The following is a 576,716-nucleotide window of genomic DNA, read 5'->3' as shown; positions in this document are numbered from 1 at the left end:
AGGGCCAGGCTGCACAAGCCGGGCGGAAGACGGAAGTGGCTGCACGGAGGCAGCCCCGGGGGAACGCAAGGGGCTGCGCGCTGTGACTGTGGGTGCACAGGGCAGAACAACCTGGGCCCTCCATAAAACAGCAAGGTTGATGTGCTCTCGGGGGAAGGGTGCACACCCCCATCTCTGAAAACCCGCGGAAAGTTTTCGGGGGAAGAGAGGCGGGGCTCAGGCACAGCCGCCATATCCTCCGCGCTGAGCACTCAGGCGGGGGCGCGGGCGAAACCTGCATCCGCACCGAAGGGCTTAGCAGCCTCAAAGGCCAGACTGAGACTGGCCTGCAGCCCGGGGCAGATAGGATCCTTCCATCCTGGTCCCTCAGAGAACTTGCTCCACAAAGACAAACAAGGAGCTGGGTTTTGGCTCGGAGCAGGGACAGGGCTATCCCTCGGTCTTTCCCGAGCGCACCTGCGGAGCGCCGACCAGGGCGGAGCGCCGACCAGGGCGGAGCGCGCAGCCGCACAGAGCAGCGGAGCTACCGGCGGCCGCGCAGGTAGAGCGAGAGTGGCCCCCCGCCTTTCGGGCAGGAACACAGCCCCTGACCGAGGTGCTGGGAGGGGGCACGACCCGCCCTCCTACCCGGCCAGTCTGCAACATCTGACTGCGGCATCCGGAGGGGCAGCGACCCGCCCGCACACAGCAGAGAGCTGCACCTGACCCAGTGTTAGGAGGAGGCGCGATCTGCTTGCCGACAGGTGCTGGGAGCAGCACAGAAGAGGGCGCCAACGGAGGGCCTCTGAAAACAGCAAGCTGAGCTTCCAAAACAGGACGAAGACAGAAAGACTTCACAGTAAAAGCACACAGACTCCAGGAGAACACCGACAAATCCCCCCCCCCTCTTTTTTTAAATCTGTTTTTACCTGTTCTATTTTCTATTACTCTCTTAATCTTTACTTCTTAATTCATTTCTATTTCTCTTGGGTTTTGATGTCCTGCTATTGATTAGACACAGGTTTCAAATACATCTATTCATCTCCCCCCCCCCTTTTTTTGTAAAGGTTTCAAAAGGACGTCTCAACCTGATTAATACTCTGCTTCAACTCACTCTTCTATTATTCATTATACACTGTTTTCAAACCCTCTTTCTCCCTTCTTTTAAACTTCTTTCTCTCTCTCTCTCTCTTATTTTTTTTCTTTCTTTCCTAAGTTGTATTCCTAAATAGGCATCAGATAGATAAAATCCTTAAGGACCAAAATAAACAACTGATACTCCATAAACCACAGTGCCAAAGAGGTATGAGCAAGATGAAGAAGCAGAAAAACCTTTCCCAATTAAAAGAACAAGAGAAATCCCCTGAAAGAAAGATCAACGAAATAGACATCGATAGCCTACTAGATCAAGATTTCAAAAAAGGAGTGATCGAATTGCTGAAGGAATTAAAAGAGATAGTGTTTAGAGATATAAAATATGTCAAAAATGAAATTGAAGCTATAAAGAAGAGCCAAGTAGAATGGGTAAACTCATTGACAGAGATGACGAATGATCTAATAGCTGTGCAAAGCCGACTAGATAATGCAGAGGAACGAATTAGTGATCTAGAAGACAGGGCAATAGAAAGCACCCATTCAGAAGAACTACAAGAGAAGCAAATAAAAAATAATGAAAATAGCATAAGGGACCTATGGGATAATATAAAGCGTCCCAATCTTCGCATAATAGGGGTCCCAGAAGGAGAAGAAAGATCAAAGGGGATTGAAAAGGTTTTTGAAGAAATCATGACTGAAAACTTCCCAAACTTAAAGAAGGAATCAGATATCCAAGTACAGGAAGCTCAGAGGGTCCCAAACAGGAAGAAGCCAAATAGACCCACACCAAGACATATAATCAAGATGGCCAGAGTCAAGGATAAAGAAATGATTCTAAAGGCAGCAAGAGAAAAGCAAAGAGTAAGTTACAAGGGAACCCCCATAAGGCTCTCAGCTGATTTCTCTACACAAACACTACAGGCCAGAAGGGAGTGGCAAGATATATTCAAAGCCCTGAATGAAAAAAAGATGCAGCCTAGGATCCTTTATCCAGCAAGGCTATCCTTGAGGATAGAAGGAGAAATAAAGAGTTTCACAGACAAAAAAAAGGCTGCAGGAGTTTAGCAACACTAAACCCATGCTAGAAGAAATATTGAAAGGGCTATTCTAAATAGAAAAGCAGCAGGATGCTACAGAAATGAGAAACGCACAACTGGAAAGGTGATAACTCATGAATTACAAATAAAGTAAACATGAAATTATAGAAGAAGACATACAAATCACTGAGAGTGGGAGAGGGAGGCAGGGAAATACAGAATATTTTTTTCTTTCTTTTTAAAATTTTTTTAACAGTAGGATGGGTTTGAGATCATGTTACTATCAGTTTAATAAAAACAGTTATAGTAATGGGTTGACAGATTTACAAAAAAGGGTAACCACAAGCCAAAAATTTACAAAGGAGTCACAAAAAGTAAATAAAATCCATGATAATACAAAGGAAAATTACCAAACCACAAAAGGAAGAAGAAAGGAACAAAGAGGATATACCAATTCAACTGCAAAGATAAGTTCAAAATGGCAATAAACACACATCTATCATTAATTACTGTAAGTGTTAATGGACTAAATGCTCCAGTCAAAAGACACAGAGTGGCAGACTGGATAATAAAGCAAGAACCTTCAATATGCTGCATACAAGAGACCCACTTTAGGGAGAAGGACACATATAGATTGAGAGTGAAAGGATGGAAAAGGATATTCCATGCAAATGGAAAAGCCAAAAAAGCAGGTGTTGCAGTACTGATTTCAGACAAAACAGACTTTAAAACAAAGGCCATAAAGAAAGATAAAGAAGGACATTTTATAATGATTCAAGGAGTGATACAAGATGAGGATATTACACTCGTTAATATATATGCACCCAATATAGGAGCACCTAAGTACATACAAGAATTACTAACAGAGATAAAGGGGGATATTGATGGGAATACAATCATAGTTGGAGATTTTAACACTGCATTAACATCACTAGACAGATCTTCCAGACAGAAAATAAACAAGGCAACAGAGAAATTAAATACTACAATAGAAAAACTAGATTTGGTGGATATTTTCAGAGCATTACACCCCCCAAAAATAGGATATACATTCTTTTCAAGTGCACATGGAACATTTTCCAGGATCGATCATGTACTTGGGCACAAAAGAAACCTCAACAATTTTAAGAAGATAGAAATTATCTCAAGCATCTTTACTGACCACAATGCCATGAAACTGGAAATCAACAACAGAGAAACAAAGGAGAAAAAAAGGAAAGCATGGAGATTAAGCAATATGTTATTGAAAAAACAATGGATCAATGAGGAAATCAAAGCTGAAATTAAAAAATACCTTGAGACAAATGATAATGAAAGCACAACCACTCAAAACCTATGGGACACAGCAAAGGCAGTGCTAAGAGGGAAGTTTATAGCGATACAGGCCTTCCTCAAAAAAGAAGAACAATCTCAAATAAACAATTTAACCCACCACCTGAATGAATTAGAAAAAGAAGAACAAAAAGCCCCAGAAAGCAGCAGAAGGAAGGAAATAATAAAGATCAGAGAGGAATTAAATACAATAGAGATTAACAAGACCATAGAAAAAAATCAACCAAACCAAAAGCTGGTTTTTTGAAAAAGTAAATAAAATCGACAAACCTCTGGCCAAACTCACAAAGAAGAAAAAAGAGAGAGCACAAATTAGCAAAATAAGAAAGGAAAATGGAGAAATTACAACAAACAAAATAGAAATACAGAATATCATACGAGAATATTATGAAAAACTATATGGAACCAAACTGGATAACCTAGAGGAGATGGACAAGTTTCTGGAAACATACTGTCCACCAAAACTGAATCAAGAAGAATCTGAACACTTGAACAATCCGATCACTAGAAAGGAAATAGAAATAGCAATTAAAAACCTCCCTACAAATAAAAGTCCAGGACCGGACGGCTTCACCGGGGAATTCTACCAAACATACAAAGAAGAACTCATACCAGTCCTTCTCAAACTCTTCCAGACGATTGAAAAGGAGGGAATACTCCCAAACTCATTCTATGAAGCCACCATCACCCTGATACCAAAACCAGGCAAAGACACTACAAAAAAAGAGAATTATAGGCCAGTATCACTGATGAACATAGACGCCAAAATCCTCACCAAAATTTTAGCAAATAGAATCCAACAACACATAAAAAAGATTATACATCATGACCAAGTGGGGTTCATCCCAGGGACACAAGGCTGGTTCAACATACGCAAATCAATCAATGTAATACATCATATCAACAAGAGAAAGGACAAAAACCACATGATCATCTCAATCGATGCAGAAAAAGCATTTGATAAAATTCAACACCCATTTATGATAAAAACTCTCGCCAAAGTGGGTATAGAGGGAACATATCTCAACATAATAAAAGCTATATATGACAAACCTACAGCCAGCATAGTACTCAACGGTGAAAAACTCAAAAGCTTCCCACTAAAATCTGGGACAAGACAAGGATGCCCACTATCACCACTCCTATTCAACACAGTCCTGGAAGTCCTAGCCACAGCAGTCAGGCAAGAGAAAGAAATAAAAGGGATCCAAATTGGAAAAGAAGAGGTAAAAGTGTCACTATATGCTGATGACATGTTACTATATATAGAAAACCCTAAAAGGTCCACACAAAAGCTACTAGAGCTGATTGAAGAATTCAGCAAGGTAGCAGGTTACAAAATTAACGTTCAAAAATCAGTTGCATTTCTTTACACTAACGATAAATCAACAGAAGAAGAAAGTAAAGAAACAATCCCCTTTAAAACAGCACCCAAAGTAATAAAATATCTGGGAATAAATCTAACCAAGGAGGTGAAAGAATTATACACAGAAAACTATAAACCATTGATGAAGGAAATTAAAGAAGACTTTAAAAAGTGGAAAGATATTCCATGCTCTTGGATTGGAAGAATCAATATTGTTAAAATGGTCACACTGCCCAAGGCAATCTACAGATTTAATGCAATCCCTATCCAATACCCAGGACATATTTCACAGAACTAGAACAAATCATAATAAAATTCATATGGAACCATCAAAGACCTAGAATTGCCAAAGCATTACTGAAGAGAAAGAAAGAGGCTGGAGGAATAACTCTCCCAGACTTCAGACAATACTATAGAGCTACAGTCATCAAGACAGCATGGTATTGGTACCAAAACAGACATATAGACCGATGGAACAGAATAGAGAGCCCAGAAATGAACCCACAAACTTTTGGCCAACTCATCTTTGACAAAGGAGGCAAGAATATACATTGGAATAAAGACAGTCTCTTCAGCAAATGGTGTTGGGAAAACTGGACAGCAGCATGTAAAACAATGAAGCTAGAACACTCCCTTACACCATATACAAAAATCAACTCAAAATGGATTAAAGACTTAAACATAAGACAAGATACAATAAACCTCCTAGAGGAAAACATAGGCAAAACATTATCTGACATACATTTCAAAAATTTTCTCCTAGAAGAAATAAAAGCAAGAATAAACAAATGGGACCTAATAAAACTTACAAGCTTCTGCACAGCAAAGGAAACCAGAAGTAAAACAAGAAGAAAACCTACGGAATGGGAGAACATTTTTGCAAGTGAAACCGACAAAGGCTTGATCTCCAGAATATATAAGCAGCTCATACGACTCAATAAGAAAAAAATAAACAACCCAATCCAAAAATGGGCAGAAGACCTAAACAAGCAATTCTCCAAGGAAGACATACAAATGATCAAAAAGCACATGAAAAAATGCTCAATATCACTAATTATCAGAGAAATGCAAATCAAAACTACAATGAGGTATCACCTCACACCAGTCAGAATGGCCGTCATTCCAAAATCCACAAATGACAAATGCTGGAGAGGCTGTGGAGAAAGGGGGACCCTCCTACACTGCTGGTGGGAATGCAGTTTGGTGCAGCCACTATGGAAAACACTGTGGAGATTCCTCAAAAGACTAGGAATAGACTTACCATATGACCCAGGAATCCCACTCCTGGGCTTGTATCCAGAAGGAAATCTACTTCAGGATGACACCTGCACCCCAATGTTCATAGCAGCACTATTTGCAATAGCCAAAACATGGAAACAGCCTAAATGTCCATCAACAGGTGACTGGATAAAGAAGTGGTGGTATATTTATACAATGGAATACTACTCAGCCATAAAAACCGACAACATAATGCCATTTGCAGCAACATGGATGCTCCTGGAGAATGTCATTCTAAGTGAAGTAAGCCAGAAAGAGAAAGAAAAATACCATATGAGATCGCTCATATGTGGAATCTAAAAAACAAAAACAAAAAGAAAAACAAACAAACAAACAAAAACAAAGCGTAAATAAAGGACAGAAATAGACTCACAGACAGAGAATACAGACTTGTGGTTACCGGGGGGGGGGGTGGAGGGTGGGAAGGGATAGACTGGGATTTCAAAATTGTAGAATAGACTACACTGTATAGCACAGGGAAATATACACAAAATGTTATGATAACTCACAGAGAAAAAAATGTGACAATGAGTGTGTATATGTCCACGAATAACTGAAAAATTGTGCTGAACACTGGAATTTGACACAACATTGTAAAGTGATTATAAATCAATAAAAAATATTAAAAAAAAAAAAAGAAAGCTCCTCTTTTCTTGTACCTGAGGTTATGCACTCTCTGTAAGTTGGTGGTTTCCAGATTTTGAGCGTTCATAGAGCAATAAAATTAGAAAAAAGTGGGCACTGACTTAAGGTTGTGGACTTTATATTTTGCCAAGTAAAGAAAGACCCTAAAAACCTCCAACAGTTATTAGCATTTTAAATCATTTCAAAATGCTTAACATCACTAATTATCAGAGAAATGCAAATCAAAACTACAGTGAGATATCACCTCACACCAGTCAGAATGGCCATCATTCAAATGTCCACAAATGATGAATGCTGGAGAGGGTGTGGAGAAAAGGGAACCCTTCTACACAGTTGGTGGGAATGTAGTTTGGTGCAGTCACTATGGAAAACAGTATGGAGATTCCTTAAAAAGCTAAAGATAGATTTAGCATATGATCCAGCAATCCCACTCCTGGGCATATATCTGGAAGGAACTCTAATTCAAAAAGATACATGCACTCTAATGTTCATAATAGCACTATTTACAATAGCCAAGACATGGAAGGAACCTAAATGTCCATTGACAGATGACTGGATAAAAGGAGTGTGGTATATTTATATAATAGAATACTACTAAGCCATTAAAAAACAATAAAATAATGCCATTTGCAGCAACATGGTTGGATCTAGAGATTGTCATTCTAAGTGAAGTAAGCCAGAAAGAGAAAGAAAAGTACCATATATCAGTAATATGTGGAATCTAAAAAAGTAATACAAATGAATTTATTTACAAAGCAGAAACAGACTCACAGACATAGAAAAAAACTTATGGTTACCTGAGGGGAAGGGGGGAGGTGGAGGGATAAATTGGCAGTTTGGGATTTGCAGATGCTAACTACTATATATAAAACAGATAAACAGCAAGGTCTTACTGTACAGCATAGGGAACTATATGCAATACTTTGTAATGACCTATAATAAAAAAGGATACGAAAAGGAATATATATATATATAACTGAATTACTATGCTCTACACTGGAAACTAACACAGCATTGTAAATTGGCCATACTTCAATAAAAAATTTCAAAACATCATTTCATGGAAGAAAATATATTGCCACTCCAAAGGAATACACAGGACATACTCTCAGACTGCAGGAGAGTCCTTTAAATGGGGTACCTTTGGCCTTATGAATCAGCTATATTGTCCTTCTTTAATTCCTCTCACTGTATGCGAGCTCTTGACAATTTCATTGCGGTTAATGGGTTGGTATTCATCAGCTGATTTGTGTTTGGGACCTGTAGCTATAGCTTAACAGGAACATTAGGCCATAGAAGGTTAGGGCAAGTCATCTAGTGACAGGATGAGAAAACAGTATTATTTGAGCATTCATTCATTCATTCACTGAACAGATATTTGGTTAGCAGCACTGTGTGGTTCTTATATATCAAACAAGTTTTCAAGATTACTGATTAATTTTAGTTAGTTAATTGCAGAATTGGGTAAACAAAAAAATCAGTAATCTTTCTTCTTATACCCTTTTGCCCTTTCAAATTGGACAGATTGTGGGAGATTAAATGCAATTATTAAAACATGTAGAAGCAAGACTTTAAACTGAATTTTTCAAGGAAGGCGTCATGGTCAAATTAAACCTCCAGGAAAAAAGAAGAGTTAACCTAGCTACTGCTATTCAAATTTTTAAAAAAATTGTATTTGTCGGTGTACTAAAATGTAAAAGCTTGAATCATTTTCATTAAATTAAATCTTTAATTTAAAATTTCTTTCAATTTTTTTCTTGATAGACATTACTTTTATAAATGTACAAATATGGAAAATCTTTTATTTCAAGGAAGACTGCCTAGATAGCTATGTTTTTGTTCAGAACAATTTCCCCCCTCATTCTTCAAGGCATTGTATCATTTATGTGGGTGTCTGGAAAATTCCTAATTCTTTAAGATCTGATCATGACCAAATTTCATTCAGGTGCTGCTTCTCTTCAAATAAAAAAGTTCGAATAAAACCTTTATCTTGGTTTGACAGAGAGAAAAAGCAAAGGGAGAGATGTCCCAATTCTCTCAGTTTCCATTAACTTGAAGCAGAAGCTTTGCCTGTGGAAAAGAAGATATTCTAATGGCTAGGAGACTGGGGAGATTAAGTGGCTTTCACACTGCCATGTAGGATGTCATTCACTGAATATCTAGAGAACCTGATTTCCAGATCCACACAGAGTGCTCGCTCCCCTCTGTGCAGCTGTACTGCTGCTGGTTTGCTCTGGGACCCTTCCTAACGTCACAGATAACTTACAGTTCAGGTGATTTGCCTTTAATGGAGTTGCAAAATCTGTGAACTTCATTCCTCCGTGTTCCATTTCCATTGCCTGTAGCTTATATATAATGTCATTAATGTGTTTCTGGGTCATTTCCCCCTTCTTAGATGCATTTATAGGATTTACATGAACTTACGTTTGGCTCTAAATTACAAAAAATTTAGTAAATACAGAAAGGAACACAAATACAAATTAAAATTATCCGTAATTACATTTCCCAAAGAACCACTGTTAGCATTTTGGCATATAGCCTTCCCTCCACCCCCTCCCCACCCCCCTGTCCCTGAAAAATAGAAAGAAAAAAAAATGCTATTTAGAATAGCAGTGAGTACAGAAGCTTCTCCATTCTATAGGAGTAGCAGAATTCATCTCAGGTGAAGGTTTTTTGTTGTTGCTGTTTTAAAATCTAGGCCAGCGATAGTTCAGGAATAATTCTGATTCAGGACATTAGAATCCAAATCAGCCCCATATTTCTAAAAAACACACATTTCAAACTTGATATATACATCAACAAGTTGGTATTAGTCCACAAACAACTTGCAAGAAGTAAAAATTAGCACTCCAGACAAGGGACAAAAAGGAAGAAACAGTAATTTATTCAAATTGAATATTGTGTCTATTTAGACACAACATTTGACAGCAGCTACCTGTTTATTGTCATGACCATCCAGGCTATAACAATGTTATCGCTTTTTGGCTTTGCACGTTGATAGACAGTGTTTTTCACTGTGATCAGGAACTGAGGGAGGAAAAGGGAGAGATTTCGTGAGCTATGACACAGTTAAGATTGTACATTGTGATGTCTCTTTGGTTTGTTGTGTTTTGTCAAAGATGTGTCTGGTATCCATTGTTTTTATTATTTCCAGCTGTCCTAATTATTTCTCTCATTCGATTTTAATTCAGCTTTCAAAGAGGAGCTGGCTTGCCAGGTGGTTATTATTTTTTCTAAACTTTTTCAGCTCTAATTAAAAAAGATGTCCAACGAAAGTCATTATTTCAGCATTTACTTGTAACATGTTTATGACCCCATTGAAGAGGGGAGTCACGTGTTCCTAATGCTGATTTCTATTGTTGGCCCTACCACCCAAGCCCAAGAAGAGAATACATAGTATAACCTTTCAGAATGTGTATTTGTGTATTTTTTCTTAAAAGACAAAGTACTGTGTTCCTAACTGGAAATAAAATGTTGAAGTAAGACAAATGTTACATATGAATACTCTTGAAAAAATAATCCTAACATTCACTGCTTGCTAATACTTTTAGTTTCCATGAGCTAGGTTTCCTTTGGGTTACATTTTAATAACCAACATATTAAAGTTAGTTTAAAAAACAGGAATAAAAGACTGGATCTAGAGGCAAAGGGGAATATGAGGTTAAGTTCAGCTCCATGGGCTTTGATGGGTCAGTTATTTATTTATCTGTGGGAAGTGAAACAAATAAATGACTATTCTTCATTCTTCAGTAATGGGAAAACTAGAATCCACTTGGCAATTTTCCTTTGGAAAATTTTGCTCCATCAACCTTCTCCCCAAAGTCACTTCAATAGCAGAAGGGACCTGGGTGACCTCAGTCCCATTTGGAGCCAAGTTCCTCACCCCTTGCCCTGTGTCCTCGAGGCCTCTTCACCCACTGCCCTTCATCAACTTCCTTCAGCCACCCTGTCTTGATTGAGGTCATGTCACCTTTTACTCTTCCTTCAAGGGATTTCCCAAGCCGTTTGCTCAATGGTGGGTGGTACCCTGTTGCTCCTTTGAAAGTCAGCTTGTGGCCTCCTTTGAAAGTCAGCTTGTGGCCTCTCTGTGTTCGCAGACATTTCACAATACAGTCCACAGCCCGGGCTACCCCCGAGAGGGCAGAGTCTGCAGGTCTCATCTGCACCACTTCTGATAACCTCTTTAGAGGCACCTAAAATCTATGCTGAGTGCATGAAAGAGCTGATCACATTCCTTAATACTCTGCACCTGCCTTTCTTAATGCACATGTAGTAAAATCACTTAGCAAGAGGAGGGCGTGTGAAGGTGGAGGCCTGAGCCTTGGTGTTCTCTGTAAATGGGGCTCCAATCAATGGGGCGGATGTGAAGGCTCAGTTTGTGAAAGCTCCAGTTACAAAGCAGCTGTCAATAAATATGAGTTCCCTGTCCTTCCTCCTCCAGGTAGATATTCCAACCCTGAATCATTTCTCTTGGGTAGGCTGGTAGCAAGTATGAGTAAAGTCTTTATGTACGACTGTTGTACACAGCACCCTGCTCCATAAGGTCCCTGCTAGACGTGTCACTGGAAATGGAAGTCATGATTAAAAAGTAACTCACAGAAGGAACGGTTTTCTAGGAATGCTTTGGCTTTGATGGCCATTTTATCTGCTTTAAAAAGAACCTAAGGCTACAATTGTAGACAGGATCTTTTCCCTTTCTTTGAGGAATAGGAGCATCGTTTTTGAAAGAAGCAGCACAAAGCATAAAAACTCTCCTGGACCCAGAGCTCTAAGATATATTTTAGAACTGGCCTAGATCTAGCTTTCAGGATATGCCCCCTGACTTGCAGAGAGTGCCGCCTTTGTCCCTTCTCTTCATGCACGAAACCATCCAGACCCAGCACAGCCACATGCACCCACGGACACCCATAATTCCCTCCAGTCGTAGCCTGTTGCAGGCTCCTCCCTGCAGGATCCATGGCCAAAGCCTACCACTTGGCCTATTCCCTTTGCTCCATTGTGACCAAGAATGGCTCCATCCTTACCCAGAACCTGTTGTTGACCCCAGGACTGGGACTCCTGGCTGCCCTCCCTCAGTGAGCACCTAGTTAGTGGTTGGGGAGAAGATCAGAGGTGGGTGGGTTCCTGTTGTTTTTCATTTACAGGACTTGGATCCTCTCTATACAAGAATACAGAATAGCCAAGCACCCTGAAAGCCCTGTCATTCTACCTTCCCCACTCTCATCATTTGAAAGTGAGAGCTTCATTACCAGAACCTCCGGGTTCCTGGCACTGCATTCCGGAGTGATTCTTAGAGACTGTTTCTACAGCACAGCCTAGATAGAAATGGCTGTCTAATCCTGAATTTACATAAAAAGATAATTCTGTACTCCATCGGGATTACAAAAAGAATTTTTTTAAAGTGTACTTAAAGCTATTTTAGGCATCTCTATGTGCTAATGGTACAATAGCCTTTGTGAAGAACAGTGAAGTGTAATTATTTGATAATCACCTGGAGCAGCTCTCCCCACTGTGCCTACTTAACTCCTGCTCATCTTCAGGTCTCAGCTGTAATGTCCCCTCCTCAGAGAGGCCTTCCCCAACCCCCTGGGCTGGGTTACTTCCCTTTGCAGCACTTATTTTAATTGATATTAAAGACTTACTTGTGTCAAAGCAGCAGCAAAGAGGCTCCAGAATCATATGGCTCACATTTGAATCTTGGCTCTGTCTCTTACTCACTTTGTGACTTTGGGGGATTTATTTAACTTTTCTGTGTCTCCGTCTTTGTGCATTTGGGCAGCTATAGCAAAATCCCACAGACTAGGTGGGATTATAACGAGCCAATATTTATTCCTTGTAGTTCTGGAGGCTGGAAGTGTTAAGAGCAGGATGTCAGCATTGAGGGGTGGGGTGGTCTGGTGGAGGGGCTCTTCCAGCCCACCTCTTGCTTTGACTTTGCATAGTGGAAGCAGCCAGGGAGCTCTTTGGGGCCTCTTTTATAAAGGCACTAATCCCATTCACGAGGGACCCATGACCTAATCATTTCTCACTGGCCTCACCTCCTAACACCATCACATTGGGGAGTTAGGATTTCAGAATATATATTTGGGGGTGGGGACACAAATACTCAGTCCATATAGGCAGTGTTTTGTCTTGTCATTTCACTATGTAATGGTGATTCCTATTATGTGCCATATAAGACCATGCTCCCCAGCCTGGCTCAAACCATAGACAAATAGACAAATAAAGGATGATGAGTTTATATTAAAAAAAAAGTATGTTTACCATTGGGTATCAATTTCCTTTTTAAGAATTTGGCAGTATGAATATATGACGGCCTGCATTCTCACTGGACACTTTCTTTCTTCTTTCTACTTATACTAGTGAGCAATATTTTAATTTTTACCATACTCTTCTCCTCATATTTCTTTGTCTTGTTTGCCAGTTTTACTTCCCACACCTTTAGAAATGGACTTTATTATTAGCTGTTACCTTCTTTAGTTACTTTTCCAGGTCTTTCCAAAATTTTTACTTGTTTTTAATGGAATCGTATCTGCTTTTCTTTTTCCACTTCTTGAGTCTTCTGTCACTCCTCCTGGTCAGAGCTCTTGAGCCCAGTATACCATCTGCCTCCTTCTCCTCTTTAGCCATCTTAAATCTTCCATAGACTCACAGCCTCAGCATGGTAAGAGTTGAATGGGACCTTAGGGAACAAAGGCCAGCTCCACTGTTTTGCAGTTGAGAAAACTGAACCTCAGAAAGGGACGTAATTTGTCCAATGGTGGAGCTGGTTAGTGGAAGGGCTGGGACCAGACCTCTGACTCTTAATCGAGCTCTCCTGTGATAGGCCACACCCCCACCTCTTTGCATAGACATTACTCAACTCTTTCATTTTCTTTAACACACTGTAAACTCTCTTTTACTAGAGAACGTGAACATTTCCTTTAAGAAATCTAAGACTAGCTAGTTTTCTGCTTTCTCTTCTTTTCCCTTACTTAAGGAACATATTTAGGTTGCTCTTTGGGTCTGAACTGGGTTTGTAGACCTGAATTGTTTGGTGAAGTCAGGCTAATATTCGGCTAAAATATAACCAAAGCATATTGCGCAATGCTCTGCTGAGTTAGTTAGCAAATCCCCAGACTAGACAGAAACAATGAGATCTAACATTTGGCCTTTCTGAAATGAATTTTGGATAGTCTTTGCCTGGGTCATTCTCTCAAGGACTGCTTAGATAATTATATGGAAAAAAAAGGTACATTGTTACTGATTTTACATAGAACATGATTAAAAATCTGAAGCATCTTCGTATATTGTAGCAGGTCAGTTCACAAATGGAGTAAGTTTGCAAATAGAATTAACTAACTGAAATGGGTAAGAAATATTTATAACCTTTGCATTGAGCATGCTATGGTATATAAACCTAGGCTGGCTGCCTTTTAGAAAAGTTATATAAAAATATGGATGAGCAAAGTCATTCATCCTCCCCCAAGGCCACATAGTGGTCAATTCAGAAGGAACAGACCATCTTCAACTTACTTAAACAAAGTACCACAAAGACATTACATTTATTAATCAACTGAAAATAATCACTAATAAATGTCATTAAAAAACACTAATGAATGAAACACCAGGATGTAAAGAAAAAGAGAACTTTAAAACATAAAAGAGAACTTCAAAGCATAAAATGTGGTACAAGTCATAGATTGCTAAATTTATGTTGTAGCCATTTTTCAAACTCATCTAAATGTCACAGCATAAACACTACGTCACAGCAGAAACTCACCTTTCCCCATGCAAAATCTGGCATCATCTAAGACCCCTTTATTAAGGCCCCAGCTATTAGAGACATTTGCCAATATTATCGGTGTGTTCTGAAAGGTTAATTAAACACTTTTGGCCCTTAGATTGCAGCACTACAGTTCTGCTACAGCAGAGTGAGATGGGGAAACTGAAGTCTGATGTCCCATGCTTGACGCCGAGGAGCAAAATTCCAAACTCTCTTATAATCCGATTGACACATACAATATTTATCACAGATCAGTGGGAGTTCATTATTTCATCAATAGTTTGAAAGATTGGAAGATTATTTAAAGTTGAACAACTGCTTTACAGTAATGGAATTCTATATCAGATGTCAAGCAACCCAGTGGACCCTTCTCTTTTTATAACCCCAGTTAGTGCAGTAAACAAGATGCCAGAATTATGTGATGAATGAGATGGAAAGAGCCTGCCCTTTTCACGGCTTCCAATAGTGGTTTAGCTAGTTGCTTGAGACTTTACAGCAAACATAAAAAAGCTACCTTTGTCAGATTCCTTCTTCTTATTTGTCCGGAATTTATAGCTACGGGAAAAGAAAATTAAGGCAGCTAATACGGGGTGGCTCTGTTGCTTTCTTCAGAGTAATTTTAAAATTTTCTCCATACTACCTGAATAATTTGCACTCAGTAGCAGCAAATGTTGCCTCCTGCAAGTATAACTGAAGTGGTGCTGTGTAGAAATGCAGTGATGCTCTGGTACCTGCAGGACCTCTCAGAAAGCAGGGGTGGTAGTCAAAATATCTAACAACCAGTAGGATACTGGTTCTGGCCAATCAAATTGGACTTGGCTGAGATGCTTTACCTGTTGAAGTCCTATTGGAAGTGTCCTCTGTTGAGATATCTTGGGGTTAGTGGGGGGACTATCCATGACTAATGGCTTGGCGTCCTCTCTGGGTCCACTAAATCTGTGAAGATGCTCAGATGATTCAGAATCTGGGGATGACTCCAGCATTGCATATCCACTCCTGGAAATTTTTGTGTTATGGGTTAAAAAAGCAGGGACAGCATGGCATGTTGGCAAGAGCTCTGGATTAAATGACCGAAAGATTCTATTTTTATGTCCCAACTCTGCTACTTACATGACCATGGATAATACACATGATCTCCCACTTAACTATAGAATGAAGGTACTGGACTAAAATTCCTCTCTGTTCCATGGTTCATTTCAACTTAACACTCATGCCTGCTCATATATCATTAATAAAACCTTTCAGCTTTCTGAAATGTGAAAGTGCACAGTCTCCTTTAGTGGAAATTTAAGATTGTTATGCAAGTCACCCCAGATGTAACTTGCCCCTACCATCATGAGATCCCTATTTTTGGTTGTTGAGTACTGTTAAGTAAAAAATGTTGTCGGGTTAGGTATTTAGTGTTCTCTTATGTCTTAAACAGTCCCCGATATCATGCCACATGAAATTGACAGAGTTTCTTAAATGCAAAACTTGGCTTGTCTGGGGTTCAGACTATATCTCTAAAAGAGAAATGCCACATGGGCAGAAAGTTTTGAAGCCAGCCTGCTGGAGTTGATTATCTCCTTTATGTGCTGCTGGTCTCATCTGCAGATTGTGAAAAAGGAATAAGTAGAAGAATTTTGTCATATTTCATGTGTCTCTTAAAAACTTGTAGCTCCGTGTTTATCCATTATTATAAGGAGGGGTATACAGAGACTTCTATTACTGCCTCTGGTCCAGCTGCCATGCTGGCCACCAACAGTCACCTACTGTGCCCACTCCTGCCACTACACTTTACTGAGAGTTAAACATTCCCATTTCCTAAAAATCGTGGCAAGCAAGCAGCATTGTCCCTGCCCTTTTCACATGTGGGCAGGTAGACAAGGATTGCTTGCCGAGTCCAAATCTTTGTGTGGGGTAAATTACTCCTTACGCTGATCATAAAATAAGCATCTGATATTTCCTGCAAATGCTCTATTTCTTCATACAGAATCAACCTGCCAAAAATATTATGTTTACAATCTAAATATTTGAATCATAAGCCAAAAGAATGGGCGAGTCTGTCTTCCTCCATATTTTGCACAGTTATGTGTCCAATAAACGTTAATTATTGTAATAATAAATAATCAAAAAAGAACACGTTGAGGGGGAGAGTGTGAGGAGTCAGAAATGGTAAATTGAATTAGTTATGAGAATTATTTAAAGGAAAAAAATGAAAAAAATGCCTCGTAACTGTGCACTCTGCTGCAGACATCTTCCTGGTTTTAGAGCCCACTTCATTCTGAGAGGTGTGGGAGTGGTGAAGACCGACTGAAGGGTGTAGGCTGGAACCACAGTCAGGGAGTGGGAAGCTTCCTAAAGGTCGAATGGAGCAGATTCAAATCCCAGAGCACTGTCACTGGAATCAGGAAGACTTGGGTTTGGATCCAGGTTCTAACAGTTCTAAGTGACCTCTCTCCAAGCCCAGTTCTTCATATGTAAAATGATTTAAAAAGGCTCTGTGAAGGCTTTTATGATTGTTAAATGCAGTTGTGCACAGAAAGTACTTGGCATGATTCTTAAGCATAGTAAGTACTCAAAAAATGTAGCCATGACGGTAATAATCACTGGAATCCCCCTCCTTTAATTGACAGCTGTGCTGGGCCTGCCCTGCTGCCCTGGGCAAGCCTTCTGGCATGCCTTCGCTCCTGCAGAGAGATGCTTGCTTCATTCCTGGACCGTATGTCTCTTTTTTCTGAGACAGCCTCAGTTTCAAATATTCTGACCCATTGTCTCCAAAATCAATAAAATAACTGAGAAATCCCAGTATTTGATAAATAGTAACCGAATGACTCAGGGCAAGTAATATAATAACAACATATGTGTCACAAAAATTGAGTCATAGGCTGCAGGAACTCAGGGATTAACGAGGACACATGTGCACGCTAGCCCACATTCAACGCAATTACGTGTATATATCTGCTGGTGTTTTAGTTGTAAAGTTGGAGAATATTGCATTTATAAAATCCTTCTAAATTTGGGGCAATGCAAAGGTGATGGGCTGCAGTGGGAGTGGGAGACAGTGAATCTTCCCAGGTGCTACTGAAAGTACTTAGTAATTTAAAACAATTTCAAAATTGTTCCAGAGGGTCAGAAAAAATTTTTTTAATTCTATTTTATTTTTAATGGAGGTACTGGGGATTGAACCCAGGACCTTGTGCATGCTAAGCATGTGCTCTACCACTGAACTATACCCCAACCCCTCTTAAATTCTATTTTATTTCAACATTAAAATAAATGTGAAGCAATGGCCACAATTTGCCTGGAGAAGACATTTTATAAGAAATCATAAAATCAGACCAAATTTAATCTCAGCAACTGTATCTAGAGTTTTGATTTGAAAATTATGGTTAACATATTGATAATCAAAATTCTGAAGCAGAAGACTCTGTCTACACTGAAGACGTACAAAGGAAGATGGAATATATTTATTCCTGAAGTGATGGTCACAAAGCATGTGTAACTCATGTTCAATAGAATGATAATGGAGTTGCCTTCTCAAGCCAGTGATTAATTGCAACAAGCCTTAGAAAGCTACTTAAAAAGCTGTGCTTTGTTTATAGTGTTTATTTCTTTGATTTAAAAATTGTTCTAATTGCAAAACTCTCCCCGGGCATGTGTTCAAATTGTTCAGATCCTTTATATGGAAAGCAACCTAGAATAGCAACTACATAGTACAAAGAGCAAATAGTTACCTTAGTACCAACCCACTGCACAGAACCAACTAGAAAAAAAAAAGAAGATGCCAACCTTGAGGATCTCCTTCTTGGCTTTGTGTTCATACATGGTGATAAATGTAAGGTATCCTCAGAACTTTGTATTATGGCACCCCTCTGGGGGTTGAGACAGAACTTTCCCTACTAATAATTGAGACTAACTATCTTCAGAAGTAATGGAAGGGACTGGCTGGTCTACACATATACAGTTATGATTTGGAAACCTACAAGGACAGCCAAAGTGGTTTGAGTGGGGTCTCAGAGTTGGACAGTGGAATCTGTTAGCTTAACCCAAATTGACTACATTTCATCATCTGAAGCACTAATGTGTTAGTGGGAGCGTGGTGAGCCAAGAAGACGCAAAGAGGGAGAGGACCTGGGCTGCAACGTGAGCATTTGGGGCTGCTTTGTCCCATCAGATGCTGACTGCTTGGAGAACCAATAGGTAATATCTGCCCACTAGTTCCCCTTGCTCTGATTTCGTGTTTGTCAAGCATTTATGATGATAAAAAGTTTCCAATTTAAGTTTTCAATCAGGGAGAATCTGCACTGACCAATGTTTGGAGTGTCTGATCATCCTGGCAGTTAGAGTTCTCCATGTAAATTAATTGCCTGCCTGGGTAAAGGGGAGAATGAAATGACTTACTTGTGCCAAGAAGAAGCAGAGTGAAAAACAGGCTTCAGAGGGCTTTGGAATCTCAGGCTCATTCTGTCACTGACCCATAACATACTCCCATCAGCTTCTAGAAGCTTGACAGATGCATGGATAGATCTTGCATCTTCCGGCTTCTTGGTGTGCACTTACGTGAGTGTGTGAGTGCATGTACGTGTGCATGCTGAGAGAAGATTCCCCTGTCCCCTCTCCCCAGCAGTTTTTCCTCCTCTCTTCAGGTCTTCACAGGCAGGTCCAGTTCCCATGGCTGGAATACAGAAATACGTATTTATACGGGTGTATAAAAGTGAGTTACTGAGTGGAGGGTGTGGGTCACAGTGTCCAAAGCATGCTTCAGACACAGATCACTGTGTTTATACCTTAATCTAATTCCCAGAAGACCTCCCATCTTCCTGGGGGATTGATTGCAGATCCTAGTTATATTCTTTTCACACATTTATTTATTGATGAGGAGAAATTTATTTTCTTACTGGAAAATAAATAGGCTAACTCCCCAAACCAAAGGCTTCATGACTACTGCCATTTAAAATTCCAGTTCTACAGATTTTGGAGAGTTATTGAACTATAGTTTTTCCAGTTAAAAGGGACCTTGTAGGTCTTCTATGCCAAATGAGAACAAAAAGAAATACATTTTATACTGCAACCCAGTTTACACACATGTATACACAAACACAGATGGACAGACACACATACACATAACTGAAATAAAAGTTTCAACATTTTGCTTACTGCCTGGAGTGTGTACTGATATTTTCTATTCTATTACAATATTACTGGTCACTAACACAGTAAATTGATTTTACAATTGATAATGTATGTGTGTGCATGTGCATGCGTGTGTGTGTGTGTCTGTCTATGACTTGCTGAGTTCAAGGAGCTCAACTCTTATCTTCTGCTTAAGTCTCATCTCCAAGTCCCCCTCTTCTCCCAATTGTAGGAGCAGTGACCTGATAGGAGTTATCCAATTTACCTGTAACTGAACTGGGGTGTTACGGTGACTCATACAGGAAGGACACTAAGGAAGGCTGGTGTGGGCACAGAGAAATAGAGTAAGTGCCTGAGGGTGGAAACAAGGCTGGTAGGTAGGAATGGAGCCTCAGGCAGGGCTAGGAACAATGTTTTAAGCATCCTTAGAGGTCTTTGATGCTGCCAGTTTTCTCTGTGTCTTTGAGCTCTAGTTCCCTCACCCTGGGCACAGCAAGACTCTCTAAGGGAAACTAATGCTACAGGCTGAAATGTCATGGCTGAAACCATGGTGTGTACTTACCCCCAGGATCACATTCTTTCTAATTGAATAATTATAATAGAAATATCACTTCCACATATAAATGATATCATATGAAAAAAATATTATTAATAAAAGTAAGGAAAGAAAAAAAAACCAAAACAAAATCCAAAACCAAACAAAAAAATGATAATAAAAAATAACAAAACCCCCCCACGATTTCTTGGGTAATAATGATGTGCCAGTATGTTATCCACATTATGTTATTTAATTTTTGCACAAATTCTATGAATTAGGCAGTATTTCCTCCATTTTAAAAATGAAAAAGGGCAATGTGTGAAGATTAAACTATTAAATGGCAGAGGCAGGATTTGAACTTCAGTCTGTATGCGCCAATGTGTCTGCTCAACCACGATACCATTGTCTTCAGGAACCGGCCAGATGACCTTCAGAGCTGATGGAGTGCTATCCCTGGGAAGTTGTGTCTTCCCTTGTTTCAGAACTTCCTGTGTTTCTGGAGCACTGCTTCTGAAACTGATTTGTATATCCTGTTATTCCAGAGACATACAGAGAAATCAGACTAAAGATAGTAACCTTTCTTTCAAAGACTATTTTTTGAAGATAATAGGGGAAGTATAACATTTTCTAAATTGAAAGCACCAATATTTCTATTTGCATGCCACCAAAAAAGACTGGGTACAAGCTAAAGTGTATAGGGGGCAGAAATCCATGCATTATATGTATGTTTGCACTTCTATTTTCAGAAGGTATTATTTAAGAAAAATCTCTAGTAAATCAAAGTGTAAACAAAACCTAGCTTTTATACTGAAAATGCAAAATGGGAAATAAAAACGTAATTGTGAAAGGCAGACATACTTTTATTTACTTAGTACCATATTATGATCACTGTGATTTAGGCCATGGGCTTTACTTAAATCAAAAACCTTGGGAATATAAGTGTAAGTCCAATTGTTTAATTTGCTAATTATGCTTCCCCTTGATAGAATGAGGCTTATCATTTTTGTGGGTGGTATTTTATTATGTTACTTTATTAATATGAGAAGAAGAGGCTGTAAAAATGGTGCAATATTCCTACTTCATACACAGATATTTTAAGCCTGAAGTTAGTAATTATGAATAAAATTAAAATCCATTGCATTTTAGTTCTAGGAAATAATATACAAACTTAATTATATCTTCTAGGTAGCAGTTGTTTATTCTATTCCAGACTATTCCTCATTACAAAAATGAAATACTTGACAAAACAGTAAATTTGAAAAAGAAAAATAGCCGTAGAATTATAGACCTTTAGAGCTGGGAAAGAGTATCTTAGTGGTAACCTAGTTTTTGTTGTTGTTTTATGAACAGGGAAACGGAGGCCGAGGGAGCTGAGGTAATTCTTGCAGCTCACACAGCGAGGCGGTGGAAAGCCCCGGCCACAAGAGCCAGCGTGTCCTTATGTCCAGGCTGGTGAGTGCCTCAAGGAGCTGTTATTCACCCAAACAATTAGCTTGGGCAGATTCTGGACCATAAAGCAAAAAGGGGCTTTGATAATAGAAATCAAGAGGCCAAAGAGCAAAATCGCAAGTCCTTCCTAATAGAACCACACAAAAATATTTTCTCCAGTGTTTCATATTCCATGTCCTGAGGCACTATGTAAATACAATATATTTAGGGAACCAAGAGGAGTTTCCTATGCAACACATCACGAGAATACCTGTTAATCCCATGAGTTCATGGTGCAAGGATCACTGGCCTCAGGATAGCTTGGCCATAAGCGCCATTAAGCACCCCAACTCTTTGTAGTTGTGCACACCAGCCTGGAGTGAAAACAAGGTTCTCTCCAAGTTGATGACCTTTGCGTGAATAAACAGAATCTCTTGACAGTGAGCTCCAACACATGATTTTCTAGACATGTGAGCCACTTGTTTTTGAAATAGAGTGACATGCTGAAAGCCTCAGGGAAAAGTAGCACTTAAAACACAAAAACACAGCCATTCCTATTGAGCAATCCATCCCTAGTCGTGTACCAGAGCTGGAACCATATGTGCTAATAGCCTACAAAGTGCACGTGGGGTTATGATGGATGAGATCCTGACTACAAGTACCTCTGAAAGAAATTAAAGATGAAAATACCAAGCCAATCGTATCCTCCCAAGAAACCCAAACCTTAAGCCTCCATTGACTTTTCTCTCTTCCATAAATACCTCGGAATAATAGCTACCCTTTATTGAATAGTCCACATTGTGTACCAGGCATCGTGCTAAGGGCAGTGTGTTAAGTGACCCTGTGAGAGAGTCTTTACCCCCTTTTTACAGATGAGGCTTGGAGAGGTTAAATAACTTTCTACAGTGTTATAGAGCTGACATATAAACCCTGTTAAAAAATAGGATCATCCTCTTAATGACAAAACAAATAAAATGTAGCAGTTTTGCAATTATTATTGCCTTTTAGACATAATCAACTTTAAAACCGAGTTAGTAACTGTTTTCCCTGACATTAGATCACCAGCCTAGTCTGTAGTTAAGGAATTGATGGGCCCTGGAAACCGGATATTAATCCCAGACCTCTTTCTGAGTTGAAAAATACTGAGACTCAGGCAGCAACTTCTATTTAGCCATTTGGATGAATGTACTGTTATTTTATAATAAAACATTTATGTGCTTTTTTATGTCAGAAATGTGCTTAATTATTTGGTAGTTTTCTGACTACTGGATGACATAGTAGCTCTTCAGCTGGTTAAGACTGATTATCTCCAGTTTATAGCTCTAGAGCTTAATTAATTTGCACATTCCATACGGAATTTGGAGAAGAAAATTCTTAAAAGTTAATGGGCTTGTTTTATATTTAGTCAATATATCTTTAGTACAACGCCGGGCAACAACATTTCATGTTATATAGCTTAGTGCAATAATAATAGTAAAAGAGAGGTTGCTGATGGCTATAACTAAGGTTTACATTCTAGCTCAAAGCTTTTTCTTTCTGTTTCTTTATAATGAGCCTGATCTTCCCAGATGGAAGGATTTTGGAGGCACAGACAAAGGTGGAGGTGGGAGGTAAAGATACTGGTAAAGTAGGTGATTAGAGTCTGACTGAGAAGTTTGGCTTTTGTGTTAGTCCTGAGTTCACATTCTTGCTTTGCCACTTTTCAAGTTTTGCCACTTGAACAACTTGAACCATCTGTGCCAAAGTTTCCACATCCATGAAAATGGGGATCACAATTTCTACTTTATCAGGTTGTTGCAAAGACTGAATGTGCTCAGCTTGGCCTAAAGCAAGAGCTCAGTAAGTGGTAGCTACTGTTGGAGGAGGTGCTTATGTAAAAGATTTGGAAACTGCTTCTCAAAAGTGAGGGTCTGCCCTGGCTTGCTCCAGCATCTGGAAGGTGGAAGCGCCTGGCCAAGTCCATGTTGTTCTCAGGCTTTCCCCTGCCTCACTGCCCATGGAGCTCATTGTTTGGGCTACATTTACCGTGGACACAAGGAAATACCATGTGGTTTGTAAAGCCCACGATTCCGGCACAGGTCTTTTCATTTTCACATCAACTTGTATTATATTGCGCACACAGTGGTAGTGTGGTAAATCTGTATTGATTTTGTTTAACTGTAACACAAGGCAGAGCTTCTCTTCTTGGCTTTGCTTTGGGGGTGGTAACAGGCAGGTGAGTCTGCGTGGTGGAGAGTATGGGGCACATGGAAAGGGAAAAAGGAATGAGACTTCCCAAGAGCAAGGCTGCAAAATAAGATTTTCCTATAAACCTAATGCTGTTGTGAAAGAAAAAAGTAAACCCAGTAAACCTCTTATTAACTCAACCGACATGAATTTGAAACTTGTGGAAATTTGATGTAAGTGGAGCTATATTATACTTCGGTAACATTTAGCCTCTTCAACAGAACCAAGCATTTTTGAAGCAATTATTTTCATATTAAAGCTAGGCTAATTGCACCTCCTTTTTATTCATTTCTCTCTGCTTGGCAACACTCAACTTAGCTAATTTGAATTAGTGGATGCAAGATTTTAGAATCATCTAAAGCTAGATTTCTTTAAAATCCTAAAAATTTTATGCTCACGTAACTTACAGTTTCTCTGTCAAAGGTGAAAAGAGCCTAATATATATATTTTTTAAACACAATGATGTGTGAAAACAAAGCTACAGATACCTACAGGGGAAAGCCAACTGATGGCCAGTGGATTTTTCAAGTTTTTGTAAAGATTACTTCAGGTGACAAGCTTTATCGGAAATGTGTTTTTTTCTGATTAACAGTAGTGATAGGCTTGTAGATAAACTGTAATTCAGATGCTTGTTCATACTTTAACGAAACCTCTCTATATGTTGTGACTGAGAATAGATTTCCTCACTATGCTGTAATGAACACTTCCTGTTTTAGGTCAAATTGTAACTAACTTGAAATGATCTTTTAGAAAAATTTGGGTTCTTCTAGTGCCAGAGGAAAGAAATGAATAATTAAACACACAGATATAGAAGGAACTGGGAAAAAAAGGAAAAGAGAGCAAATAAAGAAGAACTCAATGGTTCTGTTTTTGAAGTATAAGAAAATGACGTTTTAGATTTGAATGTGGTTTTGACTTTGTTCAATCAAGGAGTTCACTTACTGTACTTACAGTGTAATCATTAGTTTTGGTTTGATCTCATTGCCACACGCATGGCTGAGGGTTTTCAGGAAGAAATCACAGGGATTTCCAGGAAAGGTGACCTCACTACAGAAGCAAGGAGGCTGAGCAAGACTTCAGGGCTGGGACACTAAGTTCATGGCATAAATTCCTGTAGATATCCTCAGTACTGTGTAAACAGGGCCAGACTTGCAGCAGAATGGAAGCAACGATCTAAGGCAAATGGGAGTTTGTGGTTGAATCCTGTTCATTGCAACTTTGGGCAAATCATTTTACCTCTCAAGGCCTCAATTCCCTTTTGACACAACGTGGCAGCTGGACTTAACGGATGTCTAAGTTTTCCCCCTCAATGCTATGTTCTGGGTGATAGGCCAATAGTGACCTCAACTCTATTATGCAAGATATACTTAGGGTCCTGCACCATGGCCTGCTGGGGGAGCCCCTTTTGCTATTCAGAAGGGAGGCTATGGTGGGAAAATCGTATAACAATGGGGAAAGCTGCAGATCGGACTTCATCCCTCTTCAGTAAATTGGAGGATTTTTCTTTTATCTGCTTGCATACTTGTATTAGCTAAAAAATAAAATTTATTATTATTATTAATAATAAAAATAGTCAACATCTCTTGAGTGGTCACTATGAGCTGAGAGATGCTATGGATTTTACATGCTCTGTCTTATTGAATTCTCACAATAATTCTTTAAAGGAGATGCTTTAAAGGAATGCTTTCCCCATTTTTATAGACAGATAAAGTTGGAGGCCTAGAAAAAGAGCAATCAAAAAGTTCTCTGGACCAATAATGGCAGAACTTGGGTTCAAACCCAGTTTAGTTGCAGACTGTGGGCTGGTAACTATTTTTTTATGCTACTTTTTAAAGTCTCATGATCCAACAGGATGCAAGTTAACTAAATTGTAGGTACAGATCACCTGATGCAATTCCATTCCTTGGCCAATAAGATTATATATGCAACAAGAAAAATGCCTTTGTTAAGTGAAAAAAAAAAGCAATGGAAAATTACATCTTGGCTACAGCAGGTTCTATGGAAAAATAATGCACGTGTACAGACAAATGGAAGTATTAACTCACTGGATGGCAGGGTTGTGGTTGATGACCTTTTTCTCTTCCTCTTGGTATCCCATTAATATTGCCCATGTAATAAGACAAAAAATAAATAATAATTAAGAAAAATCAAAGAAATGGAGTTTCTGATCATTGTATTCCTTGTTAAGAATTGGATTTCCATCAGACCACATTCTTGTTGAGGAAGAGCAGGGAAGTTCAAGTTACCTGTAACAGACGCCATGGTGCTTCACATCAGAGAGGAGCTAATTCATGTTTCTCAACAGCCCCTGTGCACCATGCTTTGTATGTATAAGAAAAGGGAATGCAGTATTTGGATTACTTTGCCTCGGTTCCTCCTTGTGTAAGCAATATGGATATTTCTGACTGTCCTTTTGATTCTAGTTGAAGCTGCTTGCCACAGGCATCTCTTAGTAGATTGCTTTGTGATTTATGCAGGTCTAAAGGAGACCAAGGATCATTTATCTTCAAACCAGGAAAGAGATGAAAGCAGCTCGGGAGTAAAATTTCCTGTGGAGTTAGATGAGAGCATCAAAGGGAATGAATGTCATTGTTTCATGAAAAACTAGGAAACGTGAGTCAGTTTCAAATGTCACAAATATTTTTCTGAGATTTCACGGTTTTGAAAATTCTCCACTAAAGGATAGGAACAACTGAAGAAGTGAATAAGCATGATTCAGAACCTGTACCGCAAAACACGGCCTTTTCCAGAAGGTTAAAGTGGAAATAAAGGATAAGGTGGGGGAAAATTGTAAGCTGACTTAAGCCATTTGTAATTATTTTTTCCCAGGATTAAGTCTATTTTTTCTGCCCTTGCTTAAATATTTGAGTACTATTCTTAATTTAAAAGGAAAAAAAAAATCCTCAAAAGGGATGCTTCTGTAGCCTGGGTATCCTTTATTCTTTCACATTCCTCATCCTCCATGGCTTTGTGTTCATTGACAGCCTCTGTACAAATGATACCCCTCCAACTGTTCCACACTCTCTGCTCATCTGTACCATGGTCTGTGTTTGGTATGTTGTAGTAGTCCTACTCCCTTTAAATATGTTCCACAGATTCAGAGATATTTAAAACACTATGATGCTTGAAGAAAAAAAAATTGTTATGATCAGGCCATTTGTCACTGTGCATAGGAATATAAGATTCCCACCAGACAGAAAAGATATTATGGGTTTCTCTCTGGCTACTGTACATGCCATAAGTAAAACAATGATGCATGAAGTTGAACTGACTGCCAAAAATAGATCAGAAAGAAAAATTTCTCCCATGACAATTGGCTGTGATCCTAGGGATTTTCCCTTTTACTCTGAAAGCTCAAAGAGCAATATTTCTTCTTTTTTCTCTCTCTTTCTCTTCCTTCTTTTCTTCCTTCCCAATTTCTTTCTCTCCTTCCTTGCCTTTCTCCTTCCCTCCTTTCTTCTTTCTCTCTCTTTTCTTCCCTTCCTTCCTTCCTTTGAACACACTGTGACCTTTGCTTTGAAATCCTCAGCAAACTATATAGCAAAACCGAAGTGTGGACCTCATCAGCTTAGTCTGAATCAAGGGCCACTTGCTTTGGCCTCCCAGTGTTTTTCTCATTCCCAGTTCTCAGACCTCCATTCCTGACTCAAGAGAGCCTGGCAGCCTTGGGGTGATACCCTTTTTTAAAGCAGTATTATTAAATAATCGAGGAGAGAAAGGAATCCCTCCAAATGAATATGCCCTAGCCAGAAGTATCATTGCTGCACAACCAGAGGGTCACAGCCAAACTTGGACATCAAGGACATTGAGAAAATACCACAACTACCACCGCTGTCATAACTGAAACCTCCGAACCCAAAATTCTAACACTCCTCGGAGCACAGATACAGGAGACCTAAACTGTGCTGTCTTTACAACTGTCATTTGTAGATATGTGGAGAGTCTAGAAGTTGACCCCATCTGGAATTGTTTAAACTACAGTAGTAATGTAGGAGTTTGGGGACAGTATGGTATGTGGGCCCTGGCAACCAACAGAATAGGGCTAGAATATTAATTTTGATATTCACTGCATGTTAACTTTAAGTAAGTTACTCAGCTTTTTTTTTTTTTTTTGTCTCAGATTCCTCATCTGTAAAATCCCTCATCCCTGCTCTGAAGCCCTAGAAGAGTTATGATTTGTATTATCTCATTGGCTCTCTTTCCCTGCCAGTTACCTTTCTTTGCATTTATGCCTTGTCTTCCTCCTAAGAAAAGATTAAGGAATTAGAATTTGGGGGTAAAATGTGAGGCTAAAATGTAAAGAACGAAGGGAATTTAGCAAAGGAACGAGGGAAGGTTTCCATTCATTGTATAGGCTCCGTATGCAACATGTATTCTGGATTCTGGCTTATTGGAAAATACATGCATGGAAAACATGATAGCCTCATACACATGTTTGAACGAGTGATTTAAGATAACCAGTTGACATGTAAAAGTTACTTGTAATTAATGAAATGAATTTTCAAGTCTTCAGATCATTCAAAGGAATCTATCACAGATTTGGGTACTTGAGACTCCAGTCCAGATACATCTGTAAAAGTTCTTTCTGTTTAACCATGAATTATTCAGCAACTGATAATTTAACAGTGGGCTCCCCAGAGAAGACTAGCTCTTGTTTTGGCACTGGCTACAAGGTAGGCTACGTATGCCTGGCACCTGACTCTGCTTTGCAGTTGTCTGCTGGATGCAACTGGTTTATGAACTGAAAGGGATCTTTAAATTTGGGACTCTCTAAAATTGTTGCTGCTAGTTGCGAAGGAATGACAGGAACTGGATTTACTCCACTGCCTGAAACAACTGAAAAGACAGATCAGATGTATGAAAAAGATTTCAGACCAGAGGTAAGGAAGGGCAGTGAACCCTGAGAGGTGGGAAGCGGACGAGGTGTGTGGGCCCTGTGAATCTCTCCCCTTGCTACCTGCAGAGTTTCCAGGCCATGAGAGGGGAGAGGGAAGCTAGACAGAGCCTAGTGGTCTTCTTGAGCTGAGAGATAGAACTGGGAGTCTGGGGAGGCCAAGGCCACTGGAATTTGCAGGGTGGGTCTCTGGAGGGGAGAGAGTTGAACAAAGAGAAGACTCTGGAGCTCTGCTAAGGGTGCCCCTTAAGCAGTCAGCTAAGTGCTGATATGGGCATGTGATTGAGAAAGCTGTCTTCAGGCTGGGGAAGAGCCATCTTCATGGAGCAAGAAAAACAGCCCTCAAGGATCATCACACAGGAGGCTGGGAACTGTTTCTGTTCCTACCAGATAGACTGGAAAACCCCATAATTCATGGTAGAGTACCCAGAGGAATTTGCTTCAGTGATGGGGGAGCAGATGGGCCCGAAGCTGCAAAGTGCAGTTAAGTGTAGACACTTGTGTTCTTATGGTTTACGTGTCTTTAAAAGGGAGGTGAAATACCTATGTGTTGTTGGGCTTATAACGTCTGCCAAAGTGAAATATCTGACAAAATAGCCAAGACTGGGAAGGAAGAAATGGAAGTGTACTGTTGCCAGGTCCTTCGATTAGAGATGAAGTGATGCAGAATCACCCCAAGTCAGATGTGGTCCATGCTACAGCACCAGTTTAGTCGGAGTACAAATCTGGGAGACCTTTGAGCTGGGCCCCAGTGTGGATGGAGGATTTTAAAAGGCCATCATTAAGGAAGAAAGGCCTCCAGGGTGAGGGGAAAACATGAAAACATTAACGGAAGGAGAATAAAGGGCTTGTATTGTTAATGGCAACTAGACTTGTTTAGTTGAAATATGGGAATGTTCAGGTGAGCAGGAGCCACAAGGCTAGCAGGGTTAGTGGCAGCCAGACCGTGGAGGGCCTCCTCTGGTTTTGTGCTCTCTTCTGTCAGCGAGCAATGGCTGCAGCAGTTTGAGTCGTGGAGCGACATGATCAGAGCTCTATTTAAGAGATGTACCAGTTGGTTAGCAGTGTATACAATGAATTAGGGGAGAGAGAGACTGAAAGCAGGGAAGTCAGTTAGGAGGCTGTGGTGAGTCAACACGAGCTAATGTAACTAGGAGAGGGGTAGGAGTGATGGAGATGAAGGCAGAGGTACCAATGAAGTAGCAGAGAGAGGACTGATATGTTTGAAAAGGCATGAAGGCAGAAAGAGGGAAAGATGTCTGCTAGTTTGTATCTTGACATGGAAGATGGTGGTACCTTGAGCAGAAAAGGAACATAGGCTGACACACGGGTTCTGGATTTATAGTTCTCAACTTGGGGTGTCAGGGATGTGTGGTGTTTCTGGTAGGCAGAGAACTAAGAGTGCAGATTAGGAGCTGGGGAGGAGGTCCCGGTTAGAGAGAGATTTAGGAATCACATGTTTTAGGTGAGTGTTGAAACTGTGGAATTAGGTGAGAACACCAGGGAGACAGTTGTGAGAAAAGAGAGGTCAGAGGAAAGAACTTCGGGTGAAGCTTTCATTTAGCCAGCAAGAAGGAAAATAGAAGCCAGCAGAGGAAGTGGTTTTTGTATAACACCTTGGAGAGATTTTTTCACTGTCTCTCTGGAAGGAAACTTAATAAATCCTTGGAGAAATGATTTCTTTAAATGGTATACCTCGCTTATATGCATGCATGTGTGCATTTGCCAAAAAGATTATTTCTCAGGATGCAAATGTCAAAAGTGGAGAGATTGGGAGAGGCCTTGTGCTTAACTTGTAGTAACAAAGACAGCACTGAATGATTCTTCAGAAATGCAAGAAACAACCAAGGGTAGAGGAGACCACTGTGATGGCAACAGAGACTTCCTACAAGATCTGCGTGTAGCTGACAGGCAGAGTTAACCATGGAACGTCAAGTGCTTAAATTCAGTTGGAGGACACACATTTTTTTTTTTTTTAACCATTCCAAAACTAACTCCCTTTTTTCCCAGCAGGGTTAACTTTGGAATACCTATAATTGTTCAAATGGTACATTTTTTGGTACTGTTTATCTGGATTTTTTTATTTTTACCTACACTATTTAATTTGGTTGAATATTGTATCATCCATGTGAGATAGGTGTTATCATTCCTTTTTACGGGTAAAGAAACTGAGGTTTGGATACCTGCCTAAAATCACATGGAGCTTGCAGGTGGCTGGGCTGGGAGTAGAACACAGGTCTCCTGCTAATGAATCTTGGGTCCTTCCCACTACACCTCGCCGGGATCGCTAAGGATGCAGACCTAAGTGCCAGTGAGAGCCCATTGGAATCCCAACTCTCCCACTTATCAACTGTGTCCATTAAGTAACCTCTCTGGGGTTCATTTTTCCATGTGTGTCAAATAGGGATAATGATATCTATTTTGTAAGGCTGTTGTGAGAACTAGATGTTATGTACATTAACAACATAGGCACTTGTTTTAATAACAAAGAACCAATCTGAAGGCTCAGTGATGGTTTTCAGGGCAGGAAGCACTTTTTCCAATGTGTTGCCCCCCCCCCCCCCCGCCCCATGCTGTCTCCCTATTTTCCCCGTGTACCAACCATCAGCACATTGCTGAGTGCATAGTAGGTGCTCTGTAAAAAAATTAAATTCCATTAAGCTTTAATTAGATGCCTGACTCAGGCAGGTTTTGCCAGCCGTGGCTCTTGAGTGTGGAAATTTCAGTGCAGCACAAGGTGGGAGAAGGAGGAGGGAGGAGGAGGAGCTGGCTTTGTTTACATTTGCAGCAGAGGCGACTGCAGAGAGGGAAGCACTTTTATTTCCCTTGTGAACTGGCCGTTCATTTTGCTGTAGCAGCTGCTAATGGAAAATAATAAAACCCATTTTCGTCAGGCAGTATCTGGAACACTTACAGGTCAATTCGGTGCTCAAAACAGATTGTTACAGAGCACATTAGTTCGTCATCAGCATCCACTTTGGTCAGGGGATTTTGCCATTGGAAATTGAATTTATAGGTCATGGTCTGTTATGATTCCTGAAAATCATTGAATCTTTGTAAGTTAGTGGAAGCATATAGACAATTATTATAAATGAACACACACATAATCTTTCGATTTGTTAAAATCACAAAGGTAGCAAATTAAGCTGTGGAAGAGTTGAGTAGCAGGGCAGCTGCAAAAGTATGACTTCACTAGTATTAAACCTATGTTCTGCCTATTAATTGAAGAATTTGGTCCCAGTCCCATAATAAATCCCATCCTATGATACAGTGCCAGGAGGGAGTATCAGCATTATTTTTTTTAAAGCACTGAAGCCAGTGCTTGAGATGAAATTCAAGGTGCATTTGTTCGCTGCTGCTCCCATACTTAAGTATGCTTGTGTTAGGAAGATTGTTTCCAAACGCAGTTAAATGAAGTCAGCTGGAATTTTTAAACATGATACCCCTAGTGGCTGGTCTGGTGGAAAGAACTCTGCCCTGGCATGGGGTGCTAACTTTTCTAACTTTAGGACCTTGGGCAAGCTGCTTAACTTCTCTGGGCCTTAATTTCCTCCCCTGCAACATGAGGATTTTGGATTGGATGTTCTCTAAGAACATTTTCCTGTATATTTAAAAAATTGTTCTTGTTGTTTTCCAATTACATAAAAATATGTGTATATATATTCATGGTGAAGATGAATAAAGAAAATAAATAAAGATAAGCAAAATAAGAGAAAGTCTAACTCATATATAATGCTACAATCCAGAGATATATCCGGTTAACATCTCAATGAATATTCTTCCAGCTTTTGTATGTTCACATGTATATACCTGTGTACAGTTAAATGTATAAACAAAAAATGCAGTCATTCTATAGACACACCATTTTGATACCTACTCTATTTCATTTAACAGTAATGTGAACATCTTTGTCACGATTTTTAAAAATGGAATCCCAATGAATGAATAGGCCATGAATTTCTTTAACCAATCCCCTATGAATAATTTAATATTTTTCAATCACTTGCAGTTTTTCACAGTGTTGTAATGAAAATCTTCATGGCTAAATCTCTGTAAACACTTCCCAATTCTTGTCTTAGGGTCAGTTGTCCAAAACAGAAGTGCAGCCTGAAAGATATGCATGTTTCTGAAGTATATTGCTGAACTCACATAAAGTTTTATATGGTGTGCTTTGTTTTTTGGGAGAATGACTTACAGTTGGACTCAGGCATCCTCTGAGCATGAATACTCCCTTATAATAAGGCAGGTCTGGTTGCACTTACACACATACACCCTTATATGTGGGCCGGTTTGATGTTACACCATTTTGTGATTATTCTAGAAGAACTGCAGTGTACACTTATATAACTATCTTCTTGCTTCCTCCCAGGGAATAATATTGTAGAAAGAAAAGTCTCTGTTTTTCTGAGTTTCCAGAGAATTTCCAACTGATTCTCTAAGACCCTTTCTAGCTTTAATAGTTTTAGAGTATTCAGTTTATCTTATTTTTTGAGCACCTACTATGTGTTCAGTGTTGAGGCCTCTGCCACTAAGAAGCACAATGTTTGGTAAAAAGAGAATTGCACAACAGTGGTTGACATACAGCGTCAGAGGCCAGTTGTGTGGCATCCAGGGCCGTGCTGCCTGCAGGGGAGAAGTCGGGGTGTCCCACAGGGGAGGGGAAAGGGAATCGTGTGAGGCCTCGGAAGGGGCCCTGTCAGCCGGCACTCTCTGATGGCACCGGAGAGGGAACCACCGCAAGGTAGCTTAGTAAATAGGGTTACATTGACTGACTCCTATAATCAGCCCCTAGGAAGACCAAGGATTTTTTCTCTTTTTTTTCCTTCTGTTTTCTTCCCTCTGTGGGTTGGCTTCATTCTCAAAATTCTCAACTTGGTGACTGGAATGAGGACTGCTAGCCACTTGTGCTTACATCTTTGAAGTCTTAAGTCCAGAGGGAAAAAAGGCTCTTTCCCAGCTCTAGTTTGAAAAATCCTAAGAAGCACTCTGATTGATCTGGTTGGGGCAATGAGCGTGCCCGCGAAGCAGCACTGGGCCAAGAGGAGAAATCATGGCAGCCAGCTTGGGTCAAATGTCCACACCTGTGGTCAGAGGGTTGCACTATAACCTTAAGAAGAGGGAAAAATGTGACTTGTGTGTGGAATGTAAAAAAGCTAAACTCACAGAAGCAGAGTAGAATGGTGGTTACCAGGGGCTGGGAGTAGGGGAGACGGGGAAAAATGGAAAATAAACTTTTACGTATAGGAGGAGGAAGTTCTAGAAATCTAATGTACAGCATGGTGGCTATAGTTACTGATACTGTAGTGAATAGTTGAAGGCTGCTAAGAGTAGACTTTAAATGTTCTCACCATAACAGTAATCAAAATGATAGTTATGTGAGGTAAAGGATGTGCTAACCTTATTGTGGAAACATTTTGCTGTATATACATATATCAAATCATTGTGGACCTTAAACTTATACAATATTGTGTCAATTATATCTCAATGAAGCTTGGCGAAAAAGAAGAGGGAAACCAGTGCTGAGCAGACTAAAACATGAACGCTTGACATAGGCAGGATTTATAGGGACAAAAAGTTTAATAGAGTATGTCAGTAGCAGGTGATCAAAATATATGAACTGAATGAATAAACAAATGAAAGGGCATGCATAGGAGTAAGAGAGAAAGTTCCAGGATTTTACATTAATTATTCATTTCATCTTCATAAAATCAGGTGTATGTTCACATTTTTATGTAAGGAAAGTGAAGAGGTTAAATCAAAATCCTACATTGATAGCTAATATGACTCTAACATAGCTGATATATTCTTTTAAAGCCATGACCCATGTACCCTGTCTTAGAGTTTGGTTAAAAATTAAAAGAAAACAAAACAAGCAAACAGCAACACATTAATGTAAAAAGCAAAGTATAGCTTCACTGTAACTAAATCTCTTCTTGGATTTCTAGAACGCCAAGAAGATGAATCCCCATATTTTTCTGTGATCTCATCCTGCACCAGTTTTGAGTCTCCTTCATTGCAGCGCTCCTGACCTAGTTTGTGGATCACTAGTCTTTCTCTTCTCTGCCCCCATCCAGACTGTGCATTCCAAAGCCCCAAATAACTAGTTTTGAAGAGTAAATCTGTCCTTGGACTTATGGGAAGACAAGCCAGAATCTGTTTTAATGGGTGAGCTGGGGAAAGGCTGTGAAATTTCTGCATTTCTAATTTGGCCACAATGCACTTTTTAGTGGAGCTGTGATTCTGACTTGAATTTCTCTCCAAGATTTGTGTGTGTGTGTTTCCCTCCTCCATTCTATCTAGGGGCAGCAGTGGAATAACATGAGCAAAGACTGATTATCCCAGGCCTTGCCTTCTTGATCTCTGCTATACTAAAACTTATAATCTCTAGCACTTAATAAAATACCAAATGATACATAGTTGTCTGCATTTCTCATTGTTTTCTGTTTTACTTAGGTCAACACAGCATACTCTGTTCCTTCAACCTGGGTACTCTTTACTTGCTTTTCATTTAGCAAATGCCTACTCATCCCTGAAAGCCTGGCTGATGTGTTATCTTCTCTGTGATGCCTTCTCTTAGGATTCACAGAATTCTGTGTATATATCTTTAGTGTTGACTTATCACAGTGTGTTAAAATTGTTCTTTACTCATTTGGCAACTCCAGGAAACTGGGCTTCTCTAGGGTGAGGACCACACCTTATTATCCATGCATCCCCTCCAGTGTCCAACATGGCTTCTGCCACTTTGGGCATGCAAATATGTTTTAAATAAGTGAAAAAGACTTAGTTATTTCTATATGTAGTGGAGGGCTGTGCACCAAATGGGATGCTCAGTAACACTAACCGATTGATTGATCTGAGAGCAGGAGAGATATGCTGTCCATCCTTGACCAGGGGATGACATGATAAAATTCACGTTTCAGAAGTGTGGATGTGGCAGCAAGATCCATTATATGAGACTTTCAGGCCTTGGAATAATTGCCAGTGTTATGACATTCTTTTGTAGCTTTGGGGAAACAAATAGAACTAATGGGAAAAAAACTCTTCTGGGACCTTCTCAGAAGTCACTGGTACTGCTTCAGCAAAACAAGGCTTCAGAAAGGCTCCTAGCATGTTACCTTGCTCCCCCAAGGCTCTGAGAGTATGAAGGAAGGAGCTCTTCTTGAGTTAAGTGCCAAGAATTCTGAACCAAAAGATCCTCTCCTTTGTTTCCTCGTGCTGTGTCTCCTTTCTGCTTCACATGTTTACTTACATCTCCACAACTGAAGGTACTATTGACAATAGGGTCTGATCAACTCTACTGATTTTCCTTAATAGTAAATTTGTTCTTTTACAATTGACTTGCATTTGATGCAATAGTTTCAACCATCCTGTAAGGACTCTTGGGAGTCTCCAGAGCTGGATTGCTATTGCCTGGGTGGTCGCACATAGGTCCTGCCAGCCTGTCTTGCACACTAAAGTTTTGTGCCTTCTCACTTGAAATCACGAAGGCAGAGTTTATAGATGGTGAAACAGAGAACTGAGGTCCAGTGATGTTAAATGATTGCTTAAGGTCATACAGCTCTGGGAGAAGCCCTAGATTTTAAAAACACATTTCCACATAAACTGCCAAAAGGGAGACCAGTTTAAAAATGATCAGGTTAGAATTATTAGAGTCATTTAAAACTTAGGAAGGAGTCTGCATGTCTGTTGCTCAGTAGGTGCTGAATGATACCAACCATTGAAATCACTTGAGAAACTTCTAGGACTTAACTGTTTTTGTCTGACACACAGAAAGGCAACAGAATTAACTTTCTTTTGGGCAGGAATTAAAGTTTGTTCAGTATTAATGGCATTAATTTACACAATTTGGGAGTTAGGCTCTTTGGTGTGTTTTAGCTGGATATTGTTACCTGCAGATGCAGCTTTCTTCAGATTAAAGCATTAGCTTAAGTCATGACCTTACATCCTAATTTAAATATCATTTACCTGAGAAGTTATAAAAGTGGAAACATTCAAGTTGGGTCATCCAGCTTTAACTGGGTATCATTATGTGTTAGATATTTGCTAGGGCGTAAGGATAAATCGAAGACCCAGCCCCTGTCCTCGAGGAGCTTATGATTCAGAGGAAAGGACAGATACTTGAGTCGTCATAGCGGTGACATGAGTATGCACAGGGAGCTAGAGAAATGTGGAGGAGGAAGAATTAGCCCAGCTTGGAGATCTGGGAGATAACGGAGTTGTGTGTAAGAGTTAGACTGAGAGGGTAGGAAGGATGCTGTGTGGACAGGTGTAAACAGATGCTATTTTAATGTGAGTCATCAACCAACTTCACAGCAGAGGTATTTTATCTATTTTGGAGATGTTTTCATTCATTTCTAATTATACATTTCATATGTTCCTAAAAACCAGTTTTCCCATTTCTTCGATATTCTGGTTGCCTTTGCTGTTCCCCTTTTATTTCTTCTATTCATATTAGATGTGCATCAATTTTTGTCAATAGGGAAGACAGGATTACAACCAGGAAAAGAAAAGGTAACTGATTAAAATTTCATGCTAAAAAGGATTTAAGGAGGCAGTTTAGTTCACAGATTCATGTAAATCTAACGCATGGAAATGATGTACACAATCTCCAATGTGGAAAAAAAAACAGAAAACGCTTAGGTTTAGGTTTGCTTCTGGCATTTAATTATTTGTTTTTTGTGGCTTGCCCACTTCGCAAAAGCTCATATTCCATAATAGTTTGACCGTCGCTATTTTAATACTAGCAGCTACAATTTTAGGGAATCCATGGATTTTTGGATTCGAATCTATATGAGACTTAATCAGTTTTAACTCACTGCTGTTTTACCTTTGAACTTATAACTTCTCTGAACTTCAGTTTCTCTCATCATAGAAGGGGAGAAAAATACCTGTCTATTTTGGGATTAAACAAAATAACATTTAATAATGCTAAGTACAGTGCCTGGTACGTGATAGATGCTGAATTTCTTATTTGCTACCCTCATTCCCTGAACAGTATTGCATTGCTTAGGAATCAAATACTGGACCTCCAGAGTGTCCAATGTCATAGTCTGAAGTATGGATCAGGGTGAGAAACTCAATTGCTCTGTTGATCAGTAAGAGCAGAAAGTCTAGGAGTCCAGTTTGCCCTCTCCAATGATTTAGCTCCCTCCTAGTTACATATCCAGACATTTTCTGGGTTTGTCGGTTTCTCAGGGACAATCTGGTTCGGCTCCGCCCTGCTGTGACATGCCTGCTGAGTGGTTGTGGATGTTGGTTAAAGCTGCCATGAACACGTTGAGTGTAAAGCACAGCAGGCATGCGAGGCTCTCAGCTCATCAGGTGGCAGTGGCTGCTGGGGTGGCACTGCCCCTGCAGCAGCTGCAGTACCTTCATGGGGGGAGGGGTGGCTACCACTTCCTCAGTGTCCCTGGCACTTCTTTCCCCAAAGAAAAAGGAACAACCAACTACCAAACTCAGTTTTTCTCCTCACTAAATAAATAATAAATTGTTGCAACATTTTGTTGGGCAAATGAGGGCAAGTGGCCAGAAGTATCCTGCCAGGCGCTGTAGCAGGTCCTTGGCCCCTCATTGTCCGTGGCATTCCAGGGCAGCATACTTCCATTTAGCAGGGCTGGGAATCTGCCTCTCAGAGGAGAACCAGGTTCTGGGACTGTAGGGCTTTTCGGCTGTGTGAGTAGGAAGCACCAGCTCCTCCCCTGGCACGTTCAAGGATGGGGATTCAATAGCAAAACGGTCTGTCAGGATCTTGACTCCATTCTCATCCTGCCAGCCCAGAAGTTACGACCAGAGAAACATCTCACTTGGCAGAACTGGGGCTGGGGTCCGAGCCTGGAGGTTGCAGCTGGTATGATTTGTGATCTTAAGCTGTAACTCAGCAGTGTTACTGGTTAGGGAAGCGTTTTCCCCTCCTCTGGTGCACTTGGTGGAAGTGGCTTACAAGCAAGCCTTCAGGTGGCTGGGATTGATTGCCTTAAGTGCCCAGCAGTGTCTGGTCTCCATGCCTACGTATGGGTGCCCTGCTCTTCTTCTAAGAGGCCAGCTTGCAGGTGACCACAGACAAGGTAACCTCTACCACTCACACGTGCATAAAATACTGACAGACTATTGGTATTACAGTTTTACATTAAAACTAGAATTGCTTGGTTCCATTTTGTTAGCTGTTAAATATAAAATTTATCTTTCCCCTTTAAGCAAAAATATAACTGGGGCTGTAGGAGTTTTCTTGACATCCTGATTTTGTTCCCTGGGACCTTGGTAGCTGCACTGATCTGACACTAATTCATAACACCTTTGATAAAGATATAGCGGCAAGTCCCTATGGACTTCAAGATGGCCTATTCACTCATTCTTTCATTCATAAAGCCTACATTTACCCAAGATCTGCTGATTACTTGGGGCAGATTTATGGGCAAACACTACTTGAGGAATTAATAGTCTGCTTAGAGAGAAAGACAGGTGAACCCACAACTGTGACCCACTTAATACATGCTGCAGCAGAAGCAATTGCAAACTTCTCTTGGAGCATAGAGGTAGGAGTAACTACTGTGGTCCTGACGAACGGGGGAACATTTCTCGATGGATATGCTATTCAACTTAGGTCTTGAAATGTGAAAAAGAATTTCCCTGGTGGAGAGGAGGTGGAAGAACTCTCTGGACAGGTGTCATAATTTGCTTGAAGGCCTGGAGGTGGGAGAAGCCTGACTTGGTTAGGGACTGGCAGCAGGTCACTGGGGCTGGAATCTAGATTTGGGGCTTGGGGGTTGTGAGAAGAAAAGTTGAGTAAAGGCCAGTCTGGGACTGGGGATGTGGGAAAATCCATGGGGTGAAGAGAATGTTCAACAATGAGGGAAGGGGGTGTCCAACTATGGGAGGGAAGTCAGAAGTCTGTTTTTCTAAGACAAAATTTCCTAGAGTATATCCTGTAATGCAGTAGCCTTTGAGATATTCATGGGCTGATTTTCAGATTTGCAGACAAACAAGCATGCAAAACACTGCAAAATACCATACTATGTGTCTGCGTAACACTATATTATAGAAGCTCTGACAAGTCATAGGAAAGAAACCTGTTTAACTTTGTTTAACCTATGTTTTTCCCACTTACTGATCATGGTATGTTGTGTGAGTTATTCCTATTTTAGTAGTTAACATTCCATATTACACACGTAGGAAATGCTATTCTAGGAATGTGAATTTCTAGGAAAGTAGGTCTGGAAGGGAGAGAACACAGTCAGACCTATGCGTGTTAGCCAAGGCCCCCAGAGGCCACTCACTTTCTGTGAAGCTGTGGGCTGGTGATTAATGAGGGTGCTCAAGGTAGATACCCAGGAGAAGTAAGAGATGGTCTTTAGCACCTAGGAGAAATGTTTGGGGCCCAGCCAGAGGGGGAGTGGCTTTAAGGGGGATGCATTGGCCACTAGAATAGAAGACAGTGACATTGGACATTGATATATCAAAGTAAGAATGGACCAACTATTAATAGAAGCCTAGTTGGGAACGCTTTACACAAGACTTCTTATATTCTTACAAAGCACAGATTCTGAAGCATGTCTGACCCTGTGGAGTAGGGGTGGGGCTGCGGGTGATGACCAAAGGGATCTGATCTTTAGGAGCCCAGAGAACCAGGAGAACATAAGCACCATCCTGTCTCATTCTCTCTCTTTTTTTGACAGGCTTCATGTCATTTGTTCTCAGGATGGATTTCTGTCCTTAACACAGCCTATACAGTTCCTCCTATTCTGTTCCCTGCTTTCTCCTTCAGTGCCTGTTCCAAATTCTCACCCTATGCTCCAGAACTCTTTGTCACTCACCAGCATGTCACAGACTCTCTAGTGCTATTAAAAGGGACCACTTATTGAATCCTTACAATATATTAGATCCTGTGCTAAAATTAACATAGTGATTTATCTTTGTTTACAGTAATCCTATAAGGTAGAGTCATTTTGAAGTGTTATTTGAGGATAAATAACACTGGCTTAAACAAATACGAATAATTTCTTCCATATAAAAAGAAGTCCAGAGAAAGGCAGTTGTTGAGTTGGGTCTCAGTGATGCCATTAAAGACTCCAGACTTTCTAGCTTCCCATTCCATCTTCCTCGCCCTTTGGCAATTGTCTTCATGTTTCGGCTTCTCAGTTGCAAAGTGGGCACCACATCTGTAGGCATTATGTGGGCATCTCGCCTTATATAGGGTTGTACAAGCTGCTTTATCTAGAACACAAAGAGTTCCTGGAACTTCTTCAGCTGTTTTCTGTTTTTGTCTCATCGATAAGAAGTGTGGCCCATGATCTTTCCAGCTGGAAGGAGGCTGGGAAATAAGAGGATTTAGCGTTCTAGTCATTATAGTTGAGGAAGGCAAGGATGGAATGGTTGGAATTGGGTGTTGGGATAACCAACCTAGAAGGCCTGCCACGGTAGGCATTGTTGTCCCCAGATTAGATGACAAAGTAGCTCAGGAGGCTAAGTTAACTTGCTTGGGGTCTCACAGCTGGATTCCAAGCTAATGTAATCTGACTCGACAGCCTACGTGAATTCGACTGTTCCACATAGTTCCCTTCTCAAAATTTTAAAGTTCAGTTCAATTCAATCTGTTTGCTGAGCATCTACTTTACTTAAAGCCCTGTGTTGGGACCGCAAATGGACACACAGAAAAACAAACCATTGTTCCTGCTTTCCGGGAATTAATCACCTTGAGGGAGAGAGATGTACACTTACCACCGATTCAACGTAGATCCTTGGGGCACATGTAGTAAGTTGTGGGTGTGCTGGAGAGGGAGAGCAGACTTCTGCCTGGGGAATTCTGAGAAGGCTCCCTGGAGAGGGAGAGATTAGATTTGGGCCATCTACTTTTGATGTTTATTTTAAGAACACTGTGATTTTTGTCTTTTTTTAAAACCTTAGTTAACTTTAATATTATGTCGTAGGTCACCTCAGGTATGGTTTGTGTCTGACGTTAATGCAGAGACATAATCTTTGAAAGTAAATCAACTGACTGTGTTTTCTATTTTTATTTTAGTATCTCCAAAAAACCCCCATAATCTTATATTTTAAACCTAAATGATATCTAGTGTACAAAATTAAAATTCATGAAGTAAAACATTCCAAAACAGTAATAAACACAAGGCAATTTAAAGTAAGCGTAACCTATTATATATTTTCCTAATCAAGTTAAAATGTCAGGTTGCATTCCATAAAAAAAGTTTTTATATTTTAGTTACACAGGAATAAAATGACAGATGAACCATTTTTTACCCTGACACCAAAGGTAATGTAATGTGCTGTTCTTTCAGTGGGAGAAAAATTAATTATTATGAACTTGAATGGAAGTGAAGTGAGAATACTTTTAATTATAGATCTTAGCAAAAATTCAAAAGATAGAAGAGCAAAGGACATGATCAGAATGTTCACAAAAGAGGCAAAACAAATGTCTAAGGGCATGTAAAAAACTGAGCAATAAAGAATGCAAAGGAAAACAAGAAGCCATTAGTCTGTTAAATTAGCAAAGAATTAAAAAGGAGAAATCCTCTGGCAGGACTTTGGTAAGACAAGGATCTCATATGCCTGTTGAGGAACTGTAAAGTGTTACTATCTTTTTTTAAAAATTAAATTTATTTTATTTTATTTTTTAGCAGAGGTACTTGGGATTTAACCCAGGATCTTGTGCACGCTAAGCATAAACTCTACCTCTGAACTATACCCTCCCCTCCAGGCATTATCTTTCCAGGAAGCAGCTGAACAGTATATATCAAGGACCTCAAAATTCTTAGGCTATTTAACCCAGTAATTCCACATCTGGAAATAGAAATTCTCTCAAGGGGATAATTTGAAAGGTAGACAAAGAGGCATGCACAAAGACATTTATTACAGAATTATAATAAAAATGAAAATGCAAATACCCACCAATAGGGGATTGTTTAAACACATAATAGTATACTTACATGATGCAATGATCTAGCCATTAGGAAAAACATTTTGAAAACTTAATGGTTTGGGGAAATTCTGATATAATGTCAAATATATAAATTGTACCATTACAACTGTTAAAAAAATCATAAGTCTGGAAGGAAAGAACTATTAACATTTTGACATTATTGAGTTATGGCATTTGGGAGATTTTGTTTTATATTTGTTCTGTACCTTAATTTTCTACGTGGAGTACGTGTGATGTTTGTGATAGAAAAGAAGAATGGAACAAGCACAGGCCCTGAGGCTGCCAGGTGAGACCAGTACTCAGCTGTCTCTGAGACATCGGCCTTGTTGCTGAGCCTCTTGGATAGATGACAGTCTGGGCTGAAGGGTTCCTGTTCAGAACTTTCTCTTGGGGAGGCAGTGGCTGCTTCAGTTCATCTTGGCCACCTGCCAGCACAGGATTTTTGAGGAAATCTTCACAGGATCAGATACTTGAAAGGCAAGGCAAGACAGCCTATGGCAGCCGTTACTGAGACTCTCCTGTCTCTCCCTGCGGTCAGGGTGCAGGCTGTCTCTGCTCTGGTCTAGCAGTGGAGCAGAGTTGTGGGCAGTATGCTCAGGACACAGATGTGCTGTTAGGCTTCCATGCTGTTCCAGAAGACCACTTTGCAGAGTGTCAGGACCCACCTGGAGGAGGGCATTAGCACCTCTGTGTGACACTTATGCCTTGGACGAGCTGTGGCTCCCACCAGTTGGTGAACTCAGGCCAGCTCTGAGCAGACGGTCCTACCAGCGAGGTCATGACAGGCTGACAGAGCAGGTCTGCTGTGACAGAGCAGCAGGCCTCCTACAGGGGGCACTGACCCCCCCCATGTTACCCACCCTCCCAAGTCCGGCCCCAACAAGGGCCACTGCAAAGTGTCCTTTGAGCCAGTGGAATGAGACAGCTCAGTTCAGAAGCAAAGAAAAGCTTTATTCTTGGATCAGAGAATGGAGAGATGGGACATCCTGCTCCAGACAGGCTGTGGGTGGGGCTGCTTCCTGGGGACCTCCTCAGGGGGAGGGGCGGAGCTCTCGCTGCGGCACAGCTGCGCGCTCACCGCCCAGATAGCGCGCGAGCGCGTCAGCGTCTCTGCCACTGCCCGCCGCCGCCATCTTGACTTTCGGGTGCCCGACGTTTCCACAGAGCCGGGAGCTGAGGTGTAACGTGCAGCTCTACGTGAGGCGGAGTCTCCTGTGGGAGACTTGGGTCCCAAGTGCCAGGTGTGAGGCAGCTACACGTGGCCCTCTGTGAGCAAGTGAAACTAGAAGGAGCACGAAGAAAACAAAGGTCAGATTTTATTACCCAGATTCTGTTTTTACTCTCAGGAACTGTTCATGGGCTGTGCAGTGACAGCCTGTCCAGAGTCTAACTGTGATTCCTCTCCAAACGGCATTAGGAAAGTCTGCTTGATGGGACTGGTTTTCTTCCATCTACTGAGTCTGTCCAGGCAGTTGCAGTAATGGTAGTCTGCAGATACGCCAGGCCTTTTCCCTGTAGTATTTCATTTAACTGAGTCTTTGCGTCTACCCTCTGACGTCGTTATCAGTCTCCTCATCTCTCAGGGGAGGAAACTGACCCAAGTCTCATCCAGTTTCAAGACAGCAGATCCAGGGTTCAGACTCAAGTCCTTCCAACTCCAAAGCGCATCATGCTTGTAACCAGTACACTCGAGTGGTTTTAAATCAAGGTCACTATTTTTACCCAAGCCATCCATACTCCATTTGTTCATAATTTTTCTTTTGTCAGTTTATTTTTTTTCCAATTAAATTTAGCCTCATCCTAAGCAACAGTGGGCATGGACTCACGGGTTTAATGTGCTGTGTGTGTGTGTGCACATGTGTGTGTGCATGCTTCAGATGCACACAATTTAAAGAAAACACACATAATTTAAACAAAGGTTTGTCACTGTACCTTTTAAAACACATGCAACACCAGAAGACATGTACAATTTTGGGAAAGTAAATCATGCTGCTTTCTTTACGACGGACCAAAAGTGCTAATAGGGCACTAATCACTTGCTCTTCACTAGTGGGCTTATCTTCCTGCCTTTGGTAGACTCTGACTGGCACTAACTGCTTCTTGACATATTTATCCCAAGGCACATGGTTGCTCAAAAGAACACCGCCGTCTCCTCTGGTCTTTGGTGCAGAGCCGGGATGTCCAGTGAGCGCTGCACTCAGGCACCTGCAGCCCCGCCTGGCGCTGCCCAGCCTGAGGACCGAGCACGTCAGGCTGGAAAGAGACAATAACAGTGGGTTTGGCTCTTTCATGAGCGGCTCACAGAATTTCTAATACTGTAATATGCAGTGTCAATGTTGGGGAGGAGACTGGGAACCTCCTAGGACCACTTTATTTTACTTTACAGGGTGGGACCTGGCTAGATGGCTGAATGCTGTCATTCATGCACTCAGCCATCAAACATTTATCTGCTAGAAAGCCTCTCAGGGAAAAATGAGTATCATTTCACCTCTGTGCTATAAATGGATGACACTTTCAATATGGTGGTGCTATATGCAGACAGTCTGAAAAGCAATAGATTTGCCTCATACACAGAGCACTGAACTAGCAATCAGCAGGCCCTCATTCTCATCCCAGCTCTGCCAGTTCTGTGACTTCAGGAAAGTTCCATCCTTTCCAGGCCTCTGTTGATTTCTCTGTAACAATACCTTGAGGGTGCAAAAGCAAACAGTCATTTGGGATCTTTCTGCTGAGGTAGTTACTGTGACTCATCTATGTATAAAATAAGGGGGTCAGAGCCATGAATTTTGCACTTTTCCCAGCCCTGGGATGCTATGACTTGAGGGTGGAGGGAAAGGGACAGAGGGTCCTGAGCACATCACCCAGGCTTGTTTGGTTAGCTGAGTAAATAAGATTGATGGCAGCATCCTTTTTTTTTATTAAGCTTGTTTATGGGATACGGATTTGGTAGCTGCACTGAGGCAGAAATAGGAGAAGAATGAAGGAACATCAGGAAAATGGAAGGAAGCTGGCATGGCCAGGAAGGGGAATAGCACCAGGGATGACCACCATATATCTTGGTCATTGGTCCAAGAAAACCCAAAATGCACTGAAAAATAGGGTGGTTAGACTCAATTATTTTAAGACTCGGTATTCAGATGAGATGGCAGTAAGGAGTCATTTGACTTTTGTGTGTGGTCATCCTGTCTGGAGAAATGTAACTTTGTATCATGTTAACCCTGAACAGCCCCCTGATTTAGACAATGATTTTAATAGTTGTTACTATGCTTTTTCTAGTAATGGCTACGTGCAAAATACTGTAGTAGAAAAATTAGTTATCTGAAATTCTCATTACCCTGCCATGGTATGGACAGCATCTTTACTGATGAGAAGATGAGGGTGGGTTCCCACACTGCTAAGGCTGGCTGCTTAATAAATGTCAGGGCCAGGAATGCAGATTTTGGTCTGTTTGACTCCCACACCCAAGCTTGTTATTCATTACTTTTCTCTTCGCTTAGTAATTCTCCTGGGGGTGTTAAGGTTTAAAAACCTGGCTTTCATTGACCTGAGTGCCAGGCCTTGACAGACCATTAAGAGAAGTAGGAAAAAACATGTCACTGAATAAGAAGTTTGAAGTTTATTACATTAGTTATCATCCAAATAGGTTTTGGAAATCACTTATCTAATTAGCCATTATGATTATTAGTCATTTGTTTCTATGGAAACAACTCTATCTTATTACTCAAAATAGACACTCATTTATGTGTTTATTTCTGTAGAGTCTAGACGTCAGCATCACAATTGTGGCAACAGGAGGAAGGATTCCTGTTCTTTCAGTGTGACGTCTGTCAGTTAGACTGAGTCCTATCTTGTTAATACTCATAATAGACCTCCTCGGGCTCATCCTTCATTAATTTCATGGCTGGAGAGCAGTGGCTCTCAAACTTGGCTGTATATTGGAATCACTTGGATGTGACTGTCTGCTCCCAGAATATCAGAATCCCTGAGGGTGAGCCCCAGGTACCAGCATTCTTAAAATTCCCACGTGTCTACAGTGGACATGTAGGTTTGAGTGCCACGGGCTCTTAGTGTAATCGGTTGCAAGTATTTCTAGGCAAATACGCACAAAATTGGCTTTCCGCAGGCACACCAGAACAGGAAACAGTGATTCTCAAACTGGGTTGTACCCTAGAATCACCTGTGGGGTAAGTGGCTTAAAAACCAAAAGGGGCTTGGGCCCCATTCTCACCAGATGTTTTGTTAGATGGCCCCTTGAGGGGCTGTCAAACTTCAGTATTTTCAGAAGCGCTCTCAGTCATGCTAATGTGCAACCAGGTTTTGAACCACTGATTCATACCTACTAATCTTGGAGGAGGCCTAAGGCCCAAGTTTATTATGTTTCCGCTACAGTAATTTCCAGTAAGGCCTGATGCTTTTCATCAGACATCTTCCAGGTTCTGACATTAAGAGTTGAACAGAGAACAGTGCAATTTAAATAAGATTTTCCAGCAGCATAGGGTTGAACATCTTGCCAGCCTGAGTTATTGAAGACTGATGCTAGCAATTATTGAAGAAGTAGCATAGCTGTATCTATGAGGGGTGGGGAGGTCTAGTTTAGTTAATCTATTTGGCCTGTTTCCTACAATTTGAAGTCTTATTTCCCTCACAGAAATGAAGGGTTTAAAACAACAACAACAAATCAATGACTGTATCACATGTCTTGGAACATTAAAAATACTTAAGATGCCTAATAATGTCATACAACCGTACTTGTGTTAGCTATTCACTAGTAAGCATCTATCTGTAATTTGAATTGCTTCCCATTATTTCAGCCCAGTGGTAATTGTTTTTGCTTTTAGTGTGTTTAGCTTGCCTGTTTTTTCCCTTTCCCTCTTCAGATTGTAATAGAGCTGAGTCCACGGTAACCCCTTCATCATAATGAGAGAGAAGTTTTCTAATGACTCAGATTTCTAAATTAAACCTAAAATGTTTACTGCAAAGATGCCAGGCACACATTATGCATCACTGTTGCTATACCATAATATAATTCAGATAGAAATTATCTTTGCAAAGGGCAATCAATTTTTGTCACTACTTTTTTGCTTTCTTGACAATCTGGTCAGTGGGCTGTGGAAAAGTGCTTTTACTTGATTACTTATACTGTTGATGATCATTGTGGTTTTTGGCAGAGCTAAGGCATTATTTCACAGACCTGCACTGCAGTGGGGAATGGGTGTAACTTGAAAATACAGCCAAAGTTCCTGTGGATTTAGCCAACACCAAGGAATGTACAAACTCAAGCACAGTTCTTATGAGACTTCATTTTTTTTATGGTGGTTTGCCACACATGGGGGCAGGATAAACAAACATGGAACCGTGGAGGTCCGAGGTTCCCCTGCACCTCAAGGAATCTTCTGCTATGGAGGCTTCTGGGAACAACCTGTACGTCTCATCTAATGCTCAGGACACACATCCTTCCGCTTGGAACTTTGGATTTGAAAGGAAGGAAACATTTAAAATATATCTATATATCTATATATATGTCTGTATCTATAAATTTCAAAAACCTATGGTGCCACTGTGCTGTCTTCTAAAGGCAGAGAGATCCACCACTGCAGGTTGAATGCTTTATCTGAATCTAATGTTGATAAAGAAATGAAAGGAACAGAGACCTGAAATGTGGCAGATAACTTTTTCAAAGTGATATTATAATAAAGAAGGAAGGGTAGAAGCAGAAAGAGCCATATTAAATGATTGCTTTATCACTTTTTTGCCAACTTCTATTTTTGACTTTTATATTTAAAAACATTTCAAACAAATCAGCTATGCAGTGGTTAAATGCTCTTGGAATAAAATGACTCTGATTAATCCAAAACCACTTCAGTAGGCAACCCAAGGACTAGAACTAGTTTAATTTCTTAAAAAATCAACAAGCGTGTCGGTTACAAAGAAGAACGCCTGTCTTGCTGAAGCTAAACTAAGACCTCTAATTCCTTTTACATAAGTCACTGAGCAGCTGTCAGATATGTGAACAAATTTTGGACACTTGAGAACTGAACTGCGACTTTGAACCAGTGAACTGGAGGTCCTTTGTCCTTAACATCATTCCCCTGAGCCACCTGCGATGGCAGACAACATACTCATCATAGAAAATGGCATCACCCAGTTCTGAGAATCTACCAACATGTATTCAGAATTATCAGTATTTTTTTTAGTTTAAATGGTACTTGCTTCTGATTGCTTTTAGTCTAGATGTCTCCATCCTATTTAGTGACACCACTGTCCACCAAGTCACTAAGAGAAGAAATTGCCATTATCTTTTAGTAAGCCTCACTAATCTACTTCTGTGCCTCTTGAATCCTTCGTCTTGTCTGTTACCATCACCTGACTTCAGGCTTCTCCTTGGATAGCTAAGGAGCCTTTTAGCTCATCCCCCACACATCCATTCTTCACTTTGCTGCCAGATTTTCGTTTTAAACCAGAGATCAAATCTCATTGAAATGTCAAGTTTTTCTATGGCTCCTCAATTATGTTCCAATTACGTTATTCCTCACCCCAGTCATCTCCTAAGACTGCTCTGGCAGCTCTGCCTTCCTGATTTATGCACCTCCCTGACTTATGCACCTGCTCTTCTCAGCTCTAGATTTGCTGGGTTTGCCTTTCCTTCTAATAGCATCTGTAGGATCCTTTCATGTTTACAGCCAGTTTCTCCTGCTGTTTGTTCTGCCCACAATTCCCTTCCTCTTTTTCGTCATCTATCATAGTTCACTCCTCCTGCAAGGCCGTATCAGATATCCCTGTTCAAAAGTCTTTTCTTTCTCAAAAGAGATGGAATACTCCTTCCTTTGTTCCTTTAACACTTAGTGTATCTATTGTCACACTTCTCCCCAGGCCCACTCATTCCACAAATAATTGTACACTTATGTGGTTTTAACATGAATTCCCCAGGGACTGACCTCTTATTTACCCTTCCCAATATTTAGCACCGTGTCTGTCCATGGTAGGTGCTCCATCAATGTTAAATTGAATTAGGATTTTGGAGCACAGCCTTTCTGCATGGTAGTTCATGGGAAGCACTATAGATTGGGTAATGGGAATTCCAGCCCAGTTCCCTATCAGGTCCACCATTGTGCATTACATGGGTTGATCTGTATGCCCCTTGAGTTCCTTGTGAGCTTAAGAATTGGGAATGAACCTCAAAGTGGACAACTGTTTCTCTCCGGTACCCTTTGCTCAGTCTGGCCTCTCATTAACCCCACACCTTCTGTCTCCTCCTCCTGCTGTTCTCACCTTGTTCCCTGCACCTGTACTGCCATAGCCACTCCAAAGGCCAACTCAGATTGCACCTTCTACTGCAGCCTTGCCTGTGCCTTCCGGCCTGGATTTTCTTTTTTGCTGAACCTTTCTAGGGCTTTAGAATCTCTTTTCCACTATTCAGTATTGTATTACAGTTTTGTATTGTTTGCTAGTTATTTGATGTAATAAATATTTTTCTGCTCAATTCAGCTGAAAACTACTTGGGTGCAGCTTAATGGCATTGCCAGCAGAAGCATTCTGGTGTCTCTTCTGGAGGCCCTGGCTCTGCTATACCAGACCTGTCACCATGGGCAAGTTTTAAAAACTGCCTAAACCTCAAATATAAAATGGGTAACATAGTAGTGCCTCTCTTATAGAATATAGAAGAGAAAATATATGTGAAACACTTTGTGTCTGACAAATGTCTCAGTATCTGACAGTTATTACTATTAAGAGAAGTTTTAATCAGAACCTTTTGAAACTGATTTATCTTCTACCCAAAGCCTACATAAGTAATGACTGATACTTTGAGGTCTTTATCACGTTGCTGGATAATTATGATGATTAGTTTGGCAAAAAGTCACACCCTGCATGGTTCTTGGAACCATCATCACACCGTGAGTGCAGAACAGCCAACACAGGCACTGACGTCGTGGTTTGTTCAGTGATGTCTTGTGGCCCAAATGAACCACAAGAGCTTGTGAATTGTCCTAAAACACACAAAATGTGATTCTTTAGACATTAATAAAATGAGTGTATTTTTGGTGCCATCATACCCAGACTATAAGGTCATTGAAATAAATCTGAGGCGTATCTCTTGAAAGATGTCTACTCATTCCTCTGCCAAAAGGAAAAAAAAAAAAAAAAAAAAAAGAACCCTATCTATCTTCTTAACACAATAACATAGGAAGTATTTGTTTTAAGACCATTCCATTGTGCTTTCTTAGTTTCTCGTATCTCATCCCAGAAACCTTGAATTAACATGGCAAAAGTCCACTGTTTTGAGTTTAAGAAAAACAATATGATTCTTCTATGTCTTTCATAGACTTTCTTTGTTGAGCCAGAAGCCCTACTCACTTGGACACAGCTGTACTCTGAACTTACATCACTAGTTAAAATTTCCACTTCTAGGCATTCATTTGGCTTATTTGTTCCAGAAAGTTTTCTAATCCCTGATTAAATGTTTCACTATGCTGTACCCACAGATTCATAAACAAGTCCAGTGGCTGATTTTTCAAGATTCTGACTTAAGGAACCAGGGACCTATTGAAAAAGCTCTATCTTTTTTCCCCATTGGATATGAGGCCTGCCCTATACACAATTTGAGTATAGGTCAAGTTTTGTCTTTAGCCCTAAATTTCCTCGTGTGTTGCTCTTTCCACCTCTAGGGAGCTAAATCTGCAGGGTTTATCTGGTGTCCCATTCTTAATCTTGGTAGCTGTACCCTAATCCCTATTAAGGCATTAATAGTTCAGTATAGGTTGACCATTTGCATCTGAAGATAATATGACTGAAATTTGGAGATATTTTAAGACCCCAAAGAATAAAGTTCTAATGATAGGGTGACTTAGATGAATTAGATTTTATGATAGTAGTGATTTTATCAGAGTTATAGTGTTCAGAATAACAGGCCCTGATCCTTGTTTCCCAAACTGAGTTTGTCTTTTTGGGATCTCTACTTACTATGGGCTTCTGTTGGTATGTTTTCCATGAAGAATGAGCAAGAGTCAACTAGTTGGTCATTGATTTAGAGTTGTTCTTTGATTAAAACACAGGCAGTATGGAAGAAATAAGCCTGCCCATATGAAAATGGTTAAATGCTGATATTCCTCACTGGAAGGTGTTTTGGGGAACTGAGAGTCAGGACAACACAGAAGCATAATGTTGGTGACTATCGTTGTGCTGGTGAGATGCCACCATGACATCTCTGTGCAGAAACATCTCTCTATTTCATAGATGCAGAAACTGACACCCTTTTTCTGGTTACTCTGTGTCTCTCACTTCTCTCTGTTCCTCTGTGAGATTTAGGTTATGGAAAAGATAATTTCCAAGTTTCCCTCCTTCTTACTTTGATCCCTGCTGAATATTGGGACAGTTTCTGTCTAGTTCACCAGAGATGCTTCAGAGGTGAGAGAAGCTTACCCCTAATGGACAAACAGGATGGGGCTGTGTGGGGCAGAGGGTGTGGCTGGAGAACTCTCAGAGCTGCTTGCCATCTAGCTGAGGCCAAACAATCCTGCTCAAGGCAAAGGCCCTGTCTTAGGAAGGGTGGGTCCTGAGAGCTCATTGCTATGACACATAGCCATCCAGATCACTGGTTCCTTGAGTCATGTTACCACTTGCTCTTCCACTTCCAATCTTCTTGTTCTCAGGCACGCCCAACCAATGACTGGGTCAACAGTTGAGCTCTGTGAATCTGGCAGACCTTTCTCAGGGATTAAAGGGCAGTCTGTTCTGTGGCTATTGTGGTGACCGTCATGTTCTCTAGGATGGCCATGCACAGGAAATACATTTCTGCAGTAGAGAGTATCTAGTATTTTACGTTAATTCCAGTGTGTGGTTCCTATGGTTATCAGTAAGATGAGGAAAATGAAAGGCATGACATTTTAATACATGTCATAACATCTTTAAAGGATGAGAAAAGCCTCTAATTGGCTTGCACCTATTTGGAATGATTCCAGAAGTTATGTGTTACTTCTCATAAGACAGTATTACCAAGCCTGGCCAGAGTTATACTCCTGCATTTTTAGAGTACTTGTGAAGTAGAGTGTTTTCTCCATGAGAATGTGAGTTACTTTGGGAGATACTTGGTTACTTCTTAGGAGTCTAATAGCATTGTTCAGTAGAACTTCTTGTGATAATGTAAATGTTGTATAATTAGCCACTAGCCTCATATGGCTATTGAGTGCCTTGAAATTTGGCTAGTGTGACTGGAAACTGGATTTTTAGTTTCTTTAATTGTAATTATATAGTCATGTGTGGCTACTGGCTACCACTCTGGACAAGACAGTCTGGAATATGACTGCCTGGCTTATGGGAGGCAGACTCAGTCATTGAATGTTGAGCTGAATTGAAATTACCATTCTTCAGGAAACTTGCCAAAATGTACATTTGCCATGTGTTATTCAGATTTCTAACATAATTTATTCTCAGTAATTCTAGATTTTCTATTCATACGACATCTCAACCAAAAGCTTACTCTACCTCTGGACCTAAACAGTCATTATTACTAGAGCAGTGTTTCAGGGACCCCAGGACTTAGGGAAAGAAAAGTCTCCACAATGATGCATAACAGTTCTGCTGTTACCATAAATATACTTTATAAATCCTCTCTGCCTTCCACAGTGCTTCCTAGGTTATTTCCTAGTGAAAGTAGGCAATTGGATATTTCATGAAAATTTCCACCTTCTCTCTGATGATGGGGAGGAAAGAGAATAGCATTTGCCATTGGGAGTTGTCTGGGTTTGAATCCTACATCTGTGACTTTGAAAAAAATCCTTTAAATCTTTATAACTTCAATTTTTCTTATTTATCAAATGAGAATGAAAAGAATTCTTTCAGTCCTATGTGTTGTTCAGAGTGGAAGTGTAAGAATCTTTGACTTGAAATGTGTGCAAATCTTCCTGAGCTGTAAAACACTGGACATGCATGTATGGCTATGGCTATTGTTTTTTATTTCAGTGGAAACTGGAGCACTTGTATTAGCCTTCATGATATATTTTTCTATGCCTAAAACTAATCATTCAGCCACTGCCTATGCTAGAGTTATCACTGAAAATATTCAGAATCGTAATGTATTATGTTGTATTCTTCATAATCATGAAGTAGCATTTGTAAAATGCCAGTCTGCATGGTAGAGAGCTGATCTCTGTGCAGCAGATTGGTTAAATGAAGCCAACTTTCCTGTGACAGGAGAAAATTTGAAGAGTTCCCACTCATAGTCAATATTGGCTTGATGAAATACTTGCTTCCTGAGATAGGGAGAAGCCTTGGTTTTGTTTCTACCTACAAGACAGATTCATTATATGACTTGGAAAATTTATTTAATGTGTATATAGACTGTCTAGAAAGGAAATTAAGTTTGTGATAGCAGTTTTTATCTGTCAGCTGATTATGCCTGGGTTTCTTAATCTGCTTTTAAACATGAAGATGAGGGCCATACCTAATTCTTCATTCTTTTTGAAAACCATGCTCCTTGAATCAATTGTTTAGAAGTGTGGTACACTTGTGGTGAGTTGTTAATTTAACTCACACTGCATGCAGATGCATAAGGAAAATGCAGCTTCTTTATTTTTCAATAGCCAATCTGATTTTTCTCTTGAACTTTTAATCTGTTGGGTAATGAAGAATGTATTAGTTATCAATTGCTGCATAACACATTACCATAAAGTGCAGCAGTTTAAAACAACAAACATTTATTATCTCATAATTTCTAGGTCATGAATCTGGGTGTGGCTTTGCTTGGTCCTCTGGCTCAGGGTCTTTCAGAAGGCTACATTCAAGGTTCCATCTAGGGCTAGATCTAGGGTGGCCAGCTGTGTGGGATTGCTCAAGAATGAGTGGTTTCTTGGGTCATGGGACTTTTAGTGCTCACACTGGGAAAGGCTTGGGAAAAGTGGGATGAATTGGTTACTTTAGCTGGGTTTCATCTGAAGTCTAGTCTGAGGGACAATTTTGCCAGCTCCTTCATGTCATGTGGCAAGATTTAGTTCCTTGTGAATTGTTGGACTGAGGACCTCAATTCTTCTCCAGCTATTGACCAGAAACCTCCCTTAGTTCTTTGCAGCATGAACCTCTCCATTGGGCAGCTTGTTTCATCAAAACAAACAAAGGAGAGAGGAAGAGAGGTGAGCAAATTGGAAACCGAAGTCTCTTTCAAATCCAATTTTTGAAGTCACATCCCAGCACTTTTGCTGTGCTATGTTTGTGAGGGGCAAGTCATTAGGTCCAAACTGTACTCAAGCACAGTCGATTGTACAAGGGCATGGATGCCAGGAAGTGGGATCCCTGGGAGACATCTTAGAAGCTGTGTACCCCAAGAAGAAAAAACTAAAATTTAGCCCAATTTGGCAAATGTGGGTAACAGTAACTTTTAGAAAATCATTTAGAATTTCAAATTTTCTTTCCTTCCTCTTTGGAGATGGTTTCTCAGTATAGGGCAAGAAGAAAGTCTACTGACCTCATGGCAGAGGGAAAGAGGCACCTCACACCTCTCTGTACTGCCCTGGCTCATCTGTTCTCTGCAGTGATGTCCTTTTTATGTCTGATGTCTGCATCCCCTGCTACTCAACAGCTGAAGTTGGCAGCTGGTGGACATGTGCTCTGTAATCTCTTGGTTCACTTGGGGCTTGACTGTCCTCTCTGATGATTTGGTGTCACTTCCATTCTTGAGGACAGGCTGTCCTGCCCATCTGACCCTCTAGCCCAGCAGGTCCCCTGTGGTGCCTCACAGTGACCCTCTGATAAGCTCTCCACCCAGTACCCTCAGATATAGCATGCTTCCTTTCTCAAGGCTTGTGGAAACTTCTGGATACTTTGATGCCATATGAGGGCTAAGGGTGTTTCTGGGGAGCTAAACTGAGCCCCCCTTCCTCCTGCCTTCCCCGCACAGTCATGTTGTATGATCAGTATTCCTCTGATGCTGCTATTCTGTGAAAACTTGCTCTGAGTCTAAATGGGAAAGGAAGCAAAAGCACCTCTCTGTTTGACTTTCCTCTCAACCTGTGTAAACCCCATTCTAGGCTCACATCCCAGTGTTGAGGGGCAAGGTGGGCACAGGGCAGGGAGGAGGCCACAATACTCAGTCACATTTGCAGCCTCCTATATCCTGAGTTCTCCCTACCCTAGGCACATGGCAATACCCCTCTGGTCAGCCAGGTCTGGCTCTTACTATGTTAAATGAGGCCAGGGCAGCTTGCAACTTGGAGTGGTTTTCTTTTTTTCTTTTTTCTCTATCCAAAGCTTGGCATTCATGACTGTTGTCTTGATGTGGATTTGTAAACGTCAGATTTATGACTCAAAGATGATCAATGGCCTCTTATTCCTTGCAGCAATAAGCCTTTTGGCTAAGCTGGGATGCCCAACTGCAAAGGAGCATAATTTTAAAGGGAAAAATACATTCAAAATGCCAAAAATACTGTTCTTATTATATGCATTGGTTCTTATAGCTGCAGGTGACTTCCTGGAGTGACCAACAGCCCTGGCTTAGGGGTTTGAGGGCCTCCTCATTCTAAAAATGGGGGAGTTATCTTTAAAAAATGCTTTTCTAGTGGTACTGCTATGAATCCAGTATTTTAGTGCCAAAAAGACAGATTTTGTGGGGGTTAAGTGAGTAACCCCACATATTGAGAGAGCTAAAAAAATGTGTGTGTATGGAGATGGGGGGGGTGTTAAAAAAAGGAACAAGGATAGAAAGTGAAATGTAGTGTTCAGGGAAAATAGCATAAAATATATGTAGTGGGAACAAAATAGTTAATAGTTCTTCTCTTCCCAGCCCTCCCTGTCTTCTGCATCCGGGAGGGAAGTTTGCCATGGAAACACAGGAAGTATCAGATCTGGGCAACAAGGGAAGCTTTTCTCCTACGATGCAAACTGGAAGCCGCTCTCTTCCCACTGAAGTGCCTGGGGCTATACAACACTTCTTTCGGCCGGTGGGGGATGTGGAGACTGAGGTGTCGTTCAAGGCAGCGAGCAGCCAGAAACAGCAGTTTGTAGAACATGCTTAGAGGAAGCAACCTCTGAAAAAGGGAACTGATGAGGAATTTGAATTAAAAGTGAGCTTTGAGTAATTGCAGATAGAGGTGGCATTACATAATTGCCATTAAGTCTTGACACGGAGAGTGTCCGCTTCGACGCAGATGCAGACAGAGAGGGGCTCAGTATCAGGCAGTGGAAGGGCTGGAGCTGAAGGAGGAAGAGCATGGAAGCAGGGCCACGGCAGGGGCACTCCCCTCAGCCACATCTGGCCGAGGGCTATTAAAAATTTCTTAGTGATGAGGGATTGTAAGTTACCCTCAACTGTACGGTGAAATAAATATACAGTAAACTGCAAATAACATTCAGCTTCAGTTATTCACCTGTGAATTGTACTTTTCCCACAAAGGGGTTTGAGTCATTCTCAGTGTATTTTTTAAATTTAATTTTGTTATGGAGTCTGCAGTTAAAGACCCCTCCTGATAATGTTACATCCGTTTGTTTCACTGGGACGAACTAAATAATAAAATTTGGGTACCCAGTGTGGGCCAACCAGGCCAACAGCTCTTCTTACAGAAAGCAGCTAACTGAAGCTGACCCCACCTGGATGTACCATGAGTTGCAAAAGCAAAGGGCAAAGGGAAAGGGAAGAGATGAGAGAGGCTGACTGGGATATAAAATCAGAGGAGGAAATGCAGAAGAGAGTGAGCATGTAAAGGGTGATATGTCTACTACGGGTCTGGAGAGTCTGTAAAGTAATGGAGGGATTCGTGAAAGAGGGACTTGCGTGAGTTGCAGATATTTTTGCTTTTGGCTGAAGAAAGAGGAAGAAAAGTTTGGGATGGCTGTAGTAGTGGGCAGAAGACTGTCTGTTTTATCCTGGCTGCAAAGACTGATGGTGCAAGGCCCCTGGAGAGAGAAACTGCTAGCAAAAGTAGAAGATACTGTTCTCCTGTGTGACCCAAGTGAAATGGTAGATGGGGCATTCCTCCCAGTGATAGACTTGAATGTTTTTCCTCTCAGGCATCCTAAGGATTGTGCTACAATCTCACTAGAAGACAGCCCTTTCCTGGGGGAGAACCTATAACCGAGGTGGTGATGAGGCACTGCCCTCGGGTGACTTCTGAAGGTCATCCACTGAGGGGGCTCTGGATCAGAAGAGGAAGCTGAGGTGGGCATCCATGGTGATGTGTGTGTAAGCACTTGTGTAACACCACTTGAAGACATCTAGTTATAATTAGATAAAAGTTTCTAGGATGCTGCAGGCAAATGTGGGGTCAGGTATCAGTGACACTTTATTTCTACTAATATTCCCCTCTGCACCACATTGTTGTCTCCATTTCAGTAATTAACTTCTAATTACTGTTTCTAAGCCTCAGTTTCTTAAGTATTTACTGTATTAAAACAAGAAGTGTTAAAGCCAGGATTCATACACATTTTTATCTGCTTCCAAAGCTTACTCATGTTGCCACTATGCTGTACAAGCCCCTTTATGCTCTTCTGCCAGTGCAGTCCCAGAAGCAGCTGAAATAACAGAACTTTAAAAGGGCAGGTCATGCGTCAGATATTAGACATTGAAACTTAGGAGCTGATGGCCAGATCAACCAGACAGGTCAACAGAGTCCTGAAAGCAGTGGCTCTAGGTAGAGACCAAAATCACCTCTGGTTATGAGAGGAGGAATTCTTTGTCTAAGCAGAACTCAAATATGGATGAGTTTACTAATGGTTGTTCTTATGATCCAATGTTTAGTCAATTACTCATGTTAAGAGCGGGCATTAATTCACCAATGGTTGTGTTATCTTGGCCAAGTTGCTTAACTTGCCAAAAATCCATTTTCCATCTATAAGATGAAGAACATGAAAGCATCTGTTTTGTAGGATTATTGTGAGAATTCACCACAAATACATACTGTGGCAGATTGTCTTTTACATAGATGGCCACACCAGTATACATATCCCAATCCCACATGCATTTCTTAAATTGTGACTGACATCCTCCCACTGAAACTTGAGATCTGTGTTCTGTTTGAATCTGGGAGACTTGACTTCTCTGATCAATAGATGTGGCAGAAGTGATGCTATGTGACTTCCAAGGCTAGGTCATAAAAAGGATATAGCTTCCATCTGTTCCCTCTCTTAGGATACTTGCCCTTAGAACTCAGCTACCATGCTGTGAGGAAGCCAACTAACTCAAACAGAGAGGTCAATGTGGAGAGCAAACACGGCCCCTAGCAGGCTGCCACCACCAAATACCAGATGTGAGTGAAGATGCTTTCAGATAATTCCAACTCCCAGCCTTTGAGTCTTCCATCCAAAGCTCCAGACATCAGAGCAGAGACCAGCTGCCCTCACTGTGCCCCATCCAAATTCCTGGCCCACAGTATCAGTGAACATGACTCATTACTGTTCTGTGCCACTGAATTTGGGGTTAATTTGTTACGCATCCATAGTAACTGGAACAGATATAAGTAATACAAAAGAAAAATAAGATAGCCAGGGAATTTATGTAACTCATTTCCTGTTCATTAATCTAATATGCACTGCTAGACCAAGTGGACTCAATCAAGAGTCAGTTCTGGAATCTAACAACTTAGTAACCAGATTGTCAGGAAAATACCACCAAAACATAGAGGCATAGTGATACTTTCTATCGACAGATTAAACATGGTCCCTAGTCCCTTTCAGCCTTTGACAGAGGAGCAAACTTCTGTTTACTGGTCTCTAACAAATGTTTTAGCTGAGTGCTCACTGATTTACTTTTAACTAAAGTTCTACTCAGGAATGAGGAAATTCTAATAGGTAGCTCAGGGGTGGCCAACCTTAGCTCTTGTAATAATAATAAAACTTTACACTTATAAATGGTCTTATATTGGGTTTTTACATTCTTAATCTCTAGCAGGGTTTATTAATGCATTTGGATAGGCTTAGCAGAGAGGCAAACTGTCCTTTTCCTCTTACCCAGTCTCAGCTCTTCTACCAGCATCCTTGAAACTGTGGCAGGCTAATGTTGCAGGGCTGTTAGCGTGCAAGTAGGGTAAAATCTTAGAACTTCAGAGTTCTTGGAAGTTATATAATGTCTTTCTATGCCTGCCCAATCCTTCCATAGTATTTATTTCTCTTCCAAGGGTGAGATGGTTGCCATGCATTCACATAGCATCTGGGCAAGTGCCAATTTACCAGGTCCTCTCAAGATTCTATCCCAAGAGGCTATTCCTTAATACAAGTACATAGATGCCAAAAGTGGTCACCAGTTTCTTTGTTTCATCCTCAGTTATACATACTTCTCTGTGGTTTGCATATAGCCTTATCATGTATTTCAGCAGCTATAAGCAGAAGCAAAGACACAGATTATGTGTTATAGGAGGAGAATCCTGAACTTAAGAAACCTGGATCTTGTATAATATGCAGTCAGCATGCTTGACCTTTGCTTCAGAGGGAGAATTTTCTTTGTTATACTGGGCAGTAAGCACACCTGCCTTTTACTTCATGGGGGAAACACTACCTCTATCTTCCAAGGCTGTAAGCAAACCTGATCTTTGCTCTAGAGGGAGATGCATCTATATTTTAAGGCTGTTTGCTATATGAATATCCTTGAGAAGATAGTTCAGAACAAAGGGCAGTCAGTATCTCTGCAAACAAGACGTGTAGAAATATTGAGAGTCTCCCAGTAATAACTCCCAATCTTTAAAGGATCTAAAGAAATTTCAGAACAACTTATAGTTTCACAAGAGATCAAAGATCAGTGACATCTGTATGTGTCAGGGAAAGTAGAGATAAATGTGCACCATGACTTGGATTTGCATTTTTTTTTTTTTTTTTTTTGCTCTGGACTGTACTTCAGGGTGGTCCCCATCACTGGGGTAGCAAAGAAAACCTTAAAAAAATTCAGTTTCCCTTCAGTTCAAGTCTGTCTTTTCATATTGGTTTTGGGGATTGGGTGTCTATCGAGACTAAGCATCATAATTCACAATGACACTGTGAAGTAAACAGAGTGGGTATTTACTCTCTCCAGTTGATGGGAGAGGAAATTATTCCACAGTTGGTAAGAGGGAAGAGAACACTGAGGGACAGGTTGTAGTGGCAAATGCAGAAAGATAGTAAGAAAAGCTGAGTTTCTAAGACTTGCTTAAAAGAATAAAGGGGACTTACTGGGGCTCAGCTGCTTTGGGTTAGAGAGGGTATTAATCACTCACTGCTTTCATATCCATTCTCCACCCTTTCACTGCCCTGCTCTGCTAATTGGCTGCACCTTTATAAAAAAAGAAACTAGACAAACTGCTTATTGGCCCAGGGAGATGTCAAGAAAGACTGTTTTTTGGCCTGTGCTCTTGCCAGAAAACAAAAACAAAACCACCATGACAGGTTAACATCCAAATTATACCATCTGTGTGGTCTAAGAATCTGATACTGAGAAATTTCATATCAATTGAACTCTGGCTAGTGAGTTACCAGGGACCTCTGGAGAAGACAAAGCCACTCTGGAGAACCAGTGTTACAGCCCAGGTTGCAAGGGGCTCCAAAAGATTTTTGACTCAAGATGAGCTCACAATACAAAATTATAAAATAGGCAAAGTAAGAATTCGCCATAAGCAGTAACTTGAGATCATAGAACATTATGATAGAGACAATAAAAATTTTTGCTTCAAATAATTAGGTAAAAAGAATAAATGAATCTAAAAGGAAAGAATAATAGAAAATGAAAAATGTATAGGAAGATTTGAAAAAAAACAAACAGTTGATTTCTGCTGCTGGCCACAATGCAATAGTCTTTTTTGTTAGTGATTACTTTAGAAAAAATATAAAAAACAAGTATCTGACAACCCTGAAAATTTAGCAAAACTAAACAGACTAGGGGAAGGAGTCTACATTTGAAGAGTGACCTGTATGGAAGTAAATTTCCAGTTTTGTTCTCTTTTTAAGCTCCTTATCTTGCACTGAGATGGGGGCCCCAGTTGCAGAGCTATAGCTGCAGCTTAAACTCTAAGATAAACCACATCTTTCTGGCCAGCAGCTCAGAAAGGGGGCACCAGAGCATGGGGATGTCATTGGAGAGAGCTGAAGAGAGGGATTGATGTGTTTGAACTGGAACAAGTTCCAGGCTTATGCTGGACCTGTGCAAGCACGGGGCAGACCCAAAGCAATATGGCGAAGGCTGTGAACGCTGAACCCGATAGTGGAACCACTGCCTAGCGAAGGTGAGACAGACTTGCATTCTAGACCTAAATGAGTTGACTGTTTGCTAAAACAAATTCTCTGGAGGACTTTAGCAGGACCAAAGGTCTTACATACAACTGAAAAAACAACCAAACTCAAAGTGTCCAACATACAATTAAAAATTACACAATATACCACAAATAAACAAAAAAGGCCACCAGGAAAATGTGACCAGTTCTCAAGAGAAAAAGACAATAAACCCCTAAACCTCAAGACGATCCAGAGTTTACAGGTCAAAGACTCTAAATTGACTGCTATGCTCTGTATCAAGATAGAAACACTCAATGAATGGGAAGATAGAAGTTCTACTGAGAGAAATAGGATAACATAAAATAGAACCAAGTAGAAATTATAGAACTGAAGTACAATATCAGAAATGAAAAAAATTCCATGGATGGACTTAGTAGCAGAATAGATGACCAAAGAATCAGTGAATTTAAATATAGATGAATAATAATTATCCCATTTGAACAAGAGTAAAAAAATCATCCAAAAAGTTAATAGAGGCCTAGGGACACTGGAGACAATAGCAACATGTCTAATATTGTTGTCATTTGAATTCCAGAAGGAGAGGAAAAAGAGATTGGTGCAGAAAAAATGTTTGAAGAAATAATGACAGGAGCCTTCCCAGATTTGAGAGACACCAATTTACAGATTTAAGAAGCTCAGCAAAGCCATAACAGGATAAACTCAAATTAAAATGAGCCCAGATGCATCATAATCAACCTCCTGAAAACCAAAAAGAAAAAGAAAAAAAAAATCTTGAAATAACACATTACATAGAGGGGAACAACTTGAGTATCCAAAGATTTCTCTTCTGAGATCTTGGAGGTCACAAGATGGTGGAACTATACATGTTTAAAGTGCTCAAAAAAAGTACTGTCAATCCAGAATTCTGTATTCAGTAAAAATATATCAGGAAGGAAGGAAAACTAAGTTTGTTACCAGCAGATCTGTTCTAAAAGAAACACTAAAGGAAGTTAATTAGGTTGAAGGGAAATAATACTGAAGAGAAACTTGGAACTTCAGAAATGAAAGAAGAACAGTAAAAATAGTAAATAATTGGCTAAGTTTAATAGACTCTTAAGTTCTTTAAATTATGGCAGTTGACAGCAAAAATTATAACTTCAGTGGGTTTTTCATGTCTATAGATGTAAAACATTATGACAGCTATAACATAAAAGGGAGAAGGCAAAGAGACCTATATGGTTATAAGGTTTCTATATTTTACTTGCAGTGATAGAATATTAAATCAAAATGGACTAAATATTAGATACATCATTTTGTTTGTAGAGCAGCCATGAAAAATTATGTAAAGCCCAAACACCAACACAAGTTTAAATGGAATACTGAAAAACATTTAAAAATAACTAAAGAACCTTTGTAGAAATGTAAAATAGTCATTAAAATGGAAACTCAGTACATGGCTTAATCATCTGGTTAAAGGGAGCTAAAAAAAAAAATAAATTGAAAGCTAGATAAAAGAAAATTGCCCAAGATGCACCACAGGAAGATAAAGCGATCGGTTTTATTGATAGAGTCAATAATAATCTTTCAAATGTCTTTTGAAAGATTTTAAATTATATCTAAAGTGAAGTAATTGAATAATGTTCATCAGTTCTGTTTGATTTCATATACACCAATTCACTATTCACATTTTTAAATAAGTTGTAACACATTTGTTAATACCTGTGAGTTTGGACCCCCTGCTTGGAATAGGGTTTTTCTTTTTAAGCATTCACATACACTAGAGGTTTTGGGGTCTGCTCTGAACTATAAAGAAAACTTGGCTATGTTGTTTTCCAAGGTGTCCTCATTCTTACGGGCACAAATAACCGTTGTCACCAATTTGATTCTGTAATTTCTGCATCTACCTGCTGTGAATTGCAAAATTCCTTGGCAACACTTTAAATTCATTCAGCAACTTGAAAGGTCATGAGTCACCAGCCTGAATGTGGAGCCTAGCCAAATCTTGGAAGGATCATAGAAACACCCTCAGCTCTTGCTTTGAGGGAGTGGCCTGGTGGGAAGAGCAGGAGTGCCCCGGAGCAGGACAGCTCCCTGTGGATCTGGGAAGGGAGGCTGTGCTTAAAATGCACTGGAAACAGAATTTGGCAGCCATGGGTACTTGGTAAATTTTAGAGAATAAGAATTAAGGCTGTCCAGTGTTAGTAGGTTCCATGGTAGTCAAACAAGAACAAACCTTGTAATAAGAAACATAACAACTTTATTGTTTACCTAGCCAAGCACTGTCCTTTTTAATCCTCTTAATAACCCTGAATGACAGGCAGTATCATCCACATTTTACTGATGAGGAAACTGAAGTTCAAGGAAAGATGAAGTCAAAATTCTGTGACAGACCTGTCTAGCACCAAGGTCTTACCATTGAGCGGTCTCCTGTGTAATCTTCAGCATCACTGATCTCAATGGACATCTGAATAGATAATACTTATCTATTTAGGTGCTTATAATATACACGCCTATAGGAACCTTTGACTTACATGCATAATGAAAAATGTTCTTGTTTGAGCATGGAGTCCCACAACTGTTTATGTCATAGATCCACTCTGAAGAAACATCTTCTTACTTAAGACCTTCTTACTTAGTGAGGGGGTCTGTGGGCAGCTTTAGGGAATAGGTTAGGTTATATTCATTTCCTTTGTTTGTTAGTTGGGCTTTGTGTGTGGGCCTCTTGTTAGCCTATCCATTGGAGTTCTCTTTATACACACATGTACACAGTATTACTGTCTTAGATTCTCTGAAGTTGAACAAACCAGTAGGTAGCTGAGCTTAATTATCTACTCACTGTAGAGCCCTAGTAAGAACATGCCAATAAATGATCATGAACCTACATCCCTCAGGGAACACCAGGCTCCACTGAGCACAGCAGTTGGTGGATCAGGTCCTGGGATGGCCTTATGTACAAACACAGAACAGGGAGATGCCTAAGTAGTTTGTTTTAGGGGATTCTGAAAGGCCGTCTTTGCAATACCACACATTCCACTGGACAAATATTTACCTAATGAGCCTTATGTGTCAGGTAATGCATCAAGCTCTGGGTACACAAGGATGAAGTCAAAATCCATGACTTCTCAGCGCTCGCCATCCAATCACAAAGGAGGGCTGGAAACAAAATAGTGGATCTGTAAGCATCAGGGTTGTAAACTTCACGAAGTCCCAGATGAGCACATAATTAATACTGTTGTGTGGGAAGGTGGGAGGAGAAAGCCAGGGAAAGCATACTGGAAGATATCTGAGTTGGATTTAATGGTTGAGTTAGAGTTCAACAGGATTACGAGAGCACAGGGCATTGCAGCCAGAGGGAAGTGTGGGGGCAGAGCAGATCCAGTGAACTCTGCTCCTGGCCAGTGAGAGGAGTGTGTAGCTTGAGCTTGGGACGCTTTGGAGAAGGACTTGGGGGGGAAATGTGGAAGACGAGACTGGAACGTTCAGAGGCCACATCACAAGTCACGTGGCTTTTTTCTGTTGGCTCCAGTTAGGGTGGCCATAAAATTTACTGTTCAAACTAGGATACTTTTGAGAGTAAAAGGGAGATGTTACAAATCATTGGAATTTAAAATTTTTAATATTCATTGATCATCAGATTAATTCTATTATGCTTTTTGAAGAGAAAATTCTTTCTCAAAGTATAAAGACATTTATCTTGTATATTAAAGCAAAAATTAAAAATCTCATTATGTGAACCATAAAAATAATATGAGCAAAAATTATTCTTGCTATAGCCACATTATATCTGCTTTTTTACAACTATCTCTAATATTATGTCATTAGTATTTTTCTGAGAATTGATATTTTTCAGTATAATCTTATTTTTAACATTTTAATGAAACAGTAATGTTTAAAGCTCTATTTTACGGTATGTAGATTAGAATGTTTGATAACTCCATTGAACTCTTTTTTTTTTTTAATTGAGAAAATACTCTTCCTGCAGGCTCTGAGAAATGTTCAAAACAAATTATGTTAAATGGAAGATATTCTCAATTCATTTTTTTTTCATATTAAAATTTGTAAACATCTCTGGCTCTTTTCTTTCTCTATTCAGTGTATCTTTCTTCAACAAGTACTTTTATAAGACAGCTCATCAAATAAATTGTCCCTGTTTATGATGTTTTTGAATTTTTGCCAAATATAAATGATACAAATTATAGGCTTTCTCAATTTCATTCCACTCTAGAATAGAATATAATTTATCCAACTAAAAATAGTAGCTTTATTAAATAATGCTGCCTACAAGTAATATGTTTTAAATGACAATTAAGAATTTTCAAACTGAAATTTATATATCCTGTAAGCTCTTGTCATTTAATTTATTCAGTTTTTCCTTTGGGAGGGTAAGTTTCAATGACTTACTCGTTGTAAACTTTGTTTTTAGTAATCAAAATTTATGAAAAGCTTCAAAAACTGAAGTGTTTTGACATTTCATTTGTTGAGCATTTTATTTCCAACTAATTTCAAACAAATAGCAAACAAAATTTAGAGCACTTGTTTATAAAGTTCACCTCCATTATAGGACACTTAGGTTGCCGTGAAATAAAAACTATTCAAAAGATCAAACATTTTTTAACATCCAATTGATTGCAGGTAGCAAAATGAGGAAGTATGTGTTGCCACATGAATATATTTGGTCATTAGTACCTGTGTCATTACAGATTTTTATGCAGTTAAATCATTTTAACTATGTATATACGTATACATATATGTGTAAAATTTGAGAACTATGGCTTTCAAGTACTATTGTATCTTGAGTAGTAGAGTATCATAACTTATTCTGACACACTTATGAATTACATGTGTACCACAACCAGGTCCGAGTTCTGCATAGTTCTAATCTTTTTAATGCTTCTTTAGATCTCTGTTTTTACCGTGATACTAGGTTCCATCAATTTCTAATTGTTTTACCACGACAAAAACAAATAATTGCTTTTAATATTAAAAAATTTAACTGAATTTAGTAATAGCCTTAGCAGAAATGTCAGATGTTTCAGCTATGCCTGAATGAAGTATTTTATAAGTCGACAAAAACAGTTGAACCATTTTTAAATTAATTGATTTTCTATTTGTAGCTGAAGACTGATGCAAAACTTGTACTACTTAACTGAGGCTTTTCTTCTAACGGAGATAGTACATTAACAACTCTCACTTTATTTTTTTATATTTGCACAAGGAAACTTGGAATAAAAAATAAGCAATATTAATTTAGAAAAGCCACGTGGTCTAAATGAAAAGTGACGCTTTACAGTGTGTTATGGAAACTCACCTTCAATGGCTGCATGTATTAAATTACCATGCTTGGGCAAAGTCTTTTGTTAACTTTGGAGGAGTTGCTGATGTGTATTCAGAAGTTTTTTTGTCTTCTGGTTTTCACATGGCCAGTGATATCAGTAGCTCACGCAGTGGATGGTAATTCTCAAGAAATGTTTGGTATGTATTACTTTGTAATCATTAACTTTCTTGATAAATGGAAATTCAGTCTTAACTTTTCATTAAGTTTGAATTTTCTTCTTTTTAGCTCATTGCCATTGAAAAGGTTTATTGCAAAATAAAAATGCATTAACAAGCAATAAAATATAGTTAAAGCTCTAACTATACTGTAAATTGCCAAATGACAAACTTTTGTAGTAAGAATATTCAGACTATTCTCTATGCACTCTTTAGCAGGGTTGCTTATTCTCTATTTTCTGCACATATTTTCACTGACATTTAACTTGTTTTCATGTTTCCCACTTGACTAACTGTCAGCCTGCTGACTTCCTGTAGTTTGAGGGCAGTGCCCTTGGACTGGAAGGAGTTAACTGGCTTTACCCAAGTATATTAAGATGCAGTTTAATTTATGAATGAATTATGAATGAGTAACCCTGTGTGCTGTTCTTAAAAGGGAAATGTAACTTGAGTTGGGTGATAAAGGGATTGGAAAGGAGAGTTGTATTATCTTCAGATTCAGTCAAATAGTCAAATACGACTAAATCTATTCATTGCACATGCTTCTCACAGAGTACCCAAAGAGCCTCTGGAAGTATAGATGCCCATTTAGACACATTATAGCTTATTTTAGTACAAATATTAATGTTATTTTGGCAGAAATCCAAAGCACGTGCTGAACAGGATGGGCCACTAGACAAGAGGCAGAAATAAAAACTATCTTGGGCAAATGAAAACATAGTTTATTCAGTCAGGGAGTACTGCTGCAGGTTTTAAGCAAGGAAATTATATAATTAGATTTGTGCTTTATAGGATAAATTTGGAACTCTGGCAATGAGCAGTACCATTATGGAAGGAAGAACTTATAAAATGCCATCTCAGAGATTTTTGGCAATAATAAACCATTTTCTGCTTTTAAATACTTTAATACAGTAAATTTATTGTGTGGTCAGTGTCACTTAGAGACTAGAGAGTAGGATTCAGCAGAAATGTAACCTGGACAGGAAAGTTTTAACAGGGACTCAAGGAGAGGTGGCTCTAGAGTATGTTGCAGTCCTACAGAAGTTAGAAAAAATGATCTCTGTCAGAAATTGGTAGTTGGTCTCCAATAACCATCATCTCTTTTCTCTGTAGTAGAATTGCTGGTTTTCAGCAGGACACATGTCTTCTCAACCTCTCTTGCAACCTGGTAATGCCATATATCTAAGCTTTGGCTAATACATATCACCTAGAGTGCAGTGGAACTCCCAGAAGCATTCTGAAAGGGAGGGTAAATGCCCCCTCCCATCCTCGTTCTCCTTGTCTGGAACGCAGAGCTGATGGCAGATCTCAGGGAGCCAACCCGAATCATGAGTAGGGGAAGCAGGGTGCTAAGAATGGTGGAGCATCAAAAGAAAAATCATCAGAAGAGAAAGAGTTTGGGTCCCTGCCTCCTGTGGCCATCAAGGTGACCCTGGAAAGCTTCCTTCCAAATCTGTTTCACTTGAGAAAGCAATGAAGTTCTGACTGTGTCATAGATAGTGTTTAAGGCATTATCATTTTGAGTTGTCTGTCACGTCAGCTGAACTTAATTCTAACTGGCATGAGGAGATAATATAATGTTCACTTAAGAAAAGTTTTATATGACTTCATATTTGATCTTTACAAAACTTTTAGGTAAGTAGGGAAGGTGAACCCCCTTTTATCAAAGAAGAAACTGAAGTTCAAATATGATATTTCGCTTAAGGTCACATAGCTAGATGGGGATAGGTCTAATATGTAATTTGAAGACACTCACCTCAAATTCAGTTGCCTCGTTAGATGTGGAGTTGGCACAGCATTGATAAGAAAGACAGGGTTTGTAAGGGGAAGAGGGAGCCATGAAATATTAGTTTTACCCAGGACTAGCATAAAAGAGGGGCAATATATCAGATATATAATAGTTAAAGAGTATCCTCAAAGTAATATAGTTCAATGTCTTATTTACTTAATAAATACTGAATAAAAATGTTGATATTGTCATGGCTTATTTCAGTATTTTGAGATCCTAAAGCAGAACATCATATCATGTCAATGTAGGCAAATGTGTATCTTATAATTTAAATTCTTGAGGGTGATAAACTTTATCATGGACAATTTTAGGTGATCTCTTATTGTTATGTACCTGTTAGAGTAGCAGTCATATTATTATTTTTTTACCTTGAGAGATTAAACATGGGTGAGGGGATATGAATCATCTACTTGGACCAACATCAAACCTCACCTATGCTAATATATGTTAATCTAATGGTTGGAAGATCTAAAACTCCAATACGTTATTGTTTGTAGGAAACTTCAGCTATTTTTTTATAAGCTCCTATAACCTGAAAATATATTCTGGTTTATATTTATAAATCATTAAAAAACGATTTGATTGAATTATGGAGCTAATTCTCTACAACACGAAGGCAATTATTTTCATTGCCAGTAAAATTTATTTTGGATTTGTAATTTCATACTGAAAGCTTTGTTTAGAGGCAAAGTTCTCATGAGCTCTGAAGATAATTATGTTTTTAACGTTCTGGAAGCCAAAGTTTGGAAAGGGACAAGAAGAGATCTAATGCTAATCTTTCTGTATTTTATGGAATATTCCAGGGTTTCTTTAAGGTCCCCTCAACAGGCAGTTTCAAATTGTAACTGTATAAAGTCAGCACTCAATGGCATAGAAAATACTTATTTTTCTTGACTAATCAATCTACTTACTCTTGGGGTGGCAGCTCATGAACTGACGTAGGATTCTGTCAGTGCTTAACCATACCAGCACACCTTGCAAAACCACTGAGAATTGAAAGAAAGAAAGAAGGAAAAATTAAAAAATTCTAATCTGGCAAAGTAACTATTATGCTTATTTTAGTTATGTTTATTATTTTCTTTGTTTATATTTAATAACTATGTTAATAGTTATATGTTGAAACAAAATTTTCAGCATGTTGGAAAGACTGAGTGGGCTGCACCATTGTTTCTCTTCTGGAACATATTGTGCTGAATATGTCCCTTGTGTTTTATAAAACTATTGTATATCCATTCTGTGAGGTAGTTTTGAAAGAGTTAAAAGCTCCCCTAGAGAAGTCCAGAGGCTATAGTTAATTATTAGCAAGGTCTCTTCTTATTAGATGCTTTTTTAAGATTAAGAAAAATCATTCCTCCTATTTTCCTCTGATCAAAAGTCACAAAGATTTGATGCCTCCGAATGCTGATGATGGCCTGTGGGTAAATACAATGCCAGGACTTCCAATTTTATCATGTATTTTTTATGTATACTCAAAGGTTACATTCTGAGCTTCGACGTCTCTTAATATTTGCAACACAGGGGACTGCTAAATCACCTGCATTACCTAATTCTAAGTTTTCCTTCTGTTATAAACAACTCCGAGAACATAATGTTTTGCTGCTATTAGCTGAGGAAGTTACTCCTAGCCCTTTGCTGACATTTCCCAGTGATAGCAATGAATGACAATAATCGGAAATAGGTTATTTTAAAATTTTAGAGCAAAATGTTTAAATGATCCTAAGAGACTAGAACTTGTTTGTGAAGTGGTCTGAGGAAGCTAATTCCGAGAGGAGAAGACCTTGAATTTATAACAGAGATGTGGAATTTTATAGCTGAAACCATTGGACACAGGCAGTAGCTTTATTGAAATGTCACAGACATTCAAGGCTTATTTGCGTTCTGTGGAAATGGTCGAGTTTTTGAGCATCTACTGAGCATCTGGTTCTCTTGGAACAGAGAGTGTGTAGATGCAGGACTGCGGTGATGCTCTCCTCACTCAGTGAGAGCCTTCTCGGGCTGTGTCTGCTTACTTGGCCATGCCAAAAATGCGGCTGAAGTGCCTTGACCCTTGGCCCATGGAGACTCCAGTGGCATGGCTGGGGATAGTCTCAGTGCTCATTGTAAAACCACATGATGGCATCTGGGACCATCTCGGGGGAGGATGGTGCTTTGAGAGTGCTGGCTTACTTAGGAGGAAGGAGAGTCCCACTTTCAGTGTTTCTTTCTATGAAGTTCAGGGGAAGCAGCATTTTCAGTTCTCTGCCTTTTCTTCTCATGGGACCTAATGCCCAGGTGTTTGTTCAGATAGAAAATAAGCAGAAGGAGTTCTAACAGGGGAACTTTTTTGCCTATCTTCTTCATTGCCCCCTTGCCAAAGTAAAGGAAACAGCTGGATAGATAATTGTAGGCTGCTGGAAGACTCAAGGTGATTGCAGTAGTGTGCTGTGGCCCTAACAAAGCAGAAGTGAAAGGGACAGGGAATTGGGTGGTGATATATGAATTGCTTTGAGGGCTCCCCTAAATAGTCCCAGAGAGGTGGAGCTAGTTGGGAGGCTAATCATCTCCACTGAGTTTTGGGGTTTCTCTGACAGATCTTTCAGTCACTCAAGGGGCTAAAGGTTGTGATCTATGTGTGTGATGCTAGGAAAATCTCTAATCCTCAAAAAAACAGTACTTTTCTCTTTTATTTTCATGAACTGGTCACCTTAAACATGCTGATAGAAATGTTTCAGGAAGTCCTGAAGTCAGAGGAGCATTCTCTGCCTGGGTGCTATTGCCTGACTAACCCTGTAAGCCTCTGCTCACTGGCCCTTCTCTGGTCAGCTTTTCCTAACACCCATCTTGTCCTCTGGAGTTAGTTGTGCCCTCCTCTGGGCTCCTGAAGCGCTCACCACATGGAACAGTACCTCTGTTTTTTGTTTATCTCTCTCCTGTTGGATTGTGAGCTGCTTGAGATCAGAGACTTTTGTTTTATTTATCTTTGTATAAATTTATAAATATATGGGAGTGCCTAGCATTGCTTATTAACACGTAATTGGTATAAATAAGTGAATGTTACAGAATAACATTTTGATATAGTTTATAATTTTATTTATAAAGCAAAGGGCTTACCATAGAAATTTTGGAAAATGAGGACAAAAAGAATAAAGTAAAATCACTTATCCTACTATGTAGGGTGACCACTACAAACATTGATATATATCCTGCCAGGCTTTATTCCAGGTTTGTGACTGTAAATTTCAAAAAAAAAAAGGAGAGAAAGAAAAGGAAAACAGCATTATGTAACACACATTCTTACAAGCTGCATAAAATATCATTATATTGTGAATATTTTTTCCATTTCACATATTCTTCTACTACAGTGCTCTTAATGATTATAGAGTTCCTTTGTTTGAGTGTACTGTAACTTACATGACCGTTCTTCTATTTATGGACATTTATGTCATTTCTAATATTCCCCATGGACAGAAAGTACCACAGTGAGTACGTATGTGCATCCCTAGTGACTTCCTTAGGATAAATTCCTGGTAGTGGAATTGCAGATAAATACCCCAAGGTGGAATTACTGGATCATATGATACTTCTATTATTAACTTTTTGAGGTACCTTCATACCTCCATACATGGTTTTCTATAATGGCTGCATTCCCATGAACATTCCCATCAACAGTGCACAAGCATTTCCTTTTCTCCACATCCTTGTCAATTCTTATTATTTCTTGTCTTTTTGGTAATAGCTATGGTTTTGATTTGCATCCCTGATAATTAATAATGTTGAGCATTTTTTCATGAACCTGCTGACCACTGTATGTCTTCTTTGGAAAAATGTCTTTTTAGATCTTCTTCCCATTTGTAAATTGGATTGTTGTTTGGGTTTTTGCCATTGAGTTATATAAGTTCTTTATATATTTTGGATATTAGCCCCTTATCAGATATACAATTTGCAAATATTTTATCTCATTCAGTAAGTTGCCTTTTAGTTTTGTTGATGGTTTCCTTTGCTGTTTGATACAGTCTTATTTATTTTCTTGCTTTTGTTGCTTTTGCTCTTGGTATCAGAATTCAAAAAATCGCTGCCAAGTCCAACATCAGGGAGCTTACTGTTTGTTTTCTTCTAGCTGTTTTATGATTTCAGATCTTACACTAAAGTCTTTTATCCATTTTGAGTTAATTTTTGTGTATAGCGTAAGAGAGTAGTTGAGTTTCATTCTTCTGCATGTGGCTATCCTTTTCCCAACACCATTTATTGACGAGACTGTTCTTTTCTTATTGTATATTATTACCTCCCTTGTTGTGAGTTGTTAACCATATGTGTGTGGGTTTATTTCTAGGGTCTCTATTCTGTTCCATCGATCTATGTGTCTGTTCTATACCAGCACCATACTGTTTTGATTACTATAGCTTTGTAATATAGCTTGAAATCAGGGGGACATAATGTCTCCAGCTTTGTTGTTCTTAAGATTGTTTTGGTTATTTGGGTCTGTGTGTGTGTGTGTGTGTGTGTGTGTGTTTATGTGTGTGATTCCATGTAAATTTTAGAATTAATTGTTCTAGTACTTTGAAAAAATGCCAATGGAGTTTGCTCCAATGCTATATCCTGTAGATCGCTTTAGGTAGTAGGGACAGTTTAATAATATTGATTCTTCCAATCTATGATCATAGAGAATCTTTCTATTTTCCATTTATTTATATCCTCTTCAATTTCTTTCATTAATGTTTTATAGTTTTCAGTACACAGATCTTTCACTCCTTGGTTAAATTTATTCCTAGGTATTTTATTCTTTTTGATGCAATTTTACATGGGATAGTTTTCTTATTTCTCTTTCTGATAGGTTGTTACTAGTTTATAGAAGTGCAACAGATTTTTTTGTGTATTGATGTGTATCCTGCAACTTTACTGAATTCATTTATTCTGTTTCTTGATGGAGTCTTTAGGATTTTCTATACATAATATGTCATCTGTCAATAGTGATAGTTTTACTACTTCCTTCCCAATTTGGATACCATTTATTTATTTATTTATTTATTTATTTATTTATTTATTTATTTATTTATTGTCTGAATTTTCTGGCTAGAACTTACAATACTATGTTGAATAGAAGTTGCAAAAGTGGGCATCCTTGTTCCTAATTTTAGAGGAAAGGCTTCAGCTTTTTGCTGTTGAGTATGATATTAGCAATGAGTTTGTCATATGTGGCCTTTAGTATATTGAGATACATTCTCTCTATCCTACTTTGTTGAGAGTTTATATCATAAATGGATGTTGAATTTTGTCAAAAGCTTTTTCTGCATCTATTGAGATTTTCATGTGATTTATGTCCTACAAATTGTCAGAGTATCATGTTGATCAATTTATGGGTGTTGACCCATCCTTGCGTCCCTGGAATAAGTCTTGCTTGCTTGTGATGTGTGAGTCTTCTCACTGTATTGTTGAATTCAGTTTGCTAATATTTTGTTAAGAATTTTTGCATCTTTGTTCATCAGGGATAGAGGCCTGTAATTTTCTTTTCTTGTAGCATCCTTGTCTGTTTTTGGCATCAGGGTAATGCTGGGAGTATGTGCATTTAAAAGGTATTTGGATTAGATTACAAAGTTGTAATAACATATTCTTACCAGTAGCATATGACAATTTCCATTTCTCTGAATGCTTACTGTTCAATAGATGTTGTTATATACATGTAAAAATTGTCAATTTAGAAGTCTAAAAACAACGTAAAAATCAAGGTGACAAAACATTTTATCACTGAAATCATCCATGATTGCCTAGCATTGCTGGAACCCCTGAGTATATCTGGAGGCAAAAGGGATCAGCTTAAAATCTGTTGATGGTATAACTACTGGAAACAAGGAATAAGATTTTCCTAGATAAGAGCTGACATGGCAAGGGTGGAGAGCTTTAGGGAGGGAAGGAGAAGACAGGGAACACCTCTGGGAAATCTAGAACTTAAATGGGCCATGGTGAATGCCACCTCAGAGCCCAAGGAAGAGATGCTGAGTCAGTTCAGAGAACAGTCTGGACCAGAACTGAGGAACCAAGGAAAAGACATGTTATGCCAAATACTGAGAAGTTGGGAAGAAGACTGGGTATATATGCAAGGATTGTAAATCTGGGAGAGAAGGTTTTAGAAGCCCACACTTAGCCGAAAGTGCAAGTTAGATCAGGGCTCATGAACAGGTGGAATGTTGATGTTGTTCTGGAGACCAAGAAAGAAGAGATGACATTTTCATCAGGCTGGCTTAGGGTTTTTGGCTTTGCCACCAACTGTGTGACCTTGAGTATAGTGCAGAGGCTAAAGGGTCTCAAGTTCTCCTATTAAAAAAAAAAAAAAAAAAAAAAAGAAGGGCTTAACAGTTTGGTAAAAATGATCTCTGAGAGTCTTTCCAGCCCAGGAAATCTCTGCTTGTATTTCAAATGAAAGCATTGATGATGGAGGGGAGGAGGAGGGGACATTGTGCAACCACGGATTTAGCTTATATTTAGATTTATGCTTTGGGGTTATTACTTCTGACAACAAATCATCACCCAGAAGCCCACTAATATGTTGAAATAACTACTCTGTTTTGAAATTCTAAACTGTGACGCCGCTTCAGTTTACTTGAATGAACAGTGGTGACATAATCAGCTGCAGATATTTCTTTCCTACCCAAGACGTCTGTGATGTTCGACTCCTAACAGTAATCCATAAGTGTAGAAGGTTGTGCCGTCAAGCATTTTCATTTCTCTGTAGGCCTTGTCATTAATGAGAACTTTGAGTTGAAAGGGACTGGAAATCTGAGGAAAGTGTGGGACCAAATCCCCAGCAAATGTAAAGCGACAATTGCTTAATTTTAGGAGACACTTTTCCGTGTTTGGCTTTTCCAGCACTGCAAGTTGGAATGTTTGTCACTGGAAAGTCAAAATGCCTGCAAAAACAAATGCCCAGTTTTCAAATATCTGGTCTGTATCATTTATTTTTAATACTAAATGTGACATAGTGTAATGTTCTATCGATTAAATTAAACTGCATGGGTGAGGGAGATAGAATTTCAATCGAATTCTTAGATGAAAAATGAGCTGCTTGTCACAGAGTTTTCCTGGCAATCGTCTAGCATCCTGATAGATATTGGCTGGCTCCACTTAAACAGCTGGAACCTTGCAGCCTTCAAGCTGTATTTATATGAGGGGTACCTCCCACTCAGGAAAAAGTCTTCAGTCTTTAAAGAAGAGGGAAAGAATTTCTTGGCTAGTTGGGAGCTTTAATAATTATTTTTTTCCCCAAATGATTGACATCTTTTTGGAAATTTTACATGCTTGTTTTTGTGTGAAGTCGTTTTGATATGCTGCACAGCTGCAATGTATGTTTAGAAGAGGTACTTTGCACTCAGTTCTTCTACCACCAAGTGCCTAGGAAACAAAGAAGCCTATTTATCTTGCTGTCTGCTGTTTAAATGATGTTAATGTATTTGGGAGCTGGTGTCATCCAAATATGATGCTTTAGGAAGGTGTTAACAAAATTTAAGATTCTAAGAAGACTTTCTGGTGGGATAGCAGCAATTCAAAGGGGAATTATACTTTCTGTTTTAGTGTAATCAATTTTGTTCCTTGTCCCCAAAATGTGGGATAAGAATGTTTTCAACAGACCTAGATTTCTGTACAAAGATGGGTAGGGGTAGGGTGAGAACCTTCTAGTGACTCGTAGCTCAGAAATTCTTCCTTCTTGGAAACTTAGAACAAAATGAATAACTTCCTCTGGATCATGATGACATCTGGGAGGCAGAAACTTTGAGAAAAACAGCATGAGGCCATTATGGGCCCAGCAGTTGTGGTCAACTGATTTAGAATGTCATAACCAATGAAGTCACTGACCTTGTAGCAACACAGCTAGGGTACAGTTTCCAAGAGAATGCCCAGGGCCTACGCCCCATTCTTTGGGGATAGACAGTCAAAGATGAAATGCAGCCTGGAGAATCCAAACTAAGAGCACCTTGGGAAGGGAGCATGGTCGGCAAAGCCAGGTGATGGAGCATGTCTCTGAAAGCAGAGCCCAGCACAGGGGGATGCATGCATGAAATACAGGAGACAATCAGAGGAGGCAAGAGTTTCTTTAGGAGGACAGCAAGGAGGGCCCTGTTAGCTGTGTAAAGCAATGCATGAAATTCAATGACAATGAGACGAAAATAGTTTGAATATACAGAAGTACAACCAGTAAACACCAACAGTTGTGGTGGCAACAACTAGAGCAGTCAACTCTATGTATTGGAGACTGAGCTTAAATAAATTCAGAGGGAGTAAACCATGATAAACTTGGACTCCAAAGAAAGGATGATGCTAACAGAAAAACACAGAATAAATTATGACATAGCTATTTAGAGAATACTACACAGCCATTTGAACGAAGATACAGATGTTTGTTTTCCAATGAATGTCAGACATATCTCAAGTGAAAACATACTGCAGACAGTATACTATAATCAATTTGTGAAAAATACACATGCATGTATGAATCCATGTGTGATTGTATGCATTTATGTGTGTGATACTTCTCTATGCATGCATACTTGTAAGTGATATAGGGAACATTTTTAGCAGTTTCCACAAACCTACTCTAAGAAGCAGATCAGATAAGGTCAAGCTGGTGCTGCCGGAAGGATCAGAAAGAAGAAAATGTAGCGTTTAACTTTGTCTCCTTATGTTGTTTGTATTTTTTAATCATTAGCATGTGATAGTAATAATGGTGATGATGATCATGGCAACAATAATTTACAAACAAAGAGAACAAGAACCTAAGTCGAAGCTTTGTTTCTAGCCTAGTCAAAGGAAGCTAGAAGAACTTAACTGCTTAGTGCCAAGTTGTTCATCCACCTAGGTGCTGCTACTCACTGGAGAGTGCTAGAGAGTAGACTAAATTGTATTTTGAGGATACTTGGAATGATAGTGTTTTCATCTCTCAGTAATTCTTTTTTATTTCCAGTCCTGAGTGGTCCCCCTCAGATACCACAATAAGAAATACTTTGGCAGAGTTGACTCTGCCAACCTGGCTGCATCAGTGCAAGTGTCCAAGTAGGGTGCCCTTGACTCTGGCTGGTGTGTTTCTAGTCACATAGATTTCAGCCACATGGCTGGTGCCTGAACAGGGTCTGTCTCTGGTCTGGCTCTTCACTTGAGTCAGCATTATACAGAGAAAGAGGGTGCTGCCAGCTCAGCAGACCACTGACATGGGATGTGAACACAACAGAACGCTTTGACTGGCCTCTTGCCATTTTGATACAGGAATATCTCATTCAGTACATCAATGGACTTGAGTCTCTCCTTCAAGTGTGAGAGAACATGAACGACTTACGTAGCTTCTTAGGCAGGAAGGAGGGATGCATTTCTTAAAAGCTATTCCTGAATGTCTTCCTCTTGTGATTAGAAGGGAGGAGGCTGGCTGGGGATGGGGGCGGATAACATTCTTCAGCTCCTAGCTGGGCTGCCAGCCCAAAAATCTTTTTTTTTTCCCCCATGCACCATATGGATGCAGGAAAAATATAAAGGATGTGTTCCTTGCCCTTGAGGAATTTATAATTGGGTTGGGGGGCAGCCAAACTGCTGCTGGGTAGCCTTGGATCAGCTGCACCATGAGCTGGTATGGTACAGCTTGCGCTATCCCAGCAGGCCCCAGCTGATCCCCTTTCTGTGTCGAGGCCTGATCCAGGCCTCAGGTCAGTGGGCTGCAGGGGGAGTCACTATCTCATTTCTTTTGTTTTATAGCATTGGTTTTGGCCACTGTTATAGGAATTTCTCAAAATAAAGCTTCTGGTGAACCATCCCTGGTTCAAGTTAGCAAGCCACATCATTACTAAATGGTGGTAGAACATCCTTTTACTTGCCAGAGAAAATACAGAGAGGTATAAACAAATACATGCACACACATATGCATGCATACACTAGCAACTATAAAATTGGTCTCTTTGGTGGTACTAGAAAAAAAACAAAACAAAACTGTGTAAATCACCAGTTTAAGCCCTGTTGTTCTAATTTCAGGATAGAGAAGCAAAGGCATGTGTTCCCTTGACAGTAGACATTTAGTAAATAGGTCATATTTTCTGATTCCTAAACCAGTATTCTTTCCCATGGTAGAATTTGAGAATGCCTGTTAATGTGGGCTAAGTTCATGTTATTTTAGTGTATTTCCAATGAGAAGAGATGAATTTCCAAGTGATATCTTCATTTTTACTCATGTGACTACCTAATGTCAACAGGAGCAGTTGGAAAACAAAAAGTTACTTAATCTGTTTGTGTTTTCATCTCTGTCGGGTATGAGCACAGAGATAAGATGGGCTGAATCAGGGATGGGGAAGGAGAAGGGCCTGGCCCTGGAGATTAGATGACCCCTCAGAACAAGGTAGGGGCTTGGGTGGGACTGTGAGTGGGAGAGAGGCAGATAGCAGATAAGGGGAGGGGGAAGAGGGCGGGTGCTGGTGCCCAAGAGATCTGACAGAGGCAGCAGGGAGCAGGAATCTGTCCTGAAGAGAGCCAGCGAGACTCCAGTTCAAAGGGAGCTATGCCCAAGACAGGGACACAGCCATGGGGAACAAGGCAAGTCCCCAGATCCTGAATTGTCTGCTGACACCAGGGCTTAGTTACTAGAGGTGAGGGACATAGAGTCCTACCTGCATCAATGGCAAGACTGACTTGATGTGGAGTCTAGAATCCAACAGCCTAGGATTCTTTATTTCCTCCAGACCATTAACAGATTCTCTACAAGGCTTGAGTCAGCGGGGGATTCCAGGGAACCAGGCTGGTCAGTGTAGGAGGCAGAGCGGGTAATGCCCTGATTTTGGAAATGGGTGAGTTGACATCCTGACAGTTTAACAGAAAAAAGACTAGAGGAGAACAGGTCCAAGGTCAGCAAGACTTGACTTTGCCACCTGGTTCTCTACAGTAAAATTTCTGTAAAAGAAGTTGTTAATTTGAATGGTTGTTGATCAATGTATAGAAAATAGAACAAACTTCGGAGGTAGGTAAGATCGTCATAAGTGCTATAACAAGGGTGAGTCAGAATGCTTAATTTGGTGGGGGGATTGGTGAAGCCATCTCAAGAAAGAACAAATTCTAAATAGGGACTGAAAGGACTTGTTGCAAGTTGGAAAGTGTTGGGGCACAAGGATAAGAATACAGAAATTTCAATGAGAAGTTTGAGAGGGAGGTATGAAGGTGAGGAGAGCAAATATTAAAAGATCCTTGCAAAAACTTGGTTCTGAAGGGAAAATAAAATGAGGTAGGGAGGTAGTTTGAGGACCAGTGTTTCCCCTGAGGCGTTTGACATAATGGATACTCTGCATCACTCCAGAAAGCTTATATCTTCTGCTGAGTTGGTGGGTAGGTTTGTAACCCCTCCTTGGGGAGTGCTAGCTGGTGGTTTACCCAGTGTTGGGGTAAAAGGGCTATGTTTTCTCAGGCTATTTTCAAATCCTTGAAAGCCCAGAAATTTGGCCTTTGCTACCTTCTGTCTAACATTTTTTTCTTCATCTCTTAAGAATATATTAGCATTTATTAGATATGATAGATGACACTCTGTTTGCTAAGTATGTAGAAAATAAATGTCTTTTTCTCCTTGAATCAGAAAAAATACATGATTGAAATGAAGGATCTAGCAGGGATTTCAAAAAAGGGGTTTATTTTTCATGACCCTGGGGTTTATGAAGTCTGTGTGAATGGTTTGTTGTCATTGCATGCTCTCTGTTAAAGGCGGTGAGTCAGTGAAGGAAATGTGAAGGAGACATAGGTAAAGAAAAATAAGCAAGTGCCTGAAAGTAGATCTCAGCACCTCCTTATCTGGGGAGGTCTTAAACTATATCAGAACATGCAAATATTTGCATTTGGCTTAGCACACTTTCAATGTCTAGCATTTACATACATTCTGTGTTGTATGATATAGCTGGGTGATGGTGAGAGGCTGTTGTTCCCTAGAAAAGCACCTGAGGAAGATCACAGTAAGAGCTGTCCTAGTCATGGAGTCGGTGGTAAAACCCTGCACCTTTTTTTTTTTTTTTAATTTTTCAGAAAATGTCCCCTCAAAGAAGTTAACATTCTCCTCTCTACTGACTCATCTGATGGGAACAATCAGTTCACAAACCAATGTGTGGGCTAACTCACATGGCCCATCCACCAAAAATTGCAAAGAATATCTTTTTCCCCCCATATGTGAACAAGTGATGAGAAGAAGGAAGTCGTCGCCCCTAACCCATGCCCTTTTAAACGTCAGTTGTCCTACGTTCACTGGTGTTGAAGTAACCATAAACATGTTAAATGCGTACTGAAATAGTAGCAAGGTAGAGAATAGGGGCAGAGGGGCTAGGGAGAGGAAAGGAGAGGGGAGACATTTCATTATTTAACATATTTTGCCCAAAAGTCACAGCATCAGTCAAAGCAGATTTTCTATCATAGATGCAATTATTGGATACCTTACATTTGATACCAAATGGAAAAAAAAAAGATTTAGAACACATTTGCACAATGTTGAAATGGTTGATTATTTATTCACATCCACCTATCTGTCCCTTTCCATGAAGACATTTTGGAACCCATTAGAGATTATTTCTCTACATCATAAGCAATTCACTAGGTAAAGACAGTAAGTCTGGGCCAACTTGGAAGGAAAATAATATTTACACAATGCATTTAGTTTATGAAAATACAAATCTTTTTCTTTACAGCTCTTACTAACTATCATTGTCCAACAAGACAAATCCATCAATTGGCTTTAGCCGTAGGTGTCTTGTTTACCAACTGCCTCTTTCTTCTCCCGACTTAAGAGACAGATGTAATTTAAAATGAGGATTAGAAATAACTGTCCTGAAGTACATGTAATTCTGGCTTTGCTTCTGATAAAGGTTATTGTATAATTAGCTGATTCATAACATACTGTATCATATCAGAAAATAGAACCCTTTGGAAACAAGTGACAGATGATGTACAAATAGATAGCCTAGCAATGTAAACATTAGCAGGGGGAATTCATTAAATGTCTGCTAAAAGCATTTGATTTAATTTTGCCTATCTTTTATCAGATTTTTAAAAATGTATAAACCAAATGACAAACAGTAATTATCTTGAAGGTGTATGGCATGATAAACCTGAAAATACATGATGTGTTTTCTTATTTTTTTTACAAAATATTTTTTTAGGGGGCTGGTTTGTTGTATTATAAAAAGCTATGATTTTTTTCACCCATAGTTCATCTCCTGGAAAGTACTATAATTAAGATCTCAAGAACTAAATAGGCTGGCACAATCATCAAATGACAATGAGCCATTCATGGTGTTGGGGCATCAATCTAATAACATAAAAACTATTGGTTTTGAAAATCTTCCTCTGTTTCGATATAATTGCCATTTCCACTTGTATGAAACTGAGGTTAATTTATGATGGGTTTATTTCTAGCCAATCCTGCTAATGTTCCAGGACTTTTTCATATTCTGTATCATTTGATATGTATTGTCATAAAGCTTTTATATTTTTCAAACACTTCAGCAGTTTTATGCATTGAGTTTATTATTAAATGTCATTGTGTCACTTTATGGGATCCTATTTAAAGAAGTTAGTAGCTAGGGAAAGAGATGAGAAATATTTATAATTCGACCCCAACTAAACTCAAGGGCAATATGGGACTTAGTAAAGAGAATTTGTAAATTTCTTAGGTGCTTTTCATAAAAATAAAGCCAAAACACACCCAAACAAAAAAGAAAACCTAAGATGAAAGCAAACCAAAGAAAAATTTTACTTGATAATGACTTATTACCAGATACTGGGTTTTACAAATATGAAATTCTAGACAAGATGTCAAGTTCTGGAACAACTCTTCCTGTATTTCACAGTCATTTAAAGGCTAGCTCAAATGTCCCTTTCTCTACCTGCCAGGCAGAATTAGGGCTATCCATGCCCATAATATCATAACATTGTATTCATAATGTGTTTTCTTGCATAGTCATTTGGCTAGTTTTTAATGTGGTTGACACCCACTCAGCCTGGAATTTGTAGAGAACAAGGACTTTGCTTTACCCACTTTTGTTTTTCCAGCAACTAAGACCTGGTGCATGGAAAGAGCTCAATCATCATTTTTGAAATAACAGTTTTTGCAACTTAGGTCTTATGCAATAATGACACAATTCTTTTTTTTAAACACCTTTATTGTGGTATGATTTCTATACAGTAAACTACACATGTTTCAGATGTACAATTTGATGAATTTTGGTAGGTGTATACGCCAATGATACCACCACCACAATCAAGACAGCTAACATTTCCATCTCTCCCCAAGAGGTGCGAATTTTGAATTCCCAATTTAACCGTTCCCACCTCCTTTCCCCCTGGAGACCATAAGTTTGTTCTCTTTGTCTGTGAGTCTGTTTCTGATTTGTAGATAAGTTCATTTGTGTCCCTTTTTTTTTTTTTTTTTAGATTCCACATATAAGTGATATCATATGGTATTTTTCTTACTCTTTCTGACTTACTTCACTTAGAATGACAATCTCCAAGGATGACACAATTCTTAATAACATAAGAAGGGAAAGGTCTGCTTGGATCATTCCCTCTCAGTAATTGCCCAAGTGGGTTAGTGGCAGGATGGCTGGGTGTCCATAGCAGAAATGGAGTAGAGATTTTCATTAACTTAGTGGGTTATAAACACACAAACCAAGGAATTTGTAAATATGTAATTCGTAAATACCTAATACAGATATGTTAAGTCTTCTCCAGCTGGGTCTTTCTAGGACCAAAGAGATTTGTGTAAAATTATTTTTTCTTACATGGAAACCCTCTGTTTCCCCAGTTGTTTCAGTTACCTGTTTTTGAAGCAGTTGTGGTTGATGTCCTTCCTGCCTGAGAAAAGGCAAGCTGAACTGTCTTTCAGGCTGGGCCTTAGGACAAGCAGTGTAGGCAGTCACTATTGTGGTATACAATCTGAGAAATACTGAAATACTCTTGTCCTAGGATATTCCCTGGAACTGGTCCCTTTGTGTTGACATGCTCTTCTTTGAGGATAGAATTGGAAAGGTTTTGGGTATTTTTTACTGGTCTTCAGAGTTAGTTCCTCTGGCATTTGCTGGGTTCTGGTTTCTGGGTGTGGCCCCTTCTGACAGAGGATTAAATCACTGTTCTGAAAGCACCCACTTGACCTTGGAGCTTGTCTGTTCATCTGATCTTAATTTAAACTTCTGAGAAAGTAGGCCCCTATCACATGTCACCTTGGATGAGCATCCATACTCTAGTTACCTCCAGTGCTGTGTCTTCCTTTTATCTTCCCCTCGGTTTGCCTCACCCTTTAATGCTTGCTGGGCTCCTGCAGACATTTGGGTTTGCACTCTCTGCGTTGTATCTCTGACTTGTAAATCTGTTATTCAGGATAGTCATGCTTTCCATATGATGGTAGCTGCCATTCATAAAATAATATTTAGACTGCAACTGGTCATACTGAAAGTGAGATAATCAACCTTTGTGCTCATAGTTGAACTTAACAGGAAGAGTACCTTCTTTTACTGTTTTTCTTTTGTTTAAGGAACGGTTAAGTTAAAGATGAGGCTACAGTTGGCAACTATATGTGAAGATTATGCTGTTTCCGCACTCTGGTGAAGCCAAAACCGCAGGTAGAAGTAAACAAAACAGGTTGTGAAAAGGTAGAACTTCACATGGTTTTGGGGAGGACATCTGGGGAGATTGTGTCAATGGCACTCTGGGTCTTCTTTTGGTGGCTTTAATTCTTCCAGCCCTGTTCCTGAGCCAGAGAGCATCTTGAATCCATGACTAGCAGCTCCTTTTTACCCCCTTCCCCAACAAAGAAGATACAGAGGAGGATTAGGAGGGGCATATATGCCGGTTTCCTTTTGTTCTTAAAGTCTCATTTCTACCCTAAAAGGAATGCTTTATTTCTGTATGATATATAAATCACTTTCCTCTCTTTTAGAAATGACCTATTTTGAGAAAAAAACTATGGGTCAATAGTCTACTTTTTAGTGAAGTTATAATAATCACTCTTGGTATTTAAGGAGAATAGTTAAAGAAAACAGTTTTCAATGGGCATATGTGTTAAAGAGATGCTTTAGCAATGAAAATGGACAAGATGACTTTACATTTTGAAAAATCACATTATGACCTCATTCTAAAATGCCATCAGTAAATTAAGGTTGAGATGCATTCTATTTATGACTGATTTTCTTACAAAGGACACAAGAGGCTTGAAAGAGATTCAGTTTTTTTGGATTTATTTATTTGCTGTTGAACCAGGGGGCGAGCACAGGGAGAAGAAACAGAGTTCAGGTGTAGTTTGATTATGTCCTTTTCAGTGCCTTGTTCTTACATGTGGCACTTATAAATAATAGGAAGGTAATATTTAGACTGATCATTGGAAAACAGATCAGCATGTCCTTAGGAAATTTTGCTTCTAAGGAAATTTGTAATTTGGCCAAAGAAAAGGTTACTGAACTGCAAGCATCTTGGAGATGAGGAAGTGGCCTCTGTAGTCACCAGCATGGTTTTGATGGGTGAGGGTGATGAATGTTGCCTGGCTTCCAGAAAGTCTGGACAGAAGAGGGCAAATGAATTGGGAGAAGACAGTCTTTCTGTTTTTTTGCCCCTTACAGCTAGTGGAAATTGGGCGTCTGTTGGGGAGCCCACGTGTCATATTTGTGGGCAGTGATGATGGCAGAGAAAATTGGGTGGCATCAGGAGTGGGGATCCTTGGGCCAGGGGAAGTGCTCCAGACAGTAGCAGCTGTGTCTCAGCAGTGTCTTTTGGTAAACCACGGCATTGCCACAAAACAGGTTATGCAATAAAACCTTGAGAATACTCAGCTGTGTCAATATATTTTTCATAGGTAATTTTACAGTTTTAAAATTAAAAATTACTTTTTCTTGTTGCAAGAACAGTTTTTTAGTTCTTTGAATTATAAACGTGAAAGTACAAAAAGAGAAAAAGAAGGCTAAAAACACTCACAACCCCACTTACAAGAGTTAAGAATTCACCCCTGTGAACACTTTGGAGTGGATACTTTCCTGCTCCGATATTGCTTTGTAACATTCCTCATTTAATAATACGTTGTGGACATAATTCCTATGGATCAGTGCTCATCTAAGTTAGATTTAGTGATCTATAGTTCTTTTTTTTTTCCTGCAGAATTTATAGAGTGTGATCAACACTCAGACTTAGACAAGGGTAGGTGGACCTCTAGGCCAGGGCAGAAGGTTGGAATAGATGATCACTGATCTATGAAACGTTACTTGGGAGGTTATTTGAAGGTGGAGATCATAGCTTTATCTAATCAACCCAAAACCCTGAGCAAAAAGGCTAAACAACTCAGTCCAAAAGTGGGATGTTTGTTAATGATTTAATTAAATATTTGTTTTTCTTCTTCAGTGAAGGCACTATTTACACCCAGTGCTATTTGAATCAGTATAAGAATTTTCTGCTGCCTCCAGATGAGGTGAGAAAGGAGGGGTTGTAGGAGAAGGAGAGGTTCTTCCTCTGGGTTTAGCCCTTTACAGTCTGTGCTTTCTCCATCTCATTTGCCTTTTGTTCCTTCTCATATGGACCATGTATCAGCCTCCTGTCACTGAGTTTCTCTGCAAGCCAGTCTATCTTTTGACTAATTTCCTAGTTAATGTAAGGCTCAGATTGTGTCCCTCTCTTGCAGTTTTACACTGGACAGTGTTAGGCTGCTCACATAAGAATATCCCATGTTGTATTGTGACATTCAGGGGTTTCCAGTAGAGACCTGTCTCTACGGGTCTTTCCTAAATTCATTCATTTATTCAGTGTGTTCTTGAGCTGTTCTAAGTACTGGAGACAGATAGTGAGCATGACTTGGTTTTGTTCCTTACCATTTCTCTGAGATCCTCACAGACTCACCCTCTAGGCTTCTGCTCTCTGGGCCATGGCACCTGCCTTTCCCTCTGGCTGTGATGCTCTCTTTTCAAACTTCTTTATTAAAATCCCTTAGAGTTCAATTTAAACTCCACCTCCTCCATGAAGCTGGCTGTGATCCTTCTGGCCAGAAGTTGTCTTTCCTTTTTCAGATCTCCCCTGGATGCCAATGGACAACATCACTTAGTATTATAGTTACTTCTGAATATGTGCTACATCTTCCCTATCAACCTAATCTGTTTAAGAGCAAAGGATATTTCCCATTTATCTTTCTTTTTTTTCTCTTCCTATAGGATAATAAAGCACAAAGATTAAGGGTTTGGGGAAACATGGTCAGATAAGTCTGGACCTAAATCTTGGCTCTACCATCTTGTCAGCTGCATGACCCTAGGCAAGTTACTCACTCACTTCGGTTTCCCTATGTGTAAAATGGGAATAATAGTTGTTCAGAGATTTGCCTGTGAGAACTAAATGAGATAATCTATTTATTGATGAAATAGATAACTGTTCCTGACACAAAAGTAAGTTCTCAGTAAACTTTGCATCATTGTTCCTCAATGTGTATTTGCTAAATAACTGAATTAGCAATTGGTCTCTTAAGTAACTCAGAATCAGTCCCTATTCTGGCTCAAAAGAGTCTTTCTGTATTCATCTCTGTTTATAAAGTATTGTTTAGAAAGTTGAATTATCTAAAAAATCTTGTTTCTTCATTTTTATCTTCTTTAAATAGACTGTCCAACTCCATCCTTTCTCACATGTTCCCCTTGTGTTTGGATATTAATAGTAAAACCAGTGCTAAGTGGTGACTATGAAATGAATATAAACAGACAGCATCTTCACAGAAATTTTAAAAAGATCATCTGATAGCAGTGTTTTTGCCTGCATTTCCCCTGAGAAGAAAACGCAGCCCAAAGAAGGGCAAGGCGCTTCTGAAGCCCCAGAGACAGAATAGCTCAGACAGAAATAGACACAGATCTCCTGGTGCAACCTCCGTGGTTCCACCATGAAGCTGAGCAAAAACACCTTCTTTCGATTTGTTCTCTTTTGAAAAGCAAGAGAGCTATGTTAAACATATTCAACAATTTTCTTCAGTGGGGGTTAAAGTCTAGTTTTGTGTCCGTGAACACAGGAGGAGGCTGTGTGGTTGAAATGATGACAGTGAAAGTTTGTGCCATTAAGTTAATAGAGGTGATAACATGAACAAAACAGGCATGGGGAACTGAGTGTCAGAGTGAGAACAGGTTGGGAGAGGATGTAGTCCAATTCCTCAGTTTAAAATGAGGAGAGGTTAAGGGACCAATGTCACACGCTGATGGCAAAGGGCAGTACTGTGTGGTTGTCAAAGGCACACGATTGGAAGCCAGGCTGCCGGAGCGGGTGAGCCCTGCCACCTACCATCTGGTGCCTGAGTAGTGACTTACCCTCTCTGTGTCTTGGTTTCCTTCCGTGTAGAAAAAGGGGTAATAGTAGTGAGGATGAAATCACTTTATGTGTGCAAAGCTTTTAGAACTTAAGCTGGCCCGTGGTGATTATTCAGTATATATTAGCTGTTGTTAGTGGTAGAAGCGGGAAAAGAATCTGGCACTATTCTTTTCTGAAGGGAGGAGACAGGTTATCATTGGTGCATAGAGAAATGCTTTTGGGGGATTATGTGGAGGTGAGGCGCCAAAGTAGGGTGGAGGATGGGAGAGATGGGCTGGAGGTGGTGATTTAAATGGGTAGAGAACTGTGCACATGGTGTGCTTTTGAAGACTGAGGGAAATGTCTTCCCATAAAAAACTTTCTAGTGTAACAGTCCTGGAAGTCTCACTTTTGAACAACTTCTTTGGGCCAATCATGGCCCTTTCTCTGTAGTTGTCATTTAAAATGACGACATTTGGTGATGGAGTTAAGGATGACCGCAAGTGATTAACATTAGCACAGAGCCTGCATTAGTTTATTCAAGGCCCTCAAAGGCTGAGACCTCTGAGGGAGGTGCTAGGTGCTAGAAGAATACAAAAAGGGAGATGCCAAAGTCAACATCTACCTCCATCCCAATTTTGTTTCCCTGGACTTGCAGAGCTGATAAGGGTGAGGCTAGGGCATGTCAGACCTCCTTTCTTAATGTTTACAGAGACAGCTTAGAGTGGGCTCCCTAGACTCAAGCCCCAGCCACCACCTTGCTGCTGAGAGCATGATGGCGGCTCCTGGAACAGCAGAGATTCTTCGAAGTAGAAGAAACCTCCTAGTGGCTGCAGGGAATGTATAATTGTATGTTTACAGCTTGCTTGCTACCAGTGTGTTATCTGTGAATAAATTCATGTAGCGGCTTTATGGTGCACAAAATGGAATTTAGCTGCCACAAAGGATTAGAAACTGAGAATCTTTTTATTTATTCTTACAGTACATTTTAAAATTGCAAAGTCAATGCATATTCTAAATTAAGACTCGAAAGAAAAGGCTCTTTGGGTGAAATTCTGTATGTCAGACTTGATCAAGAATTGAAATTGTGTAGAACGATTTAGAAACATCTGGTAATGTGTTATTAATAAGCTAACAGAAATAAATCAACAATTTCAACTGAGAAACATTAATTTGCATAAAACACTCAATAGGAAAGAATACATAATATACATTTTCATCATATACAATAATTGTGCAGTCCAAACATTTTAAAACATACCAACTAACCAGGAAATTTATACATTGTTGAAAACTAGATTAAATTTACAAATGATGAGAAAAATCTGATTTTTAAAAAAACATTGTTTATTATGTCTTGCAAATAAATTATAATATTAACTGTGGTACAGAAGCAGATAACAGAAATAAATCAGTTCTAAGTCCTTTTGAAGTGAAACAATTGTTCCCTTTCACTAATAAAGAGAAAATGAACGCATAGTTAATAACGTAGCTCAGACCGCCGTTTAGACTTACACACTGAAGCACAAGCAAAATCTGAGTTTTGAGTTTTTAAAATTAGATGTTTTATAAGGAGTAATGCATATCACTTGGTTTGCATTCTAAAAGCAGTGTTGCACTGCAGGAGTGTAAAGACATAGACGTGCTGTGAAGAGGTCAGCTGACTGGCGCTGGAGTGGGTTGCTCACTCCACAACCTTCTAACTGTATTCCGGTCTGTGGAGCAGCCCAGGAGAGCCAACTCTGCTGATCTCTTTCTAACTCTGCATTCGGTGATGCCACATTGGTAGCTTGTTATTGGCTGTGGTGGAAGGATTTACACCAAAGAAAATGGCACATGCTATGAATCAGGGCTTTTTTTCCCTAAAGAGCCGGTGGTGTAATATTTTTCAAAAAGTACTCTGTATCACTATGCCTCCTTTGTTTCTTCATCTTTAAAAAGGAGGAAAATAATATTTCAACCTTACATGATTTTGATGTGGTTTAAGTGAGATAATTTATATAATTTCTTAATATCTAGCACATGGTTCTCAATAAGTGTTAGTGTGATTATATTTGGGGCCACCAATGTTTAATGTTTCTAGTGGGGAAATCACCTTGGCAAGGCCTTTCTTTTGGTAAATGGGGATAAATCACAACAGTTAAATATTTATTGAATATTTGCTATGTGCCAGGCACAATTCTAGACAAATTTTATATATTATGTCATTATATCCCCACCCCAGCCCAATGAGAGAGGTACTCATTTCATTCCCATTTTACAAATGATGAAACTGAGGTATAGCCAGGAACTTACTCAAAGATGTAAATAGTTCTAAATTTGGGATGTGAACTGCAGTAATTTTCCTCTGGATCCCATGCTCTTAAGCCTACACTCTTGTGCTTCTAGTAAAGTCTTCTAGGACATTAGAAAAATACAGGACCTTAGATCAACCTGGTCCAGTGCCTTGCGTTTACAGATGAGGGCAGCGGAGAGAAAGAGACAAATAGATAGCTTGCCCAAGGTCACCTGCAAGCATTTGTGTTTCCTCATTCCAGTTCAGCCCTCTTTTTGTTCAAAAAGGAGATAGCAAGACATTGCCTACGCTCAAATATAAGTGGAGAAAGTGTGCACACTGGAAGGGAATCAGAAAAACAAAGAAAGTGTACATAAAAAAGTATCTGGTGTTTTGAGGTCTGTTTCATCTGAGGATTAGTCTCCCTTCTCTGGACTAGACATTGAGTATTTTAATAGCTCCAATGAGATGGAATTGTCACTGCATCAAGAGTCAGAAGCTGGTCAAAAGGTTTCGTAGAAACTTTTAACACCATTTTAGTGTAATACTCAAACCTGCGTAGAAAGGAAATGCATTACTTTTCAGTCCTTCTGCTTGAAGAGGGAGAACTTCTCACTGTTCAAGCATCCTCTTCTGCCATCCCTGGTTCCTTCCCAGGCTGGAGCTTCTTGTTTATGTTGGGCCTGAGGGTATATATGTATGTTTGTGTGTTTGTATGTGCATGTGCATGCATGCAGGCACATACATGCATCTACAGTTAACCTCTGAAAGAAGTGCCCAGTCTCCATGTTCCCACAACTGGATGGGTGACCTGGTCTCAGGGCCAAGGAAGCAGAGGTTGTAACTTGATGGCAAAACTTTGGTCACAGTCTAACCTGGAGATGAGTCTTATTAACCCTCACTAGGCAATTGTCCTGGCCCAGGTAGTCTTATTAGATGTTAAGCCAGGGGCAGGCCTGCTCTTCGGTGCCCTAAGGGAAGAGAATGATGCTGGAGGCTTCCTAAAAGAAGGCATATTCATTCTTCCTTGTGCATAATCTGCGGTTATGTTGGCAGAAAAAAATTCAGTATATTTTTAACATAACTTGCTCTGGAAAATGGTGAATTACAAGTATTTTCTATTTTTATAGGTAGGAAAAACATTATGTGGTGATTGAAAATACAGCATGACACCTTGTGTAGAAGTTTGGAGTGGATCAGACTGAGGAGTCTGGAGATACGGTACAGGATCTTGAGTGAATTGAAAATTGTTAAAGAAGAATATTCTAGAGGCAGAGGGTGGGATGGAGTGAATGAAAAGTGTCTTGGGTCTGGGAGAGCAGCTAAGATCACTGTCTTAGTTTCTAGAAGGAGAGCCTGAGACAGGGATTCTTATGTGCATGACTTATTGAGGTGGTGCTCTCAGAGGAAGGGGAAGAAAGCTAAGAAGGATGTTCTTAGCTGGAGCCTAGCTTCACTGGGACCTCTGAGGAGCTGAAAGTAGCAAATTGCACCCCAGAAACGGTTGCCTGTCAAAGCAAGGGGCCAGGCTTTTGTGCTCAGGTAGTCAGTCAATCATTGGCCACTGGTGTGACTTCCAAGGTGAAGCAGCCCCATGCGGCCTAGAGCAGTTCTCTGAGACGGGTGCAGCTGTGCATCTTTGGCAGCCAACAGTCGCTACAGCTGGGGCTGGATACATCAACCTTGTGCAAGGAATATGGGCAGGAAACATATTCTTACACTAGTGTCATGACCCAGGTGTGTGGTATTGGGAATTCATGTCTAATCAAAATCGTGGTGGGGGAAAGGGTTATGAGGCCTCCACCGGAAATCCTACTTAGTGGAACAGACTGTTACATCAGAGCAGAATGCAACATCTGGAATCTACCAGTCTTGACAGGATTCGAGTTACCTGGGTGCTGGCAGTGAGTAGCCTGAGGTCCACGTAGGACTACTGACTCAGGGGTTGCCCACTTCTCTCCTGTGATTCAAGTCCTGGCTGGAAAACTGTCTTGAAGTTTGCTGGCTGCTAAAGGAATCATTATTGTTAAGGATTTGGAAATTCTCTAATGTTTTGTGGGAAGGGAAACTGAGAATAGAATGGGGTTCAGTTTTTCTTTGGGGCTACGATGGTGACCTTGGGGGTATTAATGGTGCTGGTACTGTGAGGGTAGAATGCAAGGGGGAGGGAAGAAGATGGGGTTCCATCTCTGGACTTAAGCTTCATAGTTGTCCTCCTAAACTCAGGCCTAAGTTATTGTCTTGGCTGCATCCAAGTCCTGGCCACTTGGCAACAGCGTGTGAGGTGTGTTTTGAAGTCAGACTTGCCTACAAATACAAACATTACCGTTTACTAGTTACTCAACTTTTCTGAGTCCCCTTATTTGTGTTAAAAAAAAAAGGGAGGAGGACATGAGTTTTTGCTTCATGGCCGGGGGCAAGTTGCTTAAATTTTCTATGCCTCTCTTTCTCTACCACCAAAATGAGGTTGAAAATACTTAACTCCCGGTAACTGTGAGGACTCCAAAAGATAATATATTTAAATTTCACTGCATGTAGTCAGTGCCAATAAATCGTATCATTATGTGAGATATTATTATTATTATTAGATGTTAATTGATTTGTTACTAGTGAAAAATTGAATCTTTTTCTTCTTCTCCTTCCTATAAATCATATACTCTGAATGTGTTCAGATTGTAGTGTAATATCTAAACATAAGGGAAATCTTTAAAAAGGAAAGAGAATTTGGAATGTCACAAAAGAGCAGATACTTAACATAGTTTTCTGCATATGTTATTGACATTCAGTGTGGTAATTCTCATTTGCTCTGCACAGTTGCATTTGTGAAATCAGTTTGGGGGTCCTGAGAGCCCAGGAGGTGAAACAGAGGAAATAAGAGCTCCTTAGTGACCATGTAAGGGGCTGGCAAAATTTGACTTTAAATTGGCCAGGTTAAAATGAGCTTGCATTTTTAATAAATAACAATAAGACAGTCTAGGCGGCTGGGGAGTGGGAATTGCTTTGAATTACATACTATTTGGGGAAAAAAAGATCTGTGATCAGAATAACAAGGTTTTACTGTACATTACATATTGTATGAATTCTGCTGTCTCTTAGAAATACTCTTTGTATCTTCAGTCCTTTATGATTGTCGTGCCATTCTGGGAGCCACTCAGTCCTTTGTGTTATTCTGTTGTCTGTCGTAATGAAATAATTGGGATGACAATTATTTGCTTGTTTGGTTTCAAAAGTTTTCTATGTTCAATTCCTTCTATTGTCTGCCTCATGGTACCACGGTGTGATATATCATGCCTGCCTAGATTCCAGGAACAAATGCTTCTTTTTTTTTTCCTGGAGAAGTGCCCCCTTAAACAAAGTTAAATGGAGATGTATTAAAAGTACTATTGTGAACATTAAAAATAATTGCTACCATCCAGGACTCAAATAGTTTAAACATACCAAGATTGTAGATGAGGTCACAGTTTTCCATGGAGTTTAGCAGTCTAATTTTATACCTCAAATCAAAATAGATAGACTGACAGTGAGAGATACTAGATAGTATTTGAGATTAGACTTGTTAGAAAATTCAAAAAGTATGGCAGCTTGAAACACAACAACACAGGCTGTGCCCAGTGCACCTTAGGGATTCATGTAACATGTGCTGTGGCCATGAAAATAGGGTAACATCGCCTCCCTCTCCTTCTCTAACCCTGCCCAGAGATGTTAGGGGGTAAATTCAGGTTCTAGCAGTGGGGGTTTGGATCAGCACAGGGATGGTGGCCACTGTCACACTGGCCTGGATGACATGCATTGAAAGTGCTCCAGGGCCATTTGGGGGAGGATGGCCAGGTGTGACCCAGACAGTCAGGGTCATGGCTGTATTATGAGGTGTGTTTTGAAGTCAGACTTGCCTACAAATACAAACATTACCGTTTACTAGTTACTCAACTTTTCTGAGTCCCCTTATTTGTGTTAAAAAAAAAAAGAGAGAGAGAGGAGGATATGAGTTTTTGCTTTATGGATTAATTGTGAGACTCAGATGGGATAAAGTAGATAAAGACGCTAAGCCTGGTGCATAATACTGGCTCTGTAGACAGAAAAGTTGCATTTCATGCTTCTTCCAGCCTGAGCTGCATTCCTGTAGGTGTGCCCATCAGCCAGCTTCTGTGCATGTGCTCAAGGTCAGAACATCTGGCTGTGGGTTGCACGGAATGGGACTACCCACTCATTTCCTTGGCTTTACCGGGCTGACCTCTGTTTTGCTCCCTCACCTGACAGAGGGTTGCATGGGCCCAGGTGGAAAAGAGCCATTGACTGTTAGGAATGTCCAGCCGGAGGTGAGAGAAGAGTCCGATCCTGCATTTTTGTATTTGCAACAGTTGCTTAAATCTGTCTTTTTAGAAACATATGTGGTATGTAAACACATGCACATTCTATGCACATCCATGTGTAAAGCTCAGATATTGTCTATAGGAGAACAGAATATCTTGATGAAACTGAATAATTTAGCTAATCACTCAGATGTGTCAGCTGTATGGTGCCACACAGCTGGGTGACCTGAAACCGCTAGCTGTTTGGTGAGTTGCAAGTAAAGGATGTAGATAATAGAATCTCCCTTTTTTCCCTCCAGATTTTTGGCATCACTTAGACATAATCTAAATGATACGGCAACATATGGTAAAATCTCTCACATTGAAAAGCATGCAAGCAGCTAGCTAACACTTTCTACTAAAAAAATTTGCTCATAGGTATTTTGATGAATCTAAAATTCTCACAAAGCACATCGTTTGAAAGAAATATGGGAGCAAAACAAACTGCTGCATTAAAAGCAGGGGTATTGAAAAGTGTCAAGCAAACATTTTTAACCTCATGTTTGTGTGCGGTCTGGTCAAAGTAGAATAGATTTTCTTTTATGGAAGTAGTTTAAAAGTGGGCTAAAAGACAAAGATTTAGTGTTTGCAGGAAATCCTTCAGGTTTGCCTAAGCTTCAAGAATTCCATCTTTGGCATCCAGCTATTCTCATTAAATAAGCATTTTTCAGTTTCTGATGTGTTTGGTTTGAAGGAACCAGTTTAATGTTATGCTGTGAAATTAATTACTGTGGTAAGTCTATGTAAATGTGACTGTAAAACAGAACTCAAGCTGGACAGGAAGGAAAACAGATGAGCAGGAAGCTAAAATAAACACCATGACAACATGTTAGAGGTGGAAGGTTTAAGGAGTATTTAGATCATCAGTATGCTGGTTTCAGTTTCTAGGTGCAAGTCTTTATATGCTTTTCTCCAACTAATGGGATGATTGAAATTATAAAGCCGGAAGAGAATTTCTTGCACTGGATTTTTCATTCCAGGAGCAGGGCTTTAAAGAATTATGGAGTCAGAGAACTGAAAGGGATGGTAGAGAACAGCTATCCAGGGTCACAAGTGTAAATTCTCTGGTGCCCAAGCAGGTAATTCATGAGAGTGAAGCAGAGCAGGGAAGAGGCACAGAGGCAGACATTGGGCAGCCCCAGGCATCACTAGGGAAAGGGGAGAGTACCCTGGCACAGGTAATCAGCTCTAACCTATTGCAGCCATACAGGAAGCTGACCCAGCATTAGGAGGTGCTCCAACTTTTCAGGAAAATCTAGAATTCTAGATTTTTATGTAATATGTCCAAAATGTTTAAGCTTTGACTCATTCAGTGATCAGCCTGTTGGTCTCCAGTTTGCTACTTTTCATCTAGCCTAATCACACATCTTATAGATGTAGAAACCAGGACCAGAGAAGTGAGTGCCTTGCTGAAGATCCAATGGCTCAGAGGCAGCGCTGGAAACCCAGATCATCAGCCACTTCTCCTATATTACTTCCACAGTGAGCACAGTGTTCTACCCATAACAGGTTTCAGCGAGGGCTTGTTACATGAATTCCATGGATTCTTGAAGATTTTAATAATTAAACTCTAGTACACCCCTGACAGTAGTCCTAAGATTGTTACTTACTCAACAAATTTTTGTCATATGTCTTAAATGTTATCTAAATTTTTCTTAGCTTTACTTTATTCAGCTCTTTTTTTCCTTTACCTCTGTCTAATATGTTTTTCTTTGTTGAACAAAGCTCCCACATTCTCTTTACTTCACATACATCATCTGAGTTTCAGTACTTGACTCTTTCTTCTTACAACTCAGTCTCCCAAGGTCTGAAAGTATCTTTAATTGATTTTATCTCTACCATATATTGCTATGCATTCATCAGAGGGAATAGAATATAAATTTGTAAATCTTAACATTATACTAACTGGGACCAGTTAAGAGAATTCATTTTCTGTGAAGGATGCCACTACATATTCCCCTCAGAATATGAGGAGCATGTCCACCTGTCTTTAAGCCTTTGTATCTTGAATTCAGTGCCTGTAAGAGAAGCATCATGTATACGAAGAAGCAGGTGTGCATACTCTGGCTGAGACTTCTTTTTGTGACTTTAAATAATTTTTGGAAAAATTTATTTCCAAAAGCATAAGGTGCAGGGAAAGGAAAATTGCTCTCGTGAGGACACAGGGGTGAAGCACAGTAAGGGTCTATTTCTGTTGGTCTCTTAGCCGCACCCACACTGTAGCACCAGACTAGGACTGCGGTGCTCACACTTTTATTTAGGCTTGATGAGAAACTATGTTGTGATTCTATTACTGTTAGTCTCCTGCATTTGAATGGCACTTTAGTTTCCAAAGGACTTCTCCATGTTACTTTTGTTATTGTATAACAAAAAAACTGAGGCTCAGAGAGATTAAGGAACTTGCTCAGTGCTTCACAGCTAGGTCAAGGAAGAGCTGGACTAGAACTTGATCAACTCCAGTGCTCTTTCTCTGAGTGCTCTCTTAGCTTTAGGGTTGCTCTCACTAGCTTCCATGTCATGATTCCTAGGTAGTGCTGCTATGAAGACAATGGCTATACATGGAAGCAATTAAAAATATTAATAGACGATCTCTAACCCTCAGACACTCAATTATTTGTGCAAGAGGGTTGTTATGGTAGAAAAGGAAGAAACGTTTTCCTGCCTGGGATTTTCTTACTAGCAAATTGACTATTCTGACTTAAATTCATATTGTTACTAATTGGTGTTAGAATTTGTGTTCTGGGCTGTGCATATGCTAAGTAGCGATTTTCCCTACTTGTTTGATTATGGAATAGTGCACACATTTTACCTTACAAAAGAAGGAAACAGCTTGTGCTGCCTCAGGAGGAAATATCTCATCTAGTAATTATGCTTTGAGGCATTGACATAGCTAAATGCTGACCCATGGGCAGCCCATGGAAAGAAACACGGAAAAAGCAGCTTTGTTCAGGGCTTTTTCCTCAACTGGATTTAAAAAACACAAATGTCTTTAGAGCAAAGCACTGAAGGGTGAGAGGCAGCAAACAGGCAGATTATTAAAGCATTCATCATGAAGTTACAGGCGAGCCCAGGAAGGGTGCCAGTCCTGCTGGCAGGGCTGCCTGGCTGAAAATTTCTTGTAAATTATCAAGAGTTCCCAAAAGAAATCTCTAGGCAGGAAAAAGGAAAGGGCAGAGTGACTCCCTTGAAACTCTACTTCAATATTTTCTGAACTGTAGCTTCAGAAACCTATCAAGGAAAGGATCAGTTACATACAGGAGGCTGAGTTTTTGGAACTGGAAGACTGGATGTTTAGGATTATTGCAGTGATGGTGCCCTGAGCATGGACTTGTTTGTCTGTATGAATGAGAATTTCATGTTTTTAAGGTCAGATGCTTTTTCTCATCTGATACAATGAGTATGTCTTTTTGTATTTATGGATTACCTTTTTATTTTCAGTCTGATTAACTTATTATACTGTAGTTCAATTCAATAGAAATGCACTAAATTTTTGCTTCAACCTGAGTAGAGTATTTGGCCACATTGTCTATTTGGCTTTAGCTTTGTCTTGACCATGGCCTTTAAGGCTGAGTAACCAAGTGCCCCACTTCAGTGTTGTTGATGACATCTCTAAACTTGGGATGATCAATGACTGAACAATCGTATGTATTAGTTATCATCATGTATAATCGGCATAAAAAATCAGTAATAGGTACAAAGCATGTCCATCTGGATAACCACATAAAAGTACTTGTAAACATTCTCCATGTAATGTTCTTTATATATTGAAATCTCCATTTAAAAACAAATATATATTTATTGTTGTAAGATAGAATATTTCAATTATTAATCATGAATGTTGATAATTTTATGAACTAAATAATTAAGAACCTTCAAATAAATAGGGCTATGGATTGATGGTTAATGTTAATATTCATAGATAGTAGATTAGCTCCCTGGCTTCAAGGATTTATGTCCTGTTTGAACCAGCATATATTTATAGACAAATAAATAATACAAAAAGCCATAATAATAGAAATTACATTATATCATCGTTACCAGCATTGTAGAACTGTTTGTTTGCATTGGAAAAACTAAACAAAATAAAGCTTTAAGAATGTTATTTGCTTTTTAATTATTTAATTCTATTTAAATGTGAATTTTTTTCAAAAACAGTCCTATTTAGGAAATTCTTCAAAGAGATATCCTTTTTTCTGCCAAACTTTAAGAATCTGACTAGTAGCATTTTTAAAGTCAGGCTTATTAGGGTATGATCTATGTACAGTGAAAGCTACCCTTTGTAGGTACACAATTATATGAGTTTTGACAAATGTAACATAAACATGTAATCGCCATCACAATAAAAATATAGACTATATCTGTATTAGTTTTCCAAGGCTGCCACTACAGAATACCACAGAGTAGGTGACTTAAACAACAGAAATGTGTTTTCTCACAGTTACAGAGGCTGGAAGTCCAAAATCAAGGTGTAGGCAGTTTGGGTTTCTTCTGAGACCTCCTTCCTTACTAGCAAATGGCACCTTCTTGCTGTGTCCTCACACGGTCTTTCCTCTGTGTAGGCATACCCTGGTGACTCCAGTGCCCAAATTTCCTGTTCTTATAAGGACACCAGTCATACTGGATTAGGGCCTGCCCTAGTGTCCTCATTTAACTTAGTCATCTCTTTAAAGGCCCCATCTCCAAATATTTGAAGGGTTAGGGCTTCAACATATTTGCAGGAGACAGTTCAGCTCATAGCAATTTCCATCACCCCCAAATTTCTCTTGTGCCCCTTTCTAGTCAGTCCCCTTCTCTGACCCCAGCCTTTGGCAACATTGATATTTTCCATTCCTATTGTTTTCCTTTTCCAGTATATCATGTAAATGAAATCTACAGAGCTGTCCTGAGAGATACTTGCTTGCCTCATGGAAGTGGTGGCATCATTCTGGTGCAGGGACCTCTCTACTACAGGACCACTCACATAGAAGTGGTGGGTCCAGATCTCAGAATTGTCACCAGCCTCAGAGTTGGCTGGATCACTGACCTGGACACACACACACACACTCCCAGGGGCAGCTGTGTCAACCCTGTGCCCTTCTCCTGGGCTACCCAGTGCAGACCATCCCTCCTAGTGTTGAGCCACCTGAAAGAATGAAGCGTGTTAGCTGATTCTGATCCAGGCAAGAAGAGCCTAATGACCACCCCTTCTCACAGGGGTGCACATTTCCAGCATCCAGAGGGCTGGTAATCCTCCTTGGCTGCCCATTTCCTAGAGGCCAGGGGTGTCATCCTCCTTATACAGGGTCTTTCTTCAGATAGTTTAGGCAATTGATGCAGTTATAACTTTAATAATATTTAATGGCCACTGCCATTTGCAGACCACTCGTAATGTGACGGGTATCAGGCTAAATGCTTTAGGTAAGTTATAGTGAATCCCTGTGATAGAGTAATTCTCATTCAGCTAGGCCTTATTAAAATGTTTTTCTGTAATTTTGTATGTATGTTTCTCCCAGTTTTGGAGATACGTAAATGAAAGTTTAAAAGGCTTAAGGTATTTGCCATAACTTGATCAGAGTCACAGAAATGGATTCCTGACTGCTTGGTTCTCAATTTACTGCTTACTCTATGCCTCCACCCCACCTCTCAAAAGTAGAATCAGGTGAAGTTCCCACCATTAGAATTACATTTTTTCCTGGCCTAAGGCAGGGTTGACATATGGGATTCATTTTGTGTTCCAACTTGAATATATTTGAAATGGTTACCAAAAGCACTATGTTGAGCAGGAATTTGAATGCATATCTGGGCTTAATGGGGAAGACTGTCATAATTGATTACTGATGTCTGCCATGGGTATAGGTTGCGGATAATGGCAGCATTTGTATCTGCCAACCCTGGGTTAAGGTATTGCCACTCCAGGAGTTATGTTTGTTTTTTAAAGAAACATGTTTTAGAGTAATATATCCCCATTAACAACTTGTGGTAAATAAACTTTACCAGCAGCTAGTAATTACTGGAGATAGGTGAGATTTGAAGAAAAACAAGATCTGTGGATCTGATACTTGGGTTGTTCATAGAGGCAGACTCAGCTGGGGAGCTGCAGAAGTGGTGGGTGGGAGTCTAGGCAAGCGAGAAAAATCAGTGCAGAATAAGTACCCTGGACATTTATAGCAGAGGTATGGCTAGTCCCAACAGGCAGAAAGAATTCAGAAATCAGAGGTGGGAAGGCACTGGACTGACCAGCTGTCCCAGTTTATCTGGGATGCTGGACTTTCAATTTTAAAATAGACAGTCCTGGGCAAACTGGGAGGATTGGCTGCCCTAGAAGGCACTAACAAGTTTTGTATATGTTGTAGTTTAAGGTGAATATACCATTGGTCAGTGTATTAATAAGCCATTATTGCAATAATGCTACAAAACTAACAACCCCCAGTTCTTAGTGGCTTACAACCACAAACATTTCTCTTTTGGCTCTGTAGACCTGCTGTGGTTTGGCTGATCAAAGCCGGGCTCAGGTGGGACTCTAGTTTGAGAACTGACAATAAGTATCCTCTGTATGCTTCTTATCTCTTTGAATCTATGGTTTTAGAGCAACTTCTTCTTAAGATAATGGATAAGGCAAGAGGCCAAGACAAATTATGCCAACACACTTAAAACCTTGGCTTGTGTCACATGCTTTAAAGCTCCATTGGCTTAAGCAAGTCATGTGGTCAAACTCAACAGTAATGGAGTGGAGAAATACACTCCACTTTCTGTGATGTCATATTCCTGTTAGGTCATGTGGCAAAGAGCATGGGTGAATATTCCTTCTATAAGGAGGGAGTGAGGAGTAGGAACAATATTTAATCTATGAAATCAGCAAGTAATTTGAATGCCCGGACCCAGACAAATGTATCTGTATTTCTCCAGTGCTGGCTTATTAGATGCCCCATAAATATTTGAGAATGAATACCTTTAAAATAGGATTTTCTACAATAAATTGGTACATGTTCCCATTTTTAAAATGGCATTTGGCTCCTTTACCATTAGATATTAGGAGCCTCCTGAGGGTTGCTGAAGGTCAGATGTCCTAAATGTCTCTTAGGAAATCTTTCCTTTCTCTGACTTACTATTACCACTTGTTGTCTGTGAGGTTTTCTTTCTTTTTTTCCTTTTTTATTCCATCAGTGTTCCTCATCCTCCAGCTAGACAGCAGGCTTCTGGAAGCCTGGAAAAGTTTGAGAGGTGTCGTTAGCCCTTCCCACACCAACTCTAGTGCTCTGCATATTCCAGGGACTGGTGTTAATTGCTTTTGATCTCTCTTGTCCCCTCCAACTCTCTTCCTCAGCACCTCACACACCCCATCCCCTGGTAGTTGGCCCACGGATGATTGGTGTTCCAGAAATATTTCTTGACTTGAAAATGAGGCATGTGATTTTGAAACTTTTTAATGTTTTGGAATTAAATGCAGACATTATTACTTCCATCCTCCCTTCTCCCACTTCTCTGTCCCCATAGTCAGTGTGTATGTGTGTATGGGTGTGTATAGTAGATTTGCTGAAATCTACTGAAATTTGCTGAAATTTTTTTAAATGGAGGTACTGGGGATTAAGCCCAAGACCTTGTGCATGCTAAGCATGTGCTCTACCAGTGAGCTATACCCTCCCTCCAAGATTTGCTGAAATCATTCTAAATGTTTTCTATGATCCTAGCATCACATTTATAATTTTTCAACACTTTTGAATGTTTTTTTTTTTTTTTTTAACTAAGCAATGAAAAGAACAGCTAGATGTGGGGAAAAAAAAATAAAGGAAAAGTTAGGCTCATCGTGCATGATCCTGCATGGAAGCCAAGCCTTTGCTAGCACACAAATGAGTTCAGAAGCTTCTGTTTCCCTTAGCAAACGCTCAGGTGTCCTTTCATACATAGGGTCCAAAGTACCCAGGAAAAAGTCATGGATCACCTCAGGTCAAACCTGGCTTTCAGCTCTGAAGACTTCCAACGAAGAAAGCCTGAGCTCATTGCAAAGCAGAAGCCACAGCTTCCTTTCAAGCTAGGAAATTTATTCAGAGGCTCAAAATGAAGCCCCAGGACTGAACCAGCTGTGCTCCCTACATAGGCACAGGACACCACCGTTTACTCCTCTTTACACAAAGCTGAGGGAGCACAGCTTAGGTGTCTCTCCTTACTTGAAGATAGGCATGTTCCTGAAGCGTTGGCTGTGTCATGAATTTCATCATGTAGAATTGTACTTTTTCACTGACTTCAATAAAACAGTGGTAAAGACTTTCAAAAAAAAAAAAAAAGGCTTCTAAATGCTATACTACCAATGACAGAATGAGAGGCTGAGAGGAAATAGGATGTTAATATCACTTAAAGAGGATTACAAATTATACAGGCTTTCACTGGGTGCTGATCTATACAGTTTTGTGACATATGGCTGACAGGTATTAAAGTCCCGAGATGAAACTGGGGTGTTGAGGGATTTGCTTTCCTTGTATTGAGGTGTTTCAGACTTGTGATTTCTCCCCTTTACTCTGCCCCCAAGTACACTGAAAGAAAATTTGAGTTCTTTTCAGCACTTTTACCTTTTTTGGTCTTCAGACCTTAAGGAATATAACACATTCCTGTCATTAGCAGTAACTCATCATGACTGAATTTTCACTGTGGTGAATGTCTACAAGGGGTTCCTGTGTAATTAGAAAAGAGTAATTTCCCTCCCCTCATCCCACTTCATCACTGCTTGTGACATACATAAATCATTTCCTGTTTGTTTCTACTGTCTGTGTTCTCTGATTAACGTGGTCAGTCACTCTTTATGCCTCAGTTCTCTTCCATTGTAAAGTGGACATAGTGATAATTGCTCTACCAAAAAATGGGGTAGTTCTGTCTCCTGAGCAGCAATTGGAAATGTGTGTGATGCTATTTGGGTTGTTGCAAGGACTGGGTAGTTACTGGTATTAGTGGAAGGGGGCCAAGGATGCTAAATGTCTTGCAGTACACAGGACAGTGCACATAATACCTGGCTGCACCCAAAATGAGAAACATTGCAAACAGATATGTGAGAAGTTTAAAATGACAAGTGAATGCAGAGGATTCAGTACCTTGTGTCACTGTGCCAATATTCCTGAGAGTCCTGAGCTGGTTCATTGAAGAGCTGCTGTGTTGTGATGACGCTGGCTTCAGCTATGCTTTTACCCATCTGCAAGAGGGAAACTCTTCTTCTTTTTTTTTTTTTTTTCCCGGATAACATGCAGTCTTTATTAAAATACTTCGGCAAAAATAAACCCCATCAGCCGAAGAATGAGTAGCATACAGACCATTTTTTTTCTGACCCTGTTACGATTAGAAATCAATAATCGGTGTATAACTCAGTGATTGAAATTATAGGAATATTAGTGTTGTTCATGTTTTTGCAATAAAATTCCCTTGGGTAGCCCATGGACATGTCATGTTTAGGATGTATTGCTGTCACTCAGGCTTACCAAGCCTGGCCTCAATATCTGGTTATGGGGAAGGTGGGGCTTGAGAGGCTGTGTTTCTAAAATATTTTATTTATTTGCTATTGTATTTTATTTATTTATTTGTTTGTTTGTTTGTTTATTTTGGTTTTTAGGGGAGGAGGTAATCAGGTTTATTTATTTTTAGAGGAGGTACTAGGGATCAAACCCAGGACTTTGTGCATGCTGAACATGCACTCTACCACTTAAGCTATACTCTCCCCTGGGAAACTCTTTCTTGCTGCTTGTTGTGAGACCCGTGGTTTCATGTTCTATTCATCTAAACTTATTTAGGAAATAATAGTATGAGTAATCACAATGGCAAAAATAACTACTCTTAAATGAGCACTTAACCATTCTCTAGGTACAGAACTGTAAAATATTCATGCTTTAACTCATTTATTCTTCATGACAAACCCTGGAGCGGAAGATCAGATTATCTAGCACAGAGATGAGGGAACTTTGGCTACCAAACCTTGCAAACTTCATTTTAAATTAAGAACCAGAGCTTCAAGGGGTGGTGAGGGTGGCTCGTTGCTTGGGTAACAAAGTGTGCTTCCTCTCCTCTCTGCTTCCACTAGCCCTTCCTCTACAGGAAGCAAACAACATTAAGCAAATAAACAAGAAAACCAAAGTGTGAATTCTTTCATAAAGACATTCAAGGCTACTGTTTAGTTTGCACATACAGTCTGCATTCCATCTCTGGAGGTCACCAGACATGTGACGCCTCCGTGTGAGTGCTGCTTGCTGGAGCTGTGCAGTGTGGCAGTCCTGGAATCCTCAACGGTGCCACTTGTCTGAAATGTGCAAGGTCTCCAATGACTTCAGCCCCCATGTTGTACCATGGTGGTGCTCTGGGACACTCCAAGCGTTCCTGTGGAAGTTGCTTTTAGCTTAGTCCTGGTCTGGCAGGTGGGGTCAAAATGGCACCTAGAATCTTCATCTGTTAAGGATAACATGCAGCTGTAAACACTCATTTTGAATGTTTTGGATCTACAGATTTGTGAACTGAGAGATCTCAATAAGATGAGAGTTATTTAACATTATGTTTCTCTCTCTAAAAAGAGGAAGAACCACTTTATATAAATATCAACTTTAATTACAAGAATGTATGATGTCATTATGGTATGAGTTTGTTGAAAGCCTAGTAATTGGATTATCATTGTGGGCTGTCATTAAGTAGAATGTCACTCTAGATTACAGGACCAGTTTAACTTGAGTCATAGAGTGTTCTCTGGGTTTGTTTCCCCTGGAGAGTCAGGCTACCCTCCTGTTTGAAGTAATTTTTTTTCGTGGAGTTGCATATGAGGATGTGCCATGTCTGCATTTGTCCATTTTTATTCCAGTGAATAAGAAAAGCTGCTTTTTAATCTGTTTAATTCATTTTCACAGATGAGTGCATTTGCGAAAGTGGAGAGCAGAGACATGAGGTGAAATCGGGAGCCCTGACAAAAGCCATTGGCAAAGGCGTGATTTACAATAAATGAGAATCTTGGAATTCTTTTGCCAAATTATGCAGACCTTTCCAGAAAGAGCAAGTCACAGCAGATCAGATAACCAGCTCATAATTAACAGTGACAAAGAGCAGCATTGCTCCCATCCTACCCCTTCTGCTGGTTTCCTCATGGGTGTCAATGGTGGGAGACACTTCTGGGACTTTGGGAGGTGATAAGTACAACTGGAAAGGAAGGGAGAGAGAGACTGGGTGTAAAGGGAGGAGGGCCGCGTTGTTCAGCCCCATTTGAGGACTTCATTCCTGTTGCCTGGCTGCTTAAGTTCCCTTGGATTTGCCAAAGCCAGAAGGGGCTGCAAAAGTAACTTAGTTGGACCCAAGTGAAATTAAAATGATTTGTTCAGTCATTATAAGAACTTTGGCAATAAAGAGGGACTCAAGGCCTGGCCAACACAAAGAAAAATACTCCGTGGTAAAAGGAAGAAAATCTCTGTAGCATAATTCCTCTGATTTTGCACCTGACAGTTCAAACAATGATACAATTGAGTCCCGAATGACTCCAAGATGTTCACAGATGTACCACACAAATGTGTACTTTGGGGGACTGGGCATAACCTTGATATGTGAGATTGTGGCCAGTTCAGTGTTCCAACCCTGGCCTGGATCTCTGCCTCTGTGTCCTACTGGGTTTCCACCTGGTTGCATTCTGATTCCTTTCATTTCTGGCACAACCCTGTAGTTTTCCAGTCCAGAACCCAATGTGGTCTTTGCAAATCAGAGCATCATATGGATAGAAAAGTAGGTAACATTGAGCCATCTCATTTGTCCTCACAGCATTCGTTTGATGTAGGGAAGGACAGTAATTAAAAATGACATTGTAGTGAACCACAGTGAAGCAGTGAGAAGTCAAAGGCCAAGACCAGGAGATGGTGGTGACTAGGGATGAAAACCCTAGGCTTCTAACAGCCAGTCTTAAGACTCTTGGACTGAATGAAATTGCTAGCGTACAACAGGGAAACAGAAAAGCTATGTTAGTATTTTTTTAAAATAATCAGTAGACCACATTCCAGCTAAAATTAATGGGCAAATAGAACCTATTTCTCTCTTTGTTGCTTTTGTCAAGTCAGATTTTCTTTTTTATATATGCTGCTTGGTCAAAAGCATCTGGAAAAGCGGCTAAGTCGTTTCTCACTGTTTCCCTTCAGTTCTGACAACACAGAATTGGAAACTGAGAATGTGCATGCCACCTCTGAGAGCATTACTGCTCTGGTCCCCAGATCCCTAGAGCTGCCTTATAGCACTGGGCCAGCGCTGTCTGCTCAAGATGAGTGCTCACCTGGGTGCTACCAGGCTCTGTAGCGAAGGGTCTCAGAGCAAATGTCAGCCAACACAGGCCCCATCCTCAAGTGCTCAGTCCAAGTGTTTTATAAAGTTTCCTTGCTGGGGAGCATTTCCTTAAGGAAATATTGCTGGCAGTGCCAGTGCCAGCACTTTAGGATCCTTATATAGCTCATGACTATCACAGTGGCCTTGGATGTCTTCCTCCTAATTGTAATTCATTGTCTCTCCCTAGAAGCTTCTCACATTGGACTTCTTGATGGCAGAACATTGCGATGGAAAGAAACCATCTTTGGGCTTGGAGCTCTGAGACCTGGGTTCTGTTTGATGGATTTGGTATGTTTTTCCATTGTTAGGCTGTTTGTCTGGTAGGATGAGAGATGTCTCCTGATTCTGTTTTGGGAAATTTCATTCTTAGTTCAAAACATTGGTTCTAGCCTCAAGGAACTTCAGTCTAACTTCAATTCTAAAGGAATTTCCTTTCTAAGGAAAAAAGGCATACATCATTATTCTTTAGTTACTTAAGAAATTAGTATTTGCAAAATGACTTTTAGGTAGTCAGTGGAAGGGTTTCTTTTGCCTGCCAAGGTAATCTAATTTCAGTGACTTTTTTTTTCTTAAATGCTGCTGAATTAATCACCTTGCTTTGTCTTTGCGGCACAGCCATTACTAATTGTAGACTTTCAGAGCTAAAGGGACTTGGAGTTCAGTTCTTTTTGTAGATAAGGACATTCAGATCCAGATACATCACTGCATTTGCAGGTGTATAAGACACATCCTTCCCCAAATATATCAAAAACTTACTTGCATCTTATGAGTCATGGTTGCTGACTGAAAGAAGATGTAAATACTGAATTCGTTTTAGAGCAGTTATGTCATCAAAAGAGAAAATACATTATTTTGTTCATATAGTATAATGCATTTTCAGTAGAAAATTGGAAGTTGTGAGTATATAGTAACATGTAATCTGAAAAAGGTAAATTTTAAAGAATAGTTGTGTTCATGCATGCAGTATCGCTTAGCACTTTGAATAAATATGTGAAAAAATTACAGAAAATGCCCCCCTCCCCAGTATTCTTCTGTGAAATTGTACATGCATTCTGCACAAGAGCAAATGTGTTCAATAACGTTTTAAAATCTCACATAACCCAACTGTGCTTTGCAAACACCCGGGGCCCCTTCAGAAAAAATCACTTGTAAACAATTTTCGGAACTGCTAAAAGGATTTCATAGGTTTTTTTCTCCTTTACCAAAGAAAGCCTTGAGAGAGGAGGAGGAGCAGGCAGGGGTGGGGAGTGTCAGCGATAAGAGCTAGAGCTACTGCTGCCAGAACCCCACGCCCAGGGCTGGTTACTGACTCAGTATGGAGGGAAACTGAGAGAGAGATTCAGCTGGTGCTTAAGAAAAAAAAAAAAAAAAAGAGTGCAAATCTGCTCTCAGCAAGTAACAGCCTCCGTCATTTTAACCTGGGCCAAGTGGGTGGGACTGCCCCTCCCCCATCAGCACCCACAGTCCTCTGGCTGCCCTTGACTTTCATTTATTCTGATTTTACCGGCACAAAACAAAGACAAGGCCCAGGGAGGCACAGTAGGAACTGCCCCGGGCTGCACTCTAGACCCCCATCTGAATGGGAAGTGGGCTATTAGTCCCTGAAATTGCTCTCTGGGTTTTCCTTGGTATGTACAGTTCTTTTTTGTACTTACATACTTTTTTCTTTCTTTCTCTCTCTCTTTTTTTAAATACTTTGGTTTTGAATTGGCCAGCAGACCTGTCTGTTTGCTCAGCTTGATCTAAATTGGCTTTTGGCTCAAACTTCAGGTGGTTTTTCAGTTTGACTGCGCTCCTCTCTCTCCAGGAAGGCAAGTTCGCCCCTATTTAGCATTTCTGCTGACAGAGAACCAGCAGGCTTGCTGTTTGAATCTACATCTGAATGTACTATTTGGCCAGAAAAATAAAATAAAATAAAATACAAAATCACTCTTTTAGATTCGTGGAACTTGGTTGCTTTATTTTTGGCCCCAATGCTCCTCTGTCATGTTGTTTTACATTTCTCTGGAATTCACTCTTCTGTGGCATTTTCAGTACATTCTCTATGTGTTGCCAGCTTTTATGAACAAATGGGAGACAGTCTGAGTTCTGAATAGTGTGTTCATCCATCACAGTACAGTGACAGGAGGCATCTATAGTGGTGACACACCACACACAGATACTACCTTTGGAGAATTGTGTTTTGAAAACAAATTGTCCCTTAATTTCCTAAATCAATCAAGCCTCCACACTTAGTACTAAGTGTGTCAGTGATGAACCTATGTATGCTTCTAAAAAAGTAATAATTAATCATTACTGTGCAGGTACAGCATTATGTATTAAGATTGGTAGCTCAGAACTACTCACAGAATATTAAGGATAAAAGCTAGTAACTCTCCTTCCCATAAGACAATTTCAAACAACATTTTTCTTAAAATTTAATTTTCAGATTCTATATTTGATTTCATGTTGATAAACAAATTTGGGTGAACAGAGAGGTTCATAAAAATTGTACTTTACAGAATTGCCAGGGTAATTGTGGCTCTGTATTGATCTAGCTTAGAAGCTGTGAGTGAAACCAGGTGGCATGAGTGGATGGACAAAGACAGTAAAAAGAATTACTGCTGTTAAAGAAAAAACAGGGGTTGACAGTAAAATAGCCAAAACAGATTTTACTCAGGAACTACTGCAGTAGGGGGAAAGAGTTTTCAGTTCTCAGTATAGAACTGGGCTCAATTTCAAATACAGCATGAACAAATGGGGATTTACAGCCAAGGAGCAAGGTGGGGGTCAGTGGATGGAAAATTACTAGGAGAAAGCATGGGATGGGGGAGGGTATCAGTTAAACAGACCCAGCAGGATTCTTGAAGTCAGGCCAGGGTGATTAGATATCACCTGGGGAATGATGGGGGATGAAGAATTTGATCAGATATCAAGGGTGATCAGATTTGGAGGATTCTCTCTTAACTGACTTAGCAGGATTCTTGCTAAAACTGGGTGATAAAGGTCCAAGGAAGATGGACACCAAGGTTGAAGCCCAGAGGGCTCAGAGGAGCCTGATTAAAGTATAGTCAAGGACAGAGTTTTGTCACCACAAAGATGTCTGATTGTGGCTTTAATTGGGATAGGTTAGGTATACTGTGGTTAAAAAAAAAAAAGAACAAAAAACACCAAATTTCTTTCCTGCTGACCTTTGCTTGTGGGCAAGAGAGGAGAAAGTTTGTTTATATGATCACTCATGGAACCTAACTGATATAATCTTCAACATCTTATAACTGCGTTTTCTGGAACAATCCGCCCTCTTTGGTTACCAGAGCAGGTGAAGAGACTAGAGAGCTGTACAAAGGCTTTTCATTGTCTCAGCCACAAGGGACAGTGCCACTTCCTCTCACAGCCCCCTGGCCAGAACCAGTAACATCATCCTGACCAATTTTAGACATGGGGGCTGGGAAGAGTATGTGTATCGGAGGATACTTAATGAGGATTGCTATGTGTCCTGTGTTTACACTTATATGTATATTCATGCATGCCTTCTGTTTCTTTTAGGAACAAGGACAAGAGAAATGTTGCAAATAGGTAATACAAATACAGGGCCATTCTTAAACTGCTGAGATATTTCTTGTAGTTTCAATTCAGCATAATTATTAAAATATATTTAAAACATCAAGCAAAATAATTACATGAAATATCCTTACCCTCGACCCCAAAATTCTCAAATAATGGATATTGAGATCTCCTATTTCCAAGAGTTAGTGTCCTTTGGACTTTATTTCAGAAAACATTTTGAAAGGGGACAACTTAGGAATGTTCTTTTAAGAGTATCCTCTTTGGGGGCAGTGCTATAGGGAGGGATTATGAACTGTGCTACATTAGCCTAGCCATAGTGGTGCTTTTGACCAGATTGATATCCATGCATGGATGTGTATATATGTATGTACACATGTGTATACAGTTGACCCTTGAACAATGGAGAGGTTAGGGGCACTGACCCTCCATGCAATAAAAATCCCCATGTAATTTATTGTCAGCTTTTCACACTCCAGTGCCTGTGTGCCTGCAGATTCAGCCAACCCCGAATCATGTGGTACTGTAACATTTACTGTTGAGAAAAATTCATGTCTGAGTGGTCCACACAGTTCAAACCTGTGTGGTTCAAGGGGCAGCTGTGTATGCATATATATATGATATGTGTATGTGAGTGTGTATATAAAATGGAATGTGTGTGGGTGGGGTTTGCTTCCTGCAGGACGGCCCAGGCCCTGTGACTTCCTATTGCTTACCTCAGTTGATTTTCTAATTTTGTGTTATCTGATGGGACTCCTGGACTTGTTACCCCTGTGAAAAGGGGTGAAGAAAGCCCCTCCGTGGGGCTCTTTCCCTCGCGCTCATTGGAAGTATGTAACAGAAACTGGCTGTCATTGAATAGTTTCTCAGCAAACAATAGGTAGATTTACTAGTTAACTCAGAGAAATGAGTGAATAATTGGACATGCAGTGCGAACTATGCTAACTCTGGCAGTACTGGACATTTAAAAGGTCAAAAAAGCCTCTGTTATGGCAAAAGGAAAATTTCAATTATGTAAATAGGGGGTTTCACTATATTACTTGTGTTAATCTCTTATTCCCAAAGGAGTAAATGGTTTTAGTGTGTGGTGTACAACACAGAGCCATTACGTCCATAAAAGCAGTATGTCGTGGGAGAAATAGAAAAGTCTAATTTAATTTAACACTGATGCATCATGAGGAGTGTCTGGCTTTTCAATATTATGCCTCAGAGCCATGAATGTGGAGCAGATAAAGTTCCCCTGCTGCATGTGAAGCAGTAAGGCCCACCCATAAGGTGAGCCCTCGAGGACCTACAGGGCGGTGTCTGCCTTGCTGTGTGCCTGGAGCCAGACCATTTTTTCTTTAACCAAAACACATGATTGGGAACAGAAAATTTTTGATATCCACATGTCAAGTCAGTTAGAATTAACTAGTCTGCTGAGCAGCTGAACCAAATTTTACAAACTCGAGCTCGTTTGGGGTCCTAGATTCCTTCCCGGCATGCTGATTTTCAAGCTGGTGCCCATTATGCTGCTCATATTAAAATGCTATGAAAGCAAAGCATTTTGTGTTGAGTAGTTGAGCAAACTCTATTATACAGTAATTATACTATCAGTATAGAATCTAATTTTATATGGAGGATGGGGTTTTAACCAAATGAAAGAGGAAAACTAACGAACAGAATTTTTTTCATTATCACTATGGGATGGTAAAATTGCAGAACTATGCTAACTTGGGAGGCTATTTTTAAGCCTCTTTCTACTAAATAAAATTAACTCCAAGTTTGCTGGATTTTAACAAGACTTAGCCACTGTAACAATGAATGTAAATTCCAAGGGGTTGCCTCTATTTGCTGCTTATTAGGCATGCAAAAATATCTGTCAATGACCAATCATAGGCACACTTGCTCCATTATCCATGCTATTTTAAGCATCATTGAAACACTAGGTCTCAGGTTACAAGTGAAGAGGACCTTCCCAGATGTAATTCTTGCTGACAGTGTGTATGTTGGAAGATGAGGGAGGGGGAGGGGAAGACCTAGTTAGCTATAGCATCTGAGATACTCAAGTTACTTATGAGGTAATAGGATTGGTTATATCATTTATGGGATTTAATTAAATACTTACTAAGTGCCTGCCATGTGCAGGGCATCCTGTTAGGGACTGTGGTTGAGTCAGAGTAGGGTCAATACTTAGGGAATATATAATCTGCTGTATGTCCGTTGTGTGTGTTTATTAGTTGCTATGTAAGTATTGGGAATTTAATTAATTACAAAGAAAGGAATTTATCTAGAATGTGGATTATTCAGGCACGTTATTGCTCCTTTTCTTCTGACTATTTTACAGCTCACATCTACCTCCTCAGAGAGAAAGATGAAAAACTAAATGGAAATAAAACACAAAAGCTCATTTGTTGCTTGTTAGCAAACCTGGAAAATTGGATAGTTCAGAGCAAGATAATGTGCAAGTTAAGACTTAGAGACTAAGTGATTTTTGTTTGTTGTTTGATGCTTATTGACAGATGATAATATATGTATTCATTTGTGGTACACACAATGTATTGCAAAAACATTCATATATACAAATAGATGAATATTAAGAATATACTGCATGCATCCTACACACGCTTGAGGGTGTGTGTGCACATAATGTCTATGTTCTGTTACAGCTAAAGCCAGAGGAAAAGCAAATCCAGTAACCAGATTTCAGTGTGAATTTCCACAGTAAAGGGTCATTGTTTGTGTGAGGCTCTCCACTTGGATGCAGGGTCAGTGCTGAGTCTGTGATCCTTCTGTGAAATATGTGGCTTACAAAATATACTTGTAGAAAGCAGAATTTCACTTATTTAAGAAGTATTAATGCATTAATATACATTGGGAACCTTAATTTTAAAAATCTTCATAATAAAACAAAATCAGAAACTGTGTGAACTCATTTGCTACATTGTCCTTCTCTGACACACTTCAAGTAGTGGCAGGTCTTCTCCCAAGAAATATGCCATTTTTACTGTTGTCATTTACTCTGGGTTCTACTTTTCTTTTGCAAACTTACGAAGAGAAACTCTACTTCCAGCAGGAGTTCTGGCTTCCCAGTTGGCCAGAATCTCAGGGGAGGAGGGGCTGCCCCTGGAGAAGGGTCAGGACGGAAAAGGGGGTTTTCTTCATCCTTCCCTTTCCTTTCACATCAAATGGCCACATCCCCTCCTAGGGAACTTGGCAAGTCTTGCAGCCTGGGGCTCTTCCCTTCAAAATTTGATCTTCTTATCTTAATCCAGTAGTTCCCAGTCTTTTGGGGTATGAATGATAGCACTTTTCAACCTGAAAATGTTCATGAACTCCTTCCCAGGTTTTTATCATCCTTTTAAGTCATGATCCTAGAGACCTTCCCCCTCCCTTCACTCAGGAAAGTTATGGGAAATATTCTTACTAGTTTGGGTCACATATCCGTTCATTCCTCAGACGTCAGGTCTAGCCCGCTGGATAGGATCAGCCCTATCTGAACCACATGAAATGGGCCCCTGACAGAAAAGAGCAGTTTTATGACCAGAATAAAGGAGATGAGATGATAAGCTGGCAAAAAAGTAAATGTTTCCCCACACTTACAAAAGTACTTTAAACATTATGTAACAATCTACAAACATATAGCATTGATTTCCTTCTTTTTTTCTAGTATAGATTAAAAATAATGCTTAAAAATCAAGCAGTTATGTTAACAAATGTAGCATACATGTTAGCATTGTGCACTACTTCATCAGTTTTTAATGTGTATAGAGTCAGCTCTCTTACTTTTCTATTTGGTAGCTTAAATGCCCACCTGCTTTTATGAACAGAAATCCCAGGACATCTTTCTTGGACTTCCTGTCAACCCTGATTTGTCCAGAATGTTCCAAAATTGATTCTGTCCAGAGAGTCAATCCGTGATGTCCTTAGGATTCTTTCTTGCTTCTGCTCTTATTACCATATAGTGTTCCTGTGGAAGAGTGGGCCTGCATACCCCAATGACATTTCTCTGTTTTTTGCATTGAATCTGCTTCTTCACACTGGCAGAGCTTCAGTGGGCTGTCTTGGGCTCCAGGACTCCAGCTCACTTGCACAAATACTATTTACCAACACTCAGGCTGGGAGATTCCAACTTCAGCTTAATACTGTGCAGGAGCTGGCTATTTCCCATGGGTTTTTTGGCCAGTAGGATAGATTGCAAGACCACAAGCCCCTGTTTCTGGTAAGTTCTCCCTGGGAATCTTGGGGTCCTACATTGACAGTAAACCTTGGCCGTATCCTGTAGTCCTTGCCCACTGGTGTCTATACCCTTGAGTCTTGGTAGGAACCTGAGTGAGTTTCTCTCAGAAAGACATCTGGGCTCCTTAAGCAAATTGGTTTATCTTCTCAATCCCTAAAGAGGGAAATTTTTTTTCCTTCCCAAGCTTTTGGGAGGAGGAAGTTTTATTCTCAGAGCAAGGGGGTGCTTCTTAACTCTAATTTTTACAAAACAGCCAGGCACCTGTTCCAAAACAACAACAAAGTCTTCCTCAAGGAGACTTTCTCTTTCCAGATGGTATAAGGCTGGCATAATCATTAAAAAATTCTCCCTCCCTGGGCATCCTCGGAACACAAAGGAAAACCTGGATTTCTGCCTCTAGCTTGTCCCTCCTGATGTGTTCCCCATGTTTATGAATCAGTGGCATCTCTTTCTACCCAGATGACCAAGGCAGAGAACTGGAAGTCAGGTTTGGCTCTTTTTTCTTTTTTTAACTTCCCTACTCCATTTGAGCAATTAGCAAGTGTTGTCATTTCTACTTCCTAAATATCAGTTGATTGTATTTCCTTCCATCCCATTCCCATGAACTTTCTTAGTCTCTCCTCTGGACCTCTCCAGCAGGCCCTTCTGACCTGGTGTCCACACTGTAGCCTGGGCTTTCACTAAAATGCAGGTGTGATCATGTGACTCCCCTGCGTACAGCTTACAGGTGGCTTCCCATTGTCTTTAGGTAAGATTCCAGAAACAGTCCAGGATCTTTCTCATCTCTCCAGCTTGTCTCTCACTATTTCCTTTTTCACAATCTTTGTTCTGCCTATGCCAAGTCCTCACACTTATGTGGGGGTCCAGGCTCTCTGACTTCTGGATCTATTGCTTGTGCAGTTCCTACTCTCTGGAAACTTCCCTCCCCACTTCCTCTTTCTTGATGTTGTGTGTATTGGTACCTAAGTTCAGATTGCCAGCATTCCCCTAGCCTGGTTGAGATGCCCCACCTGTATATTCTCTCCCATGTCACCCTATACATCATTGCTCCTTAAATTGCCTTTCCTGTCCACAAGACATCAAGCTTCATGAAGACATCCAGCCATGTCTGCTCATGGACTGTCATGCTCTTAGGCAGTAGAACAGCGCCTGTGCATAATGAGCACCCAATACATATTTATTTAAATAGTAAGTACATTAATACACCTCAGAAGGCAGCAGGGTCCAGGGGAGAGAGTTTTCACTGGGAGTCAGAGGGGGAGAATTTTGCCATGTTTTTTTCACTCTCTGTATGATTTTTATGTAAGATGCTACATGAATTTTCCACTTAGATGAGAGCTCACACCCTGTTGGGAAAGTGTCTGGTCCTTAGTTTGGGGCTCCGGGCAGAGAGCTGTGCTTCTGGAGGCAGCGCTCAGCAGCTCTTTTTGATTAACTCATATTTTCTACCTATGACTCTAACTACTAAGGGAAAATGTGAATGCCATATAGACACCTAAGAATATGAAGAAATATATTTGAAGGCCCCTGAGTGAGATGACTGATTAGGCTAACTCTGAATTTCCAGTACACTTGAATTGAAATAATAGTTTCAGAGGTAAAATTATACAACAGGAATAATGTTGCAAGCTGATAACACCAACTTTCTGACCCAAGGATGGTCTCTTTTCCTTCTGGAAACTGTATTTCCACCAATAACATTCAGAAAGCTGCTTATCTGGGCTGGAGTTCATGTGATTAGGTTAGACACAGGGTATGCTGGCAGTGGCTATTTGTACTGATTTTCTCCTCTTAAGAAATGCATTTAGAAAACGATTCAGTTCCTGTAAAGCAAAATACACATCTATTTTTTTTACACTGCATTTTTAAAATGGCAAATCATAAACTACTGACCTTAAGAGAAATTCAGTAAATCATTAAAATGCTGCTGCTCACAAGCCCAGCTCTGACTAATTCCTCACACTTGGCATTATCAGATACATTAAAACTTCACTCACCCTCACCAACCACCTAAGTATTGCACACCCCAGCAGCCTTCTGCTAACTGTAAGCCTGTGAATCACGGTGATAGGATTTTCTTTCGGCACCAAATGTATTATTTATGTGTTTATTTTCTAGGGTGGAGGGTGTGGAACCCAAATCCCTAGCTTCTCTGCAGCCCATGTGCTGTAAGGTTCCCCTTTGCAGAGAGGGATCCCTGATGGAGAGCAGCCTGTGGGCTTCTCACTCAGGGAAAGTGAGGGTTTCTCCTCAACTTAATTGTACCTGAGAAAATAATAGAAGGATTGACAGAGCCAAGACTGCCACTCTCAGACTGATATCATTTTGGGGTGGATGTGAAGATAAATACTTTAAACAATATTTTACTTTATTTATTTATTTTTTAACTTATTTTTTTTTTAAATGAAGCTATTGGGGATTGAACCCAGGACCTCGTGCATGCTAAGCATGCACTCTACTACTGAGCTATATCCCTCACCTCTATTTTATTTATTTATTTATTTTTGATAGCGGTGATTTTTAAATTTCAGTCACTTGAGTTAGAAAACTAATCATCTCTCATTTTAACGATTCAAATACTGCAGCTGTATTTAAGGTAACAATTAAAAGTCTTCTCAAGTTGTCTCTTCTCCCACTCATATGCTACTGTATAGTTTCCTAATTTTTATCTTGCTGTGATTATATAAGCATATAGCCACATGTATGGGAGCTTTGTTTTCTTTCTATTTAAAAATATTTACACTGGAGGCTCATACTGAACATACTGCACTGTAACTTGCTTTATTTGTTTATTTAATTATTTTCTGTCTATCATTTATTTATTTATTAACTTATGTCGTGGATTTCTCCACTCGTCCTCTCTTCTGAACTCTGTTACAAGATGTCTGCTCTGTGCCATGAATCTGTCACCTGTGGACCCTGGTATGTTCCTGTGTTTACTACTCTAGTTTCATGTGGTCTTGTTTTCTCACTCCAACTAGATTTAAAGACAAAGATGGCTTTATCTTTCAGGGCTTACCACTCAGTAACTGATGGTTTAGAGTTGTTTTTAATCAACTCTTAGGGCTGAATTTCAGTTTAATTTAAACAGACTCCTGTTTGTAGACATATGCTTTGGAGCAATGTGTTTCATGTTCTCTGGCCACTAACCAATTTCCACACCTATGTGCAGAGCTAAATATCTGTGCAACCAAAGTGAAGCAAACAATTATGCAATTACTTAGATAATTCAGGGAAAGAAGGGAGTCTGCCTGAATGATTCAGGTGATCTTGGCTACTGGACCTTGTATAGAGGGAACAAATTCTTTCCTTTGTCGTTTCAAAGCTATGGGGATGAACCCTGTTGGGGATGGGTTGAATTTTGTGAGTGGGCAAGAATGCTTTGTAAAGGCTTCCCAGGTAATTGTGAAAATCACCTTCTCTATTTGAAGATTATTGTTACAGAAAGTGATTATGTAACCTGGCATTGTGCTGGAGGTTGAGAGCAATGATGAGTAAAAATACATAAGGTCTCTGCCCTCACATAGCTTACAGTCTGTTAGTTTCACAGAGTTGCTATAACAAAGCACCACAAATTGGGTGACTTAAAAACAACAGAAATTGAAGTATAGTATAGTTGAGTTACAATATTGGTTTTAGGTGTACAAGATTGTAATTAAATATTTTTATAGATTATACTCCAACAAGGTTATTATAAAATATTGACTGTATCTCCTGTGCTGTACATTACATCACTGTAACTTACTTATTTTATACCTAGTGGTTTGTACCACTTAATCTCCTTCACCTATTTTGCCCCTCCCGCCACCGCACTCCCCTCTGGTAACCACTAGTTCTCTATATCTGTGAGTCTGTTTCTGCTTTATTACATTTGTTCGTCAAAAACCACAGAAATTTATCCTCTCACATTTCTGGAGGTGGGAAGTCCAAAATCAAGGTGTTTTAGGGGCCATGCTCCCTCCAAGGCTCTTAGAGAAGGACACTTCTTTGTCTCTCCTAGTGTCTGGAAGCCTCAGGTGTCCCTTGGCTTATGGTAGCTACAGCCTCTGTCTCTAGCTTCACACGAGTGTCTTCCCTCTGTATCCCTGTCTGCACAGGTGCTCTCTCTGTGTTCTGTGAGCAGATTTCCCTCTTAAAAGGACGCTGGTGATATTGGATTAAGGCCAATTCTGTGACCTCATTTTAACCTAAATCTTAAATCTGCAAAATCCCTGGTCCCAGATAAGATCACATTCACAACTACTGGGGGGGGGGTAGAACTTCAACCCATCTTTTTTGAGGGGACACAGTGCAACCCATATCAGAGTCTAAGGTTTTACTCTAGTGGGGCAGACAGGCATTTACTTGTCATCAGAAAAACAGATACAAAGTAACTTAAGAGTGAAGGACTACATGGGAGAGAGACAGGGTGCTCCAGTATCTCCCACAATGAGGATTAAACTTGGTCTGGATTCTGCAGAAAGTATGCTTGGGCTGAGTAAGTACTAGCTAGGTGCAGAGGGGTGGGCAGAGCAATCAGCACATGCAGAAATACCCTGAGAGAAAGAAGGATGTGAGTACCAAAGACTAGAGGGCCTGGAGTGGAGAAAGCAAAGGACTGAGACCAGGATGATCAGTGCCCCAGAGGCTGGTCATTACCAGACCGTGCGGGGTGTAGAGCTCAACACTGGGCATTTGTATCCTCATCCTGAGAGAATCAGGAAGCTGTTAAAGGGTTTAAGCTGTACTGGAGTTTGGGAAGGCAAGGATGCCATGAGGGTGGCCATGCCTGATTTGCATATCATAACCATCACTCCAGCGGAGTTTGGAGAATAGTTGGGCGCAATGCAGACTGGATGAGGGCACATTCAGTCACACATAGGAAGCTCTGGCAGGTGAGAGGTGATGTAGCTTACACTGGGGAGGTAGAGCTGGAGATTTGTAGAAGAGGGAGAATTTCCAAAAATATTTGGAGGATGGAACAATATAGAAGTTGGGGGTTGGTTGGACATGGGTAGAACCTAGTTAAGGAAGGCGTGGAAGCTCCTGGCCTGGAAAGGCTGGAAATGACTCCACTGAGAGAGGGAACCCTGGGAGATGACCCGATTTGTGGAGGGAAGATTATGAGAGGAGCTTCCTTTGAAGTGACATTAAGACATCCAAGAAGAGACATCAGACAGGCAGTTGGATATACAGATCCCTGTTTGAGGCAGTTAACATTTTGTTCAGTAACTGAAATTTCTTGCAGCCCTGAACAAGTACATTCGGTGGGGGTCTGGTCTCTGCTTCTCATGCCAAAGGGAGGACTCTCGCGCCTCAGGCTTCCAAAACAGGTTTTAAAAACACAAGGCAAATTATTCTCTTCTAGCCGTAATAGCTATACTTTTGGGAGCTACCACTGGACAATATTTGGAGGAGTCCGCTAATTGGTAAAGAGGCCCAGTGAGTGGAATGTTTTAGACACGGTTAACTGACGGGACAGAAATGGCACACAACTCAGCAAATTTTAATTTTTCCATGAAATATATCACTAAAATAACAGGATGAGAAATTAGTGATCTCTAATTACTGTTTTTGTTTGTTTATTTGTTTTGTATCAGAGATAAAGATTAAAATACTTTTGGAAAAGGCAAGTGAAGTACCACTTCTTTTAACCTTACAAGCATCCTCTGGACCTAATATAACTTTACTTCTCTTTCTGCCTCTTGAAAACATCTACTTTCTCTTGCCTATAAAATTTCTCAGCATTTTCCCTCGGCCTGGGAGGCCCTTGTGATTTGAGTATTAAAAATGTTTGCTGCCCTTTTCTTGCTGCTCAAAATTCATCTAGGATCATGGGCCAGTGGCTTCCGTACTCAGCTGTCGTGCTCACCCACTAATTAGCTAGCTCTTCTGGATGAGAGCTTGTTGCTTTTTCTTGGGACTGATGTCACTGTGCTGGGAAGCTCTGCACTGTCTTTTATTCATAGAGCCTCTTTTTTGCACCCCACCTTGCTTTAATTATTCAGACTTTTTCTAAGACTGAAAGAGAAAAGCTGATAGTGTTATCTCTTTCTCTAAAGGCTGGCTCTAATCCTGAGACAATTTCTTTCCAACTGGGAGAAAAGTTACCTTAGCAACTAATTAACTCAATTAACTTTTCCCCTCCTCCTTTATCAATATTCAATTAACATTAAATCGCTTCTTTGCTAAGCTCTGTACTTTTATAACCTTCTGGGCAAATAGCTGAAGTGGACCAAGAATTGCAGAGGAGCTGGATGAGGAAAGGCTCAGAGGGGCCACAGTGTACAGCTGAAGACTCAGAACCTGAAGGCATCTCCTTCATCCCCCCAATCTTCCCTCGGTGTATTTTAAAACCCCTGGATGCAATTTAGATGCAGCAGTTGGGAATGGAGGGGACAGGGACAACACTCTGAAGTGGCCAAGTTTAAATTTCTAGCATTCAGTAGAATGAGGCTCAGGGCAGAAGTAGGTAGATGTAAGGAAAGACAAAGTTATATGTTTTGCATTTTGAGTTTATGGACAGAGATTCATATTACAGTTGTGAAAAGTAGTGGTGGACAAAAAAGTGACACTTACCAAATTAAAAAACTGTTTTTATTATGAAGGTCAAGAAGTAAAAGGTAGATTTTCCCTGAAAGAATCAAAGGATAAGTGAACTGGATACTAGCCTTTCTCCCCCTCCTATTCCTGCAAGCTGGTTTGGAAATCCACCTCCTCCAAATGCAGAAATAAGTAGCTCATTTGGAAGTTCTCAGCGCTACATCTGCCACTGCATTTGCTTCCTTAACCTCATTATTACCTGCCCTAGATATGTTCTCTATCCTGAACATGGCTTTATGCTTCTTATTGACATCATCCTTTCTGGGAATGAATGGGGGTAAGAATAAATGCATTTATTTTGTTCTGTCAAATTAATCATTTAGGCAAAGTGAGTGAATTGATGTATATGAATGCAAAGGCATCTCAGTGACCATTGTTGGGTGCTCACTACCTGGTACTCTAAGTACTTCGATGGTCGCATTAGGAAAACCCTAGGAAGTGGATGCTATTGCCCCTGTTTTACAGTGAGGGGGTTGAGGCTTGCAAATGTATGTACCTTGGTTAACGCCACATACTGAGTCACCAAAGATCTGGGATTGGGATCCATGTCAATTGAATGCCAGAGATATTTACTCGGTTACTAACTATGCTGCCCGCATGAGCAGGGAAAAGAATTGAGTTTCCTACTTAAGCACGTACCTTCAAATGCCAGGTACAGAGACAAGTTATCAAATAAAGCTTATGCCTCCAGAGGTAAAAGTCAAGTGTATAGAAGATCCTACCTAAAATTCCAAGTGGTGAGATTCATCTCTCTGTCCATGGTTTACAACAGCTGCGTACACAGTGCTTGTTTATGCATGGCTAACTGTGGGACTCAGAATTGCTGGATTTAGCAAATAAAGTGACATGGTGGCCATTTAGATTTAAATTTCAAATAAACAATAAAAAATACTTAGTATAAGTATATCCTTTGCAATATTTGGGATATACTTATACTAAAAATTCATTGTTTATCTGAAATTCAAATTTTACTGGATGTCCTGCACTGTATTAGGCAACCCTACAGGGGCTAGGTTCTGTTACTGCAAAGTATGTGCTTATTCTTCACTGTCTTGCCTAACACTGAACCCTACTGCCCTGACTAAGACCAGAAACACACACACACACACACACACACACACACTCACTCACTCACTCACACAGCTGCCAACATGCACATCATGATCCAGAGCAGTGCCCAGGGAGGACATTTCATGTTGGGGTTTCCCCTTGGGCTGGTCTTTCCCAGAAACTTCTCCCTCCCATTTGGAGCTCCCTGGCTCAAGAGCCACACACTGTGAGCCAGGCTTGGTTCTCCTCCTTCTCCCTTATCTATATTTCCTTCCCTGATCCCAAACATGCCAATCACCACCATCACATTCAGCACATGTGATTCTGGAGTCAGAGTTTAGAGCTGGAAAGACTCATGGAAATTGTTTCACAAGTGAGGAAACTGAGGACCTCTAAGACAACAAAAATTGCTTGTTCAAAGTCACACAGCTAGAAAGTCACACAGCTAGAAAGAGGGCCAGGCTGGCACTGGAACTGACCCTCAGCCAGAACTTTTCCTGCTCTGGGTGATTCTGCTTTACCACACTGGGATCAAAAGTCTACCTCTCTGCTTACTTCCACAACTCTCTCATCTTCTCTGATGGTGATAATAATGATCATGAAAATAGTTGATTTCTTCAGTTTTAAGCATTTTACACATAGCATTTTAATCACTAAAATAACCAATAAGGTAGCTATTATTTGTTGCTAAGGTTGATCCACTAGGTTTTCATGCTGCTAACTCTAATTTTTACTCTCCCCAAGAATGCCTCAAGAACAACAGAACCCATCTTAAAGTTGCAGTAATTTTCAGAGAGTTTGGGAAGTACATATTTGTGCTTGTTAAGCCTGACAACTCTTCCCTTTGCTTCTTGTTTCCAAGGAGTGGGTTGATACTGCAACTGCAGAGGCAACCTATGTGACTCTGGTACTGATCCAACATACATAGTCCTCAGAGGCTGCCTAGATTTCACCCCCTTCACACACACAGAGGAATTTCCTTTATCTTACACATTTGGAAGTAGTTGTATTTGATATGATTAATTTGGAAAGAGCTAGAAATTGATTGGACCACATGAGAGTATAATAATTACTACTATTTATTGAGCACTAACTATGGGTTAGACACCGTGTAAACTGTGTTACCGACTGTACCTCTAGTTCTCCAACTGCCGTGGAGACAGGCATTATTATCTCAGTTTCACGTAAGAGAAAACATGAGTCTCTGAGAGGTTGAGGAATTTCCCCAAGCTCACATAGGAAGTGGAAAAGTTGAGTATGGGACTCAGGACACTCCAACTTGAACGTCGATGTGCTTTCTAAATATTATTGTTTATAAAGAAGTTGTGTAGTTGTATGTTTGGGGAAATACTTTATTTCCTCTTGGAGGTTCATAATGCCTACCAGCATATTAAAGGCTGAAAATTCCTGTGACAAAGAAGTCTAATTAACTTTTTTTTTTTTTTTTAGCTCAGAGTTGCATATAGAACATATTTGATCAAAGAGATTGTTTTTTAAGGGTGCATCTATTAACAAGTGGGGGAACCAGTTTGGAATTACTTTACCCATCCCATAGTAGGGGCTATGGCTAAACCTTGGATTATAAAAGACTTAACACAGTGCCATTGGAGGCTCAGTTAATGACCTTAAGAGGAACTATTACAATAAAAAGAAAAGGAAGTGCACGAGGTCCTGGGTTCAGGGTTCAATCCCCAGTACCCACATTAAAAAAAATTAAAAATAAATAAATAAACCTAATTATCACCACCACTCCCGCCCCCCCCCCCCCAAAAAAAAGAGAGAGAGAGAGAGAGACTAGATTTTTTCAAAAGTCCATACAGGGTAGAAATAGAACCAATGCTTAGATGACACAGGGAGATAGATTTTGGTTCTACTTAGGAAATCTTCCTAACAGAACTATCAAAAAAATGGACTAGATCACCCATTATTGGAAGTGAATGACTGTAGGCTCCATGGCTGTTGGTGAAAATAGCACTCTAACATAAGCTGACTGCTTGAATTAGATAACCTTTAAAGGTTTTTGCCAAGTAAGATTCTGTTTTTATTTAAACTGGTTAATCTCATTCAAAATATATCAGTTTAATGATAAGCAGTTGACTTGCCAGTTTATATTTGTCTCTACAAATATAAAAATAGCCAATTGTATAGCAGACAACAAATTATATGCCTGATTTTTAAAACACCAATTTTTTGGCTGTGCGTACTATAGGATATTGATGCAAAAGTCCACATTTTCTTCCAGAGATGCATGTTCTTTTTTAGTGTGTTTCCCTTTACAAGGGACTGATTACTGACTTAATCAGGGACTTGGCATTGTTTTTAAAAGCAAGGCTGGTGGGGAAGGGGAGTGATTTTCTGTGGTGTTGGTGTGTCAAGGTTGGTGATTTTCTTCTGTGCAGATAAAGTAAATTTCTGAGAGGATAAGTCTAGGTTAGCAGGTGAAGTGTCAAACCACTTAGTTACATTACTTAAGCAAACTCACATTAAATATATTTACCGTGTTTAAAATTACTTATGCTTCCCAACAAACTATAGCCCACAGGTCAGATCTAGCTCTTGGCTTATTGTTGAAAAGCTCATGAGAATAGTTTTAATTTTTTTTTACAGTAAAAAAATTGAAGTATAGTTGATTTACAATATTGTGTTAGTGTTAGGTATGTAGCACAGTGATCCAGTATTTTTTTTCAGACTCTTTTCCATTATAGATTATTACAAGATATTGAATATAGTTCCTGTGCTATATAGTAAATCCTTGCTGCTTATCTATTTTATGTATAGTAGTTTGTATCTATTAATCCCATATCCCTAGTTTGTCCATCCTTCCCTCCCACTCCCCTTTGGTAACCATAAGTTTGTTTTCTATGTCTTTGAGTCCTTACATTTTCAAGGGTTATTTAAAAAAACAAAAGACTATGTAAGAGACCATACGTGGCCCAGAAAGTCTAAAATATTTACTGTCTAGCTCTTTATAGAAAAGTTTGCCAATGCCTGTGTAATCAATAGAGACATTTCATATGACAGAGACCTTAGATTCTAGGCAGATAAAAAGTCTTCTAATTACAAATAACCTTAAATATATAATTATATATACTATACTGAAAAAAAAAACTATATTTCCACTTCCAGAAAAAATGGAATAACAGGGACTGGTTTACCTTTTGAACTGAAACAATTGGAAAAAGAAAAAACTCCAAATATATAAATGGGTTTCAAGACAGTGAATTATCAGCTACAAAGAACAGTAATCCCTGAAATGTGGGAAACAAACGAGGTGAGCTCTGTGGTGGCCCTCAGTTTACTGCACAGATAGAATTTCCAGATCTTATTGGAGAGCGAGAGGACCCAAGAGGTGTCTGACAGCCTGTCTGAGTTGAGGAGACAGGCTGGGCACCTGAGAGGCCAAGGTGGCTTCCCTGCATGAGCGAGAACTAGATTGGACAGAACTTTGGAGAGAAGCAGAGTCCCCCTCAAGTACTGATCCACACACGTGTGTGAAGGAATTATGTGAGTCTGAGGGAAAAACCATTCAAAAGAATTAGAAGAAACAATCCTTGGAGGTAGTGTAGGCTGGGCTGGGGTCAGTTTCTATTCCCACCAAACAGAGTAGAAAATCTCGTAATACCTGGGACCCTAGGTGGACTACTCAGAAAGGCTTTGCCTTAAGAGTAGGGCAAAATAGCCCTGGAATACTACTCTAGTCCTACCTCATGGAGTTTAAAGCAAGGTCCGAAAGGATTAAACTTTTAACATGTAACTTACTGGCATCCCAGAACACAGCTCAAAAATACTTGTAGGAAAACAAAAATAACCAATTCTAAAAAGGTAAAATTTATGTTGGGCATTCAGTAAAAAAGATCACCATGTCAATTAAAAAAATGAGAACTTAACAGACATTTCATCAAAGAAGATACAGGGATGGTAACTAACCATGTGAAAGATGTTCCAGTGCATTAGTTATTAGGGAAATTCAAAGTAAAACCACAACAAGGTGCCACCATATACCTATTAGGATGTCTACATTTAAAAGGATTGTGTATACTGTTTTTGTAAGGATATGGAGCAACTGGATCTCACATATATAAAATAGTATAAAATACTGAATATAAAATACTAAACCACTTTTGAAAACTGATGGTTTGTTATAACACAGTATTACCAGGCCTAAATACCTAGGTATTTACCCAAGAGAAATAATAGCTTGTATCTCTACAAAGATTTATGCATAAATTTTCGTAGTAGCTTGATTTGTAATAACTGCAAACTAGAAACAACCCAAGTGCCCATCAGCAGGGTAACGAACAAATCACAATAAACCTGTATGTATGAGTTTGCTAGGGCTACGATAACAGAACACCACAGGCTGGGCGGCTTAAACAACAGAAATGTATTTTCTGACAGTTCTGGAAGCAGAAGTCCAAGAGCAGGTGTTGGCAGGTTTGATTTCTCTCTTTGGCTTACAGATGCCTTCTTGCCTTGTCCTAACATGGTCTTTCCTCTATGTGTCACATCCATCTGTATATCCTAATCTCTTCTTATAAGAGCACCAACCATATTGGCTTAGGAACCAACCTAACAACCCCATTTTAACTTAGGACCTTTAAAGAGGTAGTTATCTCCAAAGGCAGTCATATTCTGAAGTCCTGGAGGTTAGAGCTTCAACATATGATTTGGGGGTGGGGCGGGATGTGGCACAATCAGCCTCTACACTGTGGAATCCTACTCAGCAATGAAAAGAAACAAACTGTTGATACATGGGGCACAGTATGGGTAAATCTCAAAATAATAATGCTAAATGAAGTGAGTCAGACAGGAAAGAGTACATACTGTGTGACTCCACTTATACAAAATTCTAGGAACTGCAAATCTAAAGTGAAGGAGATTATTGGTAGCACTGAATGTGAGGGGATTTGAAGAGGAGTAAGGGAGGACTAGAAGGGGCAGGAGGAAACTTTTGGAGGTGATGGATGGGTTCTTTTTCTTGGTTATGGTGAAGGTTCCATGGTTGTACCTATGTGTCAAAATGTTTCACATTGTACATTTTAAATATGTATAGTTCACTGCATTTCGACTACACCTTAGTTTTTTTTTTTTTTTTTAACAAAAAGCTATGAAGTAGGTTATAGTTCTGTTTACAACCTGTGGCAGGCTTAAATTCACTTTGCTGTTTCACTATTCTAGTAATAATAATAAAGATACCTATTAAAAAATGACCTGTTTGTGTGAACCATCACTGTTTTAGTTTTTAACTGTTGTGAGCACCTGCTCCTTTGTGCTGCACCCCCTGCCTCTTTCCTTCTGGAAGAAGCACATCCATTCTTTAGGTTACTGTTCCTTTCCTCACTCTAATCATGGAGATGCAGGAGGAATACCTGCTCCTCTAGACATGACTGATGGGTGGGCACTTGAGTCTAGTTAGGTCACTCCCTGGGGTTTTTCTTACTAACACTGGGATGAATTAACCCTTTCATAGAGGTAGAAGCTGTAGGATGTGGGGTTTTCAACTGGTGATATCCCTGTTTCCTTACACAGGGAGGGAGTCAGTGTGCAGTGAGAATGACGTCAACAGCAGGAGAAGCAGAAACGAGAGCTACAGAGGATACTGGCATTGTTTGAGGTTCCGGTTCTGGTTCCGTCTGTTCCTGAGAACCAGTGATATCCCTGACCTTTCTATGTTTTTCTTTTTCCCACTTTTCCTTATAGTTTGTGTGCTGATAATTTCCTCATTCATCAAGTTACTTTAAATTAGGCTCCTGACATGACAAATATTGTTAACAGTTTACTATGTATCTAAGAAATATATTTCTAATTTCTCTTTCTTTCAATGCCTGAGATCTTGGCATGACCCCGAATCAATAATTGGTGTAGGTCTTACCAAATCAACACTTTCCTCTAACACTTTTATCAAATACCTGCTAAGCTCATGGCATTTTTTCCATGCTGAAAGGTATTCTTATCAAGAGTGCATTTAAACAGCCACTCACGTTTTGAACAGCTAAGTAATTTTGAGGCTCCCCACTGTAAATAATTTTGTGGCAAAACTCTCAGGTGTACAATGCTGAAAAAAATATAGATGGAGCCCCAAATTGAACTCATTAGAATTATGTGACCATGGGGAAATGAAGGCATTCAGTGATAACTTTCATTTTCTTAGAATCCTCTGGATTCTAAATCAGCTGTGGACCAGAAACTGGCCCCTAGACTTTATCTTTTATGGTAATGTACACCATAATCAAGAGAATGCTTTTTTGGGGTTCCAAGGAATTTTAATTTAATAAAATACTCTGAATTCAGTCATCCATTCTCCCTCTATTGGTGCAAACCAGTAGGAAGTAAAGAAACTAAGCACATATGATAGCTCTTCATTAGTGTTTTTGTTTTATCTTATTTATTTGTTTTTGTTTTTAATTTGCGTTTTGCATTGCACATTGCAGCTGATGGGTTATTTTTCTCAGTAGTTTAAGGAGTAAAGACTGGTCTTCCCTGTCATTGGAGGGCTCTTTTTCTAGAGTGTGGTGGTGCTTCTTAAGAGCTGAATGCCAAGTACCCTCTTACCCCTCGTGTAGACTGAATAGTCGTGTGGAAAATGCCTTAGGAGTGATTAGACTAGGACATAGTAGAGTTCTAGGTAAATAGCAGGTACTTAATGAATCTCTATTAAGTGAGATGTATTCAGAAAATCTGTAACTAATATTCACATATGAAGTTACTTCTAAACTTACTAAGACATTCTTTAAAAATTAATAGCATAATAAAAAGTATATGCTTTGGAAAAGTTTCAAGTTTTTGCTGTTGTTGTTATCTTTTCCTCTTCTGGAGTAACCACAAATTTGTTTCTCTGCCTTTGAATGACAGTGCCTAACCAGAACTCTCCCTAGCTCATCCGTCCCAGAGAAGAGCTGTGTCTTCTATTTGAAAGTGCTATTTTTGTAACATTTTCTCTTTAACCGCTAAGACTCTTTTGTATCATTAAAATACCTCTTGCATCTATCTCTCTCCTCAGTGAGAATCTAGCTAACACCCTTTTTCCCCCCAACTTAACATTTTAAAAATTATACATGTAATACATTTCCCACTGTTAAATGTGAAGAAATGAAGAAAAATAAATAAATAAAAAATCACTACTCATTTTCCTGCCCAACGTATTGTTAGGTTAATAGTACCACTTTTCCTTTTCTTCACCAACTCCTCCTCCTGCTGATTTTCTTTCCCTCCTCTCTCTCTCTCTCTGTCTCTCTCTCACACACACTCGTGTGATGTGTTCCTCATTGTCATCAACTGCAATAGAAATGTACTCTTCATCCTGTATCATGAAAAGTTTCAATGTCAACAAAAACTCACACACAGTATCATTTCTAATGACAGCACAGCACTTGATTGTGCAGTTATACTTCAGTGTGGCTTCAGAAAAACTTAAAATACTAGTGAGATGAGGTATGGTTTTCAGAATGCCAGCTGGTCCTCCTTTCTCAGACTTGGCTATGTCATGTCGTCTCACTGTCTCCATTTCCATCTAGAAGGCAAGACATTCTAAATTTACCTTGAACATTACACAGGGCTGTTGTGTGGGATTAATAAATGCTTGATAAAATAACTTAGGAAGTTAAAGTTGGAAGATTGGCCTGAGACACAATTGTGAAATAGAATGACTTTTGAGACTGAGCTTACTCATCTGTAATATGCGGTAAGTGTCCATATCGTAGGATTGTCATGAGGACAGACATTAGATAGTGAGAGAAAGCACCAGCCACTGAGACTGACATCTAAAAAGAAGCCAGCAAATGTTACTGTCTAGCCTGGGAGCCCTGCCTTCCTGCTCTGAGTTTTTCTTTTCTCTCCTCTTTGCTCTGTCAGTTCTTTTCTCTTTTTCCACCTTTGGTTCCCAGGAACCCTGTGTTCTCTCTTCTTCCTGTTAAAAGCCCAGCTTTCAGATCCTTACTTCCATACCACATATGTCAGTAATGATTAGGTACTTAAAGATCATGTTACCAGGTAGTGGGTAATGTTCTAACTGGAATGTCAGATGTTTGCCATTGGGCAGGGCAAGATAAAAACCCAGTTGGTGGGGATTGATTTACCTTGCTTACCATGAGTGAGTCTACCATAATGGCCAGTAATAACAAGGTTGATATTCATAATATTTAACCAACTGGTTTTTCCTCATCAGCCTGGATGTTGACAGAAAACAACTGGTTTGGCCAGACAGTCTGTACTGGATGTATGTTGATCTTGGTAAATCATATTACAGACCCTTGAGTTCTTTGCTCTGTTACTGGGCCATGTACTTCTATGGTAGCAGCTGTGGGCTGGTGGAAAGAATCTGGGATTTGAAAACATGAGGCTTCTGTTCACATCCTGCCACTGTCATTTCCTAGCTGTGTAATTTTGGCCTTAGTTTTCTCATTTCTGAAGGAGAATCATGTCTACTTCCCAGGGCTGGTTTGTTTTTGATGAGACTCAGAAGAGGCTTTTCTATGGAAATGTTTCATAAGAAGAAAAATTAGCTGTGATTCAGGAGTTCCAGTCTCTGCAATGTGACAAAGATAGCACGAACAATGTACCCAAACTACAGATGAGGGAAGATTCCAGATTTAGTATGAAATGGTATTTCATATTTCAAGTCTTAGTGAGATGTGTATTTCTGGGTGTTTGAGGCGCTTTCTCATCTATGTAATAGGGTTTGTCCGAAATCATTGCTAAGTTTCCTTCTAAACCTTCAAATCTATGCTTTCAGGAGCCAGGGCTTTTTATTAGGCAATTTCTTTGGGGGAGTGTCATCTTTGCCAGGCTGGCCAGACTCATTTTAACTGAGTACAGCTGCTTCAAGGCCAGTCTGAAATGATTCTGGTCTGAATCCAGGAGTGGCCTAGAAAATGAGAGATGCAGACAAAAGGTTTCAGGTTTCTCAATCAGAATTTCCTGCGGCCCTACCAGCTATTGTGTGCTGCTTTCCCAGCTGACTCAACCCTGACCTGTCATGCTGTGCCTGATATTTATATTTCTGGAAATGGTTAGCCACATTACTAGGTAATAAGGTTGCAAATTCCAAGTCTCCCCTGTAATTCAGGTCAGATGTTGTCCTGGGAGTGGGTGGGAAGGCAGAGAGGCCAAAATTGAGGTTGCTGTGCTTGAGGGCAGATGACGAGATCGTGCCTGGCTGGCTGCAATATTCGGTGGCACTTATTTGTACTTTGGGGAAGGGGCTAGTGAGCTCTTAGCTCAAGTTTCCTCGTTTATGATTTAAATTTATGTTGCACTTGAATTTTTTCAATTCTTAGGACCGCATATTTAATAGAATTTGCCTTTTAAAAATAGAATATTAGTATGAGGAGAGAATCGAGAGGTTAAATAATGCAGCCCACTCTGTAGAGATGAGGGGAGACACATGGAGAAAGCATCCTTGACTCGCTCAAGGCCACAGAGCTGCTAAGTGGAAGAGTCAGGTCTAAAGGGCCAAGTTCCTGATTCCAAGTCAGCTGCTTATTTCAGAACCCTCTTCTGTGCTGCTTCCTGTTGGCGTGGTTTGTCCTTGGACATCTCTGATGTTCTCTGTTGGCTTCATCAATCTATTTGTTGTAAATAAGCACTATTGTTCTCAACATATACATCCTGGGACATGATCCACAGACAGGGATCTAAAAGTGCTCAGGGTGTGGCAAAATAAACAAACAAAACACAAAAAACAAATCCTGGGAAGGAGGAGAAGGACAGAGGAATGAAAGGGGCTGTGGTAGTTTGCTGGAGGTGACAGAACTCACGCTGACACAGGTGCAGTTTCAGTGGCTAAGGCAGCACAGCCATGGCTTTTAATTTTAAGTCCTCTCTTGGGGTGCCCAGGGTGGGGAGCTGGCTGTCTCCTCTCCTTTGCTCCTCTCCTAAGGGTACCTGGAGGAGGAGGGTTTGTCAGTTGAAAGACCCCACCAAGACTCCCCTCAGGCCGTTTAGACTCTGCCAGGAGCTGACTTGTGATTGCTGGAGCTGCCTGGTCAGCTTCACGTTCCTGACGTCTGGTAATGGGGAGGAACAAAGGGTAGGAGGCCACGTAGGGAACAGACGAGCCCTTTGGCTGGAAAGTGAAACAGGGCAGGAGCAGTGGCTCCAGCAGGAAGACGCAGAGACACACACTCAGATGACGCATGTCCTGACACATCCCGCACTCTCACTGGTACACTCATGCACACAGCAGTGGGAGGCAGCCAGAGCCCGCAAAGCCGTGCTATCCCAAGCCTAAGTCGCCTTCCCTGGCTCCTCCACGAAGCTGGATAAACTGCCATGCACTCCACTGACGTGGAGGCCCACAACCCTGCTGTAGAAGAGCTCAGAGTCTAGAGAAGGGAGCACTGTGTGGCCTGGCGTGCTTCCCAAGTCTCCCAACGTGGGAATCACCTGTGCCTGTTGCTCAGTGTGCAGTTTCTGCTGTTTCCCAGGTCCCAGGGGGAGTCTGAAGGGGCTTGGGCATCTCCTTGAGCACGCTATCAAAGTGATTCTGAAAAGAGGCATGTTTGGGGAAACACTGATGGGGAGGGTGGAGCCTGGGCTTTGGAATCAGATGAATCTGGGTTTTGAACATTGTTCTATCCTATGTTTGCTTTGTAATCTTGAGCAAGTGTTTTCTGAACTGTAACTGAGAAGTGAAGAGGTATAGTGAAGAGGTCAAGGATATAGCTTCTGGAGGCAGAGTGCCTGGGTTTGAAATCCTGGCTCTGTTCTTATTTGGCCTGTGACATTAGGCAAGCTGTTTAACTTGCTTTCACCTCAGTTTCCAACCTACAAAACAGGAATGATGATTAGAGTACTTTTCTCATTTTTTATGAAGACTGAATTATTACATTAATTTACTTGGAAAGGTATCTGATTCATTGTAAAGACTAGGCATTTATTGTTAATATTAAACAATGGATAATATTCTTTTCCCATTTTTTGTTAAGATTTTTACATATAAGGTGACGTAAATAAATTACCTGTTATGAAGTTGATGCTCAATAAAGAGTATCTTCTTTATCTTTATTATGAGCAGGCTACGTGAGAATGTTTACAAACGTGGTCTATAGGAGACCTCATTATTATATCACAAACTGAGTACATAAGTACTTAAGAGACCCCAGGTAAAGAAAGATGTTAGAAGAGCCTTCCTCAAGCCCAATTTACAGTCATGCCCCAGGTGAGAGAATCAGACACTAGAGCTCTTCTGAGGGGAGAGGAGTACATCCGTTGCCTGAACGTTACTGCGGATGAGTAGTGCTGAGAACAATTTCAGAAGCCTGGATGATTGTTATTGTTGAAATCAACTCAGATCCTGGTGAAAAATCAAATGGATTGTTAAAACCTAGATCATTTAAAAACTGCTAAAATGCATGAGAATTGCTCCGGAAATCCCATCTGTTTCTTATTTACAGAACTCCTCGTTCCTTTGGTCTGGGCACAGCTGACTCACTTTTCATTGTATTCCTATGGCAGAGTGTTCTGTCATTTCCAAAGAAACCAGACAGCAGGTTTTGTGTGCATGAGAAATGTGCATGCTTACCCTTTCTAATTGGTAAGGCTGTCTAAGGATTTGATTACTTGTGATTCATATGGCAAAGAAAAGGTATAAGGTAGCAAATTTACCTTTGTGTGTGTGTGTGTGTGTGTGTGTGTGTGTATAAAGCAGTGACGTCTGGACCATGAACCATCCCCTTTCTTTTACTCACATTTACACCGAGGGACTGCAGTACACAAATGATTCTGGGAGTGTGGGCGAGCACTCTCTAGTCAGACTACTGGCTCTATCCTAATTCCACCACTTAGTAGCCATGTGACCTTGGGCAAATTAATAAATTCCTCTGTGCCTCACTTTTCTCATCTATAAAAAGGTTGAGTAAGAGTACCTGCCAGTGTTATTTAAGATAATTAACACTATCTGTTGTAATAGCTTTCCAAATCTTAGAACAGTGTACGTGTATTTCTTACTCATATCACAGTCTGATGGGAATCACAAGGTTCACCTGGGTCGCTCCCTTCCAAGAAGTGATTGGATCTAGACATCTTCCATTATGGTACTTGCTCATCTTTTAGGGTCATGCCATCTAATACGGCAAGCCCACTACTCAGCCATAAAAAAGAATGGAATAATGCCATTTGCAGCAATGTGGATGGACCTAATGATTATCATATTAAGTGAAGTAAGTCAGATAAAGACAAGTATATATGATATCTTTTATGTGTGGAATCCAAAAAAGTGATACCAGTGAACTTATTACAGAACAGAAACAGACATAAAAAACAAACTTATGGTTACCAAAGAGGAAAGGACAGGGGGCGGATAAATTGGAAGTTTGGAATTAGCAAGCACACCATACTATATATAAAATAAACAACAAGTTCCTACTACATATAGCACAGGGAACTACATTTAATAAGTTGTAATAGCCTATAATAAAAATATGAAAAATAATATATATGTATAACTGAATGACTATGCTGTACACCAGAAACTAACAAAATGTAAATCAACTATACTTCAATAAAAATAAATAAATTAATTAATTAATATAGTAAGCACACTAACCACAGTTGGATATTTAAGTTAATTAAAATAAAATACTAAAATTGAGTTACCCTAGCCACATCTCAAGTGCTCAGGAGACAAATGTGTCTAGTGGTTACCATATTGGACAGCGCTGGTTTAGGGCTTCCTTGGAGTTCTCCACTTTATCACCTCCATTTAGCCCGCAAGAGAGAAGCAAGCCCTCCTAGAATATTGCAGGATAAAAGGAAAAAGTTTCAAGATTCTTCCTTCTCTGTTTCATACTAAGATGAGGGCCTAGTTATTAATAGATCAAAGGATTCTATTTTCTGAATAGAAGACACCACAATTGAGTTCTTTAGGTTTGCATTTTGATATTATACAACATTAAAGAATATGCTTTCTTTCTTTTTCTTGATATATTCTGCACTCAAGCCTATGGCCTTGATGAAAAATCCTATTTTAAATATCAGAAACTGTATATTATCGTGGCTTTTCTCTTTCCTTTCCTTTTATAATGTTCTCCCTGACACTGCATGGGAAGGCAACCTCAGTCAACCTCACGCAGAAGGGAAAAGGACATGAACATTTTTCATACTACTACCTTGTTAACACATCTTTCCTCTTTTCAGTAATCCCTGATTCTTTCACAGGAGTCCCCTCTCTAGCTGTTCTCAAGGGTTAATGTTTTGGGACCAGGATCTAAATATCTGAGTATGGCACAAAGTGCCTGAGACTAAGACTGTGACCTTATAACAACAACAACAAAAAAATTATCTTATTTAACCAATTAATGACAAGGGATCCATCAGACTGGTTTTTGGGCACTGTATACCCAGTTATATGACTATTATTTTATTTGGATTATCTCATTTTTCAGGAAGTTGCATCCTGTCCTCAGGGAGACAATCTTTAATTGTCTTTCCAACATCACTTTCTGCCTTTTCAAAGTCATGACTAGAGAATATATTAGGAATTTTCCATTTAAATCATAATTTTGCCACAACAATAATATAATAATGTTTTATTCATTTTTATACATCATTTGACTCATCTGCCCTCATTGTTTTGTTGTAATTTGAGTGTATGTTTGGCTCATACTGACAGGGAACACTGAGTGAGGAGACGTGCCATTGATATTTTGAGGGTAACCAGCCAGCTAAAGTAGATTTACATTTGGTGGATCCCAACTGCAGAAGAGTTCATGACCTTGTGCTTGGACCTTTTATTCTGAAGTGTAGTGTTGTGTTATCACATGTTTAATTAAATTAACTGAGCACTTGCTACGTGCAGAGAGTTGCACAGTGGAAAGCTGTAAGAAGAAAAAGTCCCTGTCACATTGTCAGTTATTTCCTTCACAGCACTTATTGCGTTACCTAATTATCTTGTTTATTTATTTCATTACACATGGTCTATCTTGCCCACTGGAAATGCAGAGACTGTCTTTTTTTATTGCTGTAAATCTAGCACCTGGCACATTGCCTGGGACATAAAAGGTTCAAAAGATAATTTTTTATCTGATTGAAAAAAAGATGCTTATATTCTCTGGTAAGAGGATACAATCTGGTTCTCCCACTTCTCCATCTTTCAAATCTCCTCTGCCCCATTAAACTTTCCTTTCTCACATCCACCCAGGCTCTTCTCTCCTCTGATATCTCAGTGTTTCCTGCTGGTCCTATTTATTCAATCTGTGATCTCTTTTTTATTCTCACTTAATTTACACTTCTCTTGTTTATCTCCATATTCATACATGCAAAAGCATCTTGTAAAATGTAAAACATTTCTGCAGGTATTATTTGTTATAATGATTGTTGTAAGCTCCTTGAGGTCAGTGAAATGAGAGTATAGTTTCTCTTGTTCAACCTTAGTGACTGTATTATGTCAATGAATAGTTGGATGAGCGATGACTTTGTCCATATTGCTAAAGATAAAGATCAGTTGTGACCTGAGTTTTTCCTCATGTGCTCATGTGTCCTTATGTAAACCCCTGCTATCGATATTGTTTCCCTCTGTTTTATCCTTCCTACTTGGCTTTCAAACTAACGTTCATTGTCTACAGATTGTAAGGCAACTTGCTGTCCAGGGTCAATGATGTACTTGAGATGGAAGTGGGAGTAATTCACTTGCTGAGGGAGACTGCGCTGAAGCCCTCCTGACACTCTGGGGGCCTGATCACTCATAGAGGCCACAGGTTCTGGCTCAGGCCGTGGCCCTATTCGAGTGGCTTTGTCCAGTGTGTGAACTGCTAGGGGCTTTACGGGAAGAGAACGCTCTCTGTGTCTCCAAACCATGCTGTGATTCTCCAACACATTCCCAACTGTCCAAGCATTATGAACCAGGAGAGTCGGATAGAATTTGAGGGCACACTCATTAGTATAGGTACCTGGCTATACACATAGGACACTAGGCCATTTGCCATGCTGGGACAAGGTGCTGGCCCCGAGTGCCATGGAATTGCATCCGATTCGCACAGCAAAGACATTACAGAAGGCCCCTTTACAAGGGAGTGGACTTCGCCAGAGTTTTCCTGCAGTCATAGGCGTGTACTTCCTGAACATTTGGCACCAAGAATTTTGTACCAACTTGTGAAGCACAGTGCCAGGTTCTATTGCCTGGAATCTCCTTAAAGGTTTGCTCAGATGTTGGCAGAACCAACCAAAAGCATGCTTTCTGTTTATTCCTTTGCTTTTTTGTTTTCTTTTTGCAAATGAGAACCAGAGGTGTAAATGTTCCATACCAACAGAGCAAGATTGTATCAAAAGCCACACCTTCTGCCCATGCACACAACTCCCATGCTCATCCATTAGTTTTAATCATGCAGGCTTCCCGGACTTTCTGCACTACCAGGTCTGTCATTGCGAGTCTGCTCTGTGAGTCTGTGTTGCTTCAGGGCACCTTTCCGATGAAAACTGGATAGACTCACTTGGCTGGGTTGTTTAGATATTTGTGGCTTGCATGTTCCAGTATGCGCCTAGCTATTCCAGCTACTGGTTTTTTCCCAGGAAGTGGGAGAAGACTTTATCCATTTGTGTTCTGACAAGAGACATTAGGGCCATAATTTAAGCAGTTTTCCCCGAGTTTGGCAGTAGAGGGTTGCAATCTAACAGAATTCAGTATTGCCTAAGCCAATTCAAATTGGTGCTCCAGCTCACCAGCCCTTTTTAAACTCTCTGCCTGGATAAAACAGACTCTTGTGAAAATCCATGCCTGAATTTGGGCGGTGGCTTCACCTTTCCTGGAGATGGCTTCTAGAGTGCTGTAGACTTTGCTGAATGCTCCAGGTACAATCTCACCACTTAGACTGAGGCACGTCCAGACAAGACTTTTTGACTCACTACGTTGATTTCTGTTGAGAAGCTGCAAGGCTGGACTGATGACCCCAAAATGTGGTTTTGTTTTCTCCTTAATTACCTATCTGGCTTCACAGGAAATGGATGTTTGGTTGCTGAAGACAAAAAAGCTGCTCTCCAGCCTCGTGCCTCATGGCTAGAGCCTTGCTAGGTTAGGCCTTTGTGGAGTGCATTAGAAACACATGCAGGCAGGAGTGAGATAGGAGGTGTGTACCTACCGGTCTCTCAAACACAGGCAGCCCAGTGTGCATCTTTAGTTTGTGGGGCTGGCTTCATGGAGGAGGGACCCCTTGGAGGTGATTTTTGGATCACGTATTGACAAGGCACTCTGGGATCCACTCCAGTGCAACCAGAACCAGCCAGACATTATCTTAATGTCCCCCATAGAGACCCAGCCTTTTTTACCAGGGGTCACATTCTGGGCACATTTAACTCTCAGGTGACCTTCAAAAACCCAGTCCATTTCTTGTTGACTTCTAGCATCCTCTACTTCCTGAAAGGTTTCTTCTTCAGTCCCACTCCTCATTCACATGCTGTTCTCCCTGGCTTCTCTAGTACCTCTCAAGCCTGTCACAATTCTTTCCGGGGCTTTTGAATTTTTTTTCCTAAATCATTTTCCCTAGGTTTCCCAGTCTTTTCTTCTCTGTGACCCATTAGAGAGGAGTCTACCTTCTGCTTGTGCTCTTTCAGAATAGGCTTCTCATGTTTAACACTCTACGTTCCTACTGACTTGGAAAAATTGTGTTGGAACCTTTTCTCTGGCACAGTTCAATCACATTTTGGCTGGAAATGTTTTAAACATTAAAACGATGAAGGATGACTTTATTTGCCAGTCTAGGCAAAAGATCTCTAAAATGGAAAAAAAAAAAAGAAAAGAAAAAAACAAAAAGGTCTTTCTGAAGCTGCTGTATGAAAAAGACTCTTGAATATGTAAAACCTTTTAGAACACAGCAGGGTGGGGTTGTGCTGGGGTAACTGAGCCTCAGGGAAGCCTCTTTTTTGGGCTGCTCCTTTGGAGTGCCTTTTAAAAGGCGTTAATTTTCTCCGCAGGACCTCTCTTCACCCTGAGCTCTTCTGGTGTATAGTCCTTGCCTCTATTTTAGGAGCTAGGGGGCATTTAAAATGTGCCCAGTTGAAAATTGAGATCATGGACTAACGCCAACCTTAAACATATTTTTAAATAGGTTCTTAGTCTCCTACCATCTGACTGCTCTGCTCATTAGCACAGCCTCCTTCTATCCTATAGCAGGTTTTGGTGAACCGAGGATGAGGCTGGACCTCTTCAATCATGAGATGCAAATCTGGCTCCTGCAGTAATGCCTTTTGGCAGTATTTCCACACGTAAGTTGGGGTGTCTTTCATTTTATGCCTGGCTTCACTTTGGAGTCTGTTTAGTGAAGGAGTCTGTTTTGTGGTGACTTGTCACGGCTTTGAGATTTTTCAGAGCAGGCCTCTCCAGAAAGGCTGTCTTCAAAGACAGAGTGGCTTCTTTGGCCCTTGGCTAGGACTGACTGCCAAATCTCACCAGGGTTCACACCCAGTTGTGGGGAGTGCCAGCTCAGTCAGTTTTGCATAGGCAACGCCATCCCTCAAGGTTCTCTCTCTATCACTGAGGTTGTTTGGTTACCCTGTGCAGCTGCGCACCCATCACAGAGGGTTTTCTGAACCAGCTAGCCTATTTGGGACCCAGTTTTAATGATGCTACAGCCTTATGAAGCCTGGAGATATCATTGAACACTTATTTCAGTTAAATTACATTTCAATTTAAACATTGTTGCCTTTTAGGTGCCAGGCGTGTGTTAGATACTGGAGATGGGGAGCAAAGGGGCATGGTCCCTACTCTCATGGAGCTTAGAGCCGAGCTTAACTTTTTCATATTTATAAACTTGGCCCTGACAAATTAGGATGCCGTCATGCAGTGCTCAAACTGCATTTCATCCCATCCAGAATAGTTCAATTGTATTACATGAGTGTTTTAAAACAGGCTCAAGTCTGTCTGCTCTACGATCAGAAATGTAAAATAATTCATGTTATGGATATTGTGGGAAATAGGATTCAACTAATGAATTATAGGAATACTTGCCAATAATCAAATGTAAGAGACTCTTCTCCAACTATTAGAAGCAAAGATGAGGGAAGAAATGAGGTAAGAACTGAATGTAGAGCAGAGAGTATACTGAAAAACTCCAAGTGGTTATTACAAAGTAGGCTGGAAACAAAACAAAAAGCTCCATTCTTTTGGTCTCAGAAACCATTGTTGGCGAGGGCTGTTAAGTAAGCATCCAACTTGTTTCCTCTAGCCTGGCTTCCAGAATGCAGTTATGTTGGAAACTATTCTGCTGATTAAGTTGTTTTTCTTTTTAAACCACTCCCTCTTCTGAGGGAAGAGACGTATTTTATGCACACAAGTCAGTTCTTGTTCATTTTATGTTTTAGCACTGTAGGCCTTTATAAGTCTTTAAAATGACATAATAAATCATCATCTAGGCCCTTGACAAGAGAACCTCTGGTTAGAAGCAAAGGGCAGAAGAGGAAAAGATGATGGAAAAGAATGGAGAAAGGAGAAGTTAGGATGGGAGATGGAAGATGGGGAAATGCCATGTGTGGGTCTGTCCTAGGGGTGGACATTAGGATGGCTTCAGAAACATCACACAGCATTTGGGTAAAGCCCATGATAACCATTGTTTACTTTCCACACAAGCCCATCATCTCTCTGTGCCTGCTCTACATTCAGGAAGATTTCTGTCCCTCCTGACACAGGTACCTGTAATGTCTCCAATGAATACGTTTCTCAAACACTGAGTTTAAATAAGTAACACAACAAAGGAAGACTAAAAATCTATTAAAGTTTGACTGTAATTTGCACTGATGTAGGAAAGGAAGTAAGTATGTCCTGTCATTCCCTCAGAATCCTCCAGGACAGTTTTCTCTAAGAATGATCCGGAGGGTGAGGGCCCCTAATGATTTGCGAGAGACTTATTAAGGAGAAATATCTTGGACTGGTTTCTTTTATCACTAATTTATGTGATGGCTTCTTGATCTTAATGATAATTTTATATTTCATTCATCATCTAACAGGGCATCATTCTTAAAATATATTAAAACGTATAACTTTCTTCCTAGTTACAGAGGTGATGCTTGCTTGTTGTAGGACATTTGAAGAATGCAGAAAAGTCCAGCTAAGAAGTAAAATCACCCATAATTCCAGACATCACCCGCTGTTAGGATTTTGTGTTTATCTTGACAGTCTACGGTTCTTCCCCTCACCCAATTCATTTTGATGATATGTTTATCCGTTGGTTAGTATGTCTGGAGTTTAACTCAACCAGTGAGCTCCAAGTGACTAAGAAAGTTTATAAACTGCTTGCTTAGAAGACTTTAGTGGAATTAACCAATCTTTTCAGGAAACCAAGCATATGTCTAGAATGCTGCAGTCATCATTATTTAGGGAAATCAGTCAGCTTATTCCTTTCTCCCCCAACTTTATTAACATATAAATTGACATACAACCTTGTGTAAGTTTAGGATGTACAATGTGATCATTAACACATTCTTTTCCTCACATAATTCCCATTTAGTTGCTGTTGTTGTTATGGTGAGAACAATTAAAATCTACTATTGTAGCAACTTTCAAGTGTACAATATGGTACTGTTAATGATAGTCACCGTGCTATAAATTAGATCACTGGAACTTATTCCTCTTATATCTGGAAGTTTGTACCCTTTGACCAATGTCTTCTCATTCCCCTAACCCCCAGCCCCTGGCAACCACCTTTCTACTCTTTGCTACTATTAATATGACTTTTTTGATTCCCCATGTAAGTGAGATTATATGTTTTTTTCCTGTCTCATTAAACTTAGTGGAATGTCCTCAAGGTCCATCCATCTTGTCACAAATGGCAGGATTTTCTTATTTATTTATTTATTTGGCTGGATAATACTCCATTGTTTATATACACCACATTTTCTTTATCCATTCATCTGCTAGTGGACACCTAGGTTGTTTCCATATCTTGGCTATCGTGAATAATGTTGCAATGAACATGAGAGTGTATCTATCCCTTTGATATAGTGATTTCATTTCCTTTGGGTATATACCCAGAGTAGAATTTCTAGACCTTATGGTAGTTGTAGTTTTAATTTTTTGAGGAACCTCCATACTGTTTTCCATAGTGGCTGTACCAGTCTACATTCCTACCTACAGTACACAAGGGTTCCCTTTTCTCCAACTCGTTGCCAATACTTGTTATCTCTTGTCTTTTTTGATAATAGCCATTCTAGGAGGTGTGAGGTGATTTTGGTTTGCATTTCCCTGATGATTAAGGATGCTGAGCACCATTTCATGTACCTGTCAGCCATCTGTATATCTTCTTTGGAAAAATGTCTATTCAAATCATTTGCTCATTTTTAAATCAGATTATTTGTTCTTACTTGTTTGCTATTGAGTTGTGTATATAGTTGTATATACAGCCAATATGTTGTTGTATATATATCCTATATTTTGGGTATTAACCCTTTATTAGATAGATAGATAGATATATATATATATATATATATATATAATTTGCAAATGTTTTCTCCAATTCCATAGATTGCCTTTTGATTTTATTGACTATGCAGAAGCTTTTAGTTTCGTGTAGCCCCACTTGTTGATTTTTCCTTTTATTTCTTGTACTTTTGGTGTCATATCCAAAAAAACCATTGCCAAGACCCATGTCAAGGAGCTTTTCTCCTATGTGTTCTATGAATTTTAGAGTTTCAGGTCTTATGTTAAGTCCTAATCCATTTTGAGTTAGTATTTGTGAGTGGTGTAAGATAGGGATTCAGTTTCATTCTTTTCCATGTAGGTATCCAGTTTCCCTTAAACTGTTTATTAAAGAGACTATCCTTTCCCAATTGAGTATTCTTGGCTACCTTGTCAAGTATTAGTTGACCAAATATTATGTATAGGTTTATTTCTGGGCTCTGATTTCTGTTCCAATGGTCTGTGTGTCTGTTTTTATGCCAATATCAAACTCTTTTGATTACTATAGCTTTGTAATATTATAGGCATGCATTGGAGATATTGCAGGTTTGGTTCCAGACCACCACAATATAGCAAATATTGCAATAAAGTGAATCACACAAATTTTTGGTTTTCCAATGCATGTAAAAGTTATGTTTACACTATACTGTAGTCTGTTAAGTGTGCAACAACATTATGTCTAAAAATGTACATTTCTTAATTAAAAATACTTTATTGCTAAAAATGCTAACCATCATGAGCCTTCATTGAGTTGTAATCTTCTTGCAATAGTAACTTGAAAGACCATGGATCACAGATCACCATAAGAAATATAATCATACTGAAAAAGTTTGAAATATTTCAAGAATTACCAAGATGTGATACAGAGACACAAAGTGAGAAAATACTGTTGGAAAAATAATGCTGATAGACTTGCTCCATGTAGGGTTGCCACAAATCTTCAATTTGATAAAAAAAAATACAGTGTCTGTGCAGCACAGTAAAGGACAATATAATGAGGTATGCCTGTAGTTTGAAGTCAGGAAGTGTAAGCTTTGGTCTTTCTCAAGATTGCTTTGGCAGTTTGGGGTCTTTTGTGGTTTCACACAAATTTAGGATTGTTTCTTACAATTCTGTGAAAAATGCCACTATGATTTTGATAGAGATTGTATTAAATCTATAGATGGCTTTGTGTCATATGGACATTTTAACAATCTTATCAACTCTTCCCATCCATGAACATAGGATATCTTTCTATTTGCTTGTGTCTTCTTCAATTTCTCTCATCAGTGACAATTTTTGGTTTATAGATCTTTAACGTCCTTGGTTAAATTTATTACTAAGTATTCTTTTTGATGCTATTAGAAATGTTATCTTTTAAAAAATTAATTTTCAGGTAGTTCATTATTAGTATATAGAAATGTGACTGATTTTTGCATATTGATTTTGTATCCTGAAACATTGAATTTGTTTATTTTAAAAGTTTTTGGGTCGAGTCTTTAGGATTTTCTAAATACAAGATCATGTCATCAGCCAACAGAGACTATTTTACTTTCTCCTATTTGATTTAGATGTCTTTTATTTCTTTTTCTTGCCTAATTTCTCTGGCTAGGACTTCCATTACTATGTTAAATAGCAGTGGTGATAGTGGGTACCCTTGTTTTGTTTCTGATCTTGGAGGAAAAGCATTCAACTTTTCACTGTTGAGTATGATATTAGCTACAGGCTTGTCATATGTGATCTTTATTATGTGAAGGTATGTTCCTTCTATATTCAGTTTGTTAACATAAAAGAATGTTGAATTATGTCAAATGCTTTTTATTCATATATTGAGAGAATTATATGATTTTTATCTTTCATTCTGTTAATGTGGTGTATCACATTTATTGATTTGCATATGTTGAAACATCCTTACATATCGGGGATAAATCTTACTTGATCATGATGTATGATCCTTAACTGTGCTGTTGAATCCAGTTTTCTAGTATTTTGTTGAGGGTTTCTGCATTGTATTCATTGAGGATATTGACCTATAGTTTACTTTTCCTGTAGTTTCCTTACCTGGCTTTGTTATGAGGGTAATGCTGGCTTTGTAAAATGAATTTGGGAGTGATCCCTCTTCCTCAACTTTTGGGAGGAATTTGGAAAGGGTTAGCATTAATTATTTAAATGTTCAGTAGAATTCACCTGTGAAGCCGTTTGGTCCTAGGCTTTCTTTGTTGGAAGATTTTTGATTACTAATTGAATCTCATTACTCATTATTGGTCTATTCAGATTCTCTGTTTCTTTATAATTCAGTCTTAATAAGTTGTATGCTTTTAGAAATTTGTTCATTTCTTCTAGGGTGTCCAATTTGTTGGTGTAAAATTGTTCATAATGGTCTCTTATAATCCTATGTATTTCTGTGGTGTCACTTGTAATGTCTCCTCTTTATTTAAAATTTTTATTTGGGTTTTTTCTTTTGTACTTGGTTAGCCTAGCTAAGGGTTTGTCTATTTTGTGTATAGTTTAAAAAAATAGCTCCTAGTTGATTTTTCTATTGTTTTTCTATTCTCTATTTCATTTATTTTTTCCTTTGATCTTTGTTATCTCCTTTGCTAACTTTGTGCTTGATATATTCTTATTTTGCAAAGTTAGCTTGTTTATTTATGATCTTTCTTTTTCTTTTTAAGATAGGCATTAGTTGCTGTAAACTTCCCTCTTAGAACTGCTTTTGCTGCATCTCATTAGTTTTGCTATGTTGTTTCAATTTTCATTAAACAACAAATTGTTTTAAGATAATTTTTTATTTCACTGTTGATTTCTTCTTTGACCCATTGATTGTTCAGAGTATGTTATTTAATTTCCACACATTTGTAATTTTCCATTTTTCCTCTTATTGTAGATTCTGATTTCATACTGTTGTGGTCAGAAAAAATACTTAATATAATTTTAGTCTTGTTACATTTACGAAGTCTGTTTTATGGCCTATGATATGATCTATCCTGAAGAATGTTCTGTGTGTACTTGAGAAAATATGTATTCTGCTGTGGTTGGACAGAATGATCTGTAATGTCTGTTAGGTGCATTTGATCTAAAGTATACTTCAAGTCCAATGTTTCCTTATTGATTTTTCTGTCTGGATGATCTTTCCATTGATGAAAGTCGTGTGTTGAAGTCCCCTACTATTACTATATTGTTGTCTGTTTCTTTCTTCAGATCTGTTAGTATTTGCTCAGTGTATTTAGGTGCTTTGATGTTGGATGTATATGTATTTATAATTGTTATATCCTCTTGATTAATTGGTCCTTTTATCATTATATAATGACTTCTTGGTCTCTTGTTACGGTTTTTGACTTGAAGTCTATTTTACCTGATATAAATGTAGCTACACACATTTTATTTTCCATTTGCATGGAATTTCTTTTTCTGTTCCTTCACTTTGATCCCTGTGGGTATCTTTAAAGCTGAAGTGAGTCTCTTATAGGCAGCATATAGTTGGGTGTGTGTGTGTGTGTGTGTGTGTGTGTGTGTGTGTGTGTTTAAAACCATTCAGCCACTCTACACATTTTGACTGGAGAATTTAATTATTCTCAGGGTGTGGTAAAACTGATGTGAGTCTCTCATACAGTGTCCTGAAAGGCTGGGGAAGCTGATCACTCTCACTGCTGTCCCTTTCCCACTGAGGGGAACTCTTTCTACCTAGGGAGTTCCCTCCTGGTGCTGAGCAGTGCCAAGCTGGGAGATGGGATGAGAAAGGTGAAATCAAGCTATTCTTTCTTTTTGTGCAGTTATTCTCAGGTTTTTTAAATTAAACTATTTGCTGAGTTTCCTTGGGTAGACTCCTGAGCTCTCACAGAGCTATTTTTGTTCACAGATAGCTGTCTAATTGTTAATAATTGTGGGGAATGAAGGTTGAGTCTTCTACTCTGCCATTTTGGTGATTTCCCAGTCAGCTTAATCTTAATATCACAAATCAAGGACTTTATGCAAGCAGCAAATACTCATCGCCTGGCTTTTAATTTTTTTCCCTAACTCTTCTTTTTTTCTCTAAATTGATACATTTTAATCTCTTGAAGCAGTAGTAATATAAGTAACAGTGAACTTGGAGTCAGAGAATCTGTGATTAAATCCTGGTTAGGTTTCTTAAGAGCTTTATAACATGCAGCCAAATGAGCAAATTTATCCAGGCCACAGATTTCTCATCTGTAAATGGGGAATGATAATGCTCATTTTGAAGGTTGCTGGAGTGGGAAGGGGATGGGAGGGGGAGCAAGTGAGAGGACATATGTGGGTTACATGCAAACTGCAAAGTATTGTACCAATGGAAAGGATTCTTCTTGTTATATCCACCAATGAAAATTGGGACATGTTTTTCTTTGGAGATATTTTACATGAATTGCTCAAAAACATTTGATAAGTTTTCAAATGAAGATTCCCCATGTTGCAACTCTCTCTAGGAAATAGTAGCCGTTTTGTTTGAGAATTTCTCAGACTTTTCTGTACCAATTAGAATAACTCTTTGAAGCCCAACAGGCCGAACTTGCTCAAGGGTCTGAAGGCATTGCCAAGGCAAGTAGTCGAGTATGTTTGTGGTACCAAGAGACTTGTGATTTCTTGTTACTTGATCCTCTTCTTAATTAGCAAGCATTGTTCCTCTATCACAGCCAGCACACACTCCTGCCAGCAAGCTGCTTTTCAGTATGAACATGCCCTGATGATAGGAATGTAAGAGGGAACACTTTTAAACAGCAGCAAAACCTAATCACTCCCAGGCAATGGGGAAACCCATCATGGTCCCTGAGAATGCATCCTGTATCACCCTTGGTAATCTTAAACTAGATATTCCTTAGATTGTACAGGGGCCATAGTTTAGATTTATTATATACAGTTTTATAGATTTTGAAACTGAGACACAAGAGGAGTAAGTGACTTGCCATAGGATACAACAGGTGATAGCTGACTCAAAATGAAGATTGGGTCCCAGGTCTACTATCTAGAAATCATGAAAATGCCTCTTAATCTCCACCACTTTTAAGACACTACATTTCTCTTGTTATCTCATCCTTATTTTCTCTTGTTCTTTAGTATCTGGCATTCTGTATTCTTTCATTGCCACATTGTCTTGTTACTCATTTATGTTTCTTTACTTCTCATTTGCCTTGTGAAATTTAACTATATTTCATCTTCATTGGATTGGGCATTTCAAGCTTCAGTCTCTGTGGTGCTGTTACTTGCACAATGACTCCAGTGAAATTAAGAAAAGGTTTACTCCGTGTGTGTGGTGTGTTGGGGGTGAGTAGCAACATACGATACTTTTATATTTACCTGTCAACATGCACTTAGGAAAGGAAAATAAAACAAAGAACATTGGAAGAGCAAATAATTAATTGTTCACTAATAGAAGGTTGAGTCACTGGCAAAAAGGAAGAGATAGCTCTAGAGAATCAGGGACATAATTAGGTCCAGGGAGGCAAAAAGTCTGATACAGATGGTGGGAACTCCAGGGGAGGGTACATCATGCATCAGGAAGAGATAAGAGAGGGAGGAAGAAGGATATGAAGTAGATTGTCATCCAACAATTGTATGCCAGGATGGTAGGAATGTAAGGGGAAGTACTTCCACAAAGCTCCAAAACCCAACCATTCCCAGGTAAGAGGGGAAAATCCTTAATAAATAGGCACGGTGTTGGAGGGTCTAGAGAACTGGTCCTATATGTAAAGCTGAACTATATTTCTACAGATTCCTGTATCTTTGCTAGATTTATTTCATATGCTTTGGTCTTGTTCCAACAAACTATTCTGTAAGCTCTTTGAGGTCAGGGATCATGTTTTATTTTCTTCCAAAGCCCCTAGCACAGTACTGAGATCATGATAAGAGTTCGTTAAACACTTGCTAACAGATTTAGCAGTTAATATTTGTTAATGGAAAAAGAAACATCAGATATGAAATGAGCACTAGTTATTGCTTAGAGGTTCCAGAGAGACTTTTTGCCACTGGAAACAATGAGAAAATAAGAAATATAGGTCCATAGGCTCTCAGCTACCTTGAGAGAACCAATGTCATATATAGAGAGCAAGCTACCCCTTGTCATCACCCCTTCCTCCAAACATTTGCACAGGGGCAGACAAAATGAGATGGGGCAAGCTGAACTGGCCTGTTGTGTAGAAGGAACACCATCTCCACATAGTCCAATCGAAGCATCAGTTAACAGACTATTTCCCCGTGACTGATTCTTGATATGTTAATTATTAGGGAATCATATTTGCATATCAAAACTGTTAAGGAATCTTAAAATGACCAATTCAAAGATGCCATTCAGTAATTTCTTGTCTCCCCCTGCCCCACTACTCTGCTTTATAAATATTGAGCCATATGTTTCAGAACATAAGCTGTCCTTGTTCAGAATAGCCCAAAATAGCTTGATTCCCCTGCACCTCTCTGGGTGCTAAATGTATTTGCATTTCAAAATGCATGCAGGAAGTGCCTGATTTTACATAGTTTTTTCCCCCTGTCTCTCAGCAACTTTCCTCTTCTCTAATCTAGCTTAGTTCAGTCAACTAACCTGAACTTTCAGTGTAGTTCCATTCATCACTACTACATCTCAGCTGCTCAGTCTTCCTGTCATTTTCTTACCATTTTATGACTAAAAAGGAGACTAATGGAGAACTCTCTTAGCCCTGTGTGGAGCTGGATACAGTTATTTTTTATATACAGGAGGTTTCTAAGCAATGTTTGAAGTGAACAGACCATGATGTCACACTCAGTGTGCCAGAGACCCTCTTCAAATTTGACTTCCCTAAAACAAACATGGAAAGCATCAGCAAGAATGAGGGCTCCTATCTCTGATTTTCTGATTGGCTCAATGAACCAAGGTGTATTGAATGAATACCTCTCCTCCTTCAAAATGGTTTCCTAGGGAAGTGCAGGCTCCAAGGACTAAACTGATTAAGTGGAAAATAAATGACTGTCTAAGGCTCATTGGAAAAGGAGTGCTGCTGAGTTTCTACTCTGCGAGATTATCTGAGATGATGTCATGCCATGGAAAATATGAGGGCATTCTCTGGTTATTAGAGATTTTTTTGTTTGTTGTGTTTGATATCTTATGGGAAAGGATAGGTCGTATGAGTAAAGATATTTCTTCAGAGTAATTGACTTGAAATGGTCACATATTGACCAGTTGAGCTCAGATTGCTTGAGGATGGTGACCTAGTAAAAGTGGAGAGTATATAAGTAAAGTGATCTTTTGATGGAGACCAAAGAAATATCTGCCAGTGTCTAGTCCATCTATTTATTGGCTCCCATGTCATTTCCCACTTCCACACTTCTGGACACTCTGAGAGCCTCCTCTCAGAAACAGTCTGCTCTCTTTCTGCTAGTTCAAGTGCTACCCATCCCTCAATGCCAGCTCAAATCTCTCTTTCTCTAAAACATTCTCCTTCCTTGTCCCTAAATGTTATTTTCCTCCTCTAAACATGGCATTCTTTTCCTTAGAATTCACCTGACACTTGGTTTTTATGACATCAACTTGTTTAACTGATTACCTACGTGTATAGTAACGTACACAAATCTTAAGGATCAGTGTCCATCACCTGGATCAAGATAAGAATGAAAGATTTCCATCCCGTGCTAAAGGTATTGGCTCTATTTTCATGTTATTTATTCTCCAGTATCAACTGTAAAAGCTGCAGGGGCAGAGATCATGTATCTCAGGGTCAGGGCAGAAGACAGATGGCATACTCAAAGAGGCTTGACTGAAATACCTTAACAAAGGGCCTGTCTACAGAAGTTTGGGAGTCAGCAAGAAATTGTGAGGCACCCAGAGACTAGTAACAGTTGGAAATGATTACGAGCTCTAGGTCTGAAGAAGAGAACTTTTACTTGTTGTGAAGGCCTGGTGAGAGCTTGAGCCTCTCAGAAGGGAAATGACATCTGACAGCAACTGTAGCCTAAAGGATCCCAACCACTGTCTGAACCCAAGCCAGGTGGGGAGGGAGCTTGGAGATAAAGACTCTGACTTCTGCTTAGGCAACCCTTTGATCTCTTGCTGGTGCCTTCCACTGGTCAAACCCAACTGTAAACCAGAGGATGAGGGGACCCAGATCATATAGTTGAGCGTAGAGGTCAACCTCCTTGGGAACAAAGCAGGGCAGAGAAACGTGGAGAATGGATTTGGGAGTATAAAGGGCAAACAGGCAATAACCAGAGAAGATAGCCTTATGCTTCTGTGGCCACTCCAACACTTGCCATATTATCTTACTCAAAGGAAATGATCGATCCATTGCTTGTTGCTTGAACTATTAATCAATTTATAGACAGGTAATTGCTTTTATTAAAAATTGTGGGTCAGCAATAGCAATTGCCCAATTCCTTAAAAGGAATGGGAGCTGCCAGCTGTGAATTAGAAGTTCTGTTTGGAATGATCAGGTTTGCGAAGGGAAAAAGGTAAAAGGATGGCTTTTCTCCAGAACTGTGCTGCTGATTCAGGGTTTCAGAGATACCTAACAACTTATATTTTCAATGTAGCCTTTGTGCCACCAGTGTTAGGATCACTCAGGTTCTTCACAAATCATTAAACATTTGTTAATGCAATTGTTGTATTGGCTCTCTTTCTAATGCAATTAAATGAAAAGCTGAAAACACTTTCTATATAACATTTGGTGGGAAAATATGATGACTTTGATCTCTTAGTGTTGTTTAGCTGGTGGTGCCTCAATGTTGTAATAGTGGTGAGTGTGGTCCCTGGCTGACTGTGGGGTTTTGGTGGGAAGGCATTTAACTTCCTTGTGTGTCCACAAAATAAAGACCATGGCATCATTTAATGGGAAATATTTCTTATAGAATTTGTGTTCATCTTCAGAAGAAGTTTTTCACTGGTATTACATAAATGCAAACCTTTTTCTGAGTATATACTTAATCAGTATTTACTAAAGAATATTAAGTGATGCCATTTTGTCCAAAATATGAATTAAACTCCTGGCAAACTTTAAAATGTTTTGGAAGCAGAGAGAAGAGTCTGTTGGAAGCTTCCATTTAGTTTCAAAGGAAAACAGAACAAATGAGAATCCTGGAAAGGTGATGCCACCCAGGAGTCCTGCCAAGCCAAGGTGAAGCTTTTGTGAATCTGGGCTCTCTTACATCTTATTTCCTATTCACTAGTTCCAAGGAACTCTAACTTGTCAGGAGGCTTGTAGATAATGGCTATACTTGGGAGTATCTTGTGCTGATTTTCAGGACGTCTCAACTGAAGCAGCTAGAGAAAGGAGCCAGGCAGCATCTTTACACTTAACCCCATGGAGGGAGAGTTCCTACAGGTTCCTGTGAACACCTGGGTCACACTGGAATGATTTGCTTCACCTGTCACTGCCCTCATGCAGCTTTCATACAGTTCTTCTTGTTTGCAGTTGTGAACTGCAGTTTTACTCAGTTCATGTCATCTTAGCCCTCTTACAAAGATAACTTCATGAGCTGGGGGAGTCCTCTCCCTGCCTTCAGAAGTCTTCCTGTTGTCTCTTTGTCTACTCTGACTTTTGTCTGTTGTCTGGCTTGTTTGCCTCCATCACACAGTCTGCTCCGTGGTGTTCTGAAAGGCTGCTTGGTGCCTTCTTCAGTGGTTCAGCTTTGGCCTTTGCCTTGGACACAGTCCTCCTGTTTGCCATTCTATTCTATACACTTAGAAAACCTTCCACAGCTTGCTTCACCTGGTCCCTCACTAGAAAAGAGTGTAAGACAAGCCTTTGAAAAAACTCACTGTATAAACTGTTTCAGTAGCTTAATTTAGGAGAAAATTTTGAGTTTTACCAACAGAGATTGAGAGTTCTGCTGTGGTAATGGATATGCTGAAGAAGAAATTTTGGATTCTTAGCTTTGAATAGGATTACAGAGAGAGGGAGAGAAGGAAGGAGGGAAGAGGAATGGGAGGTAGAAGAGAGAGGAAGAAGAATACTACCTGTTGGCCAAGCACCAAGGAGAGAATATTATATTCCTTCTAGCTCACAGTGTTTCTGGACTCCACTGTCTGGCTCATCGAAAGTAAACACAATGAAATAATAATCTAAGAAAAACCCAAGGAGGCAAACATCCTTGGAAAGTATCATAATGCATGCAAATAGGTGCTTTAGATGATCTCTGCCATGATCGCTCTGCATTACTTCAAATAAACGATAGAGTTCATGCTGTAGTTGATATGTGGTAGCTGATAATCCCCCCATAATGTGCTCACAGAACTTAGAGACAAAGTCAGGTTAAATTCTCTTTGACGTGTAAAAGAAACATTCAACTTACAGCCACCTCAGGAAGACATGTTTTGTAGTCATTACTAAAGAGAGAAAGTAATTCTGAAATCTTCCAAATGTACAGGATCTTAACAAGAATACGTCCTGAAGAAGAAATGGAGTGTAGCTGAAATCTGTTAACACCCACAGTTGTTTGTAACTTGTTTGGCGTAAGTAATGGTGTATGGGTGATAGGCAGGCTCTAATTTTCTGAGTCCTCCCCACTTTGGATATTGAAATTCAGTGAAATGGTGACTCGAGGAGAAGGGATTTTAAGGTTTGTGGGTAGACACAAATATCCTTGGAATGGAGAAGGGAAATTGATTAGGCTGCTGTGGCTTAGTAACATCCACCTTCTTTGTTATGTTTCTAAAATCATCAGGAAGCCTTCTGATCTGTAATTTAATTTCCTGTGTAGCTCTACCTACCAGAAGGAAGTTGAGACAGTTGGCCTAGCTCCTGGACCAAGCCATGTCTCCAGATCTAAATTAATAAATTGGCATCCTGTTTAGTGTATCAGACTCTGGATTTCCTTTGCATGAATCTGACACCAGACATGATACATCTCTAGACAAGCTTAAAATTGGCCAGTGGGATCTAGGAAAGGACTTTTTGTGTTTGGGGGTTGGGTGGGAGTGGACAGACATATATGTAATTACAGAGGAAGAAAGCTCATGGCATTTTTTGAATTCTCAAGTGGGACCTGACACAGAAGGCTGAAGATCCCCATGACATTATATTGAAGCTGAGACCACACCTGGGCCTGGAATGACCCTTTCCAGAACTGGACACAGGAAAGTCTCTGCCTAAAGCTATCAGTGACACTTTCATCACACCTTTTAGATGAGGTAGATTGTACCCTTCTGGGAGTCCAAAGTGCTTGATTCAATCTTTAAAGGAAGTAAATTATTCCACTTCCCTGGAGCACCTTTTTACAGAATGGTACCCATGAACTCAGTGATTTCCACTAGTGTCTTATGAGCAGTTACATTGAAGCTCTCCCCTGCTTATGTTAACAGCAAGCTGTTTAATTAAAGAAACAAACAAACAAACAAACAAAAAAACCCCAGAACTTGAGAGAAGAGATGGAAAGAGGATAGAGAGAATGGGAAAAGAAAACCCATCTCATCTGGCTGGAGAAAAGCACTCTTTCATTTCACATCTGTTCTGTGTAGTATTATTTTACTCCCTAGCTTTAAGAAATTAATGATGACATAGATATTTCAATTTATGACTATTTCCTTTTTGTTTTTCTTTTACTCATTTTTAAATATAGTTTATTTTTATTGAAGTATTTGATTTACAATGTTGTATTAGTTTCAGGTGTACAGCAAAGTGATTCAATTATACATACATATATTCTTTTTCAGATTCTTTTCCAATATAGGTTATTATAAGATATTGAATATAGTTCCTTGTGCTATACAGTAGGTCCTTGTTGTTTATCTATTTTATATATAATAGTGTATATATGTTAATCCCAAATTCCTAATTTATCCCTTCCCCTCACCCCTTTCCTTTTGGGAGCCAATTTGTTTTCTATGTCTGTGAGTCTATTTCCATTTGTATCATTTATTTTTTAGATTGCACATGTAAGTGATATCATACAATATTTGTCTTTCTCTGACTTACTTAATATGATAATCTCTAGGTCCATCCATGTTGCTACAAATGGCATTATTTCATTCTTTTTTGTGGCTGAGTAATATTCCAGTGTGTGTGTGTGTGTGTGTGTGTGTGTGTGTGTGTGTGTGTGTGTGTGTGTATCACATCTTTATCCAGTCATCAGTCAATGGACATTTAGGTTGCTTCCATGTCTTGGCTGTTGTAAATAATGCTGCTATGAATATTGGGGTGCATGTATCTTCTCAAGTTAGAGTTTTCTCTGGATATATGTCCAGGAATGGGATTACTGGATCATATGGCAACTCTATTTGTAGTTTTTTAAGGAACCTTCGTACTGTTCACCATAGTGGCTGCACCAATTTACATTCCCACCAACAGTGTAGGAGAGTTCCCTTTTCTCCACACCCTCAACTTATGACTTTATTTTCTTAACATCCCAAGACAAGCCTATCTTCTCTCTTTTAGGAAAATCGTCATTCTGTACAAGGTATTTACAGATATTTCCCCATTACTACAGCACAGTGAGGGAATCCTCAAATATAAGTTCTAAGTGCTGATAACAAAAGAACAATGAGCTTCAGAAGAGAAGGAAAAAAGAAGCTTAAAATTCTTGTTTTATGCTTGTGAAAAGCAGTCTTGTTAGAAGGTAGTCAAGAATCATGTTAAATGCCTCATCAACTCTGGGCCCACAAGGACAAACTGTAATTAATAATAAGTTTTTTAGAAACTCAAGACTGACAAACAGAAAAATTATAAAATGGGTTGGTTAAGAAACACTAGTAATTAGTTCAGGCAATTCTAGTGCATTGAGCACATCTTAACTGGGAGGAGGTAGCTCAGCTTACACAGGGTAGCCAGGAATGGAGTTCTAGGATGCAGAGGACAGAGGGGGAGACATATCCAGGCTGAACAGCACAGCTCGGCTACATGTGTGTATGTGCACAGTGATTTGTTTTTTTCAAACACAAACCCAGTCGCTTTTCAGGCTAAAAGACCAACACATTTTACTGGAAAAATATAAAAACGACCAGGCTAGTGACAACGACAACATCCCAGAATGTTTATCCTTCTTTGGAAGCAATTCAAATTCTGAGCATTGATATGGATTTCTGAATGGATACATTTATAAGATAAATGAGTGAAAACATGGCCACCTAAACTAAGTAAATCTGAACCTTGAGTGATTTTTATAATTGAATATTAATCTTTTACTGTGGAAGTTTATGATGTAGCCCTATCAAGTCTAATTCAAGTTTCTTGGAACAGTAAAAAGTACCACAGGGAATGATGAAAGCTGTTGAAATTATGGTCATTTGACTTAAAAAAATTTTTTTTCCCCAAGGGGCCAGGGGTCATTTCCTCCATATTGTTTGTTTCTTTGGGTTCAGATTGCTGCTAGCCTTCTGAGGCAGTGTGAAAGTGAACTGTGGAAGAACAAATCTTTTCAAGTCAAATGCAAACAATTCCACCTTAAAATAGCAGAACTCACCTTAAGGCAGCTTTTGGCAGCCTGCCATCACAGGGCATGAAAGCTGCACTTTAATCAAAAGGATGTACATTCTTTATGCAGGCTGTGGAAAGAACAGCTGGGAAGAGGCTTTATTGATTCTTTTTATTTCCCTCTCCTCTTCACCCCTTCCCCCACCCTTTCTAACAAACACATTTAAAATTTACTGGCAGACAGGTGTTTTTTTTTTTTTTTTTTAATTTTCTGTAACCTGTTGGAATAAAAACTTTTCCCTTCCAAGGGACCCATAGATTGAAAACATCCTAATGGGTCTACCAGCTGCACCCTAATATTGCTTTTACCTTGGGCCCTGGCAATCTTAGCCAAACAAAGATCCCCAGAGAAAAGGGAAAAGTGAAATGCCCTGGGCAGAATGCCCTGCTATTTCACTGGGGGCTGGATAGAGTAGCCCAGTTTCAGTCCAGGATTAAGAGTGCTGAGTACTCTGGTTTTAAGAGATAAAGATACTAAAAATCAGACACAGTTCTACCTCTTAGCGATGGTAGTACTTACAGGGGCTATAAAGGGTGGCTATAATTGCACATAATTTTTACTGCTGAACGAAGAGAGAAGGAACTGAGGGATGCATGAGATTTGGTCATATCAGCAGCACACATCAGCAGTAATCACTAATGCCAGCAATCATCTCTGGAGACAGAGGACCACAGGACAGTATAGACATTATATTTTTGAGTATAAAAATAATCTTCATAGGCTTTGGGGACCAAAAAATATGTGAGGAGCAGCTTATCACTTTAGAAGACCTAATAAATCTCTTTTTTATGTGCAAAAGCAGAGGTACATATTGGGGACCTGAACCTCAAATCCAACTTTCAGACCTGTTTGTTTTGGCCTTAACAGTATCTTTTAACAAGTTTTTGAATTAGTGTTAACATTTGAAATTTAGGAGTACCTATATAGGTACAGGTTTTCAGCTTCTCTTGAAAGATTGTATATCTGGCACATGGAGTGTATAATCCAGATGAAAATAGTTGCTGGATCTAGATAGTAGGTCCATCAGATGAGGCAAGTGCTAGTTAGATGGCCAAGCCTTGCCCTTCTGCTTATGGGGTCTGCCTGCCTAGGTAGGCATTTAAGTGAAAGCCACTGAGGCAAATGAGTTCAATTACCAAGGAGCTACTGAGCATCTTCTACCCATGTGCAGAATCCATTATGGTACTTTCTAGTCAAAAACTTTCCATAGTTCTCCATTGCCAGTGCAATAAGGTCCAGACTCTTCAGCTTGGAATGAAATCTCCTAACCTTTGGTATTGTTCACTTGTTGTGGGTTTTCTTCCCACATACAGTAAAATCCACATACAGTAGAATCGTCTCATGTCACTGGTTTGTTATTTCTCATTAATTCCCTGCACCCTCTCCTCTGAGTTGGTGCTTCTGACCATCCTTGTCCCACCTTCTTCCACTTATTTGGTGGGGAAGTCCCCCTCCTCTGCGGGGTCCAGGTCAAGCCCGGTTCATTTAGGACAGTGCTGCTCAAATTCTCTGTGAGAAAAGGCCAGATTCCTTCTTTTTCTCTTCCTTGCTGCTTTCCTTTCTTTTTAAAATTTCTACACTGTTCACAGACATACAAAGCACAAGTCGTAATTTTTTATTATTAGACTCAGGAGACATGATTTTACTTTGTCAATGGCTATAAGCGATTCTAAATGTTTATTCTCAGTTTCTGCATTTATTTCATATGTAACCAACACCTGTCCTTGGACCACACATTGAATAGCGTTTCTCAGATGCTCTCAGGTAAACTAACCTCCTTGTTACCTGCATTCGCTGTCTACACCTCCACCGCAGAAGACTGTATTAAAACTGTCTACACCTCCACTCAAGCAGACTATATTAGAGCTGTTCCACTCTCTGCCTATTCCATTTTAAACCTCAGGAGGACAAGAGCTCTGTTGAACTCTTCCCACTCATTTTGGCCCTTCTAGACCCATTTGTAAAGGGAAAGGATTCAGTAAATGTTGAATTTTCAGCTCTGCTGCTAGGAGGCAGGGTGAGAGGATTCAAATTATGTAGCCTTCAAGGAGCTCTTGGTAATCCGAAGAGAGGACTAACCTACATAAAGCCACAGTAAATAATACACAATAAATACGTGCTGGAGCTTGTGATACATCTTATGAAAATGGTGTCGATAAGTAGAAAACAGAGTCCTCAGTGGAAGCTCGACCAGTCATAGAAGATTTTAAGCTAGAACTTAAGAGAGACCTCCCTGTTGCAGATGGCAGCCCTAAGTGGAAGCCTCTCTGGGGAAGGTGCTCTGTGCTTCAGTGTGCTCCTTTTCAAAGCGAGGAGTTGGATTAGAGGATCTCCCTGATCTCTGTTATTCTGTGATTCTAAGATGAAAGTGATAGCATTGTGCACCTACTATGTACATAGTTGGTAGGAAATAGTTAGAATGCACACATCCTTTCATCATTTCTCCCTATCTGCCATTAGGTAAAAATATGACTTTGACCTATTTCTTTATAACAAACTTCTAAATAACAAATATGACAATCCAGAGCCTAATTTATCAGCCACTCGTTAATTAATATCCACTCTATTGAAATGTTAAAGGAATTTGACACATCCCTGGGAATTTGTGATCATGGGATTTGACTGGTTCTGCCTTTGGTCATTCCTATATTTCTCTTTATTTTATTGGCAAAAAGAAAGGAGTTATTGTAGCATAGGCTTGAATCCCACTTGTAGGACCTGTAGAGAACCAACCAACCCAGAGTGTCTTTTGTTTTGTCTCTCCTTTGACCTCCTTCCAGGTACCTATGGTGAAATGGCTCAGTTCCCTGAAATGAGGGGAAAGGGAATGGCAGCTGGGTTTGGATACCTCCTTTTCCTCCTTTGGCTATGGCCTAGGAAAATGGACCCACTCTTTCATTCACACAAACCAGTTCATTATATGTTTTGAGGATGTTGGCTAGGGGAATGGTAGGCCAGTCAGTAGGGTAGAAAATTAGAAATGTGTTTTTATTTTCCCCTTCCCTCCCTGCTGAGCTATTGGAACTGGTGTAGAAAGAGGATAGTAAGATTCAACTGCCCCTTTTGGGAGGAGTGAGGATCAGAGGGAAAAATGTCTGCATAGGCATTTGATATCATCATCAAAAGACCATTAGAAGCTCACTGATTAAAAGGCCACTGCAGATTTCAGTGACAACTTAGATACTTAGAAATTTTTGAAGGGGGAGCCAAATGGGCAAATACATTATGTGCTTGTCATTTATGATTGGCATTGGAACTGAATTACATGGTATGAAAGAAAATAAAATTAATTTCTTCACTGTAAATGTGCTTTGTGAAACGCACTATGTAAATTATTTGCATTGTTTTTAATGTATAAAGCTATGTCTTAGACTTGGTGAATATATATTTTTAACTTATGAAGTGTGATTGTAAATCATTTTATAGAAAGAGACTAGCCTCTTTCTCTGGGATATATAAATTCGGGTATATCTGTTAAACAAGGCATACATTTTATTAATGATCCTGTATTGATGACCTACTATATAATAATTACGTGGGCCAATAATGATACTGCAACTGATAGTAAATTTTTGTGATACCATAGTTCACATGTATTTAATAGTACTGATTCATTTTACCTTTATTAATACTGTTATAGTGTCCATTTTACAGATGAGGAAACTAATGCACAGATTAGTCATACCTTAGACTTGATGTAGCAATGAAGTTATACGTTTCAACAAAATTGTGTGAAAGTGCAGAATTATATCCAGGAGAACTTCACTGAAGAAGCTGAGCTGTGAAAATTGAGTAGGAGTTTCCTAGACAAAGGAGGCAGGAAAGTACATTGAAATGATGACACCCTCACTAAAAACATTTCTGGAGACGTTTTCCAAAATATATGTTTAAAAATTGCCTTCAAAGGATGTGACACATCTTTAAATAGTCTCAATTGTGGCAAATCTTTTAATTTGAAGGTGTATCTGAACACTGGAAAATGTGACAAGACATTCAGATTTAAGTTTGGTAAATGAAACCTGTCACTTTGTCAATATCGGCAAATGACTTAAAAAATACTAACTTTGGTGTGTAATTTGTATATAAATAGGCTCCAAAGCTAATTCCAAAAAAGTTTAAAGAATATTTTCAGCTTACCTTACAATTAGAATCCTAAACAATATGAATCTACATATGCAAATGAAAACCAACTTTCTGTTTTCTTTAAATTTTTAAATTTTTCTTCCAGTTTTATTGAGGTATAATTGACATACAGTACTATATTAAGTTTAAGTTGTACAGTATAATAATTTGACTTACATACATTATGAAATGATTACCACAGTGAGTTTAGTGAACATCCATCATCTCTGATACAGATACAAAATAAAAGAAGAAAAAAATTTTTCCTTGTGATAAGAACTCTTAGGATTCACTCTTAACAGTTTGTATATGCAACATTCAGTAGTGTTAATTATGTTAATCATGTTGCACATTACATCCCTAGTATCTATCTTATAACTGAAGTTTTTACCCTTTGAGGGAAGTAGAGGAGGGAAATTAAGAGTTACAAACATCCAATTACAAAATAAGTCAGGGGGTTGAAATATACAGTGTGGGGAATATGGCCAATAATAATGTAATATCTTTGTATGGTGACAGATGGTAACTAGACTTATCATGGTGACTGTGTATAGATACATTGGATCACTGTTGTGCACCAGGAACTGACAGTGTTGTAGGTCAATTATACTTCAAAAAACAAACTCAGTAAAAAAGATCAGATTTGTGGTTACTAGAAGCAGGTCAGGGGAGGGGGAATTACATGAAGGTGGTCAAAAGGTGCAGCTTTATTTCTTAAATAGAATGTATCAGACATATTTGTCCCTTGTGGTTCCAAGAATCTGTGCATATACAGATTCTGTTACTTTGCATTAGCGGTGCTGTGTATTTTGATCTAAGCTGTGAGGTTCCTGTAGATAGTCATCCTCCCTTCTCAGAAACTGGCAGTGTCTTTATAGTAGCGTCTTGGTGAATGCTTATCTAAATGAGTTGAATTAAATAAGTGGATCAATTTCCCATCGATTGATACAATGGCATTGATACAAAAGGGGGCAAAGAGATGATGATTCCTCTTTATAAGCACCCTGCATAGGCAAAGTAGGAACATGCTTATGGGGCTAAATAATTCAGACTCCTGTTCCCATGTTGGTTTTGATTAGTGGGTGGCTCTACTACACCACTAGGTTTCACAAGTTGAACCTGTTCTGGTAAGATTAATTTAAGGAGAAATTGCCTTGAAACAATTCAGAAAAAAAAAATTGCAGCATATAAAGTAAACTGTGATTACACAGAAATGTGAGATTATGTCCAACTCGCTTTTACGGTGTGGGTTAAAAATGTGTTCTCATGTAATCAGTTTTGGTTTAAGGGTTTAAGAGGACATAAATATGACCCAGAGTGGAAATGAGAAGATGGAGCATTTTAAACAATAAGGCACTAAGTGAAATACCATGATACTCAATGACCTTCTTTATCTTGTCCAAATCCCACATACCCTTCAAGGTTTAGCTCTCCTTCTGCCCCCTCCTTCCTGAAATCTGTCCTCACCTCGTGATTGTAATTAACATTTCCCTTCTCTGAATGCCCAGAGCACCTTATCTTACCTTTCCCAAGGTATGTAACACTATACCTTGTTAACACTCATTTTTATGTGTCTCTTCTCCATACATATCACCTTGTATTATGCCCTAGGAGAGCAGAATCTATGTATCTTCATCTTTGTTTCCTCACACGAGTCTGACACTGGACCTTCTTGATACTGGGTTTTCAGTACATGATTGTTGAAAACGAATGACACAGCCATGACAAAGCAATGGGGTAATAAACAACTCCTTCCTAAGTTATGAGAGACAGATTTCTGCTTCATGAATGTGTAGCCATGCAGATCTAGAGATAGAAATGAACGTAGGTTTATTTTTGTTGTGTCTGTTTTTCCTTGGTCAAGGCGTCTAAGCCACCACACTGATTCCTTATGCACAGATGGAACTTTATCATGCATACAAGCCTCTGAAGGAAATAATTTTTGCTTAAACTTTGCCTTAGAAACTTCAAGGGAATTCAGAACAGGATTTCTTTAATGATCTGGCTATATTTTATTACCATTTGCCAAGCCGAAAAATGTTTGGCAGAACTTTTGGCTTCTGAGGTTTTGGATGCCTTCCAGTTAATCTGCCTCAGGATTTTGAAATACAAATAAATGAGTTCCAGTTCAAACTTTTTTTGAATCTAAGCTGCCAGTCCTTTATTTCCCTCCCATGTGAACATTTTGGTACAGAAATACCAACCAAGCAGAAAGAAGATAATCAGTCAACATGTTCAGAGTTATTAATGGCCTTGGTTTAGAAGAACAACGTGAGAATGAATGGTTTAAAACTTCATGTTTCTTAATCATAACTGGCTGTTGGCTCTTGGCATTTATTTTCCAGGATGTTTTCTCTAATTTGTATTTAGGAGAGGAGGACAAGGGTGTTCTTTGCCACTTTGATTCTGCCAGAAGGAAGATTCTGAATGTTCCTTTGTTAACCATTACACACTTACCTTTGTTTTACTTTTCTTGTCTGGGAGCCAAGTACTTTTCAAGTCACTCGACATTTTACTGAGGCATGCTAGTCACCGAATGTAATTATAAAGCAAAGTTTAACACACATTAAAGAGAAGCATGACTGGGAGTTTCAGGTGCCATGTACACCACCTTTAGTTTGGGTGAATGGCATTACTTCGATTATCTCCATAAATTTCAGAGCCAGTCCCTGGTGAGTTCTGAGGGAAACAAAAAAATTCTTTTTTATTAAAGGAAACACACACAGACAGTCCACACGTGTGCACATGCTCAGTAGTGCCACGTGGTCGTGGCATGGGTTCTTGGCTATGACACACCGTCCACATCTGGGGCAGCCTCATAACCTAGCAAGGATCTGGAGGGGAAGGGGCTAGGTAGGGAGGCACAACAACTCTTAATTTAAAGAAATCCCTCTTACTAAGCCTTCTATTAACATTTTTCTTTGATGATTATTATGAATTTTCACTAAAAATATAGCCCCACAATAAAATGTACAGTGTGGTAATGAAGGAAAGTAATATAAACCCCCAAAATTTTCTCCAAAGTTTCAGATTGATTTTTTTTACCTTCACTTTGGTTATGGGAAAGACCAGTACTCCTTAGAGTACAATTCAAAGAAACTAGATTGAAAGAATCTTTCTCATGTTATAAAATTTTGAATTATGTTTTTCTAGCTTAAAAAACATTTTAGTCCATGTAGGAGGTTTTGATAGGAAAATGCATATTTTTAGTGTTTCATATGATCTTTGTACTTCTAAGGTGGCATTGAGCCTGTCTCCTCACCTGTTAAGCTCCCCTGACCTGTAAGCTATCCTCACAGGCTCATGGGAACCAAGCAGCTTAGTCCATCAGCCACACACCCAATCTGGGCGTGGGTGGCTGGGATAGGTAGGCAAGTGACCTGGTGCCTGGAAATGGCCCTGACCTCTGCACTCAGGCAGGTTCTGAAACAGCCACTCAGCTCTGGTTTCAAGGCATTCTTTTTGCTCTTTCGGAATACAGTGGGCCCTGAGACAACTGAAACAAACAGAAAAATTACTTTCAGGGAATTGTCATTCTCTCTTCTGCCTTCCTCCCTCCACCAGGGGCCTCCTTCCATTCCCTGTTCCTGGTTCTCCAGGGCGCTCCCCCATACCACGGTCCTGGGTGAGAGCCTTCTCTCTAGGACACGCGTGACTCTCGCTCTTCTCTCACCACCCTACCCCAGACTCCAGTCCGTTTCTAGTGCAGACTTAGTGATAGATGGTGACATCGTTGGTACGAAAATAGGAATAGCTAGCATGTGACATTCTTTCTATGTGTCACACCCTTTGTTAAGCCTGGTAGCTGATCTGTCTCATTTAATTACTCCCTTATAAGCTACATACAGTTTTTTATTCCAGTTTTATTCCTGAAGTGTAGGAGGCACAGAGAGCAAAACCCACCCAGGTATGACATGCGACCCCTGGATTTGAACTTTGGCCCTAATCCAGGTTTAGTAGCATTACAGTTGAAATCATATAGTGCTCAAGTTTGACACAATTTGAGCATTAAAAAAAAAAAGATTATGAATGCATAAAACTCCACAAGTCTGTAACTACACTCAAAAAAAGGAAAATCTTCCAAAATAAAACTTATTTTCCACCATTGGAGGTGGTTATTTCAACCAGTTTCCTACTCTGATAATTGATAATTAAAAATAAATGCACGTTTTTCCAGAAAAAAACTGTGTTTTAGCGAAACCAAATAGTCCTGATTGACGAAGGAACACTTTTTCTTATAGAAGAATGCCAGCCCTGAATGTGAAAGGAATACTATGGTTGGAAATTCACCATTTTGCAGCCCTTGATGAAATGATAATGCAAGTAAGAATCTTCAATGGATACAGAAAACCACTGATTGAGGGTTTGATGGGGACTGTCATCACCTACTCCTGCAGATTGCTTGCTGATTGACAGGGCTCTGCAGTAGAAGTATCTGGCTGTCACCACCTTGACTCCATGAGTGCACTTCACCTCACTTTTGATGGAATCACTGAGCTTTGTGAAGATCCAGATATGGTGCAAGATGAAGTAGCAGTGTCACCTATGAAGTATTTCTCCCAACAGTGAACTTACTCATGCTTTAGCTATAACTTCTACCTCATAGGGTATACAGAAGCTAGAGGAACAACTTAACCACAAGAAAATAATCAAACAAAGGTGACAAATCTTTCTATAGACAGCTGGCCTGGACTTTTCAACAATAAGTGTCTTGGTATAACAAGAGGGGAGGAGATATTTTAGTTACATAATGAGCGAATGCTATCCATGATCCTTCAAAGGATACTGATTTGAACAAGTCAGCTGTAAAAAAAAAAAAGGTAATTTTGGAACAATTTGGGAATTTTACTATGGTACTAAGGAATTACTAATAATTTTTGTCAGGTATGGTAATAGTGATGTGCTTATATAAGAAATTGTCCTTACTTAGAGATGCATGTGGAAGTATTAGGGAGTGAAATATTGTATGGGCAAATTATGTTAAAATATTTCAGCCCCCAAATTAAAGCAAATATGGTGAGTTCTGGTGGGTTTTACTAGTGTTCTGGGTTCACTACTCTTAGAATTTAAAAAATTTTTATAATTAAAAAATACGAAAATTTTTCAACAGAAAGTATCAGTCTTGAAGGAGAACCCTGGGCTCCAGTCCCAGCTCTCCCATTTAGTTGTTGAAGGGTTTGGTTAAGCCACTGCACTCTGTGCTTCAGTGTCTTCCTCAGCAAAATGACGATAATAACATTATCAGCTTTGTAGGATTGTTATGGGGATAAAATGAGTTAACTCAAGTAAAGTACTTAGAACAATGAATGGCATGTAGTAAGCTCTCAACAAATGTTAGCTGTAATTGCTTCATGTAGGAGGAGTCAGACAGAATTAGGTTTGAATCCTGGCTCTGTCTTTTATTAGCTATGCTGCCCTGGGCTGTTTGCTTAACCTTGCTGAAACTCAGTTTTCATTTTTAAAATGGAGGTATTAGGGTTATGGTAGGATTAATCACATAATTCATACACAGTTGACAGTGCATAGTAACCACTTAATAAATAATAGTTTGACTATTAGTACCATCACATTATTAGTGCTGGACTTTTTCAGAGGCCTCCACTGCCTTACCCCAATGCAATGGCTAATACTGGAATGTTCCGGCACTGTAGCTATACAGGTGGAAAGCTGACAGATTAGCAGGGGGAGTGTGGGGAAGGCCTTTTGGTCTCCACTCACCTTGAGACAAACATTGTGCCACATGGGTGCTGCCCACGAGGTATATGTAGGGACCTTGTATCAGGTAAGGATCTTGGCTTGCACAGGGTTGGGTGGATTATAAAGGGCAGGTGCAGGAGAAGATCTGGGCTTTTACATGGACACAGAATGTGAGGAAGATCCAGAAGAAAGAAAAGAAATGAGTTAACTGGGGAGTCTGGCTCTTGTTTGTTTCTACCTCAACCTCTCCTAGGAGTTTGAAATAGTCCATGAAAATGAATGCACTTTTCACAGCTATCATTTGCCATAGACATTTGCAGCCAACAGACTGATTTCTCTAGGTAGTCTGTGAGGCACTGGCCAGCAATACTGTTTCTTTTTCTGGAACTTTAAAAGCTCAGAGGATTTAGGGACTATAGAGTCTTACAAGGGCATGTCACCACAGAAGACAGTGTTTCTAATACTTGATTCTTATGGTTGTATAGACTTTTGATGATCTCATTAGGGCAATAAATTTACAATTTTCTTTTATACGCTGAACCTCACTATTTTTCCTCTTCCCTCTGAGCAGCTATCTTTTCTTCCTACTTTAGATACCAAAGGAATTACAACCTACCTCTTTCCCCATGGTCAGGAAACATGTGTTCCTAGGAATTCATGTAAGATGGGAAGGCCTGAAAACAGATCGAAGCATGTGTCTAAGCAATGGGAAGTAAACAGTTAAGGGCAAACGAACTTGAAAAAAACTAATCAAATAGATTTTTTTATGGCTCCTGAGACAGAAATGCGTGTCCAAGGTCATCAGTATCTTTGTTTTCATCTCCCTGGGCACATGGCAACACTACAAGTTCTAGGTAAAGCTAAGCAGTGGTGTTCTGGCCAATCAAATGAGAAGCTGAGTAATATGTGCTGTCCTGGGAATGGCCCAAAAAAGCTGCCATGGGTGACTGTCTCTTTCTCTGCCTTTCTCATCAGCTGGCTTGAAAGAGGGGACTTTAAGGGCCAATAGGAGGATGGAACCACAAGTTGAAGGTGCCTGGGTTCATGAATGAGTTTGTTGAGCAGAATACCCCCCATCATCCCACACTGAGCTGTGTCGTGAGCAAGAAATATAATTTTATTAATTGTTTTTATTAAGCTGCTGTAATTTGAGAGTTGTTACAGAAGTTAGGCTACCTTGAATAATACAGTCCTTTGGACTTTCTTTTCAGCAGCTAAGTATGGCAGAGACATTATTTACTTCCTCACACACATATTTGTTGATATTTTTTATTATCAGCAACTTTTAAATTAGGGAAATAGAGAAGGTACATAAAGATACACGTTTTCTTGGCAGTCAGTTCCTTCCTACGTAAACAGTATGGTCAGGGCATTCACTATCTCATTTATTTTGCATGCAGACTCTGCGAAGATCCTGAGAGATAAGGAAACTGAGATTGGGAGAGGTTAAATTATGTGGACAAGATCACACAGCTAGGGTTTGCTTTGGATCCAGGATTGAAACTCACATTTTTTTTAAACCACAGAGTCTTTGTTATTTTCACTATAACGTGCTCTTTTTAAGAAAAGAGCAGTCAAGAAAGGGAGTATACACAGAGGGAGTGTATAATGCTTTCTAGAGAGGTAGCAAAACCTTGAAAAAAGTAACTGGGTGCCAGGTCATACTTCAGAAATTCTATGACAGATCATAAAACAAAAAACCAAAAAGATGAAAAAGAAAAAAATAAAAAAGAAAGAAAGAAAAGAGGATAATCGTGAATCCAGACCCACAAGATTGGGTTCCTAGGATTCTAGGTTCAAAACCTAATCCAAAATGGTTTTAATATGTCTAATATCAGTTATTTAGGTTGTACTTAAATTGTCTAATAGAAAGTCATTCTTTCCCAGAATGTCTGAGGTTATTGTACTCAGATTCCTTTTTACTTCAAGCTAATGGATCTAAACCCTTAAAGATGTGTATATTACTCAGTTTTCCAGACAAACAGAACTAATAGGAGACTGTCTGTCTATCTCAAGAGATACTTCTTTGAAGGATTGTGTGGCTGGCAGGTCTAAAATCTGCAGGGCAAACTGGCAAGCTGGAGTCCTAGGGGAGAGTTGATGTTTCTGCTTGAGTCTAAAGGCAGTTTGGAGGCAGAATTTCCTTTTTCCTGCAGGACCTTGGTCTTTTTCTCTTGAGACCTTTAACTGATTGGAAGAGGCTCACTCACATTATGGAGTGTAATCTGCTTTATTCAAACTCTACTAATTTAAATGTTAATCTTATCTTTAAACAAACAAAAAACCTTCACAGCAACATTCAGACTGATGTTTGACCAAATATCTGGGTGCTGTGGTCTAGCTAAGGTGGCACTGAGAATTGACCATCATAGGGTGCTAATTACAAACAAAATATCCCAATCTAGGTAGACCCTAACAAACTCCTTCTGGCTACTGGATTGGTGGTACTCTTTTTTTTCTCTTAAAAAAATTTTTTTTAAGTTATTTTTTCAATGTTTTTCTTTTTGGAGGGAGGTTAATTAGGTTTGTTTGTTTGTTTGTTTGTTTGTTTGTTTGTTTGTTTATTTATTTATTTATTTATTTATTTATTTATTTATTTATTTATTTTTTCACTGAGCTAAGTGCATGCTGAGCAGGCACTCTACCACTAAGCTATACCTCCTCCGCGGCAGTACTGTTTCTGAATGGGATGACCCCACTGCTATCTGTCTGGTAGAAAGAAAAAGAATGGCTGCATCCTTGAAACCCACAATATGTGTTTAATGAGGCATTGACGCAAAACTCTAAAGTCAAAGAAATTTTGAGCGTCATCCAGCAGGTGAGCAGTAAACATCTTAGGCCGTAGAGCCTTGCCTCTCCCACCTGCACTGAGTATTGCTCCTTACCAGCAGCCCCCCTGCCTCTTTCCTGCCCCCAGACGCTTCTTAGCACCTACTGAACTCAGAGCTGCTGCACTTGTTTTCTGTTTTACTTTTGCTTTTTACTGAAGTGTAGTTGGTTTACAATGTCAGTTTCAGGCTGCTGCACTTGTTCAATGCTTACCTTTCCTCCGTGGGTTTTGGCCTCTCATCTCGTAGTTCAGTTGGAATGTACTTCTTTTTAAAAAATCCAAATATGTCTCATCACGTCATGTCCCATTCTGGTATTCTTTCATTTGCGAGTCTTTTCTGCCATTTGTCACTCCTCTGGTGCTCATATCCCTTGTGGCGGCACTTACATCCCTGTACTACCCACGGATAATTGCTTCCATGGGAAATTGCCACATGTTGGCATGGTTTTCTTCTTGCATTACTGGGAATAAAAAAAAAAAAATACACCACAAGCATATTTTAGAAAAGTTATAATAAAGAATTTAATTAACAGAAAATACCATATAACACATAAATTCATCATGAATTGGCTGTATCTCATATTGAGAGCCAGCCATATCTGAGAAAAACAAAACCCAATAAATCCCCTCCCCTCTGCAAAACAAAAACAAAAACAAAAACAAACAAACAAACCAAAATAAACCTTTCCACTCTCATATCTTCTTTTGTAATTTTATGGTTCAGGAGTCACAGCCCCACAGCTGTCACAAGACTTGCCTGAATGTGTTGATCTAAGATCCCTTTGGTGCCTCTGCATCAGAGTGTCTGCTGCACCCCTTCCTCCATTATATGCATCATATGCATACAGCAGGTCCCCTCTGAGGAAACTGAGGAACTCTGCTTTTTTTTTTTTTTTTTGGTGGTTTGTTTTTAAGATGCCTCCAGCCAGCTACTTAACTTAAGGCTTATGCTAAGATGCTCTACCATTGCGTTACTGATAATCTTTTCTGTAAAATGTCATTGTTGGATACTTATTTGGACTTTTCCGAACATAAGTCAGTCTGTCTTTGCCAGTTCTAGAAGGTAGAGAAGGGACTTTATTTTGCTGATGGCCAAACCATCCTTTTCTCTGTTTTGTTCTCTGGACAGTGAATTATTTCCTATTTCCATCTGTAAAATGATGAACTTTTTCATTCTAAAGTCCAATATTATTTCCACAATGAGTTATAGATTTTTTGAAATTAGGAACTATGTTTCAAATTTGTGGACTATCTTCACAGAGCAGCATTAGGTACTCTCCAAATAGTTGTCTAGTGTTAGAGGCTCAATTCCTGTTTGTCCTGAAAGACTTTCTGCCAGATTAATAATTGGACAGCACCTATGTAAAGTATGTTAAAAAATGTTTTCTTTCAGAATGTTAAAGCACACATATCTGATTGAGGGATAGAATTTATGCAAAAGAGAAAATATCCATGAGAGAGAAAAAAATTTTTTTTTCTTCTAAAACGGGCGAAGTACTGAAGAGTCACTCAAAGGAAATGAATTCCACATACCTGGGACACCATTAGATACTCATTTAAAAAGTCTTTGAATAAAAAGTATGTTTCTGGAAACATATGGTTAACTGGATGACAACTAAAGTGACTGATCACTGGCTCACTGCTTGTTGGCTTCACAGGGCAGTTTTAGGTCAAAATCAGCGCAAAAAATAGGGTAGGGGGAATCCTTTCTAACTAGAACTATAAACATGTCAAGAGGTAAGCTTCAGTCAGAGGAGATATTAATATCCTAATTTTAAGAAAAAGCAACTAGTACTTCAAGACTTTTAAACAGTTGTCCATAATTTCATAACAAGTGAGTACGAAAGGATGCTATTCCCAGCTCTTCTTTTTCCCAGTGCAGTGTTTGTTCTCCTATTCTGGGCTCAGTGGAGAACAGCTCAAGCTCATCCTCACCTCTCCTGAGCACATTACCTGTGGACCAGTGTTTATTAGAGTTTTCAGCAATAATTGAGATGTCTCTACAGAGGATCTGGGGCAGTGGGAACAATGAAAATCACCTCACAGAAGGAAAAGAAAAGCCAATGGAAGAGGAGGAAGAACAAATGGGGAGAAGAGAAAAGACACACAGATGAAACGTCTATTTATCTGGAATGCCTGGAAATGTTTATCTTGGTTAACAGAAAGCTACCCTTCATCTCATTCATGGTCAAAACATTTAAAAAAATACCATGTGATAGTAAAACTGATCATCCTTTATTCTGTATGATGATCAAAGTCTTATTTTAAATTCTGATTGTTATTGTGAATCCTTAAAAAAATCTGGTCCTATTGAGTCTGTAAACAAATTTTACTATATCCACAATGTACCAAGGACAGTTACTTCTGATGCCATCTGTTGTCCTGAACTGTCATGTCCTCCCACCCCGCTGACTCCAATTTATTCAACAGAAAGAAAACATTTCAAAGAAAGAGGAAGCAGGAAATTCCAATGGATCAGTAACAGCTGGAGTGCTAACCTGTCATTGGGGTGGAAAAAATGCTGTTTTTGACACATCTTTTCCTTGTCCTTGACACAAATTAGGTAACTCCCTGACATACTGTCTCTTCATGAAATTGGTGGGGGTGTGATAAATGTCTATGTGTTACATAAAGATATTCATAACAAAGAGTTATGATATGAAAAATGTCCTTTTCTCACGATGGAAAGAATAACTCATGTTCTACATAATTTGTACCTGCATATTTTGTTGTAAATCCTGGTTTGCTCAATAAGCTGAAGTTCATTTCTTCACCGTGAATCTTGATTGCAACACTGATGAATGAAAAGGATCAACTAGGAGTAAATGTACTTTATATGTAATAGTTATGCAGGTCCACCTCAGTAGGTCTGTTTTAAATCGGTCACTTTAAATAAATCAATTGTTTTTTTCCTCCCCAAAATAATTTTGGAATTCTGATACTTAGTGTAAAACTCTAAGGAACTTTATATTCCTGTGTTTCCTCAAGGATATCCCAGACATATGGATAATATTCTTATTTTGATCATTTAAAAATATATATTTGATATTCATTCAAAAATATTTGATTTCTTATTTTGATAACTGGATTATGGTGATATAAGATGTTAACATTAGAAGATAGGTGAAGGGAATGAAAAGTTAAAAAGAAAAAAAAATTATTGAACTCCTACCATGTGCTGAGAATGGTGTGAGGCACTTGGTACACAGTTGTGATTAAGCAAGCAGAATCCATTATTGCCCCCTCTCCTCAGTTTAGAAGTTATCATTTAGTCATACCAAAGCTTTTTTTCCACTGCAATTGTGTCTTATTCTCTTCTAGAAAACCTCAGTTTTCTTACTTACTGAGCCCATATACACTGAGTTAAACACTTTTATTTTAAAAGAGATTTTAAATATTTTATTTATGTATTATTATACTATTTAACTATTTTACTTTGGCAGGGGGTTGGTGGTGGTGGTGAGTAGGTAGTTAGGTTTGTTTCTTTTTAGAGGAGGTCCTAGGGATTGAACCCAAGACCTTGTGTATGTTAAGCATGTACTCTAGCTTTTGAGCTATACCCTCTCCCACCCTGAGTTAAGCACTTATTCCTAAGTGTTTTCCATGTTTCATTGCTTTAGTCTTACAGTACACCTACAGAGTAAATACTATTACCCATGACTTACATATGAGGAAACTGGGGTGAAAATAAACTAAATGAGCTGCCCTATAATACAGTGGCTGAACTGGGACTTTCACTTGGGTTTGCCTAAATCCTCTGGGTGTTGTGGTCTCACCTCACAGTCCTCCACTGATAAGAATCACCTCTGTGCCAAGTCCTTTCGGACCTCAATCCTTTTCCTCGTAGCCGCATTCTTGTAACGTTTGTTTCATACCAGCAAACTGCTCTTCTACTTCTTAACCATGTTTTACATAGCAGAATCACAAACTGGACGTAAGTTTCTTAATCGTGTTTTGGCCAATGCAGAGGGGTTTATGAGAATGGACACAGATCTAACATTAAGGATTAGACAATACCAGTGCTTCCTGATGGAAATCATATGTAGATAACAAAGACTGTGCCAGTGAAGTGTCTACTTTTTTGAAAGTATCTTTACTTTTTTTGAAACTTCCAACATCCCTTGATGACTTTTTCTCAACCTAGGCTTATGTTTCCCGCTACCATTTAAAGTCAGAAAATAAACAAATCCTTGAATAATATTCCTTATCAGATATAAATTTAACTTCTTAACTTTAATATGCAAAGGTCAGACCTATGGCTACCTAGGCTGTCTGGGCTGCAGAGTACCTTGGTTCTTTTCATTTCAACAAAATGGACATCTTAGGATACACGGGGACAGAGAGAAGACAAGGCACTTTATTTCCCGAAGAACACAGAGTTCTAATATTACTCATAGTCTCTCAGTCTCTGTGTGAAGGTGGGCATTCTAAGGCTCCTGGGCCCTGGAGTGGTTTTTGCTCCCTTAGTGACTTGGGCAGTTACCGCCAGAAGAGGTGCCTGTGGTGGGTACAGTCCAGTGTCTGTTCCCAGCAGGACTGTGGGCAGATTTCTTTCTGGACTCAGTATTAAGCAAGGCTGTGGTTCTTCCAGTAGGTAGCTTGCTTCTTTCAAAGATACTGCAAATATTTTCTCCTTTTGCTTGGCCTCTAAGAAGCTTAGTTCCAAGTTTAAGTCTCTACCATGTTGTCCTCTACTTGGTTCAGGCTTCATTTACTTTCCCATCCTTATTTTTCATTAATCTGGATTTCTTTTATTGTTTTAGATGCTTTTATACTTTATGCATCTCTGAAAGCAACTTCAAATCCCTTTGAGAATGAGGCTGAATGTAAATAATCAATACTATTAATACGTAACATTTGAACAGCTTTATTCTTTTCTGTTGAATGAAGTAATCTACTGTGTTTACTTCCCTCCAAATAATTCAATGAAATAATAATTCAATGAAAGGTTTTGTTGTCTGGACAGAGCCAGGGCCCACCATGGTAAAATCTGACTTCAGTGATCCTTGTAAAAATTTTGCAGGTTACTTCTGCATCCGTGGAGCAGAACATATAATTATATTGGACATTTTTATAGTTCTTGATACCTGGTGTCTCATTCTAAAGAACTTAATAAATTCTGACTGCCACCAACAATGAATGAGGTGGCCAGAATTGTTGCATCTTTGCCAGAACTGGGATATATGACTACTTTTTTCTACATTAACAATCCATCCCTTTCATTTCTAAGATTGGTTTCTCAAATTAGGGACCATGAATTTCTGGGTGACTTCATAGATCCTGAAAAGTTGGTTTCAGAAAATGATTTTGCTGGAAAAGAGGCATCAGGTCACTGTTCTGAAATCAGTCTTTAGCTATACAATTTAAATGTAGAGATCCTGATTAAGAAATAAGAATAACATTTAAAGAGGTGAAAATGTATGCTAACAAGAAGGCTAAGGAGGGCTAATCCCTTCCAGTTAGGAGAGAAGAAGGCTGAGGGCTAGCGTATGATAAAACCTTATGAAAGGCATTTCATACTGGTTTATTGGATGGATTAATGAATTTACTGATCAACTAATTTGTTATTAAAGAACAAACTTTTAAAAGTATCTATTTATTTTAGGTAAAAATAGGTAAGACCAGGTGGATCTTGTTTTGTACACACTGCATTAACATTTTTATGTCTGGCTGCTTTCAATGGAAAAGTCAGAGTACCATAATATAGGGCCATAACATTTCAAACCTTTAGGTTTTTAAAGGAAAACTTAATTCGTATGTTCTAAATTTGCACTTAAGTCATTGAAATGTGGCACAGTAAAGACTGCTTGATGTCTAAAGAAACTTCTAGATTTTTCTGTAAATAATCATGTTTGTCAGTTTTTGTCAAGAGTAAAATGAATTAGGAAACCAGAAGGCTTTGCAGAGTGGAATCAAGCTGTTTGAATAGGTTCTACATTTGAAATAGTTAACTCTTTCATTTTAATCAAGATACAACTCTGAAAATAGAAATAGAGGATATTTAAAACATGGAAAGCACAAAGTTAGTGAAAGAGTCCATTTCTGAAGCCAATATTTTCCTTATGTCATCACTTATTAATAAAAACAATGCATCTCCTTATTATTCTTTCTTCTCTATTTTCCCACAGAAAGACTGTACTTATGAAAAGGTTGGTTCAGCTAGCTGAACACATCCTTATTGCCAAAGAGAAGTTGTACCTGGTAGAGGAGACAAACAAGGGTCAGCACATTATGAATAAGTGTATTACGTGCTTGAGCGTTGTACTAGAGCTTCAGAGTGCTACGGGATATGCACAGTGAAAACATTAATTGGCAGAGAACAGATTGTGGGAAGTTTGACGAAAGAGATGTAGGCATTAATTTTAACACCTTAGCTAATAGCTGCACACATGATTTTACTGTTTGCTAGGTGAACCCGGAAGATGAAATAATATGGACTGTGAAGTTTGGGCTTCTCTTGCCTGGAAGAGGCCATGGAATGAAGACATGTGCCTCTGGCACGTGGTAAGAGGGATTAGGACAAGCAGAGTGGGGACAAAGAGGAGATAAGAGAATGGTAAAGGCAGGTAATAAAAGAAGAATATATCTGTGCTTTTGTTCCAAACTTTCTGTCACCAGTAATAAATTGCCCCACCACCCACCTGGAATCCTCTCCAACCCATTCCTTCAAGGTTAAGTTCAAAGCTTGCCTATTCTGTGAAGGCTTCTCTTACCCTCCAGGCAGAATTTTCTCCTCTCTCCTTGGAGGTTTTATTAGCACTGTAGGTTTTAAATGAAGAAGATCAAAAGCATCCAAATCTTGGAATTATGCCAAAAGGATTTTAAAAATTAACATGAGTTTTTTTCAAATATAGTATTATAATAACTGAAGACTCATTTTGCTAGAATTCCCAGCACACAATGGTGGTGATCCTGTGGTCTGCCATAACTGCTTGGTGATGGAGGGGGTGGGGTGGAACCCTCAACATGGCCTTGGCCGTCTTCCAGGTGATGCATGAGTTAGAAAGAGTCTTGGTCGTTCTCAATCACAGTGCTCCTTTGGAATTAAGGTGTCTAAACTCATTAAGCCAGAACAGATTAACTCCTAGGTATGCCATTAAAACATCTTCTACAATGTTCTCGTTCAGCTTTTATTCTGTCATAGCACTTATCACATTGTTTAAAGTGAGGTCCAGAATAGTTACATCTTGTACGTGTTTAAGTTATGCATTTTGACCTGTAAACCAATGAGGAAGGGAGGAGTTGCTGGGAAGAAAGTGAGGAGAGAAAGCAGATGAAAAGACCATGAAAGAGGGAAAGCAAGAAAAAGGTGACAACTCTACTGGAAAAGTGTGTGCCTTTTGAAACGGGGAGTGGGTTTAAGTTGGGAGACATGAATCTCATGCTGCGTTAGCTGATCTCAGTTTCTTAAGCTTTTGTTGGTGGGTATCTCTCTGAGCTGGAGAAGCATCTAGTATTTAAATATTTATTTTTCACATACTATCAGCCTGAATGCAGGACAAGGAACTGCTCCATTAGGGACCTGATCAAAGAATAATCACTGCTAACACTGGAGGAAAACCCAGCCCTTTCTTAAAGGATTTTCAAAAGAAAATTTGCCGAGGATTTGTTTCAGTTTTTGTCTTAAGAGCTGACTCTAGAAAACGACCCCAAGTCAAATGCAGTTCCTCTGGACTCTATTAGATGGTGAGCACTTCAAAGGCAGGGACCAGGACTAGTTACTGGCCATTTTTGTGTTCTGTGCTCCTAGCACATAGAAGTCTTAATTAACACTGGCTGGATTAACAAGATCATCTCTTCTGCAGCTTCAGAACAGCTCTCCTACCCACCCTGCCCTCTCTTAACTTATGATAGATATTGGCCCAAATTACCTTCTATTTGTGCTCTCTGAGTGGGCAATTTGCTTCCTTTAGACTTGTCCAGGGGAAACAGTTAACTCCTTACAACCAGTGTCTTAGAGAAGTGCAGTTGGATATGCTGCTTGCTTTGACCACACCTTCTGCTCCTCTCCTAATTGATTTAGTAAGAATGCCAAGCTGCTCTAGAAAGAAGCGGCGTCCACAGCCTTTTCTTCCAGACAGGCGGGGAGGGCAGGAGTAACAAGGCAGGAGGATGAATTTGGAAGGACGATGGAGCCTCTGCTTATTTTAACCCCTCTTGGATCTCAGCTGAAATGAAGCTGTTGTCTGGGGCATGGAAGGGGTTAACTGGCTTTCTCCTCATCCTCCCTCCCTACTCAAGGTGAGGTGACGGTTGCCTTGGGTGCAGCCTCAGCCTGGGAGAGCTTGTGTGCTCCTGCTTCACTGTTTGGAAGCTGAAAACAGAGCTGGAACAGAGAGAAGCAAATTGTTTCCCGGGTGCATGTTCAGTAGAGCACTGCTTAAGTCACTCCCGGCCTCCCGGAATCGTTTCTGAAACGAGGTGGGGCTGAAGTAATTAGGTAAATAAATGAAATCACAGAAAATCGAGAGGAGAGAAAACTGTTTCTCCTCACTATACAAGTTACTTTCGGACAGCTCATTTACTAAATGCCAGGCAGCCAGCTCCTTTTTAGCCTCCTTCCTCTGTGGTCAGCTCAGCTCCTCAGTGGGGTGTGGGGAACTGGGTATCAGGCTCTCTACAGGGGTGATTCTGGCTCAGCGGTTTGCAGAGCCCAGCCCCCTCCACGGCTTCCCGTCCCCCGCCCACCACCACTGAGACCACCCCTTCAGCCGGGCAACCTATCGGTGGGCGCTGCGACAGGAACTCAGACAACTGCTGACAAACATCCACTCCGGATTTGTCTGGAGCTGCAGTTGTGGGAGGCTCTTTGGCCTAGCAGCATCCATCAGAGATATTTTCAGAAACCAACCTAATACAAAAGATTCCCACTGCAATATTAACAGGCAGCCTCTGTACATCTTGCATTTGAGAACCGTACTTAATACCTAGATGGCAACGGCTCAAGTTGTCAGATCCAGTAAAAGCCAGAGAAAGAGCAGCATAATATTTACAGGCTGAATGGTTTTGAAACAGGAAATGCTTCCGGCATAAAAAGAGATGAAATTTATGCTAACAGTCAAAATCACTTCAAATCTGGGTTATTAAAACCAGTATTGTATTTTTCAAAAGCCACATGAACCCAGGCAACAGACTTTAAGAAGACCAAGTAATTCTAAAGGACATTAGACAAAAAGAGCAATTTAACTGTAAATTAGCAAGATGGTAATGAACAGGGATTGCTCATTTCCTCTCTGTACTTTTTTTTATGGTGGTTGGGGGATAAAAGCTTTCTTACATGAGGGAAAAATAGCAGGCTCAGTGTATGGAAAATTCAAGTGATGGTCATAAATACATATGCCACTCTATTTTAATTGGAAAGCATAATCTTCATAGGAAATGAAGCAAAAGGTTAGGGTTCTTTCAGCTACTAGTTAGATTTTTTAGAAAATTTTCCATAATTCAGTCTTTTATTTTTCTTATTGGGTTTCATGTATCTATAAAAAACCACAACTAAATGAATAGTCTTATACCAGCACCTGCTTCCATGCACATTTATTGTGCAAGGTCAGAAACCCCTAAGTGTAAGAACTCTGTAGGACTGAGTAAGAGGGATGACTCTAGACCCCAACACACTGACAAAGCAGTAAGGAGCATTTTGATTTGGTTTTAAACATGTATTCCATTTGTTCAAATGGACAAGAATCCCCTCCCAATTTGAACATTTCTATAATTTTTTTTTTTTTTTGCCTTGGGAGAATTTTCAGAGGTAAAAATGGAGGAAGGAAGTGGCCAAAAGGAAAAGACAGATGTTTGCCTTCCTTCTGCCTCAGATATAAATATTCTGTGCTGTCTTTTTCTTGGATGTCAGAAGTGAGGATGTACAAGTCTGCCCAGTGCTTGTTCACTTTATGTCACCATTGCAAGATAAAGAAAAGAGACCTGTTATTAAAAAAAAAAAAACACCTCCCCCAACAATCAGACTGAAAATCCAGCAACGACTAGGTATAGTGAAGAATTACACTAAATTATTTACTGCTCAGAATGTCCAAGTATAATTTTCAAAAAGTTAAAACATGACTTTCATACAAATATAGGAAATGAACACATGCCAAGGATATTATCCAACTCATCAATTAATGAGGAAAACAATAAAATAAAAAAGCTGGTTCAAAGAGCATTTGAGGAGCTGGTTGTTTATAAGGTGATGTAATGAAGGAATGTTACGTTAGATTGCTGTGTTAGAAACAAACTGTTAAGCAGCAGCAGTACAAGGAACCTGAACATTTGAGGTTGTTTTTTTCTCTCAGAAAACACTGCTTCTGTACCAGACATAGATCTACAAGATAACATGTAACTTCACAGGACCTGAGCCTTTAATTTATATTTTAAGTTTTCAAGTCAAACAATAGTTGGTTATTTTAGAAAATTAAATGATCCTTGAGCAAACAGGTCTGTTAAACACTGTTTCAGTGTGACTTTGAAACAGTGTGCACTCATCCTCTTGTCCTTGTTTACAAGTTGTGGGTAACTTTTTTTAACAAGTGACATAAGGAATTCTGAATTTACCACCTAATCATCTGTTACAATTTTCTTGACAGCATGGTGCTTGGTAAAAATGAAATTTTAATCAAGTATCTGTCAACCTTTTGTTACTCCCTTGATTCTTTCAATATTGGTAGTTGGTGCCTGTGTACTTTGCCGCTCATAAATTAGGCTCACTGATTGTTTCAGCTCTGAGCAGCCTGCTTGCTGAGCTGGAGGAACCATCAGTGACAGTGAGAACCTATTCTGCTATGGTATGCAACGGTGCTAGGAGATTGTGACGTAAGCTTCCTTCTCCTCCACCTCCCTTCTCCTCCACCTCCCCGCCCCCTGCCGCTTACACACACACACACACACACACACACACACACACACACACACACACACCCCTCACCTAATGGGAGTGATGAGTCTAGACAATTTCATAAGGACAGGGAAAGCGCAAATCCTCCGAGAAGAAGCTAACCTTCCTTTGGGTTTCTTGATTAGCTAAGCAATAGAACTACAGACTCCTTGCACTGGACAGGACCTTAGAGGTTGACTATACCCACTTCCCTGTCAAAGCAGGAGTCCCCAGAACAGCCTTCTCCTGTGATCTTTGTAAATACAAATTCAATCCTGTCACTCTCATGTTAACATCAGTCAGTGGCTCCCCACTGCCCTCAGGATACAGTCCAAATTCCTAACATGACTTACAGTCTGTCCCCTTTTCTCTCTCTCCACCCTCAAACCTCTACACTCTTCTCTTGCACCTTTTCCTTTTAGTATATGAATTTGCTTTAGTTTTTCAGATGTGTCTTGTCCTCATTAACCTCTGTGCACAGGCTGTGTCTTCTCTCTGGGTAATTCATAGTCTGCAGGCTTAATCTGAAGAAGAACTTGTAAATTGCACCCAAAGGTTCTTATTTGCCTCTGAGCATTAATATTCAATACCTTTTTGTCCCTGAGCTGGAACTAGTTGTGAGACAGAAGAATAGAATTGGTAGATCAGGAGATTACAGGATTGACAGAAATGTAGGGCACTGAGATTTTGGCCAGCATCTGATGAAGTTCCTCATCACATCTTTGAGAACAACGTGGAGGGAAGCAGGCGCTGAGTGAGATCTGTAACTGGTAGAATACAGAACTTCAAGGGGGCATGAGTTGTCAGTAGCATGCTTGAGGGAGGGCTTTGTCATTGCCCTTTGCTGGTCATTATTTTCATAAATGTTTTCGAGGTGGACCTCAATGGCAGGCTGATGAAATTATCAAATGGACTCAAGTTGGAAGAAGTTAATATTTTAGGTGAAGATTAGTTGACAAAATGTTCCTGACATATTGCAATGATGGGTTATATCTAACCAGACACATTTTAAGTGGATAATCACAGTGAAACAGTGCAGAGACAGGATAAGGTGGGGATAGGGAAGGAGATTTGGAACAGATGTTTGTTGAGTCTAGTTGAGGGTAGGTTTCACGTGAGTCCCCAGCGGGACATGACTTGCAAAAAATAGTTAAGATTTCTTGGCTGAATTAATGAAAGCATAGTATTTATATCAACGTCAGTTTTAGTGTCATTTTTTCCTCCTGACTTGCTCAACTCAGAGATGGGAATCTCTGTTTGGATTCAGGTATTATATCTCAGGATGCTGGAAAACTGGAGTGTTTTCAGAGGAACGCACATCAGATGGAGAGGAGATGGAGAGCTTTGTGGGAGAATTGGGGGAAGACATCTCCATTATTTAGCTTGGGAACAAGAATGCGAATATAATAATTGTTTTCAACTATGTGGAGGGCTAGTACATGGATGAAGAATTTATTTTATTTTGTATGGCTGTACAGGCAGAGCTAGGACCAATGAGGGAAAGCGGTAGTTAGAGAAAGTGGCTTAATATAGCTCCCTTCTGACAGAGAGAGCATCACAAAACCAAGCTGCCTGGGAAGCTATGACTTCCTCATCACTGAAAATATTCAGAGGCCAGAGAACCAGTGACCCATTGGCAATGTGGAAGGCTTCCAGTATTAGGGAGAAGGTGTTGGGCTATCACACTTTAATATTCTTTCAACTTGTACATAATTACTGTCTTCTTATTAAGGCTTATATTTTACATAGCACACACACTTAAATAAATATGTATAAGGAGCAGCTTTCTCAATAGCTCCTTATATAACTGATGTGGTGTAATGGGAAAAGTCTGTGTTCTGCGAACAAATTGGCATGACACTGTCTGGCTGTATGAGCTTAAGCAAATCATGTAATTTCTCTGAATCCCTATTTTGTAAACGGAAAGGACTGATACTTCTAGCTGAGATAAAGCAATTGCAAACATGAATATAGATTGAAAGTATAAATAATGTTGTGAAATAAGCTAAGAGAAAACAAATGATCAGACAGTGAGGGTCACAGATTCAGATGAAGGCTGGGTCACTGTGAGCTGGGTAAATGACAGCAGTTAGTGCAGTGTTTGCTGTGTGCTAGGTACTGTTCAGTGCTGTTACATTCATTAGCTTATTTTACCCTTGCCAGAACCCCGTGAGGAGACCTAGCCACAGAGGAGGTAAGTGGCTTCCAAGGCCCCAGGGCCACAGCCAAGTCGGGAAGTGCGCCCAGGCGGTCTGGCTGCAGAGTCTGTATGCTTATTTGGTTTACTGCCTGTGAAGGAGGCGTCACAGATGAGCAGTGTTTGACCCACAACGTGGTTGCAGTTGAGGCTAAAATCCATCCTACTGGGAGTTCTGGAGGTGAAATGGCCCTTTAGAACTGTCCCAGATTTCAAGAAGGGGGCTGGCCTTTGTATCCCCACTCAACCCAAGTTTACCCCTGGGGACCAGAAACAGTGGCTGGCTGATAGGCATGTAGTAGAGGGCAGTTTCTAGTGAGGAAAGCAGCTGGGAGAGTAAAACAGCCCATCTTGCCAGCGTCTGGGGCACTGGTGTGTGGGTGACAAGGCATCTGGGCAGAGCACCACAGCGTCCACTACAGCTGGCGTGGACCAGGCGCGATGAGGATGGCGGTGGTGACGATGGTGACTGTTACTCACCAAGGCTTTCTGGTGTGGCAGGCTCTGTTCTATGTATCTTATTCACATTAACTCATTTAATCCTTGTAATACTCCTATAAGGAAGGTTCTTCTGTTTTTCTTTGGAGGTAAAGTCACTGAAGCACAAAAAGATTTAATAGTCAGGGCATGATCATTCAGCCATTAAGTGCCAAAACGAGAATTTTTTTTTAAAGCGCCTAGTCTAGTAAAATTACGTCTAGTACGTAATTTTACGTCTAGTAAAATTCAATCCTTTTGGTGGACATTTATATTAATTTTGACAAATGACAAGTGATATGTAGGTACAGAATAGTTCCATCGCTAGCCCCCTGTAAATTCTTCAGGCCCTTTCTAGTCAGCTATTACTGTTGGCCTCATGTCTAGCAACAACTGATCTGTTTTTGCTCCTATAAACTTGCCTCTATTAGAAATTGTTATTGATTATTCATTTGTAACAAACGCAGTGTTTATGCAATCTGTATCCTCTGCCCCAGAACCATGAGTGATCACCTCCCTTTTCAGCCACTTCTATAACTCCTTTTTTTTTAATGGGATGGGGTGGGTGTGCCTCCTCTGGAACTCTTGACTGTTTTCGGTCATGGAAAACTGTGGAAGCCATGACTTTGGGGACTGTCCTGGGGCTCTGCTGCCTATTTTCTTCCATCAGCCCTTTGAAAACTACAGCTTGGCATCACTGTTGAACATGGGGCTTTTCTGTGAACTATGACATGTCTGAAGCATATTGTGGGAAGCCAGGAAATCTCAGAGCCTCCTCTGTTCTGAGATCCCCACTCTCACCTGCGATCTCTGATGTGGACACAACTGTGGTCCCACAGTTTCAACCCAGAGAGGGGGCAGTGTGCCAGGCCACTCTTCAGGTCCTCACAGCACATGAGCCCTTGGGACTTATGTCTTAAGCAAGTGGTGGGAAGACTGGCCTTTGGACGTCCAGCTCCCTCTTGAAGTCTTCCTGTTCTTATGAATGCTTGTTCTCAGTCCTCCAGGATTTAGCTTTTGATACTCAAGCCAAATCGTCACAATCTCCAAAAGGTTTTTTTTGTTTGTTTGTTTGTTTGGGTATTTTGTTTTGTTTTGTTTTTTGTTTTTTGCCTTAGGTGCTTGCCTGTGCTAGTGTCATGAATCCACTTTGGAAAAAACACTGTTTTCCCAGAGAAGCCCCACTTACCCGCTACAGACCACGGGGGTGGGAGAAGGATTACTGAGAAGGCATATACAAATGTTGTCATTGTCTTGGGTGGGAGAGGATGTGGTAAGGTTAGCATTGGAATTGGGGTGGAGGTGGGAGGCGTCGGGACTGCTGTTGTGCCTTAGAGCTTGACAAACCTTCTGGGATTCTGACAGAGCCTTGCCTCTCCCTGGGACCTCACTTTCTATCATTGCTTACCAATGTCTTTCATTGTGTGGTATGTTCTTAAATATGCCATCCTGTATCAAGAGATTGATCAAGGGTCATTGTTCCCTACACTTCAGGGCACTCATTCTTTTCTCCTACCCTTAACAAATACAAGGACCATATCTGTCTCACTTAGCATATGTCTCCAAATATAGCACAGTGAGTCACGTGGTAGGTGCTCTGGAAATATTTATTATAGGAATGATTGTGGATGATGAGAATGATAAGCTAGCTTTGGCTTTGGGGAAAAAAAGTTATATCCAGGAAAATTAAGGAAGTGATGCTATTATGACTCAAAGGAAGGATGACTTTAGGTTAGGAGAAGGGAAAGGAAGAGGAGAAATAGTTTCTACTTGAGAGGCTCATACTTTGAAACCCAGGATGGCCCGGAGTATTCAATTATGTTTCCTTGGGGCTGAGCAGTTTCTGGGGTCTAATGGCTAGAGCTTTGCCACTGCCTTCCACTTTCAGCCCTTCTGCAATAAGATACAAAGTCCTGGTGAATGTATGGGTCATTGAGCAGAAGCTTTGTGAGCTACCCAGTCCTGGCACCAGCAGCATTCACAATACCATCAAGCTGGAGGTTAGATCAGGGTCTGTAGAATGGCCTTCCTTAAGCCAAGGGCCAGCTTCCCCAAACAAGTCTCCTTTACAGAGGCCACACACCTCAGCCTAAAGTCACCTGGTTTCACTCTACAGACAGAGGCACAGAAGAAGGAAACAATTCCAAACAAGGAGTTTATTTTCCCAAAGTAAAGAGTTTTTTTTTTTAATTTCTCTCACTGACTTTCTCATTATTTTCTACTCTTTTAAAAGTAATAATAATCATAGAGCTGAAATGTCTGCTTGGTCAATTTCAAATCAGTTACATGACATTTTAGGCTACTTTCTACACCAGAGGAATAAAGACAAATTCAGTGCAAATTATTTTAAATTCTGTAGTAGTCTTCTTACATTGTCTCTCTACTTCTTGGTTTTCGAAAACTATGGTAACTTATCGGCTACGGTAACTTATTGGCTACGGTGTCTTAACAATTGTATGTAAGATTTTGTGTTCCCTTAAAAAAAGACATCTTGTGTAATTAAATTTTCAGTCAGTAAATAATAGGGCATGAGCCACTGGTCAGTGCCAGATTGGGCAAACACTGGAAATTCGGCCTAGTTTTTAAATGTTTTATCTACTTGAGATATTTTAAAATGTTCATCTAATTTTTTGATTACATAAGCAAAAATATTTTGCAATGTGCCATTTTTACTTATTTACAACAAAGTTGTCAAAACTAATTTTTCTGTTTCATGGTTATGTGGGGAAAATGTGTTACTCTTTAAGATCACTGGCATTTAAAATGTTAGCTTGTAATTTTACATGTCTAAGAGTTGCCGTAGTTTGGTAAAAACCTTTGTGAATATTAAACATTCAAGAAAGTATGGTTAACAATATGTTTCCTCATTATAATAAAATACAGTTATGAAATTAATGCTATTCTAATTTGGAGCTAAATTTGATAGAAAACACACACTCAAACCTTCTCAAATGTTTGTTGAACTCTAGCTATGAGCAAGGCTGAGCTCTGTAGAGAGGAAGACAATTAACCAGGTCCATATCCTGCTCTCAATTAATGTACAGTTTAGAGGGAAGATAAGGCAGAAAAGTAACTCTAATCAAAAGCAAGGTGGGACTTCGCAAATACCCTAAGGAATTTGGAAAAGGCATGTACCACTTATAGCCAGAGATAAAAGAAGAATCTGGAAGGAGCTGGTGGCCTTCCAGTTATTTCTGGAAGGAAGATATGTGAAGGGAATCTTTCTTGAGAAAACAGTGTGTGAAATATGTTATTTAGAGACTGCTTCTTTCACTTATATTTGGAGTGAAAGACTTCAGGCTTGGCCCAGGGACTTAACCAAAGATAAATCCATTCCAGCCACAAAACCTTGGACATCTTGTCCCATTCTGACCTGAGGGTATTTACGATTGCAGTACCCTCTGTCTGGAGTGCCTTCCCCCAGTATCTGCATGGCTGGTTCCCTCACCTCTGTAAGTCTCAAACCTGTGACTGTCCTACTCAGCATCTTAGCTGTTGCTCTGCTTTGTCTCCTCCGTGCTTATTTCCACATAATATGCTATATTACTCTTACCTATTTTGTCTGCTTCCCCTCACTAAAGCGTATGCTCAGGAAGGCATGGATTTTTTTTAATGTTTCCTACCCCCAAACCCTATAACAGTGCATTGTACATAGTGTGCATTCAGTAGCTATTTGTGGCATGGTTGAGTGGAAGAACAGATATGGAGAAACAAAGTGGTTCCAAACAGTTTCCTTTAGAAAATTATTTTAGATGACAACACAGTACTAAGGTGAGTATGCATGCTCTTTCCTGTGGGAGGCAGCTTTTGTGTGAAGTGAGTCAGCATCTGATGGCTATTGTGATCGCTTGGGTAACCTTGGACAAGTCGCCTGATCCTTTTTTGCCTCAGTTTCCGCATCTGTAAAATAGGACAGTAAAGTCTCTCCCTCATAGGATTATTAAACAAGTTAACATATTTACACGTGTCTGGCATATCGTCATTGTTATGTAAGTGTTTACTATGATTATTTACTTTCCTTTTATAGATTCGAGTTTGGCTTTGCCATACAATCTCTCTCTCAAAAGACTCTGAGGACAGACCAGATACTTTGGGACTTTCCTTCCTCTCTTTCTTTCTTTCTTTCTTTCTTTCTTTCTTTCTTTCTTTGAGTTATACTTAGTTTACAATGTTGTGTCAAATTCTAGTGTAGAGCACAGTTTTTCAGTTATACATGAACATACATATATTCATTGTCACATTCTTTTTCACTGTGAGCTACTACAAGATCTTGTATATATTTCCCTGTGCTATACAGTATAATCTCGTTTATCTATTCTACATATGCCTGTCAGTATCTACAAATTTCAAACTCCCAGTCTGTCCCTTCCCACCCACCCCCTTGGCAACCACAAGTTTGTATTCTATGTCTATGAGTCTGCTTCTGTTTTGTATTTATGTTCTTTTGTCTTTTTCTAGGGCTTTTCTTTGAACACAGTTTCACTGTGACCTTCTGCATGGACTATGCCTGCCTCCTCCCTCAGCCCCTACCCCGTCACTTGTCTTCAGGCCTCCCCCCAACCTTCAGCACCTCACTGTGGTCACCTTTATAGGTGACCTTTTCTTGCGTTAACTTCCCTCCTCTTCCGTTGTGCCCATGCTTCTGGGCATGGAGTATGTACTCGGCCAACCCCTCTGTTCATCATTCTCTTCATTGGCTTTGGTATTTCCCCTGGAGTTTCTATTCTGAGCATAACCTATTCCTTCTGTTTTTCACTGCACCACACAGAACTGTGTTATCTGAATCTCATCATTCTGCAATACCCAGTCATTGCCTTATCCTTTTCTGTCCCTGACTGTGAAATCTGTTCTTTCTCTATCAATCAAATGAACAAAAGGAGAAGCAAAAAGTCTTGCTTAAATGTTTTTAATTGACATTTTATCTACTTACAGTGATAAAGAGAAAATGTCACTCTCTTCTTATTTGATCATCTGCTTTGGCCTCCCTACTTCTATTTTCTCGGTTTAGACTTGAGAACCTGATGAGACCCTGACTGTTTCTTTTAGGCATTGGAGCAAACTGTTCTCCTGAAGCTGAGTTTTGGGAGTACCAGTGTGCCCAGCGGCTCCTGAGCAGCAGTTCAAGCTATGTCTCTTTCCCGTCCCAGATCTCTGAGGTCTGGCAGGACAGGTCCACGGAGAATCACCTTTTGGGTCAGGCCCTCCTGGTACTGGAAACTGGGTGCATTCCTGTGACCTTTCTATTCCTGGAGTCACTGGGGAGATCAAGGTTGCTACCCAGTTTCTGTATTGAGATAGTGCAGAAAAGCTGCCTCCAGGTAAGAAGTGGTCCTTGTTTAAGTGTCAGGGACTCATTTTGGACATTTAACAAAATGGAGAAAAAAATGTTAAACAAACCAATATTATTTTTACATAAAAGACCCTCCTTTTTGCTGTAATACATTCTTGGATTCAGCAGCCAAAAGCAGAAAAGTGAAAAATGAACTATCTTTTTTCCTTATTGACTCTGTGTTCACTCCAGAGCTGACAGTAAGTTAAAAATACTTGGCTGGTGAGAAAGGTGAGAAATGGATGATTCAGTCTCTCCAAATTAAGAATCTGCTGCTGAAATAGAAGACTGGTCAGATCCAGCGTTGAGAGACGTTGTTTTTAGGTTCTTTCCTACTAGGCAAAATTCAAGCAGGGGCTGCATGTATAAAGACACAAAAACCTTTATAAAAGTGACAAAAATGTCAGGGTGACACTTTTATAGAAAAAACTTTAACTCTTTCTTCAAATTAGAAACACCAGGGAGAACACATAGCATAGAAGTTCCTGTGACAAACCTGGACCCTGTTTGCTTAACGCTTTCCTCTCACTGGGAGCCTCGCCTCATTTTAGGTGCCATCAAGGACCTGTTTATGACTCTCGCCTGCTGGCTCTCACACAGTGGCTTATTTTGGGCTCCCAGTCAGTCAAGGTGCTAATTGTGCTTATGAATACCTCCCAGCTATTCTTAACACGTTGTTTCTAACAGTTCTCCTTGGCATTTAAAGATTCATTTTGACCTTTTCCCCCCCAGGGCTGACACTCCAGGCTCCACTGGGTTGAGAGCTCCTCTTTTGATGGCTAACTTCTATCCCCTTGTATTACCATCCTCTTGAACTGTCTTGTTTTGGCCTAAGCCTACTTTCTTTTTGTTGAATTTTATTTTTTGAGTAGTTTCAGAAAAATAGGGAAAAACAAAAATATACTCCAGGAAGTTCCCCAAAGCCCACGGCCCAGTTCCCCCTATTGTTGGAATCTGACATTAGTATGCCATTCTTGAACTAATACTGTTGGTACATTACTTTTAACTAAAGCCCATACTTTATTCAGATTTACTTAGTGTTATCTTAATGTCCTTTTCCCCTTCCAGAATTCCATCCAGGACACCATATTACATTCAGAAGTCATGCCTCCTTAGGCTCCTCTTGACTGTGACAGTTTTTCAAAACTTCCTGGTTTTTGAAGATCTTGAGTTTTGGAAATTCCTAGTCAGATATCTGGTAGAATATCCCTCATTGGGATGTATCTGTTTTCCTCATTCCTTTTCCTTATGAAAGTTCAGCGAAGAAACCCACAGAAGTAAAGCACCGTACTCATGACATCTTATTAAGGGTACATGCTGCCAATGTGGCTTATCACTTATGTTTGCCTTAATAACCCAACTGAGGTAGTGTTTGACAGATTTCTCCACTGTAAAGTTATACATTCCCCTTGCTTTCACACTGTACTCTTTGGAAGGAAGTTACCATGCACAGCCCATACTTAAAGAGTGAGTGAGGAATTATACACAACTTCTTTGAGAATGAAGTACCTTCATAAATTATTTGAAATTCTTCTGGAAGGGAGATTTGTCTGTTCTCCTCCATTCATTTATTCATTCATTATTTAATCTTTTAAAATTTAATATCAGTATGCACTCACGACTATGTTTTATATTTTGGGTTATAATCCAATGCTACTTCATTATGTTGCTCAAATTGGGAACCAACTTTATTTTTAATGAGTCACTTGTTATTCTCCCTCCCTTAACACTCTTGATTATTATAAGCTGAAAAGTATGGTTTAGAGTCTAAACTATATCAGCTCACTTCTGGACAGCTATTTACAAAGTTTTCTTCCAGATCCTTCCCTTCTTTCTTCTTCCAGATCCTTCCCTTCTTTCTTCTTCCACAATCTTAAGACATTTACAAAAATAATTATGCATAAGAACTACTGATGGAAATGCTTCCAGTTTTAGAAAGCTGCCCAAATTCACTGAACAACTGCCCGCCCTCAACTCCACTTTGCCAGTTTAGTTTTCATCATGTCTTGTGGGCAGCATCTTGAGCACTGGCACTCGATATATATGAAATGGTGATCAATACGAGGCACGAAGTATTCTCAGTTGGGAAACTATTAAAGAGAAACAAAAAGTATCAAGGCATAATAAAATTATCTTCTCCTTCATAGCTGGTTAGTCCAGTTTGAACTTTTTAGATAATAGCGGATAAAACATCATGTCGTCTAAAATGAGTCTATTTCCAGAAGTCTTTTGAGGGCAAATGGACATTTTGAGCTCATAAATCAGTTGCTCATTGTAAATTTTTCTTTATTGTATTTTTCAAGTTCATCTTGAGCCGGAAATGCCTGTGTGACTCCATGTGATTGAGATTCTGAATTTTTATTTTCCCACCACATCCAACTAGTTTGTTCCTTTGCTTGAGGAAAGAATGGCTTGTTATTAGTTGACTAAAATGCTCCATCTATTATAATGGTCTTCACATATTCTTCTCTATTGAGTTACCAGACACATGTGCTATTCCAGTTATTAGAATAGAGTTTAGAAAATCTGTACTTATTCCCCAGACAAAATATCCCTTTAAATGTTGTCCCACTGCTTGACTTGAATCCAGAGTTCTTCAGGAACGATTTCCACTTTTGTTCTGTAGCAGTCCCTAGAATGCTTTCTACCAGAGAGGAATTACTTTTATTTCATCCTGGCTGCCCTATAGTGGGTCTCCTCGGTGTCTCTGATACATATTTGCAAAGCCAGACCACTCTTCTGTGACTCCGTGGGAGCTTCCCAGTGTATGACTGCTCTGGCCTAGCCCTTCCAACGTTCAAGGATGGTGTATGACACATTTACCTGCTCCCTAGTCTTGAAGTTCTCTCTCTCTCTCTTTTTTTTTTTTTTAAATTCCATGGCTCATTTCAAAAAGGATTTGAAAGTGACAGGCTTGGTATTTTCTTTGGGGCCCATTTATGCAAATGTTTTAGGACTGCTATCTGATTACCCACTTCTGGGTCTAGCAGTGTGTGATGGAGTACAAGAGCATCCAGCTGACTGTCAGAGACAGCACTAGGAAAGTGGGCCTGGTGGTCGCAGGGGGGCCACAGGCATGCTGCAAGACTCTCAGCAAGGGAGGCTGACAGCTCCCAACAGGGGACGATCTTTATGGGAAAGGTACCTGTGCTTACTCTCTTAGAGCACTGAAGAAGGATTTGAGCTTGGTGTCTGTTCTCAGCTCTAGTTCTGGTTCACCTCCAACAGGTCGTGAAACCCACCACAAGTTACTTAAACTCTCTAGACCCCTGCTGCTTCATTTGTAACTAAGACATTTTTAATTCCAAGGCCCTATGATCCTTTCATGGATTTTGAAAAATGTCTCCAAAGTTGTCTTGTCTGTCAAGTTAACATAGGATTGAATTTTGTAGATTTTAAAAAAAAAAATAAGGTTTAACCATCTTTCTTTTACTGAAAACACAAGCAAGATGAAAGAATAAAATGGATTTCAATACATTCCTTCCACACTGACTTGAGTTCATGGTACTAAGAATACAATAGTGAATAAGATACCGTTCCTGCGCTCAGATGTGCTAAGGTTTAGAAACAAAGCATGTCAGTCCCATCCCCCCTCTTCTCTACATTCCTGCTCTCTCCTGAAGGAAACCCAGGACTGGCATCAAATCCCTGGTTGGCTTTTCCCGAACACTCCAGTATCCCCGGGTTGCAGATGGGTGGGGCTAAGGCTATTTAGGAGCTAATGTGAATTCTGAATTCAGATTTCCTAAAAGTGACAGCCACTAGTCTCAGCATTGACAGGTATTTTGACGATAAATCATTATCCACCCTACTTATTATCTAGTTCCCAAGCTATTAGCATATATAGTGCCTTTTTGCAGATAAGGAAATATATCCCCTTTAGACAAATTGTGTAAATGTGGCTCCTCTGTGGAGCAATTAAGGAAAGACCCCCTTCCTACAGGCTGATTCAGTCCCTGACCAGTGTACCCTGTGCCTTGAGCACATGGCAGGATCTCAGCCCCCTACCCTGCCCCTCAGAGGGTGCCCTGCAGAACCATACACCGCTGCCTACATGCAACCTCTCCAGCGAATCCATAAGAGCCTTCCTCAGAACAATGCTTTTCTCCAGACATTTACCAGGAAAGACATGCTCTCTGGGAGTTGGCTATCCTAACAGCACCAGGCTGTTAAGACAGCGGCTATTTCTTCATGTTTAAAATACGGCACCATATGTGTGAGTTGCCTCAGGGTTTGGGTGACAAGGCATCCTATTTCTGTCAGATTGCTCTGGTTTTCACTACTTTTTTTTCCCCAACAGTGTCCTGAGAAGTCCTTAAGAGTAGCAATATGTCTCCTTTGAAAAATCAAACCACCTCTGCAAGATCAGAGCCCTTGAAATGAAACTACATTGTGGGATGTTTGGAAGCCCAGCTGCCGCTAGCTCTGTGAAAGCCTGGTCTTCCACCATATACATTCTAATTTAATTGGCCAGAAGAGTTCAGGCTGATGTGACCAAGTGATCAGTTCGAGTTATGAGATATTAATAAATGGGAGTAAAGAAGAAAAAGGCATTTGGCAAATTTACTACAGGACGGCAGAGCTGAGAGGTCTTGATTAAACAATTGGATACTTGCTTTTTATTTTTCCCCCCATCCCTTGAATGCTAAGTCATAACAAAACCTACCTGGTTGCTCATGTTTCATTGGAATTCATTTTGCAGTTCCCCCCATGTTTTGATTCAAAAATGCTTTTCTTTCTCTCCAACACAATAAGCCAGAAAATTTGCCTTGTGTGAAATATTTGAGAACCAATGAATGTCTGCTGTCTAGAAAAGTGAAATGTCTCTATGGAATTCTTGCTACTCTTAGACATTGTTAATATATTCTGTGAAAAAAAATACAAATGAAAACATGAGGTTTAACGTTGACATGTAACATAAGTTCCATTTAAACATTAGCCACTCTGTTCTTATTCATTTAGTTAAGTGGGTGATTGGCCAAGGAGGGAATTTTTGCGTGAATTTTTCCTCCCTCTTTTTCAATGGTTATTAGTGGGAGGAAGTCCTTGGGTCATCTAAGGCAAGTAACTGAAACTGCTTGAGACAGACATTCTTCTGGCTCTGGGAAGGTTAGAAATTGGGTGAACTTATCAAGCTTGGCTGGTTTTCCAGCTGACTTGCTGTATCTGAGGTCAGTACGGGTACTCCGAAGCATGTGGCATTCTGCTGTTCATTTACAAAGATCTAGGGGCTTGGTTTTGTTTTTTAAAAGGTTGATTTTGTTTAACAACTTTGGTCAAACTTATAAAATGAGTATGAATTTGCTCCTCAACTCTGGGAGCAGCAAGTGTTATATTCATCTTCAAATAAATCTGGCTCTGTTCCTTTCTCTTCCTGCAAGGTTGTTGAGAATTTAATCTCATCTATTTTTGCCCTGCAACTTCCTTTGGTCATTCAAGGAAACTGAGAGCCTTATGCCTTTCGAAAAATTTGAGGAAGGGAGGGCCTCTGGTTTTACTGCTGAAATGGCTCATTGACAAGCATGTGGATTTGGTGGCACTGTCTACATGTCCAACTTGACCACAGTATCTTTGATCCCTCCTGGGCCACAGGGACCAGCGTTAAGACCTAGACTTCATGTCACCTCATTAGCAGTCCCACATAATGTGGGGCATCAGGTCCACTACAGTAAGAGTCATGTCTTTTAGAAACTTCTGAGCTTTCCCCACCTTAAACAATCCAGCTGTTTATTTTTGGAACCTGAACTTATGAAAATTCTCTTCCTTGGGGTGACATCCAGGTCACAAATCCTTGATCTCCTTTTGAGATGGAGGTAGGAAAAGTATCTCTCATTCTTTCACAATAAACCTACAAACATAGCCAAATTCTTAATCTGTATCCTCTGACATATTTGATTTCTTCTTAATTTTTTTCTTATTCTTGTACTGTTGAGTAAGCTACCAGCATACCTCGTTAAGGGTTATGACACCAAGAAGTAATATTTGATCTCTGATAATTTTGTTGTTTGTTTTCTCTCTCCCTTTTTTCTTTTCCCATGGGGGAAAGTATGAAGTTATTTTTCTCATTGCCATCCTCTTTAAGTCCAAGAGCAAAGTACTTCAGAAGGGCAGGCTTTGTGGTTTGTGTGGAATGTAAATAGCTCAAATGGCCCCACTTCCAAGAAGCCTTCTTTAACCTTAAGACTGAATGAAGTAAGTGCATTCTCCTGTTTTCTACTGTATTCCGAGCAATACTTTGAGCACACTTTAAAAATAAATTTATTGCACACACTCCCATCTCTAGGGAGAGCTCTGATTTCTCCCCTCGTTCATCCCAGGAAGAAAGGTCAAGACTGAGGACTGTATTGGACCAAGGTCCTTTTTAGGGTGGTGGTGGTGTAAATTTCAAAATAAGAGGAGATAGAAGACTCCTCGCTCTGTGTGACCTCTGCTGTATGTTTGGTGTCTTCTCTTTAGAGTCGTTGTCCTATCCTGATTCATTCATTTATTTATTCATTCAACAAACTTTTCTTGAGGGCTTACTATGCATCAGAGATTATCTTGGTTTTAGGAACAGCACAGAGGTAATTCAGCCAATACTCTATCCCCCATAGCTTATATATTAGTAGACTCTCTCTTGGAATTCAGATGGTACAGCGAGAATGCCTTGGGCCTCCCTGACTCTTGGGAGGGGTTCCCTTGCCCTGAGAAAGCTGACTGGGAAGCTGATTGTTTATCAAGAAAAGTAGATGTCGTCCACATTTATGCTTCTATAGCCTACTCAGAAAGCTTATAGCTCAAAAGTTGTCTGTCCCAGCCCATTTTTCTTTTGAGCAGCAAATATAGAGCATCTGCTACATGCATGGGAGTCAGTTTTGAACTTGATAGAATTCCCGAGTCATGAAGACCACATGGACATCTAGCCATATCTCTGTGATTGTATGTCCCCAGGGAACCCAAAGGTCCTGGATCTGCAGGAGAAAGCCGATTGATAACTCTTGATCTGGAATCCCACTATCACCTTCTTTTTAAATCATATTGAGGCAAAACTACCCATAATTACATCATTTCAATCATCTGCTCACTTTGCTGTCTCCCTAACTATATTCTGGTGGGCAGAGACCTTGTTCTCCTTACTCTGGTGTCCTGGGACATCTAGCAAAGTACCTCACTCCAACTTTTGTGGAATGAATGAATGTAGAGATACATGCAGGGGAAAACTATTCTCTTCTGCATTTTAAATGGCTATCAATTTGTTCTTAACTAAATAATAATTTTGAACTTAGGAAAACATGTGGATATGGTGTAAATAGATAAATGTTGAAATATTTCCTTTATTCAAGGTGCTGGACTAGGACCTGTGGATTACAAAGCAGTGAATTGATCTGGACTTGGTGTTTAATGTTTATGGCAAGGCAGATAAGCTACCCACAAATAATGAAATTTAGTTGATTATTCATAAATTTGTTTTTGAGATTTTTTTAAAGCATTACAATAGTGGCCACTTATTTACATGTGGGCATGAGTGAAGTGAGATTTGAGATTTGGAGTTGTTTGGAAAGAGGCACTTATGTCCTTCATGGGTACTAAAAGTCAACCAGATGCAGGGAGTGTACAAAGTTGGATGAGAGTCAAAGGATGGAGACAAAGCCTGTGTCCCATTTTCCTATCTCCTCGGCACCCTGGACATCTGGTATCGTCTGGTGTGTTCAGCTGGGGAGCTGTTACAATGAAACGCAACTCAAAGAGAACTTAAGCTCTTAACTTGTTTTCTGTTATCGTTCCTTCCCTCAACTTGTTCTTAAAAGAATCTATTCTTGTTTCCCTAGGCTTAAAGTTCTTGTTTGCTCTGTTGTTTTCTATACGTTTTCATTCTGATTTGGGTTGCCTAATTCTTATATTTGACCTGTGTTCTGTGTAATGTCCTCTATTATTTTCAAACTGCCTCGATGATAGACGTTCTCTGATTTGTACAATTTCCCATTTATGAAGATACTGCATGTTAGATCATTGCCTTGAGTTTCATCCTTTAGAAACCGTCCCTGGCTAAAGCTATACCAGGTCTGAAAAATCTGGCTACATGTCATTTTAATAAAATATAAACAAACACCTTGGGGATCATAGTCTGAGTGTGAGATTCCAGGATTCAGGAGTTCTTAGAGGACTGCAGCCTTAGAGAGGGGATGAAAAGGGTATTTTGAAGACAGCGTCACTCCCTGCCAGCATGGTAATCAGTGCCAGGACTGGAAACACTAATAGAGCATGCTGTCTTCTTACAGCTGCCTTTTAATTTAGTCAAGATATAGCAGGTGACTTCTACACATTTACAGTTTTTTAACTACAAAACTATAGGGAAGGAGAGAACTCTTGGCTGCCCCAGAAGCTCTGGTAAACATTCAGAAACAGCTGCTCCATTTCTGGAGTTCACTTGGAAGAGACAGAAGAACTGCAAGAAGGACTGTGACCCAAGTTCATTGAGAGATATGACTCTGCACATTTTTCCTGCACAGTTTTGTGCAACAACTTCTCCCTTTTCTTTTTTTTTTTTTCCAGGGTCAGTGTTCAAAGTGACATTTGGGAGATACGCCTTACTTCTGCCTGGCTCTCAGCAGATCTTCAATCTTTTGCCTTTGAGAACGGGTTGAAAAAATATGAGTTAATGACAATCACAGGCCCATAGCAAATGTTGGCAAAATTTTTGCAAACATGGGCCAAATTTTAGTTTTATTATAAAATGTAAAGTCAGAGCTGGCTTTGAGTTTTGCACTAACATGTACAAAACTAATTTGCAGTTCTTCCAGATGGGCTCAGTGTCTATGGCATACGGCCTGCTACTCTAAAATGTACTTGGTATAGAGGATGGTGCTGGGGGAGGGAATAAAATTTGTTCCTATTTCGGGAAATAATGAAGGTTTGGAGATTTATGGCAAGGAGTTGGATTTTTTAAAAATTACCACTGTAACAGCAGCTTTATCTAAATAGATTCAGGGGGGAAATGGCAGCAGAGAACCAATATTTTACTGAATGAGTTACACTAGGCATTGTGCTTGACATATATTGTCTTACTCGATTGTTACGTACTCTGTGAGGTGGGTATCCATTTTCCTTTTAACTGGGAATTCATTTACTTCTAGACTCTAGAAATCATCTCTTTGTCTCTGTTACATATCAGATGTATATGTATGTGTACCTATTAAACAAAAGACACTTGCTGGCACAGAGTCAAAATTATCTTCCTGTGAGAGGCTGACCCAACTTGATTATGTTTTTGGTTCATGCACAGGAGCTGCAGCGTACAATTGAGCACATTGCTTACTGCATGAGTGCCTGCCAGGGAACAAGTGGGGATTTAATCCATCCCCTGTCCCTTCACCAAGCCGCACGTTTTGGTCAAGATTGCGTCTGCTGGAAGGAAAGGGCACCGTATTCTTATTTACGCATCTATGTTTGCAGTGACTCTGCTGATGAAGATCCCTTACAACAAATGAGCAATCCAGGAAAGAAACTTTGAAACTCTGGGTTATTTCCCATCCATCTTGGCATCTTGGGGTGATTGCATCTTCATTTTTCCATTTCTCTATCATCCATCTTGGGACTATCCCCTGGAACTCCGTTTGTCCTGAAGGCTGTTCTCACTCTGGAACTTGACTGGGAAAGTGGCTGGATGGAGAGTACCTGCCTTCCTCTCTCCCTTTCCTCTTCTCCTGGCCTGGAGAGCTGACACTGATGCAGTGCCTGTTGACCCTTTCCTAGGCATTGCTCTTTATAAACTACTTAGTGAATGTTCACGTTACTCTTTTCTTGCATCCTTCCCCCTAAACGGCATGAATGGCCAGGAAGAATATATATATATATATATATATATATATATATATATATATTAATATATATATGAATATTAATAAATGTATGTGTATACACACACACACACACACACATACATATATATATATATATATATATATATATATATAAAAATATATTTATAAATATATATATAAAAAGCTCAGAGTTTCAAACTTTGGAAAATACTTTAAAGAAAAAAGTTGACTAAATTAACTATAGATAAAGGAGTTTTAAAATTACAAAGAGGAAAGGATTATTGTATGTTAATTTAAAATGTTTATTAAACATCTGCCTGATTCTTAGCAGTGTGTTACATGCAGAAACAGAGTACATAAAAATTAAGACATGAACATGGACTTATAATTTAGTTTAAAAAGATGTGAAAACCATCAATGTAATATATCTCATGTATAATCTAAGTGTTGGGAGACAGTGACCCCATAACACCAGATATGTTCTCCAAGCTCTGACTCGTAGGTCCCCTGCCAGCCTGCAGGGTTGGCTGACCTCTGGCCTTCATTTTCCTTATCTGTAAGTGAGACTCAGCTCTCTGAAATGTCTTCCTCCCAGGCTATTGTGTGCCTGGAATGAGATAATGGATGCACAATACTTTAAAACCTATAAGACTCTTTAGACATTTCAGGTTTAATCGTCCTTTAAAAAGATGAGAAGAGTGCTTATAGTTTCTTTCAACAAAATATTTTTTCCTTTTTAAATAACATATATATTTGCTTGAAAAATCTGGTGAGATTAAGGTATAAAGTAAAAGAAACAAAACCCCACAAAAATCAACTATAAATCCCAAGTGATAATCATGATTAATAATTTGATATATGATTTTTTAATCTTTTACAAACTTGCATGAATTTATGACAACTGAGATTTTACTATATACATTTTTAAACCTAGCCTATTACTCAACTTTGTATCAGTTTAAAGGTTTACAAGAAGCACATGAACATCTATCTTTCTGGGCTATCAGCAAATATCAGCTTTAGATACAGTTCAGTCATTTTGCCCAGCAGCACTTTCTAACATGACTTTCATTGGATTTATACACACAGAGTGATCTCTACAGAGTGATTTATATATAAGCTCAGAATATAGTAATTTTCTCCTTATCCATTTTTTTTTTAAGGTTTTTAGCCTAAACATGGATGTTCAGGCTTTCAAACTGTATCCTCTCTTGGGAGTTGAGAAACTCAATCTCAAATTAGACATTCAAATAAGAATATCATAAGTGGAATGATAATATATGGAAACGTTAAAAACCCTGGCTGCTTTTCAGTACTGTTGTCCCCTATTATGTGGTGTATTCCCTCATGCTATGGTATAAATAAAACTTTAAATAAGCTGAGGGAATTCTCAAGTATCCAGACAGTGCAAAGATTTTAGAAAAAATGATTACTTGGGAGTTTTTGTTGTTGTTGTTTTGTTTTGTTTTTAAAGATATGAATGCTTTTCTTAGTACAAGGCACACTAGGAGTTTCAAATCATATATGTTTAAGGAAAAAACTCAATTTCCCACCTTGTCTCTTTTGGGTCATTGGATCTGTATCATTTGCCTCATCTTGCTTGGTTAATCACACCAGCATGCTCATGGTTATATGAATTGTCTCAGGTGACGTGGTGCTTTCTTTCTCTATAATGATCAAATGTAAAATGACAAAACATTCCTTTTGGGCAAAACACTTCTCTCTTTTTAAAGTAGTTCTATCTGGAAATAAAACAAATGAAATGGAAGCAACTGCAATTACAAGTATGGTAAGATAAAATGGTTTTATGCCCCTTCTTCTGTCTAGGTTCTGTCCTCCCCTCCCCACTCTCCATTCCTTTTTCTCTGTAGGTCAAATTTTATCAAGGAAAAAAACCTCACAGGGATATTGAGAGTGTGAGAAAATGTTAGGATGGTTCTGAATCTCTTTATTAATAGCGAGTTGCATAATAAATGCCATAGGGGTTGGTAGGTTTTACTGAGTGTGTTAAATATTAACAGAACTTGTACATTCTAGGATATTGTTGAAGTGCCTGGATACCACTGAGCCAATCACAAAGAAACAGGTTTCCATGGAAGCAGTAGCACAGATTCATTTCATTCTCAATGGAATCCACACAGCAAGACAGATCTGTAAAAATAACCCATGTAAAACTGAAGCAAAATATTTCTGGGTGTTTGTTTTATGCCTTTTGGTGTGTATGTCTGTTTTCCATTAAAAAAATAATCTAAAAATATCTGGGCACTCAGGAGAGCTTCCAAAAAAGCCAAAGCTCTTACCCTTGCCTCACTGTTTGTTGTTTTACTTTTGGGCATGCATACCTGTGTGTTTGAAGGGCTCAACCCCTTCCTTGTTTACATTCTTGAACACAACACTTTAGACCAAATTAAAAAAAAAAAAAAACCAGAATATTCTGAATGTCTGGTGAGCATAAACTATTTTAAAGAACATTTATGTATGAATAGCAAAGAAACAAAATTGATGATTTTTGATTCTCCTAAATGAAGGCCTTTAATAACCCTGTAAATCTATTTTATAGATGAAAACAGAAGCTCAGAGAGGCCAAGTAACCTCTTCAAGGCTGCACAGTTAATAAGTGGCAGAACCTGGTTTGCAGTCCAGATTTACCTAATGGTAGATATTATAATCCCAAATTACTATGCCATGTTTTTACTTTCATGAAGGAGAACATCAACGGTCACTGGAGTCAAAGCATATCATCTATCTCCATTCATACACCCATATATTCGTAGGCATATATACACACACTGAACCCTGCTCTACCCTTTTTCCATTGCTCTCATAACAAGCACTGTATTTTTAGCTCTAACATAGCACTTTTTCTGCGTCAGTGACTGTGTGTTTACCTGTTCCCTCGGGGCTAGGCTCTGAGCCCTGGTAATCATATATGGGTTTGGGTTGATTGGATATATCCTGAGGCTTGGACTCTGCTTGGCACATTGCTGTTTTGTATAAACAGAGTTGATTTAGAATCTACAAGAGTTTGAATGTCAAGCAAAAGATTTTTTTTTTTACATAACCCCTTAACAGAAGCAAAATTTTCTGGGGCCGAGGATGTTGTTTGGATAAATGAAAACTTTTCAGTGCTCTATCCCTGGAACCAAGAAGTGTGTCTGGTACACCTGAATGAATGGCTGAGATAAAGACCTTGATGCTTTATTCTTGAAATTTTAACATGTTAATTTGAAAACAGGCTTATCTAATTAGTATTTATTAAAACAAGTCCTCTAAAACTAAAAATTGTCTAAGCACTTTAAAGTAAGAAAAGTGGATTAAACAATAACTCAGTAGACTTTTAAGACAGTTTTCCTCTATTATTTTTAATTTTTGAACTTGCTTGGCTGTCACACTAAACCATCATGTGTTGGTTAACACTGAGGAATAAAGTGCTTTCAGTGTTTAGATTTTTAAAGATACATTTTATGTATCAAGGCTCTCTGAAAATGACTTTTAATGGGTAATTGTCTAGGTTGCATTATTTACCTCCCTGTCTTAATAAATGGAGTCTGTCGGATGCGACCTAACTTTTTCTTTATGACTCAGCACCATCATTCCATTATTTGTAAACCATGGGGTTGCAGAGTGATATCCTCAGGTGTCAGAGCTTATAAAGGACAATTCCTTTCTGCTTGATTTCTCTTTTGATTTCTCCTCTGTCATCTCTGATCATTTGCACTGGTTTCCTGGGTTCTGCTCCATAAATACAGTCCATTGTATGTCTCATTCCTTGTCTTCTGTTTGCTAAGGCTAATCTGTGGGTTTCATGGGGTACCAGATAAGCAAGTTTAATCAGCTACCATAAGGTGGACCCCTGAATATTTCAATTAGCCCAGGCCTATAGGCTTCAGGGTGACCTCATTTATCTTCCCCTGTAAAGTGCGTGAGCTTGGCCTAAGTATGTTCCTTAACGGAGCTAGAGTCTTTTTTCTGTTGTCATTGTTCAGTTTTCAAGAGGGAAAGTGTATTTGGTTGAGTTTCTATAGAGCTGTCTGCTGAATATGTGAGACTATTATAATTTTCAACAAAGAATATAAACTACTTTGTTATTCTGAAGAGGATACATTTAAAAAACAGCTTCCTTTGGGAATGTTTCTAGGAATAGTGACTTGACATATGTGTGAATACAAGTGTGTATGTATATAGAGAGATACCTGTATATATAGTTTTCTATGAATTTACTTATATTCTATTTTGTTTCTGAAAAGATTTAAAGCAACAGCAGTGTCAATAGGAACGGAAAAATGGGTTAAGTTCGTGGGCCTACATAATAGTTGTCAACACTTACCTTTCACTAGGTTGGCAGACTGGTAATTTGTCATTCTTTTTGGACATAACTACCTTCAAACTGTTCATGGGATTGTGGCAAGATATCCCTTATTTGGTTATAAGTAACCTTGGAGGCTGGTGTGGCTTGATCACAGTTATAATCTTGCAGAAGTTCAGTTTTGTTCTTTAAACTATCTAAGTGAGTTATTTTCAAAGGAGTGTATAAGGGACATTATAGACCACTGCTGTGTGTTTTCAGCTATTAATTTATAAGAAGCATTTGAGATAACCAGAAATAAAGGAGTCAATGAGTATAAAGGGAAATGACTCAGGTGCTCTTTCCAAAAGATACCAACCGATGCAGCTGTTATCTTTCTTACTGGCCTGGTGCTGAGGTTTTGCGAGGAGAAGTCTTGCAGTGTTGATTCAACCAGGACAGTTGCTGTTTTAAAAGGGATTTATAGCCAGGTCTCCTGATCTGACAGAAAGAGTGGATGCCTCTCTGGTGTGATCTGAAGGGCAATAAAAGCTCAGTCTGCCTCATAATCTCTTCCCCAGTGACCTTACTTTCGTGGTTAGAGATAGTTCATTGGGTAAACGTTTTGTCTCCTGAAGGCCCCAATAAACAAGACTATATTTTAACCTGAACACACCATCAGTGCCCTTTCTGCACTCATGAGAAAATTAACAAATTTAAGCAGCTTTCATGAGCCAAGAGCAGAGGGTGAGTGACTGAAATGTAAGATGAGAACATTTAGGATGGAACAGTCTGAAGCAGGAGGTGTTGTCCTAGGAAGACCTGGGACGTAAGGGATGGCTAGGTGTGGCAAATATAAAGCCATTGGACACATGGAGTTGCACTTCTGACTACAGAGGATGACACAAGGGGAGATGAGGGGGTGAGAACTCCTACACAGTTTGCTTCAGGCTGGTTCCACTTTTTGGAGTAACAAAGATAAGCCAGGAGTAAAGAAATGGTATTTTTTACTACTCGATCTTTTCCAATTAGGTTGTACAGTAATTTAAAATTAATAATTTCCTCAGCTTCCGGATAGAACATCCCACCTATTTAGCTAAATTCTTTTGACCTCTGCTTGATGACTCATCTTTGCTCCTAACTGAGACCACATTGGTTTACAACTAAAAGCATTTAAAGAAACTTAACATTGAATGTCTTTTCTTAGTCTTACACCAATCTTGTGCCCCAGTTTTAGATTTTTTTTTTAATCAGTGAGGCCAACCGATCACCTTTCATCCAAGATATAATAACTAAACCCCTGTTCCATTTGCTTATTCATTCATCAAGTATTTATTGGATACTTGCTAGGTGTCAGGTACTGTGTTCAGAATTAGAAATACAAAACCAAATGAAACACGGCCCTGCCCTTCAGTAATTACCTTTAGTGCCAGAGAACTTTCCTTTATACTCAGGGGGCTCCCAGGGCCCTCCATGACTGGGGTCAAGCCATGTGTTATGAAGCTCCTATCTCCTCCACTCTCTTCCCTTCCCCTGAGTATGGAGATTGCTCTGGAACCCTACTTCTTGATTGAACTCAACTTTCATGCTGCAGAAATTTGTTCTTGGAATGTTTTCAGGAGAAAAAATTAAATATACTTGGAAACTCTCCAGAAAGGCTCTGAAATGTCTCCTGTTTGTTATAAGGGTTGTACATTTTCCCTCATTGTCCTCACAGAGAAAGGTTGTGGGATTCAATTCAATAGAAGAAACAGCCATTTTAAGAAGACATTTGCATCCTTGAAATTCTAGCCATTCAGTAATTCTTTGGCAGATTGCTCTGTGCTTTTACATGAGAAACGATTCCTGTGAAGAGAATTTTGACACACAAAAAAAGTTGCTGGAGGTTTTAGACCCCTGCTATATGGTTTAGTCTCCAAGGTTAATAATTTGGAAGAATTTTTAAAAATATACATTAGAGTTGTTGCCTTTTCATTAAGGTAGTCAGTGGGAGTTCCTCTACATTTTGGTGATCTGTGCTTTCCAGTGGGCTTTGTATGGTTAAGAAAATGCAAGAGAAATGCTCAATCCTTGGTTTTTGAGACACAATCTTTCCCTGTAACTCACAAGGAAATTTTTCTTTACTTTGCTCTAGAAGATTTCTTTTTTCTCCCTCCCCCTTCCTTCCTTCCTTCCTTTCTTTCTTTCTTTTTCTTTCTTCCTTCCTTTCTTTCTTTCTTTATCTTTCTTCCTTCCTTCCTTCCTTCCTTCCTTTCTTTCCTTTTCTTTCTCTCTTTCTCTCTTTCTTTCTTTCTTTCTTTCTTTCTTTCTTTCTTTCTTTCTTTCTTTCTTTCTTTTTCTTTCTCTCTCTCTCTCTCTCTCTCATTGTAAAGTAAATCCAATCAACATTACTTGAATGTCTGTGGAAGAGACAGCTAGTTTTCCTTTCTTATTTTTTACCAACTGTATTTGACATAGAACATTGTATAAGTTTAAGTTGTACAGTGTATTTATTTGATTCATTTGTATATTGCAATATGATTGCCATTGTGGCACTATTTAGCACCTCTATCACATTACATTATTATCCTTTCTTTTTAGTGGTTGGGATAGTTAGGTTTTAGTCTCTTAGCAAGTTTGATGATTGTAGTACAATATTGTTTTCTGATTTCTATGGCTTACTTATACTTGTTGCAAGTTTGTACTCTTAAACAACATCAGTTTTATCCCTCACCTCCTATTCTCTGGTAATCACCATTTTACTCTATTTTTATGAGTTTGACTTATATTCAACATATAAGTGAGATCATACAGTATTTGTCTTTCTCTGACTTACCTCACTTAGCATAATGTACTCAAGGTCCATTTATGCTGTTGCAAATGGCAGTATATCCTCCTTTCTCATACTTGAATAATATTCCATTATAATGTTGCAGTAAACATGGGAGTGCATGTATCTCTTTGAAATCCTGTTTTCATTTCCTTTGGTTATATGCCTAGAAGTGAAATTTCTAGATTATGTGGTAGATATATTTTTATTTTTTTGAGGAACCTTTATATTGTTTTCCATAATGATTGGACTAATTTATATTTTCACCAACACAGTACAAGGGTTCCCTTTTCATCACATCCTCACCAGTACCTATTGTCTCTTGTCTTTTCAATAATAGCCATTTCAACAGGTGTGAGGTGGTATCTCATCGTGATTTTGATTTGCACTTCTCTGAGGATTTGTGATGTTGACTGTCTCTTCATATATCTGTTGGACAGTTTAATGTCTTCTTTGGAAAAATATCTATTTAGTTATACCAATTTTTTTTTAATTGAAGAACACTAAATTACGATGAGTTCTACCAATTTTTAAATAAGATTGTTTGGTATTTTGTTAAGTTGTATGGGTTATTTGTCTATTTTGGACATTGACCTCTGATCTGATACATGGTTTGCAAAATTTTTCTCCCATTCTGTAGGTTGTCTTCATTTTGTTAAATGTTTCTTTTGCTGTGCAGAAGCTTTTGAACTTAAAGTAGTTCCATGTGTTGACTTTTGCTTTTGTTTTTTTGCTTTTGGCATCATATCAGAAAAGTCATTGTCAAGACCAGTGTCAAAGAATTTCTTCCCTATGTTTTCTTCTAGAAGTTTTATGGAATCAGGTCTTATGTTTAAGTCTTTGATCAATTTCAAGTAAATTTTTGTGAATGGTGTTACATGGGGGTCCGGTTTCACTGTTCTGTGTATGTATGTTTCTCTGGTTTTCCCAGCACCATTTGTTGAAGAGACTGTCCTTTCCCTGTTCAGTCTTCTTGGCTCCCTTGTCATATTAGTTGACTGCATATGCTAGGATTTAATTCTGAGCTCTCTATTCTCTTCCATTGGTCTATGTGTCTATTTTGGTGCCAGTACCATATTACTGTGGCTTTGTAGTATAGTTTGAAATCTGGAAGCATGATATCTCTAACTTTCTTCTTTTTTCTCACTATTGCTTTGCCCATTTGTTCCACACAAATTTTAGGTTTGTTTCTTCTATTTTTGTGAAGAATGCCTTTGGTATTTTGATGGGGATTGTGTTGAATCTGTAGATGGCTTTGGGTAGTTTGGACATTTTAACAATATTCTTCTGATCTATGAACACAAGGTGTCTTTCCATTTGTTCATGTCTTCTTCAGTTTCTTTCAGCAGTGTCTTGAAGGTTTCTTGCACAGAGAGACATCTAGCTTTTCACCACAGATCACTTCCTCCTTTCAGTGGGATAGAGCTCCTGCCAGGAGCTGGTTGCCCAGCCAGGGATCGAATTTCCTAGAATTTGTGTCTAGGTGGCATCTTCTCATGGTGGAAGGCGAGCGGAAGAGCTGTGTTCAGGCCCAGGTAGTTAAGAAATAGAAGACCTCTTCATGCTTTCTTCTCTTGACTGGAGATGGTCCAGCAAATGCAACAATGGTCATGGAGGATGGAGCCACAAGATGAGAGGAGCCAGTTCCAGAATCACCACCTAGAGGATAGCCAGCTCTCACTGAAGAACAACCATTTATGGGAGTGAGAAATAAACTTTAAGGTGTCAACTACTGAAAGTTGGGAGTCTGTTACTGCAACTAGTACTATTCACTTAATTCTGTCTGCTCGATATAAATCACAGACTTAGGTAATTTAGGTGACACAAAGATGAGTGAGAAATGCATCCAGAAGTTTGAAGGAAAGAATGCAAACCTGGAAATTTGAAATAAGGAGTGCAAACAATTATATGACAAAGCAGATTTGATTTACTTCAAAGTTTAATAAGACTCTTTGAATTGCAAGTGACAGGCATTCAGTTTGAATTTATTAGCAGAATGCTCATATTATTGATTAAAAGATTTAGAAAAATCAAGCAGAGATGTAATTGGTTCCCGGAAGAAACTAGGACCAGGGACTTACAAACTGCTAAGGCTCACTCCTTATAGATCAGTTATGACCAGGGGAGCAGGGTTGTGGAATAAATGGTACCTTCTGTGGATACCACAGAACTAGTTGTGAAGCCAGAGAACAATACTCAGAAGTAAAGAGAGACTTTTATTCTCAGAAGAAAGGAAAAGGTATTTAGTAGACAAAATAATTGGTTTCCTCTACAGGTGGAGTAATTATTTGCAAATTCACCTTCCTTTTTTTTCGGTTTTGTTTAGTATATTTTGCATTGTTAACATTTCCTGTTTTTATGTCTAGCTCCTGAGCTCAAATTAGGTCTTTCCTTTTTGTTCCTCTGCCTTCCCCCATCCTCAGCAATGCCTTGTATATAATAGGAGCTTAACAAATATGTGTGTGTGTATATATATATGTATATGTGTGTGTGTATATGTATTTGTGTGTTTGTGTGTGTGTGTGTGTGTATATATATATATATATATATAGGTTGAGAAAAGGTAATTAGAGCAGTATGGTGGACTCAGAACTCTTTAGGTTGTCTTCAGTGCAGACACTCCTCTCATCACCATCTCTTGCTCCTCTATGTGAAGTTGCAACTCTAGCCAGCCATGGCTTCTGAACATGACTTGCGATTAGCTACCTCTGATATTTCCCTGGTATTCTCCCTGCTCTTGCTTTCTTTGGGAAACTGGTCTTCTCCCAACGAATCCAAATTCCACCATCCATGGCTGATCAGTCCAGGGCAACTACCACCCCTACTGGGAAGCCTTTGCAGCCCACCACATGGCACAGTGGTTTTGCTTTCTCTGAACTCATCACTATGTAACATCTATTGACAAATAAACATGTTTTGTTACATTTTCCTTGTATAGTTTTACACTATTACATTATTAACAGTTAAACTATTTGAATTTTAATTTTCTTCTCCAACTGGATTGTAAACTCTTTGAAGAACAAGAACAATCTATCATGCACTCCATAGTGGCTGATGACATAGCTTGAATGGTAGGGTCCTGTAAGTCTTTGCTGATATATTGAATTAATTCTTGTTTTCAGTTTCAAGACAGTTATCCCATATAAAGGATAGCTAAGAATCACCAAATATTCACACGACTGCGGTGCTTTCTTAAATGAATCTTTTTTCCCTTTCATTTTAAAATTAAACAGATCTGTCAAATGGTTGAGCGGAATGTATCAGAACTCTTTTTTTTTTTTTTTAAGATCCAACCTTAGAGGTACTGAAACCTATTGCACAGAGAGAAACCAGTCAGACTGTTTATCGACTGTGCAGACAAGTAGTTTCTACAGAATTGTAAATGGCAATCATTAATTAGGTTGCTTTTCCTACACTGCCCTATATAGTGGGGGATGGTTCATGTGGCTATCAGAATGTGATACGTCTGAAAAGCACAAGATGTGTGAAAGGAGGTGAGAAAAAGCTGAGCTGCGGAAGATGAAGAGCTACCACAGTTTCTGACAGGATGCAGTTTTTGAAGATCAGAAAATACCTCAACTCTGAATGGGGGGAGGGGGAGGCTTTAAATATTTGAAAACAGTTTCACGTCTCTGTTTCCTTACCCTCAGCTGCACCATATACTATCTGCTTCTAGGACTCTGCCCCATGTCTTGTGCTTTCTGGAATCTCCCTGCTGCTCTCATTGGCTTCTTTTCAATCGTGATTGTCCCCTATTTGCAAATGACATAGAGATTAGAGACTGTTTCTTATTTTGTGGCTCTTTTTCAAAATTAGGAAAAGCCTCTGCCTGCAGTTGAAATAAACACTTTTTGGTTTTAGAGACATATCTCCTCTCCACTTCTCAAAAACTGTTTTCATTAATTGCTAAAAATGTAACATGGAGTTTAATATTTGAGGAATTCATAGAATAATAAAAGGTTAAAAAATAGCTTTAGAATCTGTCTTGCTCAGGTCCCCTATTTTAAAAATTAAAAACAAAATTCATGTAGAAAAAGAGCAAAAAAAATGAGAAAGCAGAGTTCAATAATAACCACAATTTTATAAGTAAAGCATACATCTTAAAATTTGAAATTCAATTTAAAATCAGTACTACAAATCCAACAAATAAAATAGTGCCCTGGACACATGTGTGGTATTGTCCTATGTTTTAGTTTACTTCATTTATTAGTCAAAAAACAAGCAATTGAAATCTCCACAGTTTTAGGGACCCTGAGTTCGGATTCCATGTGGGGTATGGTTTTTAGTGTGTTAATGGACTTACAGGCCCAGATCAAGGGAGGAATGGCCTCACTATCCTCTCTCTGGTTTTCTGTCTTATTAAAAACCAGACTATTTTAACTTGTTTAAAAATATTGTATTTCTCTATTTTCTATTATGAGATATTAAAGTTATTTAATTTTAGGAAATATGCTATACATTTTTATGGAAATTTCCCAGGAAAAGATTAGAAGACTGCTAATTGCATATTGTTGGTGCTCATATGCTGGTAGGTATCACACTTGATTTTTCTTTTCCAGAAATAGCAGTTAACATTTATTGAATTCTTAGCATGAACCTAGTTCTTTGCTTACGTCACCATTTATTCCATTGAGTGAGGTACTGGTTATTATTTCCATTTTACAGATGCTAAAATTGAGGCTTAGGGAGGTTACCCAGCTTATGAGATTTGAAGCCCTATAGTCTGACTCCAAGGTCACCTACTATTATGCTAGGCTGACTTTCTAGACAAAGCACTGTTGGGGTTGGGGAATATCATTCTCATTTCTAACCCAGGAGCACACTGAACAGAGCACAGGTGCTCAAGGGATGCTCTGTCCTCCTCAGTGACCTGGGATGAAAAGAAGAATAGAGTCAGATAGGTCGATGGGTGTCCTTTTTGAGTTGTGACTGTCTTCGGTAATTCTACCCCTGACCACAGTGCCCTGGGAGTCCCCAGGGAAACTCAGAGTCCAGTTATGGTTTCTCTTTGCTACTTAGAACCAGATAAGGTCAAAAGGGTCACTTTCGTAAAGTGCAACTATAGGTTTCCACTTTACAAATCTTTTCCTATTTGCTGCATTTTGCCTCCCTGTCAAATGAATGTATATGATGAGTTCTTGAATTTTTCAAGTTAGTCAAATATTCTGCCCTATTTTCCTGCATAGCCCCCAAAGGTCAATATTTTGCCATTTAAACTGTTATCTTAAAGATAGCCTAAAGGCAGTCCCAGAAGCCAAACAAAAATCTGTGATATACTAGGTTTGGATTTTTGGTTTGGGAAATACATGCTTAGGGTGGAGAAACAGCCTTCACACATTCTTCTCTAAACTGAAATCTTTAGTCTTAGTTATAAGAACACCTATTTCATTGCAGTTTTAGATCCAGAAATCTCTGGTGCTCTGGTCAGTTCCCCTGCAGTTGTGGTGCCTGGCAAGCAGGTTGCAAATCACTGGCATATCTCCCTGGAGAGCGGGCACTTTACTTATAGACAATAAGAACTCACAATAAAGAACAAAGTCTCAATGCTTCCATTCTCTCCCTCATGTTGTTAATAATAAAGCCCAGGGTTTCACTCAAAACAGTGTTTCTAGATCCTGAACTCCTTTATTCAGTAAGCGGACCAGGTTCTTCCTTAGCATCAGTGCCTCCTTTTATAGACTCTTAATCAGGTTATTTCAGGGTAATGAGGATGTCTGTGCCTTTCAGCTGAGGCAGCCAACAACTCTGCTTCCATTCACCCCAGAGAAACAATCTCAGGGGAAAGTTGGGGTGAGATTTGAAGGCAGTGTCAGCCCCACCTGATCTGCAATCCCAGGGCCCAAGGGTGGGATAACGAGTGTGGTAGCCTGGTTCTCCTTTGCTCTTCCCTTCAAGTCCAAGAGCAGGTCTAATAACCATCCCTAACACTTACACATGTTTACTGTGTTCCAAAAACACTTTTCCTCACTCTTAAAAACTGGCTTCATTCAGTCTTTCTAAGTATCATCTGAGGGAGGGACTGTTGCTATCCCAATTCAGAGAGGAGGCAACTGAAGCACAGAGAGGTTCAGTGACTTGCTCAGAACTGGGAAGTGGCAGCGCTGAGATATGATCCGAGTTGGTGTAAGAGAGAGACTTCCTTTGTTCCCTGGGCCCTAGAGAACCATGCTCTGCCTGATCCACTGGGCTGTGTCCCCACCACGCCATTTCAAAGGGAGATGTGAACTGGGCCAGGAAGAAAAAAGACTGAGGGTGTCCCCTTCATGTGACTGTGGCATGAATTCTCATGGTGCACTTCTCATCCCAGATGCTCCAAAAGCACAGGAGGTCCCCTCCTCCTGGCTGCTCCGGGCCAGGCCACAGCCTCCAGCAGAGAACTGAAACCAGTCTTTAAAAATAGAGGACGTGAGCAGAGAGGTGCCTAGTTGCTTTCTGTGCCAAGTGGACACAGTGCCAAGCCCTCCTGGAAGAACTCTCCCATCTCCCTTTCTCCTTGACCCAGCAGGAGAGGGAAGCTGAGTCTTTAGGCAATTTTTCGTTGCCTTTGAACAGTAAGTCCCATTCTAGAGAGATGAGAGCCTTCACACTTATGTTGGGGTGAACTCTGAAAGGTCAGCCTGCCCTTCTTAGAACACAAAGTCTTGCTTTTTACCACATGCAAGGTCCCACTGGCTGTGTGTGCATGTGTGTGTGTGTGCGCATGTGAAAAGCAGCTGAAAGAAGAAGAAAACCCAGGAGCCTCAGTCAGAATTTTAAATAATATTTGGAGTTGGTTTTGTCTCTTGAAATAATACTTGATATGGAATGGTCAATAACAGAATGACTGTCCTGTTCTGAATTCAAGGTCATTTTTTCTTAGCCCCTGGGCAGCTACTTTTACCTACCAGGTGGGACTAAAGAAACGTGCATTTCTCGGAGACTGTACTAAGAGCAGTGTGTGTCTGTCTGTCCACGGGGGAGCCTCCCTTTTGCAAAGTTTACTCCAGCCACTAAAGGATTAGCCACAGGAATTCTGCAGGCCTAGCTGAATGACACCTTCAGTCTTTTGTCTTCCTGGTCCAGTTCACATCTCCCTTTGAAATGGCGTGGTGGGGACACAGCCCAGTGGATCAGGCAGAGCATAGTTCTCTAGGGCCCAGGAAACAAAGAAAGTCTCTCTTTTACACCAACTCGGATCATATCTCAGCGCTGCCACTTCCCAGTTCTGAGCAAGTCACTGAACCTCTCTGTGCTTCAAAGGTGCATCTTACATTGGGAAGTTTTGCTCCCTCAGCTCTAGAAAACTCTAATGCTCTTGATTACCTCCCTGCCTCACTCTGTCAGAGCAGAGGTGACCCTCAGATCCAGGCTCATGGCAAAGCCATACCTCAGAGGATCCCTCTACCATGGCAGTCATGCCCCCAGGGGTCCTGTTGACAGATATATATTTATACATATGTTTGTGTATGTAAATGTGTATTTATGCATATACACTATATATATGCAAATTATATATCTGGGAGACTAGGTTCTATGTTTATGCAAATAGTACCAGGATGGGTGACAGATATTTTCCCTCATAAGTGGGTTGTGAGAAGAAAAACTACTTAATGAAAATCGTAAAAGAAGAACAGAGAATGGTGTTTTCAATTTCCTTGGTGTAAAGTCATTTTCCCCAGATTAAATTGTCTGTCACTACCTTCCTGGCTGGCCCCTCTCAGATTAGATTTCTTGGAGTACTCTTGAATTCATTTCTATATTTTTGATGCTTTATTAAGTGTACATGGCTGACACTTAATTTTACTGCTAGAATTTGGTAAACATTAACAGATCACATGCTTCCACTCCCTCTGTGGCCCTCATCCCACATGACTCCTCCCTGTTCTGCCCACCTTGCTCTTAAGAAAGAGCACTTATTACTTTGCTTTATGGTCGTCCTGAAAATAGACACTGACTCCCGCATAGTGCAGTATACAGAATTTTAATGAGCACAAAGCCAGCAGCTCGGTCCTTGCCCTGATATGAACAGGGTGACGTCAGCCTATCCAGGAAATGCTGAATTGATTTTAAAATTGCTTGGAGGGTGAGTAAATCGGTGGCACTGTGCATTACTATAAGGCTGCCCTACACTCACTCACATCTTCCCGTTTATCTCAACTAAACAAAATTATTAGAAACCACCTGAATAGATACCTTCAAAATATGGGCTGAAGGATCTGGTGATAATGGTTTTTGTCTTAAGCCTCAATTTTATAAGTTTCCATTATCCTAGATTTAAAATTGTCAGACATATTTAGCTTCCAATTTGAGCATTTTCTTTCTAATTCTAGGATTTGGTTCATTTACTAAAACTGGGATTGCTCTTTTGAATCATCTCTTCTGCCCCTCCCTCTTCCCACCTCCCACCTACTTGTTTCTTGAAGTACATTTTGGTGCTTCAGCATAAAGGGCACTAGATAATGTTTTCTTTGTATCCCATTCTGCTATATGAGTGAAAAACCCTGGCATCCAGCTTGTGAAAAACAGGCACTGTGAGCTATTTGTAAGAACAGGCAATATTCAGCAAGACACTGTCTAATGTGAAAGCCAGATAAACTCTTTCCATACTCCAACCAAACAATGAAATCCCCAACCCCGATGCAACACCAAATGCATAACAGCCCCTCCTTCAGCTCTCTAGAATATGGTTAGGTTTTTGAGTTGCTGCTGCTACAACCATTTGCTTTTCTTCTTGCAACCTTCTTTCTAGCTTGCTAGTGTTTAGTGATTAATGAGTTAATTAATTAGCAAAGATTTCTGAACTTCTTTGAAGAATAAACATACTACTTACTGGGAGGCTGTTGTATGTAACATTAGGGAGACCAGTTAATTCTCTAAGCTTCTTACAAATAAAAACCCCAAAACCTTTAAAATTGAACTACAGTGACTGCAGAAGTTTTGTTAACCTTTTTAGTGCCTAACTTTGGTAACTCAAGGTTTTGATTTTTAGCTTTTTACCTGATTCCATGGACACTTTTCTGCTGGAGAAAATTCCCAGTAGATATTCTTTAACAATGATCATTACTATAAGCATTCCTGAGACCACCCTCCTCCCATTCAAGCAAATCTGACTACTTAATAATTTGTTAAGCCCTATGAAGTATACAAGGAAATGTATGCCCTATTATTTGTCCTCAAGGAGCTTACAGTACACATATTTCAGAACAATAATTCATGATATAAAGCACAATTTGATGTGCAAACAAACGGTTTAGAGAAGTCAGTGTCCTGGGAGAATGAAGAAAGATATCCTGTGGGTTGCCGTGGTTCCCAAATGAGCCCAACAGTGAAATTTGAACTTTAAGTTGGTCCTGGAAGAACTCAGCCTTTGTGGAGCTTATTCAAAGTTGAAGGAGTGCTGGCAATAACTGAGGTACTCCTGACACTTGCTTAGGAGTTGGTGCATAGATGGGCCTGACTTGAAGACTGGGTCATCGAGGTTAGAGTAAGTTTGGAAAGAACAGCAGAGTGAAGAACACCTCAAAATACCCGGCTGAGGAAAATTTTGTTAAACTTATAAAGAATAGAATATTTCATAACACCTAGAGTTTTCAAGAAAAGAAATGGTTAAATCCTTTATTTCACCACTTTGAAAATGGTGGGAGAGTAATCTTATTTGTGAAATGACTAACCAACCCTGAGTGCAGAAATTACGCCAGAACAGAACAAAAGGGAAATTAGAACTCAAACTGTGCCTGGTATAGAAGCAGTATTCACTTACTTCTCCTTTTCCAAAAATTATAATGGGGTTAGGGTGGGGGTGGGGAACTGAAATCTGTCAAAATGCCTTCCAAGTAGCAATGCTGATATATGCTGGGTGGATATATGAATAAATAACCATGTGGTTGATGAACACAGTAAAATGAACAAGAGCCATCATGTAAAGCCTAGAAGGAAATTGCCTTTATATCACTCACTTTCTGTTTCATTAAAGATTAACTCATTTTTACCTACATATGATGTGAGGCTGGACAAGGAACCTGATCCTTTTTACTCTACATTTGAAAGACAAACGAAAAGCACAGAGCAAACAAATGAAAGCAAAAACAAAACAAAAGCCTGACACATCCTACGTGTTAACAAACTGAAATAATGTATTGTTGATTGGTTGTCCTTTGGGAGAAAAAGTAGCTAAACAACCTCTTGAAGAGGACATTTAAATGTTTTCCAGGTGGCTTTTATTCTGTCAAAACCCATTATGCTGAATGAGGATACATATTTACAGGCTGCGAATACCCAGCTGATAAGAAACCATATCTGAATTATTTCTAAGTGTCCTGGGAGCCCCGAGGCAGCTGAAAGCATCTCTGCTCAGATGTCATTGTCAATCAACTGCAGCTGTTACCTGAGTTGTCATTTACTCATGATCAGGGACTAGGACTTGAACCTGAATCAAGCTTTAATTTTCTTGCACTTGAAATTCAGCAAAACAGTCAACAACTAAATGTAGTCAAAACTGGTAATATGATGGATTGTCTTTTAAAGGCACTAGATAATACAGCAATATGTTTTGGAATAATTACTTAAGACCCCAAATTGATTTCTAATCATGGTTGTTGTTATTATAATTTGTCTGTTTCTGCAAATATGGGTTTCCCTTCAATGAAGATTTTATTTTTGGTACAATTACTAAAATCCGAGTTTGTATATTGTTGCCATATGTAAACTGTTTAGTAAACTCAGGGTATGGACTAAATCTTAGTGCATTTTCTTAATATTAAATAGCACACATTTTTCATTATGTAGGTTCCTTTTGAAGAACAAAACCCTGAGTTGCCATTAGGAACTGGGGGCACTTAAGCCATGTAACCTCTCTGATTTTCAATTTTTCCATCTGATATATAAAATAAAGTTTTAGCTAAATGATATCTAAAGGCTGTTATATTATTAGTTCTATTATATTTGTGATTCTATGATTTTGATTGGTTTCCATCCAAACTGGCAATGACCTCTGTAAGTTCAAACCTGAAGGGCCGTAGTATGTTTGCCTTAGTACATCAGCCATAGAACTGAGTGGGCTTCAACATGACAAAACCTGTTTATAGACACACTGTATGACTCCTCTTTTCCAGCCATCTGTCCCATTTGTTCTCAAAAGGTGGTCCCTAGACCAACACCATCAGCATCATCTGGGAACTTGCTCCAGTGCACACTCTCAGGCCCTGCCCCAGACCTACTGAATCAGAAACTCCAGAGGTGAAACCCAGCTTTCTAAATTTTAACAAGCCTTCTAAATGTTGCTGATGCTTGTTAAAGTTTGAAGATACTATTCATGAAGTCAAAGTTGCAGGTTCAAACTCTGAAGTGTTAATTCTATACCCAGACCCTAACCCACATTGTTACAAATGTCCTCGATTGTTCGTCAGAGAGATTGGGATACACTGCCTGGCTGGTTCAGCTCTACTGCAACTTGCAGGTCTTGACCAATTTTTGAACAATTAATTTAGATTGAGAGTGTCTGTCAATAGCTTTCAAAGAAATCTATTGCTCTGATCCCCAACTCTATACAAGTAGAATCCTTTCTTTCTTGACTCCTCAGTGACACCTTCTCTTTGATTAGACCTGTTTCCTTACAGTACACTTTACTCATCCTTGTTCCTTCCCACCTCCATGTCTTGGCTTGTTGTTTTTTCCATTGCCTGGAATAAATTCTGGATTTTCTCTCTGCCAATCCAAATCGATCAAAACTTGCAGATAATCACTGTCTCCCAAGAAGCTTTTCCTTAATCTTATCCCATCGCACTTAAAAAAATTCTGTCTCTTGAACACCCTTAAATGTATCACCTGGAACAGCATTCCTCAAGTGGAGTTATACAACCCAATCTCCTGAAGGAGATTTTAAAAAATACAGATTCCTGTGTGCCCCTCCCAGCAACCTCCTGAAACAGAATCTCTGGGGTGAAGAATATGCCTTTAACTAGGTTCTCAAGAGATCTACGTGCAGCTAGACACGGTGTCTAGAAATCACTGACCTAGCTAGAACAAGGTTTGTGACATTTTTCCTGTAAAGGGTCACATGGTAAATATTTTGGGCTGGTGGGTCACACAACCTCTCTTATGGCTACTGAATCAGGCTTTAATCTCAACACGGCTGTTACAGTACAAAAGCAGCCATAGACAATAAACAAATAAGGCATGGCTGTGTTTCATTACAATTTTTTTTTGGTAAAATTATTTATTTTACAAAAATAGGGTCCAGAGGCTGTAGTTTTCGGATCCCTCAGCTAGATTATTGCTTAATTTGATAAAAATGAACTACAATGTCTAGAAGTTTACCCTGACTCAGTAGATGCTTTTGGAATGCATTAATACATCAGGGAACCCAAAGTAGTGCAGTGGGTGAGACATTTTAAATTTGAACTAGATACTTATCACAAAGTAATACTACTAGATGATCTTGACTAAAATCATGCTGACATAGGGAAACTCTTGGAGGTCTGGGGAGAGGGAAAATGGAAAGCACGCAGTATACATCTGAATTCTAATTAAGCCCGCTCATTTCTTGGTTTTCCATCTACAAATTATATACTACCTAATTGACTTCCTGATAAATGGTTGGTTGAGGAGTAATTTGTTTACTGTTTTAGAAATGTTAGATAGATGAGTATTATTGCAGAGCAAGGTTTCTAAGGAAGAACCAAGAATAAGCAGCATTAAAACTGTGTTTTTTGATTCCTGAGCAAAAGCTTTAGTTAAACGTCTCCTGGAAAGTGGCACTTTGCCCCCAACTCAAATGTCACTCTGCTCTCCCATTTTACTCAGGAAAACCTCAAATACATTGTGTGGTTGATATTGAAAGACGTCAGGATCAAAGTGTATTTAAAGTTCCTAAGAGGAAGCAGATGTTCTTTTTAGCTGGGCAAAAGATTCTCAGAGTTTCCAGTGAAATATAAACTTCTTGAAGTCCCCATGGGATCATGCCTTAAAATGTCATGGTTTTGTTTATGCTTCCCATATGCAAAACGATGGTGAAATGTGCTGTTCTGGGAGAGACTGAGGAAAGTTAATGAGCTAGAAACAATAAGGAACTCTATACTTGGCAAAAAAATGGAACGGATGTTATCTTTAAAAAAAAAAAAGCAACTAGGACAAGATTAGAATAGTTATTTCCCTCAATTCTGCTCACGCTCTGTCTCATGCTTTCTCTCTCTCTCTTTAAACATCTATCTCTGAATTACCCTGTTTGGCTGGATTACCAATTAGTTTTCTTTATACTTCCTGCTCTCATGTTTTTTCAAATAGTAAATACGGTTTTTTCTTGTTCCCTATAGATTGTACCTTTTTCACTATAGTTGGTAACCAAGAAATAGTTGCGAAGAAAAGAATAGTTCATGCTTTTAAACTTCAGCTGAAGTCAAAGTGTGACACTAATTCTTTGAAGCATGATCTGAATGCAGACAAGTATAATTTTCAGCCAGAAAAAATGCCCAGAGACTTGTATTTCTTCCTGGTCACAGGGGCATCAAGTAGTTGACCCTATGGTGAAATGCTAAACAAATATAATATTTCATGTATTTTATTTTCTTGTACACTTGAGAGGAGGGTAAGCCAAGGAAGATGAGGGATTCTACAAGGTTCAAGACCAGCCTTAAGTTGAAAAGGGAAGAGAGGAAACAACCAGAATGTTCTTGGTTCTTGAATTCCTGTAGAATGATTAAATGTTAAGACCACAGTCAAGGGTGGTGAACTTATTTTTCCTGTTTACTCTTTCTGGGTAATTCAGTGAAGGATTAATTGGTCAAAATTGAGATACAACTATAATGACTATGGCTGTTTAAGCATACAATCAATGAATTTGTCTTTCCATACTTTGCTGAAGTTTATTAATTAGGACTGATCCTGGTGCCATCATCGGGAACTAAGACAGATATGAATAGATCTAGAAAAGGAGACTACTGCTTTCTCTGGAAAGCAGTAGGGCATTTATCTGAGGGATTGTTCAGGAAGGCTGTCTGGTCTTCATTTTGAAAGGCGGAGGGAGGAAAGTTTATTTAGGATATGCAGAACATCTATTATTTCTAAATAATACAAAGACATCTTAAACTATAAGCAGCTCGCTCTAGGAACCATGTCTTAATCATATTCTCATGTCCAGACATGGCATAGGAAAAAAGTGCCCAGTGAAGGTTCTTTGCATGGACAAATGCCTGCCCATCACTAATTAGGGCATGGAACAGAATAGAAGACTCATCTTTGAAATAGTAGTGGTGGTTACTGACTTATCTTTCCATCTCATGTCAAGGAATTGGATGAATTATCCATCTTGACAAGAAGAGTGTACATTAGAGCTGGAAGGCCCCCTCACTATTCCATTTTTGTAGATGAAAATACAGATTCAAAGAAGAAAATTTGTTCCCTTAACATCATTTTTGTGGTTGTTTTTATAAACGTTTATATGGATATTTTGATTCTATTTTCATTGTTTTTGTTTGATCCCTCCATCCAACAACCCTGTGTTGTACAGTCGTCCCACTATATTCGTGGGCTTCCCAGCTGGTTGAATCTGCGGCTGTGGAAGCTTGTGCTTTGGTATTTTCTTGAGGGACTTAAGCATTGATTCTGGTAACTGCGCGGGTTCTGGAACCATTCCCTTGAGGGTACAGAGGAATGATTGTACTGTTAGGACAATAAATCTACCTTATAGATGAGAAAATTGACATTTAGGGAGATGAAGCAAAACAGCATCCTTGCCTTCTCCCTATTTTCATTCCTTAGATCCACTCAATCACTTAGTCCAGTGGAGAGTAACCCTTAAACAAGACTTGAGTCTTTTCATGTTTGCATACTCCTACTGTTTGCTGTAGACCAAACTGCCTTACATTTTCCTCTTGAACAGTTCATTATATGTTCACTTGCTACTAAGTTTGACCTTTACCCTGACACTGTCTCCAAATATTCTAAAACAAAGATATGATCATATTAATCTTCAGTTTAAAACTTTCAATAAATCCCAGAGTGCATGTCAGCAATGCATGGCAGGAAAAGCTCCTTTAGATCCTCTGCCTATGGAGTTAGCCTCAGCACTTACACACCCTGTGCTTGCTCTCCTCCTGCACCGTGTCTGTAAGCCGTCTTCTGTTTTGCAGTTCTCAGTGGGCCAGCTGGCAATGGGATAACAACTCTTAGCAGGACACAGAACATCTCCTTCAACTTGAAGATGCGTTCATCAGAGTGACTTGAATCTCTATTAGCTAGCATAGTGCCAAGTATTTGGTAGACATTTAGCAAAGTTTTGCTGACTGGGTGGATGATTGAAAGATGGTTTCCTTTACTTCTGTTCAAAGCCAAGGTTGTAGTATCTCTATTTACTGATGGCAAGGGGCATGATTTACTTTCCCCAGAATTCTTGACATATAATGTGATCAAAATGGAAGTTTTATTTAGGGATTTTTTTCTCTAAATCTTTCCTAATATTCTTTAATCAGTTTATACTTTGTAGGTGTTGATTGGCCATCTCTTGTAGAAGATGTATCTGTATCTCTCTCAAATAACTTGACTTTTTAGGGTATTTAGTGAATATACTATTAATATTATTAATTTATTAAATCCAGTATAAGTTATAAAGCTTGCATGAATAAACTGTAGAAAGTCTTTTTTTTGAGTTTGACAAGTGTTGCTTTTCTTTTCAAGTATGAAACATTTTAATATATGTCTATTGTTAGGTTGCAGATGAAGATTCCATTTCACCTGTTATTTGAAGTGTGAAAAGAAAGACACCTTTTTCGTTAGCCTTCCATCTCGTCAGGTTAATAAGGACATTTACCTTTAGCAATGATTACCAAGTTCTCTTTTCTGATGAGCGTTTTAATGGTGTGTTAATATTTTTCCTTTTAGTCTTTTCAGGAAAGAGGCTTATCAGTTTCTTAATTGAACTCCAATATGCTTGAAAAATAGGAGTAATAAACACATGCTAATTAATGCCTGTTTATATCAAACAAAAATCTTTTGAGTTGAACAAATTTTTGGCCCACATACTGCCCATATAATTTGTTCTATTTTTTTTTTTTGATCAAAAGCATGAAAAGTTTGCATCTGCAAATTATAACTGAGGAGTGACTTTTCCTTACTGATCTTATACCTTTGATTTTACTTTACCATTTGTTTGGCATTGATATGCCTTTCATAAGCACTTTTGTTTTCACCTCCAAAACATTGGCCAGTTATGCTTGAATGTTCCTCTTTTGATTGTACTGTTAAAACTAATGGAGGTGAGAGTGGCAAGGAAGAAGGAGGAGGGAGGTACCCTTGGAGGGTTAACTTGGAGGGTGTGACCCAACCAGCTGAGTTGATTGCTTAGGCACTGTTACAGTTGTGCACATCAGCCTGAGCCCTCTTGATTCCTGAGTGATGAGGCTCTAGGACTGGGATGGTGATGTGAATGATAGATGCTAGCAAATCTGGGTGTGGAGCCTACACCTGATGCAGATGGTGTGTTGTATGGTGTAGCCTGGATTGTTATAATAGAATCCAAGGATCAAGAAGTGTGTCTCAGTTGTCTTGATGAGTAACAGCACAAATGCCAACTGCTAGTCCTACTGGTGCCCTGCTGGCTCCTGAGCTAATTCTGACAGAGCAGAGCAAAGAAGTATTTTGTTACAGCCACCTCCCCTGCTCCACCTCCAGCCCAGATTGCGGGCTCAGATTAAGTGCTTTCCGTAATCGAGGTCTGCTGACTTAGCTGTGGCTGAGCTATGACCCTGATCATTTTTGGTGCCTCCTGCACAACCTCTAACCTGCTCACCACCTGCACCAGGCACTGAAGCACAGCCCGCAAGTCACAGCACTTCCTGTTATGCCCTCTTCCACATCATACCCGTCTGGTTGGCCCGGGGTTGTCTATCTGCCCACGTTTGCACTGCTGAATCCTAATTTACTGACTGACTTCAAACTAAGCCCAAACAATATTGTATTCTACAGCATGCCGTTCACCTCAGATATGCACTGGGGGCCTAACGTACACACACCCACAAGGATGGTGGCTGCTGCCAGGGTCTCTCACCGTTGTGCCTTTCAAACAGCCCGATGCCCAAATACTGAGACTTGTCTGTTTGGATCTTCTTATCTGCCCCAGAGCTTGTTGCTGCAATTGAGTCGGTTATGCTGGGCCCTGCTTTATGTAATTAGATGTCTCTGCCAGCTCCTCCTAGCTTCCATCCTCCCATATTCCTAAACATTCATCATGACTCCTGCCCAAGTTCGCCTAAATTCTGGGGCTTCTAAAACCCTACTAGTCTGCTTGGTTTGTCCATTGATTTGTAGGTGACAAATATATGTCAAATAGATTTGTTCCCAGAGGGCAGAAAATAATGTCCTAGAAGTAAAGAAATCTTTGGGAGCCTTAGGCAGGAATGAAGGTTTCAGTAGCCCATGAGCTTTCTAATCTTATTTTTAATGTACAGGCTTTTCCTACCTGTCATAGGCTGGCTGCCATCAAAAGCCTTGTTGTTATTACATGTCAGAGCTTTAAACACTCAAGGTTAGCAGCAGGAGTAGAGTCAGAGTCCAAACTGATAAATTAAGCACAGGCCCCTTGGATGTGAGAAAGAGGCAGAGCGTGAAGAATCATGCGCTGCCTGAAAAGCCCAGGTCTGAATGGGTATAGAGACGGTCTGGGAAGCAATGATGTGTGCCTGTGTGTGATGGGCCCTGTGAGTGACACTCAGCAGGAGGATGCCAAGGCAACTGGGTTGCGGCACTGTGCTGAGGGGAATAAGACCTGAGGTGCGTTCAAGAGATGTCATGACTTAAATTCCTGGCAAAGATGCAAGCACATCACTGTAAGGTAGAAGTGATATGGAAGTTTCAGGAGAAAACTAAAGATCAGAGAATACCTTTGATTACTGGAAGATGCTTTAGTTTGATTTTTTCTTTTCTTTTCCTTTTTTTTTTGCCATCAAATTATTGTATCATGCCAACAGATGGAATTAAGAAAGTGAAGTTGTTTTTTCTAGTTTAGATTTTCTGAAAGTGAATTCTAAGAATTACCTACATCAGTATCTCCTGGGTACTTGTAAAAATGCAGATTTCTGTGCCCCACCTGGGGCCTATTGAACATCAAGAGTGGCATCAATGAATCTGTCCTGATCAACTCTGAAATATGAGGATAGATTTTTTTTTATGGCTAATAAGAACTAGTATTTACTGAATATTCTTACATTCCAGGCATTGTTGAGCAGTTTCTGAGAGTGAGGCTCATTTAATCTTTCCACTGTCCATTGCAGGTGTGCTCTTGGGGTTACCCATTTTACAGGTAAGGAAACTGAGGCCCAGAGAGATGAAACAAGATGACTGGTGTCTGTCACACAGCTGCAAAGCAGCAGAGCTGAGATTGGAGCCCCTGCTCTCAGTGGGGATAGATTTTTGAGGGATATTTAATTTTGTTCCCCAGGGCAAGCTTCTGAGAACCTTGTATGTGTGTGTATATATATATATACACACATACACACACACACACACACACACACATATATATATATAACATGTAGAATGTTATATATATATAACATGTAGAATGGGCCCTGTTTAGAACAAGAAGCCAGTGACAAAGTTTTAAAACATTTTGGAGTGTGGGGAAATGCTTGTACTCTATGAATATACTTCTGGACTTCTGGGATTAGAAGAAGGGCAAGCCGTAAGTCTACTGTGAGGAGGGCATGAGCAAACAGGTAGGCAGGGTGGATGATAGAATAAGAACCACTGGGAGCATCCTGGGGTACCAAAGAGGCTCAGAAGGGCTAAGGAATTGGAGAGACAGCCAAACTGACATTTATCCTTTAGGTTTCTATTGTTAGGGCTTATAAGTGATGACCCCTAAAACAACTTGCCTAGGGTTAAATTTATAACTAACCACTTTGGGATTGTTTGAGGGTTGTATCAAGCTATCTTCCACCAGAAATTATTATCTATGAATATGCTCATTGAAGAATTCAAATTCATTAGCATTTGAGGCTTAGAAAGAGAATAGAACCACATAGGTGGGATCCAGGGTCCTATGAAAACAGGGTTATGGATCCAATGGATGATAGAAAGGAGTTTCATGTGGCTGATGAGTCATTATCTAGATACGCATGGTAGTCGCTAGCTATTAGTGGCAGTTTAAACTTATTGAGATTAAGTAATATTAAAAATTCAGTTTATAAAGTCACACTAGCACATTTGAAGTGCTCAGTAGTCATGTGTGGCTGTCACATGGGATGGTGCGGATACAGAACATTTCCATCATTGCAGACAATTCTATTGGACAGTACTAATCTAGAAGAATTAGCTTTGGTGGGGATGGGAAACAGGGATGTTTTTAATCTACTGAAAGACACTGGCTAGTACAGGGTGAGGGATGTGGGCCAGGGAAACAAAGGTACCTTCAAAAGTCTAATTCTGAGTGTACCAGGTTTGGCTACTTTCAGCCTAGAAAGCTTAGGCATCTCTGTAGAGTCATTCCAGTTTGTATCTGGGCCAATACCCAAGATGAGTTTCTGATGCTGTTTGAATCTACTGAGTATCTGCTTCCTTGTTTGGAAAGGGTTATGTAGAGGGTAAAATGACATAGTAGCCCCCTGAGGAATGTGCCTGTTAATGTAACAGGTTGCTTGCCCTGTTAAGTTACTAATCAGGAACTAAACGGCTTTTCATATTTTGGTTAGGAAAGCTAAGTCCCTCTGGAGTTCCATGTAAATGCTAATCCATCCAAAGAACGCAGACTTGGGAGGGGTAGGAAAGAAGCCAGGTGCTTACTTCATTCAAGCAACCTAGAAAATGCAGGTTCTGAGACTCTGAGTTGGGCTTGTCAGCCAAACCCACCAAAATCCAAGGAAAGAAAGAATCCCAGGGAAGTTGGACCAGCTAGAATTCTCCTCAGTGATCATGAGTATATGGAAGGAAGAGAAGAAGAAATGCAAGGGTGAGCCAGATGTTTTTAGGAAAAATACCTCTTTGTTTTTGTTCAGAGTCTCCTTTCTCACCAGGACTCTGGCACGAGTATGTCTGAAAGGGGCTGGGCAGGGGGAGGGGTGTAGCACTGGAGAGTCAAAGCCAGTCTTTCCCCAGTGTGAACGAAAATACTGCAATGTGAATGAAAATACTGCAACCATATCAGTAGACAAAGAAGGCTGAAACCAAGTCATCAGCGGCTGCTGCCACCCCCCAGTGAGGACAGGCCTGCAGCCCAGCCTCTGCAACCACTCACAATGGTGCACTCTGAGTGGACTCAGAATAAGAAAGGACAGGATACTGGCCCTGGATAGTTAGGTGCTTGTCAAAGGAATGAATTCAGTGAGCCCAAATGTTTGCTTCCTCCCATACATAGAAAAGCACTCAATTCTTTAACTTAAGATGCCTGGTTTTCTTTAGATAACAAGCAATCTTTTATTGTTCCAACTACCTGGTCTTTGTTGTAAAGCTCCTATATATCCTAGCTCCTCCCCTACCTCTTCGGAGCAGTCCCTCAGAGCGACCTGAGAGGCTGTCATCCCGGCTTGAGTCCTCCCACCAAATAAAACATAACTCTTAACTTTTAGGCTGCGCATTTATTTCAGTCAACACCAGATAACTGAGGCCTTTTCTTCCCAGGCCAAGGTTGTCTGACAGTCTTGTTCTGTATGAGTTCTTTCCCAGGAGACTCTTCAGTTCCTGAAGCCATCTCTCCTGGCAGACCCACCCTCCCAGGCAGCCAGACATGGCTAAATATCAGTAAGCAGACAACGCAGCTGGGACTCCCGCTGTGACAAGATTCTTTAGCAGTCTATCATGTGTCTGGAACTGTCAGGGGGTATTATTTAGTTGATTACTCAGAATGAACCTATTGTAATCTCCATTCTACCAAGAACCAAATCAAGGTTCTCAGAAGCCAGATAACTTGCTTGAAGTCCCTAAACTGTACTGGTGGGTAGGGATTTGAACCCAGGTATATTTGATATCAAAGCCCACTTGCATTTTTATTACTAAACTACATTGTCAGTTGGACCTAGTATTTAGTCCTTGAACTTTGAGACCTAACTCTTCCCACTGTAAGATTTTGTCCTTGCAGAAAGGAGGAATTGGGACTGGCAAGATATGATGATTAATTTGCATGTCAAGTTGACTGGGTCATGGGGTACTCAGATATTTTGTTAAACACTATTCTGAGTGTTTCTGCCAGAGTGTTTTTGGATGAGATTAACATTTTAATTAGTAGATTAAAGCAGATTGTTCTCTATAATGTGGTGGGCTTCTTCTCATCAGTTGAAGGTCTGAATAGAACAAAATAAATGGCCTCCCTGAGCAAGAGGAAATTCTCCAGAGGACTGCCTTCAGACTTCATCTATAACATCAGCTCTCTGGGTCTCCAGCCTGCTGGCCCACATTGCAGATTTGGACTTGCCAGCCTCTATAGTCACATGAACCAATTACTTATGATAAATCTCTCTCTATATAAATATGTATAGCCTATCGGTTCTCTATCTCTAAAGAACCTTGACTAATACACAAGGGACAGAGGGAGAGTGAGGCTCTCATTTTGAACAAGATTCAGGAGGCTGGGTCTTGATGGGCACCCCACCTTAGTTTTAGTTACTATAAATACTCCTCAAAAGACTTACAATTAAAATTTTAAACATTTAGAAATTGAAACTTAGAAATTAAAAGCAATGAGAGGAAATAATTTCAACTGGGAACCTGGCATGAATCTCTTTTGCCTAGGTATCTGTCTTTTTCCATATGGGTGATTCAGAATTTTATGAGGCTAACCTAGATTTATACAGATAAAATTTGTAGTGATCCTACAAACCAAAGAATAGTCTTATTTGTGTGCAAGGTATAAAAGTTCAGTAAAAATTCAACAGATGAGAGAGCAGCTGGAGCAGATTTGGCAAAATCATCCAGTGTGTACATGGGTCAACACAATGCCAAGTCTGAACCGGGCCTCTAGTGAGAGCAGCAAGCGAAGCTTTCACAGCCTCTCCTTTCTAGTACAGTCAACCCTTGAACAACACAGGTTTGAACTGTGGGTCCACTTACACGCAGGTGTTTTTCAAGAGTAATAAATTAGGAGTTTGGGATTAGCAGATACAAACTACTGTACTCGAAATAGGTAAACAATAAGGGCCTACTATACAGCACAGGAAACTATAATCAAATGCTTGCAATAACCTACAATGAAAAAGAATATGAAAAAGAACAGGTATATATGTATAACTGAATTTTTTTTTAAAAGTAAATACTCAGTACTACACAGCCCACAGTTGGTTGAATTCCTGGGTACAGAACCATGGACCTGGACCTGCATTTATGGAGGGCTGAGTATAAGTTACACTTGGACTTTTGACTGTGAGGCGGGTTGGCTCCCCTAACTCACACCAGTGTTCACGGGTCGGCTGTGGTTTGCCTCTGCTTGTGGTGTTGTCTGGGATCATCGGAGTGGGTGATTTACATCTTTCTGTCTCTTTGTGGCTGACCCACTCGAAGCAGTGACCTAGCTAAATGAATTTCTTTAATCATCTTCTAGGTTAACCAGTGTGGATTTAAGTCACCTTTATAAAACAACAGCAACAACATAGATGGAAACTATTAAAGATTTTGAAGAGGAATAAAAAAAGAAAGGCTCACTTTAAATACATTATGAAATGAAGAAAAAATTGTAAATTTCCATGTTTGGTGCAATACATTTTTTCCAATAGAAATTTAGTTATAAATGGTATCAAGAATATCAATCTGAGAAGCTTAAATAAGTTTTTGTTAAACCAGAGTGCATTTTCACATGCAATTTAGTGCATACTTTTAGAACATAATCCTTATATTAAATTGAGAAGAGTTTATATAAAGACCTGGATTGTATCTATAACTGAGAGAGATCTTTGATACAAACCTCCTTATTAAGCCCCGCATCCAGTCCATCAGCAAGCCCTGTTGCTTCTTTCCTTAAGTTCACTGACCTGTCTCTGTTTCCACTGCAACCACGTAGTCCAGCTACCGTTATCCTTCCAGTTATGTAATAATCTCCTAACATGTGACTTGGTTTCCATGCTACCCCTCTTCAGTTGCCTGCTTAGTAGCATGAGTGATTGTATAGAAACATGGATTGGATTAAATTCCAATCTTCTTCTCACAGCCCCAGCCTACCAGATCCCTTCTCTGGCCCCTCCCCTCCTTCTTAACTATCCTCCAGCCTTCTTCACTCCTCAGGCCTTTAAACTCTATTTCCTCCACCACAGTGCCTCACACACAATACACATATTCTTGCTCCCTTTCTCTCTGGGTGATGGGCGAGCTCCTTATCTTTCAGATCTTGGCTTAGATGTCACTTCCTTAGAGAAGTCTTCCCTGAGTATTCAATCTAAAAAAGTTTTCCATCTATTCTCTATCACATGCCATGTTTATTTCCTTCATAGCACTCAGCACACTTTGTACTTATTAAATTAAATTGTTTATTCACTTGTCTGTTTGTGCATGTATACTCTTAGTTCCTGATTACAAGACCGTGCTGCCTTGTTTAGTACAATAGTCTTATCTGTGGTTTCGCTTTCTGTGGTTTCAGTTACCCATGATCAACCGAGAATTGAAAATATTCAATGGAAAATTTCAGAAATAAGCAATGCGTAAGTTTTAAATTGTATGCTGTTCTGAATAGCTCTCAAGCCACCCACTCTGTCCTGCCTGCAATGTGAATTATTCCTTTGTCCAATGTATCCCACATGTTAGTCATTTCCTTGGTTATCATATTGACTGTCGTATTACGGTGCTTATGTTCAAGTAACTATTATTTTACTTAAGGATGGCCCCAAAGTGCAAGAGTAGTGATGCTGGCAATTCAGAGATGCTGAGGAGAAGCTATAGTGCTTCCTTTAAGTGAAAAGATGCAACTTCTTGGCTTAGTAAGGGAAGAAAACCAATTGTGTGCTCAGGCTAAGATCTACAGTATGAATGAATCCTCCATCTGTGAAATTGTGAAGAAGGAAAAAGACATTTGTGCTAGCTTTGCTGTTGCAACTGAAACTGCAAAAGTTATGGCCATGGTGTGTAAGTGCTTACTTAAGATGAAAAAGGCATTAAATTTGAACAAGAAGATATTTTGAGAGAGAGAGACCATTCACGTAACTTTTTTACAGGACATTGTTAGGATTTTCTATTTTATTCGTAATTGTTACTAATCTCTTACTGTGTCTAATTTTTAAATTAAACTTTACTATAGGTGTGTACATATAGGAAGAAAACAGTATATATATAGGGTTTTTTTTTTTTTACTATCTGTGGTTTCAGTCCTCTACTGTGGGTTTTGGACTGTATCCTCTGCAGATAAGGGGGGACTACAATACTATAGACTTGGTGTCTGGAACATAGTTGGTGCCCAGTAATTATTTGTTAATGGAAAATTTACAACATAGATAAATGAGGAAGCAGTTAGTTGTTTTTAATAAAGAACTTACTGGAGTTTTTTTTTTTTTTTTTTAATGATAACCACGCTTTGGTTTATTTAACATACTTTATCACGTAAATATAATTCATACAAAAATGTTGAGTCTATCTGTGATACAAAGTAAAGCGCATCTGAAATTATTTTGTACTATGTTGAATTCTGACTTCTCTTTATTTGAAATGCTTATATACTTACTATACTTTTCCTGATTTAAAAAGAAAAAAAAATCCATTTAAAAAAATCAAAAACATTTTTTAACTTATGTTACTGAAGTATAGTCAGTTACAATGTGTCAATTTCTGTTGTACAGCACAGTGTCCCATTCATGCATATACATACATACATTTATTTTCATATTCTTTTTTATTAAAGGTTATTACGACATATTGAACATAATTCTCTGTGCTATACAGAAGAAACTTTTTTAAAAATCTATTTTTATATCTAGTGGCTAACATTTGTAAATCTCAAACTCCCAAATTTATCCCTTCCCACCCTCTATCCCTAGTAACTATAGATTGTTTACTAAGTCTGCGAGTTTGTTTTTTTTTTGTTGTTGTTGTAGATGAGTTCATAGTGTCCTTTTTTTTTTTCTTTTTTAGATTCCACATATGAGTGATATCATATGGTATTTTTCTTTCCCTTTCTGGCTTACTTCACTTAGAATGATGATCTCTACGTCCATCCATGTTGCTGCAAATGGCACTATTTTGTTCTTTTTTATGTCTGAGTAGTATTCCATTGTATAAATATACCACAACTTCTTTATTCAGTTATCTGTCGATGGACATTTAGGTTGTTTCCATGTCTTGGCTATTGTATATAGTGCTGCTATGAACATTGAGGTGCATGTGTCTTTTTGAATTAACGTTCCCTCTGGATATATGCCCAGGAGTGGGATTGCTGGATCATATGGTGAATCTATTTTCAGTCTTTTGAGGAATCTCCATACTGTTTTCCATAATGGCTGCACCAAACTGCATTCCCACCAGCAGTGTAGGAGGGTTCCCTTTTCTTTATACTCTCTCCAGCATTTATCGTTCATGCACTTTTGAATGATGGCCATTCTGACTGGTGTGAGGTGATACCTCATTGTAGTTTTGATTTTCATTTCTCTTCTCTGATAATTAGTGGTATTGAGTATTTTTTCATGTGCCTGTTGGCCATTTGTATGTCTTCATTGGAGAATTGCTTGTTTAGGTCCTGTGCCCATTTTTGGATTGGGCTGTTTATTTTTTTGTTATTAAGTTGTATGAGCTGTTTATATATTCTAGAAATTAAGCCTTAATCAGTTGCATCATTTTCAAATATTTTCTCCCATTCTGTAGATTGTCATTTTGTTTTGCTTATAGTTTCCTTTATGTGCAAAACTTACAAGTTTTATTAGGTCCCATTTGTTCATTTTTGCTCTTATATCTATCATTTTCCTTCCTTCTTTCCTTCCATCCATCCAACTGTATCCAAGGTGCCCTATAACTTATTTACACATAGGGATACCTCTATTATATTATATAGATGTTTAAGAAAGTTTCTTGAGCATTGAAATTTTCTAAGTCAAATTATATTTCTTATAATTTGTATTATGTTATACTTTATCTTACTTTCTGACTGATTTTTTATTGGACACGATTTCTAATTACTGTCCTGTATCCCAATCAAATCTATAAATATATATTTATACTTAGATGCACTAGAGGAAATGCTATTTAAAACAACTCAGGATTATTTTGCTAATAAAAAATTATTAGGCAATAAGAATAGTTTCCATCTCTTGCATCTATTGATATTTGCTATACTTAAATTTTCTTGTACCATCTTGTGTTTTCTAAAGGTAGATCATAGTTCTTGTTTCTCTGTAGAATTTTACAGCACAGATGAAAAATGTAGGTTGAGATGGAACAACGAACAAAATGATTTTGAGAGTTGTGTTCTCTATTATACAGTCTTAAAACAAAAAAAAAGCTCCTGTATATGTTTAAATCCTCATCTTGGGGACTTGTTTGAAGTCTAATTCCCAGGCTAGTCTCAGGATACACTGGCTCCTGTTGGGTGTCGAACTGGCACAGAGTCTCTATGCATACTTATGCCTTCCTTGGGGTCTGAACTGAAGGCCTCATGGATTTAGAGATGGATTAACGCTGGCCTTTGGGGTATTACAGATGGAACACCGTGGAACTATATTTCAAATAAACACAGTGCGTGTATTTCATTTGCCTTCTTTTCAGTGGTTCATGAAGGTGAAAAGGAAAAATATTTTGCTGCGTCTATTGAAATTAAATTACGGAAATTATATGATCATGATTTAAAAGATTTATTTTCACACATTTACATACTAGATGCCTCATAATCAACTAGATTAATTTTAATTCTTTGGGCTAAAATGTTTTAATGTGTTTCTTGCCCAAATCTGTTACTCACTGAAAGGCAGACAGGGTACCAGCTAATTGTGTTTCTTTACAGGTTTGACTGATCTATTTAAATGAGCTGTAGGCCTATTTATTTTGTTAGCCTAAGTATTCAAATCTTATTAAAATTTGGACAGTGTCAAGTTAGCAATGAGAAAAGGAATTTTGAAGATTACACCTGTCATATTTTAGGGAGCAGTTTAAAAATGTGAAGTAGAATAATCTCTAAACTGTCTACATAGAACAACTGGAGAATTAGCTCAATTTAAAATATACCATGAATCAATTAGGAAAGAACAGTTGAAATACATGCACAAGATGTAGTTTTGTGGGAAAAAAATGTAGCCATTGAAATCAAGAGCTATGGGTTCAGATCCTGGCTCCACTATAAATGCTAGCTGTTCAACCCTTGCATGAGTCAGAGAACTCTGAGTTTCAGTTTTCTCAGTTGGAAAATGAGCGTCATCATATCAACCTGATGGACTCACCACAATTCAATGAGATGCATATGTGAACGTGCCTAGCAAGGACAGAATTGTAAAATATAAAGGAGGGCATGAAATGGGAAGTCTAAGGATGAAGGATGGAGAAGGGAAGGGAAAGAGTCTCTTCTTCCCCACCCCCAGCTGTCTGTCTTTTCTACTATCAAGTCAGTGGGGCTTGCCTTGTCTCTGCTTCTGGGCTCACTGTTAATCAAATCTGCATTACAAAGGCCCTGGGCTGTGAGAACTCCTCAGGGCTCCTGGTTAGAGGGCAGGGCAGTTCCCTGCAAGGCCAAAGCTTGCTTCCTCATTTTCCTTTCTTTTTCTCCTTCTTTCAGACCAGAGCAAGGTGACCTGCTTAACTCTTCACCAGCTGATGACTTTTTAGTAAAAGGGTGATTGAGAGAGTTTAGGTCAGAGCTGTCCAATGGAAACAGGATGCAAGCCACAGATGTGAACCACATGTGTGATTTTAAATTTCCTAGTAACCACATAAAAACAAAAAGTAAAAAGAGACAGATGAGATTGATTTTAATAATGTATTGTATTTAATCCACCATATCCAAAATATTTATCATTTCATTATGTAATGAATCTTATAAATTATTAATGACGTATTTTACATCCTTTTTTTCCACATTTCAGTTTGGACTAGCCACATTTCAAGCGCTCAGTGGCCACATGTGTGTAGTGGCTACTGTATTGCATAGGGAAGGTTTAAGACTAATCCTCCACCTCTTTGTACCACCACCAGCTTCTTTTAAAGCTGTATGAGAATTTTACGAATAAGCTAAATCATCAGTCCCAAATTCCTCATAGGAGACCCAGACAGACAGTAAGTTGTTCGACATTATTGTGCAGCTGGTTAGTGCCACAGCCAGAAGTCAAACTCAGTTTTCCTAACTCATTGTTCTTTTCAATTAAATTTCTAAATTTATGGACTACAATGTATAAACAAAGATATTGGAGCTTAGATAAATGAAGTCACAGTACATCTCACTGAAAGGAATTGAAAAGTTCCTCGAGGAGCAAAATGACACATTCCTGACAGGATTACGTGATAGTATGGGCAATGCAGTGACTCCACTGATACCCTAAGAAACTATTCATCTAAATTTTACAGAAAATGAAATCTGCAGGCCTGGTTTGCTGTGGGGAAAAAAAAAAGTCTGTAAAAATCCTTTAGTATTTCATCCTCAGATTAATGTTAATGACTCTTGCAGTACCTAGTACTATTGTGGCCCATAGAATCTCATAAACATTTCCTAAATCATTTTAAGTACTTAAATTAAAATAGAACAGAAAATTAAAACTAGAAAGATAACTGGAAATGATTTAGTGTAAACTTTACATAAGACAGTGATGGCAAAGTGCCCAATAACTCAACACGTTTTAGTACTTTCCCCCTCCTGTTAATGTTTCAGATGAGAGCAGTGACTTGCTCAAGGGCATGCAGTGCTAATTTGTAGAATCCATGTCTCTGTATACCGTATAGTGACTTAAAAAAGAAAACAAAAAAACATGATTTCAATTCCTCTAAATAGAATTGAATCCCTAGCTAAGCCATGTCTTGTGAAGGGAGGGAGTTTGGAAACCCAAGATATGACATCTAAATTGGAAATTTGGAAAAGCATTTACTGAGCCTGAGAGAACTGTCTATGTCTTGAGAGTGCTGTTAAAAAGCTACAGGAATGCAATTATTTTGGATTGGTTTTAGTGCTCTGGTATTTTTAGAATTTCCCAACAAACACCTCCCTTGAGGAACATACTGCACTTGGCATGCCGAGGGACCTCAGGATGCCTTCAGCAAATGTAGTTGACAACTTGACAAGACATCTGGGTTTGTGTGTTTCTGAGAAAGCCCAGGTGCTTATTCAAGATATTCTTGCTTTTTGACTCTTCAGTTTGACTGATTTGTCCCCTCTTCCTTGAGCTCAAACAACTTGCTAGCGCTGAACCTGGCCAACTGTCAGGATGGAGTTGTTTCTGCCCAAACACACTGCTAGGCTCCAGGTTGCCAGCTGTTCAATACAGGCCCTGTGCTTCAGATATTGGAGGGCAGGTTTGTAAAGCAGGGGCTGTGGCAGCAAGGGCTGTGGAGTAGCATCCACGCTGAGAAATTTGATGAAATCAGGACACCATGTAACTCGGTCTAACACAGTGATGTTGCTCTGAGAAGTGAGGTGGAAGAAAATATCCCCAGGATAAAAAAGAACAGGATGAAAAATCCTGGTTAAAAAACAAGATAGGGATTTTTCCTTCTCAGACAGATTGTTAAATAGGCTTTACTTGTTCAATGGGGTCTGGTAATGAAAGTTGACAGGATATTAAGGTTATTTCAGGTTCTCCTGTCTCCCAGGGTCACATAAGCCTTCCGTTATGCATGTTAATCCATCTCAGCATTCCTGCCAGGAGCTGCCTAAGTGGGGCAATCGGTTTAGTATGCACCCTTCCCCCTTTACAGTTTCTTTGAGAGGCAAAACCTACCAATTAGCAGACTATGCATTGAAAATCAAGTGATGTTTTGCTATTCTAGAGAAATAGCACCAAAATTTGTGATTAATAAATGATGAATCCAACTGCTGTTTCCTCAGAAATTCAAAACAAAAAAGGAGAAGCCATACCTCCCTCCTCGCCCCATTTCTTTTTTTGGTATGTGCAGGTGCATGCAGGCACATGTGTACATCTGTGTATGGATATAAAACTAGATAGTGAATTTAGCATCATAGACTAGAAATACTGGTTGGTTCCTGCCAAGCACAGCTCCTATTCTGTCTTTCCCCCTCTTCAGGCATACAAGTTCCTTGTCTGCAGACTCCCCACCAACTATCCCATTAGCTATGGAAAGGCATTAAGATCACAAAGAAAACAGTGGAGATGTAATAAAATCTTGGTGAAAGGGATATTGCAGAAATGTGATTCTAGAGCTAATCCATTAGTAATTGGGTGTCCCCACCAATAGGCATTATTCAGGATAATTCCTTGAAGGAGAATTGTAAACTTCTTGTGGTTACAAAATAATGAGGACAATCTATTCTGATTGTTATTATTTCAACTTTAAGCTGATTTTCTTCTACACAAGTGATGACAGTAGTGGCAAAAACAAGGACTTCACCTGATTGAACTGAAATCCAGCTTTGCCACTTAATAAATGTGTGACCTTAATGAAGTTATTTAACCTCTCTAAGCCCCAATTTTCTCATGTCTAAAATGGGAATAATTGTATCTGTATCTTAAGATTCTTATAAAGATAAATGAGATCTACACAATATTCGGCTCTATAATTGATGGTCTGTTAATGATTCCCACAGTAATGATGAAGGTAAACAAAAATTCAAGATTAGTTCCAGTGAATTGTTGCACCTATTGTCTGCTTCTTCAGGCTTATGACATGATACCAGAGAAAGGATGCTATGAGCCTAAGCCTAAGTGGTCAATGCAGAAGAAAAAAATACCTCTTTCTACCCACATTTATATTTGAGCAAAGCCATAAAAATGAGTTCCATTCTCTTCTCTTTTGATAAGAGCAAAATGTATTCACTCTAAGTGGCTATTAGAGGGCCAATATCTGTACAGTCCATTCTATATAATAGGTACTCAAAACTCATTCACTCTATAACAGCTTAATATTTTCTGTACAGTGACTAGTGGTGTGGTGTGAGCTCCTAATAAAACATTACATCAACTCTCGAAACTCTGAATCTTTGAAGCAGATGTTTTCCTAACATCCTGTAAACACTCCAATCATCTCAAACTGCTGGGATTTCACCTTTGTACCATTTTTAGAAATGTGCCCATTGAATAATGGGCCTGTCTAATCTGTTTGACGTTTATTGGTGCTCAAAGTGTAGCAAGGTTGGGAGATGTAGCAGAGCACATTTTAAATAAATCAACGGAAGAAAGCAAACTAAATCACATGGGGAAATTACAGTGTCCAAATCATTTATACACTGGTGATTACCATTTCACCTGGGTCCAGCTGATGTCACACAGGAGTCTCCAAAGCCCTAGGAGTCAGTCCGAGTAAGCCTGCTTATCCATGCTTCCACCCTGCATCGACCGTGGTGGTGGAGACTGACAGTAGTCTAGCAGAGGCAGGTTAATTAGGGGGGAGAAGGAACACGTGGAAAAGAAAATGGACTGGATTTGGAGGGGTTCTGCTGCTATTTCTGCTGTCAGCTAGCTGTGTAACTTTAGAGGAATCCCTGTACACCTCTGGACCTCAGTTCCCTTAACAAGAAAATGTATAAATATCTGTGTATGTGTGTGTGCATTTTTGGACATGTATGTACGGGAGATGGACTGGTTGCACTTTTCACAGTTTCAAAAAGATAAGAACCTCTATTTCAATTGTTATTTAACTCAGAACTCAATATAGAAAACTGATCAAAGCAAAATTTATGTTTGGAGAAAGGGTCCCAGAGTGGACTGGACTTCTACCCATATCCTGTGGCAACTCTAAATAGAGTTTCATAGATACCTAGAGTTCTCTAGTCTATGTGTGATTTCATGATTTGTAAGGTCTCACCAACTCTAATTTTATTTGTTTGTGGCAAATTCACCTGCACAGATAAAATGTTGGACTTATGCAAATAATGTATTAATTTTAATCTATCAATTATTTTGCAAATTATGCAAATAATTTATCAAATGATTCATTAAAGTAGTTTGGTTTCAAGTCTCATGAGTCCTTGGTTTAAGGTCTTATATATATATATTTTTTTACTAATTTAAAGTGAATTAATACAAATGCCCTTTGTGTTTTGCTCCTACCACCTATATTTTTATTACAAAAATGGCCAAATAGTGTTGTTCATTTAAAACTGAGCTCCTTACAGAATCTGCTTACAGTTAAGCTGGAGGAAGTCCCAGGAGGCTGTTGCTCTTGTCTTCACAATGAGAATAAGTTGGATCATCTACAAAATCATAGATTTGTTTTTGACCCACTAGGGACATGAGCAATTCAAAGAAACCTAAATGAGTCAAATTCCAGGAAACACAAGTTCTTTCTGGGAGAATAGAGAGAAATGACCAGAGATGCCTTGATTCTGGTGGAGGAGTGGGAGGTGAAATGGATCCGACACAGATTGGGGTAAGGAAAAACCAGGCAAACTTTTAATGAACTTGTAACAGTTGCATTTGGGGTGGCATAATGGACTGGGATCCTGAGGACTCCAGGCGTAGAGCAAGTCTGTGTCTACCCATCGACTGTCTCCTGTGAGCTTGCCCTAACTACAGGGGGTAGGCTACAGAGCCTGGGGACGGAGAAGGAAAGGAGAAAGGGCTATCTCTGAGCACAGGTGTCCTGACCCAAGTGTAAGGTGAAAGTCTGCTGAAGGTTGGGGTTAGGGCAGCAGGGCAGAGAGAGATCTCCCAGATACAGAAAGCTGGAGGTGGGACTGAAGAGCAAATCAAATTCCCCAGCAACATAATGCCAGAGAACGGACCGTAGATCAAAGAGATCTCCAGAGCCTCACAGGTTTTCAGATTTCAAGTCCAACTGAGAGAAAAGCCCCTGTCCTACCCTCAAAACATACAAAGCCAATGGTGAGATGAATATAACTGTAAAGATAAGACCCAACTCAGAGACTGAGTGAGTACAGACTATTTACTAGTGGCTCAGCAGGAGAAGAGAGGCTTCCCTTCTGGGGAGAAATAGGGTACAAATATTATTTACTTCTTTTATGTTTAATATCTAGAATTTAATTTAAAAATTACAAGGCATGCAAAGTAACTGGAAAATATTAATCATAAGCAAGAGATGAAAGTTAGTAGAAGCAAATCTACATGTCCCAGATACTACAGGTCTCACAAAAAGGACTTTATAATAACCATGTAGAAACAAAGATAATTTTTTCAACAAATGGTGCTGGAATAACTGGACGTTATGTGCAAAAAAAAAATGAATCTAGTCATAGACCCTACATCCTTCACAATAATTAACTCAAAATGAATTATAGATCTAAATGGAAAATGGAAAACTATACACCTGGAAGAGAAGTTAGGAGAAAACCTAGATTACCTTGGGTATTGTGATGCCGTTTTAGGCACAATACCAAACACACAAGCCATAAAATGAAAAAGTTGATATGCTGGACGTCATTAAAATTAAAAACTTTATCCTGTGAAAGACAGTGTGAAGAAAATGAGACAAGTCATAGACTGAGAGAAACTATTTGCAAAAGGCACATCTGATAAGGACTGATATCGAAAATATACAAAGAACTCTTAAAACTTAACAAGAAAACAACTCAGTTTTAAAAAATGGGGCAAAGACCTAAATAAACACCTCACCAAACAAAACACCAATGGAAAATAAGCATCTGAAAAGATGCTCCACATCATATGTCACCAGGGAAATGCAAATTAAAAACTGAGATACCACATCGTACCTATTAGAATGTCCCAAATCCTGAACACTGACAACACCAAGTGCTGGCAAGGACGTGGAACAACAGGAACTTTCATTCGTTGCTTGTAGGAATGCAAAATGGTACAGCCTCTTTGGAAGACACTTTGGTGGTTTCTCACAAAACTAATATATTCTTACCATAGATCCAGCAATTGTATCCAAAGGGACTGAAAACATGTCCACACAGAAACCTGCATGTAACTACAGGAACTTTATTCCAAAACTTGTAAGCAACCAAGGTATCCTTCAGTAGGGGATTGACAAATAAACTGTGGTAATACAGACAATGGAATATTATTTAGTGCTAAAGAGAAATGAGTTATTAAGCCATAAAAAGACATGGGGGAGTCTCAGATGCATGTTGCTAAGTGAAAGAAGCCAATTTGAAAAGGCTACATACACACTGTGTGATTCTAACTATGACATTCTAGAAAAGGCAAAACTACGGAGACAGTGAAAAGATCAGTGATTGCCCCGGGTTCAGGGTGAGAGGAATAGTTGGGTGGAACACAGGATTTTTAGGGCAGTGAAAATACCTTGTACGATACTTAATAATGGGTATATGCTGTTATCCACTAGTCCAAATCCATAGAATATCCAACACATTACAACTGTTATGTCAACTGTGGACTTAGGGTGGTTATGATGTGTCAACGTAGGGTCATCAGTTACAACAAACATACCACTCTAATGAGGGTGTTGGTAACAAGGGAGGCTGTACATGGGTGAGGGCAGAGCAGTAAATTGGAAATCTCTGTACCTTCCCCTCAGTTTTGCTGTGAACCTAAAACTGCTCTGAAAAATAGTCTTTAAAAAAAACATGTACGTATATTAAAGTATTAATGGAAAAGGTGGACAAGAAACATGAATACAGATGGGGAATGTTAGCAGAGAAATGGTTACAACAACCACAAAAACAAATAGAAATGTTAGAAATGAAAAAAAATGAATGAAGGATTTATTTGATGGGCTTAAGTAGTTTCTCTAGAGATTACAACATATATTTATGTTATCACAGTCTACCTTCAGATCATATTAAACTACCTCACAAGCAATGTAAAAACCTTACAACAAGATAATTCTGTTTATACCCCATCTTACCCTTCATCATGTTACCCTGGTATCATACAGTTTACTTTTAAATATGTTAAAACCATCAACTTATTGTTATTAATTTGTTTTAAATTGTCAACAATTTGATTCAAGCCTTTTTCTTCTTCTATCTTTCATCTTTTATTCAGTATGTTCAATTTTTCCTCAAGCACACACATGTGGAATATAGTCATCATAACTGTTTTAATGTCCTAGTCTATTAATTTTATCATGTGTCATTTCTGGGTCAGTTTTAACTGATTGATTTTTTTTCCCTCCTAGTAGTGGATTGTATTTTCTCTCTTTGTGTGCCAGGTAACTTTTGATTAGATGCCAGACATTGTAAATTTACCTTGTTGGGTGCTGGGGACTTGTATTTCTGTCGATATTCTTGAGCTTTCTTCTGGAACGTAGTTAGGTTACTTGGAAACAATGTGATTTTTTTTGCATCTTGCTTTTAAAAGCAAGCTTTATTCGGTGGAATCAGAACAGCGTTTCGTCTGGAGTTAGTATTTCCCACGGCTGAGACAAGGCCCTTGTTAGCACTTTAACCTAGGGGTCCGTCAGCAAACGTTTCTGTAAAGGGCCAGATGGTAAATGTTTTAGGTTTTGTGGGACATTTCGTTTCAGTCCCGACTACTCAACACTGTCACTATAGCACGAAAGCAGACATAGAAAATACATAAAGAAATACATGTGGTTGTGTTCCAAGAAAGTTTATTTACAAAAATAGGTGGCAGGCTAGATTTGGCCTAGGAGCTGTTTGCCCACCCCTGCTCCCATCCATCAGCCATGATTTATGAGGCTCCCCACTTTGGCTGTGAGGAGCAGGCACTATTCCTGGCCCTGTGTGAATTCCAGGCACTGTTCCCTGGGCTCCTTTGGGTAGTTTCCTCACTCTCATTTGCTCACCAGTACTTGTCTGAACAATTGAGGGGGATCCATTCTCTGTGAGTCTTGGAATTTTTCTCTCTGTGTAGCTCTCTCTTTCTCCCTCCCCAGTACTCTGAACTGTGGCACTCTGGCTTCTCTGAACTACCCCCTTTTCCCTCAACTCAGATAGTCTGCCCTGCTCCGCCCGGGTTCTCCCTTCCTGCACCAAGGTGTGTAATCTTTCTCGAGAGGGTAATTTGGGACACTCAGTTCCCATCTTCTTTGCTTCCCAGGTCTCAGGGATCACTCTCCTTTGCTTGATGTCCAACATCTTGGGAGCTGGTCTTTCCAGAACTTTAAGTAGAAAGATAAATCTGATCCTTTTTATTTTATCTTTGCCAGAATATATAGTAATAATATATTGTATTCATCATGGTAAATGAAGCTGTGTCTCACATATTATTTTCCCTTAGAACTTGCAAGTGGAACTCTCTTCTGTAAGCAAAAAGAATCATCATCAAGCACAGAACAGGTGAGTTTAGCTGTCTGTAAAAATAACTACCTTAGAGAATGGTTGGGAAGTAGGTTATTGGAGAAAGCATGGGGAGTATGCCGCTGCAATCAAGAGCGCCATAGTACAGCCTCAGAAATTAAATGGTGACCGAAGAAGCTACAAAATGATTGAATAAGGCATAACCTGTCTATCTAAAGTATTTATTAATCATATTTATTTACTCTTTATCTGCGATATCTGCCTTTGGCTCTAGATTTGTAACCTCCTTGATGGCAAAGGTATGACTCTTTCCCTTCTGTTTAAGCTAGCATCTATTTTCCAGCAGAAGAATGTTTTAAAAACTCTGCAGGTAATTCTAAAATGCAGCCAGGTGATTTTAGTATACCTGCATGTTGAATGACACTAATTGAAGTAACACAGAATTCCCCACTTCAAATTTTGGCAATCATAATTTTTTTTTTCATTTCATAAATACTTACTAGAAGTTTTCTGTGTACTCAGCACTGAACAGGTGCCCAGTAGGTACGGAATAAATAGAATGTCTGATCACTGTTCTCAAAATGCTTACCATTTAGTTGGGCAAACAAATACATGTGAAATAATTGAGCAAAAACACAAGCTATGGATAATTAGCTTCTGAATGTAGTGGACTGACTATATATTCTATAAAAATGCAGTAAAGCAGAAAATCAGTGCAGGCTGAAGTGGTCAAGGGAGTCTTTCTTGGAAGAATTAGTATTTTTCTTCAAATAAAAAATTCTGAAAGTACTAAGAAAATGGAAATTCTTACATGCTAGAGCCAGATCTTTTCTTCCTCATTTTAAGATGGATCAATGGAAAACTCGAGAACTAGTTTACACAGTAGTTGATGTTAATGATTGCCTTAAAAGTGTTTTCAATAGTCAGATTTACTAGACTCTTCAATGTCTGGAAATTCTGTTTCTGGCAACTAAAAATTTTTTTTCTGCTGAAAGAAGTGTATCTGATACTATTATTATTATTTTAGATGAAGAGGGAGGGATACCTAACATCTAAAAATAATTTTTAAGTGTTTTATTGTTTGGAAACCCAAGAAAGTTTTGCCGTAAACACATCTAATTTTCAATATGTGCCTTTATTAAAAGGAAATATTTAGTCTATATTTTCCTGATTTATTTGACCTAAATAGTGCTTTGTGAAAACTATTCAAGACATGCTTAGCTTTTCAAAAAGTTTTTAGGTCGGTCGGTCAGTCTGTCTGTCGTCTGTCTGTCTGTCTGTCTATCTATCTATCTATCTATCTGTCTGTTTATTAGTTCTCTATCTAAATGAAAACCAAGACATCTTTTTGCCAGGAGTAGGAGCACCCCAAAGATCAGATCAGAAATGTGAGCAGGGCCTCTTCTTACCCTCATTTCCACTTCCCTCCCTAAATGCCATTTGTAAGACTTGCACTCTCATTTGGTGGCCCTTGCCTTCTCTGACAATGGTAAATGGAGGCCTTTTTAAAATAGAAGCAGTGGTGCAGCACATCTTGTTCAAGCCTAATGCCAAAAGCAGCTGTCTTGAGTTGCTTGCCCCCAAACTGCCTTTGGATAGAAGTAAACAAATGTGGACATCCAGCGGAGTATATTTGAAATTGACCTCCGAGGCCATCTATTTTAAGCAGATTGTAATTTTGCAAAAGGCATGGCCCTGTTCCAAATGTTTATTTAGTGTTGAACGGTCTCCAGTTGGCTGGTCAGTCCACTTTTTTGATGGTGTTGAAAATATTAAGAAAGATACCAATAATAGATGCTGGATTTGCACTCATCTCGTGTACAGTGATTCATTTTGCTGGGTGCCAGAACAAAAAAAATCACAGAAGGGAGAGACAGGCAAAAAGTTTGGCTATGTGGCAGCTGGTTTCATGGCAACAACTATTATTTCTACCTGTTACACCCCAACATTAACCTTGTTTAGCGAAGAGCCTTCTAAGTCCCTGACGGCACAATTTGCGTGCAAAGCACTGGGCTGAGCTTTCCATACATAGTCTTTTTTTGTCCTCACAATGACCATAAGAGGCAGGTAGGAACACTCTCATTTTAGAGATGAGGAAACTGCACTTCAGAGACTTCCAACTGTAAATTGGAAGTGAAGGTTAGACCCAAGTTTTGTCTGATTCCAGAAGTTACTCTCATTTTATTTTATTTCCTGAAAGATCCATATTAACCGGATTCTCCGCCACCTACAATATGTGCTTATTCTGTAGCAATTCTTTTTCCTTCTACCTTTCCCTGATATGAATTTTGGCTCCAGGATGTGACAGAATGGATGCCTGGGCTTGAATCTTCTATTCTTTTGTAAGTGGTAGCATTTATCGTCCAAATGCAAAAGAATGAGCCCTTTAGGGGATTGTACACATACTTAGAAAGAAAACTAAAACAAACAAACAGACAAGTGGTCTTTAATATCATTCAGCTCATTTGCCTTTGTGTACCAAATGTCAGTTTGCTCCTAGAAAAGTATTCTTTGAATAGAACCTTGGGTTAAAAAGAGCTGTGGGTTAAATTAATGGTGTAGTTGGCTACTGACATTGGTCCTTGTGTGAAGAAGGCAGATTTACTCAGCCCTGTTCTCTTACCCAGTTTTGCGTCTCTTTCACTGAGGCAGATAAATAGTCAGTTTGAGACAGCTCTGTGGGTGGACCTTCTGTCCCTAACATCTAGAGTCGCCCCCAAATGGTGAACCATTGTAAACGAAAATACCAAGTGTCCTGTACTTACAAGTCACATCCTTCCCTGTGTAATTGTCTTGGAACTACTTTCACAGCCAAAAAGTTCTGCCTCAGTGCAAATCTTTTCCTCTAAGCAGCACTTTTAGGAACTTGAGGAATTGCTGAAGGTAGGGAGAAATTTTAGGAGATCTAGATTCTAATTAACTTTTCCCCTAATTAACTGTCACCATCCCTTTGTGATTGCAACTAAGACTCTCAAAGATAAAGGGAGGCACTGAGGATGGCAGTAGCTCAAGTCCAACAAGCTCACAGAATTCTTCCTTCCCCTTCCCAAGATTTTAAAGCGAAAATTATCCTATGAATATAGGTGATATGAGAGGGAAGGGGAGAAGTGGTGATTTTTTAAAACATAAACTGGATGTCATTTTTCTCTACAGAACCAAGTAACTTTTTCATATATTAGTGAATACATTTTCTCAATCTCCTCATGACATCTGTGCCTTCCTTTCCATGACATTTAATAGTTCACTGCTGGATAGATGATTAAATTTTCCAAATCAACAGTTCCTGTTTCTTTCCTCTCTCCTCCATCCTTTTTCTGTCCGATAGACTTATCTTCCCTATATTCCTGGAATAGACTTTCCAAGTTTTGGGCTGCTGTTCATGGTGTCTGCATTTTCCAGGAATGCTCAGTTCTTTCCTCTTTACCTACTGAAATCCTTCCTATCCTTTGAGGCGTATTTCAAATTATCACCTCCTCTAATGAGGTTCTTTACACAAAATACGCCTCCAATGAAGAGTCACTGATAAATTTTCTTGGTTATTCTTGCCATAGTTAATGGTTTTTTACTTTTCCAAAATAGATGGACTTCCCATTTAATTTCAGTCTCTTATAACTCTCATTCCAACTCTTTCTTCCAGTTTATGAGTTGTACCCCATGAGTGTGATCTTTGCAGTCAAGGGCTCTCTCTCTGTACTCTCCTTAATCTTTCTCTGACTACATGACTGTTCTCTCTACTCCAAAGCTGCGTTTGGAGATATCACTGCCTTTGCCTTTGAAATCCTCTGTCTAGCACATTCTCTCAGTTTCCTCTTACTCTATTTTTGTGGTTTCAATCCTAGCGCACAGCACAGTTACTTTTATTATGGTATCCTCTTTTCAACATTTCTTCCCCTCCCAGTCCTTCTGCAAAGTTCATCTTCAAGACTTGTTTCTCCTCCTTAAGTCACTTTTCTTCCCAACTGTCGATCTTGTGTCCAGCTTACCCTAGTGGAGTGTGCTTCTGAAACAGCGCCTTTCTCTCTCTCTCACCTTCAGACAGCTGGACAGTTAATGTTCCTAGCCCTGGTTTTGTCTTCTAAAAGCTTGTGCTGCTTCTTGGGAATACACGGGCCACATGTTCCCAGTGGCCTGTCTCCTCCCTCAGGCCTCATACTAATGGAATTAGGATTGACACCCACCCTCAGAGGAGCCGCACAGGAGTCAGAGCCTGGGGCAAAGCATGGGTTCAGCTCTGTCTCAGACTCATTGCCATGCAGCTGCTCCACTGTGAGTCCCCGGTACCACCTGCCCAGACCACCGCCCACCCAGGGTCTTAACCACTTAACGAGTTAATTTTTTATTCTGAATTGTCCTTTTGTTTCCTGATGCCTCTCTGAGTTGTTCATTGACATCTTGTTTGCCCTTCTTTCTGCCTGACTGCGGAAGCCTTGAGCTCTTCCTGTTTCCCCTCTCCTTTGGACCGAAGCCTTTGATTCTCAGACTGCTTGCCTGGGATACAGTCTCTCTCTGTCTGGTTGGTCTTCTTTCTAAGAATATGGTTTGCTCTTGCCTTTGCTATCCATTTAGTCCTTCGGGCCCTGCCTGACTCCCTGGGCCTCTGGCTTCCATTGCCAGTACAGATCCTCATCCCAGATCAAAATAATAACTGCATATTGTGTACTTATTGTATACAAAGCATTGTGTGACTTGTGTCAGAGATATAAAAATGAATAATACAAGTACTGTCTCTCAAGGAATTTATGATCGAATGTAAGGCCAATTTATTTGTAAAGGGCAGACTGGGATGAATTACCTAAGTGAGATTCAGGAAAGTGAAAGATGAAGTTCGGTGTGTGTGTGTGTGTGTGTGTGTGTGTGTGTGTTGTGGGCAGGGTGGTGGTGATCGGGGCAGTTTGCTTGGAGGAGGTGTGTGTGGGACTGATTTGAAGACGGGTAGGGCCATAACCAAGGGGATACATGTCTGGACAAAGAGTGGTGTTAAATTTGTCTAGACTTGTTGTAGTGTTACTCAACAGGGAAATAGTACTGTTTCACGGAAGTCACTGCTTCTGTGAGTGTGTGGTGCCTGGGCTGTTAAATATCCTGCTCAGTAAATGACATTGTGACCTCCAGTCACTGAGGCAAACCAACACAACTCTGACACTATTTCCAAATGCCGTGGCGGTGGTACCAGCCTCCTAGGCAAACCCCTCAACCTTGGAGTCATATGAGAAAATCCAGAAAGATCTGCTGATCTGTGAAGTATTGCCTAAGTAGGATTCAGTGGTAAGACAGTGAAGGTCTTTGAGCATGGGTGACAGACTCTGAGATACTCTTTGGAGAGAATTAGAATATTACTTCGGCAGTGAAATGGACAGCAGCACACAGGAGAGTCTGGATTGGGAGGTGGCGGGAGGGGAGAGTTAGGAGGCTGCTGAATAATTCAAAGAAGGGATGATAATGAATTTGTTGGATACAGCCTAGAGTCTCCTTCACTGGGTAAGGCCACAAGTTCAATGTGAGGGTCAAGGGAAAACTTAAGTTGACAGTGACCCCCAGGTTTTGAACCTGATGGTTAGGAGCATGGAGGCACCATACACAGGAATAGGGAGATCAGAAAGGGGACGTGGTTTCAGGGCAAGATGATGGGTTCAGTTAGGAGCCTGTTGTGTTTGTGCAGCCCAGGGGGTTAGTGAGTGACTGGAGTGGTGCCACCAAAGACCAGAAGCTACTTAATGAAAATGAATGATGCTACTTGAAAGACTATTTTTTAAGGTCTTTGAAACAAATTGTTTCTTAAATAAGCCCATCACACACAGCTACCTTCTAGTCACTTTGCCTCAACCACCCTCCTCATCTCTTTTCTCTTTCTTTCTTTCTTTGTTTCACATACAACATTGAACATAAGTAAATTTCATCCTAGTTCAGGTCAAAATGCTCCCCAAATCAAAATTAGCAATTTTAATTAGTGAAAGATTGAGCTTTTAAGTAAAGTATTAAGTAATAGATGTACCAAGAATGAACTAAAAAAGATGCAAGCTTTTCTTACTGATTTCAGCTTTATTCCCTGGTGTCTCTCACTGAGGGAAGGTCATGAGCAACAAGGCACCAGCACATTGGATCCAGAATTGCTAAAGTAAGTTTTCTCCTCCGGCAGAGTCCCTGAGGACACTGAATCCGGCTGAGCTGTTCAGGGTTTCATATTCTTCCCCTAAGTAAATTAAATCAGGAGCACATCTCATCACAGAGACCCACAGAAAAAAGCCTGCTATACCTTCTTGGCAAGCAGTGCTTGAAATGGAGCTTTTAGAAATGCTAAAAGCCTGCCTCCTCCAGCCATCTGTGTTTGGCTGGTCCAGCTGCATCCACGGTGGGGGTGGGGGACAGGGCCATGGTGGCAAATTTCATCCACATGTGAGCCAAACTGACTGAGTCCAAGGGGACTCCTTTCAACAATTTTTCTCTTTTGCTCAGTAACTTGATGCAATTCTTCCCCGAAGCAGCCATGGATCCTACTAGATATTTGCGTGGCAAGAGTGGCTGTCTAACCTCTTCCTCCCAACTTTGAAAGTGCTTTAAATGTGAGGGTAAATAAATACAAATAGGAATGTGTTGGGAAGATACAGTAGGGAAGCCTTCTGTGGCTCTGCGAGCAGATACAAATGCTGGCTTAATTAGAAAATCAATCTTGCTGTCCAGCTGATTGATTGCAGTCCTCCTCTAGAGGTGGGAAAGAGAGTCGAGTCATGACGAGATAATTTTTTCCTATTACTAAAAGGAGGCCTAATGTACATCTCTAAGCAATTCAGCGTGAAGAGCTTGTTAAAAACACACCACCTTTTCCCTCTTGTTAATTGAATCTTTGGGGGAAGGGAGGAGGACTAACAGAGTTTGTATTTGTGAAAACTCTTACTATTTTTTTTCCTAAGGATGCCTGAATTCTGAGAGATTATTTAATAACTTTCTTCAAAGAAATGGAACATTTTTATAGGGAGGAAGATGGACACCTGCTCACTACATCCGTAGAGCACTGCTTTAAGAGGCAGGGTTTATATTGCTGGAGCAAAGAATTTACCTGTTTGATGGTCAGTTCACACTTCTTGGTGTGTGCACTGTTCTCACCAAAACACACTGTGAGGATAAGGGTCAGATGTTATTTTATTTGCTCGGATGAGAAAATAGGCTCTGAGAGTTTAGCCTGACTAAGGCCACCTGGTAGCGAAACAGAGGAGCCTGGAAGAAAGGCAGTCTGCCCTCCAGGCCTTTGCATTTCTCACATACTGCTTGTCTTCTTAAGAAAGTCAGTGAAGGTAGCTGATCTATTTATGTTTTGTTTCTCTTTCATCCTGTTGGTTCTGTGGTCAGATCTGCTTTTCATGCCCCACCCTGCACACATCCTTAATCCAGAACATAAGTCTGGATAGAATAGCGTTCTCACACTTCTGATTTGCATTTGTTACCCTTAAGTCTTGGAAATGCAAAGCATTCTTGCCTAAGTTGTGGGGTGCCACCGACTGTCTCTCTGTTGCTTTAACTCTTCTCCTTCATTTGTCATTTTGCAAATCTGTATAATGATGCAGCTGCAGCTCTCCTCCACTGTGAATGATCTCTGCTGATATTTTTTTCCAGGAAAAAAGCCTCTTTGAAAATATCTGCTGCACCTAAGGTTGGAGTGATGTTAGAAATGTTCCTGGCTTAAAAGATACCAAGAAAAAAGAATCCAGGTTTAAGAGATCCTGGAAGAATATCCCCCACTGCTCAGAAATCCTTTCCTCGGGTTCTTTCCTGTCCCTCAGTACCTCTGTTATTCCCCATGCTTTCACCCCAGACCCTCCCCAAACCCACATTGGCTCTTAATCTTGAGCTAAAAAGTTTTCACTCTCATTTCAGAGATGTTTTACAATTCAACCATTTCATGCACTCTTACATGTGGATTACATTTGTACTATTTAATCATTTCCAAAAAGCCTACAGCCAAGACCAAGCTTATTAGTGAGATGGAACCTGCATTCTTTGGGCAGTGTTTATCTCAGACTTCATTTTATGAGGAACATAGTGCAGCTTGGTTATTAAAATCAAGAGCGTTTGTCGCAATGGTCAAAGATGGTAAGAATAATGAAATTAAGCAAGTAGTTTCAAGATCTTATTTTCTCATTGTGGGTATTCACTTCAGAATAATGAACTTACATATTATATATTGCTACAATTATGGAAATCTTAAAAAATAAACCCAGAGAAGACATCAGCAATCATTTTATCAAATCCAACTCACTAAAAAGAAAAAAAGAGGGGACATGACTTCTCAGATCATGTACATGGAAATCTCTGACCTACAAAGGAAACATATATTTTATAAGGAGTATTTATTTGAGGCATCTATGTTTTCTCCACTCTGTGATCCTCTAGGTGTGGTGCTTAAGGGCAGTGAAATGAGTATTGGAAGCAGAAGGAAGAATGACTAACCCTGAGGCCTTTAAGAAGAGTGTGTGTGTGTGTGTGTGTGTGTGTGTGTGTGTGTGTGTGTGTGTGTGTGTGTGTGTATGAGAGAGAGAGAATTCAAGGAGAACAGTAACATTTCTATATAAATATTCTGTACATTGTGGACTTCTACCACTGCTGTGTGGAACACAATTCACATATTTTTGGGTAGAGTATAATTGTTATGATGTTATTTCCTAAGTCAAAGGTCATACAATTCAACCTAATTTATAAATTTATACAATTCAACCTAATTTATAAAAGGTCATACAATTCAACCTGATTTATAACTGAGGCTAGAGACTGTAGATCATTTCCCCGAGGTCACATAGTGACCTTGTGTGTGTATTTCTGAATACAGAAATAAAAATGTGGGAAAAAGAAACATAATATTTGACTTTGACATTGGCTTAAAAATATATTGTCTATGGTTTTATGTATAAAAGTCAATTGTTAAGCCATAGATAAAGAGTAAGCTGAAAACGGGTAATGGTTTGGTTTCATTTGCTCTGAGGTTGGTAAAATTCATGAAATACAGCTAATTCTTAGAAAAATTTCTCCTTTAAGTATTGAGATATTAAAAATATTTAAAATGTACTAGAATTCTGAGATAAATTCGCCACAGATTTATGACACAATAATGTTTTCAAATGCTCTAAAATTTCATGGGTGGCTTCACATTTCAGTAATATTTCTTTACATACAGAAAGGTCCGTGGAAAGTCTTGAGATAGGATTCCTACCTTAAGCTTTTCCCTCACCCTCTCTGCTTTGGTTTTGAGAGACATTTGGAGTCCACTCACTTTGTGTTATCAGTGACCTCGTGAACACACTTAAGGTAAAAATGATGACAGAATTGAATTGCAGTATTTGAGCCTTAGAAGGTGGGGTTTGGCAAAAGTGTAGCCTATTGGAGAACAAAACTGGATGGCTTTAGGAATCCCTAATAACCCCTGCATGGTCTGCTGGTTGAAAAAGAGTCTGAGGCCAGTCTTGCTTAGGAAATATTTGTTAACGTTCTTGGAACTGACAAGAGGTCCTTTTGGTTAGACTGGCATTTTCTCCATTTGTGGTTTTCTGTTTATTTCTAAGTAATTCCAGATAACAATGGTAAGTCAAAAAATCAGGCAACAAACCCTTTGAGTGTGCTAGTTTAATGCAAATATAATTGGTATTATGTTGAAAGAATGTAGATCATTCAGGAAAAATAAAATGAGGATTAAACATTTCCACAACATCTTTTATCTCAGATGCAACTCAGTCCCCAGTCCTCTCCCAAATTCCATTTGCAATGCTTTGTTGTGTGACTTGGAAAATTACTAGGAAGATCTATGGAAGTGTCATGTACTAGATAACTGCTGTGGATGGCCAGGTACTTATGTTTATTTTTTCAATGACTCTTTCCCGTCACCAGTGAGTGAGGAAGGAGAGACATCACTGCTCCTGTTTCGCAAACAAGTTCACAGAGATGTGAATAACACATCCAGTATATATGAATAGCACGTGTCATCAGGATTTGACCCAAAGATTGCTCGATTCCAAAGCCCAGCCTCTTTTCACTTTTTACCATACCACTCTGCCTTTCATGAACATTTTTAGTGACTGTTCTATACTTGCCTCCTCCTTTTAGAAGAATGAGTGTAAGACTCTGTAACGATTTGGATAGGAGAGTAACATTGAGTAGGCAAGGTAAGATTGAGCCATTTATAGGCTCAACTAGGGATTTCATAAATAGCTACAATTGACAGATTTCAACTGTGGCCAGATGGCAGTTTTGGCTAGGAACAGCTCGATTCCTCGAAGGTAATTCTCTGGTACCAGTGTTGGTCTCTTCCACACTTGTTTGGGCTGGCTCAGCATGAAGTAAGATGGGGAGGATTCATCTGGCTTGGTGTGAATCTCAGTATTTCACAGTGTCAGAAGTGAAGTGAAAGGAAAAGTAATAGACGTTGTCTGTTCTTTCCTCTTTCTAAAAATATTGCCACAAAGGGACCTGGAGTGCAGGTTGAAGAGAAATACACCTGAAATTCCCATCTTCTCTCAGGGATTATTGATACTTGCTGCCAGCACAGACTCAACTTATTTTGAGATCAGGTATACCGTTGGTAAATGAATTATATTTTAGGCTTGAATTAAACTCATTTTTCCTTCCAAACTGTCCCAAATCTAATTGACCAGGCAACTCTCCACTTTGTATTCTTGTTTATTTGGAGAAAATATAGTCCATATGTTTCACATTCATTTATACTTAACTCATCAAAATGCTACTTGGCAATTGGTATTTGATCTCTCCTAGAAGATTCTTGAGGTGCTTTTGATAAGATTTAGTTCTTATAATCAGGAAATAATATTATGTCTGGAGAGAAACAAAGTTCCCAAAGGGCTCTAGGTCAGTTCAAAGCTCCATTCAAAATGGGTTATGGAAGGCTGAGTTTAGAAGAGTGCTTTTGTACAATTCACTGCCCTCCAAAACTGCCAGTAGAGATTGCTGGGTAAGGGATTGCTGGATTCCTCAAACAGTTTGGTTTAATGTCTATTGTCTAGCTAGAAATGAACAGATTGATAGATAACTATTTACCAAAATGTGTAATAACATGTTTTAAACATTATGAGCTCTGAATATATAGTGGAACATTAAAGATTTGTCTACATAAAAATTAAAAGCAAATGACTGACTGGTAAGTAATATTGGCAACAAATGTGCCAAGGGCTATTATATTTAACAAATGAAAAAATATATTTGAAAATAATAATGTAAATATCCCACTAGAAAAATAGATACAAGACAGAAGGAAACATACGTAAACACACACACACACATATAAATGGAAAATTAACATATGCAAAAATATTTGGTTTTATTAATAGTCAAATGCATGCGAATTAAACCAACAATGAGATGTAATTTTTAAACTAGCAAAATGGCAAAATGATGTTGAAATATTAAATGCTGCTGAGAGTTTTTTAAATAATCTGCTGGCTGAATTGTAAACTGGTATAATTTTCCTAGAAATGCATTTAACAATATGAATCAACATTCTTAAGAAAGTTCATGTCCCTTCATGCAATAATTTTACTTCTAGGAATTCATCCAAAATTGTGGGCAAAGATTTATATGCAAAAGTATTTACTGCATTGCTATTTTTAACATTGAAAATAAAGAAGCTAAATTTCTAATAATAGAATTAAATTATGGTTAAATAAATTAGGGTACATTACATAAAGCATTATTCATTCACTAATGTCACGTTATAACATTTGGAACATGCTATTGTATAACTGAGAAAAAGCAGAAAACGAAACTCTACTATATGATCCCAATATTGCAAAAACAAAATCAGACACACATATGTATGAAAAGACATATTTAAGAGAAACCAATTGTTATCAATGAGTAAATGACAGTATATATGATCTTAATTTTATTCTTTATAATTTTCTGTATTTTACAAATAATGAGCATGTGTTAATTTCATAATCATAAAACATAATAAATATTGCTTATAGTGACAGAATTCTTTAAATATCCAGTTCAAATTTCCAGATTTAGGTGGTAGAACTAACATATTGATCAAAAGCTGAAACGGTGCTTTTTGGGCAAGGGCTATTAAATAACTGGCTATTTTTTCTATCCTGTAGTCTGATGGCATTAGCATTTCCATCTTTGAAAAATAGTCTATGAATGAAATTTACTATTCTGTCTTCATATAAGACTGAGAATCCAGAAGAAAAAGTATTCACTCTACTTTGTCAGTTAAAAAAAAAAACAACCCATGATTCATATGAGAAGAGTTTTCTGATTTCTGAATATAACCTAGTTGGGAATTTCTTTAGATACCTTGCTCTTTAGCTTAAAGGGAAAATAATTTTTTGAATAAGCCAGTTATCTTAAAGAAAGCATCTTTTTGGAAGACACTTTTCCCATGAGTTTAAACTTGATTGGCTTGATTTATCTACCTTATTAGGTAGAAGAGAGTTTGCATACACAGCATAACAAGATATGGTTGAGGAACTGGAAACCTATTACAGACATAATCTAGTCTAGAGAAGCAGTGTGGGGTGAATTAAAACCTGGGGTTGCATCTTACTTCTGCCACCTCAGAGATCTGTGAGCTTGTTCCGTCTTGTTATAGCTCTCGTCTACCGCAAAGGGTTCTTGTGAGGAATACATGTAATAATATATGCAAATTGTTATTGTTATCATACAATCTGTGGATGGTGGTACTAGACATTAGGCTCTTGTCTTACCTTAATATTGATGAGTTGGATCTGAAGTCTCCTGATAGAAGTTATTGAACAGTCACTGAAGCTTGCAACCCAGGCCTTCACAAATGTCCCTAGAAGTTTTAATTTAATCCTAGGAAATATGGATGCTGTACATTTGTTTGCTGGTAACTGTACTCTTTAATCACTCTGAAGGCCACCCAAATCAAGTATTCTTTGAAATATATTTGTTTCTTATGTATTTACAGCAAACTATAAAAGAAATGAACCATAAGCCACACATCTGTTTATTTTATAACCACATCATGTCTGTGTGCACCTTAATTTAAAAATAAATCAGCCAATTGGAACGTAACATTTGTGAAGAATGCTGTATGTGCCCTTTCATAATTTCGAAAAGTTGGGAAGGAGACTATTCTGGATCAAGAAGTGCAGTGGAGAAATCATGTTCTCAGTTGGAGGGGCTCTTAGCTGACGGGCTTGCCGAGAGAGACTGTCATAGGAAAGTGGAGTCTGCCTTTGGAGAAGGCAGTTGGCAACTATGTGTTATAACAGCCCCACAATAAGATTTTAAACTCCAGGCAGTAGATGTTAGACAGCCCAGGCCAAGGAAAATTAAGAGTTACCAGTTTAAATCCATGAAGTGACAAAGATGTTTCTGGAAAAAACATTTAACATTTTTTCCTTAATAGCAGACTGGGAAAAAATGAAGGTCAGGGGCTCTTATAGACACTGAGGCAGACCAGCTGTAGAGGGAAAACCAGGACCTCTTGCTGCTGAGACATTACTGCCAGAGATATATACTCCGAGTCTAATCGTGAGAAAACATCAGGCAGACTCAAATTGAGGGACATCTACAAATAACTGGCATGCAGTTCTCAAAAGTGTCAAGGAGTTGGGTGCTGCAGAAAGACTAAGGAACTACTCCATATTGAAGGAGACTAGAGACACAAGGAACTAAATGTTTAAGTCTGCACTGGATACTTTTGCTATAAAGAATATTATTGGGACAGTTGTTAAAAATTGAATGGGGTCTAATATTAGATGGTATTGATGTATCAATGTTAATTTCCTCATTTTGATGGTTTTATTACAGTTATGTAGAAGAATGTCCTTGTCTGGAGTAAATGTACTCTGGAGTAAATTTACAAAATTGTTGAGGGATTATATGGCATCATGTTGGTAAATTACTCTAAAATGGTTCAGAAAAAAAGGCTTTTTAAACAGTATTTGCAACTTTTTTGTAATTCGGAAATTATCTCAAGATAAAAATTACTTTTAGTATGAAAAAAAGGAATAAGAAGTTCTCCCTTTCTTCAGAGACGCCACTGTATAGTTGAAGGGCCAGGACAATAAAAATGAAGTCAGCAGAGTGGAGAGGGAGGCAGTCTGGTGACATGGTTCCCACCGTGGTCTCTGGAGCCAAATGGCCCATCTTCCACAGTAGCTCTTCCATTACCAGCCAGGAGACCTTAGTGGGGGTGACATAAAGTTTTAGGGCCTCAGTTTTCTCCTCTATAAAAAGGAGATGATAATAGTATAACCTCATTGGGTAATGTGACATTTATAGAGCACATGGCAAGTGCATAATAAATGATAGAAGTTATATTATTATCATTAGTTATTGGTGATTAAGCTCATGGTTATTAGTTGTCAGACGAGAGCTGCATCTAATTTCTGGCTCTGCCACTTTCTGTGTGACCTTGAGCAAGTTACTCGTTTTTCTAAGGCTTGGGTTCTCCGTTAAAAACAGAAATAATAATCATGCTAATAACAGCCAGTAACAGAGTGGGTATGAGAATTAAATAAGATAATGCAAAATGCTTAGCACATTGTAAGCACTTTATAAATGTGAGTTATTGCCACATAAATACAAGATGAAATATAATGAGTTCTAGAAGGGAAATAAAAAGCATGTGGCAATTCTGAGGAGAAGGAAAAACCATCTAGGTGGAAGGAGAGGGGTGCACTAGGCTATAGAATTCTCTGGAACAATTGAGAGGATTGTACATGGTTAAGAGATGCTGAGGCTAGAAGCAAGGGCAGTGGCAGTAGGAAAGGGGAAAAAGGAATTCGGTGGTCAAGAGAAACGGGAGTCAACAGTGATCTCTCGGCATGAACAGAACATGTGCAGCCAAGAAGGAAGAGCCAGGGTGGAGAGAAGACATGGGATTAAAGTGTTCAGGGGATGCTGGCAGGCGACAAAATTGGCCCTAGAGAGAAATTTCTTCTCTAGAGAAAAGGAGCCTGGAGCGAGCATAGACACTGAGCTAACGAAGACTGTGAGTGGACGAGACTTCCAAGGAAGACAGCTCCAGGGAGAGAAGGAAGGAGGAGTCAGGAGCAGAGCCTGGGAAAACACCTTCATTTAGGGAGGACGAGGGTGAGATGGGATGGAGGGGAGGAGAGGGAGGTGGTGAGTGAGTCAGGAAGGTGCTGGGTAAGAGGCAAGGGAGTAGCGTGGTTCCCAGAAAGAAGGCTGAAGGTTGAGAAGAATAAAGACTGGGAGAAACTGGATTAGGTGGTTTAGCTGGTCCTTGCTGAGTTACAAGAAGGTAGAGTAGAAGCAGACTCCAAGGGGTTAAGTGGCAAGGAGGGTGTGTCTGAGTAAAGGGGCTGAAGTTGGAGGAAACTCCTTGAGGAAACACTAACACCCAGGCAGGCGTACCTGGAAGCAGACTAGCCTTCAGTTTGAAGCTGCGCAATTGCCCAGACCTTTCCCAGGCCCCAGGTGTACTAGCAGTGCCTTCCCATGGTTATGTAATCTGTAAAACTCACACATGTGGGATATTTGACACAGTCTGTTCAGGCTGCTTCTAACAAACTGCACAAACTGAGTGGCCTAAACAACAGAAATGTATTTCTCACAGTTCTGGAGGCTGCAAGTCTGATGTCAGGGTGCCAGCGTGGTCTGGTTGAGCCCTCTTCCTGGTCTGCAGATAGCATCTTCTCTCCCTATGCCCTCACCAGGTGAGAGGCTGGGAGAGACGAGAGACAAATCCTCTTTCATATAAACATCAGTCTCATCAGGAGATCGCTGCCCTCATGTCCTAATCCAGCCCTAAAACCTTCCCAAAGGACCCAAATACCATCTCCAAATGCCACCACATTAGGAATTAGACTTTCAGCATAGGAATTTTGGAGGAGAACAGACATTCAGACCCTAGCAGTATTTAACAGCAGTCAGTTAAGACTACTGTATCTTTCCATTCAGGCCCTCTTGCATTCACAATTCCCCTGCTGTGGTGAATGAATGGCATTTGAGCATCCGCTGAGGGAACTAGAGTTAGGGTTTAAGGGGATAGTCTGTGTGGTTCACACAGAGTTAACATATAGTTAAGTTACAATGAACAGTCCCAGGAATTCTCCCTTCACCCACGGGGGCTGACTCATCCAGAAATGACACCAAGTGTGAATGTGTCTTTTGACACCTGGCATTAGGAAAAATGCGGAGGAGAAAAGGTTTGAAATGAACAGAGCCAGAAGCTAGTGTGTGAAACGTCCTTCTAATTATGAGATGTGTAAAATTGCGAGCAGAAGATCCAGTTCTTGTCAAGGCCCAGTCAAAATGCAAATCCTCTCCTATCAGATACAATAATCTAAAATTCATAATATACCACTGTAATGAGACATCGGTGGCAAACTGGTTAATGGGTGTTGTCAGCTCAAAGAAGATTTAAGATTAGTCACAGCAGAAAAAAGAACTTGAAAAGTTCTGAAATCTTTCAGCTCAGATACAAAAGAAACTTGATAAGAGATATTTACAAATTTGAGAAAAAAATTCTGCAAACTTGCATATTACCAAAATGGAGTAGGAAGATACAACTTTTCTAAACTACAAATAATAAACACATTTTAAAAAAAGTAACTATAGTGAAAAACAGATTGAATACAAATAAAAAAGCAATCGAAGAGAATGCAGGTAAAAAAATGTAGGGGAAATGTTGTATAGGCCAAATAGTTAATAAATAAAAATACTACATTATTTTTAGATATTTGTAGTATTTGTTCATTTTTTAAAAAAATGTAATTCGTTACATTTTCCTTATTCTAAATAAATATTCACTTTTGTACCTGAGTTTTTATTTGTAAATTTTAATTCTTTATTTTTAAAGGCCTCTCTCACCCCCAAATTGTATAACCTGCAGGCCCCACAAAACCTGACACCCCTCCCTCATATAACCACAGTGCTTTTTCCTAGAGGTTTACTCATGCTTGAGCAAAAAGAGCTAGGATGTCAATTTGGGGCAAAGATATAATATTAAATATTTCATTATTAGTAAATTTTAGACTAGGGAGGACCTGAGTGTTTTATATGCAGAAGGGAAGGAGCTAGCAGTAAGGGAAAGATGGAAATACCGCTGTCACAGGGACACTTGGAACAGGTCTCATATTGTGGAAAGGAATGGATTAAGACAGAGTGGAGACAAGAGCTTTCAAAAGCAGGTGCAGACAGAGAGCAGTGAAGGAGGAAAGAGGGGGAGTGGACTCTGATTAGAGTGGAGGGGCATGATGGAGTTCTAGTTCTGTGACCTTAGTCTTCTAGTTCACATAGGAGGCCAGGTTATCACCTCAAGTATCAGGGGTGGGTGGTTTTATGGATTTCCAAACCCTGAGCATGTTGTTGAGAACTGTTTTGTGGAAAAAAAAAAAAAAAGTGCGAAATAGCAGTGATGGACCTGCTCTTATCTTCCCAAACTCTGCCTACTGGTCCCAAGACACTGCACCCAGAGACCCTCCCATGGATTTGTCAGTATCTGTCTAAAGCAAAGACCGAGTCTGGGGATAGCCCTATGCTTTTTCCTATTCTAGTGTCAGAATGATCAGAGAATAAATCTGAGGTAATAACGCAAGGTTGGTGAGGAGACTGTCAGGTGGAGAACTTGAGTTGTTGCCTAGAGGAAAGACACAAGGATTTATTTATATATGGCCTTATTCCACACAGGATTTAAGGCAGCTTACAAGAATGCATGCAATAAAATAGCAAGATGTGGTCCATAAATAAAAAATCAAGTCTAGCAAAAGCATAAAATATAGAAGAGAAGACTTCAGATGCAGCTTGTCAGGGGTCTTCAGGTAACTAAAGGGTTGCCATGTGGATGAGCATTTAGGGTTATTTGGTTCAAGAATGGGGGGAGGGGATACAGCGAGGCACGTACCAGCACAACAGAAGGCAGAACTTTCTAACAAGTGCAGCTGCTGCACAGTGGAATGGAGGTCATGTGCTCCTCCTCCATCACAGGAGGCATTAAACAGAGCCAGGTAGCTCTTTTCTGGCCTGCTATGAGATCCAGCTGATGCAGTGTGTAGACTGGCCCCTGACACACCCTTAAGATCAGCATTTAATGACTGTGTGACAGGAACTTTTCTAAACAATGTCCTGTAAGTCATGAACTAGTCTAAAATACTCCACACAATAATAAAAGCTTGTCAACAGTATTACTGAGTATTTCTATGACCTACTGTATTATTGCTTACTTTTAAATGTCATTGCAAATTGTAAACCCCAGATTTCTGAAGCAGAAACAAGTAAGCTGCACATGGGAGGAGGGGTGGACTGAGAGGTCCGTGAGTTATATCAGCTCATCATTCCCCTGCTCTCTGAGTCGTCACTGGCCGTTTGCTGAGCTTATGGTATCTGTTCACACAACATTCAGCAACAATGGTTCTTATTCCTTATCATCTGTCAGGCCTGGTCCTAGGCCCTGGGGAGACAATAGTATGCCAGAAAGACATGTTCCCTGCTTTCAGAGGGATTGCTGCTTAGTGGGGAAATGACATTAATGAAAATAATCACATCTAAATACTTACAAATTCTGATACACATTATGAAGGAAGAAAAGAGCATTCCAGGAGAGCGGATAGCTGTGAGACCTGCTAGAGCATGAAGGAAGAACATGTTTTCTGATATCATTATGTATAGGAAAATGTGGGGCAGGGATCGGAGTTCAGAGGGAGAGTGTTTCAGGCTGAAGGGATGATGTGAGAAAAGGCTCAGAAACAGGAGGGAACATTTGAGGAACTGTGGAGCCAGAGCAGCATGAGCAGCCTGGGAGGGAGGGTCCCGGGTGTGCTCTGAGGACTTAATGGTGAGGGAAACCCTTTGGTTTTACCAAGAGGGAATACGATCATATTGATGTTTCGCTGTGTGTGTGTGTGTGTGTGTGTGTGTGTGAAACCATTAGCTTTAGAGTAGGGTGTAGACTGGGGAGTGAGGCTAGAATAGATGTAGGGAGACGGTTCAGGAGGCTGCATGATGGCTCAAGGTGAGAGATGGCAGTGATTCGGACAAAGGTGGTGGCAAAGATGGAGAGAAGTGAAGGTTTCCTAAGGTGAGCATGAGATAAGAATGAGCAGGATTTGGTGATGGACTGGATGGGAGGGAAGGTAAGGGAGAGGAAGTGGTATCAAAGACTCCCAGCAACTTGACGGATGAGTGTTCCGTTCACTGAAGGGGTGCATAAAGATAGGGCTGGCTGAGACACTGGCAGAAAGGAAACAGAGACCTCATCTTACCTGGTCCAGGGTTAGAAAAGGCAACCAGTTCAACTGATTCCAGTTCAGTTCAGCTCTGCAGTTGCATCCTATCCCGTCCAGTTCAACTCACCCTATGGAGCAGCTGCCAAGTAAGGCTCTGTGAGTGGTCCAAACAAGTACGAGCCGCGCTCAAGGTGGTTGCACGGTCATCTCCTGTACTCTCTTGTGCTTGATGATGGCCCAAGTGACCACAGCTCTCCAGGCAAAGTGCAAAATGCCTGCAGAGACAGAGGTGAACTGCCCCCAGACTACAGCAGTTAGTGCCACCCACAGAGGGTCTGGCTGACTTACAAAGGATTGGACTGACTTTTTCTAAAAATGGAGATAAGACTCCAGAGGGTGCCTTTGAGTTTACTGGGCAAGGGCTGACGTGAATGTGGGAGAACCTCAGATTTCCCTTTGTTGGTCTATACTGACAAAACCCTGGGGATTGGAGTGTGTACATTTGTTCTCAGCCCTGGCTCTGTCTCAGACTGCCAGGTGCTTCCTAAAGGATCCTGTGCTCCTGTCCTCATCTCCATGGGTAATAACTACTTTCTGATGACCCCATCTATATTTTACAAGAGCTAATTGAAAAGTGTCTGATAGCTGGGGATTTTCTGACAAAGGTAGTACACAAATCTAGTCTATGTATCTGGGGATGATGGTTCTAGCCCCATTGCTGCTCAAGGTTACAAGTGGAAAGCAGGACCCCAGGTTCCTCTCTCCACCTCCAGCCATGTCGGGCATCCTTATGCCCCTTCCTCATGACCCTTCTGTGTCCCATCTCCCAAGTGCCACCACCACCCCTCCCCCAACTCCACGCAGAATCTCAGTAAAAATACCATTGTCTAAATGCAAATACCTCTGGGAGAAATCATGTGCTTTACCAAATTCTGGCTCTTAATAATAGCGATTATCCCTTACACAGCCAACTCCACTTTCACGATGTGCTTCTCTGCATGTTTCATTTAATGCCCACACGGTCTTGTTGGGGTGGTAGCATAATCATCCCAGGGAGGCTAAGCTGCTTACCCAAAGTCATACCCCTGGGTAGCGGCTGAGCGGGGACTCTGCAATTCATGCTCTCACCTCTCTGCCAGAGAGTTGTTCCTTCTGGTTAAAGCAAACAGATCGGGGTTGGGAGAGAAGCTTGAAGACGTTGTGAGCAGAGAGGATTTTCCTGTTATCCCTTGAAGTTACCCACCACATGCAGCTGTTGATGTCTCCCCACTTAATGGTAGCCCAGCTGTCGGCACAACGGCGGAGTCCAGGATGTAAAGGGGGCTAAGCCTGCATTTGAATGCTGATCTTTCACCTCCTCGTATGTGACCTTGAGCAAATTATTACAAATTGGGGCAATATACAATGGAGCAGCCATCATAGGGCTATTGTAAGGAATAAATGAATTAAAAAATACATATATATATACTGTAATTTCTGAAACATAGTAAATACTTTTAAAACGTTATTTTGGTGGTATTCCAGGGCCCAACTCTCTGGTTCACCTCAATTTGAATGGGGGGAGCGAGTAACTCTGAAGTGCTTTTTCGCTCCAATTTGGTTGGAAATGACTAACAAAATACTGTGTTGAGAAGGATTCTGAAGTTTACTCTGAGATCAGCTGAATTAATCAGTGTTCCCGTATGTGTGCTGTGTAATTTCACCCTTTCTTGAGTCATTTGTAAGGCCTGTCACGATCTGCGCCTCTGCTTCTCAGCTTCATTGTCTGCCTTGGGCATCTGCTCAGATTTTTTTTGATCAGGACCAGTCCAGTGATGTTCAGACTACGTGCAGTTTCTAGCTCACAGGGACACTGCCTGCTTGGGTGAGAGCAAAGAGTCCAATGAATAGGAGCTATGTATGGATGGGTTCTAACAAGAGGGGTCAGCAGGCTGGGGATTCAAAAATAACTACACTGTAGCAACTCTGGGTGAGCAACATATGCTGTATATTTCCATCCAAATAAAAGACATTCATTTGGAAGACCCTGGAACAGCTGTAACTTGAGATTCCCACAAACGCTTGGAAAACTGTCAGTCCTTTCTGAGTGGCAATAGATACAGAAGCAAGACTACCAGTATGAATGCAAAACTGAATCTCAGAAACAGGGCCTAGATTAGCCTTCTAAGAAGCCAGCATTCTTTAGCACTGATCTGGCCTTCAAGTATTTTGGGGACAGTATTTTTATGAAGCTTACTTATTAAACATTTGCTGATCTCTCTCCTGGAGGAATTATAGAAATATAATAATTGTTATGAATGATCACCTAGAGTAGGGCTTATCAGAGATTCCAATCTGCAATCTGCAGAGAATTCTACCAGTGTGCTATGTTTTTCTTTTGCTTCTACCAAATTTATCAATGTCTCAGGTCATTATTTGCCTGATCACAACAACATGCGTTCATGAATATGTATCAGCTAAAATCCTGCAATTTCATGTGTTAATTTGTTCATGTCTTTAGGTGCTTATAGCAATTAAATGAGACCTTGATAAATTTAGAGGAAATAAAAAAGCTTTGATATTATGAGTGTTTATGTGGTTGAACGTAGGCTCTGAGATAAATAGTTGTTTTGTGCAACTATTAACTCATTTATTGGCTTATTAAATATTTTCCCATTTAGTTACATTTCTTCTTAGGAAATAAGTGGTCTCTTCTTGACTACGTCATTTGGCCTTCTTCTTTTGTTCATTTTAGCTTGTGAATGCAATTAATCCTTATATTGGCTCATGTGAGTTAAGTGTGCTGTCCTGTTAGGGTTGTATCAGGGGGTCTGAGAATTTATATGTAATGACTTTGGGCAGCCACAGGGCAGGCTGCTTAGGGGTCAGATTCTGTCACAGTCCCATAAGGTCAGAGGGGACCTGGGTAGGGAAGGGATTCAGGGTAGCAGAGGTCACTGGTGGAGAAGGGGCCAGTGACCAAGAGCTCTGGCTGCCTGAGAAAGAAAAGCTGGGAGTTGTGACAGCTCTGCCAAGCACAGTGGTGGGCAATCCCAGTGGTGGTGTTCCAAAGGCAGGGCTTGGTAGAGTAGGGATTTGAAGTGGGGTCGAGAGAAAAATCACCATCCTGGGAACTGGGACATGCCAGGGTGGAAATGACGCTAAGGCCCAAAGGAGTGAGAGGGGCAGTAACTAGGTCACAAGCCACAGCTCCAGGAAGGGATGGGGTGAGGTTGCCAGATTTAACAAATTAAAATACAGGACTCTAACTGTTAAACTCAGATTTCAGGTAAACAAAGAATAGTTTTAGAATAAGTATGTCCCATGCACTATCTGGACATACGCATACTAAAAATGTATCTGTTGTTTATCTGAAATTCAAATTTATCTGGGCGTCATGTATTTTATCTGGCAGTCCCAGGTGTGTACAGGGGACAGTAGTCAGTGCTTGTGTGCTCAAGGAAGCCTCGCTAGTCTGGGAAGATAGAGGGGCTGACTGGGGGGAGGCTGGTGGGGTGGAGGGGGATGAAGCTGGGCATGTGTGTGTGTGTGTGTGTGACAGAGAGAGAAAGACTTAGAGACTAATCCTGAATAATTTTATGTTGGCTTTAAGACCCACTTATTTTCATAATTTCTCACTGCTTGTGGGGGAGGGGCAGATGTTGTTTTGCTTTGCAAGCACAAGTTGCACTTGGCTTGTGTCAGAGTCAGGATAGTTACTGATTTGTAACATGAAACTGACAAAACTGTGTGTACCCAAAGCAACGCCATGTCATTGAGAAGGAAAATTTCAATCCTCCAAAACAGTTGTCTGGATAACAGTGAACACATGAATATTTGGAAACATCTGGATGATTGCTATCCTCTGTATAAAAAGCCACATGACTGACTATATTTTTTCCATTTTTATTCAGATATTTTGGAATAATGTAGACAGCCAGAGAGGCTCATCTCCAAGAGAGAATGCATTATCATCATGAGGTAGGATATTTTCAAAACTGCTTCTTGATTTTTTTTCAATCTGTTTGATTTGTCTTCAGTCCTTCTAGTCATTTTATTGATCATTGGTTCCCATCCTACTCCTGCCCAGTGCCTAGAACTGTGCTTGGCACATAGTAAATGTTGAATACACTTTTGAAATGAATAGATGGGTAAGTGAATATATTATTCTGAAATAATTTAACCTCCAGTACAGAGATTATACTAAGCAGTGAAAAACTATTTGTTTAGAAGGGAAGAGAACACGTGTTTATTGACTGTGCACTATGAGACAAGAACTGGGCCAGACAATAATACATTATGTGTCCATGAATGTGTACACATACATCTGTAGATATATGTATTATTACAGGCACCTTGTGAGTAAGTATTCATAGCCTCATCATACAGTTGAGTAAATTCAGAGAGGTTGAATAGATTATGAAGATCCTCTTCTACTAAGAAGCAGGGCTGGAATATGAGCCCTCATCTGTCTGAGCTTTTATGACATCTCCACTGATTCCATGCAGACTTCCTGGACTAATCTGAAGTCATTGTTCTTATTTTGGGGAGGTCTTTTATCACTTTGAGAATTTGATGGAAGCCAGATTCATCTCCCAGAAACATGGACATAGAAAGGATATTCCCAGTTTTATGAGCAATGTGGATTCGTCAAGGATCCCTGATTAGGAACCTCATGATTAGGATTCAGATTTCTTCCTGTAGAGTCAGAGCTGAAGATCAGAAGCAGCCAGAACTGGTGTCAGTGTGCGTCTTTCATTCCTGCTGGGATAGCAGTAGTTCTACCAGTAAATATATACAACATACTATATATATATAATATATTAATGTTAAAAAAATATAGATCCTCTAATTCCTACTTTTCCTCATTTAGTGATTAGAAAATTAATAAACAATGGTCACCCAAATAAAATTGTGTCAGGTGCCAGGAGCACAGCAGTGAACAAGACAAATGTAGTCTCTGCCCAGAGGCAGAGTCACCATGAAGCTAAAGAAGATTAAACTTTGTGTCCCCTCACTAGCTCAGCCCCCTTTTTTTTTTTGAGGCCCCTGGAAAGTGTTCATATGATGGAGCATACGTTCTTATAAAATGTGCAAGGTAAGATATATTGTATTGTTTTTCTTAAAGAGCCAGTCCCTTTCCCTGGCTGGGGAAGCTCAGGTGCCTGTGTCTGCCCAGTCACTAACCCCACGGAACTTAGTGAGGAAGGACTGACATTGGACGGTTGAGTAATTGCAAGAGTGAGGGATCTTGGGGTTGGGGCGTGCTCTACTGCAAGGGGATTTAGTCTTTTGCAGGGTGGTCATTTAAGCTGAGATCTGAAGGATGAATGTTTCGGTTTTGTTTCTTTGTCAGGGGAGGAGCTGCAGGTGGAGGGGCTGTGGATGACAAGGCCCTGGGCCAGGAAGGGCAGGGCTGGTTTGAGGACTGAACTGAGTACCCCGTGGCTGGTGGGCATGGAGAATGAGGGGAGACTGATGGGTGAGGAGACTGAAGTGGAGAGCCAGCAGTTTTCCTGGGACCCCATAGGGCCCACTAAGCACTTTGAACTTTATTCTAAGGAAGGTGAGGAGCTGCCAAAGGGGACTTAGATGATCAGATTTGCATGTTATGAAAACACTCTGGCTGGAGGGTGGAGAATAAATTTTTTTGCTTTCTTTTGTTTTGTTTTTAACTTCTAGAAATACCACCTGGAACACAGCTGTGACTTGATAAACAAGTGATATATTCCTTGGTGCAGTGAGGGGAAATAATTATCTAAAGGCCATGCATCTCAGTATAGGAGGGGCCAGGGGGCCCCAGCCAGCATGTGACACACAGAATCAGAAGGGCTGGTGAATCAGGGCAGCAAGGGACAAGCTGGGATACCTGTGCTGCTGTTGGTGGTGGGTGTGGATAGTGCTGGGCTTTTCTGGCACCTTTCATTCTTTCTCCATCACAGTTGACATCAAGCTGGAAGCAAGGAGGATTGAGGGAGACTTTAGGAGACCAAACATCTCGAATCAACAGCTTGTGACGAGGATAAATATGATGTCAATGTCAGTGTCAAAAATCATGCCACCCTTTAAGAAGCCTCTAAAGCAGTAGTGACCTTGCATGTGGAAGAGCCAGTGAAAACCGGTTCATCTAGTAGACTACATGCAGTAGATTTCCAAACTTCACCAGGCATGTTGCTCTCACCTCTTCCCAGTAGCTTCCTCCATTCCTTACCTGGTTAGACTGGTTTTGGCCCACACTTTGCTCTCTTACTTCTCCCCTGCAATTGCTCATAGTTTGTTACTATCAGAGAGAAACCCTGAAACTGACTTGGCCCCACAGAGATTCTATCTGTGAGATTCTATTGCATGGGATGTGACAAAAAGATGCCTCATGGATTAGACCTGCACAGAGTTCTGAAGACGTTATTTGGGGAACCTATGACCCAGCTTTCTCTGACGGCATAAAATGGGTTCAGCAACACTTAGCCACTGAGGTCCAGCTCTGTGGCTCTGGCTGACCAAGAAACATGGTAATAATTCTTAATAGGGTGTTTTTATTAACTGAAGGAATTATAGAATATATTTTAGATGAAAAAGAAGTGTTTATGCTTAAAGAGTAAGAATCAATTGTCCATAAATTTGACTGATAGCCTTTCATTTGTGATGATGATAGATAAATAAAGAGTTAAGACATTTTCAGAATTACAGTAGCATTTCTTATCTGTCTACATTAAATCATGCTCCAGAAACTAATGCAGACTCCACATTGCCTGTAGTCTAGTACAGAATATCAGCATCTAGGGTTAAAAAGCTCCAGGAAGTCAGGAGCAAGGCTTTCCACGTTCCCATAATCTATTGGCCTGGAAAGCTTTTCTTAGTTTTTCTATTTGTGTTCCTGTCAACTTGAGTGAGAGACTGAGGAAGTAAGCCAAAGGAAGGAAGAGGAGCTGCTGGTCCCTGTCCAAGGGGGTGAGAGGGAAGGGTGGGGAACCAGAGAGCGTGTGGGGTGGGAGGCAGTTGTGGGCAAGGGAAGCTAACCAGCGGCTGCTGTCAGCCCTAACCTATTTCCTTCAGCCCCGGGAGCTGTCCCTGTCTCCGTCCCTGCTCTCAGCAACAGTGACACCGCCTTGGGCGACTCTGCAGTCATCCCACACTGAATGATAGCTGTCCCTGCTGTTTTCTTAAATGTCACCAGAGAAAGACATTCTCTCCTCCCTAGAGTACACATGCTCTACTTGTGGATAAGTGGGCACTTGGTCCCATCTTCCCACCTTCCAAAAATTGGTCACCAATGAATCACAATTTTGTCAACTTCTCTGGTATAAGAAGTCATAGATGGAAGTACATAGAAATGATTTCTTTAATGTGATGTCCTTTCTGTGTGGCAGTAAAATGACTTTCCTGCCATCAAGAGAAACATGTGCTTTGAATTATTTTTATAGCCTTAGAGGCAGATCTGTAAAAGGCTGTCTGTACCTGATAGCTCTGCTTTTATTGATTCTATTCAGGATTATATCATTCCTTGAAATGTTGGGGAACAGGAAAAGAGAACAAATACCTGTTGATTGTCTGTTAGTGCTTTGCAGAATTTGTTAGTGTAAATTTTAATTCCTAAACCTCATTGTCCAAGCAATATAACCTTCCACATATTCTAAAACAGCTTCATTCCTAATTTGAGCCCCTGACTGGTGCCAAGAACTTAGTTAATTCAGGGTTTCTGACCCCTTGGAGTGATGTCTAAGTCTTGAGGGACAGTTGCTGATACATTGTCAGTGTGGGGCTACTGGACATTGGGGAGTGGTTTGGGATCTGGTCCTCAGCACTGTATCAGTCCTACTAGACTGAAAAGCCAAGTGGGGAAGTTGTTGATCCACCCACCAGCTGCTGGGTTTTCCCTTGGTCCTATTCACGAGGTGTCTTCTTATTGCTCCTGGTTATTTCCCTCCTCTTGAGCCACTCTGGGGTGTGGGGACCCTGTGAGGCTGTTGGAACCCAGAACCACTTATCTTATTGCATCTTGACTCTAACCCTGGGTATTTGAAATATTATTTTCTGTTTATAAAGGAGGGAAAATGGGACTCAGAGTAGCTAAGACCTCACCCAAAGCCTCATAACTATGAGTGGTAGAGCCCAATCTGCTTTCCACACCCATGTGGCTCCCTTCATCAGAGTGACTACCTGCCCAGCTTTATCCCCTCACTTCTAAGAAGCCTCTTCTGATCCCCGGAGAATAATGTCTGCCTCTCTAGAAATCTCACAACCTTTGCTGTCCAAACGTTCGGGGTGACATTTAACCATCACACACTGCTCTATGTGCTAGTTATCTGTAGACATGTCAAGATAGTCCTAATTAGGCTGTGGCTCTTGGAGGGCGAAGACCACTTCTTGTGTTTTTCTTCATCTCCTTCGCTACTGTATGTAAATGCCAAATGCTCAATCTATGATTGGTTACAATAGAAATCATGTGTTAAGAAATACATTAGTAAATGGACGAATGTTCACCTCCTGTGACCACTTGTTCTATCTGTGTGGTTAGACTGTGACTGCACCCTAGTTAATGATATGCTTTAGCCTGTCGACATCTACTCTTGCTCTTTCAACTCCACTGTCCTTAATCCATTCAGTTCCCTGGAGAGCATATAGATCCAGCAGTGATGTGGCTTTATTCCAGGCCTCCCCTCCTGCTCTTCCTACAGAATCTGCTGGGCACCCCCTCCCCAACTCCCTGACTGTTGCAGTCCCAATTTCCTGACTCCATGCCCAGGCTCTCAATATCCTATATCCTCTGCTTCCTTTTTGTAAAGACATGTCATTTAGACTCTTACTTAGCTCATTGACTTTGGGACATCCTGCTGTTCTGTCACAAGATTGGTTCTCAACCCTGCATGCGCCCTTGATTGTCTTAGGAGACTCTGGGAAGAGTCAGTGCTGTTCCCACATTGGCCCCTGGCATTCTCACTAACGGGGAGAGTGCTCATTGTTCTGCCAGTGCCCTTGTCTTTCCACCAGGAGAGAAAGATTATTATACTGGGGACATCTGAAAAAATCCTAATAATAACTGATCCATTGGTTTAAGCACAGAAGTCCAATTTAATTTTAATTATTCTAATTAGAAAATAGTTTAGATTAAAATCTATAGTGAAAAGTGGGGAATGATATAATTTTCTATATATTCTATGGCAAAGTTTAATTCCCGAAGTTAATCCCCACAAAGTTGTCAAGTCTGTTGGTTGTAATGGATAGAAATCCAATTCAAATTAATTTCAACAAAAGAAGAGAATTAATTGTCTATGTAACTGAAAAGTCTAGGGCTTTAAGCACAGTGGGATCCAGGTGATATCTGTCTCTTTTTAGATCTGTTGACTCTGTTTTCCTTTGTCTTGGACCCCAGCAACTTCTGGTTTGGGTGGGCTTTGCAGCTTGCAATCTCAGAGGCAGAGAGGCCCTTTTTCTTTTAGCATCCTCATAATTCCTGAAAAAGTACTTCTGTTGCCTCTGTTTGCATTGTGTCTGCTGTTAGACTGATCAGTTTGGATCATGTGTCTTCCCTGTGGTTGGTGGTGCAGGACCCTGTGATTGTGAGCCCCTCTAGAGTCACATGAAGTGAGGAAAAAGGCAGATTCCAAAATGAAACAATGGAGGGAAGAGCAAAAAAACCCAACCAAAGTCCACCTTGTTTGGCAAGTGGGAGTTTATGAGTTAGGCCCTTTGTAATGCTTTCTTGCCATGGTGAGGTGGGTCCATGCACTAGAGAGGGCTAAAGGGGACCAGCCTCTCTTATTAGGTTCAGGTACTGTGCTGAGAACATTAAATGCACCATATCCATTAGCTCTTACTGGATTCAGACGTTTTAAGAGTCAGACATCACCAAATGAGGTGAACTAGTCCTCATGTGAAAGGAGGGCCCTTCATACCCTAAACATTCACAGCTTCTGTTTCCCACATGGGTACCTGACGCTATTCTTGATTTCTTTCTTCTGACCTCCCCCAGTGTCTAGTCCACTGTTTACCAGTCCAGTTTTATTGTACCAATTGCCCATCTGCAAAAAACCTCCAAGCTACTCTCCCCTTCTGCCTGATAGTTCCAAACATAGACCTCCCCCACCGCCACCCCATCCTGGTTGACTTACTCTGTGGGCCATTCAGACTAAGCTTTCAAGGTGGCCCTACCATGATATATTGGTTAGTTCCACCCAACTGACATTCTCTGAGGTAGAGTTATCCCATTTTCTCATCTGAAGACACAAAGTTTCTGAGATGTAAAGGAACTTTGCCAAAGACATGTATCTAGACATAATTAACTGAATATGGAGTTAAACCCAAAGCCTGATTATAAGTTCACCAGGTACTAACTATCTTCGGTTAATATGCTTCAAGTCCTTATAAGTCCTTGCATGTTTGGCAAGTCAAGATAGAATTTTTGGTCTAGTCAATAAAGATACTGCAGCTTGGGATATTCCTAGAAGATGCTCTTGCCTGAATTTTGAGTTGAGAAAAGAAAATTAAGATTAAGAGGAGAGGGAAACAGACTCACTATGAAGGTCGGCCTGTTTTTGAGAATGGTGCTTACCAGAATTGTGCTTCCTGGAATTGTGCAGTATACAACTTGAACAACCTTGCATAGTGGCCCTTCAAGGAAAGGGCTAATTATAAACTTAATTAAAAATAAATCACCATTTAAATTATATGATTTGCTTAAAGAAAGTTAAGCTTCAGGCTTATTTGTATTACTTATATATGTATACTTGTATATTAAAATTCAAAGGAACAGCAATATATCTGTGATCTACTTGAGCCCAGCAATTTCTCATATCTGATGCATTTGCCTATAGGGTATCAGATTGTTGATTCTCTGCAAAGGCACAGCTTTCTGATTCTAAGGATAAAAATTATATAAGCATCAGAAACCAGAGGCTTCTTTTATTTCAAACAGCTCTTAACATTTTGACAAGTTAAGCACAAATGAATCATAAATGTACAGATTAAATTTCTCTTGGAATACAAATGGGTTTAAATTAGAGGAGGAAAAAGTGGTTGGTCAAATGCATTCCTATTTTGCTGAGTCAAGAACTTTCAAAAAATAGCCTAGTGTTTGAAAAATCTGAATATGCCCTAATAAAACCACAAATGTGAATATTTCCATATTTTAGTGTTCTGTTTCCGTTTCAGAGTCAAAATGGTTTAATGAGCATATTTAGAAAGGAATTCTCTCCCTTTCCCTAATTAGTGGTTTTTCTTATCTGGCATCCTTTATAGTTTTACTTGAATTTCTCTACTTCATCATCTGAAGTCAAATAAAAACATAAGCTGACTTTCCCTAATTAAGACCGTGACTGCTTCTATGTGAGCTCCATTGTTTACCTGAGTAAGAACCTTCTCTGCTTGTTGCAAACACCACATGACAGGAACACTCATTATTTGGGTCACTGAGTGAAAACCATCAACAAGACGCACTTAAAAAGAGTGAGAAAAATAAATTGCTGTTTATCTGCTCCACATCCCAGATTCTTTAATAACATGATCTGACTTGGATTAGATGTATTGAGAAAAGTTAAAAGGGTGAAAGTAAAGTAAGTAATCCTAAGGAAAGAAACTAAGTTACCTATCTAAGTAAAAGAGGGGTCAACCCTTGAAAAGATAGTGAGCACTGAATCCAAGTAGAAATCATGTGTTTACTACACCCTCTTACTGGATGAGAAGGGCAGAGATTCATCTTCCTAGGAGATAAGCAGAACTAAATTGCCACATGGACAAAAAGAAGGGGGCCCGAGATGGCAAGAAAGAAGTAGATGAGGGTTTGGCGTGGTCGCATAGGTGCTTAGCCCAGGAGGAGGCACCCTGGGGAGAGTTGAGTGATTGAACAGGGCAGAGAAGGGAGGTGCCCATGAGTAAAAAGATAATTAAGCAAGAAGCTCCTTTCTTGGTAGCTACAATCATTTTTTATTGATCGAGCACAATCAGTTGTGAGTATTGCAGAGCCCTCGCTGCTAGAACTATACTGTTAAGAGCCATGAGTTATGACTGTCTCAGCAGAGCAGGATGCTTAAAGAAATACTGAGATGAAGTGCCTATCTGACAAAGAATATTGGGACAGGATCCATATTCACTGACATCAACTTTACTACTAACTTTTGATTTTCAGTATCACCTTGGAGACCAGCTATGTTATTTTTAACATCTGGGTTGATTCTTCTTTACATTTCCCAAGCAGCCTTCTGCACCCAGTCTTGAGAGCTTGGTTGTGTCAATTTGAGGGAGAAGTGGGTCAAAAAGAAATCAGGTAGAATCTAATCCAAACAGAATTGCAAATAATTATCAGTCTTGCAGGGTACAATAAAAGAATGCAAAGATATAGTGTGTTTTTTGGATTCTGGGTCTAGAAAGGGAGAATTCCAGGGAATAGAGATGGCAATGTCACTTTTTTTTTTTTTTTTTTTTTTGTCCTCTATGTGAATTGGAGCTGAGGAATGGCTAGACTGTACTGATAGTGCTGATTTCAGAGTCATCTTGAACCTCAAGCAAAAACCTGCTTCTGTGCTTTGGGTGGCCCCAAAGCCCTCAAAGCCCTCCAGCCACCCACCTGTGTACCTGTTACGGGAAATCTCTTTGTCAACTCAGCATCTACCCTCGGTCAGTTTGTTCCTTATACTCTTACAGTTTGCAAGTAGAGTCTTCAACAGCAAGATACTAGACAGCTTCTAAAGGGATAACGCTGCTATCTGATAGAAAGGAGCCGTTGTACAAAGCACATTCAATTATAATTATCACACAGCTAGATAGAAGAAAATATGAGCCCCTTTCCTAGAGATTTTTGAACAAGTTGCTTTGAAGATTCACCTGAAGGGAAGCATCTACCATGACTATGTAGCCACATGGAGGCTCATGAGTATTTTTCTGTTTAGATATTTGAATAAAACTCAAGGGAAACAGTTTGGTATAATAAACAGAACATTGGCCCTATATGGAGCCTGATAGACATGGGTTTAAATCCCACCTTTGTTGCTCACTAACTGAGACATTGAGCAAGTTACTTTTAAACTCCTTGGATGTCAGTTTCTTCATCTGTAAAATGGGGACAATAGCTATCTTTGAAGGGAAGTACCAAAAGAGATAATCTAAGTGGGTCACCTGGCACCCATTGGGCTTGCAACAAAAGTTGGTTTCCTTTCCCTCTTTCTTTCCTCCAAGTGTCCTCACTTGCGGAAAATGATTTCTTTACAGTGTTTTTCAAAAGGCTCAAAAATTCACCCAAACTTCATGAGCGTGGAAGGACTCCACCAAACAACCCTTTAACAAGCAGCCCCATAAAAGCATTGAGAACAGATGTATTATTTCTTTTAACGAGTATAAGGGTTTAGCAGCAGAAAAGTTACAGAGCACAATGTTTCTCAAGCAATGGTTTTAAAGTGGCTAGGAGGTCAAGTCACAAATAATCTAAGGTCCCTTCCAGCTCTAAAATTCTATGGTTCCATGAAATTGCGACAGTAGCTGCAAACCAAGGCTGCCCTTTATGACTCAGAAAGGATTGCAGGCACTGGGCTGGCTACTTGGCACACTGAAGATTTTTAAAAAGTCACTACCCTCAAATATTAGCTTTGGAATTAGTAGATCAAATAAATGCATGTTGCTGCTTTGTCAGATGTAGCAAATTTGTTTTTGTCTGCCTGTACATTTTAATGGAGAGAGTAGCCAGTAGCTAAACAAACTAGCAAGCAAGCAGTTTTCATGAAGATGAGAACAGGGAAGGGGGAGGAACATTGCCCTGGCAGTCTAGGAATCTCTTGATTACTGATCACTATCTTCTATGTGAGGGGATTTAGCTATATGTAAAAATGAAAGATCTTTGGGAAAAAGCTGTAATGGTACGTAGTTCTGAAACTGAGAACTCTTAAGAAAATCCAAACAAGGATGCTGGGGTAAAATAATTTAAATTTCTTTTAAAATTAGAATTAATTTCCATTTAGATGAACTTTAAAAAATGAGTTCTAGAAAACTTGGTTTTGCAACACTGAGCATTATTTGAAACAATTTATTTTTAGTGGCTATTTCAACATGAGAAATGGAATGTAAACACTCAGGATGTGACAGTACCTCCTGTAAGGAGTGAGTGAGTGAGTGTGTGTGTGTGTGTGTGTGTGTGTGTTGGGAGGGTGTCTTTTTTTTTTTTTTTTTTTGAGATGCTAAACTCTTTCATCTTGCTTTGGAAATTAATTCTGTTTTAGAAAATGCTGCAAGTTTTATGTATCTTTTCAGTCAATGGAAACATGGATTCAAAAGTCACTTTCTTCACACTGAGAGTTAGGGTATGCCAGAGTAATTAAGTAACAAGAGCACAGATTCCTAAAGACACTTCAAAATCAAGATATTCTTGCCTAGTGAAGTAACAGTCTGTAGCAAGACAGCTGCACAGACCTGTTTTAAGCACGTACTATATGCCAGGTTCTGCTTTGACAGTTGTGAAGGGGCTGGAACCCTGGAGCTTGGGCAATGTCCCCAGATGGTATTCTAATTTACAGAAAAATAAAATACTTTTAGGGTGAAATGAAGTCTTCTACTCAAACCTGAGCAGATAAGAGATCTGATTTAGGTTAAGCAACACCACATAGTGTTCAAAATTAGTGAGAAAGGAATTTGCTTAATTGTATCAGTGTTTTTATATTTTGGAATATATACTCTTTCAGTAAATTTCTATTGAGTGCCTACTGTGTTAAAAGAACTGGGAGGGTGTAAAAATGGATAAAAGTGTTTCTGCCTTTATTCCAGTCTGGAAGGGCAGAATACATATTCTTGCTTTAATTGAATGCTGTATCTAATTATTAACAGTATAATTTTTGCAGCTGAATTTTCATAGGTATGTATGTAAGAAAACTACTTGATGATTTTAAACTTACAAAAATAAACAGAGTCACCAAAACTTTAAAAAAAATCAATCAATAAAACTGGAAATAGGAAAAAAAAAGCTAGGAGGGAGTACACTAACATGTTCAGAGTCGTGTTTTTATGGTGGTGGAAACATGAGTGATTTAGGTTTTCACTCTTATTTTTTTTTTTTTAGAATAAGCCTACATTTCTTATATACTTTAAAATATAAAAATTCCTCAGAGGAAGGAAATGAAGGAGGAAGAAATAAAGTTAGGGAAGATTGGGAGGAGGAGGGAAGGAAAAGAGGATATTATGCTTGAGAAAGGGTATTTTTCTTTCTGCCACGGCACTTCTGAGAGCCCTGGCTGTTTAGGTCATAAACCCATAGCTGCTCATTGTAGCATATGAAGTTTGTCAAGTTTTTCTAAAAGTGGTAGAGATTATGCGGCTGTGGGTGAATAAGATCTGGAAGGAACGGACAGATATCTAACCTGAGATGCTATAGGAAAAATCAGAACTATGGAATGGTTAAAGCAAATGGGAGTTGAGTTTGCAACTTTTGGCCCAAATAATTTAGAAGCAAGTGAAAGTCCAAGAGAAAAGGACTGGAGCCGGGAAGTGACAAGTAGAGGAAGATGGGGGCTAATCCTGAGTACTGGCAAGGAGTGTGGTCCAGGGAAAGGCTGGCCTGGATGCCGTGGATTGGAGGGAGTGGGTGGGAGAGTGGTCTCTGAGGTGGTACAGTAAGGCTTGGGGTCTGAATCATCTGCTGGAACAGCACCTAGTGTTTCTTCTGGTGCCACCAGAGACTCCTTGCCAAGTTAGAACTTCTAAGTGAAGCCTCAAGAGACTTTCATTAGGTGACCACCTCTCAGGGCAGTCTGCCTTTTGGTAAAGGCATGGCTCCAGCAGACCTGTTTCTCCTGGGTGGAGGCCACAAATGAAGTCTCATTTGTGTCATCTCTCTGATGGTACATATTCCTTCAGATGTATTAACTAGAGGCAGGCTACCTTTCCAGAACTGCAGCATGTGTTTTAGGTCAGGTTTTCCCCCAAACCTAGGTTTCTGTAGAACACCATGGACTGAAGCTCTGCTAGCTTCCATGCTGTTTGCGGGCAAAGTGGTATGGTCTAGAAACTGATGGGTTGGAGATATGTTTTCAAAACCAGAGTATTCCACAGAAAAATCCAGCTTTCTTATACCTTTTGACAAACTGAAGATCTGTTAACATTAGGCCCTGATTTGCAAAATAACAATGGGATAGAGCTGAACAATGATTTTCATTCATTTCCTTCTTCCTGTGTGACTGGAATATTTGCCAAAGTGATTGTTTTGCTTAGTGATAAAAAGAGACATTTAGGAGCAAAAACACCCCTTCTTCCTCCAATGAACATAAGGTTTGCATGACTCCTGAAACTCTAACATCATCTGGGTCCATGAAGGCAGCAAATTGAGTGAAAGGTATGCTGAGGATGGATGAGTAGAAAGGTGAAAAGAACCTGAGTCCCTGATAGCATCGCTGAGCCACCAGATTAACTACCCTGCAGCCGTATTGTACCCTCAGACCTCTTGTTAAGTAAGATAATGCATTTTGTTGATTCTAAGTTGCACTTTCCTTTCATAGCCTAGCATCTCTGAAATCAGAATGCATTTCGCCATGATAATATCTTACAATCACTGCTGGCCAGGGGTGGTCCTGACAGAGTTGTCATCTCCTGTGCATGTGACAATTTGATCATTATTCCCAGTGATATGACTGAAACCTGCAGCCCCTTGACAGTTCAGTCGACAAACTGTTGAAGGACAGTCGAGTTAGGGATCTTGTTTTCTGTCTAAACACCTTCCATTGACACCTTCTGGGAAGTTAATGAAAGCACCATCATCAAAACTTTGATAACGAGTATCAGTGCTTGGAAGACAATTCAAGAGGCAGTAGTGGAGCAATCTTTTTAAAAATGCTGCATAACCAGCACTTTTGATCACAGAGGGTAATATTGGGTAGAAAAAATATGAGTATTGATGGCTCTGAATTTTAAAAGTGATTCAGAAAATTCAAACTCTGAGTGTGAAAATGTTTTAAGAATGTCAATTATATATTTGATTTATGGTTGTGTGTATGTATATATATATATATATATATATATATACACCTCTGCTGTATAATATATTGTGTATATGTGGCATATGATAAAATATATGTCTAAGTTAAGTTTTCCAATTCTCTTTCAATAGATATAAAATAAAGATTTTAGTTAGAGAGGATTTTGTCAACACTAATTGACAGTGTTTTTTTTCCTTTTTTCCTTTTTTCTTTCTTAGTGGTTTGTAAAATAAGGGTGTTACAACTGGTGTCTTACATTTGACAAAATCAGTAAATTCTTCATTGTTCAAGTTTCGACTTTTTCTTGCAAAAAAGCTTCCACAATGATATAACATATAGTTTATGAATATTTTACAGGCAGTACCTTTCTTTTAGTGCCATAAAGGAAAAGGAGTAGAATGAGTTAATATCCATTAAGTGTGGGGATCTGAGTTTTCCATCTGGTCTCTTCACAGACAATAGATGCAAGTAGTGACAGGGTTACTCTTTCGTTAGCATAAGAATATTATGGGTAGGGCGAGCAAGGGGAGACCTGTCTCTCTGGGAGCTAAGAAAACATCCTTGCATACTGCCTTCCTCAAAGGCTCGCCACCACTCAACAACCAGTAGTTGTGCTCATGTGCTAACAAGCATTATCTTCTGGAAATGAAAATATGCCAGCCTCACCATTAACAGATTTCTTAATTAACCTGCTGATACTCTTAGCAACCGAGTTAGCACTTGTGTTAGAAATGAATTATTTGGGTCCTTTTGTCCTACACTACCCCCTTTACTCTCTGTGACTATTAGAGGATCATGGTGCTCTTTGATTAGCCCATCATAGTTTCCTAAAGTAAGCAAGAATTTGAGAAAAAGCCCATGACATCTGATTTCATTGCTTACACTTGCTGCTGACTCTGTTATCCCTTGATAACTCGGTCCTTCCTTAACAGTAGTGTTAATTATGCCACTCACTTATTCTACAGCTATGCCTTTTCTCTTGAAGTGTTTCATGCTCATAGACAAGATTGGTGGCCTCCCTTCAGAGAAGCTTCACCGTGGGATATCACCTGTTGAGAGAAGAAATATTTCCTACTTTTCAACCTGTACATGCCCCAGTCATTCATACCTGAGAAATATTCACCACAGTGTGGGTCTTGCTTCTTCAAGAATAACTAAGTCAGGGACCAGGAGTCATGTCCCTGTGATAAAGTGCACATTTCCCATTAAATGCAAATTCTTTATTTGAAAATACTGAATAGAATGCTATTTTAAAAAAGAATTCCAGTTGGTTAAATTTAGTGTCATAAAAAAATTCCGTCCGAGAATAGTCGCTGGCTTTGAGCCCACATTTCTTTTGTTGTGAATTGGATGTGTTTTCATTCACTGTAAGCATTTCCTGCAGTGTTTGTCCTTCTGAGAACACATATTGATGGCTTTGTTGGCTGGCGTAGTACTTGTCTTTCTTTCTAAAGTGATTTACCTAAATTTTATTATTGCCAAACAAGTAGGACCTTGTTTTTACTTTAATTTTTAAGTTTCTGTCAATTGTTTAGCCTTTTCTGTCTTAAATTCAGGCTGCTGTATTCCCTGCTGCCACCTTCATCTCTTACTGATAAGCAAATTTGCTCCTTTCCTTAGTACCTCAAAAGGGACAGCCTTGAAAAACAAATCTCTATTTTTTGTTGACCGTTGATTTGGTTTTGAGGACTGGGTAGCCCACCAATGTCCTGTCAGTCTCCATGCCCTTCTCTGTGGTCTCTTATTGCTTCTCCTATTCAGTCTTTCCTTGGCTCCTAGTGTTGCAAGAGGGCAGCTTGCTTATTAAATGCATATTTGGTGCTACTGGGCCCTGCCCTAAATGCCTTGTAGACATAATCCTGCTTAATCCTTCCAACTGCCTTAGAGGTAACTATTATTATCCTTGTAAAGGCAAGGAAACCAAAGGCCAAAGTAATTAGGCAACTAGCCTGAGGTTACCCAGCCAATTAGTGGCAAAGCTAAAGCTTACAACTTCATTTGCTTGACTATGAAAAACTCTCTCTTGTTGTGAAAGTAATGTTCATAGCCTCCTAAAAAATGTATTAAGTTTTTTGAGAGGGGGAGATTTCTAGTCTACTTCATGTTCCTTATATTCATGACATAGAAACACAAGAATGACCGTATCCAGGAGTTTAATTCTCCACATGTATGCCATTTTGGAATGTTTTACTTCAAATTCTATCACATCTGAGATATTATCACCAGTTCTTTTGTGTTAATTTCTAAATAAACTCTTCTCCTAAATTTGTGATCAGTATGTATCTTGTCAGAAGTCTGCCAAAGTGTCAGGATTTCATGGTAGACTCTGTTATATAATCCTGATTGAAACTTTAGGCTCTCTATCGGGTTTTCCTGGTACAAGATGAAACATGACAATAATCACCTAAGAGTGCTATACAGGGTAATTTGCAGTGTTTCAAGCTTCTTGGGACTGAAACTATGTACCGAAAATGAACCTAACTTAATACTGTATGTGATATGGGAATGCTGACATCAATGTTTGTACAGGAATCAATAGATCTGATCAATTGATGGATTTGCTGAGAAGTGCCTTGAAAACAACAAAAGCAATGTAAATAGCCAAAATTTGTCAAATCCTGCAGCAGTGTCTTCATCCCACAGCAGGGCAGCTGCTGGTTCTTCCTGTGACTCCTCAGACTTAGCTGAGCATTCGGAGGTCCTTGGGATTCTATTCCAAGGTAGTAAGATCATAGGATAATTTGATTCTGGGATCAGTCAGCTTCAGGATAGGAAGATCTGCTCCTGAATATTCTGAATTCACTCCATAAAGGGGAAGTTACACTAAAGGAGAGCTGTGTAACTCAGTCATGGCTAGGGAACAAATCAACTAACAAGTTTGGAAGAGAAAGGAGGACAATTTTTATGTGGCTTTTAACAGATTTGCTCATTATCTCTCTAATATTTTCTGGGCTGTTAACAGTGATTAGTATGTCAAATTACTTCTTGGCTGGGTAGCTTGACTGAATTAAGATCTCTAGGACCAGTAAGCAAAGGCTCCTCTAAACCAATTGGACCAGGCTCTTCTCTCCCGTCCTCTGCATTTCCCCTGCCGGCTCCCCCCAACTCTAGTAATTAAACACTCATTTCTTGGCACTGTGAGGACAGTAGGATATCTTACCCTGAGGTCTGCCCATGGGATTTTAGGGAAGTCTGTAAGTGTAAGGAAAAGTAAATGTTTATGAGCAGCTAACCTTTTTTTCTGGAGAGAGGGATCATAGCTTTCCTGAGGTTCTCAAGGATCCCGTGACACTAATGGTTTAAAACATTGGTTTAAAAAGCACTCGTTTAATGAATGTTTTTCTTTTCTTCCTGTCACGTGGAAGTCTATCCATTGCTAATATTGATGAGTGCAGACTCTATTCTAGGTGCTTAGGACACATCAGTGAACAAACTAGATTGCTGTCTCTGCAACCCCTGACCCACCAGGGGTTTAAGTTCAAACAGAGGAGTAAGATAATTAGAAACTATCAAAGTGGCTGGGCCAAACACTTGCTAATAATGGTGGAGAGTGAACATTGCCACTCTAGATTGGTGCTTATTGTCAGCTTTGTGAGGGTTTTTAAATTTGTATTTATTTATTTGGGTAAAAACTTTCTATAGACATTTCTCCCCCTTGAACACAGTTGGGGAATCCCATGGCATTTCTTTGTCATTCCACGTGCTGAGTTTGTGCAGATGTCCAAGTAGTCCCCAGCTTACATGCCAGTCTGTCAAGTGCACAGCTGCCGCACGCAACATGAGAGCTCACAATATCCATCCATGCTGACAAAAGAGGAAGCGAGAGGCATGGACCTTGACAAGTTCTGCCGCATCCAAAAATGAAATTGATTCAGGCCAGTAAAAAAACTCCTAGCTCTTTCATTAACAGCCCTTGGGAAACCACAATAAATCAGCCTATTAGGGTGCAACAGGGGTGCAAATTGGTGTCTCAGTTAATGTAGATAAAGATTTCAGTGCACACTGCATATATCAAAAATTTAACACATGCTACTTGCAGAGTTTTAATGAATACAAAAAGCTTGACTGCTGAAAATCAACACAACCCAGGCATTACTTCATTTAGCTGTCAATAAAATTGTCTCTTATTTTATTTTCTAATGGTTTATCAATACTGGTAATTTGCCATTGGTTATAAAAAGGAGGATGGGGGAAGGGAGGGAAAGGAATTTAAATAAGTCCTGCTAACTAGAAAAGAGCTTGGTGAGCCATTTTGTTCTGCTACGTAAGTTAATGACCAAATGATGTGAGGAAGTGAAATCTCCATTTCTTCTCAGACTACAAATACCAACTTTACTTGGAAAAAATACATTAGATCAGGGATACACTCTGCTCTGGAAATCCATTATTTTTTGATAAAGGACCTTAAGGTACTATAATCCAGCCTCTCTTAAAGAAGTTCTGATTAAGGGAAAAATGGTTGTGCTTTATTTTGTATTTTCTGCATGTAATACAGCTACAGTGTGAAGTTTATCAGTAGAAGCCAATGCAAGATCTCACCTGCCATAACCACTTTCTATAAAATGCAAGGAAATCATAAAGCCCTTTTTTGAAGCAGGGGAGGAAACTCCATCACTGTACCTGAAATAAACAAGTCTTACCTATTTTCCCGTTGTGGTCAGGAAATGGCTTCTAATCATTGTTCTTACGTATATAATTACATAAGTGTAAAGAGAGGGGCACCGTTTATATAGGTACACTGTTTAACTGTGTTTAACACTAGTTTAAAAAAAAACAGATTCATGATAATGAAGTAACAATGAGAACTCATTGATTGATTCATTCATTCAATAAACATTTGTGGCAGGCTAATGTATTAATAAGTTAATGTACAAATTAACCTATGCCTTACTTTATTATTATTATTATTGTTGTTGCTATTATTATTATTGTTGTTGTTGCTATTATTATTATTATTATTAATTTTCTTACTTGAGCAGACTCATTAGTAAAGCAGTAATTGTATCCTTCACCCATAGAAGAAAGGCAACCAGATTCCCTTGTTTTCAAGTTTGACTTCTTTGCCCAGGACAGCCTTTTCTTCTCTCCCCTCCCCTCCTCCTTCTTTCTTTTCTTATTTCCTTTTCCTCTGAGGCTGGTGGGGATACACAAATTTGATGACTTCTTTACTTAATCATTTTGGGAATATTTCCAGGCCCTTGAAAGAAATGAGTCCAAAGTTTCTGCCTCCGGTACAGACCAGTCCCCTGCTCACATTTGTACCTTCCAGAGGTGATAACATCTCAGAAGGAGGATGGCCACCTAGGTGATTTAGGTTGTTGCCGCCAAATGCTGCCACCTTGAAAGCAGGGAGAAAGGGATCCCTGAGGGCCAGCCAAAGGCGAGTGGAGTGGACGCCAGCTCCCTTACCCTCCCAGAGGAGCAGAAGGAGAAATCGTGTCTAGGGTAAACAGTGCTGACTGATGGCCTGAGAGCAAGACCCCCATTTTCATGGACTGCTTGAGCCCAGAGGAGGAGGACAATACCCCAACTAATGGCTGTACTGTTTTTATCACCAGTTGACAATTGAGAAGTCAGAGCAGAGCAAGGTTTGTTTTAGAAAGGTAAAGAATTGTGGCACTTCCTGGAATCTGTGTTGTGCAGTAATTTCTATATGTGACACACTTATTTTTTTTTTAACATTTTTTATTGATTTATAATCATTTTACAATGTGTGACACACTTATTGAGCTTCTTTTTGAGCTAAGCCTTATGCTAGGCAGATGGAAAGATCCATTACCTTCCCTCAAGGGAATCTGAGTCTAGTGGGGAAGGCAGACAAATGAGCAGAGAACTCAAACACCACAGGAAGGATTCTATTCTAGTGGTGTGAGCCAAAGGCAGCCACAGCGCAGAGGAGGGTGACTGAGTCTGCTTGTACCTTGAAGAAGGGCTATCGGGGAGAGGAGAGGAAGGGCAAAGTAAAGTGAGGGATCAGCATCTGCAAAGCCACAGCCTTGTGCAAGGTTACTCTTGTCAGGGACCTGTGAGAAGCTCTGTTTGCATGAGAGTGGGGCTGTAGGGTACCTGGTGTGAAGTGATAAGAGGAGAGACACTTCCATGGCCTTGGGTAATGAGGTACACAGATTTAAAGAGCATTTCAGATTAGTCTTTGCCCGAGGAAGCATGAATGCTTGAGCTCATACAGCTCACATATGAGAGATGCTTGACAGAGGATTTCCCCAATTGGACAAAAGTACTAAAAGTGAAATGACATTTCCAATAATGAGTTATGAAGATAAAAGAAATGTCCAAACCATCTTTAACAATACATTTATTAATATAATAATATATCAATAAATTTATTAATAATTAACTATTTTATTAATAAATAATAAAATTATCATTACTAAATTTTGATCAATTGTGTTATAGGGAAAACTGAATTATCTTTCTAGTCTATCTATAGAAAAGGCTATTACAGAATTTTGTCATAAGAAGAGACAATCAAATATTATGCAGCCAAAGGTGTAGAATACAAGCATTTATAGAGGTTTGTTAAGCAGATAATTAAAACAAATCTTACTTTATTTTTTCCTAGTTTTTGTGGTATTTCTGGTAATTGCTGGCTTTAAAAGTTGATATTTTTGTTCTTTCTTTTCTCATTTAAAATATTCACTGTTGCCTCATTTGTGTGTTTATAATTTTGTATTATTATTCTTAAAGCCCCCCTCCCCGCAGATTGTATAAGCTTCAGTTCTCCCCAAACCTAGATCAGCCTCTAGGTAAGAGCAGAGACGGGAGAGGTAGACGGGCCAGTCTGGAATCAGAGATTCAAGAAATGGTGCAGAACCTTCATGTTCACCTAAGTCTTCACATCCTCATCTTACTGAAGAGGAAACTGGGCCCAGAGAAGTCAACTGACTCCCAAAGTTCTGAGAGTCTGTTGGTTGCAGATCCAAGAGCAGAACCCGCAGCTCTTACTTCTCTGGCCTGCTGGCATGTCTTTTCCTCCTCCTCCTCCTCCCCTTCCCCACTCTTCCTCCTCCTCCTTCTTTCTGCCTCTCCTTTTCCTTCTCCTCAGCACTCATCTGGTAAAAAGGCAGGGATACAAACAAGTCACTTGATTTGTTTTGGTCAGTACAGTGTTTAAAAAATAACCCAATGGCAATACTTTTAGATGGGGTATGCTTTCTGCTGTTCAGATTCTTCCACTCCATCTCCTTACATCTGGGTGACAGATGTCCTTGTCCTGTGTAGCTTGAAAGGCATCTGGGTTAGGGCAACGGTGCTTGAAGAGCAAAGAGGTTTTGAAGCTGCAAGCTTGAGACATTCCCTTCTTGTGCAGCAGTGCTAGGAGATGTGTGTTTCCACGTGAATGTGCCATAGCAACATCCATCAACAGCTCTGAGCTTTGCGTTACTGGGTAGGAAAAGAGCAAAAGTCACATTTACCTGTCAGTTGTCCTCAGGTAGTAGCAGAAGCCAGCCATGCTGAGTGGTATGTGAACCTGCAGTCCTGGGCAGGGGAAACTGGAGGAATGCAGACCTTTTGAGGGACATCGCTGCCTGTAAGGACAACAGTTCCAGTCAGAGAGTATCTCGGCAAGAGACTGCTTGCGTTTAGTTTCCGCCCTTGGCCACACCATATCTGACTGTTTAAGCTCCAAAGAAAATGCAATACTGCAGGTGTTCTCAAGTTAACAATGGCCCAAGAGCTGGTATGTTTTCAGTTATGAGAGCAGCTTAAAATTCAATAACAAAGGACATGAATCCAAATCATTATATTGCTGTAAAATTCTGGCTGATACACATAGAAAACAGTCTTATTAGCTATTTGCCAATCCACACTGAGACATAACCTTAAAAAAATGGCATACATTTGGCTCTGTTCCATTCTCTTGTGATACCAGGCTCCAGGCCCTTCTGTAAGGCACCGCAGACTGTCTTGCTTAGGGGCATGCCTAAAGACTTGCATATGCCTTCTGTGTTGTTCTTAAGAAAGTTTACATTTATCTAAGTTTACATTTACATGGCATCTAACTACATGCCATGTAGAATTTTATTTCCTCAAATTCACGTAACAATCTTACACTCTCTTTGTTCTGTAAGTGAAGAACCTGAGGCCCAGAGAAGTTATTACAATCCAAGACCACACACTTCCTAATAACAGCAGAGCAAGGACTAGAACTCAGTTCTGTCTGGCTCCAAAGCCATCGTATACCTCTGCCTGAGCACAGCGGCCATAAAGGAGAGCCAAAGCCAACGAGCACCAGGAAGCAGGACTCCTCTGAAGGCCTAGGTTGCACCTGGGTAGAGGGTGGGGGGCTTAGGTCATCACCCTTGAGGCTGGTTCACTGCATTTAGTTGCATGTGTGCTTGCATAGATTGGCTGGGGCTGCCATGATATTCAATGCCTGCCTGCTCTTGAACATAGTTACTTCTTTCCTCCTAGGGAGATCTGGGAACAGGGTCACTGAGCCACCTTGTGACCAACTCTGGGGACTGCGTCTTCCCTCATGCTCCAACATCTAAAGATTTGGGGGACCCCATCTTCCTTCGCCACCACCGGTCTTATATTCCCACCCAGAAGAGGCTTTGCCCACATACCTTCACTTTTCTTTGTCAACCTTTCAGAACAGAAGTTGCCTATGGTAGATGGACTAGTTGCTGTCTTAGGATTTAATGTATTTTATGTGAATGACCTTCAAGTATCTAAAACAGTTGGTAGTCACAAATTTTAAATGCTAAGAGGAAGTCAAGGCTCTGCCCTTCACAAGCCCCCACTACAGTCTTGCCAAGGGAGGAGCTCAGATGTGAATCAAAGACAAAATTGAATCAAGGACACATAATGTTTCCCCCAGAACTGAGGGTGAAATTTTAAGCAAGAGATGTAAAGCTGTCATAAGTAGAACAGAGGCAATATTGTCTAAGTCACTTTGGTTTCTGTCTTGCATCTTTTTTTTCAGCCATTGCAGAAGCGCAGGACAAAGACTGTGTAGTGATAAAGAGAATGTGCTCCAAATGGGAGGTATCAGTGTGAACTCATGATTTCCAGAATAATTATATGTGCTTATGCATGCACATGTGCCCACAGGGATGTGTGTGTGTATCTATTCATGTGTGTGTCTATACATAAGTATACATGTGTATTTGTGTATAAACATGCATATATTTCCTAGTGCTGTCTACTGAAAGTAACTAGAAGCAAAAAAAACACCACAGCAGCAACGAGCACCCAGTGTTCAGATCTTGGCCCTTAATACCATTCTCCACTACAAGACCGAGACCCCCCCAGAGAAATGGATGCATCTATGGCTGAGGCAGGGAGTGTTCGAGAGGATCCTGGAACATCTTGTTATGCCATAAAATGAGGAAATATTTTAAAAAATGATTATGGTATGTCAAAAGGATAAGAGAAAGCTTGCAGTAGCTCCCACTGGCCCAAACTGGAACAGTTGGAAAATAAATAAGGAGAGTATGAGTATAAACCACTGAAGAAAATAGAAACATACTGATAATAAATAGGTAAGTAAGTAATACATGGAGGGAAAGGGAGGGCACTCACTCACTGCAGAATTAGCCAAGAGTTGACTGGTAAATGTGAAGGAACGGTAAGAGTTAGAAAATCATCACTTTATAAACATCTTCCTTGTGAATGGTTCTGGCAAAAATCATCAATGGATACTAAGTCCAGGGGGGAATTTTGATGAGGAACAGGATACTTTCATGTTCTTAAACTGACTCTCCACAGATTGCTTATTAGTTTCAAAGGGAGTAGTTGTAACTATATGTTGTAGAAATCAGACCTTGAGTAGGTAAACAGAGTGCAATTCCCAGTGAAGAGCAAATAAACACTGTGAACCTTCAGAATGTGATACCAGGAGAAGATCACAGTATCACTTGTGGATATTCTGGCTGGAAATGTATCACCTAAATGTAGTTATGAGGAAACATCTGATAAACCTCAAATCTGGTATTTTCTACTAGAAAAAAAAGGAGGAAGGAACTATATTCTTCAAAATGTCAGAAAGGAAAAAGAAAGGCTGTGGAAATATTACAGATTAAAGGATACTAAGGAAACATGAAAACTAAATACAATACCCAATTCTAGACTAACTCTGGCACTAGAGGAAAAAAATGCTATAAAAGACATTTTTGAGTCAACTGAAAAAATTGGATTATAGATATAGATTAGATTAAATTTTTATATTAATATTAAATTTACTGAATTAGATAACTGTGCTGTGGTTATGTAAGAGAATATCTCTCTAAGGAAAGACGCATTGAATTATTTAAGGGCAAAGGGGCGTGATGTACTCAACTTTGTTCCAAATGTTTCAGGAAATAAATATCATTTATAATATCTGTTATGCATAATCTATATTATAAAAATCATTTACATGTAGATAGAGATGAAAAAGAGGGTATGCAAGCAAAGCAAATAGGGTAAAGTATTTTGTTACTATTATTATAACTATTTTTGCAAATTTTAGGGTACATATTAACAATGGGTGAATCTGAGTAGAGAATATTCAGATGTTTTTGTATTATTCCCATTTTTGATAATTTTTTGCAAGTTTGAAATTATTTACAAACCAAAAATTGGGGGAGAGATTGAGACAGAGAGAGCAAATATGGCTATTTACTAGCTATGTGATGTCAGGCAAGCTATGTAATCTCTCTGTGCCTCAGCTTCCTCAACTGGAAAGTTGAAGTAATAGTACTTCCCCTTGGTTTTTTTGTGGGAAATAAGGATGATGAAAACATTTATTATTATTAACTTGGATATCTTTTAACCAAAGAGTTGTTTTAGCCTTGGGTGATAAATTAGGAACTAGGTGAGGTTTGGGGTGTGAGGCACAAAGCAAGATACTGAGGGAGGCCTCTAGCCTGGGATGCAAGAGGAAGATGCATGAGATCCCCTGGGAAAAGGAGCATTCATGTCATCTGCATCCCAAGTTGAAAGATTTGGGGCTACAGCCAGAGGTACAAATAAGAAGTGAGTGTACGTAAATACCCACTTTGAACCCAGCTGAAGTGGTGGCAATTCTTGTAATCAGCTAGTCAGAGATTCTGAGATTCAGGAGCTGTACGATCTTTCTAGAAAATAAAGTCCAGAAGGACCAGAGTCTTTGGAGGGTGAATAATTCCCATCACAAAAGCAGCGGTGAAAATAACAAATTCGGTGCTTGGAAATAGGACAATTATAAATAAACCTGGTACAAGTTCTCTCAAAACAGAGGTTGCTTTGTGAAAAATTCTGTCAGTTAATAGGATGCTTAAATGACAGTATCAGGCAAGAGGAGAAGAATGTTGGCAGCGTGCTTGAGAGGTTGAGGCCGATTCTGTTGTGCCCACGTTAGTTTCCTAATTTGGGTAGTTTCTCTCACAAGCTCCTTATTTGAAGACAGCTTTCTCAGTGTTATGATTAGAAACATAATGCATTCCACATGTGCCTGGAAGCCTGAGAGGCCACATTTCAGGGTTTTTCGTGATGACTGCCAAGGTGGCCCCCTGGAAAGCCACCTTGCTGTGACCCTGGATCAAGTCACAGCTTCCCTGGCCAGTGGTGAATAATGAGTCTTAGTGGGGGCCAGGACAGGGGCTTGCCAACCTGTGTTTACTGCTCTGCTGTGTTCTCACCCTCCTTTGGGATGGTGGGGGAGGGACAAGTACAAGGAAGGCATTGGTTTGTTACTAAGGGTGTCGAGGGGTCAGGGAGTAGAAAGGCTCCATGGGGCCTTTCTCTTCCTCCTTGCCACCTCACTTCACCCCTCAGCTGTTCAGCTGGTGCGTACATGGCACAGCAGAACAACCCTACCTCCCCTGGCCAGAGCAGTGTGGTGAGCAAGAAGCCCCGCCTTAAACTGAAATTGCCCATCTCAGCTGCTTACTGGCTGGGCACTTGGGAGGAGTTGGTTAGCCTTTCTGCGCCTCAATTTTCTCAGCTGCCAATGGAGTGATTACTCCAGGGTTATTGTGAGGACAAGAGGAGGTGATGAGCATTAAGTGTCTAGAACCAAGCATGGCTCCGGAAGGGGCCCAGTGGATGGCTGTCAGCATCATTTTTTTAGTGCCTGAGGAGAGGCACAGCCTGCCCTTACTTACGCAGTGCCTCACAGTCAGCTCCCGGGTCCTAGCATACCTGCAATTGTAAGTCCATCCTCAGGGGTCCATCAGCTGGATGGCTTGTACTAACTCCTTTTCTTTATGGCTTCAATGGTCCTAACCCTCTGAAATAGCGAGCCCTTCCTAACATAATACTTGGCATGTCTTCACTGTGTTTCTCCTTAAAGTGTTACCTAGTTAAATCTTGCTCACACTGATTTGCATTTCTTTCTAGCCTTTGAAACAGCCTCACTTCTCTTCCTGAGTCAGACTGACCACTCCTGAGCAGATGAGAAACTCACAGATGTTTTCAGAGTCCTTTAAGCCTGAAGTTATCATATATATATTTAAAATATATAATATTAAAATACATACAATATAAATGTAAGATATTATTTTCAATAACACGAGACCTTGTAGTAATTGTCTTCATGTTTCCGGTTGAGCCTAAAGCCTCAACAATTTGAATGAATTATTTCCCATCTTCTTCTTATCCTACACAACAGTGTGAAATACTGTGAGTTCCTGTGTGATTCGAAATGTGGATAAAATTTTCTCTTATCAACTGCCAGTCAGAAGTATAGTAATAAAAGAACTTGTTTTAGATTTAGAAGATCTTGATTTGGAGTCTTGACTTCACCACTTACTAGTTCCAGAATCTTAAGCAAGTAAATTCACTTCTCTGAACCTCAATTTCATCTAGAAAATGCAGATAAAAAATACCCTTGACCTGGGTAATGTTAAGGACTAGATGTAGCAGTATAGAGGGAACACTGGCAAACTGTAAAGTGCCCACCAGTGGTAGTTTAATTTATTGTGTTTATTGATTTTTCCACTCTGCAGCTGAGAATTTTCAAAAGAGGAAGAAAATATGATTTCTGTTTTCAGCATATGATAATTTTCAAGTTAGACCTTATGCATTTCCTTATTTAGTCCTGCCGTCTCAGCTGATGACTATGGCTTAACCCTTTCTGCTTCTCTACTAACTTAATAACATACCAGCATCTGCCTCTTTTGAAAGGACAAATGAGCCAATAGTTAGGAGAAAGTTCTGTTCTCCAGGGAGGAAATGTATTTGGGACATCTAAGGTAGCACTCTTATTGTTAGTATTATTCACCTGGATCATTTTTGTGCTGATACAGTAACATCATCACTGTCCAAAGTGGAAAAAAAATAAATTATTGATGGCTTTGCATACTCATGCTGGGTCCAGAAAAGGTTTGTGAATAACAAGGTCTTGAGCCGAACTCTCCAAAGGAACAATGAAGGGGGTTGGAGCACAGTGGAAAGGAGACCCATGGGGATCAGCTTCCAACTGCATTGTGGTGAAATGAATAATTCAAGAATATTGTTTTGGGTTAAGTATCCTTTTCAGCATCTTTAAAAACCTCTCTTTCTACCATGGTGGGATCACATAGCTATTCAATACCACGTCAAGGATTCTTTCTTGACTGTAGTGCTGTGTGATAGCACAGTGAAGTATGTGAGTGTTTCAAATAGATTACAATATTTTCAACACATCAAAATATTTATTACAGTTATGGTCTCTAAATTCTTGAGAGGTGTGTTGTAGATTCAGAAATGTCCAGTATTTTGTTCAACTGATTTCCCATCTTTGTTGGAAGCATCAGAGGGTAGGACAATGAGATGCATATATGACACAGCTATGCACCAGATCATCTGTAAACCTTTTAGTCAGCTACACATTTTCTAATTTCAAGCATTTTGCTTTTGTAGCCAGTGATGTCCTTTATAACATTGTTTAGAGAGCTTTACTAAAATTATTTGTAGTTTGCCTTTTCCAAAAAGAATTTGGGGTGGCTTAAAAAGGCACAAATAATAGGTTAATAAAATATATATGTATAAGAGGGTGAATTTTATCTGCCAGCCTTTCTCTTGGGGGAGAACTGTTTGGAAGACATTGATGACCTGCCCAGATTAGAAAGAGAAATCCCAAAAGTGTACGTAAATAACCAAGATAATCCCTAAATGGCCATGCACAGGCCAAGGAAAGAAATTTGTGTCGCTCCTGAAGAGACAGGAGGAATGTGAGGGGGGAACAGGGAAAAAGTTGATGATACAGGTGAGTGAAAGTCTGAAGTGGTGTGTGCTGTCTGACCTGGGCTTTCCCTCTGACCCCGTCATCTTCTGGCCATCTGCAGTAATAAATTTCCCCAAATGCTTAATATTGTGGGTTTCTGGTGGCAACCAGTGATGAAAACAAGCCTGGGTGACAGAGGGTGAAAAAAAGGGTGCGAGCCAGAGATGCTTGGAGAAATCAGCTGATGTCTGGGTTACAGAGATACAGAAATAGAAAACGAAATCCAAGAAGAGGCAGGACATAAATTCCCCAATAATTTACAGTTGTTTAGAGAGGTCTGTGATTTACTTCCACCTTTGGCTTGGAGTTCCTGACAGCTGTTGTAGAAAGGGAAGCATGATTGGTTCCATAGCTCTTGTTTTCAGAAAAAAAGATCACACTATCCTCAAGAAATTTTTTTTTCCAACTTTAATTCTGGAAGGAATTTCTTAGGCAAGTCTTTCCGCAAAAGACAAGTGGCATAAGAAAAAATATGCCTTTAAAAATAGTTTACAGTCAGTGTAGAAGCAGATTTTATGTGGCTGCTCCTAGAACTGCCCTTGATTAAAGTCCAGGGCTTGAAAGCTGGATCACAAACCTGAGAAGAGCTCTTTGAGGGACTGAGCTAATCTAGTCTGCATCTGAAGCTGTCTGTAGTGGATGTTTGTGGCTGGTGTGCCAATATCATTCCATCCGAGTTGATTAGTCTGAGTCAATCAAGGCAATTCCTTTCCCCTTGCCAATGAATCCTCCGCAGTCTGGCTGTGATCTAATCCTGGACACAGAGAAGCAAGAGGAGAAAATCTGGAGAACTTCTGGGAAAGGCTTTCTCCATCTCAAGTAGGAAGTGCAGGAAGACAGCATCTCTCTCCTTTCATGGGACATTGTTGTACATGATGTGTTACCATGAGAATGAAGTTAATAGTAGATGGCAGAGTAGATGGAGAAAGCTCTACTTAAGATACTGAATGAGGCAACCTTGGAAATCCTCTAGCCCTGTGCAAGCTAATGTATTTCCTTACTGTTTAAATCAGTTTGAGTTGAGGATTGTTTTTGCAGTCAAGAACGTCTTTTGACTGATATATCTTTCAATAATCTGTCATTACCCAGTGATGAAACAATGGAAGCCATTGTAGAGAAACAAAGAAAAGCAAATGGGTGAGGTCATGACTCATCCTTTGGCTTGCCTTTCCAATCACCCTCACCTTTTATTGCTCTCCACCTCTTTTTATACTTCTGTGCTCCTGGAATATTAAACTTACTTTCTCTTGCCATCACTCTTTTGCACATACTATTCTTTCCCCAAAACAGCTCTCCCCTTGAGTGAGTGTACATGCAAACACATGTGCACAAACACATACACACAGAAACACAAACTCACCTCCAACCCAGCCACTTCTGCTCAGCCTTCATTCTTCCAAGTCATACAGATGCCGCTTGCTCGAGATGGAGCTCCTTTGATGTATACCCTCAACCCCTGCTTATTTAAGATTCCTGAGGTAGGAAGTCTCTAAGTTGGCCCAGTGATCCCCACTCCCTGGTATTCATACCCTTGTGCAATCTTTCTCCTTTAATATGAGCTGCACCTAGAACTCATTTGCATTGAATGGCATGCAGCAAAAGGATGTGTGTTCTTTACTTATGATGTCACTTCTAAGATTAGGCTACAGAAAAGGTGACTTTTTATCTTCATACCCTTTCTTACTCTCTGACTCTCTCAGACCATCAATTGCCAGAGATCCCTCAAATGTCTACAGAGAGGCCTACATGATGAGGAACTGAGGCCTGCCAGCAACCATGTCTTATCCAAATAATTGGAGAAATAATAAATATTTGTTGTTTTGAGCCACTAGGATTTGGGATAATTTGTCATACAATGTAGGTAATGAATTTGTTATATATTTGTTATATAGCATAGATAACAAATATCCTTCTCTGAGTTCCCATAGAGATCTGTAAGTCCCCCTTCATAGCACTTACCACTCTGATTATAACTGTCTGATTATTTGTTTGACCACTTCACTAGGCTGTAAATTCTGTGAAGATAGGAACATCATCTGTCTTGTGTGCTACTGTATCTTAAGCAAATTAACACTGAACGTGGTACAGAAAATATGCTAACCTTCATTGAATAATGAGAGAGGGTTGGAACTCTAAAATATGTGGCATAGGCATTGATGTGGAAATATGAAATTGGGTCATGGAGATGAGTATCACAGAGAAAGGCAATAAAAGTAATACCAAATTATAAAATAATTATTAATCCAACAAATTTGTAAACAGACTGAGCATCAACTAAGATGGTGCCAACAGTTAAAGAGGGATTTTTAAATGCCATGCTCTCGCGGTTAGTACTGAGATGTCTATTGCGGTAAAATCATCAGTGAGGAGAGAAGGCATAAACAGATGTAAAAATTACGGACCAGTTGTCAGCCTTCCCTTCCCACCGACCACCACCTGACCTCTCTGGGCCTCAGTTACTCATTGGTGAGGTGAAAGCCAGTTTCATCTTCTTAAAGATCTCTTTCAGCTCTAATATTGCACTTTATGTAGAATATTATTCTGTAAATCCCCCAGATTACTTCAGATCACTAACCTCATCTTTTGGTTTTTCCATCGATCACATCTGAGGGATATAACACACGTCCCTCTGAAACAATGATTTTTTTCAGCCTAGACGGAAGAAAAGGGACACATCACATTATGGGCTTATTAGAATTTCTGGGTAAATGTGTAGTGTTAAAAGATTTTCCAGGTGACTTTGGAAAACCTTTGAGGTAATACATCATGACAGGTCACGAAATTATCGTCAACACACCAGGCATTCTACTGTTTGATAAAATGAATGCAGGAGAATTTAATATATGTTCAATAGAAGCTTAAAAGAAACAGCCGAAAAATAATTTAAGCAGAAAATTTTAACAAGTAACCCACCCTGGTAGAGTTCCTGTCAGACTATGTGTCTCAGCATCACAACGTTTCTTATTTTCCCAGTGGCTGAGGTACTTTACACACATGAGCTTCCGAGACTGGTCATCCATCATGTTTTGACAACAATTTAGAAGGTGGTACTTCAAGGCATTTACCACACGACTGGGAGGCTTCTATGCTACAAGAGATTATTGTCAGTATCCTTGACTGGAAAAGCACATACTGCTCTAATTAGTTTATGGCATATTCTTTTGAGATAATAATAACGATAATAATAATACCCAGCATTTGTTTAATTCTTTCATTTTTCAAAAGTTTTCTGTCTGTCGTTGTGCCATCCTCACAATACACCTGTTAAGTAAGCAGTGCAGGTGTCCTAAAAGTAATGCATTTCCTGCAAGTTCACTCATTTCTTCATTCAATGTACACATTAATCCAGAGCCCCCTGGGTGTCATGGACTCACTGGGGATATGATGCTGAGTGAGACAGGGTTGATGCTTTTGAGGGGCTCAGAATCTAGAAGAGGCAAACATGTAAGCAGGTAACTACTGTGCTGTCAGTGTCAGGTACCCACTTTCTTTCACCAAAGTGACCTGTGCGTCTACTCTACACCTGGCCCGTGTCTAGAACCACACAAGAGTGATGGACCGCGGGAGTGTTCCAAGAGTAGAGTTATTTCAGTCCTTATTGCGTCAGCAAATACTCCTTTATTCACACACTGTTCCATGAAGAAAAATAATTGCTTTTCTGTACTTTTGCACTTTGGTTCTTTTCCAAAGAGGCCACAAATTCCAAAAACTCGAGAGACATGAATCACTGCTTAGCAATGCCGCTTCTCATAGTACTGATGTTCCTTTCACCAGTTAGAGGGTCTATTTCTTAGAAGAAGTTTAGAAAGTCAATAAGCAGGATGTGGAAAGTTTTAATCTTCAGATGAAGTCTGCAGTTTACTCAAACCTGTGTATACTTGCTCCTGAGGGCCAAACATACACATCTCTTCCCAACTCAAGGTTCAGCGATATCAGATTGGTAGCTTGAAATTATCCATGGTGGGAGTATTTTCAGCAAGGAAATCGGCAGACCCTACAAATCATAGCTGTTTTTGTCCCAGAGAGCCAGTTGTTAACATTTAGCAGCACATTGACTGTAGCTTGCTGTTCTTCACCTGGGGCTTAAGTTGATGGATTTACCAAACTACTCTGCATATGATAAGCGTAACAGCCTCTTAATTTGGGTTTAGATATAATCATATAGATTGTATTAGTTTATTTCCCCCTCCTCCCACATATGTGGGTTAAAACTACCTTAATTTGTCATGTAAAGTTACACAAAATAGCAAACAATTCGGGTTTTATGGTGAAAACCTTGAAACAGTAATGCCACTGCAATCTTGATTTTGCAACCACCAAACCAATGATCATTCAAAACCACTTTCATACATTGCCACCTACAGAAAATCTACAGGGCTGAAATGAGCTTTTCTTGATGATTGACAAATATGTATCTTTCTTCTTCTTGGGAAAAAAAATCAAATAAAAACAGAAAAATACAGATATGTTCATCTCAAAGATTTTGTAAATCATCAGTTTGAATATCCAGTTCTTTTTCTTCAGTACATATCCTCAACCAAATGACCTCTCCAGAAGGACTTCCTTGTTTCTGTCAACGGTCTTACTGTTTTCCCAGTAACCAGTCTGGAAGCTTCAGTGTCATCCAAGTCCTCACTACAGTGCTAGGCCCACAGAAGAGATTCAGTAAATAGATGTTGACTAGATCAATTAAAAAAAAAAAATTCCTTCTTCTTCATAGTCCCATGCAACAAATCAGCAAGTCTGCAGGTTTTTCTGTCAGTGTTCACTTCTCCTTCACTGCCAATACCAGCTAACCTAAGCCCTCACTGCCCTGACTTTTCTAGCTACTTGCATCCTGCCTGTCTCTCTCCACTTTCAATCGTTTATGCATCAGGCTTTAACTGAGTGTATATTGTGTGGCAAGTACTGGGCTTGGGATGGTAATGAACCAGACATTCTACCTTCAAGGTAGGAGAGACACAGATAGATGAAGAACACTGTCTCTGCAATATGATAAGGGCTATACTCAGGGCAAACAGAACACTATAACAGCAGAGAGGAGAGGGACTGGGATTATTTCAAGTGGTCGACAGTCTTGAGTTGACAGTATGCCTTAAATTTTGCTGTGGGAACAAAGTGGGAAAAATAGCCTTGGAGGAGGGGAAATATGGCATATTTGGTCTTGAGTAAATGCTGATTCAGAAGGGAGATTCAGATTCCATGAGTTAAATTCTGCTTTGCCACTCTCTGAGTGACCTTAGGCAAGTTACCTAAACTCATTGAGCCTTAGTTGCCTCATGTGCAAAAGGGGACCATCTACCTTATAAAATTGTGAGGATTCATGGTGCTAATTAATGTAAATGAATGTAAATTTCTTAGGATAGAGCCTTCCACACTTTAATGCTCAATAAATGCTAGCTGTTCTTCCTACTATTCCAGGCAAAGCAGGTAGCCTTTGAAAACTTACGGGGATGAGAAACAAATACGATCTGTTTCAGGAAGGGCAAGCTTAGTAGCTGGGTACAACACTGGGTGCTGGTTGCAGAATGGTGAAGAATGAGGCAGAGTGGCAGCAGAAGCTAGGACCTGAGAGGCCTTGTGTGTCGTGCTCAGTTCTTTGGGCTTTGACTTGGAGGTGATAGGGATCTACGGGAGAGTTTTAAGGAGAAAGTGACTCTTGCTGCTATTGCTTTTATAGTCATTCTCCTGCCCAATACTCTGTTGAAGAGAAATAGAGCTGGATGTTTGTAATGATGGCAAGACAGGTTTTTTTTTTCAGGCGACTGCAGTAGGGAAGAGAGACTCGAGTATAAACTGAACTCAACTCCACTGAAACAAAAGGTGAGAGGCTTTTTAAATGCTGGAGAGTGCTAAAGAAAAAGTACTGTGGACACTGTAGGTGTGGGGTGGGGTGGGGGTGGGGGATGGGGTGTGGGGGTTGGGGATGATGTTGGGTCATGTGATTAGGCCATCTGTATTTTGCAAACTTCTCACAGTTAGACTTCCACCCTCCCACAGAGACAGGGCAACAGGGGCCCTACCTTTCCTGATGATTTCATTTCAAAGGGATGGCTCCTTGAGAAAGACATCCGTGGGCCATAGAAGATGCATCTCACAGGGACAGAGAAAGGACTTGCAAGTTTTTTTAAAAAGAAAAATGTTCTAAGAAAAAGAAAGTGAGGGTCTATCATCAGATTTTGGATGAAACGCACAGTGAATTCTTGTCGCAGTGTTGAGCTTTCTCAGCCAGGCGTGCTAAGAGGACTGGGGTCATCCTAGGGACACGGCCTCGGGCTGCTAGAAGCCATGTTAGAGTTTATTTAAGTCTCTTAGTGTGGGGGGTGGACATCGCTGTTTGTGCTGAGGGCCTGCACTTCCCATAGGCCGAGGCTGAGGTCCAGTTGAGAAGGCAGCTCAGAGGAACCTGACTAAAATTTAGTCAAGTGAATAATATCCTTCAGTAGCTCTCTTTCCTACAGGACATCTAATAGCCCCTTGCTTAATATTCTAGATCCTTCAAAATCTGGTCCCATCTGCCTGGGAAACCTAATCAGTCAGTCTCCCACACAGTTTGTATGGTCACTCAAGTGAGTTTGGAACAGCCCCTCCCACGTCCTGCTCTCATTCCCACCTCTGGGCTTTTACTTCTCTTGTTCCCTTTCTCCCCTGTCCCTTGCATCCTTTTTACCCTTCAAAGCCTCACTCAGTGAAGTCCCTGAATCGACAGAGGCTTATTTGATAGCTGTAGGCCCTTTTTTAATAAACTACAAAACCTAGTCTTCTTGCCACACAAATTAGCACTTAATTATCTTACATATTGTCTTTGAAACATATAGGATTTTGGAAAGCATAACAGGCTTGGAGTTTAGAGGGGTTTGAGTCTCATTTTTTTCTGTGGAGCAGCTGTTTGAAAATAAACAAGTCTCATTTCTGAGCTTCAATTTCTTCATCTGCAAAATGATGATAAGATTGATCCCCAATATTGTTATGATTAGATGACATGGTGTTTGCAAAAGTCCCTAACACAGTGCATGGCCCAAAGTTTATGTACAATAGATACTTATTGAATCTTTTGTCATTTTGTATATATTAATTGTTTCCCTAATTTAATTTTAGACTTTTTCAGAGCTAAAAAACATGGCTTATATTCTTCTTTTCCACAATCTCAGAGTGTTGTGTACGTAGTAGGCACTCAGTAAACACTGGCTGAAAGAACTGATTAATTGCACACTTTAAAGGAAGGGGCTGATTGTGCTGTACATTCTGTGAAGAGTTTAACAGATGCTCAGTAAGGAAATGAGTCCTCCAGACACCTACCAAATAGAAGCTGAAATTGCACGGTTCTAGGAAGTAGTAGTTTAGATTAATGGTCTTTTGATCTTCCAAGGCTCCCCAACAGCCTTTAAAACACTAAGGCATTCTAAGCACAGGTCAGAAAGAAAACTAGGAAACAGATATAACTATGGGTAACCCTGAAAAAAATCTGGCTGAATGTCAGGCCCGGCATAAAAATGCAGTCAGAACTGGAATTTCTTATCCCCTCACTCCCTTCTTGCTGGGGAGGTTATCTCCGAGTAATTAGCTCCTAAACATCCTCATGTAATAAATGAATAGAATGGCAGATGCTGAGAGTGATGTATTATTCATCATGAATAGCAAGTGAATGAAATAATTTAACAACCACTAATCTCTAAAAGGGACCCACTCATTTTTAATCATCTCATATGACATGTGATCACTCATTCACATACATCCCCCTGAGCTCTTCCTACTGCAAGGAAGCCTTAACGGGCAGCAGAGCGCTGTTTATGTACTTCTGTGACATGAGTGTATCATTAGGTGGATATTACAGCCTGTGGGGATTAGGACCATGTTTTTGTGCAGTGTGACAACTTGACACAATCCATACACATGTCACCTTTTGCATCCCATTAGTATCAAGGGATCCCACAAATGCTAATATGGCATGGTGATAATTATACGGCTCACCGTTCTGAGGCTAGGATTAGAAATGGCAATCGTGTTGATGGATGTAGATTGTGGTGGGTTTGTCACATGACAGAGAATGCTAAGGGAATGGTAACCTGATGATAACCTTTGTCATGAGAAGGAGTCTAACTGAAGCATTTCCTATTCTAATTGTAATTGTGCTGGTGAGTATTGTACTGTTTATTTTTGAGTCACAGAAGAATGTAGAATCAGTATTTTAATGTCTGGCATATTTAGAAAATTTCCTTTATCTAAACTCACCATTTACATATCTAGACATTTAAGGAAGATAAAATCAAATTTTGCTGTGATTGTAGATCCACATATTCTATGACAAAAGAGCAGAGGAGAGAATAAAATTGATTAGGAGGCCAGGTAAACGGGCTGGTTAATCTTCTTGGGCTCTGGTACAAAAATTAGTGATGATGGTTACTAATAGTGCCTACTACTTTTGACTGCCTGCCATATGCCAGGCTATGTTCACACATTATCTTATTTAATTCTCACCACAATTCCATGGGGTAGGCATTATTATCCCTATTTATATATAAAGAAATGCATTCACTCAACCTTTGGTTATATCAATGTCAACAAAACCGTTTAGGGAAAAATTTGAGTTCAATTATACAGCTTATCTTGAAAATAATAAGTTTAAAATCATCCTCATTTCTTTTTTTTTTAAAGATCAATCTTTGTATTTAGATACAGCTCCAGTGGAATTACTATTCTAAAGAGATTATTATTTATTAATCTATTATTATTTCTACTGTTACATTGCTGTTAATTTTAGTGGAATTATTATTTCTAGTATAATCTCCAAGAGGAGGAATATTTCCCCTCTGTGCTGAGGTTCAGTAGATCAATGTATATGAATGTGTATCTGAATCACCTGGGAGGAGAGGACCTCTTAATAGGCAGATTCTGATTCATCAGGTCTGTGGTGGGGGCAGGATAGGATTCTGTACTTCTCATCAACTCCAGAGTGAAACTGATACTGCTGGTCCAGGCGGTCAGATGGGTGGGGATGTTAAGTGAGAGGGACTGAAATCAATCCCTCCTATGAAGCAGCCAGAATTCTGGTTTTGAAATTAAAGCCGTAGCTTTTTGAAAAGTTCTTTTTTTTTTTTTTTTTTTTTTTTGAGGGTTGGAAATGCTTTTTTTCCCTCCATGAGTCCTGTGTATCAGCATGGAATCAATGTTTTTGTTTGTTTATTTTACTTGCTCTTTAGAAATATTCACATTTAATCCAGATTCTCTTTGGTCTGTCACATTGGGCCATTCCTGATGAGCTGCATTGGTTTTTCATTTAATTTTGAGTTTTAGCAAAAGGTGACCTACACTTTGCCAAACTTTTAAGAAGTGTAAGCAGATTGAATTAATTTTGAATAGAAAAGGATGGGTGGTGGAATGGGCAGAACAGGAAAGACCATTCTGGTGGCTTTTACCAAGCCATCTGATTAGCATTTTGATAGGGAAGCCGTAAGGATTATAAACCGTGTATTAGTTAGAGTGTTTGGAGGTAATACTTTAGTGAAAAACACGAAACTATATTTGGATATGTGGTTCCCAGGATTGGTTCCATTTCTGACTTGACAGTTCACCCTCAGTGTAACGAAGGCTTTACAAATGTGTCAGAGTGAGAACCGCGGGTCCTCGTGGGAGGCATTTCTATCAGCACAGGCCACTGTTGAGAACCACAAGCCCCTGTATGCCTCCTTTACAGGAAAGATTTTCACATTTTATAAGAATTCTTGGTATTCTAAACAAACCCTTTTGTTCACGTGGCCAGTGGAGGAGGGCTGAGCTTATTAAACCTTGGGTGACGTCAGACACCCACCAGAAGCCAGTCAGGACCATGGACGTGGCTGACTGTCAGCAGAACAGAGGACACTCTGGCATCAAGCCTGAGTTTGCACTGTGGCTCTGCCTCTCCTTGGCCAAGAAACCTTAGAGAATCACCGTCTCTGCTTCCTCCTCTTCAAAACAGGGACAACAGTCACAGCCTCATAAGGCTAGTGTGGCGGCAAATGCTGTCACCTGTGTAAAGGACCTCGCCCCGAGAAAGTGCTGTAAATGGTGTTTTCTTCCCTCCTTCGTGCGCACCGGGCGTGTGGGTGTTTCTGATATAACTGCAAGCCACACTTTTCGCCGTCAACCATGGCTGATTTATGAGAGGACAATATTGATATTCCTCATTAACAATGTTTAAACTACATGTTCTCACCCTCTGGTTATATCAGTGTCAAGAAAAACCAGTTTAGGAAAGGAAAATTGGAATTCAGTCAGTCACACAGTCTGTTTTGAAAACAAAGCAGATCCCTCCTCCTGTTTCCTTCTCCCCTCCTTCCCCTCCTCCTTTTCCTCTTTCTTTTCTCTCTTCTTCTTCTTCTTCTTTTTCTTCTTCTCTCCTCTTCCTCCTCCTTCTTTTTCTTCTATTTTTTCAAAGTCAATCTTTATATTTAGAGAAAACTTTAGGGGAATTATTTAATTTATAACTGTAACTTATAAGAAAAGAATTCCCTTCTACCCCCAAACTGAATAAAGCTGAAAAACTCAGTTGACTTTTAAAATGTATTTAGTTATGTATTTTTTCTTCATTCACAAATTATGCCCACACCTATGCAACTCCTCATGGCAGGCAAATCCCAGCCTCCTGGTACACAGTAGCACTTTTCTCAAAGGCTTCTTTCAGATTTTAGAAGACTTAAATATGAAAAGGCAATACGCTGGAATAAATTATTTTTCCTCCTTAAAAAAATGTGAACAGGATTTGTCCCAGAAGATCCAAGATCATTCTTTCCACTTACAGAACAACTATGAAATCTGTTTTTCCAAGATTAGTAACTCAATAAGGCAAAAGACCTTAATCTGATTTTGTTTTAGAATCTTTTGCCATGTGTTTGTCATAGTTTTTCCCTTTAGTAAACCTTAGTGATTCTGAAAGCAGTTTCTAATCTTACTTTTCTATTTGCTTAAAACCTTTCAATTTGAGAATTCAAAATACTTATTTAAAATGTGGACCATATATGGAAATGAGAGGATTAGTGTTTGGAAAGAGGTTAAGTATTTAAGATTTAGTTTCCTGAGGTTACTTTGAAAGGTAGAAGCAGAGTAAGAATCTGACCCCATCTGTATTTCTTTGAACTTGACAATCAAACCCCATTGCCTTTAACTGAGCACTATAGTGAGCTGGACCACCAAATAGGATAAAGGAATGAAACTTCATAGGTACAGACTAAGATAAGAATGATAAAATTACTCTGCCTGGGAGTTGAAAGACTGTATCAAATTCCTTATATACTTGGGAACCTTTACTCTCCCATGATATATATGTTATCTCAAAGTTCTAATGGTCTCGGACACTTTCAATTTCTCACCTTCAAGGTTACAAGCCAAATTTTAGACCTTCATTTGCACAACCAAGAAAACTACTTTCCTCTACATGTGACTTGTCCTTTGCATACCACCTCTTAGTTTGAATGTACTGATTTGTGTAAGAATTCGCCATTATAGGTGAAAACTTTGCTGTGTTTTCACATTTCCTTTCTGATGAACTTCTACAGTTTCTCCTCCGTGGTTCCCCATGAGGACTTGCCTTTTCTGCCTCTTTTGTAGATTTCTTGATAGCTCTCGAGCTCCTGGCTGCCTCTTTGAGAATGTGGATCTGCCAGAGGCAGTTCTCAGTCGCATCTGCTTTTGTGATTAAAGTTCTCTTAGCAAGTGTTCCTTTTCCATTTCTGCTTTATCCCAAACCTGTGTTTACCTCTTCCAAAGTTTTCTGCATCCAGTCAGATCAGTGCAAGAGGGGAAATTGCTCTTCTCCGGAATTATTATGTAGCATTCCTGGGTCCTTTGTAGTGTTTCTCCAAAAGTTCCTTTTTTCCCCCTTGTTTGTTTGTTTGAAAATCAAGAACAGAGGGTGAGCCTTCTTCAATACATTTAAAAATGCTTAAAATGACTAATTTTATGTTATATACATTTTACCACAGTTTTTAAAGATTAATAATGGAACATACCAAAAAGCATCGAGTTGTACACTTCCAATGTGTGTGCTGTATGGTATGTGAATTACATCTCAATGAAGCTGTTAAAAAACAAAACAAACAAAGAATAAATAAAAATGTAATTTTCTACTGTACATTATAAGAAGATCCCAAAGCCAACATTTTGACTGCTAGCAAACAGATGTTGAAATAATCTTGGAGCTTTCCCCACATATAAGTTAAAGCACTAAAGATGGTTCTAACACTGGAAGTTCCCTGCATTGCTGTCACAGTTATGACTTTGCAGCATTTGAGTTTGACCCCTACTGAATACTTTACTTTCCCAGTCTTAATTTGGCAAATCTAGCTAATTAATAGCCTTATCTTCATGGGAGTTAAGTCTGTCTTTCTCAGGCTTTATTAAGAGACCAGTTGCGAAGAAAAGAACAAAGAAAAAGTCTGCCTCAGGCACAGAGAAATATAAAGGATGATGACATTACTTTGAAGATGTTAAGTGGTCTTTTTTTCAGTTCCAATTTTTCCAAGATAGTACATTAGCTTTTAATGGATAAGAAAATAGTAGGTAGCATTGGAGACACTTCTATTTGGGCCAGTTTTTTTTTCTTTCTATAATAGCTGTAGGGCTTTTGAATAATTCAAATTGCATGTGCTTCTTTTCACAATATTTTCCCCTTTCCAAATCATCTGGCCATTACAAGAGAAATATTTGGATAACCAACTGCTCTTCATCTTCTTTTCTAAAGGGCAAATTTCCTATATAAGCAGAGCAGCTCTGGTATTCCTATGGGGAAGTATAAAAATGTTTATGCAAACTGTAAATCTTACAACTTAAAATTCCTTAGGATATTATACAAAGCAAAAAGAAACGGATGTAGAAAAATCTGTGCTGTTTTGGACAAAGATAAATAGAATTGTTCTTATTCTGGGCTTAGCCCCTAGGTTTTCAGGGTGAAAAGGTTGCTTAAGAACTGCCCATTTGATTTCTAAGAATTCTAAAAACTCTAAGCATTTCTAAGAATTTTCCTAGACTAATTTATTATCACAAAAATTAGCCAAACAGTCTCACTTAGTGGTACTTGAGACTATGTCTTGTATTAGTTTCTGGAAAAATATAGATTGCATTGTTCCTTGAAAAAATATCTTTTTGTCAACATGAGCTTTGTGTTCCTGGTCTCACATTGGTCCTTCATTTTTTCTGAAGAACTCTGGATGAGCCTTTGCCATTTACTGCATGACTGTTTTGCTTACAACTTAGAGAACTAACTGGCTGGGTTGAATGCATCACAAATATGTCTTCTGTTGGTTAATCCTTTGATTAACTCTGGAGCCACATAGCTGTAAGATTTGCTGTTCAGCTTCCTAATTAACAAGGAAAGACAAGTTTGGTTTTTAGAGATATTTTCATGTAGTACAGATGCACCCTCAGTTTGCATTAATATTAAATACTCTTCTACTATTTATGGTAATTTTGTGAGTTAGGAAATTTCCTCCTCTCAAGGAATAAATGTAAGACTATTGATGCATTTTACTGTTGAATAAGTCAAATTTACTATCATCTTTATTAGTACTATTAACCTTGTCCTCATCCTCAGCATCACCATATTAGTTACAAAATACATTAATTAACAATTCTTTTTTTCTTTTTCTCATTATGTCTAGAGAATCCTATTAGAAGAGGCCTATATCTTAAAATATTTAATATACTATTGTTTCCTGTCTCAAAATTACTTCCCACTTCAGTCCTGGTGGCAAAGAAGCAAAGATAGGTAATTTAGTTCACATCATTCTTTCATTCACTTTTGCTTTTACTAACACGTGTTAAGAAACATTACCTAACTTGAATGTAAAGCAAAGGGAAGATGGCACGCCCTTTTGACATCATATCAAAGCGTTGTTTAATAGACTCACCTAAAGATTATTTGATTATTCAGGGGAATTTATATTTGTTCGATTATATCTAACTATTGATTAAAACTCCATTTTCTGTGAAGTTGCATGTTTATTGGTAGATTTTTATCTGATAGAGAGGCAAATGATTTCTGCTTAGTAGAAAAGATAACCCCAAGGGTGATGGCTTTATTGCTCTGTAGGATATTAACCAGTTCTGTATCTAAACCCATTCATCCAAACATTTTTTTTCTTCTATACAGCCCTTGTTCTTCATTTCTCTTTTGAACCATCTTTACTGTCTGACTGGTTTTTTCATTAATGAGTTGAATAACTTTATATGTATGAATAACTCTTTATAAATAAATAGATGTGTATATATATTTTTTAATTGAAGTATAGTCAGTTTATAATGTGTCAGTTTATGGTGTACAGCATAATGCTTCAGTCATACATATACAAACATATATTCCTTTTCATATTCTTTTTCATTATAGGTTATTACAAGATATTGAATATAGTTCCCTGTGCTACGTGTGTGTGTGTATATTTATATATATAAATATATATATATATATATTTTTAATGTGATAGTTTTTGCTTGAAAGTAATCAGTCAAGGGAAGTGATCACTAATTATCTTAGACAAACAAAAACTTCATATAAATCTATTTTAGTACCAGCACTCCTTCAAGGACAGACCAAATCTCATTATTTAAAACACTGATTTTCTAACAATATGTTAAGGAATTGTCTTGGGTTCAATGTGACAGATGGAAGATCCTTAAGGCATGCTACCCTTAGTAGTGCAATTAGCAGAAAGAGAATGAAGTAGTCACCTTTATCCAATGAGCTTTTCAAAAGAATTTTGATTACCATGACTTGCATGAGAAAAAAAAAATTCCTTTAATTTCTTCAACAATATCTTGATCTATAAGTGGAACTCAGCTCATTTATTAAAATAAACAAATAAACCAACACATAGCAGTACCTTTCTCCTTAAACTAGTTAACCACAGAGTGATTCCTCTGCAGCCTTTTCGTCATTATTGTTGCTGTTGCTTTTATTCTCCATGTGATTAGTTTTTAAAACATATTTTAAAATGTTTTCAATGAGTGCTATATAGTGAATGAATGTTAAAAAAGTCAAAACCACATAAAAATATACAGTGAAAAAATGTTTTGCTTTTGCCACTGTCCCCATCATACTATCATCCTATCTCCTCTAGAGGTAACCAGTAATTAGCCTTTAAAGTATCTGTCCAGACTTTATTGATGAAAATAATAGCAAATATGAATATATCCTTATTTTTCTCTCATTCTACACATGAGATAGCAAGATATACACATTGCTTGGCACTTTGCCTTTTTTACTTAAAGTGGATGTATTGGCAGTCTTTTACTATCAATACATAAAGTACTTTCTTTTAAACACAGTATAGCTTCATCAAGGTAACAAATGATAACTTTAGTAATTAAATCCCAAGTGATCGTGTAAGGTGCCATTTGTTTCACTAAATGTTTAACATAACCGTCAATATTCTAGGTGGAAGTACAAAATATAATAAGACATAAACCCACTCTTTAAAAAACTTGCATCCTACTAATAGAGATCAAAACATAACTAAAATACAGTGTGGTTAGTGGTTTAAAACATCTCTTAAATGCCCTGAAAAGATACTTCAGGAAGTGATTAATTCTGCCTTGGAGGTGTTAGGAGAGGAGTCAAAGAAAGCCAAAAAACATGGTGACATTTAAGCAAGGTCTTGAAATAGGAATAAAAAGTATAAAAGAATCATAGCCAAGATGACTGACCCAGTTCACGATTGTTGAAAGAAAGAGTTTGGTTGTGATTACCCTCCCTTAATTCTCTCCCATTAGTCTGCCCTGGGATATCAGGATAAGTAATTTTAAATCTACTTGGTGTTTACATCTTTAAGCCTTTGTGGATTGTCTCATCCTTCATCATCAGTTCGCCTGATCTAACTTACAGCCTTTCATGCCTCCTGTTCCAGCCACTCTCCTTGAACCAATCATGAGTGTGGTCTCTTCCTGGCTTTCCAGCTGACATGATACCACTTTGTATTCTGAAAAACAGATGTTCAAATGCAGCCCTTTTCTAAATCTGAATATAAACAACTCTGTGGTGGTATAAGTTCCCTACCTTTCCAACGACTCCTGCCAGGTTAGTTCATTTGCACATTTCATTCCCAGTCTATTTATCCTAATGTAATAGCTTAGTCATCCAGCTTTCACACTAAATAAGAGGTCTTCAAATGCTAACCCTGAGAACTCCTCCCAGTATGAACTGCAAGCCATTTATTTTCATTTGTTTACAGGCTTTTCAATCTTTCAGCCAGCTTTTCAACCATGAGATAGTGTCCATATAGATGTCAATTTTTATTAAGCTCCTAAGTAATTTTAAAGCCCTACACAAGATGTCTTTCTGAAGTCCTTAAGCACCTGCTACTCTGCTCTCACGTTCCTTAATCATGCAATTCTCTAGAAATGACCTATCAAATATGATGAAGCTTTTTGCTCATGATTTTCATTTTATTCACTTCTTTTCTTCTTTTGCTGACCCAGATCTGTGCTCTGCAACCACAATGACACTTAGTGGTCAGGCTAGAATTCTGGCTGCCTAATGAGGCACTGTTATTCTTCACCAACTGTGGGGACTCTGTGGAGCAAAATATTTTTAAAAATCCCTTTTCCCCAGATTCTCACCAGTCTGGAAATTGGCTGGAGTTCTGCTATTATTCTCGGCTCAGAGCAATCAGCAGAGAGCCTCAAGTACAGAGACAGAGCGCGTCACCCTCTTGAACTGCTGCCTTCAACTGAAACAAGAAAATCTTATGCAGCCAAACAGAGCTTAATGTTAAATCATTTTACAAAGATCTGGCAATTTTGCCTTAAATGTATCAATTTCTTTGATAGCTTCAAATAGTATTAAAAAAGCACACTGTTAAATTACAACCCCCCAAGCCCCCATCTTCTTTTCTCTGCTTTATTTTTCTGCTTAATTTTAACCCAATCTGATATGCCATGTATTTCATAAATTTTATTGTTTCTCCCCCAAGTTGAATGGAAGCACCACGAGGACAGGGATTTTCTGACCATCTTGCTATATGTTCAGTGCCCAGAAAATGCCTTGCACGTAAAAACTGCACTTTGTTAGGTAACTGACTAAGTAATGTATAGTGCAGAGATTGCATTTCAGTTACCTAAGTATTGTTCTCCACTGGGCTTAGTCTATTTTTTCTGTTTCTGGAGATATGCTGCCTTTTCCCTCCCACATGTCTTACATCCTTCTGAATACTTCCTAGAAACCTCTTCCATTTAGGAAGCTTTTCTTGAATTGCCTCCTAGAATTCAACCCCCCTCAATTCTCAATTTATTGTTTATGTTACTTAGTCTTGGAGAATAGCAGTGCTTTCATATGAGGCAACTTGATGTTCCTTATCAGGGCCCTGATATGCTTTAGAACCAGGTGATAAGAGCTGCCTGCATTGCTGTTTCTCCCATATCAGCACAACCCATGGTGGGAAGAAAACCATTGTTTGGTTTCCATAGCTGAGGAGCAAAATGTGCATTAAGCAGAATGGTGCTTTGGTTTTCGAGTCATTCCAGGCAGTCCTAGGTTTAAATCCCTCAGTCTTTACCATCTCTGTGATGTGAGACATTTGTTAAAATATTCTGTGCCCTAACACTTTCATCTGTAAGATGAAGATAATAATGCTTCTTTTTCAGGATGATTGTGAGGACCAGACATAATAAATACCAAAAAACATACTTGACAAATTGACATTACCACTAACTGGCTATTATCATCATCATAACCATTAGTACTACTATTAATATTGTATAATATCCTCTTTCCTTTGATTCATCACCTGTCCCACTAGAAATCTCTACTTGAATCTAGGATACAAATTCAGCTATTTCAACTTGAGATTAAAATTTTCATACATTCATTTATTTAGCAAGCATTTACAGAGAGTCTAGCATGTGCCAAGTACAGTCTAGATTGCAAGGGATACAAAGATGAATGTATTAAGAGTGGGACAGAAAGAAGGGAGAGAGAGAGGGCTCAAAGGCAGAGTCATGTCTGTTTTTGGAAACCTAAAGAGAGGGCTCCACTTAGAATGGAGCCTGCCATCCCCTTACAGACTTTGGGAGAGACATGCAGAGGGGTTCTCCATTTAGACTGGAGCCCACTTTCCTGCGTACAGGCTTGGTTATTTATCCCCCTGGGTAGGAGCTGATTGGTGGGTTCTTATGCAAATGACGGCTACTGAGAGGTAAGTTTTGATTGGTGGGTATACTGAAAGTGAAACGGGAGTGTCTGAAAGAGAAAGGGGCAGGGATGAACTTTCCCGCTAGTAGTTCTCACTCAGGTCCAGGGAGGCAGAAGTTGTTATGGAGAAGAGGTATGCTGAAGGGTAGATGCTGATTGGTGGGTTTTGCAGAAGGCAGAAATTATTATTTGTGGTGGTTCGTCTTGTCCCAAACAGAGGCAGATCCGCAAAATTAGCAGCAGATTGGAGAAACAGGTTGGTCGTGTTTATCAAAATGCATATTAGTTCCTGTACTTTCAGAGCCAACAGTCTATGGCATTTATTTATCAACTAGCTCAACAAATACTTATTGAGCCTCAGCTGTATGCTAGGCTGAGTTATAGAGACTAGGAGTGTGTCAGTGAAAGCAGATGAGGATTACATTCTAACAGAGAGAGAAAGCAAATAAGCAAGATAAGTAAATTCTATAATGTTAGAATGTGTTAAGGGCTATGGGAACATAGTGGAGCTGAGTAAGGGGGATCAAGAGTGCTCAGTATGTGTTTTTGTAGGGACTTTGCAATTTTAAGTAGGGTATGCAGGGAAGAATTTCCTGTAAATACATCTGAGCAGAGACTCAAGGAAGTGAAGTGAATGAGCCACGTGGATATTTGGGGGAAGGAGCATTTCAGCAGAGGGAACATGAAAAGTTAGAGCAAAGAGTGATGTATATAAAAACAGAGAGCTGATCACTGCAAAATGAGAAGCAGAGGCTAGAGTCAACGTCTCTGCGTGTTGCTGGTGTAGCTGGACTGGGATCTGAGGATGAATCATGTGAGATGGTTCTGTTGGAGCTCCTTGGGAGTCATCACAGAGTGAGGGCAGGCTTTCCCTTTGGAGCTTGGTTTCTTTCCATTGCACTTGTGCTGACGCTTTAGCCCCTGAATACTCTGAATCATATGCTCTACTTTGGGGTTCCGGGGCAGGATGTTTCTCTGCAGGGTTTTCTGTGAACCTCTTACCCCAGCTACTATCCATTTTTTTTTTCTTCCCAGTTTAGGGGCTTAATACTGAATTCCCCGTATTCCTCTTACCCTCTGAAAAGTCAGGTGGTGGCTCTCCACATGCCACGTGAACTTCTACCTCCACTGTTCTTTTCTTCCTGGCTTTACTCCCAGATTCCTCTTGGCAGAGAGACTGAGGCTGCCTGCTTCCTTCCTATCTCCATCAATTTATTTTTGCTATGACAGCAGGGAGAGCAGACTGCTGTACTGGAGTGTGACTGATGAAAAAGCATGGTGGCATGGGAATGCAGTGCACAGGAAAGATACAGAAGTGGGGGTCTTGGCTGCATTTTCCATTGCCCAAGTCTCCGTCATTTTCTGTCATTCCTTTGACTGAATCACCTAGCTTTGCTCTTGTCCTAGTCCCAAGGTGGTAGTAGTATAGGCACTTCCCCCTACAGCTGGAAAGGATAGGTCTGGGAACAAGAGACGGAGCAATGGGTGATGTGTTTGTTGATGACACCTAATAACCCACTTCCAATTATTTTTTCCATCCCTGTGGCACCCGGGTTCTCTGTTTTAATGAACTTTCTCCCCAGTGGAAGACTACTGCAACCAGGAATTAGAATTAAGGCTCCACTCACGTGAAAAATGAGATTCCCTGCTGGCGTTCTGCTTCTCATGTCACTAATCCAAATAGAGAAAGAAAAAAAAAAAAAAAAAAGGAGGAAGGGGGAAATGTTGCCTTTCTTGCTTGGGACAACAGACCTGAATTTTCAGGGAACAATAGGGTTGTATTGGGAAGTGAAGTGAATTTCATCAATTCCTAGATGAAATTTAGGAATCACCCGGGGTGCTACACAGACTATCATATCCAGTGCTAAATTTTATCTACTGGGGAGATAAAATACATAAAATCTCCTGGTCACCAGCTCTTCAGTCTTGCTTCTTTAAGGTCACTGACAGTGACTTCACCAAACCATTAGCTCCTGCTCATACGTAAGTGTGGCTCCTCACCTCAACCAGCTCTCCTTTCAGATAAAGTAGACACTGATGATCTTGATGTTCTGTGTATTGGTCATCTTTCTCTTCTCTTGAGTCCTTAGGGCCACATCCGAGTGCCACCAGCAGCCTCTTCAGATTATTGTATAAGGCTCAGATACTTTTTCTTCTTGGACATCTTGGGCCACTTTTCTTAACATATTTGAAATTAGCTAATTTCTCTAATTGAAAACAAGACTATTTTATCTGAAAATTCAGTCAAGGTTCGAGTTGAACAGTTAACTTAATATTTACCCTTGTTTACACTGATTTTTTTTTCCAGTTTTCAACCAACTAATTTCAAAGAGGAGGTAGCCATAGTTGAGCCTTTTTAATTGGGTCATTGAATTGGCCTGACATGAAGAAAGTGTATGTTCTTTGGTTAAATTTTAGCCACATCTTGTTGTTACATTTTAAGATAACCTCATATAAAAACAACATATTCAAAACATATTTGGGAGTTTTGCAGTCACTAGACATTTTAATAAGAAGTTAACAGAGGATATTATTTGCTATTTAATAGTACTTTATTAAAGTGTAATTTACTATATTAAAATGCTCACATCTTAAGTTATAGGTTGATGGTTTCTAACATAGTTATAGCCTCTTATAACCACTTACAGATAAAGATATAAATCATTTCCATTGCCCCAGAGGGTCCTATCATACTCCTTTCCATGCAACACACCATCTTAGAGGAAACTACTGTTTTGACTTCTATTCCCCTAGATTAGTTTTATCTCTTCTTGAACTAAATAAAATAATACAGTATATGTATTTTTTTTCTGACCTTTTTCACTCAATTTAGCATTTTTGAGGTTTATCTAAATTGGTGCATTAGTAGTTCTTTTCCATTTGTTTAGCAATTATGCTGACAGTATTCCATTGTGTGGCTATACATGACATCTATACATTCTCTAGTTAATGAACCAGATTAGGATTTTTCCAGTTTTAGGCTATGAAATAAACTGTTATAAATATTGTTAGTAAAAGATTTTTTTTTATGACAGACATAAGCATTAATTTCTCTTGGTTGTATACCTGAGAATGGAACTGTTGGGTCATAGGGTGTGTTTAACTTTTTAAGAAACTGTCAAATCATTTTCCAAAGTGGTTGTACTGTTTTATACTTCTAGCACAGTGTAAGAATGTTCTAGATGCTCTTCATACTTGTCAACACTCGATATTGTCAGTTTTAATTGTAGCTGTTGTAGTTGGGAGAATGTTTAGGTTTTGAGGTACTTGAGACTATATACCTGTTACTGAAATCAAAGAAGGGGGAGCTAAGCATCAAAGAAGGACTCAAAGAAAAAAATACTGTGTTTAGACAGAAAAAACGTTTCACATCTGAAGACTTCTAATTAACATCTGAAAGTCATACCATAAAATGAATCTTCCTTGTAGCCATGAATTGAGACAAAGTAAAGAAATGGAAAGATAATCTAGAACTTTTCAAAAGACCTAGTATCTAGTGTGAAGAATATTAGCTAGCAAAAAAGAAAATTCAGTTTGTACTTACTTGAACTGAGAGTTTGGTTTTTTTTTTGTTTTGTTTGTTTTTTTTTGGTTCTTTAATCTTTATCTGTTCTCTCTACTAGAATGCTATACCACGCTCTCTCTTCTCCAAACTTCTAGACATAGGTCACGTGTTGTTTATTATGGGCAAATTTCCTGACTCTAACTTGTGAAACTAGCTCCAAACAACACCACCCTGTACTAAAAAAATTAAAGAATGGTTTATAAATTTGTCTTTTCTAAGAGTTATGTTATTTTTTCATAAAGTAGAGATAATACATGATCTGATTTTAGTCATGAGTTCACACTAAAATTTTTAAGTTTGTTATAACTTTTCATATTTTAAAATTATTTTTAATTCAAATGATCTTTTTGAGAATGTGAAAAAAAGAATGATTTTTTAAAAAGGAATTGAGGGGGAAGAAACTCTGCCTACTATAGTTAGAGTCAATGGTTGTACTAACAAAAAACGCCTTGCCTTTGGATTCCCACTGTGTCTTGTACGTTTATCATGAATGTTTCACTTGTTTCTTTACGTGTCTGTCACTGTGTGCTAGTTAATGACCATCTTGATGACAGTGATTATAACCCATTCTTCATCCTCAGGGCCTACTGTGGTATCTATCACATATTAACTGATAATAAATGTTTGTGGAAAGACTGGATTGAATGAAGAAAATGAGAGAGAGTCACACCAGCTGCTTTTAAGTTAAACCCTGAGAGCAATGCATGTTCCTTAGGAGATATTAGTTAAGAGGAGAAAATTCAGGGTGTGTGGAGAGTAATTGTCTGCTTAATTCTAGACATAGACATAACATCCGAATGAACATTGAGCGATAACACTAAAAATACTTATGAGACTGTACACAAATGTTTAAATGTCAAAATATTTTAAATTACTAATTATAGATTTACAAACTTTAATAATTTATTCCTGTGAAACAGCAAATAATTAACAGAAAAATGTTTACTATTTTCCCTCTAATCCAGTCTAAGTTATGGCTAGCCATTGGCCTATGATGTCAAAATCATCATTCTCATTTATTTGGTGAAAACCACTGAATCAGTTTCTATGACGGTAGAGTGAAATAATCTTACCAACCCAATTTATAAAGTCTTAGAAAGCTCTAAAAAAATCTCTTCTCTTTAAATATAAAAGAAATGAAGCAAGATTCCAGATTTAATTTAAATAACTTTTCTCTTTGAAAAAGTTGTTTATATGAGCACTGAAAGTAAAAGCCACTGTACTCAGTTATAGAGAAAATTATTTTTCCAGATTTTTGGGCAGCGCTTAGGTAAGGAAAAAATAAGTTTTATAATGTGATTCTCCTTCAGAATTATTCGTTTTTGGCAGGTACTGAACACACTCCATTGTATCTCAGAAAGGATCCTCAGATAATGATGAATCAGCACAAACAGTTCCAAATTGAAACATTTAGAGAATCACTGTATTTCCCTTGTTCTCAGATGTTTCCCTTGTTCTCAGTAAACACTGCCAGTGTTTATTTCAAAAATAAGTAAAGGTTCAGGACTTTTTGACTGTGTCAGCAACATGCCTTTGTGCTAAACAGATTGTGTTGCAATTTTTTTCCTGATGATTCAAAACTATAAACTTAAAATTACTTAATTAAAAAGATACCAAACTACAATAAACTCGTACCAAAACCTCAGTTTATGTTCCTTGTCTGAAATTTTGCCAAAGATAGCATTTCCTTTTAGTCTATAAACATTCTCTAAACGTTAAATAAGGCTTCTTCGTTGTTTGTTGTCATTTTTAACAATATACTTTTTATTCTTTACCTGCTTTGGTAAGGAAGGATTTTGGTTTAAATTTGTTTTTCTTAATTGGCTATGATTAACATGAAGAAGTCAAAGGAAAATAGCCCAAAAGAAGTATCAACAAATACTGTTGGGAGTTACTCAATTGTTTGAAATAAGAATTTGGAGGTAAACTCTGTTGTGAATAATTCTCATTCTAGAGAAACTAAGTGAAGAATCTGTACTTACTACAGGTTAATGATAAATACTTAAAATATGGCGAGAAATAACTTCTTACATGAACTTATTTCTAGCATCTACCTGGTACTGATAATGCTTCAGTTTATTGGCATATGTTTTGGTGGAGTATCAGTTGTGAGAGAACAAGGCTGACTTTCTCTATTTTCTCTTTTCTTTACCAGTTGATCTCATTAAACTTCATTTTCCTCACTTGTTCAGTGGCGATAATAGTATTTTCCATATTTTTTCAGTCATGTTGGCGATAGGGCTCACCCAAAATGATGTCTCTAGATACCTTTAAATTCATGGCATGCTGTATATAATTATATTAGACTTACTGTTAGTGCAAAGTAATATGATATTATCACTTACCTTACTCTTTTTGTAGGAATGTTTACTCCCTTATTTATTCCAAATGGATCCAAGTGGGGTCCCTGTAAATCATCTATGATGGCAGGAAAATTCTGGAAGCCCACTTACCCATATAGGAAGCAGAGGGTAGAAAGATTGCAACAGAAGAAAAGAGGAGGAAGGCTATTTTCCCTTATCTCTAAACTTCTTGCTAGTGTTTCTTTCTAAAAAGAAGTGGATAATAAGGATGTAGGATTTATTATTTCTCTAAATTGGTTTTCAAAAAAAATTTTAAAAAGACTGAACCCTGTTTGTCAGAGGAAATTTTACACTAACCCACAATATGTAAAAGACACAAAAGGTTTAAATAGCATTGTCATTTTCTGCCATTCCTCCAATACCAGTGGCCCAAGAACCATGTCAGAGGAATGGGAGGACTCAACAGAGAACAGACTAAAATTCACTGCCTAGCCATGTCTTCTAGGGATCTTGGCTATGAATGGGGTAAAGATGGGAAGAAGGCAGGGTAGAGAAAAAGAGGATAACACTTAAAGAGCATCTATTGTGTGCCAGATATGGAGCAGAAGTCATTATGTTTAAACTGTACAATTTTCATGCAAGATCATTGTGTTTAGATCAGTGTAACAGATGTGAAAGTGGAAGCTCAAGGAGGTTGCATTGCTAGGTTTTATTGGATAATGGAATTAGTATCCAAATGAAGATTTGTTTCCAAAGACTGTTCTCTGGCTGTAGTAGAAACTCAAGTCATATTTGTACCGCAGCCCCTAAAATTATGCTTTGGGAAAAACAGGTGCTCACCCATTGCATGTTGAATCAAATGTTACAGTATTTAGCTGGGGAGGATAGCATAATGTTGATAAATTAGATGGATCCACTTTTATATTGTTGATTTCTTTTCATAAAATCTTTGTACTGTATCTACAAGCTATCTGAAAGGTAGGCATTGCATTTTATTTGTCTTTTGGTTAAAGTAAGAAGCAAAAGGTAGTTTGCTAAGTTAGCAGCATAAAATACAAATTACAGATGAAATGAGCCAACAATTTGGCTGTCTCTAAATTTGTTTATGAGGGATTTTTTATTAAAAATATCTTTTGTCTTGGAATACAAAGAGCAGCAATAATTTTGATTGTGCAGTTGGATAAAATGTATGCAAAATTTTAATGTATTATTGTTGTGAAATAACTATATTTAGACTAATACTGAACCTACACTTATCTACAGCATTTCCTGTCAGTGTTACAAAATAGAGAGATTGCTTAGGTGAATTGAACTAAAGGTAACAATGAAAGAGAAGAGATTTCTTATTCTGACCCTAAAATAAGAGTTTAAATTTGTTCTTTAAAAACTAATCTTGGCAACTTCTATTTCTATCCATGACAGAGTAACATGTACCAATCTAGACCTCCTGCCAAAAACAACTATTAAATTGAACAAAATGTACCAGACAACTTTTTCCAGGCACTAAAACATAGTCAATGAAGGACTGAAAACCCTGAAAAGTTGGCCTCATCATGGTCCTGGCTTTCCCTTGGGGTCCTTTCTTGCCACTGTACAGGGAGGTGGAGCCAAGCAGAGAGGCAGCCCCAGTGACTGGTCTTGATATTGACTGGTCCTGACACATGTGGAACTGGAATCCCAGAGAAAGAAGAGAAAAAGAACAAAGTAGAAAACATGTTTGAGGAAGCAGTGGCCAAAAAAACCCCAAATTTCAAGAGTCCTATCAATTTGTAAATCTAAGAAGCTGAACAAAGGATATACAAATAAAACCACATGACGGTATATCATATTCAACCTGCTGAACACCAAAATTAAAGAGAAAAAAAGGGTTCATACTGGGGAACAATGACACAAATTTTTTTCATCAGAAAAGTGGAGGCCTGAATACAATGAAATATGATTTTTAAAGTGTTGAAAGAGGGGAAAATCTGTGAATCTAGAATTCTACAATCAGATTAAAAATTGTGGTAGACAGAATAATGTAGCCTTTCCCCAAAATGCCCATAACCTAATCCCTAGAACCTGTGGGCATAGAGGGAACATACCTCAACATAATAAGGGCTATATAGGACAGACCCATGGCTTACATCATACTCGACAGTGAAAAGCTGAAAGCATTCCCTCTAAGATCAGGAACAAGACAAGGATGCCCATTCTCAGCACTTTTATTCAACTTAGTTTTGAAAGTCCTAGACACAGCAATCAGAGAAGAAAAAGAAATAAAGGAATCCAAATTGGAAAGGAAGAAGTAAAACTGTCATTGTTTGCAGATGTGACATGACACTATTCACAGAAAATCCTAAAGCTGCCACCAGAAAACTACTAGAGCTCATCAGTGGGTTCAGTAAACTTGAGGGATACAAAATTAATATACAGAAATCTGTTGCATTTCTGTACACCAACAATGAACTACCAGAAAGAGAAATTAAAGAAACAATCCCATTTGGCATTATATCTAAAAGAATAAAATACCTAGGAGTAAATCCACCTAATACTTTTTGTTGTTTTAAACCACTAAGGTTGTGGTAATTTGTTATAGTAACAACAGAAAACTAATATATTTTTCAAATATTGAAGAGAATTCATATTTACCAGACCTGCATTACAAGACTTTTTCACAACCAAGAGGTAAGAGAATTAGTCACCAGCAGAATTAAGCAACAAGAAATGCTAAAGAAAGTTCTTCCAGGTGAAGGGAAAAGAAACCAGATTTATAGGATTGAATGAATAGCAGTGGAAAGGATTATAAGTCTTTCGTTGCTATTATTGTTATCACTGTAGTAAGGATGCGAGCAACACTCCTACCAATGCTATATCCTAAGTAGAATCTAGAAGTCAACAGATATCCTTTAAGTGTAATGGTACAGATCGAAAGTAAAAGGATGGTAAAAGAGAATCCATGCCAAAAACTTAAGAAACCTAATGTGGCTACATTAACATCAGACAAAGTGGACTTTCAGATCAGGAGCAAGACCAGAGGTCAAGAGAGTACTTTTAAATGACAAAAGGGCCACTTCATCAGTAAGGAATAAGAATCTTAAATGTGTAGGCACCTAACCAGAGAACTTAAAAATAGATGAAGCAAAAATCTAACAGAAATATAATAGGGGAAAATAGAGAAATCTATCATTTTAGTTAGATATTTTAGAAGTCTTCTCTTAGTGATTGACAGAACAAGCTGGCAGAAAAATTGAATAAGAATATAGATACAGAAGATCTAAACATCACCAACCACCTGAACCTCATCACTCTTCACAGGACCCTACACTCAATAATTGCAAAATATACATTCCTTTCAAGTACTCATGGAACTTTCACCTAGATCATATGCTAGATCACTTTAATATAAATCTCAATCAATTTAAAATGACTAATAGGGTAGAGAATATATTTCTCTGACCAGTGTGATAAATTAGAAATCAATAACAACATGGTATCAAGGAAATTTTTATATATATGGAAATCAAACAAAACATTTCTAAATAACCCATGGATCAAAGAAGTACCCACCAAAAGAAATCAGGCAATACTTTGAGCTAAATGATAACAAAAAGCACCACATATCAAAATTTGTGAGATGCAGCTAGAGTGGTTCTTAGAGGGAAATTTGTAGATTGGACTGTTTCCAATAGCAAGAAAGAAAAATTGAAAATCTGTCACTTCCTTGTGCTGAATAAATTGTTAGTTTTTAATCATTATTAATGGCATCGTCTACATAGGAAATCTGGCAAGCATAGTTTAGACAAATTTATTTTAAAAAACTTGTGCCTATGCAGGAGGTTAATGTTACCTGTAGTTTTCATTATCAATGGCCATTCGTAAGCTTGGCAAGGAATTTCATAAGCATAGATTCCATCAACTGGTAAAGGAAGAGAGCAAATAATTTGTTGCTTTAAGACCTGGTTCTGCCTTTTTCCTCTGCCACTTCCTAGTGGTATGAGTATCTCTCATTTTCAATTTCCTCATTCGTAAAAGAAAAAAATATCTGCTGTATGTATGTCAAAAAGTTGCTCTAAAAATGAAACACTACTTGAGAAACAGTCTTTAAAATGTTAAGTGCCAAGACAAGTTAAGGTGTTTATAATTATCAATAAATGGAGCTAGAAAATATTCTCCCCTCTGTGTGTTATTTTTTGCTTGTTTCATGGGAATTGTCATTCTCTCAGATTTTTAAATATGACCTTGAACTCATAAAGGTTTTGATATTGAAGATCTATGGAAATCATTACAAAATTAGACCAGAAAAGAAACTAACTGGCAACTGCAATGTTAGGAGCTTGAGCCACCTTCGTGGCCTGTGACGCCTGTTAAGTCCCATTCACAATCCTGGATGTAAGTCAGGGTCCCCATCACCTGGTCTCTCTCTCTCTCTCTGCCCTCCAGCTTCAATTTACCCAACCTAGCTCCAAACCTTTGGGGCTGTTTCATACCTTTTGGGTATGTGATCATGCAATAACCCATGTCCTCAATGTTTTTCAGAATTTTTTACCTGAAAAATCGACAATAAGTCTATCTGTTTCTAGTTCAGGCATCATCTTCCTAGAAAGCCTTTCCTGAATCTCCTCAAGAACTAATCCCTTTTCCCCGTCGACCCCACAAAATTCTGCACGGAATGCAGGATTATAGTCCTGTAGTCCTGTAGTCCCTGACTGTGTGTATTTTCTCTTTGGGAGTTTGTCTCATCTAGCAGACTCTGAGTTCCACAAGGGAAGGACCATATTTTTTTCATTTTTGTACCCTTGGGGTGTAGTAGAGAACCTGGTGCATATTAAAGACTCAATAAATATCTACTGAATTTTAAAAGAATTGAATTGAATGGCTTGTTTTTATGAATCTATTGAAAGTATAGCGGAAAGGAGCAAAGCTTTTAAAAAGCCATAAGGAAATTTGGAATTTCCAGAAATTTTTATTTGAATGTGGTTCCTACTATTAAAATTAAATGATTGCTAGGTAGGCACCAATATTGTTCACCAAAGACCATACATAAGTATCTAATCTTAGTGAAAATGAGCTTTCAGTGGCTAGAGATCTATGTATGTCTAAGATGAGCTAGGCAGTCTATGTTAACACAAACCAGTTACTGAAACTGCCTTCTGGATGACATCACATCATACCACATCATAATTATGGCACAGATTATGAAAAGGCTTATACATAGACTGACTTTAAATTAAAAGGTCTCTCTGAGGAGACACACTATTTCAGCAGAGGGTCTTTATATAAAAGTGGGTCTTGCAGATACCCAGTTGCCTTAACTTTGCATTGAATAACCATGTCCACATTAGATGTGTCACAATGAAGCTTTAAAATGCCTCCTTTTAGTTGTGTGGAACCTTTGCTTCAGACTGGGATAGGAAAAGAACAAATACATTTTTACGAGTGTGGTTGTTTTTCTGTCTTTGTTATAAGGGAAGTTATGAACATTTCAATACTATCTTTTAAAGTGGTTAACTGTCAAATTACTGTAGCTATGCCCTGAGATAGAGATGAAACCTTTATAAAACCTGCAACAACTCTGGAAGATTATTCAAACTTATGGTTTTTCTTTTCTTTTCTTTTTTTAAAGTGTATTGTTCAAGCACTAATTTATTTAAACTTTTCTTGGAGCCATAATGTGTAGTTCTTGTTTTCCCAGTATAGTACCTGAGCATAATAAGATGGTTGGAAATTTTATTCTATCAGATGTATTACTCTACATAGTGATAGGAATATTTAATGCCAGACTAGTTCCTTCGCAAATAATACTTGGGAAAAAATTTCACTCCTTTTACTGTCAGCTTATATTAATGTTCCTCACCTTGAATGCCAAATATAGAAGAAAAAGAAATCCTAAAAGAGATACATTGTTTTCTTTCTTTTTTATGTCATATTTTTGCTCCATAATTTTTCTTGGTTAGGTGGTTTTGTTTTAAGTTCCCCTCTTCTCCATCTTTCTTTCTTGTTTACTCCAAGAATGCAAACTTGACCTTGACTTTAAGGTCAAAGCATTTTCAAACTGTGCAGTCAGCAGAGAATAGGGAAAAAAAAATCAATGTGAAACATATTAGAGAAGAATAAGGGTAAGCGTAATGCAGAGGTGCTGGGAAAAGTCATGCAGGAATTGGAAACAACTGAGGTAATACTTGAAGTAAGAATATACCACATTGAGATTTTTTTAATTTCCTTCTCTTTTACTTCCCTTTTCTTACCTGAGAGGGAGTTAGAATTATGGTATTTAAAGCCTAGACCATTTTCAAAAGATTTTTAGGGGCCAAAATTTACTTTTGACATGTAAAGATGAGACTTCTGTTTCATTTTCCCCCCTGAAGCCCCTTTTTCCTCCTCTGTTTCTGTTGAAGGTAGGGGAAACGACCAGTCCATAGACCTGATGTGGCATACAAGTTTAGGAGTGTTTCCTGAAGCTCTATGTTGAAAATTGCACTGAAAATTCTGAGGTCTTTCATATCAGCATTGGGAATAAACCTAATTTTGAATGAGGACATATTGTGATTTCATAAAGATTTGTACCCCATGTAAAGACTGAAAAGGGCTGAATAGAATCCCAGTGAAAATTTTGATCATAAAATTATCCATGTAGCCCTTTCCGGAATCCAGTCACAGACATTAGAAAGAAAGAAAGAAAACAAAGTGTTAGACCAAATGTCATTTATGGAAAAGATTAAACTCTCTTTCCTATTTATTTACCACTAGATTCAAACACAAATTTGGCATAGGAAAAAAATCCCACTGTTTGTTGAAGATTAATATTTACTAAAACTTACTGAAGTAGAAGATGCTCAGAGAAAATTTTGGAATGATCAGAGAAAATTTTAACCTTATATCTGTGTGTTATATGTGTACATAGCATCTACGTAAATGCAAATGTGGAAAACCATCATACTAGCCCTATAGAAAGAGTATGTCTGATTTTAAGTAATTACTAAGCTGAAACAGACCATATTTTGAAACATTTTCTTAAAAAGAGGTTAATATTAAATGTATGGTAACTTCTCTAAAAATCTAAATTAAACGTATTACACTTGGGATACAGAGAACTATTCGGTAACTCATTAGACTTCTATATTAGAGATGATTATGTCTAAAATAAAGCCTTTGCTATCTAACATTCTTTCAAAGCTTGTTACTTTTGCAGTCACCCTGCATACTTAAATTTTATAAAAGCACAAGAATGCATTGAGAACAGAGCTCCAGGTAGGCTCATTGATAAACATGAGTGTCAGTTACTGGCAGAAATGGGTATTGATGATTTTACCCATATCACAGTTGAGAGTGAGGAAGATTGAAAAGCACTTTTTCCCCTTAGGAAGCATTTGAAATAATTTCCTGGAAAAAAAGAGAAATCTATAATAGGGGCTGAGTAGGGGAAGATACAAGTTAAGCCATTACTTTGATCAGCATGGTGAGTTCAAAGATTGTTCTGCTACATCCTACATTACATCTACATCTTATCTCAAATTTGACAGATTCCCTTAAAGGGTCAAAAAAGACGAGGACTTCCAAGCTGAATCAAATCTGTACATCTTAATTCATGGAAAATCAGCAGGGAAACAAGAAAGTTTCTCTTAACTAACATTGATTTTCCTTATATTTATTTTTTCAGTCTGAACACTCCAGGCAAAAAATTCTCTTGGCTTCAACTAATTTGCAAATACCATCATTCACTGCTGTTTTGCTACCCATTTCTCAAATCTCAATTAAATGTGATGACAGTTTACTTGCTAGAAACACACAGAAAGCTTCTTTCCCAAACAGAGGTCTTCACTCATTTCCTGCTAGTGGACTTGGCAAGTGGAATCAAAACATCCATTACTGAGGCTGAGTTCTATTATAGATTATCAACAGAGTTAGCTAAATAATTATAAAATCCTTTAAAAATGCAAAGTGCAACGGAAATGTATGGTAACAGCTGAGAACAATGTATATAACATGAAACCTGTTTACAGTGGATTTTTGAAGGGATGAATTTAGGTTTCTATTTGTGGAAAGCTTACATAACCTTCTGAGTCACCCCTAGGATAAACTAAAAAGTGTCTTCTCTCTGCAACTATGTTTTATGTTAAAACAAACAACAACAACGACAAAAAAGTATTCTGCAAGTCTTGATGCTCTGGCTCAGACTCCATATTCATTGTGAAATAATAGTGAGGAGTGAGATGAGACACAGTTTTGGCCTAAAGAAATACTAGTTGAGGGAAGGAAAGAAAGCATGGCTTACTTTCCCCTTATTTCCTCTACATGAATATATTTACTATAAATATAATTAAATATAAAATTGGTATGGTATTGCTTTGAGAGACAAGACCTAAACAAATCATAAAATGTTAGAAATATCCCTTTGTATAAAATGGGTACCCACTTCATGTTAACAGGTACTCAACAAATGTTAGCTACAAAGGATGAAAAACAAACTGTAAGGAGTCTTTGACAGAGACCAGCTGGTCAGCCCTCCTCTTTATAGCCCAAGTGGTTGAAAGACTTGCCCAGCTCATGCAGTGGGTGACCAGCAGCCAGGCACAGTGACTTCTCTCCCTCATCACTGTCATGGAACCTCTTTGGGCCTCAGCTCATCATTTGATAACAAGAGTAACTCTACTAGCCCAAGGGTTATTGATCAAAGGTAATAGAGGTTGTGAGAATTCCTTTAAAATTTTAATTCATGGTGCAGTGCCTTGCATGTGGCAGGCACTTCATAAATCTCTGAGGAATGGAATTTGTTGAATAGCTGTGGTGAGGGCTGGCTCTGATTCATTCCTCAAAGCTCGTTGTGCTTGCCTGGACTCTTTAATCAGAGGTATGCAACCATCACCTCTGACCTTCATTACCTGGTGGGTGCAGTTACCTGCACTGTGGGAACAGAGTCAGGCCTCCACCTGGTCATGGAGTGCCAGGACAGGGATGACTTTTTCTTTTGTTCAGAAACTAGGAAGTGCCCTGCTTGACTTGGTGTGAACTCTCGCTGAAGTCTTTAGAAGCCAAGCTGTCTCTGCCAATCTAGCTGCCCCTGGCAACCTTCATTTTCCCTGCTTTTCTTTCTAAGACAGAAAAATCAGTTGGAAGGTGTTTCCCCTCCATGGTGTCTTCCAGTCCTGGAGGGAGCTCTGGGGGCAGACCAGATGGCCCTTACTGCCTGGCCCATGTATATTGTTTTGGTGGAGTGGCTACCACAGGAACATGGAGAAGTTGTAGCAAAGGGCAGCTGGATCTGAAAATGGGGAAGAAAGAAAAGAAAATGCTAAAAGCCCACAGAATACTGAAGTAGTTTATGGGCTCTTACGCCCCCGGTCTTTGTTTTGGCTGGCCTTACAGATGGGTTGTGTTTGCTGACTGTAAAAAGACAAAAAAGCTGCTATGGCTTTCTTTGTCCAGTAAATACATTACTGCATTTGGTTAATTGTATTTACACATTTTGGCTAAATGATATTTTAAAAAGGGAATGACTCTGGGAATGTTTTTAAAGAGCGTGCAGTGAGGAGAGGTGGGTAGGACTTCTGCCAGTCCCATCCTGTTCTTTTCTCAGTCCTTTTCCCTCTAAGTCTCTCTTTTTCCTTACCCTCCTTTCCCAAGTAACCACCATGCTCCCAGCGCCGCCACCACAGGACATCTTGGTGCTTGGAGAGAGAAAGAGGAGGGGAAATAGAGTCTGAGGACTGGGGAAGCAAAGCACAGGGAAAGACACCATCACAAACAGCTTTGAAAGGAGTTAATCCCCGCACAAATCAATTGGAATGGCAGTCTTGCCTTTCCTCCAACTAGTCCACCAAGTTGAACATCATGGTTTATCAATACTCATGAACTCCTGGAATAAGTGATTAGTAAATCATGGTTCAGTGAATGAATAACCCACAGAGATTCTTGATCTGTGGAGCTATATGGCCATTGGAGTTAACATGAGTTGTATGATCGAGGTCAAATCTCTTGGTCTCTCTGAGCCTCAGTTTCCTCATCTATTAGATAAGGATAATGCCTGCTATGTTTGCCTCACAGAGTTGTTCTGAGAAAGAAATGAGACATGGTTTGTGAAACCATAAAGCATGATGTCGGTCAAGGATATATAGTAATCTATACTTTTATTTCTATTTTACCTTCCAGAAGAATTTACACGCTGAACGTTCTTAGGTTTTGTCAGCATCCAGGTACAGGTGATTTCCCATTTAGTGTTAAGCTTGAATTTTGTAGTACATAGATGTATTTTACGGGCTATAAGTTTATTCACTCAGACAGGCATGTCCTTCCCTGCAAAGTTCACACCAGGCGTTTTGGTGGACCAGAGCTGATAATTTTTGTGCCTTCACAAGTCCAGGCCTGGGCTCCCGTCACCGCAGGTCCTGGCTGCTCTTCCCCCCCCCCCCCAGCCTTTGCCCATCTGAAGGGTAGAGCCCTGCACAGCAGTCTGGGCCCACCAGTTGGCGGTCTTCCGGGAAGTGAGTAGGGAAGAGCTGCCTGGTTGTGCTGTCACACGCAGTGAAACGGCCCCTCGGTAGTCAGGGGAGCGTGCTGTAGTTCGCACATCTGGCACCAGGGCGGCGCCGGGGCTGCTGCCGTAGCGCTAGGACTGGCCGTGGCACCTGGGTCCCCTCCCACTCACTCCCAGTCCCGCGGCTGAGGCAGGCTTGTCATGTCCAATTCCCTCTGGAACGTATTCCCTCAGAAATTCTGCAGAATCCTCCCCACGCTCTAGCTTCCTTCGCTGCCCTATTACTCTTAGTTCTCTGTGCATTTCTATGTTCATTTGATCCCCAACTGGGAATATGTTTGAAATTTTAAGAGATTCCTTATCCACCATATAAATCACCAGATGGGAATAAACAGCATAAAGGACGGATTTCTTCTGAAGCTAAATGCCAGATATATCTATATCTTAGTTCCAGGCTAGCTGGGACTGTCTTCTCTCGCCCTTACACTTATTATTGTGAACTTCCTCTGAATGGCATCATAACAACCTCTTTACAGTTAAACAAGGTAACAGAAATCTTATAACTTATAATGTCCCAGAGAAAGAATGTCTTTTATTTTTCTAAGACCTTTATCCTTAGGAGTTACGTTTAAGGTGATGAAGGTTTAAAATGAAGGGGCAAGTAAAAGCTTAATATTCTTTTATGTTACCAAGGAAGTTAAAAAAAAAAAAAAAAGGAAAATCACTAGTTAATGAATTATAAAGCAGTTGGTTCCTTAGGAAAAGGATTCACGGGGCTTTAAGGTAAATTTTTGTTACTGGAGTAGCTTTTATTTTCATGTGTCTTCTAGCATATGATTTCAGCAATGCATGAACCACTTGTACTACTTGAAACTGTAAATAGTTCACTCACTTGATCATATCTATATTATTCAATGTTAGCCCTGTATAAAGTGTTAAACAGAGTCTATCATTAGAAACTTAAAACCTATAAAGAATTAAATTACAGAAAATAGTTTAAGGATTCATTTACTCAGCATATATTTATTGAGTGTTTATTATGTGCTAGATGCCGGAATGACAAACAAATGAACAAGATGTAGATCCTGCCTTGAGGGGTAGCAGGTGATTTCCTAAAGACCCCGTATTAGTGTATCATAACGTCCAGGAGTCAGCCAGGAGTTACACAGATCATAAATCAATAACCTTATTTCAAGGTTCAGACACTGAGATGGCAAATAAAGCCCAGGCCTGCCCCAGGCAGTATTGACTAAAGCAAAAAATAACTTCTAATAGCAGGAGGCAATGAATACTTTTGCTACCAGTAGTAAAAGAAAATTCCCCTTTCTCTCAATCCCTTTCACTTAAATAGCATTTGGATTTTGTAAAAATCCACAAAGTTTATATTAAATCACTATCCATTAATGCCTTGTTTGGCTTAGAAGGGCAAGGTCTGGGAGATATCATTTTGGGGAACAATTGTCTTTTACTTGCAGTGGCATAACTGATCATCCAGTTTGCCATTTCTTCCTTATTTGTCATAGTTAATGGACAATGCTGAAAGTTAACACTTCTTTTAAAGACTTGAAAGACTCAGAGTAGCTGAGACAGTCTAACAAAGTTGTTAGGAGCCCAACTCTGGGACCAGTTGGCCTAGGTTATTATCCCAGGTGTGTTATGTTCTCAAGGTGTGATCATAGGCAACAAGTTATCGAACCTCTGAGTACCTAGTTTCCTCATTACTAACATGGGATGATAATAATAACAGTATCATTTCTTAGGGTTGTTGTGAGGATTAAATGATGATGTTACATCCTTCGTACAATGCCAGCTCACGGTAAGTGCTTTAAGTGTTGGCTATTATTGTATCCCAGCTCTTAAGAGTACAAAGAGAAACTTGAAGACAATTATCCACCTTCTCATTCTCTTTTTTCCCCCCATAAAGCCACTGGCTAAATTGGAAGTATGTAGTAATGAGGCCAGGTGATTACACGGAAAATAAAAGGTATTTTCCAAGCATGAGTGACCCCATAAATAATCTATGGGGTGATTAAAATTGTGATTTAGTAATAACAATTCAAGGAAATTTATCAATTTAACAAATCATGGGGTGATATTTAATCAAGAAAATCTTGGATTTGATACTTATTATTCATTTATTTATATTTATTGCATCTTATGTATCAGTTTATTTATATTCATGATTACCTTTTGGCCTGAAAATAATTTAAGACAGCTTACAAAGGTGCATATTATATAGGAAGGTAAGATTAAATTGAAATTAGAAGGAAAAATTAGATAAAGGGAAAATAAAGGTATTAAAAGAAGGAGACAGCCTTTTGTATGTGAAATTGTACCTTGAAGTCCCATGCACTTGCTATTAGTGGTCCATCAAATTGGTTCTGAAATGTCTAGTGGAGAACTTTAAGAGAAGAAATGAAAGTGATAATACAGTTCATTTAGATCAATATGTAAAACAAACAAGTTGGTCATGAAAAGGACAGTCATTACTGATACTGTGATAAGAGTAATTTCTCCTATGTTGCTCTGTTTTAAAATTCATCAGAAACTTGGAATATGGTCATTAATAGATTCATACAGTAACTGTTTACTTAGCCCCAGCCCATAGAATTTATTGTGTTAGGTGCTCCAGAGAATGGAGAGATGTCTAAAACTGTCTCTGCTCTCAAAAGAATATGCATCCAATAGAGAGTACAATTAATATATTAGTAAACTAAGTTTAAGGTAGACAGTAACGGTGAGAGCTGTGCTCGTGGTGTTAAAAGGAGCTTGTGGTGTTAAGTCTCATAGCAATCTTGGATGACCCCAGAGAAGGTGTTATAAGAAGTATATTCTTTGTACTTTATAATATATTAACTAATGGTGTTTTTTAAATACTTAGTGATTCTTGATTGGGGATATCAAAAGCCACACAGTGCACTATAATGCATAGCCAACTCAGAGCTATTAAAGGTAATTGGGGGGGAAGATTTGGCATAGATACTAGAAACCTATGGATAATTCTATCTCCTGACCCTGTATACAACTTAGATCGTGAATGCATACACTGGGTTTCAAGCCTGACACTAATCCTTCATCTCAAATTGTCACAAATTGGTTCTACAGTTTTCAGAGAGAGCAAAGCAAAACATCACTCTTTTGTAAAGGGTATGTGTATTCATTCCATATATTCACTCAATGTTATTGGATACTTACTGTATTGTGGCAGTAGTACTGGGCATAGAATTACAGCAAAAATGAATTTTTTTTTCCTGAAGGGAAAGAATATTGTTTAAATAGGGAGATAGATGTATAAACAAATGATTATAGCAATGTGACAAGTGCCAATAGATATGTGTAAGAAGAGAAAAGGCCACATTCAGGGGCATTTGAGTTTCTGTTTGAAAGAGGAGCATTTTGCCAAGTGGAGATTGCATAATATACATACCCGGTAGAGGAAAGGAATGTTCTGAAAACACCTCCCAGCTTATCAATTTAATATTTCCTAAGTACCTATGAAGGATTCAGTGTGGGGTTAGGTGGTATGCTAATTATGAAGAAATAGAAGACTTGCTATTAGTCTTCAGAATATCTACTTGTGATGAGCAGATTGAATTTTCCACGCACTTTTAACAGTGATTAAGAGGTCATGACTATGGGTCCTAAATGGTGTGTTACAACATAAATTCTGTGGATTATAGCAGAACATGATTATGCAGTTCAGAGGGACCAGGGCAAGCCTCCCAGATGGAGTAAGGCTTGATCTGTTCCTTGAAAACTGGGGTGTGATTTGGATAGTCGGAGAGAGCATAGTTCAACAGTCCAGCCACAAACATCTACTGACTGCCTACCATGTGTCAGGTTCATGAACAGGGAAACAGCATCGGGGTCAGGAGGAAACTGGGATTGAGTTTGTGTGCATCTGTGAAAAAACCTGGCTAGACCAGCGAGTTGAGGGTGAGAAATTGTAGGAAAACTATGTAGAGGAAAACAAGATTGGGCAAAGTGACTGCAGCTAGATTAAAGGGAGTTCTGAAGGGCAGTGGCTTTCATATTTGGGATTTATGAAAATGGGGAATCACTGAAGGTTTTTGAGTCAGGGAGGAAGCTGATGAAAAAAGTACATAAAGAAGATCACTTTTTCTCATAGAACATAATAACTGGAAGGGATTGTAGAGCTTCCTTCAGTCACCACCCACTCCAGATTTCCTTCCCACTGCCATCATTCAACAGGAAAAAAAAAAAGCTTAATGAGGTTATATGATGTGCTTAAGCCCAAATATAGTAATCCTTCTCCATTTCAGGCCCTTCTCTCCATCCCAGCAGTGTGTGTGCTCTCTAGGCTGGGAGGAGGAGCCTGAGTGAGCCCAGCATCCTGGCCTGGGACCACCCAGGCTGGGTGTGGGAGGGGAGGCTGAAGCAGGGCTTGACTCAGCCTATGTTACAGCTGCTAAGACCCAGGTCAAGCTGCCCCCAAATACGCCTCAGTGGCGTATTAATTATTTTGAATTAAAGTTACTTGAGAAACAGCCAATGGCCGGGAAATGGTATTTAAAAAAAATACTCCAACTCTCCCTCTTTCTCCCCGGAAGTGAGAACTAAATCTTCCATGTGAAGTTACCTTCCTTTGACTAGGAGGATAGAAAGCATCTTTATCACCAGAGTTAAGGAATCCAAGGCTAAGAAAACTATGTAAACAAACTTTGTTACTTCTTCATTAATCTGTTGCCCCCAAGCACAAGTATTTTTGTTAAATCTTCACAGATAATTGTTTCTTTGTCTAAAAATGAAATATAAGCAGCCTGCTTTGGTAACTTTGAGGATCCCATTTCTATGAGATCTCCTTGCATACAAATTAAATTTTTTTCCTTCCTGTTAATCTGTCTTATGACGATTTAATTATTAGACCAACTAAAGTCACTCAAGAGGATTGGGGGGATCCTTCCTCCTTAACAGTTGGTATAGTTGGCAAGATACTGGCTGGACCCTGCTTCCCACATCCCCTCACCCTGAGGCTGCTACAGCTGAGAGATCCTGGGACCTCTGACAAAAGCCAGTAGAAAGTCAGAGTTCTTGCCCCATCAGCCTCCCAATGTCTGCCTGCCGGGTCTGATGGAAGGGAAAAATCATGGCAGTCCTTTTTCTCTCTGTCTTAACTTAGGTTAGCAGGAGGAAATATCTGTGGAACTGGTTGCTTGGGATCTAGTGGCTCTGGTATTTGGTAAATGAGTACTCTCAATTTTTATTGATCCTTTCCTCCCAGAGATGGTCACTGTTTTTCTTTGCCTAAGTCTGTTGCTTTGTTTGTCATAAGAAGGAAGAACCACAGGGCAGAACAGCAAGCATAAGCCCGTTATACACCTGCTGTTCAAGCTGGCCTCACTGACTGATGAGTTAACAGTTTCCACCAGACCATGTCTGTTTAGACGAACTCTGCTGGGGGTCCCCTATGTAAAAACTGCATGAGGTTTTTCCTTCCATCTTGTTCCACGTCCTGAGAGCTTCACTTTGTGACCAGTGAGAATATTCTCTCCGATCTTTGCAACCCAGAAGGTGTACTTAGTGGGGTCGAATAGACACAGTGTCTAGAAGCCAGTTGAATAGACTGAGGTTTCAAGACAGTGGTGTAAGCAGCACTGTCTCTGTCTGGCTGTTCCAGCTCTCGGGGGTATTTGTCATTAGGGGTCCTAGTCCATAAGGAGCCTTTGTTTTCTTAAGCTTTGTTGCTTGTTAGGGCTGGAGAAGTCCCATTACAGTAGCATCTCTCTGGTGTCACAGATTAGCAGGTCTATGACTGGAGGCATACCACGTTCTCACGGGAAAGTGGAGACCATTTTCACCCCACCATTTTTACCACCTGTAGCGGTGAAGTGTTTTTACTTTTTTAAAACTAATTCTGAGACTGAAATTTCTAGGTCTTGTGAGGGATAGATACTCTCTTGTGAGGTGCCTTTTGCATCTTCGGCTAAGCCATAAAAAAGGCTTGTTGGCTGAGCTGCTGTTTGAAATTAATGTAAGATCCTACTCATCAATGGCCAAGTGATGGATTCTTGAAATTGGCTATATTTGAAAGGAGAAAAATTATTGGAGAGCTGTCATCATAAACAGCTGTCATATTGGTACTTACAGGAGGATCAAATTGAAAGAACACACACACAACACACACACACACACACACACACACACACACAGGTGTAAAAGCTAGCCTGAGGGAATCCCTTATCAGGATGGAAGAACAGAAATTAAACTTAAAAGGAAGATCCAATGTAAATTCCCCTTCTTAAAAAAAATTCTTCATCTCAGCAATTCCCCAGGCTGTTCTAAAAATAGTCAAGAAATAGATCAGCTGGAAGCCAGTAGTCAAGGGCTAATAGATACAACTGCCTTTGTCTTATAAATCTCTACAGAACCAGAAATGCAACTCTAGAAACAAGTCAGGCCACACCTCCCTTCACCAGTCCCCAAACCTTGCCTTGTCCTTTCAAAATGCTCGTGTATATTATAAAAGATTGAGATATTGGAGCAAAATTGTCCTGTACTTAAGGAAAAAAATTACAGTAATTACCCTAAGACTTATAATAGACAAATATACCCCCCAAATCCTAGGAGAACACTTACGGTTTTTCCCTCTGTTCCTTAAAGGTATAAAGTCTATCATGTCTTTGGACATAAACACAGCCCATAGCACTTGAGACTGAGCCCAGATTAACTCAACTGGTGGAGCCTGAAACTAAAGAAAAAGAAAAAAGAGGGAAAGAGGTCTTTTAAACACAAACTGCTAAAAGAGCTCACTTGCCCAAACTCTAAAATCATAGCCTGTTTAAGATTATTTACCAAGGGCAAATACAGATCCTAAAAGTCTTTTTCACAAATAATAAAAGATTTTAGCCATCTGAGTGAGTAAGTTTTATTCCAACTGTTATTTATAAACTAATGAGTTTTGTATTGTTACTGATTCATGACTAAAGTTTTAAAATGAAAATTATGAGCTCTCTGTCCATGTCTATCTGTCTGTGTGTATGTTTATGTTTGTACTTTGTAGATACGGTATTTTTCTACCTGAGTGGTATTACAAAATTAATTTGTAAAAGACCTCTATTTAATTAACCTAAAGATGAACATTTATAAATTAACTACAGTTGACCCTTGAACAACACAGGTTTGAACTGCAAGGGTTCACTTGAATGCAGTTTTTTTTTTCAGTAAATACATACTACAGTACTACATGATCCATGTTGGTTGAATCCTTAGATATAGAACTGAGGATACAGAGGGCTAACATAATGTTATACATGGATTTTCAGTTTTGCTGCAGGGGTCAATTCTACTAACCGCCACGTTGTTCAAAAGTTAACTGTATTTCTAAATTTCAGAGATATAATAAAAACAAACCCCAATTTTTTCAAGCTCACATGATCTAGGATAATCTTTGGTAAATGAAAGCTAATTTTAAGCTTGTTGCTTTCATTAATACAGGAATGTCATCAGAGATTATCAGCATCAAATATAATTCAGATAAACAACTTTTGTTCTACCTAGGTTAACTAGTCAAATGGGCTTATGTCTCTGTGCAAAGTTTGTCAGAAAAAAAACCAAAAACAAAACTTAAAATGATGACTAACTGCTTTAATGTCTCATGAAATTTTCATGAGTAATCTAGTGTGATTGTTAAGAACAAATGAGTTAAATAGATGTAAATGAGGTAAGAGTTTTTAAGTGAACTTTTTAGCAATGATTGTTTTATGATATGTCTACTTAAATAGTTTCTCAAGTCTCTTTGATAACTTACATGCTTAGAATTGAATTAAATTATGAGGATTTATTGAATGTCTAAATTATTTCCAAATAAGATAACATACTGAAACATTAATTGCTAAGCAAGTTTAATTTTACCTACTTTTGACCTCTTACTGCAGAGGAACTAAAGATATTTGGTTCTGTTAACAAACATGTCTTATGCCATGTTAAAAAAATTGTGCTATGAGAAAAGGTATGGTTCTAAAAATTATGGAATTTGTCATTTTAAAGAATGCTAATATAACAGACAAATTACAATAGCTTACTTCTTAGTTTTTACTAGAAATTAAAGTTTCTAAGAGTTAAGAATTCTGACTAATATATGCAATCAAAGCTACTAAAATAATAAGGAAAACATCTATATAAGCAAAAATAAGACATGTGTTTCTGGGGAGGGGGGAAGGTGTGAGATATGGAAATACATTTTGAGGGAAAGGAAAGTGATTTAGTCCTAAAGAGGCTGATTATTTCTAAATGAGAAAGAGAACAAGGTATAAACTAAAATGGACATAGAAAGTTGTAGAAGGTTTGTGAAAAAAGGAATGTTTTGTATGGTTAGAACTTACTAGGACTGGAAAGTATTTTATTAGGTAAATGAGTTTTAATATAAAAAGTAAATTTGTACAAAATTAAAATTTGTTTTTTCTCTCTGTTAAAGGGATGAAGTTTTCTTAGATTATTGGTCTGCTCTTAATAAGAAATTGTTTACAAAAGTCTTCTTTACCTTTAATGTAATTTGTCTATAAAAACAAAGATTATATGTTTTGTCTTTATCAGGTCTTTGATTATTTAAGAAAACAAAAGCAACTGAGTCTTTTTAATACTAAAAGGGCTAAGGCTTTTTACAACTATTTAACTTTCTGTATTTGCCTGTGAAGTCTTTGTCATGTTGATTACATGGATAACTAAATATGATTTGTGACCTATGATCTTACTTGATCAAGTGTTTTAAAATCTTTTTGATATTTTTTGATAAACTTCCCCAAAATTGAATTCTAAATGATGTCTTACTGACCTAGAAATAACTTAGAGGTTTTCTAGAGGGTCCCTGGAACATCTCAAAAGATTTGTTTTCTCTCCTTATTAAAAAAAGATGTTAACTAGGCTCAGCTATGACCAGACACTTTAAGGAGTTAAGGTTGACCTTATGGAACCAGTAAAGCCCCTTGGAAAAATAGTCTGGTATTTCAGGGTTCCCAGCAGCCTTACCAGGTGGAAAAGGAAAGTCATTTCCTGCCCGGCGCAGGAACCTCAGGATATATGAGAAACCTCAGGAAGAGAGGAATTCACCCAAATCTATAGGCATTGCAGGTGAAGTCCAACAACAGTGTTTGGCTTGCTTCTTAACCTTAAAAGGCTATTAAAAGTTCAGTTTGGAGATCCCTTATAAAAAGTTACAGCAAAGCAGATTTAAAAGAGCCTGTATGGCCAATCATTATTCTTGCAGTACTTATGTAAATAATTAGACCAAATTCATTAGATCTAGACTAATTTTGCAAATAAATTAGTCTTAACATGGCTGTCTTTGGTGGGAATGAAGATAATTTTAGGGAGAAAAATTATGTTTTAGTAGAAACTACAATGCACAAAAGGCATTGTTATTTGGGGCCAGGATCCTTGAGCTGCTGATAGACCGGCTACTTCTACTCAGTTCCCAGGGGTGTGTGTGTGTGTGTGTGTGTGTGTGTGTGTGTGTGTGTGTGTGTGTGTGTGTGTATGTGTGTTGCACTGGGGGAAGAGAGCTACAGAATGAGTTCCCATCCCCATCCCCAAAAAGCTACAGTTCCCTCCACCTCTCCTTTCCTCTCTCCAGCAGAAGACCTGTTCTTTGTGGCTGTAGGGAAGAGTAGGGAATGACAGAAAGAGAGGAGGCAGAAGCACAAAAGGCATGAGAAATGCAGACCAGTGGGAAAATGAAAAGGCCCTTCATGCCCTTATCTGCCCCCTCTGGACCTGCGTGTGTGTGTGTGTGTGTGTATGGCAGCGGGGGTACTGGAGGCAGGGAGTGAGGACCATCAGCAATCTCTTATCTCCTGCCCTCCTCACCTCTGGAGGCCATGCTGTTTTCAGGAGAAGTGGGGAGGTCAGGGTCTAACTAATATGTGGGACTGCTGAGGAAGATACTTTTCCAAAGGGCACCACAGAGGAGGATGAAAGCAACTTCACCAAAACCCAGCTTATAACTTTAGCAGGGAAGGAGAAAGACCTGCCTGTAGAGCAAGTGACAGCCAGTGTCTGAGATGACTGACAGGAGGGTGCAGCTGAGAAAAGCAAGGGCCGAAAATGGAAGGTGTTTAACAAATTCAAACACAGGGACGTTTGAAAATGGTGTTAAAAGAAAATTAGGAACAGGAATTTAGATTTGATAATTTAAAAAAACCAAACTGGCCCTTATATTAATAAAATTATTCTGGGTAGCCCCTCCCTGCCCCTGGGGGTGTGCCTTATACCTTGGACTGTGGCTTGAACAATAAATAATTGGACCCTCACATTTTAGCCTTCAGGGATCAAATGAGACCTTAAAAATCAACTGGCCTCTAAATAACTAATAGTAGACCATATTAAATTATTCCTCAGTATAAATACAGAATATATGGTTTAAAATTTTTAATTACCTTGCCCTCACTTTGGTTGTCCTTATAATTTTTTGCACAGTATGAAATTCCAAAATACATACTTAAGGCTATTTACATGCTAACATACATTTATCATTGACACACACATTTTTTTTTCTCATTTAAGAGTATAGGTGTGTGTTTATACTAAAGAGAATGAATATTCCTGAACTCCATTCACATAACTGCACAGTGTTTTTTCATTCATTTAAACTGAGTTGGGATTTATCTATATGGCTTGTATGATTACATTTGGGGATGGCTAAGTAGCAGAAATATTATAACATAGACAATGGTATTAACATATTCAGATCTGCAACTCAGCCCTCACTGCTTTACACATGTAATTAGGTTGTTTCCATGGTAATGATCTAATTATGGGCTTCTCCTTTGCCTTGTGTAATCACATTTGTTGCGTTTTGGCAGAGAAGTTTTCCTTATTTTCTTGAACTGAAACACTTGACAAGATGTTCTCTCTTTAGATGAATAATGATTTTTCTTGGGAGAAAAAAAGAAAAAATAAGGCAATACCTCCAAAGGTGATTTGAGAAGGATTGTAGCTATCTGACAAATCATGCCAGTATTAAAATATCTATTACCATTGAAAGCATGATCTGTTTTTATATTTTGTGTTTATGTGTCAAACCAAGGGAACTCATAGGAGGTTCTGATTTTTTTTTTTATTATGTATGCTATTTAAGTATATTATTTCCACAGGGCCTACAAACCTGAAGGAAATGTTAGGTCAAGAAAGCAAGCTCCAGAGAGATTGGCAGAGAGAGAACTGGAGACCGTATTCAGTGAGAATATTATATTGCAATTGACAAGGCTATTCATGAAAAGAGATTTGATTATGGTTGCCATGACAGTAGGAAACACCTGAAAAAAAATCAATTAAGGCGCATTTTGGCAGGAATCCAAATGTAATCCTTTACTCATGCAGAAGACAATGAAAGATGTAAATACTTGTAGGAAAGACAGCTTTATTGTCACATGCTCCCCTCAGAAAGACTCTGGAATATTACAATAATAAAAGTTTAACTCTTTTATATGTATAAAATGCCACTGTTCTATAAAGCATTTTATATGGGAGATCTTTACAGCTGAAAAAATGCATTTACTGGGGGTGCAGGCTGCTTACTCTAGGGTTAGCAAGGAAGTTTATGGGCTCCAATGGCACAATGTCTGGGTACCAGCACCCTGTGGCTAGGCATTGAAAGCACTCTCCTTTAAGTATAATAGAGATTGACTGCAAATCAAAAATTAATGGATCAGAGCTCTAGGGACCCAGCATGTTGAAATTGAATATTTGAATATCATTTTGCAAGGAATAAAGTGGGTAGATAGAGGGTTTTTTTTTTTTTTTGTAATCTAATAGATTAAAGGGCATAGATATAGTGTGATGCTTGGTAATAATTATAATGATAATAACTGATTTTCTATTTATAGCAAACCAACCCTTATAAAATATCATTTGGTTTGGTTTTAGACTTATATAACATTATTTTCCTGGAGGGGAAATGAGCTATTTAGTCATTATTTGCAGATAACTAGAAAGAATGTTTATTTCCCTCTTTAAATGTATTCTTTCATTGAAAAAATACTTTTTTACTGCTTCTAATGTACCAGGCACTGTTCAAGGTCCTGGAAATAAAGCAGTGAATCATACAGACATGATTACTACTCTCAAGTTATTTATTATTTTGTAATGAAAACAGGGTACTTTCAACATTGGGTTAAAGAGTCCAATGTAGGGAATCATCAGAGGAAGCAGGGACATGGGGTCTGCCAAGGGTCTAGCAGTGGGAATGTGGACCAGGCAGCACAGAATGACTGCAGGTAGGACAGTGGGATGGGAGCCTGTGCAGGAAGAGGGGCTGATGAGAGAGAAGGCTGGAGTGCATGCAGGGCCCAGAGCGCCACAGCACTTGTAAATCATGCCCACAAGCTGGGCTCCTGAGCACATTCGGGATCCATTAAAAGGTCTCAAGCAAGGGAACAACTTGGTCTGATTTGCAATGCCTGCTGCTGCTACCTTTGGCATCCAGTTTTGAAGCAGTGATTTTAGAAGAATCAATCCAACCATTTACATTCTGAAATATGTAGACTGCAAACTGGGACTTTAATGGTGCAGTCTTGCTGAGCCACTTTTACCTCTCTAGTGCACCGTGCTATCCTCTACAAGGACTTTCTGAGCTTTGTTCCTCTACAATGATGTGGTTCACTTTGTGTTGTAGACAGATTTTCTTACAGTATTTTCAATACACATGTATGTATGAGTGAATTGTTTTGATTATTCAGAGCTCTGTCCTATCCACCAGCTGGCTGATCTAAAAGTCTTTTAACTCCTTTATTCCCACCATGAAGCCCTACCTCTCAGTAGGTCAAGGCAGAAGGGTGTTGGGACCTGTCACAGAGAGGGATGTGGGTTTGCATGAGTCCCGGTGTGCTGGAGTGAACGATGGTTTGAAGAAGTAGTCATAAAGCATTGGAAGCATGACAGTGGATGGCTTTCATCATCTCTGCTCTTTTTTGATTACACCAAGGACTGTTTTTTATTGAGTAGCACATAGTGTGTAGCAGTGTTTTAAGTACTTTAAAGCCACAGTTAAAATAAAGCGGCTCTTGCTCTGTTTAATGGACAAATCTCATAAACATGTAAAGAACAGAAATATACTTGTTGTCAGTCAGAAATATGCCTTGAAGGGAAAAGGAAGGTCAGAGATCTGTTAGTTGGTTATAGAATAGACTTTCTCTTAAGGGTTTGCTGGAGAACGTAGGCCTGAATTCAGTGTTCTCATAAGGCAGGGAAAAGAAATTTGACAATACACGCCACTGAGGAATTTTGTTTGGTTTGTTAATTACTTGCATCAACAATGCCATCTCAAAGAATTTTATGTGTATAGGTAATGTTGATGTACCAACAGAAGGTTACCATCTAAGTACCTAACATCTGTCAGGTATTTGGTATAACTGGATGAAAAAACTCTTGCCCAGAAGATCATTTCAGACTGCATCATTAATTATAAGATAGTGTAATAAGTATGGTTATGAAATATGCTTAAGGAAACACAGGTGAGGCTATTTAGCCTAACATTGTGGCTTTGGGGCAGGAGGAAAGTAGTCAGTGGAATTGTAATCTATGTCTTTGGAATTCTTAATAGTTCAAATCTAATTCTAGTAAAGCTATACCATATAAAAATCTTGGAGTAACCGAGAGGATTCAGGAATTCATGGAAAATTAAATATTTAGAATAATCCCTTGAAACTGGTCGTGTTGGCTTTTGTTCTGCAAAAATGAAGGTAAGGTGATCTAATTGGTCTGTTAGTCATCTACTCATTCATTCAACACGTGATTGAACCTCTGTTTTAGGCACTATTCCCAAGTTTGAGATTACAGAGGTTAACAAGGTCAGGTCTTTCTTGGTTGTCCTGGAGCTTAATTTATAGAGGATGCCACGAACTTAAGAACTCTACCTGCTCTCCTATGTGCAAAGACAGTCTTAAATTGCCTCAATTAAAATCAGGCATTTGGGTTTGGGTCTTGGAACTGAAAAGGACATCAGTGGAAAAATTGAATCTGTAATTTAATAAAAATTGAATAAAATTTGTAATTTAGTAAATATTATTATACCAGTGTTAATTTCCTTGTTTTGATATTTGTACTACATATATGCAAGATATTAGCATTAGGGAAGCTAGGTGAAGAGATTAAGGGAACTCTATACTATTTGGCATCTCTTCTATAAGTCTGAAGTTATTTTAAAAAATGAAGCTACACGACCTCCCAAAATTGGACCTTGGCTATGTGCTGCCTTCTGTTTTCTGTGTTTTTTTAAAATATCATTTTTAACTTCTGCTTCTTCATCCCTATGCGTATTACTGGTAGAGGCAGAACAGAATGGATAAAGTCAGAGTGTTGTTGGACTCTTGTTTGCATTCCATTCTACTCTATGTTTCTAGATGTCAAAAGCCACCTTCCTGAGCATCTGTTACATAATTATCAGAACCAGTGATTACTATCATAGTCTTGGTCAATGCCATGAATTCCAAAGCAGAGGAGTAGGGATGTTACAGAGACGGTCCCTTTCCTACACTTCCTGGGTTTTGGTTATGGATTTTAACATTGCTCCTTATTTTGTGTCTGTGTCTCAGGCTGCTGGCACTGAAAGAGTTGTTAAGGATTATCTGGTCCAGCTCTTTTATGTCACAGATAAGGAAACTGAGGCCTGGCTAGATGAAGGTATTTGTCCAAGATCACATTACCAGTTCTTGGGAAAACCGGAGGTAGAACAAGCTCTTTTGGCTTCAAGTAAGGTATATATTTTTTTATTCCAAGCAGCTTCCTAGATCCTTCAAATAGCTGAGACAACTCCACGGGTGACAGTTCATTCTATTATAAACAGACCATCACCATTTGCAGTATACAATATTGGAACCTGTCAGGAAGTCTAACAAAAAATAACCCTTTGGACAACAGTATACATAATTGCCAAGACATATTGGCTAAACTAGATTATTCACTAAAAATTGATCAAAATATTCCTTCCCTCTTCTGTGACTGGTTCTGCATCCATCTATACGTCTAGATTGACTCCAGAAATAAAAAGTGCCAAAATGGCATATCCTACACAATTTTGTTACCTAAGGGACTTCAACATAGCTCAAGTGTCCAGGATTTTTTTTTTAATAGTGCATTAGGTGAGGTGCACACATCTGCAAAAGTGTTAATATGGATTTGGCACTTAGAAATCTTACCGGTTCTTGTTCAATACCAAAAAGACTGTGTGTCAAAGAGACTGGTTGCAAATTAAAGCTGACACATAACAGCTGTGACCATAGCCAATGTCTAATCCTAGATTGTTTCCTTGTTTTCAGATAAGCTCAGTGATGTGATCCATAAGTCCAGATAATTACAACTATTAGAAAAGTTAAGTGTGTTTCTTTCTGGCCCATATAATTTCCTTCCAGATACCACGGCTGTTAGTTCAGTTTTACTACAGGACACATGTCCCCCCATCCAGTGAGTGCCACCTCTGCCAGTGTGGTTCACCTCTGCAGACCTCCCCCTTGAGCCCACCTTCCTGCCTGTCACAGTGCTCCTTGGGTCATAGTTGCTGATGTCCTCTGCAGAATGCGATCTCAGGTCTCGGGGGAGGCCTCGGTCTGCTCTGCAGATTGTCATTCTCTTCAGGAACTACGGTCCTTGGGGAAGCACTTTGCCATCTATGTACATTTTGTCTTGGGTCAAATCGATGAATGAATGGGAGACTTCTCCAGATTTCCCTCTGGTGTGGTGCTTTTCACCTGTCTTTTTTCTCCACTGAGTATCTCCCCAACCTTTAGCCTCTTGCCTGACTCCCTGTCATTCCCCTCTTCTATCCTTTCTCCTGTATCCTCCTACTTCTCCTCCTTTTCCTTCCTCCAGATATCTCCAGAGAACCTAGCTACCCCTGAAACACAAAGGTCCTGGGCACACAAAGATAAATAGGATGAACTCTGCTTCTCAAGTGTGTGCCTTTCTGGTCCCCTGGTGCCTGTCCCTGCTTATCGTGGGAGCGGGTGGTCTAGTCAACCCCTTGGATCCTCAGTGCTCTTCCTCTTAATCGGCACAGCATAAACCTCCATTTGCAGCCTGCGGTCTCTAAGGTAACACACTGATGAGGAATAACTGTCAAACAGCATGAAGATATTTAATGATGGTTTAAAAAAGAGCCTGGGAATAAAGTCGTATGAGAAATTTGTTACATATTTAATTTAGGAAAGATTGTTACAGTATCAGGGGAGGAAAAGAGGAAATATATTGCTGCCCGTAAAAATGCAGTAAAAGATAAAGCACAAACAGCCCCTCTGTTATGTTGAAATATTATCATTCTGTGATTAAACGGAGGCAGCAAGGTGGATGCTGTTTGCCACTTGGGCCAGGGAAGCGTGGGGGAGGGAAAAAGGCATCAAGGCTGTAGGTTTGGATCTTTTCTAGAGCTCTGAGGAAATTAAATGCAAACAAAGCACAGTGGCATAAGGATTCTGAGGGTCTTCAGAGGAGGAGTGTTGGTACTTGGTGAGACAGATGGGCCCTGGAATAAACTAAAATTTTGGGTCATTTTGACGCCTCTCTGTTTTCTTCAGCTTGACAGCAGTAACAGGAAGCAAGGTCACATTAATTTTTTTTTCAATGTACAAAAACTAATGTTACGTCTTTTCTATCCTGGGAATCTAAGAAAAGAACCATCTTGCAAATGAGTCAGCCTGGAGTGCCCAGATAGCTCAGTCAGTTTTTGGCTCTGTGCTTTAGCACATTTCGTTAATAGGGTGGACTGCGCTTGTGTGTGAGGCTTCAGAAAGTGGCAGGCATTTCCTAGTCCATCACTCATTTAGGCTACTGAACCTGGGATCAATAAATATTCCATTACTGCATTATTTATGGCCAACTATAAACAATTTCTATCATTAAATCTTTGCTTTTTAGTTGTCCCTCATTAGCAAGGGATCAATTTCAGATCCCAGTCTGGGTCATGCCCAGAATTAAAGAAAAGCAATGTGTGAGAATGTTTATCCATATGCATATTTATGTTTTATATTAAAATAGATGCATGATGAAAATTGTTTTTGCATCTAGTACTTTCATAGTGTTTCAGTTCTGAAAGTCACCTTGAGCTTCATTTCAGATGATGTGGTGACATGAGAAAAGCACTGGACAGCACTCAGGTGAGTTTGGGTTCTTATTGTTTATCTCTGTGTCTCTAATAACAGGTTTTGTGACCTGCCGTGTATGTCATCTGCCCCAATTGCTTTATCTGTAAAATGAGTGGATTGGAATGAGTGATGCTTAAGTTTCTCTCTAGGCCCTACAATCAATGAATGGAAGAGGGTTATAGAAAGAGGTGACAGATGACATGTGGGAAAAAGATTTAAATAGCATGCTTTGCTGATGTTCAGAATTCGTATTAGAACAGGGATAACGAAGGTTATTGTATTAAGTCTGAGTGCATCTGGAAGGTGCACGTTGGCTGTGACTGTTAGGTGATGGGCAGTTTTCTACTATAGGGGCAATTCTATCTGAGAGAATACAAGTTGAATCAGAGGTACAGGGTTGCCTGTGAACTGGAGACAACTGAAGATATGTTTTATTTAGTACATAGTGTTATTGTTTTGTTTTGTTGTTGTTTTGCTTTTAATGGGAATTGAATGCTTTATGGTAAATTACTGAAGTCCTCACCATGTGGCTTTCTTTCTTGACCTCTTTCCCCTGGAGGTATTTTAATTGGTAATTTCCAGTCCCAGGAACTCAGAGGGCAGAGCTGGTCACTCAGGTAATGGTTACTGAGCACCAACCACATGCAGTGGGTGGCACTGGGGATGCGATGCGGCTCCTTCTGGGTGAAGCTCATGTTCTAGTAAGGAACGCTGGCACAGATAATTTTTTACAAATACTTAAATAATGACAAGTATGCTAAGAAAAGCTGTGAGGAAGGCCTGCAGCATGCTGGGTGCGTGTATAATAGGAAAATATAATTTTTTCTCAGAGCATGGGAAGGCTTCCCCGAAGGAAAGGATTTTTAAGCTGAGACATGAAATACAAGTAGAAATTATTCAGTGTAAAGTATACAAAAGAATGTTGAGTGAGAGATGCAGGCACAGAGGTGGCAAGTGCATAGGTTCGAAAAAGAAGAGTTGATGTCTTCAGCAAGATTAACATAGATTAGCAAACCCATCTCTAAGCTTGTTCCTTCAAAACTCATTAGTAAAGGGCTGGGTGATTAAGGAAAGAGGGGGAGAACAAATTTCCCATAGTTTTCTCTGAAACGTACACCCTGCCCCTTACTCAGCTTTGCCATTTATGTCAGTGGATGATTCAGATTCGTTCATTTACCTGGGACAGCAAACACAGAGTTGTCCTCGGTTCCCCTTCTCCAGCTCATTGCACAACTTTCCAGTCTCCAAATCCCAGGCTCTCTTCCTGTGGAATGTCTTTGACTTCTTCTACTTCCCTTCTTGCTCCCACCCTCCTTGAGGCCCTCACACTCCTACAGTTAGTCTCTCACAAAGGAGTCTGAGCTACTGTCTTTGCCCACAGGGGCGTCCATTCCCCACCCAGTTTAAGATGCATCTTCCTGAAACACTTCTGCACACAAACTGACCTTCTCAATGGATGTCTTTGACCCCCTGTCACCTAGAGAGCAAAGGTTAAACCTCTTACTTTCCCTCTAAGGCCCTACACCCCATAAGAGCTAATATCCCTTTATTGCCCATTTGAGTTCTTCAGCCTGGCCACATGGGAGAACACAGATGATCTAGTATCATGAGTGAGCATTCTGAAAGGAAAAACTGGGCAGCAAAAACATACATTTGGGAGAATAACATAATTCTTCTACCCCAGTACCCTAGTCTGATTGTAACTTTCCTTTTTGTGTATTCCTTTTGCTTACATGCACATACACCTAACACATGTTCCTTAGGTGTAACAGACCTCTGAATTCTGCTTGTTATGCCTTGTGGTAGATTGTATTTTCTAAGTTGGCTGCAGCAAGACTTTCCATTTACCATGCTCTTTTTCCAAAATGGCATTTACACTCCTTTTGAGAAGGAGTGATAATGTTCACTCCCCTTGAATCTGGGTGGGTCTGACTACAGCCAGAGTTATGCTTTGTGGCTTCTGATGCTAGGTCATAAAAAGTGATATATCTTCTGCATGGATTTCTTGGGGTGCTTGCTTTTGGAATACAGGTAGCAAGCTATGAGGAAGCAGAGCACACCTGAAGAAGCCATGTGGCGAGGCCTTCTGTAGGTGTTCTGAGGTCTAAGTCCACAGCCAGGATCAACCGTGAACCCACCAGACTTGTGAGTGAGGAAGCCTTGAAATAATTCTAGCACCAGCTATTGGCTGAGTGCAACCACCTAAAAGACCCACGGAAAGAACTGCCTGGCTGAGCCCAGTCAACTTTAAAGAATAATGAAAAAATGATTGTTGTTTTAAGCCACTTAGTTTGGAGATGATTAATTATTACAGCAATAAATACCTTAAACGAGTAAAATATACACATAGTTTTAAATTAGAAGGTTATCCTAAGAAAAAAATTTAAAAGATAAAAGAAATGGAATGGGAGGCATCTCCCTCCCTGACTTCACATTACATTACGAAGCTAAAATCACCAAAACAGTGTGATACTGGCACAGAAACAGGCACATGGACCAGAGGAACAGAACAGAGGGCACAGAAATAAATCCATCTCTCTGTAGTCAGTTGATTCACAAAAAAAGGAGCCAAGAACACAAAACAGGAATGGACAGTCCCCTCGACAAACGGTGCAGAGAAAACTGGACACCACACATCAAAGAACGACACTGGAATCCGTCAAACCACACACAAAACTAAAATCCACAATTTTCCACATCAAGCCCTTCCTCTGCTGGATCATCTGAAAATGGAGCCCCTTAGCCATGAGGCACACACAGGAACCTTCTCCCAACTTGTTCCTTACCTTTCACTCTCGGGTGGCACCTCTGGGTGGTTCCTGAAGACATCTGGCTCCTGCCTGCATGGACTTAGCCAAGTGTTGTCCCGAAGCTGAAACCATGGCAGATCCTGAGGAGACCTAGAGTCGATCAGCAGCCCGAGGAGCCAAGTTCCCACAGGAGCCAAGCCCACCAGAGAAACACAGGTGAACCTCAAGAGTCAGAGAGATGGACATGGCGCCACCCACTGGCCAGCAGGGAAGTACAAGCTGAAACCTCAGTTCAGTGGAGGCCATGCGGCCAGCTGCCAAGCCTGCAGAATTCAGTAAATTTGGAAATTCAAACTGAAATGGAGCCAAATATCCCATGATGTCTCCAAAATTGGTTATAGAATAATTAATTGGAAACCTATATGCAATCAAAACAATGTAGACACAAACTTTACAATTTACACCAAAATTCACTCAAAATTGTCCATTGGCTTTATTCCAAATATGCCACATTACTTATAACCTGAAAATAATGCAGAAAGAAAACCAGATGTCTAATTTTTTGTTTTGTTTTGGTTTTTTGCACATCTAGCTTTTTACCACTTAGCTCATCAACTCCCTGAAGGCAGGGACTGTGTTTTAAACTTGGCACATAGTAGGTTCCTCTACTCTATATAGTTTTTAATAGAGTGATATATTTTGTAATTATTTGTTCATGATTTATTTTCATAACTTTTTAATGGATGTTCAAAGTATTTCTTTCAAAGCCTTGCCTCATTTTACAAATGAGATTTAGAGTCTTGCTATAAGGTCATACAGGTATGCAGTGTCCTTTGTCCTGTATATACTCAGGCTTCCTGACTTTAATCCTGGGACCTCTTTCTCTCCACCAGAGGGACTTTTTGTTCTCATTTTCTTTCTGACAAAATTTGTAGAAACATAATGTATATTCATGTGATCTGGGAAGGGCTGTGTCTTATTCTGTAGCCTTGCTGTGTTTTTGAATATTCTTGCCAGAGTTCTATAGAAACCAACAGCTCAAAACAGGAGTCACATTGGAAAAGTGCCCATTGACGTTGCTGGGGGTTGCATTCTAGGCTCAGCAATGTGTCAGAAAGGCTCCACCCTGGACTGCCCTAAGTTTTCTTGTGATATACCAAGATGGTTAATTATTCTGATATCTTTAATAACTGATCTTTGCAAAAGTTGAGAATAAAAAGAAAGATAATGCAAAAAGCACCTGTATTAGTAGTCAGACAGACTTGTATTTGTAGCTTGACTGCAACTTACCAGTTCTGTAGCTTTGAACCAGTTTACTGACCTCTCGGAGCCTCAGTTTCCTCTCCTTTTAAGGTAGAAACAGTAGTTCCCACCTCTTTGGGTGTTGAGAGTAAAACATGAGATGATGTATGTAAAATGCTATTTATAACACGTGGTTACTGAATAATTAGTAGCTTATCAGAAAAAAACTGGGTAGCTTGTCATATATATAACATCCATCTTAGTTAAATATTTTTTAAAAAATATAAGAGCTTAAGTATCATCTAGAACTATTTAGAGATTCTCATTCAAAGTTTTTGTGTGACCTTGGGCAAATCACTTCACAACTCTGGGCCCCAGGGAAGATTTGGCTAGAAAATCTCGAAGATTCCTTTTTTCTGAATTTAAAACTGACTTTTAAGTAGTAACTTACATAACATTAAACCATTTTGGATTTGTGAATCTTCTAATTGGTTTTCTCATAATTACTGCTTAGTTTGTCTTTCGAATACCAAGTGACCCCCTGTCATTCTGGTATTTGATTTGAGTTGCTAACAGTTGGAAGATGTTTACCCTCTGCAAACATTTCATTAGTAATGACCACAGTCTTTACAGTATCATTGCATATTTGCTAGGAATTCAATCATTTCTTCATCCTCATGGTGCAAAGTTCAATTGGACAGTACATTTTAGAAGGTGTCCAAAGCTATTCTTAAGACCATGCTGGCTTTCTGTTAGTGGTTTGCAGTTTTGTCTACCAAATGGTGTGCTTTTATCTTTATTTGTTCAGTTGGAATTAAATAAACTAAAATCACAGATGACATCTGTGATTTATGGGGATTATCATTTGCAAAGGGTTATAGTATTGATAATCCTATACATTTGATATTATTGTCCCCATTTACAGATGAGAAGCTAAGCCTCAGTTTATGGCTTGTCATATGAATACAGAAAAACAGGAATAAGTAACTTGACAGCTGAGTCTCTAAGCCTTGTCTTGGTTCTGGAGATTAGCTATTCTACTCCACTGTGTGGTTCTTTGTTGAAGAGATTCAGGGTCATTCATGCTGCAGGGGTTGAAGGGAGAATTGCTAGCCAATCTCTAAATATCTCCCCTGATTGTAAATGAACATACCAGAAAAGTGGAAGTAGCGATACATCAGACACCCAGCTAGAAGGGAATCATGGAAAGAATAATCTCTAAAAACGGTACTTTTCAATAATTAAGAAAAAAGAAATAGGTTAATATGACTGTTGTCAAAATGATGATGAGATTTTGGAGGCTGAACTGGCCGCAACACCAGGGGCATTAAGAAAAGGCAATGAAAGTGCACTGCCTTCCAAAGGGGTTCAGACCCTGCAGGTGCCGCCCTCCAGCTTGTGCCTGCCCAGTCCCTCCAGGGCTAGATCTGTACAACCCGATGGCACCTCTGGAATAAGTGGCTGGAAAAGTAGAAGTGTTACTGTTCTAGTATGGTAAATCAGAGCAGTGTAGTGAGTGCAGGGCAGTGAGGGTAAATGAGTGGCACAGAGAAGATTGCTATGGCTGGGAGGTAGGAGACCTCTCTGCTTCAGTTGCATTCCATCTGTAACAGTCTATAATGTCACAGTAAAACGTGCTGTGATTATAATATTAGAATAGGAATCAGTTCTCAGATTGATGCTGCTGACTATGCTTAATGTGTGACATCATATCTAAGCCTTATTTTCCGTACTTACTTTGCCAGGAATTAGAAATTATAACAGCTCATCTCATAAGAGGTTACTTACATAAACCAAGAAGTAACATCCTACCCTGTCACACGTACCTTCTCAAGGAAGAGCCTTAGGATGCTACACAGACTTGACAGTCCAGAAAAGGTATGAACAGACAGACAGGGGATTAACTGAGACATGTACACAGAATGAACAATGGGAACCACAGCAGCTTTGTTGAGTAGTTAAGATGTGTAATGCATTTTACACACCATTTCTAGTCTTTGTAATATCCCTGAAAAGAAGATAATTTTATCTCAATTTGACAGACAGGGAAGCTGAGGCTCAGGAAGATTAAGAAATGTGCTTAAGGACCCTTAGCAATAATCAAGAGAGCCTTTTTTTTTTCCATTAGAAGCAGTCATGAATTGGTAGAAGGAGTCTTTTGGCTAAAGAGTGGGGCAGATGCCGCTTCCCTCCCTCCCACCCTATATCAGGCCTTAATAGAGGAAGGAAAAGATTATGAAAGTGAATATTTTGGAGGGGTTGGAATTTCTGAGAGGGAGGATAGAATTTTGGCTGTTGGGGACCTTTGGCTTCTTAGCATTATGATCACAGACTGTTGGATTGGAAGCTTTGTGGCCCTGGGGGTGTGAACTCCTTGAACACTTTTCAGCTGAGATGAGTCCTGGGTGGCTGATTTCTTTGGGGCTAGAGAAACTTATAGCAAGGCAGTCCTGCTAGGTTCTGCAGAGCAGAAAAGGTCTAAAAGCTAGGCAGGCTGGACCCATCTGCTTGGAGCACTTACTGTGCAAACAAAGAGAGAGAGGATGCTGCTTAATTTACCAGGTAGAAAATCTGGGACTCAGGACAGATGCTTTGTCTAGGAATAAAGCATTTGCTTTGCTCTGCTGAGCAAAAATGAGATGTGGCATGGACTATGTGAATGTGGCATCCCAGCAATGGCTACATTTAGTTTAAGGTGTATATTTAAAAAAGGAAAGAAACCCAAAAGGATATTCCATTATATAGATTCAGGCTATATTGATTCATGTGCACTCTCTATGGTATAACCAACTTAAATAGTTGTTAATACATAGACGTAAGTTGAAATAATTTAGTATGCATTTGGCACGTGATCTATGATATATATATATATATATGTGTGTATATATGTGTGTGTGTGTGTGTATAAATGTAGACTGTTCGCTCAATTTTAAAAATTGTCTCAAAAGAATGAGAAGATAAGCCACAGACTAAGAAATTTTTTTTTTTTGCCAGAGACATATAATCAAGGACTAAAATATGGAAAGAACCTTTAGAACTCAATAATAAGGAAATAAATAATCTGATTAAAAAGTGGGAAAAGATGTAAAAAGATACCTCACCAAACATGTACAGATGGCCAGTAAGCATATTAAAAATTGCTCCACCTCATAAATCATCAGGAAAATGCAAATTAAAATGACAATGAAATACCACTATACACCTATTAGAATGGTCAAAATCCAGAACATTGACAACACCATGTTCTGGTGAGAATGTGGAGCAACAGGAACCCTTGTTTTTTGCTGACATGATTGTGAAGTGGTACAGCCACTTTGACAGACAGTTTAGCAGTTTCTTGCAAAACTAAACATACTCTTACCATAAGATTCAGCAGTTTATTCAAATGAGTTAAAAACTGATGTCCACATAAAACCTTCACATAAAATGTTTATAGTGGCTTTATTGAATAATTGCCAGAACTTGGAAGTTGTCCTTTAGTAGGTGAATGGAGAAATAAACTGTGGTATATCCAGACAACAGAGTATTATTTAGCACTAAGAAGATATGTGCTATCAAGACATAGAGGAAACTTAAACACATATTGAAGCCAATATGAAAAGGCTACTACGTACTGTATGGTTTCAACTATAGGACATTCTGGAAAAGTATAAAAACCAGAAGTAAAAAGATCAGTGGTTACCGGGGGTTGGAGGGGAAAGAAGGGATGAATTGGTGGAGCACAGAGGATTTTTAGGGCAGTGAAACTGTTCTGTATGACGGTATAATGGTAGATACATGTCATTATACATTAGTCTAAAGCTAGTATTAAGATAATTACTGATCACTTTCGTTTGTCTTTATCATTCATTCAACAATTATTCATGGAGCACCTGCTATACATCAGATATTGTTCTAGACACTGAGGATACTATAGTGACTCAGACAGAATCCTTACCCTGTGAAGCTTATGTTCCACCTGGGATGGGGGAAAAAACTCAGAAAATAAGTTAATAAGTAGATTATATAGTATCTTAGATATTAATAAATGCTATGAAAGAATACAAGCAAAGAAAAGGGCATAGGGAGGAAATGGGTGAGGAGACAGGAACAAGAGTAAGGGGATAGGAGAGAGGTTCCTATTTTAAATAGAGGATTTAGGGAAGCCCTACTTTTGACACTTAAGGAAAGACCTGAAGAGAAGAGACACTGAGTCACGTAAATATTTTGAGGTCAGGTGTTTGGGGCAGATGGAACAGCAAGTGGTGACCATGAGGTTTAAAGAACAACAAGGAGGCGAGTGTAGCCGTAGTAGAGTGAGCAGGGGGAGGTGGTGGGGAGTGGTCCTAATGATGAGTTGGCCAGGTCAGGTAGGGCCTTGTAGGCCGTCGGGATGAGTTGGTTTTTTATTTGGAGTGAGATAGGGAGTCATTTAAGAGTTTTGAGCAAAGAAATCATTTGATTATGTTTTAACATGATCACTCTGTTGCTGTTTGGAGAATAGATAGTAAGTGGAGAGGGTTAAAACACGAAGAATGGACGATAAGGGGAGAGAGTCAAATGGGGGGATTTAGCCGAGATGAGGTGTAACGTTTGCTCGGAGGTAGAGAGAAGCGGTTAGATCCTGGGCACATTATGAAAGGACGGCTGATAGGATTTGCCGGTGGATTGAATCTGAGATATAAAAGCCAGTGTAGGGTCAGAATGATTCCAAGTTTTTGGGGTTAGTTTCTTAAAGTGTGGAGTTGGCACTAATTGAGGTGAGGTAGGCTCTGAAAGAAGCAGGTTTTATGGGGACCAAGAGCTCAGGAGTTTGGTTTTAGACATGTTCAACCAGGTGCAGGTGGAGATTTGTTTAGTTGGATTTGGAGTACAGGAAGAGATCTGGACTAGGAGTCTATTTGGTAGCTGTTAGCGTAAATATAATATTTAAAGCCACAAGTCTGAGATCACCGTGGGCCTGTGTATGGGTATGCTGAAAGTACTGAGTCCTTAAACACTCCAAGAGAAAGAGAGCGAAGGTGTGAGAGCAATTTCTTTATACATATTTTAATGTAATCATCTTCTAATGTAGTGTTTTCACTTAGCAATTATATCATGAACATTATCCCATTTTAGTATGTATTCTACAATATCACTTTTTAAAACACGAATTGGGAGTGTATTTTCTTAACAAAGAGTTGATACAATATATCTTTTAATGGTTGTCTTGTGACTGTATCATAACACACGAAGCCAATCTCCTTTGTCAGGCTTTTGAGTTGCTTATAATTTCCCCAAATTACAACATATTCAATGAATATTCCTATACATACATATTAGAGTATGTCTTCATTTCTTTAGGAAATATTTCTAGAAGTGGAATTGTTGGATCTTTTGTTGAATTTTACCAAATTTCTCTCCTCAGAAAAGTTACAAGACGTTACAGAAAATACTATTTCTCTACACCTTCCCCAAACGATTTGCTAGCCATCTGTGTGATCTCTGCCAATCTAAGAGGTAAAATGATTCATAAATATACAGTCTTATTATTTCACTTTAGTATTTTTTAAAACCAGTAATTCAGTTGAGCATCTTTTCATCTTCCTTGGCCATGTGTAAGGATGACTTCTTTCGCTTCTTAGCTGTGGCCCAGTTGTAGTGTGGAGAGCAGGCCACGGAGCACGTTCTGCCTCTTCTCTCTCAGTGCAGGCCAGCTTGGGGGTGGCTCTCGTTGGTGTCAGTACCAGGGTCAGATTTGCTGACTGTCTTCACCTTTGTATCTCCAGTGAATATAGCTGGCCTTGGGGTGGCCTCTCCTTGTAAGTTTGCTGTTTACCAACTCCACCACCTAAACGGTATGTGAAAGAGTGAGATGAATTCTCTGCTGATGTTCCACCCTAGATCCAAGTTCAGAAGTTCAAGAAGACAGGATCTTTAAGTTAGACCCAGCCAAAGTTTAGTCATCAGCATTATACTGCAATTCTTACACTTTCCTTCTTTTATTTCTATTAAAAAAAAATCTCTGTTGTGACTATCCTATAGTTAACTGCTGGAAGCAATTTTAGGAAAAGTTAATACTGTAATTTTTATACATGGGAGAGACAAACCACATTTGGAATTTGGCAAATAATTTCAGCTATTTCTTTATTCCTAAATGTTTCAGGCAAAGCCAAAGGTATTCTGTGCCAAGCTTCTCTCCCTTCAAATTCTAACCCCTGTGTATTTAAAAAGAAATCTAAGCTGCCTGATGCTGATTCCTTTACCCTTAAATTGTCAAATGCAGTTTATTAAGATACGCTTGGTGTTCAGAAGAATTTGGGGCTTTCTCCTTTTTATAGAACCCAGAAATCTCATTTTGTTGGCTGTAAATAGAATTTGAACCTCAAAAGAATAAGATTCAATCTGAAAATTTCAAACTCATGAGCTAAGAGAATAACCATTTTGGCATTTTCCTTTTACTGATTATTGTTTTCATTTAATTCTCAACTTTCATTAAAAAAAAAAGAAAGTAAAGTTTTATAGGAAACATACTGATCAACTATATCCCAAGTCACAAAGATTAACTCAGAATTAAAAGAATGAACCTTCTGACTTTTCAAGAGGCTTCTGAGAGAACTGAAGTGAAATTATATCATTAATAGCATTTTCGAGGGGGCTGTTTCAAAACGCTGGCTGGCATTTTCCTTTATTACATACTGATGATATTTGGATGATCCTGCCTTTGTGGCATGTCCCCAAATAGACCTGATGAGTAAACAAATTTTCATAAGTTATATTGCTTCAAGTCATTGGCAATCCTCATACACAGTTAGAATTCTTAATAGTTTAAAAAATTTTAATTTAATAATTACTTGATTGACTGTTTCTTGATAAATTTATACTTGAAAAGTCAATATTTAAGTAAAGAATCTAGGAATAGTCACTAATTTACTAAAAGAAAAGAAAAGAAAAGAAATCCTCAAAAGTTAAAAAAAAAATCATACCATCAGAACAATGTTAAAAAAGCAAAACTCAGGACCAGGTGGTACTGTGCTTTTGCCACATCTTTGGAACTGAATGCCTTAAGCATCAATTAACTTAGTTTTCCATCCTTTCTTTATTTTTCACTTTAAAAAAAATTTAATTAACATGAGATCTATCCTCTTAACAATTTTTAAAATGTACAGTGTAGTAGTGTTAGCTATAGGCATACTGTTGTACACAGATCCCTAGAACTTACTCATCTTGTATAGTTGAAACTTTATGTCCACTGATTAGCAATTTCCCATTTCCCTGTCCCTCCAGCTCCTGATAACCACCGTTCTACATTATACATAGAGATAGAACATATAAAATATCACATTTTTTTTACCATTCATCTATTTTTTTTTTTTTTTACCATTCATCTATTGATGAACATTTAGGGCTAAAGACTTGTATAGTCATTTCTCCAAAGAAGACATACAAGTGGCCAACAAGTGTATGAACAGGTGAACTACAGGTATATGATGTTCGATGTCACTAATTATCAGGGAAATGCAGATCCAAACACAATGAGATATTACTCACACCTGTTAGGATGGCTATTGTCAAAAGAACAAAAGACAAGCATTGATGAGGATGTGGAGAAATTAGAACACTTGTACATGGTTGGTGGAAATATAAAATGGTGAAGCTACTATGGAAAATAGTGTGGAGGTCCCTCAAAAAATTAAAAATAGAAATACCATATAATCCAGCAATCTCACTCCTGGATATTTATCCAGAAGAATGGAAATCAGGATCTCAAAGTGGTATCAGCACCCCAATGTTTATTGCAGTACTTTTAAATTTTTCTTTAATTAGAAAAAAATCTACCTTTACTAAAATGGTAGTTTTAAAGTAATGTTTAAAAATGGTTTTATTTACTTTTACTGTTTCAAGATAGCAGACTAAATACAATTTGTGGTCTACCTCTTCAGTCCAAATATTTAGGAAAACTAGGAAATATTTTCGTTTGTTTGTGTTAGTGATTAAATATATAGCACACACTTAAAACAATCCCAGGAGAAAGGAGACATCATAGCCTATGGAGGCAAGTACTAAACAAAGAGGAAATAGAACAGGATGCTTCATTGTAGAGTTTCCAGAAGCAACAGGCAGGAGGCAATTGAGGGACAGCAATGACACTGTCTACCTAGGACAGTGTCCGAGGAGCAAGGAGTATGGGACTCTGGGTATAAAGACAAGGCAGTGCTCCTGGAGACTGGTGTTGAACTGGAAGTGAAAGAAAACGTCATTCCTGGAAAACCAGCCAGAGAGACACTTAGCCCAGTGGCACATCCACCTTTCCCGAGACCTCACTAACATATACAGAGAACCCTGCTGTACAAGTTTGCAGCAACTGCAACCCATCCCTGCAGACAAGCTGGGCAAATAGATGCAGAGGATGATTTAAAAGAGATAGGCAGCCACAAAATACAATAAATTTATTGAATAACCAGAGATATGTAAAGGATACTATTTAAAATACAAAACAAGAATAAATTGTTATGAGACAGAACTAGGAATATTGGAAAGGCAAACTGTAATTGTTGAAGTTGTAGGTGAGCGACAAGAAGTGTAGGCTTGTTCTAGAAAGATGAGAAATTACTGAAAGTTATGAAAAAGCTGGCAAAATCACCCATAAATTTACCACTCAAAGGTTGCTGCTGTTAATGTTTAAGCATTTTTTTTCTAGTTGTCTTGTCTTTACATGCTTATAAAATCTTCCTCATACTGAATATTTCTTCCTGTTATTTTTTCCAGAGCAATTTAAGAAAAAGATAATTTAAAGTGCTACTAGATACCTTTCTTGCTAATTAATATTATTATTCAGTGATTTTTTCATACATAGAACTTTGTAGGACACTTTATTATCATGCTTTCTATTAACAAGGAGTTCAAACATAGGGCTTGTACTTTACTCTTTTAACAATCTGGTGGCTCCTTTATTGTCCTCTTTTTCACATTAAGCTTGGTAAAGATATGAGCACACACTTTCCCTTTAAATGTAGAGTGTTACTTTCATGCTTAATATTTATGACTCTTATAATTACTCTTATAAAAGATCCACTATTACTAGAAACTTCAGCTCTTGGGTTAATAATCCTGCATTTTAATGAGCTCTAGGTAATTATACTTTGAAGTCCAAGACTTCTTTTCAAAAATTGTAAATTGAGGTTCTTCTTTTTATAACTATGTAATTTTAATTTCATGTTGAAAAGCAATGAAAATTTGCACATTATAGCACAACTGTAATTTTAGAGGGAAAAATCAGCAATAGACTAGGCAATTTTAATTCAGGTCACTTCTACACAAGAGTAATCAAAATAAGCTGAGAAAATTTTTCTTCGGAAGCTAGAGAATTAATCTGTTGCTCACCTTGAAAAAAATAGCATGCAGATAGGAAGACCTGTGAAACAAGTTGGTTTTTTGCTTTATGAAAATGGTTTTGTCAATGCCAAGTCTCAGTAATGTTATATGGAAAATAGATATGTCAGTTGTTAGCTTTCTTCTAACTAGATCCTGCAGCCACATGGACACGACTAGAACCGTGGGAGTTTGGAGTCATAAAGAAGACACATTCTGCTACCTTTCTCACAATAAGCTAATCCCCTGCTGCCAGTTGACCTTATTTATGATAGGTGTCACTACCTCCTTCCTCCAAAACCCCACTGTGTTTTCCTGAATCTCAAGATTTGGTACCAGGTAGTCCCTAGATGTATAAAATTATGATCATGATGCAAGGCTAATTTAATTTTTCAACCTGGCCTATTTTGAAAGCAAGACAGTTGAATGCTTCCATGTCTCCTTTCCCCAAGTACCCAAGCTCCTGGCCTTGGAATGGGTGAAGCGCTGGAGAGAGGGAGCCTTGAGATGAACTCAATGCACCTGGGATGGTTCTGCCCTGGAGTGTTGTCTCCTTCCATTAAACATGAGATTATAAACAACTTAAGTCAGGAATTGAGGCTTAGAGATCTGCTATCTTTCTGTTAGCTCTCATCACAATGTCTTGCATTTAATGTGATGGATAAAAGCAAGTTTGGAAGACCTAAGTTTTATGGGTTAGATTTATGCCTCTATAACTTGATTGTGTGACCTTTTTTACTTCTCCAATCTTCAGTTTCATCTCTGTAAAATAGGGATAATAATAGCACTTCCCCATAACCATGTAATAATCCATAGTTATGATTAGAAAAAGTAATATTTTCTATGGAAAGTGTTTAGCATAGTGTCTAAGTGTTTGATAGAAAGTAATTAAGTAATAACGGTATTGACTCTGCTTAGAAATACTTACTGACATACTGAAAAATGTATCTTTCTTCAAAGGGTTTATGCTCCTTAATGTAGAATGTGCATTTGAAATCATCAGCAGTTATCTTTCGGTTGGATATTGTTGTTGGCATACTTTCCATACGTAAGTGTTGAAAAGATTAGTTGTCACATAAGAAGTATTTAAGGAAGTCCATTGTTAACCAGCCAGGCAACTGATAATGTTCTCACTAATGCTTATAATGCAGGATTGGATGAAGATCAGCTTCCTAGTAAAGAGACCTGGCTTTTCCTATATGAAGCAGCTTAATTCTCTGGACAGTTTGCCAAATAAACATCCCTTATTTTTAGGTCAAATTCGAAAAGACATTCATATTTTGTTATCCCCTACTGAAAACATATGCTTTATTTCCTTGAGCAACCTCGCTATCAGTTCACAGATTATTTACCTTTCTAAAGAGCTTTTGTTGGGGGAAGAGATTTGTTTTACAGAGAAATTAAAGCAAAAAATTTTACGTCAGCAGTACTGAATTTATAAATTTACCTTTTGACGAAAACTAAACTCTTGTCCCTAGTTCTATTTATGAGACTTTAAACAAGATGACTACATCTTTGCAGCTCTCTTTAACATAAAAAAAAAAAACCCTAAAAACTGAACAAAAAAATTGTTTTAAGTCTGTTCTATCCCATAATCTTTCTGATGCATTTGTAGTATGAATGAGACTGGGTAAGCCTGTCATACATATATTTGAGATAGTAGCCTCTTGAATGGACACTCTTAAGAGAAATATTTTTTAGGTTTTAATTAATAATGAAAACTTTGCTAATGCAGGGCCTCCTATTTCTAATTGTTCCTGTATTAAAGTCAATTTAAAAAATAACTATTCTCATAGAATGCAGGGGAAAGCACAAACATGAAGGCTTATGTAAACTTTAATTAGGCATATGGAAAAACACATCAGCATGTTAAAAAGGGAAATGTACTTAAGGAACAAATACACAATTTCTTAAAAGCTTACTCATGTTGACCCACTAAGCAATGTCAAGAGAAAGTCAAAACTCAAACCACTAGAAAATTGGGTCTGAGCCACTAGAAAATTGGTGCAATCCAAAGTGTCAAGCAGGCAGCTCTGAGCAAAATCTGTGCTTCAAATGCAGTTACACCACAACAATAATAATAATTACATGTTTTTATTTTAATGCAACCCGAATTTCTGCAGACCTCACTAGCCTGTGGATATAAATGAGGTCACCTTATTAGTCATTATTCAAATTACTCTGGCTCATTGCCTCCACATGTATAATAGAGTTCTCTGAATAGTCTTCCTCACTTACTTCCCTAGATGTGCGCACCTCCAAGCTTGCCCTTGCTATGTCCTGTATCCTGCTGCTACTCTGCTATTGAAGATTCTCTGAGAACTGTGGGCTTTTTCACTGTCCTTGTCTGCTGCTGTCCTCTTGAGTACTGCAGGTGCCCCCACTGTTTACCAGGTTCCATTTCTGAGGTGTTGAGCCAGCACTATGCCCAAGGCCCTTGCTATTCAGTGACCAAGTATAGGGAGAAAAATGGCTCCTTCCCAAATGGACTGCTCTCTGTCAGTGGGGATTCACAGGGCCCTCAGTGTGGCACAGTTCTTCCATGGGGCTGACTTCTCCAATGGGATGGAGACAGGAATCTGATGGGGGCAGGGCCAGAAGACAAACCCAAGTAGCAAATCTCTTCAAAGATTATGAATTTTTAAGTTCTCAGGCACACTGGTCCTCATACACATTGAATTTTTAATCAGTTCCCTATACCATTATGTCTAGCCATCGTCATAATCATTATAACAGATAACACACTGAACACTTATGGTGTGTCAGAAACTGCTATATAGTTCCCCTACTTCTTTATATTTTATGAGTGAGTAATTATTATTATCCTCACCTTTTTAGATGAGGAAACTGAGCTCTAGAAAATTTAACATACTCAGGGGCACAGAACTAGGAAATGGTGGAACTGCATTTCAGGGAAATCTGAAACTTAAATTTGACTCAAGATAGGGAGCTCCTTAGAATATCAACAGTAGCTACTATTCTTATTCTCTCCCTTATGTTGCAGGTGTTTAACAGATAGTATCTTGTTTAATAATTATGAACTCACTAAGATTATAACACCAAGAGGTATTTATCTCAAGGAATTATAAAGATAAAGAAACAGGGTGATAGACTCAAAGACATAGAGAAAACTTATGGTTACCAGGAGTTAAAGGGGGTGAGAAGGCATAAACTGGGAATTCAAAAATTGCACCTTTTGGGGAGTGATGGAAATGGTAGCTATCTTGATTGTGGTAGTGGTTTCATTGATGTATATACATCTATCAAAATTCATCAAATTACATATCTGAAGTATGTGTAGTTTACTGTTTCAGAAACATACCACAATAAAGATGTTTAAACAAAAAAGAAACAGGGTGACAAAAAAATAAGTAATTTTTCCAATGTCCCCCAGCTAGAAAATGGGAGAACCATAATTTGAATTTATATATGTCTGATTCTAAAGATCTTTGTTATACGTGAAGTCCTCACATAAATTACTTTTGCCTTCTTTATGTATGCTTGGGGACTGGGTTTTGTCTTCTTCAAGTGTTTGAACTTCTGACTTCAACTCATAATACTGCAATTTATTTCTGTGTGTTCTTGAACAAGTTACTCAAGTGTTCCAAACTTCAGTTTCTTCATCTGTGAAATAAGGGTGACCATAATAGAACCTACCTCATAGGGTTGTTTTGAGGATCCAATGAGATAGTTCTTATAGACACCCCAGTTCCTGGTACACAGAAAGTGCTCAGTCTGTGTTAGCTGATACTGGTAGTATTAAAATTAGACATTGAGTAGAATGGTACTAGAGCCGTCAAACTGTAAACATCATTTAGCAAAATCAAAGCTATCCTGTAAATCTTTAAAGAGATTTCAGATCTTTAATACCAAACACATAGTTATCTTTAAACTTAGTTTCCATACAAAGAAAACAAATCTGTACAGCTGAAGAATGGGAATTCTCTTCACAAGTTAGGATTGAGAAGGCAGGTCTATGACCCTGCCTCTAGCAGAGAGACTACTCAAATAATAGTTCTAAGTAGATCGTGATCCTTGTGGATGAGGAGGTCATGAGCTGAAAGGAAGACTTTGTAGATAAAATTTTAGCTAAACGAGGAGAGGCAAGATACCTCTTGTGATCTCAGAAAGGAAATTTCAGCAACTGTAGACTGTTTGATATTGAAGAGGCTTAGGGAAATTCTTTACATTACTATGAAAATCACCCAGACATGATTAGAGAAAAGCGAAGGGGTAAAATTCACCTTTTCCCTCTTTGCGTTCTCTTTTAAACTTCTTTAATCATCTGTGTAAATAAGACTGGGAGAGACTTCAATGTTCAGGAAGCTATAATCATAGAAAGGGAGGATTCTATAATGTAAGAGAGTGTGTTAAAAAAGAGTGTGGATGAGTAATATAGGTGAGGGAAATTAAGAGTTATAAACTTCCAGTTATGACATAAACACGTCATGGGGATGAAATGCACACAGTGGGGAATATAGTGAATAATAATGTAATATCTTTGGATGGTGACAGATGGTAACTAGAGTTATTATGGTGAGCATTTTGGCATGTATAGAAATACCAAATCACTATGTTGTGCACCTGGAACTAACCTAGTGTTGTAGGTTAATTATACTTCAAAAATAAACAAACTCATAGAAAAAGAGATCAGATTTGTGGTTGCCAGTGGCAGGGGGTGGGAGGAGGGGAAATTGGATGAAGGTGGTCAAAAGGTGCAAACTAAAATTCAGAGGTTAAAAGAAAAGAGTGTATATAAATATATAGTTACCAGCAAATGTGAAAAAAAAAATCTGTGGCTAAAATATTATAATAAATGAATGTAAAAAATCTCTATAAGGTAGTACTGTTTCTTTTCTGTTTCCTCCCTTTTCTGTTTTTTTTTTTTTTAATTTTTCTTTGTCTTTTTGCTTGGATTACATTATCTTCTATAAACTGACCTCACGCAAGCTGTTCAACTTTGTCTCTGATACATGCCATACAGACCTTACTTTTCTAGTCTTGCTCTCATCCACTTCCCACCCTATTCTGTTCCCTGTACCTAGGGTGTGATTCTGTTCCCTCCAACCTGTTCACCAACCCAAAGCCCATCAGTCCTTCAAAGCCCAATTCAAGTCTCCATTTCACTAAGATTACTGTTTTTGATTACTTTAAGTATTGTAGTAAGTAGGAAAAATGTAGACTGTGAAGTAAAACTTGTCTTGGTTCAAATCTGGGATTTGCCATTTTCTAAGTAACCTCACTTAACCTCTCTAGACCTCAGTTTCCTTGTCTTTGGAATAATAATGCTTCTTAGGATTCTATCATTATTAAACATAATAATAGTAACCATCTTTATTAAAGGACTCTTATTACTTTAAGTTCTTAATTCACTTTTTTAGTCATAATTATATAGTTTAAATCTAAGCGCCCTAGTCTGGTTGTGATGTACTTACCCTCCAAAGATTATAAAACTGGAGAGTCTATATGAAGCAACCATTTTCAGTCACTGGACAGTACGTAACACAGGACTGTGATCACTGACAGAAGGGGTACACATGAGGTGAGCTCCATATTCACCCAGGCTTTTTCCATGGGATCACTTTCAAAATTATAGTCCCAGGTTTTAGAGGTCAAAGAAAGAACAGTGGTCTTATAAGATATAGTTTGGGGCTGCTGAGGCAGAGTAATGAAGAAAGGGAACATTCCAGAGAAAGAGCTCCAGAAATCAGTGTTGGGAGTTTTCTTGAGTCTTTGGCTAAATACTGAGATAAGTACATAAAAGACATGACTCTATGAGATCTGGCAGATAATGGCTACTGGATGTGTGAGCTGAATAGTATGATTCTAAAGATTTCACTGTGCTAGGAGATCTTGGAATACAACTAGCCAGATTGAAACTTGGGAAATTACCTGAGACTGCAAAAAAGCTTTACCTTAGAAATAGTAAGGACTACTCTAGACCCAACTTAATAAAATCTAAATATAAATCTCAAAAAGATCAAGATAATCCACTAGTAAATTAATTTGGTAGTAACACAAAATTGAAAACTCTTGAAAGAAAACAATAAAAATCCAGAATCTCAACAAAATTGCTGAGTATGTGAAGAAACAGAAAAATATGACCCATAACCAGGAGAAAAGCAGTCAATGGAAATATATATATAAAGATATTACAGATATTCACATTAGCTGGCAAAGATTTGAAATAGCCTTTTAAAATTTGTTCAAGAATTTAAAGGAAGATATAGAACAAGTGAATAGATAGCAACCAAGCAGAGAAATGAAAGCTATACATTAAAAAAAGGCCAAATGAAAATTCTAGAATGGAAACATGCAAAATCTATAAGATAAAATCTATAAAATCTATAAAAAGATAACAATTGAATGAGCTTAACAGTAGTTGGACATTGAAAGAGAAAAAAAGAAAATCAATAAACTTATAGTATAAAGAATCTATTTAAACTGAAGCACAGAGAGAATAAAAGACTGAACATAAATAAACAGGTCCTCAGTGGCCCATGGGATAATATCAAGGGTCTGAACATACATGTAATTAGAGCTATAAAAAAAAAGAGAAGAAACAAATTGGAGCAGAATAAAAAGATTTGACTACATATGACAAAAGTCTACCAAATTTGATGAAAAATATCAACTCAGAGATCCAGGAAGCTCAATGAATTCCAAGAAGGATCAACCCAAAAAAGATCACACCTAAGCAATTCATAGTCAAATTTGTGAAAACTAAATATGAGGAGAAAAATCTTAAGAGCATACAGGAAAAAAAAGAGAGAGAAACTTCTGGAGATCAAAGGTAAATTGAACACAAGATTTTTATCAAAAACAAAGTAAGCCAGAAGGCAATGGGACATTTCTAAAGTATTGAAAGAAAAGAACTCTATTAATCTACAATTATTTGTACAGTAAAATAGTATTTGAAATTGAAGGTGAAATAAAGACACTTAGTAAACATATGCTAACATAATTTATCAAAAGCAGGTCTGTACTATAAAAATGTTAAGGAAAGTTATTCACTCTGAAGAATAATGATAACAAGTAGAATTCAGATCATACAAAGGAACAGAGTACCTGAAATGATAAGTATCTAGAAAATATATATCCATTATTTTCATTTTAAATTACTTTAAATTATAATTATTATCTAAATCAAGCAAACCAAGATATACGGTAATGTGGGTTTTATAACATACGTAGGAATAAAATATATGGGAGTAGTTACTACATAGGATTGAAGAGAGTAATTGGGAGCATACTGTTCTGAGGTTCTTAGAATATCTGTGAAGAGATACTACTATATTAATTTAAGATAGATTTTAAGTTGAGAATGCATGTTGTAATCCACACAGAAACTATTAAAATCTTAAATAAATTAGAGGGAATAAATGGAGTTACAAAAGATTCAATATATCCAACAGAAGGCCAAAAAGAAAAAAAAAAAAAGAAAAAAGAAAAACAAACAAAAAACTAAGTACAAGTGGAACAAACAGGAAAAAATAGTATGAAAACAGGCTTAAAACCATATTCATATTTATATTAAATGTAACTGGAGTAAACTCTATAATTAAATGGCAAAGATGTCAGACTGGTTAAAAACGTATGACCCAACTACAGGCACTATAAAGACTTAGTTAACTAATGAAAATACTAATCACAAGAAAGATGACTTTAATGAAATTAGACAAAATAGATTTTAGGGCCAAAGAATATGACCAGAAATAAAGAGGGACATCTAAAAGACCAAATCACCAAAAAGACATAATAAGACACAAATCTTAAATGATTATGTAAGCGGTAAACTTCAAAATATACAAGGCAAAAATAGACAATTGAAGAAATAGACAAATCCATAATATGACTTCCAGACTTTAATAGTCCTTTCCCAGTAACTGTTAGAACAACTATACAAAAATAATCAGTGAGGATACAGAAGAGTTAAATAATATTATTAACTGAATTAACAAATAATATTTATAAGAAATTATATCACATTCCTACAGGATACACATTATTTTCTAAAAAACATAGAACATTCACCAAGGTAAAACATATGCCAGGTCATAAAGTAAGCCATAAATTTAAAAGTATCTTCTCTCACCACAGTGGAATTGAATTAGAAATCAATAACAAAAAACCTCAAACATATACACATATTTATAAATTTAAAAACACATCTAAATAACTCACTTATCAAAGAAGAGATCAAAGTTAATGTTTTTGATATTTTAAACTAAATTAAAAGAAAACTACAATAGATCAAAATTTGTGGGATGCCACAAAAATAGCATTTGGTGGGAAATTTATAGCTTTAAACGCTTACATTAGAAAACAGCAATAATTTACAATCAATGCTCTAAGCTTTTACCTTAAGAGATTAGAGAAAGAAGAACAAATTAAATACAAAATAAGTACAAGGCAGGAAATAATAAAGATAAGGGTAGGAATCAATGAAGTAGTAAACAGATAAACAATAGGGCAAATCAGTGAAACAAAACATTGGTTTCCTGGAAAAGATCAATAAAAGTGATAAACCACTAGCAAGACAGCTTTAGGGGAAAAAAAGACAATACAAATTGCAGATGTCCATAATTAAATAGACATGTCTCTCATCCTATTGACTTAAGATAATAACAATTAAATGTTATAAATAATATTTTATAATAAATTTAACAATTTAGATGAAATGAACAAATTCCTCAAAAGATATAAATCACCAATACTGGTATAAGAAAAATGAGAAACTATATGAATAGATCTACATATATCAAAGACAGTGAGTCTATATTTAGTAACATTCCCATGGCAAGGAATCTGTAGAACCTGAGTGGCAGTTGATATAAGTTTTTGCCTGAGTCCAAAGACCTGAGTATCAGGAACACTGATACCCAATACCCAGCTTGAGAAGAGAGAACAAATTCACTCTTCCTTCTTTTTGTTCTACTCAGGTTCTCGATGGGTTGGATGATGCCCACCCACATTGGTGAATGTGATTTTCTTTACTCAGTCTACCAATTCAAATGCTAACATATTCTGGAAGAACTCTCACAGACACACCCAGAAATAATACTTTATCAACTATCTGGGCACCCTGTAACCAGTCAAGTTGATGCATAAATTTAACCATCACACCTTTTGAAAACTCATATGAGAAAAGAAAAATAAGCCTCAGCTCCACCTCACACCATACACAAAAGTTAATTTGAGATAGATCTTACACTTAAACCTAAAAAGCTAAAAAATATTAAAAATTTCTAGAAGAATATGTAAGCGAAAACATATCCATGACCTTGGAGTAGACACACATTTTTTAAAAACCCTTCTCATCAAGGCACATTTCTGAAAATGAACAGACAATCCCAGAGCCTGGGAGAAAATATTTGCAATCTTACGTATAACAGACGTGTATGAAGAATATATGTAGAATTCCAACAATTCAATTAACAGACAAAAAAGCCAATTAAAATAGGTAAAAGACAGGAGCGGACACTTCAAAAAGGAATATGTTCAAATGGTCTGCAGGCATGTGAACAAGTGTTCAACATCATTTTTGGGGGAAGACTAAAATGAAAAGATTGATAAATTAAATTTTAACAAGTATAGGGAGTAAACAGAATTCTCAAATATTGCTGATAGAAATATAAAACTCTGGCAATTGCTTATAAATTGAAACATATACTTAAAGTGCAACCCAAGAATTTGCCTCCTAGGTATTTGTCCAAGAGAAATGAAACATATACATACACAAAGACTTTTACAAGGATACTTATAACCTCTTTATTCATAATAGCTCACAGTAAGATATAACCCATATATCCACAAATAGGAAAATGGATAAACAATTGTGGTATATCTGTATAATGGAATATTACTTAACAATAAAAAGAACTACTGATATAGGCAAAACCAAGGATTAATCTCAAAGCCATAATGTTGAGTGAAAAAAGCCTGACACAAAAGAGTACGTATCATATTTTTCTATTTATATGAAGTTCTGGAATAGGTAAATCTAATACGGAGTGGTAAAAATAAGAATAGTGATTGCTTCTGGAGAGTGCGAGGGTAAAGACTGACTGGCATGGGGCAGGAGGAAACTTTCAGGGTGACGGAAAGTTTTCCAAATACATCAAACTATACCCTGTGTAAATTATATCTCAATAAAAATTTCATTTTTAATTTATATAAATATCAAATTGTATTTTAGTATGTTTTAAAATAAATATTGCTTTGCTTTTAAGTAAATACATTAAAAAAAATATATGTTAACATCTTAAGTTTTGTAGGAATTTCAGTCACCTGTGAACTGTGTGCCTGTTTTAACAAAGCCAGGCTTGTAATACTGTAGTAAAATGAACATTCATTGGTTGATAAGAAATTTTTTAAAAAGCCATCATATTTGTGCCATGCAGAATTCTTTTAAATATGTGGGTTAATGAGAGAGGAGGGGTTGAGATAGCAGTTTTAATCAAGCTAACAATCAAAGCCTTTACAAATTTAGAGAAGTAAAAATATAGAAGGAAAGTGTAAGGTCATTTTATTAGGTGACAAGCACACTATTTTTGGAATAGGGTCATATCTTAATCATGTTGGGGTTTTTGTTTCTAATATTGCCTGGTACATAGTAGAAGTTTAGTATATATGGGGGAATATGAAATAACTAGTTTTCTATCACGAACCTTTTTTAATAAGACCAAATTTTATACTGCAGTTATTTTTACAAATTTTCTTTTTGTGTCCCAGAGCAAATTACTTATAACATAAATTGAACCCCCTAGCAGCAGACCCAGGTTTGAAGCAGGGAGATTTAAATTGCATGTTGCTAAGAAACACTGCCTGAAAACTCAGTTTTTCAACTCTAGGAGTGCTTCTAGCTTATCCTCTTTCTTGGAAATCTTCAATGACTTAAGACCAGTTTCCATACAATTGGCCTGATATTTTTCCCCTTCTTAGTACTGAGAACGGTCTGTGAAAAGGAAGTGGGAAGAGACCTGATGTCCTGATACAGAGGTTCATGTTGAGTGTGGTCAGAAATGACATGGGTTAGCCTGGTTTGAGGTTATTCCTAATTCTCTTTCTCTTTATTCAGTACATGTTTGTTAGGGAGTGAGCTATAAATAAGACAATGTGCTCAGTGCGAGGGTCATAAAAATGAACAGAAAAGGGTTCCATACTCAACAAAGTCACAGACCAGTAGAAAAACTCAAATAACCGAACGGATGATTAGTCATAGTTAATTTTATTATTTTTATCAGTTAATTTTTATATTAATAATTATTACCACATTTAGGGCATCTGTCTGGTACTTTATAGGTATTTTACTATTTATACCATGAAGGTAAGTATTATTCTCATTTCATAGCAGTAGAAACCAAGGCTTAGAGAGCATATGCCACAGACCTAGCAAGGGTGGAGTCAGGATTTGAAACTGTCAACTGAAATAAACACACAGCCTAAAAGTTGAGAGTTATGTTTTATTTGGTGGACATTTTTGAGGACTCGAACCCCTTTGAGCCTGGAATGACAGCCTCTCAGATCGCTCTGAGGGACTGCTCCGAAGAAGTAGGGGAGGAGCCAGGATATGTAGGAGCTTTACAACAAAGACCAGGTAATTGGAACATTAAATGATTACATGTTAACTAAAGAAAACCAGGCATCTCAAGTTAAAGAATTTAGCGCTTTTCTATGCATGGGAGGAAGCAAACTTTTGGGCTGACTGAATTCATTCCTTTGACAAGCACCTAGCTATCTAGGGCCAGGATCCTGTCCTTTCTTATTCTGAGTCCCCTCAGGGTGCACCATTGTGAGTGGCTGCAGGGGCTGGGCTGCAGGCTTGTCTTCACTGTGGGGTGGCGGCAGCCGCTAATGACTTGATGGCTTCAGCATTGTTTACTGATATGGTTTGCAGTATTTTTTGTTCACAAACTCATTCTGTGGGACTTCCTAGGCTGCAGTCGTTCAAAGAGAGTGCACTACTATCCAAGATAGATTTTAGCCGAGCAACACCAATGCATAACTTTGCAAATCATGCCTACGGTAAAAAACGTCGAAGGAGCTTGCAGCTCATTTTCCCTTGCTTTGGTAATTTTTATTTTTTACTTTCTTGAACTCCAATAAATAAATAATTACCAAACAAACAGTGGAAGGGAAAGTCAGATTTGTTTTGTGTTAGCCATATGTTACCATTTAAGGTTTCCGTGTGAGGAGCTGATGGTGGTTGGGAGCAGCACGCATGTGATTTTGCACAGACCATCACACGCTGAGTCCCAGTTCTGCTGGGGAGCCTCCGCTGCTCTTTGAAGCTCTGCTTCCTGCTTAGCAGAGTCACGCAAAGGCTTTCTTTATCCCAGTTCCATCTCCACGACAATTAGAGTAGCCAGTTGGCCTGGGCACTAAAAGACTTGCGTGCTGATCAGGGCTCTCTACTCTGTTGAGACTAGGCCAAGTGCTGGGAGGGCCACGGTTCTCGGTCCTTTGCTGTCCTGAAGCTTGCTTTCTGGTGACGAGGGGCACAGCTGAGGCTAAGTGAAGTCAGAGGGCAGGACTGTAAGAAAGTGACCCGCAACAGCTCCAGAGATATATTATGGGCAGAGGGACTTCCTGGTAGGAAAACGAAGAAAAGAAGATGAACTTACCGACTCTGCTCTGCAGGTTTTATTTATCTGTGCAATACTGTTTACTCCTCAGCACAACAATGTGACAGATGTGTGTTTAAAACCTTTTTTAAATTTAAAAAATAATACAAGTATAACTAAAAGTTAAAATCATGTTAGAGAATGTACATCGTACCTCACATTCTCCGTTGCCACCCCCAAGGCAACCAGAGCAAATGGTTTCTTCTATATTCTTCTGGTAATTTTCTAATTAAATATATGTGCATTTCTCTGTGAACACATCCTTTATTTTTATACAAATGGGGATACTTTAAAATAGCCTGTTCTGGACCTGACACTTTTCACTTAACAACATATCCCAAGGTAATTTCCATGACAATAAGTACATATGGCTTCACCTCTTTTTTTTTCAGTGGTTACACAGTTTTCAATATATATTAGAATTTTGAAAGGATCCAAAAAATAGCACCCCTTTTTCCCTGCCCCCTGCCCTTAGGTTCTGAACAATTTGAGAACAAAACAAATGAATAGCACATGGAGGCCACAGATTTAATTGTATTTCAGATAGAGGCCAGACCAGGGACTAGGGTTTTGTGTGACTAGTCAAGCAGACTTGTTAATACTGAACCTGCATATGTAGAACTCATCTGTGCAGCCTAGCACGGTTCCCAAAATGAAGAGTAAAGCTGAGCCAAGACATAACCCTTAGATATGTTATGCCACCTTCCCAGGGGTAGAGTGACTAAATGGCAGAAGGGAAGCCATTGAGATGCTTAAAAATCCCTTTCCATGGAAATCAGGAGTGGAGAGAAGGCACTCCTCTCTAGCAGTAAGAGCAAAACATCCTTAACTGAGCAAGTCCCCTGCTGATGGATGTTTAGGTTACTTCCATTCCTGCTCTTGGGCACACATGTTTGTCATTCTCTTTTTATACCAATGGGAACAGGTTACAGGAGGTTAAGTGTTCAGAGAGCGAGTGAGAGGCAGAGCCAGAACTCTGATTCACATCTGACATCAAGTCCAGGCTCTTTCCATTTTTCACAGTTCCTACTCCTCACTGAATTACTAACATCTGTCGAAACATCAGAGTCTATGAGTCAATTTTAGTTAAATCCTATTAGTTCCTCACAATCCTCATGTGAGGTGACTGAGGCAGGAATTATGTTCTCCATTTTATAGAAAAGTAAACTAAGTTTCAGAGAGTTTGTTGCTTCCTTACCTAGCATCACTAGTTAATGGCGAGGTGTAAGACTCAACTTCCATTTTTCTCACTCCAGATTCCTTTCCTCCATCTTAGAGGGCCTTGACCCAGTCATGAAAAGTGGAGCACAGACCAAGAGGAGGGAGCAGTGTTCTCAAAGGCGTGTTGGTGGAAAAAGGCTCGAAGTGTTTGTTCTAAGAGTGGCCTCCTTCTAAAAGTGTTCTAAGAGTAATCTCCTTCTAATGTGTAGATCGTGCCCTTCCTAGGCATGCTTCTGTGTGGTCTGTGCATCAGAGCTGCCTGGGCAATGTTTACGATACAAATGCCTGTGTCCCACCCAGTGAATGAAATCGAGAATTTTAACAAGGTACATAGGACATTCTGAGGGAAGATAGTCTACAAATCAAGGGTGGGAGAAGCCCTGCTTTGGGGACTTTTTTAAAAATTAAGTTTTGGGGGATACAGTGAATGACTCATAATAAGAGTTGCTTCTTGAGGTGGTGTGTTAATGTGGAAAGAACATGAGCTTTGGAATTAGCTAAGCCTAAGCTGATTTCCTATTCCACCAGCATTAGCTGAGTCAGCTGGGGAAAGGGATGAACTCACTGAATCTCAGCCAGCTCACGTACAGTGCAGCCTATTGTGAGGATTAAATGAGATCGTATATGAAAAAGCCTGCCCTTCAGTTCCGCCATAAGTATTACTTCCTCTCCATTTCTTCTAGTATTTTTTCAGTCGTCTTCCCCACGTCCTCTGCCTGCGACCTCTTTGAAATGCAGCCGCTTTGTCTCCTTATCTTCCCATTGCTGTTGCTTAAAGTCTCTGCTACAGAAAAGAGCACAGATACCCAACAGGGCAAGGTTTACCTTAGTCAGTCTGCTGCATTGATGGGCCTTGTTACTTTACTTGTTCTATAAGATCCCTGGGATGAGATGAGCAAAGCAGAATTACTATGTCCCTTCTCAGAAGACATGTGCACTGACTCATAACAAAATGTTACATGAAAAAGGCTTGCATTGGAGTGGGATTTTGCTTGCATTCCCTAAATGTCTTGGAGTGAGCTGGGACTGCTGTAGGCAAGCTTCGGAGGTAGGCTCTTCTCATTTTTCCCGACACTTCCCTTCTCTCCATCTTGTCTACTCTGTGCTAGCGGGGCCCACCTGTGCAACTATCCAGGTGGGGATCTCTTCTCCCTCTTGCCTTGGCTTCACGTCTGGCACCTCCTGTGTCCTCTAACCTCAGCGTCCTCCTCTAAGAAGAGTATGGGGTTTAAAATAGCCTCCAAAGGGGGTTAGCATAACACCTGGATATGCTAATTGCACTTGTTTTGTGAAAGGAGGTTTTGCAAGTCCTAAAACAAAGTGAAGGAGAAAAATGGAAAATTTATGTATATTAATAGTTTTAGGATGGCAACAGGGGAGAGGGTGAGGTTCAGAGGAAACCAAGAACTGAGAGATTACATAACCTACTGATAGATGAGGTGCACTATAAACATAACCATCTTTAACTGGCTGAAAAGCAAGATACATGAATAGAAAAAGACAAATATTCTTATGGAAACAATGTGAAGAAATATTTAAAACCACAATTGTACTAGAAATATCGTCCTAGAACTGATTGATATGAAATTATACTTTCAATTTTGCAAACCTCAATGTGTAATTGATCTGAATTTTTATCTTATAGAAAATAATTCACTCACCATGAACAGTCATTTTAAAAGAAAAATAACAAAGAGAAAATACATGTATAAAAATTACTTTTTTCTTATAACAAAAGTAATACACATTTGTAGTTGGATAGTTAGAAGACACGAGGAAAAGGAGAAAATAAAAAGCACAGTCGCCGGAGATAATCACTGTGTACATTTTGATGTATATATCTATTCATTGAGCAAACTTCAAGGATTCAAAAATGGAACCATAATGTGCATACTTTCCTTTTGCTTAAAAACGTGGCACATGCCAGTACTTCTCAAACTTTAATGTGTGTGAGAATCATTTGCGGACTTGGTTAAAATGCAGATTCTGGTTCGGTAGGTCTGGGATGTGGCGTGGGACTCTGCATATCTCACAGCATCCTGAGAATGCCCATTACGCCAGTCCAGGGAGCAACTTTTGAAGAGTAGCAGGTGTATACACCATTCTGTGTCATACTGACCCTTACCGACATAATTTTAATTGCTCCAAGTATTCCATTCTACAGTGTATGTGATAACAGTGGCATAGTATGGCTAGTGAGGTTTATTCCTTTATTTTTATTATATTCTAGAAGATACTATGATCAGCATTAATAAAGAGAAATCTTAACACAGTTCTGTTAAGATATCTTTGAAGTGATTTCCTTAAAATGGAAATACTTCATCAAATTTATTCTGAATTTTAAGGCATTTCATACAAATTGCCAACTAGCTTTTAGGGGAGAAAAAAGCAATTTTGAAAAGTGCATGTTACCTAATTAGTTATATTACCCTGACCTGAAGTTTTTTGCAGCTTGTCCCCTTATCCTTTCCCTAGGGAGAAGTCGTTCTGTTTCCATGGTAACCCCATCACTTTCTCTTGTATCTTTCTCTGTATTCCATTACTGGTGTTTGCCGACAAGGGTGTCTGCCCCTAGCTGGCCAGTGTATCAGCTTTGGTGCTGAGCACCATGCTAGACACTCAGGAGATGATAGAATAGTGAACAGTCAAATGAAAGCATGTGTTTTTCAATATATAAATACTTCATAGAGCACTATAGTGGGGGCAGTATCAATTTCTTTTCTAACACATTAGATACTTTGACTACATATTAAAACCCAAACATGAAAAATTATTTGCTGCTTCTTATGGAAAATCACCCACAACAGCCTCTGGTGCTAAATGATTTCCTTTTATAAAGCAGCCCATGTCTGTGCCCAGATGGTTCCAGTTTCAAAACTGTGTGCATCAAAACCTGTGGGCCATTATCCTGCTCAACGCTTTACTAACAGCATTATGTAGTAATTCCCATATAATATTTTGATATAATATTGCTCATGATATAATAATGCTCATATAATATTTTGCAAATCTATCCCCTATGAATTGTATCCTTATAGTTGTTCATCATGTTTTATTGCATTTCTTGATTTTTAGGAATATCACATTCACTATTATTTATCTTGCTTATCAAGGTTTTTTGCACCCCTTTAAATTTTATACCCAAAGTGGGTGCCTCTCTTGCCTTACTTTAGTTCTGGCCCTCTAGGTTAACTGTAACTTAAGATTTTTGAGTGGGTAAGTGAAATTTGTAACTTAAAATTTGCACCCTTTGAAGTAATATCACTTAATCAAATAATATTTGCTTGATTTATCGCTTGTACATTTAATTATTTTTCTTCTAGGTGTTCCTGTCTAGTCAGGCACCGTTCACATCACTGTACCTACAGGAATTGGGCTGGCAGGAATTGGGGCTTGCTTTCTATGGGCAACAAAAGAAGACATTTTTGAGATAGAGTTATTTATACTAATACTTACCTTTATCAATTCAGTGTTCTTCTTTTTGTTCAATTATTGATTCAAGAAATATGTTTTGACTCCTGTTGTACGATAGGTGCTATGATAGGTAAGTGTTACGTATGAAAAAAAGTAAAACATGATACCTTCAAGTTGCTCCCCATTTGATAGTGGAGTCAGTCAGTCACCATAAGACAGAATTAGATCCAGGCTTTAAATGGGAGCAGAGAGGGAAGACAGAGACACCTGGAATGCCTTGGTCATGCCTAAGATGTCTCTTCCAGGAGTGGGTTTTGTTCCCCACCTTTTTCCCTCCTTCTGTCTCTCTCTCTCCACCATTTACTATATAGCCAATATCCTGGGAGGACTTTAGATTCTTTGGCCAATGCTCATTTAATCTAAGTTAAGTTTTACAAAACAAAACCTGGAGTGTATTTGTATGAGCAGGAAGTAATGCTGTATTGAAGCCCATATGGCATTGTGCGTAGGTTGAGAATCACTATGTCTGCTGAATTATGTTATCACTGACTTCAGAGTTATCACTGATGAGCAGCAGCTTTTGCCAGGAATAGTAAATCACATCCCACGATTTTATAAGAAATGGTATTATGGCTTTTCAAAGAACTCATTATTAATAGAAGGCACAAGTCATCACCCACACTATTTATAGGAAGGGTATAGGTTTATGTATTTGGGGGGGCAATTTTAATATGATTTCAAAATATTTATTGAATGTTCACTATGTGCCCAAATTTCTATGTTTAAATAGCTTGGAATCCATTTGGGAAAAAGAGCTGTCCACAACCATCCAGAATTCACAGCTCAATGTTTAGTGTGTTTAGATCCAAGTAGCTTGGATAGGGAGAAATAATTCAATTCAAACTGATTAAGGGGCAGAAGAGAGGACTTTGCAAAGAAGGCATTTGAGTTGGGCTTTCGTGGCTATGCAGGTTTGGTTTTGTCTTGTTTTGTTTTAGAAGGTGAAATAGGAAAAGGTATTCAATGTTAGGAAAATAGTGTGGGCACAAGAATCATGAAAACAAATGCCAGTTCAGGGAACAGAGAAGTAATTAGGTGTTGCTGTGAGGAGTGCTTCTTAATCCTGTCTGCACACTGGAATCACCTGGGGAGTTTTAAGAATGCTGGTGCCTGAGTTTCACCCCCTCCTGAGAGATCCTGACTTAACTGGTCTTTAGGATGTCTTATGCACTGAGATTTTTAGAAGGTCCTCAAATTATTCTAATGTACAGCCAAGGTTGAGAGCTTCTGCTGTAGAGTAATATATTTAGGATGGTGCTGTGAGGCAGAAAACAAAAAAAGAAAATAAATCATATTTTCCTTGGGCTGAAATATCCTTGTGCTGCAATTCTTACAAAGAAGCACAGAGAATTTTTTTTTTTAAATACGTGCCTAGTTAAGTCTATGTGCAAGAAGTTAAGAGTCAGGGATCTAATTTACATTTACAAATGAAAAAATGAGATAGTCAGAGGAGGCTTGTGACTATAGAAAGCTGTCAGGTCCCTAGAAGTTACCATGAGAAAGGACAGGGTTTGAGGTTAAGGAGAGAGGAATTTGATTAAGGAAGCAAAGAAATGTTAATGAAAAGAGCCAGTTTTTGGTTTTTCTGATGGCTATCTTGGGCTTGAATTCTGAATGTATGGAAATTTCACCTAAAAGTGCTCCTTTTATCCCTTTCCATCAATTACCAAGTATGTATATGGGATGGGTACACACAAGGGGAGTGAAGTGACTTGGTAGGTGGGCTTTTCTCAGATCAGATGGTGGTGAAAGACTGAATCACTATGATGTCCCTTGTCAACCCATCAATCTCCCGGGATCAAGACTTCTGGCATCTTGGGTGGTTCCTGCCTCCTCACCATGCAAGTCCTATCAATTCTGCCTCACAGTGGTTCCCACATTCTGTCAGGTGAAACAAAATGAAACCTTCTCCTCCAAAAATTGGATAAATAAAAGTGCCCGCAGGAGAATCTTTATCTCCTAAAAGATAAATACCTCCAAGCCAGTATATCTTAACTTTTTAAAAAACTGTTTTAGCACTCAGCCATGCTCAAATCTGCTCATTCATGCCACGTTCGCCCCATTCCCCACCATAGTTGCAAGTCATCACACCCGACTGTGGAATGTGTAAGGCCTGGAGGGCACCGAGCACAGTGCTGGATGTGTACTTACTACATGTTGATTGAAAATTACCCTACATGCTTCCCAGCACAGAATTCCTACTTTGTTTCCCTTTCTGCCTGTTGTTTCAGCATATGACCTCTGAGTAACACTTTGATCTGGGTCCCAAGATCTTGTTTCCATACACTTGTGGCATCTGATTAAAAGTCAAACCTATTTAACTTAATCTTCATTAGCTTTCTGTCTTTCCACATTCCATAGTATCCTCCTACTTCATTCCGGTTTCCAAAATAAAAGAAAAATTTACTCGCTCTCTATTTTTTTCTGTAGTAAATACCTGCGCTCTAATGAGTGAGCTGGTCCTTGCAGGGAACATATCAACATCAACTAACTGATCTACCTCTGGTCTATCACTCAAGGGAACCATCTTATCTCCACACATAACGAGGTAACTTTGCCAGTCACAATAAAATGATACATGAACCATGACGCAGAAAGAATGAGCTTGCATCTAGCTTCTCCTTTTTACTTTCACTATTTCTCTTCAGGTCCTACTCAATACCTCTTTTCTAAAGAGGATAATTTCCTAATTTCCCAACTTCCTAATTTATCATGTCTTCCCTGTGCTTAAAATACATAACTGCAAGGTAAGTTTTTCTTAAACATAGTTGTGATAGTCATTTTCTTACTCAGAAATTTTCAGTGGCTCTCTATTTCTAACTCAGATATGTCCATCTGACTTGGGTATTAATAGAAACCTCATTCTCTGGCCCAATTTTCCTTCCAGACTCTTATCTCACTGACTTCTATTATGTAACACTCAGCCAAATGTGCCTACCTGGGTGTCCTTTTCATATGGCACATTCCTTCCTGTCACCTTGGCTTTATCTTTGCTACTTCTTTCTTATGAACTGATGCATTCCCATCAAGAACATTTACCCATCCTCAAGGGTGCAAAATCGCCTCTTTCATGAAGCATTCCCCAATTCCTGCAAATGAGCATGATTCTTCCCTTTCTCTAATCTCTTCATTGAACTTTCTTTGTATTTCTTTCTGGTCTCTCAATCTGGCTTGCTGTATAAATACCTATAATTACCCTTCCTCAGTGGTAAGGGCCTTGAGGCTCTAGCACTGTGAATTGAACACAGTGGGCATGTCACAAGTATGAGCCAAGTTTCATTAAAGTGTAGTGAAAGATTAAGGATGAGAGGAATGAGATGCATTCTCTTATATCTGAAATATTAAAAAGGAGGCCTGATGGGGAGGCCCAGGAATTATCTCCTTAATATTTAGAGGGCTTTTATCTATAATTTTCATCGCTAAACTCTCTATTTTTTCCCTGCACTAGCCATCACCTTCCCACCTCCATAGACACACTCAGCACACACATACATGGGTATGGATGGGATTTTGTTCAGCATGAAAGATAAGCAGGATTAAATTCACTGTGATTACTCTGGGATGGGAAAAAAAAAAACCTTAACATCATTTAGTTGCAAATAGCATTTAATGAGGAAGAAAAAAATCATTAGCGTTTCTGTATAGCAAACAGTTATAATTCCTTTTACTATGCTACAAAACTTTGTGATGAAAAAAATTTTAAATATATTTTATGAATTAAAGGAGAAAAAAAATGTGTTCCAGTTACACCTGGTAGAATGTGAAATAAAAAGTAGTCTGGACATACCAAAAAACAAAACAAAACAAAACAAAGATGAAGAAAAGGAAAAAAGCCTGAACAGCTTCTGTTCTCTACACAGCAAAACGATGAACATTTGAACGTTTAGTGACATCTGGACAAAAAGAGGAAGCTGGAAAAACAATCTGTCTTTTGTGACACATTTTTGAGATGGATCCAAGGAGCAACTTTTAGGGACAAAATAGCAGATGAATGTTTATGTTGAACAAAGAGTGTTTTATCCCTCCTTTTGCAGAGCTGCAGCTCGGTAACTCCATCCCCTGTAATTGCTGGTACTCAACTCACAGAAACACTCCACTGGTTGAGTGACGTGGCTCATCTGGAAGCTTCCCCTTGACAACTAACACTGCTACTGCTCGTTGTGTTCCTTTTAATGAGAGTCCTAGTAAAAGCTGAGTGTCTTTGATGTGTAATGTTAACAACCGAAAATGTCATTTCTGATGTCTTCTGTAGTAAATAATGAAAGAGCTACAGGGACTTCCTTTAAGTTATCCTGGGTAAGTCAGTGATTCTCCTTTGTAGCTTTTTGTTATTGATAAAAACAAAAACAAACTAAATACTGAATTCACTATAGAAACGAAAAGTTCTTTTGCACGGTTCAGGTATCAAGGTGCCTAATGGGACCAGGAGAGAATGAAGAGTAAAACAAGACTGAATTTATAAGATGATTCTATTTTTTTTACCACCAGCCCATTAGCCTATACAGATCTTCCTTGACTTAATGATGAGATTATGTCCTGATAAACCCTTTTTAAACTGAAAATATCTTACGATGAAAATGCATTTAATATACCTAACTGACTGAACATCACAGCTTAGCCTCACTCACCATAAAACATGCTCAGGACTTAGCATTAGCCGACAGTTGGGCAAAACCAGCTATCACAAAGCCTATTTTATAATAAAGTGTCATGTAATTTGTTGAATACTGTATTGAAAGTGATAAACCAACTAGCTGTACGGGGACAGAATAGTTGTAAGTGTATGGGTTGTTTCCCCCATCTCGCTGGCCGACCGGCAGGCAGGGCCGGGGGCTGCGGCTCGCTGCCCCTGCCCAGCATTAGGGAAGAGGATAGTACTGCATATAGCTAGCCCAGGAAAAAGATCAAAATTCAAATTACAGTTTCTACTGAATGCCTTCGCACCATCGTAGAATTAAAAAATAGGAAATCAAACCATCATAAATCGGCGACCAGCTATGCATACTTTAAAACTGTATGCCCTCCTGATTAGCGCTTGTCTGCATTGACTCGAGTCCACTTGGATGGTGAGAATTACTACCACCGCCTCTATGCATCCCCGCCTCCCGCCTCACCCTCCGCAAATCTGCCCTCCACTCTGCCGCCGCAGCTGCCTCACAAAGCAGGTTGGGTCGCATCGTCTGTTAGAATCCTTCTGACGCTTTCTGCTCAGCAGGCCACACGAGGCCTGTGAAGGTCTCACCCTGCCCTCACTCTGGCCGTTTTCCCTCCTGCTGCCCTGGCATCAGTCATAGTCACGCTGGACAGTGTCCTGCTAACCTGCGATGCTCTCTTTGGCTTCTGTGTCTTCTCCTGAATGTTCCTCCCCTCCCCCCTTGCTCTTGGGCTGTTTGCTGCTCAACCCTTCAGTCTCAGCCCATCCATCACCTCTTCAGAGTTGCCTCCTTGCTCTCCAACGTGGATACACAGCCTCTTGTGATGCTTCTCTTGTGGCTGTTACCCCACCACGTCGTCACGTGGCACTTCCTGTCTCCCCAGATAGGCAGTGAACTCCGGGAGGACCATTGGCGATGCCTTTTTTTTTGTCTTTCTATCAACATTTCCTGGGACAGGACCATTAACTAGGGAGGTGTTGATATGTGTTTGTTAAAATAAGCTCCATTCTAAATTTCTTAAAAGTAACTCGCATATTTTATACCACATCCTCCCTTCCCCAATCATTCCTCTTTTATTTAAACTACCCTTTCTTCTGTACCCAACTCAAAACAAATAAAGGTGGGTTTTTTTTTTGTTTTTTGTTTTTTTCCACAAAACCATTCAGGAGGAATATATTCAACATGTTTATACAGGACATGAGACTACAAACCAGTCACTGTTTAGTTGATTTTGTTCATTTTCTCATACACAGCAAATATGGCTGAGCTCAGTAGCAGAACCATTCTGATCGGTTCATTTCAATTGTTACTTTTGATTAAACTGATTGGCACAGACCACACTCCATGGAGGGGTGATCAGAAAAACTGGTGCTATGGGTCTCTGGAGAAAAATAGACTAACTTTTTCAGTATATGATCTCAAGTTACCTTAAGAACGTTTTGGGAAATTTTTCTGTAGCTGAGTCTGCAGTCACAGTCCACAGTCCAGAGAGGAAATCACACGCTCGGACACTGTGCTCTGAGAAGCATTATTGATGGTGATGAAAATGTGCTCATAGAGAGCAATAAATCAGGGGCCGTTTGACCCACTTCATGAACTACACTCCGTGTTAGGTTTCTACAGTAAATACTTCTCCAGGTGTTCACTACTCTTTCTCAGTCTCCAGGACACACACATGCACATGTGCAGGTACACACACACACAACACACACACATACACACACACTCTCCAGCAAGATTTCAGTAGGAAATAATCCAGCCAAGAGAGATGGCTACAGTGAAAACAGAGATTTTATTTAATAAAAGCTCTGACTCTTACAGTCAGAAATGACACCAGAGAAAGCAGCTTGCCGTTTGGGTTAGTGCACCGTTAATTAAAAGGAAAACCTCTGCAGGTATTTTGAATACAAGTATTATTATAATCAACAGCTGCCTCATATGTAAGGCAATAGAACTAATTCTTAGCAGTGAGTTAAGGTTGACAGATGAAGGAGCTAGATCTCAGATTCAATTAAGAAAAAGATAAGTAAGGCTTCATGTTTGTCACTGTTATGTCCTCGCTCTTGGTTAAGTTCTTTCCCTTCGGAGTCTTGGTTCCTTGAAGACAGACTTGAAAGTGTCTACAGCCACTGCACTGATACTGGTCAGAATTCTGTTCCCATGTAAGTGGCTTTGTCTAGACTGGGACATTTGTTATTGGAAAAAAAAAATGTGAACATGGCTCAAATATTGTTTTATTTGAGGCATAATCTTTCTTGGAGTGGATCTATTTCAAAAGGGTTTTACTGAAGTATTGAAAGGATTCACTTTTAAGGCTGTCTGATCTTCCCTTGACGTGGTAGAGTTATGGAGAGCCTTTGATGAACGGAGCGCCCAGCAGCTGTGGGAGTGGAGAAGCATGGAGGGTCAGGGCTGGGCACAGAGACGGGCTTGGGAAGCAGCCAGAAGCTAATGTCTTAGGTACTGCCCGTGTTCCAGGCACAGGAAAGAGGGGTGTCACATGCTTTCTTTCATTTCACATAATTCTCACCCGAAGCTTGCAATGGAACCTGTCTTGTCCCCTTCTATATGCGAAGAAACAGAGGCTCCTGGCGATTGAGATTTGTTCACCCAGGCCATGCTTGGCAGAGGCAGGCTCCAATCCGAGTACTCTGAAGCAGTGTTCTTCCTTCCATCCTACAACATGTAGCGTTATCCACCCAAAGCTGGGGGTTTCCTGTATCTCTGACACTTAACACCTGGTGGCACTGAGCAAGTCACAGCACTGCCTCCTCTGTGTTCACTGTAGGGATGTGGTGATGACCCAACCAAATAGCACATGTCAGAAATCACTTGTAAATTACAAAGCATCAAATGAATATAAAGACATATAGACGTATAGCCTTTGGCCCACATCTGAAGAATGGGATATCGAGAAAAAAGTAAAGCAGTTTGAGAGACACTGGTTTTGTGGTCTATGAACTTGCATTCACAGTTGCATAAAGATTTCTTTGCTGTGAGGGTTGATTAATTATAGCTGTCATTCTTTAGTGCATGGCTTATCTTACATACAATTAATTATTCCATAAATCAAATAAGCAAGTTGTTGGCAAATGACATCTGCAGTCTTTGAGCTGACAGCAAAATATATTGTGTACCATAAATATTGCAGGCCCACTTTTATTTTCTAGATATTCTGGTGCTGGTACCCAGGAACAGATTGTTATTGTGGAAAAACGCTTGTGCCTGCAGGGGATAGCAGAACATGCCCAGCCCTCTCAGCAGTGCAGGGGGAGCTCTGTAAGTTCTGACCTCAGGCCACCAGGCTCATCTGACAAGTTGAAACAGAAGTGGAATCCTTGAGACTTCATTGAAACAATTTTGTCAGGATCAGCTAACACTTTGTTCTGAGAACTCCAGTCTCTGAATCCTACTGTACAGCTCTTTTGTGACCCAGCTTCCTTTTTCTGCTAATGGCACCTGGAAAAGTGCCTGGCACATAGTAGGTACCAACAAATGTCTACCTCAGGCTCCAGTCAAAAGCCATTTATCTTCTGCTTCCTCAACGCTGTTGACTGATGCCTTCACTTGACCTCCAGGGTACTGAACCGTGTACAGACTCTGCTGTGTCCATCTGCGCTGAGACTTAGGAGGGTCCTGGCTGTCTCCTAGGCATCCAGTTGGCTCACAGATTACAGTTTTACAAATGTTCCTGACTTTCTAACTTTCTCTACCCTCCCCTGGAAGCTCTTGACCCAGGGTGAAGCTTTGGGGAGCAGTTGTGATTGGTTGAGGCTGATGGAATACAGTCACCCTAGGAAGCTTGATTTCGTGTTTCTTAACATCACTCACAAAACTTTCCACTTCTCAACAAAGCCAGAACTTCTTAATAGAGAAATTTGTGATGTAATCTATTCTTGACCTAAAGAGTCATAGATAGTTTTCAGTTATTTAATTTGGTAACTTATTCATGTATTGGTAAATTATAAAATATAGTCTTTTACCATTCTATTATCCTTTGGCCCTTTTCTGCTTTACACGTTAGCATGCCAGTTAAAATGGAAATGTTAATATATTTGAAACTTTCAGTGCTTCTTTAAAAACTATGAACTGCTCTGAATGGCCAGGCATAACATCATAAAAAGGTCATACCATTACAGTCTATCATGACCTCATGACTTGTATTTCATTGAATCTAATATGCACATTTTTTTACACGTTACTATCTCTAAAATTGGCTGCATCTTATAAGTGAAGGCATCTTAGTAATTGGATAGTACTTTTTCTTAGGAAAGTGGTATATCATGCATCTTTAGAATCAGTGAAAAGTGATTTAAAGCTAATCGTAGCTAAAATATTGAATTCACATTTGGTGGATGTTGTATAGTGTCTGGTTCAGTCTCACCCACCCTAGCTTTGCTGTGTTTCTCTGTCCTGCATAAGCTGCAATGCTTAAAAACTTCCAGTCTTCAACGTAGCTAGAGTTCTGGCTGAAAATTGGGTTTTGCTAGACAGATGAGCACACAAAGCTTGAGAGGTGAAAATGAGACAAAGGGTGTCTTCCTGTTCCCTTTGGGTGTGTGTTTCTGGCAAGTAGGGTCTTGAAGACAACATGCTCCTTTGCAAGAACATTCGGATGGCTTTTTCTCAGCTTCCTGGGACCCAAAGGCAGCTGTAGAAGCAGCAGCAGTAGCTTCAGTGCTTCCTAATTCCAGCTTCCAACTGTTCAGCAGTGTGCCCTCCAGCTCAGTAGTTCTAGTGGTGTGATCACAGTCCCTGCTAGGTAAGTTTTGTGTTGTTCTGGGAGCAATTTCTGGAGTCCTAGCCTGTAATTCACTGTTCTACTGCTTCCAACAATTTTATATAAACACCTAATTCCCTGTATTGGGTAACTTCTTAAAATACCTGGAGTATTTTGGTTTCCTCTACTGGGTTGATTGACAATTACACCAGATTATTAAATGCACTCTAAAATAAACAGAGATATCAAAGAAACAAGGGCCTTTACCTGTTGCCTTTAGATCAATCCTAGCTATGTTTTAGACCTGCTTTGTAAGCATTGGGGTTTGTCATTATGGTTAAAATAAACAATGTAGTGCAAATGATTTCCTTTAGAGAAACCTCAGCACTTATATTTTCATAACCTCATTATATAACTTAGAAGAAACATTATTGTTTCAATAACATTCTCAATTTCTTCATTTAAGGCTGAGGAGCATAAGCAAACAAGTAGGTAGTCATATAAATAGATCATCGTTAAATTATGAAAAAAAAGAACCATGTAATCACATTTATCTCATTTGTCACTCAAAGAAATAGAGTTTAAAGAAAAAAAAAATCACCTTACTATATAAGGTATCAACATGAACCATCAGCCTTATCTTAAATAAGTCATTTCATTTTGTTCTGACTCAGATTTTTTTCTATAAAATATGGAGAATAAGACTTGTCACTTGCCTGGGTTTCAAGGATATTGTCAAGAAGAAGAATATTAGATAATGTCTTTCCGTCTATTTGGGAAAAAAAGCGTGTGTTGGGTATTATTAAACTTGGATTGTGTACTCTTGGTATTATTCTTATTGCTAAGTCTTCATAAAGTGTCATCACAATTTGAAATTAAACATATATAGGAGATTGAGCTTATTAAATAGGCACATCTCTTTCAAAATTGTAGTTTCAATCTCCACGGTAAAGAGCTCTGACCATAGACACGATAATGAAATACATCCCAAGGTTAAACCAGGACTTCTCTGAAAGCCATTAAGGATCAGTTCAAAGCTAAAAATAATTTACTAATAAATATTCCTCACTTAAGTTCCCTCCTCAGGAATGATTAAAAGGTACATCTTGGAGACCAATAATCTTTAGGTTAACTGTCACATTTTCATCTAAGATATTTTTTCCCTTTTTCAGTTCTCAGTTCTGTGATACTTAAACCACATAATGTGCTTAGTGAAACTTTCCTTTAGGAAAATGTATCAGTAATGCTGAACAAAGGGAGAAAAGTCAGCCACATGTCTTTTTCTTAAAATTATATATTTTTTCTATTAAGGCTATTACAAAATCAAACTGGTGCCCCCTGTTGATATCTCCTGTGTGATTTTTCATTGGTTCATAGGGCTAGATATCAAAGGAGTCCATTTAAGTATAAGGAGAAAAGTAATTTAAACTTTAGTGTTTGACTATTTTCCTATTTCCAATGTGAGAACAAATGTATTTTTTTCAACCTGCAGTTATAGAAGAGACATATATTACTTGAGTTATTATATCTATTTTTAAGGACAATAATAGAAATTCCAAAAAGGTTTCATTTCTTTAGCTAATGCTTGCAAAGGAACAGAAATCAAAACAGTATGAAACAATCACAATGACTGTTTCAATGACATTAGTAAGTTCAAGGATTGGACTTGCCCTTAATGTTTCTACAAATATATGCCCTTGACTCACTACGCAACCAGCATACATGAAAATGCAGTAAAACAAATCTAGACACTGATAACACTATAGACATATGGATTTGAAAACATTTAACCACTTGATTATATTCTTCAGCTTTCATACAGTGGATCACTAAATTGGTGAGAAAGAGAGCACTTTCTCCCCAAATTTGTGTCCATTAAACTTCAGCCTCTTAAGATGCTCCATTAAAAAAAAAAAAAAAGTGTGAGAGAAGGGATTCCACAGTCAAATAATTTAAATTACTTGAGGAAAACTACATACTATCTTTTTTCTTATATATTATCATTTATTAGCATGTTACTATTCTTTATTACGCTATTTATTATTATTATTTATTAGTATAATAAATGTATATTATTATTTATTAGTATATTAAAGTCGTGAAATAGAGAAACCTATTTAACTATGTTTAACCAGTTTCCCCTAAATATTTTGTCATAAGATTTGAGGAACTAGTATAGATTATCAAAATCCATGGACTGTCTGCTTGCTAGATTAAGGCTGTTGCCTGATTCCCCCCAGAGCAGCCAAGCCCTGGTCCTGGCAGTGAGATGTTGTATTTTTTGTTTTTCTTTTATTTTGCTTTTAATTGAGTGGCTAACTGATATTTTAAATTGTTTTTGGGTTTCTCTTCCCCATGGGTTTTAGTTCATCAGGAAGAAAGGATTCTAATCATAAGAAGGTGTTGGATCAGGGAACTTAACTGGAAAGGTCTACCCTTGAGAATCAAACCCCTGTAAATACTTTGTATTTATTACAATCTTGTCTGTGATTTGGGACTTGATGCTTAACTCCTTTGAGTTTCTTTTCTTCAATTTGTATTTGGAAAAACCCTATCCTCTCTCCCTCACAGGTGCTCTCGGATTAAATGAGGTAATAAATGTTAAATTTCTTTAATAGTAAAAAAAAAAAATTAATACAAATCTTCATAGCACAGATTGCATTCTTTCTGTTGGGACTGCAGTGATGGTAGTGAACAAGCCTGCGTCCTGTGGGAAGTGACAGTAATCGTTTTGCAGGAAAGTATTCCCCAGGGTGCCTATGATAGATGGAGCTGTTAAAGGTATGTTCACATCGTCCCAGGTGTGAATATAAAACCTTTCACTTTGCCTTTTTAAAATAGACAATATTAATATGTTGCATTGCTCTTGATGGCTTTAGGTACGTACAGCGATTTCCTAAAATTCAATATAGTCGCTCTCCTGGTTCTCATGGTTGAGTGATTTGCTGTTCAGTGATTCCATTTCACTTCTTTGGTAGTGGTGTCTCTGATATTCGTTTAGGGTTTTTTCCCTCCCACTCAGTCTGTCCTTCTCATTGAGGTCTTCAATATCTGTGAAGTGGTAAGGAAACACCTGGATTTGGTGTCAGAAAGACAGGATTCAGGGCTTCTTTCTGTGGCATGCCCAGGTTCACACACTTTGATAGAAAATAGAGAAAGATCACAATGAATTTCAAAGTGCTATCAATATTTAAAGTTTTTTTCTGTCTTCAATAATATATGCAAAATCCCACCTACATTAACAACTTCTGAGTAGAAATCGGATAGTTTGGAATGTTCACGATATTTAGAACCCAATCTTAAACTACAGTACATATTCCAAGATAGTGTGCATAGTAGACTAGATATAACCTATTGAAACTTTAAAAAACAAATAGAAATGTGATGGGACTGCTACATAGTTACACACAGTAAAAAGAAAGTAAACTAATTGCCCCTCATGTTTGTTTGGTGAATATTCTCTCTGTGCTGGACTAGTCTAGGTCTTGAGGATATAAAGAAATATAAGACTTGCACTTGTATTTTGAAAAAGTAGATCTTTGCCAAGCCTGGAAGGAGAAAGGAGTAGAGAATTCCAGACATGGATAAAGGTGTAGAGGTGGGAATACATACGTACCACTGAGAGCCTGTAAGTTTAGGTACTTCTTTTTCCTTTTAGGAATTATTAGGAAAAGATGGCTTATAATTATTTTATTTAATTAGGGAGAGAGAATTATTTTTCTGAGCTTTATAAAAACAATAAAGGGTTCATGGACTATGGATAAACATGGTTCAGAAGCAGAAGATTTTTAACCACCTGCTCCTTACTTCATTTGACAACATTAAGGAGCAGCATTTCTGATGTCTCCATAGAAACTGGAGCAGTGGGCAAGGGAACTATAATTAGGGAGGAGTCATGCACTGGGATTGAACCAAGGTTTTATATTAAGAGCAGCGTTCTGTTTCATCCTGATTAGTGTAATGTACTCGTCCCACGAACACGTACTGAACATCTTCTGAAAACAAGGCTCCTTTTGCCTTCACTAAGATCTCAACATATCAAAGAAAAATCCCAATACTGGCTGTACTAACACTCATGTGAAATGACATCAAGGAAGGACCAAAACAGAACTCTTGGTTAAGAAGGCATAGGTCCCCATAATTCCTTGCATGCTAAAGCTGGAAGGTTCCTTCTAGATTATCTCCTCCAGTGGCCTCACTCTAAAGACAAGAGAGCCAAGCCAGGGAAGGGAGGTCACTTCTGGAAGCTAATACAAGTTGCAAAATCAGTAACAGACTCATTTCACTAGACTTCAAGTCCAATTGCATTTTTTTTTTTTAGTACAACATGTCCACTGAATAACAACCAGACAAAAACCAAACTGCTTAATTTATTTAAATTCAAGGTATCTTCAGAACTTCCTGTGTGCTGGGGGTAGGGGTTGGGGCGGGTGGAGGCACCGGCAAAGCAGTGGGAGACAGTGGAGATTTGCTGTTCCTGTATGTACTGAACGCTATGCTCGGGGCTCCTGTTCCTGAACTCTAACTCCTTGTCACAACTGTGAGATCAGTGCTATTATCTCAATTTTCCAAATGAGGAACACGAGGCCCGGAGAAGCTAAGACACATACCCAGACACACGCATTTTGAGTGATGGACTTGGGATCTGAACTTTTTTCTACCTCCAAATTCTTTGCTCTTTTCACTGTACCTTAATTATTGCCTGTTTTAAAGAATGTTGTGCATCTCTTCATAAATGAGTCCAATTTTTGCCTGCCACCTGGTTTTTATGACTGTCCAGATTGATTTTTCTTTTAAATTTACATTTCGCAACTGTGGGCTTTTTTCCTTTCCATTTATCTCTTGTCTCAGTCATGAGGTTGGAAAAAATGAGAAATATGCTGGCTTTGTTTGGACTGAGAACATTCCAAAATATTTGGCTGCACCTCAAAACCCTGTTAAAATAATATTATTTATAACTTTCTGCTTGGTCAATTTTATTTTAAGTCAGGCTGTTTCCCACAGGAGACTGTTCTTTCTCCTTGATGGTAAGTTTGCTGCTTGAAAGCCTTAATCACAAAACATTTTCCAAATACGACTCAGGTCCCTGCCTTCATGATGAAATGGAAACTTGTTAGACAAAAGGCTCAACCACTGTGAAGCAGTAAACTGCAGGATCTCACCCTCTGGAACTGTGCGATGGAGTGTTGGTGGGGAGAATGCCATCTGTTTACATGTGAGCCATCGACCCCAGTGGCAAAGCATGATCTTTCTAGCCCACAATAGGTCACATTTCCGAGCTGGGTTTTAGTATCAAATGCTGTTTCCCAGAATGCCTTTGGAGGAACACAGTTAATTTCTTCTACATTTCTCCTCAGTAAGGCTATTATTGTTAGCAGATTTGTTTAGCTGCCTTAGCAGCTTGGGGCCTTTCATTGACTTTTGAGCAGATGATTTGATTTTCAGGTAGAGATGAGGGGAGAGGCAGCTAGCAGAATCATTACAATGGAACCCCCATTGCAAATCGCAGGAAGGCAGACTTTTGACAGGGTGGACCTTACAGAGAAGGCCTGTCTTTGCCTTGATGTATAATTGAACGGTGTCTAAAATTGATGGCACAGCAATGTGAATCACAGAGGCCAGGGATTTGTTATTTAGAAACTTAAACAAATACGGCTTCTCTGAAAGGCCATTCCCTTTTAGACAGAAACTATGGTCAATGAAGTGGCAGTTGTCACAGTGAAATGACAATGCTTCGCTCCCCGGGAGCAACTCACCTCAAGGGAATGTGGGCAGAGAGACTGAATAATTAACCCAAAAATGTGGTTAGTAACTGCTTACGTTCCACAACTTGCAGACTTCTGTCTTCATTTTAGCTTTTTGAGGATTCCTATCCCAGCAGTTGCTAGTAGCCACCATGTACATTGCTCCTTCTCCCTGTCTCCCTGGTAGTTAAATGCCTATTGATTTTCCCAGAACCCCAAGCTCTCTCCATAATAGGAAGATTTGGTGGACATCATGTCAAATACAAAGGAAAGCCTCTGCCAGACTGAGCACTGGAACATGGTGTTTTAAGAGAAATGTGAAATATCGATGCAATTATAAATCAATGATAACCCCAGAGGAAGGAGAATCTCATTTGAGGGAAGATCTTTAAGTTGTCTCTCTCTTTTTTTTTTCCCTTGTAAAGAAAAATTGGATCAGGGAACCAAATTTATGAGATAAAAACTGTCAACAAAGTATTCCTAGCTGTTGCTAGGGCTGAGAAAAAGAAAGCCAAATCATGCATACAGTGTGACTATGTGAAATGACACATTTTAATATATTAGTTAGGGGGTCAAAAATACCTCCCCTCTTTCACTTGTGTTTTTGGCTGTTGTCCAAAATTGTTATTGTTTTAATTATTTTGTTCATGCTTTTCTCTTATGTCCTTTTCCAAATTCCATATTTTGTCCTAATTTTGCCTTCTGTATCCTAGAGATATTTGTGGATTGCCAGAGTACCTTTGGGGTCTTAAAAGCTCATGCTAGGTTGCTTAACATGACTGCTGTAATTCATGATACAGAACCAGATGAAGAACTGTGTTGTTTAATGGCGCTGCATTGCCTCCACTAAGGCACATGGCCAAGTTGAAGACTAAGTCAGAGAGCACTAATGGGAGTAAAGTAGTAAGACATAAAAAGCTACACAGAGATTAGAAGAAAGTCCATTAAATTGGGTGGGGCTGCAGCAAGCAAATTTATCAGATACCATAGCCTGGATCTGCCCTTCATCATGGCAGGGTTGCTTCTTATGCTGGACATAGATAATGCTTGCCCATCTCTGAAGAAATTTGAACTTGCTGAGGGCTAATGGAGAAGCATGAGAGAAGAAAGGGGAGACATGGGAGAGAAATGGAAAGTGGATGGAGACTATTGGAAAGGGAAAAAAGTATCTTGGTTTTTGACACCATTTTCAAAGAATCAGAGTTACAAAGATAAAATTTTGCAATTATCCACAATTACAATAAAAATTATGAGATTTGTTATCCAAGTAACATAAAGACAAGAAAGTATGAACATAAACATCACAGTTGTGACGGTAGTAAAAGCATCACTGCATCATCACCAGATGCTTTGTGCCAATGTTCTCAGAGTTTTTCTTGTTTCTTTTTCTATGTCATTAAAAAAAAAACTGCATTTTAAAATAATTATGATTAACAATGATAACTTACATTTCAGTCTAGTTGATTTCATATACTTTTAAATTCCTCTTATGTCTGCAACTACAGCTTACTTTGGATTTCTAGAAAGTTCAAAGGAAGGGAGAGTCCATGTATCGACCTGTCACCAACTCCCACAGCCCCACCTTTACTACTGCACCTGCCCATTGTGAATCACTATATTTTGGTTTATACCTTGACGGAAAATGGGAGGTGGTATGTTTAGTTCTGGAAGCTTCTATGGAAATTTAGCCATCATGCACAAACTAAAAAGATATTCCCCAAATTGGGAGTTTGGTCATATGAAGGGTTACTTTTCATCTTCTTTTGCCTCCTGCTTAGTTAGGATTTTTATATATTATTTCCTTTTATAAAAATTATAATACAACTGTACTAGGAATGGTTATATATATATATAAAAAATACAGTCTGTTGGGGGAAAAGACAGCACCTGGTCGGATGTAATAGAGATCCTGAGGGATCTAACAAATAGAATATTTATAAAAATTATAATCTTTACTCTTCCTAAAAGCTATAGTTAATACAAGAATTAAACATTCTTAAATATTATGTAGTTACACTATTTTAGAAAAATTTTGTTCTGAATTGTTCATAGAAATTACATAGTTATCTGAGTCAGGATGTTTCTGCAGAGTAAAGCAGATCCACAATCCTGAGTCCACACTAAAATTTGGAGTAAATAGATCTATCCTTATGGTGGAGGCAAATGGAACATGAGGGTTGTTTTTATGTTTGTAATTTCAAATGGAAACGTCACTTAATGACACCAAGCTTTGCCAGAGGCCCACTTAACGGTGTTTACTTGGGTTGGGAAAGTAGTATAAGAGACCAATTTGCCTTGGAAGGCTGGGAAGAAATTAAAATAGAGAAGCTTTTGCCCTTCCAAAGGAAATTATCTGGTTTTGTCTAGATCTGGAATTTTTAGGTGATGATACTGTATTCTCTGAAGTGATTGAGTCAAGTAGGTCTAAATTCCCCATGGAAAATACATTAAGACGTATCCTAAATTATTTAGAAAGAGGCCCAATACTTCTACTACTAAGGACAGTTGCAGGAGGCCTTGTGCAGTCAGTACAGGATGCAGTAGTGAGATGTCCACCAAGAAGTTGGAAATAACATCACTTTCAATGAATTGACCTGGTGAAATCCACACATAATAGATTTGATTAGCACTCCCTCTGAGTAAACCAAGAGACACCTGATAATGTAGGACTGAAAAGTCTTGGTAACACCTAAACCTCTAATTAAAGAGACTTCTTAGAAAAGCAGAATTGGAATGTGGTTGTAATGTAGTAATCTTAAATTTAACCAATTTTATGATATACTTTTGTAAAAAGGCAGGATTAAAAGAAATGAGATAGTTATCCTGGAATAATTAAAAAGGAGTGTCAAGAAGTAACATTTGCCAGAGTGTCTCCAGTACTCCCTAGTGGAAAAGGAATATTCTTGCTAGTCCTGCAAATTCCCCAGATCATTTGGGAGGAAAATTCTAGAACATGGATAAACGCATCTGGCCTCTATAGTTTGATGACAAACATTAAGACCAGCTATCTCAAACAAGTTACTGATTTAGCTTCCCATATGCATATTATCTTACAGGAGAATGTCTGATGAATTGATGTGAACTTTCTTATCTTTTTTTGGTAGATCCTTTTCTTTTTGTAGGTTGACAATTAACTTGCTGGCTCTTAATGATATGGTTAGTGGGAGTTGTTGGTTCCCCTGAGGCAGATCACTTCTAGGTGCAGTGACAACATTGAGTTTTAAAGTTCAAGTTCTGGTGACCCCATGGAAATACCAACACTCTTTGGTCTACCCTAGGTGGCCAGGAGGCTTTCCTGATGTTAATACTATTTCATCTTTCCCTGAGCACCAAGTATTCTCAAGCTCAGTAAAGTGGTTCCCCAGTGAAGAGAAGAGAATAAAGACAGAGGTAGCATAAAACTATGGTTAAGAAAAACAAGAGGCTAAGGGAAAAGATACTGTGAGATTAAAAAACATTGGATAAAATAAAAGGTGAAAGGATTTTTGTTATATTTTATATGCTTTATACTTTTAATATTATATTTTTTATATTTTTCACATTACATATAATGAAAATACATTGAAATAGGAATGTCAAAATTTAAATAAAATCAGAATGCTAAAATAAAAAGGAATGGAATATTGATGCTTGATTTTTTTTCCCAGTCCTTAATCATCCTAACCTTATATTTACACCGATATCTTTTGGGTGATTCAGATATAATCAGTATTTACTGGGTACCTATCATGCACAGGTGCTGTGACAGGCTTTTTATACCCTACACTTCATAGAATTTGATTAAAATGACTGGTCAATTCAGTAAAACAGTGTTTAGAAGGACTATTGTCCTTTAATCTTGAGACTCTTTTAAATGACCTCAAAAAAATTAATTTAGTTCTTCTCTCCTAATACCCACAAAATGGAATATCAATTAATTACTTATTTTATTTTTTGCAATGGGAAAACAGTAAAAAGTCTGACTGGGTCCTTTGCTTTCCAGGGGAGTGACTGGTTGCGACACCTCAATGGGCACAGCCCCCGAAAGGGTTAAGTGCTCACCAACAAGCCCAAGTCAGTATCTCCAGAGCCCCAAGCAGGGACAGTTTTGTCTCCTTTTCTAATAAAGAGATGACAATTTTCAATTACCCTTCTTCTCTATCAAATATACCAAGTTAATGAGGTTTCGAAAATATCTCCTGTAAGTTTGGTTAGTGTCCTCTTTTCCTCTGTTCAGCGATTTGATCCCTCCTGGGGTACTGTTGTCCTTTGTTTCATAAGCAGGAAGTACACCTGTCCAGTCAGTTTGCCCAGAGGTCCGTCTTTGCTCCAGGCTTTATGGTTCTCTTTGAGTCAAGCTGGTTTCTTCCTCCCAGGTTACTACTTCTATTTAGATATATCCTACTTTAAGTACTGATTGCCTTCTTGGAAATTTTGTAAGTTTTATGTTTTCATTACTTTGTATTACAGAATCCTTTTAGGTAAAACTGTATTTATTGGGGAAAAAGACAAATAATAAGATATTATCAAATGACTAATTAAAATAATTTTCTTAATGAGTATGCTTCAATTATGGCAATTTTAAAAACACAGGTTTAGAATCTGTAGATTGCCTTGGGCAGATGGTCATTTTAACAGCATTAATTTTTTCAACCCATAAACAAGGTATATCTTTTCATCTGTTTATGTCATCTTCAGTTTCTTTCATCAATGTCTACTAGTTTTCTGAGTATAGGTCTTTTCTTACTTAGACTTATTACTCGGTATTTTACTAGCTTTGATGTGATTGCAACTGAGATTGTTTTCTTTTCTTTTTTTAATTAAAGTATAGTTAATTTACAATGTTGTGTGTCAATTTCTGATATACTGAGATTGTTTTCTTAATTTCTTTCTGATGTTTCATTGTCAGTGTATAGAAATGCAACAAATTTCTATATATTAATTTTGTGTCCTGCAAATTTACTGAATTAATTAATGAGCTCTGTTGGTTTTGGTAGCATGTTTAGGATTTTCTATGTGTAAGATCTGTCATCTGCAAACAGTAACAGTTTTATTACTTCCTTTCCAATTTGAATTAATTAATTAATTAATTAATTTATTTATTTATTTATTTATTTATTTATTTATTTATTTATTGTCTGATTGCTGTGGCTAGGACTTCCAGCAGCACTATGTTAAACAAAAGTAGAGAGTGAGCATCCTTGCCTTGTTCTTGATCTAAGAGGAAAAGCTTTCAGCTTTTCACTGTTGAGTATGATGTTAGCTGTGAGCTTACGATACATGGCTCTTATTATGTTGAAGTACGTTCCTCTATACTCATTCTACTGAAAGTTATTTTTATCATAAACTAATACTGAATTTTGTCAAAAGTATTTTCTGCATCTTTTGCAATGATCATATGATATTTTTCTTTTAACTTTTTAATGTGCTTTATCACACTGATTGATTTGCAGATATGAACCATCTTTGCATCCCTGGGGTAAATTCCACTCGATCATGGTGTATGGTTTTTTTTAAAAAATGTATTGTTGAACTAAATTTGTTAGTCTTTTGTTGAGGATTTTTGTGCCTATGTTTGTCAATGATACTGACCTGTAATTTTCTTTTTTGGTGATATCTTTGTCTGGTTTTGATATCATGGTAATGCTGACCTCACAGAATGCGTGTGGAAGTATTCCTTCCTCTGCAATTTTTTGGAATAATTTGAGAAGGAGAGGTGTTAGCTCTTCTCTCAATGTTTGGTAAATTCACCTGTGAAGCCATCTGGTCCTGGACCTTTGTTTGTTGGGAGTTTATTTTTATTACTGATTCAATTATATTACTGGTAATTGGTCTACTCATATTTTCTATTTCTTCCTCGTTCAGTCTTGGGAGAGTGAACATTTCTAGGAATTCGTTTATTTCTTCTAGGTGTACATTTTATTTGTATATAGTTGTTCATAGTAATCCCCTATGATCCTTTGTATTTCTGTGGTGTCAATTGTAAATTTTCCTTTTTCCTTTCTGATTTTATTGATTTGGACCCCTCTCTGTTTTCTTGATGAGTTTGGCTAAAAGTTCATCAATTTTGTTTATCTTTTCAAAGAACTAGCTATTAGTTTTAATGATCTTTTCTATTTTTTAGTCTCCTTTTCATTTATTTCTGCTGTGATCTTTATTATTTCTTTGCTTCTACTAACTTTGAGTTATTTGTTCTTCTTTTTCTAGTTTCTCTAGGTATAAGGATAGGTTCTTTATTTGAATTTTTTTTTTTGATTCCTGAGGTAGATTTGTAACACCATAGACTTCCCTCAAAACAACTTTTGCTACATCCCGTAGATTTTGGATCATTGTGTTTTTGTGTTTATTTGTCTCAGGATATTTTTTGGTTTCTTTTTTGATTTCTTCAGTGACCCATTGGTTTTTTAGTAGCATATTGTTTATCTTCCATGTGCTTCTGTGTTTTGCATTTTTTTTCTTATAGTTGATTTCTAATCTCATGGCATTGTGGTCAGAAAATATGCTTGATGTGATTTCAATTTTCTTAAATTTATGAGACTTGTTTTGTGGTCTAGCATGTGATTTATCCTAGAGAATGTTCTATGTGCACTTGAAAAGAATGTATTCTGCTGCTTTTGGATAGAATGTTCTATATAGACTTATTAAATCCATTTGGTATAATGTCATTTAAGGCTAGTCTTTCTTTATTAATTTTCTGTTTGGTTAATATGTTCGTTGTGTAAGTGGGGTGTTAAAGTCCCCTACTATTATTGTGTTACTGTCAATTTCTCCCTTTATATCTTTTAATATTTGCTTTATGTATTTCGGTGCTCCTATTCGGATGCATATATATTTACAATTGTTATATCTTCTTCCACATATATAGATATGTGGAATCCAAACAACAAAACAAATGAATAAACATAACAAAATAGAAACAGAGTTGTAGATGCAGAAAACAAACAGGTGGTTACTGGAGGAGAGGAGGGTAGTAGGGAAGAAAGAAATAGAAAAGAAATAGGAGGGAGATTGAGGTACAAACTTCCAGTTGCAAAATAAATGAGTCACAAGTATGAATTGTACAGTGTGGGGAATATAGTCAGTATCTATGGTACTATATTGTAACTAGATTTACCATGATGATCATTTTGAATTGTATAGAAATCTCAAATCACTATGTTATGTAACAGGAACGAACATAGTGTTGTAGGTCAATTATACTTAAAAAACAAACAAACAAATGTATACAAAAAGCGATCAGATTTCTGGTTACCAGAAGTATGCAGGGGAGGGTGGGATTAGATGAAGGCAATCAAAAGATACAAACCAGATAAAAAAAGTTTTAATTGAAGTTCTTTTGCAAAGATAACACTATTTACTGTGGGAAAAAAGCAAGGAATAATTTTATTCTCACTTTGAAACACACATTTAAGTAGCACTGATACAATAGAAGTGATGTGGAATTCAGAGATCTGGGATCCAGTTCTGGCTTTAATCCTAAGTGATAGTAATGAGATCACTTTAGCCCTGTTTCTTAGTTTCCTTCTCTAACAAGGTGGCTCTGAACTAAATGATATTTTAGGATATCTAGCAGTTCTAAGACCCTCTAAGGCACTCTATTATATATCAAAGTCTTTTTTACATACATAAAAATTATTCTGAAACTACAGTCTCATAGTGTGAAGGCATTAATATGGGTCTAGCATCAAATAGACTGGTATGGAGCAACATTACCATCTTGAACTCTCATGTGGTATGAATGATTATATGCTAAAATGAGCTTCAAATACCATCAGTGAAGCTGATTTGAGAAGGTGCATTCTCTCATCTGTTGTTGAAAACAAAACCATCCAATATAAATATAGTGTGAGCCATGATTATAATTTATATTTTCTAGTAATCACATTAAAAAGTAAAAATTAAGTGATACTAATTTTGCTATTTATTTTTTTTAACCCAAAACATTGTATACCCCAAACATTATTTCTTCAAAAGAGAATCAATACAAAAAATTTTAATGAGGTATGTTGCATTTATAAAGGGAAAAAATGAGTCTTAAAAGTCTGGTGCATATTGCATATGCACAGCATACCTAAATTTGGGTTAGACTCATTTTAAGTGTCAGTAGCTACAGGTGGCTAGTGGCTACCATATTGGAAAGTGTAAATCAAGATAAATTATTTTATTCTAATTATAATGTTAACAATCATGTACTAAAAGATATGGGGGAAAAAACTCCTCCATATCTTTATATTCAACTGAATTTTAATTAATCTTTTGTGATGATTGTGTTTCTCCAGGTTTTGACAGTGTGGCCAGTTTCACACAGCACAAACTGCAGGGTTGTCAATCATCTTTTAGAGAATGTAGGTTGTGCGATGAATCCCAATTATCCAGGCTCCATGACAGGGGCTGTGATGGCTTTGCCTGGAATTTCAAAAAAGGACTCAACTTGAAAGTGACATATTTCATTGTGTTCACTGCAAATCTGATGCCTTATCAGAAAACCTATTTTTCTACTGCCTCTAAAATATTGACCACTGCAAACAGATTTATAAGTTTCATATATACTGCACAGTTCTTTCTACAAGCCCCAAAGCAGACAAAGTTAGTTCAGATTTGTGCTTTGTTTAAAATATTTTGCACAATATTAGACTGAGAGCTGGAATATAGATGCTACATAATAATTAGCTTTTTGAGCAAAAGCATTTAAAAACAGTTTCTTCCCTTTTTGCTCCATATTTCTTTTTTAAAATAGAAATATAAGACATTTTGGGAAGTTCTCAGTATAGAAGGGCTAGAACTTGGTTTGAATCAGGTTTAAAATGTGCTGAAGATTCTACCATGAGATTTATGTCTATTAAGCAGATACTGTCTCTGTGAAATATATTTAAACTTAAGAGAGACCTTTAAAATGAATTAGTCTTCACTTCATAGATGTGTGAAAAGCTTAACAATGAATGGCAAATGTAATGTATCCAGTGAGTGAAAGACATCAGAATTCTAACTCTTCACTCCTGATCCAGTGCTAATTTTAAGACCTCAAATTCTTTAAGTACTTGACCTTCACAAGAGTTGTGGAGTTTCAAGATACTTAAACATAAAAGAACACTTAGATTTGTTAAGAACGTTTAGATTTCTTCCAGTCGGGCGCTTCCTAACTATAGTGCTCTGACCAAAACTGAGCTGGAGTCATCTACGGTGCTGATTATGGATTTCTGGCTCCTCTCCTCACCTTCAAATCAGGATCTTGAGATTGTACTTTTTATCAAAGCCCTCCAGTGGTCTTCTGTACAGTCAGGCTGAAGTACCCCCATCATGTGTTCTACAACTGAGAAAATAGAAAATGAAAGAATTTTGAGTATTTGCCTCATAGCCTAAGACTACAGATGTCAAACCTAGGATTAAAACCCACTTGAGCTTTCCCCTAAATGACTCTGTCTCCTCTAATAATATTCTATACTATATACTGAACTCATTAAGGAGAGGGGAAAAGGACATATTTTGGGCACATTTTTAACAATGAAGGTTTTAAAAAATGGATTCACTTGTATTAAAATTAGCCAAACACATTTCCTTTAACCCAGTTATTTTATTTAACCAAGCTATCAATTTTTGTAATAACATTCCTCAGAGACTCTTGCAGGCAAGTTCTCCTAAGTCCGTCTCTCGTTTTTAAGGTACATGAAGTTTCAGATAATGTAAGAAGATGCCCATATATTTTTCTGTGGCAGCTGGAATCATTTAGGCAGGTTTATGTAAATTTTATGCAAATTTAACACATTTTATGCCCCCAAACTTATGGCGATCATAACTATTTTATTCACCAAAAGTTGGCCTTCAGCAAGATCCTACTGAGGACAGATGATCTATGCAGCCTCCTTCTGCCTGGATTTTTGTGACATTTATCATCATTCTACTTGGATACTCAAAGACTTGCAGTACGTGAATATAGGGCTGAAATAAGACTCTGATTTTCCTCCAACCCAGGCTAAACTACTACCACAAACACTTGGAGGCTCATTCCTTAGATTTCTTTGCTAGGTCCCCAGCACAACTCATCTTTATTCATTTATGCCACAAAGTAACAGTTGTTTAGATTATAATTTTACTGAGTAAAAAGACACACCCTAATATGTGTGAAGGTCTTGCTAAATTTTATTAGATTTAAGAGTGACTGTTTGCCAACAGCTAAATTTAGAAGGAATAAGTTCCTGACAATGAGGCTCTAGAGAAAATTTTAAGGGCTGATGATTTCATTAATTTTCAAAGTTTTATAGCCAGCTGGCAAAGGTTTTTCTATACCATTGTGGCTTACTGCCTTTGAAATTACTTTCTTTTCTTAAATTAACCTGTCTGAGTTAAAATGACACAATATCAGTAACAGTGAAACAAAATTGGCCTCTTTGTATAGTTTTAAACTATCTTAGCTAACTTAAATAACAGTACCCTGAGCTTATTACTACTGCAGTGTACTCTATAAAAAGAGATTGGTATTAGGAGCATTTATAGATCCCCATATTAGTTTTATTGACAGATAAATAACACTTAAAAATTGAATCATATATATATAAAATAGAAAGAGACTTCTAGCCTTAAGAAGGATTTACTTATTTAAATTATCAGTTCCTAGTTGTCCCACTTATGGTGATGAAAAGATCAACAAGCTTGGAGCTAGAGGATCTAGGTTCAGGTGATGGTCTATCACTTTACCCATGTAAGTTTAGGCAAGGAACAGAATTTCTCTGAGCCTCTGTTTCTTCTCCAAAATGTGGATACTAGTACTAATGTTGCCTTCTTCATGTGGTGTTATAAAAATAAAATGTAAGTAGCAAGAGGAGAAACTTTATTCCCCAGAATTCTAAGGATTTGGTCTCATGGAGAGGAAAGGAGTCAGAGAGGTGGTTAGATTGCAGAATATATACATCCTACAGTGGGTGCAGGAGCAGATTAGGACAATCATATCTGAGCAGCAGGAGGGAAGGAGAGCACAGGATGCCAGGAAAGGGAGAACACGGGGAAAGGGAGTGTCCCAGGTGCCATGAGCATAAGCACTCCTGGAAAACAAAGGTTTAGAGAGAAGTTTTTATGAATAAAATGGATGGATGGATGGATGGATGGATGGATTGGTGGATGGATGGGCAGATGGATAAGGTAAGCCCCTGTGCCACCTTTTTAAGAAAGCTGTCACGATCAGTTTGGGGTGGCTGCTCTAGGGGCAAAGGAAGCCTCAGGGTGGCCCAGAATTCTTTAGGTTAACATGTAAATTTTTTGGTCAGTTTTAAACTTTGCACAAATCCCAGGTATTTGTTTCTTAAATCTGCCCGATGGTGGTTGAGTTGGCTACTTCAGGAGGGAGCCCCATTCTACTACTAGAAGGCTTGGCCTTCTTCAAGTTGTTTTGAAATCTTGATCCTGGTGGCTGCTACCCTGGTTCCTGATTCTGTCTTCTGGGTCACAGAGGATTTTTTCTCTCTTAGAGACATGGCTGCACTTGGCTAAGCAACATGCTTAATGCCTAGATAAGGTGGAGAGCTATAGTCTGTGCGTCACCTCATTACCATTAGCATTTAAAGCCACCGTAAAACATTACAGGTCATATTAAATGTGGAATATTGAGAGTTAATTGCTACTTTATCTTTCTGATGCTTTCCAACTTACAAACAGGCAAGTCATGCATTAGTCAGGTTAGAGCTAAGAGCACAACTCAGAATTTACAAGGAATCAAGTTCTCACGAAAGGAACAAACAGGCCCACAAGAAGCCTATTTTATGTATACTGTTAGTGAAGTAGAGCACTAAATTATTTTGTAGTATGGTGGCTTTCTATAGTACTAAGTTTTCATAGAAAATGAAATCATCATCAAAAACCTGTCTTCTACTTTTCCAGTAGTATGAATGATCAATCTTTTATCCCAGACATTCATCTTTATTTCTTTAAAATTCATCTATGTCTCTATTTATTTATTTATACATCATTCATTCATCAAATACTAGATAGTTGACTAGGTAGGTGATAGTGCTAGAAATATGGGGTAGAATGAAACATGATTTTTAGCCTGAAACAGGCTGTTCATCAGATGTCTAAAGTAAGAGGCCATGTTGAGGTATCAGGAATGACAGTGAGAAAAAGAGTGTGAGACAAGTAGTAAGTAACTGATGGGTGAAAGAAGGAAAGTGGGATTTGAAGTAGAGATACCAGGGTGATATGAAAGTGTCAGTATGGTGGTGTGACCCATCAAAGTTATAAACCTGTAGCTTTGAAAGAACTATATTGCTTTAAATTCTTTATCTACCATAAGAGAAAACTGAGGTCCTGGAGGGACACAGGGCAAGGCATGGTCCCCTGGGGACTAGGTCTCTTCAATCACTTCCCGATGTTTTGGTGTAATTCCAGATGACCCCATCTTGTTAGCAGAAGGCATCAGGCAGCTAGTGACTGTCCATTCCCTGCAGGATTTTATTGTACTTTGATGCCATCTATAGTAGCATACCCTTAATTTTCTATTATAAACATAACCTTATAGAACCTCTCTAATGATTTATCCTTTCAACTGCTTTTTAGTTGTCTAGTCCTCTCCATATGAAGGCTTTTTTTCAATGCCTACTCTAATAACACTTTCTGGAAGGCAGCTTTAATTTTCCAGACCAGTTGTTCACTAATCAGTATCCCAAGAGTTTAAGTGCTCTAAATGACACTTTGCTAATTTTTAAAAACTAAGATAGATTGTAGAATTTTCTAATTTAGGTTCCAAGAAAAATCTAGCAAAAATGCTGGTAAAAATGATCTGTCATTCTCTGCCTAATTTCAGTCAGAGACATTTAACCAAGTTTATTTTTATTTATGTATTTTTAATTTATTTATTATTGAAGTGTAGTTGATTTACAACATTATATTAGTTTCAAGTGTATAGCATAGTGATTCAATATTTTCATAGATTATATTCCATTTAAAGTTATTACTAGACAATGTCTAAATTTCTCTGTACTGTACAATATATCCTTGTTACTCATCTATTTTATACATAGCACTTTGTATCTTTTAATCCTGTAACCCTATCTTGCCTCTTCCCCTTCTTCTCTTCCCACTTGTAACTACTAGTTTGTTTTCTAAACTCATGAGTCTGTTTCTGTTTTGTTAAATTAGTTCATTTTATTTTTTTAGATTTCACTTATAAGTGATAGTATACAGTATTTGTCTTTCTCTAACTTATTTCAGTAAGCATATTATTTTCTAGATCCATCCATATTGTTGCAAGTGGCAGAATCTGATTCTTTGTTATGGCTGAGTAATATTCCATTGTGCATATATACTACATCTTCTTTATCCGTTCATCTGTTAATGGGCACTTGGGTTGATTCCATATATTGGCAATTGTAAATAAGTCTGCTATAAACATTGAGGTGAATGTATCTTTTCAAATTAGTGTTGTTTTTTTCAGGTATATACCCAGCAGTGGAATTGCTGGATCATATGGTAGTTCTCTTTTTAGTTTTTTGAGCAACCTCCATACTGTTTTCTAGGTGGCTGCACCAATTTACATTCCCACCAATAGTGTGCAAGTGTTTCCTTTTCTCCACATTCTCACCAGCACTGATTATTGTTGACTTTTTGGTGATAGCCATTCTGATAGGTGTGAAGTAATATCTCACTGTGGTTTTGATTTGCATTTCTCTAACAATTAGTGATGTTTAGCATCTTTCACGTGCCTGTTAGCCATCTGTATGTCTTCTTTGGATAAATGTCTATTCAGGTCTTCTGCCCATTTTTCAATTTTTAAAAAAAAAATACATATTGAGTTGTAAGAGCTGTTTTTGTTTTTTGGATATTAACCCTTTGTTGGTCATATTATTTGGAAATATTTTTCTCCAATTCTAAAGGTGGTTTGTTTTGTTGACGGTTTCCTTTGAAAAAGCTTTAAATTTAACTAGGTCCTATTTCTTTAGTTTTGCTTTTATTTCTTTTGCTTTGGAGACAGATCCAAAAAAATATTGCTACAATTTATGTCAAAGAGTGTTCTACCTATGTTCTCTTCTAGGAGTGTTATGATTTCAGGTCTTGCAAGATGGTGTTTAATCCATTCTGAGTTTATTTTTGTATATAGTGTGAGGAAATGTTCTAATCTCATTCTTGTACATGTAGCTGTACAGTTTTCCTGGCACCACTTGTTGAAGAGACTGTCTTCGTCCATTGCATATTCTTGCCTCTTTTGTTGTAGACTAGTTGACCATAAGTGTGTGGGTTTATTTCTGGATTTCTATTCTGTTCCATTGATCTATATGCCTGTTTTTTTTTTGCCAATACCATGCTGTTTTGATTGCTGTAGCTTTATAGTATAGTCTTAAGTCAGGGAGCATGATAATTCCAGCTTTGTTCTTTTTTCCTTAAGATTGCTTTGGTTATTTGGGGTCTTTTGTGGTTTCTCATAAATTTTAGGATTATTTATTCTAGGTCTGTGAAAAATGTCATGGGTATTTTGATAGGAGAGATTGCATTAAATTGGTAGATTGCTTTGGGTAGCATGTCCATTTTAATATTATTAATTATTCCAGTCCAGGAGCATGGAAAATCTTTCCATTTCTTTGTAGCATCTTCTTTCTTCATGTTTAGGAAGTTTCAGCCATAATTTCATCAAATACATTTTTGACCCTCTTCTCTCTCTCTTCTCCTTCTGGCATGCCTGTAATGTGAATGTTAGTATGCTTGGTGTTATTCCAGAGATCTCTTAATTTGTTCTCTTTTTAAAAAAATCTGTTTTTCTTTTTGCTATTCTGATTGATTGATTGATTTCCATTATTTTCTCTTTCAGATCACTTATGCATTCTTCAGTATATTTTAGTTTGCTGTGAATTCCTACCAGGGTGTTTTTCATTTCAGTTATTGTATTCTTCAGTTCTTATTGGTTCTTTCTTATATTTTCCAATTTCTTGTTAAAGTTCTCACTGTGTTCATCTATTCTTTATCCAAGTTCAGTTAGCCAAGTTCAGTTAGCATTATTACTAATGCTTTAAATTCTTTATCTGGTAAATTGTCTATTTCTGTTTCATCATTTTATTTTTCCCCAGGGGTTGTCTGTTGCCCTTTCAGTTACTCTGTCTTCTTATTTTGCTAAACTTTCCCTGTCTCTATGAATTTAAGTGAAACAGTTACCTATTGCAGTCTCGAAGGGGTGTCCTTATGTTGCAGTGTCCCTATTCAGTCTGTGTGTGCCTAGTGCCTTTGGTGGGAGAGTTAGATTTAATGTGAACACAATTCATGTTTTTCCCTCAGGGTGTGCTAACAGCTATCACCTTGGTAGGAAGTGAGGCTGGAGATGAAGGGCTAAGGCCAGAGCTAGGTATGAGGTGGGGCTTCCCCTCTGCTCAGTGACCATCACTGTCCTGTTGCTGTTGGGGTCTGATCCCAAGGTGCTGGAGCTGAAGCCTTGGGTTCAAGTTGGCTCTGTTCCCTTTAAGTGTGATCTTTCTCCTCTCCCAACACTGGCACCCTTCCCCAGGAGGAAAGCAGTGCTGGAGTAAGAAGGGCCTATGCATGCTCTAAGTTTGTGACGGGGTGTGGGTAGTGGTGGTCTGGCACAGACAGAGGTCCCGGCTGCTTCTGATGCACTGCCTTTGCCAGCACCGGTAGTTGCTGCCCTCGACCTGATCAGAGGTTGCTTTGGGTCTGAGCCTCCTTTGTCCCTCATGCTCGATCATTCCCCTCAGCTTCTGCTACCCTTGCCCTGTTGTGGATCCATGCTGTAGGACAACTGGGTCCCGTATGAGTTTTCTGCACATGTCAGGGCTTGGGATGTGCAGTATAGCTGCTGTCAGAGATCGGGACTGCTTCTGAAGCACTGCCTATGTAAGCAGCAGGAATGGCTGCCCCCACCCTGCTTGGATACCGTTTCTTGTCTGAATCGCCCCTGCTTCCCATCGCTGAGCTCTTTCTTTGGTCGTGGCAGTCCTCGTTCTCGTGTGGAGCTGCAACGTGAAGTAAGTGAGGCTGGAGCTTTCACCTGGCTCTGTGGCTGCAGGAAACCAGTAGCCACGTGAGCTTCCTCAGTCTTCCCTCTACACCCTGCTTCAGGAATAAGCACGTGTTGGCACGCTCTTCACGAGCAGAGTCCAGGCTTCCCACAGCCCTCCTGTTAGTGCCACTGGTCCTCCAACCAGCCAAGGTCCCTTGTCTTCCCTGTCTTGGACCCCACGACTAGGTCACCCAGTCATGTGTTTGGAACCACTCACTTCATAGGGTGGATCTCCACTTGTGAAATTTCCCTTTTCCTCTGAGTCCCCTCCCAGGGGCATAGATCCCAAACTGATTGGGATTTTCTTCCCTTCCTACCCAAATCATGTGGATTTTATTTACAGCCTTAATTGTACAGGAATCTTACTGCCAGTTTCCTATTAGTTTTCAGTGAGAATTTTTCCACATGTAGATGTATTCATAGTGGGAGGTGAGTTCCACATCCTCCTACTCCACCATCTTGACCCATTGATAATCAAGGTTATTTTTTTATCAGATACTTAATAGTTTCCTAGCAAAGAGTAATATGATCTAAATTATCCATGCAACCAAGAATTTAAATGAAGAGGTTAAAAATTACCTTTTAACCATCCCTGTAATATCCATTTGAGCATCAAATTGCACAAATCTTATTTACAAAGTCTTCACTTTTTTTCCTCTCTTTAAAGAAAATATTGGCCTCAGAGTACCTAGTATATTACTAGGCCAAAAGGAATTCTAGTCTTTTGACTCTTGGCCTAATTTCTTCTTACATTGCCAGTGTAAAAATAGGGGTCCCATGCACACATTGAAGCAGAACATAATAAAGATGAAGAAAGGAAAAATAAGAGGGAAACAAGGAAAGAAAAATTTTAAAAGAATGCAGTAATCTCTCCTTTGATGAGCTCTGGATATAAATAAGGGTGTGGTTAAAAAATGAGTCATTATTCCGTTGCCTACTTCTTTTGTGGGAAAGACAGTGATGCTATGAAATAGTAGCTGTTAAAGAGCCATTTATGTAACTATTACCCTTGGAACAATGGACAGGCAACAGTGTGTTGTTCTGGAAAATGTTCAAAGAGGAGGACTCATTTTGTCCTTTTAAAAATGTAGTATCTGTTTTTTTTTTCTGCATCATTTGGAGGTGGCTCCTTTTTTCCTTTTCTTAAGCAAAATAAGTTTTGCACTAGTAGGTAGTGAGTGAATTCTTCTTGCCAGCAGGAAGAAAAGCAATTTTTTGAGTGCCAAAAATAACTCCTTTGTGTGAAAATATCACATAGCCAAAGACATTTCACAGAAGAAAGGAAAGATTCATGTTCTGAATTAATATTTTTAAAATATACAGTCAGTGAAATATTAGCAATAGAACAAGACGTCATTGACATAAGTGACTGAGAAGAAACAAATAATCTTATCTACAGTCAAGACAGCCCCAAAGTCAGAATGTTTATCCTGCTTGCAACGCTCCTGACTTTTTGTGTGGCCTCAGAATGATAATTCATCACCCAACGCCACGTCTATAGGAGAGAGGTGTTTCTAATCATCCCATTTAGTAAGACATTTTGTCCCTTCTTTTCATTCCACTACTATTTCTATGCAACATTGCCAAGTAGGGAAAGCATGAACGACTCTGGATATAGAAGATAGCCCTAGTGCTGGGGACAGAAGTAGAAAAATCTTATGCTTGGCTTTGTCTTTAAATCTTTAAATCACACTGATACCTTTGGGATCTGTACTTTCTGTGGAGTGTCTTTACCAGTTATTTACATATAGTAGACTATCAGCCAGTTACAAAGAGTTTTGATAGTGATGGTGGTTATCTATTTCTTTTATCTCCCCAGCAGCCCTTCCTGCTTCATTTGGTAATAACACATGCTTTTCCTTGGAAGAACTAACCACCTTTGTTCCACGTGATCTTGGTGGCAGTCAGTCTAGCTGTCCTGCCTTTCATTCCACTAGTCAATGGACATGTGACCCAAGCTTGAACAGTGAGATAATCTCCCATGAATTTGAATCTTGAGTGGAATGGCACAAAAATGGAACATGGTCACAGATTCATTTGTTCAGTGGTATTCTGAAGAGAGTCCTCACTGAGCCATTAATCCTCTTACCTAGACCTTGTGAGTTGTCCTGATTTCTTCTTCTCAAAGCCTGGCTAATCAGTTTCTTTGATTCCATCAGCTACCTTACACTATTGCAAAGAATCTGATTTTTAAATTGGCCAGGATGTTTGCAAGCAAAAATCTGAAGTGCAAGAAACAGAAATATTTCCTCCGTATGACTCATCGGTTAGAAAGATACCTGGGTGAAAAGCTAGTGAAGAGATAGTGCTCCTACACTGGCTCATTTCTCCACAGCACATTTGGCTCAGCTTTATTCATTCATTTATTCAGTTATATGCTCTTTGATCTCTTCATTTGTTGACTATATACCATTTTCTAGGTACTAAGGAAATTACTTTCGAATATCTGCATGGTTAATGCATGCAATTTCCTTATCTCCCTTATGTCTTTGCATAAATTTGCCTTCTTATTGAGGCCTATGGCATCCTTCCTTAGTCTAAAGTCCCAATCCCCTTATCCTCATTTTTTTATTGCACTTTTCACCTTCTCAGGTACTATATAATTTACTTATTCATTATATATTTTGGTTATTGTCAGTCTTCCTGAAACAGGGAATCAACTCCAAGAAGACAGGAATTTTTATCTACTTTGTTCATTTTGTATTCCCAGCACCCAGAATAGTTTCTGGCATTTGTTGAGTAGATAAGATGAATTAAAGTTTTTTTTTTTTTTAAGTACATATATACATCACTAAAGGAGCTTATCGTGGTGGCTTTTTAATGTTTCAACTTGACTAAGCTGAACCATGTTCCTTAAAATTTACTTTCCTGTATGTTTTTGATGAGGATGGGCCACAAGACAGCTTCTTGGGGGAGATTTGGAGGGTGGAAGTGCAGCAGCGCCTCTGTTACAGCTAGTACCTGTGTTCCTTTTATGCTGGCTCACCTCATTGGTGTGCAGCAGCATAGCAGCCAGGCCTGCAACTGCTCTACCATCCAATGGATCTTCCTTTAGCTTTGCCAACTCCTGGGCACATGTGTGTTTTAGATCGATGACCAAGGGCCCTGGCTGCTTCAGGACACTCACACCACCAGGGCCAGAGGCAATAAGAACACAGTTTCTTGTCATGGGCTCAAGTCGTGCTTTTGAATTTCAGCTTGTCTTTTATTTGATCCACTTTACATCAGTCTTCCCTTTCCAACTGCTTGCCTTGGACTTAAGGCTTTAGTGTCAAACTCAAGACAACAGCCTTATAGAGGCTGATTAACCAACTCTCAGAATTGTGTAATGTCAAATTCTATTTTTTAAAATTCTATCTATATGTCTCCTCTATCTATCTATCATCAATCTATCTAATCTATCCATCTATTCTAGAAGTTTTCCTTGTCTAAGTGCTGAATGAACTCTAACCCTTGGCTGACACAGAGTTTGGCATCTGGAAGTGGTCCTGCTACAACAGAAGTTAAAATGTGGGAGTGGCTTTGGAATCAGGCAGTGTGTAGAAGTTGGAAACACTGTAAGAATTTTGAGGAGAGTATTGATGAAAACTTCAAATGCTTTAAATGTACTATTCATAGAATTTTGAATTTTGTGAAGGCTGGCAGTGAAGACTTATTGGAATGGTAGGAAAATCTTATTGGGAACTGTTGTAAAGAGCATACATTTAGCAATACTTTTGCCTGCAGTAGTATGGAAAATAGAAAATATGCCTAATGAACTGAGAGAGCTACCCAAGGAGATATCTAAGCTGAGTGTTTAGATAACACCTGGTTTCTTCTTGCAGCTTGAATTAAAATGTGAGAAGAGAGAGAGAAGTAAGATGGTGGAGTAGAAGGATGCTTGTAGCTCACCCTCTCCCACAAATACACCAAAACTCACATCCACGGACCCACTCAGCCAACCAGAGCACCTGCCAAACTCCGATAGAACATTGCCCTCTTCAAAAAACAAAGACGCCAAAAATCTGGTAGGAGAAAAGGAAAAAAGAAAGAAGAAAAAGCAAAACAGTGCGGGACCAATCCCGCGGGGAGGGAGCAGCAAAGGAGGACTGGTGCTCATTCTCTGGGTCTTCCCTCTCCAACGGAGAGGCCAGCAGGACAGAGGGGGAGCCTCTGAGGCTCAGATATGCCTCGAGCACCCCTTGACTGACAGAACTAAGTTAAATGGGCACAAAGGGTCTGCACAACACCCAGCCTGAGATGCGAGCCAGCAGCTGTGGGCTGGGACAGGCTGCCTGAGCTGGGCGGAGGACTGGGGCGGCTGCACTGAGGCAGCCCTGGGGGACTGCAGGGTGTTGCACCCCGTGGCTGGGAAGGAATACAGAGCAGAACAACCTCGGTCCCCCATAAATTGCGAAAAAAGCAAAGCAACAGCTGGTGTGCCCTGGGGGGAGGGCACCATAGCCTTTGTCTCCTCAGACCTGCGCCGCCATTACTGGCACTTCTGGTGAGAAGTGAGGTGGGGCACAGCCACAGCTGCCATCTCCTCCTGTGCTCAGCACCCGGATGGGGGCAGGGGCGGGGCCTAGCCCTGAATCTGCACGGGGGGCTCTGCAACTTCCTAGGCAGGACTGAGACTTGTTTACAGCCTGAGGCAGATAGGATCTTTCTGCCCTGGCAACTCAGAGAACTTGTGCTGCCAAGACAAACAAGGAGCTGAGATTTGGCACAGAGCAGGGCCGAGGCCATTCCACGGTCTTCCCCAAGCCCACCTTCAGAGCGCCGACCTGAGGCAGAGTGGGCAGCTGCACAGAGCAGCTGAGCAACTGGCACTGGGAGAGGATGGCGGCAGGTCGCTTTCCTGGCAGGAACACAGCATCTGCCCTCGGTGCTGGGAGGGGGCACAATCCGCCCACTTGCCTCCCCCAAGGGCAGCATCTGACTGCGGCATCAGGAGGAGGAGTGACCTGCCCACCTACCGGGTAAGAGCTTAGCACCTGACCCAGTGTTGGGAGGGGGTGCGACCTGATAGCCAACAGCCACGGAGCAGCACAGACGAGGATGCCAACAGAGGGCCTCTGGAAACAGCAAACTGAGTATGCAAAACAGGGCGAAGACACAAAGACCTCTCAATAAAATCATTAAGAGCACACCATCTCCAGGAGAACTAGATAACTGATACTCCTTAAGCCACAGTGCCAGAGAGATATGAGCAATATGTAGAAGTAGAGGAACCACTCCCAATTAGATGATCAAGAGAAATCCCCTGAAAGCACGATCAAGGAAATAGACATTGATGGACTACTAGGATCAAGATTTCAAAAAGGAGTGATCAAAGTACTGAAGGAACTAAAAGAAATAGTGTTTAGAGATATAAAATATGTCAAAAATGAAATAGAAGCTATAAAGAACCAAGTAGAATTAGTAAACTCATTTGCTAAGATGAGAGCTGACCTAAAGGCTGTGCAAAGCAGGCTAGATAATGCAGAGGAATGAATAAGTGACCTAGAAGAAAGGACAATGGAAAGCACCCAATCAGAACAGCTGAGAGAAAAAACAGATAAAAAACAATGAAAACAATATAAGGGACCTATGGGATAATATAAAGCATGCCAATCTATGCATACTAGGGGTTCCAGAAGGGGAAGAAAGAACAAAGGGAATTGAAAAGGTATTTGAAGAAATCATGACTGAAAACTTCCCAAACCTAAAGGAATCAGATATCTGAGTACAGGAGGCTCAGAGGGTCCCAAACAGGAAGAACCCAAACAGACCCACACCAAGACATAATATAATCAAGATGGCCAGAGTCAAGGATAAAGAAATGATCCTAAAGGCAGCAAGAGAAAAACAAAGAGTGAGTTACAAGGGAACCCCCATAAGGCTCTCAGCTGATTTCTCTACACAAACACTACAGGCCAGAAGGATGTAGCAAGATATATTCAAAGTCTTGAATGAAAAAAAGATGAGTCTAGGATACTCTATCCAGTAAGGCTATCCTTTAGACTAGAAGGAGAAATAAAGAACTTCACAGACAAGCAAAAACTAAAGAGTTTAGCAACACTAAACCCATGCTAAAAGAAATATTGACAGGTCTACTCTAAATAGAAAAGAAGCAGGATGCTACAAAAATGAGAAACTCATAACTGGAAAGGAGATAACTGCCATGAATTACAAAAAGAATAAACACAAAATTGTAAAAGAAGACATCTAAATCATTAAGAGTGGGAGAGGGAAGCAAGGAAAGCCACTGTGGAAAACAGTATGGAGATTCCTCAAAAGACTAGGAACAGACTTACCATATGACCCAGGAATCCCGCTCCTGGGCATATATCCAGAAGGAACCCTACTTCTAAATGACACCTGCACCCCAATGTTCATAGCAGCACTATTTACAATAGCCAAGACATGGAAAAAGCCTAAATGTCCATCAACAGATGACTGGATAAAGAAGAGGTGGTATATTTATACAATGGAATACTATTCAGCCACAAAAACCGACAACATAACACCATTTGCAGCAACATTGATGTTCCTGGAGAATGTCATTCTAAGTGAAGTAAGCCAGAAGGAGCAAGAAAAATACCATATGAGATTGCTCATATGAGGAATCTAAAAACAAAACAAAACAAAACAAAAAACATAAATACAAAACAGAAATAGACTCATAGACATAGAATACAAACTTGTGGTTGCCAAGGGGGCTGGGGGTGGGAAGGCACAGACTGGAATTTTAAAATGCAGAATAGATAAATAAGATTATACTGTATAGCACAGGGAAATATATACAAGATCTTGTGGTAGCTCATAGCAGAAAAAAAAGTGACAATGAATATATATATGTTCATGTATAACTGAAAAATTGTGCTCTATACTAGAATTTGACACAACATTGTAAAATGACTATTACTCAAGAAAAAAAAAAGTTAAAAAAAATAAAGTAAAATGTGAGATGAGAGAAACTCAGGGAAGGACTGGTAACCAAAGAGAAGCCAGGACATGATGGTTTGAAAGCTCTCAGACTCTTTAGATGGTCCAAGATGCTGGAAAAAAAAAAAAAAAAAAAAAAGTTGCACCGAGCAAACATTAAAGCTAGGGCAAGACCAGGAAAACATTGTACTAAGGAGATAAAGTCCAGGGTGTGGCCACTGAATCTTTTATTAAGATCTTGGAAAGATCTAAGGTGGTGCCTCAGAGAACCTTTAGTCAGATTAGCCCTTCAAAGAGTTTAAGAGTGTGCCATGGAATCTCTCAATCAAGCAATAGGGCTTCTAGAAACATTTGCCTGGCTGAATTTCAGAATTGCCCTAGACTAGTTAGTTCTTCTGTGTCTCCCACACACCACAGGACTGTCTATAGTGGTTCTTCTATGCCTGTCCCACCGCTGCATGTTGGATGAGTATTGGGGGTAGGGCAGGGAGGCAGATGATTTGGGTTTTTTGTTTGTTTGTTTCATAAATCTACAAATCTCAAGGAACTATATTTGAGGCATTATTCTAAGAGATTACACTTGAGGACGCAGGTCCACACCTGGACCTTATTTAGATGATGAGATTCAGGGCTTTGAGCTGATATTGAGGTGGGATGAGAATTTTGGGTGGGGGGGCAGTGAGTATATTTTGCATTTGAGAGGTATGTAAATCATTGGAGGCCAGAGATAGACTATAGTAATTTCTAAGGTGTCCTCCCAATGACCGCTGCCTCTGGGATTCAGTTTTATATACTCTCTTCCTGTTGAGTGTGGTCTGGGCTTTTCAACTCACTTCTAGCAAGTAGAATACAGCGGAAGTGATAGGATGTCAATTCCGAGATGAGGTTATAAAAGACTGTGGTTTCCATATGGGAGCTTCTCTCACTCTTTTTTGAATGGCTCAGCCTAGGGAAGCCAGCTGCCATACCATGAGGCATCCCTGCGGTGAGTTCCATGGGAGTGAGCTTAAAAGTAGACCTTCTGAGGTGTGCCAACAGCCATGTGAATAAGCTTGCATCCTCCCTGGTCAATCCTTGAGATGACTGCAGCCCCAGCCAAAACTGAATGTACTTCATAAGAGAACCTGAGCCAGATTGAGCCAGGTAATCAGCTCCTGGATTCCTGATCTATAAAAACTGTTGCATAATAAATGTTTTACAATTTTCAGCCTTTAAGTGTTGGGATAATTTGTTATGTAGAAAAGGATAAAAATCCATTTATACTTTAGAGAGTAAACTATACTAAAATGTTCTAAATGCTATTGTGTAATCTCTTATGAAGAGGCAATTCCAATCTAATAGGATGATGTTGTCAGTGAATCCTTTAGTCACCATCTGAAGAATGCCACCCTCAGATTTGGTCTCCTACCTCTCCACTCTCTTACATGTTATTATGATTAATCAATTCCTTTAATTATAAAAAATGATAGCTAAAAAGGGCATTAGAGCATGATATTCCCTTGTGTCCTTGGAATTCTCCGAGATTAGAATACTCAAGAGTAAAATGGGTTGGATTAATATTTAAGAATAGCTGACCTTTATGGCATGCTTAATCTGTACCAGGAACTGTGAAAATTGCTTTATATAATCATTTTAGATAAATCTCGTAACAACTCTTTGGAGTATATATCATTATCATTCCTACTTTAGGGAGACTTGCCCAGTGTCACACAGGAGGTGGATCTGAAATGTGAACTTAGGTCTGCCTGTCTGCAAGGTCTAAGCTCATAATCACTCCAGGCAAAGATCTCCTATGCCTCTGTGCATAAACAGGCTAATAAACTATAATGGGTGGAGTCTCTTCATGGCTAGTGCTGGTGAAATAGAACCAGGGTAAGCCTTTTCCATGTCTTCGCAGACGCTGCCTAAGGTGGGTTTTGAATTTAAACAGGTCCCTTTGCCAAATCTGAGCCCATAATATTTTTGAAAGGAGGGGTGATTACTCAAGATGAAATAAATTTTATCACCAGGGTATAGCTTCTGTCCCTAAGAAAACTTCAGCTGATCTTAAATGCTGTCTAGAATGTGGGAAATTCTTGGACTGGACAGTTGTATTGATTTTCAAGATCAAAAGCACATGATCTTAAGCAATCAGTCTCAGCGTTTACAGAGACATTTGGTTGAACAGAACAAAAACTTCATGCTTATGCCTGGAACCAAGACTACTACCTCTCTGTTTCTCACTAAGGGAAAAGGGAACTGGCATGTATGGGAAACTGTTGTGTGCTAGAGAATTTATGATATGTTTTATGCATCTAGGGTCATTCTGACAAATATCATCAACTCACTTGTTTGTTATTTTTAAAAGAATTGAAATATAAAATACAATGGACTCCTTGATATTAACAACTATCTTTGTTCTATTTGAGAAAGCAGATCTTTCTAAAAAAGAATTTGGCATTAGTACAATTTTTTAAAATGGAATTTTGGTTAAGGTTCTTAACTAAATATCTATTTTCATTTGCTTTCCCCTCTAATTCTCCAATAGACTAATTTTTTTTTATGATTTACAATATCCCTTCTATCTCTCACTTTTAAGTTTTAGCATAATTAAAAAAATAATTGTTGGAAAATACAATACATGTTTTTTGGGTTGACTTTCTCATAGTGAAACTATGCATTCAATAACAGGGTAATGGTCAGGCCAAAGTTTATCTTATCACACCAGAGTTTCAGGTCATTTCCAGTTTCCCTATTTTTTCTTTTTAGACTTTCACTTGAAAAGAAAATTAATTGGGAAACACCAGCAAAGCTTTTTTCCTTCCTCTTTTGGCTACTCAACTGCCAGCTGCCAGTTCTTTCTGATTTCTTTATCAGATGTGCACAAGATACAGGGAATTTGTGACTGTTTCTGGAGTTGGCAATAGTTAAATGGAATTATAGAGAATGACTCAAACTAACATGTATTTTGTGGAGTCTTTTGATTACACACAGCATTCTCTGAGACATAAAAACCTCTTGAAGGATTAGCTTGCTAGGGAGAATTAACATTCTGGAAGATTTGTTTCACATTTCAATGATAAAATTATTTCCCCAAAATGCTCTCTGTAAAAAATGTCTCCATTGTCACAAATATCTGAGCTCTTGGGGGCCAGAATCAGGGCACAATTTGCATAGATTAAATACACACATAAACACATGTACATTTTGTAATCCAAAGGTCTCTTGGTTGTGTTATTGTTACCCTCTCTGGAAAGTTTTATCAGAGTAACTATACTGTCTCTTCATAAAAGCCTGTAACACAGACCATGGAAACACTGTTGTAGAAACCTTAGTTGAACCACTGATGTATTGCAGTTGTATTAAGATGCCAGCTGAATTAATTTGGTTAAAATCCGAGTATGTTAAAATCCAAGATGTTAAAATCCGAGTATCCATAGACTAGTGTGAAATATTATTTATTTATTTATTTGTTTGTTTGTTTGTTTGTTTTACTTAACTCCTTAAGGGACCTAAATCATGTATTATAAACAACTTACTTTATGATAACTCTTTTGATAGATTTAAATATTCTTTTTTTTTCAAATGGGATTTTTGCATATTGCTATTGAGTTAGCTACATCAACAAGTTCTCTGAAATTAATTATTTTTATCAAAATATCTAATCTGCTGATTCAAATTTTTAGTTGTATTATATTTCTATCTTGTTGGAATTGCAGTCATAAAGTTTTAACATTGGAAAGTAACTTAGAGGAAATGTTGTGCAGTTACTTAGTTTCTCATCAGAACGTGCAGAGAGATTGAGTAATTTTGCACATTTAGCTAATGACAAACCACCGTAACCAAGAAACAAGATGGGACTCAAAAGCTACCTTCTCTGTGAAGAAGAACCTATGTTCAAGTGAAAATCTGACTTTGGAAATTCACTTTGCAAATTAGCTCAATAGTTGTCTCTAAGGCCAAATGTCCATGGCTTACAGGCTCCCAACAAGACATTTCATAGAGGAGAGATAATGGGGTGAATCTGTGCTCTTCCCCCTTATCTAAGCCCTCCTTAGGCCAGGTTCCCACATTCCAGCTTTCCTATTCCAAAATACACTGGGGTGAGGCATTCTAGAGAGTTTAGCTCTGAGTATGAAATGCTCTGTGACAGGAGAAATTCAGAGAGTGTGTACCTGTGTGAATATGAGAGCATGTTTATGAGGCCAGGATGAGGGTGAGCACAATGGAGAGGTAGGTAGAGGGGAGAAGAGAGCTGTGATACTTCTGGAAATAATTTGCTCCCATGTCACCCCCTGTAAAAGGCATCTCCCTAAAATCAGGCAGGCATAATGAATGGTGTGATACCTGGTAGCCTGCACAGTTATAAATATATGGCCTTTCATCCTAGAGATGGCCCATTACCACTCACTATAACAGTCTGTCACAGTGCTGCTCTGGGGCCATTCATTTTTCATGACCCTCTTGGCGCTGTGACTGGGATTTGATACCATGCTCGGGTCCTTGCCCAATGAATGCTACACATTAATACCTTTTGATGCCTTTCTTCCAAAGGTTATCATGTGTTGCTTTTATTTGTGTGTATGTGTGTGTGTTCTTCCAAAGTCAAAGAAATAAGCAAATAAAGCAAAAACTAAGCTTGGCTTTGCTGGAAACACAGCTTATTCACAGAGTGAAGATTGACTAAAATTTAATCTTAGGAGGTTACAGAAGTTTAAAATTTACAGTTTAATGCATAGGAGGTAAGAAATTTAAAAAAACAGTTAAAAAATTATCTCACCATTCTCAAGGCTCAAATTTCACATCATGAAAGGCAAACTTTAACATAGCAATTGCAGCAAAGCAATTTTCTGATTTTCTGGCTGCTTCAAATAACAGTTGTCCCTTTGATAATATTGACACCTATCTCCTTTCACAATCTAGTGCTTCTCCTGCACTTTGTAACATATCCCATCTGTTTTTTAGGGCCACTGTCATAAGGAAGCCTGGAAGAGTGAAAGAAAGGTCTGATTGATCACAAGGTCCTATCAAATGTCAAAGCTGGCCCTGGCTGACCTCCCATCTATTCAGAGCTGCTTTGATTTAATCTCCAAACTGGCTGCTTCTCCAGGCTGTGAGTTCTATCTGCAACCCATGTGTCAGCATTGAGATATGACCTGCTTCACGCTCCATTCATCTCATTTGAAGGACGGAAATTAAACTGGAGGGTCGGAGAGGGGAACTGCTCAAAATACACACACATTAACTGAAGCCTTTTGTGTGGGTGCATTATAGGAGTTTGAACAACCATTAAAAATTATATTAAAATGAAATTGATCTTTACAGCACTGAAATGGTTTAGAACTTTTCCTCCCATCACCACCCACTTCATCTATTCTTCCTTCCCTCCCCAGGTTGTAATAACCATATGAACTTAATCTCATTAAGGTTCAACGTAAAAGGAGAATTTTCTAATTTACAATTTTTCAGTTTCTTTTAAAAGGTGTTCCTATTGCCTGCAATTTGCACAGTAAATATTAAAAAAAAAAGATGCAAAAAGCTGGTAACCAGACTAATAGACATATAGACAAATTTGTTAAGCATTATTGAGTTGTTTAAGTTTCATCTTTCAAGATTTTAAAAAATTTAATTAAAACTCCACCTTTGGGAATAGTCCTATAACTATCAGCACGCAATGCTACAATATAAATCTACATAGCCTCAGTTCCATTTTTTATTTCTAAACTCCCCCTGCTCTTTCCATTTGCCCTTTTGTACTATTGATCAAGGCCAGTAACTAAGTAAAAGCTTGATTCCTTATAGATTTGCTTGTTATAATAAACTCAAAAATCAACTCTATTTCATTTACTAGAGGTGTCCCAAAACTGTATTTTAAGTGTGCTGGGAAGTTAGCTATGTTTATTTCTGTGTTTGTTTGTTTGTTCATACATTCATGTATTTGTTATTTGAACTCCATACTAAAATGATATCCAGGTAGGGAAATGTTTTTTATTTAAAAAGGATATTGTGTATTTTCCATTATGACAGTAGAAAATATTCAATATCAAAAAAAAAAAAATCAGCAAAGACAGATGAGGAGAGAGATTGAGACAGAGAGAGAGAAATAGAGAGAGAACAGCAAATATCAAAAATGTAAATGCTACTGACCAGAATAATCAGCATCAGTACCTTAGGGTTAATCTTTCCCTTCTTCTGGTATATACACACACATACTTTTTATTTCCTTTATGTGAAATCACATTGTTCCTTCTTGGGAGAAGACCACAGCCTACAGTTTCAGTTTTTCTGGTCATCTTCTTTAATGTCTATAATATTATTTTGTATGGGAGTGATTATTTTGTTTTGTTCATATTGTATTGATGGCCATTTAGATTTTCTAAATTTTTACTACTGTAAATGTTATTATATAAAAATATTTTTATGCTCCCACGATTTTATCCAAAATTCTCTAATCTTGGCCAAAGGATTGCCCAATTTAATACTTGTAGTCAAAGATACTGTGTTTTCTCTTATGGTTCTTCATTTGAACACCATTTGGAAATAACTTTTCTTCCTAGATAATCATATATCTTTTCTTTAGTACATATTGTTTATTTGGTTTATATTTAATATGTGTGCAAGCAAATGAGCACTATAGTAGTGAACATTAATGCTATTTCTACATAAGCCATTTCACAAGACTTATGGGAAAGTTGCAAACACTATAGTTATATGAAAAGAGAGATTTTGAGTATCTATGGTATTCAAAGAATGCCATTTAAGCATTCAGTTTTGCAAGTAGGGAAGCAGGAGAACATGAGATGATTGTATTTCTCTTGTACTGCTTCTCAGTAAAATCTCTCTTCCTGCATAGCCTTATGCAAATATCTTATTACTCAAGGTGGAATGTGTTGGAAAATATGCATTTTGCAAGTTAATTAATTCTTTGCAGTATAGGGTAGAAAGTGAGTTCATTGCTTTAATATAGTACTTTGCAATAGAACTTTTCCAATGATGGAAATGTTGTATATCTGCACTGCTCAATATGGTGGCCACTGGCTACATCTGGCTGTTCAACATGTGAAATGAAGTTAATGCAACTGAGGAACTGAATAATTATCTTAATGTAATTTAAATTCAAAATTTAAATCAATTAGCCAGATGTGGCCAGTGGCTATCTTATTGAATAACACAGCTTTAATAGTCTTACCATTATTTGAGCCATTGTAGTAGTTTGTGAAGCATTATAGACATTTACCTAGTCAGTCAAGTTTATTTCATTGAAAAATAAATATTAGGGAAAAGCTTATAATCATGGAATAGAATAATAAGAAGAAAGATAACAAAAACTACTTTTGCATTGAGAGACATTTTTCACAATTTCTTTCAGGGAGGAGGATGGAAAATTTCAACAAGGCAAAGGTGACGAAAATGTCTTCATGGAATCTTTGTGTAAGATGGATTAGCAAAGAATAAGATGATTTCAGTTCTAAGGTAGGGTTTTGACCCTAACCACATATTGACCTGTGGTAAGTCATTTTTGGTGGTCTTAGTTACTTGATATTCATAATAAGGGGCTTCAAATAAATTATTTTCTTTGTTCTCACTGTGGGTAAATTACAAGAATCTCTTCTGTTGCGTATTCAGAATTAAGTACTACTTTTCCCCTTCATATTTCAATAATGTGTATAAGCACCCAGGGCCAGATATCTTGCAGGTGTTCAGTAAGTATTTGTTGAATGAACGAATGCACTTAGTTGTCTCGCTGGGTCAACTGCTCCTTTCACTGCCCATTCCTGTGGTTTGATATTTTCCACACTCAGACTTTAGCAAAGTTTTTAGATGTAGATGGTTTTGATGGAGGCGAAATCTTTTGCTACAAGTAAGTAGTAGAGGATCTCTGCTGTGAAATTGCTAAAAGGGTCTCCTTCAAAGAAGCATGAGATTCCAGAACTTGGCTGACCTTCTTAAAGGAAACCCCTTGAGTTGCTCTTAAAGGCTTGGGTGGGGTACAACGAGGTGATGGTGGGAAGGCAGGAGAAGGGCTAGAGTGTACCTAAGGCTCACTTTCCTGGAACACTAATCACCTATGACTTTTCTGAGAAGGAGTTCCCCTAACTCAGTAATAATAACTAGCTTGATCACTTGAGTTAAGAATAAACTTTCCTTCATTCATATTCTGACATGTATTTTGCTTGTAAGATATTTAATATCACTCTCTTTGGCATGTAGCTAACTTTTAATGTGATGATGTCTTTTTATTCTAACAAAAGTGCTAACTTCATTAAGGGCTGATGACCTTTATTCCCGGCACATAGTTCTCTATATCACACAAACCTCAGTTCAGTGTAAGCTACTCTACCCAACACAAGATCAAACAAATGGGAAAATATTATCTAAACAGGAAAGCACTGTACTGACATCAGTAGTTATTATGATAAGAATTGATGTTGTAGGTAATTTAATAATTACTCTTACTTCTGGTACATACTCTCCTCCAGGAACTTGGCAGCTGGTTAACATTTTCTGGGCTCACTAAAGAGGCCCTGAAATCTTCCCAGAATTTCTAAGATTTCAATCCTACAAGAATATATAAGGAAAATACATTATACTCTTCACTGAGAAGAGATAATATTAAAAATTAACGCCCATTTCAGTCCTCTGGGATGCAGGATAATTCAGGGGAGGAGAGGAGGTCTGTCACTATCTTTTTCAAGGGCAATTCACAACAACACTTTGAGTGATAAATCCCTGAAGCTTGATGTCCTTCTTCCTATGCTAGAGTGGGAGTGTTGACAATGGCTCCTCTTAAAAGTAGCAATATTTCATTTTAAATTAGTGCATCTGTTTGAGAAAAAAGCAGTGTACAGTAGGAGCTATATAGTTATTTCTATCCTTTACTGTCATGAATTTAACAACTCAAATTGTGTCTTAAGGAAATAGCCCAATAGAAACAAAAATCTAAGTTAATGAATACCTTGAGCCTATCAATAATAATAATAAAAAAACTTGGAAACAATTTAGATACTTAATATTAGGGAAATGCTTAAAGAAATTACAGTGTACTAGCAAGAAACACATTTGAAAGATGTTAACATTTGGCATTTTAGAGCCTATACATATACATGGAAAGTGTTTATGTCATTAAGTCAAGTGAAAAGAAAAAGAAGAATGCATTATTTGTACTCCAGTGCATGAGATGCTTACATGTATATGGACATTAACATTTCCCAAATACTGTTGTTTCATTGGGTTTACATTATCTAAAGAACACAGGCTTGGGATTAGAGGTAGGTTTGAATTTCAACTCTACCACAAACTGTGTGACACTGGCAAATTATGAAACTCTAAATATCCATTTCCTTACCAGCTAAGTTTTCTGGTAAAAATTCAACAAGCAAATCCACTTTAAGAGTCTGGGACATAGCAGAGACTTAGGATCATTATTTCCCTCTCCCTTTACTAAATAATTGAAAGTTTCTTAGGATGAGAAATTTTACTCAAATTGATGGATTTTTACAGAAATTTCAATATTCTTGTTTTGGACCCAAATAAGAATTTGTAGTAGGCTATTATAAATTAATGATTAATGAGGTAACTCTTCACAACTGGTCAATATTCTTTATCTTTGAATGGATTTCAGAAGGATATTAATGTACTGGATTGGAGGCGAGTTTCTATATACAGTTGAAAATTTAAAGCTAAGAATGATGTATTAATTGTCATGGCTAATTTTATGTGTCAGCTTGACTGGCCACTGGGTGCTCAGATCAAACAGTATTTCTGGGTGTATCTGTGAGGGTGTATCTAGATGAGATTAGCATTGAAATCCATGGGCTCGCTAAAATGGGTTACCCTCCTCCATGTGGGTGGCCATCATGCAATGCTATGAGGTCCTAAATAAAGCAAAAGATGGAGGAAAGAAAAATTCATCTATTTTTAAATCCTTTTACCTGCCTCACTGCTTAAACTGGGGTATCTCATCTTACCTCATCTCCTCTGGCCCTTAGATTAGGATTTACACTTAGGCTCCTCTGATTGTCAGGCATTTGGACTTAGACTGAATGACACCATAGTTTTCATGGATCACCAGCTTGCAAATAACAGATTATAGGACTTCTCAGCCTCTACAATTGTATGAGCCAATTTTGCATAATCAAGTAATCAGTTATTTTGTATATATCTCCTACAGTTTCTGTTGCTCTGGAGAACCGTGACTAATACAAATTTTGGCACAGAGAGTGAGGAATTATTTCTTTACTTTTTAATTAGATTTAAAGATGCTAATGACTTTATTCTCAGCAGTAAATAGAGCACTGATAGTCCACAGTATGAACTGTGTATAGAGATACGCAAAATATCTGCATTGGGTATTCCTAATCAAGCACTTATAAGAAGCAAGGAGTTGGTGTCAATTTATATGATACTTTTGAACATTTTTGGAAAATTAATGAATATAATGACATTGGCTGATTGCTCCTAATGTTGCTGACAAAGTGACAAAAGAAAAGAATGAGCTCAGAGATTAAAATTCCCAGCTCAAGGACTACATAAATAACCTAAGAGCTTCTACTTTTGCCCTGAAAGACCCTTATCTGCTATAGCTGCAGAGCTGAAATTACTGAAAATCAAATGCAGAACCTCATCTTACAACTTGCTGAATTACAGGGCAAGTTGAACTCTCAGGCTCACAGAGTATCTACTATTGAAGTGAGGGCATTTATTGGGAAAGAATGAGATCATAAGTTGGATTGGAGACGTGTGAAGACTCTAATGAAGGTAGGGGTATTGGGAAACTAAATTCTGGTGAGTCTTCACCAGGTTCTCCTCAGGACCCACTCCCACCATCCCTTGTAGACTTATAACTAGACTCAAGTCCCAGTAGGTCCCTAAATGTGAGGTACAATGTGTGACCAATAAGAAGGTGCATTACCTTCCAAAAGAACTACTTGAGTTTTCCAATTTATACAGACATAAATCTAGGAAACATTTGTAGGAGTGGGTACTTAGAGTATGGGATAATGGTAGAAGGAACATGAAGTTGGATCAGGCTGAATTTATTGACATGGGCTCACTAGGTAAAGATTCTGCATTTAATATTGTAGCTTGGGGAATTAGAAGGGCTCTAACAGTTTTGATTGGCTGATTGAAATGTAGACCAAAAGATGACCCACTGTGAGTGAATTAGAAATGCTGAACATGCCTTGGTTTAATGAACTGAGAGGAAGGGATTCAAAGGCTTAAGGATGTTGAAATGTTGGAGTAGATTTGTCATTTAAGACCTATTTGTCCACACTGGGAGGATCCAAAAGACATAGCTTTCACCAATACTGTGAGAAGTAAATTTGTAAAGGGAGCCCCAGAATCCTTGAAAAGCTGTGTGATCACACTTCTTTGTAAGGCCATACCTCACAGGAGGAACTGGGGTCACTGAACTGGGAAACCTAAATGCAGTCCTATAGTAGTGGCTAATGGATCATGGTGTTCCTAGAAATTAAATAGACAGGAAGTCTACTAAATTCTTGACCTTTAGAATCAGAAAAGTTCTAGGTCAAGTTTAACCTGAAATATAAAGTCAGAGTCATGGATCCTCAGTCAATCCCCAGACTTGAGCTAGTTTACAGATGCAGAGCCTCTTGAGTGAAGGGGAAGATGGGTTCCCTGAGGTGAAACTCCTGACACACTACCAAAAATGTGTGCTGCTAATCTTTCTCCCAGCCTTCGCAAAGGGGACCCATGACCTCTTACCAGGGTAACTCTATACTGGGGAAGAGCAAATAATCAGACCTTTTAGGGACTATTGGACATAGGCTCCAAACTGACACTAGCACCAGGAGAATCAAAACATCACTGTGCCCTACCAGTCAGTGTAGGAGTTTATGAAGATCAGCTGATCCATGGAATTTTAGCTCAAGTCCACCTTGCAGTGGGTCCACTGGGTCCCAGAACCCATCCTGTGATTATTTCCCCAGTTCCAGGTTGCATAATTAAAATAGACAAACTGAGTAGCTAGCAGAATCTATGGAATAAGAGCTAGTATGGTGGGAAAGGCCAAGTGGAAGTCTGTAGAACTTCTCCTCTCTGGTAAGGTATTTGTATGTCAGAGGGCGGGAAATAAATCTGACTGAAAGTCATGGGCCTCATACCTCAGTGAAATTTCTAGAGATCCATTGGGGTGGGTCAAGTAAAGATATCCTTTCTAAGTTAAAGGATAAATTGTTGCATCTGACCTCTCCTACAGCTCACAAAGAGGCACAGTACCTTTTAGGCCTCTTCAGATTTTGGACACAACATTTTCCTTATTTAGATGTGCTACTCCAGCCTATTTACCAAGTAACCCAAAAGCCCGGTAGTTCAGAGTAGGGTCCAGAACAAGAGAAAACTGTCCAGCAGGTCCCGGCTGCTATGTAAGCTGCTCTACCACCCGTGTCATATGGTCCAGAAGATCCAGTGGCACTTGAATTATCAATGACAGACAGGGATGCAGTTTGCCATTCAAGGTATGAAGCTAGAGATACATTACTATAATATCTATACACTTATCTCACATCTGGAAATATATTTATGTGAATTTTGACAAGTTAAGAAGAACAAGGGCATGCTAATCCAGAATTAATACTAAACCAGAACACTAGTATGGTTAACTGGAGTCATATGAATGAGCAGCAAGAAGCACAGATTGATAATTTTCTGGAATTCCTATGGGTAACAGTGCCAACTAGTAGCAAATAAGATACACATCACAGAGTACTAAAAAAAAAAACAACAAAACAAAACTAAAGCAGTATTTAAGTAAGAGATACCTAAATGGAATACTGGAAAGAATTAGCCTAATTACTAATTATGCTTTAGATGAACAAAAGCTAAAATGTTCTACTAAAAATAATTAACTACAACCTCAATATTTCTTGTGCTTTAGAATTTTTCTTGCATTTCCTTAAAGTATCTTGTTTCTTATCTAAACGGGATTGCTTAGGTCAGTACAAGATTTAAAAGTGTGTGCAACTTATGTAACTAAAAGTTAGGGACTTTCTGTATATGCTACTTCCAGTCACTGATTAGATCAGCTACAGCATCATATATGTTTTCCTCTAGATGATAGATACAAAGGCTTTTTAGAGGTCAAGGCATGGTGGGAGAGACCTCATATACCTAGAGGTGAATTATAGCACCGGCTTTTAGGACTTTGGAGCGAGGCCCTGCTATTATCTGTAGATAATCACTCTTCTTTTGAGAAACAGCCCTTTACCTGCTACTGGACCTTAGTAGAGGCTGAATACTTTGCCATGAACTGCCAGATTAGTACAAAACCTGACCTATCCATCATGAACTGGGTGTTGTTTGACCCCACCCAAGCCACAAAGTTGGGCATGCATGGCAACATCTGCCACCAAATGGAAGTAGTATATATATGTTTGAGCCCAAGCAGGCCCTCAAGGCGCAAGAAAGTATTCACATGAAAGTGACCCAAATGCCTGTGGTCCCCATTTCTGCTAACTTGCCTTCTCTCACCTGCCCTGCATTTGTGGCCTCATGGGGAGTTCTCTAAGATCAGTTGATGGAGGAAGAGAAGACTTAGGCCTGGTTCATAGATGGTTCTGCACAATATGCATGTCCCACCTGAAAACAGGCAGCTCTATTACTACAGCCCCTCTCTGGGACATCCCTGAAGGACAGTGGTGAAAGGAAATCCTCCCAGTAGAAGTCCTTCTAGAACCTAGAGCAGTTGACTGGGTTGTTCACTTTGCTTGGAAAGGGAAATGGCCTGACATGTGATGATATATTGCTTCATGGGCTGTGCCCAGTGATTTGGCTGGATTGTGGGATTTGGAATGAACATGATTAGAATATTAGTGATAAAGAAATTTGGGAAAGCTATGTGGATAGACCTCTCTGAATGGGCAAGAAACATGAAAATATTTATGCTTCAAGTGAGTGCTCATCAAAGGGTAACATCAGCAGAGGAGAACTTTAATGATCAAACGGATAGGAGGACCTGTTGTGAGGATACCAGTCAGCCTTTCCCCAGACAGTCCTGTCATCATCCAGTGAGTTCATGAACAAAGTGGATGTGGCAGCAGGGATGGAAGTTATGCATGAGCTCAGCAACGTAGACTCATGCTCATGAGATTCACTGATCTTACTATGTTCCCTACCACCTTGAAGCAGCTGGCTTAACAGAGCAGTGGAATGGCCTTTTGAAGCCTAAGTTACAGTACCAGCTTGGTGGCAGCACCTTGCAGGGCTGGGGCAAGGTTTTCAGAAGGCTGCGTTTGTTCTGAATCAGTGTCTGATATGTGGGGCTATTTCTCTGATGGCCAGGATTTAGGGGTCCAGAAATCAAGGGGTGGAAATGGGAGTGGCACCGCTCACTATTTCCCCCAGTGGCCCACCAACAAAATCCTATTCAATCAACTATATGCTCTGCTAACCTAGAGGTCTTAGTTTCAGAGGGAGGAATCCTTCTACCAAGAGACACAATAATAATATGCTTGAACTGTAGTTAAGACTACCACCTGGCCACTTTGGGCTCCCTGTACCTTTGAATCAGCAGGCAAAATGCCTTGGTTTCATGTAGAGGAAGGTATTCAAAGAAAGAAAGAAAGAAAGGCAAGGAAATTCAAAGGCAAAGGGAGTTATCGTGTTGGCTCCGGTGATAGATCCTGACTACTAAATGGGAATTGGACTATTGCTCCACGATGAAGGTAAGGAAGAGTATGTCTGGAATATAGGCAATGCCTTAGGGCATCTCTTAGTATTACTATGCCTTGTAATTAAGGTCAGTGAAATCTACAACAACTCAGTCCAGGCAGGATTACAGTGGCCCAGACCCTTTAGGGATAAATGTCTGGGTCTCCCCACCAGATAAAGAACCATGAGCAGCTGAGATACGTGGTGAAGGCAAAGGGAATATAGTACGGGTAATGGAAGAAGGAAGTTATAAATACCAGCTATGACTATATGACCAGTTGCAGAAATGAGGACTGGAATTGTCACAAGTAGTTCCTCCTTATTTTGCCATGAATACATTTCTGTGTGTGTGTGTGTGTGTGTGTGTGTGTGTGTGTGTAGAAATATATTTTTTCCTTCTTTATTCCCTTATCATATAACATAAGATGTACTGGCTTTATATCATAGCATTTGAGTATTGCTAATTTTACATCATAATATTTAAGTTATGGGATATCAAGGAGAACAATAAACATCACTCAAGAAATTTACCTCCTCTTCTGTGCAAGCGATTAGTGAATTTTCAGTTGTATGAAGGATAGTTGTATCATGTTAGGCCTAAATATGATCTTGTTATTGTCTTTATTTGGAGATTAAGTATGGTTTCAAAAGATGTGTATGGATGTCAAGTTGACAGGGGGTGCAATTCTGATGGTTAATTTTATTTGTTAAGTTGACTTGCCATGGAGTGCCCTGATGAAACATTATTTCTGGGTGTGTCTGTGAAAGTGTGGGTGGGCATCATTCAACCTATTGGTTCTATTTCTCTAAAGAAGCCTAATACATAACTGATCTTGACTATGAACTAGTGCAGTTTGCGTTAATTTTTCCCATACTGTTGACCTTACATTCTGGAACACTTATTATATGCCTTTCATTAACCTTCCAGGAATCCCTCCCCATGGTTTTAAGGATGGAATGTGGCCTTAAATATAAGGCAATTTCAGGATTCCTAGAAACTCACTGCTTAGTATATATGTCTGTTTAAAAGAAATTCCTCTTACAAATGAAAAAAGAAAGTAATACTGAACAGAGTGACTGGCCTCACTTGATAGCAGGAGCCGGAAAGGACAAGGGAAAGATGAAACAAGAGGATTAAAACTCGTTGTCAAGTGAGGCTGTGCCTTGTACCCAAGCTTAATTACAAAAGGAAGTTAGGAACAAGTGCATGTATATTAGTGCATATATTAATGTAGAGTTTAATTGGTTTAGAGTAAATTAATGGCTGCTTGCAATATGTCTGGCAATTCGTTATAAACTGTATAGTTTTAAATTGGTTTCTTGAAAATGCTGGATAAAACATCTTAATTCACACATTGCTTTAGGAATTGATTTTGGGATAATAGAATATAATGAAATGTTTTACCTCAGATGAATGTAAGTTCTATTTGCTCTGCAATTTTTTAAAATTTTAATGCAAATAATGAGTATACTACTTGGATATTTAGAAGAGATGTAACTGTAAGTTACTCATCTCTATCTCCATTGGGCAAAATATAGCTATTTTAAAATTCTATTTTCTTGAAGCAGTAGAGAATAAGGAAAATCCTCTGGGGCTTTCCTCTTTATCCAAGAAAATTATATGTGAAATTGAAAGGCAAGGAAATATAAAAATCTAGCAACTCAGCAAAAAAATTACTATAAAAGACTAGAAATCGGGACACATGCATTTGGGCCACTAAGGAGAAGTTCCATGAATTCTCAGCTAGTTTGCGATCACAACAATGTTACACATGACCAACTGTGAAATGGAGATGATGTCAGTTGCTTTTACCTGATGTGAAAATTAACTGCAAGTAATTCTGGAAAAAAAAAAGATAGTTATTTTTATAAGATATTCAGGAAAAATAAAACAGAGGTTTTTATTAGCATATTATTTTCAGATTTATGAATTATTTTCCTGCTCTGACAATATGTATCTGGAAGAATTTCCAACTAAATAAGGTCTGGGCACATGAAACCACTCAAAGAAAATACAGCCCCTCCATATCATGGAGAATTAGAATGTCATTAGGCTCCTCTCCCTTCCTTGCTAGTTGGGTGTTTGTTCCTTTCTGGCTTTATTTATTCCAACTAAAACTTTCAGCTTTCAGGAATTTTTGACCCACAATTTCTCCACTCTTCTTTCAGAAACTTCTTTTGCTGTTATTTTCTTTTGCGGCTGATCAGGTAGTGGCAGAGCCTAAAAAAAAAAAACCTCTTGAATAGATTATGCCCAAGGTAGTCCAGAATTTGTCCCCAGATTACCAATCATGCTACTACCGGCAAAACAGTGTGTTTTTTACCCTTTTTTCCCCTTTCTGTAATAATTCTACATTTTATGGACTCCTTTCTGAGATGTCTAATTTTCTCATGCCAATTCTTTTCTCTTACCTTCAACCAGCAAGCCTGTTCTAAGAAAAGCTTTTCCCGATTCTACCTCCCTTCTGCTCATTCGCACTGAAGTTTGCACTTCTGTTATAGAGTTATCACATTGCATATCACAAATTTTCACATATGAATTTAATTCTCCCATTAGATTGTGAGCACACTAACAAAGATAAGTTTTTTCATTGGTAATATATTTTGACAAGTGGGTATAGATTTCATCTTGGGAACTTGGGGTATTAGTAAATAAGGTTTTCTTTTCTTATTTTGGTTTTAGTCAGAGGAGCCATTTTGGCACATCTAAAGCCACATCATAAAAGCATCTTCCTCTTCTGCTACCTCTGAAGCCGTCTGTGGATTCCTGATTTTTGTTTGTTTGTTTGTTTCCACTCTCACTTTCCAAGAGTTTCAGTCCTGGTTATTAGCTGGAAACTTAGAGACCTTTTGGGAGTGGGTGTGGAATGGGTCACCCTTTATTTATTTATTTTATTTGTATTTGTTTCCCTTTTTTTGCAAAGAGTCTTATTCAGTGCCACCCTTTTAAGATTGGTGGAAAGGTAATATTAACATTATTTCATTAAAAAAAATAAAGTTCAGAGACTCTGAGTTGCTTGAATTAAGACTAAAAAACCGAAATTTTTATCCTTACTCTTCATTCCCCAAATTCAGTCCTCTTTCATGCTATAAAAACCTTACAAAGACTATCATCTTAGGATATTTTCTCAGTAAACTTAGAGGTCAAGTATACAGTATTAGACTCTATGGAATGAACTAGTTCAGTAACTTTATCATGCTGATTCTATTGGATGTAAAATCTAAGAGATGTGCATGTCCTTCATCAGGCTAAAGCCCATATGTCTAAGTTTAAATAGTTCTTAAATGTAATTGATTTGTCAGTACCAGTGATCTTCTTAGGTATTCTTAGCACAACAGCATAGTGATTAAATTAATAACAATCTGTAGGAGTGCAGATTAAATGTATGTCCATATTAAACTTTGCTATAATCCACAGAACCATTTTGGTATGTTGAGTACCAGAGAAACTTCTACGACAAGAGTTAAACTGGACAATCTGTGACATTTACCTTCAGAGATACATGTTATCGATGACTAACTTGAATTTACAAGGCCCGTACTTAGAAGGCTGTTAATAACTCCTGTACTTTCATTATCCTTATAATTTAGGTATTACTATGTTCAATGATAGATTTAACTTGGTCTTAGAAAAATGAAGATCATTAAGAGATCTTCATACATGATACATGTGACACAACCAAACATCCTTCACTTGTATGTAGAAAAAATTCACAGTATCTAGAAGAGATAGATAAACCAAAAGATATCAGGCACAGCAAAGACAGCACCTAAACCCAACACGAGAGCCTCTCCTTTCTACTTTACTGGAATCAAGAGCTTCTGAAAAGTGAACATAGCACTTCTTTCTCTGCTCCGGTCAGAAGCTGGAGGTTGATTTTCAGAAGTGGAGGCTAACCTTGCCTACCTCAATCAGCCTTATCTATTTAAAGCCTTCCCAACCTGGCCAATCCCTTGGTAACCAAACTTCTTAGGTTTTGACTACCTGTATCTGGGTTCCTGGCTAGAGCTGGATTATTTCTTTTTGCTTTCCGGTAACAGCATTATTTACAGTCTGCTTCATCTTGGCGTGCAACCTCTGGTGATTTCAGAGCCCTCTTCCTTTTATGGGCAATTGACTTTGGTCCCTTTTCGCCAATCCTATTGCAGTCTCCTTCTACATTGTTTAGAAATCTTTTGATTGCAATAATGAAAGCCTGATTTAGACTTGCATGAAGTAGAACTGCGGGCATCCAAGCCTGAAGAATAATTAGCACAGGGACATAAATTGCCACAGACACTTTTTCTCTTGTCTCTGCTTCTCTTTTTACATCTATTTCTTTCTTTCCTCTTATTGTAGACTTGATTTCTGTTTTCTAGCTGTTGTCACAGGAAGTTGTTTCTGGATTAAATTCCAAAGAATTCATCACTTCTTTTCAAGCAAGCAGCTAAAATGAGCAACAATCTCTTAGACCCATACCAAAGTTTGATAGTAGAGTGATTTGCTCAGCTTGGGTCAGATGCCCACCCCAGGGCCAATCAAATGTAACCAGGGAGTGGGGTCACATTATACTATCAGGGAAAGCCCTGTAGTAACCATGTGGATATAGATGGATTTGGCAGGATGGAGGGTTACTTATAGTTTCCAGGAAAAAAATGAGGCCGTTCCCAGGGGAGATCCTGTGCCCTATGCAATAACCCTGGATGACATTTTTCTCTTAACTGCTACCAAATTTTTCCAGGAATCATAGGACTTTCCAGTCTGTGTTAAAAATGACCAAAAATTGAGTGGTTTGATGCTACTTTGCTTTAAATCTCTTCTAGGTGAGATTTTAAACATCTATCTTTTGATCTTTTTTGCCTTTTGAAAGTTAACTTTTTTTTGCATCTTCAGTTCTCATAGTTAGCTCAAGAATGAGAGCTTCCTCAGGTAAAACATTTCTTTATCTTTCAGACAGAAAAACAAAGCTCAGATTTCTGTCTCTCTCTCCCTCTGCTTTACCATCTCCTCTTAATTGAGGAAAAACTCTTACTAAACCTGATGGTCATTACTGGTGTCAACCTTGCCACTACCTCTTCACAAAGGAAATATTACATGAAATCTACATTTTATACTTAGGCATTTGCTAAGATTATACTTGCACTGGGCTTTTGGGATACCAGGGTTTTTTGTTTGTTTGTTTGTTTGTTTTTCCCTTTGATCTTGTATTCTTCAGTAGGCTTTGCCATTTCCCTTTTAGAAAACTGTTGTCTGATGCTAAAATTTTAGTCACACTCTTCTTGTCTTCCACAGATCATTAGGTGAGAGAGAACTAGCAACACACTCACAGAATGCTAAGTTAATAATTGCTGATGAGCTCTAGTTAAAATATCTTAACTTGAATTATAATTGGAGGCCTGAAAACACTCAGCAACATTTCAAACACTCATGGGAAACTGTACAGTTGGCTGTAGTAATTAATAAGCATAGAATTAATTAATTTTCAAGCTATAAACTCACGAAAACAAAGATGATATTCAGGCATATGTTAACTTTCTGATATGTTGTAGTACAGTGGTTCCCAATTATGGCTGCATATAAGAATTAACTGGAACAATATTTAAAAACATAGATTCTTAAACTCTACCCAGTATCTACTGAATGAGAATCTTTGGGGGAGGGGTTTTAAAGCTCCTCAGATCTTGATGGTCAAGTAAACTGGAAATCACTGATTTCTGTAACAGCTCTGCTCCTACTTTTAAGTGAATTCCAGGAAGTCATTTTACTTACCATTGTGACTTTGACAGAGCAGAAGTCAGCTTCTCTGGTAAGTCCAGAGAGTTACACACCAATATATCCCCATAATCCCAGCCCCAGGTTGTTCTACCTTCCTCATTTGTCTTTGTTTGCACTTGACATCTTTTCAGAAAATCTTCCTATATCAGGGATTACTCCAACAAGTTTGGGAAGAGGAAGACTGGCTTCTCTCCATACCCAAAATCTGGACTGACTTGGGAGGAGAGAGCCATACTTCACTTGGCTGCAGAGTATCCAGGAGGTGAGGGGAGCACTGAGAGGCAGAGGCTGCCTGTCTCCTAACCTCTTGGGCTTTTCTTGTCTTCCGCCAGAACCACTTGCAGTCCTGCCTATAGTGTCATTCCCTGCCCCACTTCTTGAGACCAATCTGATCTTGGACCTGAACAAGGATACAGCTTTAACCCAACCTCTAGGACATCACTTCCAGCCTGGTCCTAACATTGTGGTCTGACTCTGATAACCAGGTTTCAGCCTCACTCTACATGTCAGAGTCTCTATCTTGGCAACCTGCTTGATACTTCAGTATCTCCAGATAACTTTTTGAAAAAAATGTGGTATGGGAAATCCTTCCTCAAGGTCTTCTGAGATACCTATCAAAAATACAGATTATGAGCTATATCTAGATCCACTGAGTCAGAATCTCTAGGGCTGGAGTCCAATAAGTGCATTTTAAAATAAGAGGGCAGTCAAGAGTCTTACAGGTTCATTAATTGAGAAATCCTGAAATTCCGTACGTCTCTCTGTAGCTTCTTTTGTGGTCATTTTCATGTCATTATCATTTTGATTTTTGGGTGAAAGTGTAATATAGCACAATATTTGTACATTTCTTTTTTACGAAAGACATTCATAAGATATCACCCCATAAATTTGGCTGGTGGTACATTTTGCATATAAAATTTTTGATCACAGGATATTCTAATACCCTAGTCAAAAGTATGTTTTGTATTGCATTCTGGGAAAAATTAATCATGTTACTAACCATACCTATCCAGAAGCATTACAAAATGCAACTCATTCTATGAGGGCAATTAATTTTTATTATTACCATTGTGATTATTTATTATACCCATTAAGAGCAATTAATATGATATATTACTAATAATAATTTAAATGACTATGATAATAATAACAACATCTGGAATTTTCAAGGCACCTTTTCTTTAAAGGGCCCAAATATAATGAAAAATAATGAGTTAGGTTTTGAAAAACATTTCCTAGTGTTCTTCCAGTTGCTTATTTATAGAAATATATAGCTATCTATGTGCTACCTATGTGGTGAAGAAATTGTTCTCTCAAAGCTGAATACAAATTAGAAAGTTAGGTTAAAGGTATTATTTTCCATCAGATCAAATAGCTGTAAAATATCTTCACAAGCACTGCTAAGAACAAATAAAAGTATGTTATTGCAGAACAATCAGATCTGGCTTCAGCAATTCCCACTTACAGTGATATTGGAGTTACATAGCAAAGCTAAAATTTCTGCACAATATCTTTTGCACCAGGGCTGACATGAGTTAGAATTGTTAAATCACAATGGGCATTCAACTATAAGGCACAAATTAGAAGTGATTTATTTAGAGGTTTTAAATCTGGGAAGGAGTTTTATACCATGACTATATGTAAAGGATGTTCCTGTTTTTATGAATGTTAATTACCAAAAATTATAACATAATTCTTCTACATTGTCACTGAATTGCCTAGAGAAACTCCCATAAATTTTCTCACCTAAGTAAGTATGCTAGTGTAGCATATAACAGTGCCAAGCATGAATAAGGCTAATTTTTTTCAAGTAATGATGTTGTTAAATTATAAAAGGAGATGGTGAAATTCTTCCAAATCTATTTGATGAATGTGATGATAATAATAATAATAATAATAATAATAATAATAATAATAATAATAATAATAATAATATTTCAAATATACCACAAATTAATTTATTTGTGGCTGGATTACATTCTATATATTTATAGACACAATGATATTATGTAGATATATAGAACTATATATATATTCATATGTGGTTATAATAGTTACATGAGAATATAGTAGTAGATATGCAGATTCTTTTGAGGGAGTAGAAGTGGTTCTTCAGTGGAATAGGGAGACTAACATCTAAGTTTTGTAATCCTTTATATGCATTATTTTTCTGTCTTTGAAATAATTTTTTTAAAATATTTTTAAGGATTTTTTTGTAATAGGATTTTCTTCAGCCATATAGATCAGAGACCCCCACTTGCAGTTACCATATTATTTGTGAATATCTCTATTATGATATTAAATGCTTTAATTAAAGAGGGAATATCTGAAAGGGAGAGTTGCATGATACCTGATGTATGTTCAAAGATCAAAAGGTACACTATGCAAATGCCATTGAGGCTGAAAGAACACAACCATTGCCCCTGTAATATCCAGCCAGCACTGGTGGAGATCTCTCCATTTGTTTATCTATTCATTCTTCAAGTATTATTGACATTTCCATGTGCAGGGTGCTGGGTGCAAGAGTTAGAAAAACAAGTAAGCAGTTTTTCCTTTAAGGAGAACATAGACTAGAAGGAGAAACATATACATCCATACTTCAGTGCCAGGTGGAATGTACAATAGATACAGCATCATGACTGAGTACAGCCCTCAGAGCCAGACCACTCGTGTTTAAATCTCACTCTGTCATTAGTTAACTGGGTGACCTTACAGGGAAGTTACGTAATCTCTTTTCCTTCAGTTTCATCATCTGTAAAGTGGAGATATCTACTCTAATAGTTTATTATGAAAATTACATGAATTAATAAGTGGGACATATATTAACAAGGTTGAACCTTATTAATTTAGGTGAACCATACAAAATTGGTGTTTTTGTGGTCAAAAGCTGTTGAGTAAGCAATACACCAAAAATGCTAACCATGAAATATTCAAAAGTTGGGCTTCATCAAATGTAAATACTCTACGCATCAAAAAATGCTTTTATGAGTGTGAAACAGATGAAGAAAAAGTGTTGACAGTAGTCAGGCACCACTGATAACCTTGAGAGAGAGTCAAAAGTCCAATTTGGTCAACCTACCAGGAGCAGGCAGGGGCAATGTCTCATGTAATGTGGGCTTCCTCATCCCAAGGCAAACGGGTCAATTTTGGAAGGAGTCCCAAGTCAGGCATGCAGTGGCACCTTCTGCACTAGAAACATCCGTTAGCTGGTGCTCAGTCTGTGGTGGTGGATGTCTTTCCAGGTCCAGTCTGATGATGGCCACGTTGTAGCAATTGCGGTGATGCTGCCAGCCAGTAGTACTCATCAAAGAGTAAGTGTTTACTCTGGGCATCTACCTGAATGACCTGCACACTTGATCAGCAGCTATAATTTGTTTCCACAGTGCTTGGCCCCAAAGAGGGGTATTTTTAACCTGCCAGTCTTAAGTTTTCCCAGTGGCAGATGAAATGGCTACGTTACTAGTAACAAAAACAAGAGTTAGTAAAAATATAACAAGGTTCCTCTGGGAGATGATAGTCTATAGTTCTGAGAATGGCCCGGAGTTCCATAGCTGGTGCTGCGGCAGAACAGTCAGAGTAGGCCAGCGGGTACTATCAAGTTAGCTTAGCTGAACTATAAGTGAACTAGGTCCAGGTTTTTAGAAATATAATTTTCCCAGAGAGATAGCTACCGCCTTTTCATATAACGCCAAGATATCACAAGTACCATTTCCATTTGGCCAGGAAGCTTGTTGGGCCCTTCCCATCGTGTTTACTATTGAGTCCAGGCTCAACCATCTCAGAATGAGACTATCAGGCTAGAGGCATGTGGCCTCCATTTGTCACATATTCAGGTGTCAACTTGCAGAAAAGCTCAGAAGCAAACTAATAGCTAGCTACTTTTCAAAAGGAATATCTGGTGGCTCTGTCAGGGAGGTGGCCACCAGGAGCACCTCCAGATGGAGCCTGCCTCCCTTTGCCCTCAGTTCCATTTGGCGAAATCATCAGTCACAGAGACCTCTTGCTCAAAGGGGTCATTGGACAGTGGGGTCACAAAGATGAAAAATGTGCCACATTCTGCTGGATAGCTTTCCCTTCCTGCACAGCCTCTTGCAAGGGGCCCTTCTCAAAAAATGTTGATTTGCAGGTTGGGACTTAAAAGACCAAATAGAATGCCCCGATGAGGCATGTGCTGCCTTAATACCCCAAGAGTGCAACAAGGTGCTAAACTTCTTTTTGAATGGTGGAGGTTTGAAGCAAGAACAATGTTTTTCTTGACTGTCAGAGGGATTGAGCATTATAAGTCTACCCACATAGTCTCAAGAAACTGTATTTGGTAGGCATGCTCCTGAATTTGTTTCAATTTTAGCCCTCTCCCGCTACCTGCTGGTGGAGGTCTGGGTGGTTGTGCCTGAGGCTTTTGATTCTCTAACCAAACGGGCATTATCTGAATGACACTTTTGGGTAGGGTCACTTGTGCTAAATCCTGGCCCACCTACAGGTGGCAAAAGGCAGGAGAGTTTGGGTACTTGTGGAGAAATACCTTGCCACTAAAGGTGGGCTGGGGAGCAATGTGTGTGTCCCATTACTGCTGCTCCATGTGCCGCTCTTCCTGCAGTGGAGGATGCCCCCTGGCACTCAGGGTAGTAAAGCACAGAACACACTCATTGCTCTACATTCAAATGTAGGAGCAAAACAGCAGTGTATTTAAGTGTTTAAAAGGCCCCACTCACAGGACTACTTTAGCTTCCCTTTCCCACTGTGAACCCACCCCGTCTGGGTGTCTTACTTCCAAGGGTCTAACTTGGTTGCCTGTCTCCAAGAGTTAAAATAGTTTGACTCTTTTCTCTCTCCAATATTTGAATCATTTTCTTATTATCTAGTAGATCACCTTCATCAACACCGTAAACCCAATTTAGGATATAAAGTGCCTAAGTAGTTGTCAATGCCTCGTCTGTGGTTTCCCAGGTGTTATGCCCAACAGATTCATATGCTGAGATCCTAACCGCTAATACCTCAAAATGTGACCTTATGTGTAGGTCAGGTGTTTACAAGTATAATCAAGTTAAAGTGAGGTTACTTGGATAGAATTTAATTCAGTATGACTGGTGTCTTTTAAATAAAGGGAAAATTGGAACACAGAGCTATTCATAAGGGGAAGATTTTAGAAAGAGACACAGGGAGAAGATGTATCTACAAGCCAAGGAAAGAAGCCTGGAACAGATTCTTCCCTCATAGTCCTCAGAAGGAACAACCATCCCAGTACCTTAGTTTCGGACTTCTTTTGGCCTCTACAACCATGAAACAATACATTTCTGTTGTTCAAGCCACTCAGTTTGTGGAACATTTTTACAGCAGCCCTCACTGACTAACACACCAGTGACACTTGACTTTCTCCAGAAAATCTCCTCAAGAAGGCCAAACCTCCTTTACAGTAGCCAAGATCCACTGCAAAATAACTCTTGAGAAATTTTACTTTTAGATATGAGTTAGTATGAGGTTGGCATAATGGACTATAAGAGGCAGTTGAACCTTAAGAGATATTCTTCCTTAATCAGCATTGCCCTCCTGGCCCTCTCATCACACACTTGAACCAGCCAGGTTTCCAACAAGTCACCTGGTTTCTGCCCCAGACAGTCTCAAGTTTCCCTCCTTTTATACTTAGTGTGGATGTCTGTCTCTATAGCTGCTATCAGAAATGAGTAGAAACTTCTCACAATGGTGTGCGTCAGAGTTAGTGGAGAAGTCCCCCTCCCAGGAGAGGCGTAGCAACACCTGGGCCAGCTGTCACTGAGCATACTTTCCGTTCCTCTTCCTGCCCCACTGCCGCATTTGCATCTCATTAATGGGAGCAAAGTGGAGGGCCATTTATGACCCACCTGTCCATACATTTTGTACAGTGTTTTCTACTGATTTCCATGAACTTTCCTCATATCCCAGGAATTGGCCCACAAGGCCTTCATCTTTCCTATTTCAGAAAGCCAGATCTTTGTCTGCCTCCCATCCTGGTGCCCTCCACACCCTGCTGGCTCCCATTTTATAGGATTGTTTGGTGGCCTTATCTCCACTTCTGCAGCTATCTCTTGTTCTTTCATATGTTAATCATCTGGTGTTCATTTGGATGTATTTTGATTGATACCTATAACCACGCATTTCGCCTTGAAAATGACTTTGATGGAGTGTTGGATGTGTAAGCATAGTCTCCTTGTACATAATATTGCCCTTGATCATTATTTGCAACTCCCTATGCATCATGGCCTTACTTGGTCTCTTGATTTGCACTTAGAGTGATTACATCCCTTTGTAATTAAAAATCTTTGGTTGGATATATTAATCTTATCACCAATGATTCCTTCTAAAGTAAATGTATAATAAATAATTACTTTGATACTATTAGTCACTTCTGTATATTATTGTTCTTCTTAAGTTTTCCCCAGCATCATACTCTGACATGATTTGTGTATAATTTTCATATTTCTTCTTCCTGCCCTACGAAGACCTATGACAAGCAGTAGTTTATTGTATGCGTATGCTTTAATTTGCATAAGCTATCATCTGGTCTAGAAATGTGTGTAATAGCACGGAGCAGAATTTACGTGGCAGGTGAGTGACTTTGGATAGAGGATCTAGTTTACTAAAAGATACTAATAGGCCACAGTTATGAGCTGTTTCTTGACAGCTTTGAGCACATCTCTTCTCTTAGCTGCTAAATGCAATACTATAGTTTTATATTAATTTAAATTTTAATTTTGGGATAATTGTAGATTCACATTCAATTGTGTACCCTTTGCTCAGTTTCCCCCTATAGTACTCACAGGTATAGTACAATAATCACAACTAGGATCTTGACATTGATACAGTTAAGATACAGAACCGTTTTCGTCACCACAAGGATCCCTCGTGTTCTCTTTTATATCCACATCCACCTCCTTCCTACCCACTTCCATGTCCTGACTCCAGCAACCACCAATCTGTTCTTTTTATAGTTTTGTTGTTTCAAGATTCTTATACAAATGAAATCATAAAGTACATAACCTTTTGGGATTGGCTTTTTTCACTCAACGTAATTCCCTGAAAATTCACCCAAATTGTTGCATGTATCAATGGTTTGTTCCTTTTTATTGCTGAGTAGTATTCTGGGTTATTTCCAGTTTTGTGTTATTATGAATAAAGCTCCTATGAACGTTTATGTATAGATTTGCACTAAAATATACCCGAGGTTTTGTTTTATTCATGTATAATGAGGCCAGCAGATCAGGAGACATTGCCATTGAAAAGACGTTTTATTACTCACAGTTCCCAAGAGGAAGAGAGCAAATAGCATGCCGTGCAGGTCACACAAGAGAACACTAAGGTCAGAGGAGGGCAGAGAGAGTGCGGGGAAACTGCAGGAAGGCCTTTATTGAAGTTTTCAAGGCAAGGGATGGGAAAGGTAGTTTAAGCAAGTGAACCAGGTTAGGATTGGCTAATTTAAATAATTTCACTGGCCTAGGGTACAAAGGCCCCCTAATGCCTAGCCCTGGGGTGGTTAGGGCAGGGGAAGAGTGTCTCAATAATGTAAGAGCTGCTGTGAAGAAGGCAGCCAAGTTGGGGGATTTAGCTTTTGGATTAGTTCATTTGCATATGAAAGGCAGGCTCCAGGGACAGTGCTTTGCTCTCTGGAGGAATCTACAAACCATTATCCAGCCATGGGAGAGGCAGCAAGGGCCCAGGTGTCAGACAAGAAAGAAAGAAAGAGAGGAAGGAAGAGAGGAAGGAAGGAAGAAAGAAAGGAAGGAAGGAAGGAAGGAAGGAAGAAAGAAAGAAAGGAAGGAAGGAAGGAAGGAAGAAAGAAAGAAAGGAAGGAAGGAAGGGAGAAAGGGAGAAAGAAAAGTGGAAAACATGGTTGATACAAGGTTTATATGTGAACTTAAGTTTTCATCTCTCTGGGTTGAATGCCCAGGACAACCGTTGTTGGATCATATGCTAGTTGCATGTTTAGGTTTATGAGAAATTGCCAAAATATTTTCCAGAGAGGCTGAACAATTTTACACTATCACCAGATATGTAAGGGTGATTCAACCTGTAGATTTCAAGAAGTGTATTGTTATTTGTGTTATTAACATTAAGCTTTTCTGTAAGTCACTATAATGCGTTTCTTACCAATGAGTGCAATCTGCAGTACACTGAGTTGGGAGCTATGTATGACTTCACTCCAGGAACCTTCATTTCCCAGTGGAAGCAAACCTATAAGTGATGAATGAGAAAGAATAAAAATAGGTGTCCGTGGAGGTTCAACCATGGAAGGGGTGTCAATGGGAGGCCTGATGTAGGTAGTAACTTCTAAGCAGTCATTGAAGAGTGAGTATAATCGAAAAAGTTGGGAAAAAAAGTAGGAAAGTCATCTAGCATTAAAAATATTTTGTGTGCTGGCAGCACCAAGGATGCTTGATGGGAGTAGAGTACTAGGAGCATGGAGGGATGGATTGAGCAATTAAAGTGAGCAACAGATCAGAAAGATCATGAGCAAACTCAAGTGACCTAAGTAGAAGCTGGAACTTGTTTGGTAGCTAACGAGAAGTCACTGAAGTTGGAGAGGATGAATACAACTTCATCTGCATTTTAAGGTATTGACAAAGTTATATTGAAAAGCTGTGAGATCAAAAGTGGAGAGACTTGAAGAGAAGCTATTGTGACAGCTGACCACAAAGATGCCGAGAGCAAGAGCTCATTGTGTAGTTGTGGCACTTTCTTTCATTTTTTAAAAAGTTAACAAATAATGCGTGTTCCATGCAAGCAAGTCAGAAAATAATAGAAAGAAAGCAACAATATACCCATAATCTCCTTACTCAGAAATAACTGTAGTGAACATTTTTTAATATTTTGTAAAGAATTATCCATAATCTGTATCTGGATGTACGCACATATGTATAATTTTGAGCAGTTATTAGTCATGTATCTGTAAGGATATGTAATGCTTATTTTTCCATCTTTAATATAGTATGTCATCTTTTTAGGTTTATAAATGTATTTATTTAGGATCACTTGAAAGTATTTCCGCTGGATGGAATAATACCACAACTTAATCAACCCCTTCTCACTGAAGAATATCTAGGTGATGTTTGTTTGTTTGTTTGTTTGTTTTGCTATTTCTAACAGTGTTCTTTTTATTTAAGCACTTTGCAAATTTGGAATCTAATGCAAGTTTCAATATCTCTGTTTTCCCTCTCTTGCCCACGCCCATGGAAGGAGTGGGGCCTCCAGATAAGATGTCCTGAGATGCTCAACACCACTTTGTACCAGTGTCACCCATCAGATTGCTTTGCCCCAGTTTTCAGGTGCTAAAAATAGCGGGGCTTAGGTTGAATTAGAGGCCAATAAGCTGTGACTTTCTAGTCACTACAAGGTTTACTCAAGGTCTTTTGCCCCATGTTGAGTTCCCAAAACTGTGCCTTAAGTTATCCGGAGATCTTTTTAGAAATGAAGGTGCTAAGGACCAACCATAAAAAATTGTGATTCGTAGGTCTGGAGTGGTGTCAGGAAGCTATATTATTTTTACCTTTCCCCAGGTAATTTAACTATATGGCAAGGCGAAAACCCTGGTTCTGTACGTTTCTTTCTACTTTTTACTCCCTCTGCTGGCTATGAGTTTGCTAAATGATATATTATGCTAAGCTGGGGCTAAGTGATGGTGGCTTGATATGGTTGTTGCTTTTGTTTTTTGTTTTTTGTTTGGTTTTTTTATGGGACGTTCAACATCTTTGTTGACCACTGACAGGTTTTGGGCAGAGATAGTTTGAGAAGGGAAGTTTTTGTGAAAGCCTTTAAATTGAGGACTGGGCTACAACAGATATCCTACTAGGTGCTGGTCTTCTGCTTTCTAAAATCATTTACTGATCTCTAATTGGGTGATAAAGTCTTTGAAATCTCTCCTTCCTAAAGGAGGTAAAAATGGACTTCTGGGGGTACATGACTGCCTCCTTTCTGAGCCTGTGTTTTACACAGCCTGGGTTGATACTGGATCCTTGAAGGAAGACAAGATGGAAGCACCTCAAAGAAAGGGAAAAGGGGCACAGACAGGAAGGCTCAGGTTGTTGAGGACAGATTTTGCCTACTGGGTTCTTTTCCTTGGGGAAGACTCTCAGATGCTGTACAAAGGACATTGTCTTGCGGATCATTTGAGGAAATCTGCGGAAGTGTGACTTCATACCATTAACAGAAGCAGTGCCGTTACTGGCGCTGGTCTGAGGGCTACAGTGTGTGCCTTTTCCCCAGGCCTGGCCTTTTCGGTCATCCCTGCCAGTTCAGAGTAGAAATGTGTCCTCCTCACTCATGACCCCTGTCCATGCTCCTGCTGGGACAAGGTACCTTGCAGATATCTCTGTAATCAATCTTGCTGCATCCATTGCAGCACTGTGTTGCCTTCCTCCTGGGGTCTCTATGAAACCTGACCTAGGCTGCACCCCACTTCCCTAATGCTGCTTCACTTGTCTGAGGAAACATCTCCTTTATGGCCCAGATCCAGCTCCAGTGTTTTGCCAGTTCCATCACAGGGTCTGACATTTTCTTCTATGTGCAAAGAGGAGAAAAGAGCTTGCAGCTCCAGCCACGTGCTTCTCCATAAACCTCAAGTAAATTGCTTGGCACAGGTTAATTTTCCCAGTTGCCAAAGAAGCATTTTACTAACACTTACTGACACCTTGAAAGTATCAGATTAAAATAAAATAGCTAGTTACACTTTAAAGAATGGAGAAAGATTTGCAGCATCAATATTCGTCTCACAAATCTGTGTGTCAATAATGTGGCATAAAAAACGAAGTCATTGCAAAAAAGGATGTTGTTACAAGAGAGGATCGATATGTCCTGTTTGGGAAATCAGCCCTGTGACTTCATCTCATCATTTATAATGTATTAGCTAAAAGGTCTAAACTGTCTCAATCAGGAGACATGCCTTGAGTTCTCTGCATGAGGATTTGAAGTGTTGTAAGTAATAATAGCCACATTCATTTATTACCTACTTATATACAGATATTATGCTTAAGTCAATCTCATTTAATTCCATAACATCCCTAGAAGGGAACTCATAACATCCCCCATTTTACAGATGACAAGACCTCAAAGGGAACCTGTGGTCAAAGTCAACACTAGTCTGACGATACTTCCTGGGGCTCTGTGTTTGCCCGGCACCCCACCCGGGAGTCCCTCTGGCTCACTTGCCCACGTGGCCACAGACTTCTCAAGGCCTGTGCTCAGTGTGGCTGCAGCTGTATTGCTTTTCTCATATTCTTTTCTTTCTCTCTACTTTGTGCAGCATTAGCTGGCAACCTCTGAAGCAGGTCCACCAGCTCCCATAGACCCAATGGTCATGGCTGTTGTTGGTGGTCATTGCAAAGGTGGATACAGGATTTAAAATAAGAAAAGACCAAAACAGGCAATGTGGGACAAATGTTGATTTGACAGATCTGAGCACCCAGGAAAGGATGTGTGTTTACAGAGTAAGACTGAGCAAATCTGCACCAGGATGGTTTTATTCTAAGTGCTTAACCTGATGTATTTTTGTAGGTCAAGCACCCATTTCAACTAAATCAAACACAAAGAAACATCTTAACAGCATTTTAAAGATATGGAAAAACAAACTATAAAGAAAAAATAAATTTTATTCCATTCTTTCCATCTAGAGAAAGTCACTCTTAATATTTTGGCTATGTCCTGACAGAGAGAGAGAGTGAGGGAGGGATGGAGAGAGAAGGACAGCGAGAAAGAGAGGAATGGAAATAGAAACATTTCATAAAATGGAGATCGCAGAGATTGTGCATAATTATCTTTTCTTTCAGTTCTGACCACTCGCCCATATCACTGTCATTTGGAAACATGTTTTATTTTTATTTTTATTTTTTTTAACATTTTTTATTGATTTATAATCATTTTACAATGTGTCACATTCAAAGAAGATGTGGTATATTTATACAATGGAATACTACTCAGCCATAAAAACTGGAAACATGTTTTTAATGACCTAATAATAGCAAACAGCTAATTTAATGCTTGCTCTATTTGGAGACATTTGTATTATTTCAAACTTTTTTTCCTTTTTCTATTATAAATAATACTTAAGTGGATATCCTTGAATATGTATCCTCATCCACATTTTAAACTGTTTCCTTATAAGAGAATCATAGGCATATAATTATGGCTTTTTAAAATAGCTCTTGATGTATGTTAACAATTTTTCCCAAGAATCTGGTACTAAGAATTACTACCAGCAGTGTTTAAGAATGACTGACTTAGGGATTATTATTTTAAAGTATTGATAAGTGTGAAAACTGTTACATAATAGTTTTGCATTTTTGGTTATTTAATTACTAAGCTTGAACACTGTTCTCATGTTTAATTAACAATTATGTCTTTTTTGTAAATTATCTGTTTATGTCTCGAGTAATTTTCTTAATAGATTTTCTTTCCGTTGAGTCTTTGGATATCATTTTGTGGGTAATTTTTTTGGCCAATTTATAATTTGTTGTCTAACTTTATTTAATAAAAAATTTCAGTTGTATTAAAAAGCTAAGTGTAGAATAAATGGAACCAAGAAAACTCTAGTTGAATTTTGAACTGCTATTTAATGGCAGATAATTTTTTAAAAGTATAAATGTAATGAAAGAAATAATGAAGAGGAAGATCGAATTGAACTGCAACCAAATGTAAACCATTTGCTTTTCAAAACAATTTCAGAATATAGTATGTGATATGCAATTATGGAACTAAACATAAAGTATAATTACCATTTTTGAAAAACTAATACATAATGTCAAATTATTTTCCAAATTAGTTATACCAGTTTATAGTCTCCCTTCCCAGGAAAAAATGTGATAGTGAATCAAATACATATTTAAGAATGCTCATAGCAGTATGATTTGCAATAGTCAAAAAGTGACGAAAAAGTGTTTCACATATTCATTAAACAAGAGAGTGGAGAAATTATACATTTTTTCATCTGCTCGGACAATGAGCCAGAGCTGCACACAGCACCGTGTGTGAATCCCATAAACACAATGGAAAACAAAAGAAAGCAATATACAAAATACATATGGTGTTACTCTATTTACATAAAGTTCATGAACAGCAGTAAACTGCTGGGTATATATATATATATATCCTCAAAACTATAAGGAAAAACCGAAAAGTGATAAACACAAAACTTTTGTTTAGATTATTGCTTCTTCACCCTGGCTGCACATTAGAAGTAACTGGGGAGTTTTTAAAAAATATATTGATGCCCAGGACCCCTCCCAGAACAATTAAGTTAAAATCACTTTATTCAGTGGCTTAGCTAAAGCTTACAGTAAACAAATACTTAGTGCATCATTGAGGAAATTAGGGTCATCCTTTCTCAGTACCTCAAGGTCTTTGCTCCTGCAATTATTCCCTCTCCTGCAGCACTCATTTCTTCCTCCTGACTGGGTTACTCTCTCTGGCACAAGCCTTAATGTTAGCTGTCTTAAAGGAAACAATCAAACAAAGAAATAAGAAACAGTCTCTTGACATGATGTCTTCCTCCTTCCATCTACTAACCTGTTGTTGTTGTTTCTTCCCTCTGCTTTTATATTCATTGTCCTGCAGTCAATTGTCTGCACCTCTTCTTTCTATTTCCTTATTTCCATGTCCTCTCAGCCCACTTTACCCAGGCTTGTATCCCCAGAACTGCCCCTAAACAGCTTTCATTAAGATAAGCAGAGCAATGACCTCCATCCTACCAGACCCATATAGTTGATTCTTTGACTTCATCATGTTCAACCCTCCTACTCCACCATCACTCCTTGTGCTGGGTTCGTCTTTCTCCCCTGACCCTGAAATGTTGGTTATGCCCACGTCTTAGTCCTTGGCCTTGTTCTTTATTCTCTTTCCTTATATGAGCCCATCCTGTGCCATGCCTTTAAGTGTCATGTACATGTTATTGACTCTTAATTGTTTATCTTCAACTCTGTTGTGTCCCCTGAACTTGGACTAAAATATCCAACAGTCTATTCTACATATTTACCTATGCAATTGATTTCAACCCCAAACTAATTTCTGCCATTCACCCAGTTGCTTAAAATAACAGTGACATTTAATGTATCAGCAAATATTCTTAGATAGACCTTCAAGTTGTAAAATGAACATATCACTTCCACCATATCTACTTCTACTACCTTAATATAAGACATTTCTAAGCTATTGCAGCAATCTCCTAACTATTCTTCCTGCTTCCACTATTTATCTCCTTACAGTCTTCCTAAAGGAGCTTGATCCTTTTTAAATGTCTATCAGATTGCATGTCTCTCATGTTAGAAACCCTCAGTAGTGTCCCATGGCTGCTCCATATCCCAGGAAGACACACCAGATCTAGCCACTGGCCACACCTCTGATACCATTTCTTACCACTCTCACCTTGGCACTGTTTTCTAGCCTTATTAAAAACTATATGAGGTTATTTATTTGTGTATATGTGTAGTCTCTTCCCTACTTCAGTAGAATACCAGCTTCAAAAAAGTGGGGACTTTGTCTCAATCTCTGCTGTGTCCTTAGCATTTAGAGCAGTGCCTGACAATTGGAAAGGTCACAATAAATATGTTGAATGGATAAATAAATACTAAATCAAACCAGACTTTCTACTCTTTAATGTTTTATTTGAGTGTCTGTGTTTTATACTTAAGCTGGATAAGATTTTTCAATTTTATTTGCAAACCTTCTTGATCATCACGTAATTGAGAATGTCACAGTTCAAATCTTGAATATTAAACTTTGATTTGCTCCAATATTGTATCTTTGTAGAAAAAAATATAACTGAGGAAATGTTCATAAAACAATCTCTCCCATCTCTGAGGCCACGCCTCTTACCCTGAAGTACCCCTGCCTATACATTTTGCTGCTTCTGGTTTTTACCACAAACCCCCAGCGGTGTATTTCCTGCCACACAGATGTTTGTCAGTCACTTGTCACCCTTGCTACACTCACACTTTCCTACTTCCCCCCATTGTTACTTTTTTCTCTTCATTATCCTTCATGACTTTTTAGTAATATGAATTCTTTTAGCATCTCTCTGAGATCTGGAAGTAGGGGCACATTATCAGAAGCACTTTTCTTTCTCTCCAATGTGACTCGCAGGCCTTTGTCAACGTGGAGCTATCTTTTGAAAGAAAGCATAGGAGGTTAATATTGACAATTTGAACCAGATGGCCTGGAGACACTATGAGATCTTTCACTAGCTGCAATTCTGGGCTCAATCAAGATCTTAATTAACAGCATTGTTCTTATTTATTATACAATCGTCAGTATGCTGTGTTACGCTGATTATGCATTAGACATGTGCTGTTCTTTGGGTGAACAGTTCACTCGAGTATAACTTGAGGAAAATACAAAAATGTTATTTTAAAATATAAATGTACCTAATTTAAATGTCCCTGAAGTGAATTAAATGGCAATTTTGTGCTGTTCTTAAGAGAAAGGATTTACACCTACACTGTAAATTATAAAGCAAGCTGCAGTGTTCTTAGCACCCACTTCATGCTGTTTCTGTTAAGAATTCCCAGAAGGGCCTCTTAGAATATACTAGCGATTAAGTGAACTACAGTACATTCTAAAGGATTTTATAATACCACGGAGAAATAAAAATAAAACACAAAATATATATTTAAATTATAAAAAAAGGTGTTTCAAAATTAAATTAGGATGTATCTGATGGTTCATTCTTCATATTAACATAGAATTTCTGTCCCCACTCCCTACACAGTAATTCAAAGGCAACATTTAATGATGCAAACTGCCTATTTCTGGGTGGTTGATACAAAATGTCAAAAGACCAAATGTCACCATTGGCTCAAGTATTGTGATATTTGCAAAAAAAAATATAGACTATCATTAAGCTAAAAATATTATTATATTACCACAAAAGTAACAATATCACTACAACAAATTACAAAAGAGGAGCTATATTATCCTTGCTCTTTTATATTTTAAATAAATAAAGTAGACATGAGAATCATAGAAAGAGTCATTCCTCTGAAATCATCTTCAGTCATTCCTGGCCTTTAGATCTTTGCCCAAATATTGAAGTCCTCCTCATATTTCTAGGTCATGGGCAGTGAAACTGCCCATTGCCCATGGAAATTAACACTTTCCTGGATTTACACTTTGGAAATCCTATTTTTTCTCTCCTCCCCCCTTTTTGGAAAGCATTATATCTCCCTCTCTTTTGGTATTCACCACAATGTGTCCCTATTCTCCATTATCTGATAGGATCCTTAAGGGCAGAAACTGTAGTTATTTATCTTGGTATTAAATTTCCCACCATAGGATTTGCTTATAGTAAGTGCTCCCTGAAAATTTTAATTGAATGACATTGATTTCATTACCATGAGCTATCAATACAATGTCTCACCACATCCAAGGATTTCTGTAACTCTTAGAGTTTTGCAACAAATTAAGTGATGATCATTATTGAATGCTTTTTACATTCAGGATACTAATACCTGTGGGGAAGGAAAGACAACAAATAAATTATGAAGCCTGTAGTCATGATAGGAAAAAATGAAGGGCAGGGGAACGAAATTTGCCACATCAAAATGTCAGAATGTAGATAGAGGAAGGTAGCTATTCCAGGAAGGCAGCTATCACCATTGATGATGATAGTATAATATGAACTAGGCATGATAGACAAGGAGGAACCTAGCAGAGCCTGTTAACATTTCTCTCTATGTCCCATTGTCTCTGCATAGCCCGGCAAACGTTTGTTTATCAGATATTTGCTTTTCCATATTCATATCAATTGCCTTTTTCCCCTTTAAGGTCCCAAACCACTACATCCAACATCCTCTTTTGTCTTTAGCTGAAGATGGTCTTTAAGGTGAGGGCTTGGGCCATTTTGCCAATTTATTTAGTTCTCCTGGGTCTCTCCCATGTATAAGATTTGTTTGATTTTTCTCCTGTTAATCACCTCATGTCAATTTAATTCTTAGATCAGCCAGAAGAATCTAGAAAAGCAGAGAAAAATTTCTCCCCCCCCCAACAAAGGTGTAATGGACTTTATACAAAATAATAAATAGCAAAACACATCTTTGTTTCCCAAACCAGTAGGATTAAGAAAAAGAGACTGGGCACTTTCATTCTACTCAATCAAAATTTTCAACTGGTTTAGATATTTTAAGTAAAGCTTTTTTTTAAAAAAAAGTTACACAACTATATTATGTGTATAGAAGATGTAGATAATTTAGAATATATGTTTATGGGGGTAGGGCTGTTTTAATTTTTTAATGTAGATAATTTCAAACATGCATGTGGAGTGAATATGCATACAGAAAAAACTGCTTGTTTTTTTTCCTTACTGTAAATATTCAGAACGCTTTACTTCTGGTCTCCAAATGTGTAGGGATTTTATTCCCCCACATCAAGCAATCCTACAGAGAAATACATGTATTTTCTTATTATTATTATTTCTTATTATTTCACAGTATGTATCTATGATCCCATCCAGCCTCAATAATTATCATTCATGACCAATACTGTTTCATTTAGGTCCCAACTGACTTACTCCTCACACTATGAATTATTTTGAAGCAAATTCTCACATCATATCATTTTAACAATAAATATTTCAGTATATATTCTTTAAAAATGTCATTTGAATATCTAAAAATATTTAAAATAATTCATTGTAATATTCTAAATCATCCAAGTGACTCATAATTTAATTATTACATTTGCTTGATTGATTCAGGATTCATGTAACTTTATACATTAAATATCTTTTATTTTCTCTCTTTATTTACACAAGAGCTAGCCAGAAAGAATCACAGAATGTTCTGGGTTGCCAGTATCAGAAGAAAGAAGTCATGGCAGGAGTAAAAGAAGGGAAGAGGGGATTGGGGCAGCATTTTAAGGCCAAAGCTTGTGTGTGATACTTACCTGTTCTCTGGAAGCCTCTCAGTTCCTGGGGCAGTGTTTGGGGGTCTCAGTGTCCTTTAGATTTCTTTAAGTCCTATTTCTCTGGCTTGCTGGTTCCTGGAACTTAGATGGATTGGATTATCTCTGGGCAAGTATTGTGTTTGTCTTCAGCTAGTTCTTGGTGCTGTGTCTAGACACCTTCTAAGTTCTTTGACTTAAACTGGTCAGTGCTAGTAGACTTATGAAAATCCTACTTGTGCCCATAGGTAGAATGGTTGGGAGTTTGCATCCTCTGAAACCTCCCATCTCCTGAGATGTCTTTTAAATGCACAAGTTTGTCCTACCTCATTTTTTTCCTCCATGCTACTTACTCATTGAATAAACCAAGATGTTTGTCCTGTAGAGTTTCACACAATCTGGATTTTATGACTGTGTCTCTGTGGTAGTGTTTAATTTTTTTTTCTCTCTTACATTCTCTGTAAATTGAGTAGTTAAACTCTAGAAGATTTACCAGACTTGGATTTCACATTTTTGGCAAGAGAAGTTCTTAGGTGATATGCCAGCAGAGGCACATAATGTATACTTCTCATTTGTGGTGTATAATGTTAGTAACCATTGATATTCATCAACTAGAGCAACATTGCATTAGGGTTTGCAAAATATTAATAGTAAAATTCTATTATTCTATCTTTATTAGTTGAAATAATTATCTAAAGAAAAACTTTCTATATCTACTTGGTTCTGGGAAAGGTAGGAAGAATATTTACGTTTGTCTCTATATTTACTGGTTATCAAAACAGTGATTTAATCTCATAACATCTTTCAAAGATGCCTGATTAATTCTTTTTTTAGTATCATTATGAATACATAGATTTAAGCATATTGGATTATGCATTAATGCATCACAGTTATTATTCTACTGATACTCAAATGTCCTCTCTCTGGCAAGTAGAAGCTTCATCAGTTGGCTCCTGAATATTTTTTACATGATTACAGTAGATACCTTGCTTTCTCTTGTAACACAATTATGATATTGTGATTTATAACAAGAAATATATAATTGGTCTTCATCCTATTCCTGGCACAGAACTCCTAGAACCCTTGGAGTGTCCTAAACAATGAGCACTATAAAGGTGTCTTCTGTTATGTTAATGCAGTTATTTTTGGAATGCTCCTTGGTCACAGGTCACATAAGGATGGGGACTGGTCACCAGAGGAAACAACAATGTGAGTGAGAAGGTTGAAAATTCTCTCATACACTCTGGCCTCCAGGGAGGGAAAGGGTTCAAAGATAGAGCTCAATTAGCAGTGGTCAGTGATTTAGTCAATCATTCCTGTAATGAAGCCTCCATAAAAACTGAACAGGAAGGATTTTGCAGAGCTTCTGGGTTTGTGAATATGTGGAGGTGCTGGAAGAATGGCCCACTCAGAGGAGGCATGGAAGTTCCACTCCCTTCCCTCAAACTTTGTCTTATGCATCTCTTCCATCAGCTATTCCTGAGTTATATCCTTTTATATATAATAAATCAATAATTTAGTGAGTAAAATGCTTCTCGGGGTTCTGTGATCCACTTGGGCAAATTGGCCAAACCCAGGAGGGGGTCATCGGAAACTTGGATAGTAGGTCAGTCAGAAGCACAGGTGGCAACATGGACTTGTGATTGGTGTCTGAAGTTGGAGAGAAGGGCAATCTTACAGGACTGAGAACTTAATCCTTGAAATCTGATGCTATCTTTAGGTAGATGATGTGAGAATTGAGTTGAATTGTAGGTTACCCAGCTGGTGTGGGAAAATTGTGTAGTAGTATGGGATACCACCTCTCCCCGATATATATGTGTTGGAATGGGGTACAGAATTTTTAACAGTGTTTCAGGAATCAGTCATTACTCTAAAAGAGATAGGCATTTATTCATCAAAAGCAGAGATACTTCGCTACTTTATTCACTGCTGTATCTTTAGTAGCACCTAAAACAGTACCTGGCAAATTATTGGTGTCACTAGAAACTATTTGACTTATATACATATATTTAAAAGTTAAAGTGAAAGCTAAAAGACAAAAAACAAAAATCAATTCAGATTTCTGCATCCTGCCAACATAGAACAGCAGAGAGAGAATTTACCTTCTCACCTGAAATTACTAAAACAAAAACAAAAGCAAAATAAAAATGGGCAAAATATGTAGAACAATAATTCTCAAGACATTGGACAATAGACAATGAAGGACATTAATCCGTAAGAGATACTAAACAAACTAGGTGAGCTCTCTAATTTCCTTAGTTTATTGTCTTAAAAGTTTCTAGGACACTACACAATGTGGGGGACCCAGGAGCAGTGTGACAATCACTCCTTGTTGAGAAGCCTGAATTGGAGGTTTAAGGAGGTAAAGGTGGTTAGAGCCCATACGGCAGAGTATCAGAAAGGAGGCAGAGAGGAGATATGGACCCCAAATGATGCAGATGGTGTAAACAGTAGACAAAGATATTAAAATCATTATATGATTAAATATAGTCATTCAAGAAGTTAGAGAAAAGACTGACTAGCTTAAGTAGAGAAATAAAAGATTCAAAAATAGATCCACATTGAATTTCTGGAGATGAAAACGACAATATTTGAGATGAAAAATACACTAAATGGAATTGGTGGCAGATTAAACATTGCAGAAAAGATTAGTGACCATGAATGCATAGAGATAGAAACCATTCAAATAAAACATGTAGAGAAAACAAACATTAACAGGTGAACAGAGCATCCTATGAATCATTGAGATGCAGGAAAAAATTAAAACAGCTTAATACACATATAATTGGAGTCTCTGAAGGGAGGGAATGAAGCAGAAAATGTATATGAATAAATGATGGCTGAAATATTTACAACATTGATAAAATTATAAACTCCCAGATTCAAGAAGCTCAACCAACCCCAAGAAAAAGAAACTTAAAGAAAATTACACCAAAGTCATAATAATCAAATTGATTAAAAACAGTGGTAAAAAAAATGAAAGCAGCCAGAGAAGACACATTACATTTAGAAGTACAGATATAATGGAGACAGCAAATTTCTCATCAGAAACAGCACAAGCTAGAAGACAGTCAAGCAACATCTTTAAAGTACAGAAAATAAAAACTGACAACATAGAACTCTTAACCAAACAAAAATACATTTCAAAAATGAAGGCAATATACTTTTTCAGACATAGGAAAGCTAAAAGAATTCATCACTAGCAGACTTGCACTATAAGAAATGTTAAAGGCAGAAGAAAATCATACCAGATGGGGATCTGGATATATACAAAGAATGAATAGCATCAAAAATAGTAAAAGATAATTGACTTTTAAGCAAAAGTAATAACAAAGTACTGTGGAGTTTGTAACATATGTAGAAGTTGTATGTACGGCAACAATAATAGAAATGTTGTGGGGGAGAAAAATAGAGGATATTAAGGTTCTTACAGTATATGTGAAGCAGTATAATACCACTTGAGGATAAACTGTGGAAAGTTAAAGATGCAGTCTATGAACCCTAAGGCAATAAGTAACATAACAGTAATTATTGTAATAAGCAAAGGAATAAAATAAAATTATAAAAATTACTTAATCCAGGAGAAGGCAGTAAAAGAAGAAAAATGAAAAAGAACAGAATAGATACATAAAAAACAAATTGCAAGATAGTAGGCTTATATATAAAATATAAATGGTCTAAATATTCAATAAAAGGCATATATCATCATATTGTATTAAAAATAAATAAGTAAAACATGAGACAACTACAGGCATACCTTGGAGATATTACAGATATGGTTTCAGACAACTTCAATAAAGCAAATATCAAAATGACGCAGGCCACATGAATTTTTTGGTTTCCCAGTGCATATAAAAGCTATGTTCACACTATGCTGTAGTCTGTTAAGTTTACAGTAACATGTCTAAAAAAAAGTACATACCTTAATTAAGCTTATTTTTGCTAAAAAATGCTAACCATCATCTGACAATGCAGGGTTGCCACCAACCTTCAATGAGTAAAAAAATACAGTATCTGTGAAGGGCAGTATAGCAAAGCATGAATTTAATTACAGATCATCAAAATACATGAAGCAGAAACTGAGAGAACTGCAAGAAAAAACACAAATCCACAATTATAACCAAAGACTTTAATAACCATTTCTCAAAAACTGATAGAACTCATAGACAGAAAAATCACAACACTATCAACCAATTCAACATATATGAGGACTTGTGCAGCATTATCAGCCAACTTGACCTAATTCATATTATAGAACAGTTCACTCAACAACAGTGGAAAACATTTTTTTCAACTGTACTTGAAATATTTGCCAAAATAGACCATATTCTGGGTCAGAAAACAAGTTTCTATAAATTTAAAAAATAATGTCATACAAAGAATTCTCTGACCACAGTGAAATTAAAATACTGACAACCCCTAACTTATGATGGTTTGACTTTATGATGGTCGTATATGCATTTAATAATGACTTTATTTTGAATTTTGAATTTTGATATTTTCCCAGGCTAGTGATATGTGGTACGATACTCTCTCCTGATGCTGAGCAGTGAGCCAGCCGCAGCACCCAGTCAGCCAGGTGTCACAGGAGTCAACAACCAGTACACTTAAAATCATTCTGTTTTTCACTTTTAGTACAGTATTCAATAAGGTATGTGAGATAGTCAACACTTTATCATAAAATAGGCTTTGTGTTAGATGACTGTACCCAACTGTAGGATAATGGGAGGTTCTGAGCACATTTAAGGTAGGCTAGGCTAAGCAAAATGTTTGGTAGTTCAAGTATTTTAAATGCATTTTCGATCTATGATATCATCAACTTATGATGGGTTTGTTGGAATGTAATCTCATCGAAAGTCGAGGAGGAACTGTAAATTTTAAAAAGATACCTGGAAAACTCACAAATATTTGGAAACTATGTAATACATTTCTACATATTCTTTGAGTAAAAAAGAAATGAAACAAAATTAGGCAGTATTTTGATCCAAATGAAAATGGAAACATAACATATCAACATTTGTGGGATGTGGCTAAAATAGCATTTAGAGGGAAAATTGTTAGCACTAAACAACCCTATTAGATAAGAAAAATGTCAAACAAATGATTTCAGTTTCCATCCTATGATCCAGAAAAGTAGAGCAAATGAAACCTAAAATAAGCAAAAAAGAAATACATAAAGATCAATGAAATAGAAAATTAATAGAGAGAAATCAATGAACTCAAAAGCTGATTTTTGAGAGAGCAAATAAAATTGATAAACCACTAGCCAGACTGATCAGGAATAAAAAAGAGAAGACATAAGACAATATTTTATGTTTTTATTTTATGTATTTTATTTTTCATTAGCTAAAACAAGAAAATAAAAGATCAAAAAGAAAATAAAAAGAAATGGTTGAGTAAGTTATGGTACAATTGACATGAAAGAATATTATTAAGCCACTTAAACAACTTGAAGAATTTATAACAATATGGAAAAATGCCTCTTCAATAATGTTTAGTGTAAAATCTGGGTTGAAACATGTACCATTAGTGCTATAATGAAGTTTGGAAGTAGAGATAACATTTTAATGAATGACAAAATGTAAACTAGTGTGATATTTGGATACTCAGATGTAACCAGAGCATATAAGAAGAAAAACAAAACATTATTCTTCCATTCCATACTCTTGATAGATAGGTTCTTAAGATTGTAGTCAATTCTGGACTTCATAATTTAAAAGTAAGTTAGAATTCAGCAAGAAGATGTAAAATAAAAATAGTTCAGAAGATGATCAATTGACATTATTAGAAAAGGCTAAAGATATTGGCCTGCAGAATTCAAACAGTGTACACTATCTATACATGAATATCTTTATGCAAGTATTATCTACATTTTGTATACTTATTGAACATATTTAAATATAAATATACTTAAAATATTTTTAAATGCTTACTGAATATGCACCCCATGAATGATAGATCTGTCATCACGATTTTTATGTATCAAACTTGTCATGTGATACTGTTAGAAATCTTGCTGCCAGTTTGTACTAGTTGCTGCTGGAAGCCTTGGTTTGAGATCTAACCTATTATCTTTTTTTCTTTTTTTTCTTAAGAAAAGGATATTTTTGTCCTGGAAAAGACCTCAGAGATTACATATTTCCAATACTTGATTTTGATAATGAGTAAACTGTGGTTCAAAATGGTAAAAAGACATCAAAGCTCAGAGGAATAATTACTGGGAAGAATCAAACCCCTGCTTTTTAACTCCTAATACAGTCACTTCCCTACTTTAAAAAAATCATTACATTCCATTTTATGGGGCACCTTTCCCTTCAGGCTGCTCCTGTTTTGGTTAGATAGTTTCCTGAAGATAGAAATTTAATTGTTTGATCCAATAAAATGGGATTGCTGAAAATCCTCCCCAGTTTATAATCGTAATAATCAGTAGGTCACTTCTGACTTTGTATCCAGAATCTTGGACTGAAAAGCCCATTGGTTCTCCCTTGTCAAGTGTCAGGACTATTAACTCAAACTGAGGAAAATACTGAGCCTCCACTGTGTTTGACACCATACTGGACCCTGACGATGTCACCGTGAACAGGATAGACTGGCATCAGAGAAACTCACTTTTAACTTCAAGTGCACAAGGCCAAAATGCACACCAGGGCAACGCTTAGTGATTAATCAACGTGAGGATGATGAGAACATTTTCTCACCATATTAAATTTACAAGAGAAGCTGAGGACAATCTAGCTAAGAAGCGATGCCCACATTACCCAAGGGACCTCCAGGTTCTAACTTTTTCTGTGTGTTTCTGTAACTGACAAACCCTCTGTGACTAAAATATTGTGTCCTTAGAAATGTTCATGCAGTTAATCTGGCCTTAGTCAAACCCTGCAGGCCTATGAGTCATTCTGTCCCTTTGAGGCAGCGTTGCATATTTCTGCTCTGCTCTGCTTTGATCTCTCAGTTTAACTCTCAGAGCCAGTTTCATCGTCACATTTCCAAGTTCTTGGGGGCATCGTTTTACAGCCCCCTGTATTCACAACCCTCAGAAGGAGTCTGAGCTCTTTTTCTGTCCCTTTGTAAGAGCAGGCTTTGACATTAATCTCTTTGAGAAGATGTCCCTGAAACGTATGATTTAACATACTCTTTCTAATTTTACTCTGTGTTTCCAGCTACATGGCAGTGATGGTGTTTTGATTCTCAATAACGTTAAGAGCTGTTAGTGATGATCAGTAGAGTAGATGTTGCTCCTATGGTAGTGTTTTAGGCCTATAGAAATAAGTAGGATTTAGACAGTAGTTTTGCAGTTATGAAATGAGATATAATACTCTTAAATCTTTTATGATTACCATTGTAGCTTTATTGAGACTCGGAATTTAAATGTGCTTTCAGCAAAAGAGCCAATTAAGTAGTAGAGAGAAAATGAAATTACATTTTATTCTGGATAACCAAATAGATGCTTTCTGATTTTATTTTTTAAATAAATTCCTTTTAAAACAGACTTTTGGAGCTGGGAGTCTTGAAAGGGTCATTTGATTTAGCCTCTTGTCTCTACACATTTCTATGCCCAAACAACTATTGTTAAAGATTCTAAAAATGGAGAATTCAAGATGTCCCTTGCATATTGTTTTCAAGTTCAATTTCCTATATAGTGCTTCTGCCTTCAAGAAACTCACAGCCTTGTGGAGAAGACAAATATGTGCACTCATAATTAAATACAGTGAGGCGCATGTTAATACAAGGATGTAGCAACTGCTATGGGAGCATGGGGTCAGACAAAGATCCACAAGGGAATCTTGGGCAAGTGAGGAAGGCTTTGTGAATTTGCAAGCACTCCATGCTCAGAGCTGTGTAATTCTTCCAATTTTAGCACATGTGCTGTAACACCTGCTCTTTCTATGTTGTTAAGCTTGATGCTGAGGTGGGAAGAGACACTAATTTCCTCTCATCAACTCCTCTTTACAACATTCCTTACGTATATAAGATGCACACATATCCATGGATCTTACAGACAAAGAATAATTATAATGAATTTCTAGGTCTATGCTGGAGAGGAAAAGAAAGGGGCTTATTTTCATCAACAGGCAATGTTCAACATGTCTCAGCGTTGAAGGCTCAGCAGATTATCCATGTAACTAGGCCGAGTTTAGCAAGAGTTGATTATATGAACTCTGTCATCAGAAAGTTTCCTTTTTTCTTTTTGGTAGGCTCAGAGGTTTGTCAAGCAAATGTTTGATTCCCAAAGCACTGTGACAGTGATTTCTGTTTTAAAATGTCTGGGGTCCACAGCCTTGATTTGTTTATTTATTGAAGACTTGGATATGGATAGGGCCATAGATTCCTTCTGAAATCACCCTACAGACCAAGAGAACACTTCCCCAGTTGAATATGCTGTATTTGAGTGTCCTAACTAAGTGGGCCTTTTCTTGCAATATAAATGGGATTGTCTAGCTATCAGTAGGATAATTCTCTTTGGTACCCAAATAATTAGACCAATAGGGAGGTTAACAGAGAATGTACTTAAGTATTTGAGTAAACAACTCCCTTGTGGTCCTTTATATCTAGTTATCCAATATATTTTTCAAAGAGAAATAATGAATCATCTCTTTCTAGGCTGCATAGATTTCTTTCTTAATCTTTTACAGAACTCCAGTTCTCGTTTTCCCAGCTGTAGTTTTGGTGCCTGATACTGCTACCTGGCACAAATCTATCCTTTTTTTCACAGAACTCCACTTTTGTTCATGGTGTCAATGTATGCAGCTAAAATCCACATCAGTTCCCCAGGTCCCTTATAACAAAGGGTGCTCATGCAGTGCTGTCCTTGTGAGTGGAACTCACCAGGTTACACTGCTAGGACAGCTGTTACTTTCTTGATAGAACAAGGCAGATACAGCTCACATGAGCCTTTTTCCTTTTCACATTCATTACTTCTTCTTGTTTGGAGTGAAGGATTGAGGGCCAGTAAAGGGGAGTCACATCTGCACCGTAGGAATTGAGGCCACATTCTAAGGAGAGTAGATGAGAAGTTACCGGAAGCCTCATTCCTCCATGACTTCCTTGAGCAGCCTCGCCAGTGCCAGACTGCTCGGCTCTGGACTGCGTGGTCTGTGAAAACAACAAATCGCTATTTGGTTGCATCATCACGGTTGAGTTTCTGTTACCTTTAACTAAAGGCACTGCTAACTGGTTGACTGCTCTTCCCTTTTCTTTGGACAGGGCATTGAATATTACAGAAGGAGAACCTCTGGAGTTAGACACACCTGGATTCAAATTCCAGTCCTGCCTCTCAGTAGCCATGTGACCGTGGACAAGTTATTTTACTGATGAGTTACTTTTCTTCTATGTAAAAACAAATAGTAATACCTTGCTCTTAGAACTATTACAATACTAAGAGAGGTGGTATATATCAAGACATATTAAAATAATGTATTCACTAAATATCCTTTCTGGTATCATCTCATTAAAACATCATTGTTATCATCATCCATAAATATTTGTTAATTCTGGACTACAAAAGCTCTTTGCCCAAAACATATTTAGGATAAGTTCCTAGAATTCCACCTCACTGCAAAAATGTAAAACACAAAAGCTAAACTGTGAATAAAAGAGCCATTGCTTTCTGATAAACAAAAGCCATAAAAAATGGAGAGTAGATCTTTAAAAAATTCCGTTCATTGAAGTAGAGCTAGTTGATTTATATTCTATCCTTAATCTCTATTTCCTAGAAATTTATGTCAGAAAAAATGTCCATGGGGAAAGAAATTACCACCAAATAATAGATCTCTTCAAAATGAAATTAAAAAAAAAAATCCTTTTAGAATAGAGTAAAATTCCCTTCACCATAGGAGGCAGGAAGCTTAGAAGAGAAGTAGGGAATTTAGATCCAGTACCCCTGGGTTCTAAACTCAGACCATCATTTACCAGCCGTGTGACCTTGGCCAGTTTCTAGATTAGTAAGCCTCAGTTTCTCTTAGTGGAGCTGTATTAAATATTTTAAAAGATTATGCATATTAAGTGTCTGATATATTTCTTTAGTACAAAACAAGTACTTAATTTTAAAACAAGGCTACTATTATTTTAAGTAAACACAGTGAGAGGAATGGATATTTATACCATCATGTGCTGTGGGCCATTCTAAAGCAGCCATGCTGCTGGCCATAAAACCTCCTGTTATAGTAGATTGTGGAACCAGAAACTTTCAGAGTCAGTTTATTTCATAGTGTAAATCTGACAATCCAGAAAACCCAAGCCTGCTGGTTGATTTTCCAAAAACATCTCAAATTGCTTCTAAATCCTTGGCCATTAAAAAATACTCACTCAGTGGAAATAGTCTTCTCCTGCCCCAAACTGATAGGAAATGAGAAAATGGCCCTTAGTAATCTTAAACATAATTTCATTTAAAATTTTCTAGATATTTATTTCTTGTTAAAAAAAAAAGGGAAGGAAGGAAGGAAAACACTTATGTTAGGGTGATATTTGATGGGAAAGGTGTCTACAGTGGAACTGTTCTAGAAGAGCCTCCTCTCTGCTGGGTGGCTGAGAAGGTCCTTTCTGTTATGGAGAAATAGTCCTGATTAGCGCCCACCTTTGCTGGTTTCCTGAAGGCAATCACCTGTCCACTGGTACAGGTGAAAGGAGAAACAGCACCATATATCTCTGAGTTTGCTCCATCCACTGCTACAAATGGCCAGCAACCAAACAGACTTTTCAAAATTGTTGTCCGTTACTTGTAAGCAAGGATTTTCTAGAATAGCTTACTAAGTTTAAACTGTGTTATTAATGCCAAGTTATGACATCATGCCATCAAAATGAAAAAAAATTGTTAATGGATCTGCTGACATAGTACCATTATCCAAAATCTGTGTCTATGAAGAATGCTATCGATAGTCCTCATTTCCTATGGGAAAACCATCTGTCAGTGTGATATGACAGGATGAGGTTTTATTAGGCGTGACACTTTTAATGATCTGATTAGGACTTGGAAAAGCGTATTGCAGATAATATTGGTAGAGTAACAATTTACTGATGAATCAGATTATAAGGCACTGTACAGAGCCCTAAAAGAAACTTCAGTGGGGAGAATTTATTTTGGAGCTTCAGAAAAAAATAATGAAAATGCTTCATGCCTGCTCATTATTTTTCTTAGAGATCTTAACTCTCTTTTTTTTTACCTTTTTTTTTATTGAATTGGAGTCATTTTACAGTGTTGTGTCAAATAGAGATCTTAACTCTCTTGAAATGCAACAGAAATTCTTGCAGTTCTACAGAGTATTTCATTTTTGAAATAATTACATTTCTTACCACTTGCAGTTTATTTATATTACTCTTTGATTAAATAGAGCACCGCTGACAACACTATACATGTTTTTAAGACATAAAGATACCTATAATGGAAATGTGAACTGAGTGCTGTTATAAAGAGCGAAAGCTCAAAGGGCTTCAGAGAAGAGGCGCTGTTTGAAGCAGGTCTTTACGATGAATCATGCTCAGAGAATCTGAAAAGGTAAAATACAAGAAGTAGCAGCAACGTGTGCAGAGTCACAGAGCTATGATAGAGAAGGGTGTGTTCAGAGAGCGGTGAGAAGCCCGATGTGACTGGAGTACAGAGAACAGACAGAAGTGGAGAGAAATGGGAAAGTGGGGAGTAGAAAAATAGGCTTAAAAAGATAAATTGCAGATAGAGTATGTTCCTGCAACTAATCATAACAACATCAGTGACAACTACCACCATTTACTTAGCACTTATTCTACTAGGTATGATAAGCACCATACATAATTTAATATTCTCAAATGCTTAGAGAGGACATTATTAACATCTCCATTTTATGAGTGAGGAAGTTAAGCCATAGAAAGATTACTTCCCCAAGATCACACAGCTAGGAAGTGATAAAGTGATAATTCAGCCCAGCTCTGTGGGATTCCAAAGCTCATTTCCTTAACTGCTTAGCATATTGTTTCCCAATATGCTAGGAAGATCCTTCGGGTCTGTACCAAGCTGTTTGCACGTTATCCTCCAGGCATGGAAAAAATCAACGGACGGCTTCAAGCAGGAGAGAGGTGTGGTACAGATGACAGTGTGGCGGTCAAAGGGGCTGGGGCAGCAGACTGCTGCATGAGCTCTTTATATCTATCTGTCTATATTTACGTGTATCTATGTCATGTATGTACATTCATATATACATCATATTCACATATGCTCATATATAGCTATACATCTATATCCATATGTATATATGAGTAATCTACTGTTTGGGGGTTAATAAGAGTAGATAGGCATAAACCCTAGGTTTCTAAGTTGGGAGACTGGTTGACTTGTAGGTTATTTAACCAAGAAAGGAAATGCTCTAAGAGAAGCAAGATAAGAAGAAGAGATAATGAAGTTCATTTTCAACACCTTGAGTTGGAAATTCTTATGAAGCGCTAAGGACTGTTAGCATTTGGATGTCTTTCTTTAAGCTACCTTTCAGGCTCACACTCTCCAGAATCACAAAAATGTTGTTGATTTTTTTTTCCAAGGTCTAAACCTAGTATCTGAAGTGAGAAGAACGACAATGCCCTTAAACATGATTGTCCACTTCTGAAATCCATTAAGGGTCAGACTTCTAAGACTAATGACACAGAACATGAAAAGGAACGTAACATGGCTCCTGTCTCCCTCTGGCTCCGGGACTGGTATAAGGGACAACAGAGTAGGACGCAGGCTCAGAGTTCCCCAGTCACGCCTTTCTCACACAGACTCCCTGGGACGTAGAAGGGGAGGGTCAGTGACTGCCTTTAGAGTCAGCAGAGGAGCTTTTAATACTAAGGCTCCTTGAGCCTACACTTAGTAAGTCCTGTGTGTCAGAATCAGGAATATATGTTCTTAAAAAGCTCTACAAGTAATAAACATAGTAGCCAACCTTTCCAATAATAACATGTATTGAGCACTTACAGCAGTCCTTTTCTAAGTGCTATAAATAGATTCTCATAATTAATCCTTCCTTCAACCCTGGGAGATTTTTTTTGTAAGGATTTAGCCTCTGGTGAGCTGGTTTTCTCTAGCTCACTCATATCCACTTCTTTTTCTGACATAGAAAGCATGGTAAAATGACCTTCTGAATATTGTTTGTCCATTTTCCTCATATACTTAGGTTATGCTCACTGCTTAGTCATGATGTAATTCTGATGGAAAACCACCACATGATGACAATAATCTTATCACCAGTTTTAATAGTGCCCTGCATGATCTTTACCAACATGTTCTACAAGAGACATTTGTTCATGCCGGCTATGAACTGAACAGGATGCTAAGTACTCAAGACACAAAAGAAAAGTAATGGTCTCTTTGCTCTAGAGGAACTAAACAAATGAACAAACAGACAATCTTCATTTCTCACCAACTTTTATTCTCCATAATTTTAAATCCCAGGGATCTTTTTCTCCTGTTTCTCCCATGTGACAATCCCATCAGGAAAGAGTTCAGGGTGCTTTAACCTCTAAATTAATTTTTTAATTTATATGTCATCTTTGCACTACCCATGTCATTGCAATTATGTCTCCTTTTTGTCTTCTGCCCCCAGTCTCAAGCATCAAGACACCCCTAAAGGGAAATTAGAAATTATAACAAGATGTAATAGGACCAAATTAGAAAAGCTAAATCAAATAGAGTTCTAAAAGACAAATATTGATGCCAATCAAAGCCTTAATCAGGCCAAGTAGCTAAATCAGTGTGAGCAGCCAAGAAGCAGCAGGTTATGTAAGGCAAAATCAAGAAATCAAGGTTTGGTGAGGCACCGCTGACCAGACACACAAATATAGGATAAAGGCCCTGTAATCACCTAATGCAGCCTGCAGGTAGGGACTGGAGGACAAGGGGACATGACGAGGTCTTGGTGCTTTCTCCATTTGTGGCTTCACATAAAAATTCATCTTTGATCAGATATAGAAGTTAGTGAGAAACAGCTAGAATGCCAAATAACTTTTAAAATATTTTCCAAAACTGGGCATTTCAAATAAGAATGACCGAATGGTAAAAATCCCAAGATACCTCTCAATGCAGGGCAATATTTGGCTAAGTTATTTGTCCTTAATTAATTCTCTGGAGGGACACATTGTTTTGAAAATGTTATAGTGACAAGTAACTAGGTTTTGTTTTAATTATGGGACTGGGGACAGAATCTGTACGGGGAAGACTTAGGAAAATAGATTTACTCTCCATGTAATGATAATAATAATCCTAATAAGATAGCTACATTTATTAATTTAAACTATTTATTAAGTACCTACCATAGGCCAGGTCCTGTTCTAGGTGTTACGGATACAACAATTAGTAAGACAGACAAAAACATCTTCTTCTCTCATGAGGTTTACATTCTAGTACAACAAGGCAGACAATAAACATAATGAATAAGTAATTTTTCAAATGTTTCTGAAGGCTGAATTAGTGAGATGACAAAAAAATAATGTAGGCTAAGGAGGGTGGGAAGTATTGAGGGCAAGGAGTGATTGCAATTAAAATAGAACAGCCCCTGGAGAGGGTGAGGAAGCCAGGCATTCAGATTCCCAGCATGAGCTTCCCCAGTGGGAAGACAGCCAATGCAAAGGACCTGAGGCAGAAGTGCACTGGTGTGCGTAAAGGTAAGGAGATCAGTGCGGCTGGAGGAGGAAGATGGAAGATGAGGGGAGATTGTGGAAGGTGAGAGGGGGAAGAGGAGGATAGAGGGAAACTCCTGGGGCTGTGTATTTCCAAGGAATTTGGATGAGATGAGGGAGATGGTGGGGAGTTTCAAGCAGAGGAATGGTGTGGTCCAGCTTCTCTTTTAACAAATGTGCTGGCTGTACAAATAGCCTGTGGGAGGCAAGGGTGGAGGCAGGGAGACCAGATGAGCGTCCCTAAGTGTTTGGTAAGCACCTGCTCCAATGCTGTGAATTTCACATAGGATTCTGTCATAAGACTTTGAGGAATGTGATTCCATTTTCCTGATGAGGAATCTGAGGCTCAGAGAAGCAAAGCCTCAGGTCCCACAGCTTTAAACACCATGCATTAGGTGTTTCCCACACTATGAGTTCTTAGAAACATTTGTTTAATAAATATGCACCTGAATCCATGTGGATACAGCAGTGAGCAAGGCAGACCTGGTCCACGAAGAGCCTACTAGAGGAGGAAGACATTAGAACTCTTTTAAACTGTTAAATATATAATTATAAATGATGACTAGTGCTCCAGAGTGAAATGCGTGGTGTTATGACAATGCACAAAATTTAATTTAGGTGGAGAGGTCAGGAAGGGAAAGGCCTTATAACAAAAGTGACAACCAAGCTGAAACCTTATGAGGACAAAGGAGTTATTCAGGGAAGGAGATGAGGGGAGATGGTTTCAGGCAGATGCATGGAAGCAGCAAAGAGATTAAACTTTCCTGAAGCTGAGGAAGGCCAGTGATGTTCAGAAGAGGAGAGACTGGTAAGACATGATGTGGGAACAGTAGGCAGAGGCCAGATCATGCAGGGTCTGATTGGCCATGGTGTGGAGTTTGGATTTTATCCTAAATAAATGAGAAGCTCTGAGTATGTTTTAAATAGGAAGTGGCCTAATTTAATTTGGATTTTACAAGATCATTTATGATTTTTTGAAGGAGGGTATTTTATTCTTTAACACCTTCCTTTTCGAGGACCATTCTTTGAGTCCTGGCAGGCCCTGACGCTAGGACAGTAAAATCAAGATGAGGAAGAGACAGAGATACTTTTGGAAACTGTAGGAGAAAACTCACCTTGACAATGAAGGTCTTCTAACTGATCTTTACCTGCCCTCTCAACTCCCATCCTCCAGGCCTATCTAGATAGATCAGAACTCAGTGGAACCAAGTGAGCATCACCCTGTGATAGGAAGTGAGGAGAAAAAGGTGGGAGACTAGGGGTTGGAAGAAGAAAGGTTAAAGAGAAGAGAAGACAGACATCCTTAGGGAGGTTGTTTTGTGATGAATGGGAAGGACGGGCCACCCAGCACAGACGTAAAAAATAGAGACATAAGGACTCAAACTTACTGAGAAGCCATGGGAGAGGATGAGTTGAAGGAGTAGCAGAGCCATTCTGGCCTCCATAGCTCCGTGGACCCTAGATTGGAGATTGTAGGGGACAACTAAATTAAATTGGAAGCATCTCAGGGCAATGACAACCCACCACAACAAAAACAGCACGCACTGATAGTTAACATGCATCCGAAGCAATTTGCCTGTGTTAACACCTTAATCCCCACAGCAACACTCAGGTGGGAACTATTACTTTTCCCACTTTATGGAGGAATTAATGGAGGCACAGTGAGGTTAGGGATCTTGCCTAAGGTCCCTAAGTTAAGTTAGAAAGCGGTGTTTATGTAAATGTCATGGTCTCCATTGCAATTCCCCCCACCCCTCATTTTAGTTTCAGGATTAATGTCCACTAATGGGCTGATTTTTCTAAGTGTCACAGCTTCATTCACAACAGAATCTGGATATAGCCAAACAATGTAAAACTGCAGAAACTGTGTCCTTCACAGCCTCCTCTGATTTGCCTCCACGCCACTTCAATCAGCTGTGAGGACCCTCTGGAGTCCTCAGGGCTAGTGATGAATTCCTAATGTAGTGCTCATTCCTTTCAGTGACCAGTCATCGTTCTAGTGCCGGGCACATGACACAACTCTTACAGATTATTTAGTTTTGATTAATATTTCATCATCTTTTCATAGATTTCAGGAAATGTATTTTAGTTTTTATGTTTCCAAGGAACTGTATTTCTTAAGATCAACTGATGAAATGGTAGAAAACAGCTGCCAGGAAGATAGTCATTACTGCTACTGGAAAATGTAGGGCATGGATCTGAAATGAAGATTAAGCTCTTTTATCCCTTATTGAAGTGTGGTTTTCTGCATTGGTTGAACGCTTCCCTGAGTCACTGTAAAATGGAGCCACTTAATCAGTGTTATGGAAATATTTAAAACATTCAAAAACAAAACGTGTTACAAAAGGCATCAGCACTTAGAAAGAAATGTACATTTTAAATTTCTACAATTACAATTCGTATAATTACAACTTCTTGGTAATGATTTCTAATATATTTGAACTCATTGCCACCTCAATTTTTTTAATTAACTTTTTTTAAATTGAAGTATAGTTGATTTACAATATTGTGTTAGTTTCTGGTGTACAGCAAAGTGATTCAGTTATAAATATATACTTTTCATATTCTTTTTAATTATAGGTTATTACAGTGCATTGAATATAGTTCCCTGTGCTATACGGTAGGACCTGTTGTTTACTTTATATATAGTTATCTGTGTCTACTAATCTCAAACTCCTAATTTATCCATGCCGCCATTTCCTCTTTGGTAACCGTAAGTTTGTTTTCTGTCTGTGAGTCTGTTTCTGTTTTGTAAATAAGCTTATTTGTATCATTTTTTAGATTCCACATATAAATTTATCACATGATATTTGTCTTTCTCTGTCTGACTTTACTCAATATGATAATTTCTAGGTCCATCCATATTGCTGCAAATGGCATTATTTCATTCTTTGATGGCTGAGTAGTATTCCATTGCATATATATACCACATCATTATCCATTTATCTGTCAGTGGACATCTAGTTTGTTTCCCTGTCTTGAGTATTTTAAATAGTGCTGCAATGAACATTGGGGTGCATGTATTCTTTTTTTTGAATTAGAGTTTTCTCCAGATATATGCCCGGGAGTGGGGCCAACTGAATTTTTTAATTAGCAATCTGTATACTTACCAAGGAGTTATTGTGTTTACTTTATCTCTAATCAATATAATTCTATCAAGTAACATAGCCTCTACTGTATGCAAAATAAACTATGCTTCCCATGAGGAAAATAGAGACACAAATACAACATATCTTTAAAGTTGGAATCAGAGCACAGGTATACCACCAAGTAGTTAGAATTAGAAACAAATGAAGTAATTCTTATAAAATAGGTTGAAGGAAAGGTTTGAGGGGCTGCAAAGAAGGTAGAGTTAAGAGATGGGATTTCCTGGAGGACGTGCCATTAAGTAGAATCTTGAATAATGTTCTGGGCTTAAGTGTACCATATGTGCAAATATTAAGTCTTCAAGAAATATTGGCTATATTGGCTTTATATGAACAAAGTTAAAAATCTAATTGGGTACAGCTGCTTTGGAAGACAATCTGGTGCTCCCTTTCATATCTAAATGTACCCTTGCCATGCAATCCAGCAATTGTACTGCTTGGTATTTACCCAAAAGAGTTGATAACTTATGCATGAATTTGTACATGAATATTTACAGCAGCTTTATTCATAATTGCCAAAACTTGGAAGCAACCAGGATGCCCTATAGTAGGTGAATAGATAAATAAATGGTGGTTCATCCAGAAAATGGAATCTCATTCAACACTAAAAAGAAATGAACTATCAAACCATGAAAAGACATGGGGGAAACTTAAATGCATATAACTAAGTGAAAGAAGTAAATCTGAAAATACTGCATACTGTTTGATCCCAACTATATGAAATTCAGGAAAAAGCAAAACTATGGAGACAATAAAAAGATCAGAGGTTGCCAGGGGTGAGGGGAGGTATGACTAGGTGTAGCACAGAGGGTTTTTAGGGCAGTGAAAATACCCACTATGGTGCTTTTATGTTAGGTGCATTATGCATTTGTCCAAGCCCATAGACTGCACAACACCAAGAGTAAACCATAATGCAAATTACAGACTTTAGGTGATTATGATTTGCCGATGTAAATTCATCAGTAATAACAAACGTAGCATTCTGGTTGGGAATGCTGATAATGGGGGAGGCTGTACATGTGTGCCATCAAGGAGTATGTGAGAAATCTCTGCACCTGCCTCTCAATTTTACCGTGAACCTAAAACTGTTCTAAAAAATAAAGGTTTTTTTTGTTTGTTTGTTTGTTTTGTTTTTAGTAAGAAAAATCTAGTGGCAAAGAAAAGAAACGGGGACTATTCAGGAAGAGACAAATGGGAACAGTGTTTCAGACTGAGAGATCAGCTCTCTACATCCTTTCAGTAAGACTGTAAACCTATGGTGAGACTGTTACTTTCAGAAAGTGAAGAAGCAACTGGCTATGGTTTGACACATTTAAGAAGTGTGATATTATGAAGGGTTTGTGAACATAGTTTAGAAGATATGATTATTTTCTATCTTTTACTGTCTCAGGGGATGGCTTTACCATCCATTCAGCTGGGCAGGTCAGATTCCTAGAAATTGTCCTTGATGTGTCATGAGTTCTGTTGACATTATGTCCTAGTGTCATTTCTCCACATCCCCACGACTTCTAGTCTTTTCCACATTGGATTCTTAAAATTCCTTATAAATGGTTTCTCCACACCCATCCAGGCTCTTCTTAATTCTTTTCTCCACAATTTGCAACCAAAGTGATCTTTTAAAAGAGCCAATCTCTTCTTTGCTAAAACTCGTTAAGTGATTTCCCCTTAATATTTTACAAATGTCCTTCATGATTTATTCTCTGATTATATATCTGGTCTTATTTCACACTATTCTCATATATATCATTTTAAGTTATCTTTCATCAGACTAATTATCATTTACATTTGTATATTTTGTGTAATTAATTTCTCTCTTACCAGAGGAATCCATACACTAAATTGACTCTGCCTCTGACTTTGTATCCTAATTGTGTGATTTTGAGAAGTTATTTAAGCTTTTAAACTTTATCCAGCTCAGTTTATTCATCTTAGAAAAAAAATAAGACTATCTCATTGAGTGGTTGTACAATTAAATGTAACAATAGTCCCAAGAGTTCTCTGAACAGTGCCTGATACATATACATGCCCAATAGCTGAGAACTATTAGATACAGAATGTAAATTCTATCATTGCATGTACCAAAATCTGTTTGGCGTTTCAGTGATTTGCATGACGCCTGACACAATTGTATAATTCCTCAATACATGTTTTAAAGTAAACAAATAATAAATAACACAAGTACAAAAGTGAACATTCAATTACACAGTAGAATAACATTTCATTCTTATGAAGTTAAAAAGATAATGTAAATATGTGAAATGTTGACAAGGAGTCCAGCTGATTTCTGTACTTTGGTCTTAAAAGATGATGATCCATGTGTAAATCCATAGCCTTGCAAGCCGAGAAACACAAATTTTTGCCAGGATTTTGAGTGAGCTCATTTGGGGATATTGGTTTTCCATAACTAGATTCACAAGACATGGCTATAAAAACAAGAATAGTAATTTATTGATTTAGAATGAGATATTTAACTATAAATGTATGACAATTTATATTTTGATGAGCACATCTTCTCTTTTCTAGGAAAGTCTAGAAGAAAGCCAAAATATTATAGGAAATGCATTTGTTAGGCATGGAATCAGAGCAAAGGGAATAGTTGGATGATGTTTGCAACTAGTGACAATAGGCTAGTTGTGGAAATTGTGATCCAGCCATCTTCCCCTTATGGATACAATGATAATAGACAGATTACCTTCCCTGGATTGTTCTGACCCAGTCATCCTCTTGATGACAGTGTATCTTTTGCTAGACAGTATATAGGTCACTTGTTTATGTTTGTGGTTTTCTTTTTCAGATCACTGCTGAGATCGAAATTACTATGATCGTTAAGTCCTAAGGAAACAACTTGATCTTTCTTTATTAGACTTAGGTGTTTCCTAAATCGTCTCAGTCATACCTTTACAGATTGATTTTAGGGTATTTTTGTTGTTATAGTTATTGTTATTGTTTAGCATTGTAACTAAGAGTCAATCTCATTCTTTATGTCGAAGTGGTTTTACTATTCTCATTCTGGATACATATTTGCTGATGTCTACAATATGCCCAGTACTATCATAATATTAAATAGCTGATTTTTTAAAATGTCTTCATTTTAAGTTTGGGCTTTCTTTTTTTTAACATAGGAGGGACAGTTTCATTATTAGTTTTTTTTGATGTTTACTTATTATCATAATCAAAGTAACCTTCCAGAAGTCAACCTAGGGAGGTTTGTAGAATAAGTGAAGAAAGGAAGGAACAATGTGCAAACTTGGTGGCAGCATTTTGGATACACCTGAACTGGAGATTTACTTGCATAGAAACTAAGAGATAAGCACGGATGCTGCTTTTTTCCATTTACAGCAGTCATGGAATTGACTGTTTTTAAAAATGAAATAAACGTTCTCTCTTTATGAATAAATCTTCACAAATTATCCTTAAACCTTTTAATTTTCCTTATCATTGGATTACAGGAAGAAATGTCATTTCATAGTCTTAATGAGTATTTAGGTGAGACACAGTTTTAAAACTACTGATAGGTATAGTAACATTTCCATTTATTTGGACTAATCAGAGAGAAGAAGTTAGTTTAAAATTAATGAAAATTCTGAAATGATTTTTATTATTTTCAAGTGCAGCAATAACTAAAAACAGGCTAACTCTAGGCTCTATTAATGAGACATTGCAGAGAATTTGTAGTTAGCATATTGGTTGCTTTAATGTAGAAGTAATATCCAAACGAGATCTCAGAAGACATGTTAAAACTACTTAAAAGAACAAACAGGATTCCTACCATTGATTTTTTCAAACCTATTTTCCAAAATTATACAAATTATATTTTATCTGAGAACCATTTAAAATTATCACCACTTTCATATTTATAAGGTACAACTAAGGACTTTAAACTAAATTACAAACTTTGTAGGTGGAAAGTTTAAGTAGTTATATTTTTTAATAGTAGCTTCATGTGTTTTATGGTCTTCTGAGCTTTTAATGCCTGCACATCCCTAATTATGATTACAATTACTAGCTCAGTTAAAGTTGAGTGCATGATTATGTGGGAGTATTTCAGGTAATAAGTTAGAAATTTTAACTCAGTAATTGCCAGTGATTAATTCTATTTTTCTAGATTGTTTTTTGTTTGAATTTGAAAAGTTGGCTTATTATTTCCTTGAACTGTAATTGCCTGTAAATTATGCACAAGGCTCTAAGTTCTGAGTTAATTATATCCTAGTGAGCTCTTTTAAATCAAACTCAGAAATTTCAAGGTATGCACATCGTAAGAACCCATTAAATCCTTTAGCGTGTGTCTGGGTAAGAACTGCCATGCAAGATTGATGACAGTAGTTTTTGAAGTTCTTTCAGTTCTGTGGTGCCAATCATTAAAGGCACTGAAATTCATCTCTATTGAAGAATTTATAGAAATTCAAAAAATTATAATTATGCTGGTGAATCTCTGGCCAGTGTTTTTTATCCCAACTTCTTTAGAAGACACAAGCTCCTGGTCTGAATTATGAAAAACTGTAAGCATAGAAAGTGTCAGATCACAATCATTTTATTTAACTTGCATTCATTATATATCCAAAAATGAAAAACAAAGTAGCATAATAAAAAGAATCAGAAATCCTGAAAGCAAAGCTGGTATGTGTCGTGATGATATTATAATTAATTTGTGAAACAAGAAGTGGCTGTAATGAAATGTCCCTTCATTTACCTGCTCATTTATTCATGTTAAAAGTGATGTGGAGTTCTGACTCAAGAGAGTTAATGTAAAATACTCATTTACTTTTCATCCTTCTCACAATGTAGAGAAATAAAAACTATTTTAAAAAACTATAAACCTTCAACAATGAAGTGAACCATGAAACAGAGTTAAGGAGTGAGAAAGGAGAGAAATAAATAAATTTTTGGAAGACTGAAGGCAGCTGAAGACATGGTGACGTGTTGAAAGGTAAAACAAAGCAAAAAGAGCCATATATCATAATATGACTCAGTGAAACTTCAGTATAGTCAGAAATCTAGTTTCCTGGGTAAAGGCAAGAGAGACTAAAAGCTTGAGAACATGGGACTAATTGACTTTGCCTTTTTGAACAGCTGCTCCACATAGCCCCCTATTCATATCCTTAATTCACCTATAAATGAAAAAAAAACAAAGAAACAAACTAGTTTCATACTTACTATTAGCAACATTGGATATTAATAAATAAAACAATTCACTCATGTGGAAAACGTTTTTAAACACAATTTTTTAGACTCAATTGAAATACTGATCAAGGGTGAGAGTAAAAGAGATATTTTTGGACATGTAAAGCGTTCATAAATTTTACTTTGTGTTCACCTTTTCTGAGAAAATTATTTGAGAATCTACATAGGAAAAATGGGATAAAACCAAGAAAGAAATGTTATGAAATAAAGGAACTAGTCTTGCAATGAAACAATCATGATACTAAAATGAGAGCTTTGAAACAGACCTGGAGAAGAATAATCTGGAAACAAAAACTAAATATGATTAAAAGAAATTAAATGAAGAGGTAGAGAATTAGGGGCAGATAAGCAGAAATTATAAAAAAGAGTCACCTGGAAATTCTAAAATGGAAAACATGACTGAAGTTGAGAATTGAATGGATCTGTTTAACAGCAGAATAGAAATAGCAAAAAAGAAAATTAGTGACAGAATTAATAATCCTGAAATATCAGAAGAAAAAATCCAGATTAAGGCATAGAGACATCAAAGGATGGAGCATAAGACACAGCAGATATGACTTCTTTTTATGTCTAACTTATGTGTAAATGGAGTCCAAAGGAGAAGAGACAGAGAGAATGGGGTAAAAGAACCATTTGAAAAGATAATGGCTGAGGATTTTCCAGAAACTGCTCAAGGACATCAAATCACAGATTCAAAAACTTCTGTGACCCTAAACAGAATTAAAAGACAAATCACTTAAGCTCATAAAGTCATATGTTGAAAAACAAACGTAATGAAAACCAGAGGAAAATGATACATTACATTTAAAGAACAGTAAGAATGAGAGCTGAGTCTGAACACACAAGATAAAGTCAAAGGACAATAGAATGATGTCTTCAAAGTATTGGTGGGATGAAATAAAAACCCTCTGGCTTGAAATTCTGTAATCATTGAAAATATTGTCTCAAAATGAGACAAAATAATAAACGTTTAGAGAATAAAAGACAAAAGACATACTGCTATAATCCAGCAGCAGTAGAACCACGTTAAAGAAAATATTAAGGGGAATGCTACACACACAGAGAAATCAAGATTCTGGGGGAAAACAAGAGCAATAAAAGGAGCAAATATGTGTGTAAATATAAATGTTTATTAAAATAATTTAATGGGGATATGTAGTACATATAATATGTTATATATAATATAAGCACTATATAATGTTGGGTATGTATAATACCTAAGAATAAAACATAAAAATTAGAGAGGAGGATGTAAAAGCAGTTACAGTATTCTAAGGTCTTTGAAAGTTGTAACAGTACTAATTTCTATATAGTGTTTAATAAGTCAAGAATATATGTGAACATTTCCAAGAAAACAACTGACAGGATACTAAAAATACATAACTAACAAGCTAATATGTGCAGAGATAAGAGCAAAACGTTAGTAGATAATTACATTGTAAATTAAAAAAATAAATAATATGAAAGTAACAGGAGAGAGAAAACAAAGGACTAAAGCAGAAATTATAATCAGAAAATCAGTAGTAAATGATGCATTTAATTCCAATCATATCAATGATTGTGTTAAATATTAATGGAGTAAACACTTTAATTAGAAGACAAAGATGATCGGAGTCAATAAAATACTAAGAATATGCTACAAGAGATGTACTTTGAATGTAATGACATAGGGAGATTAAAAGAAAACGGATAGAAAAGATATATCATGCAAACAGTAAATGTAAGGTTAGAGTGATTATATTAATGCCGTATAAAATAAGTGTCAATACAAACAGTACCAAATATTTGGTACATTTCATAGTATAAAAGGGTCGATTCATCAAGAAGACATAAACATTATGAATCTGTATATATTCTCTAGTGGAAACAAAATATATAAGGCAAAATGACAGAATTATGGGGAGAAATAAATACTTGTTTAACCTCAGTGAAAAATGTTAACAGGCAACAAACATATGAAAAAATGTTCAACATCATTAGTGATGAAGCAAATGCATATTAAAACCACATCTATAGTGAAAATTCAGACCACTGTTTGAAACTGGGAACAAAAGTGAGAGGTAAGTTGCAAAAAGTAACAAGAAATCTTCTGTGGCTGATGAAAATATTGTATCTTTATTATGGTGGTGATTTAACAGGTGTATTCAATACCAAAACTCATTCAATTGCATTTAATGGCTGCAGTGGTTTTTTTGTTTTTTTGTTTTTTGTCCTAAATTACTGCCCAATAAGAATGATTTTAAAAATCCACCAAATTATACTCAAAGAATGTAGAATAAAGATAAGAACAAATATCAGAGGAAAAATCAACCAAATAAAAGCACAATGTATGACATAAAAGTGATAAGGCTATAGATGATTCTTTGTTAACACAAATAGAACTGATAAACCTCCGGCAAGAATGACCAACGAATACTAAGGATGGGAGGGTACAAATGACCAACACCAGGAATGAGAATGGGACATCACCACCAACCATATTAGCATTTTAAAATTATTTTTTGAAAAGAATAGATATATTTAAAATTTCAGACAAAAACACTGCTTACCACAGTTGACAAAAGAAGAGATAGAAAATCTTGATCATCCTATATCTATTAAAGGAATGAAATTTATAATTAAAAATTACTGCACAAAGAAAATTCCATATGTCACAAATGGCTTCACCTGTTAAATTTACCAAACATATCACAAATCTTACACAGGCAAATATTTGAAAGAATAGGAAAAGAGGAACACTTTCCAGTTTCTTTTTGAGGCAAGCACAATCTTGATATTAAACCTGACAAAGATGTCCCAGCAAGGGAAAATTATAAATTAGCCTCCCAAGAACAGAAATGTTAAGATCCAAATGAAATAGCAGACCAAATCTAGTAATATGTAAGAGGATAAGGCATTGTGACCATGTTGAATTTATTTTAAGAATGTAAGTTTGGTTTAACATTTGAAATTAACCAAAAACAATTAAACACACAAATAGAATAAAGAAGAAAATAAGTAGACAGAAAAAGCTTGATAAAACTCAATAACCATTTTATGATATAAACCATTACAAAACTAGGCATAGAAGTTCACTTCCATAGTATGATACCGAGAATCTGCCAAAAGCAAAGAAACAAATGATGAACTTCTTACTGAACTGTAAACATTTAAAGTTTTCTTCCTGTTACTGTGGAGAAGATAAGGATCCCTGCTTTCACCACTTCACGCAACATCACACTGGAGATCCTCAGCAAGAATTCGTGAGTTCAGAGATAATTTCTAACAATTGATGGAGTAAAAATTTAAGTTTTGGGCACAATTTGTCCAATAGACATGTCAAAACAATAGCATAACTATGAAAAACTGGAAAATATGAGAGATGGATGGGTGTACAGAGAGGTGAGTCATTATATTTCAAATTAAAGAGTCAACAGGTATTGTATTTGATTATATAAGTAAGACCATTGAGATTAACTGAAATTATCATTAGTCTTAGAAGTAAAAATAGAAACAATTTAAAGTTGACCTCAGGGTAGAAGACTGGAGTTCGGTGAGGTGGGATGTAATACTATTGCTTTCATTATAAGCTCTTTGACTTTGTTCATTTTTAACATATTAAAGATTTTATTAAGATTACTTTAAAATTACATATTTTGGTATAGCTGAAAGTGTGCCTACTCTTGAATCAGGTAGCTCTGGGTCCAAATCCTGCTCTACCACACATTAATTTGTGACATTTACTATGTTACTTAAACTTCTAAGCAAATACTTTTCTAAAAGTTATTTACAATAAATATTCTGAACCTGTTTGAATTCCTCATATATAATTTATAATCTTTTTTCCACTTAATATTTTATCATTATTTCTTCATTCATAAATACAATTTCACAACATTTTTTAAATGTCAAAGGAATAGCCCGTTATTTACAAATCAGAATTTGTTCATTCAGTACCTTAATTTTAGCAATGTATTTTAGTTAACATATTTTTGAAATTATAAAAAATGCTATAATAAACATTCTTAAAAAAATTTGGTGCATATCTTGGAGATATTACTTCAGGATTAAGCACTAGACCATATAATATGTGCATTATTAAGGAGTTTATTTTCATATTGCCAAATTGCCCTCAATAAATATTGTAAAAGTTTTCCCTTCACTATTTATGTAGGAGATAAAATAGCCTGTATTTCTATAATATTCATACACTTAATGTTATATTTATTTATATATTTTGCCAATATCATGTGTTTAAAAATATTTTCTCCCATATTAATGTATCTGTTTACATAGTTGTGGATTTCGGAGTGTCAATACTTTTTAATTTTTATTTCATTTTAATATATAGTCCTCATTTATCAATCTCATTTTTCAAGATATCCTTGACTATTCTCAATAACATGCACAAAAATAATATTAAATATGTCAGGCTTTCATTAATTCATTGACTTATTCCATCAGCCATGTGGTTTGACAGGGGGAGGTAGTTGTGTTATTTCCAGAAAATGGATTAAATTACTCTAGTTATTGCAAATATGCATAGGAAAAAGTTGAGCAGACTGAACAATAGAAGTCTAGTACAAAATGTATATTGGAGTACATTTTTCTAGATCTTGTCTATTATAAAATGTGCTTCTACTTTATACTTGACAAATTTGTTGTGTATAAAATTCTTGTGTCCCAAACTTTTTCACCCAAACCTCATTGTGTTCATCCATTATCTTCTAGCATTTACTACAGTGTTAGTTTATATCCTCTAGAAAGTAGATGATGAGACAGAGTGAAGAGAGCAAGGGGATTTTTGGTGCATAAGCCTCTGAAGATAAAGGGAAGGAAGTAGAATTGGGCAGGGGAAGTATTCAGATCATGATATGGATCTGAAACTTGTGAAAGTTAAAGAAGGAAGGCAACATAATTGTGCAGGGAGAATCTCAGACTGTGATGCATCTGACAAAGTCTTGGCCAACTCAGTATGGAGTGCCAGAAAAGTCTCATTAGAAGATTCCCTGACTGGGCAGAAATGGTCTTTTTTTCTCCCCACCGTCTGTGGCTTATTTTCTCATTCTCTCAATAGAATCTTAGTAGATCAATAGTTTTTAATTTTGATAAACTCTTTTTCTTCCTCCCTCCCTCCTTCCCTCTTTCTTTCAATGCTTCAAAGATTTTCTACTGTTATAGAAACTTTATTGTTATTTTTCTTTTACATTTATGTCTGTGATTCATTTTTCCTTAACTTTTATATAGGGTGTGAAATACGGGTCCAGGTCGTTTTTGTTGTTTCTTTTTGGCATATGGATGTTTGATTTTTTTTTCTGCAATTATCCAACTTTTCTCCAACTAAATTTTTCTGTATTACAACAAGTTCCTATGTGTGTAGGCCTGTTTCTAGAAACTTTTCTCAATTTTATCTGTCTATTTGTCTATCCTCATGCCAATAAAACTCTGTTTCAGTCATCATAGTTTTATAATGTTTTAATATTGTAGGGCAAGCCCCTCCTCATATTGTTTTTCAAAACTTTTTTGATTCTTCCAGAACCTTTATGTTTCTCTTTGAATTTTAGACCATTTTGTCACATACTATTAAAATGTCCTATAGGAATTTTTGTTAGTCTTAACCCAAACAGGTCACCATTTCTATTTGTCACCTTACAGTTGATATTGATTAGAAGCTTTTCCTGAAGTTGGGCAAAACTACATGGTTGTCTTTTCCATGTAACTTAAAGCATAGTATTATAAATAAACAGTTGGAAAAAAGAATTAAATCTTAATTTTAATTCAGTAAATAGAACTGAATTAATAGATAATGTGTGGAAATTAGTATCATTATGATAATGAGCTTCTCCATCCATCCATGAATTTTATACATTTTCCATTTACTCAGGTCTATTTTATGACCTTCAAAAGTTTAAGAATACTCTCCCCAAAGGTCTTACACCTTTTGGTAGACTTATTTCTCGATATCTTATAGGGTTTTTTTTTTTTTTTTTTTTTTGCTTATATAAGTCAAATAACTTTTAAAGTTTCATTTTCTAAATGATTATTGCTGGTATATAGGAATGTTATTTAATTTTTATGTTCATCTTGTACTCAACAATGCTGGAAAATGTTTTAACTGGTTCTAATAATTCCTTCTAGGTTCCTACTGATTTTCTAAGTTGATAATCTTATTTTCATGGATATTCATATTTTCTGTTTCCCTCCTTTGATTTCTTATTTGTGTTGTCTTTCTCCTGCTCCTCCATCTCCTTCTGTCAAATATTCTAGTGAGATGTAGCATAGTAGTGACAATCAGCCCTGCAGTTTTGTCCTTGACATTAGTGGGAAAGTTTCTAAAGTTTCAAAATAAGGCATGTTTTTATTGTATAGTTGATCAAGACCCGTTAATAGGTTAAGAAAGTTCACATCTATTACTTATTGTTAGGAGTTTGTTGATTTATCATGAAAAAATATTAAATAAATATCAAATACTCCATCAATATAGTAAAATAAAATTAATTTTTCATGATTTCTGATAGACTTATTTCTATACTGTGCTTTTCTAACTTCTTTTAACAGAGTATTTTTTTCTGGGTAAGTGGTATACTCCAGATCCCATCCTGGGCCTACTGAATTGATAACTCTTTAAAGGATAAGGGGTGGGGCAGGAATTGTATTAAGAAAGGGAACGTTCCCAGGTCAAGTTGATGATAAGATAGGTTGTGAAACGATATCTGCAGAATGAAGTCCAAGCTCCTTGCTCCATAAAAAGAGAAAAATCCTTTCATAAAACTTTTGCTTATTTCTCCAAGCCTCACCTCTTGCTCTTCCACCCCATGATTTGAGTTCCTGCAACGCTCAATTGCCTTGGTTTATGCCGCACTCTCAGTCTAAGTGCTTTTCCTTTATCAGTGCTCCCCAGATGTGGCTAATATCAACAGATCTTCCTCAACTTATGATGGGGTTATGTTCTGAAAAACCCATCATAAGTTGAAAACATCCTAAATTGAAAATGCATTTAATACGGCTAACCTACCGAACGTCATAGCTTAGCCTAGCCTACCTTAAATGTGCTCAAAATATTACATTAGCCCACAGTTGAGTGAAATCATCTAACACAAAATCTATTTTACAATAAAGTGTTGAGTATCTCATGCAGTTAATTGAATACTGAACTGAAAGTGAAAAACAGATGGTTGTCTGGGTACAGAATGGATGTAAATGTATCGGCTGTTTCCCCTCCTGACTGAGAGCTGTCACTCACTGCCCTGCTCAGCATCACGAGAGTATCTATTGTATATTCCTTGCCAGGGAAAAGAGCAAAATTCAAAATTGGAATTGCAGTTTCTACAGAATGCATATAGCTTTCATACCATTGTGAAGTTGAAAAATCTGAAGTTGAACCATAGTAAATCGGGGACCATCTTTACTCATCATTTAATAGGCAACTCAGTTGTGTCAGCTTAGGTTAGACTGAGGAGGCAACCCATCGTCTGTCTCTCCATCACACCACAGGGCATTAAAAGTCCCTGCTCAGGGACTCTCAGTTCTTGACGGAGGAACTTGTGCCTATTCACCAGTGAGGTCCCAGTGCCTAGAGTAGTGTGGACACATGGTCACCACACAATGAAATCTTTTGAAATGGAACCAATTCTTTTAATGCAGAATGCTCAGAATTGAACTCATTTTTTTTCTGAGCCCTCACCTGTGCTATCTGGGCATCCTCCAAACTCTATGACATTGGGTCTTTTCCAGTGCTCTTCGGTAATGCCAAATGTTTCTTTGATGTACTAGCACTATTTTCCCTCAGACAGAGTTTGAAACACATCTCTGAACTCAGTTAACTGTTTCACTGCAGCAAAATCTTTGAGTGGAAACATATTCATAAACCAACACATAACCTTTTCCATGACGGGTGAATGTGAGGTGAGTGGAATGAGAGAATATGTCTCTGTGTTTTTGTAGACAGAGGTACTGAAACATTGTGGGATTTTATTTTTTCCTGTTATATCCTGTGACATCCATTGACAAGCATTTTGAAAAACAATCATATATTAAAAAAATGTAACTTCAGAAAAGTAGAAAAAGGAAAAGTGTGGGGGGAAATCTTAAAATGCTTAAAAGTTATCAGTATTTGGCTACAGATGCCCAATTTCTACTAGGAAAAAAAATACACCGTACACTGGCTCTCAGTCTAAGTTAGTGAGCCTGGTTGGTTGTGCTTCCTGCTCCGTTGCCGTCGTGGTGTGAAGTTCTAATAAGCAAGACACGCAGTTCTCTTTGTCCTCCTGAATAAACCCTTTTAGACATTCACCCACAACTGAACATGCTAGTGATCAGTCATATTTAGCCATTGTGGTTCATTACGTTCTAGCAAGTCATTAAAATAGGAAAGCTTCTCTTTAAAAGGATTCATATTATTTGGTCAAGCAGTTTTAAGAAGCACACAGAACTAAAGCTGTTAAATAAATAACTGTTCTGACTGATAAATAGGTTTCCCAAAACAGAACCAAGAAGGGCTTTCAAATTTTCACTGTTGGCTCTGCTATCTGGAGCAGCTCTGACCTTTGCTTCCTCTTACCAAGAATAAAAATTTCTTAAAATTATATAGTTTCTCGTAATTTAAAGATTGCTCTAACATACATTTTCTTGGATAATTTACTCAAAAACTCTTCGATGAAGGCAGTTTTCATTATTTCCATTTGTACAAGTATATCTAAAGCCCCAAGAAGATAACTTGGCCAACTTGACTCAAAAGTTTTAGTGCTAAGGTGCAAACTTGGGCCAAGTAAGCCCTACACTGGAACCGTTTCCATCACATCACCACTGAACCGAAGCAACTCGTGCTGTGGTAGTGATAGTAAACCCTAAAGGTTTCAATTTTGTTTATTTTTATTTTTTAATTGAAGTATAGTTGATTTGCAATATTGTGTTAGTTTTAGGTGTACAGTAAAGTGATTCAGTTATATATATATTTCAGATTATTTTCCATTATAGGTTATTATAAGATATTAAATATTGTCCCCGTGTTATACAGTAAGTCCTTGTTGCTTATCTATTTTTATATATAGTAGCATATGTCTGTTAATCCCATACTCCTAATTTAGCCCTTCCCATCCTCCCTTTCCCCTTTGGTAACCATAAGTTTGTTTTCTGTCTGTGAGTCTGTTTCTGTTTTGAAAATTAGTTTATTTGTATTGTTTTTTAGATTCCACAAAAAAGTGATACCATATGTTTGTCTTTGTCTGACTTAACTTCACTTAGTATTATATTCTCCAGGTGCATCCATGTTGCTGCAAAGGGCAATATTTCATTCTTTTCTATGGCTGAATAATATTCAAAGGTTTCAGTTTTAGATACCGTAGTGCAATGTACTCTAAAGTATTGGTGAGAGGGTGGAATCATGACTCTCTCAACTCTTTCTTGCCCTGCGATTTGTCTTAGAACTTTCATAGGCTGTCATTGGTGTAACAGTTGAAAACAAACAGCACGTCTGTATCAAACTCTATTCTCTAGAAGGAGAAGCATAGGAGACTAAGGACTGTTCTCCTTAATGGAGACTCTGTGACCAGGATGAGAGCCTTATATGTTCTCTTTACCATAACAGGACAAATAGACTTAGAGTTTCTGATCTCACATTAAAAAAAAAAATTTATATTTCCTCTAAGAACAACATTCTCTCTGTGCATGAGTGCTATCTCACATTTATTTTACTGGCAATGCATACAACTTCTGATGGGAACATTTATTTCTAGAATTAGTCTGACCAAATTATAAATGCCTCCAATGGAACAGCTTGTACTAATAAATAGATTTCCCTCTCACTTCAAAACCTACTGCTACAAGGTTTTTAAAGAGCATTTATCAGAAACCCCTAGACAATCCTCCAACTTCAATTGAACCAATTAATTTTATGCAATGATAAATCTGAAGGAAGTCTCTTGACTGCCTCTCTGACACTTTATATCCTGTGATATTTTATTTTTAGCAATAAGTGATTGAGAGCAATAGACATGACTGTTTTTTAAAATGGTATGTGGGACTCCAACCTACATTTTTGTTAGCAGTACTCTTCTGTCTAACACCCACTCACACTTTGAAGTCTTACCTCACTGTGTCATAACAATGATATGTCATTCTTCATTTTAAAAAATCTGAGTAAGAAATCAGGTTATCTGGAGAAAAGGATTAAAAATACATATTACATAGTAGAGTTTTTGAATATTTTTATTAGCACACCTTAGCCATAAGCATTTTATTTGATTGGGCAGACAGACTTTAAAACTTGAGACAAAATGTAGATTTTTTTTCACATTGACATTGACCCTCAAAGAACATAAGACAGTTTATTTTCAAGAATTTTTTAAATTAAAAAAATGTATTTGTCAAATAAATATTATATATCTGGTTCTGATGGGTGTCAGACGATGTAAAGTGTACTCATCTCCCTTAGATCTCTGCTGTTTGAGAATGGAATGCCTGCTGTTATTTTTCTTATTGGATTAGTAAGCAATTGTTAGTCAGCAACTCTTCCGTTTTGCTTTCAGCTCTTCAGGACTTACTTTATAAAAGCTATGGAACATTTAAAACCAAAACTTTGATGGGGAAGCAGGATACTTTCTAAATATTCAGCCCTATAAAAATGTACAATACACAGTTACGGTCATCTGTGTGCATAACCACCTACGTTTATTGCTTTTGCTCTGTTTCCACAGAAGAGATGTCTGTCCATCAGTATCAAACTAACTCCTCCACTGTAGATCTGAATCACATTTCTTCCCACTAAAACTATCCCCAGCACATTTTTTCTCCTGTCTTTAATTGTTTCTCCTTATTAATATTTTCACCAACTCTCTTCAACATGTTCAAATTTCTCCTCAACTGAAGCCAAAAAAAGCGATTGATTCATTTTCTCTTTCCAGTCCACCCAATTTTCTCCTCTATTTTACAGCCAAGATTCTTGAAAGAGTACATTACACACTCTTTTCAACACCGCATGTATCATGTCCTGTTTCTTAAAACGTATTGCTTTTTATTGTATTTTTTTCCAGCTTTATTGAGATATAGTTAACATAAAACATGGTGCAAGTTTAAAGTGTACATGGCAATGACTTGATACACTTTTATATTGAGAAATGATCAACAGAATAGGGTAAGTTAACATCTCCATTACCTCATATAGTTACTGGTTCTTTTTTTTATGGTGAGAATACTTAAGATCTATCCTTAGCAACTTTCAAGTATGTCATACAGTAATATTAACTATAATCACTAGGCTGTAGAAGATCCTCAGAACTTATTTGTCTTATGGCTGGAAGTTTGTACCCTTTGACTGACATCTTCCTGTCCCCCCACCCCCCACTATTCCACTCTGTTTCTAGGAGTTCAGCTTTTTTCGATTCCACATGCAAGTAATAGCATACAGTATTTTTCTTTCTCTGTCTGATTTAGTTCACTTAGCATAATGCCTTCAAGGTCTATCATGCCACAAATGGCAGGATTTCCTTCTTTCTCGTGGCTGAATAATAATCTATTTTATGTATATATATACATATACATTATATATATATAACACACACATACATATATATATATATGTATAATATATATATAAAACAATTTCTTCATTCATCCATTGATGAATCCTTAAGTTGTTTTGGTATCTTGGCTATTGTGAATAATGTTTCAATGAACATGGGAGTACAGAGAGCAATTTGAGATCCTGATTTCATTTCCAATGGATATTTACCCAGAAGTGATATTGCTGGGTCATAAGGTAGTTCTATTTTTAATCTTTAAAGGAAACTTCATACTGTTTTCCATAGCGGTGACACCAATTTACATTCCCACCAAAAGTGTACAAGGGTTTCCTTTTCTCTACATCCTCAGCAACACTTGTTATCTCTTCTTTTTGATGAGGTATGAGGTGATCTCTCATTGTAGTTTTAATTTGGTATTCAATTCTGGGTTGACAATCTTTATATCTTTAAATACTGTTAAGATGTCACTCCATTGTCCTCTGGTTTGCTGTATTCTTATTTTTGTATTTCCCTGATGATTAGTGATGTTCAGCATCTTTTCATGTACCTGTTGACCATTTGTATATCTTCTTTGGAAAAATGTCTATTTAATTCCTCTGCCTGTTTTGTAATTGGATTGTTGTTGGTTTGTGTATTTTTTGTTTTTGTTTTGCTATTTAGTTGTATGAATATCTTATATACTTTGGATATTAACCTTTTATCAGATGTATGGTTTGTAAATATTTTCTCCCATTCCTTAGGTTGCCTTTCTATTTTGCTGATTGTTTCTTTTGCTGTGCAAAGATTTTTAGTTTGATGTAGTCCCGCTTTATCTTTGCTTTTGTGGCTCGTGATTTTGGTGTCATATCAAAAAGACTGTTGCCAAGATGCTGAGAAACATTTTCCCTGTGTTTCCTTCTAGAAGTTTTATGTTTTCAGGTCTTATGTTTAAGTCTTTAATGTATTTTGAATTAATGTTTGTAAATGGTTTAAGATAGGGGTCCAATTTCATTATTCTACCTGTGAATATCCAGTTTGCTGTTGAGCATTTATTGAAGAGACTAGTTTTTTCTTGGGTTCACTACAAAATATTATCTTCAACTGTCTTCTAAAGTTAATAAAATAAGAAAAATATTTTATATCTATACTCATTTTTACCATTTTTAGTACTCCTCTTTACTTTGTATAAATCCAGTTTTTTATAGTACCAAACCTTCTGCCTGAAGAACTCCCTTTAATGCTGTTTCTGCCACAGGTCTTCTGGCAAAGAATTCTCTCTGCAGTTGTTGGCATGAAAGGAAAAAAACTTGTTTTATCTTTACTTTTGAAAAGTATTTTTATTAGGTATTCAATTCTGGGCTGACAATCTCTATATCTTTAAATACTTTTAAGATGTCGCTCCATTGTCATCTGGTTTGCTGTATTCTTATTTTTGTTTCTTTGCATGTGATGTTTCTCTTTCCACTGTTTGCCTTCGAGATACTATTTTTCTTTTTCTTTCTTTTTAAGCAGTTTTACTATAGTATGGTGCGTGTGTGTGTGTCCTCTGATTCTTAGATCTGTGTTTTGTTTTCTTCCTTTAATTTTGAAAAATTCTCAACCATTACCTCTTTAAATTTGTCTTCTACCCGATTCTGTCTCTCTTCTCCTTTTGGGAGAAGATGCACATGATACATGCATGTTAGGCTGGCTGATGTTGTCCTGTGGCTCTTAGATGCCCTGTTCTCTTTCTCTTTTTTTTTCTGTCCTTCCTTCCTTTCTCCCTCTATTTGTTTCTTTCTCTCTCTCTTTCTTTTCTTTCTTTTATTTTTTCTTTCTTTCTGTTTCTTTCTTTCTCTCTTTCTTTTTTTTCTCTCTCTCTTTCTCTCTCTCTTTCTTTCCTTCTTTCTTTCTTTCTTTCTTTCTTTTCTTTCTTTTTTCCTGCTCTCATTCATTTCACTTTCCTTTCATTTTGAATCATTTTTATTTACCTATATTCTCATTCATTGGTTATTTTCCAGTAGCATCTGATCTGATAAGTTCTTTGAAGAAAATCTTCATCTTTGATGGTTTTCTTTTTTACTCACATGTACTTGACTTTTTGGAAAATTGTTTCTTTCTCTCTGCTGTAATTTTTATCTGTTCCTGTTTGTGATCTACCTTTCTACTACATACTTTAAAACATTAATCGTGGCTATTCTAAAGACCCATCTGACTAAATATCTGAGTCATTTCTCTGGTTTTATTAATTGCTTTAACTGTTGAAAATGGATTTTTTCTTGCTTCAGTGTGTCTTATAGTTCTTGACTGAATGATTAACATTGTGACAAAGAGCTATAGAATCTGAGGTAAACAGCATTTATGCCAGTAAATAGTAACGCCCCCCTCCCCTGCCCCTCTTTACCTGCCTCTTCTTCAGTAAAGCTCTTGGTGAGGGGAGTGGATTTTGATAGTTGAGCTGGGCTGATTCCTGGTATAGCACAGGATTCAGATCTTCCAGTTTTTTGCTTCCGTTAGCTTGTGCTTGGTGTGGTACCTGGGAAGTTGGAAGATCTTTCTCAATGTTCAAACTCTATTCTCAGGTTTTGGTAGTCCCTGCAGAGCTGTGCCACAGAGGGGGTTTCTATCCTGGCTCTTGTCCAGTGGTACATGGTTTGTGCTTTTAATGCAGTGCTAGATTTGCCATGGGAGTAAGGCATTTTTGTTTTCCTGGTCAGTTTTAGGCAGAATTTGTGTGCCTGGGCCTCCGGGATTGAGTTTTTCCTCCAACCCTGCTCCTCTTTTGGGTGGTCTGAGGCACAGGTTTTCTGCTTTTCTTGCAGTAATAGCAGATCTCTTTTTCTGTGCAGAGTGTAGGATGCTAGGTTCACAGAGAAGGAGTTTTGCTTCTATTTCTACTCAGCAAAATGGATTTCAGGCTGGGCCCTCAGGCTGATCGGCTTCCTCACCCCTCTCCCAGAGGCAGACAGGTGTTACTTCTACCTCAGAAGCAGTGCATCTTTCCCCATGCCCTGGGAGCAAGGGCGTTTGTTTCCCCTCCCTAGCAGCTTGAGGCTTTTGTTTTATAGGAAAGAAGACTTCAGGGAAATGGGGACAGCCTTAGCCTGGTCATTAGCTGCTGCTCCTCACTCCCTTTCCGCCTGCTCCGCTGAGCGGGGCTCTACCTTGTCACGTGCCCTGCCTCCATTTTGTCAGGAAGCACCTGATGGAGGCCTGTGGAGAGAGAGTGTGAGTGAGTGCGAACTCCCTCTGTGGCTGGTTCTACCCGCTATTCTAAACTGAAACGTGGGGTCACATTTGGAATTAAGAGTTTGTAAAACTTCAGCTGATTTTTTTTTATCCACTTGTTTGTTGTATGACTCATACTCTGCCCAAGGGGAGTAAGCTTGTATGTCCTGGCTCTTTTCGGATGAGGCTTGTCCTTGTTTGGAGTTCAGTTTACTTGATTGTCTTGTGACTTCAGCTCTCTGGCGGGCTTATGAAAAATGATTATTTGTATATTATATGGCTTTTCTTAAGGTTAGGGGTGGAACACTGTTTTTCATCTTTCAACATCTTCAAGGAAAAGTAAGCTTTCAGCTAATGCCAGTACAATGAGAGGTGTACAACTAACTTTTTTTCTATTGAAGTATAGTCAGGTTACAATGTGTCAGTTTGCGATGCACAGCGTAATGTTTCAGTCATACATATACATACATATATTTGTTTTCATATTCTTTTTCATTATAGGTTACTGCATAACATAACAGACTTTTAAAACGATGTTTTCACTACTTCCCTAGCCTCCTCCTCAAGCTTGTACTCCTCCTTTATTTAATGTTTTAGCAGAAGCTATGGAGCAACTGGCTAGTGGTCACTGGAGGAAGCCTCTGTGCCCTTGCACGGGCTGTGGGGTAGGAAAGACGTGAAGTTTGCAGTTCCTTAAATCTATTTTATTAAAAATGTAAAGATTTAGTGTTTTCTTTCTCCTTTGACCAATATGGTAGATAGCCAGAGTATCAGTCAAATGATAAATTAGGCAAGTGCAAAAAGGGAACAGATGGAAGAAAGCGCAGGAAAGATAGATGCTGACTCGGACTCACTTAGAAGAACTTGGGAAATGAAATTTCATCAGGTTAGGCAACTCTCTCTCTGTCACCTTGGCAAATGTGAGGGAAAGGGGTGGTTTGGTAGAATATGTCTCCAACCACAAAATATAACAGCTTTGAAGATTAAGATATCTGATACCCAGCTCCACAAATGTGGTGATAAATATAAGTGACATTTAGCCCTCTTAATAACATAAATAACACTCACAAATATGAAGCCAGATTTTCTGAAGAAAAATGTAAGCTTTGGGCTTTACACGGATTTGTTAACTCTTTGTAACTAGACACGGAGGGCACTTGACTCTCCAAGCAGTATGTTAGTAGTTTGAATCGCGTGTCTGCCAAACCAGCTTGAATTAGGTGCCTGGTTGTGGATTTCCCTGCTAAATCATTTGGCATCTCCGCCACAATTTCTAAATATTGTAATGAGAGGTTCAAGTAAACATTCAGCTCAGCCTGAAAGCAAAGATCTTGAAGTGCAGCAGGAAGGCTGAGGGGCTACGTAGAGGGAAAAAGAGGGCAGTCCTACTTCTTTTCTAAGAAGATTTTATACATCAGAACTTCAGGTTACTTTTCGCACTGGCTGGGAAAGCCTTCAGCTTCTTCTTGGGTAGCCAGACTCTGTCACTGCCCCTTCAGGTGACTGCCTACTTACAACCCCTTCCGTGTGGAATGCTGGAACTTTGTCATCACCACAATTTCTATCTTCTCAATTAAGATTTGCTTCTGTTATAGCAAAACAACTTCTGTAAAAGAACCATCAATCCAAGAATATAGGTGTGAGCAAATTCTTCTTGGCAAAGTCATTTTTAATCATCAAAATGTTCCAGAGGAGTGATTCCTTTTCTAGGAATGTTCTGAATATAGGCTCATATGAAGAGTTCTGTGTCTTTAAAGTGGAAGGGATTTATTGATCATTTAGTCTGTCCATTGCTGAGTATCCTTAGGAATGCTCACTCAAGCTTTATTTTGATGTGTTTTGCTATAAACTGACTTAAACCAATCTGGATATACACACATTGAGGCTTCTTTGCATGGGAATCAATAGCCATAATACTTGTAAGTAGAAGAGCATTAGACACCACTCTTGTACCATCTTTCTAAGTAACAGAAGCAAGCTTTCTAAGTAATTAAAAGTGGAATTCTTCTACAAACACAGTCATGTATTAGCCAGCACACACAAAACAGCCCTGTAAACTCTGCCACATCTCAGCTTTATGTTCTCCTTTACAGTGCTAAGACCGCACCTAGGATGAAAGATTCACGCCAGGCAAGTGCAGTGTTGCAGCAGCAGGACTCAGCGGGCTGCCCAGTCAGGCTCGGGCAACTAGTGTTTAGACAGAGGCCTCTGTAGGAAACAGACGTGGGGCGCCTTTCTTAAAGGTAAATGTTTGGTTAGGTTTTAAAACTATAGTCTTGTGACAGAGTAAGTATTTCTAAAGTATTTTAGTATCTATTTTGAAAATCACTAATTTCAACAATGAAATCTTTCTAAACTTATTTGCTAACCCATAAAGTCTATGGTGTTGACCATCCAATACAGACGCCCAGAGCACTTGTAGTAGCCGCTTCTGGTCTGCGTCTCTTTGATTACGTCTTCACTTATCCTCATGTCAGATTATTCATCCCTCTGTTTCAGTAAATGTCTGTCAATGAAAATAGTAAAAGTGCATAAAAGGAAGGTTAATGGATGTCAGTCTGGGCAAAGGGAGATTGAGGTCCGTTGTTCAGAGTGGGATTTTACTGGTTTTTGTGAGCAAACTGTACTTTTATGTTTTTCCTAGTACATGAGAAAGTCTTCGATTTTTGTAACCTCTGAACAATCTATAGAAATTAATATACGAGAATACCCTATATAGGCAGGAAAAAGTGGTAATTCTCCAGCCTAAAATTCCATTTGCAAGGAGAAGAGCATAAAGTATTATTCATTGTATAATTGTCTTCTACAGACCAACCTCCGTGAATCAACCTCAAAAAAACAAAAAACAAACAAACAAACGAAATGACCAAAACCAAAAAAATAAAACAAAAACAACCAAATCAGACCTGGAACTGTTTTGGCACTTTATTTTAAAGAAAGAGACCTATTAAAGACTTGGTCAAAAGAGCCACCTTAAATTTTTTTTCCTCCATAAAAATTCAAATCAATTTCCTGTGTATGTATCTGCAAGGACATACAAAAGTTGAAAAAAAAATAAGAAAACACTCAAAGAAAGATTTAATTGTGTTCATTACACTAAACTTACATAAGTCAGGATGTGGCTCAGCTTATTTTGAAACAATTTTTAGCACTAAAAGTTAAAACAAAAAGAAGCCTCTAGTTAACCTTCAATTAACCACAGCTGCCTGGCACTTTCTTATTAATCAAGATTTTACTCCTTTTTGCATTATTTTTATGACATTCAATTTTATTTGGTTTCTTCAGTGTATTTCTCAGAAGTGAAATTGCTCTACTTTATAGGTGAGAATCAAATCAAAACGTGAAAGGCTTCCTGTGTGACCTTCATAAAGTCATTTCCCTGAGGTTCTTTTCTTATTTTTAAAATGACAGTTATGAGGTCCCCTCCACTGTGCTGGAAGAGTGGAATAAAATTGTGCAGAGAAGCAGGATAGTGTTGAAAGGACTAAAGTTTTGGGGGCCAGATAGGCATGGTTCCCACCAAGTAGGAGCTGTCTGACATTAGGCAAGGTGTCAACCTCTCTGAGCCTCTGTTTCTTCATCAATAAAATAAAATAGGAATAAAATAAAAATATGAATCCTAATTGGAATATTGCCATGTTAGATGAATTAATGCTTGTACAGGAGTTGGTATACGAAAGAGAAAAAGATAGCTGCTATGGGTCTGAATGTTTGTGTCTCCCCTAAACTCATATGTTAAATCCTAATGACCAGTATAATAGTGTTTGGAGGGGATGCCTTTGGGAGGTGATTAAGTCATGAGGGCAGAACCTTCATAAATGATATTAATGCCCTTATTAAAAAAACCCACAAAAACCCCTAGAATGATCCCTCACCCCTACTGCCATGTGAGATTACAGAAGAAGATTCAGTCTAGGAAGAAGGTTCTCACCAGACATCAAATCTGCTGGTGCCACGACCTTGCATTTTCCAGCCTCCAGAACTGTGAGAAGTGAAGGTCTTTTGTTTAAAAGGCCCCTTGTCTCTGGTATTTTGTTATAGCAGCCCAAATGGACCAAGGTGGTGCTTGAGAGGAGACTTGACTACATGCGGAGGAGAACTAGCACTGGACCTGTGTGCTTTAATATTACTTTTTTGTCTCCTCTGGAAGTTTCTCTCTCTGTACTCAATGTCCGTATCTGTAATCATGTACTCTAAAACTATTTTCCCACGTGAAAAATTATTAACCTTAAAAAAAGATTCCTGATCAAGGGTAAAGTTAAGATCTGAGGGACTTCACCCCATACTTTTTGTTTCTTTCAGAGAAATGGCAAAAGAATACGGGTGTTGGGAGAGAAAGTTGTACTTAACGTTCTAAAGCAGTGATTTCCAAACCTCTTTGCATCAAATTCAGCAGGGTAGCTCTTGAAAATTTCCAGATTCAGGGTCTCCACTTTGGACTCAATAAATCTGAAGAATATATCAATGAAATTTGTGTTTTCCAATAATATTTTTTGTAATTGTGGTAAAATACACATACATAAAATTTACCATTTTAACCATTTCTCAGTGTAAATTTCAGTGGCATTAAGTACATTCATGTTTCGCATAGCCTTTAGCATCATCCATCTCCAGAACTCTTTGCACCTTGCAAAACTGAAATTCTAGGTCCTGTGAAATAACAACCCTTCATTCCTCCTTCCTCTGGCAACAATCATTCCTTTTTCTGTCTATGAATTTGATGAGTTATTTTATACAGGTGTAATCATAAAATATTTGTTCCTTTGTGACTGGCTTACTTCACTTAGCATAATGTTTCCCAGATTCAGTCATGTTGTAGCCTGTGTCAGCATTTCCTTCCTGTTAAAGGCTGAATAATATCCCATTGTTTGTATATATCACATTTTGCTTATCCATTCATCCATGATTGAACACTTCCCCAAGAGATTTTTCTTTAAATGTGGAATTATTTACAATGCATGTGTCATCCTTGTGCAGGTGTCGTGCAAATCTGTGATTGTTCCAATGTTAGTATGTGGTTGCCAAACCGAGCACTCCAAGTCTTTTGGAAGGAACTGACGATGCAGTTTCTCCAGCTGCACATTGGTGGAACATTAAATCAATTTAATTGAGTGACCAGTATTTTATAAAGACATAGAATAGAAAAAAATAGAACAAATAAAAATTGTAATAATAAGTAAATATATTATATTATTTCAAAAATTTTGTTTCTGTATCTGTGTGTGTCTCTGGCAGGGGAGGGTGGTATGTGTGCTATGTGAGGACATAAAATGTATTTCTTGTAGTTGCTCTCAATCAAAACAGTGCTAAAGCCACAGAATATAGACTAAAGAACCAGAATATAGACTATGATTGGATGATAAGTAAATTAACGCAAAGTTCTAAGCTTGAAATATGCTGTAGGATTACAATAGTCATGATTTTACTTTGAATATATTCAAAATAAGAGAATGTGAAAAGAAAAAAAAGTGGAGAGCTGCCTTCAGTGAATTGATTTGGACTCCACAGCTCATCATGGAGGTCTGAAGGTTGCTTATTAATGAGTCATTTTCATAGCCCTGTATCAGGAGTTACATATGAATTTGGCTTCTCTCTGATACACTAAGCTCTTATAGACTCCAGAAGTAGATGAAGAATTGCTAACGGCAGTAATGAAGAGGTGCGAATGCCACCAGCAATTCAGGATTCCGTTCCAGCTCAGGAAACATACCACCAAAGTCAAAATTAATTTTCCCCCCTTTGGCATTTTTCTCAACCATATGTGGTTTTTAAATTATTGTGGTGACTTCTCTCACTTTATTGAAAATATACAGGATGTATTTATCTAAGATAAATATGATTTTACTTGGTGTGTTTTCTGAAATAATAACACACAATATGCATCAGAAAATAAGGCAATTATATAATAATATAACTGTTTGTGAATTGTATTTGGTTCTGCCAGAATTTATGAAAGATATATGTTTAACAGATGTAAATGTTTATATTAGATCATATGGAACATAATCGTTCATCTGTCTTTTAAAGAAGTATGGAAATCTTGTTCATCACCAGGAGAGTCATCTCTGCACTGCTTCAGATGTTCAATGTATGAGTTGCACCTCAAAACTTCTGTGAGTTGACACTGACATTAATACAGGCAAACATAGTATTCCCGAGTAACCAAAGTTCATGCATTGTTTTAATTCACAGGGAAGATGGGGGGGAGGGGCAGACGAATAATGGAAAGAGATAGGTAGATATATAGATGTTAATATAGCAAAATGGTACAGCTTACCTATGGAATTAAAATTCTAAAAAATATAGTAGAGACAGGCTTTTGACACATAAGAATTATATACAAAACTATAAAACTTATACATTTATAAGAATACTTTATATTGTGTATCTTCATTGAGCTCAGCACTATGTGAAAAAGACCAAACTGTACACATTTTGCAAAAGAGAAACCAGATTCTGACATTAACAGCCTCGCTGACTCATACTTCATGGATGTATCAGAGGCAGGAATCAATTCCTGGGGACTGGCTTCCAGTCCAGCCATCATTCCGCTAACTGCTGCATAAGACAAGCAGAATTCTTCCCTACTGTTTACTTTGTCCTTAAAATCTCCCAATTTCAGGATAAGACACCTTTGACCAATTAGGTAAACTCTGATTAAGAAATTATTGATAATTACCACAAATTCCTAAACAAAAAATACAGAAAAAATAATTTTATGCTGTCTTTATTTTGCAAACATGTTCTCAGCAGAGGTTCCCAAACTTGGGTGAGGCTCAGAATCAGCTACAGGGCTTTTGGAAAATACAGATTCCTCAACAGCACCCAGACTTCTGTGTTGCTCAAGAATCTCTGTTTTTGTAAAAGCCTACAGCTGATTGTGATGCTCAAGTAATTTTGAGAATTGCTGTTTTAGAAAAAACGCTTTGAAGTAGTTTTAGAAATGTCCATTGACAGAGGAATTGATAAGATGTGATACACATGCGCACGCACACACACACACACACAATGGACTATTACTCAGCCATAAAAAAGAATGAAATAATGCCATTAGCAGCAACATTGATGGACCTAGAGATTATCATTAAATGAAGAAAGTCAGACATAGAAAAACAAATACCATTTGATGTTGCTTATATGTGGAATCTTAAAAAAAGGTACAAATTTTATTTACAAACCAGAAATAGACTCACAGACATAGGAAAAAAAAACCTGGTTATCAGGAGGAAAGGTGGGGGATTGATTAGGAGTTTGGGATTAATAGATACACATTACTATATATAAAATAGATAAACAACAAGGACCTACTGTATAGCACAGGGAACTACGTTCAGTTCCTTGTAATGAGCTGTAGTGGAAAAGAATCTGAAAAAAAAATGTGTATATATGTATTACTGATTCACTTTGTTGTATACATGAAACTAATATTGTAAATTGACTACACTTTAATAAAAAATAAGAATTATAAAAAAACCTGTCTGAAAAATTAAATAAATATATGCTTTATTTACATACCATAATCCACAAGTCTGAAGAAAATCCTGGTTTTATGTAAGCAGAAATTTATAGAAATTGAGACTTCTTGTTTGTTTGAGAAAAAGAAAGCATAATTATGAAGACAAAATCAGTTTTTAAAAAGAGTGTTTACTAAGAATGGGAAATCATAACAAATACATTTTTAAAAAATTTTAAACTACAGACATCTGCCTGACACAATGCTGTGCTTAACAATATCTGAAAATCACTTTATATTAGTTCATAAACATATTCCTCCTTTTTTTTTTAATAAAAGAATGTCCATTATGTGGATGTACCATAGTTTATTCAACAACTCACTTACGGATGGGCATTTAGGATGTTTCCCCTATTTTTCAATGCCTGTGAAAACAATTTTGTATATATGCATATTAAAACTACACTAAGATGCCTCCTCTCACCTGTCAGATGGGTAGAAATTAAACAATAACAATACTCTTTTGCAGGGCTGTGGGGACACACGCACTTTCACATGTTGTTGGTGAGAAATAAAATTGGTACAACCCTTATGGGATGACATGTAGCATTATCTAAAGTAATTGCATATGTGTTTACAGTTTGACCCCGTGATCCCACTTCCAGGAATTTTTCCTGAAGATACACTGCCAATAATACGAAAATACATGTACGCAAGACTGTGGTGTGAGGGTGTTCTAACTTCATTGATTTACATGTAGCTGTCTAGTTTTCCCAGCATCATTTTATGAAGAGACTGTCTTTATTGTATGTTCTTGTCTCCTTTGTCAAAGATTAATTGACCAAAAATTTGTGGGTTTATATCTGGGCTCTCTATTCTGTTCCATTGATCCATATGTCTGTTTTTGTACCAGTACTATGCTGATTTGATTTCTGTAGCTCTATAGTATTGTCTGAAGTCTAGGAGGGTTATTCCTCAAGCTTCATTCTTTTTCTTCAGTAATGCTTTGTCAGTTGGATCTTTTGTAATTCCATATAAATTTTAGGATTATTAAAAAAAATTTGCTAACGCCTATTGCATTACAAAATTGGTTTAATTTTTTTTTCTTCCCGATGACAGGCTTTGTAAATTATGAAAGTTAAGATATACATCTTTAAGATATATGATTCAATAAGAAAATATCAAGCCACTATTAATAGTTTAATTATATAACTGCACTATTTACAGTAACTATGAAATGTATTTTATGGAGTTAAAAATCATATAGGATTTGATAGTATATTTATCACACTTGGCAGAAAAAAGTCAGAATATTTCAGTTCTCTATTTTAAAAGATCTTTTATCAATTCTTAAGAAAGCTATAAAAAATAACTTTTAAACATATGAATAAATGTTCACTTCAGTCCTTCAAATGATGTTGGGAAAACTGGACAGCTGCATGTAAATCAGTGAAACTAGAACACTCTCTCACACCATACACAAAAATTAACTCAAAATAGCTTAAAGACTTAAACATAAGACAAGACACTATAAATCTCCTAGAAGAAAACATAGGCAAAATATTATCAGACATAAATCTCAGCAATGTTCTCCTAGGGCAGTCTACCCAAGCAATAGAAATAAAGCAAAAATAAATAATGGGACCTAATTAAACTTACAAGCTTTTGCACAGCAAAGGAAACCATAAGCAAAACAAAAAGACAACCTATAGAATGGGAGAAAATATTTGCAAAAATGGGACTGACAAGGGCGTAATTAATAGTATTTTCCAAGTAGTCAATCCTAAGTAGTGATATTTATTACAATATTTTAAAAAGTGTTTTATGTATTTGGTCATTCTGGTATCACTGTTTGAAATGATTTCTATAAAAGCTAGAAATGTTTCGCTGTCTTATGTAATATTGTGCTTATAAGGCCATAGAATAAGTGTGCTACAAAGCACTATTCCAGTGTTTTGTATTAGCATTTACTCGTCTTTAAAACTATCTATTGTTTGCTATTTATTCAAATAGTTTTGGTACCAGTAATTGCATGTTTACTTCTGTGTGTGCAAATGATGTTTTATGTTTTGTGGGGTGTACATGTGATCAAGAACCTCAATGTTTTCAGTCACAAACATTACACTGCTCAAAACTGATCTCGGAAGACTGGCTGTGAAACATGTAACAGCAATAGCTACTTTGTCTTTGAAGTTAGAATAGAAAAGGCAATTTTTATAGTCTCTTTGTTCATTTGTGAAAAATTGTGGTTTCAAACAAAATTTTCTGCAGTGCACTTTCAATGGAAAATCATAATGAATGATTTGAAGCAAACTGTGTTTTGCTAGAACGTGTTCCATTGTCGTAAGGATGTGATCATAATTTTCTAATAAACATAATAAAGCTCCCAAGTTTTTTATTTTTATACAATTTTTTAATTCCACAGGAGTAGTTTGTTTTATTGGGCAGGCCAGGGTTGCATTTGTTGCTTCTGAGTTGGAAACTTGAGATGAGTACTTCTTTTTTTATTCCTACTATTTTGATCAACAATTAAAATCTTCATTTATTGACGAAATTGCTTGATCCATTCAAGTTTTTGATGAGAAAAATTTTTTGCTCATTGTCATTGTTTTGATCCATAATTTTTAAAATAAGAAAGATTTTGTAATGTCCTACTCAAAAATGTTATGTGGTTCATTTATGAGAAGTCTTAATTTTCATTGTATTCAGTTTATTAAAAGTTCAACAAATTGTTTCTCTGGAGTTTTAAATTTTTTCTTTACAATATTTTCCTTTTCTCAGACCCAAGTATTTTGTATTTCAACCATGATTTGATGTATTAGTTGACACTGAGCTGAAAGATTAGGAAATAATAAAAGTTTCATTCAGAGTATATGGAATGTGATATATTTCCTTCAAAATGTAAATTAAAGCAAATGCAATAAATTGAAAATTTCAAAGATAATTCTTTTCAATAAAATATTTAAAATCTCTATTAAATTAAAGTCAAAGTATAAATCATATTCAATGTGTATTAGAATTTTAAGTCAACAACTGAATTTTAGAATTTAATTAAAAAATTTAATCTTGTAAAGTACTTTTATCAAAATGAAACTATTTGCAATTCTGTTTTCCAAGGTAAACAATCAGTATCTGAATACACATATGCAAAATTAGAACATAAATTGTCTAATATAGCAAAATGTTTTTCAGCCACTGTGTGCACCTGTTGCAAATGCCATAGTGATTTATCAGTAATTTCAGAAACATGATTTGGAACACTGAAAGAGGCTAAGAAATAGACATTTGGCACTACTTGGGAACTGATTCTTCATTATGCAAGAATCTAGTGCATTCATGCTCCCTGAGAGGAAGGATGAATTTGTCTTTGCTTTTACCCAGTGCTGCCATCACTCAACACTTCCTGGTCCAAAGCAATGTCTGTCCCCTTTGTCTGCAGTCACTCTGCAGTCACTCATGGAATTCTCCTGGTGCAGCAGCCTTTTGTTTTGAGGCCATGGGGAGAGATGTTGAGGAGCACCGCCCCGGGGCCTGAGCAGCCTTAGCTACAGTAGTGGCCTCATGTGTCAGTACATTTCTGTTGTACTTCGCTGTCACAGGGCTCCCTGAAGTGTGGGGCTCAAAGCAGAGCCTCTTGCCTGGATCTAAGCCCAGTAGTGGGGAATAAAGGGAAGAGAACATTCACAATATTATTTTGACTCCATATACTTGTCCCAGGAGGTCTGGAAGAATGGCTCCTTCCTTTTTAGTGCAAGCTGCCTTTAATGAAACAGCAGGATTGTTCCCACCTGGCCACCTTCTCTCACCAGATTATATTCTTTTGGCAAATATGTGTACTTTTACTTTGAATATGTGGGTGGAAGAAATCACATGCAAAATCAATGTTGCTTTTTTTGCAGATAATTGACATCATAGTTGGGAACAAATATTTTATAGTATATTGTATTAGCTCAACTGAGTACTCTGATGTCCTTGATCTAAAAAGTTTATTAATTAGGCAATTTGTTTTACTCAGGGATAAAAACAAAGAACATAATTATGCTTTATCTCTTTTGAAAGGTTCCCTGGCCCTTTAAATAAAAGCTGAACAGCTTTATTATTTTAAAGAACTCTAAAAGGAGAACATTTTAAAAATTAAAAAAAAAAAAATGTCTACTTAAGATGTATTCAGGTATCAGCAACCTGAAAAGAAAGATTAAAGCCAGTTAATTATTCTCCCAGGTGCTTTACACAGTGAATTCATTGGTTTAGGTTCAAAAACCTGGCTGGAGCTCATTTCTTTCAAGTGTCTCTCCTTTCTAGAACTTCAAACTCCTAATTAAAACAGTTTCCACTTTGGGTGATATTTACAAATGAGTCAGTGCTTAAGAGAATTGATTAATCTGAATTGGGAATCAGATGTCTAAGAGATCTGTCATTTCTTCATTCTTAAAAACTGCCAACTCACTGAGGGGCTCAGTTACTAATACATAAAATTATTTAAAATTTCTAATAATATTTCTAATTTGAAAACGTTAAGAATTAATCAGAATCCAAATGTGTACGGAACATCAGTCGTCACAGTACCAGCCTCCTGCTGACACACTGAGGACTGAGAATTTAGCCAGAAATGGAACCTGAAGTTAATATTTTTGTCATGCTAGTAGACAGAAATCGGGTAGAGTTGGTCTGCTCAGCAGAAGCAGAGGAAGGAAGGGCATAACTATTCGTTCTGCTGCTCCAGAGTCTGGCAGACTGATCCTAAGCTGGGCCAAATCTTTGTGGGATCCCTTGTGGTCCCCTACATTCAACAAGGCCCTTTATTCTAACAGACTGGAGAAACTGTTTCATGGTATTGTGCCTGCCATTGACTTGAGCTGTCACAAGGCTAAAAATCTGTGACCTATTACTGCTGTAGCAATAGTCTAATAAACCCATTGAATTTCCTTCAAATGTCGATTTGCAAGCCAAGGAGGAATTAAGGGGAAACCAGTGTACCTGGGGTACGTTTTAAGAGGCAGCATGAAAAAGTGAAGGGTAGCAGAATATCACCCAAAATACACCACTTTGGTATAGGATTATATTGAGCTGAAAGTAATTGAGAAGAAGCAGATACCAAAAAAGCTATCTGTCCTCCATTTGCCTAAAAGCAGGACATACATTTTTAAAGGTGTCTCCACTCCCCTCTCTGCTAGAAAGGACAGAAGTTAACCGCTGAAGACAACCCTAGACTTTTACCAGCCCAGAGACAGCACCAGAGTAATCTACACAACTGACCTTGGTAAAACTAGCCCTTATCTACCACTAGCTTCCCAATATATTTGTCTTCCCACAATTTGCCACCTCAAGATGCTCAGTTTTTCTCCTTTGTCTTCTCACTTTTCTAAAATTATTTTTTCGTTAAGATACTATATAATCCCCAGTTCTAATCCACCCTTTGAGTCACTCACCACTAAATGCTCCCATGTGTCCACAAGATGCACATGTTAACAAAACTGTTCTTCTCTTATTAATCTTTCTTTTGCCAGTCTAATTTACAGAGTCCTGGCTGGAGAACCTAAGGTGGTAGAGGAAAAGCAAGTTTTTCCTCTCCTGCGGAAGAGTCAATAGTGTACTACATTTGAATTAAGAAGATGTGAGTTCAGTTTTCGACTCTGCCACTTAGCCATGTGATCACAGCCACTCACTCAGTCATTATGAGCCTCAGTTACCTCATCTGTAAGTTGGAAACAGCAAGAGCTGTTGTAAAAGATTAGCTCATGCACATAAAAATACTTTATAAACTTTAAGTGATAAGCTTAAGTGTTTTTACTTCCTCTCTTGAAGTTCCTTAAAGGCAGGGGTTGTAGCTTATTCAGTGGAAAGTAGGTTTATTGTTGTAAGTAACTATCTTTGGCAATTCTAGGGTTTGTTGTTAATCACACTCTTTCTGGGACTGTTGCACCTCTTTAGACTTACCTTTGTGGTAGCTCTTCCCATCTCTCAAAATCTGCTTTTGAGAGATGTACAGCTCTGCCCTCTTGCATCTTTATCATAACACAGGCAGACTCAGGCTTGAGACATACCAGAAGTTCAGTGCACTGGTCACAGGGAAAGAGCATGCCAGGCTTAAATCTTTTCCAAGGAAAGTGGTGTAGCTACAGATGGTGAGCCAGACCTGGAATGAGTGTCCAGTGATTAAAAGAGGGTAGCAAGTTGGCCTTGCTTCAAATGAATATGCATTGTAAAAAAGAATAAAATAATGCCATTTGCAGCAACGTGGATGGGCCTGGAGATTGTCATACTATGTGACATAAGCGAGAAAGAGAAAGAAAAATACCGTATGATATCATTTATATGTGGATTCTAACAAAGAAAAAATGGACTTATTTACAAAACAGAAACAGACTAACAGACATAGAAAACAAACTTATGGTAACCAGGAGGGAAAAGTTGGGGGTGGAGGGCTAAATTGGGAGTTTGAGATTTGCAGATACTAACTACTGTATATAAAATAGATAAACAATGCCCTACTGTACAGCACAGGGAACTATATTCAATACCCTGTAATAGCCTAAGTGAAAAAGAATATGAAAAGGAATATACATATGTATGTATAACTGAATCACTATGCTGCATACCAGAAATTAACACAACATTATAAACCAACTATACTTCAATTTTAAAAAAATGCATTGAGGAAGTTTCCAGGAAATGGAATAACAAAGCCTGGAGTGGCAGTAGTCACAACATTTCCAGACTAGCCAGCAGCCAGAAGTAGGAAGTTTGCTTTCGGAACCAGGTCATAAGGAACTGTATGTTTCTTATGGGCTAGAGTTTAATTTTTCATGTACGAAGTTAGCCGAAATTTATTTTACTTTATTCTTAACTTAAAGTTTTGTCCAGTTGTTTCTTGTCAACATGTTCTGGAGTAGATTTCTAAATTATAAAGTTTGCTTCTATTTTATTTGTCTTTAAAATATTTGTGGTCTATTCATCAATAACTGCTTCCAAATTTAATGATTTTCGTCCTTGATTTGTTTATTTTATACGTCTAGGTTTTGTTGAGAAGTATCTTATCTCTTCTTCTTTTTTCTCACGTTAATTCTCATGCATCATTTTATGAGAGACGTATGGTTTGATTTTGCTGTTACCTGCTGTGAAAGCTTCTCTCTTTCATGAGGGTGGTTCAGCCTGCTTACAATTATTATATCTGATATTCTGGTCTTAATTTGCTCGTCTTTTCAAATGCTGTATACCTTACATCCTTCTTTGTTGTTTTCTTTTTATATACAGATGGTATTTCATTTGCTGTTACTTTTTTCTGTAACTTCAACAGCAAGCTCTGTGTTTCACAGTTCTAATAGAGGGAACTCCTTTGTATATTGCAAATGTCCATGTTTCTCTAATAATCAAACTCAAGGATTAAATGACACATTTTAAAATAGTCCATAATGAAAATGAGGAATTTATTTCACTTTAGTTCCTTCTTACTCTCTCATTCCTCTGCCGTGATTTCCTTGCCTCACGATTTAGTATCTGTTTGTATAAGTAGAATTTAGATGATTGTTAGAACATCATTCTTATATTACCTATCTTTTATTTTAAGAAACACCTTGATATTTTACTTTATGACAATATATTAAACCTTTAATTAGATTTAGCTCTGTGTTTAAGATGTTTGAGTGCTCATCACTCACCGTCTTTTTAAGCAGACCCATAATCTTGAACTCTTATGTTGATCATCTTTCAGTAAGCTGGAATATACCTTCAATAAACTTTTCTTTCAAGAAGGGTTGGTAAGTGATCTATTTCCTGAGTCTTTCTATATCTGAAAGTGTGTCTGAATCATCTTCATCTATGAAGAGCGACTTAACTGTGCATGAAATTTCTTGCCAACACATGTTCTTTACTTCCTCAAATGTGAGTACATGTAATTTTATTTTCTTCTGCATTTATTTTGCTGAGGAGAAATTTGAGGTTTTCTTTTTTTATGATAAGCAGTGTTTGAGTGTATTTTTCTTTTTTCTATTTTTTTATTCAACAAATATTTATTGAGCAACTGGTATATGCCAGGCTCTTTTCTTGTCACTGGAGGCCTGGTGGGGAATAAAGTCAATAAACACTCCTGGTTTTGTGGGGTTACATTTTTTTTTTTCCTCTTAAATGCTTACATGATTTAAAATTTTAATATTGTATTTAATTTTCCATTCTTGAATGTATCTTATTTGAACTATCTTGCTGTTTTCCCTAGGACTTAAGCTAAGGCAGCTTTCTGAAAATGGCAAAAACAAATGTATTTTCCCGCTCTGGACTTTTTTTTCTACTTATGCCTCAATTTTTCAAGTTGCCTTCCTGGGAGAACCTAGGATTCTCAGTTGCATCTTTATTCTCCATTATTAATGTCATCTTTCCCCTGAAAATTTTTATAAACTCTTCATGTGCTTTTGCATTTTAAGAACTCTACAAATTAATTACTTTATATAACACGTTAGATTTTTGAGTAGCTTTGCTGTTCAGTGTTTCATTTTCAGGTTTTATTTCTGCTTGTTGTAGTCTCAGTTTCATTGCAATTCTTCATGTTCACAGTGAGTCTCTTTTTATCTCTTCCTGTTGCCTTTTTTCCCTCTGCTGATTCATTAGTGACTTCTGTCACTTTAAATTTTGTTTTTGAACTAAAATGTATGTACAGAAAAGTATACATATCAGATTTTTACATCCAGGTACATCACACACACACCTGTGTAACCAGCCCAGGTTCAACATTCAGAACAGCACCAGCTTCAGAAACACCCTTCATGCTCTTTCCCAGTCACTATTCTCCTCAGAAGTCACCCTGTTGCCTTTTCATTTGGTGTGCTTTACTTTCCTTATCATTTCTTCTTTTTTAAAAAATAGGTGTCATATCTTCTTGTATCTCAGGGAGGATACAAAATATTACTCTAAAATTTTCTCCAGGTTCCTGCAGTAGGATTCTCTTCAGAGGCTTGCTCCTTGACTCAATTTTCATGACGCTTCCTTTCTCTTTCATTAGTCTTTTATCATAGTCCCACCCCCTCTTTTTAGGAAATGGGGAAAAAAATCTGTCTGAACTCATGGTTAGCTCAGATAGGATATCTGGATTTCCCATGGCTTTCCTATTAGTAAACCACCTGCTGGTTGAATCCGTTTCTCAGGTCTTTAGCTGATCATCAACAAAACCTAACCGTTCTTCATCTAAATTTTTTTTTTTTTGCCCAACAGTGGCGAGATTTCCTCATTATTCCCACTGCCTTTCTGTGATGCTATGAACTAATAAAGGACTCAAAAATTAGAACTTTTACTTATACCCTGCCAAAGTTCAGTCTTTAAAAATCCTGCCCGCTGCATTTGCTTGTTGGATCCACACATGTCAGGGTGTATTCTGCCCCGCTCTGCCTTCAGTTTCTAGATCACCCAGCTTCTATCTCCACTCTACCAATTTGCAGTCTTGAAATTAATGTAGAATGATGAGGTTCCTGAAACAGTAGTCCTCTGAGCACTGCTAATTGTGATAGCCACAAAGAAAAAACTGGTGAGTTTAGAATAATCCAGGGCCTGCCTTCTCAGAATGTGGCCTCCTGAGCAGAAGCATCAGCATTCAACCAGAGTTTAGGGCTCACCCCAGACCCACTGATCAGAATCTGCTTTTTTTGCAAGATGCCTAGAATTCCTATACACACTAAAGTTTGATTAGCACTGACTTCAGAAACTTTTGAAAAAAAATGGTGCCTTCCCTTATCCCGTAAGTTTTTTAGAGTGAAACCATGTATTAGTATTTTATTACTGCTATAACAAATTACCACAAACTTAATGGCTTGCAACAGCACTGATTTATTATTTCATCGTTCTGTAGGTCAGAAGTCCAGTGGGCTCAGCTGGTTTCTCTGCTCCAAGTCTGCAAGGCGCATATGAAGTTGTGGGCGGGGCTGCTTTCCTTTTCGGAGGCTCTGGAAGAGATCCCTTCTGGGCTGATTGACGCTATTGGCAGAACTCGTCTCCGTGCAGTTACAGAGCGGAGGACCCTGTTTCTCTGCTGTGGCTGAGGCGCATACTCGGTTTCTAGGGCCTCCTGCATTTCTTGGTTCCTGGCCTCTGTCCTCACAGCCGGTGATAATGGATTGAGTCCTTCCGGTTCTCTGGGTCTTTCTGATCTCCCTTTCTGGCTCACCTGCCCTGGCTTCTCTTCTGCAGTATATCGCTGACCCTCTGCTTTCCTTGTCTGCTTTCAGGGCCCATGTAATGATATAGGCACACCTGGATAATCCAGGATAATTTCATTATTTTAAAATTAGTTGATTAGCAACTAGACTTAATTTCATCTGAAAAATTCCCTTTACATGCTTACATTAGAGTTTGATGAGATAATCAGGGCATGGGAATGTTGTGTGTATGTGTGTAATTCTGCCTACTTCAAGCCATCTTCTGGGGCTTCTAACATGTGACCAGGGTTGAGAATCACTAGTACAGACCTCAGATTTCTGCTCTAGGAGGACAGCAGTAGGTGTTCCCCACTGTCTTTCAGCAATGTTGGAGTGCTTTTTTCTAGGAAGTTAAAAAAAATACACACACACACACACACACATACTAGTTTTTTCTCTCAATTGACATTAGCTTTATTTATTTTTGGAAGGGATGTCTCCAGTGGTGGTTTGTAGGTGTTTGCGTTTGGACAACATCACAGACTATCTGTGTGTGGGTGTCAGCCTAGCGGGAGTTGGGGAGAGGCAGTTATCAGGCTAGCCTGGTGCCAAGTTAAGCCAGAAATCTCTACTCCTTATTGAAGCTGAGATTTTGCTACTTTAATTTTGATTTTCCATTTTTCAACCACGAAAATCAGGACTTGAAGAGATTAAAGGCTTTTTGCAAAGGCACATATATAGCATGAAATGAGTTATCTGGCCTGCTAAAAAAAATCAGTCTTTAACATTTACCTTCTGGGGAAATGAGCTATATGTTGTGCAATTTACTTTTATTTCTTTCGAATCACTAATATGTCATTTTAACTTAAGGGGAGGAAGTAAGTGATCCAGTCTATGCATTTCTGACCAAGCTTGTTACATTTCTGTGAGGATAAGGCGTGTTTGCAGGTGATGAACCTCTGTGTGCACTTGGTGGAATAGTTATTAGCAAAAGAGGGAAAGGTTAGGTTTGGATCCAGTGCAAAAGTTCATGGTGTTGAGAGTTGAGATTTCGTAACCCAGGGTCAGGATTGAGCTATTCCAAGTCTCTGGCTCTTAGAGACAGAATTTTCAGAGAGTTATGTGTATTTTTACTTTTTAAGAACTTTGATAGAAAAATAAAGCCATTTTTCACGGTCCCCTTTTTCAGTGGTAAGCCCTGTTTAAGTCATGAGTGTCTGTTTTTGCTGAACAATAAATTGGCAGAGTTAATCAGTGCCAATTCTTAATTATCAGTGGTAACAGAAGAAGGGGAAACTTTAGACACTTAGAATCCCTTGATAATAATTTTAGCCATGCATATAAAAACTAAACTGATTCCTTCATTCCTGGTTCTTGAGGCCAGGCCTGTTCACAGGCCCAGCCTGCTTATATCTCACAAATGCTAGCTCATGACTTTGGAATAACTCAGACACTTCTGATTCTTTTCTTCTGGTTTCTTTTCCTTTACTCTTGTCTCTATGACCCTGAAGTTCGACTTCATAATTTACCATTAGATTTCAACCTCTGGTCTCCCAAAGTGAAATGATCTTTCTGACCCTCTCTCGTCACCATGGGCCTTGGCACTATTGCGGTTTTCACTTATTAATTTCTCATGTGTTAGTGTCTGTCTCATTTTGTTGGTGAGGACTTCAGCTCCCCTCCTGCTTACAGCAGGTCACCCCAGAACGGTGGCTTGGCTTGGCCAATTTTAGCCACTGTTTAAAAGGTAACAGTGAGGAGCTATTCAGTCATTACTGAGCAGTCACTAGAATTAATAAAATGGATGTGAAGTTTATCACTTTATTCTTGTTTACGTCTTCATTACTCTACCCAGAAAGGTCAAAATACAGTTAGTGAGATATTTGGTTTAGAAAACAGCAGTGCGGATAATAGCCACGTTGTATAACTGGCTATATTCTATCTTATAATCATAGAGATACAGCCTAGGCTACCATTAGAATGGAACCTTAAAGTCATGATTTTAGAGCTAAAAGGGATTTTAGTGATTTAGTAACCTGGTCTAGTATTTGGTTCATGAGAGTTCCTTGAGATGCCCCCCCCACCCCACCCCCTAAGGAGCTACCACAGGAAGTTAGGGTGGGAGAAGGGGAGAAGAACAGAGGGGTAAACAAGGGGAGAACCAGGAGGGTGAGACCCCTCACCCCATTTCAATAGCAGCATCTCAGCCGTTACCTGTTTTACTCATGTAAATTCTAAGAAATATTTTTATTTGAACAAAGGCTATTGTGAATTAAGTACATTGAAAACTGGATCTGCTTTAATCCATCATTCTCCACTCGATGAAATAAAGCCCAGAGAAGTGAAGTGGCTAAGATCATGAGAAGGCCAGTCTCTCAGTTCCTATGCCAGTTTGCTTCCCACAGTCAAAATCCTCATGCTTCTCTGGGTAACCTAGTAAATAACACTATGTGGAGTTCACATTTACAAATTGTTGAGCAAATCTTCTAATTTTATGTTTACATACATGCAAGGTGAAGAGAATACCAGGAAATGAAATGTGTTTCCAGACTTTAAGTAGTTCACTGTTTAATGATAGAATCTGTTTTTGGGGAAAAAAAAATCACAATACCCAGGAATCACAGGCAAGACTGAAGGCAGTTTCATATAATTTGTTTCAATACAATTTAATCAATTTAATACAATTAAATCAACAAATATTGTGACATGAATGAATGAATAATGTTACCATGTAATATTTAGTTCACATTTAGTTGGTAACAATTTTTATAGTTGTCTACAATAGCCTTAGACATGGAATTGTAAAAATTAAATTATAAACATATTAGGTGGTAAATGCCAGGATTTTATACATTTCCATTATTGGAAACTATGTCATATTTTCTTTTTTCAACTTGTTCTCTATTTCCTGAAAATATTTATGAAAAATAACAGTTGATCACCTCTAAATTGCATCTCATATTTCAAAATATATGACGTTGAATCTTGACTCAGTTGCTATCGACAGTTAATTTACATAGTTAATTCCTAAGTACGGTGGACTCACTTGGTAAACATTTTGTATGTAATCGTATGTATTATAAGTATTGCTATAACACTGATTCATTTACTAATTTAACAAAGAATTTACTCAGATTTTGCTGCTTCCTGTGCTGAGAACTAAGTTCTCTCCCCTCAAGGGGCTCACAACCTAGTTGTAGGTTCTTCTATCTTACGTTTTTCTTCTCCAGATAAAAAAATTGAATTGTGCACCAGAAAAAAATATAGTATCAACAAATCATAAACGTATAAATACGTAATGAAAGAAAACACTCTCATTATAAAGCAATCTTCATTCCAAAATAAAATACACCATGGATGCCTTTTGAATTAGTAGAGAAAATACGCTCTTTTGCTGTACAAACATACAGGGATAAACCCTACAAACTGATAGAAGATATTTAAAGATTAAATATCTTAAAAAATAAGTATCTCTAAAAAATAACTATTATATGAAATGAAGTCATATGTTGGATAGGTTTACCAGCCACCAAGCTAAATGTAGGAGCAACAGAATCTCTGTAACTCAAAATGAAATCAACATATTCGCTTCTTAGTGAAGGTGGCAAAGGGAGCAGTATTGACTCATTTGCAAACTTATACATAGTAATTTCTCTTTTCCTATCTGCTCTTTCTCACCTCCCTAATGTAGCATCATCTAGATTGCCTCAAGGTAATCATGCCCAGGAGGCCGCTTTGGGGGATATTATCAGGCCTCCAGTGAAGGGAATCAAGCTGATCAAAGGAAAGGAAGTGATGCATTGAATTGTTTCATAATGACATTCATTTCTCAGTGACCTTCCACCAAGCGATCTGATTTTTTTTTTTTTTTTTAATAAATCAGCACAACATGCAACTCTCAGTCTCTCAGTGATTGCGGAAAGAAAAAAAAAAAAGTTAAGTGTTCGCAAGGAGGCTTTCAACGTGTTGTCGCCTGGCCAGAGATTTAGGTCATGAGAGTTGAAATAACTCTGAGCCCTGGTGCCCTGCACTGCTATTAAACACCAGTTAGTGTGTAGATGTGTCCTCAGCTGGCAGATGAAAAGGTCTAAAGTTCAGATTGTTAAGTCATAATGAAGCCACAAGATCCATGTTCTTTATGAGAGAAATGTCAGCTCTGGAAAGTCTCTTAAACTGTAAAGGACACTTCATTACATAGAAGAACTGACTTAATATACTTTGCAAATGGCTTCATAACATTCAATTTTGAGAATCATTTCCATTCTTTTACTCACAGTACATAGGGAAATTAGCTGAAATATTTATCTTAGCTTCTCTCTAAGTTTTATAGCACTAGTCAAAAACTAATTAGACTCTGGCAATTAAATCCTGCATGTAAGCTTTTCTTTTTTCTCAAGGAGTTTTACTTGTTATGCAACTTCTTCTATTGCAGAGAGTGGCCTATTTAACTTAAAGGATTCTAGTTTAATTTTTTTAAATGCCATCAAGCTTATTCAGTTTTTTTTCCTTTTGTATCTAACAGGTACTTAGGGAAAGAGAAAATGGAGGAGGTCAATGACCACAACAAGTAAGCATCTAATGAACATGATCCAGAGTAGGAAGGAAGATTTCTCATCATGTCGGGTCCCTGGGCAGGCAGGATCCCTCCCAGAGATGTCCTGCAAACCTCCTCTCTACCTGACAAGGCAAGGACTGCTGTGGGGCCAGATCAAGTATAATATTAATCTGTAAACTCAGGGCGAATAGGTGTCCCTTCTTCCCTGACAAAGAATTTCAAAGTGTGGCTGTCTGCATGGCTTGCTCCCCTGCGAGCTCTCCCTTTTGGAATTGCTCGATCTGGTTGTTGGTTCTCCTTTTGTATGGTAGGTGGGTCTTGGGCTACTTCCCAAAGGAGGGGACCCTCCTGTATTAGAAAGTCTCAGCCGTGTATGAGTTAGTATAACTCTGCTCTTAGCCCAAGATACAAATGCTTCCCTTCCTTTGATGCGTTTGCGTGTGTGTATGTAGGGGAGGGGATTTCCTAGAGCCATCTGAGTGGCAAGATCAGCAGGGCAAGATTAAGATGTAAGCCTGTCATAAATCTTCCAAGGAGCCTTTATTTATTTATTTATTTGGGCTGGGTTTTAGACTAAAGGCCAGATATTTTCACTGTGGCTTTCCAGTGACTAGGTCTATCTCACCAGAGCTGGGAGGTTTCAGAGAAGGGTTTGTGGTGTGATGATAGCCACATGAAGATATTTTGAAGTAATGGGTCTTCTATTCAAATTTCCCTTGGGAATACTTGGTAGGAAAATACTTGCTAAATATTGGAGACCTGGAATCCCAAACATCTCTAACTGTTTCTTGAGAAATTTGAACAATATTAATTGTCCCAGCTTTAAAATCAATGGAAACAATGAAAAAACATATTACCATAAATGATGCTAGGTACATGCTTGATTATTGTTAGAGTCAGTCTGAATCAGTGAGTGAAGGCCACTTGGTTATAAACACACATATATGTAGAAACTAGAGTGAAGTTTTGTAGTGAAATATATTAGGAAATACAGAAAAGACATTGGCCCTGTTTTCTATACATTTATAACTTAGTCATAGATTTAACTGAATATAAGAATGGAAAGAGGCTGAGAAGTCAAAGTTAGAAACATCCTCAAGTTTAGATACTGAAAATTTTTATTTATCTACTTAATCATTAATCATATATTTCAGTGCCTTCTCTTTCAAGGCACTACTTGATCCTGTGACTGATGTAGAGGTAAGTCAGGCATGGTTCAAGGAGTTACTTGTCTGTAAAGGGAATGAAATATTTACACAAATAGTAAGACTACATGGGGGAAATACAGACCAAAGACTGTGGAAGGAAGGAAACTGAGCCAGGCTTTGAAAGCTGAGTCAAATAGAGAAGGGGCATTTAGTTAAATATAATGTGTGTTGAGCCTATTTGTAAATGAATAGCATTAACGAATGTCAGCAATTTTTTTGAAATTTAGGAAGATCTGTTTGGTTTTGTGTGGTAGGCAGAATTCCAAGATGGCCCCCAAGATTCCTGCTCCCTGGGTTCATGCCCAAATGATCCCCCTTAGAGTATAAAAGGAGCCTGCAAATACAGTAGCTGTCATTCTGTGATTAGGTTACAGGACACGAAAAAAGATGCAGGGATTTTTGCAGATGTAACTAAGGTCCCTAATTAGTTGATTTTGAGTTAATGTGCTGGCTTTCCTTTTTTGCTTCCTCTTTTACAATCACTTTTCTTCTATTTTGATAAAAAAAAAAGGTCAACTCCCACCTACCCTGAGTCTTACTCTGATAAACTACCCTGGAGTGAAAATACTCTGAGGTGCCAAACAGAAAACAAAACAAATGTTTGAAACACTGGGGTTGACCAAGCCTCCTGTAATCATGTCACTGTCAGTCATGGTAGGATTCCCCATCCTGGGGTCCCCATCTTACACACATTTGGGTTAAGGCAAAGCTTGGCATTAGAAACAGGATTTACGGCCTGCGTCAAGGTGATAGGAATTCAGAAATTGGCCAGCAGAATTGATGATGGCGTATTTTATTCAGTACACTCGCTTCTTCCACCCACTGTGTTGTCAAATCCTGAATGTCTCCAAGGACTGGTCCTGGTGGTAAGAGGTACTACAGGTTGTGGCATCTTTTTTCACCCAGTCAATAAACTCATGGCAATGCTTAATATCTACCTCTATCTTAGAATTAGAATAATTAAGATTTGTGAAAGCATGTTGGTAAATGCTCTTCAGAGTGCCCTCTCTGCACTTTCGCCATTCTCAGTCTTGAGAGCTTGGTAAGCGTTTTCATGTATTTGCGTTTCTGTCTGCATCTGAGGGGCATATTCTGCATGATTTCAAAGAAAGGGAGATAATGAAACTTTACTTCCAATAGATTATTAAATATTTGAGAAAAAGGGACTCATATGGGAGGCAAATTGTTATTTTGTATTTCATTGAGAAGTTATTCAGACTCATAGAAAAGTACTTCCATCTTTGGCCAAAAAATTATCAGATTATTGAATCCTTTAATATTTAATGTTTAATTGTTTGTGGTTACAGGAAAAACTATATATATAAATATATAGGTAGTTGTTGTGGCGACATGTAAGATGATCAATAAAACACTTTCAAGCATAAAACTACATTAGAGTAAAATTCTAGGGGAGAAGAATGGAGATATTAATTTAAGGGAAAAGTGAGTGATGTAAAAATTCTGGCTGTTAAAGAAGATCATTTTAAGTGTGTTTTAAATGGGTAATGGTGGTTATCAAATTATTATATTATTTAGATTTCATTGAATACATATAAAGTAATGCAATAATTATATAGTAAACACTACTATAATGTTTATTGAAGACATAAATATTTAGAATTACATTTTTATAACAATTTAAACGTGCAATAAAATTTTTTCAATACCAGCTTAAAAATATATAAGAAGATACATGGTTTTATAACATTCTTTAAGAGGATCTGTGAATAGAAAGTTTCAGGATGAAAGATGGGAGAGACAATGTTGGAAATTAAAGTGTTTAATTTAACCCACTGGGGGAAATCACAGAAACTGTATTCAGTAAGCAAGAGTGAGCAGAGGACAGTTTGAGAAACACGGTGTTGCTTCTTATTTTAGGTGCCCTGACCAGTCCCTCAAGCGTGCCAGAGATTCTGCCAAGGCTCTGTGATCAGACTGTGCTTCGGGAGAGTGTGTGTGAAATGCAAATCAAACTTTGCAGTATAAGCAAAGGTTTCACTATTGAATTGTTTTGGGATAGTAAACTGCAGAATCATTTTCTGTTGACTATGTATTTGATTACTTCTTTGAAGGGGCCCGACCCTTCTGAGCAATACTGAAGGCAATGTTAAAGGCTTGTACCATCCCAGGCCAACTTACTCAGGAAACCATAGGAGTTACCATTTACCTCAGTCCTGAATTTCTGGATATCCAAACAAATAAGTAGAATAGACCAGATGTGGAAGAAAAATAAAACAAAACTGCATAGTTCTTTTCCTGTACTGACTTGCCCACAGTCAATGGAAAACACAAGAGGTCAGCAGTCCCCAGAGCTGAATGCTGACATTAACCCTTTTATACAGACATCAGATTCTTACCTTTCACGATGTCATTCTTTGTAGCACAAAATTCTCCTCCACTTTCCCTTAGATCTTTTATCAAGAAGGTTACCAGAACAAGTATTTTACTGCCCCTTATTACATGTTTATTTATTTGCATCTTTTTTCTCATTATAATATCACAAATATTCTGACATCATAATGAATAAGACTCCCCATTGTCATTATCTTGGGAGGATAACATGAACAGTTCCTGCTCAGTTGAACTTTCTGCTTCAAGAGATAAAATCTATGTGCTTAACTCACCTCACTTTTGCAATGGCACACATTCTGTGGTGTAACCTGCCTTATTCTGACTCTCTCCACCAGGTCTTATTAACACACAATCTAGAATTCACTCTTTTACAAATTGTGTATTTGCTAAACCTATTTCTCCTTTAATAATGAATTCACCTTTTGAGAAGCAATGCCGTCTTATCGTTGTACATTTCTGTAAATGAAGATGACTACAGTAGCAATCAACCTATTTATTAGAACGTGATCTTCTCATCCTGTCACTTTAGGGAGGGCTGCACTGATCAAGATCAAAGGATCTGAAAAGGCTGTCAGTGAAGGCAAGTGAAAGAATTTGGGTTTCTCCATGAAAAATGAGATAAATGAGTAGAGTTCCCTTGCATGATTTTAATGGGTATGTTACTACTCCCTGAGGACCTGGAACAGAAGCATGCATCTAGAGGTTGAAAAAGCAGCTGAGATCCTGAGGGGAAAAAATACTATTTTAATATGCAGTGGTATTCTCCTCCCCAAATTTACTTATGCTTTCATATTACAAAAGGTTAAAGCATGACTGACACATCATATGTGGACCGAAGTTCTTCTGCCACCCATGTAGATCAGGGCTATTTCCTGCACTGGCGGCTTTATTGGCTGACAGGTTGGCTGCTCTCTGTCAGGCCCTCATTTGTCTCTTAATTTAACATGAGGCTAATCAAATGTCAGTGTGTATCTATAAAAAGACTTTATCAAAGGTTTGTAAGTTGGTCACATTCAGCTTAATAAAATGGAATTCTGTTAACATAATTGGTTCATTTCATCACAATTACATATTATTCCAGAAATTTTCAGTGTTAGTTGTTGTTCATCTTTTTGTTTAAAGATGCATTGATTGCCTTGTTTGGGGCTGTATGCCTAGATATCCAGAGAACAAAATGAAAGATTGAGGTTATTATCATAACAACTGCATCACCGTTTACTGCTGTGAGTATCGTTTTCTGACACTGAGATCCTAAAAGGAGCACCACACGGGATATAACCATCCTATTACATGTGTGTGGGTGCTTTAAAAGAGGTGTGCTCATCTTCACACAAAGATAGTTTATTAAAGGAAAATGCAACTTTTAGCAGAATGCTTTTTATACAACCCCGTATTTATATAGCCTTTATTTTTCCTTGATGATACTAATAGATTGCATAGTATTTTGATGCCTCTGTTAAGTAGGTGCAGATTATCCCTTAAGTCTTATAGCATACCCTTCATTAGAAAACTAGAAAAATTAGTTACATTTGATACATCGTTGTCATACCAGTATTGTTTGCTCTTATAAAATGGATTTGCATTCATATTTCATATTTAATTTTGTGCATTTTGTGGACAAAAGTTCTGCATTTTAATTGCCTGTTTATAATGGCTGATTGATTAAATAAATCCCCCTGAATCCATCCCACTAATTACTTACTTTCCTGTTTGTATAAAAGTGTATACATTCATGTTGCTGTAAGATGAATACAAAAAGATTTATTTTCTATTCACCTGACATAAATTTGCAGCAAATATAGTTGAGTGGAGATATTAATAAATGATGTTTTATTTTTTAAATTCTAAAATTTAATTTGTCATCTGAAGAAGACATTTTTAAGTGGAAATGCTTGAAATGGATTTACTTACAGACTTTATTAGGGAAAATAGTCCAGGATTTTAAAAGAAATGTTGAATAATAAATTAAACCTTAAAAATTGATCAGTAATAATTAACTTATTATTAATTATTTAAGAAAAATTTTCTTCAAACTACAGGAGAAATTTTATAAATGCAAAAAAATTATCAAATTCAAATATAATGTGCCATACGGTAACAATATACATTAGAATGAAATTTTATTATAATGCATGTAATGTTGAAAATTATATCCATAATTCTTGGATATGTGAGTTGAAACTGGGTATATCAGCTGCAAAGGAAATCTCAAAGTCAAAGATAGTATGCAAGGAGAAACATTAGTTTTGGTACCCTGTTAATGAATTTTTTTTCATTGGGTCCTAGAATTTTCTGGAGGGGCTTGTCAGGGTGAAATAGGAAAGGAGACTTAAGAGTAATTGCTGCCTGTCACAGGTAACAGATGATTACTTAATCCTTTCTTTAAAAAATAAAAGAAGACCCTTTTAAGACTCCATATTACTCAATTAAAGAAGACCCTTTCTTGTAAGAGATAAAACAACGTTTTCCTATTGAGGTCAGAACCATATTTTGTGTATTTATGTTAATTCTGTATTTCCCCCCAAATCATAAATTTATAAGACACAGACAACGTAAGATAAAGTTAGAAGTAGATACAATTTTTATTTTACCTACTTCCGTAGTATTTCAAAATTCAACAAGAAACAAATACCACCTTTATAACCAGTAAAAATAAAGATAGTAACATTTCTAAAAAATAAAAAGAGTAACTGCTCCTTAATGGAAAAATGGAAGACCTTTAAGCACAGGCTACCTGAACTTTCATCTCTTCTGTGCTGCAATGAAAAATACACCATTTGTTATTTTCCCTAGAGATAGCAAATGGTCCCTGGACAGAGAGCAAACACTCCTGTCACAGTGGTATTCACAGTAAACAGATGCAGAAAATATTTATTACAGATCACACATGGATACTGTTTTGATTTTATTAATTTTTTTAAATTAGGCAGTAAATTTCACTGATGAACTTTTTGTTTTACAGTGATTAGTAGCACTGTTTAGGTAAGAATATTTTCTTGTAGAAACCTAAGTATGTTATTTCATATCTTTTTTTAAGGTACAAAAATATCACCAATGAATGCATGTTCTAAATAATAAAATAACTGTCTCATTCTTTTTCTGTGGATTAACGTCTTGGAGTTATTATCAACAAATAAAAATACAACAATGTGATTTTTATATTTTCCTCCGCAATTATTTGAATGTATGGCATTTGCAGATGGATTACTTGTGGAAAAATTAAACACAAATGTTCTAAAATAGCTACTTCTCTTATGTAGGGATTATTTTAATATTTCTTAATCTTTTTATGTCATGTAGCCTTTTCAGTGAATTAATGCCCACAAATGTTGGCATGTGAATGTTTGATTTTAAGGGCTTAGGTTCTGGGCAAAGATTCTAATTTTTGGAAATAAGGCAGATGATTCAATATGTCTAGTTATTTTTATATTTAATACAGGTATAAAAACTTCATTATTTAAGAGCATAATTTCCTTTTAAGGAAGATGGATCCTTAAATAAAATCTGAAGGTTGTTGCTGACTGGGCTGCTAATGGATCTCCTTCATGTGAACACTTGGGTCAGTTTTGGATATTCAAAGGTTTTCCTGGGGCTGGGTTCAGAAGATAGGACCAAAGAAAGATGAATGTTTTAGTGAGGAGAAGTTGGAGTTAGGAGCAGTTTGGGAGGGATGGAATGGATAAGGGAGAGAAGAATGAGGGCTAAGAGAGAGGGGAGCTAGCCATATAACAAAAGCCTGTATGCTCCATGGTGCCATTTATCTGATGAAAAAAAATCCCAGTTATAGGTTAAATGAAAGGGCTTTTCTGGAATAGGAAAATCTAACATTTAATTTTCAGTTCTTGGCCTTAGGTAGGTAAACTCCACTTTGATCCATTATCATTTTATAATAACAGATGTCTACACAAAAGCTTTCTATGAGTAATTTTTGTTTGTTTGTTGGCTTATTTTTTCACTAACGACCATGATCAAGTGCCCTGCTTGTGCTGATACAGTGAAGAAAAGGTATAACACTCAAGACAGCTAAACAATTCCTAAAGTAATTCTGTGGAAGCAAGAGCTAGGGTTAGAAGTGTCCATGAAAAACAAGCCCTCTGGAAATCTGCAGAAATCTTTGGTGGGACACTAGTCTTCCCTCAAGGCATCACTAGGAAAAAGGCTTGGGGCCATCATCCTTTCTTCTAAAAAGTCTGATAACTGCAGCTGACACTTGTGTTTCATAAATATTTAAAGTCATAAGGAATCATGACATTAACAGATTTATAAATGAATTGAATTCCACTCTCTGCAGTAACCTCAAAAATCACTCATAGAAACCTTCCAAAACCGTTGTCTTAGCTTCTCATGCAAGCACTTTTCCTATTTGAAGTACGCATTCCTTCATCTATTAAATAACTATTATATAGCTACTCTCCACCAGACACTGGAGCTCCTGTTTTGATAATGATTTTGATTATATACATGAAAACAAAATGTCAGTGCTGGATAATGGCAAACCTAAAAGTATGAATACATGAGGGTAAACTAGTCAGACGACATGAAAAAATAGTATATTAGAGATGAAGACAATGTTTCTTACTCTTGAAATGTCTCATAGAGTTGATGTATCATCTTTCTATAAAACAAAAATGAAAAAGCAGCACGTTGGGTCATAAGTAATTTCTACATGCAGAAAACATTATACAAGAGTTTATTTTTCTTCTAAAGTCATATAGTTTAGAATGCTTTATTTTCATTGAAAAGAAAAGAAGTGGTAAATCATTACCATGAGCTTATTCTCCTTTGTGGCCATCCCATGTCCTTAGCCATGACTCATGGCCCCCTCCTGTGTTTCTGTGTGGGTAAACTGCTCCAGAAAAGTTAAGATCACTCACACTCCTATTGTCTATGGACTCATAGCAGCTTAAGTTCTAACAGGAATGCTTCAGGATTTTGTAATTTAATCTTTTACCTAATGCCTCTGCTTGAAGATTTACAAAGATCTATAAGTCTGTTTGATAAGACTAACCGTTCCTTTTAGGATGGTGCTAATTACCGTTTTTTTCCTATGCACGGAACCAAATCTTTGCTTCTGTAACTTCTCTCCATTGCTTCATCTAGCAGGCCTTTGGGTGTTGTTTGATGTTGTCCTTTGTCATCTCAACTTTAGCCAATATCTTCAACCCCTTCTCATAGACATAGTGGATCTCTCAACATTTTCTTTACCTTCCTCGATAGATGCTTTAGTCTCTCCAACCCAAATTAAATATGCTCTGCAGATGTAGATCAGCCACCGTAGAGGCCAGTGGGAACATTATAAGTTCTACACATAATGTACTTTACAATTACCTTTACTTTTTTAAATAGTTTCTAGGTCATGTGGGCTTGCTATTCATAAACACATGTTGGCCTTTTTCAAATGAACTACTTAAGTTATACTTCATTTGTTCTTCAGTTGAGAAAATTACATTTAAGGCTCAAGGATGGATCTGAACTGTATTTTTAATTTAACCTTATTAGTTTTTAGTCTGTTGAAATAATTTTGAATATTGATTGCCACTCAACGTATTACCTGGTTAACTCAGTTTTTAATTATCTGCAAATTTAAATGGCACATCATTTAATTTTCTTTCAAGTTGCTAACCAAAATATTGAATTGGTCAGGATCTCATTGCCATATCACTAGAGAAGACCATGTGGATATGGTAGGCATGGTTGTTTAACTACTTGCAATCTGGCTACCTGTACTCTTGTCCAGTTCAAGCTTTGTTATCATAGTCTCAAGAATATCATAAGAGACTTTATTGAAATCTCCTGTGGGAAAAATACTTCATCAGTTGGAAGGTTTTGGGATTCTGATTTTTAAAAGCAACATAATTCACTTTTTCAAATAAGACTTATATGGAATCATAGTTTATAGGACGTAAGAAATGTGGAGCTGCTGTGGTTGAAATGTGGGTAGAAAGATGACACACCTACACTCATCACCTCCATTCTCCCCGAGCTCTTCCTAAACCATGGCTGCCCACAAACCTCAGGGGGAAAACATTTGATAACACTGATTTGTAGCATCTCATATCTATCAGTAGAGTCAGCTTCACCGAAAAGGAAAAGAGACTTATTAGGGATGGCGTAAACAAATGGCACATATACTCATACTTTGGGGCCCACTCTTCTGTTCATTACTCTGTTTAATACTTTATTAGATAGTAGCATGTCAAAGAGAAATACCTCTAAGCTTACTGGTCTATCCTTTTATAAAAGAGAAGTTATAATTAATGCAGAGGCTATACTGGTGACTCTTATATCCTCTTACATCTCTCGGATAAAGTATTTAAAAAGATCTATTAAAGGACAAAAATACAATGGCACAGGAAACTAAAAATTAAAAAAAAGACCACATGCTACTGTGTGAAGGGAATTTCCAATGACTTGGAATACACATTCCAGTCTAGAGACCGTCCACTCTCTGTACCAGAATTGCATGGGCAGCTGCATCCCCAATGTCTGCTCCTAACTTTGTGACTTAAGGATTATGTTGACCAGAAAATCTGGCAGCCAACCAAACGCTGGTGCATAAGAACTTTGGTAGAAAATAATGTATCCAAAATGCTAATGCCAAAACATACAGAAGGAAGGGACAGCCTGCTGAAAGTTTTGCTTAAATGAACAGTTGTTTATAAAGTCACACCAGTGTAATAGTTGAAGAAAACTTTGGAATGATATATGATGGGAGGATATAGTCAGGCTATAGATAAACAATTTGTGATGATACACAGAAGGCCAGTGTGTGCATACCTGATACTCTGTTGGGGTATTTTTCCTTTTTCATGTCCAACAGACAAAAGTTACATAATCTACAATTGTTTTGGGAGATCAATTTTTTAAAAATTAAAGCAAGCTTTCTAAGACATGATTTTAAATTTCATTTATTTCTTACCATATTTTATCTCATTTCCTATATTTATGTGCCAAACCTATTTTTTCATGATTTTTACTTCTTCAGCATTAAATTAAAATTGAAAATGGCATTAATCTCCAATAGGTCAAGTCCTTGACATTTCAGGAGAGTGATGTTCCACTATATAATAGTGTCAGGTACCTTCCTCCAATTTTCCCAGCAATCCTCTATTTCTAATTTCACTCAGAAGTTACAATTCCCAGAATAAAACTTGATTGAGAGTAGAGGAAGGAGAGTTGCATTATATCCTGCTATGCAATTACCTCAGGAAAAGTCATACACGTGGTGCTGGGGGAGCAATAAGGTAGACCATTTAAGTAGTACACACTGGGGAATGTAGTTGTTTTATGTACATCTCTTGTACAAAAAGAACTGCAGGACTGTCTGACTGTTTACCATAGTTACATAGGCTAGTTAGAGGAAAATTTGTTTCCTTAGTGGAACAGATAAAACTTCTCTTCCCTGTCCGTTCTCAACACAATAGAGACTGAACACATTATCCCATACTGAGCACATTACTGCAGGCAGGTCTAGATCTAAAAACAAGAATTCCCCCATGCATAATAAGGTAAGTATCTGCACAGGAGTAATACATGTATTCTGTAATCTGTAAAATAAAGCATCAGTACAGAAGTATCAAGGATGAGTAAACAGGGTAGTACTAAACAGCGTGACATAGGGTTTATGGAAAAATGTTTCAATGTAAAGGCAAAGAAGAATTATCTTGAAGATTCAGAGAAAAAGACATACTTTAGAAATAATTTTCTATAAGAAGAATTGGAAAATGCTTGAGAAAATTTATCTTACTCCCCTAATGAAAGCCTAATAATATGCTCAGTTTGAAGCAGAAATAGGGGCCAGTATTGGGACTAGTATGTCCTTGGCTACATGTACTAATTTTGATGTGGGATGGCTTAGACAATAAATACATTATTTTCTCATAAAACTAGAAGTACGGAGGCAAAGTGGATTGTATTGTAGGCTTTTACAGAGGCCAAGCTGTCATCAGAGCTTTTGTGTCCTTCCTACCTAATTGTGTTAATTCTGTGTTTTCAAGCTGGTTTACCTCATGGTCTCAAGATGGCTGCAGCAATTCCATGTGTCACATCCACCCACATTAACATCAACATGATAAAAAAGGGATGACTCTTCCTAAGCCTCTTTGTTATGAGAGAAAAGCATTGTGCAAAATCTCCCAGTCAATTTCTCCTCACATTGACCTGAATTGAATTATATAAATGTTCCTCAGGCAATTACTGAAATGGGAAATAAAACAACTATAACTGGTTTAGACAAATTATCTGGGGAGATTATGACATCCATTACAGGGTTATAGGGAAAGAAAAAGATGGGATGGTGTAGTAGGTTATAGAAAGAAATTACCTAAAATAGAAAAGTTAGAATTCACATTGGAAACAGTAAAGAGCAGAAATGAAACTGAGAAAACTGGATTGGTGATAACAAGCTAAAGAAGGTCTCCCAGAGTTAGAAAGTTAAAAAAAAAAATTATGGAAGACAGAAAATAGAGACTGAAGTTGTGCTTATTATGATAAATCAAAAAAATTGATGAAAGACTAATCAGACTTAGGAAAGAACATTCATGAGGTGGAAACTGACTTGATCCTATAGATAAAGAATGACCCGTTATGTTCCAGGGAAAAGGAATAAAAAGAGACCCATGCTTAACATAGTCACATCCTACAAGTATATGGTCAGGAGATTAAAAAATTACATAAAAGGGGATAGAATTATACTAGCCTCAGACTTTTATTGCATGGTATTAAATTAAAAACAACAATGCCTCTAGAATATTTAAAAGAAAAAATATGACCCAAGAATTCTACATGTGTACCAGGATGGCCATTCTAGTTTGAAAGCAAAAGAGTAGCTGTGTTTAAGCTCTGAAAATGTATTCCTTATTTTCCTTTTCTTACAATCGAAGATATACTTAAGTGGATGACTCAAGGTGGAGAAAAGTGTGGCATTTAACTTTGTTGAAGTTAAGTGGTAGTGATTCAAGATTCATGTATTCACCTAAGATGTCATTCCACTGTAAAGACAACAGAAGAATTTTCTTGGGTATTAAAAGCTCCATTAAACGTAAGACTTATGTGTTCTTTCAGAGAAAGACATTCTTCAGTCACCTTGAGAAGCTAAGAATAGTATTCTGGTAACATAAAAGGATGATTGTGGGATATAAAATGACCTAATTGAATTAAAAATAACTATGGTAGTGTGATTATTCAACTGAATGTAAAATAAAAAATTATTTTAAATGGTGTTTTACATAGTAGAACAACATATAACAATAAGCCAGGTTCTTAAATCTCATTAAAATAAATAAACAAAACTGAGAACTGGGTAGGAAAAGAATAGCACAGGAGTGACAAATTCCTTCAGCAGAGAAATGATTCAGAAGTCTTCATTTCTTTTTGTCCTTGGAAAAGAGAGAAATACAGGTTTAGAAATATATGAGAAATTCTATCACTAGTAAAATTAAGAAAAACAAATAACTCCCCCAAACTACTAGAGAATAAAACAAAAAAATGATTGCAACAAAAATAAAAATAAAAACAAACTGTATGGAAGCACATCAAAACAGAAGATGTAAGATGAAATAAGATAAAATACCAATCCCTTCAGTAATGGTTATAAACATAAAATTTTTAAAACTGGTCTCTGTGCTGCTTCTAACAGCATGTCAAAGATGACTAAGAGAAGACGGACCAAAGGTATGCCAGAAAACCAGAGACAAAAAGAAGGAATTTAATTATTGATATTAGATAAAACATCCAAATCAAAAGTAATCATTGGAAATCGGATTTTTTTTACATTGATAACCTTTTCTACCCTAAACCAGAATAAAAATTTCAAGCATTTTATAGGGAAATTTATCCAAAAAATGACAATTAATATTTCAAGATAATTAATAACAAGGGAAATACAAATGGCTACTGAACATATCAAAACTCTTCTACCTCACTGAGATCCAAAGGAATGTAAATCGAAATAACAAGATGTCATTTTTTACTTTAAGATGCAAAATCTTAACTAATTGTGATAGTCAATTCATTTGAGGATTCCATTGGTAGGTACTCTCATATATGTACATTGACTCCAGCTCTGGAAAGCAGTTAAATGATGTGCAGAGAAACCTTTTACAGAGTTATTTTTCCCCAAATTTAGTAAAGAAATGAATGCTAAGGCAAAATCTGAAAAAGTAACAAATATATATATATATGTAATGATGTTCATCACACTTTATTGGTAAACAGTGAAAAACTGGAAACAAATATCACTGAAGAGGAAAAGGGTAAAATAAATTACATGTAACTTAATAACCACACAATATTATAAATATTAACATAATTTAATAATATATCATGTGATATTATGTAGTTCATAAAGAGATGTTTTTGAAGAGTTACCATTGCATTGAAAAATGTCTATGATTTACTGCTAAAGTCAAGAAAACTTGATGAACAGTTATGTAGTCTATATTATCACAACTACATAAAAATGCATATAAAATTTCAGGAAGAACATATGCCAAAGTGGTAATCATACTTGACTCTGGAAGGTAAAATTATAGGTGATTTCTTTTCTGCTTCCTATGACCTTTCTATATATCCTAAATTTCCTATTTCCAACTTTATTTTAAGAAAACAAAATAATTGAAAAGAAAAGGTATTTCTTTTCTATAACTCCAATTTCTTCCATTCTTTAAGTGTTCTCAAAGATTGTGGTGGTTTCGTAATCAAATTTATAGTTCTTTTACTCCCCTGAGATATAATTTTTCTGAGACTGAAGGCTTAAAAAGGCTTTATATTCTCACACTATCTCCTTACCTATCTTGGTTTTCAATTTCCTCCTGACCATGTTTGCTCTCCCTTTGCCACTCTGGAGATCATTGTCCGGGTTGGAGAAGATGAAAGCTAAATAGGAGTTAGCTGAATCTCGTTTGCCTTTTGTCATCTTAGCATTGTACATTTGTTACCAGCAGACTGCCTTCCTTCATCTCTCCTTCTTGCTCTGAACTAAGCAAAAAGAAAAATGGTCCACTATTTTGTCTTCAAAAAGTTTTTGCAGACTTGAGCTCTTACTGAGTACTCAACATCCTCCTTAGACGTTCAAACCAATCTTCTGAGCTAATCTTTTATTTTATGTCCCTTCTTCCTTGACTCTCCTTCCCAAGTTCCCTTACAATCTGAGCTCATCAAAAAGTGTCCTTTGAAACTGCAGATGATTTTGTATCTGTCACCCTTTAGACCAGATCAGTCCGTTTACCCACCACATGTGCTTTGGTCCATGCATATAAGTCACAGTTGCTAACTGTTTTTCTCTCTTCAGATATCTTCTTTTTCTGCCAACTGCTTTGGGTGCTTTGCCCTTTTCCTTGACTCTTGGTGCTTGACCATGGTTCACAAATTCAAAACCCACAGTGGCCCAGCTGGTAAAATGTGCGCCTGGAGCGCCCAGAGTGTGCCTTCAGAGAGGACAGCCATTACTCACCCACCTCCAACTGACCGCCAAGCAGGATTCATGGCCCACTGTGGTCAACTCCCTGTTTTAAAATACACTGAAAATACAAGTGTGTGTGTGTGTGTGTGTGTGTGTACATAATTATGAAGTCTGAGAAGTCCTACAACCTGCCATGTACAAGCTGGAGACTCAAGAAAGCCAATGGTATAATTCAGTCCAAGTCTGGTAGCCTGAGAACCAGGGGACCCAGTGGTTTACGTCCCAGTTTGAGGACTGGAGACATTGAGATGGAATGTCCCAACTGAGCGATGAGGCAGGAAAAAAAGGGGTGAATTCCTTCTTCTTCCCACTTTAGTTTTACTCAGACCCTCAATGGATTGGATGATATTGACCCGCCTTGGGGTCCACTAATTCAAATGCTAATCCCATCCAGAAGCAACCTCACAAACACACCCAGATACAATGTTTAATCTTTGTGCCCTATGGTCAGTCAAGTTGACACATAAAATTAACCATCATACATAACTCGTTTATTTTCCCATACCATCCCCTCTCACGTTTGCCATTCAGATTTCAACTTCCTTAAAAAATATCTTCCATAGTTCTAAATCCTCCAAACTCTTGCTGTCACTAATCCATATGGTGGATCTGTATGTTGGGGGGTGGGTGTCTGTTTATATAAGTGTGTACTATGTGTATGCGGTTACATAAAACTGTGAGGCAAAAGACAGAATATTTTGCTCGTTTCCCCAACACTGTTCTCTGCTCTGGCCTGGGATCTTGTGTGATTACATAGTCAGAATTTAGTTTTATTGGGTGTCAAAGTCCTCATGGTCCTCAGTCACACTGCGTGACTAAGGCCATCAACAGACTCTGGAGACACGAGGTCAGATATGTTTAGTCATGGGCCCATCGGCTCCCCTCCCACCCTTGTTGTCACTTCGTCTTCTGCTCCAGAGTCCCCTCATTTCTTCATCCTTTAGCTCTGTCCCGTGCCTTTACCCTGACCTCGCGTCTGAGACTTGTTGACTGAATTTGGCTCTTTCATTTTGACGTTTGGTCCTTTCCGAGAATAAGACTTTAAGTCACCTTTTGGTGTTTCCTTCTCTTGACTACAGCAGGTTATTACATCAACCCTGGTTCAGTGCTGGATGCCCTGAATAGTGTCATAGGTGAATATTCTCTGATACCCCGTAAAGGGCAGTCATCTCCTGAAGACTCCACCCCCTGTACATTAGAAAATGCACTTTCCCTACACATTTAAGAAAAATAATCTCCCTGAAATCTAAGGTCACAGTTGATATTATTATTATTAGCTTATTTGTCGAATATTTTAATTATTCTAACCACTGTCCTAAATGCTTTACAAGTAGTAACTCACAACACCACAATGAATTAATTTTATCATTCCTGTTTACAGAAGAGGAAACTGAGGCATAGAGTGAGCTAGCCAGCTAGTGTAAGAAGTGGAATTTGAATCTTGTAAGTTGGGCTCCAGAGGTATGATCTTAATAACTGGACAGTATTCTCTCTCTCATCTTACATTGTTATAAACTCAAAGATGGCATAATCATTTTCTCCCCAGGTCCCCATCACTTTTATGTCTTCATCAGTTCTCATTGTTGATCAGAACTCGGTGCCGATAGCATTTCCTCTCACTTCTGCCTTTATCACCCTCTGCCTTTTGAGCAATGAGACTATCAGCAGGGCACGTCAAGAACTTTCTGATGCTCTGCCTGTAGCAGAATAAGGCTTCCAGCAGCTTTATTGATAGTTGAAGCTACTTTATCTTGCCTCAGCACCAGTTTTGTGATTTATTGATCATTTACTTTTTATCTCAAAGCTCTGAACTGTGCTTCTAAAACAGCATCAATATATTTTTTTTCATTTTTAGCCAGATCATACTTCCACTTTATAAATTGTAAATTTCCATCTAGATTAATAGTGTGTTTATATGCAATGCTACTTCTCTTTCCCTTTACTTCTAAGTTTCTCTGACTAACCTCATAAGCTCACTCAAGACTTGAACAACATTTCTATTTCTGTGATTCAAAAAATCTCTTTAGCAGGGAGGGTATAGCTCAGTAGAGCACATACTTAGCATGCATGAGGTCCTAGGTTCAATCCCCAGTCCCTCCTCCAAGTATAAATAAATAAACAAACCCAATTATCTCCCCCTCATTAAAAAAAGAGAGAGAGAGAGAGAGAAAATTTCTTTATCCCTAGGTCCACTGCAAATCCCAAGCTGCAAAGATGCATGTGCAAATTATCCTGGACAGCTCCACCCCCAGACACCTCAATGCACCATAAACTCTCCCCAATTAGCTGCTCCTTCTCTTCTCCCAAATTTTCCATCTATCTAGTTGTTCCAACAAGTAATATTGGCCCCATTTCTCTGTGCATCTTCACAAGAAAATATATTAAAATAGTTACCATCACACCCATTTTTACTTCTCACACACTGTTCTTTGCTCAAGTAGGGTTCTGTGCTCACCACCAAAACTGACACTGCACCGGTGAGCATCACCTACTTACCTATCGGTGAGCCCGACGGTCACTTTTCTAGCCTCACCACACTTTACCTCTTAGGCACATTTGATGCAGTTAGTTACTGCTTTCTCCTTTTGGATTTTATGATGCCACGCTCTCCTGGATTTCTTATTCTCATATTGGTTCCCTCTTCTCAGGCTTCTTGGCTGACTTTTCCTTGGGTTGGCCTCTAAAATACTGAAAGTTCCCAGAAATGAGTCCTTCACTATTAGTTTTTTATTGCTGCTATAAAAAATTACCACAAACTTAGTGGCTTAAGACAGCATAAATTTATTACCTTACTGTTCAGAAGTCTGACACAGGTCTCCCTGGACTAAAATCAACCTGTCAGCAGGGCTATGTTCTTTTTTGAAGGCTCTTAAAGTAAACCATTTTCTAATATTTTCCAGCTTCTTGCCTGCATCTCAGCTCATTTACTTTTCCCCCTATCTTCAAAGATCTGTCCAATCTCTCTCCAAACCTCCTTTTGTAGTCAGGTCTTCCTCTGACCATAGCCAAGAAAAGTTCTTCACCTTGAGGCCTCACATGATCACCTTGGGCTCACCTGGATAATCAAGGAAAATTTCCCCATCTCAAGGTCCTTAAATTAATCACATCTGCAAAGTCCCTTGTGTCATGTAAGATAGCATATTCCAAAGTTCTGTGGATTAAGGCCTGGAAATCTTTGGGGGCCCATTATTCTGTCTACAACATTAGCCCTCTTTGCTTTTCTCTATGGAGGAGATCCTCTGAATCCCACAGTTTCAAATGCCACCTGTGTGGTGATGACAGCCACGTTTATATCTCCAACCTTGACTTCTCTGAGATTTCAATCTGTATGCCCAAGGGCTTACTTACCTTACATTCCCCCCAGCCTGTCTTCTCCAAATTGTCATTATTTCTACAAATGGCACTATCTCACATCAGATCAAGAACTAAATTTGTTGGTCTTATCTGCCTTCTTTCTTTCATCCCCAATTCTAATTAATCATCTGAAGGTCTTAATACAGACCCTCCCTTATTTAATTCACCATCTCCCCTGTAGCCACAACTAGACCAAGCCACAGTGTCCGTGCTTTCGTAACTCTGCTTTTTTTGGGTTTTTTTAAGTTTTTAGTTTATTAATCCTGTCATGGAAAATCTGCACAATCACCACAGATACAGTCACTACAGAATCTTTACTCCTTCTTTTTGCCAGCACCAACATTGGCCTTCACAGTCCCCCTGACTTTCTTCATCCTGTTCTTCCATTCATTTCTCTGTTTCCTTGAGGTCCTTTTCTTGTACAGGCCATGACTTGCAAGCCTGTGTTTGAATTCATTTTTCTTCGCCTAATCCAAGGAATTGTCGATTATGCCAAAGCCAGTTGTCATGCCACCACCAAAATGAGTTCTGAATCTGAATACAAAGATGGCCTCTGGCGTGGTCTTGTACATTTTGGCTAGTTTTTCCTGAATTTCTGTCTTAGGTACTGTTGCCTTCCCAGAGTGAAGGACATCGATGACCATTTGTTTCTGCTGAAGTGGTCGGATGGGCATGAACTTCCTGGTCTGGATAGTTACTGTGTCATTCATGATGGCAGCTGATCTCCAAGCAGCCAGGGAGGAAAAGAGCTGTAACTTCACTTTCAAGTTCTCTCTTGATCCCCTAACATTCACCTGGCATTTAAAAAGATCCTTACAAAAGAGTAATATTTGCAAATAGTAAATTAGATTATGTTGCTTCTCTAGTGAACGCCCTCCAGTGGCCTCTCATTGATGCCATAAAGTGCCTCATGACCTGCCTCTTTGATGTAACCCTCCACCACTCTCTTCCTCTTTCATTGAGCTTCAGCCACACCACCAGCCTTCAGTCTCTGCCTGGACCACGGCAGCTTTGCTTCCTGCCTCAGGACCTGTGCACTCTGTCTGGAATCCTCATTTCTCAGATCCTGACATAGTTGGTTAATTGTTGTCATTCACTATCTCCCCTTTACTATTCATAGTATCAAGGCCTTCCCCAACCATGACCAGGTCATCTAACGTCCATCTCATTCTCTATCCTGTGACTTTCTTTCAACTCCTTCATAGCACTGATCACTATCTAAAATTATCGTGTTTATTTATATCAATGTCACTGAAATTTACATAAAGTAAATACGCATATTTTATGTACACAGTTTGACCAGTTCGGACAAATACCTACACCTGAACAGCTACCACCTCCATTAAGAGGTAGAAGATTTTCACCACCTCAGAAAGCTCACAAATGCTTCTTGGCAGTCAAGCCCCATACCCACCCGGGTAGCCTCTGATCTGAGTTTTTGAAGCCATTCTTCTCAGTTTTATTCCTCCAGAGCATCCGTCAAATACAGACAGAGTGAGAACCACTTAGGTAATTTAAAATGTTGTAGTAGTTCATATAGGTTTGTTCTAGAATGCCATGTAGCTCCATAACTCTATAATGTCTGCTTCCTTTTGCTCAACTTAATGTCTTTGAGTGTTGTCCTTGTTGTGGCAGTAGTCCCCTTTTCTCCATTTCTAATGGTGTGTAGTATTCTATTTTATGAAAATACAACAGTTTGTTTATCCATTCTCCTATTGATGTTGCACTGTTTCCAGATTTTAGCTGTTTTGAGAAAAGCTACTATGAACCTTCACGCACAAGTCTTTTTGAACACATATTTGTATTTCCTTTAGGTGATACAGTAAATTAATATTTAACTTTATCAAGAAACTGCTTGATTGCTCTCCAAACTGTTTGGCCCATTTGTATACGACTTCCCACGATGTAGAAGAGTCCTGGTTGCTCCGCATTCTCATCAGTACTTGGTATTTTGGTCATTTTGTTTTAGCCATTCTGGTTGTATCCTATGAGAGCTTTTATTTGCACTTTATTGATGATTCATGATGATGAATATCTTTTCAAGTGCTTATTGATCATTTGTACGTTTTCTTTTATATAGTCCACTGCAGAATTTTCCCTTTTAAAAATTAAGTTGTCTTCTAATCATTGAATGGTAAGGTTTCCTTATGCATTCTGTGTATGAGTTCTTCATCATGAATGTGTGCTGCAAATATTTTCTCCCTTACTGTTGCTTGGTTCTTGATTTTCTTAATAATGTTCAAAACAGAAGGTTTTAATTTTGATGAAATTCAATTTATGCTTTTTCCTTTTATGGCTATTGCTTTTTGTATCCTCTTTACAAAAATTTTGCCTCCTCATAGTATCAAGGAATTTCTCCAATGCTTTCTTCCTGAAGCTTTATAATTACAACGTTTATGTTTATGCAGTTTTTCTCATGATCTCTCTGTCTGTCTCTTATTCTTTCTTCTTTTCCTAATTTTTTGCTCTCTTTTCTCTCTCATCTCTTCACATGAAAAGTAGAGCACTTTGTTTGATCTCGGTTTCTACCTTATTTCTCCTCTTCTCTGATACCTGTCAACAAAACAGAGGTTAGTAGTGGCAAAACCAGAAAAAAGATGTTTCCTTTTTTTTTTTGAAAAGTAGGAAGATGAAGTGGGAAAAGGGGAGGATTAGATATGCTTCTACATTTTTTTTCTTCTTCCTCTTTTGCACAAGGAGCTTGCAAGTCCATTTCAAAAGAGATAGTACTTAGACAGCAGGGGACACAGACGGGTGTGAGAAGATGGTGAAAAGCTGGATGATGAAAGAAGGGGAAGGAGACAAGAGCCAGAGAGACATGTGCCCCAGTTTATAATGCGTAACCCCAACAGAGCAGATGGGACGTTAACACCTGAAGCACATTTTGTGTTATGTGTAGCTTGTTTTTACATACAGTTCATTTTTCCCGTGGCCAGGGCAGACCAACCTGACCAGTAGAGGAAAAAAAAGTAACATTGCAATTACAGTGTGAATGTCTTATTTCCATGCTCTTTTTTGACAGGATCTCCTGCTACACTCCGTGTCTCCCCATTCATCTTGTAGAGCCCCTACAAGTCACCTCATTTATTGGGTTCCCAGGCCCAGCCCTAACGGGTAGACAGTTTTCCTCTTCTGCTATGCGGGCACAGCCTTCAGTAGGTGATGTCTGCTGCCTCTGACTCCCTTTGAAAGTGCTACCATTACCATTCACACCATCTTCCGGCGCAGCCTGCCACAACAGTGCTGCGCCACGACGTTCGGAAGCTGTTCTGCTCGGCCAAAAAGACACTGCTGTGCCCCCAGTGTGCCACTTCTCTTGATGTAGCAAGGACAGCCTGCATTTTCTGCTCATTTAGGAAGAATTTCTCTTCCTCACCTCTGTGTATTACTACTGTATGTGAGTCCAAATAACAGTTTATCCTATACTCTGAACTTCTTAAGAAAATAGTTCTTTCCACCTGACTTACAGTTTCTGTTCCCAGACAGGACTCCTTTACTCAGGCTCTGTGGATCATCGTTTTTTTCCCTGAGGGTCCAGTTTGGGAGACTAGGCTGAGGGACAGATAACATCCTACACTCGCAGCGATCCCCTTCCAGGATATGGCCCTGGGAACGGGCCACCCACAAATGACCCAGTCCCTCTCTACATAGGAAGAGTTTGCTGCCAGAAGCACCTCAGCACCAAGGGCTCCCTTGCCCCTCCGTCCATTCATGCTCAGCCATTCCAGGTCATATTTAACTAAATTGTGTAAAAAGATGCATGCAATTCTCATTCTATCATGTGACATCCGTTGCTACCATTAACTAATCCTTTTTGTTTTCTTGTAAAGTACTGAGTTAACAGATGATTTATTGTGTGGTTTGGAGATACTTGGCTTCGGTGAACTCTAAATGACAACTGTAGACAATATTCTGGTTACACTGGGTAAATAGTGCCTATTGAAGTATGGTGCTCTCAGCTTTTTCCTTCCTTCTTTTCCTCTTCTCTTCCCGCTTCCCTTCCTTCTTACTTGTTTCTTCCCCAAATAAATCCTTTGTTGAAGGCAGCAGAATTCCACATTAGCCTTGTCAGCCATATAAATGGTTAACATGGTTGTCTCAATATGGAGTCATCTACCACCCTGTGAGTCACATTTCCCTTGGCTGGTGATGGATAACTCCCAGATGCTAGAATCTGTGGGTCATCACTGTTGTCCACGGTAATGTCAAAGGAAGGCAGTGTTGCTTCTGAGGTTGGACTTCAACCTCTATGATCTGTTTCTCAGTCTTTTTCATTATCATGCTCCTCTTCCTGCCCTTCACCCTACCAGGAGACTTTTTAGTTTTTTTTTCTTTTTTCCTCCTAATTACCTCCTCCATCCCCTGTGATATTTTAATACCACCGATATACTGTTTATCTGTTTATATACCATGGCCATCTGACTACTATAATAACTAAGGTTTTTCACTCCCCCACCCACCAGGAACTGATTTTTACCATTGGGGTGATAGCAATCCCCATGTAGAATCCATGCTCTATGAAAAGAATGGCATGAGTGCTGGGCAGCTCTGATAATGCTGAGTATCTTTTTTTTTCTCTTTTGGAGGAATGAGGTTTGATATAATAGAATGATTAGAGACTTGAGAGTTAGGGAGATAGGAGTTCTGGTTTTGCCATTACCAGCTGTGTGATCTTAGGAGTCTCTGAGCTTTATTTCATAAAAAGTAAAATGTAGGAAAGTATACTTTGTTCATAGGATTGTTTGGGGATTACATTTTAAATTCTCTATGCAATGCTTTTCAAGTAAGTTTAATTCCCCAGTAATTATTTTAGGTTATATTGGTCAACTCATCAATTTATTGAGGCTAATTACCCTCCATTTTCTTGGAATCATAATTCTTTCTGGGTTATTTCACACACTGTCTCTTATGTCCATCTCCATAAAATACTGCAACTTATACAGACCTTCTTAGAACAGGTTCATTTTCCCTTCTGGAAGGGAAAACAGTTTACGTTTACAGCTCTCCCAACCCAGGTCACATCAGGTAGGAAGTCAAACAGAACACAGGTATGTTAAGGAAACAATTCCAAAGATATTCATATTTCCTGGGTCTCAAATTGAACAATAACTTTTTGGGTCTCCACTGGACATTTTGGAGCTTGCTCAGTAAAATTCACTTTTTATACTTCAAATAGCTATTTATAGTATGTTTTTATACTTCAAATAAGTATTTGAAGTAACTATTCACCAGAGGTTCTTGGGAACTTTCTTTTAAACCTACATTTAAACCTTCTTAATCCTTGCTACTCAAACTGTGATCCACAGATCAGCAGCTCCAGTGTCCCCTGGGAGCTTGTTAGAAATGTAGAATCTCAAGTCATAGCCAAGAACTACTGAAACAGGATCTTTACTTCAGTCAGATTCCCAGCTGATCTGTATGCACAGCAAAGTTTGAGAAACATTTTGCATGATCACTTTTCTTCCTCTAACTTCATCCAATGGTTATTCATGTTTTAATAACCCGTAATGAATGCTACTTGCAAATATTGTTTTTACCTAGTCATACCAATTAACACCATTAACTACGTAATACTGCTAACTGAGTGCTAAACTCAGCCTTCTTCAGTAAATATGTTATTCACTGACCACACCCATAGAGTAATTCTAAACATTAGTATGTTTACGACCCACCTGGGAAGCCTGCCAAAAATTCAGGAGATTGCTCACACAGATATTAGATACATTAGATCTAAAATGATGTTCAAGGATCTGAATTTTCCGCACTGACTTAAGATTTTCCTTCTGCAAGTGGTCCATGGGCCACGGTTTATGAAAAATGGTCTTATACTATAACATTTTTTAAAGTACCTTGCCTTTTCCTATCCCTTTAATCATGCTAATTGATAGGAGTTTCTGGCCACTAGTATAGAGGTCTACATTAAATGTGCAGAAAGGCCAGGCAACAGACACAGAATCAGCCTTTGTAGAACACTTCCTGGTCTCACTCTGATGTTCTTTTTATCCTCTCTGATGTTATAACTCTGCTCTGGAAAAGAACATGTGAGAGTGGCTGAGGCTGCAGAAAATGTACTGCAGTACTTATTAATGAAGGGGGGCTGTTTCCATCACTTACTCCCTCTGTGCTCAATAAGAACTGCAAAGATCACTGATATTTATTATAATATTTAAACTATTTTTATAGTTGTGAGGGAAAGGAGGAGGGGAAAGTTTAAAAAATCAGATATGTCACGATGCTTGGAGGAGAATTTTAAAGTAATTCTTAACCTAGTAGTATATACTACTTTGTATATGTTGGGCTGTAAATAGTTAATTCACAGCCATAGCACACTGCGTATTTTTTCCACCAGAATTAAGGTAACTGGTAAAATGCATTCAAAGTCTTTCAAAAGTTGACGTGCAAAGAAGACAAGACATTAATAGAAGTACAGTGTGCAGTTTTAAAGATAGCAGATAGTCTTTCTCATCTTCCTTCAGAAACAGAAGATGAATAATCACGACCTTACACAAAAGTCTCTTTCAGAAAGACTAAATGTATTTAGGAGCGGCTGTTACTTAGAGATGGAAAAGAAATAAAGTAGCAAAAGTTGGTAGCACATATTATATGAAAGGATTAAATAACCTTCTGTATATTTATGCTATATAAAAGACTTTTGTGTTCAATAGGAAGGCTCAGTCAGGTAAGAAAACCAGGGCCAGCGGGGATATCTGCCATTGAACCATGTTGGAATTGCCTCCTGGGGGCAGGTAGCGCAAATCTGACTTGAGCTACTAGAGCTATCTTTGGCGATTCCTGTTGAAGAACAGGATCTTCTTCAACACTAGACAATCAGAAATGGAAATGAGAATGATTTTTTAGTATTTATTTATCTATATATCTAGAGGAAACGCAAGTAACTTTAAGGTCCCTTCTCCATTTAAATCCAATTTGATTCACAAGACTCTACGGGGGCGTTTCTGGAAGCTATTTTACAAGTAACGTGTTAGCAAATAATGAAGGTAGGATGACCCTGCAGGAAGAAGTGTAGGGCAGAGTCAGAAAGCTGGAGTCATGAGGAAGCAGACAGGCTATTTAAGGATAGATCTAGAAAGGAGACTATAAGCCCTGAGAAAGGATTTTTCTCATCATGAGTTGTTAATACAAAACAGGTAAAAATGTATTCTGCATCATCCAAGTTCCCAGGATCTGTCCTCATCAGGAAAGCATGCTTACATTTTCTATAAAGAGGTGGTTATTAAAAGTAAGATTATCAACAGCACAGCCAAGGGACTACAGCCGATTTCCCTAATCCTTATAATGTGATTGGTAAAAATCACATGGGGTCCCTGGAAAGTGACTAGATTGACATTTTCTCTGGTGCAGCTTTGTTAGAGATTTTGACTCAGCTTTAAACAAGTTGTGTTTTCTTTCGGCTAGGCAGAGAGACAGTGTTTCTGTTTATTTTCCAAGGTACATGTTTTTCCTTGTCCACATCTGGTCTCACACAGAACGATTACTCACATTAGCTTTTTGGATTTTTAAGACATTATGATTTACACCTTTCAAGTAACTCTTTGCGGCATCAGCTATGTTTACCGCTAGACTGAGAGCTTTAGAGTGAGTGTTTTCAAGGCCTCTCAGCTGCCCTTGCATCCTAGTTATCAGAGGTGCCGAATGGACCCCAGTGGATTGTACTGACCCGGCTTTATTCAAACTCTTGGGATGAGAGAGCTCCTTGAACACACCAGGGTCACACCAGTTACAGATACGAACATCTGCTGAATAAAGCAAAAAATATATATGTAAGGTGCCTGGATAAAAGAAGTTAAAGTTAGATTTTTAGTTGATAGGTTTTGCTTAGAAGGCTTTTAGAATTAAAGCAACCTACTGGGTGAATTTAAAAATAAAAGTAAGACAAAATTGGGTAGTATTCAAAAGGAAACAGTGCAGTGAAATTCAGATTCATAGATAAATTTAGAACTTTGCTAATTATTATATAGGAAATAGCTCTACAAAAAAAGTATAGAGTTTCTCCTACAGTTATTAGCATTTTTCCAAAATCAGAGGCAAGGAACTCTTTGACTTTCAAGAGGGAGAATTGCTTAGGGAGGTGGGTGCAATGGGGCCTGTGGGAAATAGTAACACATCTTTTCTAACGGGGGTGAGATGGCTCTGGGATATCCATCGATACTTAGGTATCAGTGCATTACAGGGAGTACTTTAAGGCAGAGACTTGTTGGAATGTGCAACAGGCTCACCCTAAAGTATGAGACCTACAGGTGAGGGTGTTTAAAGTTTTGTGAGAGAAAAGAGAAGTCAAGCTAAGGTCAGTATAAACCACTAAGGCTATAGGAGGGCCCATGGCCAGAAAAGAAATTGAGAATGAAGACGCTATTACAAAATAAGCTTCATTGCAAGGCTATAGAGCACCATTAACGTATGCAAATGCTATTAAATGCATGGAGGGTTTTGTATAATAACAAATATTGCATGGTGTTATTTAAATCTGATATTATTCCCCACATTTACTTGGTAGTTTTCTGAAGGGAGGCTCAGCAGTACGAGGTTAACACAGTCCTCAGCAAGCTGGAGCCGTTGAAAATAATAGTTGGTACCTTCCATTCAAATTAAGGGATCAGGCAGAGCCCCAGGATGCTTTCCTGGGAAGCGGCTGCGAAGCATAAGCCTTATCTATGAGGACCCTGTATGGAGACAGGAAACACGGGTACTCCTCTATGCTGTCCTTGATGCCGCCCTCGAGCAATGATGGCATGCAGTTCTTGTTGTGTTGTGTTGTGTTGTGTTGTGTTGTGTTTGGCAATGAGTTTTCTGTGTGCATGCCCTGAGATGGATCAGTATAATGGTTTCTGGTCAATGCTCATTGAAGTCTTAGTGTAATATCCTTTAAAACATTCTTTGTGTCCCTCCCACTCCTCCCTCAAAAAGCCAAAATGGGGAGAATATAAATTAACAAAAGGAAAATAAATTAGAGTAGCAAATGTAAAAGCAAGACAAACTCCAAATGAGAATAAGTTTCTGGACAGGAAAAAAAAAAAGCCAAATGAATAACAGCGGGAGCATTATGTACCTAATTAAACATGATATTTAAATTTGGGGCAGTGGGTTACATTGGAACACTGACATTTGGCAAGAGGAATTCGTTTGCATGAAGAAATCAGGGTTGTCATCCAGCGCTGTTGTCGCTTTAGTAAGTCTTTAAATTCCCATCTTTTCCCTCTGTACTTTTCCATTACATGCAGCACATTATAACCAGATCAGTGGGGCAGCCAAGAGAGCAGAATTTCTATTTCAAAATGAACGTTGATAGTTGATAGCCTAGCAGCATAATGAGCCACGTTGCTGGGGGAGAGTCCAAGTTTGTACAGATTGTTCGCGTCTAAACAGTGACCCTCCCAAGCCTGAAGATTTCCTCAGTAATCCCAGATGGCCGGTGCCGTGGGAGGCCTCGTGAACCAGCCCTCCCTGGGCTGCTGCTGGGAAGGAGGAGAGGCCACCGCGCCGGCTTTCCTGTGACAGTGAGGGAGGCCCTGTACACCCCACTCAGGGACACATGATTCCACCCACTGTGACGTCGGGCACATTCAATCCACATTTTCCTCTCATTAACTTTTGTAAGCCATATCCACGTTTTCAAATTAAGCGTGTTGCCTTCGCACAGATAATCTGTGTTTTCTGCACCATGGAGACGGCAGGGGTGAGACATACTGTTGTTGAGGGGGAAATGCCTGGCAATGACATAGCTTATGTTTATTAAGTGCTTTCTGTGAGCAAAGCATTAGGCTAAGCGCCTTTCATGCATTATGTCATTTAATCACAACGGAATTCTAATGAGTTAAATACTATTACAACCTTCACATTAACGAAAAGGACACTGAGGTTTATAAAGCTTAAATAACTTGCCCAAGTAGCAGAGCTGAGATTTGAACCCAAAACTTGTCTGATGCCAAATCCCCTGCTTTTAACCACAGTGTATTAACTTTCCTTCAAAATATCTAGGAGCAAGAAAGACCTAAAATTTGTTGCTAAGGTCTCTCTGGCAATACTTGAATGTCTCTTGTTACTATAACATGCTTCTTTTAGAATTCAGTGAAGTATGAGTCATCTGGTAGAACATTCTGTTCTCATACAGACTGGGGAGGAATGTGAGCAGTCACGTGGACGGTTCCTTGCCTCTCAGCCTTTGATCCACATTTTCAATGCCATCTTCCCTGCGTAACCTTTTCCAGGAAACCCTCCCCCTCAAAGTCAGTATTAAGCACTCTCTCCTGCGCAGTCCCCACCATACGTTAAGCCTAGTGTTTCCTCTCTTCTCCGCACTTCTTTGAGGTTTCTAGAGGGCGAAGTCTGTATCTTGTTTGTAGCTTTATCTCCAAAGCACAGCTCCAGGGCAAGGAGAGATTGTAGAACTGAGTTAAATCTCGTTTAAAACATACTGCTTCTATTTCATATATTTAGATGTTTTTATTTACACTTTAAAAGTGCCTAAGAAATGAGAGGAAAGAACAAAGGCCAAGTCAGTTGATTTATTTGTATAAACTAATACTAGCCCTGACCAGGTGCGTCTACCCAGGTCAGTCATTTGTCACGTGGGCCCCAGGGGAGAGCCCTCCGATGACTCTGTTGGGATTCACAGTCGTGTAGAGCTACCACTGGCACAGGGCTTGCCACTGCCAACAGGCCAGCACCTCCCCTCTCACATTTGCCACAGTGAATTCAAGCAGTCATTCAAACAGCGTCGTTTGACAGAGTCGTTTGTATACTGAACAGTGTAACAGTAAGTTGGACAGGGATCGGAAGACTAGGGGGGTGGTTTCAGGAGAGGGAAGTTACAAAGATAAACATAACGGCAAAAGTCCCCGTTTTCAAAGAAGTCATTTTCTATTAGAGAAAACATGCAGAATTTTGTTCCCACCTATATTTAGCATTTATTTTGTTCTGACTTATCACAAAAGCAATTTTTATTTGCATAACACTTGACAGTTTATGAAGCACGATCACACTCATTTATTGTTTCATTTTGTGTTCAAGACAGGCCCCCAACCAGCGTCCTGCTGGTGCTGAAGATGGAACACACTGTTGCTTCCTGAATCCCATCTCTGGGAATTAGAGACCACCAGCGGAAGGTCGTGCTAATTTAAGATCACGCTGATGCCACAGAGAAGAGGCTGAGCTTTTGTTAGAGACATTAAAGGAGCACATCCTAGGCTAGACTTCTATATTGTAATAAATCAGTCACTGGTTCCATTTTTAGCTCTTAGTCTAAGGGAAAAAAAAATTTCTTACTTTAAAAAACAGGGATATATTAACCATACCAACTCTTTCATGCTCGATCACAACTTCTCATTGTGATTCTGTCTTCCTGTTGAGATGCTGCACCTCAGGCCATTTCTGCACAATTGTAGCCAGCTGTCATCAATAAAGTCAAGAAAACAGGGCAGAAGATTTTTACAGTGATTGTTGTTTCGTTTTATCTTCAAGAAAGCAAAGCAGAAGGCAAAGAACTCTGACAACCAGAAAAAAAGCTCTTACAGATAAATGGCATGTTTACATCCATTTTTTTCCCCTATCATAATAAACCCAAATCAGTTTCCTTCTAATTGATAAACGTTGATTGTATTTGAGAGAATGACACATGGCTTCAAGGATCAGTTGAGTCAATTTTATTAAGGCCCAAAGGGGTGATAGAAGATTAACGTTTGCCTTCTTGGGACTGGCTGAGCCACCCTCTTCCCAAGAAGGAAGCATGATATAACTCATGCAGCTGAGACAGTAAAGATGAGTTCCTCAACCGGTTGGACCCTGAGGGTCACACACCCCAGGGACAGCACTGTCAATGCAACCGTATCTCACCGAATACTAATGCAGCCATAAATTTGAGGAAGCTCCAGGCGTGATCATTTCTTTTTTGAAATGGCAACTGATTCACCCACTGTGGGAAAAAATAGATTTTGGAAGAAAGTCAGAAAGTTAAGGCGTATATTTGCTTGCTCAACAATGTATTCTCCTCCAACGTAGAAATGACCCAGCAGTACAATTAGCACCAAAATATTCCCCACCACACAAGTCCCAGGAAAGAAGTAAAAATACTGACAAAGGAAACGTGCTTCATCACCTTTTAGCAAAAGAGGAACAGCTAAAAGTGAGTATCCAGGCTCTTGATTGGGTTATTTCCACTTTCCAAGTCCAAAGAAACTAAAAGACTATGAAATGCTATCACTGGAACAGGTAGGTAGACAGCTTGGATATACAGCTCCTAAAGTATCCGTTGAAAATCAATAATTAAATTATTTCCATTTTAAAACATCACTTCCTATAGGAGGAATAACATTCTGAGGGGGATGACCTTTTCTTTCTCATTAGGTGCAGAGAAAATAAGCTGACAGAGCATGAGCTATTTAGAGGAGACTAGGCATACCTTCCTGAGGAGGGGAGAACATTAAATGACTGGGAAAAAATTTCTCTCATAGTCTTGGAAAATGGGGTATATTTTCTGTTAGAATGGATCTAATTGCAGTTCTGATTAGGTAGGGACAAAGAAGTTTGTTTTGTTTTTTTTTAAAGAATATTTTATCCCCATAACTCTTTTTAAAATTAATTTTTGAGGTAATTATGAATTCACATGCAGTTATAAGAAATAATGCAGAGGTACCACCTTTACCCAAAGTCCCCCAAAGGTAAGTAACATCTTGTAAAACCACACTCCAGTGTCACTACCAGGATCTTATGTTGATACAGTCAGGGTATAGAACAGCCCATCACCACAAGGATCTCCTCCCTTGTACTTTTATAGCCACATTTGCCTTTTCTTCTCTCCCTGTCCCTCACCCCTGGCAACCACTAGTTTCTTTTCCATTTCTAAGATTTTTTTATTTCAAAAGTGTTGAATCATACACTATGTAGCTTTTTGATATTGATGTTTTTCACTCAGTGGATTTCCTGGAGATTCATCCCAGTTGACGTGTGTATCCATCACATGTTCCTTTTTCTTGCTGAGGAATCTTCTGTGGTGTGGCTGTGACACAGTTTGTGTTCACCACTGAAGGACATCTGGATTGTTTACAGCTCTTGGCTACTATGAATAATGCTGTTACGAGCCTTCATGTACAGGTTTTCACATGAATGTAAGTTTTCCTTTCTCAGGGGAAAAATGTCCAGGAGAGCAATTGTTGAGTTGTATAGTGGTTGGGCATTTAGTTTTATAAAAAACTGCCAAAATGTTTTCCAAGGTGACTGTACCATTTCACATTTTCACCTGCATTTATTGCTGTCATTCTTTTTTATTTCAGCCATTCTGATTGGTGTTTATTGGTATCTCATTGGGGTTTTAGTCTGCATTTCCCTAATGGCTAATGTGGTTGAATATACTTTTTGCTTCTGTGTGTGGCCTCTGGTGAAATGTTTATTCATGTCTTTTGCCTATTTTCTGATTGGACTGTTTGGTTTTTTTTTTTAACTGCTGAGTTTTTAGAGTTCTTTAATATATTTAGTTAGTAATCCTCTGTCAGATATGTAATTTGAAAATATTTTTTCCCGGGGGGTAGCCTGTCTTTTCATTCTCTTAACAGAGTCTTTGGAATTCAAATATTTTAAATTTTGTTGTGATTCAAATGATCAGTTTTTCCTTTTATGGTTCATGTCTTTGAACATTTTGTTTAGCTCTTGATCCTGAAGATTTTCTTATTTTTTTCCTGAAAGTGTTTTTATAGTGTAAAATTTTACGTTTAAGTCCACGATACATTTTGAGTTAATTTTTTTATAAGGTGGCAGTTCATTTTTTGCCAAAGAATATTGAATTGTTCTAGAACCATTTGCTGAAAAACTATTTTTCCCTTTTTTGAGTTACTTTTGTAACTTTGAATGATCATATCTTTTAATACCTAAGAAGACACAAATTTAACTAAATTTTCTTACACTTAAGAAAAGCAATTGTTCATGTGTAGAGTGCTAATTCTGTGTGTGGGCATTGTTCTCCGCTCTTTATGTATCTTTACTCATTTACTAGTCTCCATAACTTGTAACTCATTTAATTGCCTTAATAACTCATTGAGGTGGGCAATATTGTTCCCATTTTACAGATTAGGAGCTTGAAACATTGCCAGGTTAAATGATTTGCTCAAAATCACAAAGCTATTAAGTTGGCAGCTAGAATTTGAACCAGGAAATGTACCCCCAGAGATTGGGCTCTTAACCTTTGTGAGAACTGTGTTGTTTACAGTGTGCCGATGTTTAGCAAAATAGCGAACATTTTGCCATTTTCCTCACTATTATCCCAAGGTATTTCACCCCGTGTAGGAATGACTCTCTCCACACATCCCCGCTTTTAGGTTTCATGTTTTTGATGTATTATTCATATTAAAACCCTCATATCCATGAAAGTACAGCTTAAGAATCAAAGAGCTTTCAATTATTTTAAAAATTTGGAGTCTGTTTCACAAGTTGAAGCTCTCAGTGTTGACACCTTGACCTTCCTGTTACCTGCCAACCAACTCTTTTCCATAGAAAAGGAAAAGGGCTAAAAACACTTAATGAATCCACCGGGGAATCCCAGTGCTGTTGCCATTAGCCAGTAACTCGGGACTGGTTACTAGAATCAACTCTTTTTTTTTTTTCCTAACATTTGTTCTTTCACGTCTGTTTCCTGGTTTCTTAGGATAAACACAGCGAGTATTCATGAAAAATGAAGGCAGTGTGGAAGGAAGTGTTAGCAATGCTGTCAGGGAAAAATGAAAGGAAAATGGCAATGCAGAATTTCCAACGTGGTAAATATTTTGTTCCAAATGCAGGAAGGAAAATGGGATTTTAAAAGATAAACAGTGACAGATTATTAAAAACGTAGACTCTTTGTAAAAAACAAAATACCTTATTTTATTACAAGGGCAGTTTGGAATCTTTATTTCAAAAACTATTTCTGAACTTACATAATCTGACACAGATGAAAGCCAGCAATTCCTTCTCAAATGTGAAAATAAACTGACGTGGGTTACAGGGAAACTGTTAAACTGACTTTGAAGAATTCCTAATTATTCTATTCATCTATTAAGTGGTAATTTCTTGGGTTTTCCTCTCAAGTGAGAGGCACCGTCCTAAGAACGGTGCTTGTAGTATTTTGCCTTATTGAGAACAGGAAAATGGGATAAAATCCTGCTGGAATGTTTCTGAAGTCTCAATAAGAAAACTACATGGTATGATCTTAAAGTCCCAGGATGTTTTAAAGCTGTCATCTTGATTTTCAAAATGTCTCCAAACTAGGTTTCCAAACCTCCCGAAATATTTCTGTCACTAAAATTGGATAGATTGTGCCTGTTACGTATCTGGGAGATTGTTTAGAAATTGCAGGGTACTATGTCTGCAATTGATGAAGCTGCCAACAGCAGAGGTGATAGGATTTATGGAATATAAACCACATAATTAGGTTCTTCTGAATTCACAGGTAAGTGATATAAAATAGATCGCTCTGCAATCTTGAATCTACTTCCTTCTCCTCCTCTCCTCCCCCTCCCCCACACTCTTGGTCGTTCTTCTACTCTTCTTTGTTCCTTGTCACCTTCCATACGTGAAGAATTCATGCCACATGTTAAAATAATACTAATATTTAATTAAATTTTAATTTATCTTTATTTATGTAAGAGAAATTTGGGATTACAAGTCTATTTTATGTAATGGTCCTTGATGAAGCAGAAAGACAGAGTGAACAGGAGTCAGAACTGTAAAGAAACAGTCAGACCTGTTCTTGTTGGTTTAGGCTGAAGGAAATCTGGGGCATTAGGAAAAGGCCAGCTTTTTAAAAAAAAAATTAACTTTCTCTCTGCTTTCCTTTTCTTCCTATAGGAAAGCTCAATATTGCAGCAAGACATTTAACTGTGTAGGTAATTTGTGTTTCAAATTTCATTATAAAAATCTAAAAGGGCAAAAGTAAAATAGAGTGTAGTACATGGAATCATCAATGTCTCTGAGAGACTCAGTGGTGAGACAACTCCAAGAAAAAGAGGAATTCAGAAAACTTGCCCTTTTTTAATGACCACATACAATTTATGACTTTCCAAATGGCCTACTTGCTTTGGTAAAGTCTATTCTTTACAAGATTTCTGAGTGATCCTCTTAAGATGTAAACCAGATCATGTCAACTCAAAACCCTCCAATGGCTTTCATTCTCACTCGGAATAAAACCCAGAGTCCTTTCAGTGGCCTTGCAAGATCCCATACAGTGTGTATCTTGTGTCCTTCTGATCTTCCTTTCTCTCCTTCGCATCTCCAAATTCGTTCCTCCATCTGCCTGGACTGTTTCTCCCCAAGATGTCCCTGTGGCTTGCTCTCTCATCTCCGTCAGGGCCTTGCTCAGCTGTCCCTTTCTCAGGGAGACTTTCCTAGGCTGTTTTACACAACCATCCTCTTCCTTGACTCCTACCATTTCTCATTTCCCTTGGCCTTATTTTTCTCCTTAGTACTTTTCAAAATTTTACATTAAATGTATTACATATTTCTCGTTTTCAGTTGTTTGTGTTGCTTTATCTTTTCTATTCCGTCCTAAAATATAAGTCCCAGAAGTGTAGGAATTTCTGGCTTATTAGTTAAGTAGTACATTTAAACATATAAACAGATTCTGGCACATAACACGGTCTTAGTAGATATTTGTTGATAAATGCTTAATAGATAAACAAGCCTTCTTTCAACACAAGCTAAAAGAAGCCTGCTATTTCTCATTTAATATTTATAAAGGACTATGGACAGAGGGAGGCAGAACAGGCAAAATCATTGGCTGGACATCTGTAATTAAAATTTCAAAAAAGATTATGCATGTAGTTTCCTACTTTGGGGTGTAATTATGAGAGAGGTCTACCTAAATTAGTTAGTTAACTAATTGAAATTTCTATTTCTATTTTGCTACAGGAGACAATGCAGTTACAGTGCCTCAGTCCATAGAACAATGTCAACACTGATTCAGTAAAACAGAATTTGGCATAAGAAAAACTATCTAAGCAGCTTTGAAGTTGGCCAGATTAGGGTTGATTCCCAGCTGGTAATTATCCATATGAATGTGGCTAAATTGATAGCCCTTTCTTAGCTTCGATTTTTTTTTTCTTCCTTAGTAAATGGTGATACTATTAAGTGTTGACTTAGTTTCCTGGGACTGTGGTAACAAATTACTACAAACTTGGTGGCTTTAAAAAAACATCGAGAAATTTATTCTCTCACAGTTTTGGAGGCCAGAAGCCCCAAATCAGTATTTCTGGCCTGAAATCAAGATGTTGACAGCACCACATGCTCTCTGGGATGCTATGACAGAATTGTTCCTTGCCTCTTCCAGCTTCTTGTGGCTGTCGCGTTTCAGTGCTTGTGGCCACATCACTAATGTCTGTGTCTATCTTCATATCCTTTTCTTGTCTGTATAATCTCCATCTTCTCTCTTATAAAGACAAACGAGGTTGTCTTTAGGACCACCCAGATGATCTAGAATAACCTCGTCATCTCAAAATCTTTAATTTGGTCAAACCTCCAAAGACCCTATTTCCAAATGAGGTGACGTTTACAGGTTCCAGGCATTAGGACGTGGATCTGTTTGGGGGGCTGTTTTTCTGCCTACCCCAGGGGTCCTCTTAGGGTTGCTTTATAATACCTGGCATATTTTATGAATTCAGTAACTTACCCTTTCCTTTTCCCTTTTTTGCTCCAAATCTCCAAAACCGCCGTCCATAACACCACCTCCCACCCCCGAGTTCCATGAAACTGGGCAACAAGCTCTGCCTGCCCTCGGTATCCCTGCCGACTTTTAGTCTTTCCTTCCATTACTAGTCAAAAACATTTGCTTTGGAGTTCCTAAGTCTAAAGCCCCAGACTTTGGAGGATTAAAAAAATAGGAAGAAACTTTTTCTACCAGCAAGGGGCTTACATCATGATGTGGGAGATGGAAAGCTAAACAGTCACTTGGAACAAAGGAAGGAGAGCAGGTATATTATTAGCCCAGGAGTATCTGTGATACACAGTAAGGTAGTAAAAGAACCAGCAATTATTATTGAGAAGTAGGGGCTAGAGAAACTATCTTGAAGCCAATGAAATGTGAACTGGGCCGGAGAGATAAGAGGGATATCCATGGGTTAAAAATGTTGGAAGAGTTTTGCAGGCAAGAGGAGGCACGGAGCAGAGCACTCTCTTTTCTCTGGAAAAAATCAGTGTCGTCCCACCTCTCTCTGACTGCCCTAAGCACCCGCTCTGGATTAGCCCTTCCAAACTTGCTTTTTCTTCAGCTCCCCACGTGGGAAAATAACCTCTTCTCTCAATAGCCTCCCCCCACAACTAGCTGCTTTAATGTAGGTGTTGAAAGGAAAATAATATGATTAATCTAATTCACTGTATGGTGCGTATGACTGATAGCTCTTCCAGTCTCCCAGAACAAAAAGGAGTTTCTTAACGTAGACAAATTTGTTGGGATTTTGTGCCGTGTGTAAAATTATATCCAGGGAAAGTGTGTCCCTAAGCCACTTGTATTAAGAACGATTACTCTAACCTAAGAAAATGATAAGCATAGGAAATATTTCAAATGGGGAAAATGCCTAATTAAGCAGCAAAAATTCTGAGCCGTAGAAAACCATTATTTTTTATTCTCCATCATGCCGATGTTGTCAGAAGAAAAGAATCCTGCCTCCCAATCTCATTCCTATCCCATCCTCCAAAAAGAGGAAAGAAAAAAAAACTTATTTTTAATTTTCTCTTCACATTTTCTAAGAGGCAACTTGGGAAGCAATGGACAGAAACAAATCACGCAACCCTCCCCTTTTTTCAGCTAATTCAGAATGAATTGGATTTACACAAGCAACAGTGCTTAAGCAAAACCGTTCCTATGGTTACGCAGAAGGCTTGCTAAATGTGGCACAAGTTGCAGGCAGCCAAAATGACTTGACTGTTTATGTTAAAGATGAAGTCTATTCCCTATTGAAATTTAATGATCTACTAGCTGCATTTTAGCAGCTTGCACCCTGATAAAATTAACATTTCGAATACATTTGGAGAGATAAATTGCTTTAGCAATTGGCGAGTATTCACTCATTTTTATTTGATCACATCAGCGATTCAGATGAAAGCATTTCCCCCTGTACTATTAGAAATTGGGTCTACAAATTATCCTCATCTCTGGGCCTGCAAGTCCCCAAACACATTTTATTATCTTTTTGCAGGTTAGCTAGTGCCAGATGTTAGACCTCACACTTGGGAAGAGAGCTCAGAAAAAAAAAATTGTTTTTCTTTTATAGCAACCAGGCAGAATCAACACTGATTCTTGTGGCATCTCTTGAGCCATTCCGTGGTTCTCAAATCCAACAAGGTGAACAGTTCAGACAGGGTGAAGTCTGTTCCCCGCCTCCTCCTACTTCTCCTGAACGAGAAAGACAATCTGTCTGTTTTTAAAAGCTGACAGGAAATTGGAGCTGGGAAAGATATATTCACTGCATATTTTAGCTGACACCATTCAAATTTACTACATACAGGCATTCCTTGATGTCTGTTAGTAGGAACCTCCCATTCAGCAAAAATAGAAAATAAAAACAGCCTACAGGATGTCTCCCTTACATATTTATTTATATAATTAGTTCAATTCAACTAATATTTATTGAACATCTTCTATAGACTAGGCATGATATAAAGGACTATAGCGATAGAAATGAAATACATAGTTTCCTGAACACAAATAGCCTTTGGTGAATTAAAGAGATGGGGGATAAATCATGTGATGCCAAGTCTTCCTTCCCAACCAATTTGTATCTCCATATCATCTTCACCGTCTTCCACCAATGCAGTCACACCAAACATGAGAATTTTACTAAAGATCTGAGTTGTTGCAGAAGGATTTCTACATGCATATCACTAGGAATGACTTCCTAATGTATTCTCCATAAATCTCTCCTCTTCAGGTCACCCATTGGTGGGGTTTCTTCTGCCTTCCCTCTTTCTCTCAGGGCCTCAATTCACTGGTATGTCTCTTTGCCTCAGGATCTCTCTGCCAAAACAGACTAAGGCTTGGAAAAAATGCCTCCTTTTCTATTCAACACCCAAGTCTTCATTTTCCATAACCAAGAAGTATGAAGCTTGGATCTTGGTAGATGAATCATATGAAATTCAGCTACAGCACATTTAAATCCCTGAAACACAAGTTTATCAAATCTTCTCTAGCCTTTCTTTGTTAGAAGCAAAATATTTCATTGTAAATAGAAAACTAGACAAGCTGGACATTTAATAATAGTTTAATAATAATTTATTTCCTGAGATGAATGTACTTAACAAATCTGACACTTGAGAATTTCAATCTGTTTGAGGAAATTTATTTTGAATTGGCAAGTAGAAATACATTCATCACATATTGATTCCCTTGTCAGGCTAATTCCCAAACTTAAGTGACCTCTTAGAGTGCTCTAATTAGTCGTTTTATTCATTGTGGTCTTTGTTATTAATATTTTTGTTGAAAATTTTAGTATATTTTTCCCTTTAGAACATTCACTGAGTGAATGAAAGATGCAAATTTGTCCTTTTATTTCTGAAAAAAAAATAATTTTAAGAACTTATCTGTTCTTTCAGAGTAAGTTTCAGGGGACTAGTATCCTAAATATGAGAGGTTATTGAAATATGTGTTTGCAGATTTTACAGATGATGCCCTGGAGTCTGACACCAAAATGAGTTTCAAAGGTGACCCATACCTTCGTGAGAGAGTAAGTCGTAACAAATGAATGTAGTTCAGAGGAATTTTATTTTGTGTTTTACAGCTTGGGGCATATTTCAAAGGAAACTTGCTCCCCTACCCTGTTCTTCTAAGAATATGAGAATTCTTGGAAAGGACCTGATAGTTTATTAGGTAAAGTCTCCCAATAGTCTCCCAAAATCCAGCTTTTACGCCATCAATTATTCACCAAAATGCTACCCCCCCCCCCCGCCCCGGACACCTTTTTCACTGTTTAAATTAAGTCCTGAGGGGAGGGTACAGCTCAGTGGTAGAGTGCCTGCTCAGCTTGCATGAGGTCCTGGGTTCAGTCCCCAGTATCTCTGTTAAAGCTAAGCAGTTTTTTTTTTAAGTCCCAACCCTGCTTAGAATACTGTTCTGATTAAAACCTAATTTCTAATATCCAGAGCTGACCTAGATGCTAGTTACTTTTTCCTTAGAGACGAAGTCTTCATACAGAGCTCCATAATGGTAGACCTCGGGTATAAAACCACAAAGCTGGGTCTTCATTGTGAAGGAATGGCTTAGGTAGGGGATGTGAGAATTTTATAGCAGAGAAGTGAAATTATCAAACCTGATTTTGGACAGATGGGAGAGTATTACAGAGGACGTCACAAACTTGACAACATGGGGTTATGAACAGGAATGCCATGCCAAGTCAGTTGCTGCATGGTTTAAACTGCAGGAGACAGGTTCATTTCTATGTAACCAAATGCCAAGAAGAGCATAGGTCGATGAAAATTTGTTTTTCCAAGAAACGATGACTCATTTTCCTGTCCTAAATTCACTGTTTCAAATTCAAACAGGAATGTTTATTATACAATATCTTGGAAGACATATCTGCTCTTTCCACCCTTGTTCTATTTGCCTTTTTTATTTAAAAAAGAGGGAGGAGAGAAAGAAAAATGGTATCACAGAGTGCCAGATGGATTTAAAAATAATGCCTCTAAAGTATTGATGCCTCAAGTACAAATATAAGGAACTGTATTTAATAATTGTTTCCAACATGCAACTTAGGAGATTTAAATAATATTTTCATGGGGTAGAAACGGTTAATATTCCAGGATTGATTTCCAGAGTTCACATCAACAGTCCATGCATAACATAATGTAAGATGTATTTAAATACCCAAAAGTAATTTCATCAGGCAATGAACCACGGTGTCTTTCCCATTTGTTCTTACTCAGAACACAACTCACCGGTTCACTCAGCATCCATCAGTTTTATTTTGTATCAGATACTCATTGTCTGAAGTAATAATGGATAAGTGATCCAGAGAATAGAACATCGCTTTGAACTGCTGACACATTGCAGAATGCTGTGTTACGCAGGATTGTACTGCTAGCCAAAATACCCACGTTCAGCACAGAGCTCTTTGCAGAAAACATGCCACTGCTCCCACATTTCTGTGTAATAGGTATTCTATAGTAGGTGATTAGAAGTGGAAGCCTTTTTTCATTTTGTTCAATAAAACAGGAAATGGCATATGATGTGTTTGACTTTAATCATATCACTACATAGACACATTTTTCATGAACTATATTTGAAAGCTTAGTTTTTATTTCTTCAGTGTAAAATATCTTAAAATAGTAACCAATTTGAGACAAAAATGAGAGAGTTCTTTTATATCTTTATGTGAATTGTTTGGGAGGCAAATTTACATCATGTAAAATTAAAGTCCTTCAGGAGGAAAAAAATCTATCTCACTGAAATGCCACTGATTAATCAATAAAGAAGAGAATCAAAGAAGCATCTTCTGTTTTGCCATTTAAGCAAGATTCTGGATATGTGATTATTTTCAAATGCACCAACACTTAACACAAGAACCCAAACCCAGGAGAGCTCTGTCTACATCATGAAGCCATTGCATGAGCATTGTAGCAAGGGGGACACAGTTTACTACAGAACACAGATAAGGCATTTTTTTCTTGTTGCCACCCAGAGGCAAAAATATGGATGTATTTGGAAATGCTGGAAATATATGTATGTATGTGTGTATATATATATAAACATGTAGATGTATGAGTATTCTTTTTAAGAGGTATTGATATAAAAATCAATATTAATATCTATATCTCTTAAAAATGGTACCCTAGAGTTTCAAGTAGCTGAAGTCTTTAGTTCAGAGAGGAGATAGTGTGTATTGGTTAATTGAATTTGCAAGTCACCAGATTGTTCCTGAGAATCTCATTGGCCTTTTTCTAAGCAAAGAGCCAAAGCCCTGACTAGCATGGAGCTGTGTGCTCTTTCCTTGTACATGGTAAGACACAACGTGTTGGTTTTCTCTGCTGCTTATTGCACAAAATATAGAACCTATGTCTGTATCTTTGATGATTTAGAGACTTGAATTTCTGCAGGGTGATAACTGTATCCAATAGCTTAGATCCAAGTTTCCCTTTCCAAACTACACAGACCCTGGAAATGAAAGGAATGGGGAAACAGGCCAAGCTACAACTGTTGTGCTGAGTGGAGGCAACGTAAAAGATGTGCAACATTGTAAAGTTGTCTGGGTATCTGAAAAATATTGACCTTTAGACTTAAAGTTGTTGGAGATTACATAAAATGTATGCTAACCTCATGGCACTACACTTGCTTTTACTAAGTATGAGGGTTATAATTTGCCTTTCCACCCTGCTAGAGATTGAGTGTGCCCATTATCCCCAGGTGGCTTACTGGAAGTTCTTTCTAGCTGAGTTATAGATGACTGAAGCTTTTCTATAATTATACTTATAAAAGGTTGTAAACATCTTCTATAACTGCTTGGGAATGCCTTGAATATCTTCTAGAAATGTAATGGCAGTAGTCATTTAGGTTTCAACCATACACACTTATTCCTTGACCTGTGATATTAATTAAAATTTTATTTGGCTATTTTGCTGCATGATAGTATAAAATGAATATATTTTATTAATTTTAGTGTTGACAATGTTGGAATATTTGGACACGTCTCCCGCTGAAATTCACTTACATTTAGCGCTCAACAGCCAGTCTCTGGTGAAGAAAATCCTACTGGCCTTTATATTAGAAGAGGACGACACCACTGCCCTCCCATCACAGGAAGAGACTTACTTGTTTCTCCATTAGTGGGAATGGATTCACACTGATCCATTTGCATTTTCCTGCTTCTTCTCCTTTGTGATTGAAGGCACCACATCTGAAATGTTGACCAGGGTACAAGAGCAGGGTAGAGAGCTGAGCACCACCATATTCTCTGCTGGAAAGTGATCAGGGTCTGATCTTGTCTGGTTATTTGGGTAGATCACTAACCAGTCAGCCCCCAGTTTCTCTTCTGAAATGAATAACTTGGAATAGATTTTTTTATGGCCAAGAGAATTTTTTTTAATGTATGCAGATCATGTTTTTGTCTCTTCCCACCCCCAAAAATTTTATTAAGAAAATCTTCATCTATAAAGGTGATAAAAGAATAATACAATGATCACTTTTATAACTCCACACCTAGAATCAAAAACTATTAGTATTTTCCCACATTCTCTTTACCTTTATGAACCATTGGAAAGTAATTTGCAGACATTGTGACACTTTATTCTTAAATATTTCAGCACAAAACCTCTAAGAATAAGAACATTGTCCAATATAACTATAATACACAACTTTAAAAGTAGCAATAATTACCTGATAGCTTCTCTTTTCCAACTCATTTTCAAATATCTCCATTTGTCTCACTTTCCCTACCCCCACTTAGGCGCCAATTATCTTCCTCTCATTACATGTCATTGTTACTCAAAACAACTTGTAGTGTCATAAATCACGTGGGCTTTTATATGACAATGGATTTTCATGCAGGATCAGTTGATTTAAGAAAAATAAATGGCAAAAATAAATGAATTAGTGAATAATAATACCTAGTAAGTGGTAGTTGTTTAACATTTCCTTGCTGAATACATTAATTTAGTAATGTTTTTAGTTGACATTGTATTTGACTAAGCACAACTGCAACTGAAGACATTTGTAAAACAGTAAGACATTTCTGTCTGAGAGGCATTTTAAAATTCAGTCCATAGATTTTAATGATAGCTAATGTGATTTGATTATTTATTTTGCACCTGGTGTGGAGCCAAGCACTGAGTATTAGCTCATTTAATCTTCTCAACAAAATGGGTACCATTTTATAAAGGAAGAGACTGGCAAATTAAGTATTTTGCTAAAGATTTCAAAGTTAGTAAGACAAATAATCTCTGTATAAACTTGAGCTTGAGGGCTTATCACATATACCAGAGTGGTTTGCAAGACAATGCCTGCTTCATGAGGGGACTTCATCTGCCCTCTTGCAGTCCCTTGTCAGCGCCCCCTAGCAGACAGGTTGCTGTCTGTCTATTTCACTCAAACATCCCAGCAGAAGCACTAGCAAACATTCTGCTTAATTATTGCTGTGGCCTTAAGGGAACTTAAAGCTCTGGGAGGAAGCCATTTGAAATAAAAAAAAAAAAAAGTGTGCATAGTTTTTTTGTTCAGAGAGAGCTATGAGCAAGGTCATGTCTGTTTCCTGAATGGACAGGGATAGGAAAGGAAAACTGGAGCATTTCCCAACTCCAAGAGAGCCAAGTTTTCACTGTGTCATTTCATTATTCTCTTTGAAGTAAATTCCCAGAAAGTCAGACACACCCATATCCAAACTTAAGTACAAAACACATCCTAAAGCCAACTGGGCATGATTCAGGGAGTTTGCCACCATCTTGGAATGCCTGTGCTTTTGTTCCGCTCCATTAGTGAAGATAATCGCATATTTCCTGTAGCTTTAGGGAATGCTGTTCAATCCAGCACAGGCATTTCAGTGTACAGGACCCTGAACTGTAGAGAGGATAAATTAGAAACAGTAAGAGATCACCTTCACTAAACCTCTGGTCCCACCACAATTGCAGAGTGTAGTTTGGTCTATTTTTTTCAAGCTGCCAGTATAGACTCTTTCTTATTCTTGTGGCTTCATTTCCCATGAAATGGATGTTTTACTATTCATTCTGTAAATTAGTCCTAGGCTAATTAAAAAATACAGTCATACTCTTATGGAGAAAAATTCTTCCTAAAAATCTGAGTAGATGGATTAAAAAAGAAAACTATCTGGCCTGCATCTGGTCTCTTTTATCAGATTAACTTCAAATCTGCTAGCACATTTTTTAAAAAACACAAATGAACTAAATTAAATATCATCGAAAAGTCAAAATTAATCATGAGCATGATCAATACTGTTTATATCTTACGGATACAAAATCTGTGTATGAGACATGTTTTTTCTAGAAGCCTTATAGGCTAGACTTATGGAGAAGAAATCATGCAAAGTTTGACCACAAATGAAACGTGGAATCGGTCCCAAGACCTTCTAGTCGTCCAGTGTGAAAATGCTCTAAATGCCTCTCATTCTGGGCCCTCAGTGAATACTAAGCAGGGGCAGCAATTTCCTTTTCTGTCTAGTCAGGGTGTCGTTACTTCTGTAAAGCCTCTGAGCTGGTAAACACAGAGGAAAACACAATCCGTCACAATCTGAACTAGGGCTTTTCTCACACTTCCCCTTTTTCATATGACTTAAGTCGCTGTGTAACCTACTGGAGATCTAAGAATATTTGTTCTCAGTTACCACTTATTAAACCTTAACCTTTCCTCTCCCAAATGCCAAGAAGTTCTAGCAGGTCTAATTAGCATAATTTATTTTGCCCTTTTCCATAAGCTGTTTGATGATGTTGAATTGCTGCTAGAGGAAGCTAACAACAACAACAAAAAAATCCACCAGCTTTTGAACACATCTCAGTCCCTTAGGGAAAAATGACATTTTATGTCACTGCTTGTCATGGTGTTTTCAATAGTTGTTTTCCCATTTTGAAAGTCCTTGGGGAAAGTTTACTTGTACCTTTCACATGTCTTTCTTTTATTAAAATACAAAATAAATACAAGTTCTTAATGTCCAAATACTTACTACTCTTGGCAGCCAGCCTCCTTTCATGCTACTGAACAGCCATCTTTGTCACTGCAGCCCATGACATAAGCCCTATGCGAACACACTCACCAGGCTTCCAGGTAGCCACACTCATTTTCCTCCTACCTCTTTGGCGTTTCCTTTTCAGCCCCCTTCACTGGCTCCTCCTTCTCTCTCTGTCCTCTAAGTGTGAGAAAGGTTTAGTGTTCAGTTCTCTATCTTCTCTTCTCTAGGGACTTCCACTCCTTGGGTGAGCTCTTCATTCGCATGGCATTTCATATCTAAACACTGGTGATTCTTAAGTGTTTACCTCGCTTGGAGCTCTGGGCTCCAGATTATGACACCTAATGCCTTTCTCAATATCTCAACTAAGATATCTGTAAGGTTTTACAAGTTTATCACAACAAAAAGAGAACCCTTGATATTTTCTCCAAAAGTCCTCTTTCTCTAGACATCTCGTTTTAATGAAACACACCACCATTCCATCAGTTGGGTCAAGCCAAATCATATAGGCTTGATTTCTCTATTTCCTTTGTTTTCCATACACAAGACAAATCTTGCCATCTCTGCTTCCAAATTATACCCTGAAGTTGTCTCCTCCTGTCCTCACTGATAATGACCCTCACCCAGGCTCCATCATCTCTTCCCATAGACTACTGAATTAGCCCAAAAGCTGGTTTCTAGCTCCCAATCTTTCCCCTCTACAGTCGACAGTAATACAGAAATATTATTTACTTTTTTAAGTTAGCCATCGCCTGCTTCCTCCACTAGAGTGTGAGCTTAGTGAGGACAGTGACTTTGCCTGTCTTGTCCAGACAAGCGTCCTGTGTCTCCAACACCAGGAGTAGTGCTTGATGTATAATAGTCACTTAATACTATTTTTGAATAAATGGATAACTGGTCAGGAGACCTGGGCCAATAGGATCACTTAATCCATGTGACTTGTTTTGTTGGCCTTGAGTAATTATGGTTTTTTGTTTGTTTTTTTCTCAATGGTTTACTAACTTTAAAAAAGGACGTCTATGCTCTAATAGAGAAACCCTTGTTAAAAGTCTGGGTAGATGTGATTTAAAAAGAAAAAACTATTGATGAAAAAATGGATTTATATTGACACTGATTCACCCGAAAGGTGTTTTAATTTTTAATTTTTTGTCCAAATCTTCAAGGGATTATGGCGATGAGCCTTAAACTTTAATGTTTATAGTAATCATCTGGAGGAGCTAGCTGATAAATCTGGTATTTTGGTTCTAAATCCTGATTTGTTAAAAAAGCCCCAAGTGACCTTGATATAGCTGCTCCTTGAACTGCTTCCAGAAATAAATACTGGGCTTCAAGTTTTATAATTTCCTTCATAACTTTGAGAAAAATAGACACATACCTTTCTGACTTAACCTTTAACAGAAAACCAGGTCCTGTCACTTAGGTGCCGGATGCTGGGTTCCCAGAGACCACAGCTGAGTCATGTGAGATACCCATCAACCATGAGGAAGCCTTGGGGATGAGTAAATTGAAAGCGAAAACTTCTTGACATTCTATTGTCAAGATCAAGTGGAAAGCACAGGCAAGAAAGCAGAGATCTAGCCAAAGAAGCCGGAAGACCAGGAAGGCAATTAGAGGGTGTAATAGAAGCTTAGGAGAGGAGCAGAGATTTTACTAAATGGAACTGGAGTTCTTCAGAAACTGCCGGGGCAGCCTCACTTAGGCGAACAGGTCAAGTACAGGGGCAGATCAAACCTGCCCAGGTGGTATCAGTGGGACCTTTAGAGTTTTGCACCTCCCAGATAGTGCGTAAGAAACATGCTGCAACAGTGTATAGTAGAGACTCCTGTTATGGTCCAAGCCATCTCCCCAGCTTTAATTCCCAGGTCACACAGAGTGAGAACTCGACTGAGTTTTAGCCAGTAAAACAAGGGCATGGGTATTTGCGGCATGCACACATATTGTGATGTGACAGGCAAACTGGGAGGTAGATGGGGCTAGAGGAAGGGTTTTTTTTTTTTTTTTTTCCCAGCTTGACATATATTTTGCGGTTTCAGTTCTTGAACGTATGCTCTCTTACTGTTATTAATAGCACTTATCATCGTTTTCCAATTGCATAAATTTAGATGGAACAATTTAATTGCTTCTTATTTTGCTTTATGGTAAAAAAAAATTCCAATGATCTGTTTTTGGCCCTCTGAAGTATAATATTAATTTTAGTCAAACAGTTATTGCTGACATTCATTGGAAGTTTACAGATTAGGAAACTGAGGCTCAGGGAACTTGAGTCATTTTCCCAAGGTCACATAAGCATTAAGTATCAGAACTGGGTTTCAAAGTTAGGTCTGTCTGATCAAAACCTGTGCCTGGGATGGAGTGCCTGGACTCAGTGCCCGCCGTCAGCCTTCCCTCCCCTGTGTGCTGACTGCCAGTGTGCCCCCCACCACAGGCTGGGGTGCCAGAGGCCCCACCTTCCAGAAGAAACCCATCTAGTCACCAACTGCTGAAAGCTAGGAGTGAGGAGGGCCTACACGTAGTCAGAGGTGCGTACTCCTCGGCCCTGGAGGTGAATATTCTGATCTAGTTGGCAATATGGGATTTAGACCGAGGCCTCGCATCCAGCCCCTCAGGGTCTGGCCCACCTGTCTGCCCGGACACTTGACTGCTTCTTTCTTCCCTGTGGTTCCTACTCTGAAAACTGAGCCCAGCCCAGAACTCCAGCTGTCGAACTTCGGTTCTCTGATGCTTTTGCCCAGTTGTTGGTGGTAATTTTCCTTGGTGACAGTTACTGGTTCCAGTATCATACCAAAGACTCCATAATGACTTTCCTTATCTAAACCTTGGGCATCTACTGGCTCCCAATAATTAGTCCTTCCAGAAACCCTGACATCACCCTCCTCCTACTCTATTAAGGTGTGACACTCTCCTGTACTCTCTCAGGACACTCAGGCCTTTAACTCTTCTTTGTGAATAAGTGTTGGTCAGAGATGGGGGTCTTAGTTACTATTTACAGTTAACTTGCTCTAGCAAATACGTCAGTCTCACTGCTTTCAGTGACTCAGGTCAACGATAGGGACCTGGAACATGAAAGGATTTTTTTTTGGGGGGGGTAATTAGGTTTATTTATTTGTTTATTAATTATGGAGGTATTGGGGATTGAACCCAGGACCTTGTGCATGCTGGGCTACTGGAGCTATACCCTCCCTTGAATTTTATAATCAAGTTAATGGGGAGTTCAGATTCCTGGATAAGATGCACTTCAAAGAATGTTTATGCTCTCTGGGTATCACACTCAGGAAACTGAGTTAGGAAGAAACCCGCTTCCTTCCATCGCCTGGCTAGATAGACAGGGACACCGGAGGAAATGCTGATACGGATTACGTAGGCCTGGTACGGAGAAGTAAAACTCCTGAGTGGAATGTGAAGCAAGACTTTTCCATTTTTTCATCCCCTCCCCCCTCCTTATCCTTTAGCAGTTTATTGTAGTGATTTGTTTAATTGCCAGCCTTGCGGGTGACAGTGGGACCCCTGGGAGGACTGGCAGGTCTCTTCTGCTCCCACTGTCCCCAGCGCTAGATATAAAGCCTGCACTCCTCATTGCCAGCCACCGGAAGCAACGGGAGAGTGAACGTGTAAAGGAACAAAAGACCCGCACGTTAGCAAGTAACCTGTAGAGAAGAAAAGATAGGTCCTGCCTCACTTCCCAAATACTAGATGCGATACCCTGAAGTCTGGTTAGAACCATCTATGCAATTACGAGCCAAGGTGACAATGATAAGCAACAGAACTTTGCTCTTCATAAGCCCACCGCACTTTTCAAATGACAACTGTAACATTTCCTGCTAAAGTTCTTAAAGCCCAGAAATAGTTATATTTGAGGTTTATGCCAACAGAATGGATGTATTTAAAACAATACAGGCTAAGAGCCATCTGAAGACTCCCCCTTTCCCCCCCCTTACCCATCTCTACCCATGTAAGGGGAGACTAGACACCAGGGTGCGGAATTCTGCGACGGAATCAGTCCTGGCATTACCTAGCTTTGGTACATTTGTACATAACTGTTCTAATGTAACGGCAAGAATTTTCCCTCTCCTGTTTATTTCTCTGAAGCTGGAATAAGCAATCCTGTGTGACATTGCCTGTGGAGCGGTTGCCAGGCAGCAGAAAGAGATCTGCAGCAGCAGGAGGCGGGAGAGCCGGGGGAAGAGGGGAGAGTGGGAGGGTGGGGGAAGCGGGCTGAGCGAGGGGGGCTGGGCGCGGAATCTGCTGAGCCAGAATTCCACCTCCTTGTCATCCTTCTTATTCCAGGCACATAATGAGCCAATAAGCTAGACCTTAGAGGGGGAAATAAAGATGGAAAAGAAACAGTTGACTGTTGTCATTAAATAGCGTGTCAGAAATGTTTCTTATTTTGTGAAGAAACGGTTTCGGATTGGTTTTTTTCCGCTGAACTTTGCTTCTTGGTAGATGCAGCTCTACAAGTATCATAAAAAGGGCTGGCTTCTCAGTGGGCCTGCTTTGCTCTAAAGCAACAAACAATTAGCACATAATATCTTGCAGCACCTTTCATAGGGAATACACACACTATAACTTGAACGGTTTTGACCTCTCTCAGGGTGTGGAAAAGTAAAGCACACAGAAAGGTACTCAGCCCTTTATCGAATATGCAGTTTGGGGAGGCGTCCTTATGCCTGAGAACCAGAAGGTCATTCAAGGTATCTCAGGAAGCTGGCCTTCTCATTGTGAGCCCTTCTGTAGTTTGTGAAATTGGGAGCCGCAGCTAAATCCCATCTCTTGGCTTTACAAGAATCTTGCTCTAATGAGTTTAAAATGATTGGACTGGGATCTGAGCAGAAGGGGTGGGGGCAGATGGCATGCAGGTCCCTGCACGCTGGCCTGGATGTCCCCCAGCACGATGCATCTTGCCTTTTGCCAGCCTTCCAAGCTGTCTAACAACTAGCTGGATACTCTCCAGTGGTAACAGACAATGATTTTTATTTAGATGTTTGATTATTCTTGTTAATCAAATAGAACCAGAACAGAAGGTTTGTTCAAAACAAACAATGTATTTACAGAAGATAGCTTTGTTTGGTGGATGCACATTTTACGCCTCTGAAGTTGCTAGTCATTCTTCTCAAAGGATGCAAACCCACCATCTGGGAGGAAAAAAAATGGGACAAAACGTGTTAAAATGGCAAGATGATCAGAATGAATTTGGATTAATGAAATGGTGACCAAACTTCTTTTTCCCTTTAGCCATGGGGGCTGGGGGTGGGAGGGGGATGTAAATGAGCTGAGCATCTCTGAAGATGGTGAGGGGTGGTAGCTGGGATCCCTCTCCCACCCACCACTGCATATTCAGGCTTCTCCTCCTGTTCAGGAGCCTGACTTTTTAGTCCCAAAGGTCATGAATGAATCTATCAAGGGTAATCGGTGATTTTTTTTGAATGTTCTAGGAAGAAGATAATGTGTCGGAAGAAAACCACAGCAGGAGATAAGAAGGAAATACAGAGATGGGACTCATCAGAGAGATAAAATGACTGAGAACAAGCAAACCGAATCCACCGAGAACCAGGGCTGGATGCAGGGACCAGCTCACTCTGCTGTCTCTCAGAAAGCCAACAGTTTTTCCTAAGGAACTGCAAAATATTTACAGACACTTGACAGTTCTCTAGGTGGCACAGTTGGAGGACGGGCACTCGAGCTTTCAGGAATGTCCTGTGATGGAGGTTTTATCTGCATTGCCCAGCAGGAGACACTAATCAGGGAAGCTGCTGGTTCGCCTGACCACACTGGTTAACGACGGTCTCCACTGAGCCTCCTTGGAAACAGGAGAGGAAATATCACACTATTTCATGTGAAATCGCACTTTTAATCAAAGCAAAAGGGGAAAATACTCTATAGTCTGTCTCATAGTTGTGCCACAATGGGAATTTCTACCAAAGTCTATGATCATTCTTCATTTTTCACTCTTTATAGATTTTATCTCTTAAAATTCAGGTTTTATTATATCAGTTATACATGAGTTGCAAAATGTTAATGGGACTTCTCCTAGTCTCATTTGAGATCCCAAAATTAACAACAGTGGATGATAAAACCTCCACCTTCTAGAGAGAGGAGGTAGACCACATATGCAGGACCTGCTAATAGGTGGTCAAACCCAATATTGTGACTTTTACACCATCATCTACCTCCAGCCCAGATACAAGAGACTGATCAGATAACAAGAGTCCATTTTTGTAATAGAGTTGACTGTCGAATGAGAATGTACTAGCATTGTTCCTTCATTTCCTCATTCTTCTCCATCTCAAACCAGGTAGGAGTGTCCCATGAGACTTATGTCACCGTGGGAATGGAACATGATGAGAGAATTCTTGGGGAGAACTGACCTATGTTCCCTAGAGTTGGGGAAGCCCTGAGTTTGGAGAGCAGCAGCATTTGGCATCATATTTGTCCAGAGCAAAACAAAGGCATCATCCTGGACCATGAGGGAAGTAACACAGAGGATGGAGAAGATAAACTACTAACTTTCCATTACTAAGAGAACGGATCTGCCCCAATTAAAATTCAAAGTGAAATATAGTTGATGGATTTAATTCAGTTGGAACAGATTAGACAGATTCCATTTCCTACATGCCAATAATGCTTAGGGAAGGACTAAGGAATGAAGAGGAGATCAAACACACAGCCTCCTAATAAACACACCTGTGCACAGCACGTATATGTACACATAATAGCCAGCACGTCTTTCCTCATGAGGTTTAGATTGTCAGAAGGGGGTTAACACAATTTACAATGGGATCGTGTTTTTTTTATTTGCAGTGCAAATAGGAAAGGACTTTTCATCCAAAACCGTTCCAATGCCGAACAAGGACGTAATTTTCAAAGTAAGAAGGATAAACAGAATGGAATCTGCATCTCCCTTTGAAGAGTCCAGTCCTCACTGCCAAGAATAACAGAACAAATAGATTCCTGGGAGAGGATAAGCACCTCTTCGATCCTGGGAGCTTTGTCATTTTTCAAAACTAGCACATTTTTCATAGTTTGCCACAGTGATCTTCAAGTGGATAAATGGATGTGGTCAGAAGGAAGTTAATTCCCACCTAGTCCCTTTTTAAGGATAACAGATATCCTCAAAGAGAAGTGGCAAAAGACAATGGTAGATGGAGATAATAAAAGCACAGTCTGAAAATGAATGGATTCAGAAACCAATTAAAATAAAGCAAGGCTTTAAAAGATTTCTTAAATTATTCACGTGTCACAGTACTGGAAAAGCAATGGTTTCTCTCAGCCATTCCTTCTCAAATGTTTTGTTTTTGTTTCCAGAAATAACAGGTTTAATTAAATGTGCAAGATACACTCAAGTGAGCCAGACTAATGCACACGGGGGTTTCGAAGTCACTTAGAAGATTTTAGGAAGGATTTTGATTTGCCAGGCTCAGATACTAATGGAGAAAGCTGGTCTTGGGGGAGAGAGAATGAGCTCTGTGTATGGGTCTGCTACTGCTGTCAAAGCCAGTTATTACATTATTGGGAAAGAATGGTTTTGAAAGTAGCAAACATTAAGTAAACTGGAAGGGAAATTAGCTTTATTAAACTCCTTGTATGTGCCAGGGTACTCTAACATGCATTATGTCAATTAAATCTTAAAACAGCCCAGAGGAAATGGATATTATTGCCCTATTTTTAAGCTTCATAAGCCAAGGCTGTGAGAAAGCCAAGAATAGTAGGACATCCAAACCCAGGGTATCTGATGGCAAATTATCAGAAGCGCCCTTTCCATTACATTGGCTTCTCCTCTGTGCTCAGAATGGTGCATGATCAGCAAATGCTGCCCCTGATCAGGACATCAAGGTTTCTGGTGATGTACTAAAAATATACTATCCTTTTAATCCAGAACAATAATATCCTTGAACAGCCCAGTTAAAACACATTATCTGTTAAGGATTATAAGGCAACATCAAGCATTCAACAGGATTCAACAGGAACGGTCACAAAATGTTGACAGCATGATTTACGGAACTTGAATACAAATGCTAGTTTTCAGAACACATAATATGACCTTGAGAATTATTTTTGTGTAAGAGGGAAAAGAGAGAAAGAGACTGAGAGAGAGTTGCAAATCAATCAAGCCCACTGCCACTATCTCAAAATGTTGCTATTTAATCTGTGATTAGAAATTTGAAAGCAAACTAAATAAGAGTCTTAAGCGTTAAAAAGTATAAATGCTTTGTACATTTCACTACCAGTACTGTCTTTTTGTATGAACCACGAAGATAATGAATGCAGCTTAGCACATATTGTAGGTAGGTTGGACCAGCCTGTATTTTGCTAGCTGTATGTTGTATTTTGTTTGTATTTTGCTAGTTGTATTTTGCTAGAATAGCACACTGGCAAATCACTTGGGTGTTTAGTACTGGACTTTTGAGTCAGGAGACTTGGTCTTCAATCCTGTCATCACCATTAATGTAAGATCTTTAAGTGAATTAGTCATTCTTGGCTCTAAGTTTCCCAGATGCTATATGAAAATGCACTCTAACATGTATTATTAGCATTTATGAGAGTCTAGGAAGTGCATTGACAATACGTGTTGTTAAGTGAATTTATGAAATAAGGAGTTGGGTTAGATTTTTTTCCTAAGGACTCATAATGTTCTAACTTTTTATTAACTGAGGTTTATTGAACATGTTCAAGTATTAGATTCTTCTAGGAGACATTATTCAAAATTAAATACATGGGTAAGTGAGCTTTCCTCAGAGTTCTCTGCCAAGGACACACAGCATGTCAAACTTTTTCAGCTAAACAAATGTGACTGGAAGCAGAATATGAAATGTGAAGAGAAAAGAGTATAGATTTGCAAATAAGCTAAAGCATCTACATAATAGTGCCAATTAATAACATGTTATGTAATAGAAAGGGTGCTGGCCCAGGGGTCAGCAGATAAATGGGATTTATTACCGGCTCTAGCAATAAATAGCTCCATGCCTTTGGCTGTCATTTATTCTCTCTGGTTCTTGGTTTCTTTAGTTGTAAAATTAACTGCAGCATTGTACTGTAGAAGTAAAATGAGGGATGGGACACAATGTCAAACAGCCGAGAAAAAGCAGGCATTTGAGGAAAGTCCACAATGTAAAGAAAAAAAAAAAAAGCACCATATTCAACCATACAGAAAGATCAACACCCATATAATCACATTAATGTAGCAAAGAGAAGGAAAATTTCCTATAAATTTATGTTTATTCATAAAATAAAGATTAAATACTGTGAAAAAAAATCAGAGTTCTTTGAAATTACTCAAAATATTCTTCTTAGTCTAAGTGTACTTATACAAAAAACAAGGATTCAGAATAACTACATTTAGCAAGAAACTGGATAAAAATAAAACAGGATGAGATGGCAGATATAAATTTAAATATTCAACAACTATAAAAAGGTATAGGTCTGAATATATTGATATTGAAAGATGATTTTTAGAATAATACATCATCAGATACAGATGTATATACATATACATATACATATACATATACATATACATATACATATACATATACATATACACATACATATTTGGAAATGTACTGATACAATTCTGCAAACTGGTCCCCACTGGGAGAGTTATTAGGATTGGATATTTGAGTGAGGGAAGTGGTGCCAAAGGGATTTCTACATTTAATATAAAAATGCTGTTTATTCTGTGAATTGTACCCGGTGAGAACATATGCGTGTGTTACGTTGTATTATTAAAAAAATAATTTTAGACACACAAAGAAAGAAAAAGAACATGGGTTATGGGTGAGGTAGCACTGGGATTTATCCTAACCCTAGTCCTTATTAGCTCTGTATGTTTGAATAAGTTAATTAACTTTTCTCACTAAAGTTTTCTTATCTATAAAACAGAGATAAAAATAGCTACCTTACAGTGTTGTTATAAGGATTAAAGATAATACATGTAAAGCACCTGGAACATATTCAAAATTGAATAAATTGTAATCATTATATGAAGACAGATGAGATAATCCTAGTTTTATTTTATGAATCAATGAAATGGATTCTTATTAAAATCCTTTATTGCCTAATACAAACTCTTCTTCTTCCCATCTCCCCAGTTAAAAAAGAAATCAGAACTGGAAAGAAGAGGACTAGAAGAGGAAAGACCGAGTAGATGTTCCATTCTTCCTGCAGCTACCAAGCCTCCTCTGGCAGCCCCGTCTATGTGCTGCGTGTCATAGAGGAAATGCTCAAGTTTAAGGGGCTTTCCTCTTGAGAAACCAGTAGCCTCGAAGGGCAGCAGGCGGAAGAAGTACTGAAAACGTGTGTAGACCAGAGAGCCTAGGAAGCTGCTTAGAGGCAGATTTTGGCATCTTGTTATACAATTCTATTCCTCCCCCTCATGGCTTTTTCTTTCTCTTTCCCCCACCCCATTTTGGTGATGAACTCGGTGGGAAAGGAGAGAGGCTGTAATTTGAGGCAGCTGGTCATCCTACCAACAAGTCTCAGCTAAACCATTAAGATCAAATCATACAAAATCCCGTTCAATCTCCGAGGCAGTCCCGGCAAGAAAAGCAAATACAGCACAACTGACAGCAAAGTGAAGAGCTGGGAGGTACCCCACCTCCTGTAAATTATTGTAATGATGGCTCAGAAGAAAGATTGGAACTTTAGTGGAGGGAAGAAGTAAAAATGGTTGAAATGTCAAGGCCTGTTGTCAAGGGGACAGACAAATACCTCTTTTTGTTGTGAGTTTTTAAAAGCCAACAGATGAAAATGGCTCAGAAGCCCTTTACTTAAAGAAAGGAGAGGATCCAGGCGTATATAATGGTGAGTGCCCTTGCTACACTCTGCACCTCCCTGTTTAGGATTAGGGTCACAGACGCACTTTTTAGTCAAATTTCTTATTTGATGCCTACTTACTCAGGGTCACCCCTAGTATCACTATTAAGTGAAGAAAAATGCATTTCTGGGCGGGGAGCAGGCTGTACAAGCAGAATATGGCCTGGCTTTCAGTCTCACTTGTCCCACTTGGTCTGCCATTTTTGTGAAGTGAACAACCTGTACCGCAGGGTACAACCACCCTACCCTCATGTACTCAAAATGCCAGTCAACCTGGAACACATGCTGTGTTTTCCCATCTTATTTTTGTTCATGCCATTTCCTTCTTCTGAACTCAAAACTGGCCATTTTCTTAAGGCCTACTAATGGATAGAACTATGTTTAATGTTTTCAAATTAACTCTCCAAACAATCCTAACCTAATAGAGTTAGGTGCTATTATCATCACTTCTTCCAGATGAGAGAAAAAAACAAAACAAAACAAAGAATTAAGGTTTGAGAATCACTAAAGTTACTTAAATTACTTACCCAAGGTCACACAACTAGTTAGTAATGGAGTCAAGATTTGAACCCAGGTTTATATGGCTCATAAACCAAATTTTTAACACTAAATCTTAATCCCTTTCTAATGACAAGGTGTGATTAACATTCAAGCCACTTAAAGTAAAAATAATTAAAACTTCAGCTACGTATTTGATTTGAGTAAGAAGAAAACGCTCTCTAAATATTAAGAAATCATTTGCATTGTTCAAATAAAAGTAATCGTTAACACATACACATTTTATAAATATTAAAAGGAATTCCTACAGCCTACCTCAGTGATGGAAAGTAATTACAATTTGCACCCATCTTTAATTCAGAATTCATATAATTCTCTTTGCCATCATCTGAGACACTCAGTTGAATTCACTTCCAGTCTCTGAGTTAAGCACATCTTTCTGTCAACACAGCCCTCGTATTCAGATAGGAATAAACCCTCCGTGTGAGCCTCTTCTTAACTCTAAGTCCAGGAAGGACATGTCTGTACAATGAGCTGCTTGGGTTGGAGAAAAATCTCCTCGACACCGTACTCTTCATCAAAACTCACTCTGATGCCCAGTTATTAAATACACTTTTGGGATATGAAGAGCCGCGGAGAGAAAAAAAGCCTAATTTCCAGCTTGAGATCAAAGAAACTCACTCAGCCAGAAAACAGTCAGATTGCTAGGATGATGCTTTAAAGCAATTCTCCATCTGGTCTGCTTTGGAAAGATTAGCAAATTAATCACATGGAAGTATGAAGGAACAGAAAGTATAAAGCGATCCACAACAAAAACAAACAAAAAGACACTTTCAAACACAAAATAAAAAGTCAAAAGAATCAAGGTAATTGTAGGCAAAACTCTACCCTAAAATATCTTTTTTATATGAAATGAAAAATTTTAGAAAACAGAGGTTATCTTGTGGCAATAAAAAAAAAATGCAATGAGAATTGTGGCAAAGGCTAGGCTAGCACTGTTTGCCAGGTATTTTCAGTTCTCCACTTTCTGTGTACTCTGTAGGACTGCGTTTCCACTCCTTGTACTTGGGTGGAGGCATATAGCTAGTTGGGTCCATGAATTCTGCTCAGAAGATGCATTATTTGGGGCTCCACCATTTAAGTGACAATGACAGGCCTGGGAAAACTCATATCTTCCCCTAGCACAGAACTGACTGTGTTTGGAGATTTGTCGCTCTGAGTCCTGTGTAGCTACAAAGAGCAAGATGCCACTGACAACCCAGGATAGTCATGCGCAGTGGGCAAGAAATAAATTTTATTATTTTCAGCAACTGGAATTTTGGTGTTGGCTACCGCAGCATAAATTAGTCTATCCTAACTAATAAGACAAACATTAAACAATATCAAGCAATAATGAAAACAACAATTGAATGATGATCACTGTTGAATTTAGTAGTTATTAGAAATATGATATAAAACAAAATGATTAAAAACAACAGAACACACTAAAGTGCAAGACAAAAAGACAATTATGGAGGATGGAACCTGGAAACATAATTTGTGAAAAATAAGAATTACTGATAAAGACAAAAATGTAGAAAAATAATAGATTTAACTAAAAATCTCTTCAGGTATAAGAAATGAAGACTGGGGGGAAGTCTTTATGTATATTAAGAAAAATTATTAAATATAAAAAACAACAATATGGCTTACTAAAGTCACATATTAACCAGCCAAAAAAAAAAAGCAAGCTAAAAATCTGAGATTGGGCAAAAGTTTATTAATAAAATACAAACATTTTAAACATTAAAACAAGCTAAGTGTTTCAAAAAAGGGGAATGATTAAGTAAATTATGATGCTTCTACCTTATGCAGTCTTATTTATCCATTAAAATTATTATTTTTGAAGTGTTAACTTGTACCATCTAATGTAAAATTTAGAAAATGAAATCCATAGATAAATGTTTCTCTATAACCAAAACATTATATAAGTGTTGCATTTTAAATGGACAGGAAAGTATAATGAAAAAATTGTTGTGCTAGGGCTGTGGAACTAGAGATTATTACCATAATATATATTATAATAACAAACCATAGTAAACATTTAAATTAACACACCAAAACTCAAGAGAATAAAGAGGGGCCTCTTTATTCCTCGAAGACTTGATTTAAGTGAGACAGGTATTATGCCAAAGTACTTACATTAAGTAATATCATAAAGCCTAAAATTTCATAAAAAATTATTTCCAACCTTCTTTCTGGAAAGACATATTCTATGACTTATTATTTATTCTGAATTAGAGCAATGCAAATGTGTAAGAGCTTTTTATAATAGAAACAATCACTTTTAATGAAAAATACTTAAGTCAGATGAAAACTATTTTAATCATTTTTGCAGTATTTCTGCTACCATTATAATTAGTCTAACACATTACATTTTTTTCATTACAGGGTGGCCTAATTCCTTTTAAGAAGGTTAGCTTTGATGGTGGTGGTGTTTCTTTTTGAAGAGTAAAGCTTATCATTGAGGCAAGCTGAAACCCCAGAAAGCCTCAGAAGCTAGATGAAGACAGTGTTGTTGGACTTTCAGATCCTGAGGTTAGATACAATTTCTTCATTTGCTTTAGGCTGTTGAGTCACGTATATAAGCACTTAAAATATATGCTACTATCACAGTTACTGATAATATCTTTAATGAGCACTGAGCACATAAATCCAGTGCTGGCCAGGTACAAAGATAAATATGCTTTGGTCTAGTAGCCACAACAGATTGCAAAGGCAGCTGCATGTACCTCAAAATAGATCACTGACTTCTAGGTCAGGGCTAAATGGCTCCTCTGCTTATGACCTCATGTGATGTACATTCAACATAATTTCCTTTTATTGAAAAAAAAATACATTATGAATAAACACATTATGTGATGGAAGGAAATGCACTAAAATTTAAATGTGGCTATTACTGGGAAGTGACTTACTTTCTTCATTTGTTTTACCGGTTTTCTGTAACAGCTATAAAAGCATGAATTACTTTTGTTATAAAAAATTAAAGTTGGGCTCCACAAAAAGTCAACTTAAAAAAAGAAAAGAAAGTTGTCAGTTTTATTTTTTAGAATTTATTTTACGTAATTTTACTGAATATATACGTATATATACAGTGTAATTTCTCATTCCAGATTGTGGGACTAGTCTTTCTAAATAAATCATTTTTATACGTAAAGTACTTTGCTAGGATTAACACTCCTGTGGCACGCCCATGCCCCTCCCCACCTTGGTCTGGTTTCTTAGACTGTTTGATGTTTCATTATATCACAGGAGGGCTGGTGAGCAAAACTATGTAGGTAGAATCCTTCACTAAATTTTATCTCCTTTCAGATATGCTGCTCAGATATACTCTCATTGGTTCTCTACCCCCTGCAGTCATCTTCAAGGACTTCGGATTGACCTCTTCCTCTGTGAATATGGAAAATTTATTTCAGATCACACTCTTGTCATTTTCAGTGATTTTAATGAATTACGAAAGTCAGATCTTGTAAGACTCCTCCACCCACATCTTCCCCCAGGTCCCCACACTTTGCATTTCCCATTGCCTATGGGCCTGAAGTTTCATTCATTTGAAAACTATTCTTGGAAAGATCTCCCCTCCTCCAGCTGTTAATCTGTCATTAATGGACCATAAGTCATTCAGATATACTGCACTATTATGCAACCTCAACAGAGTGGAAAAAATCATTTGCTTTACTGTCAAAGTAAAAACTTCTATCTTCTTTGACAGTTTTATTCAGAAAACCTCAGCTTTATTTTAATTTGATTCTAATGATGGTTTTCAGAAAATGATGTGAGTAAGTAAAAGTTTAGTGCAATGACAGCTGTCATGATTTCTGTGGTGGTTTCTTTCAAGGAGTATTTATTGAAAAGATGCATTTCAAACACAGTGCATCATTTTTGGCACAATGGATGGGAAGTTAATTATTCAGAGCTGGTAATGTGGTAGTATTTACTCAGTCGGGAATTTAAATGAAGAAGGCCCATTTGTTTTATCTCCTCTCTTTCCTAGCTAGAACTTCCCTGAGCAAAACTTAGATCCACAGATATCCCCATAGCTTTGAACTTAGAGCCATTGTTGATTGTCCTTACAAGGTGAAATGACCTTCACATTTTCTATTCATAAAAATAATGACCTGAAATGCATTCAGGATGCAGTGGACTAATGAAATAGCTTTTTGCTCCATTTTCACTCTAAACTGCTGTGTTGAAACTAAGGGTAAAGGTATATATAACTATCTATTATATTTGGGAAGTACATTAACTGAGTTAAGCTTAATTATGGCTCTCCCTACATTTTCAAACTGATTTTCATTTAGTGGAGGAATATTAACCACATTTGACTCTACAAATCTGTAATGAATTTATGCTTGTTTGATAGTGGTTAAAATACAAGACCAAAACCTATATTCTGAAAAGAATTTTATTTGGAAATATTTACATCAGCTATTCACAAAGCCATATGACCAGCTAAAATCTACGTTAGCCCAAATAATGGACTATCTAACGGCAGTTCATTTGGTTGTCAGTCATTTTGCTGTAGCATATCTTGCTTCATGGAAATAAGGACAGCGATAGCTGGGGGAGCAAAGCTATGATATGTGCACATTTTTAGTCTTAAGAGATCTATGTATGAGCGAGCTAAAAATCTGTCCTCTTACAGCAGCTAAATTAATAACACTTTAAATGATTTCAAGACTGCCTTGTGGTTTTAAAGAAACAACTAACAAAGATTAGCTCAGGAACGAACATTTAATACAAAGTCCAAGGTGGAGTTTTTCTCGCAAAGCTTATTTTCTTTCAGAACTGCAAAGCTATGAAACAGATAACAAGTAAAATACCAGTCATAGAGGAATAGCTCTTTTTTTTTAAAATTGAAGTATATATAGTCAGTTACAATGTGTCCATTTCTTGGGTACAGCATAATGTCCCAGTCATACACATATATACACAAACAAAACAAACAAAAGAGCTATTCTTCATTATTAATAACCTTTAATGAGGAATAGCTCTTTTGTTTTGTTTGTTTACCCGGATGGAGGCAAGGTGAGTGATGGCTGCTGTGGACCTGCTGAAGAGGATGCCTTGCAAAGGAACATCTTCCCATATTATAGAGAAGATTTGTTTCAAATAGTTACTTGTGGTAATGCATTGTCTCTGGGGAAGTTGACATATTCCAATAAAAGATGACTCTAACATTAAGTTCTGTATTTTGCAATTTCATTATTAGGAATAAAGTGAAAAGGGAAAAAACTTCTTTCCTTTTCTTTCTTTTATTATTTTTTCCAGATTGCATCATTATGCTAAATTCCCCAGCCCTCACTGAGGAAAAAACACATTAGTGAGAGGATTATGTTCCCATTCCCCCCTAATTATTTTAAACTGAAAAGTTCAAATCAAACAAGGAAGCTTTTTCTAAATCTGAAAATGTTTCCAGTCTAAAGATCTAAAGGCCGTAATAGTTTATAAGCGCTGCCTGCATAATTTAGGCAGGATGGTACACGCAGCTTTGAGAAATTTTAAGCCATGCTTTCTAGACAGCATTAGCTTTTATCCTCACTAGATGAAATCTTATAATACGTTATTGAATTGCTTCATTGTATTTAAACAAAAAAATACAGATTTAGCCAATGTTTAAAAGGACATTAATTTCACCATAGTTAAGAAAAGATAATTCATTACTTAACAAAACGTTGTGCATTCGACAACCATCTAATTATTGTAGATAAATATTTTGTTAATTAACAAAAGTGGAAGTTTTCTTAGCAAAAAATCTAATGGGTGGGGTGGTCTTCCATCAGAATAATCCTGAAAAAGGGGTATTCTGATGTTGGCAATAATTTGTATGCTTTTTTTGTTCAGCTGCTTATATTTAATATCTTTTTGTCTATTTAGATTGAGTGCTGACAGTTTATCGTTGCACCAAATGTCCCTCCTCTACAAGAAGGGTGGGCCCCCAGAAATCGGACCTCTGGACCTCATTAGCAAACATCAGATGGAGTGAGAGGGAAGAAGGAGAATCATTCCTTCTCATGCACAGGCATGGCGATGTTACCCAGCTGTGGTCCACCCAGACATCACAACAGACACACCACTTCCCAGCTGAGCACTTCCAGGGTCAGAGCCAGCAGACATATGAAAGAGAAGTACTTGTTACCCATCCAGACCGTCAGGATCGATTCTGTATCCACATACACAGTAATCTCAAGCAATCATGTTGTTTTGATTCATTCTGGGGGTACTTTTTAACATTACTTAGGGGTCTTGAGAGGCTGTTTAAATACTTACAGATTTTTCAGTCCCATTTGCCTTTGTGATTTTTCAGAATTTGTTTTCAATTAGTTTGAAGAGTGAAAATCTGGCTTTGAATTTATGCAAGCTTGAAGAGACTACTCAGCTGTTCATTGCCAATGCATATACTTTTTAAAACCACAAAACAAAAGGGCTTGTTGGAAGAAGCACTTTTAAATAAACAGATTACTTTCAATGTATAAATAAAACTGCTTGGAATAATCTCCTTGAGGTAATGCAGTTTTTTTCCCAGTCTTGGTAATTCTCTGCTCTACCCTAAAGAGACATTAGCTTTCTTTTTCAAAGTTAGACCAACATGAAGAAATATGACAAAAATTATCATAATTTATTTAACAGGCACTGTATATACATGACTTAATTTACTTCTAATAACAAATATATGACATTACTTTTTATCTCTGTTTTACAGATCAAGAAACTGAGTCTTAAAGAAAGATTTGATGGAAGTTTCCCTGGCTCCAAAGCCTGAGCTTCTAAAGAATCTACTCCACAACGTTTGAATACAAAGAAATATCGTGCTAAATGAAGAGGCCCCTCCATCACTTCCTCCCCAACCTCTCTGCATGCCTGGTGACAGATGTAGCACTTTTGATTTCTTTTTCAATTTGCTCCTTAAACAGGTGACAATACCACTTCATGATTAAGAACATGGTGCTTGGAGTTTGACTAAACCTGGGTTTGGATTCCAGCTCTTTTGACTGGCTCTGACCTTGGGTGAGTCACTTAATTTTTCTAAGCTTCAATCTCTTGGTGTATGGAAAAGGGAATGACAGTTCTTGTCTCACAAGGTTGTTTTAAAGGTTAGTAAGTTAATATATGCAAAGCATTTAGCACAGTGCCTTACACATGATTAGCTTTGAATAAATGGTAGCCAGTTTTTTTTTTTTAATTCAATATAATTTTAAATGCTGGTGTTTCCTATGACTCAAATATTACCCTTTTTCTACTGTCACTGCAGTTACTATGTATTTCCCATGTTTAATCTGGAACTTGCATTCAAAGCCTTTATCAATGCCAAGAGGGTAGCCCTACATGGATGAACAAAGGTACTCAAATTCAACATGCTCAGAACTGAACCCAGTAAACCTGGGTTCAGTCAGACCCACAATCCATCCACTCAAGGGTCCAAGACCTGGCAGTCACCGAAGATTCCTCACTATGTTCACCCTCCATCCATGACCAGTCTTCCTATTGACTCTACCTTCAAATGCTCAATTATGTTATCACCACTGCCACAACCTTGGGTCAGACACCAAACTTCTTTATTCTGCCATAGTATTTCTTCTTGACTGGAATCCCTGCCTCAGATATCACCTGACTTCATTCCTTTGTCCACTCTGCTATAAGACAGAGTATCTAATTCTGTTACTCTTTCTGGTAATGGCTCTCCTTTCTCCTGTGGTTGCACACATTTTATGGAACATAGAAGTATTCACTGGGAGCTAAGAAGAAAATATTCCTTTTCTTTTTCTTTTTTTGAATTTTATTCTGTTTAACAATTATTTTTGTATAAGTTTAGAAGGTATATGTTTTATAATGTGCATGATATAGTGGTAAAGTAGTACACATGAGTGACTGTTAATTTTCTGTGTCTCCTTGGCTAGGCCATGGTACCCAGATATTTGATCAAATATGTCTAGATGTCACTGAGAAGATACTATTTTTTTGGATAAAATTAACATCTAAATCAGTAGATTTACAGTAAAGCGGATTACCCTCTGTAATGTGGGTAGTCTTCATCCAATCAGCTGAAAGCTTTAAGAAAAAAACTGACCTCTCCCGAAGGAGAGAGAATTCTGGCAGCAGACTGCTGCAACATCAGATCTTGGCAGAGTATCTAGCCTGCCAGTCTTTCCTGCAGTTTGGACTTGACAGGTTCTGCAGTCATATGAGTCAATTCCTTTAAATCTCTCTCTCTCATATGTGCATATCCTTTTTGTTCTGTCTCTCTAGAGAACCCTGACTGCTACAATATTACTTAAAATCTATATAATATGCTTGAAATTTTCAATAACCAATGTTGTTAAGCTTTTTTTCCTATTTTTTTCTAGGTGTTTTAGAGTTTTAGATCTTCCATTTAAGTCATTAATCCATAATCCATTTTGAGTTGCTTTTTGTGTATGGTGTAAAATAGGGTCCAGTTTCACTCTTCTGCATGTAGATTTCCAGGTTTCCAACACCATTTGTTGAAGAAACTGTCTTTTCCCCATTTTGTATTATTGGTACTCTTATCAAAGATCAGTTAACCACATACGCATGTATTTATTTCTGGCTCTCTATTCAGTTCCATTGGTCTGTATGTCTGTCTTTATGCCAGGATCATACTGCTTTTATTACTGTACCTTTGTAATATATTTTGAAATAAGGAAATGTGATACCTCCAGCTTTATTCTTCTTTTTCAGGATTCTTTGAGCTATTCATTGTACTTTGTGGTTTCACATAGCTTTAGAAACACATTTTCTATTTCTGTAAAAATGCCATTAGGATTTTGATGGGGAATGCATTGAATTTATAGATTGCTTTGGGTGGTATGGACATTTTAACTATATTAAATATTCCAAACGATGAACTCAGGACAGCTTTCCAATTGTTTATGTCTTCTTTGATTTATTTTATCAATGTTTTGTACTTTTCAGTGTTTCCATAGTTGTTTATTTTTAAGTAATTTATCTTTTTGGTGCTATTGTAAATGCAGTTTTTCTCCTAATTTTCTTTTTAAGATAGTTTGCTGTTAATATATAGAAAAGTGATAGATTTTCATATATTGATTTTGTATCTTGCAACTTTACTGTATTTGTTTATTAGTTTTTAACAGTTTTCTTACAGAGTCTTTAGGGCTTTCTATATATAAGATTGCATTGCCTACAAAGAGGGAAAATTTTGTTTCTTCCTTTCCAATTTGGAGCCTTTTAACAAAGTTTCCTGTCTAATTGCTCTGGCTAGGACTTCCAGTACTATGTTGAATACAAGTGGGCATCCATCCCTTCTTCCTAAGCTTACAGAAAAACTCCCAATTTTTTGTCATTGAGTCTGATGTTAACTGTGGGCTTTTCATATATGGGCTTTATTATGCTGAAGCACTTGTTTTCTCTTCCTGGATTGTTGAGAGTTTTTATCATGAAAGAGTGTTAAATTTTGTCAAATGCTTTTTTCTACATCTATTAGGATGATCATGTGATTTTTTTATTGTTTATTCTGTTAATATTATGTGGTATAATCACATAACATTGGGCTTAGCATTGATTTAATGACTATGACACAGAAACTCCAGGCAACAAAAGCAAAAATAAACAAGTGGTACCACATCAAGCTAAAAAGTTTCTGCACAGCAAAGGAAACAGTCAACAGAGTGAAAAGACAAAATACAGAATAGGAGAAAATATTTGCAAACCATATACATGATAAGAAATTAATCTCTAAATTATTTAAGGAACTCCTACAACTCAATAGCAAAAAAAAAAAAAAAAAAAAAGAAAAACCCAAACCTAATAACCTGATTTAAAAATGAGCTAAAACTTGAGTAGACATTTCTCCAAATACTTATAGTTAATCAGTATATAGAAAAAAATGCTCAATGTCACTAATCATCAGGGAAATGTAAATTAAAACCACAATGAGCTATCATCTCACACCTGACAGGATGGCTATTATGTTAAAAAAAAAAAAAAGATAACAAATGCTGATAAGGATGCAGAAAAATCGGAACTCTTGTATACTTTGGTAGAAATGCAAGATGGTGCAGCTGCTATGAAAAACAGTATGGGGGTTCCTTAGATAATTAAAAAATAGAATTACTGTAATAGAGGAGAACAAATCTGACTCCATATTGGATCTATTCCTTTAGTTTTAACCATTGTGCCCTGCTTTCTAGGCTTAGTCTTGCTAGCTCTGCACCTTTTGTTAAACAATGTTGCCTTTAGCCTGGAATATACAGGAGAGCCTATTCTCAGGGCTCTGACCTTTAAGGATGTTAGCACTTCTGCACTTATGTAGAGATGGCAAGTTGCAAAATAGAGAATAACCTTTGTTTTGTTGGAGATTTACAGGGACACCATGGCCTGACCCACATGGACGGCTACAAAAACAAAGAATTTCTAGAGCAAGAAGTTTGCAACAACAAACAACGTCCCCTCACCTGTTTTTTTGTATAAAAGGAGCCTGTATTCTGACTGGAGCAGGATGGTTCTCCAAGACATTAGTCTTCCATCCTCTCGGTCTGCCAGCTTTCTGAATAAAGTCCCTATTCCTTGCCCCAACACCTCATCTCCCGATTTATTGGTCTGTTGTGTGGAGAACAGAACGAGTTTGGACTTAGTAACATTACCATATAATGTTACCATATAATACCATATAAAATGAGCAATCTCATTTCTGGGTATTATCCGAAAGAATTAAATTAGGATCTTGAGATATTATCACTTCATGTTAATAGCCAAAATGTGGAGCCAACATAAATGTCCATCAATAGATGAATGGATGAAATGTGGCATGTACATACAATAAAATATTTTTTCAGCCTTAAAAAAGAAGGAAATTCTCAATATGTAACAACATGGGTGAACATTATGCTAACTGAAATAAGCCAATCACAGAAAGACAAATAGT

The 576,716-nt window shown here is 38.4% G+C and overlaps 3 long non-coding RNA genes and 2 pseudogenes across 5 annotated transcripts; 3 read left to right on the top strand and 2 right to left on the bottom strand.

Moving 5' to 3' along the window:
* Positions 1 to 139,518: 139,518 nt before the first annotated feature.
* Positions 139,519 to 509,684, top strand: LOC141577953 (uncharacterized). 2 transcript variants are annotated; one of them, XR_012507631.1, is made up of 5 exons: positions 139,519 to 139,821; positions 263,991 to 264,057; positions 416,358 to 416,505; positions 418,762 to 418,900; positions 509,433 to 509,684. It is a non-coding gene; the product is annotated as an uncharacterized LOC141577953 (long non-coding RNA). The 2 variants fall into 2 exon arrangements; XR_012507639.1 differs by lacking the exon at positions 139,519 to 139,821 and adding an exon at positions 240,917 to 240,976.
* Positions 492,273 to 492,371, bottom strand: LOC123614798 (U6 spliceosomal RNA; annotated as a pseudogene).
* An 18,370-nt stretch (positions 509,685 to 528,054) lies between the features above and the next one.
* LOC105063309 (small ribosomal subunit protein eS24-like) lies at positions 528,055 to 528,550 on the bottom strand (annotated as a pseudogene).
* An 8,056-nt stretch (positions 528,551 to 536,606) lies between these two features.
* On the top strand, positions 536,607 to 570,838 carry LOC123614793 (uncharacterized). 2 transcript variants are annotated; one of them, XR_012508269.1, is made up of 4 exons: positions 536,607 to 539,979; positions 559,903 to 565,267; positions 568,208 to 568,354; positions 569,129 to 570,838. It is a non-coding gene; the product is annotated as an uncharacterized LOC123614793 (long non-coding RNA). The 2 variants fall into 2 exon arrangements; XR_012508270.1 differs by lacking the exon at positions 536,607 to 539,979 and adding an exon at positions 539,994 to 540,961.
* A 5-nt stretch (positions 570,839 to 570,843) lies between these two features.
* LOC141578187 (uncharacterized) lies at positions 570,844 to 576,367 on the top strand. The gene is made up of 2 exons (XR_012508271.1): positions 570,844 to 572,824; positions 576,158 to 576,367. It is a non-coding gene; the product is annotated as an uncharacterized LOC141578187 (long non-coding RNA).
* The last annotated feature ends 349 nt before the right edge of the window (positions 576,368 to 576,716 follow it).

Source organism: Camelus bactrianus, chromosome 1 (assembly GCF_048773025.1).
Source record: "Camelus bactrianus isolate YW-2024 breed Bactrian camel chromosome 1, ASM4877302v1, whole genome shotgun sequence".
NCBI lineage: Eukaryota > Metazoa > Chordata > Mammalia > Artiodactyla > Camelidae > Camelus > Camelus bactrianus.
Note: the sequence above shows the minus strand (reverse complement) of the source record. Positions and strands in the feature narration are given on the sequence as shown.